Source organism: Lodderomyces beijingensis, assembly GCF_963989305.1.
Source record: "Lodderomyces beijingensis strain CBS 14171 genome assembly, chromosome: 4".
NCBI classification, from domain to species: Eukaryota; Fungi; Ascomycota; class Pichiomycetes; order Serinales; family Debaryomycetaceae; genus Lodderomyces; species Lodderomyces beijingensis.
This window is the reverse complement of record NC_089973.1, coordinates 1-533631: the sequence shown is the minus strand read 5'-3', so window position 1 is coordinate 533631 and position 533631 is coordinate 1. Positions and strand designations below refer to the sequence as shown.

General features: G+C 46.2%; 225 protein-coding genes across 225 annotated transcripts in view; 123 read left to right on the top strand and 102 right to left on the bottom strand. All coding sequences in view use genetic code 12, as the record gives it.

Annotated features, from left to right (window-relative positions):
- LODBEIA_P33020 (uncharacterized protein) overlaps window positions 1-1708 on the bottom strand; it is a gene marked incomplete at both ends in the record, with an annotated part of 2664 nt that extends 956 nt beyond the window's left edge. Inside the window, one exon of the mRNA XM_066973398.1 lies at window positions 1-1708. This exon is cut by the window's left edge and continues 956 nt beyond it. Within this exon, the coding sequence (XP_066830240.1) occupies window positions 1-1708 (1708 nt within the window).
- Window positions 1709-3241: 1533 nt separating this feature from the next.
- LODBEIA_P33010 (uncharacterized protein) lies at window positions 3242-4366 on the bottom strand (the record flags this gene model as incomplete). The annotated part of the gene is made up of 1 exon (XM_066973397.1): window positions 3242-4366. One exon carries the CDS (start codon window positions 4364-4366, stop codon window positions 3242-3244), a length of 1125 nt encoding a protein of 374 aa, XP_066830239.1.
- A 237-nt stretch (window positions 4367-4603) lies between these two features.
- Window positions 4604-6295, bottom strand: LODBEIA_P33000 (uncharacterized protein; the record flags this gene model as incomplete). The annotated part of the gene is made up of 1 exon (XM_066973396.1): window positions 4604-6295. One exon carries the CDS (start codon window positions 6293-6295, stop codon window positions 4604-4606), a length of 1692 nt encoding a protein of 563 aa, XP_066830238.1.
- A 1351-nt stretch (window positions 6296-7646) lies between these two features.
- LODBEIA_P32990 (uncharacterized protein) lies at window positions 7647-10739 on the top strand (the record flags this gene model as incomplete). Its single annotated transcript, XM_066973393.1, has 1 exon — window positions 7647-10739. One exon carries the CDS (start codon window positions 7647-7649, stop codon window positions 10737-10739), a length of 3093 nt encoding a protein of 1030 aa, XP_066830237.1.
- Window positions 10740-15467: 4728 nt separating this feature from the next.
- Window positions 15468-18629, top strand: LODBEIA_P32980 (uncharacterized protein; the record flags this gene model as incomplete). The annotated part of the gene is made up of 1 exon (XM_066973392.1): window positions 15468-18629. The coding sequence occupies one exon, from the start codon at window positions 15468-15470 to the stop codon at window positions 18627-18629; it is 3162 nt and encodes a 1053-aa protein (XP_066830236.1).
- A 200-nt stretch (window positions 18630-18829) lies between these two features.
- On the bottom strand, window positions 18830-19855 carry LODBEIA_P32970 (uncharacterized protein; the record flags this gene model as incomplete). Its single annotated transcript, XM_066973391.1, has 1 exon — window positions 18830-19855. One exon carries the CDS (start codon window positions 19853-19855, stop codon window positions 18830-18832), a length of 1026 nt encoding a protein of 341 aa, XP_066830235.1.
- Window positions 19856-21078: 1223 nt separating this feature from the next.
- Window positions 21079-22257, bottom strand: LODBEIA_P32960 (uncharacterized protein; the record flags this gene model as incomplete). The annotated part of the gene is made up of 1 exon (XM_066973390.1): window positions 21079-22257. The coding sequence occupies one exon, from the start codon at window positions 22255-22257 to the stop codon at window positions 21079-21081; it is 1179 nt and encodes a 392-aa protein (XP_066830234.1).
- A 3885-nt stretch (window positions 22258-26142) lies between these two features.
- Window positions 26143-27354, top strand: LODBEIA_P32950 (uncharacterized protein; the record flags this gene model as incomplete). Its single annotated transcript, XM_066973389.1, has 1 exon — window positions 26143-27354. One exon carries the CDS (start codon window positions 26143-26145, stop codon window positions 27352-27354), a length of 1212 nt encoding a protein of 403 aa, XP_066830233.1.
- A 1455-nt stretch (window positions 27355-28809) lies between these two features.
- On the top strand, window positions 28810-33595 carry LODBEIA_P32940 (uncharacterized protein; the record flags this gene model as incomplete). The annotated part of the gene is made up of 2 exons (XM_066973388.1): window positions 28810-33528; window positions 33578-33595. The coding sequence occupies 2 exons, from the start codon at window positions 28810-28812 to the stop codon at window positions 33593-33595; spliced, it is 4737 nt and encodes a 1578-aa protein (XP_066830232.1).
- A 57-nt stretch (window positions 33596-33652) lies between these two features.
- Window positions 33653-34467, top strand: LODBEIA_P32930 (uncharacterized protein; the record flags this gene model as incomplete). The annotated part of the gene is made up of 2 exons (XM_066973387.1): window positions 33653-33665; window positions 33737-34467. The coding sequence occupies 2 exons, from the start codon at window positions 33653-33655 to the stop codon at window positions 34465-34467; spliced, it is 744 nt and encodes a 247-aa protein (XP_066830231.1).
- Window positions 34468-34819: 352 nt separating this feature from the next.
- On the top strand, window positions 34820-40396 carry LODBEIA_P32920 (uncharacterized protein; the record flags this gene model as incomplete). Its single annotated transcript, XM_066973386.1, has 1 exon — window positions 34820-40396. The coding sequence occupies one exon, from the start codon at window positions 34820-34822 to the stop codon at window positions 40394-40396; it is 5577 nt and encodes a 1858-aa protein (XP_066830230.1).
- An 853-nt stretch (window positions 40397-41249) lies between these two features.
- On the top strand, window positions 41250-42597 carry LODBEIA_P32910 (uncharacterized protein; the record flags this gene model as incomplete). The annotated part of the gene is made up of 2 exons (XM_066973385.1): window positions 41250-41267; window positions 41755-42597. 2 exons carry the CDS (start codon window positions 41250-41252, stop codon window positions 42595-42597), a joined length of 861 nt encoding a protein of 286 aa, XP_066830229.1.
- Window positions 42598-43225: 628 nt separating this feature from the next.
- Window positions 43226-44911, top strand: LODBEIA_P32900 (uncharacterized protein; the record flags this gene model as incomplete). The annotated part of the gene is made up of 1 exon (XM_066973384.1): window positions 43226-44911. One exon carries the CDS (start codon window positions 43226-43228, stop codon window positions 44909-44911), a length of 1686 nt encoding a protein of 561 aa, XP_066830228.1.
- Window positions 44912-45024: 113 nt separating this feature from the next.
- On the bottom strand, window positions 45025-45813 carry LODBEIA_P32890 (uncharacterized protein; the record flags this gene model as incomplete). Its single annotated transcript, XM_066973382.1, has 1 exon — window positions 45025-45813. The coding sequence occupies one exon, from the start codon at window positions 45811-45813 to the stop codon at window positions 45025-45027; it is 789 nt and encodes a 262-aa protein (XP_066830227.1).
- A 485-nt stretch (window positions 45814-46298) lies between these two features.
- Window positions 46299-47537, bottom strand: LODBEIA_P32880 (uncharacterized protein; the record flags this gene model as incomplete). Its single annotated transcript, XM_066973381.1, has 1 exon — window positions 46299-47537. One exon carries the CDS (start codon window positions 47535-47537, stop codon window positions 46299-46301), a length of 1239 nt encoding a protein of 412 aa, XP_066830226.1.
- A 216-nt stretch (window positions 47538-47753) lies between these two features.
- Window positions 47754-49595, bottom strand: LODBEIA_P32870 (uncharacterized protein; the record flags this gene model as incomplete). The annotated part of the gene is made up of 1 exon (XM_066973380.1): window positions 47754-49595. The coding sequence occupies one exon, from the start codon at window positions 49593-49595 to the stop codon at window positions 47754-47756; it is 1842 nt and encodes a 613-aa protein (XP_066830225.1).
- Window positions 49596-50216: 621 nt separating this feature from the next.
- On the top strand, window positions 50217-51974 carry LODBEIA_P32860 (uncharacterized protein; the record flags this gene model as incomplete). The annotated part of the gene is made up of 1 exon (XM_066973379.1): window positions 50217-51974. One exon carries the CDS (start codon window positions 50217-50219, stop codon window positions 51972-51974), a length of 1758 nt encoding a protein of 585 aa, XP_066830224.1.
- Window positions 51975-52090: 116 nt separating this feature from the next.
- Window positions 52091-58312, bottom strand: LODBEIA_P32850 (uncharacterized protein; the record flags this gene model as incomplete). Its single annotated transcript, XM_066973378.1, has 1 exon — window positions 52091-58312. One exon carries the CDS (start codon window positions 58310-58312, stop codon window positions 52091-52093), a length of 6222 nt encoding a protein of 2073 aa, XP_066830223.1.
- A 475-nt stretch (window positions 58313-58787) lies between these two features.
- Window positions 58788-60968, bottom strand: LODBEIA_P32840 (uncharacterized protein; the record flags this gene model as incomplete). Its single annotated transcript, XM_066973377.1, has 1 exon — window positions 58788-60968. The coding sequence occupies one exon, from the start codon at window positions 60966-60968 to the stop codon at window positions 58788-58790; it is 2181 nt and encodes a 726-aa protein (XP_066830222.1).
- Window positions 60969-61420: 452 nt separating this feature from the next.
- LODBEIA_P32830 (uncharacterized protein) lies at window positions 61421-62839 on the bottom strand (the record flags this gene model as incomplete). Its single annotated transcript, XM_066973376.1, has 1 exon — window positions 61421-62839. One exon carries the CDS (start codon window positions 62837-62839, stop codon window positions 61421-61423), a length of 1419 nt encoding a protein of 472 aa, XP_066830221.1.
- A 236-nt stretch (window positions 62840-63075) lies between these two features.
- LODBEIA_P32820 (uncharacterized protein) lies at window positions 63076-64134 on the top strand (the record flags this gene model as incomplete). The annotated part of the gene is made up of 1 exon (XM_066973375.1): window positions 63076-64134. The coding sequence occupies one exon, from the start codon at window positions 63076-63078 to the stop codon at window positions 64132-64134; it is 1059 nt and encodes a 352-aa protein (XP_066830220.1).
- A 344-nt stretch (window positions 64135-64478) lies between these two features.
- LODBEIA_P32810 (uncharacterized protein) lies at window positions 64479-65633 on the bottom strand (the record flags this gene model as incomplete). The annotated part of the gene is made up of 1 exon (XM_066973374.1): window positions 64479-65633. The coding sequence occupies one exon, from the start codon at window positions 65631-65633 to the stop codon at window positions 64479-64481; it is 1155 nt and encodes a 384-aa protein (XP_066830219.1).
- A 2903-nt stretch (window positions 65634-68536) lies between these two features.
- On the bottom strand, window positions 68537-68875 carry LODBEIA_P32800 (ribosomal protein P2; the record flags this gene model as incomplete). Its single annotated transcript, XM_066973373.1, has 1 exon — window positions 68537-68875. One exon carries the CDS (start codon window positions 68873-68875, stop codon window positions 68537-68539), a length of 339 nt encoding a protein of 112 aa, XP_066830218.1.
- A 470-nt stretch (window positions 68876-69345) lies between these two features.
- Window positions 69346-70059, top strand: LODBEIA_P32790 (40S ribosomal protein uS19; the record flags this gene model as incomplete). The annotated part of the gene is made up of 2 exons (XM_066973371.1): window positions 69346-69358; window positions 69644-70059. 2 exons carry the CDS (start codon window positions 69346-69348, stop codon window positions 70057-70059), a joined length of 429 nt encoding a protein of 142 aa, XP_066830217.1.
- A 341-nt stretch (window positions 70060-70400) lies between these two features.
- LODBEIA_P32780 (uncharacterized protein) lies at window positions 70401-71993 on the top strand (the record flags this gene model as incomplete). The annotated part of the gene is made up of 1 exon (XM_066973370.1): window positions 70401-71993. The coding sequence occupies one exon, from the start codon at window positions 70401-70403 to the stop codon at window positions 71991-71993; it is 1593 nt and encodes a 530-aa protein (XP_066830216.1).
- Window positions 71994-72043: 50 nt separating this feature from the next.
- On the bottom strand, window positions 72044-73060 carry LODBEIA_P32770 (mitochondrial 37S ribosomal protein mS43; the record flags this gene model as incomplete). Its single annotated transcript, XM_066973369.1, has 1 exon — window positions 72044-73060. The coding sequence occupies one exon, from the start codon at window positions 73058-73060 to the stop codon at window positions 72044-72046; it is 1017 nt and encodes a 338-aa protein (XP_066830215.1).
- Window positions 73061-73396: 336 nt separating this feature from the next.
- On the bottom strand, window positions 73397-75449 carry LODBEIA_P32760 (uncharacterized protein; the record flags this gene model as incomplete). The annotated part of the gene is made up of 2 exons (XM_066973368.1): window positions 73397-74414; window positions 75043-75449. 2 exons carry the CDS (start codon window positions 75447-75449, stop codon window positions 73397-73399), a joined length of 1425 nt encoding a protein of 474 aa, XP_066830214.1.
- Window positions 75450-76250: 801 nt separating this feature from the next.
- Window positions 76251-77480, bottom strand: LODBEIA_P32750 (uncharacterized protein; the record flags this gene model as incomplete). Its single annotated transcript, XM_066973367.1, has 1 exon — window positions 76251-77480. The coding sequence occupies one exon, from the start codon at window positions 77478-77480 to the stop codon at window positions 76251-76253; it is 1230 nt and encodes a 409-aa protein (XP_066830213.1).
- A 1481-nt stretch (window positions 77481-78961) lies between these two features.
- LODBEIA_P32740 (uncharacterized protein) lies at window positions 78962-79291 on the bottom strand (the record flags this gene model as incomplete). Its single annotated transcript, XM_066973366.1, has 1 exon — window positions 78962-79291. One exon carries the CDS (start codon window positions 79289-79291, stop codon window positions 78962-78964), a length of 330 nt encoding a protein of 109 aa, XP_066830212.1.
- A 4996-nt stretch (window positions 79292-84287) lies between these two features.
- Window positions 84288-86453, top strand: LODBEIA_P32730 (uncharacterized protein; the record flags this gene model as incomplete). Its single annotated transcript, XM_066973365.1, has 1 exon — window positions 84288-86453. The coding sequence occupies one exon, from the start codon at window positions 84288-84290 to the stop codon at window positions 86451-86453; it is 2166 nt and encodes a 721-aa protein (XP_066830211.1).
- A 115-nt stretch (window positions 86454-86568) lies between these two features.
- Window positions 86569-87141, bottom strand: LODBEIA_P32720 (uncharacterized protein; the record flags this gene model as incomplete). The annotated part of the gene is made up of 1 exon (XM_066973364.1): window positions 86569-87141. One exon carries the CDS (start codon window positions 87139-87141, stop codon window positions 86569-86571), a length of 573 nt encoding a protein of 190 aa, XP_066830210.1.
- Window positions 87142-88629: 1488 nt separating this feature from the next.
- LODBEIA_P32710 (uncharacterized protein) lies at window positions 88630-89268 on the top strand (the record flags this gene model as incomplete). Its single annotated transcript, XM_066973363.1, has 1 exon — window positions 88630-89268. One exon carries the CDS (start codon window positions 88630-88632, stop codon window positions 89266-89268), a length of 639 nt encoding a protein of 212 aa, XP_066830209.1.
- A 12-nt stretch (window positions 89269-89280) lies between these two features.
- Window positions 89281-90186, bottom strand: LODBEIA_P32700 (uncharacterized protein; the record flags this gene model as incomplete). The annotated part of the gene is made up of 1 exon (XM_066973362.1): window positions 89281-90186. The coding sequence occupies one exon, from the start codon at window positions 90184-90186 to the stop codon at window positions 89281-89283; it is 906 nt and encodes a 301-aa protein (XP_066830208.1).
- A 171-nt stretch (window positions 90187-90357) lies between these two features.
- On the bottom strand, window positions 90358-92886 carry LODBEIA_P32690 (uncharacterized protein; the record flags this gene model as incomplete). Its single annotated transcript, XM_066973360.1, has 1 exon — window positions 90358-92886. One exon carries the CDS (start codon window positions 92884-92886, stop codon window positions 90358-90360), a length of 2529 nt encoding a protein of 842 aa, XP_066830207.1.
- Window positions 92887-93585: 699 nt separating this feature from the next.
- On the top strand, window positions 93586-94284 carry LODBEIA_P32680 (uncharacterized protein; the record flags this gene model as incomplete). The annotated part of the gene is made up of 1 exon (XM_066973359.1): window positions 93586-94284. The coding sequence occupies one exon, from the start codon at window positions 93586-93588 to the stop codon at window positions 94282-94284; it is 699 nt and encodes a 232-aa protein (XP_066830206.1).
- Window positions 94285-94311: 27 nt separating this feature from the next.
- LODBEIA_P32670 (uncharacterized protein) lies at window positions 94312-98220 on the bottom strand (the record flags this gene model as incomplete). Its single annotated transcript, XM_066973358.1, has 1 exon — window positions 94312-98220. One exon carries the CDS (start codon window positions 98218-98220, stop codon window positions 94312-94314), a length of 3909 nt encoding a protein of 1302 aa, XP_066830205.1.
- A 160-nt stretch (window positions 98221-98380) lies between these two features.
- On the bottom strand, window positions 98381-99607 carry LODBEIA_P32660 (uncharacterized protein; the record flags this gene model as incomplete). Its single annotated transcript, XM_066973357.1, has 1 exon — window positions 98381-99607. The coding sequence occupies one exon, from the start codon at window positions 99605-99607 to the stop codon at window positions 98381-98383; it is 1227 nt and encodes a 408-aa protein (XP_066830204.1).
- Window positions 99608-103158: 3551 nt separating this feature from the next.
- Window positions 103159-105288, top strand: LODBEIA_P32650 (uncharacterized protein; the record flags this gene model as incomplete). Its single annotated transcript, XM_066973356.1, has 1 exon — window positions 103159-105288. The coding sequence occupies one exon, from the start codon at window positions 103159-103161 to the stop codon at window positions 105286-105288; it is 2130 nt and encodes a 709-aa protein (XP_066830203.1).
- Window positions 105289-105651: 363 nt separating this feature from the next.
- Window positions 105652-107265, top strand: LODBEIA_P32640 (uncharacterized protein; the record flags this gene model as incomplete). The annotated part of the gene is made up of 1 exon (XM_066973355.1): window positions 105652-107265. One exon carries the CDS (start codon window positions 105652-105654, stop codon window positions 107263-107265), a length of 1614 nt encoding a protein of 537 aa, XP_066830202.1.
- A 674-nt stretch (window positions 107266-107939) lies between these two features.
- On the top strand, window positions 107940-108947 carry LODBEIA_P32630 (uncharacterized protein; the record flags this gene model as incomplete). Its single annotated transcript, XM_066973354.1, has 1 exon — window positions 107940-108947. One exon carries the CDS (start codon window positions 107940-107942, stop codon window positions 108945-108947), a length of 1008 nt encoding a protein of 335 aa, XP_066830201.1.
- Window positions 108948-109170: 223 nt separating this feature from the next.
- LODBEIA_P32620 (uncharacterized protein) lies at window positions 109171-109825 on the top strand (the record flags this gene model as incomplete). The annotated part of the gene is made up of 2 exons (XM_066973353.1): window positions 109171-109186; window positions 109257-109825. 2 exons carry the CDS (start codon window positions 109171-109173, stop codon window positions 109823-109825), a joined length of 585 nt encoding a protein of 194 aa, XP_066830200.1.
- A 204-nt stretch (window positions 109826-110029) lies between these two features.
- Window positions 110030-110764, bottom strand: LODBEIA_P32610 (mitochondrial 37S ribosomal protein uS10m; the record flags this gene model as incomplete). The annotated part of the gene is made up of 1 exon (XM_066973352.1): window positions 110030-110764. One exon carries the CDS (start codon window positions 110762-110764, stop codon window positions 110030-110032), a length of 735 nt encoding a protein of 244 aa, XP_066830199.1.
- Window positions 110765-110921: 157 nt separating this feature from the next.
- LODBEIA_P32600 (uncharacterized protein) lies at window positions 110922-111824 on the top strand (the record flags this gene model as incomplete). The annotated part of the gene is made up of 1 exon (XM_066973351.1): window positions 110922-111824. One exon carries the CDS (start codon window positions 110922-110924, stop codon window positions 111822-111824), a length of 903 nt encoding a protein of 300 aa, XP_066830198.1.
- Window positions 111825-111998: 174 nt separating this feature from the next.
- Window positions 111999-113783, bottom strand: LODBEIA_P32590 (uncharacterized protein; the record flags this gene model as incomplete). The annotated part of the gene is made up of 1 exon (XM_066973349.1): window positions 111999-113783. One exon carries the CDS (start codon window positions 113781-113783, stop codon window positions 111999-112001), a length of 1785 nt encoding a protein of 594 aa, XP_066830197.1.
- A 237-nt stretch (window positions 113784-114020) lies between these two features.
- On the top strand, window positions 114021-115004 carry LODBEIA_P32580 (uncharacterized protein; the record flags this gene model as incomplete). Its single annotated transcript, XM_066973348.1, has 1 exon — window positions 114021-115004. The coding sequence occupies one exon, from the start codon at window positions 114021-114023 to the stop codon at window positions 115002-115004; it is 984 nt and encodes a 327-aa protein (XP_066830196.1).
- A 681-nt stretch (window positions 115005-115685) lies between these two features.
- LODBEIA_P32570 (uncharacterized protein) lies at window positions 115686-116862 on the top strand (the record flags this gene model as incomplete). The annotated part of the gene is made up of 2 exons (XM_066973347.1): window positions 115686-115700; window positions 115786-116862. 2 exons carry the CDS (start codon window positions 115686-115688, stop codon window positions 116860-116862), a joined length of 1092 nt encoding a protein of 363 aa, XP_066830195.1.
- Window positions 116863-117392: 530 nt separating this feature from the next.
- Window positions 117393-118139, top strand: LODBEIA_P32560 (uncharacterized protein; the record flags this gene model as incomplete). Its single annotated transcript, XM_066973346.1, has 1 exon — window positions 117393-118139. One exon carries the CDS (start codon window positions 117393-117395, stop codon window positions 118137-118139), a length of 747 nt encoding a protein of 248 aa, XP_066830194.1.
- A 34-nt stretch (window positions 118140-118173) lies between these two features.
- Window positions 118174-119010, bottom strand: LODBEIA_P32550 (uncharacterized protein; the record flags this gene model as incomplete). Its single annotated transcript, XM_066973345.1, has 1 exon — window positions 118174-119010. The coding sequence occupies one exon, from the start codon at window positions 119008-119010 to the stop codon at window positions 118174-118176; it is 837 nt and encodes a 278-aa protein (XP_066830193.1).
- A 1326-nt stretch (window positions 119011-120336) lies between these two features.
- On the top strand, window positions 120337-122784 carry LODBEIA_P32540 (uncharacterized protein; the record flags this gene model as incomplete). Its single annotated transcript, XM_066973344.1, has 1 exon — window positions 120337-122784. One exon carries the CDS (start codon window positions 120337-120339, stop codon window positions 122782-122784), a length of 2448 nt encoding a protein of 815 aa, XP_066830192.1.
- Window positions 122785-124094: 1310 nt separating this feature from the next.
- LODBEIA_P32530 (uncharacterized protein) lies at window positions 124095-125360 on the top strand (the record flags this gene model as incomplete). Its single annotated transcript, XM_066973343.1, has 1 exon — window positions 124095-125360. The coding sequence occupies one exon, from the start codon at window positions 124095-124097 to the stop codon at window positions 125358-125360; it is 1266 nt and encodes a 421-aa protein (XP_066830191.1).
- Window positions 125361-125664: 304 nt separating this feature from the next.
- LODBEIA_P32520 (uncharacterized protein) lies at window positions 125665-127143 on the top strand (the record flags this gene model as incomplete). Its single annotated transcript, XM_066973342.1, has 1 exon — window positions 125665-127143. The coding sequence occupies one exon, from the start codon at window positions 125665-125667 to the stop codon at window positions 127141-127143; it is 1479 nt and encodes a 492-aa protein (XP_066830190.1).
- A 290-nt stretch (window positions 127144-127433) lies between these two features.
- On the top strand, window positions 127434-129314 carry LODBEIA_P32510 (uncharacterized protein; the record flags this gene model as incomplete). The annotated part of the gene is made up of 1 exon (XM_066973341.1): window positions 127434-129314. One exon carries the CDS (start codon window positions 127434-127436, stop codon window positions 129312-129314), a length of 1881 nt encoding a protein of 626 aa, XP_066830189.1.
- Window positions 129315-129693: 379 nt separating this feature from the next.
- On the top strand, window positions 129694-131414 carry LODBEIA_P32500 (uncharacterized protein; the record flags this gene model as incomplete). Its single annotated transcript, XM_066973340.1, has 2 exons — window positions 129694-129755; window positions 129914-131414. The coding sequence occupies 2 exons, from the start codon at window positions 129694-129696 to the stop codon at window positions 131412-131414; spliced, it is 1563 nt and encodes a 520-aa protein (XP_066830188.1).
- A 3084-nt stretch (window positions 131415-134498) lies between these two features.
- Window positions 134499-135590, top strand: LODBEIA_P32490 (uncharacterized protein; the record flags this gene model as incomplete). Its single annotated transcript, XM_066973338.1, has 1 exon — window positions 134499-135590. The coding sequence occupies one exon, from the start codon at window positions 134499-134501 to the stop codon at window positions 135588-135590; it is 1092 nt and encodes a 363-aa protein (XP_066830187.1).
- Window positions 135591-136442: 852 nt separating this feature from the next.
- On the bottom strand, window positions 136443-137405 carry LODBEIA_P32480 (uncharacterized protein; the record flags this gene model as incomplete). Its single annotated transcript, XM_066973337.1, has 1 exon — window positions 136443-137405. The coding sequence occupies one exon, from the start codon at window positions 137403-137405 to the stop codon at window positions 136443-136445; it is 963 nt and encodes a 320-aa protein (XP_066830186.1).
- A 250-nt stretch (window positions 137406-137655) lies between these two features.
- On the bottom strand, window positions 137656-140029 carry LODBEIA_P32470 (uncharacterized protein; the record flags this gene model as incomplete). The annotated part of the gene is made up of 2 exons (XM_066973336.1): window positions 137656-138930; window positions 139049-140029. 2 exons carry the CDS (start codon window positions 140027-140029, stop codon window positions 137656-137658), a joined length of 2256 nt encoding a protein of 751 aa, XP_066830185.1.
- A 208-nt stretch (window positions 140030-140237) lies between these two features.
- Window positions 140238-141365, top strand: LODBEIA_P32460 (uncharacterized protein; the record flags this gene model as incomplete). The annotated part of the gene is made up of 1 exon (XM_066973335.1): window positions 140238-141365. One exon carries the CDS (start codon window positions 140238-140240, stop codon window positions 141363-141365), a length of 1128 nt encoding a protein of 375 aa, XP_066830184.1.
- A 60-nt stretch (window positions 141366-141425) lies between these two features.
- LODBEIA_P32450 (uncharacterized protein) lies at window positions 141426-141692 on the bottom strand (the record flags this gene model as incomplete). The annotated part of the gene is made up of 1 exon (XM_066973334.1): window positions 141426-141692. One exon carries the CDS (start codon window positions 141690-141692, stop codon window positions 141426-141428), a length of 267 nt encoding a protein of 88 aa, XP_066830183.1.
- A 130-nt stretch (window positions 141693-141822) lies between these two features.
- On the top strand, window positions 141823-142578 carry LODBEIA_P32440 (uncharacterized protein; the record flags this gene model as incomplete). The annotated part of the gene is made up of 1 exon (XM_066973333.1): window positions 141823-142578. One exon carries the CDS (start codon window positions 141823-141825, stop codon window positions 142576-142578), a length of 756 nt encoding a protein of 251 aa, XP_066830182.1.
- Window positions 142579-143008: 430 nt separating this feature from the next.
- LODBEIA_P32430 (uncharacterized protein) lies at window positions 143009-145606 on the top strand (the record flags this gene model as incomplete). Its single annotated transcript, XM_066973332.1, has 1 exon — window positions 143009-145606. The coding sequence occupies one exon, from the start codon at window positions 143009-143011 to the stop codon at window positions 145604-145606; it is 2598 nt and encodes an 865-aa protein (XP_066830181.1).
- Window positions 145607-145715: 109 nt separating this feature from the next.
- On the bottom strand, window positions 145716-147182 carry LODBEIA_P32420 (uncharacterized protein; the record flags this gene model as incomplete). The annotated part of the gene is made up of 1 exon (XM_066973331.1): window positions 145716-147182. The coding sequence occupies one exon, from the start codon at window positions 147180-147182 to the stop codon at window positions 145716-145718; it is 1467 nt and encodes a 488-aa protein (XP_066830180.1).
- A 567-nt stretch (window positions 147183-147749) lies between these two features.
- Window positions 147750-148754, bottom strand: LODBEIA_P32410 (uncharacterized protein; the record flags this gene model as incomplete). The annotated part of the gene is made up of 1 exon (XM_066973330.1): window positions 147750-148754. The coding sequence occupies one exon, from the start codon at window positions 148752-148754 to the stop codon at window positions 147750-147752; it is 1005 nt and encodes a 334-aa protein (XP_066830179.1).
- Window positions 148755-149738: 984 nt separating this feature from the next.
- On the bottom strand, window positions 149739-150449 carry LODBEIA_P32400 (uncharacterized protein; the record flags this gene model as incomplete). Its single annotated transcript, XM_066973329.1, has 1 exon — window positions 149739-150449. The coding sequence occupies one exon, from the start codon at window positions 150447-150449 to the stop codon at window positions 149739-149741; it is 711 nt and encodes a 236-aa protein (XP_066830178.1).
- Window positions 150450-151140: 691 nt separating this feature from the next.
- LODBEIA_P32390 (uncharacterized protein) lies at window positions 151141-152580 on the top strand (the record flags this gene model as incomplete). The annotated part of the gene is made up of 1 exon (XM_066973327.1): window positions 151141-152580. The coding sequence occupies one exon, from the start codon at window positions 151141-151143 to the stop codon at window positions 152578-152580; it is 1440 nt and encodes a 479-aa protein (XP_066830177.1).
- Window positions 152581-152980: 400 nt separating this feature from the next.
- On the top strand, window positions 152981-153688 carry LODBEIA_P32380 (uncharacterized protein; the record flags this gene model as incomplete). The annotated part of the gene is made up of 1 exon (XM_066973326.1): window positions 152981-153688. One exon carries the CDS (start codon window positions 152981-152983, stop codon window positions 153686-153688), a length of 708 nt encoding a protein of 235 aa, XP_066830176.1.
- Window positions 153689-153876: 188 nt separating this feature from the next.
- On the bottom strand, window positions 153877-155076 carry LODBEIA_P32370 (uncharacterized protein; the record flags this gene model as incomplete). Its single annotated transcript, XM_066973325.1, has 1 exon — window positions 153877-155076. The coding sequence occupies one exon, from the start codon at window positions 155074-155076 to the stop codon at window positions 153877-153879; it is 1200 nt and encodes a 399-aa protein (XP_066830175.1).
- Window positions 155077-157643: 2567 nt separating this feature from the next.
- LODBEIA_P32360 (uncharacterized protein) lies at window positions 157644-161045 on the top strand (the record flags this gene model as incomplete). The annotated part of the gene is made up of 1 exon (XM_066973324.1): window positions 157644-161045. One exon carries the CDS (start codon window positions 157644-157646, stop codon window positions 161043-161045), a length of 3402 nt encoding a protein of 1133 aa, XP_066830174.1.
- Window positions 161046-161296: 251 nt separating this feature from the next.
- LODBEIA_P32350 (uncharacterized protein) lies at window positions 161297-162805 on the top strand (the record flags this gene model as incomplete). The annotated part of the gene is made up of 1 exon (XM_066973323.1): window positions 161297-162805. One exon carries the CDS (start codon window positions 161297-161299, stop codon window positions 162803-162805), a length of 1509 nt encoding a protein of 502 aa, XP_066830173.1.
- A 325-nt stretch (window positions 162806-163130) lies between these two features.
- LODBEIA_P32340 (uncharacterized protein) lies at window positions 163131-164084 on the top strand (the record flags this gene model as incomplete). The annotated part of the gene is made up of 1 exon (XM_066973322.1): window positions 163131-164084. The coding sequence occupies one exon, from the start codon at window positions 163131-163133 to the stop codon at window positions 164082-164084; it is 954 nt and encodes a 317-aa protein (XP_066830172.1).
- Window positions 164085-164176: 92 nt separating this feature from the next.
- On the bottom strand, window positions 164177-165751 carry LODBEIA_P32330 (uncharacterized protein; the record flags this gene model as incomplete). Its single annotated transcript, XM_066973321.1, has 1 exon — window positions 164177-165751. The coding sequence occupies one exon, from the start codon at window positions 165749-165751 to the stop codon at window positions 164177-164179; it is 1575 nt and encodes a 524-aa protein (XP_066830171.1).
- A 546-nt stretch (window positions 165752-166297) lies between these two features.
- LODBEIA_P32320 (uncharacterized protein) lies at window positions 166298-168559 on the bottom strand (the record flags this gene model as incomplete). Its single annotated transcript, XM_066973320.1, has 1 exon — window positions 166298-168559. The coding sequence occupies one exon, from the start codon at window positions 168557-168559 to the stop codon at window positions 166298-166300; it is 2262 nt and encodes a 753-aa protein (XP_066830170.1).
- Window positions 168560-169301: 742 nt separating this feature from the next.
- Window positions 169302-170711, bottom strand: LODBEIA_P32310 (uncharacterized protein; the record flags this gene model as incomplete). The annotated part of the gene is made up of 1 exon (XM_066973319.1): window positions 169302-170711. The coding sequence occupies one exon, from the start codon at window positions 170709-170711 to the stop codon at window positions 169302-169304; it is 1410 nt and encodes a 469-aa protein (XP_066830169.1).
- A 7919-nt stretch (window positions 170712-178630) lies between these two features.
- Window positions 178631-180283, bottom strand: LODBEIA_P32300 (uncharacterized protein; the record flags this gene model as incomplete). Its single annotated transcript, XM_066973318.1, has 1 exon — window positions 178631-180283. One exon carries the CDS (start codon window positions 180281-180283, stop codon window positions 178631-178633), a length of 1653 nt encoding a protein of 550 aa, XP_066830168.1.
- Window positions 180284-180504: 221 nt separating this feature from the next.
- Window positions 180505-181296, bottom strand: LODBEIA_P32290 (uncharacterized protein; the record flags this gene model as incomplete). The annotated part of the gene is made up of 1 exon (XM_066973316.1): window positions 180505-181296. One exon carries the CDS (start codon window positions 181294-181296, stop codon window positions 180505-180507), a length of 792 nt encoding a protein of 263 aa, XP_066830167.1.
- Window positions 181297-181487: 191 nt separating this feature from the next.
- Window positions 181488-182336, top strand: LODBEIA_P32280 (uncharacterized protein; the record flags this gene model as incomplete). The annotated part of the gene is made up of 2 exons (XM_066973315.1): window positions 181488-181540; window positions 181634-182336. The coding sequence occupies 2 exons, from the start codon at window positions 181488-181490 to the stop codon at window positions 182334-182336; spliced, it is 756 nt and encodes a 251-aa protein (XP_066830166.1).
- Window positions 182337-182369: 33 nt separating this feature from the next.
- Window positions 182370-188194, bottom strand: LODBEIA_P32270 (uncharacterized protein; the record flags this gene model as incomplete). The annotated part of the gene is made up of 2 exons (XM_066973314.1): window positions 182370-188099; window positions 188192-188194. The coding sequence occupies 2 exons, from the start codon at window positions 188192-188194 to the stop codon at window positions 182370-182372; spliced, it is 5733 nt and encodes a 1910-aa protein (XP_066830165.1).
- A 272-nt stretch (window positions 188195-188466) lies between these two features.
- Window positions 188467-191073, bottom strand: LODBEIA_P32260 (uncharacterized protein; the record flags this gene model as incomplete). The annotated part of the gene is made up of 1 exon (XM_066973313.1): window positions 188467-191073. One exon carries the CDS (start codon window positions 191071-191073, stop codon window positions 188467-188469), a length of 2607 nt encoding a protein of 868 aa, XP_066830164.1.
- Window positions 191074-191468: 395 nt separating this feature from the next.
- Window positions 191469-193589, top strand: LODBEIA_P32250 (uncharacterized protein; the record flags this gene model as incomplete). Its single annotated transcript, XM_066973312.1, has 1 exon — window positions 191469-193589. One exon carries the CDS (start codon window positions 191469-191471, stop codon window positions 193587-193589), a length of 2121 nt encoding a protein of 706 aa, XP_066830163.1.
- Window positions 193590-193909: 320 nt separating this feature from the next.
- On the top strand, window positions 193910-195388 carry LODBEIA_P32240 (uncharacterized protein; the record flags this gene model as incomplete). Its single annotated transcript, XM_066973311.1, has 1 exon — window positions 193910-195388. The coding sequence occupies one exon, from the start codon at window positions 193910-193912 to the stop codon at window positions 195386-195388; it is 1479 nt and encodes a 492-aa protein (XP_066830162.1).
- A 340-nt stretch (window positions 195389-195728) lies between these two features.
- Window positions 195729-196928, top strand: LODBEIA_P32230 (uncharacterized protein; the record flags this gene model as incomplete). The annotated part of the gene is made up of 1 exon (XM_066973310.1): window positions 195729-196928. The coding sequence occupies one exon, from the start codon at window positions 195729-195731 to the stop codon at window positions 196926-196928; it is 1200 nt and encodes a 399-aa protein (XP_066830161.1).
- Window positions 196929-197143: 215 nt separating this feature from the next.
- LODBEIA_P32220 (uncharacterized protein) lies at window positions 197144-198571 on the top strand (the record flags this gene model as incomplete). The annotated part of the gene is made up of 1 exon (XM_066973309.1): window positions 197144-198571. The coding sequence occupies one exon, from the start codon at window positions 197144-197146 to the stop codon at window positions 198569-198571; it is 1428 nt and encodes a 475-aa protein (XP_066830160.1).
- Window positions 198572-198591: 20 nt separating this feature from the next.
- Window positions 198592-202305, bottom strand: LODBEIA_P32210 (uncharacterized protein; the record flags this gene model as incomplete). Its single annotated transcript, XM_066973308.1, has 1 exon — window positions 198592-202305. One exon carries the CDS (start codon window positions 202303-202305, stop codon window positions 198592-198594), a length of 3714 nt encoding a protein of 1237 aa, XP_066830159.1.
- A 197-nt stretch (window positions 202306-202502) lies between these two features.
- On the bottom strand, window positions 202503-203405 carry LODBEIA_P32200 (uncharacterized protein; the record flags this gene model as incomplete). The annotated part of the gene is made up of 1 exon (XM_066973307.1): window positions 202503-203405. The coding sequence occupies one exon, from the start codon at window positions 203403-203405 to the stop codon at window positions 202503-202505; it is 903 nt and encodes a 300-aa protein (XP_066830158.1).
- Window positions 203406-203896: 491 nt separating this feature from the next.
- On the bottom strand, window positions 203897-204259 carry LODBEIA_P32190 (uncharacterized protein; the record flags this gene model as incomplete). Its single annotated transcript, XM_066973305.1, has 1 exon — window positions 203897-204259. One exon carries the CDS (start codon window positions 204257-204259, stop codon window positions 203897-203899), a length of 363 nt encoding a protein of 120 aa, XP_066830157.1.
- A 356-nt stretch (window positions 204260-204615) lies between these two features.
- On the bottom strand, window positions 204616-205212 carry LODBEIA_P32180 (uncharacterized protein; the record flags this gene model as incomplete). Its single annotated transcript, XM_066973304.1, has 1 exon — window positions 204616-205212. The coding sequence occupies one exon, from the start codon at window positions 205210-205212 to the stop codon at window positions 204616-204618; it is 597 nt and encodes a 198-aa protein (XP_066830156.1).
- A 567-nt stretch (window positions 205213-205779) lies between these two features.
- LODBEIA_P32170 (uncharacterized protein) lies at window positions 205780-206568 on the top strand (the record flags this gene model as incomplete). The annotated part of the gene is made up of 1 exon (XM_066973303.1): window positions 205780-206568. The coding sequence occupies one exon, from the start codon at window positions 205780-205782 to the stop codon at window positions 206566-206568; it is 789 nt and encodes a 262-aa protein (XP_066830155.1).
- A 180-nt stretch (window positions 206569-206748) lies between these two features.
- On the bottom strand, window positions 206749-208989 carry LODBEIA_P32160 (uncharacterized protein; the record flags this gene model as incomplete). Its single annotated transcript, XM_066973302.1, has 1 exon — window positions 206749-208989. One exon carries the CDS (start codon window positions 208987-208989, stop codon window positions 206749-206751), a length of 2241 nt encoding a protein of 746 aa, XP_066830154.1.
- Window positions 208990-215243: 6254 nt separating this feature from the next.
- LODBEIA_P32150 (uncharacterized protein) lies at window positions 215244-217085 on the top strand (the record flags this gene model as incomplete). Its single annotated transcript, XM_066973301.1, has 1 exon — window positions 215244-217085. The coding sequence occupies one exon, from the start codon at window positions 215244-215246 to the stop codon at window positions 217083-217085; it is 1842 nt and encodes a 613-aa protein (XP_066830153.1).
- Window positions 217086-219026: 1941 nt separating this feature from the next.
- On the top strand, window positions 219027-219941 carry LODBEIA_P32140 (uncharacterized protein; the record flags this gene model as incomplete). The annotated part of the gene is made up of 1 exon (XM_066973300.1): window positions 219027-219941. One exon carries the CDS (start codon window positions 219027-219029, stop codon window positions 219939-219941), a length of 915 nt encoding a protein of 304 aa, XP_066830152.1.
- Window positions 219942-221357: 1416 nt separating this feature from the next.
- On the top strand, window positions 221358-222692 carry LODBEIA_P32130 (uncharacterized protein; the record flags this gene model as incomplete). The annotated part of the gene is made up of 1 exon (XM_066973299.1): window positions 221358-222692. The coding sequence occupies one exon, from the start codon at window positions 221358-221360 to the stop codon at window positions 222690-222692; it is 1335 nt and encodes a 444-aa protein (XP_066830151.1).
- Window positions 222693-222753: 61 nt separating this feature from the next.
- On the bottom strand, window positions 222754-224280 carry LODBEIA_P32120 (uncharacterized protein; the record flags this gene model as incomplete). Its single annotated transcript, XM_066973298.1, has 1 exon — window positions 222754-224280. One exon carries the CDS (start codon window positions 224278-224280, stop codon window positions 222754-222756), a length of 1527 nt encoding a protein of 508 aa, XP_066830150.1.
- Window positions 224281-225321: 1041 nt separating this feature from the next.
- On the top strand, window positions 225322-226011 carry LODBEIA_P32110 (uncharacterized protein; the record flags this gene model as incomplete). Its single annotated transcript, XM_066973297.1, has 1 exon — window positions 225322-226011. One exon carries the CDS (start codon window positions 225322-225324, stop codon window positions 226009-226011), a length of 690 nt encoding a protein of 229 aa, XP_066830149.1.
- A 1035-nt stretch (window positions 226012-227046) lies between these two features.
- LODBEIA_P32100 (uncharacterized protein) lies at window positions 227047-230823 on the top strand (the record flags this gene model as incomplete). Its single annotated transcript, XM_066973296.1, has 1 exon — window positions 227047-230823. The coding sequence occupies one exon, from the start codon at window positions 227047-227049 to the stop codon at window positions 230821-230823; it is 3777 nt and encodes a 1258-aa protein (XP_066830148.1).
- A 292-nt stretch (window positions 230824-231115) lies between these two features.
- On the top strand, window positions 231116-233236 carry LODBEIA_P32090 (uncharacterized protein; the record flags this gene model as incomplete). Its single annotated transcript, XM_066973294.1, has 1 exon — window positions 231116-233236. One exon carries the CDS (start codon window positions 231116-231118, stop codon window positions 233234-233236), a length of 2121 nt encoding a protein of 706 aa, XP_066830147.1.
- Window positions 233237-233351: 115 nt separating this feature from the next.
- Window positions 233352-234812, bottom strand: LODBEIA_P32080 (uncharacterized protein; the record flags this gene model as incomplete). The annotated part of the gene is made up of 1 exon (XM_066973293.1): window positions 233352-234812. One exon carries the CDS (start codon window positions 234810-234812, stop codon window positions 233352-233354), a length of 1461 nt encoding a protein of 486 aa, XP_066830146.1.
- A 335-nt stretch (window positions 234813-235147) lies between these two features.
- Window positions 235148-237070, bottom strand: LODBEIA_P32070 (uncharacterized protein; the record flags this gene model as incomplete). Its single annotated transcript, XM_066973292.1, has 1 exon — window positions 235148-237070. The coding sequence occupies one exon, from the start codon at window positions 237068-237070 to the stop codon at window positions 235148-235150; it is 1923 nt and encodes a 640-aa protein (XP_066830145.1).
- Window positions 237071-237843: 773 nt separating this feature from the next.
- Window positions 237844-240582, top strand: LODBEIA_P32060 (uncharacterized protein; the record flags this gene model as incomplete). The annotated part of the gene is made up of 1 exon (XM_066973291.1): window positions 237844-240582. One exon carries the CDS (start codon window positions 237844-237846, stop codon window positions 240580-240582), a length of 2739 nt encoding a protein of 912 aa, XP_066830144.1.
- A 359-nt stretch (window positions 240583-240941) lies between these two features.
- On the top strand, window positions 240942-241745 carry LODBEIA_P32050 (uncharacterized protein; the record flags this gene model as incomplete). The annotated part of the gene is made up of 1 exon (XM_066973290.1): window positions 240942-241745. The coding sequence occupies one exon, from the start codon at window positions 240942-240944 to the stop codon at window positions 241743-241745; it is 804 nt and encodes a 267-aa protein (XP_066830143.1).
- Window positions 241746-242049: 304 nt separating this feature from the next.
- On the top strand, window positions 242050-243957 carry LODBEIA_P32040 (uncharacterized protein; the record flags this gene model as incomplete). The annotated part of the gene is made up of 1 exon (XM_066973289.1): window positions 242050-243957. One exon carries the CDS (start codon window positions 242050-242052, stop codon window positions 243955-243957), a length of 1908 nt encoding a protein of 635 aa, XP_066830142.1.
- Window positions 243958-244940: 983 nt separating this feature from the next.
- Window positions 244941-245813, top strand: LODBEIA_P32030 (uncharacterized protein; the record flags this gene model as incomplete). The annotated part of the gene is made up of 1 exon (XM_066973288.1): window positions 244941-245813. The coding sequence occupies one exon, from the start codon at window positions 244941-244943 to the stop codon at window positions 245811-245813; it is 873 nt and encodes a 290-aa protein (XP_066830141.1).
- Window positions 245814-245976: 163 nt separating this feature from the next.
- Window positions 245977-246825, top strand: LODBEIA_P32020 (uncharacterized protein; the record flags this gene model as incomplete). The annotated part of the gene is made up of 1 exon (XM_066973287.1): window positions 245977-246825. The coding sequence occupies one exon, from the start codon at window positions 245977-245979 to the stop codon at window positions 246823-246825; it is 849 nt and encodes a 282-aa protein (XP_066830140.1).
- A 58-nt stretch (window positions 246826-246883) lies between these two features.
- Window positions 246884-248113, bottom strand: LODBEIA_P32010 (uncharacterized protein; the record flags this gene model as incomplete). Its single annotated transcript, XM_066973286.1, has 1 exon — window positions 246884-248113. The coding sequence occupies one exon, from the start codon at window positions 248111-248113 to the stop codon at window positions 246884-246886; it is 1230 nt and encodes a 409-aa protein (XP_066830139.1).
- Window positions 248114-250131: 2018 nt separating this feature from the next.
- LODBEIA_P32000 (uncharacterized protein) lies at window positions 250132-251703 on the top strand (the record flags this gene model as incomplete). The annotated part of the gene is made up of 1 exon (XM_066973285.1): window positions 250132-251703. One exon carries the CDS (start codon window positions 250132-250134, stop codon window positions 251701-251703), a length of 1572 nt encoding a protein of 523 aa, XP_066830138.1.
- A 99-nt stretch (window positions 251704-251802) lies between these two features.
- On the bottom strand, window positions 251803-252761 carry LODBEIA_P31990 (uncharacterized protein; the record flags this gene model as incomplete). Its single annotated transcript, XM_066973282.1, has 2 exons — window positions 251803-252687; window positions 252759-252761. 2 exons carry the CDS (start codon window positions 252759-252761, stop codon window positions 251803-251805), a joined length of 888 nt encoding a protein of 295 aa, XP_066830137.1.
- A 264-nt stretch (window positions 252762-253025) lies between these two features.
- On the top strand, window positions 253026-255245 carry LODBEIA_P31980 (uncharacterized protein; the record flags this gene model as incomplete). The annotated part of the gene is made up of 1 exon (XM_066973281.1): window positions 253026-255245. One exon carries the CDS (start codon window positions 253026-253028, stop codon window positions 255243-255245), a length of 2220 nt encoding a protein of 739 aa, XP_066830136.1.
- Window positions 255246-255311: 66 nt separating this feature from the next.
- Window positions 255312-257078, bottom strand: LODBEIA_P31970 (uncharacterized protein; the record flags this gene model as incomplete). Its single annotated transcript, XM_066973280.1, has 1 exon — window positions 255312-257078. The coding sequence occupies one exon, from the start codon at window positions 257076-257078 to the stop codon at window positions 255312-255314; it is 1767 nt and encodes a 588-aa protein (XP_066830135.1).
- A 139-nt stretch (window positions 257079-257217) lies between these two features.
- On the bottom strand, window positions 257218-261171 carry LODBEIA_P31960 (uncharacterized protein; the record flags this gene model as incomplete). The annotated part of the gene is made up of 1 exon (XM_066973279.1): window positions 257218-261171. One exon carries the CDS (start codon window positions 261169-261171, stop codon window positions 257218-257220), a length of 3954 nt encoding a protein of 1317 aa, XP_066830134.1.
- Window positions 261172-261690: 519 nt separating this feature from the next.
- Window positions 261691-262800, bottom strand: LODBEIA_P31950 (uncharacterized protein; the record flags this gene model as incomplete). The annotated part of the gene is made up of 1 exon (XM_066973278.1): window positions 261691-262800. The coding sequence occupies one exon, from the start codon at window positions 262798-262800 to the stop codon at window positions 261691-261693; it is 1110 nt and encodes a 369-aa protein (XP_066830133.1).
- Window positions 262801-263326: 526 nt separating this feature from the next.
- Window positions 263327-264796, bottom strand: LODBEIA_P31940 (uncharacterized protein; the record flags this gene model as incomplete). The annotated part of the gene is made up of 1 exon (XM_066973277.1): window positions 263327-264796. The coding sequence occupies one exon, from the start codon at window positions 264794-264796 to the stop codon at window positions 263327-263329; it is 1470 nt and encodes a 489-aa protein (XP_066830132.1).
- Window positions 264797-270111: 5315 nt separating this feature from the next.
- Window positions 270112-271548, top strand: LODBEIA_P31930 (uncharacterized protein; the record flags this gene model as incomplete). Its single annotated transcript, XM_066973276.1, has 1 exon — window positions 270112-271548. The coding sequence occupies one exon, from the start codon at window positions 270112-270114 to the stop codon at window positions 271546-271548; it is 1437 nt and encodes a 478-aa protein (XP_066830131.1).
- Window positions 271549-273492: 1944 nt separating this feature from the next.
- LODBEIA_P31920 (uncharacterized protein) lies at window positions 273493-274344 on the bottom strand (the record flags this gene model as incomplete). Its single annotated transcript, XM_066973275.1, has 1 exon — window positions 273493-274344. The coding sequence occupies one exon, from the start codon at window positions 274342-274344 to the stop codon at window positions 273493-273495; it is 852 nt and encodes a 283-aa protein (XP_066830130.1).
- Window positions 274345-276012: 1668 nt separating this feature from the next.
- On the top strand, window positions 276013-277026 carry LODBEIA_P31910 (uncharacterized protein; the record flags this gene model as incomplete). Its single annotated transcript, XM_066973274.1, has 1 exon — window positions 276013-277026. The coding sequence occupies one exon, from the start codon at window positions 276013-276015 to the stop codon at window positions 277024-277026; it is 1014 nt and encodes a 337-aa protein (XP_066830129.1).
- An 845-nt stretch (window positions 277027-277871) lies between these two features.
- On the top strand, window positions 277872-280217 carry LODBEIA_P31900 (uncharacterized protein; the record flags this gene model as incomplete). The annotated part of the gene is made up of 1 exon (XM_066973273.1): window positions 277872-280217. The coding sequence occupies one exon, from the start codon at window positions 277872-277874 to the stop codon at window positions 280215-280217; it is 2346 nt and encodes a 781-aa protein (XP_066830128.1).
- Window positions 280218-280636: 419 nt separating this feature from the next.
- On the top strand, window positions 280637-281350 carry LODBEIA_P31890 (uncharacterized protein; the record flags this gene model as incomplete). The annotated part of the gene is made up of 1 exon (XM_066973271.1): window positions 280637-281350. The coding sequence occupies one exon, from the start codon at window positions 280637-280639 to the stop codon at window positions 281348-281350; it is 714 nt and encodes a 237-aa protein (XP_066830127.1).
- Window positions 281351-281553: 203 nt separating this feature from the next.
- LODBEIA_P31880 (uncharacterized protein) lies at window positions 281554-283443 on the bottom strand (the record flags this gene model as incomplete). Its single annotated transcript, XM_066973270.1, has 1 exon — window positions 281554-283443. The coding sequence occupies one exon, from the start codon at window positions 283441-283443 to the stop codon at window positions 281554-281556; it is 1890 nt and encodes a 629-aa protein (XP_066830126.1).
- Window positions 283444-284334: 891 nt separating this feature from the next.
- LODBEIA_P31870 (uncharacterized protein) lies at window positions 284335-285297 on the top strand (the record flags this gene model as incomplete). Its single annotated transcript, XM_066973269.1, has 1 exon — window positions 284335-285297. The coding sequence occupies one exon, from the start codon at window positions 284335-284337 to the stop codon at window positions 285295-285297; it is 963 nt and encodes a 320-aa protein (XP_066830125.1).
- A 3995-nt stretch (window positions 285298-289292) lies between these two features.
- LODBEIA_P31860 (uncharacterized protein) lies at window positions 289293-291779 on the top strand (the record flags this gene model as incomplete). Its single annotated transcript, XM_066973268.1, has 1 exon — window positions 289293-291779. The coding sequence occupies one exon, from the start codon at window positions 289293-289295 to the stop codon at window positions 291777-291779; it is 2487 nt and encodes an 828-aa protein (XP_066830124.1).
- A 613-nt stretch (window positions 291780-292392) lies between these two features.
- Window positions 292393-294126, bottom strand: LODBEIA_P31850 (uncharacterized protein; the record flags this gene model as incomplete). Its single annotated transcript, XM_066973267.1, has 1 exon — window positions 292393-294126. One exon carries the CDS (start codon window positions 294124-294126, stop codon window positions 292393-292395), a length of 1734 nt encoding a protein of 577 aa, XP_066830123.1.
- Window positions 294127-295472: 1346 nt separating this feature from the next.
- Window positions 295473-296484, bottom strand: LODBEIA_P31840 (uncharacterized protein; the record flags this gene model as incomplete). The annotated part of the gene is made up of 2 exons (XM_066973266.1): window positions 295473-296201; window positions 296329-296484. 2 exons carry the CDS (start codon window positions 296482-296484, stop codon window positions 295473-295475), a joined length of 885 nt encoding a protein of 294 aa, XP_066830122.1.
- A 770-nt stretch (window positions 296485-297254) lies between these two features.
- Window positions 297255-298910, top strand: LODBEIA_P31830 (uncharacterized protein; the record flags this gene model as incomplete). Its single annotated transcript, XM_066973265.1, has 1 exon — window positions 297255-298910. The coding sequence occupies one exon, from the start codon at window positions 297255-297257 to the stop codon at window positions 298908-298910; it is 1656 nt and encodes a 551-aa protein (XP_066830121.1).
- Window positions 298911-299053: 143 nt separating this feature from the next.
- Window positions 299054-300085, top strand: LODBEIA_P31820 (uncharacterized protein; the record flags this gene model as incomplete). Its single annotated transcript, XM_066973264.1, has 1 exon — window positions 299054-300085. One exon carries the CDS (start codon window positions 299054-299056, stop codon window positions 300083-300085), a length of 1032 nt encoding a protein of 343 aa, XP_066830120.1.
- A 201-nt stretch (window positions 300086-300286) lies between these two features.
- Window positions 300287-301369, top strand: LODBEIA_P31810 (uncharacterized protein; the record flags this gene model as incomplete). The annotated part of the gene is made up of 1 exon (XM_066973263.1): window positions 300287-301369. The coding sequence occupies one exon, from the start codon at window positions 300287-300289 to the stop codon at window positions 301367-301369; it is 1083 nt and encodes a 360-aa protein (XP_066830119.1).
- Window positions 301370-301696: 327 nt separating this feature from the next.
- Window positions 301697-303406, top strand: LODBEIA_P31800 (uncharacterized protein; the record flags this gene model as incomplete). The annotated part of the gene is made up of 1 exon (XM_066973262.1): window positions 301697-303406. The coding sequence occupies one exon, from the start codon at window positions 301697-301699 to the stop codon at window positions 303404-303406; it is 1710 nt and encodes a 569-aa protein (XP_066830118.1).
- A 285-nt stretch (window positions 303407-303691) lies between these two features.
- Window positions 303692-305218, top strand: LODBEIA_P31790 (uncharacterized protein; the record flags this gene model as incomplete). Its single annotated transcript, XM_066973260.1, has 1 exon — window positions 303692-305218. The coding sequence occupies one exon, from the start codon at window positions 303692-303694 to the stop codon at window positions 305216-305218; it is 1527 nt and encodes a 508-aa protein (XP_066830117.1).
- A 1864-nt stretch (window positions 305219-307082) lies between these two features.
- LODBEIA_P31780 (uncharacterized protein) lies at window positions 307083-310622 on the top strand (the record flags this gene model as incomplete). Its single annotated transcript, XM_066973259.1, has 1 exon — window positions 307083-310622. One exon carries the CDS (start codon window positions 307083-307085, stop codon window positions 310620-310622), a length of 3540 nt encoding a protein of 1179 aa, XP_066830116.1.
- A 195-nt stretch (window positions 310623-310817) lies between these two features.
- LODBEIA_P31770 (uncharacterized protein) lies at window positions 310818-312779 on the bottom strand (the record flags this gene model as incomplete). Its single annotated transcript, XM_066973258.1, has 1 exon — window positions 310818-312779. The coding sequence occupies one exon, from the start codon at window positions 312777-312779 to the stop codon at window positions 310818-310820; it is 1962 nt and encodes a 653-aa protein (XP_066830115.1).
- Window positions 312780-313198: 419 nt separating this feature from the next.
- Window positions 313199-313831, bottom strand: LODBEIA_P31760 (uncharacterized protein; the record flags this gene model as incomplete). The annotated part of the gene is made up of 1 exon (XM_066973257.1): window positions 313199-313831. The coding sequence occupies one exon, from the start codon at window positions 313829-313831 to the stop codon at window positions 313199-313201; it is 633 nt and encodes a 210-aa protein (XP_066830114.1).
- A 378-nt stretch (window positions 313832-314209) lies between these two features.
- On the top strand, window positions 314210-314527 carry LODBEIA_P31750 (uncharacterized protein; the record flags this gene model as incomplete). Its single annotated transcript, XM_066973256.1, has 1 exon — window positions 314210-314527. One exon carries the CDS (start codon window positions 314210-314212, stop codon window positions 314525-314527), a length of 318 nt encoding a protein of 105 aa, XP_066830113.1.
- Window positions 314528-315044: 517 nt separating this feature from the next.
- Window positions 315045-315701, top strand: LODBEIA_P31740 (uncharacterized protein; the record flags this gene model as incomplete). Its single annotated transcript, XM_066973255.1, has 1 exon — window positions 315045-315701. One exon carries the CDS (start codon window positions 315045-315047, stop codon window positions 315699-315701), a length of 657 nt encoding a protein of 218 aa, XP_066830112.1.
- Window positions 315702-316288: 587 nt separating this feature from the next.
- LODBEIA_P31730 (uncharacterized protein) lies at window positions 316289-316699 on the top strand (the record flags this gene model as incomplete). Its single annotated transcript, XM_066973254.1, has 1 exon — window positions 316289-316699. The coding sequence occupies one exon, from the start codon at window positions 316289-316291 to the stop codon at window positions 316697-316699; it is 411 nt and encodes a 136-aa protein (XP_066830111.1).
- A 320-nt stretch (window positions 316700-317019) lies between these two features.
- On the bottom strand, window positions 317020-319602 carry LODBEIA_P31720 (uncharacterized protein; the record flags this gene model as incomplete). The annotated part of the gene is made up of 1 exon (XM_066973253.1): window positions 317020-319602. One exon carries the CDS (start codon window positions 319600-319602, stop codon window positions 317020-317022), a length of 2583 nt encoding a protein of 860 aa, XP_066830110.1.
- A 1645-nt stretch (window positions 319603-321247) lies between these two features.
- Window positions 321248-325258, top strand: LODBEIA_P31710 (uncharacterized protein; the record flags this gene model as incomplete). Its single annotated transcript, XM_066973252.1, has 1 exon — window positions 321248-325258. One exon carries the CDS (start codon window positions 321248-321250, stop codon window positions 325256-325258), a length of 4011 nt encoding a protein of 1336 aa, XP_066830109.1.
- Window positions 325259-325741: 483 nt separating this feature from the next.
- On the top strand, window positions 325742-326098 carry LODBEIA_P31700 (uncharacterized protein; the record flags this gene model as incomplete). The annotated part of the gene is made up of 1 exon (XM_066973251.1): window positions 325742-326098. One exon carries the CDS (start codon window positions 325742-325744, stop codon window positions 326096-326098), a length of 357 nt encoding a protein of 118 aa, XP_066830108.1.
- A 330-nt stretch (window positions 326099-326428) lies between these two features.
- Window positions 326429-326982, top strand: LODBEIA_P31690 (uncharacterized protein; the record flags this gene model as incomplete). The annotated part of the gene is made up of 2 exons (XM_066973249.1): window positions 326429-326445; window positions 326586-326982. The coding sequence occupies 2 exons, from the start codon at window positions 326429-326431 to the stop codon at window positions 326980-326982; spliced, it is 414 nt and encodes a 137-aa protein (XP_066830107.1).
- A 768-nt stretch (window positions 326983-327750) lies between these two features.
- On the bottom strand, window positions 327751-328182 carry LODBEIA_P31680 (40S ribosomal protein eS12; the record flags this gene model as incomplete). Its single annotated transcript, XM_066973248.1, has 1 exon — window positions 327751-328182. One exon carries the CDS (start codon window positions 328180-328182, stop codon window positions 327751-327753), a length of 432 nt encoding a protein of 143 aa, XP_066830106.1.
- A 944-nt stretch (window positions 328183-329126) lies between these two features.
- Window positions 329127-331916, top strand: LODBEIA_P31670 (uncharacterized protein; the record flags this gene model as incomplete). Its single annotated transcript, XM_066973247.1, has 1 exon — window positions 329127-331916. One exon carries the CDS (start codon window positions 329127-329129, stop codon window positions 331914-331916), a length of 2790 nt encoding a protein of 929 aa, XP_066830105.1.
- A 232-nt stretch (window positions 331917-332148) lies between these two features.
- On the bottom strand, window positions 332149-334077 carry LODBEIA_P31660 (uncharacterized protein; the record flags this gene model as incomplete). The annotated part of the gene is made up of 1 exon (XM_066973246.1): window positions 332149-334077. One exon carries the CDS (start codon window positions 334075-334077, stop codon window positions 332149-332151), a length of 1929 nt encoding a protein of 642 aa, XP_066830104.1.
- Window positions 334078-335812: 1735 nt separating this feature from the next.
- Window positions 335813-336649, top strand: LODBEIA_P31650 (uncharacterized protein; the record flags this gene model as incomplete). The annotated part of the gene is made up of 1 exon (XM_066973245.1): window positions 335813-336649. The coding sequence occupies one exon, from the start codon at window positions 335813-335815 to the stop codon at window positions 336647-336649; it is 837 nt and encodes a 278-aa protein (XP_066830103.1).
- Window positions 336650-336794: 145 nt separating this feature from the next.
- Window positions 336795-338102, bottom strand: LODBEIA_P31640 (uncharacterized protein; the record flags this gene model as incomplete). The annotated part of the gene is made up of 1 exon (XM_066973244.1): window positions 336795-338102. The coding sequence occupies one exon, from the start codon at window positions 338100-338102 to the stop codon at window positions 336795-336797; it is 1308 nt and encodes a 435-aa protein (XP_066830102.1).
- A 457-nt stretch (window positions 338103-338559) lies between these two features.
- On the top strand, window positions 338560-342483 carry LODBEIA_P31630 (uncharacterized protein; the record flags this gene model as incomplete). Its single annotated transcript, XM_066973243.1, has 1 exon — window positions 338560-342483. The coding sequence occupies one exon, from the start codon at window positions 338560-338562 to the stop codon at window positions 342481-342483; it is 3924 nt and encodes a 1307-aa protein (XP_066830101.1).
- A 347-nt stretch (window positions 342484-342830) lies between these two features.
- On the top strand, window positions 342831-344288 carry LODBEIA_P31620 (uncharacterized protein; the record flags this gene model as incomplete). The annotated part of the gene is made up of 1 exon (XM_066973242.1): window positions 342831-344288. One exon carries the CDS (start codon window positions 342831-342833, stop codon window positions 344286-344288), a length of 1458 nt encoding a protein of 485 aa, XP_066830100.1.
- Window positions 344289-344488: 200 nt separating this feature from the next.
- LODBEIA_P31610 (uncharacterized protein) lies at window positions 344489-349981 on the top strand (the record flags this gene model as incomplete). Its single annotated transcript, XM_066973241.1, has 1 exon — window positions 344489-349981. The coding sequence occupies one exon, from the start codon at window positions 344489-344491 to the stop codon at window positions 349979-349981; it is 5493 nt and encodes a 1830-aa protein (XP_066830099.1).
- Window positions 349982-350158: 177 nt separating this feature from the next.
- Window positions 350159-351076, bottom strand: LODBEIA_P31600 (uncharacterized protein; the record flags this gene model as incomplete). Its single annotated transcript, XM_066973240.1, has 1 exon — window positions 350159-351076. The coding sequence occupies one exon, from the start codon at window positions 351074-351076 to the stop codon at window positions 350159-350161; it is 918 nt and encodes a 305-aa protein (XP_066830098.1).
- A 2232-nt stretch (window positions 351077-353308) lies between these two features.
- LODBEIA_P31590 (uncharacterized protein) lies at window positions 353309-355123 on the top strand (the record flags this gene model as incomplete). Its single annotated transcript, XM_066973238.1, has 1 exon — window positions 353309-355123. One exon carries the CDS (start codon window positions 353309-353311, stop codon window positions 355121-355123), a length of 1815 nt encoding a protein of 604 aa, XP_066830097.1.
- A 175-nt stretch (window positions 355124-355298) lies between these two features.
- On the top strand, window positions 355299-356294 carry LODBEIA_P31580 (uncharacterized protein; the record flags this gene model as incomplete). Its single annotated transcript, XM_066973237.1, has 1 exon — window positions 355299-356294. The coding sequence occupies one exon, from the start codon at window positions 355299-355301 to the stop codon at window positions 356292-356294; it is 996 nt and encodes a 331-aa protein (XP_066830096.1).
- Window positions 356295-356454: 160 nt separating this feature from the next.
- LODBEIA_P31570 (uncharacterized protein) lies at window positions 356455-359745 on the bottom strand (the record flags this gene model as incomplete). The annotated part of the gene is made up of 1 exon (XM_066973236.1): window positions 356455-359745. One exon carries the CDS (start codon window positions 359743-359745, stop codon window positions 356455-356457), a length of 3291 nt encoding a protein of 1096 aa, XP_066830095.1.
- A 2008-nt stretch (window positions 359746-361753) lies between these two features.
- Window positions 361754-362041, bottom strand: LODBEIA_P31560 (uncharacterized protein; the record flags this gene model as incomplete). Its single annotated transcript, XM_066973235.1, has 1 exon — window positions 361754-362041. The coding sequence occupies one exon, from the start codon at window positions 362039-362041 to the stop codon at window positions 361754-361756; it is 288 nt and encodes a 95-aa protein (XP_066830094.1).
- Window positions 362042-363687: 1646 nt separating this feature from the next.
- On the bottom strand, window positions 363688-364680 carry LODBEIA_P31550 (uncharacterized protein; the record flags this gene model as incomplete). The annotated part of the gene is made up of 1 exon (XM_066973234.1): window positions 363688-364680. One exon carries the CDS (start codon window positions 364678-364680, stop codon window positions 363688-363690), a length of 993 nt encoding a protein of 330 aa, XP_066830093.1.
- Window positions 364681-364730: 50 nt separating this feature from the next.
- LODBEIA_P31540 (uncharacterized protein) lies at window positions 364731-365600 on the top strand (the record flags this gene model as incomplete). The annotated part of the gene is made up of 1 exon (XM_066973233.1): window positions 364731-365600. The coding sequence occupies one exon, from the start codon at window positions 364731-364733 to the stop codon at window positions 365598-365600; it is 870 nt and encodes a 289-aa protein (XP_066830092.1).
- Window positions 365601-372648: 7048 nt separating this feature from the next.
- Window positions 372649-374265, top strand: LODBEIA_P31530 (uncharacterized protein; the record flags this gene model as incomplete). The annotated part of the gene is made up of 1 exon (XM_066973232.1): window positions 372649-374265. One exon carries the CDS (start codon window positions 372649-372651, stop codon window positions 374263-374265), a length of 1617 nt encoding a protein of 538 aa, XP_066830091.1.
- Window positions 374266-380845: 6580 nt separating this feature from the next.
- LODBEIA_P31520 (uncharacterized protein) lies at window positions 380846-381439 on the top strand (the record flags this gene model as incomplete). Its single annotated transcript, XM_066973231.1, has 2 exons — window positions 380846-381097; window positions 381146-381439. The coding sequence occupies 2 exons, from the start codon at window positions 380846-380848 to the stop codon at window positions 381437-381439; spliced, it is 546 nt and encodes a 181-aa protein (XP_066830090.1).
- A 38-nt stretch (window positions 381440-381477) lies between these two features.
- On the top strand, window positions 381478-381975 carry LODBEIA_P31510 (uncharacterized protein; the record flags this gene model as incomplete). Its single annotated transcript, XM_066973230.1, has 2 exons — window positions 381478-381888; window positions 381937-381975. 2 exons carry the CDS (start codon window positions 381478-381480, stop codon window positions 381973-381975), a joined length of 450 nt encoding a protein of 149 aa, XP_066830089.1.
- Window positions 381976-383829: 1854 nt separating this feature from the next.
- On the bottom strand, window positions 383830-385848 carry LODBEIA_P31500 (uncharacterized protein; the record flags this gene model as incomplete). Its single annotated transcript, XM_066973229.1, has 1 exon — window positions 383830-385848. The coding sequence occupies one exon, from the start codon at window positions 385846-385848 to the stop codon at window positions 383830-383832; it is 2019 nt and encodes a 672-aa protein (XP_066830088.1).
- Window positions 385849-385940: 92 nt separating this feature from the next.
- Window positions 385941-388016, top strand: LODBEIA_P31490 (uncharacterized protein; the record flags this gene model as incomplete). Its single annotated transcript, XM_066973227.1, has 1 exon — window positions 385941-388016. The coding sequence occupies one exon, from the start codon at window positions 385941-385943 to the stop codon at window positions 388014-388016; it is 2076 nt and encodes a 691-aa protein (XP_066830087.1).
- A 157-nt stretch (window positions 388017-388173) lies between these two features.
- On the top strand, window positions 388174-389442 carry LODBEIA_P31480 (uncharacterized protein; the record flags this gene model as incomplete). Its single annotated transcript, XM_066973226.1, has 1 exon — window positions 388174-389442. One exon carries the CDS (start codon window positions 388174-388176, stop codon window positions 389440-389442), a length of 1269 nt encoding a protein of 422 aa, XP_066830086.1.
- A 5-nt stretch (window positions 389443-389447) lies between these two features.
- On the bottom strand, window positions 389448-389879 carry LODBEIA_P31470 (mitochondrial 54S ribosomal protein bL31m; the record flags this gene model as incomplete). Its single annotated transcript, XM_066973225.1, has 1 exon — window positions 389448-389879. One exon carries the CDS (start codon window positions 389877-389879, stop codon window positions 389448-389450), a length of 432 nt encoding a protein of 143 aa, XP_066830085.1.
- A 79-nt stretch (window positions 389880-389958) lies between these two features.
- Window positions 389959-391557, top strand: LODBEIA_P31460 (uncharacterized protein; the record flags this gene model as incomplete). Its single annotated transcript, XM_066973224.1, has 1 exon — window positions 389959-391557. The coding sequence occupies one exon, from the start codon at window positions 389959-389961 to the stop codon at window positions 391555-391557; it is 1599 nt and encodes a 532-aa protein (XP_066830084.1).
- An 860-nt stretch (window positions 391558-392417) lies between these two features.
- On the top strand, window positions 392418-393752 carry LODBEIA_P31450 (uncharacterized protein; the record flags this gene model as incomplete). The annotated part of the gene is made up of 1 exon (XM_066973223.1): window positions 392418-393752. One exon carries the CDS (start codon window positions 392418-392420, stop codon window positions 393750-393752), a length of 1335 nt encoding a protein of 444 aa, XP_066830083.1.
- A 183-nt stretch (window positions 393753-393935) lies between these two features.
- LODBEIA_P31440 (uncharacterized protein) lies at window positions 393936-398678 on the top strand (the record flags this gene model as incomplete). The annotated part of the gene is made up of 1 exon (XM_066973222.1): window positions 393936-398678. One exon carries the CDS (start codon window positions 393936-393938, stop codon window positions 398676-398678), a length of 4743 nt encoding a protein of 1580 aa, XP_066830082.1.
- Window positions 398679-398787: 109 nt separating this feature from the next.
- LODBEIA_P31430 (uncharacterized protein) lies at window positions 398788-400057 on the bottom strand (the record flags this gene model as incomplete). The annotated part of the gene is made up of 2 exons (XM_066973221.1): window positions 398788-398794; window positions 398859-400057. The coding sequence occupies 2 exons, from the start codon at window positions 400055-400057 to the stop codon at window positions 398788-398790; spliced, it is 1206 nt and encodes a 401-aa protein (XP_066830081.1).
- Window positions 400058-400178: 121 nt separating this feature from the next.
- On the bottom strand, window positions 400179-400583 carry LODBEIA_P31420 (uncharacterized protein; the record flags this gene model as incomplete). Its single annotated transcript, XM_066973220.1, has 1 exon — window positions 400179-400583. The coding sequence occupies one exon, from the start codon at window positions 400581-400583 to the stop codon at window positions 400179-400181; it is 405 nt and encodes a 134-aa protein (XP_066830080.1).
- A 61-nt stretch (window positions 400584-400644) lies between these two features.
- LODBEIA_P31410 (uncharacterized protein) lies at window positions 400645-401175 on the top strand (the record flags this gene model as incomplete). Its single annotated transcript, XM_066973219.1, has 1 exon — window positions 400645-401175. One exon carries the CDS (start codon window positions 400645-400647, stop codon window positions 401173-401175), a length of 531 nt encoding a protein of 176 aa, XP_066830079.1.
- A 59-nt stretch (window positions 401176-401234) lies between these two features.
- LODBEIA_P31400 (uncharacterized protein) lies at window positions 401235-402671 on the bottom strand (the record flags this gene model as incomplete). The annotated part of the gene is made up of 1 exon (XM_066973218.1): window positions 401235-402671. One exon carries the CDS (start codon window positions 402669-402671, stop codon window positions 401235-401237), a length of 1437 nt encoding a protein of 478 aa, XP_066830078.1.
- A 63-nt stretch (window positions 402672-402734) lies between these two features.
- Window positions 402735-404120, bottom strand: LODBEIA_P31390 (uncharacterized protein; the record flags this gene model as incomplete). Its single annotated transcript, XM_066973216.1, has 1 exon — window positions 402735-404120. The coding sequence occupies one exon, from the start codon at window positions 404118-404120 to the stop codon at window positions 402735-402737; it is 1386 nt and encodes a 461-aa protein (XP_066830077.1).
- A 50-nt stretch (window positions 404121-404170) lies between these two features.
- Window positions 404171-405238, bottom strand: LODBEIA_P31380 (uncharacterized protein; the record flags this gene model as incomplete). The annotated part of the gene is made up of 1 exon (XM_066973215.1): window positions 404171-405238. The coding sequence occupies one exon, from the start codon at window positions 405236-405238 to the stop codon at window positions 404171-404173; it is 1068 nt and encodes a 355-aa protein (XP_066830076.1).
- Window positions 405239-405317: 79 nt separating this feature from the next.
- LODBEIA_P31370 (uncharacterized protein) lies at window positions 405318-406883 on the bottom strand (the record flags this gene model as incomplete). The annotated part of the gene is made up of 1 exon (XM_066973214.1): window positions 405318-406883. The coding sequence occupies one exon, from the start codon at window positions 406881-406883 to the stop codon at window positions 405318-405320; it is 1566 nt and encodes a 521-aa protein (XP_066830075.1).
- A 203-nt stretch (window positions 406884-407086) lies between these two features.
- On the bottom strand, window positions 407087-408469 carry LODBEIA_P31360 (uncharacterized protein; the record flags this gene model as incomplete). Its single annotated transcript, XM_066973213.1, has 1 exon — window positions 407087-408469. The coding sequence occupies one exon, from the start codon at window positions 408467-408469 to the stop codon at window positions 407087-407089; it is 1383 nt and encodes a 460-aa protein (XP_066830074.1).
- A 674-nt stretch (window positions 408470-409143) lies between these two features.
- On the top strand, window positions 409144-410301 carry LODBEIA_P31350 (uncharacterized protein; the record flags this gene model as incomplete). Its single annotated transcript, XM_066973212.1, has 1 exon — window positions 409144-410301. One exon carries the CDS (start codon window positions 409144-409146, stop codon window positions 410299-410301), a length of 1158 nt encoding a protein of 385 aa, XP_066830073.1.
- On the bottom strand, window positions 410294-411280 carry LODBEIA_P31340 (uncharacterized protein; the record flags this gene model as incomplete). Its single annotated transcript, XM_066973211.1, has 1 exon — window positions 410294-411280. One exon carries the CDS (start codon window positions 411278-411280, stop codon window positions 410294-410296), a length of 987 nt encoding a protein of 328 aa, XP_066830072.1.
- Window positions 411281-411410: 130 nt separating this feature from the next.
- Window positions 411411-414209, top strand: LODBEIA_P31330 (uncharacterized protein; the record flags this gene model as incomplete). Its single annotated transcript, XM_066973210.1, has 1 exon — window positions 411411-414209. One exon carries the CDS (start codon window positions 411411-411413, stop codon window positions 414207-414209), a length of 2799 nt encoding a protein of 932 aa, XP_066830071.1.
- A 161-nt stretch (window positions 414210-414370) lies between these two features.
- Window positions 414371-415519, top strand: LODBEIA_P31320 (uncharacterized protein; the record flags this gene model as incomplete). The annotated part of the gene is made up of 1 exon (XM_066973209.1): window positions 414371-415519. One exon carries the CDS (start codon window positions 414371-414373, stop codon window positions 415517-415519), a length of 1149 nt encoding a protein of 382 aa, XP_066830070.1.
- A 133-nt stretch (window positions 415520-415652) lies between these two features.
- LODBEIA_P31310 (uncharacterized protein) lies at window positions 415653-417833 on the top strand (the record flags this gene model as incomplete). The annotated part of the gene is made up of 1 exon (XM_066973208.1): window positions 415653-417833. One exon carries the CDS (start codon window positions 415653-415655, stop codon window positions 417831-417833), a length of 2181 nt encoding a protein of 726 aa, XP_066830069.1.
- Window positions 417834-418076: 243 nt separating this feature from the next.
- LODBEIA_P31300 (uncharacterized protein) lies at window positions 418077-419443 on the bottom strand (the record flags this gene model as incomplete). Its single annotated transcript, XM_066973207.1, has 2 exons — window positions 418077-419376; window positions 419430-419443. 2 exons carry the CDS (start codon window positions 419441-419443, stop codon window positions 418077-418079), a joined length of 1314 nt encoding a protein of 437 aa, XP_066830068.1.
- A 4332-nt stretch (window positions 419444-423775) lies between these two features.
- LODBEIA_P31290 (uncharacterized protein) lies at window positions 423776-424690 on the bottom strand (the record flags this gene model as incomplete). Its single annotated transcript, XM_066973205.1, has 1 exon — window positions 423776-424690. One exon carries the CDS (start codon window positions 424688-424690, stop codon window positions 423776-423778), a length of 915 nt encoding a protein of 304 aa, XP_066830067.1.
- A 770-nt stretch (window positions 424691-425460) lies between these two features.
- Window positions 425461-430239, bottom strand: LODBEIA_P31280 (uncharacterized protein; the record flags this gene model as incomplete). Its single annotated transcript, XM_066973204.1, has 1 exon — window positions 425461-430239. One exon carries the CDS (start codon window positions 430237-430239, stop codon window positions 425461-425463), a length of 4779 nt encoding a protein of 1592 aa, XP_066830066.1.
- Window positions 430240-431353: 1114 nt separating this feature from the next.
- Window positions 431354-431812, bottom strand: LODBEIA_P31270 (uncharacterized protein; the record flags this gene model as incomplete). Its single annotated transcript, XM_066973203.1, has 1 exon — window positions 431354-431812. One exon carries the CDS (start codon window positions 431810-431812, stop codon window positions 431354-431356), a length of 459 nt encoding a protein of 152 aa, XP_066830065.1.
- A 185-nt stretch (window positions 431813-431997) lies between these two features.
- On the top strand, window positions 431998-432282 carry LODBEIA_P31260 (uncharacterized protein; the record flags this gene model as incomplete). Its single annotated transcript, XM_066973202.1, has 1 exon — window positions 431998-432282. The coding sequence occupies one exon, from the start codon at window positions 431998-432000 to the stop codon at window positions 432280-432282; it is 285 nt and encodes a 94-aa protein (XP_066830064.1).
- Window positions 432283-432561: 279 nt separating this feature from the next.
- Window positions 432562-433815, bottom strand: LODBEIA_P31250 (uncharacterized protein; the record flags this gene model as incomplete). The annotated part of the gene is made up of 1 exon (XM_066973201.1): window positions 432562-433815. One exon carries the CDS (start codon window positions 433813-433815, stop codon window positions 432562-432564), a length of 1254 nt encoding a protein of 417 aa, XP_066830063.1.
- Window positions 433816-434657: 842 nt separating this feature from the next.
- On the bottom strand, window positions 434658-436751 carry LODBEIA_P31240 (uncharacterized protein; the record flags this gene model as incomplete). Its single annotated transcript, XM_066973200.1, has 1 exon — window positions 434658-436751. The coding sequence occupies one exon, from the start codon at window positions 436749-436751 to the stop codon at window positions 434658-434660; it is 2094 nt and encodes a 697-aa protein (XP_066830062.1).
- A 185-nt stretch (window positions 436752-436936) lies between these two features.
- LODBEIA_P31230 (uncharacterized protein) lies at window positions 436937-437413 on the bottom strand (the record flags this gene model as incomplete). Its single annotated transcript, XM_066973199.1, has 1 exon — window positions 436937-437413. The coding sequence occupies one exon, from the start codon at window positions 437411-437413 to the stop codon at window positions 436937-436939; it is 477 nt and encodes a 158-aa protein (XP_066830061.1).
- A 38-nt stretch (window positions 437414-437451) lies between these two features.
- LODBEIA_P31220 (uncharacterized protein) lies at window positions 437452-438552 on the bottom strand (the record flags this gene model as incomplete). The annotated part of the gene is made up of 1 exon (XM_066973198.1): window positions 437452-438552. One exon carries the CDS (start codon window positions 438550-438552, stop codon window positions 437452-437454), a length of 1101 nt encoding a protein of 366 aa, XP_066830060.1.
- Window positions 438553-438612: 60 nt separating this feature from the next.
- LODBEIA_P31210 (uncharacterized protein) lies at window positions 438613-439815 on the bottom strand (the record flags this gene model as incomplete). Its single annotated transcript, XM_066973197.1, has 1 exon — window positions 438613-439815. The coding sequence occupies one exon, from the start codon at window positions 439813-439815 to the stop codon at window positions 438613-438615; it is 1203 nt and encodes a 400-aa protein (XP_066830059.1).
- An 86-nt stretch (window positions 439816-439901) lies between these two features.
- LODBEIA_P31200 (uncharacterized protein) lies at window positions 439902-440591 on the bottom strand (the record flags this gene model as incomplete). The annotated part of the gene is made up of 1 exon (XM_066973196.1): window positions 439902-440591. The coding sequence occupies one exon, from the start codon at window positions 440589-440591 to the stop codon at window positions 439902-439904; it is 690 nt and encodes a 229-aa protein (XP_066830058.1).
- Window positions 440592-441104: 513 nt separating this feature from the next.
- Window positions 441105-443207, top strand: LODBEIA_P31190 (uncharacterized protein; the record flags this gene model as incomplete). The annotated part of the gene is made up of 1 exon (XM_066973194.1): window positions 441105-443207. The coding sequence occupies one exon, from the start codon at window positions 441105-441107 to the stop codon at window positions 443205-443207; it is 2103 nt and encodes a 700-aa protein (XP_066830057.1).
- Window positions 443208-443225: 18 nt separating this feature from the next.
- Window positions 443226-444032, bottom strand: LODBEIA_P31180 (uncharacterized protein; the record flags this gene model as incomplete). Its single annotated transcript, XM_066973193.1, has 1 exon — window positions 443226-444032. The coding sequence occupies one exon, from the start codon at window positions 444030-444032 to the stop codon at window positions 443226-443228; it is 807 nt and encodes a 268-aa protein (XP_066830056.1).
- A 1766-nt stretch (window positions 444033-445798) lies between these two features.
- On the bottom strand, window positions 445799-446689 carry LODBEIA_P31170 (uncharacterized protein; the record flags this gene model as incomplete). Its single annotated transcript, XM_066973192.1, has 1 exon — window positions 445799-446689. One exon carries the CDS (start codon window positions 446687-446689, stop codon window positions 445799-445801), a length of 891 nt encoding a protein of 296 aa, XP_066830055.1.
- A 5176-nt stretch (window positions 446690-451865) lies between these two features.
- LODBEIA_P31160 (uncharacterized protein) lies at window positions 451866-453026 on the top strand (the record flags this gene model as incomplete). The annotated part of the gene is made up of 1 exon (XM_066973191.1): window positions 451866-453026. The coding sequence occupies one exon, from the start codon at window positions 451866-451868 to the stop codon at window positions 453024-453026; it is 1161 nt and encodes a 386-aa protein (XP_066830054.1).
- Window positions 453027-455599: 2573 nt separating this feature from the next.
- Window positions 455600-457087, top strand: LODBEIA_P31150 (uncharacterized protein; the record flags this gene model as incomplete). The annotated part of the gene is made up of 1 exon (XM_066973190.1): window positions 455600-457087. One exon carries the CDS (start codon window positions 455600-455602, stop codon window positions 457085-457087), a length of 1488 nt encoding a protein of 495 aa, XP_066830053.1.
- A 2033-nt stretch (window positions 457088-459120) lies between these two features.
- On the top strand, window positions 459121-460719 carry LODBEIA_P31140 (uncharacterized protein; the record flags this gene model as incomplete). The annotated part of the gene is made up of 1 exon (XM_066973189.1): window positions 459121-460719. The coding sequence occupies one exon, from the start codon at window positions 459121-459123 to the stop codon at window positions 460717-460719; it is 1599 nt and encodes a 532-aa protein (XP_066830052.1).
- A 114-nt stretch (window positions 460720-460833) lies between these two features.
- On the bottom strand, window positions 460834-462699 carry LODBEIA_P31130 (uncharacterized protein; the record flags this gene model as incomplete). The annotated part of the gene is made up of 1 exon (XM_066973188.1): window positions 460834-462699. One exon carries the CDS (start codon window positions 462697-462699, stop codon window positions 460834-460836), a length of 1866 nt encoding a protein of 621 aa, XP_066830051.1.
- Window positions 462700-462979: 280 nt separating this feature from the next.
- Window positions 462980-465472, bottom strand: LODBEIA_P31120 (uncharacterized protein; the record flags this gene model as incomplete). Its single annotated transcript, XM_066973187.1, has 1 exon — window positions 462980-465472. The coding sequence occupies one exon, from the start codon at window positions 465470-465472 to the stop codon at window positions 462980-462982; it is 2493 nt and encodes an 830-aa protein (XP_066830050.1).
- Window positions 465473-466463: 991 nt separating this feature from the next.
- Window positions 466464-470195, top strand: LODBEIA_P31110 (uncharacterized protein; the record flags this gene model as incomplete). Its single annotated transcript, XM_066973186.1, has 1 exon — window positions 466464-470195. One exon carries the CDS (start codon window positions 466464-466466, stop codon window positions 470193-470195), a length of 3732 nt encoding a protein of 1243 aa, XP_066830049.1.
- Window positions 470196-471414: 1219 nt separating this feature from the next.
- On the top strand, window positions 471415-472326 carry LODBEIA_P31100 (uncharacterized protein; the record flags this gene model as incomplete). Its single annotated transcript, XM_066973185.1, has 1 exon — window positions 471415-472326. The coding sequence occupies one exon, from the start codon at window positions 471415-471417 to the stop codon at window positions 472324-472326; it is 912 nt and encodes a 303-aa protein (XP_066830048.1).
- Window positions 472327-472799: 473 nt separating this feature from the next.
- Window positions 472800-474482, top strand: LODBEIA_P31090 (uncharacterized protein; the record flags this gene model as incomplete). The annotated part of the gene is made up of 1 exon (XM_066973183.1): window positions 472800-474482. The coding sequence occupies one exon, from the start codon at window positions 472800-472802 to the stop codon at window positions 474480-474482; it is 1683 nt and encodes a 560-aa protein (XP_066830047.1).
- Window positions 474483-474701: 219 nt separating this feature from the next.
- Window positions 474702-476543, top strand: LODBEIA_P31080 (uncharacterized protein; the record flags this gene model as incomplete). Its single annotated transcript, XM_066973182.1, has 1 exon — window positions 474702-476543. One exon carries the CDS (start codon window positions 474702-474704, stop codon window positions 476541-476543), a length of 1842 nt encoding a protein of 613 aa, XP_066830046.1.
- A 446-nt stretch (window positions 476544-476989) lies between these two features.
- Window positions 476990-477688, top strand: LODBEIA_P31070 (uncharacterized protein; the record flags this gene model as incomplete). Its single annotated transcript, XM_066973181.1, has 1 exon — window positions 476990-477688. One exon carries the CDS (start codon window positions 476990-476992, stop codon window positions 477686-477688), a length of 699 nt encoding a protein of 232 aa, XP_066830045.1.
- A 32-nt stretch (window positions 477689-477720) lies between these two features.
- Window positions 477721-478323, bottom strand: LODBEIA_P31060 (uncharacterized protein; the record flags this gene model as incomplete). Its single annotated transcript, XM_066973180.1, has 1 exon — window positions 477721-478323. The coding sequence occupies one exon, from the start codon at window positions 478321-478323 to the stop codon at window positions 477721-477723; it is 603 nt and encodes a 200-aa protein (XP_066830044.1).
- Window positions 478324-478787: 464 nt separating this feature from the next.
- On the top strand, window positions 478788-479138 carry LODBEIA_P31050 (mitochondrial 37S ribosomal protein bS6m; the record flags this gene model as incomplete). The annotated part of the gene is made up of 1 exon (XM_066973179.1): window positions 478788-479138. One exon carries the CDS (start codon window positions 478788-478790, stop codon window positions 479136-479138), a length of 351 nt encoding a protein of 116 aa, XP_066830043.1.
- A 745-nt stretch (window positions 479139-479883) lies between these two features.
- LODBEIA_P31040 (uncharacterized protein) lies at window positions 479884-482127 on the top strand (the record flags this gene model as incomplete). Its single annotated transcript, XM_066973178.1, has 1 exon — window positions 479884-482127. The coding sequence occupies one exon, from the start codon at window positions 479884-479886 to the stop codon at window positions 482125-482127; it is 2244 nt and encodes a 747-aa protein (XP_066830042.1).
- A 603-nt stretch (window positions 482128-482730) lies between these two features.
- Window positions 482731-483102, top strand: LODBEIA_P31030 (uncharacterized protein; the record flags this gene model as incomplete). The annotated part of the gene is made up of 1 exon (XM_066973177.1): window positions 482731-483102. One exon carries the CDS (start codon window positions 482731-482733, stop codon window positions 483100-483102), a length of 372 nt encoding a protein of 123 aa, XP_066830041.1.
- A 73-nt stretch (window positions 483103-483175) lies between these two features.
- LODBEIA_P31020 (uncharacterized protein) lies at window positions 483176-484453 on the bottom strand (the record flags this gene model as incomplete). The annotated part of the gene is made up of 1 exon (XM_066973176.1): window positions 483176-484453. One exon carries the CDS (start codon window positions 484451-484453, stop codon window positions 483176-483178), a length of 1278 nt encoding a protein of 425 aa, XP_066830040.1.
- A 274-nt stretch (window positions 484454-484727) lies between these two features.
- LODBEIA_P31010 (uncharacterized protein) lies at window positions 484728-485341 on the bottom strand (the record flags this gene model as incomplete). Its single annotated transcript, XM_066973175.1, has 2 exons — window positions 484728-485137; window positions 485335-485341. The coding sequence occupies 2 exons, from the start codon at window positions 485339-485341 to the stop codon at window positions 484728-484730; spliced, it is 417 nt and encodes a 138-aa protein (XP_066830039.1).
- A 1026-nt stretch (window positions 485342-486367) lies between these two features.
- LODBEIA_P31000 (uncharacterized protein) lies at window positions 486368-487630 on the top strand (the record flags this gene model as incomplete). Its single annotated transcript, XM_066973174.1, has 1 exon — window positions 486368-487630. The coding sequence occupies one exon, from the start codon at window positions 486368-486370 to the stop codon at window positions 487628-487630; it is 1263 nt and encodes a 420-aa protein (XP_066830038.1).
- Window positions 487631-487658: 28 nt separating this feature from the next.
- On the bottom strand, window positions 487659-488444 carry LODBEIA_P30990 (uncharacterized protein; the record flags this gene model as incomplete). Its single annotated transcript, XM_066973171.1, has 1 exon — window positions 487659-488444. One exon carries the CDS (start codon window positions 488442-488444, stop codon window positions 487659-487661), a length of 786 nt encoding a protein of 261 aa, XP_066830037.1.
- Window positions 488445-488980: 536 nt separating this feature from the next.
- Window positions 488981-497752, top strand: LODBEIA_P30980 (uncharacterized protein; the record flags this gene model as incomplete). Its single annotated transcript, XM_066973170.1, has 1 exon — window positions 488981-497752. The coding sequence occupies one exon, from the start codon at window positions 488981-488983 to the stop codon at window positions 497750-497752; it is 8772 nt and encodes a 2923-aa protein (XP_066830036.1).
- Window positions 497753-497813: 61 nt separating this feature from the next.
- On the bottom strand, window positions 497814-498119 carry LODBEIA_P30970 (mitochondrial 54S ribosomal protein bL34m; the record flags this gene model as incomplete). Its single annotated transcript, XM_066973169.1, has 1 exon — window positions 497814-498119. One exon carries the CDS (start codon window positions 498117-498119, stop codon window positions 497814-497816), a length of 306 nt encoding a protein of 101 aa, XP_066830035.1.
- Window positions 498120-498197: 78 nt separating this feature from the next.
- On the top strand, window positions 498198-498629 carry LODBEIA_P30960 (uncharacterized protein; the record flags this gene model as incomplete). Its single annotated transcript, XM_066973168.1, has 1 exon — window positions 498198-498629. One exon carries the CDS (start codon window positions 498198-498200, stop codon window positions 498627-498629), a length of 432 nt encoding a protein of 143 aa, XP_066830034.1.
- Window positions 498630-498928: 299 nt separating this feature from the next.
- Window positions 498929-502906, top strand: LODBEIA_P30950 (uncharacterized protein; the record flags this gene model as incomplete). Its single annotated transcript, XM_066973167.1, has 1 exon — window positions 498929-502906. One exon carries the CDS (start codon window positions 498929-498931, stop codon window positions 502904-502906), a length of 3978 nt encoding a protein of 1325 aa, XP_066830033.1.
- A 1-nt stretch (window position 502907) lies between these two features.
- LODBEIA_P30940 (uncharacterized protein) lies at window positions 502908-503933 on the bottom strand (the record flags this gene model as incomplete). Its single annotated transcript, XM_066973166.1, has 1 exon — window positions 502908-503933. The coding sequence occupies one exon, from the start codon at window positions 503931-503933 to the stop codon at window positions 502908-502910; it is 1026 nt and encodes a 341-aa protein (XP_066830032.1).
- Window positions 503934-504178: 245 nt separating this feature from the next.
- Window positions 504179-505987, bottom strand: LODBEIA_P30930 (uncharacterized protein; the record flags this gene model as incomplete). The annotated part of the gene is made up of 1 exon (XM_066973165.1): window positions 504179-505987. One exon carries the CDS (start codon window positions 505985-505987, stop codon window positions 504179-504181), a length of 1809 nt encoding a protein of 602 aa, XP_066830031.1.
- Window positions 505988-506846: 859 nt separating this feature from the next.
- LODBEIA_P30920 (uncharacterized protein) lies at window positions 506847-508823 on the bottom strand (the record flags this gene model as incomplete). The annotated part of the gene is made up of 1 exon (XM_066973164.1): window positions 506847-508823. One exon carries the CDS (start codon window positions 508821-508823, stop codon window positions 506847-506849), a length of 1977 nt encoding a protein of 658 aa, XP_066830030.1.
- An 842-nt stretch (window positions 508824-509665) lies between these two features.
- On the top strand, window positions 509666-512350 carry LODBEIA_P30910 (uncharacterized protein; the record flags this gene model as incomplete). Its single annotated transcript, XM_066973163.1, has 1 exon — window positions 509666-512350. One exon carries the CDS (start codon window positions 509666-509668, stop codon window positions 512348-512350), a length of 2685 nt encoding a protein of 894 aa, XP_066830029.1.
- Window positions 512351-512893: 543 nt separating this feature from the next.
- LODBEIA_P30900 (uncharacterized protein) lies at window positions 512894-514903 on the top strand (the record flags this gene model as incomplete). Its single annotated transcript, XM_066973162.1, has 1 exon — window positions 512894-514903. The coding sequence occupies one exon, from the start codon at window positions 512894-512896 to the stop codon at window positions 514901-514903; it is 2010 nt and encodes a 669-aa protein (XP_066830028.1).
- Window positions 514904-514907: 4 nt separating this feature from the next.
- LODBEIA_P30890 (uncharacterized protein) lies at window positions 514908-515579 on the bottom strand (the record flags this gene model as incomplete). Its single annotated transcript, XM_066973160.1, has 1 exon — window positions 514908-515579. One exon carries the CDS (start codon window positions 515577-515579, stop codon window positions 514908-514910), a length of 672 nt encoding a protein of 223 aa, XP_066830027.1.
- A 202-nt stretch (window positions 515580-515781) lies between these two features.
- LODBEIA_P30880 (uncharacterized protein) lies at window positions 515782-517062 on the top strand (the record flags this gene model as incomplete). Its single annotated transcript, XM_066973159.1, has 1 exon — window positions 515782-517062. The coding sequence occupies one exon, from the start codon at window positions 515782-515784 to the stop codon at window positions 517060-517062; it is 1281 nt and encodes a 426-aa protein (XP_066830026.1).
- Window positions 517063-517254: 192 nt separating this feature from the next.
- On the top strand, window positions 517255-518844 carry LODBEIA_P30870 (uncharacterized protein; the record flags this gene model as incomplete). The annotated part of the gene is made up of 1 exon (XM_066973158.1): window positions 517255-518844. The coding sequence occupies one exon, from the start codon at window positions 517255-517257 to the stop codon at window positions 518842-518844; it is 1590 nt and encodes a 529-aa protein (XP_066830025.1).
- A 154-nt stretch (window positions 518845-518998) lies between these two features.
- On the top strand, window positions 518999-520498 carry LODBEIA_P30860 (uncharacterized protein; the record flags this gene model as incomplete). The annotated part of the gene is made up of 1 exon (XM_066973157.1): window positions 518999-520498. One exon carries the CDS (start codon window positions 518999-519001, stop codon window positions 520496-520498), a length of 1500 nt encoding a protein of 499 aa, XP_066830024.1.
- A 50-nt stretch (window positions 520499-520548) lies between these two features.
- On the bottom strand, window positions 520549-522066 carry LODBEIA_P30850 (uncharacterized protein; the record flags this gene model as incomplete). The annotated part of the gene is made up of 1 exon (XM_066973156.1): window positions 520549-522066. One exon carries the CDS (start codon window positions 522064-522066, stop codon window positions 520549-520551), a length of 1518 nt encoding a protein of 505 aa, XP_066830023.1.
- An 822-nt stretch (window positions 522067-522888) lies between these two features.
- Window positions 522889-523206, top strand: LODBEIA_P30840 (40S ribosomal protein eS25; the record flags this gene model as incomplete). The annotated part of the gene is made up of 1 exon (XM_066973155.1): window positions 522889-523206. One exon carries the CDS (start codon window positions 522889-522891, stop codon window positions 523204-523206), a length of 318 nt encoding a protein of 105 aa, XP_066830022.1.
- Window positions 523207-523394: 188 nt separating this feature from the next.
- LODBEIA_P30830 (uncharacterized protein) lies at window positions 523395-523904 on the top strand (the record flags this gene model as incomplete). Its single annotated transcript, XM_066973154.1, has 1 exon — window positions 523395-523904. The coding sequence occupies one exon, from the start codon at window positions 523395-523397 to the stop codon at window positions 523902-523904; it is 510 nt and encodes a 169-aa protein (XP_066830021.1).
- A 554-nt stretch (window positions 523905-524458) lies between these two features.
- LODBEIA_P30820 (uncharacterized protein) lies at window positions 524459-526141 on the top strand (the record flags this gene model as incomplete). Its single annotated transcript, XM_066973153.1, has 1 exon — window positions 524459-526141. One exon carries the CDS (start codon window positions 524459-524461, stop codon window positions 526139-526141), a length of 1683 nt encoding a protein of 560 aa, XP_066830020.1.
- A 19-nt stretch (window positions 526142-526160) lies between these two features.
- On the top strand, window positions 526161-527471 carry LODBEIA_P30810 (uncharacterized protein; the record flags this gene model as incomplete). Its single annotated transcript, XM_066973152.1, has 1 exon — window positions 526161-527471. The coding sequence occupies one exon, from the start codon at window positions 526161-526163 to the stop codon at window positions 527469-527471; it is 1311 nt and encodes a 436-aa protein (XP_066830019.1).
- LODBEIA_P30800 (uncharacterized protein) lies at window positions 527468-528976 on the bottom strand (the record flags this gene model as incomplete). The annotated part of the gene is made up of 1 exon (XM_066973151.1): window positions 527468-528976. The coding sequence occupies one exon, from the start codon at window positions 528974-528976 to the stop codon at window positions 527468-527470; it is 1509 nt and encodes a 502-aa protein (XP_066830018.1).
- Window positions 528977-529211: 235 nt separating this feature from the next.
- Window positions 529212-530252, top strand: LODBEIA_P30790 (uncharacterized protein; the record flags this gene model as incomplete). The annotated part of the gene is made up of 1 exon (XM_066973149.1): window positions 529212-530252. One exon carries the CDS (start codon window positions 529212-529214, stop codon window positions 530250-530252), a length of 1041 nt encoding a protein of 346 aa, XP_066830017.1.
- A 1177-nt stretch (window positions 530253-531429) lies between these two features.
- Window positions 531430-531879, top strand: LODBEIA_P30780 (uncharacterized protein; the record flags this gene model as incomplete). The annotated part of the gene is made up of 1 exon (XM_066973148.1): window positions 531430-531879. One exon carries the CDS (start codon window positions 531430-531432, stop codon window positions 531877-531879), a length of 450 nt encoding a protein of 149 aa, XP_066830016.1.
- Between the last annotated feature and the right edge of the window lie 1752 nt (window positions 531880-533631).

Here is a 533631-nt window from a genome sequence, read left to right as displayed (position 1 = left end):
TGGTCTTGCGTTGCTGGTAGGCATCATTCATGCTGTATTGGTACACGAGTTGGTCGATTTCATGCTTGACCAAGGGGATATTCTGCATGTTTTTGCGAGGACACTTGATCAAGACATTGGGCTCTCTCCTTAACGAGTATGCGTTTGTAGATTGGTTGCAAACGGATGAAAACTTGGTAAACACGTTATATCTCTTGGTGATTGCTTGGATGACGGATCCGCCTCCAATCACGGCGCGGTGGAATATTTCCGGGATAAAGTACTTGTACTCCGAGGGTAATTCCAATTCAATGAGCTCAATGGCCTTGACCGCGATGTCTGCACGTGGAGATGCAACTTCAATGTAGAGGTTGTAGTCGTTATTGTTGCTAAAGGTGATGGTGGGGATATTGCTTGTTTGGTTCAAAATCTTGACGAGTTTGCCATTCTTTTTGCCACTAATGAAATCCTTTTGGTCATTGTTGAGTTCAAGACGTACTGTTGTGGGGAAAGATTTCAAGCTCGAGTTGAGCAACGCTTTGATCCGTTGCGATTTGCCGACAATCTCAACTCCAACTTCGGAGGTGCTTTTCAAGATACACTCTGATGTGTAATGGCAAGCTTCCAATACTTGCAGAGCAGCGCCTGAGGAGAACGAGGCCGTATAGTATTGTGCTGTGATCAAGCTAACTTCCTTGATGCATTCATCAATGGTTTCAGGGTTGGTGCCTTGCACGATAACCTCGGTTGAGTCGTTTTCGCCTAGGCTGGGCAATTGGATAAACACGGCGTATTTCAACATCAAGTCGATGATTTCCTTTTGGTTATTCATAATCATCAAATTGAGCTTCCAGTTGTCAATGCTCAAGCTTTTGGTCTTGAGCTGGGGCTCCGACGCAATCAACTTGTCCAAGATGGACTTTGCGAGCAACAACTCAACGGCATTCTTGGCCGTGAGCCACAAGTGCAAGTCGCCGTTGCCGCTGACAATGTTGGAATTGAACAAATTTGGCAACAAGTCCGGCACATAGATGTTTGAGTTTGTTTGCAAGGCAACTTCGCTGAAATTTTTGAGCTCAAAGCCGCCAATTATGGGCACCATGCTGAGTGGGAGTGAATAAGCGTCAACCACGTATTTATTCAAGCACAGATCGATCAAGACCTTGAGTCCGGTTTCACATTGGGTCACGTTTTCAATGTAGCCAACAATGTGTATGCAGTAAACGGGACCAGAAGCTGGAGCAGTTTCCTGTCCACCTTGAGTGAACCGCTTGTTGTTGATAATCACTTCAACTTGAAATCTAGTGCAGAGATTTTTCATCTCGGTGACGAAATTTTCATCAATCATCATAAATTCAGTCTCGGTAATTTCAATAGTTTTCACAGCAAGGCTATTGTATTTGCGGAGAATCAGAGATTTCGCCTCTTTGGCAAACTCTTCACTGCCGCGGATCGTCACCGCAATCTGCTGGTTGTTGAGCAGTGGGTTGGTGTACTCGGCAAAATCCAAATCCGATGCGACGGCCTTGTTGACTTTGTTGATTTCGTCAACCAACTGAGCCAAGTTGTCCATGGTGTAGTAGGATTCTCCATTTTCAGGGTTCTTGTGCTCTCTCCAGAGCCCCGTCGTGGTTTCGTAGTAGGTTTGGAAACCAGCTGTTTTGTTTGTAGCTTTGGGGTCGATCTTGTACAGGTATGGCAAGTTGAATGAAATAACGGTGGAAGACATTGTAGCTGTAAATGTAATTGAAACTGTAGGGTCAATCTAGAATTAAAAGACGAAATGGAAAAGGGAAAAAAGGGGGGGTATCAATAATGCAAAATGCTAGTAAAAATCAAAAAATCAGTTTTATGGGGTATTCGTGGGAAGTAGAAGATAGCAAACTGAATATCCAGCTGATAAACCGGGGATGCCACTTGCTTTATATACCAATTACCTACAAAGATGAACTGGGGTTAACTATATAGAATCAAAAAAAATAAAAAAAAAAAATTAAAAAAAAAAATTAAAAAAACTTTGGCTCAGGAGGTTTCTCTCAAAGATGGGGGTAGTGGTGGTGATGGTTTGCAGACATCTTGATAATTTCCCATCCTAATTAGGAAATTATTTAGTTACACAAAGCTGAGATGTCGACTCTTTGACAACAGTAGAAAGATTCCGAATTATAACAAAAACACTCACTAGAAGAACCACCCCGTCTTTCCCTCCCTTTTTGCCCTATGCATTTGAAGTAGAAGTAGCTTCCTTACAAGCGGTGTTTCTGGAATGATAAAGGGTGGTGGAAAAGAGGACTAGTCATTGGACTGCGGTAAAAGGGCAGATCCCTAGAAACCTACCATTGACCAAGCGTTCAAGGATAGGATCTTGACAACATCTCCCTCTCTTTAATGTCTCAGGTGGTTATTATAATTGCGGCCTTGTTGGCAGAGGGAGAGATCCAGGCCAGATTGTTTATTAAACATCTCAAAAGAGGACTCCATGGTGGGTGGGGTCGCGTGCACGACCAGGTCACGTGAACACACCTCGGAGACTACATGGGGCAACTTTAGCTGCCCAGACACTATCCGCAAAAGTGCTCTGCCCAGGAGGAGGATTCAGGTTGACTACAGTATAATACATGTAGACATGTATACAAGTATGTAATGGTTGTAGTGGCAAAAATCTCCATTTGCAAGCACTTGATATGGTTGTGCTACAGGTTCCAAAGAGCTGGTGGGCAAAATCCAGGTAGATAGTGGGTCTCAATACAAAAGAAAGAAGAAAAAAAAAAAGTTAGCATCCTTTACTGGCTTATTGTTCCTAATATTTGTTCCTACCTAATCGAGTTATCTTTTTTCAAGTTGCTTATTCCTCAACTGGCATATAAACTTGCACATGTTCGACTTCTTATCACATTTATCGCAATGAAAGAAAAAAAAAAAGAATAGGGGATCTTTCCCATCATCATGAGTGCCTTTTTTTTCTGGAAATCTGGATGATCTTTTTTTTGGCTTCGATAATAAACTGGTAGTGGCTCCTCCTCATCTTTATGAAAGCAAAAATACAGGAGAAGGGCCCTTCCTATTGTTTCTGCTGGTGCATTTAGCGTGCATGCCTTGTCCCCTGACTATAACTCAAAGGGGAAACGGTTGTAATCTTCTTTTCTGGAAAACCCCCTTTTTTTTTTTTTTGTTAACTTCTCTTCTGTCTATCTTCATCGTTGGAGAAATCACCCTTCTCTTGTTTGTTGGTCTCCGTCCAAGTCTACCAAACTAGCCCTTCTCATAGCCTCTTGGAATCCCACACATAAACCATTTCGTCCCATCCCGTAGTGGCGCACCACCCGGGTTCTCCCCACAAGCTATAATCGCATCCGATAACAAATTCGCGGTGCTGGCCAAAGACCCCTTTCATGCCCCCGAGTTTAGTATTCAAAAACCTGGCTCTTTCCTCGGATTCATCTCTCCATACTCTGGCAGTCATGTCATACGAAGTCGAGATCAACTCCTTAGCGTCGTGAGGCGACCACTGCACTTTCCGCACGGCAAACTCGTGTCCAATAAACTCATTGAGCGGGGTAGGACCTCGAATATGGGTCAGGGGCATGGGCGAATGTGCCGAAGGTTGATCAATCTTGGAAACCATTCGCAAATCCCATATCCTCACCGACTTGTCAGTACCCGCCGAGGCAATTACCGTCGATTTGTACTTGTTCCAATCAACAGACAACGTCTCCATTCCATGATGCGAGATGAATTGAAGCTGCAACGGATGCGGCGTTCGGATATCCCAGATGTGGACCTCGGATGACCCATTACAGGAAACTAGCATCGAGGGCGAATGCGGCGAAAACTGCGCTGAGTATATGCAATGCTGAGTATTGGATGCCTGTTGATGCTGCTGCTGGTGCAGGAGTGGCGCTTTGGCCGTGGCTGCCACGGGGGCCGCCTGGGTGGTGAAATCGGTAGTGCCCGGGTTCAAAGTCAACATGGACTCCGGGCGCTGGCTCGACCAGATCTTGATCGTGCCGTCCCAGCTGCCAGTGACAAAATTGGTCTTATCGACCAAGTTCCAATTGATGGAGAAGACTTCGCGCCGATGCTCTTTCCATTGCATGATGGGGAATCGCGACACCATCATGTCGAAAAGCTTGATTGATCCATCGCCACTCGCCACCACGCATTGGTTCTCGTGTATTTCACTCCAGGCGAGATCAAATAACCCATCTTGGGTCTCCCATGAAACTTGCTCTCTAATCTGACCCGAGGCTTCAATATCAAGGATGAATAACCGTCCGTTGCCCACTAGTCCATAGTTTGCAGCGGTGGCTACTGCTAACTTGTTGTCAAAGTAGGGTGAATACTGTATTCCATACCCATTATACCCCTTGGTTCGAAAAGATAACATTACTTTTCCGTTTTGTTTCGTGCTGCTCTGTACCTCTTGAATTGAGAGTTGATTCTTTTTTTTTTTTTTGAAGATCTCCAGATCTCGATGTTTGGCGAGGGATGCTTTCTTCGCAACTGGATTGGATTTTTTTTTTTTTCTTCTTTATTAATTTATGTATGCATGTATTTTGGTTCTACTGTGTAGTTGAAGTAAAATTAAAAAAAAAAAGGAGCGAAATCTACTCTAGCTTCAGAATCATAGCTCGAATGTTTCAGTGCTCAAGTACTTGACCGAGTCTTGATATTTCGGCTCGATTGCATCCTTCTTCAACAAGCCAAACTGTATAGCGTCACCGAGAAAGACGGCAAGTTTCTGGCCCGCATACTTGATGTAATCAAAATCGTCATCACTGGAAGAAATGGCCTCCTCCATGACAACTTTTACATCATCCAATGTCAATTTCCCAGCATCCATCGTGATTGTGTATGTACTATCGATACCTTTCTCGTTTGTCTCTTCGAAGTTGAGAGACTTGGGCTGCACGGGCCCATTTTGAATCAATGCCCAGAACCCCCAGAACAACTGCACTGCACCTCTCCAATAAACGCATTCATTGTACATCTTCTCAATCTCGTACTGGACCAAGTCAGCCGTTTGCGTTGCGGGGTCGTTGAGTAAATCCTGAGCTGATTTGGACGTTTTCAAAGTAGACGAAGGAAATTGAAAATCGTACTCAATATAGGATTTGATGAGGTTGAGCTGTTCCAATTTGGAGGGGTACCTTTTTTCATTTATGAAATAGGATTTTAAAGGATCATGGTAATTGGCCATCCATTCACTAAAATGGTTGACAATATCGAAAGCAGGGAAATTCAGTGCCGAGTATTCGAAATCAATAACCACCAAGTTCGAGTCCTTTTTGTTTGAAGTTGACTTGAGTGGTGACTCGCCCGAGGTCGAGTTCAAGTTCAAGCTTGAGTTTGGGTTTGAAGTGGGGCGGCTCGGGTTGGTGACAATGACATCTTCTGGATTGAATGACTCGTGAAGTAGCAAGTTGCCGTATTGGGTGTCGTTATGGCAAAACTTGTAATTCGACGTAAAGTCACTCTTGTCGTACTTCTCAAGCACCCAGTACTTGTAGTCAAACAATAAATCTTTAAACTGCTCCAAATCCATCATGAAAATGTCCTTGGGGTCAATGCCTGCCTCAATGTAGCCAGGTAAGCAGTCCCTTTCGAAAACTCGCAACCACTTGTCTATCATGATCCAACATGTGGGTAGAGGCTTGAGGTCTTCTTCGTCAAGTGTAATCTTGTAGTGCAAATCTTTCATTCTCCGAGCGAAAATCTGGGAAATGATTTGGTTTCTAATCTGGTCTTTGGTAAATGTAACAAACCCATCCAAAAATTGTTCAAATCTGCCATTGGTAAAGATTCCCAAAAGGCGAGGCCCAATTCTTTTCTGGGCTAGCTTGATCAAAGTCTGGAGCTCCAGATCTCTGTCTATCAACTCATCGGCGTTCTTGCCGTATATTCTAAGCAACAAAGTCGGCGGGTTGGGATCTTGCGAGTCATCGCTGTACTCGACTTTGTATATGCAGTTGGTCAATGCACCTGAAATTCGAGTTATCGTCAAATTGTGAGTTACCAAATTGCGTTTATGCCATTTGCTGATTTTCAACGCTTTGGTCAATGCTATGATATCCTGCTTGAAAAATTCCGCGGGAAGGGTGTTGTCTAGTATAGCGTCAACGGAAGGTATGCTTCTCTCGGCATTGATCTTTGTCGAGCCGACTACTAATTTGTCAAGGGAAGACGCGGATAACGTCCTCTTATGTGCCAAGCTTGGTCTTCTCGTTGCTGAAGTGGAACGAGAATTAGCCGTTGAGTTTCTCGTTCTAGAGCGAGATCTTGATCTCGACGGTCTCAGAGCTGGTACGATATCCATATCGATTAACTTGAATTTTTGGTAATGAAAATAGTTCCCCCCAAAAAAGAAAAAAAAAACCAACAAAAGACAAAGATTTGAAGATGGGAATGGAGTCTAATTTAAGTTTTCCAAAGAAGATTGCTTTGGTTGAATCTTTTTTTTTTTTTACCTTCAATTCGCAAGTTGCAACCCGCTTTTTTTTTTTTGAAAGGTAGATGAATTGAGGATGGGGTTGGGGTTGGCAAGAGTTGACTTGATATATAGACACGGTTATATAATACTGTGGTTATATCTCGAGAGGTGGTTGTTTTTTTTGTATTTTTCTTCTTTCTCGAAATCTTCTTATCTGTTGGTTTTTTTTCTGGATAGTTTTTTTTTTTTTTCTTTATTTCGCTTAACCCCAAATTTTTTCGATTTTTGCAGTTTTATTATGGAGAAAAGTTGAAGCCTTGTTTTCTTTTCCTTGCTGTATATGTATATATATAATAGTGCGGCGAGCTGGTGTTCTAGCTGTCAATGGCAAGATCCGAAATGCAATGTTACATGTTACAGATTGAGATGGGTATAACCTCACCATCTCAACTGAGTTAATGGTCGCATGCTTCTTGTGATTTTGAAGTTTTGAATTTTTGGATTTTCAATTTTACTTTGCTATCACCAACATATTCTGCTACTGCTCTCTCATCATTCGAGTCACGTGAGAGGGATTTGAAGCACTCTATGGTGGCGTTGCATTTGGTTCTCAGCCCCTTCTTTCCACCACCTTTTTCAGTTCTAAGTAGGCTCTGAGGACGAAAAGATGACGTTGGGGCTTAATTAGGCTGGGAATAGAGCAGTTCGTTGTGCCTCTAAAAGTGGTGCTCAACTACGCTTTGCAGACAAGAGGGTAACTGTCTTTGCTTTGAGTACAGCATGTATTGAAATATTTACAGCCTCCGAAAAGAAAAAAAAAATCACCGTTTTGCCCTGGGATTATCATCGTATGTTTGAGTTTGCCAACGAGCTCTGTAAGACATTGAATCCAGATTGGGTTCGGAATTCCATTGCGTGGCATGCATGTTCCTCAAATTTAGTCTTCTCGAGTCATTGCAACTGAACATGATCTAGAGTTTTTCACCAGTTGAGATATCCAAAAAGTATATATATAGATATGTATGAGCCTTGATATCACATCACAGCTCTAGGCTCTTTCGCCACGTAAGAAGCGATTCATTGTTTCACCAAGTTGCTACAGCGGAAAACCTTGTGTCCAAAGAGATATTTCTCGCTAGGAACCAAAAGACATAACCAGAAGAAAGCAGCCCTCTTTTGCCCCCCTCCGACTCCTCTCCCCTTACCCTCCAGTTTGATTGAGTCACTTTGAAGAAAAATGTACTACGCGTTTTTCACCACATTGACATGTGTCTTATCAGTAGTGCTTTACAAGTTGTATGAGAGCAAGTCATCAGAACTCAAAACTTTCAGAAAGGAGTTGGATCAAAAATTGGTGTGCGCCAAGAGGACCCTGGATAGCGAATCGTTGCAGTTGAAAAAAGAGCTCGATGAGGCCAAAAGGCAATTAAAAGAGAGCTCCGATAGAAGCGACAAAGAATTGCATGAGCTTCAACACCAATTAGATGAACTCAGGAAACAGAATAGGGTTGTCCAACAAAGGGAAAGTGAGGAGAAGCAACGGTATAGCAAAGTAGTGGCGCAGGGCAAATCCAGTGACCTGGAAGTGTCCAATTTACAAAAGAGCCTAAATGAAGCCAAGCAACAATTGCAAAAGGCTGAGCAGGAGTTCAAATTCAACTTCAACAAGAAAATGGAGTCCGTGATTGTGGAAAAGGACTCCCGCATTGCTGAATTGGAGCAGAAACTTGCGAACCATGAAAGAGCATTGACAAAGGAGCAGCAGCTTGCCTTGAGTGCGCAAGCTGGGAATGACCAGGCTCTACGTGATCTCCAAAAGAAGCATTCCGATGCTCAAGAGCATTGGAACAAGGTGCAATTGGAAATGGACCATCATGTTGCTGAAAACAATCGATACATAAAGTTATCAGACACCCAGAAGAAGGACATTGAGGACTTGGAGGAAAAATACCGCAACATGAACTCGGACTATATCAAAATCACCAGAGACCTCGAGCATTCGGAACAAGTTGTCATTGATGCCGAAAAATTGGCTGAAGATTTGAAACTTGCTCACAAGTTGTTAAACTCTCAACTCGTCAAGGAAAAAGAGTTGAAGGAAGGACTTGTGCTGCGTGTGGAAGCCTTGGAGAGAAAAGTCCAGGAAAAAATCAAGTTTACAGATAGATTGACAGAAGAGTTGGCAACGCAAAAGGAACTTCAGCGCAGATTTGTAGACTATGCTTTGGAACTCAAGAAGGACCCCGGGTTCCCGCAAAGTCCTAACTTTTCGGCTGCTCCAATAGATCTTGAAAATATATCGTCGGATGAAGACGATAGAGAGTTGGACGAGCACTACAACTCAAGCAATCAGCAAAGCAACAGCAACAATAGCAACAATCAAATCGATATTGAGAAATTTGAATTAAAACCATCGGAAGCAAAAGACATTAAAACAAAATTCAACCAAATTTGTGCTTACATAAACCATTTGAAAGTTGAATTGAGCTCATCCCGCGAATCCGATCTTCAGAAAGGATTGGAAGTGGAAAACTTGAAGAAGGAAGTTTCTCAGTTGGTTGCTATCAAGAATCAATACTTGCAGCATATGAGCGAGGAAATCACGAAAAACTGCCATTACGATGCTGCCTTGCGGCAGTTTCAACTGGCTTTGACGTCCGTTACGAGTCTTAGTGAATCCGATGACGTTGTCCAGAGTTTGCAGAACCTTTTGAATCTCAATCAGGGTATATTGGAATACAACAGGGAAGCTGAGGAAAGAGTACAAGCTCAAGAGTCATGTGACGAGGACCGAACGCGTGAAACCACCACTAGTTTGAAACCACAAACTGGCAATATAAACAACAAAGGAAATGAACCAGCTGACGCTAAAGGAGACGTGAAGCCCTCACATTCTACTGGGGAGTCTGTTGAAATGTCAAATAATACCGTGAACGAGGAGGAAAAAAGATCCAAAGATCGACTGGGACGTAGGTTTGAGGCACTTGACGCTTACAGCAAGATCAAGACGGACAGGCTGAGTAAGCCCGCAGTTGGAGGGGCCATTTCGCCCACCAAAGAGGCTGTCAGTGAACATGAGAACGGAGTAGCCAAGGGAACCAAAAAATCTCCCAGAGAGCCTGCTGCCGCTCATGGTGAACATTCCGCAGAAGGTGTTGAATCACAAAATGATGACATTAAGGCTGGCAAGCTGAGCCAACCCAGCGTTGCGGATGCTAATTCAAAGTCCACCGTTGAGAACCAAGAGAAGGAGCACAACGGAGTAATCGGTGATTCTGTGAAGCCTACTTTGGACAAGAACCAAATTCCATCGCGAGAGGATGACGAGGTCGAAACGTCCAAGAACCAAGATGATGATGATGATGATGATGTAACGGGCCAGAAACAACCCCAAGTCCCTGAAACATCTGGTGGATTGATCAGAGAAACACCGGCCAAGAAAGAAGAAGCCGAGGATAATAAATCGTTGTCAGATGAATCCAAGAAGGAACTAGGAGTTGGAGAACTGGCATCTGGAGATACAAAAAAACCGATTACTGCGGAAAATAGACGAAATACTCACGATAACGCCTTGGATGCATATAACCAGATCAGGACTGATAGGTTGAGTAAGCCTGCTTTAGGTGGCGCAATCAGTCTTGCCACGTCAGGCTTAAAGTCGAAAGACAGCGATAACGAAACGCAGTCGACTGGTGAGGATTCTTTAAAATCTGCTGCCGAGAAAAAAGAATCAACTGGGGCAACAGCACTGCCGAGACCTAGCAACGAACTGGATACTTTGAGTTCGATTGATGAAAAATTGAAGCAGTCGCTCGAGAACGAGTCCCAGGAGGATGAAAACCCAAACTCAAAAGAGAATTCAAACTCAAATGCGAATTTAAGTTCGGGCGGTGACTTTTTGGATCCTCAGAAGGAAGAGCAACCTTTGAACGAGAATTACAATCTAGAAGCAGCAAGTTCTCAGAACGTGCCTACACGCACAAGTGAGTCGGTCGATCCCGTGGATCAATCTTCCAAAGTTGACTTGTCTGAAAATGTGCAACGAGAGCATGAGAGAGACGATCATCAAGCGGATTCAAAACAAAAAACCCATGATCAATCTAGCGGCTCTTCTCCCGGAAGGAAAGACAGTTTCTCATCTGCAAAAATTGGTAGTCAAATTGCCGAAAAACGAAGAAAAAACCTGGAGGAGCACGATGTGCACAGTCAATCAAGTAATCCAAAAACGCAACCTATGGGAGAGGCGTTGACAAATGCCATGAGCGATCAAAGCATCAAGGAGAATGCGAAGAAAATCTTTGAGCAGTATCAACTTGGCCTTAAAGACTAGAAAGAAAGAAGCAGTCGACTTGAAGCTGCCGAAGAAAAAAAAAAAAAAAACAAAAAATCATCAAGCACTTTCTGTGATATATCTTTTGTTATATAATTATTATTTTATTGTAGTAAGTTTCAGACAAAATTGATAGTTTGACTAGTGATTGTAGTAAGTTTTTGCGAAAATCATATGTACATACGTTGATCGCACATTGCAGAGATCTGGGGATGTTCTTGAACCAGGGACAAGGAAGAGTTTCACGATGAAATCGTATCAAACTGGCTTGAAATTTTCCACGCCTATAGAATGCGCTTACTCTCATCATCATCGTCATCGTCGTTTCGTATAAAAATACGTCAAATTTCATCTTGGCTTTCAAAAATTATTGATTTTGTTTTTGTTTGTTGCAAGATGGACAGAGAAATCGAGTCGGTGTGGACTATAATTATGTCAGCAGGAACATTATCCTTTGTGCTATTTCACTGATGAGAAAGATAATTTTAATCAAATTTCAGGCACCCCCACCAAGCCAAGGGGGTGGCAGGTGCAATGTTAAGAACAGACATTCCACAACAACAACAACAACAAAAACTAATTTCGCAGCAGTTGGGGGGTTTCTACTTGGCTCAGTTTCAAAAAAGAAAGAGTAGCGTTATTGAATGCATGAGAAGAGTCCATAGTGAAACTGATGACGCAGCCGAGTTGAATTTTCCTGAGCACACGTTATCTCGTCCTGGAACAAGTTTGTTAATGCAGGCAAGCTCCTAAATTTCAACGAAAAGTAGTTTGCGAGCTGTCGGTGCATTGTGGTCACTACACAATTGTCTTCTCTGTGTGCTCCCCCCCCCCTTCCCTCCCGCCGTTTCCAATTTTAGTAAAAAAAATTTAGGAACGGATGATGGTTGTGCATGCTTACCGCCTCGTTGTTTTCTTGAAGTGAAGAGTTGCTGTTCAGATCAATGCAGTCGTCAAGTGCAAATAGAAGGAAATAAAACTGCCAATGTTGCTTGCGTTTTTTTGTTCAACGAGTGGAGATCAGGTGGTGATTGCGAAAAAATACGAAATGATAAATTCTAGGGTATCGTGGGATGGTTCGGGATCGACATGGATCGAGTCAAGAAACAATCTGTTCAGATGAACTCGAGTTTCTTTTACATCTTTTCGCACTACGACTCACTACTACCAACATCTATATATCTACGTATCAAATCGTGCGTGGCCACTTCCCAACGTTTGACTTGGCGACGACATCAACGACGATAGAGTGTGCAAAAGCAAGCAAAGCAGCTTGGCCTAGCTTAATATGCCTTTTTTCTTTTTCGTTGTCTTTGAAGCATGGAGTAGTCGGTTTGTCAACTTGATGGCTTGCTAACCGTTTATTGAATTGGGAAATTCTTTCTTTTTTTTTTCTTTGCTGTCGGTACGTTTCAACGTCCGGTGTTGAAAATCACGGAGATGGTGTTTGCAACTCGATGCTAAAAATCTTTCCTCCATCTCTGTACTTACTAGTTTCATTTGCCCAGCAATCCATATCGACGACGCCGTCCAACGATTGCTGTTCTTCCCGATTGTTTCACCAACGACAACCCCAAAGTAGCTCTGTTTGTCTGTGGGAAATGCAGACACTCCCTTGCACCCTCCTCTCTCTGGCTCTCTGTTTTTCCCCGCCCCGCCTTCCCCCGTTGCGCCTGGGAAAATCGCAAAACGGATGTTTCTGTTCCTAATTTGCCCTGAGTTGGAACCTTCTGCACGACAGCAATCCCAATTTGGTCAACTCCTCATGCCATGTCCGTCTACATATATATATACGGATTAACCACTGTTTGTTGGTGATTTGCTCGAGGTTCTCTCAACTCAGCTCTTATACGCTGCAACGTTGACCAACAAAAAGTAGTTGATCCACACTTGGTTTACTCGCTGTGCCTCCTCTTTTTCTTTTTTTTTTTTTTTTTTGAGAGCTTGATGTCCGGTGTATGCGCTGGCTTCGACAGACTTCTGTATTATTCTCCGTCTCAACCATTGGAGGACTACAAACCTACAAACTAGCTAACCAGTCTAAAATATCTTTGACCCGAGAGAAATAGAAGAAGTGCCTAAATCGCAGCCGATTTAGTCTCGAGGGGAGTAGAGGGGGGCAAGGGCAAGGGCAAGGGAAGAGCTTGGCACAGTGGTTGCTTTCCCAGCCCACCGAGCAATGTAAGCAAATGGGGCAGACAACTGTATCTTTGCAGCATTTGCTTCCGATCACGTGCGTGCCAAGGTAGTAAATAAATAGTGCTCATGGTAGTCTTATCGGCGCAAGCTTATTATCTAATGGATAATGTGTCTCATCTTATCGGCCCAAGTCGGATGGGTCCTTCGGGCGATTTTAGAATGTGTTTTTTTTTTTTTGAAAAAGAACAAGTTTTGCCGGAGTATTAATTAACTGGCGATGTATTTATTGCAAGCAGATGATGAGAATCCTCGAGTCCAAGTCTGTGGGAAACTGGTTGGACCTACCGCTTGAGCAAATAGAAGTAAAACCTCGCGTCTCCTTTGCTGGTGGGCTCGGAGAAACACTCAGACAAACAAACACACACAAGTCGGCATCGAGGAGAAATTTAGAGCTGCTACGCCCGGATAGACTATAATACAAGTTCAGCTGCAAAAATTTGAGCCCTTTAATTTCAGTTTCAAATTTCAATTTTCCACGTTTTCTAGTTTATTTTCCAGCAGTACGTATAGCAATCAACATTTGTCCGAAGAGGGAAGAAGAGAGAGCGGAAAATATACCCCCCAATACATTGACCCTCCAACCGAACCACAAACCAACCCAACCCAGCCTGAAGCCATAACTGCAAAGCTACAACGCTACAAAGCTTTATGCATCAAGTACTACTATATCGTCTACCAACGCCTTTTTATCATTTCTACATTCTGCATTCTACGAGACTATGTACGTTTTCAGAAAAAAAAAAAAAAACATGCAATTCATCTTCATTTTATCCTTATCCCTCTGACTTTTTTTTTTTTTTTTTTTTTCGAAACTTCTAAATTACATCACATTCAAAGTAAGAGCGGTTGTTGGTATTGTCTTCTATCCTCTGCATCTGCTTCTTGTTCTTTTTGTTGTTGTTGTTGTTGTTGTTGTTGCACTCTCTCGACTTCTACATTGGTTCATACTTTGCCTCTTTTCTGATGAGACTGGCTCTTGACAATAAACTCGAGAGCATCAACTCCTCCAACCTAGGGTTTCTTTAAATACCATCAGCTTTGCTTTACCCCTTATTTTCTTTTTCTCTTTCCGCTTGAGGGGGGAAGAAGAAGCCTCCTTATTTTTGCAAGAACTATTTCGTCATCTACACTCGAGCACTAAGCCCAAAATAGCTTCCAGCCGATACAAGAGAAATCTCCTGGCTTCATCCACATTACTCAACGTCCCGATAACAACTGCAACTTCACGGATTCTATAGGCGGGGTTCTTTCATCTCAACTGCAAAAAAAAAAATAAAACAGGAAAAAAAGAAAGAAAGCAATAGACTGGAAAAAAAGGGGACATTTGCAAGCATTTGAAATCAACTTGTATAGAAAGAAGACCCTTCTATATTTGATAGTTTCTCGATCGAGGAAACTTCTAGCCATTTTGTTTGTTGACAGTAGTCCCCATAGTTCAATAGACATTGAGTATACTGTAACGGCGTCTTACACTGGATTGTCGATAATTCTGTCAGAACCCTTTCAGTCGTACTCGTTTGTTCATTCATTCATTCACACTCATTCATTCAATCGTTGATTGACGAGTTTTCTGTATAAAATCTTTCACAGTTTATTAGCTGCACACCCCTAATAATAGAAGCCGGGCTAATACTGCTACTACCACTAAGTATACAGTAACACTAAAATTTATACCCTTTGGAATTTTTTTTACAACCAAGTTTCAAGCAACCCATTTGTCACTGCCACTTTTTCGTTTTACAACTGCTGGTATATATATATACACGTCTCGAGGAAAGGGTCAGTTAGCTTATCAGTCGGTCGCTCAGTCAGTTAGCTTATCAATCGGTCGCTCAGTCAGTCAGCAGACATCAACACACCTCCCTTATCATTTGCTATTAAGCTGAAAAAAACCCCCATATTATTATAGAACCTTGAAATTTGCATCGACTCATGTTCTAGACAGCATTAACCAGTCTCCCACACCGCCACAAGTCAAAGAATAAGAGCTACAGAAACGTCCGCCGTCTCATAAATAATAACCACCAAACGATGTCAAGTGTGCTAGCTAGAGCAGCCGGGCTTCGAAGAAAATCATCCGCTTACATTGCTAGCAATACCAAGGACGATGATAAAGATAGAGACAAAGAAAATGGTCCTCTGCTGCTGTCGAGGCGCACACACTCCAGTTCAGGAAACAAAAGAAAAATTACAACAACAAGCACATGCACAAGCGGTGCTGCTAATACTGCTACTGCTAATAGCACCACGGGTCGCGCCAACAACAATTCAAACTCAAACACTAACAAACCTTTTAAAAGGAACTTTTCTAATAATAAAACATCGACTTTTTCACCTGCTGCTCCTCCACCTATACTGCCTACGCAGCTTTTGCGAGCATCGCCTGGAGCAGTAAATAACCACCACCACCACCACCATCACCACAACCACAGCCACCATAGCCATCATAGTTCGCCTTCGTCGTCCTCGGTGACATCTCGTCGTTCTCGGTCGAGCTCGTCCGCCATTTCGCTCGTTTCTTATTCTTCAATGCGAAGTACTTCGTCAAACACCAATTTGCAAGGAGAGGACAAACTAATCAAAGAGTTGTTGAAAAAATACAAAAAACTAGAGTTGGCTCTCAACAAATTCAATTCCAAGAAATATAACCATGCAGGCAACGCGACGAATGGCGCGGTTTTAAAAGGAAACTTGTTGAGAACTTCGCTAATACCGTTTCTCCGAAGTGCAAACCAACTTGAACAGTATTTTGCCAAGGACTCCAAGATTTATCAAAGCTTGACCAGCGTGGTTTTGGCCATTTTGATCAAGTGGTGGAACTCGCTCATTGGTAACTTGACCTACACGGGCTCTTCTGCCGCTGGATTGAACACCTGCATTTCACACGAACCAGTGCACTACTCTTTGATTCCTGCATCTGACAGAAACGCTTATCTCGAGTGCATCTCGAGAATCATCTCGAGGGATGACTGGAGCCAGTATGACGAGAACGAGGCAAACGATCATCAAACGTTGCTAATTGCCACGTTGGACTTTTGCATCGACCGGCTATCTACTTTGAAAACTTTGTCTGGGTCGATGGCCGCTTTCATTGGAAAAGTGTTTGCATACAGTTTTTACAGAATACCCGAGGTGTCAAACGCGTTGTTGTTTTTGCTCAATGTAAAGCAAATCACACTCGAGTCATTCTACAAGATTGTTCCCGGTGTTACCGATATCGAGAAACTCAGGAGCTTATTTCCCGTACACCTTCACTATCTTCTTGATTTTAAAGGGGTCCAAAATCTCTCCACGAGGGGACAAAGATGTTATATGAACTGTATGCCACCTCCTCAACATCCGGTTGCCGGTATCAAAAACCCCAATGGCGATTGGGTGAGACGGTGGTGCGGATCGGACTCAAACGTATTCAATTCGTTTCTTCGGCATTATGTCGATATCGCTCAAAAATTGGTTGAAGAAGAAGAGGCAGATTTCAATGTGGTGATTGGCTGCCCCGGTTTCAACATCATATTGAGCCATGTTTTCCAAATCTTTCAAGTTGCGGTGTCCAGGATCACCGCCAATATAAGCACCAATATTGGTTCCAAGGTTACCAGTTCTTCCTTGCCGGTCTTGCCAAGAACAACCGAGGAAAGTTTGGTGCCTCCGCTTCCTCCCCCGTCTCCACTCAGCATCAATATCAAGCAGAGTGACATGTATTACAGCTCCATCATCAAAATCTTTAAAACAGTACGGGACGTGACCTATTGCGCCACTGCCAAAGAGAAAACCATCGACTGCATCAGCGCTAGTCTTGTCAAGGTTATCGACTTGTGCTTTATCTCCATTGCAAAAGAAACTTCCGTCTACGACTTTAACAAAAACGGACTCATCCTTGCCGTGATTAATGAGTTTTTGAACCATCTTGAAAATAATTCGTCGGCAGAGGTGAAATATCTCATAAACTGGGAGTTTTGGCTCAGCTGCAACTATATGATGATCCAGCACGCGGACCACACCCAAAGTCTATTGAAAAACTTTGCTTTCCTTTTCAACATTTGGGATATGATCCCCGATGCGTTGTGTTCTTTTGTTAAAGGAGTAGAGGAAAAAACGATTGAGACTGTGAGAATGGATGAAAAATTTAGATGGATTACAAACCTTGAAGATTCATTCAAGCTCAACTTTGTCAATTACCTCATCAAGGATGAGACTTTTGAGACATTTTTCACACACTGGAACCCGTTGGTACGTTCGTATTACATCAAGTTGTTGGTTTGGAGAATCATTGGAATCAACAACTATCAGTCATCGACATCGATCCAGACTACAAGAACACTTCAAATGAAACTTAATCAATCTTTTGAAACTCTTCTGGGCTTTACAATGGTCAACAATGGTAGGATGCAGCTAAACTACAAACCCGATAGTCCCTTGGTGAATCGGAAATTTGGCATCCTTCCCATAAGCAAGGACGATTATTTGATAGACAACCTATCTGACATTTACTTGCCAGCCACGGCTATGAAGACATCCGAGTTGAGGAAAACGCACCCCTATGAGATTTTCGACGAGGCCATATATACCTGTTCAACCGTCCCTTCAACGACACCAAGCGAGACTAATGTCTTGGACACTACTCCATCGGCTACCCCTCCCGCCAAGAACAACTCTCTTGTGAGCTCGATTGGAAAATTGTTGAGGATTCTTAGCGATGGTGATGACGACGACAATGACAAAAACAACAACAGCAACAAGGACAAGGACGATGAAGAGGCTTTTACATTAAAGAGAAATGCTGTGTCCTCGTCATCGTTGTCTGCTTCGTCATTCAAGTCGAGGTCGTCTTCTCCAAGCATCATGTCGTTGAACTCTGCGCCGACATCGAACACGGAATCTTCATCGGCCAAGTCGGATAGCGACTCCATCTTGACCATTGACACATTAAAGTTGCAAAAGGAACCGTTGCAGGATATGGAAGACAATGCCCAATCTTACAACATTCAACCGCCGGAGTTGTCCAAATTGCCCCCAAAGATTATCAGACCGATTTTCAAGTTTGATATTATTGTCTGCCATGAGTCGATGAATGAAAAATACCAAATGATCAACCACAAGAACATGAACAGAATGTATGTTCCGCAAGTACAGATGACGATGCCTCAGACTTTGTTTTTCCCGCATCATCCGCAACTCCCTTACATTTCCCTTTTCCTTAATTCGGACTTGGAAGACCACAAGTTATTCTTGAATGAAGAAGATGACGGCATTTTTCTTGAGAAGATGTATTCAAACAAGACGGCAGGATCCATTCCCTCCGACTTGTCTTCGATGTCTGGGTCTATGTCCATGTCCATGTCTGCGTCGCCATCTCTATCGAGGATGAACTCCATCACCATGTCCAAGTCAACTTCAAGATCAGCAGTTGCGACCCTGACCCTTTCAAGCATCAGAGAGAAGAACAAATCGACCTTATTTGCCCAGCCTACATTGATCAAGATGATCAATTTGGGTAAGTCCATCAACGAATTGAATATCGTTGTTGAAGAGTTTCGGGGGTACCTCAATAGCAGAATTGAGATTGATAGTCTTAACAGAGACGATTCAGATGCGTCGTCACCAACCAATGAGTTTATTTATTTCAAGAAAATCATCCCGTTTTTGAGTGTTGACCCTAGCAACGAGATGAAATTATTGAATGCGAGTTAGCAAAAAGTAAACAAGAAACAAGAAAAGATAAAAAAAGATCCAAACTTAACTTAACCTAACCGCATATTTTTCGGGCTTTGCATAATTAGACATTTAGTATAGAATACGCATTATCGTTTTTTTTTTCAAAAAAAAAAAAAAAAAGAGACCTTTTTCTTTGAATATACTCTTTAACTTTGCAGCTGCTGCTGGTAGTGCTACTAGTAGGTCCGCTCAATCTTGACTCTGGGTTCCGCTTTCATAGGAACCAGCTTGGTTTTCGCAGTGCTGTTCCTATAATTCATCCACAACATGCCGTACCCCGTGAGAACCGAGACAGCAAGCGACACCAAGAAGAACCCCAAGGTGCCCACGACATAGAACAAGTAGTAGTACTTGACCAAGTAAAACCTGAACCCGGTCCACTTAATCTCGAACCAGACTTGCGTCGATCCATCTTCAATGATGTAATTAGCAGCGTGGTTCAACACAAGCACAAAGTCTTGGAAATTCTTGGAGTCTTGCAATTTGTCGCCCATGATTTCAAACGACCCAAACTCGATAATTGTAGATTGCTCCAAATTTGAGAGTTTCGGCGGGGTCCAGAACCGCAAGTTGTATGGCACGATGGAGTTTTTCAGCTGGTATAACGTCATTGGGTCGCAGTTGAGTATGAATGTGCCTTGTTTGAACACCAGGGGATTCTGCAACGTGTATTGGATCTTGGAGAGCAACGGCGGCGTCTCGAGCAGAGACTGATACGATGATGATGGTGATGCTAGTGATTGTGGTGGTTGTGGTGGTGGTAGCGAGGAAAGGGAGGCGTAGAACGTACTGGGGCATTGGATCGAGAGTCTGATTTTGAAGATGTAAGGTGACGACTCGTCAAACTCGTAATTTGGGAACTGCGGCGAGATGAGATTCGATAGGTATAGCGAAGATGAAGTAGATGAGTGGTGTGAAAAGGGATAGGAGGGTACCATGGTGGCATTCTCGTACGATGGGAGTTGGTGTGGCTCAAACTTGAAGTTCAAGGGAATAATGGGGGAGTTGGCCAAGGGGATCAACGTCGTGTAGTATTTGTGATAGGTTATTATCGATAAAGGTAAAAGTACAAAGATCGATGAGGATATCGTTGTCGTTAGATAGAGTCCCGTTCGTGTTATGGCGAGCGGAATCACGAGTCCAAATATTCGAAGAAACGTCAACGCTGTGGCTCGTGCTTCTTTAACTATCGTGGAGTCCATTATCATCTTTTGGGGGGTATAAATTTAATAAAAACTTGTTTTCAGCTCAGCTTGTCTCAGCTTGGCTTAGCCAGGATATGAATATGAGTTTGAACTTGAATTTGAGTACTTGAGGGCGCAATGGCTTCAAGAGCATGTCTCTTGGAGTTATTCGGTGTTGATTTATAACATGTAATAAAATACGAAAACGTACAACAAAAATAAAATCCCCTTAGCACGATATTTAACGATGCGCGTGAAATTTTCTAATCACCAGAGGAGTGTGAAAAGTTGAAATTTCAACTTTTGGCAAAAGCAACTTTCATCCTCCTCCTCCTCCTCCTCCTCCTCCTGCTTTTCTCCTCTTTCTTTCAATACTCAACAAGTCTCTGTCACGGTGTCAACCGAACAGAGTACAAGATTTGCACGTTGTAAAAAGACAAAGTATTAATAAATAATGCAACTACCTAAGAACCAAAAAAAAAAAAAAAAACGAGAACCCGAACTTCAACGGACGTTACCAACAAAAAAGTAACAAGTCAACCTGGTATAAATCGACACCGGCAAAAAAAACAACAACATTTTGGCAACCACATGATTATGTGTATGTATGAAGGATGAATCTCCATGCTTGACGTTGAGAAACAGACTAAATCTTAGTCAGAAAATGCTGTAATAAAACAAAGACTGGTTAAAGTGGTTGTCTGTTGCATGATTGATATTCGACTCCAATCACAAAACATTGACGAAAGGTAAATAAAGCCCCTCGTGAAACAACACTCAAATTGGCTCGAAGAAGAGGAGATGAAATGCAGTTGTCTCTCTTTCTTTGATGATCCCGTCTATTTGACCTGTTTTTTTCTTTTTCTTCTTAGATTTGATTTGATTTGATTTTGACGCCTAGACCATGTCAACTCTCAACCCTTTTGAAGCAAACCCCCACTAATCTTCAAATTTTAATGCCTCTCATGCCTCTGATGCCTCTCATGCCTCTGATGCCTCTCATGCCTCTGATGCCTCTGATTTTCCCTCATTTTGTATCTGTTACCCCAATCTAATACTTAAACAATGATAATTTCCCCCAAAAAAAAGTTTCCGTCACTTGATGGTTGTTTTTTTTTTTTCTTCAAAAAATTCACATTAAATGAACTTCAGAAAGTAAAACAAGTGAAATTTGAAAATTGCAAATTGTAAATTGTAATTGAAAAAATTGAAAAAAAGTTGAAAAATGAAAAATGAAAAAATTAATGAGTGGTGTGACCACGATGATATTTCAAACCGTTCAAATTCTTATACCTCTTACCACATACTTCACATCTATAAGGTTTATCTTTTTCTAATGCAGAATTATCCAAGTACGGTGAATTTGAGTCGGGATCGATGATGGAGATGGTTCCATCTGGATTTTCCCGTAAACTTTGACCTTGGTGACCGTGGGATCTATGATATTTAAGTCCGTTTTGGTTCTTGTAAGTTTTGTCGCAGCCAATAACTGGGCATTTAAAAGGCTTGTTTTCTTCATTTTCCATCACGTAGAGATGGCGAGCAGGATCATCGATGTAGACATCCTCTTCTTCTGTTTGCATGGGCGTATCGTGTGGAGGAGTCAATGGAGGCTGCTGCAGTGTTTGATGATACTGCTGCTGTTGGTTAAAATGGTGATAGTTGTTGTTGTGGCTATTGCTGTGGTTATTGCCGTGGCTGTTGTGGTTATTGTGATCGTATTGCTTGGTGCTGCTATGAGTATTGGTGGTGTGATGGCTGTTACTGTTGCTACTGTTGAGAAAGACGTCAGTAGTTGAGACCGTCTCCATTACGTTATGGACATTATTATAGTTGCGGTTACGGTTACTATTGAGAAGATGTTGAGTGGCATCAAGGGGAGGAGACGCCAGAATGTGGGCTTCTTCATAGTGTCGAAGCAAATCGTGCAATGTAGGTAGTAATTCGCCACAGCAGTTGTAATCTTTGCAATAGTCGGCTTCAAGGTCGGGAAGATACGATGTTTGTTGTTGTGGCGACATACTGGGATGGAGGGTTGTGCGAAAGGAGCCTCTTCTTGGGTTGATTAGATTTTGGTACTGTTGGTGTTGCTGCTGTGGTTGTGGTTGGAGAAACTGTTGCAGCAGCTGCAGCTGTTGAGACTGTTGTTGTTGCTGTTGATTTTGATGTTGCTGCTGGCCTTGTTGGCTTTGTTGATAATGTGGAGCAAAGAAGTTTCCGCCGACATTTGTTGCCATCACCTCGTCTTTCAACCATGAGCCTATAGTAACTGATCCCCATGAAATGCCTCCCATGCCCTGTGAGTGTGCCACCGATTCTCTTCTGAATCTCGAGTTGTTGAAGATGGAAGGTCGATGGTTAAACGTGATGTCTATAGGTTGTGGTTGCTCTTCTTGCACTACCGGCGGCTCCTGGTTCATAGTTGTCAGTGAAGTGTTATTACCATTTTCGAATATCTTTGTATTAAACATGATTGAAGAAGAAAGGCAACAAGTAGGTTGGTTTTGCTATTGAATAAGCGCTAGTAAGTAGTAGTAGTAGTAGTGTAACAGAATGAGTTTTTTCAGGTGGAAAGTAATTTTAAAAAAAAAAAAAAATTAACAAGACAATCTATAGTGAGTTTCCCTCGGCTGCGCAACAGTAGGTGGCGGTGGTAGCAGTTGTTGTGGATAGAAAGGAGGACCTTGTGGGGATCAGCCTGTGGTTGGTATAGGTGGAAGGAGAGCAGTTGGGGACAAGATTGTGTGTGTCAGGGAGTTTTTGGTAAAAAATGGATAGTGGGTGGCCAGAGCCAGTGGTGGTGGTGGTGGTGGTATAATGTAGTGTGACAAATACTCCTGCCTTTAATTAAAAATAAAAATGTCGTGGAGTGAAAAATGTCGGCGCAAAGGGCGGTCGTGCACCGTGTGCAAGAAATAGACGAGATATACCTTTGTATGTGGCACGACACTTGACCGCGCCAACTAGCCTTCTTGTCTACACCTCTGTTGTTTCCTCTACTATATCTCTCGCCGCGAAAGAACCTCCCAAAAGCAAGTAATACAATGAAACAAGATTAGGAGATTTACACTTGGGGGGGCGAGAGTGAGAGGGGGAGTGGCGTGTGTGAGATGCACTTGTCATCTCACTGTCATCCCGTGTCGCGTCGTGTACGTGTGGCTAATATTTTTCCATTTCGATTGTTTATTATAAGTGGGCAAAAAAGAAAATAAAATCAAAATGTCGCACGTATTAATCCACCGGCAGTAATAATACACACTCAGGACACACAGTACACACACAGACAGTGTATAGTATTCCTATAATAACACCACTGGCCCGGATTGATCGATTGATGGGGGTGGATTGGTTGAGATTTAGATATATCCAGAACAACAGAAGTCAACAGAAACCTCACCACTCACCGGCCTCCTCGTTTGTTCTCGCACACCTGCCCCATCTCAGCAGCCAAACAACAACCAAAAAAAAAATGCAACAATATCCCTCGTTTATCTTCAGGAACTTTAAGAACCAAGTTTTCCACTGCTGACGGTGTCCCAGCGCTCAATTGTGGGAGGCAAGTACGGAGAGGTGCGAGGGGGTGCGAAACCAGCTGAAAGGAGGGACAGAGATGACTGAGCCTCTAAACTTGTAGTTCATGCGCAAAGTGCAAATGTCGTCCGTAGCACAGGCCACTGGCGGTGACGGTGGTGAGGAACGGTAGCCCCAGGGTAAGGCTAGAGTAAGCGAAGGCAAGGTGGGCAAAGCAGCAAGTGATGAGCAGAGAGAGCCCTGTCTGGAGAAGAGGGAACATGCACACCCGGCCGAATGGAGAACGAACTTCTATTCTTTTGCCAGCGTCGATCTTTTCTCCGGTCCGAATAAGAGCAGGAGAGTGCTCTGTGTGGGTGTGTTTAGGGGTTCTCTGACTCTGTCTCTCGCGATGCATCGATAACGGTTATTATAAGACAACGGGAGGAGTACAAGTGAACACACACACACACACCTGCCGCTGCAAGTTTATGTCCTGTCGGCAACCAAAACCCTCCATCAGTTTGAGAGTTTCCCACTTCCACATTGTGTTGTGATTCACGCTTTTCTTCTTTTGGTTTCTGTTGCTCAGGGTAAAAGAAAACAATTGAAAAAAAAAAAAAAAGAGCGACATTTTATGCCATGTAGTCCACTTTCCACACAGCTTCCCTGGTTTCCAGATATCTGTATCTACACCTGTATCTACATATGTATATGTATTGGAATAAGCCAGTTTGAACAATTGCAATCGTGTGCTCTTTCCAACTCAAGACTGACAGGCTTTGCAAAGAACATTACATTTATGATGGGTGATGTGGCGCATACCTTAATGCCCGAAAAGAGGGTTTTCGGAGCTATGAGACGAGACGGGACCGGATGGGATAAGACACGATGAGATGAGATGAGATGAAGCTAAATATATCGCGGAAAAAGAGCTTAGGAATTAAACAAAATGCCCAGTTGGCGGCTAGCGAAGGCTAGCGAAGGACGATGGATTTCTTCCCTCCTTCCTTCCTTCCGTTGGTAAAAAAAAAAAAAAAAATGGTTCCGTATCCCATACCCATCGGAACCACCATGCAAAAAGTGTCCTTCCCTATATTATTGTTGTTCCATGCGTTGTTGTCTCTTTTCTTGTTGGTGCGTAGATCCGCCGCTAGCGAAAGAATCGCCGTAAGATGAGAAACAACAACTACAAATATTAGACGCTAACTTTTTTTGTTGTGCCGACACTTTTCTACCTATCGGGTGATGTATAATCCCTCCCTCCCTCACTAGCGAGAGATCGTTTTCTGTCTTTCCATGTGTCCCCCAGGACTCAAACCCAATCTTCTCAAACTATGTGTCCACACATTTTTTTTCTAAATCGGCCAATCTGGCGAGGTAGTAGTAGTGAGCATTTTTGGGTCACCCTAGCAGGTCCAAGTTCCACCGAGCCATTTTTTTGTTCTTTTGACAACAAGAGTCCTCCTTTTTTTCACCTTTTGGTTAGGTGCTATTTCAAGTACACTTCAAAAAGAAAGTAGACACTTTCCATGCTATCCCAAAGGACACCTTCTCGTTAGTTCGTTTCTGCATTCCAGTTTGGGTAACCGGGAAACTCTGCTTCTTTTGTGAATCGAAATCCAACACCGCCGAAAGGTCAGAAAAAAAATTTTGAGAAACTCCTGCAAATTTGGCAATCTGTTTTGCCGAGGGTTCATGAGAGATTCTTGTTTTTTGTGCCGATGCTGTTGTAAGACACCAATACCGCTTTCCAATCTCAGACAAGACGAAAGTTGACGAAAACATGCATTTTTGGGACCTAATTTTTGTAAATTTATTTAGGTAAGGGATAATACTCTGCCGGTATTGAAATGAGAAAATAGTAGTGTTTTCTGGTTCTAGGGAATGGCACCGGCTCTAAGGTGTAAGTAGGAGCTTTGGTGTTGTGAGATGGTTTCTCTTGCACGTGCTACATAATTGTGGCACTATATCTACCATTAGACAATTCTAATCAAAAAGCGGCCCTGCTAGCTCAATCGGCTAGAGCATTCGACTCTTATCGAGTAGTTATCGAAAGGTTGCGGGTTCGAGTCCCGCGTGGGGCTTATGTTTTTTCTTTTGTTTTTGTTCTCCTACTCTGCGAGATTTTGCAGCACCTTTTTTTTTTTTTTTTCTTTTCAAATGGTAACTTGTCACGAGTTCGAGACTAGAAGATGGAATTCATCAAACTAACGACATCGGGCCCAGTTACTGAGTTTTGAATAAATAGTTAGTTTTAAACAGGATGATATTATGTGGAACTTTGAAGGGGTTAGAGATGATGTGTTACTACGTGAGAGAGTGTAAAATGTTTGGAGAGGTTTCCTTTGGTGAACTTTAGCACAAATTTATTGTGAAAAAATCTGGAACGTCAGGTTTTCTTTTCAGAGTATAGAGTCACAAGCAATCAGCATCGAAGTTGTAGAAATCACGATTCATATGTACTCGCATCATAGACTTCACACGATCACGGGCATCTACCTACAAAAGAAAGTGGTTATTCTGTCCCAACTCCACAATTTTTTTTTCTTCTTTTATTGGCACGTTCAGGGACAACATTTGCGTTTGATCCGATCAGATAACGTTATGTTTACTATTTTTGTGTAATTTTTGAACCAGCTGCAAACCCGAGACGGGAATCGCGTAGAGGAGGACGAGGACGTGGACCCCGGTTTAATATATATAAAAACTTGAATGACTTTCCACCATGTCCAAACCTCTTGACTGGAGTAAGTCTTTTTTTTTTTCTTCATTATCATCAAAATAACACAAGGATGTTGGAGTTGCCTGATGAGGTCATTGAACGAATCAGCTACAGCTTACACCAAGATGATATCGTCTCCCTTATGCTCACCAACTCGAGATTCCACCGGATTTTGCAGTCGCGGCTCTATTCCGTGATTGTCGTGGACTCGTTGCCAAAGTTGTTCCAACTCGAAGAGATTAGCTACAACTTCAACACTTTTAAACTCGATTCCCATTTCGTTAAGGGGGTCATCATTAGATCGGTTTATGCGCTCAAGAATTTTTTCAAAAATGCCACATTCCGCCACGTTAAAAAGTTTATCGTCTATAAATTGCCCGATATTCCTCATTTGGAAATGCTCCAGTACATGGAGCTGGTTTCGCGTATGAACCAGTTAGAAGTTTTTGAATGGTGGCATGATTGTGCTGGGTGTGCCTTCCCCGCGAGCCTTTTGAAGTACAACTCGAGACTTTGTGAAATCAACGGCTACATAGATTCCAACGAAGAACTCGATCTTGCCTATTTAAAAAGTGGGGTCTTTACAAAACCGGGCAAATTGGACACCTCGATGACGAAAGTATCACTACGGAACATGGAGTTGAAGAGCTTGGACATTTCTCAAGTTACCGACTTGCTCATTGAGAATTGCACCTACAAAAAGAATTACCTACTTGACCAGAACCTCAACCTCAATCATCTCACGTTGCACGTGGAAGACGACCCTGCATTATTGCCCTTTCTCTCCAAGTTACGACTCAAGTCCTTGAATTTGAAAACCCAGTCAAATGTAGATCGACTACTAGGCAATCTCGACCCCGGGATAACATCACTAGTGTTGCAAGCCAAATTACAAGTGCACAGTCTCAAGCAACTACTGCGGTTCGTCCATTTGACATATTTCAAATTGGAAATCATCGAAAAGGACTTGTTTGAGCTATTACCATTCATCCCCACCGAGGTGCAAGTTGTTTCGTTCCAAGTGGTTGAACCCACAGAGAGGAATAATTGTTTGATTGCCGAGGAGTACTGGCAATGTCCACGTGCGAACAGGGTGGATCAAAATCGACTCAAGTACCAAGATTTCGTCTTGGAGTACCGTCGCAAGCTCAAGAATCTCGCCTGGGTCATGTTCAATGGCAATGATAAAAACTATGTTTTCGAATGCACCGAGGATGAGCCTGTTGTGTACAGGGACGGGTTCGAGTGCTACTTCCCAAAAATTGTAAATACATTTATATAAAATTGTCGGTGTTGAAAACAAAAAAAAAAAAGAAAGAATGTAGATCATTTGTAATAGTCCCGAAACAACATCAAATTAAATTTTACACAAGGTAATCGTTTCAGGGTGGAGATGATCTGAAAATATCAATTTCCCAAATCAAAAGTGTTCTCTTGAACCATTTTAGACTGAAAATAAACGAATATAATCAGGGTAAATGAGAAGGCATTAAGTTTTGGTGATGGCTGTGAGAGTAAAAGGTTAGTTTCGTTGCGATAGATGAAAGGTAAATAGGGGGGGAGCAGTGTTGCCCGTGTGTATTGACTGACTATACTATATGCTGATCTCGTGGGCCCTTGATTGAGAAAGAAAGGGAGGTTCTTTTTTTTTTTTTTTTGGTTTTGAAAATTTTTTGACGGGGTTGAGAATTTGATGGGTGGGCTGAGGTTCGACACATTTGGTAGCGGATGGTGCCTAGGCGCTACCAAATGTGGCTCTAAGGTGAACCAAAGACAAAGAACTTTCCACATAGAAGTGAGATGTACTTTTTTGGTGGTAGCCTATTCGCTTTCTCTAGACAATTACGACAAATACCAAAACGTCTTGGGTAACATACCCTATTGCAAACGGTTACCTCAAGTTCTCAGCCTCATCCCTGGTGCAGAATATGAGACTTCCATTGCGAATTGAAACAACAGGGTCCTAGATCTGTCTGTCTTGCAGTCATTCCATGTCTTAAAATTCACTGTTTGTCAACAACCACCACCGCCACCTCTACAAACACACTAACTAAGCAATATTCAGAACCCTTGGTGGTGGTGGTGGTTGCTGTTTGTTGTTCGATCTTTGAAGTTTCTTGAAATTGTATCAATTGTAAAATTTTTTATTTTTCCTCGATAAAATTTGTTGATCTTGGTTGCAAAAATTAAGATCAAAAAGTGTTGGGAATATGCTACGGGCGATAGATCCCATGTGTGGACCCCTTTTGCGAACATCTATCCACAATCTTAGAGATATGAGACTATAGCTAGAATGGCAGTTGCTTCCTCAATCTGTCTTCAGCTTCGTTCCTGAACCATTCAACTTCAAGGATGTGAAAGCAGCCGTCTCGAATGTTACATTGCCTACGAGTGGACAGGACTAAACTCAGCCTGCTCGCAGTTTTCAATTTTTTTCTCTTTTTTTTTTGGTGGGCTAGATTCTTTTGTTGTGGCGCACACATGTGTGTGGGAAGAAACGGATGCTTCAACTCGGAGGGAACACAACCCACCCAACCCCTAACCAACGGGAGTTTGTTGGTTAAAAATAATTTTGGGCTTTTTTTTTTCTTTATACAAGATGATCGATTTTAAACTAGGCCAGTAAAAGATACCAATTATCCACCTCTCGGTAGTTTTCAAAAACTCTTGAAAATTGATTGTCTTAAACAACTCATCGACCATTGACCGCATCAATACCCAAAAAGCAAAGGAGAACATGAGGGCAGAGATTGAACAAGAGTTGTCTCACACTTTGTTGACGGAGCTTTTAGCTTACCAGTTTGCTTCACCCGTCAAATGGATCGAAACTCAAGATGTGTTTTTAAAGCAGCACAACACCGAAAGAGTCATTGAGATAGGGCCTTCGCCAACATTGGCCGGAATGGCCTCGAGAACAATCAAGGCTAAATATCAGTCCTATGATGCTGCCTTGTCTTTGCAACGTCAGGTTTTGTGCTATTCGAAAGATGCAAAGGAAATTTACTACAAGCCAGACCCAGCTGAACTCGTGGAGACCAAGCAAGAACCAATTGAGGCGAAAGCAGCTCCTGCAACTCCTGCAGCAGCAGCGGCCGCAGCTCCCGTTGCTGCACCAGCTCAAGCTCAGGCTCAGGCTCAGGCTCAGGGTCCAGCTGCAGCAATAGCAGACGAGCCCGTGAAGGCCTCACTTGTGTTGCACGTCTTGGTTGCCCAAAAATTGAAAAAGCCCTTGGATGCCGTGCCAATGTCAAAAGCCGTCAAGGACTTGGTCAACGGTAAATCAACCGTTCAGAATGAAATCTTGGGTGACTTGGGCAAGGAGTTTGGTGCGGTGCCTGAAAAGCCCGAAGAGACCCCATTGCAAGAATTGGCCGAACAGTTCCAGGATAACTTTTCGGGACAGCTCGGTAAAACGTCAACAACGTTGATTGGCAGATTTATGTCGTCGAAAATGCCCGGTGGGTTCTCCATGACTGCTGCGAGAAAGTACTTGGAGACCAGATTTGGCTTGGGCCCGGGCAGACAGGACTCTATCTTGCTTACGGCATTGTGCAATGAGCCAGCCGCTAGATTCGCTTCCGAAGCAGAAGCTAAAGCTTTCTTGGACACTATTGCTCAAAAATACGCTGCGCTGGCTGGCATTTCGTTGGCTTCGGCATCTTCAGGTGGGTCAGGTGCAAACGGAGGCGGCGCCGTCATTGATAGTGCCGCCTTGGACGCCTTAAAGTCCGAGAACCAAAATTTGGCCAGACAGCAGTTGGAAGTTTTGGCAAGGTATCTTCAAGTCGACCTCAAGAGCGGAGCCAAGAGTTTTGTCAAGGAAAAAGAAGCCACTGCCGTGTTACAAAAGGAATTGGACTTGTGGTCGGCTGAACATGGTGAGTTCTACGCTAGCGGCATAAAGCCAGCATTCTCCCATTTGAAATCAAGAACTTATGACTCTTATTGGAATTGGGCAAGACAGGATGTCATTTCCATGTGGTTTGATATCATCTTTGGCAAATTAAACTCCATCGATAGGGAGACAATCAACCAATGTATTCAAATCATGAACAGAGCCAACCCGACTTTGATCAAGTTTATGAAGTATCATATCGACCTCTGCCCGGAATACAGAGGCGAGACGTACCGGTTGGCAAAGAAATTGGGTGAGCAGTTGATGGAAAACTGTAAACAAGTGCTTGGCGAGGATCCAGTTTACAAAGACGTGAGCAGGATCACTGGACCTAAAACCATTGTTGGTGCAAAAGGTGAGATTGTTTATGAAGAGGCCACCCTTGATACTGTGAGGAAATTTGAGCAATACGTTTACGAAATGGCACAAGGAGGAGAAATGACCAAGATTCAACAACCAACAATCCAGGAGGACTTGGCTAGAGTGTACAAGGCCATCTCCAAGCAAGCTTCTAGAGAAAGCAAGTTGGAGATCCAAAAAGTGTACGATCAGTTGTTGAAAGTAGTGGCATCATCAAGCGAGATTGAAACCCGCCAAGCCACCAAGGACGCTTTGGCCTTGGCCACTGGTTCAAACACTCCCACGGAAGAGGATGAATTATCAACTGCTTCAGACGACGATGAGATTGCCTCGCTTCCAGACAGAACCTCGATTATCCAACCGGTGTCGTCCACCATTCCATCGCAAGTCATTCCATTTTTGCACATTCAAAGCAAAAGACAATCGCGCGACTGGGAATACGACCGTAAATTATCTGCGGTTTACCTCGATGGTTTGGAATCGGCAGCAATCAACGGTTTAACATTCAAAAACAAACACGTGTTGGTCACTGGTGCTGGTGCCGGCTCCATCGGGGCCGAGGTTTTGCAAGGCTTGATCAGCGGTGGGGCAAAAGTTGTAGTGACAACTTCGCGATTCTCCAAAAAAGTCACCGAGTTTTACCAAAATATGTATGCGAGATATGGTGCTGCAGGCTCTACCTTGATTGTTGTCCCTTTCAACCAGGGCTCGAAGCAGGATGTCGAAGCTTTAGCTGATTACATCTACAATGACCCCAAAAAGAATGGTCTTGGCTGGGACTTGGACACAATCATTCCATTTGCTGCCATCCCCGAGAATGGAAACGGCATCGACAATATCGATTCGAAATCCGAGTTTGCCCACAGAATGATGATGACTAATCTCATGAGACTTCTTGGAGCTATCAAGGCAAAGAAAAAGACTGATACCAGGCCTGCCCAATGTATCCTTCCATTATCTCCCAATCATGGTACGTTTGGTTTTGATGGGTTGTACTCGGAGTCGAAAATCTCGTTGGAGACGTTGTTCAACAGATGGTACTCGGAAGATTGGGCTACCAAATTGACCATTTGTGGAACCATCATTGGATGGACCAGAGGAACCGGGTTGATGAGCGCCAACAACATCATTGCAGAAGGCATTGAAAAGTTGGGCGTCAGAACTTTTTCGCAAAAGGAAATGGCATTTAACATCTTGGGCTTGATGACTCCAGATATTGTGAAGTTGTGCCAAGAAGAGCCCATAATGGCCGATTTGAACGGTGGTTTGCAATTCATTGAGAACTTAAAGGAGTTTACTTCGAAATTGAGAAAAGACCTCACCGAGAATGCCGATATCAAGAGAGCCGTTTCCATTGAAAATGGAATAGAACAAAAAGTGGTCAATGGGGACAATGTTGATGCAGTTTACAATAAAGTTACTGTGCAGCCAAGAGCCAACATGAAATTCGATTTCCCAACTTTGAAACCATACAATGAAATCAAAACCATTGCACCTGATTTAGAGGGAATGTTGGATTTGGAAAACATTATTGTTGTTACTGGGTTTGCTGAAGTTGGTCCATGGGGTAGTGCCAGAACAAGATGGGAGATGGAGTCAAAGGGTGAGTTTTCACTTGAAGGTGCCATTGAAATGGCCTGGATTATGGGATTGATCAAATACCACAACGGGGCACTCAAGGGCAAGCAATACTCTGGATGGATTGATGCCAAAACGCAAACACCCGTTGATGATAAAGACGTCAAGGCAAAATACGAGGCCCAAATTTTGGACCACTCTGGTATCAGGCTCATTGAACCCGAATTGTTCCATGGCTACGACCCAAACAGAAAGCAAATGATCCAGGAAGTCGTCATTCAGCACGATTTGGAACCATTTGAATGTTCAAAGGAAAATGCAGAGCAATACAAGCATGAGCACGGCGAAAACTGTGAAATCTTTGAAATCGAGGGCGGCGAGTACACCGTTAAGATTTTGAAAGGTGCCAAGTTGTTCATACCAAAAGCCTTGAGATTCGACAGATTGGTTGCTGGTCAGATCCCCACTGGTTGGGATGCAAGAACATATGGTATCCCCGAGGATACCATCAACCAAGTCGATCCAATCACGTTGTATGTCTTGGTTACAACCGCCGAGGCTTTGCTTTCAGCTGGTATAACGGACCCCTATGAGTTCTACAAGTACGTGCATGTCTCCGAAGTTGGTAACTGTTCAGGTTCAGGTATGGGAGGAGTCAGTGCTTTGCGCGGTATGTTCAAAGACAGATACGCCGATAGACCTGTTCAAAATGATATTCTTCAGGAGTCGTTTATCAACACCATGGGTGCCTGGGTCAACATGTTGTTATTGTCCTCGTCGGGTCCTATAAAGACACCCGTTGGTGCATGTGCCACCGCCGTGGAGTCGATCGACATCGGTGTCGAAACCATTCTTTCAGGAAAAGCCAAGGTTGTCTTGGTTGGAGGTTATGACGATTTCCAAGAAGAAGGCTCGTACGAGTTTGCCAATATGAATGCCACATCCAACTCCATCGAAGAGTTTAAGAGAGGCAGAACCCCACAGGAGATGTCGAGACCAACCACCACCACCAGAAACGGGTTTATGGAAGCGCAAGGTTCCGGTATCCAAGTGATTATGACCGCTGACTTGGCTCTTAGAATGGGTGTTCCAATCCACGCCGTGTTGGCCATGACCGCCACTGCAACCGACAAGATTGGCAGATCGGTTCCTGCACCAGGTAAAGGAATTTTGACTACAGCCAGAGAGCATCACGGTGATTTGAAATACCCCAACCCATCTTTGAGCATAAAGTACAGAAAAAGACAATTGAACAAGAGATTGGACCAAATCAAGCTTTGGCAAGAGTCCGAGTTGGCGTTGTTGAGAGACGAAGCAGAGTTGGTCAAGGAAGAATATGGCGACGAGTTTTCCGAGGCTGACTTTTTGAGTGAACGGTACGAGTCGATTCATCGCGAAACCAAGAAGCAAATCTGTGACGCCAAGAAGCAATGGGGTAACGCCTTTTTCAAGTCCGACCCTCGTATCGCACCCTTGAGAGGTTCATTGGCCGTGTTTGGTTTGACCATTGATGATATCGGGGTAGCATCTTTCCACGGTACTTCCACCGTTGCCAATGACAAGAATGAATCTGCCACTATTAATAGCATGATGAAACATTTGGGAAGATCCGAGGGTAACCCCGTGTTTGGTGTTTTCCAAAAGTACTTGACTGGACATCCAAAAGGTGCAGCTGGTGCATGGATGTTGAATGGAGCCATCCAGATTTTGGAATCAGGTATTGTTCCAGGTAACAGAAATGCAGACAATGTCGACAAATTGTTAGAACAGTACGAGTATGTCTTGTATCCATCGAGATCAATCAAAACCGACGGCATCAAGGCCGTTTCAGTCACTTCTTTTGGCTTTGGCCAAAAAGGTGCCCAAGCCGTGGTTATCCATCCCGACTACTTGTACGCCGTTTTGGACAAATCCACTTATGAAGACTACGCATGCAAGGTTAGTGCCAGAAACAAAAAGACCTACCGTTACATGCACAATGCAATCACCAGAAACTCCTTGTTCAGGGCCAAGGATAAGGCGCCATACGCGGACGAGTTGGAACAACCAGTCTATTTGGACCCATTAGCAAGAGTTGAACAGCAGCAGAAAAAGAAAAACACCTTTGAGTTTTCTGCTAAAAACATCCAATCGAAAGCATACGTTGGCGAAGTCGCTCGAAAAACCGCTGAAGCGTTAGCCAGCCTAAACAAGTCATCCAAAGGCGTTGGTGTCGACGTCGAATTGCTCTCTGCCATCAACTTGGACAATGAAACTTTCATTGCAAGAAACTTCACACCAGAGGAGATTGCCTACTGCCGGGGCTCGTCCAACCCACAAGCGTCCTTCACGGGCACATGGTCGGCAAAAGAGGCTACATTCAAAGCCTTGGGTGTACCTTCACAAGGCGGCGGCGCCAGCTTGATCGACATTGTCATCTCAAGAGACGCAAACGGAGCTCCAAAGGTCAGCTTAACGGGCGACGCCAAAGCTGCAGCAAAGAAAGCAGGAGTCAAAAACGTAAATGTTTCCATTTCCCACGACGATTACCAAGCCACTGCTGTTGCCTTGAGTGAATTTTGATCAAACAATTTTTTTCTTTGAAATTTTCGGTATAATATTTCGTATGGTGTCTTTTTGAACACGTAAAGTTGTACCAGAGAGTGCGTATATAAAGTAAATATACATATAGATACTTATCTACAACCTATATGTAAAGTGGACAATGTCGTGTCGTGAATTTTCGGACGTGAATTTCAAGACACAGATCAACAACGTTCTCTTTTACCACCACCTCTCCCCTCTCCCTCACTCTCTCTATGTGTTGATTTTTTTATTGTATTCTATTGACGAAATTGGGACATTGTTGGCAACAAAAAGTTATCCAAACAGTGTTCGGAGAATTAACGAAACAACACACACACACTTGCACTTTATGTCCAGTGAAGTACAACTCGACAAGGAAGCAATGGCAAGTGAATTGCCCTCTGGTTCCGGGGTAGGATTGGGCCTTCAATTAGACGAAGATGCTCCTCGTGGGACAGAGTTGGCGAAAGACGCTCAAGGTATCGATTCCGCCGAAGTGACCAAGGAAGTTAGTGAAAAGAACGATTCCAAGAGTCAATTAGAGGACGAGATGGCTACGAAGGAGACGGAAAATAACGGTAGTGAAGCAGACCCACAGACTACCGCTACCAACGCCGCTGTAGATGAGCAAGACCAATCTTTGCAAGAACAGGAAAACATGGTAACTGGCGCTGAAGAACAGAGTTGCGGACAAGACGATACGCAGTCTCTGGTCGTGGGAACTGAACATGGTTTTGAAAAGTCACCGGGGCTTTTTTCTGAAGAAGCCAGCACGAGCACTCCAAGGGCCGGCACCGGGGCCATGGCCGAGACTGAGACTGAGACTGAGACTGAGCACGAGCATGAGCGTGAGACTCCATCCATCGACATCAAGAACAGCACCGATTCAACCAAGTTGTCGCAGGAGCAGTCGCGCGCTTCGCGGGTCTCGCTCAACTCCACTGCAACCGTTGAAAACATACACATCTTCAAAAAGACTTTTGAGCTGATATTGGCCAGCAAAGAGGCCAAGAAGAACGAAAGACTCAAGGGTCTAGTCGAAAAGGCGCTCAAGTCCCTCAACGCTTCGGACGAGAGGAACCCTCATGTCTTGTTTGATGCGTTGAAAGCATGCTGTGAAACACCATCCGTCGATATCAAATCCAAAGCCGTGGATTTGTTTGCGAAATTGTTTGACTACGGACAATTTGACGAAGATCTGGAAAAAGTAAAGCTCACCAACAATTCGGTAGATGTGATTGCCGCGTGCTTTGAAGGGGAAGGAACAGATCCCGAGTTGGAGCTTCAAGTCGCGAGAGCGTTGATGCATTCGATCTTGTTGATGCCCTGCCACGGCACTCCTTTGCTCCAGGCCATCAGGGTCATCTACAATGTGTTTGTCTTTTCACTCAATCCAAGAAACCAAGCTGTTGCGCAGGGGATTGTGACCCAAGTCATTGGTGCTGTTTTTCAAAGAGTTCTGGACTCGAAAGTCTCGAAAAGTCTCAATTCTAGTTCCCTCAATATTGAATTCACTGAACAACCGGAACCTTTGAGGGAGGGGGAAGAGAAATTGACTTTGAATCAACTCGAAAACATCAACAATTCTGAGATTGAATACGAGCGCGAGGGCGAAGCCGAGGACGAGACCCAGATGGACGTATCCATTAAAGACGTCTTTATTATCGTCCGGGCGATGGTGAAAATATCAACCAAGCCCCTAGATTCGGCGACGATAGATATGAAGTCCCATTCCGTTCGATCGAAACTTTTATCTTTGCATGTACTCCACACAGTTTTGAAACAGCATATCGACATTTTCTTGAGCAAAGAAGCAGTCATAAGAACCGGCAACGAGAAGGTGAGATTGATAGATGCATGCAGGCAGTATATCAGCTTTGCGTTATCCAAAAATGCCGCTTCGCCCTTGGCGCCTGTCTTTGAGCTTTCATTAGAGATATTTTGGGTCATAATATCGAATTTGAGATCTGAGTTCAAGAGGGAGATTCCCGTGTTTTGGGATGAGATCTACTTCCCAGTTGCAGAAATGAAGTCGTCGAGTGCACACCAAAAGAGATACCTCTTGTCCATCATTGAAAGATTGTGCAATGACTCGAGATGCGTCATTGAGTTCTACCTCAATTACGATTGCGATAGCAATATGCCCAATATCTGCGAAAAGATCATAGACTATCTAACAAAACTTTCATTGCAAAGAGTCGACGTGACTCCACAACAAAAGCACGCATTCATCGATAACCGAAGGCAGGGCATCTCTATTTACGACGTGAGCAAGATTTCAAATTTGACAACCAACACCATGTCTTCCAAGCCTCCCGAGCCTGAAATTTACAATTTGTTCCTGATTGAGTACGCTTTGAAAATGACTTCGATCAGTTGTCTAGTTGCCTTTTTGCGCTCAATGTATTCGTGGGCTCAAAAGGGGTTGGTTACGACAAAAACACAGGCCACATCTGATACGCGCAACGGCTCCTTCTTGTCCTTGTCGAGGGACCGCTCGGACTCAAACAGCACGTCGGCTAATCTCACCAGAAACGGATCTTTTCTCAATGGGGAAGATCACGAGACAGAGAAGATTGAGCAGTTTGAAAACCAAAAGCAACGCAAAAAGGCGTTGCTCGAAGGTATCAAACAGTTTAACCAAAAGGCCAAAAAGGGCATATCCTATTTGACTTCAAGCGGATTCATCAAGGATGGCGACTCACCAGTAGATATTGCCAAATTTTTACTTGAAACGGACGGCTTGGATAAGGCCGTGATTGGAGAATATCTCGGTGAAGGCGACGAGAAAAATATTGCCATTATGCATGCCTTTGTGGATCAAATGGAGTTTGAAAACGCCGAGTTTGTGGATGCTATGAGACAATTTTTGCAATCGTTTAGACTTCCAGGTGAAGCGCAGAAAATTGATAGATTTTTGTTGAAGTTTGCCGAACGATACGTGATGGGTAACCCTTCAGTTTTCGCAAACGCCGACACCGCGTACATTTTAGGTTACTCGGTGATTATGTTAAACACCGACTTGCATTCACCTCAAGTCAAGAATAGAATGACATTCGACAGCTTTGTGATGAACAACTCGGGAATTGATGACGGCAACGATATCCCTCGCGAACTCCTCAAGAAAATTTACGACGAGATTCTTCATAACGAAATCAAGCTACAATCGGAGCAGCACGCGGCTCTCTTGGCGGGGGACTTGGCGGTGGTGACTCCAACCACCCCGAGTCTCGGCTTTTTTGGAGGTCGTGATCTTGCTCGCGAAGCCTACCTCTATGCCTCGAATGAGATGTCCACCAAAGCCGAGAGGCTCATGAAAAGTTTGAGAAGCAAAGGCAGGGGAGAGGAACTGGAGACAATGTATTATGCGGCAACCAGTGTTTTGCATGTGAAGTCCATATTTGACACCATGTGGATGTCGATCCTTGCCGGGTTGACTCCTCCTTTCAAAGAATACGACGAGAGTTACGTGACCAAGGCGTGTCTAGAGGGGATAAAGTTGTCCATCCGGATAGCATGTATGTTTGACTTGGAGTACGCTAGGGCCTCGTTTATTGGAGCTTTGGTCCAATTTCAAAACTTGAACCACTACGAAGAAATGAGACCAAAGAATGTTGATGCCATTCAAATCATGTTGGATGTAGCTGTGTCTGATGGCAGCCATCTCGGTGAAGCTTGGATACAAATTTTAACTTCTATTTCGCAGATTGAGCGGTTGCAGTTGATTGCCCAGGGGGTTGATCAAGATTCAATCCCTGATGTCACCGTTGCCAAGGTGATCAACAGAGGTTCTATGGATAGCCTGAGAACCAGTTCCGCCAGTTTCTTTAGTTCATTTTCGTCTCAAACACCGGCGCAGTCGGCTTCTAGCAAATTTCATAATCAGCACTTGTCACCTGTTGTTGCAAGGCTTCTTTTGAAAACCGAATTGGAAGTTGCCATCGATAAAGTATTCACCAATAGTGCAAATCTTTCTGGTCCAAGCATAGTGGAGTTTGTTAAGGCTTTATCTATTGTGACACGAGAAGAGGTTGATTCTTCAGGGCAAAGCAGTAACCCAAGGACGTTTTCTTTGCAAAAATTTGTCGACATTTGTTACTACAATATGGACAGGATTCGGTTGGAGTGGTCTCAGATATGGTCCGTTATGGGCGAGACATTCAACGAATTGGGATGCCACTCCAATGCATCGATTCTGTTTTTCGCATTGGACTCCTTGCGTCAATTGTCGATGAGGTTTTTGGAAATTGAAGAGTTGGCTCATTTCAAGTTCCAAAAAGAGTTTTTGAAGCCGTTTGAGTATGCGATTACCCACAACCAGTCACTAGAAGTCAAGGAAATGGTGTTGGAGTGCATGAACAACATGATATTGGCACGTGCCAGCCAGATCAGATCCGGATGGAAGACCATCTTTAATGTTTGCACTGCCGGCGCCAGAGAGCCGAAGGAGGCCTTGGTGACCAAGTCCTACAAGATGGCCATTTGGATCAACAAGGAGTATGCCGAGGAAGTCCGCCGACAAGACTCCTTTTCGGACCTTGTCGTGTGCTTTACCACGTTGGCAAAGAATGAAAAGTTTCAAAGAATAAGTTTGTTATCGTTGGACGTTCTCTCGAGGTTGATTTATGAGATTGCCCAGCTCAGTTTCCCCAATGGCGAGGATGAAGCTATTGATCCAGCCGAGAAGAATGACCAATTGCAAAAGCTTTGGTTCCCTGTGCTTTTTGGGTTCCATGACATAATCATGACTGGCGAAGAGTTGGAGGTGCGTTCCAAAGCGCTTCACAATCTATTTGCCTTGCTAATGAAGTATGGCAAACATTTCAACCACGACTTTTGGGATCTCATCTATCATGACTTGTTGTTTCCGATTTTCAAGATTTTGAGCAACCACTGGGAGTTGAATTTGGACGATTTGAATGACAAATTGTCGGTGTGGTTGTCGACGACTCTCATCCAAGCCTTAAAGAGCATGATCAATTTGTTCACCTATTACTTTGACGCATTAAACCATTTGTTAGGAGATTACCTCAAGCTCATCACTTCATGTATCTGTCAAGAAAACGACACCATAGCGAGAATTGGGCGTGAATGCTTGACATACTTGTTGGTTGACAATGCGAAAAATTTCCAAAAAGAGCACTGGAGTGAAATCACAGAGGGGCTCGGTAGACTATTTGAGCTCACAAAGGCATCAGAGTTGTTCACGTTGGATCCAGAACGGACCGCCAATTCAAAGCACAATGGCGGCGGCGGCGGCGACCAGTATCTGGATTTGAACCGCGAACTTGCCGAAAACCACCAGCAGCAAATGTTGACGAGAGAAAAATCCTCGATCGTGGTCAAGAGTGTTTTGCAGTTGCTCTTGATCCAAACCGTGTCGGAGTTGCTTGAAAATGAAACTTTTTACGAGATTGTGCCCAATGAGTATTTGATGAAGTGGGCTCAGTTATTGTTGAACTCCTACAATTTTGCCAAAACCTTCAACGATGACTACGATTTAAGAGTGCGTTTATGGAACGCGGGAGTGATTGAAAGACTCCCCAATTTGTTGAAGCAGGAGTCGTCGTCCTCGGCTGTTTTCATCAACATTATGTTTAGAATGTACTGCGACGACGTCAAGACAACTGCACAAGACAAGAAAGCCATCTTGAGCTACCTCGATCCGTTGTGCAGCTCCATTACGGCTCGCTATTGCGAGTTTGATGAAACAAATCAACAAAGAAACATAAGCACATGGAAACCTGTGATTATCGAAATTTACCAAGGCTACGTCGAGTTGGACGATGTCGATTTCCAGCAGTACGGTCCGGTGATGTACGACTTGATTTTGAAAATATTCGACAAGAGCATGTCCAATGACTTGAGGTCGGCTGTGCGTGCGTTTTTGAAAAGGATTGGAGTAGAGTTTGTTTATAAGAAGTAACTCCCTTCATTTGATTTTCTGAAATTTGCATAGAATAATAGATAATATTTTTTTTATTATTCCTCTGTATAGGGATGAGAGGGAGGGGGGGGGGAGAATTCACCATATAATCCTCATCTGATGGGTTCTTGCTTTGGAGCCTTTTGTATCCACAATTGAATTTGACAAACAGATGAAATTCGACAAAGCGGCTTTTCAAAAAAAAAGCCCCCTAAAAAGGTCGTGTGAACTTTGCCAATTTCAGTAGTAGTGTGGCTCGACGCTGGGAACAAAATCTGCGCAATCACCCACACCAGAGAAAAATCGAGATCGTAGACACACCGAAAACAAGCAATCTTGAGTAAGGTTGAACCATGAGGTTGGCCCCCGACCCTTCACCTAGACTCTACGTTAGCTTTTTCACTTCCCCCCTCTATTTCACATCCTTGAGCCCAGCTCATGAGCTTATTTTTTTCATTTTTCTCTTTGCTTGTCAAAATTTTCAGATTTTGTCAGAAACCTTGATTTGCCTAGAGATGCATGTATCCTCTTTATGCTCTTTATACCTGTGTGTAGACTGGACCATACTGCATGTAGTAGGCACTTTTGCTGACAATATCTGTGACTCCGATTCTGACTCTTTACGCCTACCAAAAACAAACACGCATCTGGATTGTCGCAAAAGCAGGACAGGGAACCCGACACGACACACACCACCAACTCTCTCGCAAAGAGAGCGAGCGATTGGAATGAAACTTTTTTTTTTCATTCGAAATTTTTTTTTTTCACCCGTCAACAATTTGCTTTCTACCTAAGGTCTTACAAGTAATTAGATAGAAGATTGGATTATATTTTGAAAAAGGCTCAATCAAAGATGTCTTTCCAGAACAGAGTATGTTTTATTCTTCAAACTAGCGTTGGAGGGGCGGGGGGAAAGGATCTGGGAAAAATGGACTCCTTTTTGACGGGATTTGGAAAAAGGGGAACCCCAACGACCATTTTTCCTTGTGGTATTGAGAAGTCACCAATTTGATCCAAAAAAAAAAAAAAAAAAAACAGATCGGGCCTGGAAAGAGACCTAGAGAGATCTAGAAGAAGCTCTTTTACCTCAACTAGCTTCTTCTGCTCGAATCATGGACTACTTGTGGGATTTTGGGAAAGATCCCTTTTTTTTTTTTGTTTTTTTCGTTCTTCTTTTTGGTTGGCGATCATGCTGGAAAATTTTCAAGGAGCGCAATTTTGGGTTAGAAAAGACGACTTTATATATGGGTCGTGTGAGAATTGACCAGACCTCCCTCCCCAGGCACAGCACATGATACCACATTTTTGTTATTGTAGTTTCGGCCAAGCAAGCGGTACTAACCACGATACGTTTTTAGAACTTGTACGATTTACTCGGCAATGACGTTGAGGACGACTCTGCTCCAGTTGCTCCAGTCAAGGAAGTTGTCAAGAAAAACACTTCTTCCAAAAAGGCCGATGCAGCTCCACCCTCTGCTGACCCAGCCAAGGCCAAGAAGAAGTCGAAGCCAACTGGTAACGAGGGAGCTTTGAAGACCAAGAACACCAACAAGGAAGAGCCAGCTCCTCAATCGACTGCTACCAAGCACCAAAAGAAACCATTTGACCGTCACTCGAGAACCGGCAAGACCGACTCTAAGAAGAAGCTCCAACAAGGATGGGGCGAAAGCGATAACAGAGAGTTGGCTGGCGAAGTTGAAGGTACCGAAGACGCTGTTGCGGACTTGGAAGCCGAAGCCACCGAGGAAACCGACGCTGTCGACAGCACTCCAAAAAAGTCCTTGCAGGAGTTTCTTGCTGAGCAACAGCAGAAACAAAAGGACTTGGACGGGGCCAAGAAGTTGAGACAAGCCAACGAAGGTGCCGAACAAAAATGGACATCTGAACAGAGAATCGAGAGACAAGAGGAAGCGTTCTTTGCTGCCACCCACCAAAAGAAAACAAAGTCCAAAGCACCAAAGGAAAAAGTGCTTTTAGAAATCGAAGCTACCTTCTTTGACGAGCAACCATCATTCAGAAACAACCACAGCAAAAACGACAACAACAACAACAACAGCTCCAGAGGCGGATTCAGAGGAAACAAGAGAGGTGGCCCAAGAGGCGGTGCCAGAGGCGGCGCCAGAGGTGGCCAGGGTGAAGCCAGAGGTGGCCAGGGTGAAGCCAAGGCCGGTTTCAACGAAAAGAACTTCCCATCTTTGTAAGCTCACATCTTTTACTTACACCTCTTTTGGAATTTTGTAAAATGCTAATCATTTTGTATCTACAATTAGTTAATGAAAGTTTTGAATGATGACGTGCAAAGGTTTTTTTTGGTTGAGAATTACAATAATAGTTCAGGATTTGATGAATGTGCTTCGAAGCAACGCCGCAAGCTATTACAAGCGATTTCGATTACCGTTTTTCTTCAATCTTCTCTTGAAGAAAGCAGCCTCCGTAGTGACCGAGCTCTGTTCCAACCAACTGTGAAAAGAAAAGGTGCCTGGATCATATGCAGATGTTCGGTATTGCCTCGTTAATTTTTTTTCCTCTTGGTAGCGATAAAATATTATCCCCACAACTTTGATTCACATGGCCGCCATATGCTATAAAATTGCCCCGTCAACCCCCCCCAGACAAATTGCGTTTAGGTTGGTGAATCGACCCTCGTCTTTAGCAGTTTCAATAAGATTTCCAAGAAGGACACCTGTGAGAAAGACAATTGGCAATTTCAATTCTTTTGAGAGTTACTTGAGTTGTTTTCTTTTTTTTTTTTGGTGTTGCTTCATTTTTGACCCGAAAAACAGATTAATCGTATCACTACACCAGTTTTTTTTTATTTTTTTTTGGAAGATGGGAGCCGAACATGATGATAGCTATGCACGGTCACCGCCTCAGAGCCGAACGGGGTCTATCGAGTTGACGGAGGAACAGATAAGTCAGATTGAATCGGTAGCTGAATCGGCAGAAAAGAGCACCAAGTCAAGATTGGCCACTCATTTCACAGACAGAATAATTGAAAAACTCCTCAAGGCAACTTTACCGCCAGATATCCCGGAGAGGGAGGTTTTCGAGCAAAGATTGAATGACCCCGCGAGAAACATACGGCCCGGGTTGTCTGTGCCCACGTTGGCCTCAAATGTCAAGCAAATCGCAAAGCGAATGACAAAAGTCTTTGCCTTGCAGTATCAGTTGATCCATATCGTCACGTGGAGGCAACCGAACAAGACCTTGAGTGTGTTGGTGCTTTACACAGCTGCTTGCGTATGGCCGCATTTGATCCTCGCTTATCCGTTGATGCTTGTATTGTTTGGCGTCTTGCTCCCAGGTTATGCGTACAGACACCCGCCGCGAAGGCCAGATCTAATCAAGGTGAAAAAACGGGGCCAGTCCTTGTTCAAGTTTTTGAATGCGAGTCTGGAGACTAGTATCGTGGAAGACGCGGTTGACATGGACTATTTGAGGCAGGATGCCGAAGTTGCTTCGACAGCTTCGGTGTCCAATGACTCCGATGTCACCATCTCGTCTACTGTCGCGTTATCCAAGAGCGGCGACTTGGTTTCGAATGAGAAGAAGGAAACTGCACGGCGCAGAAAATCAAACATTGCCTTTTTGATCAATCTTCGAGATTTTCAAAACTTGACGTCGGACTTGTTGACGGGGATTGAAAAGAGCGAGACTTTTTACTACGAGACGGCAGGTTTCAAAGATGAGCGATTATCGACATTTATCTTTTATGGGGTTCTTGTCGCTACATTTGGCATTTTCTTTTTAGGCCCATTCATTCCATGGCGCATGATCTTTATTCAAACCGGCTGGGTTGGGTTGATTTTGTGCCACCCGGAGGTTAAGAAGTTCTTGGTGCAGTTTGGCAACTCGAAAAAGGAAACGGCCAAGTTGCTTAAGGCTAAAGCTGAAATCGAGGCTGAATCTAGAGGCGAGGAAGATAAATTATCTGTGGAAGAAAAGGCAAAGGCCAGAGCAAAGCTTGAGCTGGAGCCCAAGTCTGAGTCCGAGTCCAAGCCCGGGTCCAAGCCCGGGTCCAAGCCCGAGTTCAAAAACGAGATAAACCTCAAAAACATCATAAAGCAATTCGATAGATATGACATCATTGTGGACGACTCACCCGAGGTTAAAATTGTCGAGATTTACGAGTTGCAAATCAAGAGCATTCTCAAGCACAATTGGAGCTTTTACCGCTATTCAAACTCGATTTATTCAAAAACGGACAAGCATAGGATGGCGGGCAAGCGTCCCACAGGTGTCGAAAGCTTGTCTAGAGTTTACCCACCACACGACTGGAAATTCGATGCTGAGTTTGTAAACAAATGGATCTTGGACACTGACCCCAAGGAGTTTCTCAAAGCAAGATCAATGGATCCCACCGATTTATTCGTGATTAAAGAAAATGAAAAAGAGGGATGGATTTACGACAATACCCACGACATTTTGCAGCTGGATATAGTCTATGAATTCAGGAGAAGGCGATTATACAGAGAGTGCTTCAGATACGGAAGACACCACCCAAAGCCCCGCTAAAGGGGGAAAAAAAAACACAAGGGCATACGCTTTTGAATCGATGAAAGAGGAAACGGAGAAGGGAGAGGGGACGGAAGAAAGTGTGTTTTTTGAGAATTTTTTATATGACCACTTTATAGCATGAGCAAATTCACTGCAAACTTATTAAATGAATCTGTTAGTAGCTCTTGTAGAAACAAAGAAGCCAACACTGTAAGAGTTAGTGACAAGTAATTGAAGCTAGTCACTAGATGAAGGGCCTCGATGGTGGTGACCACGCTTATCAACCCAAACACCAACAGCATCGACATCTGGTAGGGCCAAATCAAAGTGAGAATACGAAACAACTTGACCGAGCTAGAAGCCATGATCGTGGTAAGCAACACCGCCGTCGTGAACCCACATCTATATCTCGGCTCAATCTGCTCATTCTGTTCCCTCTTGCCAAACTCCATCCCATATCGCAACACGAGCTGAATCACAACATTGAAGACCACGTGTCGCAACACCGTCTGTGAGATGAAAAACCCATATTGACACGCTAGGCTCAAACTCAACACCGGCTCGATATCGCGCTTCATCGCAGACGGCAGGTTCTCATACGTGGCCCAGATCAAATATACATCAAGCAAGATGATCAAGACGGCACCTTTGATCAAATGGCGATATCGATCATGGAATCTGGCGTCGCTCTTGCTCTTGCTCGCGTGCTTGATCTGTGTTTCGTTGATGTTGTACGCCAAGTGTCGATATGCCCCGCGTTTAAGGAGCAAGATGTCGATGAACAAGATCACGGCGTCGTATTCGATGTACTTGTCGCTTACGCGGTTACATCGCGGACATGTCGTGAGGCGGATGTATTCGCTTTTGTATCGCGAGTATAGGTTTGGTATGTTTTGATGCCCGCATTCTATGCAGAGCATCGTCGTGTGGAGTGGGTGAGGGTGGATTGGGGAGGGAGGATTGGGCTTGAGTTTGAGAAACTGCGCGGTGAAAAGTTGCAAAAAAAAACAACATATAGCGAAGATAGCGGCCGAAGTTGGGGGGGGGGGGGGAGGCTCAAGTTCTGCTTCGTAGCACCAGACGTTTTGCTCACGGAACAGAAGCCCTACTAACGCGTTTGAAAAGGGAAAAACCCATTCCTGATGAAAGTGAAACGGCAAATGCTTCTAAATATATGTACTCGTGGATCATTAATTTGTATTTACTCTATAAATGTATAATTGGCTTAGAGCCTCGAGCCTTAATTACCTGCAATCATCTTGACTCTGGTATTCCAAATAAAAAAACAAAAGCCGTCAGACTTTGAACTAGCCACCAGGAAAGATCAGAAATAAGCGACTCAAGGATTCCACCCCTGTCCCCTGATGTTGCAAAAGCTTTACCACACCCAGGCGGCAGAAAGAATTTAGACACATAAAGCTTTCGGAGGAGGAATATCTGGAACTTTTCCAAGTTGGAAAGAGTCCGCTCGAAATGCCTGTATGAGACTTTGATCAATATTCTGTGTAGCACCACCAGCAATAATTGGAGAGTCTGGAGAGACAGAACTTTCCATCAGATCAATATTCACATCCGTGTCTGTGGGCCCTGTCGCTTGACTCGCTTGTTGTCCTGTGAAAGAAAATGTGGGTTCTCGTCGCGCTGCACTTCCAAAAGGTCGAGATGGCGTTGCTGAAGAAGAAGAAGCAGCAGTAGTGTTACCAAAAGCACCTTGATTTTGGGTTCCAACAATGGTAGATGTCGAAAACGGGTTATTCATTGTCGACTGTTGAGCGCCAAACCCTGTTGGAGCAGTAGTTTTGGGAGGCTGAGCAAAAACGTTTGTTTGCAGTGTGCCGCCCGACAATGAAAACGGCAGATTACCAGTAGCAGTACTACCAAAAGGCGATTTAGCAAAACCAGAGCCGCCAAACGCAGAGTTACCAGAAGAACTCACGTTGTTGGGCCCTGCGTTGTTGTTCGTGTTTGCATTTGCATTGGCAAACGCAGAACCTCCAAAACCGGCATTTCCAAAGCCCGAGCTGCCAAATCCTGAATTTGTCGAGCCCGAACTCGCCACGTTGGGTTTGCCAAAGCTCGAGCTGCCAAACGCGGAGGTGCTCGAGTTTGGGTTGCCAAAGCCCGAATTGCCAAAACCTGAGTTCCCACTACCCAGGCTCCCAAAAGCCAGCTTTGCCGTGCTCGAGTTTCCAAGACCAGAACTACCAAATCCAGAGCTGCCAAAGCCGGAGCTGCCAAACGCTGAGCTGCCAAATGCTGAACTGCCAAACGCCGAGCTGCCAAACGCTGAACCGGACGAGTTGGGGTTGCCGAACCCTGCGTTCCCAAAACTTGAATTTCCAAATCCTGAGCTTCCCGTTGCATTTTTCACGGCAGGATTCGATCCACCAAATCCAGTATTGCCGAATCCAGCACTGCCAAATCCAGCACTACCGAATCCAGCACTGCCAAACCCCCCACCTGACGTTTTATTCGTTGCTAGTGATGACCCTCCGAACCCTGAGCCACCAAAGGCAGAGCCATTATTGTTGATGTTTGTACTGCCTGACCCAAAGCCAGACGAAGATTTGGAAGAAGATGACGTTGCAAATGGATTGGACTGATTGGAGAATGCGGACGAGCCGAATCCCAGCGACCCGAACATTGGTTGTATTAGTTTGTTTGTGTGGAGAGGGCAGGGCAGGTTGGAAAGTCTCTGTGTGTGTGTTTTTTTTTTTTTATAACTCTTTGTTATCGTGTCTTGGGGGGCAGAGAGAATAACATACAAGATTCCGATTTCCACATGAAATCCGTAAAACCATTAGATATGATGTAGTATAATATAGTACAGCGGTCTATTATTCATTTTTTATTTTCAAGCTCATGTTCTACTTGATCTACATTGTTCTGCCAATACGGAAATCTTTTGCCTGCATGTGCGAAAAGCGTTGGAGTAGACTTGTAACATGGAATCTACAACCTCTGTTTTGGTCTTTTCGCCGTTGCAGATTTCTTGCAAGCAGGCCTCGAGTGATTTTCTCAAGATCGGCTTCGATAACGAGATTCCTTCAAACTGCATTCTATCAAAACCTTCAACTAGCCCAATACCAAGTGGCGACGGCACAATGTATTCGCTTTTGTTCTTCTTTTGCTTGGTGGCGTAATTTCGGGAGATGATCTTGTCGATATGCTCAGCGATTGTCGCATCAGTTCCAATTCCATTCACATCCATTAATGCAATTAGCTCGGGTTCCGTCATCAACTGCGGCGGGCTCGTCTTGCCCTCGCCGAGTATGGCGTTGGATATTTTCACCCGTTCTCCTTCTTGGAAAGCGGGCAACTGCTTGGAACTCTCCCATTTCTTGTAGGTGAAAATGTCTAGGTAATTTCTCTCCAACACCATCAATCCTTTGCTTGTGAAAAACTCGTCCCCCCACTGAAGCGTAGCCAGTGTCATGCTCCCTATGGCATCCTTGCTACAACACGCCAAGAAGCGCCGCACAACGTACTCGTAAACTTTCTTCTCGTTGGCACTTTGTAGACTATCGATGGAAACATAGTTGACAGGATGGATTGCCGGGTGCGCGTGGTCGTCGTGGGACCCATTGCGTGGACTCTCGAGCCCTCGCGACAACAAGAGCTCCGTGTACGGGCCCCATCTCGGATCCTGCTTCTGGTTCTCGCAGATCCCCTTAAAGTCCATCGATGAAGGAAACTTGTCCGTTTCTGTTCTTGGGTACGATAGGAAACCCTTGTTGTATAGTTTTTCTGCAGCTTCCAACGTTGCCTTTGCAGACATTTTGAAATACTTGGCGCAGTCCTTTTGTAGCTCCACGGTTGTAAGCGGCAACGGCCTCCAATTGGTGGTTCTCTTGGTCTCGAGCTTAGATATGGTTCCATATTCGTGCTGAAGACACTGTTCATAAATGACCATCACAAAATACCGGTCGAAAATGTGCCCTCGCACCCAGTTGAATGCAGTCTTTTTATTCTCCTTCCGTAGAGACGGCTCAATGTACCAGAACGGCTCTGGTACAAAATTCTGCACCCGGTTATATCTATCCACGACAAACCCAAGTGTCGGGAACTGGCATGTGCCGTACGAGGCCACCTCTTTCTTTTCGATTATCAGGTTCGACCTCAAAGCCTCCGTCAATAGTCGAGTATAGCTAGTGCCCACTCGAAAATCAACCTCTATTCGGCACTCCACCGCCGCAACCAGCCTCAAGTCTAGACTGATGGGCGAGTTTGCCGCACGAACAATGTGACTCCGTTCAAGGTGAGAAAACCGGCTCCTCCAAACATTGCTCATAGTTAAACTCCTGTTGCCCTCCTTGGCCGCGTCAAAGATTTCCTTGCCAATGAACTCGCCTTCGCGATCGCAATCGGTCCAAATCATCAACTTGTCAATGTTTCGTGCCTCTTTGCCAATGTTGTCATACACATCTTTTTTGGTCACTTTGGTTATAATCTTTGCCTTGAAGAGTGCACTCGGGTCGCAGCTGCCCCATTGGTACCCTGGAGCAAACTCGGTTTCGGTGATGTGTCCCACCACAGATGTCATGGTCACATCGCAGCGGCCCGTTTGTGGGAAAGTGAACTGAAAGTCATAGTTTTTGATGAATTTGTTCTTGGAGTTGCGGACGCTGACCCTGCCGCCTCCTAGAATGGTTGCCACCTCTTTTGCAATAGACGGTTTCTCTGCAACGCATAGTATTCTCATAAGCGTCGGGACAAGACAACAACAAAGAAAGCTGGCACTTCTTTCGGCTGGTTTTTAGTTGTTTCTTGTGCCTTTTGTTATTTATTTTTCAAAAAAGAATAAAAGAGAGTGTTTTGGCAGAGACGTTGTTCAATAGTTCAACTTGGACGCGTCTTTGGAGATGGTGCGTACCCGCTTGCTTTCTCTTCTTTCCGTGGCACCACCTTTGGTTCCACATTGACAGAGTTGTTAGACTGGAGAAAAAAGTAACGAGTTAAACCATTGGGTAGTAGAGATGTCTGGACGAACCTACGTTGTTACAATGTATATCAATCGGCTTTCATCACTTGTTTTTTGTTCGCTTTGTAGATACACTGGTGGTGGGTCGGAGTCTCCCGAGGAATAAAAAAGTATGCAGAGTAACTGAATATCCACTTAACAGGTTGGGAACCGTTGACTTTATAGTTGTGGTTGTGATGGTGATGGTGATGCCGCCATTCCCAGGTGTAGACCATTCCATGATGTCTCTTATCGCACACACCATCACGCTTCGTTTATATGTTCTCGCCCCAGGGCATTCTTTTAATAGAAAACGCAATGACAGACAGATCACCATCATCATAGATCAAGTGGAACCAGCAAATGTCACAGCCAAACGTCTATGACTCGATCAGTCTAGCGTCCACCATAAAGCCTGGGAACTCTCCTTTGCACAAGGCAAACGAGCCGGCCAACTTTAAGCACGAAAAGTTGTTTGCAGATGACTTGGATCCGGAAGAATTCATATCAGGCACGAAACTGGACATTGCAACGATAGACCACAAGATTAACGCCACCGCCACCAAGGTCAAAAATGAAGGCTCGTACCCCAATTTGATCAACACGCTGGACGTGAATCTTCTTGGGAAAAGCTATTCTCCGTTTCCGGAGAGTCGTCACTCTTGGGCTTCTGATCTGCGTGATTTGCATCTGGGTGGGGACCAAACGTACAAAGAGCCCATTGCCTACTTGCTAGGGAAAATCGATCTCCTACTGAAACGGTTGACCTCCAAAGCTCTCCTACACAAGGAGATGCTACATTCGGGGCAACCGGGCATTGCCGAGATGAGATTGAGTGTTCAATCGGACTACCAGCAGTTGTCCGAGTGCCATGTGTCCTTGCACGAACTCTACACCAAACAAATGAACTACACAAACGAGACGGAGTTGCTATTTGCCAAATGGGAGCTGAAGAGAGAAAGATTGTTGCAAAACGTGTTTGATATCCTCAGCAAAGACAGTGAACACGGAGGCAAGCTAGCCAGTCTCATCTCAAAGTCACGTGACATCGACGACCAGATGGTGGAGCTCCACGCCAAGTTGGCTGCTTTGAAGCAGAAGAAAGAGGTTATTGCAAGAGAGATTGAGGATACGCAAAGCACGTTGCAAAGTAGAACTGCAATGTTTATTGAGAGGTTCAGAGACCTCGAAGAAAAAGGGAAGCGTATTCTGCACCAGTATTTGGAAGAATGCGGCACTCGCGAAAGGGACGTTCCTGCGTTGTTGAAAGTCGAAATTGTCGATGTATCGTTGCAAAGACTTTCCGGGACAGACTTTTTGCTTAACGACGATGTGGAAAACAATAAACAACAGCAAAAACTTCAACAACAATCACAATCTGGAGTTAGTAACGCACAAGGACAAAATGTTGGAGGTGCTTGGGTTATAGACCACAACAACCAAGACCTCTCAGGGAAATCTCCCCGTGATCTCCCCGTGCCAAAGCAAAACTCCATAGGAATACAACCATATATAGCCCCAGACAAAGTCGACCAGAAAGAAATGAACCATGGCCACGGACCCACGCCATACGATCTAGGATATCTCAAAGGTGCCAAAAACTCGTCGCAATTCAAACATCGCATCCAAAACTTTATCAAGAACATCCAATCTAGAGTTCCCGATCTGCGCAGCAAATTGGGTCCAAACACGCCACGAGATGACGATGGCGATCGATGTTTGGAGAAATTGGACATCAATCTCATCAAGGACCATTTAGAGCGGCAGAAAGCAGCTCTCCACGACCAGATCAGGTTGTCCTCTGCCATGGCTACCGAATACCACCAATGCGCCACACGCTGGGAAAGGATACGTCAAATTGTATCGCAGCATGAAGATCAGTTGGAAGCTGTTTTATCGTCAAGAGGCAAACTGGAGGATACGAAGCCGCTCGTTGGGGTGTTGAGCTCTGCTGTCGACTTGCTTTCGCTGGAGAAAGATATCGTCAGTAGAGCGCACAGGGAGGAGAGCAGTGACATCGCTGGTGTCCACACGAGTGTGATTCTAATGCTCGTCAATAATGAAATTAATGCAATAAAAGCTGGGCTTAAAATCATCGGAGACCTCACTAAACGTAAATAATAATAAGAATAATAAATGTTCAGTGTGATGCTCAAAAGTTACGAAGCTTCGTTTAGCACAGTAGAGCAAGTGTCAATCTTTTCTCTTTGTTTTTGCTCTTTTCCTTTCTACATCATTCATCTCTTTCTTGGTCCTCGAGGAATAAACACGCTTGGCGCCTCGGGTCTCGGTGGTCTCACCACACCCGAGGATGAAGGGCCGAGTGGCTTCTTTGGAATGGTTCCGGACGAGGACGGCTTAAGGTTTTTTACAGAGTTTTCCGGCTTTGATGTAGTTTTGGCTTGCAGGTCGAGATTGGAGCTGGTTTCAGGCCGTGCAATCGAGGGAGTAATAGCTCTTGTAGTAGCTGCGTCGTTTCTAGAGTTTGCATGCCCGACTTTAGCAGGATTGGATGGCAACCCAACTCTGCTTGAAGATACTGGACACCGCGGCATACTCGACGGTAATGCTACTTCTTGAACACTACTACTTCCGCTTCCACTTCCGTTCTCCTTCACTTGTGCATGATTCTTTGGTACATTGTCTCTTGAAAAATCTTGAATTTTGGCCTTCTTTGCCACAAAGCTGTCGGTAGTAGGTCTCTCAACCGATCTCTCCACCGGTCTCTTGATTGAACCTGTCGCCAGCGGGTTTACCGAACGAGACAAGAATCCCGGGTAGGCGCCCGTGATGGAGTTTCTCTGCTCTGCATTCTCCAACAATTTCCTCCACACCTTGTTTCTTGTCAAGGACTGTTTGTTCCCCAAGATCCACAACGTCGTACGCGCACGAGTGAGGGCAACGTTCATACGACGAATGTCACTTAAAAACCCAACATTGCCATCTGGGCTGGCTCGTACACAAGACATGATGATGATTTCCTTTTCTTGCCCCTGGAACCCGTCCACGGTGTTAAAGTCAATCTCGTTAAATATGATCTTCCCATAGCGCTGCTGGAACACGTCTTTGATTGCACGGATTTGCTCTTTGTAAGGCGAAATAATACCAATTCTGCCAGCGAGCTTCTGCTGTGGAATGGTTTCGATGAGCCTCTGCACAAGCTGGAGACAGACGTTTGCCTCCTCGGTGTTGAACAACGACCTTGTCAATTCATTCTTCTCGTGTCTACTAGTAATATCGAAAAAACGATATGGACTCAACGGAGCAATTGAGTGCCATGGCCGGGCATTCTTCACATCCATTCCTGGACCATCCTTCAATTTGGATTGATAAAACTCGGCACTGGGGAACTGGGATATGGCTGGATGCATTCTGTACTGAACATTCAAAAGATACACTGACTCGGGGTGATTTTTCTGCATTCTGACAAACAAACTCTGGTCGTAACCAAAAGTGCAGGCAGCTTGTGACAACACTGTCGGTGGAAGTTGATTTGGATCTCCCACCATTATGCATTTCCGGCAGCCATATCTGAGCGGGATCATCGCCGATAACTCGAGCGACTGGCAAGCCTCATCTATAATCACCTGGTCGAACTTGACGGCCAAGTTGGAAATAAGATCGTGCGCTGACCCTGATAAAGTCGCGCAAAGAACTTGCGCGTTGCCCAATATCCGATTCTGGATATTTCTCCTTCCAATCTCTCTTGTTCTGTACGCAATATCCGATCTCTCTCGTTGCTCATCTAGCCTTTTGGCAAGCTCCCTCCGCTCCTGATTGACTTGGTTCAATCGTTGTTCGAGCTTCTCGATTTCCTTCGAGTTGAGACTTTCCGTGTTGAGCCGGCTTCGAATGTGGTCTCTTTCTTGTACTTTTTTGGTGTGTTCTACTCGAAGGGTAGGGTCAATAACCACATCTTCCTGCTTGGCCTTTAATTCCTTGTCGACTAGTTCTTCCAACGTCAAGTCTTTTACTGAGGCATTGATGGCATCGCTCCTTCCGAGTCTCACCACCCTCAAATCCATGTGGTCTCCCTTGGAGTTTTTCACACCGTCCTTTAACCGCAAAACCAACTCGTCGACGGCAGCATTACTCGGAGCACATATTAATATCTTTGCCGTGTCCGAGGTTTGCTGATCCTGATTGTTGTTGCTGTTTGAAGGAACTTCGATAATTCGCCCGTCATCTTTTCTTCTTTTTTGGGACAAGGAATAGCCCACTATTCCTAAAATTGTTTTGGTTTTCCCCGTACCAGGTGGACCTTGGATCAACGAGAAGCCTTCGTTTTCATAGGAGCCTCTGATGGCCCGTGCTTGCGACTTGTTCACGTCGTAAATCTTGTACATCCCTTCTAGCTCTTCGTCGCTGAAATGGACCGGTTGGTTCGGCGCTGCCGAGACGATTTCCTTTGCCAAGTCGTAATATTCCAAGCCTCTGAGTGAGGAAAACTCTCTTTCGACTGTGATCATCTGCATCACTTTCATTCCCAAAATGGTGGATTGTGGAGTAAGGGAACCAATGACGGGCCCGCTCGGGAAAACTCTGATGGTGACATCGGAAAATTCCAGGTTTGCCGACTTAATCTGCGTGATTTTCCCAAAACACGTTCGAGTTGTTTCAGCTTTCAAATACATTCTTTGGTCATTGGGCAGCAATGCCTCTTGGTTGGGGCACGCTAAAACGATCAAGTCTGTAGCATTCAAACGCCTGTCTTCAATAATTTTCTTGCTCACAGATGTAAAGACGTCAAAAAACCCGTCAATGCTCGTCCTGCTACCCACGATCAATTGGAAAGGGTTCTCTTGAACAGTGTTTTTCGCCGACTGGATAGCCAGCCAGCATTCCAACATCATCAAAGGTTCCATCGTCTTTACGTATTCTTCAACAGTGCTGAATTTATCTCGCACATTTTCATACATCAGGGTATCTTGAGTTGGGTACTGGCTCTTTGAGTTGTAGTTCCATTTCAACACACTCAAATATAAGGGCTTTGTATTCACGTTGAGTCTCTTGTTCATTCTCTCCTTCTCCGACTTTTCGCGTTCAAAGGCACTCTTTTCGTTCATTCTATTGTTACGTTGGATCTTCTTCCCCTTGATGTCAACTTCAATAATCTTGGGTTTCTTTTTCTTTTCAACAAAGAGGTCACTAACGTCGATATCATCATTATCATCATCATCATCGTCGTCGTCGTCGTCATCATTATCATTATCATCATCGTCATCTTCTTCACCTTCAGAATACCCAGCTCTAACCTTTTTGCGTCTCATTGCGTTGAGGGATCTTCCAATCACGGGAGCGGCTTTCCGGTGATTAAAGCCTGCAGGTCTTGCCGGCGCTGGTGCCTTTTCACTTTTTACGGCTCCGGCTCCAGCTCCAGCTCGAGCCAAACTCAAATTCTTGCGCATCATATCCAAGCTATTTGTGCCTTTTACCACGGCAGGTATAGGCGCAATTGGGGGCTCGCTGGATGTGCGGACAAATCTTCCCAAAGTCTGCTGCTTCCCAACACTTGATGATTTCTTCAGCGAGCCAAGAGGGATGGGAGTGAGCTGATCTTGATATAAATCCAACCTTTTTTGCCCTTGCTCCAAAGAGCCACCTCTCATGCCACTCCGGAGACTTACGGGGAAGTTTTCTTCAACAAGTTCAATCTCTTCGCTGTCGGTGGAGTCAATTTCAATCACTTTTCTTTCAAGAGTTGTTCCCGATCTAGTATTCTTGGTCGCTGCATTCTTCAGCGCAAGCTCCAACTTCCTGTTCTCACTCGTTGCATTCACTATAGTCTCGACCAATGTTGGATTAAACTCTTTCGCTTTGGAGATTATTCGAGTCCTTTGTGCCTCCGTCAACTTGTTGTTGAACCTCTTGGCCTTGACGCCAAATTTGGCAAATTTTTCAATCGCCCGGTCATCAATCGAGAAGCACTGTTCTTGGGCAAGATCAAAGACCTTGAACACCAAATCAACGCACGAGTTCAAAAGGGCTATATCGCCCAACTTCAACCAATTCAACATCGAATCAAACGCATCCATGAATTCCTTGAAAAGAAAAAGTGCACAACCTTGGCCCTCGTACGGCGTTAAGCTATCGGCAAACATTCTGATCGACTCAAACAAGAAGTGACTCAAGTCCAACGTGTCCCGTGTAAACTCCACCAATTCCTGCATGTGGTATCTGCCTGCCCAGGTGATTGCCTGGTCGTAGAGCATTTTCAAATACAGAACGCATTCGCTCCAAAATTGAACCACGTCGGTATGAGCATCTGAAACAGATGGTAACAATAACACGGGGTTGACTGGGTCCGACAATGACTGAACAACGTCCATGAGGATCCGTACCGCTCGCGGGCTTGGCTCGAAAGCGGCCATTTTTGTCAAAGTCCTCAAGCTAGAGTTGATTGCCAGGATATTTCCTGCCAAGTTGCGTCTGAGGCCTTTTTGAATCGACTCGAACCTGCCAGCGCCGTCGTACACCTCGGACAACAAATCCATCGCGGGCTGGTACGACTGCGGGAAAAAGATGCATGACCATATAGCATGCAAGCAATCTTTTTCGCTGGCGATATCGTTCAAGTTTTGCGGCGAAGACAAGCTGATATTTCGAAGAATTGGATCAACAAATTTGAGCACTACGTCAACGCATTCGTTATGTTGAGTTTTCGCTCTTGTGATGCTATCCTTGGCATCCGACAGCTTTAATGGATGAAAGCGAACAATCAGCTTCAAATTGTTCAAGCACAGAATCACTTCCTTGGCAAGTGAGACGTTTCCATTCAACTTCAGCCTACTCAACGCTTCCCAAACTGATGGGAAAGTATCAAATAAGAGCGGCTTCTTCCCATCTAGAAGCGCCAACGTGTTTTGAACCAAAATGAGAACATCATATCTCAAGCACTTGAGAAGTAAACTTTTGGCATTGTTGGTGCTGCCCATTGAATTTGGAAAAAATGACAACGACATGGGCACCAACTTGTCGCTTTGAGACTCTATAAAAGCCCTAAAATCTCTAATCTTGAGCAAGTCAAGAGCGTTGTTGTCAACCTCTTCAGATCCTTTACTACTACTACCACTGTAGTTGAATACGACATTTACCAATGAAAAGCCAAAATTATGCACGTAGATTTCACGTTGAGCCTGCAAGTCAGTTAGTGAACTTCCATTTGAACCATTTCCACCACCGCCATTACCTGCGGAAAACATAAATAGAAATGAGCTCAACCTCCTGCACACTTCTTGCTTTCTTGTAGTTTCTACCGATTCTAAAAGTCGAAGCATCCACATGAGCAAATCATCCAAAGTCCAGTCATTGACAGTATTATTGTGTTCTATCGAAGCCCGCTGAAGATGTCGAAGGTAGTTGGTGTTGTGAAGCATCCTTCTAACGAGCCGCGGCATGTCTATTTGCGGATTGAGCGTCCAAAACTGGTGTTGCAAACGACGCAAAAATTTGGCCATTATTTTCAACAATACCGGGAATGGTTCGTTTAAATCGGCCATCAAGCAGTTGCCAAATAACACCATTATCGGAAAAAGCTGTATCCCCTTGAGCGGGGCCATCGCGTCAATGTCTCCTGGGCAATTGAGCCTGTTGACAAAAGCGGCATCGTCCATAAAGTCCAACAAGACGTTCAAGTTGTCCCAGAATTTGATGCACATCCTATCACTAAAGAACGCGGTGTCTTGAATCCGATATAGATGGATGGAGAATTCTAACACCACCGATTCAGGCAAACTAGCCCCGTCATACACTACTTGCTCTCTTCTTTGTCTTAGTTCATTTACCCATTGCCACGCCCACAATTTTTGATCTCCGGTTGATTCAAACAACAAGTAGACCAACCCCGGTAGGAGTCTCTGAGGCATATGTTCCAATCTGGTGGTTCTCGCGAAGCTGATCATGACATTGAATTTCTCCTTTATATCTTCATTGAATCTGAGTATGCCAGGGTTGTTTAAACACCATCCAAAACTAGTTTCAATGGCGCTTGCATCACTGATTTCATTTCTCTCCACTTGCTCATACGCCGATTCAAAAATCGGTCCTAAAACTTCAATCTCCCATGTGTTAATCGCGTTGATGAAATGGTCAATCTTCTCAATCTCCACCATGCGTGTCTTTATAAAATTCAACCTCAACTCTGCCTTTCCCTTGTTGAACTCCCTCAAGCACTTGCCACATCTCGTCAAGCTAGTGGCCATATACGGTCGCAAGCTCGACGTTACACCATCCTTGGGGAACGAGAATAGAATCAACGAGTAAACGGACGCAGGGTAGAGCTTGTCATTACAGAACCAATGCACTTGGTTGGAGTTTTTTAGTAGATACTCGTGGCACTTTCTCAACGCAACCTGATGAACATCGATATCCTTGGATCCTTCCAAAGATCTGTTGATTACGGCCCGTAGTTCATCAAAAGCTTCTTTATCTTCTAGTTCGTGACCGTCATTGCTTTGCATTATTTTTTTTTTTCAAGTGTAGACTTAAAAGCGTGCAGTTTTCTATATATATAGCGTGACTGTGGAAGACGTCGAAGATGAAGTCAAAGTCAAAGTCGAAGATGAAGATGAAACACCAAAAAGAAAGAAAGAAAGAAAGAACCGTTTGAATTAAAGGCAATACTCTTTTTCTCTTTTTTTTTTTTTATGTATTTTATTTAGTTGATTTAATTTGATTTGATTCTTTTTTCCCCATTCCTATTCCAAACTGGGTGTCCAAAAGCTGACAGAGGAAAGGGTGCTCTTTATACATGGTAAAATCGAGAGGAAACTAAAATTAAAACACCCTACAGAGCGTGTTTAGCCCCCCCACGTACGTAGCAGGAAGAGGCAAGACACGTACTGTAGAGATTTTAAAAACAATTAGAGCAAAAAAAGAGGAAAGGAGACGCGATGGTTTGGGGGGGGAAAGGGGGGAATTGTTTCTTGGTTTTTTTCAGAACAAGGCAAAGTCCAAATTCAACTTCTCGGCAGCTTGAAGCCAGTCGTCTCCACTTGACCAGCAGTGTTTCATAATCTGCAAGCTCTTTTTTGCATTGATGTTGCCCATGTCACTCATCTCCTGGAACTTGGTCTTGAAAAACTCTTGAAGCCTCACGTCCAAGGTTTCACAAGCCGCGGTAAAGAAACAGAATATACAACATGTTTCCGTGGGCGACTTTGCCGGGATCATTTTCACGGTCAAGAGGCCAATGTTGCTGGCCAAGTTTTGCACCAAGGGTGATCTTCTTGGAATGTGAAGCGCTCTTCGGTACAAGTGGATGGTGCCCGCATCGCAGAATATCCGGTTGGTGCACTTCAATATTTCAATCTCTTTTGCTCTCGACTCGTCTCCAACTTCAACAATCTTCTTTTGACGCTCTGTCATGGAATCCTCCTCTCTCGAGCATTGGTCCTGCAATGCCTTTTTGATTTCTAAAACCTCGGAGATGAGCTCGAGCGGGATCGAAACGGAGTGTGCGCCTTCTTGCTTTAAATAGTCGCTGATTTTCCTGGTAACGAGCGTGATTTTGGCAAAATACGACAAAAGCTGGAGGTCAAACCCCATCATGCGGTCAACGTCCAACGAGCTCGAGTTTTCGCTCACTTGTTTATCGTAATTCAAGCTCACCACTGAGCTCACCGGCTCATAGCTTCCCAAGTCGTCAGTGATTAAAAGGTATTTATCCGAGTTTTTTGAAGCTGAAAGCGCTCCAATGACATCCATGTAAACAAACCAGCGCAACAAAAAAAACGTCACGTCCTTGTCGCTCCCTGACAAATTGGTTCTTTCCATAGAGACCATTGACCTTGCTTTGATGATTTGGCGTGCCCCAATGGTATGCGCGCGGTGCTTGCTAAAGTCTTTGGAATCGAAAATCTCAAAACAGGACAAGAGCAAAGCAGTCGCCAAGGTCTGGTCGGAGGTGGCTTTCGTATTGTCCTGCAATAGATGGAGTAGCTCGCTACAGGACCTCGACATCAACTTTTCAATAATCTCATCTGGCACGTCATTGGTGCCTATAAGCAGGGCTCTTATCTTGGCGGAAAAGGCAAGCAATATCGTCAACACCGAGGAGTACTCCATCGCCATTTGTGGAAGCAAGATTCTGAATGGATTCTCCTTGTAGATCCCCGAGGGTGCCGGCACCAAGTGCTGGGACGCGACATTCACCCAAAAATGCATCAAGTCTCTGTAAAAGGGCACCTCGAGCAACAACGACGGGAGCGGGGTAAGCTGTCGCGGTATTTGGCTGAAAAAATATTCCGGCCTCTCCTTTTCAGCATCCACGCCTAGTAACGGCGGTTGCACCGGTTCTTGTTCTGCCCTCAAAGGAGCGCGAGGCCGATAAACCAATGGCATCACGTCTGGGACCAAATGCCCAGCTTGCGACGGCATATACTGTTCAATCGCCGATAAATCCTGGGTGTATGACGATAGACTAGACAAAACATCTGCATGGGTCCAGTTGTTTTGGCCATCGAATCTCTCCATAAAGTCCAGCAATATGGCCGAGTTTCTGGGTATGAACTGGAACTCGCCGCCGGTTCTCCTAGTAATTGTCCTTTCAAGCTCGTCTAACCCAGCAGGAACCAAGCCATGTTCCTCCAAGGGTATGCCCGTCTGCGTCAGCAGCATAGGCAAAGGCAAAGGTGGGTTGTCTGAAATGGGCAATACACTACTATCATTGCCCCTGTTGCCGCCCTCAAGCAAGCTCGTCGCCGTGCCAGCGGGGATTAAGAAACTGCTGAGCGGTGTAATGGGAGTATGGATCTCGTGCTCGTGGGGAAGAAGAAGAGGAGGAGGAGGAGGAGCAAACACGCTGGCGAGCAGTTCATTTTCCGGCACAATATGCATCTCCTTGCTCAAAGTGCGGTTGAGATTCTCCTTCAAATACTCCTTGTCCTTGGGTGTCTGAGGTGCTGACGGGTACGAGTTCTTGCTGCTACTCCTTTTGCTGGCGTCCTTGTACGGTCGCCCTCCCCACGTAAGTTTCATTGAATAATCGCAGTCAAAGTTCCTCTTGGTGCAGTAGCTGCACTTGGGCTTTTGCTCATCGCATTTGATCTTTAGCCTCTTGCAAGCATGGCAGCCCTTGCGGCTGCGCTTGATCTTCTTCTTCTTTTCCCCCTCCATAACAAACCTGGTTTTTGGCTACGTCTTGTGGCGTGAGTTTTGAACAATATAGTGAGAGAGTGGGTTTCAGATAAAAATAAGTTGTGTTTCCTTTGTTTTTTTTGTTTTTTTTTGAATTTTATACCCCCCTTGACATTCCCAGAGAAGTTGCAATTTACAATAAAGGGAAAAAAAAAAGAACGGAACCTCATGGATTTATTTGATTTGAAAATGGAGAGAAGACTTAAGGTGAGAAGGCTTAGACATCATGAAAGTGAAAAGAATCAAAAGAAGAATGGGAAACTTGTCTATTCATGTATGAAGGTGGGGAGACCTGTAAGAAAAAAGACTCTGAATGATAGTATGGTCTCAGAGGTTCCAACCGAGAAAAGTTTCTTCAGGAACTTGGACGGGGACAGGACATAAGGGAGGACCTGTCACGTGAAAGAGCCGTAGGCCTGTCAAAAATGTTTCTATTCTTCGACGCCAGGCATGCCAAAGAATAGCAAGCCGTAACAGTTCGACGACTTGTCTGAGAAATGGTCGTACGTCTTGCCGATGCGGTCGCCGCAGTTGAAGCAGAAATGAGTGTCGCACTTGCCGCATTTCATGCGATTACAACCGTCACTTTTCTCAATGACAGCCCCGCAATTGGGGCATTTGTTCAAGTTTGTCCCCTGCTTCATCATCGACTCAAATAGTTGGTCCATTTGGTATTCGTCAACCGCTAGTAGGATCCGTTTCATTCCGTATTTTGCATTGAGGATTTTCCGTTCGTTCGAACCGGGCGCTAGTGAGGGGTAACTCTCCAAGCACTCAACGGGAATCCCGCCGTATGCGCTGTTGTCTTCGGTCACTTTTGCGCATTGTTTGAACCTTGCGTGGTAGGACATGAGGCAGTTGAAGCAAAAGGCATATCGACACACAGGGCAGACCACGAGCCGCTCGTTCAATTCTTCTCGAAATATCATCTCTTCGCAATTAGTGCGTGGGCATCGGACTAGTCGGTTCGGAAGTAGTCTACCAACGAGCTCAAACTGGGTATTTTTGAAAAGCTTGAGATACCGCTCAATGAGCTCTGGCGCGAGAAGTTGTTTCAAAATAGTCATCGGCACGGGAGGGGTCTGCAAATTTTTCACAATGTCTCTCACGTTGGTGTTGCTCATCATCCACGCTTCAAGGTTCAACAACTCGGCTTTGTCTTTTAGATGTTTCTTTGTGCAGGTGAACTCGGGGCAATGGATCTTGTCAATCTCGCCCGAGACGATGTTGGCGGTGAAAAAGCTTGTCAAGCACTCGTTGCAAAAGACATGTTGGCAGTTTTCAAACTGGGTGCAGTTTGTGCCCTTGTAGTCCGATTGACAAATCTCGCACGTGAACGTTTTGCCGTTGAATTCTTCCTGCTTGCAAAACTGGTCGTGCTCGAGGATCCTGACAAACTCGCCGATGCTAAATACCTCCACCTTGCTCGGGGCTATAGTTTCAGTGTTTTGATGGATGTGATCAAGAATGCTAAACACAACTAGATCCCGGTAATCGTCCCAGATTTGTAGTAGATCTCGTTGCAAATTGCCAAGAACATCTTCATCTATAGTTGGACAGCTCAATTTTATTTCTGGAGGTCGGCTCTCGGGGTAGCCTTCAACTAGCCGTATAGCGACATCTATGGGGGTCAAGTGCGTAATGGTGGCTGAAGAAAGGACACTCGTTTCCCCCTCATCGGTCTTATCTATCAAGTTGAGCCTTGTGGGAGCAACTTTTAGGGGGATGGTTATCGACGCCACACACTTGTCTTCTTCGAGCCTCAAGCTCTCGTATATCATTCCACATGACTGTAACTCTTGTAGCCTTGGGTCATCTGAGAACTCTAAATTGTTGTTGTTGTTCGCCATTGGTGATGGTGATGATGATGAGGAGGATGAGCCTGCCTTCGCCACATGATAACCGGGGTGTGAGACCCGGTAGCCTAGCTTTTTTTTGGCACTCCCTCGTAGACATCAACTTGGAAATTTTCAAACCAGAACACATACACGTTACCGAACAAACCAAGTGAAATCCCACATACCCACCCACACTCGCGCAAACGCAAGGACAACCCGAGGAAAAAAAAGAGTAGGAGAAGGAAAAGATGGATTCTTTTTCCAAAAAAGTCAAGACTTTTGACGCTTTCCCCAAAGTTGATCCGCAGCACCAGGTGCGGTCACAGCGAGGAGGGTACTCGACACTTTTAACCTATTTTTTTGGGCTACTCATACTATGGATCGAGGTGGGAGGGTTCATTGGCGGATACGTGGACAGACAATTTCTCGTTGACAATGTCATACGATCAGAGTTGACCATCAATGTCGACATGATCGTGGCCATGCCCTGCGAGTTTATCCATACCAACGTGGAGGACATTACACGCGACCGCTTTTTAGCTGGCGAAACCTTGAATTTCGAAGGGTTGAATTTCTTTATACCGCAAGGGTTCAGGATGAACAACCCCAACGATTTCCACGAGACACCAGAGTTGGACGCGGTGATGCAGGATAGTCTACGCGCTGAGTTTCGGCTGCAAGGACAGCGAGTTAATGAAGATGCTCCCGCGTGCCACATCTTTGGCTCGATCCCCGTGAATCAAGTCAAGGGCGATTTCCGCATCACAGGCAAAGGCTTTGGCTACCGTGACCGGCTGCATGTGCCCATCGAGGCACTCAATTTCACGCATGCGATTCAAGAGTTTTCCTTTGGTGAGTTTTTCCCCTTTTTGAGCAACCCGTTGGATGCCACGGGGAAAATCACACCCGAGAATTTGCAGGCGTACGTTTATCACGCGCAAGTTGTGCCCACGGTTTATGAAAAATTGGGGTTGCAAGTAGACACCAATCAGTACTCGTTGACGGAGAACCATTATGTTATCAAGATTGATGAGGTGTCGAAACGAGCTCAGGGGGTACCGGGTATCTATTTCAGATACGAGTTTGAACCTATCAAATTGACCATTACTGAAAAGAGGATCCCCTTTTTGCAGTTTATCGCAAAGATTGGAACTATCGGCGGCGGTATACTTGTTGCCGCGGGTTATCTTTTCAAACTATATGAGAAGTTGTTGCTACTAGTGTTTGGCAAAAAATATGTCAACCAAGGCCAGGAAAAGAAGGACGGAGGCTTGCTAGATAAAAAAGTGCCAAAGATGTCAGAATAGAAGAGAGAACAGATGGAAACAAAAGCATAAGATGAAGTAGTTAGATTACCTACACTTTATGGTGTGAAAAAGATTTAGATTGATTTCCCCAATAGATGCAACACTTATACACTTTACTCTCAAAGAAGAAAAAAAAAATATAGGCAAAGCAATAATACTATTCCAACCGAACCTATTTGAACTCTATTTCGGACTCAGATTAACCTGTAATTCGAGGTGGCGTGTATATTGAAGAAACTAAAAAAAAACATACTGAACTGAAGTAAACTGAAAACCGTGAAAACCGTGAAAACCTTGTAAAAATAAATAAAAAGCAAAAACAAAAAGTGTTTCTCTATTATACTCTATGCTCTCGACGTAGCTATTGTCTCGAGTAACTGTAAAATCTTATCCATGCGCTGATTAGATTCCCTTTTAAACTGGTCAAGATCCGCACGCACCGCACTAAACTCGGCGCTGAATTGTCTTTCAAGTGCCGCGATCTGTTCTGAAAACACCTCTCGCGTATCTTCTCGTAGATGACGCTTCTTGCTTGTTTTAATGATAGGCTCCAGCTGATGCTGATACTGAGGCAAAGGCTGCGGTTGAGGCGAGATTGTAGATGTGCCGAATACTGGTGCTGAATCCCATCCTTTTGCCCTTGGGACTCTGCTGCCGTCAGAGGCAAATTGCTCGTCTGCGCTGAGCAAGTTGCCAAAGTCGCGAGTCTTGGTGTCGATGTTTCTTGTGTCGAGCTTTGGTGCATCGTGGATTGCGCTCAAGGTGGAGTCGCCAAAGTTGCTTGGGTTGATGGCTGATGCAATCAATTCGTCGTCATATAGGCTGCTCACTGACGACTCTGTCCTCGTGCGCGTATCGTCCACCGACAAGGAACCATTTTGAAACGAGTTGCTGACGCCGGGGACAGTTGGAATCGGGTTGGAAAATACATCACGGCCTGTTTGTGTTTGTGTTCGAGAAGCGGCATATGGGTCGCTAGCAGGCAGAATATTCTGAGACGTTACATTGTCAAGTTTCAAGTCCACCGGTGACAAGTCCACCGGTGACGACGAAGCTACGGTTACAGCCGCTGTTGCCGGGGCTGTTGTTGTCACTTCTTCGTCTTCGCCGCCGCTTGCCCAGCCGCCATATTCTTGAAAAGGGTGCTCTTGAATACAATTAGTTTGGAACATGAAGTCGGTGATCTTCATCAAGCAAGCTTCATTTTCATTAAAATGAGCCGGGTGACCCTCATGCCGCAACCGGTTTTCAAAGTTCTTCCTCAAAGTCTGAAATCTCTGGTTAATGGTTCGACTTTGGACAATGTTCGCATTGAACTTGTTGTTGAAGCATGTCAAGACTTTTTCCCATGTTTTAATCTTGTTTCCTCTGGTGAATATCTCCTGGCAGTTCTGGTATATAAGATGGAGCAAATAATGATCCGAATCGTATGTGAATTGGAAGTTGCTTCTCCTCGGCATGGAGTTGACTGAAGATGCTGGCCAAAGACCTTGATTCATTGATTGTGTTTGCTTGTTTTGTTTGTCACTTTAAGCTTTATCGACTAGTTGCGATGTGATAAACGATATGGAACACAGCGTGATTGGCATACGATGAAAAATGTGCAGCTTGCAGGTATATTTAAATCATTTTGCTGACAAGGTTTTCCAGTTTGATCACCGACATCCTCTCATAGTCCTCTCATCCTTCCACATGGAGATGGTTCCACATTACGCGAAGTAAACAGCTCGGAAAATCAAATGCACAACGGTAAATGGCACTTTTTGGTAGAGGGCGGTGGGTTTGTCTCTGGAAAAAAAAAAAAGCTAAAACAATAAACTATCTCGGCTTTTCGATAATTATCGCAAACTGGAAAAAACTCAATCATCTCTTGTCCAGTTTGCTCACTCTGTGGGCATCAAAGACAGACAAAGCAGATGTAGACAGAGACGTGGACATTCTCGCAAAACTGGATCTTCGAGGGTGGGTCCTTCCCTCATGAACACAGTAACCCCGTACCTTTTTTTGCGTTTTCCTGGTGGCAAAATACATGATTCTTTAATTCCAGAGCCATCATGGTTTTTTTTTTACGCGGAAGAAGAAAGGTTTGCCTCTCGCGGCATATTGCTGGAGTAACCTTAAATGACGATCCAAAACATGAAACCCGCCAAAATTGAAAAAGAAAGAAAAGGAAAGGATTCAACCCACTTGGCATTGATTCCATCTCTCGTGTCTGTCTAATCAAACAAGAGTGGGCCATACGCAACGTTCTAGTCTATTCTCCAGCAAGCGTGAGAACAAAAAAAAAAATAAACCAAACGATAGAGGTTTATACTTGATAAGTAAGGAGTAGGGATATAATTGAGCTGTTGGTCCCCCCATTCGTCACCATCCGCCGCGTATCCAATGATTCAACTGCGCTTCTAGCTTGGAGCACCATTTTCAGTAACAGGCCGTGAAACATGTTCTTTCGCTGCGGGACCCCACTAGTTTCTTTTGCTTGAACTATGGACACATGGTCGGTGCTGTTTCTCTAGCAACACAACACAATCATTGAAAGAACTTTGACTATTCCCGCCTATAACCCTCTTCTCGCAAGCGGGATACTCTTTTGCTCGAAAATGAGCTATTTCGGTAACCCGCGTAGATTTTTCCGGTGGCAAAAAAAGCCCAGGGAACTTGTCGCATTTACCGAGACACACATTTTCCCCTTGTAACAATCAGATTGAAGAGAACAAGAGATCTGCGCCGGGCGTAACACCAGGGACAGAAAACAGTCGCTATCTCCGGCAACACGAACCGCGGTCAAAGAGAAGAGAACGAGAACAGGAAAGAGAATCCTCTCCGTCGGGCCCAGTGGTAACCTGTTTGTTCCCTCGCGGTGTTTTCCTCTCCATCCCCATCCGCGTAGAAAACTGTTCCACTGAAGCGCAAAATAGCTTTAGAATCTCGTGGAATGTTCCACGCTGACGGCTACTCTGACAGTGACAGTGACAGTGACAGTGACATTATTTTCTTTTTGGTGTGTTCTCTTATTATTACCACGTAGTACGTGTATGGTTCATTACAGCGCGGAATTGTTTTGTCGCGGCGCGATTTAGCGACGCTCCCGCGAAAATATGACACCCACACAAAAGTAGTAAATGTCTCGGGATCAAAAAGTCGCAAGTAGTGTGGCAACGCCACACCCTCTGCTGACGTTCTACACGGCTTCCACCTTTCGGATTTTTCTAGAAGAATGATGACTATGGGCTATAGCTTAGCGGATGGAAAGGTGCACTTTCTCTACTGGGTGGATTCACCACCTCTCTACAACTGGGTTACTGTAGTGACAAGCGCATGCCCCTTTTTGTATATTTTGCGCTTCCATCAGGGCCTGAAGCATGAGGCATGGATGGAATCTTTTCATTTTTTTAGGTAAAACCGCTTATGGAGCAGCCTAGCTTCCTCAGTTACTCTTCTTCCCCCCACCGTGCGTATGTCAAATGCCGCCTGGGGAATTAACAATAGAAACCTACCGTCCTTTCCACGGGGATCAAGTCTTGCCACTCATGAGTCTTTAGCTGAAGTGGCGAAAAAAAAAAAAGAAACAAGGGGAAAACATGAACAACAGATGGTGAACATTTAAAAGAAAAAACTATTGCCTGCCTTATTTTCTAGTTAGGGCTCTAGCTTCAATCTAGAACAGTGCTGATTCTAGACTCTTTCTTTTCAAGTTCAATGCAAGAGTAGGACTCTAGAGTTTTATGTCGAGATGAGTCTAGTGATACTCTTTGTTATTTTTTGTTCAAGTGCCAGAGAAGAGTTGGGTACTGACCGCGGGGCATATTTTTTTTGTAAATAACGAGAGCTCCACTTGTGGGCTATTTGTCTAATTTCTGGCTGTTGTGTTCATCGCCGGTGTCTTTGAAAAAGGGTTTACTCGGGATTGAAGAAAAAGAAGAGGTTCGAAATGGAAACGCCGCCGCCGCCTCTGTCTGCACCGGCATTGGCATTGCGCCATGAGCCTCGAGCTCAGGTGTGGAAAGTAGGGTCTGTGTGCGGGTATTGCAAAGAGCACAGATTGGTTGTTTTTTTCCCCTCAAGCACTTCACGATGAAGACGTTACTCCTTCAGTTTCCTACGTCGTGGATAAAAGGAAAAGGGCGTAGCTACAGATTCAAGGTTGATGCTTGTTTTTTGTTGTTTTTTCCCCCATCAACCTCCTCAATCACCTCACGATCAAGACGTTACTCCTTCAGTTTCCTACGTCGTGGATAAAAGGAAAAGGGCGTAGCTACAGATTCAAGGTTGATGCTTGTTTTTTGTTGTTTTTTTTTTTATTTTCATTTCATCCGACTTCATAACGGTGAACTAAATACATAAACGGTTCTCTCGAACTCATTCTCTAGTATAGAATCAGCTCTCTCTCCGAATGTTCCATTTAGTCAAACAAACCGAAACCCATGTCATCGTCAGACTCTTCCTTTTCTTCCTCCTTGGCTTCTTCAGCAGCTTCTTCGGCAGCAGCACCACCGGCAGCGGCACCGGCACCTGCAGAGCTTGAGACAGCAGCACCTCCAGATGGAACCGAAGCCAACTTGGTGTTTCCTTCAGCAATCAACTGACCGATGTCTTTACCTTCCAAGTCTCTCAACAAGAGGGACAATCTGTCGCTTTCAACTTCGACACCAACCGACTCCAACAAGGAGGAGATGTCTTGCGATGATGGGGAGGCGTTTCCACCTTGGACTAACAACAAGTAGGCAGCTAAGTATTTCATTGTGTTTGGACGTGTAGAATAATCACTTTTAAGCAAACAAACGGCAGACTATCCTTTGGTTGGTGAGAAGGGCTCCTCTTGCAAAATTGGCGTTCGCTCTGCAAAGTCAATTTTTCAATTTTCCTGGCCCATAGGTTGGTTGTTGCAAAAGAGAGAGAGAGTGTGTGTGTGTAAGAGACAGGGACCTTCATAAGTTGTATGCAGTTTGAGCACGTGCATATGATTAGGGCTGAAAGGGCATTGAAGTATGCTACCAAATGTTTCCATACCAGTAGTGTCGTTACCAGCGAAAGGCCACTATGTTGTATGCGAGTGCGTGTGTGAGTGTGTATACTGTGTGAGTATACTGTGTGTATCCCGAGCTAGAGAGTACGCTCTCTCACCAATACTAGTTGAAAAAAAAAAGATTTTTGGGACATTGAATTTTCACTGCCAAACGGTAGATATACAACACCACATACACATAGAACATGGTTGACGCTGGTATGTCGACTTTCTGAAACCCAGGATCCAAACCGGAATTGGAATGACGGTAACAGGGGGATATATTGAGAGCACGAAAGAGGGATAGACGAAGGGAGGGACAGTTTGAGCCCATCTTGGAAAGCATTTTAAAGTGATGAATGGGATTACGTTTGGATAGATTCTCCTCTACGTGTTGAGCTATTCGCCGCTGCCTGTTTACCTTGGGGTCTTGGTATCTTCGTCAAACTCGGAAATGATTCTGGAAAGTTACGCGAACTTGGAATACTAACTATTTATCTCTAGCTGACAAAAAGAAGAGAACATTCAAACAATTCTCCTTCAAGGGTGTTGACTTGAAAGACTTGGTTGAAATGCCAACTGAAGAGTTCACCAAGTTGTGTGGTGCCAGAGTCAGAAGAAGATTCTCTAGAGGTTTGGATGCCAAGCCAATGGGTTTGATCAAGAAATTGAGAGCTGCTAGAGCCGCCACCGAGCCAAACGAAAGGCCAGCTATCGTCAAGACCCACTTGAGAAACATGATTGTGGTCCCAGAGATGATTGGTTCAGTTGTTGGTGTTTACAACGGTAAAGTTTTCAACACTGTTGAAATCAAACCAGAAATGGTTGGCCACTACTTGGGAGAATTCTCAATCACATACACCCCAGTTAGACACGGAAGAGCTGGTAACGCTTCATCGAGATTCATGCCATTGAGATAAACTTTTGCCGCATAATGATCAATGCTCACGCAACTCAAGACCGCAATCCCCCTTTCACCTCATCTCACCTCACTTCAACTTTGTAATTTATAGCTATAAGGTTAATTCTACGAAATTAAAAAAGAAAAAGAGAGATTCTTTCGTATCCTTTGTAGACTGAAGATTGTCTGGAGCATTTCCTACTCTTGTTTGCACGGCGAACATTGTTGGTGGCAGTGGGCAGCAGTAATAGAGTGTGAGCACGCGGGATGTCACTGAAAAATCAGATTTGAAATCAACAAAAGGGACGACTATACGCAACAAACACTCACTCACTCACCACTTCCTCCACAACCTACACGATGACCACGGAGAAGAAGATTGACGCAGATGCATCTGAGCTTCTTGCTAGTCTTTCAGTGACGTCGCCGAAAACGAATGACCAAAAAGCCGATCCATCTAATTTACTCTCGGGGCTCTCTTTGAAAGAAGAGGATAAGGCCAAGGCTGGTGGAGGAGACAAGAAGCCCTCGATTGAGCAACCCAAGACTAATGAAACTGGCGATTTGAAGAAGGAGGGAGATAAATTCGAGGCGGACAAAGAATCCGCGTCGAAAGATGGAGATGATGGCGATGATGGGAAAAACAAAGTTGATAAACCAAAAGTGGTGGATCAGGAGGATGAGCCGGAATCAAACCTTATCGACAACAGATACGAAGTCGAGGTCAAATTAGCCGACATCCAGGCCGACCCAAACTCGCCTTTATATTCCGTCAAATCGTTTGAAGAATTGGGCTTGAAGCCCGAGCTATTGAAAGGTCTCTACGCCATGAAATTCAACAAGCCATCCAAGATTCAAGAAAAAGCTTTACCGTTGCTCATCTCGAACCCGGCTCGAAATATGATTGGTCAGTCGCAATCGGGCACCGGTAAGACGGCTGCGTTTTCATTAACGATGCTATCTCGCGTCGATGAAAACATAAAGGCTCCCCAATGTATATGTTTGGCGCCCACGCGGGAATTAGCGAGACAAACGATGGAAGTTGTGGAAACCATGGGCAAGTTTTCCAAGATTACGTTTCAGTCAGTGGTTCCCGACTCAGTAGCGAGACATGCGGCTGTCACGGCGCAGGTTCTCGTTGGTACCCCGGGTAGTGTCATGGATTTGATTAGACGCGGAGCCATCAGCACTGCCAAAGTCAAGGTCTTTGTCTTGGATGAAGCTGATAATATGTTGGAAGCACAGGGGTTGGGTGACACGTGTCTTAGGGTCAAGCAGAAACTACCAAGAGATTGTCAATTGGTGTTGTTTAGTGCCACGTTCCCCGTAGATGTGAGAAAGTACGCCGAGAGATTTGTGCCTAATGCCAATTCGTTGGCTCTTAAACAAGAAGAGTTGAACGTGGCTGGGATTAAACAATTATACATGGACTGCAATTCCCAGCAGCACAAGTTTGAAGTGTTGTGCGAATTGTACGGGCTCTTGACTATTGGCTCATCGATTATCTTTGTTGAGCAGAAACAGACTGCGGATAATTTGTACATTAGAATGAAAGAAGAAGGCCACACCGTCTCGATTCTACATGGTGGATTAGACACTCAGAACAGAGATCGCTTAATCGATGATTTTAGAGAAGGCAGATCAAAAGTGTTGATCACTACCAACGTGTTGGCTCGAGGTATCGATATCGCCTCGGTTTCCATGGTGGTCAATTACGATTTGCCAACTACGAAAGAAGGACGTCCTGACCCGTCGACGTATTTGCATAGAATTGGAAGAACTGGAAGATTCGGCAGAGTTGGAGTCTCGGTGTCGCTAGTTGCTAGCACCAAGGACCTTCAAATCTTAAACTATATCAAGGACTATTTTGGCGGTATCGAGATGACTCGTGTGCCCACGGATGATTGGGATGAAGTTGAAAAAATCGTGAAACTGGTGATTAAAAAGAAATAGTTTTTATATATATATCCTGTGGTTGTGATTATTATCATTATTATTGTTATTTACACGATAAATGCCTGTTTGGTTCTAGGTGGCAATCTTCTAGAAACGACATCCCAATCAATACACTCCCAACAGTTATCCAAATATTGTTGTTTGCCATAAACGCCGTAATCAATGAGGTAGTTTCTTGGCGATGCATCAATCGCCAAAGCCGGGATCAATTTTTTATTTACATAGGCGTGGTCCAATTCGGCTTGTTCAGCAGTGCCCAATTTGAGATCCACTGGTGGCGGTGGTGGTGGTGTCTTTTTTGCACTTTGCTTCCCTTCTTCCTCCCCGTTTCCTTCCCCTTCATCTTTTCCTTCTCCCTCTCTAGTAACATCACCTTCGTCGAACAAATTCTTCATTCTGCTAATTTGTCCCGACCGTTCCGAGTCATCGACAACACCATGGTTATACGTCGCGATAAGCGCCAAATTGTGGTATGTAGGAGACAGACTCACAGCGGAGCTCCTGTTCAAATGGGTCTGGCTCACGGTGCTTTCAGCCACGAGCCAAACGGTACCATCGCCCTTGATAGCGTGCGCGGTATTAATCACCAAATTTCTAAACTCTTGCATCGAGCCAAACGAATGCGAGATCCAATCGACCAAGTTTTCATCAGTGGGGACATTAGTGAACTTGTCGCTTGGCGTCGATAACAACAGCTCCGGGCCCGGTTTAGATATGTCATGCGGACCGGTCAATGGGCGCAAGTTTTCGAAAAATGCAATCAAGTTGTGCAATTTGGCGGCGTTCTTCTGGACGTGCACCAAGTCGGGCTTGTTCAGCGTCGCGTGGATAAGCTCGGCAAGCGTGAGTTCCTTATCTTTGAATTCATGAGCTTGCGTCAAGTGTTGGTTCAAGTTTGAAGTGATGGATGCGCCTTGTTTGAACCACAATTGGTTCAAGGCGTCGTGGGAAAAGAGACCTTCAAAGTTTGCATTTGTTGCTTTTAGAATCTCCAACGTTTTGTTCACGGGTAGCGAATAGGTCCCCAAACTTCGTTTGAACGTGTATGTTGCAGGTCTTAGCATTTAAAGTTGGTGATGGGGTTGTAAGATTTTTCTTTTGGAGGGGGGGGGGATGGAATTTTTGCATTGATGTAAATCGAATTTTCAATTTTCCAGTTTTAATTTTCAAGTTTGCAGTATTTTTTTTTTTCGTTTTTTTGTTCTTTTGTTTGAAAAACCACTCAACCCCAGCTACAATTGACAGAATGGATTAGAAAACAAAACATACAACTACTTATACTTATACTACTACATACTGTGCAATTATAATGATATTGATGATGACGATGACGATGAAGATGACGGTGATGATGATGATGATGAAGATGAAGATGCTTGCGCGTAAGTCTACATGTATAATCACTTTCTAACTTTCAAACTCTTGACTCTTCTTATGAACGAGTTGCCTGGAGGCTTCAAATCGTCATCAAGGCTAGAATTTGTTTCTACCCCATTCAACGAGCCGCGTCTGCTGTTTTCGTTATCCGAAACGGCCGAGTACAAACCATCATTTGAGCTTCTTCTTGAATTCAGATCGGAACCGCTGCTTTTTGTAAGTCTTTGCACCAACGACTTTTTTCTACTCAAACCGCCATTGTTCAAGTTGAGATTGTCATCGGCAGCCTTGGGAGCTGGAGCACCGTCGAGAAACGTGGTGGAGCCCAACCCAGCGGTGGAAAACCCGTGGATAGGCTCAGCTTTAGCGGTCGAGTCAAAGTTGATGACTGACGGATTCTGCTTGGGAGTATATATGCTAGTGGATGTATCATTGGAAACTCTGTTCGTCTTGATCACCGCTGGTGGTTCAACCTCGGGCTCTTCGTAGTTTCCAAACGCAAGTTTCATCTGAGCATCCTTGTCAACGTTACCTGCGCCGGCAATTGAATTGTTGGGGCCATCGACGGGGAACGCCATCACTGGTGCCTTCTTGGCATTCTTGTTTCTATGAGGCGTACAAGCATCAAAAGGCCCATCGTGGTGGAAACCGCCGCCGAAAAAGCCAGTGACGTCCAACTTGTCTATAGTGTCCAAATTCTTTGCTGGCACTGCTTCCTTCTTCTTGCTGGGAGACTTGTTTCTTGACGAGTGTTTGTGGCGTGAAGAAGATGACCGGTGCTTGCTTCCACGCCCAGCTGGGTCTGAATGGGAACGGTGCTCTTTCGACGAAGCGGGCGTCGAAGTCGACGACTGCTTTTCTCTCCTATACTCCTTCTTGGCCGCTTCGGGCCCAGCAGCCTCTTCATACGAAGGGGGAGCAAACTCCTCTGGTTTTGGTGGACGAGCCGGGGGTGTTGCCCGCTCACGTTCACGCACGCGCACGGGTGATCTAGTTTCTTCGTTTAATGCTGAAGCGAATGGATTGTTTGACTTCATTTGTCTACAACGATGACGTTAGTAAAAAGAATCGAAAATCGACAACCAAATCAACTCCATAAAAAAAAAGATCCAAATAAAAAGGGGTCGAGAAAGCTTATCAATTTCGTTTCAAGTTTTATAAAGAAAATTTGGAGATAGCAACGATAAAACAAAAAAAAAAAAAGAACAATCCCCCGGTACTGTGTTTGTTTTGTTCGTCGTGTTGTTCGATATTTGAGGCGGAGGAGCAAGGGAGACTGAGCCCAGGGGGTGGGGAGGATAGGTAGTATTCTAGAACGAGAGAAACAGGGCGCTGCCAGCTGCTCTCGCTGTCTCGCTAATTTTGCTCGCCACACTCCGCTAATTTTCTCAGTCTTCCCTTTCCCCCGCTGCTTGCTTTGTTTTTTCTCTCTCTCTCTCTCTCTCTCGCTATTGTTCTGTTTCTCCTTCTTTGTCTCGAGCCGGGTGGAGTCGAAAGAGAAGGAGAGAAAGAAAGGGAAACAGCAAACACACAGGACGCGTGAGTTTTCATGTTTCATGTGCTAGTGGTTAAAAATGGTTAAATGCTTGAATGATTGAATGGAACATATTGAAGTGTAATGAGGTGAAACGAAACGAAAGCGAGAAAAAAAATGTAAGGAGATACACACCTTTTGTAGTCAACACTGGAGTCGCTGTCTGCTCTAATAGGCACTGGCTTTGCTTTATAATGTGCTGGTGTTGGCAAAAAACGTCTTCTATCGTCTTTTATACTTTCTATCGATGTATTGCTGTGATAATGTGACAAGAATCTATTGGGACTAGTATGGGACTCTGCGTCTGCGTACTCGTCGTCGGAGGTTTCAAGTAGTTGTTTGTTTTTCAACACCCACTTGTCAAATTGGCTGGAAGAAGTGGACAAGTTGGATGGTTTCCGCGGGCTATACGAGTGGGTGTGGCCATTTTGAGCAAGAGGTGGTTGTGGTTGTGGTTGTCTGAACGGATTATTTGATTTTCGTACAGAGTCAGCCGATGCTGACGATTGTTGTTGTTGTTGTTGATGGTGATGATGATACATCTTGTATTGTTCTTCGTATATGAGGAGGGAAAAAAAACACTTGCCTTGAAATTTATTTCGACTTTTTTTTTTTTTTTTGATGGAGCTGTTGAATGTATCTGGTCAAGTGATGGGTTATTGACTAGTCAACGGTTCATTTAGAGACATAGCTAGACGTAGCAGTGGCAATAGTAGAAGTAGTAGTAGTGGAGGTTGTGGAGGTAGTATCGCCAGCAGTATTTAACAGTATCCAAATAATTGGGTGAGAAATCGAGAGAGAGAGAAGGCAGAGTTACGTTGAAAATTTTGCTGGTGGTGGTGAAGGTGGAGGGAGGAAGGAGGGAGGGTTGGTTCGTGCAAGTTTAGTCTGTTTAAGGGCAGCGGTGGACGTGACCAAAATAATAATATTGGAATGCAAAAAGACGCGTGTTCTTAAAAATTGTGCAAGCACCAAACACTTGTGTGGGCTCCACAGTAGCTGGCTTAACTATGTGCTGAGCTTGGTCATCACGTGACCTCTTCGTAGACACTTTTAAGCGTATACTCCTATCATTCAGTGGTAAAAACAAGTGGTGGCAACTAAGCGCCGCTAAAAGGTATAGTCTATGCTCCAGTTGAACAGGCAGGACCTGGCCCGGCGTATGAAACGCCTCTATGCAGTAATCAGCGCAAACCAAACCAAATCGAACCGAAAAAAAAGGTCTAGAACTGCCGGTATCCCCCCCCACTTCCAGTTGGCAGATTCGACAGGAGGCACGAGGTATGTCAGGTAAAAAGAAAAAAAAAAAACATCGTCTATTAGATCTATTACTACAGCTGCCACTAGAACGAACTCCATGTCCAGACATTTGGTGCTTCTCCCGCGACACTAACTCTCCTACGAGAACTATCCTCTACCAAATCACCAGTTTCCGATATCCTGAATTTCTTAAACTTGTTCAAATTATCACAATAGTTTGGGAAATCATGGGTATACGGATTCTCAACAATGACATACGCTTCAGTTATATTTAGCTTGGGATTGTCGCTGTGGTTGATAAGTCGTGTGAGATTCTCGTATTCTAGTGTGCATTTAAGACACGTTTTCGATTTTGTCATGGTGGCAGAACTGTCATCATTGGCATGGTGAAGCTGGATTTTCGCTTTAACGGGAATCACGAAGTTGGCAAATTTATCCACGATAGATTCGCTCAAACAGGAAGCACAGTAGCATAGTCCACAAAATCTACAATGATGGCAGCTGGGCACGTCGTAAATCAAGCACATTAACGAGTTATGAAGCTGGATTTTGCAACCGCTGCAAAAGTTGCTGTTGGGTTTCCAATGATTATGCGATGGCTCAGCCAACAGTAGACAATTTGCAGACACGTTGATCACGGTGTATGTGGCTGTGGTGGGCTTTGCTTGTGGTAAAACCGGTCGCAAGACAGCTGGTGTCATCATGGGTTTTTTCATTTGATAGTAGAGGTTAAAGTTGGATGAGTTGTAGATGCAGTTGTTTTTAGTGTATTCTTGTAATAGTTTGCTATCTTGTTCTTCTTCTTCGGTTTGGACGTCTCGCTTCGATAGCCTTCGCATAGGCTGAGTCAAATCAAAAGCGGCTGGTTTATAATTCGCTTCTTCATCGTCATCATTCTCTGGTTGTTGCTGTTGTTGCTGCGGTGGTGGTGGAAGCTGTTGTTGGTGGTGTTGCTCTGGTAGTTTAAACTCTCGACCTTCCTCAAACGAGCTCATGCGACTCTTGGCACTGACTCTCTCTCCCGAAGAAAAAGAACTTCGCTTAGTGCTATACGTGTAATGGCTATTGACCATTCTCGGAAATCGAATCTGTTCATTATAATCGAAATCTTTAAACTCGGTAGGTTGCGAATGCACACTATCAGCTTTACTACTGCCGCGAGACAATCGAGAAGTGATATTCAGATCCGTCGATATCGACTGAGACTTGTCCACGGGCTTCTTGCTAAATGAAAATGGTGGGAGTGCCACTGGACCATCGCTCGAACCCCCCACATTCAATACCTCCGACGGTGTCACTGCTAGCTTCAGCATTGGTAATCCTTTTTATCTTCTTCAACGACTTGTATATTTTTTATTCCCCTTTATTGATGGCTCACGAAAAAACCTCCCCTTTCCGTCGCTCCCTCTTCTCACTCTCTATCTTTTCTATTCGACATCTCGATTGCTTATATATTTTTGTATATGGGTATCTCAGATTTCGAAAGATAAGAAGTAAATTAGCAGGCAGTTGGTAGCGGCCTCAAAATGCAAAAAGCACAAAATTGCGAAATAAGAGATTTCGTCCATTGCACAGATCTCATCAACAAAGAGCGAGAGAGTGTGTGTGAGAGAGAGAATGGGTCGAGTAATGTAAGATTAGATAAAATACGCTCTTTTCATTGGTTAAAAAAAAACGGGCTTCGAAAATTAAATCGCAGACCATCAAGATATCAAGGCGGCCCTGCTAACCTCGTCGCGAACTCACCTTCTTTTTTTCTTTCTTTTTACTTTTTTTTTTCTTTATCCTAGGGGTCAAGCAAGGGGGAGAAAGGACCCGTAAAATCAGGGGATATCTAATCACAAAATAGGCTTGTGGGACGATGAGGCTGGAGCAAATTGCTCATGTTTATCTCATTTCTTTCTTTTCTTAGTTTTTTTAAGGTTCGATGTTGGATCTTGAAAAAACAAGGGAGATTGCATTCCTCTCTCTCTCTCTTCATCTCGACTACGAAAAAAAAAAAAAAAAAAAAAGAACTTTTCATGTCGTTCATGCGATGTATAATATGCCTCGTGTGCCGATTCTATCCGTAAAATTGGCATATTAAAGTTGCTACTTGGTCAAAGAAGAAGAAGAAAATGAAAAGATTTCGAAAAAGAATATGAAAAAGTTTTCATTTACCATTAACAGACCTCTCTTGGATCTGTCGAGGTTAGTTGGTTGGTACCTGAATCTGAGCTAGTGAGAGTCCAAATAACAGTTTCGCCGGATGTGACTAGATTCGTTTTGTAATGGAAAAACTGCCCGTTTGGTGAAACTTTCTACTAGCAGCTTTCACCGCCTGGATATACAGAGCCAATGGGATCTTGGAATCTCGTAAACCTCGCTCTCTGTGCTGAAAAAAAAAAAATCAGCTTCCAGAACCAGTTAGCCATAGATGCTTCGCTTGCAATTACGTCAATCCTAGAAGAATTGTGGTGAATGAAGATGTCGCGTTAACTGCAATTGCATCGGAACAAATCATTCAACACTCCTCAAATGTCAAAACTTCGCTCTATATAAAAATACCTTGCCTTTTCTGTAATAGTAAATGTGCTCCCCTAGTATCTTTCTCCTGAAATGTTACAAATCCAACCAAGACTATGACCAAAGTTGTATATTCAAATATGAAAACAAAAACCAAAAACTAGACACCTATAATAAGTGAAAACAAAAATCAGATCCAGCTAAACTCAAACTACCCTTTTCTTTCAAAAAAAAAAAAAAAAATTGGCAATTTGCAGTCGGTAGCGCGCTGTGTCAAAATGCACACCACTCATTTAAAGTCATCTTTAAAGACAACAAAGTAAGCATAAAGGACGCCAGGTAACCAGAATAAACAGGACAAAATAAGGGTAATGATAAACTGTTGGTCAATGCCTTTGTGCCAAAGGACAGCTAACCAGGGAATGAAAATGATCAACACTATAGTCAACAACTTTTCGTCTTCTGGCTTGACCCCTAAGTCGATCTTCTTGTCATTGGTGGCTGTGCTGCGTTCTTTCTCGGACGAGCCAAAGCTTTCCTTGGTATCGTAAGCGTTCTGTTGTTTTTCGAGATCGCGAGCGTTGGGGTTAGCAGTTGAGTGTGTTTGTTGTTGAGACATGTTGTTTTTTTCACTTGATTTGATTAATCTTGATGGCTTTTAATGGAGTGAATGAGAAAGATAAAGTTCGGGAGTCATAACTGGCGAATCCGTCTTGCCTTTTATATTCACCTTTTTTCAAAATCTTTTTAAGTTTTTTTTTTCTAATCTCGTAGTTGTCTGTCGAAAATTGCCATTTGGGTGTCGTGATTGACACCAGGCTCAAGTTAGATGTCTATCAACTAATGCAAATACGTGAGCGCGAGCGGCTAGAATCTGATATGGACTGGTTTTGTTGTACAAAATACGCGTTTTACTTGCTCCGATGTTGGTATTATGACATTTGGGGTTGGCTGTCAATTTTTGTCAATTTTTATCAGTTTTTTCAGATTACGAACTTTTTTTTGCAATATGTTATTATTACACAAAATCGTGTGTCGAATGTATGGCAGAGAGGGTAGCGTTCTGACTGGCATTTACGAACACCAATCCAATTTATCACCACAATCTGGCTGTGCAATCCACTCTCTTGTCTGTCAGATGATGTTCTACCTTTTTTGGAGTAAAATCTGTGGAGTTTGTAGAATTGTAGAATTTGCCTGAATTTGTACCTGCAGGCACCCTGAGTTATCGGAGACAGGTCTTTCATTTACCAACAAATTTACGAAAAATTGGTTCTCTACCAACTCTCTCCACCTGGAAGTGTGCAACTCTGGGTAATGTGTTGCCCAAAAGCAGCAACATCAGCAGCAGAAGTACACCTCCCGTCGTGTGGGGATCCAAAAAGCAGGAATGCTAAGCTGCGTTTTCTTTTTTCTATTCGTTTTTGCCTCAATGTGAAAAAGCCGTACACGTCAGCAAGAGGCAACAGGGTTCATCCTCACGGGGCACCTTTTCGACAAAAGAGGAGAAATTAGGGAGTTGCCATCTCAATCCGTGGAATAAATTATGATTGTTGTGATCTCAATTCGCTCTCTCTCTCTTTTTCTTTCTCACCCCCCCCCCCCCCTCCAGCGATGGCGATCCGCTCGCTATCGCTATTGCTATGATAAACATTGATAAGACCAACGCCGCGTTGCAAAAGTTAGTCGGTTTTTCATGTCGAGAACAACCCACGCACATACACATGGGAAAGATACGCCACATGTTATTGCTAATGCATGCCTGTTTCTTTGAAGGGGGCTCCTTCGGTGACGCAAAACCCTTTTGTAGATTGGCAATCGAGTTTGAGGCTAGTTCTAGCAGAATAACTATGAGTTCAGCTTGTGCCATTCATATGAGCCTTCTGAACGCTACAAAACTCTATGAGCCATGTGGGGTCAGTGAACAAAAATAAAAAACAGCCAAAATCTTTGCTCCATGCTCTTTGCTCCATGGTACAATATCTCACAAATCTTCCGCTATTTTGACGGTTTGCTTCACATGTGACCTGCGGCATTATCCTGCAGCTTGAGCTTCTCGTTGAGTTACAATACTTGATTCCCGTTGCTGTTGCAATTTACTGAAATTATCATGGCTTCGAATAAAACGCCGTAAATGTGAAACCAACGTTTGATAGGGATAAAGAATGGCGAGTCCACAGATAGATTTCATGCCACCCCTCTTCTTATCCTAGCATTACCTGAAGGGATCTCAAGGAAAATTCACGTTCTCACCGGGTTTTACCTTTCAACTTGAACGCATGAAAAAAAAAATTGTCTGCCTCCGTCTGTAGTTGACCTCAGTTCACTTTTTGCAATTTGCGAATTCTTCCTAGCAACGGCATCACCTCTTCTTCTTCCCTTATGCGCATGGTGAAAATAGGATTCATCCACGTTGATGATCACGATAACGATGGAAAAAGATTTGAAATCACGTCAGAAATCCGCGCAAAATCTCAGAATATATCTGCAAACAATCGCCAGTTTTGTGAGGCCACGACCGAGCTTCTCCTTGCAAGCGCAAAAACTTAATAGATATAAAAAAAAAAATACAAGAGCAGGAAATGACGAATTGCCCGCCAAATACTAAGCTGGAGTATGTTCAAATAGATGTAATCGACTTACATTAAACATTACAACTAACGACTAGACTGATCGAGCTGAAAATATAACTAGGAAAATAAGCAAAAAAAGAAAAGAAAAAAACACTGAAAAAACTGAAAACGACGGGGCGTAACTTCGTCAATATAACTCCAATCTTGCTTCAACAAAAAATATAAAAAAAGGGGATGACGGATGCTCAATCGAGGGGATTGGCCAATATCATCTTCATCGTGATCATCATTATCGTCCCCCCTTTATTGTAGTTCAAGACCGTTTAGCTTCTAAGACAGATGTACAAACTGTAGATGATGGCAGGAAACCAAATGAAAATACAAAGAATGACTGAAATCCAAAACTCGGACCCTATTCCTCCCGTCTTCAAGAACACAGCTAATGGTGGTAAGAAGAAAGACAAGATGATTGCCACAATAGTTTCGGAGTCCATGACGTATGTGTTGTTTTCTCTTTTTTTGGTTGATTTATTGATGCAATTGGTGGTGTTGGCGGTGTTAGTGGCTGTGTTTATCTTTTTTTGAAGATGAACGTTAGGCTTGATTGGAGATTGGAGGCTCGTTTTTTTCTCTGTGGGCTTTTCTTTTTTGTTTTGTTCATTTAATCTCTCCAACAAAACGAGTGCGTGGTGTGTGTGTCCGTGGGTGAAAATGGAGGGGTTAACTTATGTATGTTTGGATGCACTAGCCGATATCTTAATCTCCCACTTGAGCCGGAGTAAAATGACCCAGTTTCGTTGATTACTTTTCAGCCAGCTCTATCGATAAATGCTACGTGTGTGTGTGTAAAGCAAAGCCATCGAATGTTTTGAGTTTTGTTTAAAAAAAGGTTCTTCGTCCGAGACCAAGGAAGGTATATATAGTCAAGACTACTCTAAATTACTAACCTGACACGAGGCTGTTTGAACCGGGGGGGGAAATGGGGGTAGTAGATGGCATTGGAGGCTTGATTTTTTTTCTCGAGTTGGAGCAATAACCATGTTGTATTCCTGTAGGAGTATATTCGGGCTCTACCCAGACCCTAGTTTTTTACAAAACCTTGTTGCAAAATTACATCCCCACGGCATGAATCAGTACAGAAGAAGAAGAAGAGCCAAAGTCAATATTGAAGCCAAAAAAATAAAAAAACAAGTGAGTCCCCCGGGGGAGAGAGTCCCCCGGGGGAGATTTGAACTCCCGACCCCAAGATTACTTTTGTAACAATCTGTTAGTGCTAAATTACAGTCTCATGCTCTAAACCAACTGAGCTACCAGGGGTGAACTCCGGCCAAATTCTTGCCTGTATTTGTGACTTGCTACAAATAGTCATCAACAGAGTTTTCATTGGTTGCAAAAATTTTCACTACCTTTGGTCTCCTCTCTCTCTGACGTATATGATTTTCCGTTGTGAAAGATACTTACGTAGTTTGCATTGTGACCTAGTGTTACTAATGATGAAAATTCGTTTGCAAAAGACAGAATCTTTGGTGCGGGGATTCGACAAACTTTCCATGTGGACTGCCTATTCTGAACAAACACCAGCCTGTGTCTCCAAAGCTAAAACGAGACGATTTCCCATGATAAGAGTGATTGAATTATTTGTCTTTTATTTGAAGCAGTTTTTAAATCACTTCGGTGAGGCTTGATATGTTTTGCTGAAGAGAAGGTAAAGTCTTGTTGAAATTCAACTTCAAGTGGCATGGGGTCCTTGACTTCGCAGTATAGACAAAAAGGATAAAAAAAAAAGAAATTGCTCTCAGCAGGATTCGAACCTACGATCTCCTCATTACTAGTGAGGTGCCTTACCAACTTGGCCATAAGAGCTTACTAGTATTCGGTTGGCAGTATAGAGTGGGGCCAATCAGTAAAAGCAGTCACATGCTGCACTATTTTGACTGACAATCCTGTATTTCACTCTACTTCCACGATGACGATGTTGCAGACAAATTTAGTATGATAGGTTCAAAAAATTACGCCCCTTAAGTTTCCAACTACGCTTACATTCTCGCCATCATGCGTTTTTTTTTTTTGAGTCGCGGGTAGATTCCATCGTCGTTATTGGGATCGACATGCGACACCAACGACAACGGGGCAATTTTTTTTTTTTTTAAGTGGACTGAGTTCCGATGTCTTTATCAAATTCCGGAAGTGACTTGAGCCTAGAATAAAGACAATAAACAAAAAAGAGAAGCTACTTTGCCACCATGGAGACTATACCCGTGCCCTGAGTCCGTGGATCTTTTTCTCTTTTTTTTTCATTCCCACACAGAATTTGCGCTCCACTGAACAAAGTTTCACCGTTTGCCCTGAGTGTTTTGGTTGCATTACGCGCGAATCATCCCTGGAAGAGAGAACAAACAGAAAAAAAAAAAAGTTTTGCCGAGGCTCTCTCTCTCTCTCTCTTTTTTGTTTGCTCCATGGGGGGAGCTAGCGGCAGCTGAGATCAGGCATATCGGCTGAAATTGTATACCCCTTGAACCCCAAGTCATGGGGTTTTGGTGTGCCTTTCTTCAATCCGTATAAGCGTGGAAGCAAATATTATCGTATGATTTAATCATGCAGAGACAGACTCTTGTTGCCCCTCCTCCCCCTTGTCTGCAATATTCGAAAACCGACAACGTAGACATCGACATAGACAGCATCAACAACGTTTACGGGCTGCTTGTGAATACTTAGTCTTAACCCCGCAAAAGTGAAAAAAAATATGTCAAGATTGCCCACCTATAGTTGAAAAATTTCCATTGTGCGCACGCTACCATGGGGAAAAGTAGTGCACCCGTGTCGCAAAAAAAAAGCCGATAGTTTGTAGTGAGAGCTACACTGGTAGTAGTGGTGGTGGTCGTGGTGGATACAGCGGACAGACAAGGGGGAAGTTCAGATAAATAGTGAGTGGAATTTCGACACCACGCAAAATCTCCCCCCCCCTGTTCGTTGTCTTTTTTTTTTAACAACAGCAACAACCACGACATCCATCTATAAGTGACACACACACATATCTTCAAAATGGCTCCTATGGCAGACCTCATAAAGAGAAACAAGAAACTTGATATAGACCCCAACCCCAAGAAAGTGGAAGGCACCACTTCTTCCACTGAACCGCCTTCTCCTGCAAAGGACATTGCTGCTGAAAGAGCCAACACCAAATGGGGCTTGAAAGAGATGCATGAGTTTTTAGAAGGTGGCGAGGCCAAGTCGACTGAAATCTTGAGACTTTACCAAAGCATTGAAAGAGACCCAACCTTGCAAACCAGACCCGAGCATTTTGACTTGACTCAAAAGGAAGAAAGACAATTGGTAGCCGAGAGAATCAATCAAATGACCAAATACATTGAAATTGAGTCCTATGCTAAGTTCAGAAGAAGGTTGCAGTTGATGACCGTGATTGACCCTTCGATGGGTATTAGGATCTTGGTCAATTTGGGCCTATTTGTCAACTGCATCAAGGGTAACGGTACCCAAAAGCAATATGATTTCTGGGCAAAGAAGAAAGAAGCTGGCCATTTAAAGCAGTTGTATGGTTGTTTTGGGATGACCGAGTTGGGCCACGGCTCAAATGTCGCTGGTTGTGAAACCACTGCCATTTTTGACGAGGCCACCGACGAGTTTATCATTGACACTCCTCATATCGGGGCTACTAAATGGTGGATTGGAGGTGCTGCCCACTCGGCTACCCACACCGTTTGTTACGCAAGATTAATCGTTAAGGATATCGATTATGGTGTCAAGACCTTTGTGGTTCCATTGAGAGACTCTCAGCACAACTTGTTGCCAGGTATCGCCGTTGGTGACATTGGTGCCAAGATGGGAAGACAAGGTGTTGATAACGGCTGGATCCAATTCACCGAAGTGCGTATTCCAAGATTCTTTATGTTGCAGAGATGGTGTAAAGTTAGTCGTCAAGGAAATGTTACTCTCCCACCATTGGAGCAATTGAGCTACATTTCTCTTTTGGAAGGTAGAGTTGGTATGGCTGCTGACTCGTACAGAATTGGTGCTAGATACACCACTATTGCGTTGAGATATGCAGTTGGCAGAAGACAATTCAACAGAGATGGTGGAGAAGAGGAAACTCAATTGGTCAATTACCCATTACATCAAAGAAGATTGTTCCCTTACTTGGCATTGACCTATGCTGCTGCTGTTGGTACAGACAGATTGGAAGTTGAGCACAACCAGTTGTTGGCCAATTTGGACAAGGGCTTGGCAACCAACGATAAATTATTGTTGAAAAACACCATCAACGCCACCAAGTCGATGTTTGTTGACTCTGGCTCACTAAAGTCAACTTTAACTTGGGACGCCTCCGACTTGATTGCCGAGTGTAGACAAGCATGTGGAGGTCACGGTTATTCATCATACAATTCCTTTGGTAAAACCTGGAGTGACTGGTCAGTGCAAACCACTTGGGAAGGTGACAATAACGTTTTGGCCATGTCTGCCGGTAAAACAATCATCAAGACTGTTCAACAAGTTTTGAATGGCAGAAAGTTGAAGGACTCGAGCTTGGAGTTTCTCAACGACGCGCCTACTTTGGCCAAGGCCAAGAAGGCAGTTATCAGGATCAGGGAACACGTTGACGATCCAGACCGTGTTTTGAAGGCCGTTTCTGCCTTGATTGCAAAGTTTGCCGTTGACTTGATTCCAGTCTCACACACCTCGATGGATTCCATTGGTCCTCAAAGAGTCATCTTGTCCAAGTTGAGATGCCACCACTACTTGTTGGAGACGTTTATTCAAAGATTGAATGACCAGGTCAAGGCCAAATCTCCAATCAGAGAACCCTTGGAGAAGTTGCTTAGATTGTACTATGTCTCCAACATCTTGAGTCCATTCATTGGCGAGTTTTTGAGGTTCGGCGTTGTTTCTCCAAAGACTGCCATCTACATCAACGCCACCTACCCACAACAATTGTGCACCGAGGTGAGACCATTTGTTATTGGATTAACCGACTCTTTTGAACAACCAGACAATTTCATCCACTCGTTGATTGGTAAGTACAATGGTGACATCTACAACAACTACTTGTCCGCAGTTAAAACCATCAACAACCCACTCAAGACCAAAGCACCGTACTCTGAAACTTTCGAGGCCATGTTGAACAGGCCTTCATTGGAGGAGAGACAGAGATTTGAGAGATCCAAGGAAGTGGAGGAGATTTTGTCTAAATAAGTAAGTAAATAATTCATAAAAAGAAATTAAAGAAAGAAAATGAAAAACTTGATTCAATAAATAAATATATATAAATAGCTTTAACCTCTTTTCTTTTTTTTTTCTTTTTTTTTCTCTATATATTCTTGATGTACTTTAGCAAAAGGTAATTCAATGTGCCCACCAACCACATCCCAAAGAGCCAGAATGCCCTTGCAGGCAACCCGCCTCTATTCAAGAATGGGTACGCAAACCTCTGCGTTGGGTCCGACCCCACCAACCACTCAATGTACGCCCAGTAGAAAGCAAACACCACTCCTGACCCCAAACTTCCCCACTTGTTCCTCCGTTCTTTGCACACAAGCAAGTACAAATAGGGCCACAAGTGGATCTTGAAATCCAACACAAAATTGCGATCAATCGTCGCAGTGTTGAGCCAATGAGGCAAGATATAGTGTAGGGTCCAGTAGCACGACGTGACTGTAAACTCCAAGTTCATCACTGTATTATAGATCAAGTTGGCTTGGCGCGGGGGCAACATCAAGATGTGCTTTGATATGATGTAGATGCATGTTGAAAGCAACGAGATGTTGGTGAGGAACTGGAAATGGCCGCCACGTTGCAAATAGGGGGGAAGTTCTAGACTGAATGTGTCGTAGACGCCACTTATGCACACTGCTAGTGAGAATAGGTCAAATGCCGAAATCATGTTTGCGTGATGGATTGAGTGGGGATGAGAGTGTCTAGGTGGAGTGGAAGAAAAATTTAGTAGATTTTGGGTCTTCGGAGATAGGGGGTTTCGGAGATTTTCTCGCTAGACCCCTTTGGGCATTCAACTTGTCCGTGAGCTGCCCCCGTTTTCTAACGAGTGCGCTCATGAAAGCTCTTTATTCTCTTTTTTTTTTAGAGAGAGTTGAGGAATAATTCTGAAGGGTCCCGCCAACCTGACATGGGCCTGACCTGGCTTGTGTTGGCTGGGTCGTTGGGTGGCTGAGAAATTTGAAATAACCGTTCAGCTCTAAAGCCTCCGTGATTTCGACAATCGAAAATACCCCTTTTTTTTAATTTTCTTTTTTTGCAACCAAGTGTCTTTTCTCAAATTTTTGGTTGATCTTCTTCGTAAGTGTATGAGTCCGAGATTCAACTGTGAACGTGAAACACACAAATTACGGGCCTGGCTCTAACCTAATAGTCCATGAACACGGAGAACTTCATCTCTTCACACACGCATCACCCAGCCGTGTGACCGTGACCTACTTACATCGTCAAAACAAATTCTGCTCCCACGCTCCAAGTTTGTCCCTGCAACAAATGGCCAAATTCATCCAGATTTAAGGCGTTGGGATTTCGTTTGATCCATAAGTCGCCGCTCCTGCCGTTTTCTTCTCCTCCCTTTCCTTCTTGTCCTCACAGATTATCAATATTGTTACCTCAATCGCATTTCCTCACCTAGCTAATAGTGCCCACTTCTCATTCGAATAGTAGAAGGTGGCTGCGCTTCCTCAGCAAAAACGGGCTCGCGACAGGTTGGGCACGACAATGAATACGTCAACCAAATGTTCAAACACTCGACGCAAAACTCATGTGAACAATGTAAAGTGAATGTGATCGGCAGATTCCCATGCTCTTCGAAACAGATGGCACAAACATCCGACGACATCGTTTTCTCGTTTTTCTTGACAGGAAAGGGAGAGAGAGACGGCAATGGGTAGAGAAGGGGAGAGAAGGAAGGGGGGGTTTGCACCTGGATCACTACCGAGAGGACGAGCTGCTGTTTATATCGAGTGGTGAAGGGAGGGGGGTGGCAGGGGGTTGGAAGAGTTTGATGTAGGAAAAAAGAAGACTCCCAAACTTTCAAGCAGACGCATGTCATTTGGATGTCAACCCATGCAATCAGCAAGCACTGCAGCAACCAGAGCTATAACCAAAAAAAAAACAAAAAAAAAAAGAGGAGTAACGAGTTTCACATTATCGCAGTCGAATGGAGCTCTCTCGAGGCTTTGACGGCCGCAGTTCGATATGTGGTTATGTTGATACGCTGATACGTTGATACGTTGACACGTTGAGTCGTTTTGTTGATATGTTGATATCAACCGAAATACATTCTCCCTCTGGTTGTGTTTTACTTTTTATTTTTTTTTCTCTCCCAGCCTCATCTCTTCTAAACTACCACCACACCACACAGGCATCATCAGCGATGGCCCCAAGACAATCCAAGACCGCAAAGCGGAACAAGACCCAGAACAAGACCAGGGAAAATGAATCGGATGTGGTTTCAGACTCGGCGGCTAGAAACTTGCTCGAAAGCCAGCCAAAGTTGACTCCCAAATCAAAAGTAAAGAAGCCATCGAAGCAACAAGTCAAGAAACAACAGGCAAAGATACGGCTATATGGAGCTAAAAACGGCAAGGAGTATAGAGAAGAGCAGCTAAATATACCGGTGTTGAACAGAGCCATCGTTCCCGGGGTCAAGGCCAAGCGAGGCAAGAAGGGCAAGAAGTTTGTTGCTGACAATGACTCACTCACGTTGAGCAGGCTCGTCAAGAGCATCAATGACAAACACGACCAAGTCAACGAGAGCAAATTGGAAAAATCCAGGAGATTGGAAGAAATACGAGAGCTCAAACGACAGGAAATCGAGCGCAAGGAGCAACAAAAGAGGGACAAGTTGGACGGCAAGAAGGACGAGTTGCGGAATAGGGCCTCTGTTGCTAGAGCTACACGGAGGAAGAATGCCAAAGCGGCGCGCAAAGCTGACGAAGAAAGTAAACATGAACAGTCACTGCAATCAGCACCACCACCACCAAAGAAGAAGAAGAAAGTCTCATTTGCATAGTCTATATAATTTTTAAAAATCTATGAAAAAACGACGTTTCCGAACCTCTTCTTTTCTCTTTCTAGCAAACCACAATCCGTAAGCGATCCCCACAAGACTTCCCCCCAAATGGGCAGCATAGTCAAACGTGCCCCATTTCATCACTGTGCCAGCAGCATTCCAGAGCACAGTCCCCAAGAATAACACCAATGAGCCACCTGGAATCGGCACGAAAAAAATGCCCACGGGAGCAGTGGGGAAAAGCACCGAAAAGGCACCAAACACACCAAATATCGCACCCGAGGCCCCCAACGACGCAACAGATAACGAGCTTCCCAAAATTGTAGGAATGGCAATACAAGCAAAGGAGGAAATGACGGCTGAGTTCAAATAAAGAATGGAGAAATTGGATACCCCCAACACCGCCACGAGCGTCGATGCAAACGACTGGAAACAAAGCATATTGACGAGGAAATGGGCAAAGCTCTGGTGCGAAAACGCCGATCCGAGCAACGTCCAAGGCGACTGCACGTTATCTTTGAACAATATCCCGTACTTCATGGTGAACTTTTGTAGTTGTGGCACCCTCCACAGCAAGAACACGGCGCCGTTGAGACCTATAATGGTCCATATTAGCGCCTGCGGGTTTTTCTTGTATATTGACAAGGGGGTGTAATTGAATAACAAGGGGGTGGCGACCGTGGTTGCGGCGCAGAACCCGAATGTGAAGAGGAATGGTCTCTTGAGTCGATCCCAATTGGATCGGTTGTAGTAGTTGTTATAGTTTCTCCAGGTGGTATTTCTGGCTTGTTGAGCTGATTTGCTTAAGCCTCTCCAGAAGCTGAGTCGTTGTTGACTGAAGCTCAGCTGGTTCAACGCCGCCACATTACTGTTGAAGAAAGGCCGCCTGAACAAAGTTATCTTGGTGTTGTTGAACATTTTTGGAGGCAAGTGTGTGGGTTAGATGGATATTCAAAAAAAAAAAAATTGACTGCGAATCTCAATCCCTCAATTGTTAATTACTTGTTGATCAAGAATGCCAGATTTTCTACGCACTTCTTTTATCTACTTTTCTACTTCGTGTATATCTACATTCTTTCCTTTCTTTCTTCACACATCAAACTCGTCTTCTTTTTCTTCCAATTCAATCTTTGATTTCCCAGTTAATCTGGCTGCCGCCATAGCCTGTGTACCAACTTGTCTCTTGACTTTCTGGGTCATACGCTCAATTTCAGCTTCTGCGTCATCAGCTTCCTTCTCCGCATATTGCATAACGAGCCTACGTCCAAGCAAGTGCACACCTTCCAATTGAGCCATGGCGTTTTCGGCCTCTTTCAACAAGTTAAACTCTACAAAGGCAAAACCACGGGCGCTTTGATCGAATTTCTTGGGCACTCTCACCGACTTTAAATGACCAAAAGCACCAAACAATTCCAAAAGATCCTTCCTCGTAGCTTCGAATGGTAAATTCTTGATGATGATCTTGCTGGATTTGCCACCAGCTTGCAGAGCAGCAGCAGCAGGCTTGCCACTTTGCTTGTGGGAGACTTTCAACTGTAGCTTATGTCCATCAAGCACATGGCCGTCCAAGGCTGAAATGGCCGCATTAGCCTGTTCTAGGCTCTTGAACTCAGCAAAACCAAATCCCATGCTTAAGGTTTTGCCGGGGTTTTTTGGGTCTGCTTTAGTCTTGACGGTCGCCAGAACAAACCCAGATATAGGCTTGAACAAGTCAGACAATTGCTGTACAGTGGTGGCAAAATTGAGGTTCTTGACAAAAATGGAAACAGTAGAGCCTTGCACTTTATTTTGTTCTTGTTGCTCCTCGTCCTCGGCATCACCACCCAAGACATCATTAGCTGTAATTGTTTCAACAACAGCAGCCGCACCCGCTGCTGGAAGTTCGACAACTGTCTCCAGCGATGTGGGTTCTCTGGTGAACAAGTCCTTGGGACCTTTTTCCAAGTACAAGATGCTCGTTTTGAACCTCTTGTAGGCTAATTTCGTGAATGCCGCTCGCGCACTTGGTGCATCTTTGAACTCGACAATCGCAATAGTTCCTGCTGGTGGCATGACCATCCTGCTTATCGGCCCATATTGCGCAAAAAGGTCACCCAATTCCTCAACCGTGGTGCCAAAGGCGAAATTCTTCACCAAGATGATCTTGTCATCTCTTTCCCTTTTTTGGAAACTAGTCAAGTCAACCCCTTTTTCTTCGAAAAACTTGCGCACATCTCCAATGACGTGTGCTTCAGCCAAGGCTTGCTTTACTGCCGAGCTGGAGTTTTCAGGATTAATCAATTGCGACTTGGAGACACCCAATTTAGCAGCCATGGACTCCATAACGGCGTCGGTGTTCATATAAAGCGAGTTCCAACTGAAAGATGACTTTGATGCTTGCTCCTTCTTTTTCAACTCGCGCTGCTTTTTCAAAGGAAGATTTTTGAGGTCAAACTCGTCTAGTCTATGGCTCTTTTTTCCATCGGCCGCGAGAATATGAAGAAGCCGGCCTTGGAAGATTTCCTTGTCGAGGCTTCTGTATGCTTCTGCAGCCATCGCCGTATCAGCAAATTGAATGTAAGCAAAACCCTTGGATTTACCGGTTCTGGTGTCTATGGCCACGTGAACTTCTTCAAGTTGACCATACGGCAGGAACAAACTGCGAAAGTCAGATTCTGTGGCATCGTACAGGATATTTCTTACGAATAACCTTCCTGTATCGCGAATCTTTGCCATAGTTTTCTCCTCCTCGCTCATGAAAGGAGCCGGCAGTTCAACCTCCACTGTTTCACTTTCTTTCTCTTCTTTTTCTTCTTGATCTTTATTATCACGTTCTTCAACTTCGGCAGTGGCTGCCGTTGACTCTGGTTTCTCTCCGTTTTCCCTTATCCTCACGCTTTTAGATCTCAACCAATCCATATCCGACACACTATCATCCTTGGCTAGATTGTCAGGAGCGCCTGTCAAGGGCATCATCTCCTCCTCTTCCTCGTCCTCCTCTTCATCTCCCTCATCTTTTCTCTTTTCGTCTCGCACCTTGTCAAAATCTTCGTACTCCTCATCACTCTCATTCTCTTGCGCAGTCGCGACTTGATATCCTTCAACAGGTTTTTTCACCTCTCCCTGCAACGCGTTTTCAAGATCCTTCGCAGATGGTCCGCCAGTGCCATCTGCTACCGTGTCGTTTGCCCACGACTTGACCTGGTGCGACGGCTTCATAACCTCCATATACTCTCTAAGCTTTGGGTCATTCTCAATCTCCTCATCGATGGTCGATTTTTTCGTTCTCTTGACTTTGGCTCTCTCCTCCTGCTCAAGCAACGCCTCTTCTTGTCTTCTCAACTTGGCATTTTCCAACTTTCTCTTCTCCCTAAACGACAATGGAACATTTGGGTCGGAAAAGGACTTGGCAATCTCCACGTCTATCCTTGCTGTGTCTATAAACGACTTGTTAAAATGCCTGACTGCATTTTTGGCTGACTCTTCTGATTTGTACCCGATAAATGCAAATCTTCTTGATTCTCCGTTCTTGCCTTTGACAAGCTTCACATCGGTGATGTCTCCCTGCTGACTGAAATGCTTTCGCAAGTTATCCTCTGTAAAGTATTTGGGCAAGCCCTTGACTATCACTCTTGACATTTTTGGAAGGGTAGGGTGGTTATAAAGATCATGAGATGAGATTCAATAAAAATTCAGGAGTTGTGAATTTTGCGTGATGATCTACCTCTTTCTCTCTTTCCCTCTGTTTCTCTCTCTCCCTCTCACATACACACATTTTTCGAGGTTTTACCACCGCTTAAGGATCTCTTGAATTCATTTTTTTTTAAGACGGTGTTTCACTATCATCAATCCCAATGGAGTTGTTGGATCATTTTGGCATAAGGTACAACGTCAACGATCAGGATGTTTCATTTAGACGCTGGTTGAAAGGGATCCTTTGCTTGCTTGTTTTATTGGGCTATGTTTTGATCTATCAAGTCATTGCGATTTTTGCAACACTTCTGGCTGCAATTTTTCCAGACACTGCGAGTTTACTTCGAAACCGCTTTGGAACCATGTTTTGGGAGTTGGGATTGTACCTAATGGTGTGTAAGACGCGATAGATGGCAAAATGAAAGAAAGCATAGATGAGGAGGAAGAAAAGGAAAAAGAAAAAAGAGAAAAAGAGGAGGGGAGGGGGGACTGGTTGGTTAGTCGAACAAGTTACTAATACTCTAAAAGCAACTCAATAAGGTGAAATTCAAGATTCTTGGGGATGAAATCAACCCCTTCCCAGCTGTTGTCATTAGCAATCACGCCTCATTGGCCGACTGCTTTGTCATACACCGTCTTTCTAGAATGTCGGTTTCCGCAGATGCAGACTCGATTGTAAACGGTCGCACACTGGTGCTCAACCAACCAATCGTCAACTTCTTTTCGTGGTTCTTGGTCTGGAGAGTCCCCACGTTCAAGATGCTTCTCCATCTCCTCAAAACGGATGAGAACTGGGAGCTAGACGAAAAATCAATCCTATTTGTCTTTGCTCGGCTTTTGAAAAGTAAATTTTCAGAGTGGATTGTGGTTTTTCCCGAAGTCAACATATGGACTCCCGAAAACTTTCAATTGCAAAGACAGATTGGCGAAAAGTATTATCTACCAAAGTTGGACCAATTGCTCTACCCTCGATTCTCAGCTTTTTACAACGTGGTTACTGCGTTGCAGAGATACAAACCGCATCCCTACTCCAACTTGTACGATATTACAATCTTGTACACTCGCGAGACTGCTAACGGGGAGGTGTCCTACACTCCTCCGACATTGCTCGAAGTGTTTTCATCGCCTACTCCCATCAAGATCCTAGTCTATGTCAAGATCAGGTCGATTGCTAGAATCCCACAAAAGAGAAAGAAGTTGGAGCGATACTTGGAGCATCTTTGGAAACACAAGGATAAGATAATCACCCAGATTAGGAGCGAAAACACCCAGTACACCACGGCACGTAACTTGGATGACAGCTTTACCTCTTCGCTCGTGGCAAACACCTCGAGAACTCAATAATGAAAAAAATAAAAAAAAAAACAACAATCAGATTTCCAGTATACGGCTAATAGGTAAGCTATAAATTCTAGATTTGCTTTTTTCGTCCCTTTGAATCCTGTAGAAATGATCCGTGAAACGATCGCCGCGAATGTGGGTTAGAAATTTTTCGTCGTGGGTGATTACAATCAACTGGAAGTTCAGTTGCTGCTTTCTGTGCTCGATGATGTTGTTCAACGCAGACGCTAGCGCTTCGGCATTGTCGCTATCCAAATTAGTCGTGGGCTCATCCAACGCAATCATACCGCAATTGGCCCCAAAACACTCTGCCAACGCGAGCCTAATCAATATACTCGCCAAAACCTTTTGACCCGCCGAGCATCTTCCCCTCATGTCCAACTCGGTGCTCTCTTTAACCATCACTACTCTATAGTTGTAGGACCTGTTTCCCTTGGCTTGCAAATTGACATCGCTCTTGATGGCAATGGTGGTGATGTCTGAGCCTTTATACGTTTGCAACCACAACTCATTCAAGATCCTGTTGATGTCCTCCATCTTAATGCTGTGGTACTTCATGATGGCATTGTCCAATGCTTTCGAGTAGTTCTGGATATCGTTGGAAACGAGCAAATTTGTCTGGAGTTTGATCCATTCTTCGTGGTACAACTTGTCGACGTTCTTGTACTCCGTCTCCAACTCCCTCTTTAGTGCCAGAACTTGATCTTTGATTTGTTTGACTTCGCCGATTTTCCCCGCGTGCTGCGAGGTGAGATGGGATAGTTCCTCTCTCAAGCGCCGCGAGTGTTCTTGGTATTCAGATTTTTTACACTGCGCATTCTCGATATCTATGGAATTGAGCTGGAAGTCTGTTTCGTCTAGTCGGTGCAATTGAGTGCGGTATTCGATGTTGGCAAGGATGTTGTACTCGATTCGAGAAGAGTCCATCACTTCTTTCTCCAACAATTTCACCGCGTTTGAAGTTTCCCCGATCTGAGTCTTGATCGAGTGGCATTCAGCAAGAACCGTCTCCATTTGAACAGAGTTTTCTTTAAATTTTGGCAAAGAGCGCTCCTCAAATTCGGCATTTGCACTGGTTAAGGACAAAAACAAAGAGTGCAAGTCTGATAATTGATCAACCTCCTTTTTCATCCTCTCGTCGTGCTGGGCATTCTCCAGTTGGATTTGTTGCAAGCAATGACGCTCGCTTTGTTCCTGTTCTAGCAGCTTCTCCACCTGCTCCTTCACATTTGCCAATTTTTGCTCGAGCTCACCAATCCGCACCGAGGTTTCCGCTATTAAACGCTTGGTATTTTCCATCTCCGCCAACGATCTCTCAAGATTGCTTATAACCAACTTGGTGTCCTTGACCTTGTTCTCCAATTTCTGGATTTCCTTCTGCACTCGATACTTTTCCTCAGTGAAATTAGTGAGATTCGCTCTAATCTCCCTAATCTTTTTGTTTAAGTTTTGCTGCTGTGTTTGTAACTCAGCTTGCGACAACGAGCCGCTGCCACCACCAAAATCTTGTAGATCATCTTTCAATTCATCAACTTCGAGGTCAAGGTCCTGCACCTCCTGGTTTAACCTCGTGGCATCGGATAATGGCCTTCTAAGCTTGCCTGCGGATTCAAGAGAAGCCTTGTTTGAGTCAAGTTTCCTGGTCTCCTCCTCCAATTTTTCACCAAGGGACTTAATGGCGGTGTTGGCCGACTCGATATCGGAATCAAACGTTGATCGCAGCGCAAGGCACTCTCTGTAAGTAATCACTTTCAAGCCCACTTTTTTCGCATCTTCAAGATCCTTTTCAATCTCACTCGCCCTGGCTTTAACTTCTTGAATTTTTGCTTCATCAAAGCTTCTCTTTACCTCTTCGATGAATCCTTGCAATTCAGGCTTGTCGAATAATCTTTTACAAAGCAAGCAGCAATTGTTCTTTTCGGCAACTTCAAGCGCAAAGTTCCCGTAGCTTTTAGTCACTTCGGAAGTACTTACATCCTCCATCACAGTTCGATAATCATCTTCCAACTCCTGCACAAAGTTTTCATAGTCTTGCATCTCTTCTTCCAGTATCACGGCAGTGATGTCCGATTGGAGCTGTTGCAATTTTTTATTATTGTCATTCTTGGCGTCGGTTGCTGATTGCCGCGAGCGCTTGGCTGAATCGAGTTCACTTTCGAGACTAAACACGTTTCGTTGTTGTTCTTCAAAAGAAGCCATCTTCTTGGAGTATGCTTCGACGAACTTGGACTCGGCAACGTATATATCAATATCACAGCCGACTAGATTCTTGTATTCTTGGCAAACAGATTTCATAATCGTCTTTATCTCTTCGTCCTTCAGCTTGACCGAGCTTTCAAGATAGGTGAGTCGAGACTTTAGTTCTGATTGTTTGCCGCTCGTGACAAGCTTCTTGCTAATCTCATCCATTTCAAACTCCAATCTTGAAATCTCTTCATTTGCATTCACTACTTTTGCGTCAAGCTCCTTCACCTCATTGAGTTTCTTTTTCTCAGCCAACGCATGCAAAGTCTGAGCTAGTTCTTCTCTTTTTAATGTGAGTTCCGCCTCGTTGCCAAAAGTTGATTCCAATTTTTTATTAAATGCCAGCAAATTTTGTTGCTGAGAGCTTAATTCGTCAGTGAGATACCCGCGAGTTTGTTCATTCTTGAGAATCGAGTTTTTCACTTCCTGTAGCTTATTCAGCTGGGCAGTTTCCTTGTCTTTATTTTTCACCTGAAGCGTTTTATGGTCACTTTTGAGCAATGTCAATCTACTCTCGAGCGTCTTTTTGAAGCTGGACACGCTTGCATCCGACAGTAAATTGACCAGTTGAGCGTTGGCGCTGATGATGTTTGCAATTTTGCTGACATTTTCCTCGTACTCCAATTTTTTACCCTTGAATAAGCCATCCAAGCGAAGCAACTCGTTGTATTCGCGCGTCTTTTCCGTCAATTGAGATTCCAAAATTGAGCTTTGCGATTGTAGATCTTCCACTTTTGCATTCTTTTCAGCAGTTATGCTAGCGAAATTTTCCTGCTTGTGATACAATTCTTCATCACTCTCGGGCAACAAGGTGATTGTAGATTTATACTTTTCCACGGCTTCCTCCAAGGCATTCTTTTTCATCAACAAGTTCTCGTAATCGCTCAATGTCTTTTGGAACTCTTGGTTGGTGGCAAACAAGTCCTCCGCCTCCTTTTCCTTTCGCTCTATTCGAATATTGAGGTTGCTAATCTCTTCCGTATAAGCGTCGACCGAGCTTGTCATTTGCGCCAACTTGTCCTTTACCTTGGCAGCTCGCTCCTTGTCAATTTTGAGGTGGCCCACGCTCTGCTCAATCAACTTGATATCGACGCCCATATCCTTTCTTATAGTTTTCAAATGGTCAATCACCTTGGTATATTTGGAAGCTTCGAAAATATCGTCAAATTTTTTCTTCAACACCGAGGCTTCGCTCAAGGGCCACAAGCTCTCGTCCTGGTGGCAAAAGATGACATTGTCCAAGATGGCGGTCGACGCACCGAGGAAGGTGGGGATTTGAGAGTCCAACTCGGCATTTTTCGACGAGATGCTCGTCTTTTGGCCCTGTTCAATATAGGCAAACTGCCCTTCCAACGTCTTGAAAGTGAGCACTCCCGGGTGTCCCTTCTTGACCGTGGCCAGGACTGTCCTGGTGACAATCATGGACTTGCCATTGGCGTTGCGGAACGCCAATTTGACTTGTCCCGCGACCTGTGCGCGAGCATCAAGACCGGGATCATGGACAAACGCGCCTCCCTTGGAGTTAGGCGGTAGGTTGCCCGTGGTGGCGTACTTTAAACACTCAATCACCGTAGTTTTACCACATCCGTTCTGTCCGCATATCAAAGTCAATGGAAACCCGAATTGAATCGTTTCATCGGTTTCCGGCTCAAACGCTCTGATTCCCTTGACGGAGAGCTTGTAGATGCTAGACATCAAGTAGAGGGGAGGGAGAGAGGGAGAGAGGGAGCGTCTGTGTGGTTTAATTAAAAGCGATAATTGAAGAACGAAAAGACAGACAGATTATGCTACCAAATATAAAATTTCATCTCTAGATATAGATATAGATATGTATATGTATATATGGGGTATATGTTTATTCAAGATGTGTCTTTGATAACTCGTCAGCAATGTCATCTACACCTTTATCCTTATCGTCGACTACAAGTCCTGAAAGGTCTTCTTCTAATTGTTCCAAGTCCAAGTCCTCTTCCAACGAGTCTTCCTCTTCTTCTTCTTCTTCCTCGTCCTCGTCTTCTTCACTATCGAGTTCTTCCAACTCGTCCAACTCGTCCAACTCACCGAATCCTCTCTCTTGGAAAACGGAGTTGATCTTGGTGATGTGTTCCGAGTCTTGTTCGAATCTGTTCCCGTTCAACTCCAAAAGCTGCAAGTTTGGTAGCTTCTCAGCGATTGCCTCGGCCAACACCACCAAACTATCGGGCTCCAATTCGTTGTATTGCAACTTTAAAACAGTCAAGCTTTCTCTAGGGTCCTTGGTGAATGCTGTCACGAGCTCCAACGAGCCTTTGTTTTTCAACAAGGAGTCGTTCAAGTTGAGCTCGACCAAACCGGGCCAGTTTGAAACGGATTCTGCCAACTTGATAGCTCCTCTTGTCGTGATGGTGTTATCCTGCAAGTCTAGCACTTTCAACTTTTTATTGTGGGACAATCCCTTCTCGATTAACTTTGCGATGCCCGCAGGCCTTATCCCGTTTTGATATAACCTCACGACTTCCAAATCCTTGTGGTTTCGCAAGCCGACAGCCAAATGGTTCACCGATCCATTTTCCAATCTGTTTCTGCCGCATACAAACGTCTTTAACGATGGTTTGTCACCTTTGGCCCTGGCCAACTTGAACAACGAGCCACCGATTCTAGAGCCTGCAAATGGACCCATTCCGTTATTGGACAAGATCAAATGCTCAAGCGTGACCGCTTTAGCAATATAGTCATCGATGGGATCGATGGTCTGTAAACCAAAGGCATTATCGCTCAAATTGACCAATTTCAAATTTGGCAACTTCAACAATGCAGGCAAAAGGTACTGCAATGACTGCGGGATCTCGGTGTTTAATCTACCAGTGTACAAGTCGGAGAAGTCAACTTCGACGATGCTATCTTTGCCCACGAGGGCCTCGCTCAATGCCTTGGAGGCTTCGATACCAATGGTGTTGCCTGAAAAATCAACTTTTTTGACATCTTTCAACGCGTTCAATTCCCTCAAGTACGGTTCGATGTCCTTGGCGGTGTTGAACTTGATCTGCTTCCCTGCAACGGAATAAGTTGACTCTGGAGCCACGTTCAAGTCGATGCTGGCCATGTTTTTGCAAAAACTTGTGTGCCTTTAAAAAAGTGTGTGCATCAGATTCAAAACGGACTGGAATTTACGATGATTTGGAAAGAGAGGACGAAAAAAAAAAACGAGTTGAGTTTGAGAAGTTTGAATACTGAGGTCGAAGAAACAATCATCATCAGCACAGCAATGAATTTCCAAACCAGAATCCCACCCACTTCAAAAGAAGAATCATACTTTGAGAAAATCAAAAAGACGCCTGCTTTCACCATTGGCACTCAAGTTGCGTTGTTTGGTCTCGGTGTTTTGTTCATTCAATCGCCCTTGATGGAAATGTTGGTACCACAATTATAAGCAATGATGGATATTTCAAGGGAAAAAAAAAAACTTTCAATCAAGGAGCTTGAATCTTGGGAGCTGTAAATAGGAGAGTTGATCTAGTTATACACGATATAAAGGGAAAATTGAAACATGTTTAGGACCTCAGAGGAGATGTATTTGTTGATTGTACCCTTGCCGTTAACGGGCAAGAGTCTCTAGAATCTCTCTAGAATCTTTCTATGCCGAGCGATCTTTTGAATTTTTTTTGGGCTTCCCGATGATGATGGTGGGGGGGGGTGACTCCAAGTGTTGATCTCTGACGCTCGAGTGGTTGCAAAATTTGAAGCCAAAAAGGCCGTTCTGTGTACTTGCAACTACAGCAAGCAGAGTGAAGAGGAAGTCGCATGGCATCGTTTTGAACTTTTCAGCAAGTTGCAAAATTCATCGAGGTTCACCTTTGTCATTGTAAGAGAAAGCTCTGCGGTCTTGAAGAGGTGCAAAATTCCACAGGCGAGGACCCTCTAGACATCTGACAAAATTCCACAGGGGAGGACCCTCTAGACATCTGACAATTCAATCCAAAAAAGAAAAAAAGCATACTCCAAAGTCTGTGCAAACCGACGTCCCTACGTTGAGGAGCCGGCTTTCGAACGGGCTGCATCTTTCCAGTAGCGGTTTTCCTGTGCATTTTCCTTTTCCTTTTTTTTTTTTTCTTCTTCTTTTCTAAGCTATTGCGCAACAACGTATAACAATAGGGACTTGCCTCGGAATGGGCTTTACCTCCGCAAGCACGCTGCGCAGGACGGGGGTAGCTGATGGAAACGTTTTCGGAGCTTCAATTTTCCATTTCTTTTCTTCTTTTCCTCTTTGGCCAGGAGTAGAAGACGAAGCTGGGGGAGCTGACGCCAAAAGTCAACAATACTTTGCTCCGGCTTAGTTCCCGAGCGGGAAAGAAAGCAAAGGGTAGAGTGTGACCTTGCACGAGACTAATCTGGTGATTACTTTCTTGATCACGTCACGTCACATCCGAAAACAAGCCCAGATCAAGCTGAGCACCGCTATCGTTGAACCATGAGCCACGAACCAAAATCCCAACTCTGAGATACGATTAAAAATCGATAAATCATCTGATGAAAACGACAGTACTGAAGAAAGCCGTAACGCCGAAAATAAACCGATGAGAGAGAGGGCTTTTTTCGGTCCCATATTTAACTCCGTAGATGAAAATTCCGTGGTATAATCTCTGGAAAATTGTGGGGAAAATAAAACCAAGGGGGGGGAAAGGAAAAGAAAGGGAAAGGTCAACCCAGTGCAGTGTGCGGTGGAAGCTTACAGGTTAGTTTACACGCGCAATTTTGCCAAAGTTATAATAATGTAGGCTGAAAAAAGGCCGTAGGGGCGGAAAGAAAATAAATAGCATTAATGAGCTGTTTGCGGATTTGATCCCTTTCAGGAGGAACGGTATGTGCGAGTGGAAGAAAAAGACGATGAAGAAGGAGAAGAGGAAGAGAGAGAAGAATCAGGCCACTCCGTGCACTTTTTCAAGTTGGGGTCTTTAATATTGAGAGGGCCATGCCTTTTAACCGAGGGCAGATGCCGAGGTACGCTGGATATGAGTTTGACTAGTAACAAAAAAACACGGGATTTGGAGGGACTCGATGGAGGACTTGATGGCAACGAAACTGGATGTTCTCCTTGTAGATCAAACCTCTACTCTTGCTGTTGATGGCAAAAGTTGCAAAAGTGGTGTTGCTCAGTGGAAATCTAGAACAAGGAGGGGTGGGGTGGTTGTTTCACTCACACTCGGAAGTTTCTACAACCGAGCATGTATGTCAAAAGAAGACGGTTGCGAGTCACGTGCGCAAAAAATAAGACAGACAGCGGCGCCGACAACTGGCCTCGGTTAATTGGCAGCGTCGGCAACAAATCTTGAACTCTACACAATAGCAGCACAATAGCGCCTCTGATCCAGCAAGAGAAGCTTTGCCGTGCTTGCGCCAACTTGATCCATTAAACCCCCCCTCTTGCCGCCTCCAGCTTCCATACCAGCGACACACGCCGTCATCAGCTATTATCTACGTCATTGCATACCCTTCTTGTTCTCTACTTTTTCTTGCAAAAATTGCGCCCTAAAAACTTATACAATCAGTTGAAAAAAGAAAAAATCATCTCCCCTTGTCCTCGTCTTCATCTACCCCCCAGTCTCTCCCCTCCTTTTTTTATACCTCGTCTTGCTCGGATGTTTCAATCGTAAAACGAATCGACTACTCCATATCCAACTTACCCTGCAAAACTTTATGTGCGCATGCAGACAGGGCACTTATGCACTAGTTGCAGCGCTTTTCCCCATGTTTTTTTTTTTTTTCTAATTCTCAGTCCTGATTGGCTGCTCGGTCCGCGTGTGAGACTTGCAAACTAGGGGTATACGTGTGTGTCTCCCCAGACAACTTATACTATACACAACACTCTACCAGAGGCTTCCCTTCATCTTCATTTCTCTCTCACACGCGCTGTCTCTCTTTTGCGCTAGCACTGCCCTCTTTCTTGTCCCATCAAAACAGGTGTTTTTTTTTCTTTCAATAATCGGACGCAAGGCCTGAGCACGGCGAGCTGGTGGCATTCGGCAGCAGCTCTATTCTTTCTTTTTGCGGAGAAGCAGCAGCGAGACTGCGTGGAGTCTCTCCCTTAGGCAATAAGCGGTGGTCGTGTCCGTGTGTGCAGAAAGTGGTAAGAACAGTGTGACATATTACTTCGCGGTGTCGAAAAGTGGCACTCTTTTTTTTTTCTTTTTCGCTCCCCCCCCACCTTTCCACCCACCGCCATCCGCACACACAAATTTCTCCGTCGGTTTTTTTTTTTAATTTTTTTTTTCCTTTGGCCTGTGAATAAATTTCGCTCGTCCATGGCGGAGGAGGGGGGGTAATTAGTAGTGCCAGTGACTGTAGCAGCACCAGTGCTAGCAACAGTAGTGCTGGAGTGTTTGGTTGTAAGAGCATGTAGTGGTATTTCTGTTCGACAATATATAAATCAATTGCCAGTTCCCCAGATTTTGATTTTTTTTCAACCTCGATTCCTCTTCTTTCTTCTTTTTTTTGTTCTGTATTCTGTCAACTATCTTCATCTTTTAGTTGGTTTTTTTTTTGATTTAACCCCCAGTATTTATAACGATTTCCACGTTCAAGAGGGAGTTTTTGACTTAGTTTACACACATACATATACACATATATTTCTTACGTTCGCACATTCATTATTAGAAGATGGTGTCTACAGCAAAGAATGTTAGTTTGAGCCAAGGGCCAGACCCAAGGACTTCGATCCAGAAGGAGAGAGCCGAGCAAAAGTTCAACCCCCAGGAGTTGCAGTATTTCTTGGAGGGCTCTAAAGAGCGAGCAGAGTTGATCAAGGCTTTGACCCAGCAGATGGAAAGAGACCCCGTTCTTTGGACCGACGGCTCCTACTATGACTTGAGCAAGGAGCAGATTAGAGAGTTTACTGCATTAAAGATCAACCGAATCTCGAGATACTTGGAAACAGACTCGATTGATGTCTTCAACAGAAGATTGTCCTTGGTTGGTGTCTTTGACCCTGCAGTTAGTACCAGAATTGGTGTCAATTTGGGTTTGTTTATCTCTTGTGTTCGAGGCAATGGTACTTATGAGCAATTGAAGTACTGGGCCTTGGACAAGGAGACTGCCCAGATTAAAGGCATCTATGGCTGTTTTGGTATGACTGAGTTGGCCCACGGCTCCAATGTTGCCGGCATCGAGACTACTGCTACTTTTGATAGGGAAAATGACGAATTTATCATCAATACTCCCCACATCGGTGCTACCAAGTGGTGGATTGGCGGTGCCGCCCACTCGGCAACACACTGTGCCACTTATGCTAGATTGATTGTTGACGGTGAAGATTATGGTGTCAAGACCTTTGTTGTGCCATTGAGAGACTCGAACCACGACATTATGCCCGGTATCACTGTTGGTGACATTGGGGCCAAGATGGGTAGAGATGGTATCGATAACGGCTGGATCCAATACTCTTCGGTGCGTATTCCACGATTCTTTATGTTGCAAAGATTTTGCAAAGTTGACAGAAATGGTGAAGTCATTTTGCCACCATTGGAGCAATTGTCCTACTCGGCCTTGTTGGGTGGAAGAGTCATGATGGTTTCGGACTCGTATAGAATGTTGGCTAGAGTCTCGACCATTGCCTTGAGATATGCCATTGGCAGAAGACAATTTAGAGGCGACGATGTCGACCCTGACGATGAAGAAGCTTTGGAGACACAATTGTTGAACTATCCATTGCACCAAAAGAGATTATTTCCATACTTGGCTGCTGCATACGTTGTCTCGGCTGGTGCCTTGAAGATTGAAAAGAATATCGAAGAAGTTTTGGCTGAGTTGGACGATGCCGTTGACGACAATGACGATGCCGGAATCATGAAGGCCATTGACGCTATGAAGTCGTTGTTTATCGACTCTGGTTCATTGAAGTCGACTTGTACCTGGTTGGCTGCCGAAGGTATCGACCAGTGCAGACAAGCTTGTGGTGGCCACGGTTACTCTGCCTACAATGGATTTGGTAAAGCCTACAATGACTGGGTTGTCCAATGTACTTGGGAAGGTGACAATAACGTTTTGGGAATAAATATCGGTAAGCCATTGGTTAAACACGTTATCGCTATTGAAGACGATGGTAAAATTGTCAAGGGATCTTCGGATTTCTTGAACCAGTTGAAGGAATACACTGGTAAAGGTGCCGACAAGGTTGTCTTGAATGATGCTTCCGACATTGAAGATGTCAAGAAGGTTATCAAGGCTATTGAAGTTGCCATCATCAGAGCTTGTTACGAATCCGGTAAAGTTGTTAGAGAAAAGGGATTTGACTTTGTTGGTGCCGAATTGGTTATCATTTCAAAACTCAAGGCCCACCACTACTTGTTGTCTGAGTTTGTTAGAAGAGTTGACGAATTTGACCAAGCAGACAAGAAGCCATTTTTGTACACCTTGGCCACCTTGTACGGTGCCACCATTGTGTTGGACAAGTACAATGGTGTCTTTTTGGCCTTTGGCGTTCTTTCGACAAAGGGTGCCTCCGACTTGGCTAGCAAAGTTATTCCAAAAGTGTGCGCTGAAGTGCGTCCAAATGTTGTTGGCTTGACCGATGCATTCCAGCAATCTGATATGATGATTAATGCCCCAATTGGTAGATTTGACGGTGACATTTACGAAAACTACTTTGACTTGGTCAAGATTTTGAACCCACCAGCCAAGACCAAGGCTCCATACTCTGCAGCACTCGAAGCTATGTTGAACAGACCTTCCTTGTCTGAGAGAGAGAGATTTGAAAAGAGTCTTGAGACTGGTGAAATTTTATCTAAGTAGGGTTTTGTTATCGTGTTTAAAGTTTAGTTTAGGTTTAATTCTTATGTTAGATAGTATTCGTGAAGTGCCATCCTCTTGCTTTTTCTCATTTTGACATTGATTTTTGAAGATCTACTTTTCTTTTTGATGTGATGTGAGGTGAGTGGGAATGCGTCCCGTGAGACCGAACAGCACGTGACTCTATGATAATTCTGCCGTCAACCGCGGCTCCACCCCCCGCCCCCAAAAAATAAAAAAAAATGAATTTGTGTGGCTTTTCTCTATTTTCAATGCATGGGAAACCCGCTAAGTAAAACACGGTTGTAAATTTTTCAGTAATGCAAGAGGATTTTCCCAATTAGCTCAATTTGAGGTTATCATACCATGTCCTGGAGGAGGATTTTTACATGGAAAGCAGCTGGGGCAACATTGGCAACCACCACGTTGATTGTCATACCGAGCACGGTGATAGCTTACAAATACGGCCAGCGCACAATCTTGCAAGCGCCGCCCGAGGAGTTGTTCCCACATAGCTCAACCACCAAGCTCTCCGATTTGCAACCACCACGTTATTGTCGGGACTTGTCTCGCGTTATACCGGAATTTACTCAATTGGGATTGGAGGTCGTCAACACCAAGCCTGAAATCGACCATCACACGGGCAATGATTTCACTACCCATAAACCCTTACCTGGCGAAGTGCCGCAGTATATAATCTACCCCAAATCGACTGCTCAAGTGTCGCAGATTTTGCAAATATGCCATCGCGAAAGCATACCGGTGTTGCCATTCAGCGGTGGCTCGAGTCTCGAAGGCCACATCCACTCAACGCGACAAAACTTGGTTATCGACACCAGCAAAATGAGCCTGATCCTCGCTATCAACGACGATGACTTGGATGTCGTCGTGCAGAGCGGGGTCAACTGGATGGACCTCAATCAGGCGTTGCAGCCGAGAGGTTTGATGTTTGGACCAGATTGTGGGCCCCAGGGCTTAATCTCGGGCATGATTGCCACGAATGCCTCGGGCATCAATGCGTCACGATACGGGGCCATGTCGGCGAATGTCATTTCCGTCACTGCGGTATTGGCTGATGGTACCGTCGTGAAAACCAGGCAACGGCCGCGCAAGTCGAGCGCCGGTTACAATTTAACGAATTTATTCGTGGGAAGTGAAGGTACGTTGGGGATTGTGACTGAAGCTGTATGTAAAGTATACCCGATCCCAAAGAGCGAAACCACCGTGGTTGTCCAGTTTCCCCTGATTGCTCACGCGACTAACGCCGTGGCCCAAGTGTTCAAATCAGGAATGCAGCCCAACGCCGTCGAATTGCTCGATGGGGACATGATGCATTGTTTGAACTACAGCGGATACACCACCAATGCCTGGCTAGAAGTGCCCACGATTTTCTTCAAGATTGGCGGCATCAGCGATGTTGTCGTTGAGGAGAACATCAAGGTGTTGAACCAATGTGCTAAGGATAACCAAGGGCAAAGCTTCATCTTTGCCAAGAATAAGCAAGAGCAAGAAGAGTTGTTTTCCGCGAGGAAAAATGCATTTTTCGCCATGATCAACTGGGGCAAGAACGAGATCGACGAAGATGTGCGCATATGGGTGACTGATATCGCCGTGCCGTTGTCTCGTCTCTCATCCGTGTTGGACCAGATCAACGACCGCATCCAAAAGTCACCTTTTGCCTCGATCATCTTGGCCCACGCTGCTGATGGCAACAGCCACGTGGACATTTTTTACAAGCACGAGCAACGAGCGCAGGTGGAGCTCTTGGTCAATGAAATGATTGAGTTGGGGCTCGCAAACGAAGGCACCGCTACGGGCGAGCACGGCGTCGGCAACGCAAAGAGAAGATTCTTGGAGCTGGAACTAGGTGCCGATACCATTGGCATGATGCGAAAGCTTAAAATGAGTCTAGACCCGAAGCGAATCTTGAACCCTGACAAGATATTCAAGATTGATCCCGACGATGACTATGAGTATTGAGGCGGGGGAAAAGACACAGTGTTAATTTTTTACAGCGAAGAATAGAGAAGAGAATAGAATCAGCTAGAACGTACCAAGCACTTATTCCCCACTCGCTGTAAGTGTAGGTACCACCTTGTGTGACTGTAGATCCTTATTATATGGCCACTGGGGGCGTTTGGTGGTGCTCGGGGATTGACAGCGTCAGGTGACAGCTGACAATGCAATGTGGTAGCGCGTGGGGTATCTGTCAGATTACGTTGCTTGATAAGAAACAGAAAAAAATTTTCATTTTTCACCCACACGATAATAGCAGGGAAAAGACGTAGGCAGTGTAGGTGAAATTGTTGCGAAACTGAGCAATACAAGGGATAGGTAGGAGGAGTATCTTGAATGAGGCAAGGAGTAGATCCAGAAATAGCTTTTTTTAAAAAAAATTCCTGCTTGTAGTGCTTGTAGTGCTTGTGGCCCGGGAGGAGGAGAGCGTGTAGTGACCCGCACTATAAGATGGAGATAGAGAGAGAACGAACCACCCCAACCGAAATCTCAAATACCGAAGGGAAAAAGAAATAGATGCAGCAAAAGTGTAGGGACCCCTCCCTTCTTTTCTTGCTTTCATATCTTCAAGCCCTCCCTTAACCAGCACTTGCAACCACTACATATGCTTATAACCGACGCTATATAACCCTTCCGCCATGTCCCTCAAGATAAACACGCCTCCGCCGCCGCCTGAGAAGTTGGATTCTCATCTTGGTTATTTGACGATATCTTCGTCGGAAGATTCGAGTGACGACGACCACCACCACCACACGGAAAACGTATTCACTAGAAGAGAAGATCACCCGGAGCCGGAGTTGTTGGCCAGCTCTGTGGGTAAAAACGATGTAAATGGGAAACTCATACCTTCTTCGTCGACCATATCGTTACTTTCTTTAAACCATCAGGAATTGTCATCACCAAAGCTTATGCATGCTTCACTGCTGCAGCAGCAGCAGCAGCAACCACCACAACCACAGCCGGTAGCACAGCCAATACTACTAAGAAAAAACTCTGAGCTTCTGGGTTTTTCAAACTTGCAGAGACTACTGACGTATAGTAAATTAGCATCACCCTTGTCACATCTACCTCATCCCAATACAACAGCAGCTGTGGAATTTGCTGGTTTTCAGTCTTTACAAGCAGCCTCAGCTGCTGCTGCGGCTGCACCACAATCAGCACTGCAAGTAGCACTGCAAGCACCGCAGGCACCGCCAGGATCCATACCAAATTCCCCTTATTTGAATCCAACTTCACTCGGTGGTTCACCGTCGAGGTTTTGGCTTTCAAATCAAGAAATAACTATAGCTAGTGGCAGGTATCAAGTTAAAGTGACAAAGAGTCGAAATAACCAACAACAACAACCAGTACCAACTCAAACTCGTAATAATAGACCGCCTGTTTCAGGGGGCGACTCATCGCCTATGTTGAATCCAGTGCAAACTCCGCTCGAAGATCCACCCATGACTCCACTTTTCTTGAATAATAAACCGCAGGATTATTTTACTAATCACTACTCACATCGTCATCAGAGAGAGTTACAAGAAGATGAGGGATTTTCACAAGATGAATCGCAATCCGAATACGGCAAAAACAGAGATGATGAAGAGGAAATGGAGAAAAAAGATAAAGATGAAGATGAAGAATTAGATATGGATATACTGTAACAATACCTTTATATAGATTTAGTGCCATGCCCGAAAATATACACCTGATCAACGAGCAAAAGCTTTGAGAAACTCGGTTCTGATCCCAATATCTCTAATATCTCCAAATTTGCCGCCCGGAAAAAAAATAAAATCAAATTGAAGATATTGAAAAGTGAAGTTGAATCAACACACCAAGAGCGGAAACGAATCCTGATCCCTGAACCGACTTCCAACTAAATCCATGTCTACGTACGAAGGTAAAGTTGTCACTTGAAAAACCCATGAAACACACAGAAAAAGGAAAACCAAATTACTAACATGCGGCAGAGGAACACAATATCTCAAGCGAACCACGCCAAACCCAACAGGAAAGAGGACGAAGCCACGAGACACTAAGCGAGATAATCGACTCATTCATCCACAACTCCCACGCCAACAATGCCCCATCTGAACCATCCATAGATACACTCGCAGCGGCACTAAACCAATTGCGCACGCTCGACAACTCGGAATTAGCCACCTCGCTCCTCTCCATCATATCATCTGACCCCACCACGAGGAAGCCAAATGCGGGAGTGCCGCTGGACTTTATCGATACGTTAGAACGCGTCCCCGTGGGCTCATTACCTGAGTCTGAATCCTGCTCAATCTGCACCAACAATTATCATCAGGATAAGTATCCTTTGGTGGTGAAGTTGCCGTGTGGCAACCTGCATATATTCGATTTGGAGTGCATCTCGCCTTGGCTCAGCTTGAATCTGACGTGTCCCTTGTGTCGGGTTGACGTGATGGAAGTGGGCGAGATCAGGAGGAGGAAAGTCGAGGCGGAGGTGAAGCGGGCTAAGGAGGAGGATTCTGAGGAGGAGTTGGAGGAGGGGTGGGATGTTTATGGGTGAAGTTCAGGGGCGAGTCACATGAGATGATTCGTGGATTTTCTTTTTATTATTTAGAAAGGATAGAGGTGTGGTGATGGGTGGTCTTGGTTGATCAATCTAGAGAGAATTGGATCTTCTTTTTTTAATCCAACGATGAAAAGATGAAACGAAAGAAGTACGAATGAATTATTTCCATTCTATTTACAAGACACCCTCTTTTTTGCCTCACAAGTGTTTCCTAAACTCTTCCGAGCCCAACAACTCCTTCACTTTCAACGCTACGGGATCCAGTATCCCGTTATACGCAGCAGGCAACTCCAACTCTTGCAGTTGCAACAGCTGGTTATAATCCAAGCTCTCGTAAACCGACACCGTAGCCTTCATTTCAACATCGTCAAACTTGTACTTGTTCAAGTAACTCAACCACAAATCAACAACTTCCGCAGTTGCATCGTAAGCAATCAACTTTTTATTATATGTAGTGCGATGGAAGTTCTGTTTGGTTTTAGCTTGGGCAAAAGGCGACTTGATCACGGTATATAATCTGTTCTCCGTCTTGACTCTCATCAAATGAGACATGGGTATACCGAGATAATAGCCACATCGCAACGCAAATTCACCCATGCGTTCCAAATCGGGCTCGTTATACCCGCGCAAGGTCAAAGTGCAAACCTCGTCTCCGTGAGTCTTGGCGTGGCGCAAGGGTTTGTATTTCAAAAGCTCAACGTTGAGGGGGACCGGTCTCTTGTTGTTCTCGCTGTATGTCTCATGCGAGCTGAATGTGCGTGGCTCGTATGGTTTGGTGGTTTCGTGAAGAAGTTGATTACGGAACGCTTCATCTTCAACTTGTTGCTGTGCTGTTTTGGCAATTAGCTCATTTGGCGATATGAATTTCTGGAATACGCGGGCCGTTTGGCTTGAGAACGTCCGTCTTGACACCGTTGATACCGTCGAGATCATCTTCTATGATGGACTTTTGGGAAACCGGCAACGTCAACTATGGAGAAAAATTTTGGTTGAACCTTGTTCAATTTTTTTTTTTTTTTTTTTTTGGTTGTTGCAAAATTTCACATCTACCACTAAAGAGTGTGGGTGAGAGAACATCAAGAATATCAAGATGGGGAGGACCAACAAGGACAAACGGGATCTATACTACAGAAAGGCCAAAGAAGACGGATGGCGTGCCCGTTCCGCATACAAACTACTCCAGCTCGACCAACAGTTCCATCTACTTTCCGACATTTCGCGAGTAGTGGACCTTTGCGCAGCACCAGGCTCATGGTCGCAAGTGCTATCTTCGAAACTAGCCTCACGCAACAACTCCAAGATCATCGCGGTTGATCTCCAGCCCATGACCCCCATCGCGGGCGTCACTACGCTTCAAGCAGATATAACCCATCCGCAGACGTTGCAGCAGATCCGCGACCATTTCGAGGGCGAATTGGCGGATTTCGTCTGTAGCGATGGCGCACCAGATGTCACGGGCATGAATGACTTGGACGAATATGTACAGCACCAGTTGGTCTATGCGGCGTTGCAGTTGACGTGCTGTATATTGAAGCCAGGAGGTTCGTTCGTAGCTAAGATTTTCCGAGGGCGCGATATCGACGTTATGTATGCTATGATGTCGCGGTTTTTCGATCGCGTGGTGTGTGCTAAACCGCGAAGCTCGAGGAGCACTAGTTTGGAGGCGTTTATTGTGTGTTTGGGGTATAGGCCCATCGAGGGGTTGACGCCGCGCTTGGATTTGAATTTGTCGACGGATGAGTTCTTTGCTCGTGCTGGGATTCGTGGTGGTGGTGTTTTTGGTGGTGCTGATGAAGTATGGGAAGAGGATGATGGGTGCGAGAGGTGCATGGTTGAGTTTGTCGCGTGCGGCGATCTTGATGATGTCGATTCCGATGCTACGTATCGGCTTGATGATAATGCTGTCAGACTTGAACCTGTCCAGAGACCAACTGCGCCGCCGTACAAATTGGCGCTCGATAAGAAAAGAAAAGGTGAGCTAGCGAAACGCTGAATACTAAGAATACCAAACCCTGTAAATGTATAGTTGTGTATATATGAGAGAGAGGACAGGAAAGAAAAGAAAACAGGGAAAGGAGAGTTGGGTTAAGGGTCAGATCTTTCGATTCAACTTCTATATCCATACATACATTCATTAAGCACGTACGCGGGCTTGTTTCTTCTTCCTCTACTGTTCTGCTTCCTTGACTGCTTCTTCTCCCTTCAACACCAACGCATCTGGTTTCAAAGTTGGGAACAACAACACTTCTCTAATGGTGTTGGAGTTGGTCAAGAACATGGCCAATCTGTCAATACCACAGCCCCAACCTGCAGTAGGAGGCAAACCGTACTCCAAAGCGTTACAGAACGTTTCGTCAACCATTTGAGCTTCATCGTCACCTTGCGCCTTTTGTCTTGCTTGCTCTTCGAATCTTGCCCTTTGGTCAAATGGATCATTCAACTCGGTATAGGCATTGGCGATTTCCTTGGTGGCGACAAACACTTCGAATCTTTCACATAAACCGGGGATTTTTCTATCCTTTTTAGCCAACGGCGACATCATTTGCGGATGGCCAAAGATAAAAGTTGGGTTGATTGAAGCATCCTCCAATTCGCCCACTAATTTGTCCAACATTCTAGCATTGGTCAAAGGTGGCGAGCACTCCAACTTGTTGTCCTTCAACAATTTTTTCAAAAACTCGCCAGTTTCAGCAGTGTGCAATTCTTCTCCAGGAGGGAACTTGACATTGTACACTTTCTCCAACTCTTCAATCATATTGATTCTCTTCCATGGCCTAGAGAAATCCAAAGTCAACTCTTTTCCCTGTGGGCCATCTGGGTGGTATTTCAAAACGTAGCCACCGGTGATTTCCTTGACCATTTCGGAAAACATCATCTCGGTCATATCCATCAAGTCGTAAACGTCAGCGTAGGCTTGATAAAACTCACAAGTGGTGAACTCGGGGTTATGTGTCATATCGATGCCTTCGTTTCTAAATTGTCTACCAATCTCGTAAACTCGGTCCATACCACCAACAACCAACTCTTTCAAAAACAATTCCGGGGCAATTCTCATAAACATTTCCATGTTGAGGTCGTTGTGGTGGGTGGTGAAAGGCTTGGCGGTGGCACCGCCGGCAATAACGTTCAAAATTGGAGTTTCAACCTCGACAAAGTCACGCTCGTCTAAGAATTTTCTAATGTACTGTATAATCTTGGATCTAGTTCTGAAAATGTTCCTGCTTGACTCATTCATGATCAAGTCCAAGTAACGTTTTCTGTATCTCGCTTCTTGGTCCTTGAACCCATAGTGTTCAGTAGGCAACATGTGCAAACATGGCGTCAACAATTGCACTTTGGTTGCGAAAACCGATAATTCACCTTCGCCACCTTTGGCCGGTGCTGTCCTTCCCGGATGGCCAACAACACCAATTATATCACCTCTCTTCAAAATATCGTGTTCCTTCTCGTAAATTTCAGCCGATTCTGCATCTTGACCTTGAGCCATGATCTGCACTTCGATACCATCGCCTTTCAAAACGTAAAATCTTAGTTTGGCACCTGCTTCTCTCTTGGTCATGATTCTACCAGAAACTTGAACAGTCACGTCCCTCAACACTTCGCCTCTTTGCAAATGGCCATATTCCTTGACAAACTCGGGTAATCTCTTGGTGACGTGGAATTTGTGAGGATAAGGGTTGAATGCAGTAGGGTCAACATTGTTTTTTTCTCTCAACTCTTCAATCTGGCGGGATCTAATTTCAAAAAACTGGTTGGGGTTCAAGTCGGCCATGTCATCTTTCTTCTTGGCTACTTTTGGTGCAGCAGCTGGAGGTGCTTTTGACGCCTTTTTGGCTTCAATGGCTCTTTGCTTTTGTCTTCTTTTCAATTCAGTTTTGGAAACTTGCTCTCCCGTGGCATCATCCAAGTAAGTCTTTTGGACTTGGTCAGCAACGTTATCAACTTCAGACATGGTTTCGTTTTGGTTGGTGGTGTTGTTGGTGTTTGAAATATGTGGGTTTTAATCGATGATAAGAGTCTTAAGATTTCACGATTTTTTTTTACTTCTTTCCATTCCCCATTGACTCTCACGCTTGAGTGAAAAATTTTTTTTTTTTTTTTGCTAACAATTTCCAGAGTCAGATACCGAATTTCAACCCAAATAACTTCAATTAATCCTCGAGATATCCCCGACATAAGATCAAGAATTATGCCAAACAAATACGAAGCTTCGTCGATAAAGACGATATCTGTGTCGTCGTCCGTGTTGTTGTCGTTACTTAGACACACCTCGGAGCATTACCCAGCGTTGTTCTCGGGTGCATTGTTGGGATTTGAAGATGAAAAATCCGTCGATATAACGCATGCGTTCCCATATTCATACCCAGATCAGTACGAAGGCGGCTCGTTCAAGTCGAGAAGCGGTGGCCAGTACCAGAAGGACTTGTTGGAAAGCTACAAGAAACTTGGTTACGGTGTTGCATTCCAAGGGTGGTTCCAATCGACGATTTCAGGAAACTTTGTTACAACCCAGCTTGTCGAGGGATTGGCCCAGCAGCAGCTAGCCAACCCCAATGTCTTTATACTCATCCACAACATGTCGAGCATAGGCCAAGAAGTTGCCTTGAGGGCGTTGAGATTGTCCTCTGGATTCATGAGCGCGTACGCCGACGGGAAATGGAAGTCGAGGGATTTGGAAAAGAACAAGGTTTCGTACTTGAACATCTTCGAAGAGTTGAACTTGGACATACAGAACCAGGCCTTGGTCGACTTGTACTTGTCAAACGCGCCAGCTGTCAAGCTTGGAGAATCAGAATTGACCAGTCTCAACCTCTTGTCCAACTCGAGCTCCACCGCGCAATTGGTAGAGTCTTTGTGCAGCCAAGTAGACTCATTCAACTACGATCAAAACAACTTCAACTACTACCAAAGACAGCTCCACAAAGAGCAAAGCAAGATCCAGCAATGGAAACAGCAGAGGAAGTATGATAACTTGGAAAGAGCCAAGAACGGTGAAAAGGAGTTGCCCACCGACGAATGGAAGTCCATCTTTAGATTGCCTGCTGAGCCTTCAAGGTACAACAACATGTTGCTAAGTCATTCCATCAATGACTTGGCTAACGATGCGTTGAGGAAATGCGATGAAGAGTTGCAAAAGAGTTTCGCCATCAACCAAAAATTAGCAGCTGATTAGGTATGAAGACGGAACCACCCAAAGACCAAACCCTCGGACATGATGCAACTATATAAGATAACAGAGGCAGTGTTGAAAGTTGTTTTGCCTTCTTTTTTTGTTTTTTCTTCTTCTCTTTGCTATCTCTATCTCTTTCTGTCTTTCTGTCTATTTTTATTTTTTACTTGATACTCGAAAGGAGTCTCTTCAAACGGCTGTCTGAGAGATGAGAGCAGTTCTTATCGGTCCGATCACCGTTCCATGATAACCGTGTGCCTCCGGTCTTCTCTGCCATTGAGGTTTTCTTTTTATTCTTTTTCTTGTCCTTTTCGGAGACCGACCGCAAGGAGTATAAACGTTTACCCGGCCTGGGGGCGGCGCAAGCACATTATAATTTTTGAGAAGAACCGGCCTGTCCTGGTCTCAATATTATCATCGTCCGACCGTGGTGGTATACATCGATGTACGTGAAACTTGGGAACAGAGGGCGCACTTGGCAGCGCCTCCAATGAGGTCTCGGGTGACGGGAAGCGCGATTCATCTCAAAGAGTTGTACTTAATCGCTCGGCTTCTTCCTACACCTCCAACTCACGCTATATCTGCAAGAAAGAACAACGCACACTCACTCACAACAGTTCATCTGCTTCGTTTTCAAGTTGTTCATTCAACGGGCCTTAGCTCAGCTGATTTTTTATCTTTCAGATGGGGAAACCAACAGTATGTGTCGAGCTGAAGCAGGAAACAATGAAAAAAAAAGCGGGGGAAGCAGAGGAAAGGAGAGGATACTAACGTTATCGCCTAGTACATTTTAATTGTCAGACATGGAGAGTCCGAGGGAAACTGCGACAAGTCAGTCAACTCGCTTGTTCCGAATCATCTCGTGCAACTTACCAAACAGGGCCATTTGCAGTCGATTGAGGCAGGTGAAGTATTGGCAAAGTTTATCGAAAATCCCGAACTCAAGGATTGCAGTGAGGGAAAACGAAATAAAAAATCAATTATGTTTTGCACTTCGCCCTATTTGCGGACAAGACAAACGTGCAACAACATTATAGAATCGATCAAGGACTTGCCAGGGGTAGACTACAGCGTTCGAGAAGAGGTTCGCATGAGGGAACAAGATTTCGGGAATTTCCAGCTGTCAGCTGAGGAGATGGAAAAGATTTGGCAAGAACGAGCTCACTATGGCCATTTCTTTTACCGAATACCGTATGGGGAAAGTGCCGCCGATGTATACGACCGAGTTGCCAGTTTCAACGAGAGTCTCTATAGACAGTTTCGACACGAAGATTTCCCCAATATCCTCGTCTTGGTGACCCACGGGATATGGTCGAGGGTGTTTTTGATGAAGTGGTTCAAGTGGACTTATGAGGAGTTTGAGGAGTTGAAGAATATACCGCATTGTCATTACTTGGTCATGAAGCGGCCACTGAAGGATCTGAGCTTTGAGTTGAAATCGAAATTGCAGACTTGGAATGACAAGACGGAAGAAGAGGAAGTTGCTGACACGGTGGAAGAGTCAGAGGCAGTTGAAAAATCCCATCCGCGTATAGCTGTTTCGGGTACCAGTTTAGGTGCAAAAGATGGCGAAATCAAGGAGTTGCTCGCCAATCAAAAGGCTGCCATCATGTCTACCATGGTGAAGAACCGCAGGATTGCGGAGTTGTACAAGAAGATTGGCCATCAGCCGAGCCCAAAGAGAGGTTCCGGTAATGGCCACAGTGATAGTCACAGTCACAGCTACAGCCAGAGCCCGAGCCGGAGCCACAGCCGGAGCCAGAGCCAGAGCCAGCGCCGAAACCAGAGCCAGACCAAGTTTATAGTGGACCTAAGTTTGAACAACAGCAGCGAGAGTTTTGAGGCAATGAAGCTGAACTAACGAGACCGACAAAACAAATAAAAAACAACCCGAATAAACTAAAAATAACTTACAAAAAGATCGTAGCATCAATAGCATTTCAGGTTATTTTGATCGATGATGATGGTGATCTTCCTGGTACCAGCATATGATTTTTTTCCTTTTGTTCTTCTTCTTTTTTTTTCACGAGCCTTTTGCCATACCTTGATCTGCCCTCCTGTTCTTCCTACCCCCACCGTTACCCCCGAAAGCACCGGTGAAGATGGCTCTGTTCCACACATGAAATGTATTGCTATGTTTGCTGCTCCCTCTGTATTGTTCCCCGGACAAGTTGCAGCCATGTTCTGGTAGCGACACTACTCCACACTCCCACACACTCACCCGTCTGGTGATCCCGAATTTTTCCCACCCCCTTCGTCCCACCTCCAAAACTCTCCAAAAAAATTTCCACTCCGCCAATTGGTTTCTTTTCCTTCCTTCATTCGTTTCATCAATTTGCTCAAGTTTTTTACTTTGAACAGTCTCAACTAACTTCAACTTTTACACACACAATGGCTCGTCAATTCTTTGTTGGAGGTAACTTCAAAGCTAACGGAACCAAGAAACAGGTGACTCAAATCATTGACAATTTAAACTCACAGGAATTGCCCAAGGAAGTCGAAGTTGTCATTGCTCCTCCATCATTGTACATTGACTTGGCAGTCAAGGAAAACAAGCAACCTACAGTTCAAGTTGGTGCTCAAAACGTGTTCAACAAGCCCCCTGGGGCATACACCGGTGAATTGACCGCTGAGCAAATCCTCGATGTCGGTGCTACCTGGACTTTGACCGGTCACTCGGAAAGAAGAACCATCATCAAGGAAAGCGATGAGTTCATCGCTGAAAAGACCAAATACGCTTTGGACAATGGCTTGAAAGTCATCTTGTGTATCGGTGAGACCTTGGACGAGAGAAAATCTGACGTGACTTTACAAGTTTGCGCTAGGCAATTGGATGCTGTTTCCAAGATTGTTTCCGACTGGAAAAACATTGTTGTTGCTTACGAGCCCGTCTGGGCCATTGGCACTGGTTTAGCTGCTACTCCCGATGACGCACAAGAGACCCACAAGGGAATCAGAGAGCACTTGGCCAAGACCATTGGCAAAGAGCAGGCTGAAGCTACTAGAATCTTGTACGGCGGTTCCGTTAACGGCAAGAATGCTCCTGACTTCCGGGACAAGGCTGACATTGACGGATTCTTGGTTGGTGGTGCTTCTTTGAAACCCGAGTTTGTTGACATCATCAAGTCTAGATTGTAAGCCGGGTATGCTTTTTAGACAAAAACAATTTTCTCTAAGACGATGCATTTATCGAAGCTAACATATTTGATTCTATTTGAGACGCATCTAGATCTATGTAGTTGTTTAGTTTTGCGTAGATCCCCACTAAATGGTTAAAATATTCTGCATGCTTGTCGTGGGTGAATAGCCTGTCGATGTAAATGTCGCTCTCGGTCAAGATTTGGCCTCGATCTAGTTCAGTAGCTAGAAGCTCGAGAAGTTGCAATTTCTCGCCATTGATCCAATTGGAGAAGGAGAAAAACAATGCTTGTTGTTTTTTGCTCTTTATCCATCGCCGAGCTTGATCAATGGAGCCAGTGTAAGAATGAAGCAACACCGTCAAGCTGGGGAACTTCATCATTTCATCGTACAATACGCCATGGGCCTTGACGCAGTGCACGGAGACTTGCCTGTTGAGCCTCTCGGCGAGTTTCAACTGATACCGAAACACGTCCATCTGATGTTGAATCGAGACTCTCGACTTTGACAATTTATCAACCTCGTCATTGGCAATATCAGCGGCTTTGCCATACGCGGGATTGCCCAAGAACCCCGCGTTGGGCACTCGAAAGAGCTTATCCAAGCCAATTTCGCCGACTCCAAATCTTGCCAATTTGTACTTTGCGATGATCTCCTCGCTGCGTCGTGAGTGTTGCGACAAGCTCATGGGCTCAGGTAACACCGCGAGCAAATCTTCGCTGGGAGTTGGTTTCAACACGCGGTTGTAATGTGCTCTCTTATCTGGTTTTTCAGCCAGATCCAAGTAGAACAAGTGGCTGAACCATGGGTGCACTCCGAAATACGGCACAATGATGTCGCGGTTTTGCAAATGTGAGAGCAAGACGTCCATGCACTCTAGGTCTATATGCTGGGTAGTCATGAGGTGGAAAGCGTAACTTTTGAAAGATTGGCAGTTGAGCTTGGTTGCGAACGCGCGGGCGTCTTCGAGGGTTGCCTCGGGGTGGAAGTGGCAATGGCTGTCCGATAGCTCTTTCGCTGTGCCATCCATGGGGTCCAGATGATCTTTGGTGGTGTGCTGTTGAAAAGTTGAAAGTCGAAAGCTGAATATGCTAGAGAGCTGGGCTTTTATCGTTTGCTAGCCTCTGTGTGTGTGTGTGTCTGTTTATGTGGGTTTGCAAGTATTCAACTCCGAGCTTTGACTCGAGTTTGGAAAGATTGCCAGACCCTTGAAGATCTTAGAGAGCTACTCATCCTGCAAGAAGCTCCCCCAGGGCCTCGTCAACGAAATTGCTCCTTTCTGGAGCAAACCTGACGGCAAAACAGAGACTGCAACGACCAACAACTACTGAGATCATTGAACGCGACAGCTTCCGAAGCTCCCCACCCATTCCATGTCGTTTGCCTCTACCTCTCCATCTCAATCTTTACGCATCAAAGATCTTGGATGAAAAATGTAGAAATACCCCCCGCGTCCAACCTGAGCGTCAAGTCCTTTTGAGTTTGCTCTCTCTTTGGTTCTCGGAGGAGGATCGAACTGCCGGGAGCGGTCCATCAAGCTGAACTCATGGACATATATACATATATTCCCTTACATAACCGTACCAGATGGACCGACAGATAGATAATAAAGTTGCACGGTTGGTGAATAATATTGATTGCGAAGATACCCGATACCATGAACGAACAACTGAAAGGGAATGTCTGTTGCGGTTAATAATAAACACTCGGTTTAACTCTCTGCTGGACCTCTCTGGTCTGGTGACACACTCTCACACACCCTGATTCCCTCTCTCTCTGGCTGTCTCTGTCTCTTTATCAACATCATCATTGCAGTCAATCTGGAGAAGAAAACAAAAAACAAAAAATTTACAAACAACCAGAAAGCACCAGAACATACAAACAAGACAGTAAAAACTTCAAACCAACAACTTTCTCAACTCATTGACTTTTCTACAAGTTATGAACCATTGGAAGTTCTTGCATCCTATTTTCACCAAGTAACTGCAAAAAGAAGAAAGAAAGAAAACCATTTGAAAAAAAAAAAAAACAAACAAAAAACAAAAACGCCTTTCTGCTCCACACAATCACGAAACTATCAAGCAATCAAAACAACTGGCTAAAATCTACTGAGAGAAGCTCGTTTACAAAAAGAAAAAGTTTACCTGGGAAGTCGAAAACATCAAGATATATAAATTTAAAACTTTTGTGGACGGCGATGTCGGAACTGACTGCAATCAGACTACCTTCATCACTTCCTTATCCCGTGATCATATCGTTGATAAACTGTCGCCGAGGAGAACAGATAACCAAACACAAGGAGATTTTCAGCTACAAATACTGGACCTACCAAGATGACCCCAATTCAAAAGAAGAGCCCCCGAAAAAGGTCCGTGTTGAGTGTATAGGAACATTTGAAAGTCCCATTGAAGGTGAAGTTGAAAGAATCAATGTCAAGCCAAACGAAGAAATCCTCCATAGCAACATCGACATTCTACAAATCAAAGAAGCATGCGCTCACACCGTGCAGTACGGCGGTCTCTGTGCCTTGTGCGGCAAGGCATTGGATGAAGAAAAAGACTACTCTGGCTACGACTACGAGGAGCGAGCCACGATTGCCATGTCGCACGATAGCACGGAGTTGAAGATAAGCTACGATGAAGCAGCCAAGATTGAGTCCAAGACCACCGATCGTTTGATTGAAGAGCAAAAATTGATTCTTGTGGTGGACTTGGACCAAACGGTGATACACGCCACGGTTGATCCAACGGTGGGGGAGTGGCAACTGGACCCCGCCAATCCAAACTACCCTGCGGTTAAAGATGTCAAGACTTTTTGTTTAGAAGAAGACCCCGTTGTGCCACCAGGGTGGACTGGTCCAAGATTGCCTCCTACTAGATGCTGGTACTATGTCAAGTTGCGTCCCGGATTACAGGAGTTTTTGCGCAAGATGGATGAAAAATACGAAATGCACATATATACCATGGCGACTAGAAATTATGCATTGGCGATTGCCAATATCATAGATCCAGATGGGAAATATTTCGGCGATCGGATATTGAGTCGAGATGAGAGTGGATCGTTGACGCATAAGAATTTGAAGAGATTGTTCCCCGTTGACCAGTCGATGGTTGCAATTATTGATGATAGAGGCGATGTGTGGCAGTGGGAAAGAAACTTGATCAAGGTTGTGCCTTATGATTTTTTCGTGGGCATTGGTGATATAAATTCCATGTATTTACCGAAAAAGAAGGGACAATTGACGGGACCCATTAAGAAAAGGAAGGCCATTGCGAAGTTGGAAGCTGCCGCTGAGTCCAAGATCGAAGAAGAAGAAGAAAAAGAAAAAGAAAAGGAAAATGACGCTAAACGAGGGGGAGGAGGGCAAGGTGGTGGTGATAATGATGGTAATGGTGCCAGCAGTGATTCTTCAATTGAGGCAGCATCAACCCCGATTGATGCCAAGCATGACATTTCAGCCAACCCCGTTGAGAGAATTCTTGAACTTGGAGGTGGCGAGGGCAATACCAATCTTCTACTAGAGCAATCACGTTCGCGAAACCAGACGATTGAACAGCAGCAGCACGATCGACCTTTGGCTAAACTACAGCACGACTTGATCCAGATGCATCATATAGAGACCAAATCTGTTGACTCGCAATCTGATGATGGCGATGACAGTGACGACGACGATAATTTATTACTTGATGACGATAATGAGCTTTTGGCGTTGGATAAAATACTACAGGATGTACATCGTGAATACTACCACCGGTATAAGCTGAGCAAAGACAAGCCCAATTTGACCGAAGTGATACCTCAAATGAAAAGCAAATGCTTGACGGGAATCACCATATTATTCTCAGGCATCATACCGCGAGATATAAATATAGAAAATGCTGATATTGTGATATGGTGTAAGCAGTTTGGAGTTCAAGTTGTCAATGAGGTGTTTCCCGAAGTTACCCATGTTGTGTGTCGAGATATCAGTGAAGACTCGGGGCCTACATTTAAAGCAAGGGCTGCCAATAGATTATATGGAGACCGAATTAAAATAGTCAACCCAGACTGGTTATTCTCCTGTCTAAGCTCTTGGAAAAAGCAGGATGAAAAGGATTATTTGGTGAATACAAGCGATGCTAAACTTTGGAATGTTAAAGAGAGCGATGTTAATGTGTATGCAAAGAAGTTGGAAGAGATCAAGGCGGCTAGGGAGGCAATGAGTGAAAATCGCGGAAGGCTGGGGTCGATGGAAACACTTGATGATTACGATTTGGATGAAGCTAATCAAGAAATTGACGAGTTTCTAGCTGGCTTGAGTGATGATGAAGATGAAGAAGACCAGGAGGGAGACCAAGACCAAGACCAAGACCAGGAGGAGGATCAAAATGGACAGAAACGAAGTTTAGAAGATGCTGACGAAGATGAAGATGAAGAACTCCAAGGAAGACAAACTGCAAATGGACACGATTCTTTCATCAAAGAAATGTACAAGAAAAGGAAAAAACTTGCCCTGGATCACAATCATGATATTTATGAAGATGAGGATGAGAAAGAAACCGATGCTCAAGAAACCCCCAAAGCTGTACAAGACGATGATGTTGGTGGAGAGTTGAATGATTTGGAACAAGAACTACTCGACGGTTTCAACGATTTGGAAGACTGACGGTTGAAAGCTGTTTTGTTATAATATTGACACAATTCATTCAAAATTTTTTTTTTCATCAGCAGCACGGACCCTCCCCCCCTGTTGATCAAAGGGGAAAAAACAAGGGAAGGCCCGTCGGTAAATAGCAAAGACAAAAATGTAAGATTATTATCTGTAACCCCAAACAAGCTAAGCTGTAGCCTAAGTGCCCCAGTTCCTGTTTCCGCTTCCTCTGTGAACAGCTGATTAATAACTCCAGGCCAAATGCAACACAACTAACGGGCTGTGGCGGTTGTGACACGCAAAAATTATCAAGAAAAAAAAAAGATGGCTTGCTCGAGTTTCCCCGAGCAAGGACCAAGTCGCGTATCTACCACCTACACACCCACCTGACGCACCAGACGTCATAGTTACTTTACGCTCTCTTTCTCTCTCTGTTTCACTTCTAGGTTAAGATATTTCCATGGCACTGCAACAAGCCAGCCCCCCTCTCTACTTCTTCCCCCCTTTTTTTATACCCGTTCGTACAATCAAGAGACCTGTTTGTGAGTGCATTGTTGAAGCACGGTTGACTACTCCAGCATCCCTTAATCTGGGGCTGTTGATCCAGATCGATATCAGGGGGGTCGTTGAAGCCCATTCTCCGGTTTTTGTTCTTGGCCAATTATGGGTACCTCCGTTTCCCCTTTTTCACCGTATCTTGAATGCGCTTAATGAAGAGAGAAAAAGGGAGACAGAGGAGGCTGTAAGTACCGCCCGTATCGTGATGGATCATGACCGCATCATGACGAGGCTTGGGGCCCGCCCGCCTAAAAATAGCCTCCCCCGTCTTCGCCCTGGGGGGGTTGGGGGTTGGGGGGGGGGCTGCCTGTGCGCCGCGGTGGGTGCCTGCGCGTGGTGCGCTCGTGCCGAAGGGAGAAGAGTTTAGTGGAGGTACAGCCGAGTTGCGGCAGCTTACGGAAACAAGAAACATCTCCATAACCATCACCTCCATCATCATCATCAACATCGTCATTCCCATCTGGGCCAAGATTTTCTCATGTGTATATATATAAGCTATGCAATATTTTCCTGAAACTTTATACTCTGCTTTCTACTCTCCCACATCCACTTCACTCCACTTTACTTTGGAATTTGTTTCGAAGGGGCTTCACAGCCGGGAGAGCTATAGCTGATAATATATAAAACGCGCTTTTTTCCTTCCCATCCTCGTTCCTCGAACAACTACCACACACTGGACACCACACTAGAAGACAAAACTTCAACTTTTCCTAGAGACACCAGCTAGCTATTACCAGTCCAGACACACACAAGCACAGACACACGGGATGCAGTACGCTTGCTTTCGGGTCGTATTGGTCTTCTTCTCCCTTGCCACGCTAATCTTGACCGCGTTTGCAGTGGCGGGCTCCTACAAGAACAAGGGGTACCTCACGGGGACCTATCTCATCAATTTCCACTTGCTGGGTCTAGACTTGAGGCAGATCATCAGCGCTCAGATTGGATCGAGCAAAAGAGACGTTGTCGTTGTTGGTGGTGGCGGCGAACGCCTTTTCAACCGCGATGCGGTTGAACCCCAGGTGGAGGTGGAGATGATGGCGAAAAGAGAAACGACTACTGCCGCGCCCACTCCTTCAAATATCAACGATTGGATCAACCTTGCTACGAGTATCGCCAATCAGCCCGACTTCACTGCCCAGGTGGCTAGCATTGCCTCGAACGCAGGCATCTCGGTCCCCACGAGCTTGCCCACTGATGGCGACGGGGGCTTTTACACCACGGTTCAAGCCGCAATAGCCGACTTGTTGAACAACGTCACCCCGGAGCAATTGGGTATTGCCGACGTCTACTCGGCCAGCTATTGGGGCTACTGTCGAGGCGAGAAAGTCTCCAACGGAACGGCGGCTCCCGATAATTCGTTTGGAAGGTTTCTTGATGAAAATTTCGATAACTCAAACGTCAACTATACTTGGTGCTCGCCTCCTACTGCTGGATTTTTCTTTGATCCAATCACAATTTTCAAACAAGAGATGAATCGCACTATCGATGGTATTTCCGTTGATTCGCAGTCGACTTTGGTCAATGAGTTGAGTACCCAGTACAAGAATGAATTGCGAGTGCTTATAGATAGCATCACGCCTGAGGATTTGAATCTCCCGGGAAGCTTGCAAGATGATTTGCAGTTGTTGAACCGATTGACGGTGGCTAGTTTTGCACTCATGATTTGCGCGGCTGCGCTAGCCTTCATCTCGATTGTGATCCAATTCATGGGATGCTGCTTGTCTCCAGACAACTGTTGCTTGTCATTCTTGAATTTCATGTTTCAATTTTTACTTTTCCTACTTTCAATCCTTGCTGCGGGCTTGGTCACGGGAACATACGTGTTTGTGAGGAGGAAAATCAATGACGAAGTTGGAGAGTGGGGTATCAAATCCTTCTTGTCGATCAATTTTTACGCCTTTGCCTGGAGTGCCGCTGCCTCCGCTTTGCTTTTGGTTCTCTTTAGTCTATTGGGACACTGTTTTGGAATCTGCGGACGCAGAAGCTACCGCAAAGTTCAAACCAACGCTGCCTATGTTCACCATGAGAAATGATGCAGGACGTTAGACACGAGTTAGACTTTTTTATGTAATTCAATTCAATTTCGATTTTAATTTGAATCTTATTCAATGCAGATTAAAACACAATCAAGTAAACACTCAAACCTCTGGTTCTTGTTGTTTTTTGCAGTCTAGGTGTATTGTGTGCTGCAGCCTCGCTGCTCTGGGCTACCAACTTCTTTCGGCAGATGTTGAAAATATCTCGATTCGATGCATGTTCCAAACTATGAGCTCTTCGTGCTTCTCCCCCTCTCCAATATCACCATCATAATCACCAAGAACACCTCCAGCAAGAGCCATGATATGTGCACTTTCAGGCGAGCGAATAAAAGAAGCAGTAGCATCGCCGAAAAGCGGCGCCGTATTCGAGCGCAAATACATTGAAAAATACGTGTCGACAACTTCAAAAGACCCCATCACCAATGACCCACTTTCACTATCGGACCTCATCACTTTGAAACTCACACCGCTAGTGGCGCCCCCCGACCCAGCAACTACAACATCGATTCCGTCGCTACTATCGAATTTGCAAAGCGAATGGGACTCGACGGTATTGGAAGTTTTCACGCTTCGCAAGACGGTGCAGCTGTTGAAACTGGAATTGAGCCAGGCTTTGTATCGACTGGACGCGGCGGTGCGAGTTGCTGCTAGAGCTATCAGGGAGAGGGACGACGCGAAGCAAGCTTTGGAGGAGTTGGTGTTGTCTTTGGAAGTCCGAGATGAGGAAGATGAGGAGGTTGAAGAGGTGGAAAATGGGGAGAAGAATAAGAGCAAGGAGGAGGTGTTAAAGAAGATCGAGGTGGAGGCTGAGGCGTTGTTCAAGTTGCACAAGTCCACAAAGGTCAAATTTCCATATAGCGGCAGCAATAAACCGTTTCATCTTGAGCAAGGGGAGATTTACAAAGATGTGTTTCTAGGAGCGTCTTCCCACGCCACCGACGTTACATTCAATGCAGATCTCAAGCGCTTAGCGGCCGTGGATGGTGATAGCATAAACAGCTTCGACATTGGAAAAAAGAGTACCACGGCTTGGAAAACGGGTTTGGCTTCGATATCGCACTGGTGCGTAAGTAACAATGGTACCGTTGCTGCTGTAGATGGGCAAAAATTGGCTTTTTCCAATACGGACTCGACAATTGAGCTTGAAAGTGAGGTGACGGCTGTCACTAGCCATCCGTCGTTGGACATTTTCTTGGTTTTCACGACGAAATCTTGGCTCGTGTGCGATCCTCACGGCGTCGCGGCAAGGCATGAAACACCGACGCTGTTGCTGGTGCCTGCTGTTCACGTTGACGGTGAGTTGTTTGCCGCTTTCGACGGGTCCGAGATAAAGCTTTCGAGCATGACCACTGGCGATGTTCTAGCTGCGTTTTCGCCGCGGTATGGACAAATTAAACAAGTGCAATTTGCTCCAAACGCATACTGGCTACTTGTGCTATCTCAAGATGACGACAACAATGCGAGCGTAATAGAAGTTTACGACGTGCGAAAGAATACCGTTGCTAACGAATTGGATTTTGCCAGTGTGATTCAGGAGTTTATAATCGATCCAACGTCAAGTCTCATCATAGTGAACCACGGTGGTGACGAATATAGCTCTGCCGTGTATCAGAAGAAGCTGAAAAAGTGGGACGCCCCAGTGAAATTGGACCTGAGCGCAAAGAGTTTAAAACTATTCTCCCATATCGAGGATGTGCAAAAGAAAGGCACGGTTGAATTTATAACCTACGATGAGGTAAAAGATGAGTGCCAGGTCTTGACTCTAGAGAGTCTGTAACTAATTCAATTTTAGCTTCATTTCATTTAATTTCATGCAATGTATTAACGCTGCAAATTGCGATTGCCACGGACTCAACTGGTCCATGAAGAGCAGCTTATCTCCAAATCTCTCTCCCGATCCCCGTACGACCCGCGTGGTTGCGACTCCACATTGCGTTTTCATTTTGCAGCAAGCTTGGTAATTGGGAAAAAAAAAACTAATATAAGAATAGGAAGATTGGCTATAGAGGATTTGACAACCAGGTCAAGTTCACCCACCACCAACTTTTCCACGCTAAATTGCAGCAAATGAGCATCTCTACGGCCCAGATAGACCAGCTTGTACAGGATTGGATCTCAATTGATCCCAACCCCGAAACAAAACAAGAAATCCAGACCCTCCTGCAAAACCGCGAGTATGACAAGTTGCGCCAGAAGTTGTACCCTCGAATCGCATTCGGCACAGCTGGTTTGCGTTCGTCGATGGAGTCAGGGTTTGCCCACATGAACGATGTCACAGTGCTTCAAGCGTCGCAAGGTTTGGTCAACTATCTCGCTTCAAAGTTCGAACACCCGTCAATTGTTGTTGGGTATGACCACCGTTATCACTCGCAACGATTCGCGGAGCTCTTGGCGAGTGTCGCCTTGGTTAAAGGTGGCATCACGGTGTACTACTTGGGCTCAATCGATGATCTCTCTCGGGAGTCGTTGAAGTTATCCGAGGGCCAATTCAAGAATGACGATGAAGCCTCGCGGGAATACGTTCACACGCCCATGGTGCCCTTTGCTATTGACACCTTGGGCGCTTCGGGGGGAGTCATGATTACTGCGTCGCATAACCCGGCAATGGACAATGGATACAAGGTGTATTATCTGAATGGGTGTCAGATTATCCCCCCGGTAGATCATGAAATTGCTGAGCTGATTGAGCACAATTTGCAGCCTTGGAGTGACCAAGTTTGGAACGTGACCGAGAATTTCACTGCTGGTTTCCACAGTGGTGTTTTGAAGCCGGTGAAGGAGGAAATCGTGAAACAATATGTCGAGCAAGTCAAGTTGAAGTTGGTCAAGACGGACGAGTTGGATTTCAACTTTGTTTACACGCCCATGCATGGTGTGGGTTTGGAGACGTTTGCCAAGTGTTTGAGCTTGTTTAAAAAGACGCAGAAATATGAGTTTGTCACTAAGCAAGCTAAGCCTGACCCGGCGTTCCCCACTGTCAGTTTCCCCAACCCGGAGGAGAAAGGTGCGTTGGACTTGGCCATTGAGACCGCGCTGGGCTTGGGTTACAAGTTGGTGTTGGCAAATGACCCCGATGCTGATCGGTTCAGTCTCGCCGTGGCTGACAAAAATGGCAAGTTTAAACAGTTGACGGGCAACGAGATTGGATTCCTCTTTGCTATGCATGTGATTGAAACTTTGAGCAAGGACGAATTGTCGCGCACGTATTTGTTGAACTCCACAGTCTCGAGCCAGATCTTGAAAGCCATGGCTGAAAAGGATGGATTCCAATTTGCAGATACCTTGACTGGGTTCAAATGGATGGGAAACAAGGCCATAGACTTGACTAAAGACGGGTACTTGGTTCCGTTTGCATTCGAGGAGTCGATTGGGTTCATGTTTGATATCGTGCACGATAAGGACGGGGTTTCTGCTGCGATTGTGTTTTTGCAGTTGTACCAACGGTGGACCGCAAGTGGCGACGTTGATGTCTTGGACAAGTTGCAAGCTGGATACAGGAAATACGGCTGGTTCAAGGATTTGAATGGATATTATAGAGTCGGTGATATGGAAGTTACCGGTAAGATATTTGCAAGCATTCGGGATTCATACAAGGGTAGTGACTATACTGAAACGATTGGAGGCTACAAGGTTACATATTGGAGAGACTTGACTGTGGGGTACGACTCGTCAACCGCGGACCACAAACCGCTCTTGCCGGTGGACCCTCACTCTCAGATGATTACCGGTGTGCTTGAACCACTCAAAAGGCCTGCAAACGACCCCAAGCTATCTGTGAGGTTCACTGCTAGAGGCTCAGGCACGGAGCCCAAGTTGAAAGTCTACATTGAAGGAAAATCCACTGTAAGTGAAAGCGATGCTTTGAGTGTTGCTGACGATTGTTGGGAAACACTCAAGAAGCAATGGTTTAAACCCGATGTGTACGGTTTGAAAGAGCTGAAACCTTGAGGAAAAAATGGGGAAACACTGTAGAGGTTACATTATTTATATAGCGTTGGATAGAGCAATAGACGTAGTTTGATTTGGTTTTCTTTTCGTTGGAGTGAAATTGAGGGTATCCTAGTACATGTAGATGGTGGACGCCCATGGTTATAATCTGTCAAAGTAATCAAGAATCAACGAAAAAAAAAAAAAAATTATTTATCAAGAAAGAGAGGAGAGGAGAGAAAAGAGAGCGACTGGTCTACTTACTGTTTATTATTAGCAAGAACATAGAGTCCAAGACACGTTGATCAAAAAGTTACTTCAACCCTGATTGACTCCCCTTCTAGACTCCATAACCCCACTCTTCATCAGCATTGCTGATTTGAAATCACATCAATTCTGAATGTCACTACGGGCCTTCACGCCGGACATGTATGGCTCGAAAAAGAAGTCCGATCTTCCCATGTATGTGTAAACATCCACAGGCTTTTCACAGCCTCGAGACCAACCAAACCCCGTCCCCCTCCATCCATCCAAACCACGTCGTTGGTGTTTTTGTTTGGTTTATTTAGTTTTTTATTTCTTTTCGTTTTCAACAATACTAACGTTCACTGTTTTTATAGATTTAATAAGCTAAAACCGAAGAAGCATTCCAAACGAATATTGCTCAAGAGGATATTTTATGCGATAATTGCCGGTTTGATATGTTATACTATTTATATTAAATTTTTCAGGGATCTCGGTCTCGAGTTTCCTGCAAAGTTGCCGAAACCCGTTGATTTGAAGGAGAGCATAGAGATGGAGCTTGAGAATCAGCGGCATCAAAAAGACGAGGACTTGAAGAACCAGGATCACAAGGTGTATAAAGTCACGAAAGATGGCGTTGAGCAAGAGCAACAACAAGAACAGCAGCAGCAGCAGCAGCAGCAACAAGGTGAGGCAGCTGACGCATTTGAGAAAGAATCTGATGGTGTTTTTTCGCCGGAGGAAATCACCACTCAGGACTTGCGCGAGAGTGGAGTTGAGTATTTCGATTTGAACGACTACCAGGGCTCAGCTAACGGCAAAGGGGAAGGCGATAATGTACTTTTTTTGATGCCATTGAGAAACGCCGAGCACGTGTTGCCGATGGCTTTTTACAACTTGATGAACTTGACGTACGACCATCAGTTGATTGATATTGCATTTTTGGTGTCGGACTGCTCACCGGAGGATACCACGTTGGAGACGGTGTTTAGGTACTCGGTGGCGCTCCAGAATGGCACGTTGGTGGACTTGTTGAAAGCAGAGGAGGATTTGAAACATGGCGCAAAAGTGAAAGGCTCGAACGATTTGTACCAGAGCTATATGGAGCCATCGTATATGGAAACGGTGAAAAAGGCATATAGCAATCCCGAGCACCACAAGGGGTACCGGACTCCGTTTAGATCGGTCACCATCTATGAAAAGAATTTCGGACAGGTGATTGGACAAGGATTCAGTGACCGACACGCGGTTAAAGTGCAAGGCATCAGAAGGAAATTGATGGGCAGGGCGCGAAATTGGCTTACTTCCAGCGCGTTGAGGGCCGATCACTCGTGGGTTTATTGGAGAGATGTCGATATTGAGACTTGTCCGGGTAACGTTATTGAAGAGTTGATGATGCATGACTATGATGTCATGGTGCCAAACGTTTGGCGTCCCTTGCCTACATTCTTGGGCAATGAGCAGCCTTATGATTTAAACTCTTGGATCGAGTCTGATGCCGCGTTGGACTTGGCAAAGACGTTGGATGAAGACGATGTTATCGTTGAAGGTTATGCCGAATACCCCACATGGCGTGCCCATTTGGCGTACATTCGAGACGCCAATGGTGATCCAAGAGAGGTTGTCGACTTGGATGGCGTTGGAGGTGTTTCGATATTGGCGCGAGCCAAGATATTCCGACAAGGAGTGCATTTCCCCGCGTTTACGTTTTTGAACCATGCTGAGACGGAGGCGTTTGGGAAGATGGCCAAGACGATGGGATTTAAAGTTGGTGGGTTGCCGCATTATACCATATGGCATATTTATGAGCCTAGTGAGGAGGATTTGCAAAAGATTTCCAAATTGGAAAGAACCCGAAGAAGAAAGCAAACGAGCTGAGGTCACATGCAGTGGGAGGCCATATAAGGTGAAGACGAGTTAAAACATAGTTAGATAAATAGAACATTTAGTTCGATTGTAATTTACGTATAAAACATATAGAGAGAACGAGAAATATCAACTTTTTTATTGAAACATTGCAAAAGAAAGCAAAAACTCGAAACTGCGCTCTGGTAGGAGAATGACACAGTTGATGGATGCCAGTGGCTTGAAAGGGCGGGTCTTGGACGGGTATTTAAGCGATCGGAAAAAAAAACAGCAGGCAGTTTACATGGCATCGGTTCTTAGTACCTCGCAAACAACAACAAGATTCTTAAGAGACACATTGAAGACATAAATGTTAAAGGTAAAAGAGGAAATCTGTTATCCATATCAGTAGGAAGGCAGGATTTTTTAATCCTCGTTGTTTAAAACAACATTCAGAGATTGTTCACTCATCCATAATTAATCATCATATTAGGAAATGTCACAGATTCCAATGTTTTTTTAAACCCCGTGACCCCATGGCGGATTCGAACTTGAGATCTCGGAGAACTTCTAATTTCTATTTTTCTCCGAGATTGTTCTTGTTCCAGTGCGCCATGGGTGGTAAATTTTTTTTGAGTATGGCTATGTGAGCTAGGCGATGGTGTGGTGCGCTTTGCAAGGCGGTATATGGTGCATGCGTTGATTTGGGATATAGAGGTCTAAGGTGCGTTGATGGGCTTTTCTGTTTCTTGCTCTGTGTACTTGGCAGATCCACTGTATGTTGTTGGCTTTGAGTTTAACCTCGAATTTTACAGCGAGATTGCAGCGAAACTGTAGTGAAAATTAGGCAAGCGGTTACGATGAATAGAGCCAGTTGCCTTGCTGGTTTTGCAGCCACATTTATTCAGGTTTTTCCCCAACGCCGTACCTTGTCTAGTCCTGCCCCTCAGAATAATTTCAACCACGTTCAAAGGCCTTTTCTACACAAACGACGCTATGCTCGCCTTGTTTTTTTTTTTTTTTAGCTCCAACAGGTTTCATCGGAGAGCCACAGCACAAGCAACATAAGAGCTTACATCTTCTCATCTCTAGCACGAGGAAATGCAGCAGAGCGCAAAATTATTGGATCAAAAAAAAAAAAAAAAAGAAAAAAGAAGCTGAACCGGATTAATTATTTCTCTCGTGCATTTTTCGCAGCTGAGAAGGCAGTCGAGAGACATGACAGACCTTATCGAACAAGCAAAGAAACAAGCACGCGGGCATAACCAGTAGGAAGATATATTACTTTACCTGGTCGGTTAATGTTCTCCTTGTCTTGTATCTCTGGCGTATCGAGCTGTTCTTTATGCATGAGATATAGATGGCTTGCAATGAGCGGCCAGTTGGATGATGGCTGAAGGACAGGCTGGCAGAAAAGAACAGAGTGAAGCTCTACTGTTTTCTTTTTTTCTTTCGCTCGTCTTGTTATTCTCGCTTCAAAAGATTTGCGACGCGCGACTGAGCGAGCGCGAACGTGCGGTGGGGACGCGTCTGTTTAGAGATTGATTCGCGTTGATACAGAGAGAGAGAGAGGAAGAGATTGCAACTTAGTCGAAACCATGTTGCAGGGACCAACTAAAACCTACGAGCTCGGATCTCAGGCTATTTCTTCAATTTAGCACGGCGACGCGATCTGGTTCAATTGCAGCAGTGGCAGTCGTGTACTATTGGGCCCGGTTTTTAGAGCTTGCATCAATCGGCACAATCTCAAAAGTGCCCTGGGCGCTGCAAAGACTACAATTATATTGCACTTTGTGCCTGGCTGTGCTCACGGGGGGAGGTATACGTGTCAACTTCTCTCCCCACAGGGAAAATAGCCCCAGCACACCCCCACCGCCCTGTTCTGCTTCCTCTGCCCACCTTTGCCCCAGCTCTTCTTCTTGACCAATCAAACACCGAGCTTGGACTACCGGACGGACCCACCACCAGCAACGTGAGAGAGAGAGTGTGTCTGTGTGTGAGTGTAAGCTGGAATGTGTCTTACTCTTTGGTTCTACGTGTCTTTTTTTTTTTTTTGAAAAGAAACGACAGTAATTAAACTAGCCGGTTCCTGCTTTGCAGTGCTTTTTGGCCTCTCAAAAAAAAGAAAATTGTCTGTCGAAAAGGGAAGGTCGTTGCAACTGCAAGAGGGTGGCAGAACCGTTTCAACAGAATTGGAGAGAGAAGGTGTGGGCCTTTCAGCGAGTAGCCAGAAAAACACGTGGAAAATAGTCCCACAACATGGGAGGAGGATACCTGGGAGAAACAAGAGTTTGTTTAAAGGCTAATCGTATTTCAAAAAGACAACACACAACCCCCATCGTAGCTCATGTAAGCCTCTTGCTGGTGCTGCTGCTGTTTCTCGATCAAATCGGGACAAATCTCTGGCTCAAAAGGTGCTGCTACTGTTACTGCTGCTGCTGCTGCTGTTGTTGTTGAATGCGTTGTTTTAATAATAGCCACGGTGTCTCTGTTATCAACACCTACAACAAACACCTGCATCTGTATCGAGGTCTAATAATGTACAGCACAGCTACCAACTTACCACCCGCTACCAAGTGACGCACTGCAAACACAAACAACTGCAACCAAAAACAAACACAATCCTTCTCTTTTAATTTTTTTTTTTTTGGCGGCGTAAACGGACAGTGCGACTTTTTACTGCAAACAAAATTACACGCTCAACTTTCCAACAAGTGCGCATAAGCTCATACCACACTATTAACCACTGGGCTACAAACACACACTCACGTAGACACACAGACACGGTATCATATAGGGCTCGTTCGAAGACACACGAGGGGGCAGATTTGGGCTAGAATTTCTTTGACAATTTAAATAATAAACGATATTCCCATCAATCTTCCATCTTTCTTCCTGTTGTCTTTTTTTTTTTTTTTCTTTCTTCCTTCTTTGACCTTAACAAGTCGTATTTATCCACAGCTAAAAGGAAAAAAAAAGTTTTCCAGCCAGCAAGTATCCTGCTACATCAAAAGTAGGTTCATACACAGACACTAATCGTTTGCACGTTTTCACGGTTTTCCCCTTTTATCCAACTTTTCCACGTTCGTCTCTCCCCCCCCTCAAATACCCTTAAAAATGAAAGGATTGATCTTAGTTGGAGGTTATGGTACTAGGTTGAGACCATTGACTTTGACTTTACCCAAGCCATTGGTTGAGTTTGGCAACAGACCCATGATTTTGCACCAGATTGAGGCCTTGGCCAATGCCGGTGTCACCGATATCGTGTTGGCCGTCAACTACAGGCCGGAGGTTATGGTGTCGACGTTGCAAAAGTACGAAGAAGAATACGGTGTCTCGATCACGTTTAGTGTTGAAGAAGAGCCATTGGGAACAGCCGGTCCTTTGAAGTTGGCAGAAAAGATTTTGAAGAAAGACGACTCGCCATTTTTCGTTTTGAACAGCGATGTCATTTGCGAATATCCATTCAAGGAGTTGGCCGACTTCCACAAGGCTCACGGGGCTGCCGGTACCATTGTTGCTACAAAAGTCGACGAGCCAAGCAAATACGGTGTCATTGTCCACGACAGAGACACCCCCAACTTGATTGACAGGTTTGTTGAAAAACCAGTTGAGTTTGTTGGCAACAGAATCAATGCCGGTTTATATATCTTGAACCCATCGGTGATTGACTTGATTGAAGCCAAGCCAACTTCGATTGAAAAGGAGACTTTTCCCATTTTGGTTGACCAAAAGCAATTGTACTCGTTTGACTTGGAAGGCTACTGGATGGATGTTGGACAGCCAAAAGACTTCCTTAGTGGAACCGTGCTTTATTTGACTGCCTTGTCCAAGAAGTCGCCCGACAAGTTGAGCAGCGAGAAGTTTGTCCACAAGGAAGGCAATGTCTTGATTGACCCCTCGGCAAAGATCCACCCACTGGCTTTGATTGGCCCAAACGTCACCATTGGTCCAAACGTGGTTGTTGGCGAAGGTGCAAGAATCCAGAGATCGGTGTTGTTGGCCAACAGTAGAGTAAATGACCATGCTTGGGTCAAGTCCACCATTGTGGGTTGGAACTCGAGAATCGGCAAGTGGGCCAGAACCGAGGGGGTCACTGTCTTGGGTGACGATGTTGAAATTAAGAATGAAATCTACGTGAATGGCGCCAAGGTCTTGCCACATAAATCCATCAGTGCCAATGTGGAAACTCCATCTATTATTATGTAAACCAAGAAACCAAGAAACCAACCAACAAATAAACAAACAAACAAAAAAATGAAAATGAGATGAAAGATCTTCAGCCATGATCATTTTTTCGACGACCTCCCACCACACCTTAGCATTTTTTCAAATATCAACAATTACTCAGTCATTTTTTATCTACAGTCACGATCTAAAGTAAAGTAAGAGAGAAAACAAAAAAACAAAACAAAACAATTTGTATTAGTTTGACCTTCTTTTTATTTCATTTTTAATACATATCTATTGAGAAAACACACTTTTGAATGTCATGTAATTGCTCTAGATTGATAACAAACGCACGAGTTCTGACACAGGGGCGGAGGCCGAGGTAGGAGGGCCGAGTAAGATACACCCTGGTGGGGGGAAATTTCATGCTTCAACACGTTTAGATAATTTTGCAGCCAATGTTTCGTTGCGCCACGCCAGCGCATAATTATCTATACATAGCGAATAGAGAATAAAGAGAGAGAGAGAGAGACAGACACTGGCATGGTGAAGGATATGCGTTTGACGGTGGAGGGTGCATGTGGGTGCATGATATAATTAGACGTACCCCGTAATGCCCCCATGTTTGCGGGTATCGTATGTGTCGGCGTGGTGCAATGGAAGTGGGGCCATTAGATGGTCGAGCTTTTAATTTTTATAGTTTGCGCACTCCGTGTTTGTCTTCTACCCCCAAACCCCAATCGCCAGTTGCGTCGTTAATAGTACATGTTGTTATCCATTTTAGAGTATCGTAGCTGCTATTCACAGATTCTGGTTACTAGACCCCCACACACAGAGCCAACCCGGGGTCTCAGAACGCGTCTTGTATATGCTTGCTTTTCTTTTTTTCGTTTATTGGGTCTCTGCAATCTCAGCTAATCCCTCCATGCAGCTTTTTCTCAAGGATTCACTGAGTGGCTTAGATCCACTGAGGTACAGCAACAAGAGCGTCTTGGCCACGACGGGCCCGCTCACAGTACCCATCTCCCTCACTTTTCTAGCCCCTGATACGTTTTCTCCATTTTCCTGGTTCTTTTTCTTTTTCTGCTGCCCGACATATGCAATAGCCAAGCTTCCATCATGAAGCTGCTCCAACACTAACAAATCGTCCTTAGGCACACTGCCTCTGTTCTTGCCAAAGATCTCTCTCAATTGATCCAAACCCTGATTCAACGCCAGCTTCTCGTCACCGCTAGCGTTCTTGCTGCTTGAATGCGCCAAGATGCTCTTGATGAACCCGTCTTTCAAGTGACTGAAGTCGGTGTTGCGTACAGGCGACAACCGAATCAAGAAATGGACGCCACTGTCAAGCAACGATTCCACAATGGCTTCCGATTCCGCGGGGTTCGTTAACGCGTGGACTAAGCTCGATTGCACGGGCGACGAGCTCGTGTGCGGTGTTTGTGGAGCTGGGTTCCACGAGGCAAAGTTGGCGAGGATCCGGTGCGCCTTGGGGATATCTGCTTCTGCTATGTATATCGCGACGCCATAGACTTTGAAGCCGATAAATGTCACTGAACGAACGCCGTGGCCTAGCAAGGTGAAGTTTTGCGTGATTAGTTGCGATTTGGGGATGTGGGTGGGGAAGGCGGAGATTGAGTCGTCGACTTTGACTTCTGTTTGTCTTGGGGGTTGGGGAGTGTCGAGGTGGATCTGGGGCAAGATCGAAGAAAGAATCCATGGTGTAGTCCTAGGGGTCGTGGTTGTGGTGCTGGTGGTACTGGTAAATTTGTACGTTGTGTATGCGAGACCTGATGAAATTGCAACGACGGGGAGAATCGACCTCAACGGTCTTGCTCTGATTGCTCTAAACATTGTCTATCTTGTGAATTATCGAGTAGGTAAAGATCAATCAATTGCACTAGCAAAATTGGAGATTTTTCAAGTTTTCAATGTTTTTTTTGGTAAGTGTCCATGAGCTTCGTTCCGAGTTTGCTCACCATACTCGTAAAATTGCGGCCCACGCGCTTTGCGGGGGGAGGTGGGCGCACTCCTCAATGCGATCTGAGACAGTTGATTCAAGTCTATAGAAAGAATAACATTACAAGAACAGAGTCTAAGTCCTTCAAAGCTTGCCAATTTCAGGGCTGACAGCTTTTGTGCTTTGTAAAGTCAACCCGCTCGCCAGTTGAGCTTTGTGAATGTGTTCCCATCTATTCCAAACTTGCTCACAAGAAAGAATCTCCAGGTTCAACCAATTTTCATTAGGCGAGTGGGCAGCGACTTGAGCCAATTTGCCAGCCAAGAACCCAACGAGTGTATCGCCTGCGCCTGTAACGTTGACAACTTGCAAATTTTCATTCTCCTTGGCTACGGGGTAGTACTCAACAACTACGCCAATTTTGCTGTTTGGATCATTAGTGATGATGGAAGCAGGTAGATATGGAGACGTTGTGGGAATGCTTTTCAAATCGTGAATATTGGCAGCCAAGCCGATTGAGAGCACGCCCTTGGATCCCAACTTGACGATGATGTTCTGGAAATAAGGCAACAAATGGAAACTTTGCTGCAACACACCCGAGCTCACCAAGTTTAGCTTGTATTTGGAGTCTAATCTGGCAAGTTTTTCACGCATCAAACCGTTGATGCTCATCGCGTCCACGACGGGGAACCAGTGGTCCAAACACTCGAATTTGCCCGCTCGGGACATGGAATTAAACATGCCCAGTAGCTCTTGCACGGTGGGCGTGATTAGCTTGACTGCGTTATGGGGAAATACTGCAAGTTGAACTTGACCGAGTCTTTGCGCCTTGACGTATGAAGTCGGCTCAATAATCACCAGTGGTGGTGACTCCCCGCCGTCGAGACGTTGCGCGCGCTGCAGAATGATGCGATTGAGCGACTCGCTAGATAAGTTACAGTCCAAAACGACAATTTTTGGATTAGAGCGGTTGAGTTCGCGAATCACATCGTCAGCGAATGCTGCTTCCTCGATGATCGACATGTCGGCGCATGCAACAATCAATTCGCCCTGTGAGTCGTGTGTGCATACGTATTGGGCACTGCGTCCCTCACCAGTGGTTAAAACGCTCGACATTTGCGATTGCACCTCGCTGGAAATGGTGTCCCCCGACACGTCTTTGCCTATTCGCGACATGAACCTCGTCAGTGGGTAAATGTATTTGCTGGCTAGTGCAATGTTGTAGCCTACACCGCCTATCGAGTTGGTAATCGTGCCTATGTTTGAGTCATGCATCTTGGTATCGGAGCCAAGGGTGGCTGCTGTATCCAACGCCACGGAGCCAACCACCAAAATACTTGAATTGGTGTCAGACGGTGGGCTCGACTTGGAGCCAGAACTAGTCCTAGCGGTATTCTCAATAATTGGTTGATGGCTCACCTACATCAAGAAGGGGTCAGTAATCTTTCACAAAAAAAAAATTGCTTTTTTTTCTAATCTTCTTGATCTTTTGTCCATTTTTTCTTTTTTGTTATTTTTTTGGTTTTCAATCACATACTTCCAGTGGTGAAATGGCATGGTAGGCTTTTGCAATTTCAGCAGCTGCACGAGCGTTATTCTTGACTAGACTGACGTTGCAATCGACCGATTTACCATGCAGTTTTTCAGCTATTCGCGCGAGCAAAAATGGGGTCAAGTGCTTACCGGACACATTCTTGGCTCTAGCTTCTTCATTGGCCAGCTCAATAATCTCTGAGATAAAGGAGCTGTCTAGCGCAGTATCCTTTGGAGGAGGGATGCAAAAGACATTGCCACTTTGCAAGTCAAGCAGATTCTGCGCATAAACCATCTGCGCGGCTTCCTCGAAGCTGTCGAACCCAAATGGCGATGGCACTTGCGACTCGCGGCAGTAGAACCCGGGCAATTTCAAATCCTTTGCATCAAGTTTATCTTCGTTATAAGTCCCGACAAACACACCCTGCGTTTCCAAAAACTCCAATGTTCGCCCAACATCCAAAACCGACTTTGGCCCCGCGCAAATCACACTCACCGGTGTTCTCCCCAACTCCGTCAAATCCGCAGAAACATCCATTGATGTTTCACCAGGGACATCTCGATGCACACCGCCCAATCCGCCAGTAGCAAAGAATTTGATTCCTGCCAAATGCGACAAGATCATCGTCAGTGAGATCGTGGTGCCTCCATACAACTGATTAGCCATGACGTAACCGATATCTCTCCTCGACACTTTGGAGACATTGGAGACCCCCTTGTCGCCCCCGCGTTTTGCTGCCTCCTCGGCAAAGATCAATAAGTCCGATTGAGTTAGACCGACGTGTGGTTGACCTTTGAGGAACGCACATGTTGCTGGAGTGACTCCGGAATCTCGGAGGATCTCCTCGACTTCGAGGGCCATATCGACGTTTCGCGGGTAGGGTAGTCCATGTGAGATTATTGTGGACTCCAAAGATACCACGGGTTTCTTGAGATTGAGCGCATTCTTGACTTCTTGTGATAAGCGTAGGACGTTTTTCTTCATTCTTTTCCTCCTCCCTTCCTTTTGGCGTGGGATTGTTCTTAGAGATGGTGTGTAAATATTCCGTCGGAATTTTAGAATTAAGCGCAATTTTTTTCATTTTCTTTTGCTCGTCGCGTGAACCGTGAACAGGATCGTGACAGGTGGTGATATCAATGGGGGTAATTGAGAAAAAGGAAAAGCGAAAGACAGAAGAGTAGAAAACACAGTCATGTTGATTGAGGAGGTGCCGGAGGTGGATACTTTAAAGGATGTTGCCAAGATTGTCAAGAGTTTATCGGATCTAGGGCAACCGCCTCTGCGATATCATGGAGATCTACTCGCAATAGAGTCGGCGAAAATTATCAACTATGATGTGGTCAAGGCCATCTCATTGCATGCTAACCCCAATCTCAGCTGGTGCTCAGAGGCAAATGCTCAGATCGTGTCTTCAATCATCCAATCAAACAATCTACAGTCCTACCTCACCCAGTTCCTCAATCAAGAGTTTCGATCCAATTTGAAAAAAGTTGAAAAACAAGCAAAGCTGGGCTTGGGCGGGCGGCGACTGGGGTTGCGGCCGAAATTGACGTTCCAGGACCAGACATTCGACCCTGTACCGTTGGCGCAGGCGTGGTTTTTGATTGAAGTGACCAAGAACAAAGACCGTGAGGTGAATATGCTCATTTTGTTGTTGCTCATTGACGATTTTTACTTTGACACATGGGGGAAGATTGAAACTTGTAAAGTATTGCAAAAGTTGAAGCTAGACACCTTGAACTCGTTGGTTCCTCAGTTGAGGGAAAGCTTGTCCAAATGTCTATTGCACATCCCTCCCGTGACCCCCGAGGACGAGTCCTTGTCGCTTTTGCAAGTGGCGTATCCTAGCTTGTACCGCGTTGATGATGAATTCGGCACAAACTTGAACTACATCGAGACCATTGCCACCATCATGTCGTCGATGAGCTACGCTGCAAATTTCGAAAAGACAATGTGTTTTCTATTGGAGCAACTATCAATCTGCATCAAACGCATTGGTGTCGACGTTCTCATCAGCGTTTCCAAAATCTTCTACTTGTTGAACCAACTCATCACCAATATCGCGATGATGGAGAGGTGCAAGGTTATACTAGCTGCTCTTCGAGCGCAGAATGAGATTCTCCAACTCGAATCACCATTGTTATACTCGTTCATTTTCGACCTCGTGGGGGCTTACGCTTTGTTGACGAAAAGGGTGGAAAAGTACAAAGTTGCAGACATTCAGGAGCAAATCCTGGTGAACCGCGGGTCCTTGCGACAGTTGGCTGTAAGTTGTGGCAAATTGTCAGAATTTGACGAATTATGTACATATATACAATGAAGATACGTGGGAAAACCCACTCCACCCATGCAATTCTAGTTCCTTTCCTCTTTTTTTTTTTTATTTCCCCTGCAATGCTTCCACAACTTTGATATTCGTATCCAAGAACCTATTCAAGCAGTTAACCAAACACTGCTCTTCTTTCACGTCTAATTTCGGTGATATTATGGGGGCGTTCTTGTTACATTTCTTGAAACACATGTCGGTGAAGCTGTGCACTGCAGTTTGTATTTTGGATTTCGACTGTTCAGCTTCGACAAAGTTCATGATTTCCTTCCTGGATTTGTCGTCTAGACTTTGCAATGCTGCTGTGGAGAATGATGACATCGTGTGATTGATTATAGTACCTCAGGGTATTTTCTCTTAAGCTGTAAGAGATTCAATTGGGGCTCTTTTTGGTTTTGGTTTTTTTTTTTTTTTCATTTTGCAACAGAGGAAGGTGGAATTTCCTCAGGCGATGAAAGACGAAACTGAAACAACAACAACAACAGCAGCAGCAGCCACAGATGCCACGGATGAAGTCAAGGCAAGAGACCAAGTATATCTTAACCGACTAGAGAACGACATCAAGAGGGTGGAGGAACATCTTAGACAAGCTGACGCGGCAGTAGCTACGTTTGACCAGGATTTGCATGAATCGTCATCAATTGAGAAAAGGATTATCGCGCTATACGAGACTTACAAGACGATTCCCTATAAGCTGGAGAAAAATGACACCATTGCAACCGCGGCGAGTGCGTCGATTCTTGAGGATATGATTGATGCAAAGAGGAAGCAGCTAAGCGAGATTGAAGAGGCAAAAGAATCTTGTTACGATTTTGCAGCCATGGTTCAAGAACTAACAAGGATTCGCGACAGCAAGTTGCGGGAGAAGAAGACGTTGCAAAAATGGGTAGTAGCGGAAGAAGAAGTTTCCTCGACTGGAAAATTGTTTGCCGAATCAAAGGAGATGGCACACCAGCTTCAAATGTACTTGAAAAAAGTCTTGATCCAGTACATGGCCGTGGCCGATTCCGTTTCAGGCACAGTAAGTGACCAGTCAGGGCTTCAGCAGTCTCTTCTGGAGCTCGCCACCATCTTTAACCAATTGGTCAAGACAAACGCAGCCCCAGTCAAAGTTCCGCGCGAGTACGAGTCAATTTTTGAGATTTTGGAAGCTAGCAATCTTGTGATACGCGAGAATGAATACATCAAGCTTGCAGATCTTGATTGAAAGCTTTTGAACAACGCCAACCACCCGTGTGCTTTTTTCTTTTCTCGTCTTTTTTTTTGTAATCAGACCGGTTTTCCTCTGTTGGAATTGCTATTCGAGGTTTCGTTTTTATTGTTTTTTGATGATTCTGTGTTATACCGATAGAGGGGGACATTGGCTTTTGCCTGGCATTCACACGTGGCCGAGTATGGACTTTGAAAATGCGCAATTGATTGTCAATACTACAAGCCCTTCCATCAAGTTTCAACTGGGGTTTGGGGTTTTAGCAAAAGCCGGAAAAAAAAAAAAATTATTCCCAAGTTGAAACTTTTTATTATCAATCTTCAAACCTGATAACCACGCCGCACTAGGAGATCGTCACTGCTAGCAGGCACACACACAGATACACAGAGCTTACAAATATTCGAATAGACACCGTTGCGTCGTAAACATGCGAAAGAGACATAGAACGGTTCTCTCGTGTGATAGGTGCAGAACTAGAAAGATCAAATGTATTTCGTCTGGACAGCAGCAGCCGTGCGAAACATGTGTTCGGTTGAAAAAGGAATGCACGTACACCAAGTCCATGGAGACGATAGAGATTGCCAGATTGAAGAAGCAAAACAAGAAAAAACCACAAAAGAATCAAGATCCGAATGTGCTCCCTCTGCTCATTGATCCGAGTGGAATTAATGTTCAAGCATTGCAGAACGAAGCTTTGCAAAATGAGGCAGTGCCCCGTGAACGTGAACGCAAACGCGAGCGTGAATGCGTGGCTTCGACACAACCTTCTGCTGAATCGCTGCCCAACAGTTTCCAAGAAATCCTACAAATTAAATGCAAAATAGCAGAGCTAGAGAAAATGATTGACCGTAGTGGCTCAGACGGGTTGGAGGCCGAGGCCAAGAGCAATGGGGCTAATGGCGTCAATGGGGCCAATAGGGCCAAAAGTGCACGTGTGCAGATGATTCCAGCAGGAGAAATCAACTTTAGCTACTGCTTTAAAGATTGGAAACCGTTGCCCTTGAGCCATAGACCATTTCCATACATGTTGCTAATGAGACGGGACTCAGGTGCAAAACTCATTTGGCAATATATGGTTACCAAGGCGAACAAAAAGCGCAACATTTTCGATTTTTCGCAACTATTGATAGACTTGCCCGAGGAAAAGATGAACGAGCTACGGACCAAGGCCAGGATAGTTTTTGGAGAGGCGTATGTTCCAGGAACGGACGAACCCACAGTTCCACAGGATTTGCTGAGATTAAAGGCAATCATCGGCATGAATGACAGGGGGTTAACGTTTGTGCCTCCCGGCATCGATTTCAATGATCCCATATCGTCTTACTTTAACTTGATTCCACCTGCATGGGTCAATAAGAAATTACTCAACATCTTCTTCAAGCAGTTGTACCCTTTTGTTCCAATCATTGACGAGTTGGAATTCAGGTCAACATTGAATCGAATCATGGGTCCCGAGCTCAACGATAATTACATGAACACTTTCCCCAATGTAGACTCGTCCAATGATTTGGCCATTTTGGCTATACACTTGATCATGTTGCGACTAGCATACTTGTCCCTCTTGGACATGAAGGGACAAGGATCATCGCCACTAGTGGCACACCCGGTCTCCTTTGATGCATTTAGAGCTGCGGAGACCATCATGAAGGAATTTGATTTTTCTCGGCGACAGAGCTTGCCCATATTACAAGCGGGATTGATGCTTCGTGTTTATTTGATTATGTCTCCGGAGAATATCATTACTGGAGCAGCTACCCAGATCACAATGGGATCTATTATACAGTTGTGCTACTCGATTGGGTTGAACCGAGATCCAGAATGCTACAACCACAAGCTGGCGAAAGATTTGAATCTAAAGAGGAAAATCTGGCACTATATCGTGATGATGGATATCCTCAACTCGTTGGTGTTCAACACCACGTTGTCAACCGACGTGGAGACGTCAGACTGCAGGCTACCGGAGTTTTCCAGCGAAGGCGCTAACTGCTCCGACCTACGATTGGAAAACGATGTCATAACAAGCTTCCACCGATACAGTTATTTGTTCCAGTTGAGTCGCAAATTGGCCAGCTTCCACTTGCAAGTCAACAAGAACATACGAGTAGAGGAAGTGATTCAGCTTTTGTCGGATATTGAGGTAGAGCGGCAACGAACATTGGGCAAAAGCTCCAAATTTATATTCAGCCAAGCCAGCTCGGGTTTTTTGGCGTTGTTGAATTTGAAAATTTTCATTCAGGTGAGTTTCATCCTTGCTTACACTTATTTCACCTTGTACCTGTATTACGAGGCCTTGGATGTGCCTCATTACCAAACTGAGTTTTTCAAGAAGACCATGTACATATTTTTGAAAGATCTTGAAGAACTCAACACGTTTCTTTTCCATTCACAAAACCAAAATGCCGAGATCTTAGTGCTCGCGCCGTTTGCGCAAACGTTTCTTCATTTCAGTGCCGTTGTATTTGGCAGTCTCCGAATGAGGCTCAATTGCAACATCAAATTGCTCGAGCAGAACGGCGACATATCTCAGCTCCACACTGCAAGGAAGTTGGTCTCCCAGTTGCGGATTTTCAATCACTGTCAAACAAAGCTCATTGGAGATATTTCGACAAGGTACAGGTACTCATTGATGTTGAGACGGGTGCACCTCACCGTGTTTAGAATGATGGAGCAAGGCATGTGCGAGATGCTCGACAGCAGGCTCCAGACATTATATGAAACCTCTGCATTGAGACTCCCGCGGGATATTTTGGAGCGGTTTAGCCAGCTTCTCGAGTCGCATATACCCAACTTGGCTCATCGACACGGGGACTTGTTTGAACCAACGGATGAAGAGTTGGTGATGGAGCTACAACGGGAGAATCTATGGAAGCAGTTGAAGAAAATTCAAACTGAAGAGATGCTCACGAGTTCCTGGATCGACAAGACAAAGCGATTCCACAGGCTTACCCTGGACTTTGAGCTCAACTATTTCAATTTCAACCTTGATTTTTTGAATTTAAACGAACCGAATTTCTTCAAGGGGTGAAAGGAAGAAACTTGCCCTTGAAGGTATAACTTTCATGTATATATGTGTGCCAATCTCGACAAAAAAAAAAAAAAAAAAAAAAACAAAACTTTTCTCTTTCTATATAACTTTATGAAAATAATTGACCACGTTTACGCCAGACTCTAAATGCAACCAAGACCAAGATGCAGCTTATCGATAACGAGAACGCAGTGACTTTGAAATACATTGCAATATTGTCCTTGTTCAGGTCAGCAACGAGACCATAGAGTAACGAATACATGATTGAGCCAATCGCAGGCGCAACCATGAACGAACCCCACGTAGACCCTAACAAGTCTATGCCCCATACCGACGCTACAACCGTCGGATACGTAGTGAATAGTCCACCGTAGGCGACGCCGTTGAGCACGATGTTGTTGAACCATTGGCCCACGATGCCGAGGATGATCACGGCTACGAGGAGCCAGAGGATGTCGATTTGCTTTTGTTGGAAGAAATCGCAGAGGACGCCGAGCACGAGACGCGATAAGGTTGATGCGGTCGCGAGGAGGCTCACTTTGTCGGACACGTCTGATCCCGTGCCTATGTTTTTATTGTTGTTGTTGTTGGATACTGGCGATGAGGCGGTGTTGATGAAGGATAAGATGGAGCTCAAGTTGTTCTGATAGCTTTCTAATGGACCAACGTTTAATATGAGCGATACGAGGAGTAACCATGCGGAGACGTCCTTGAGAAAGTTGATGTATCGCTTTTTATGGTTTGGTGGGTCGAGCGATCTCTGGGGTGCCAAGTCTTCGCCGCGCAACAACGGCGCGTTTTCATCCTGTTCTTCAGATGTCCCATTAGCAGCTGAAGAAGGAGGAATGCTATTGTTGCTGCTCATTATATCTTCAATCTCGCCAAATATCGCATCCTGCTCCACGATAGCCACCGAACTCGAAATGAAGCTCAGTATACCCACCACCGAATACAACACGGCAAAGAATTTAAACACGCGCACCAAATTGAGCAAGTCGCTCCTGTCATCGCCGCTCTTGTACGTTTCCCGACTGAGATGGAAATAGTCCATTTTCAAAACCTGCGATCCTAAAAGCGCGCTTAGGCCATAGCATGTCACGGGTAATGATATAGCTAACCCCTTTTGGTGGGGGAAAATCTTGGCGCAAGTCAAGAGACTTGAGAAATAAAGCGACGAGGTGGCTAAGCCAATCATGCCGAACGTCATGCTGAAAAGGGGAACCAGCGAACAGTTCCACGATAGGAGCCAGCTATTCAAGGCGTAGCTAGGCACAAAGAGCCACATCGACAAAAATGATAAGATCAGCGGTCCGTAGCAATCTGACAAATAGCCCAATACCGGCAAGCACAAGTACATTGCCCCTAGTGAGATCGAGGCGATGAAGTTGATTTGGAAATAAGTTAGTCCGATTATGTGGTGGAATGTTGGCGTGTAGAGCGTGAATAGAAGGATGGAGCCCGTGACAATGCATGATAGAAGTGATAGTACAAATGCTGATAATCGGAGATTGGTGAGGGAAATGTGTTTTGATAGGTATGATTTGATCTCCCTAGATGCATGTTGGACATATTTCATAGTTGAAAAAACGGAAAAAACGAAACTGGAGGCTCTGGGAGTCTTGCTAGATGTTGTTTCTTTTTTTTTTATCAACTTGACCAGTTGGGGTGTTGGTGAAAGAAATGGACGGCTCAAGCTTGGGGGATGGCTAAATTTTTTGCGCTTTCTTTTTTCCGAGGTATAGTGTGACTCAGAGTTGTTTTTTGATGCAATAAAGAAATGGTGGTGAAAAAGAAGGAGGAGGTCTTCGCGATGTGAAAAATTGCAAGTGCCCTAGTCTTTCTGAGTTCGTAGGGTGGAGGTGGCTAGTGAGGAGAGTGTGTCTGCCATTTCTGGAAGCTTGAAGTTCTTCTGCAACGTCGACATCGAGACTGCTGCTGGCGATGATGGTGGTGGTAGTAGCGGCATTAGCGCGAAGCCGAGATTTGTGCCGAGCGAGATCCGGTGAGCCGAGGACAGCTAGTTGCATCACGAATAGCTGCAACTACAACAACTACAAGGAAATACCAGACTGTTGTAGTCTTGTGCATTGAGGGAGAAAAACCGTACCTACGGAGAACCTATGCCAAACATCAGATCTTCCCCTTAGTTCTTTGGAACATAAGTCAAGAATCTATCAATTTCACCTTTTGAACCTAACCAAATACCAGATTTGTCATGGATACCCTTTGGCAAAATCTCCAAAATCCTTTCACCCTTGTCATTGACCGCCTTACCACCAGCTTGTTCCAATAACATGGCCATGGGGAAACACTCGTACAAGATTCTCAATTTGCCATTTTTGGACTTGGTGTCGGCAGGATAACTGAAGATTCCACCGTACAACAAGGTTCTGTGGATATCAGCAACCATGGAACCAATGTATCTCGCACTATATGGCTTACCTTTCAAATCGTCTTGAGGTTTTTTCAAGTCTGCAACGTATTGCTTGACGTATTCTGGCCAATAGTAGGAGTTACCTTCGTTGACCGAGTAGATGGCTCTCTTCTCAGGGATTCTCAAGTTTGGCTGCGTCAAGATAAATTCACCCAATTGGGTATCCAAGGTGAAACCATTGACACCAGCACCGGTGGTCAACATCAAGTGGGCCGAGGCACCGTACATGGTATAGCCTGCGCAAACCATTTCGGTACCCCTTCTCAAGACGTCATTTATAGAGCCATCCGAGTCGTCTCTAAGCTTGTACACACCAAAGATGGTACCAACCGAAACACCAGCATCGATATTGGAACTACCATCAATGGGGTCAGTGCAAACAGCATACTTGCCACCGCCTTCAAATATGATCAAGTCTTCCTGTTCCTCTGAAACCAACACTTTGACATTGTTGGAAGACTTCATGGCGTTGATGAAAATCTCGTCCCCGATAACATCCAATTTTTTCTGAACGTCGCCAGTACTGTTTGCCGTTCCCGAAACACCAATCAAATTGACCAACTCGGCTCTTCTGATGTTGTGAGCAATGAATTTGAAAGCAAACTGCAAGGAGTTCAAAAGCAAACTCAACTCACCAGTAGCAGTTGGCGCCAACTTCTGCTGCTCTTGCAAAATGAACCTGGTTAACGTGATGATATCCGTTTCGATATCCATCTGTTTGGAAATAGAATCGTGTGCTTGTTCAACCATTGCCAACGTTTTTTTTGCTGCTCAAGTCGTGGGTTATAGATTAATAGCAGGAAGCAAGGAAGAAAGGAGGCGAAGGAATGGTTTGAGGGAATTGAGGGTTCTTGAAAAGAAAGAAAAGGGTTTCCTGTTTCAACAAATATATTCCGACGTCCTGTGAGTGTTTTTCTATGTGCATATATTAGAGAAATTTTTACCCCATACTATTGACACCCAGGGCAGTATAAACTGCTTACTATGGACAGTGGAAATAGGTTGAAAAAACCGCAACGATAATAAGCCAATCTGCACATGCCACTACACACACTCACACACGCACACGAAGGCGTTGTTTTTCCCGGGGCTGGGGGAGTGCACTTTGTCGGGGAGGCCGCGCCAGCCGCTGGGGCGGAGCCCCGGTCGAGAGTTCTCGCCAGAATCTCCGCTCGCGACATTTGCTTGCTGGGGCCGGCACGACAGGAGTGTGTGTGTGGTGGGGGGGGGGGGGGTGAGGAAGTTTACGGAAAACGAAAAAAGAACAAACAAACAAGCGAGAGAGTGAGACAGAAAGAAACCTCCGGGACGATGATTCAATACCACGTCCAAGTCTACGTTTAGTTATAATTCCAGTTCCAATTGCTTAGTTCCAGTCGCAGTTTCAATCGAGTTGTATATCCTTCCTAGATAAGCTGAAAGCTATATATATATACCACGAAGTAGAGCTCATGATCTGTCGGTAATATACTTCCGTCTCTTGCAAAAGAAAAACAACCTCGAGCAGCCTTTCTTTTCCTTTTTTTTTTTTTTTTTTTTTTCCCCTGATCTCTCCACATGTAACCCCTACAGCAGTGTTGGTAGTGGTTGTGTGAGGGTAGCGGATACATGGTGAAGATTTGGAGTGGACTTTCCAGCTGGGTCACGTGAGGAGCGCTTGCCCGGTAGTCAACAACTTCTGTAGCTAGCTATTGTTTATTAATTATGTGACAGCAGTGGTTGTTGTTGTTGTTGTTGTTGCGTTTGAGCTTGCCTCTGCTGGTAGATTGACCGGTTGATTTCAAACAATATATCAACGGTAGGAGCTCCCGATCCGTTGGAGTCCTTCTTGTCTCCGCCGTGGTAACGGTGGCCGTGACCGTGACCGTGATGTCCGTGATGCCCATGATGGCTGTGGTGGTTGTGGCTATGCTGGTTTCCATTCTTGTGAAGAATCCTTAGCACAACATTTTTCTGGTTCTTGCTTGAGTTCAGCGACGTCTTTGTTGTCCACTGGTTCGAGGACTCCAAAGACTTGTATATTTTGAAGTTCTCTCCGTCCTTGTCTTCTTTCGCTTGGCTGAAATATTTCTTGTATTCGGCATCAAAGTAACTTAGTATTTCGTCCGAGTTGAACTTGTTTGGAACTGGCTGGTTGCACGATGGTGGGGATGTGGCTCTCTTATTGTGCGATGACGCTGGCGCTGGCGATCTCGCTGAAGCTGTGGATGTTGTTGTGGCTGTTGCCGTCGTGGTCGAAGCTGGCGATTGTGATTTTGCAGTTGAGTTTTGCGATGGTGGTGGCGACACGATTTTCTTTCTATTTTGTTGCTTCTTGTCCTGTGACTGTGGATGGGCATAGGCGGGTTTCGAGTTAGATGCTGGCGGAGCTACATTTGCCAATTTGTCTGCCCAAGCCGACGTCATCATGAAACTGGTTTTTTTTTTTTTTTTTTTTTGAAAATGGGGCCAGCTGCTAGAGGATGGGTGTTTTCGTTCTAACAAGTAGATGGGTTTGGTCTGCTCTCTCTCTTTCTATGTAAAAATGAGGTACACATAATTAAAATAATGAGTGAGATGTCAGTGATCTCGAGAGCACCTTTTTTTTTTCACATAGTTTCTAGTATTAACACATGGTAGCGCCATTGAGCAGATCCTTGCTTCGCTTGCAAGTAGCTGCCCAATTAGGAAGTCTAGGCTTTTCCCTTGTTTTGAAGTATTTTCGTGTGTGAGATGTTACTCTTACGTGTCGATTGACGTGTTACCTCTCTCTCACGCACTCACACTCAGTAAGAACACACACGTACAATAACTCATTCACTGGAGAGAGTCTCACAATTTTTCACTCCAAGTTCCACTCACTAGAGATCCTTTTTCAAAATTCATACACGGACACCTCCAAACCCCGGTTTTTTTTGTTTTTTTTTGAAAAGAACAAGGGTCTTTTACTCCTCCATTATAGATAACAAGCTTGTACTAGTAGCAATCAAGCAACCAACCAACCAGCGACACGACTTTCAGTCTTCTGTAGCGTTTCTTAGAATTGACTTTTTCAACAATAAACACATCACTGCGAGATCAAATAAAATCAAGTTACCAAAAAACAAAAAAGGTCGACAATATGAGTGGGTTTCGTGCATTAGACTTGGTTAAGCCGTTTAGTCCCTTCTTGCCAGAAGTTATAGCTCCCGAGCGTAAAGTCCAGTTCCAACAAAGGGTGATGTGGACGATTATAACATTGATGATTTTCCTCGTGATGTCGGAAATCCCCCTTTACGGTATCGCCTCGTCAGACTCGAGCGATCCGTTGTTTTGGTTGAGAATGATGTTGGCCTCGAACAGAGGTACGTTGATGGAGTTGGGTATATCGCCAATTGTCTCCTCCGGTATGTTGTTCCAATTGTTGCAAGGTACCAAGATTATCCACGTCGATATGCAAAACAAGGATGACCGTGAAACTTTCCAAGTTGCCCAGAAATTGTTGGCCATCTTGTTGGCCGTGGGCCAAGCCACCGTTTATGTGTTGACTGGAATGTATGGACCTCCAAAGTCACTTGGCGTGGGCTTGTGTCTTTTGTTGATTTTGCAGTTGGTTTTCGCTAGTATCATTGTGATTTTGTTGGATGAGTTGTTGCAAAAGGGATACGGTTTGGGAAGCGGTGTTTCCTTGTTCACGGCTACAAACACTTGTGAACAGGTTTTTTGGAAGGCGTTTGCTCCTACAACTTCTTCATCTGCAAGAGGCACTGAATTTGATGGTGCGGTTGTTTCCATGTTCCACTTGCTTGGCTCAAGAAAGGATAAAAAGAGAGCCTTGATTGAGTCTTTTTACAGACCAAACTTGCCCAATATGTTCCAATTGATTGCAACCATTGTTGTCTTTTTCGCCGTTGTCTACTTGCAAGGCTTTAGAATCGAGTTGCCCATGAAGTCCACAAGACAAAGAGGACCCTATGGTTTATATCCAATTCGATTGTTTTACACTTCAAACATTCCCATTATGTTGGAGAGTGCCTTGGCTTCAAACATTTTTATCATGTCACAATTGTTGTTCATGAGATGGCCAGACAACTTGTTTGTTAAAGTCTTGGGCACTTGGGACGCTAGGCCCGGCTCAGCTCAATTGTACGCTAATGGTGGATTAGCATACTACATTCAACCACCTTTCAGCTGGGCCGAAGCCTTGTTGGACCCAATCAAGACCACGGCGTATATTATTTTTGTTTTGGGGTCTTGTGCTGTGTTTTCAACTACATGGATCGAGATCAGCGGCACTTCGCCAAGAGACGTGGCCAAACAGTTTAAAGAACAAGGCTTGGTCATTGCTGGCCACAGAGAAACTTCCGCTTACAAGGAGTTGAAGAAGATTATCCCCATTGCTGCTGCTTTTGGCGGTGCCACCATTGGTGCCTTGTCGGTTGTTTGTGATTTGATGGGTACTTTGGGAAGCGGTACTGCCATCTTGTTAGCCGTGACTACAATCTATGGATACTATGAATTGGCCGTCAAGGAAGGTGGTCTTAATAAAGCAATAGTGGGTGGATTTTCCGATGGAATTTAAAAGAAAAAAAATCCACTTTAAATAAGAGAGTGTGGTGAATAGAGAGAGCGTGTGGAAAAATAGAGATGCTTTGCGATGAGGAGCCCTCTTGAGAGGTGAAGTTTTACTTGTGTATTAGAAAGAATTCTTATTGTATTAAAGTTACTTGCAATTAGAAATGGATCAGTAGATATGAGCTTGAGGAGGTTGGGTAATATATCTGGGATGTCCAGTGTAGTGAGGCACGCTACCAAGCGACACTGGGGATATAGGGGATATTGAGAAAGAAAAAAAAAGAAAAAGAAAAAGAGTGGTTGCAATCAATCATATCCCCGATGAGTCCACTTATTTCAACTCATCAAAGACGATAATTTAAGAAGGCAATAAAATGGTGCAACAGAAGCCTCAGGAGACAACAATAATGGAAAGCTCAGAAACAGAGTCGATTGCATCGGATAAACACAACCATCACAACACCACGCAGTCGCCAACGCAAACGCACACGCATCCAAACCCAGACGATGGCATCTCGCTCGATGCGCTCTTTGCGGACTTGCAACGAGAACTAGATACTCAAGCTAGCAGCGCCGACCAAGGGTCGCTTCCTTCTCGTGTTGAAAGCGAAGACTACAAGTCGATCCAGCGATCGCTCAATAACCTCCCGAAGCTCACCTCGCTGCTTGAACCAAACACTAAGAGTGGTAAACCCACCAACAAGCCGATCCGGATCCATGACCCCGTGGCGAGCAACGCCTTGAAAGCCGCGAAATCGAAAGACGCAACGGATGCCCGCTGGTTCCACATGGCGCAACCCGAAATCACCCCGCAGATCAAACGCGACTTGGACGTGATTCGACAGAGGCAAGCGTTGGACCCCAAGAGACACTACAAGCGTGAAAAGTGGAGCGTGCCTAAATTTTTCTCGATGGGGACCATTGTGGAGGGCAACACGGGCTATTATAATCAGTTGAAGCGGAGGGAGCGGGGCACGAGCTTGGTGCTGGAGATTTTGGCTGATGATGGCACGAAGAAGTATTTTAAGCGGAAATATGGCGAGATTCAGGCGAGTCGGACTAGTGGGAAACGGGCACATTATAAAAAGGTGAAGCTGGAGCGAAAGAGGTTTTGATACAGACCTGGCTATGTTGAGGTTTTGCTATTTTTTTAGATTTGGATAGCTTTATTTGCATTGGATTTTGTTTTTAGAGGACTTAATGTATGGAGACAAGTAGAGTGACATTGATTGCGTTGGCTCCTCTCTATTAAAGTTATAAATATAAATACAAATATATATCTAAGCAAGGCACCCTTCCACTGTCACTCCTCTAGTCCCGCTCGTTTGAAAACATTCAGACGCACTTGATCCCAAAGCACCTTCTTGTCATCCTTATTCATCTTCCTCTTGGCAACGGCAGCGCCTGTAGTTGGATCAGCGGCATTTTTCAAACTCTTTTTGATCTCATCGACTCTCAATTTATACTCATGAGCCGTGGTTGCCGCGGCTGCTAAATTGATCAAGTAGTTTCTCACGGCAATTTCCTTATACTTGAATTTAAGAAACTGCTCATGATGTTGATAATTTACGTCTCCCCCATTGCGTTCTTGTCTCATGGAGTTAACTTGGAGTAGTCGGCTTTGCTTTACTGATATCTCGGCAACCAGCTTGCGGAAAGGCAAATCTAAATTGTGTTCTTGGTATATGTTTGATTGGATAAGGGTGAATATCAACTCCTTATCTGTGATATGCGGTGGCACGATTATAAGATGACATAGCTGAGCCAAGTCTCCAATCAAATGGGGCGGGAAATTCTGATTATATGGCTGATTTGTCACTGATGAGATCATAGGTAGGTTAATGAGAATGAGTTTGCATCTGGTCACGTTCAAGTTCCAGTCTATAAGAAACGACTCTTCTTGGTTGTTTTGATAAGTGAGGTTTGAGCCAAGTGAAATCTTGTATAGTTCCTCGGCATCGGAATCCTGGTGTGGTAGTGGTGATGACCACTCTGATGATGCTGATGATCTTGATGACGTTGCTGCCATTGATGTTGCAGACAAAGATGAAGACGAGTTGTTGTACTTGGACCGCTGTTGCAGCTTTGTTTCCTCATATTGATTACGAAAGTGTTCTTCATGCAATGCTATATCGTTAAGTAGTTGATCCACGGTTGCCGTTATAGGCTCCAGATCTTCTGGGATTGTTCCTGTTGAGCTTGAATATATCGAAGGGGCTGATCGTATCGATCGTTTCCCATTTGTAAAGGATGAAAATATGGACGAAGACGAAGACGTTGAACGGCGCAGAAGCAGTTTATACGAACTCTTCAACGGCTGGGTAGGTGCCGATTTGATGGAAAGATTCGATGGTTGTGCGTTATAGTACTGGTGTTTCTGCTGTAGCTGTTGCTCGTTTTGAACATTGGTTGGTATCTGGTTGTAGATGGCATTTCTGGCATTTTCTTTAAATTGGGACGGTGCGTTTTGATGTAGGTTATTGGTAAACGGTGATGAATACATTTCCCTGGATCTAGATGTGTGTTTGAAGAAGAAAAAAAAACCAAGGCAGAAGTAGTAAATGATGTGGAATAAGATACTGGGATAGTATGTTCTTTTGATTTTTCAAAAACTGTGGTTGTTTGATGATATAATGGTTTGTAATTTTGAAAAACGACCAAGATGGTTAGATGATATCTATAGACGAAATTAGAATTTTAGGGTTGAGGTTGGGGTTGTGCTTGATTTTTTTGAAGCTCACCGGAACCGAGGTGGGATGATCGAAGGTGGAAATCAGAGTTTGAAATGACAGTATTATTTCGGAGTAGTACTGGTAGTATTTTTACAAAACCGTTGGGGAAAAGATCAAGATCACGATGTGATTTGCTGTGAAATTTGAGGAATGATGACGATGATGATGACGATAATGTAATATGATATCTGGGTTATAGATTCAAGTGACTCCCCGCAACTACTGCCACTACCACCACCCATGCGACTACGACTACACTATTTATATATCTAACTAAAACTGCCCGCTTTCTCAGTCTATTGTTGTCCTTTCTTTTGACCTCCTAAATGTACGGATAATGTTATATTCCCCCGGAGACGAAGGGGTTAAATTGCTGAGATTTGCACTAAAAATATTTCTCGCTCAGGGCGAGTTGTTCCGCCAGGTTTAAAGTCTCCTACACGGAACGACGACAAGTCTATTTCGTGGGTGAAAGAGCAAGTGTTATCCATGTTGTTGGGTGTTAAGAAGATGACACAGCTCTGCCGTCAACATCAGTTCAAACCATATCAGTTCAGTTCTCTTATTCTACACGGTTCAACCTTGCTTCATCCATCCATGGGGGGGGGGGAGGGTAGATTGGGGATCCAAAATTCTCGCCCTTCTTTGTTCTGCAGGTGTGTCTCTATTGTGTTAGTGTAACGTTACTATTCTATTAATCCGCTGCTGGAAAAACAATACACCCACCATCCACCACCCACAGGTAACCAATGTAACGTGGTTTCACTTCCATTCATTAGCATCTGTCTTTCTTTTTTCATTTTCTGTTTTTCAATCAGCTTACTTGGATTCTGCCTGAGTGGAACTTGGATCTTTGCAAAAGCAAAGGGCAAGAGCAAGGCACAGAGGAAGAAGAATAAGAAGAAGAATCGAGGCTACGCGCAACTTGCGGACGGCATTCGGAATATCACAAGCGGGCCAAGATGTGTAACCAGCAACGCATCAACTGCAACGATTGTTTCTTCGCAAAGCCAAAAAAAGCCTCTACTGGGGCGACTTTCCGCTGCTTGGGAAAAACCCCACGGGACACCCTCCCAGTCCCAGTCACACAAAGCGTCATAACAATAGGCCCGGCTTCCCCCACTCGCCCATCACCCGGTCTCTCTGCATTCTTCATTTTTGCCGTGAAGTTGACTAGCCAAACACGGAATTATACAAGATGTTATCTTTCGCTTCCGGCTTTGTTTGTCTTGGAAGACAGTAACTCACCCTCCTCCGCCAGTTTTATGATAAAGACACCATGGTTGGGAACTTGCCGGAAGAATCAAGGAGCTGTTTAGATGCATTCAAAATATATAAAACAAAAAAACAAGAAGAAACGAAAAAAGAAAAAAAACAAGCTGCTCAACACGCGACACATTCTTGATTCTTCTTCTTCTTCTTCTTCTTCTTCTTCTTCTTCTTCTTCTACTACCACTTCTTCTTCTTCGTCTTCTTTACAATTTTCTCCTACTAGGTGTGGCATTGGACGGCCGGTGTTGTGTGTTTTGTTAATTTTCCGTTGAATGCCCAATTTGTCAAAATTATATTTGCTGTGCGCGAAATACGAAAATTAAGGGGAAAAAAAAGAAAAAAGAAGAGGATGGGGGATGCAAACAAGCGGCACGTCGGTCTACTTTTGCATACTTTTCTGCCTTTTGTAAGGTAAAAATGTGTTGGCGTTGGGGTTGCAAGGCGTGGTGTGTTTGTAGACGCAGGCTGGCGAGCCGATAGTGTTGAATCAGAGACAGGAAAGCGGCTATACCGGGCTCGAGGTGAATTCTATCTTTTCTAATTTTCAACTCACAACTGGAGTCGATCAAATCCAATCCCATTTCCCAGCGGTTACAATAATAAAGGGTTCACTTTCAATCGCATTCAACTAAGTAAATTTGTTGTTCTTGTTGCTGTTGTTGTTGTTGTAGCCAGCACCTGGACAAACATAAGATGTGCAATTCCATTTCAATCGGGAAAACGACTAAATCTTGTCCTTTTTTTTTTTTTTTTTTCATTTGTTCCTTTCCTATGGCAATCAACTTTGAGATGTGTAATCTTCATTCTGCATCCAGAGCAGAGGCGTTTGCACGTTTTCAACACCATCTGTACAACAAGTGAGTTCTTTTTGCAGCCAGAGCTGCAACTACACACACGCTGAGTTGGAGCTACAAAACGCACGTGATCAAGTCGGAAAAAAATCAATCGCTACCATTGCAAAGTTCCAAATGATCAATATGTGTGTAGTCTTCACGTCTACAACTCAAGGTTTGGACTAAATAACCCATCAAACACAGACAACAGAAGGTTGTTTGTTCGGCCAAGTATGTCGTCAATCATCGAGGAGGAAGTCTCTGAAGATATTGGGTTTAAGCTAGATCCAACAGAGCACAAGCTTTATGACCAGCTTGAACTCCTGCTGCCCGAGCTAGAGGGTAAAACTTTGAATCTACTAGCCATCAACAATCAACTTCGAGTTTTGGCCACATCCAACTACAAGACGTTACAATTCACCTCACTAGACAATTTCAGCGACATAAACAGAGTTCCTGCAGATTTCAAAATTACTGAATTGTATTTCATCGACTCTGTATTGTACATCTTGAATGATCAAACCATACAAACTTTGACTATTAGCCAGATTCAGAACAAGGACTATGCATTCAAAAAGATAGAAAGAAAGTTTCAAACCATATTGCCCTTGAACAGGTCCCAGTATCTTGGGTTGACTGAAGATTCTCTGCTTTACCACAATGAGAAGCAGCTTGCCACTGGAGTTACAGCATTTGCCTGGAAGGACCATAAACCTATATATGCCGTGAAAGATGCACCGTTGAAGCTAATGTGCACGGGCAACGGTATCGATAACGGTATCAATGTTGAAATAGAGGAGCCTGAAAGCATCGAAGGCTATGAAATTGTATCCATAATTCCAGAAGGAGACTATATTCTTCTAGCTTACGACCAACTGGATGCAGAGGAATTCCACGACATCAAGACATTTTTGCTCAAGCAAAGCGAGGAGGAAAAGAAAAATGACACATATAAAGCATTCATCATAGATATCGCCCCTGCATTTGGCTCAGCACCGCGCGTGCCTACATTTTACACCAGCGCTATCAAAAACTGGATTCAGTCAAATTATTTTTCAATCGTCACATCATCATTGTCGACAGATATCGGAGTACTTGACCTAAATTCCTCGCTAGAGGAAGCACAGACTATTGCGCCCGCCGAAGATTCCAACAGAGCACAATTTCCCATGAGCGACGAAGGAGAGGATATTTCGCCATTGGGCATGTGCATATCGTTGAACGAGGTGGAGACAAAAGTAGACGAGCCCTGTTTGGGGGTGGAAGAGGCCGTGGGCGTTTTGCCTAAGTTGTATTGTCTATTGGACAATGGAGCGTTGAGGTCGTGGTGGATATTTCACAAGCTGGGCATCCTCGAGAACAAATTGTCCTTAAAGAACGCATTGGAGGCATTTGAAAAAGAGGAGAAAACGTTGCAAGGATACGGGGTGACGAATACGACTGACTCGGTTGAGAAGAAGGAGGAAAAGGAGGAGGAAAAAATAGCGACAAAAGAGGCTCCCACTTTGGAAAAGAACCCATTCCAGACTGCTAGCAATCCATTTGGATCCTCAACGTCCGATGCATTCAAATTTGCGACTAAAAATGATGCACCGGCCAACGCAGCCCCTGATTTTGGCGGGTTTGGCTCCTCGAATATCCAAACGAAACCTGCCGCCGCGTTTGGCTCAACTAGTTTTGGTTCCAATAGCCAGGCAAAGCCAGCTTTTGGCTCTACAGGCTTTGGTAGCAAGACCGCGTCTACCGGCGGCGGTTTTGGCCAAAGTGGATTTGGTGCTGGAGCAACTTCTACAGCAGGTGGGTTTGGCAGTTCGCTGTTTGGCAGTTCTGGATTTGGCAGTTCTGGATTTGGCAGCTCGGGATTCGGTAACACTGGGTTTGGTGGACAACAGCAACAACAAAAGCAAGATCAAGGTGTGTCGGGCAAAGAGCTGAGTTTATCTTCTGGTTTTGCAAAATTTGGAAATGGTAAAAATACTGCATCGTTTGGAAGTGCCCAAGGCCAATCCATCTTTGATGCAAAACCCAACACCACGTCGCCGTCGCCGTCGCTGTCGCCCTTTGCCAATCTTGAATCCAGCAAAAGTGGGAGTTTGTTTGCGACCTCTTCAACAAAGACAAACGAGAACAAGTCATCCTCCCCCTTTGCCAACTTGGGTTCCAGTTCCACCGGAGTCAAAGCTGATCAACCCTCGATTTTTGCAAGTTCCACCAACAAGACTTCCTCCCCATTTGCCAATTTAGACACAACTACGACTAGTACCAAAGCAAAAGCAAAAACAGAGCCACAGTCCACTTTTGGTGGAAATCTCTCACCATTTTCTTTTGAGAAGCCAGCGGATGCACCCAAGCCGAGAACTGAGTCGCCGTTTGATTTTTTGAAAAAGGACAAGGCGAAGGTTTCTGACCAAGCAATGACCAAAGCGACTCCAATTGCAGAATCTGTCGAGTCCTTGAGGGCATCCTCGCCAGCCCCAAAAGCAGTTCCAAAAGCAACAGCTCCGGCAGCTTTTCCTGAAAACCTGCCTTCAGCTAAAAGCCATGACCTCCAGTCGCAATCTTTAGACAAGGCACTTGGCTCAAAGTCGTCACTTGAGCAAGAAGAGAAGAAAAATTTATCGGCCCCGGCAGTTAGCGCACCCGCAATGGACAAAAAATCCAAAGAGAAAGTTGAAAACTCTCAGCAAAAGTCGACGAGTGTGCCACCGCAAAAGGCGATAGAAAAGGAAACAGTTTCAAAGGGAGACGATGCAAAAGCAAATAAGACAAACGGACCAACCCCTACTGAAGAAGAAGAAGAAGAAGATGATGGCAATATCGCTGGTAAAAACAGTAAAGAGGGTAATGATAAAATAGATTCCTCAGTCCAACCACTTGAATTTGCTGTGTACGATGGCATCAACAAAACCAAGGACAAACCATCAAAGTCTATAAGGGACACCATAATTGACATCGTCGAAGATACAGAAGGAAATTTGCAGGTGCTAGACAAAAACATGCAACTGCTCGCAAGGTTTGTAGATGCTCATGGATCACCGGGTCAAAGCTGGCACACAGTATCCGAAGTTGCAAACTTGAAATACAGCCAGTACAACTATGCAGGAAAACTATCACATTTGAAAGAACAGCTTACAAAGCTAGAAGAGTTGAAGGCAGCAGTGCAAGAATCGCAAGCTGGCAGAATCAAGTTGGACCAGATGTTTACGCAGTTAGTTCTTCTTGAAAAGGGAGCGTTGAAAAACTTGTCGGTGCTCAAAAACAGACCGCTTGAAATCAAAGACGAGCTCATGCAGAGAAAGTTACGAGAAAAATTGGCAAAGACGAGAGAATTGGAGGACAAGTTGCTTGCAGTTTTGATGCCCGTTAAAGCTAGAAACTCGTTAAACGCGTCCACCGTTGCAAACATTGGCAAAGTCTTGTACCAATTGAGCGAACAAATTGCGGAAAAGAAGAAATCCGTCGATGAATTGGTTGCAAAATTCGATGCATTGCAAGTTGAAAAAGCTAATAGCGATGACGAGAACCGTGTCATATTGGGGAAAACGACCCCCATCAAGAGTGCAAAGTTGGATTTGAGAAGAAAGTTGAGGCAACTGGGCTTCACCAAGCTGATAACGTTGTCAAAAATTGCATAGCCATCTGATCTGCAAGTTTTGCTACGACCTTGACCCTTCAGAAGGGAGTTTACTCTCTATACACTTTGCCTCCATATATATCTTTTTTGCAGCACTCTTGGTGTCTCTTCGATTTGATCTCGTTCTCATTCTCTAACATTTTTTTTTTTCTGTGTTTTAGGATTGTTTTCTAAACTAAGCACGGGTCTAATCTTTATACACACATACACCATACACCATACACACGTGTTGAAAAGTCACCTTCAGGCCCCATGAATGAGATCATAGGCACGAAAGTCAACGTTCCTGGGGCTGCCGGTCAGGCCACTTTGCGCTACGTCGGAGGAATACAGGGCAAGAACGGGGTTTTCGCGGGATTAGAGCTAGCGGGAACATTGGCAGCAACAAGAGGTAAGAATTCAGGATCGGTTAATAATGTGCAATATTTTCAGGTTGACGTGCCCATGAGTGGATTGTTCTTGCCTTATGACAGGTTGAGGTCGGTTAATGTGAAACTACCTGAGCTGAAGACGTATTTGGCAAGTGCTAATACGGAGGCAGCGTCATCTTCTGCAGCAGATACTGCAGCGGCAGCGGCAGTGGCAGCAGCACCAGCAGGAGCAGCACTAGCAGCGGCTACGTCAGCAGCACTGCCTTCACCATCGGTGTCATTGCCAGTAGTGTCACCAAAATCACCACCTCACACAGACCCTGCTGTGGCATTGGCCTCGTCTGCGTTTTCAAACACCAAATTTGCTTCGACTGCGGCAACAACCAACACCAACTCTCCCTATGGCAGTACACCACACTTGATCGAGGGAAGCACACAAACGTCTTCAACTTTTATTAGATCGCCCTTGAGCCCACTAAACCAAGGAGGGTACCAGAGCGCCAGAATGAACATGATGAATGAGAACTTGTACCGCTCGGAGCCCAAACCAGCTGCAAACGCAATCGCCGAGTATGAAAGCGAGATCAAGGAACTACGCAAAGTTGTCCGAGAAAAAGACCGCAGATTAGAGCATTTCACAAAGCAGAGAGAAGAGTGGCATACTGCAATGGATAACTTGATGGCTGTTCAACAGGATGGAATGCAGGTTTTCGAAGACCGCATCCAGGAGTTGGAGGAGGTGAATGCAAAGCAGGCTGCTGAGATACGGCGATTGAATGAAGAGCTCAATCTGTCCGAGACCCACAACCAGCAGTTGGAAGGAGAGATTGAGGTGTTGAAAGCGGAGAAGGAGAATATTAAAGCTAGCGATGTCGACATGGATGCCGAAGCCGCCGAAGCCGCCGAAGCCGAAGAGAAGTTGGAAAAGTTGCAAGATTTGAACCGTCAACAGCTGAGTGAAATGGAGTCGTTGAGGAAAGAATTGGACCAATCGAAGCAACTAATTGCCGAGTTGGAAAAGTACAAACTGCAACACCCCGGTAGTGTTGATGCTATTGCTCAGGATATCCAAAATTTCGACTTGTTAGGCAGCAGTTTGGGAACCATTAGCCGTGACAATAACTCTCAGCCGGGAGAAGCTCGAGCCAATAATGCTGTTTTTGCCAAGCCCTCTAATACGCCCATCACGATGAATACTGCTGCTTCGATCTTGGCCAATACCGCGTCCGCTACCACCGATTTGTTGGGATTGGACATCCCTACCGATTTGCCTATTTATAAAGCTCCAACTTCACTTGATCCCGCGGCGGGCAAGACCGACTGGTGTGGAATATGCGAAAGAGACGGCCACAGCAGTATCAACTGTCCTTTCGAAACCGATATCTTTTAAGCTCACCCTAGCATCCCTTGCCGCCCCACTTGCTTATGCTTACCCTTACGCTTACGCTTATGTTTATGTTTATGTTGCACGTAATCCCAATACCTAGATTTACTTTCAATTTTTTATTTTTTTTTCAATCTTCCCGAACCTGTATTCGAACGGTGGGGGTTTTCAATTTTTTTTTTATTTGCGCTTTACTTTTTCCCATGTGATAAACTCTCAAAATTTAGCCCCTTAACATTACCCCCCGGTTTTTGTTGAAAAGTGTGAGCTATCCCCACCCCAACTTCCACCTCAAGCTCAACCCTTATTCTTCAACAACCCAATCCAGAAAATGTCGCTTCAGCAGCATGAAATCAAGCTCCACAACGGCGCAAGGGAGTTCACAACCTTGACCAATCTCACGCAGACAGCAATAACCCAACAGAAGTTCGACCGTGTGATTTTCCTCCTCCACGGTTTCCCCGACGTCAACACCACCTTCAACAAAGCATGGCCCTACCTCGTCGCCCACTACCAAACGCGCAACGAGACGGTCTTACTCCTCGCTCCCAAGTTACGCGGCTACGAACCGTCGAGCGTGGGACCCGAACACGAGTACATGTTACCTTGTATCGCTGACGATGTCAAATGCTGGATCCATGAAGTCATTCAGGGGGAGGGGGATAAACCGGTGCATTTATTGGGGCATGATTGGGGCGCGATCGTGGCGTTCAAGGTCGCGAACTTGTACCCTGAGCTCGTTGCGTCCATTGCGTGTTTGGCGATTCCGTATTTGGCGAATTTGCATGTGTGGGAATTGGCGTGGTTTGCGCCGGAGCAGATTTATATGAGCTCGTATTTCTTGACTATGCAGTACGGGTGGCTCTATCGTGGGAAGTTGCTCGGCAATGATGGTGGTGATGATTATTTGCGTCGTTTGTGGAGGTATTGGAGTCCCGGGTACGATGCGAGTCAGGGGGAGATCAAGGAGATTCGAGATGAGTTCAGGAAGGAAGGGGTGGTGGATGCGGTCACGGCGTATTATCGGCACTTGTTCCGGCCCGTGTCGCTTTGGAAGCTGCGTTGGGCCGTGGATTTCGCCAAAGTGCCAGCGTTGATCATGTGCGGCGAAGATGACGGGTGTATGTCGAAGCGGATCTTGCAGTACGAGGAGAAAAAATTGAAGGCGGATTATCCGAGGGCTCAAGTTAAGTTGTTGCCGAAAGCGGGGCATTTCCTCCAGAGGGAACAGCCTAAGGCTGTTGCTGAGTTGGTGACTGATTTCTTTGACTCATTTGCAAAGTAGAGAATATTTACATCCTTTTCTTTGTTTTGTTTTGAAATCGTTTTATTGTATCAATCTCGCTAGGAAAAGTAAGCTTCATGTTAGGTGTTTATTTACTCCGGCGCTGGTGTATCGTCAACTTCGCCGTTTGCGTACATCATACTCTCATCCTCGACCGTAGTGGTGACATCGTTGTTTTCAAGCGGAGCAGACGATTTAAGCTCAGATTGTAATTTCAAAAGTTGCAATTTTCCTTTAATGGCGTATAACCGGGGCAAGACTTTCAAGCCTGCTTCTAGTTGATTTTGTAAGCTCTTGACTGAGACATTGTTGCTGCGGGCGAAGTTCCCCCCGTGGATCAAAAGCAACCATTTGAGCCATACATTGAGTCTAAAGTTCGCGGTGACGTCCTGGGATACTTGCTCGCTTACAACAGTGAATAGTTTCTCACTTTGCTCTCGCGATAATTTCGACACTATTTTCTTGATTTTTTCATCATCATCGTCATCGTCGTCGTACTCGTAGCTCTTAGATTTACAAAGCTTGTGACTCTCGGATTTGTCCAATGTGGAGCTGCTTAAAAGTTCATACAAGTCCCGGCTCACCCCGTCACCATCTTCACCATCAGGGAGACGGATTATGCTGCTGCTATTCACGCCATTGGACTCTGGGGTTGGTGCTCCATTTTGCACATCGACGCGAGTTTGGTCCAACGCAAAAGGCTGGAACTGCATACTGGTGTGGTCATCGTGCCCCAAACGTACCATGGGCTGATTATCCACGCTGATGACGCATTCCACACGCAAACTGGACGGAACCAGAATAGAATTGATGCGCCTGCCATCGCTAGTGAAAATGTCCAATTTAGCACCAACTGTAATTGCAATGATATACTGCTCGTTGTCAGCTCGCACGATGCTGATTTTTTCTATGGTATCTTCAGTTTCGAGTCTTTGCAATGTTGCTGAATCAAGTGGAACCACGTATCCGTGTCCATCGGCAGTGAGAACGACGCAAGTTTGCGCATCGAGTAGCTCAATTTGCACAATCTCGCCCTTCACTGAGGGGAAAATCTGGGTCTTGACGTATTTATCCTTGACGATCTTGCCCGACTCGACACTGTTGCCAGTACCGAGACAGACGCGGTACTCGCCGCTCATGCATATCGTGTTTGACTTCGGTAGTTTTGCAACTTTGCTGAGCTTGGCGCTGGCCATCGGGTTGAACTTGACGAGATCTCGCGATTTTGTAACGCACCACATGGTGTCGCTTGCGTATCTAACTATGGAGCTGAACTCTAAAGATTTGTCCTTGTCCTTGTCCTTGTCATTGCCATTGTGGAACCTTTGCGTGTGCATAATGGAGTTGGAGTCAGCGGAGAGGATCACGACGCTTGCATCTTGCAATACCACACCAAGCAACGTCTCAGCATCTGCCGAGTTGGTCTTGCTGGTGGCGGCGGCGCCCCCGTTCAATACACGTTTCCTTGACGCTGGCTTAGTCTTCGAAACATGCTCATCGTGCTCGCTCGAGTTGAATTTGAAATCTAGCACTGGATGATCAAGGAACACGGAGCCTGTCAACTTGGTCTGCCCCGATGCGTCTATCTTGTAGAATTGTATTTCGTTCTTCCCGCTCCTCAGTACCGCTTTCGCTATTCGGTCTTGATAGATTCTAAAGCTCTTCATCGAGTATATGGGGGATAGTGCCCTTGTGAAACGTTGTTGCCCGGTCGAGTCAACTTCAATATGAATGGTTTTCGGATACCCTCTCTTTTTTTTGGCTGCTTTTTTGATTTTTTTTTCGTTTGTTTCGTGCGGGAAGCAGGAGTGGCTTGAGATGAGGTGGTTGATGGATCTGAATCTTTCCTACTGCAACCTTTTTTTATAAGGAAAAACCCCCAAAAGAACGAAAAAAAATCAAGCTCTTTGGTTTTATACCTGTTGAATATAGAGCTAGCTACTTTTTTTGCTTTGAAGAACTTTATGTAGGCAAGTGCTCGTGCTGATATTCACTCTAGTGTTTTCGATCTCTACAGAACGTGCAAAGAAAATTTTTGGGTGCAAAAAAAAAAAAAAAACATCTGGACAGGGGAGAAAAAAGTCCGTTGAAGCAAAGTAAGAAGCAATAGGGCCTCGTTCGGTTACAGCTTTGAAGTGTCCGTCTACATACGTATATCTATGGGGGAGGGAGGTAGAGGAGGTTGTTTTCTCGTCTTTTACTTCAAGTCCACTCTAAAAACCCTGTAGTTCAACCATTTGCTGCACTTGACTCCGACACAACTCCTTGAGATCAACCACGTCAGCTTTCAACTCTTCCACCTGCTCCGACTTTTCGCCAATGAGTTCCAACATGGTCTGCTCCTTGATTTTGTTCTCCTCAATCGTGTTCTCAAGTTCACCAACTTGGCTTTTCAAAGCAGCAACTTCGTCATTCAACTTGATCGACGCCAACAACTCCTGTTCTCGTTGCTCTTTTTCCTGGATCAATTTGGAGTTTTCATCTTTCAACGTGTGTAGCTCGATTTCCAATCTTCGAATCGTCGAGCTCATCTTGTTGACCAACTGCAAGTTGTTGCTGTTGCCATGAGACGAAGACGGGATACCGAATAGCGCATTGTGGGGTAGCGGTTCGCCTTGGCCGTTTGCACCCAATTGCGAGCCCAATTGGCTCGACACGATGTTCAGGTACTGGTCGCGGTCGTAGATCTCGTCTCCAATCTCCGTAAATGAGCTCAGCGAGAGATTGTGGCTGTTGTTTAAAAAGACGCCGTCCTCTCTGTTGAGCGCGGGAGTCTGCGAAGATTCCCCTAGCCTGATATCGTTCCAGCTGTAGCCGGAAAATGCCGAACTAGATGAGTTTACTCTCATTCTCGAGTCGAACTTCAAAGGCTCCGGCCTCTTTTGTTCCTTTTGCCGCTCCAAGCTATCTGTCAATTGCTGAACTTTGGAATTGAGGTTTGCCCGTTCTTGGTTGTAGACCGACTTGAGCTTTTCCATTTTCTCGTTCAAGTCCTGCAAATCGTTTGATTTGAGGTTAAACGACAATTCCAACTCGTTTATTCGAGACTGGTCCTTGTCGATTTTAGCTTGAAGTTGTTGCATTTCTTGAGCTTGCTTTTGTATTGTAGAGTTGGCCCTTTGGATTTCGTTTGATATTTTGAGTTTTGCCTTTTTGGTTGCTTCCAACGATGTCGTCAAGGTATCCGCCTTGAGCGCCAAGTTGGATTCCATAATCTTCCAGTTTTCCTGCGAGTTCAAATACTGCTTCTGAAGTGTATGATGAGCATCCGAGAGCTTTTTAAAGTCGTCGAAATCGACTTTTTCATCGGCCTTGACGCGACTGCTTGTTTCGCTCTGCACTTCTCGATCCAACCTTAGTTGCTCAATCTTTTCTTCAAGCCGGCTTATCTCGTCGCAGTAGCTTTGTTTAGCGTGACTCAAGTCGTTCTTGAGGGACGTTAGCTGGCCGTCTTTCGATGCGAGGTCAAGCTCGTGCTGTTTCTTCAGCATCTCAAACTCAATCTTGACGCCGTTGAGCTCCTTCAGTATCTCCTGCTTGGCAACGTTGACCTCTTCGTATACTAGTAGGAGATCCTTGTACTTGGATTGAAAGCTTTTCAGCGCTTCATTCTCGGCGCGAGCATGGTGCAAGTTTTCCGAAATCTCGGCGAATTTTGATATTAGTTGGTCAACGTTTTTCAACTTGTGTGTTTTGAGGAAATCCTGCAACTCCTCCAGCTTAACCAACGACTCGTTGTGCTTCTTGGCAAATTCAGCCATGTCTTCTTCCAAGGTTTGGTTTGTCGATTTGAGCTTCTTGATGGTTTCGTTCAACTTCAACTCCTTATGGGACAACGTTTCTCCTTCCTTCATCAACTGCTTGATCGTTTCGTCCTTTTGGGCAATGGTAGCCTGAAGCTCGCTTAATTCCTTGCTCGAGCCTTTGCTCTTTTTCAACAACGACAACTGCTCAGTGAGATTAGCATTCTCCGTTTGTAGTTTCTTCAACTCCAACTCCAACTCGAGCTTGTCCTTGTGCTTGAGATCATTTTGATCATTTTGCGACTCGGCTGGTTCAGCTTGCTCTTGATCACCCGTGGCAGTCACGTCATCGACGCTTGTATTCGCAGACGTAGTGAAATAAGAGGCGTTTGACAGCTCGCCATTTGAAACTTTCGCCGTGGCCGTAGCCGTGGCAGCAGCCCCACCAGCGGCTTTCTTTTTGCCCTTGGCTGCTTGAGCCAACCTCTCCTGCAACGTCAATCTCTTTTTCGAGCGCTTCGGAGGCAAAAACGCAGGTTCTTCTTTCGTGGCGGCGGCGGCGGCAGTGTCGTCGTCGTTGTCGTCATCGTTGTCGTCATCGGGCTGTTTTTCGTTTTCTTGCACTAGCCGTGTTTCAGGGTCGATGTTGTTTCCACATTCTTCCGTCGGCACCTGCAGCAACGTTGCCAGGGTTGTAGTTTCCGACACGGGATCGTCTGACGTGTCTCCCATACCTGCAGTTACAGCTATAGTTCTATTGATGGGGGCCCGAGCTTGGGTAAAGTGTAGCTAAATAGAATAGTCTCAGAGATCTCAGATCCTGCAATGTAGTAAAGATAGGACCATCTAGGCACCGACACTAAAAAATCAAGAAACAAAAAAAAAGTTCAAAATTACTACCAAAGAGTGAGAGCCACGGGAGGCCAAATATCAGTACACTACAGACAACACACACACCATTCACAGCCGGTTCTAGAGGTTAAGTGTAGCAGTGCAGTATTCGACTCGACTCTGCTCTACTCGACTCTCGAGGGGGTTAACATATCAGCTTATGAAAACGACACTATTACTCTCTTTTTTTTAGAGGATTCCGCTTGACAACGAAAAACTGGTCTCATGAATAAAAGGGGGGGCATATATTATTGGGTGTAAATCTATATAATACAAAACAGAACTTTTTGTTTTAAAATGAGCTTGAATAGTTTTGGCTAAAAAAAAAAGGCAGGCCTGGGGCTTTTTTTTTTTTTTGGCAAGAAAGAAAATGTGGGTTTGTTCATCAAAGACAGCGTGGTCGAGTCATCCAACCAAAGCCGTATTGTCACGGGCACCGTGCCAGTTGTGCGTTATTATGGCTGTGTTTGCAAAGGTGGTGAATTTTTGAGTTTTCGTTTTTTTTTTTTGGTTTTTTCGCGGCCACCACAACAACCAAACAAACAAAACAAAAGCAAGGTTCATTTTTTCAACTGGTCAGCTTTTAATTCGGATGGTTATGCTGCTGCGGTGTTTGAGTTACTGACTGGGAGTGCTGCTGAGGCAGATGTTGTTGTCCGTACTGCAGCACTTGGTTCAACGACTGGTAGTAGCCTTGTTGCAAATGAGACTGTGGTGCTGAGGAAGTCTGATAGTATTGTCCTTGGGAAATGCCCGTGTTAGCGGGCGCAGCAGCTCTCTGCTGGGCGCTTCCAGGAGCAGCAGCAGCAGCAGCAACACCACCAGCGGCAGCGTTACTTGGTTGGAGCCCAGGATAGTACAAGTTCCCACTGGTTGACGGCTGCTGAGGCAAATGGTTACCATAGCTATCGGTGTTGATTGCGCCGGGTCGGATATTCGGAGGCGCATAGCCATACCAGTAGTTTCCTGCACTGTAATCTCCGCTTGAAGGGCCAAGATACTGCGATTGTTGTTGCTGTTGCTGTTGCTGTTGTAGCTGTTGTTGCAATTGGCCCGATCCCAGTGTGTAGGCCAGTACATGCGGCTGTGGTTGTTGTTGCTGTAGCTGCGGTTGTTGTTGTTGTTGTTGGTGCTGTTGATGTTGTTGATGTTGTAATTGGTGCTGCTGGTGTTGCTGGTGCTGTTGATAAGTTTGCTGCTGTTGGTGTAGCAGTGGGGATTTGTTTGTATAGGAGATTTCCCCTTTCTCATCTTTGCTCATGCTCGTGTTTGGATTGCCGCCTGCCGCCTGAAAGTCTGCTTTCGATTTGCGGTGGCCATGCTTCTTGGTGACGATATGGGTATTCAAGTGGTTCAAAGACCCGTAGCTCTTCAGGCAACCAGGATACGAGCATGGGTATTTTCTCACAATTTGGTTATACCTCCTTCTAAACCGGCGACCTCTTTTGGCGTCCCCGACACCAACACCGACCCCAACACCGTGGTCCAATTCCGAAGGGGGAACGGTTGAGGTCGAGTTGGTCGAGGTTGTGGCTGCATTCGATGACAGGTACTGATATCGGATCCCCGAGTTTGGTGTTGCTGCTGCTGCTGCTGCCGCTGCCGCGCCCGATTGATACTGCGCGCTATTGTACTGAGACATGGGCGCATAAGCATTGAGCGGTTGCGACAACGTTTGTCGCTGCTGAAAGGCATCGTAGCTTGGCTGCTGGTAAGAAAAATACATGGAATTCTGGCTAGAAGAAGGAAAATCATAAGTTTGTTGTTGTTGTTGTTGAGGCTGCAGCAAGTGCAGTATATTTTGTGCGTGAATGTGCGATTGTTTCTGCGAATCCATTTGGTCTGGTTTCATGGTGGAACCTAAAGGTGGTAATAACGTCTTGTTATCTAAAACAGTTGGCATGCTTCCGATCAGATTATTGGAAATGGGTCTGACTTTGCTATCTCTATAATGATCTTGTTCGTTAGGCAACTTGTCACTCTCTGATGCCATACTCTGTTTTAAATTTTTTTTTAAAAAAAAAATTAAATTCCCCAATAAAGGAGTTGGTGTGTGTGTGTGGAGGGGGGGGGGGGGGGATAAAAATCTATAACTTTGAGATACTCTGGTTCTAGTTGCACAATCCCTAGTTAAAAGCAGTGTCTTTGAATATTTATGAAAGAAAACTTTATCAGCTAAGGTTGTATTTGGTCCTGAAAAATATGACTTGTTGCTGAATATATTGCATTAAATCCAAGGTAAATCCTGATTTTTTTTTCTCGAGGTGATTGTTTTAAAGGATGTGAAAAACGATTGAATAGGAGAATTTCCAGAACAATAGCGGTGCTTTTTAGTTGAGAAGCCGGGATAATGAATAGTGCAAATGAATAGATTAGACTCTAGTAGGATCTGTGAGTAGCTGGAGCACTAGACTTACTCAATAAATGCGTGAATGGATCTGAAAAATGGAGTGAGGATTCAGATCTCCTGTCTATTGTGGAAAAAGGATCTTGATCTTTTTGTTTTAATAATTTTCTATTTTTTCTGTCTCTCGCTTTCTCTCCTGAAAAAATTAATTTTTCAAACGGAGGAGGTGGATTGAGGAGGGACCCGTGCTGCTTGAATCGAGTTTGATCGAGATGGGATGGCCTTATTCTGAGCTCAAGATTCGTGTTTTTTTTGGGTGTTGTTGCAATCGGTTGGCAGTCGGAGTCTCTTTTGTCAACTTTTTTTGCAATCGTCCTTTTGGTTTTGTTCTTGATGCCGTTGATAATATCGATGATGTATTATATATCTGATGATGTTGATTATTATTATTATTAAGATTTCGCTTAAATCGTTTTTCTAGCTTGAAATCCAAAGACTAAGGGGGGGCCCGGTTCAAACTTTGACTGTTGGTGCTTAAATTCTATAGTTTAAAAAAAAAAGCTTAGAAAAGGCACTTTTCCAGGATTTTCACTTTGCAAATGCTATTTTGGATTTGTATTGCTAGTCTTGCTTTCTTTCCTTTTGCAAGTAACGTGATCTGGTGTTTTCAGATTTGTTATCAGATTTTTTTTTTGTATATGAAACCTGCTTGTCAAGATCTTTCTCTCTTATGTAGAGTGACTATTTCTGTTGAGTGGTTTTTTTTTGCTTTGCTCGTCGCTTTTTTCAAAGGCGTGTGCGCTTCGCTTGGAGATCGATATTTGGTTTGGTTTTATATGCGTGTATGTTTGTGGGTATCTCCTGCAAGTGTGAAAGGTGGTGGGTTGACGTAGCTAGATCGTATATGCGGGGCTTCTTGTGTATGTCAAGGAGTCGATATCACCTGCTACTGGACTGGATTTGGATGGGATTGTGGGTGAAGAAGAACAAAGGAAAAAAAGGTTGCGCTGTGCGTTTGGAGTTGACGACAGACGTACGTTTCGCGCAGAGCTGGGGACTAGCAGTATTGGTGGCGGTGGTGGCAGTGGTGATGCTGGTGCTGGTGACGTGCGCGTATCTCTTTCTGGTATCTTTTTCAGAATTCGATTTGATATTTTTGTTTCGCCGTTCGTTTGTTGTGTCAAATGTATAGCGTGATTTGCGAAGAAGATGCAAGCTCGTTCGGGGTTAATTGTAGCTAGCCAATGGTGTTGGATGGCGGGAATCGACAATCTCAGCAGTTGTATCCTTTTGCTTTTGTTTAAAGCATTTGTTGTAAAAATGAAGGTTTGGATAAAACCAATTGCCCAGCGAACCCACACAATCACAATCAAGTTGATTTTTTTTTTTAAAAAAAAAAAAGAACAAAAAAAGTAGCAATCGTCGTCTCTTCCCTTGACTGAAGAAGAAGAAGGAGAAGAAGAAGAAATAGAAGAAGTGGTGGTGCTACAAGCAAATGTGATAAAACTGGAAGAATATATTCAATGGGGATTCCAAATGTGTTTTATAGATGTCTTTTTTTTTTTAGTCTTCCTCGCGGTTTTAGCAGAGGAGGTGAGATGTCCAATATCTAATTTGATGATCAACTAATTGCTAAACCGATTACCATTTAGATTCTCTCTAAACCCATCCATACATGATGCTCTTCAGCTGTTTGGGCTTTTGAATACTATTTTTTTTCTTTTTTAATTTTGCCTTGTCCTCTGCCCGAACTGCTAAACTGCTAGACTGCTAAACTGGCAAGCTGCTTGACGGTTCTCTTTCTTCTTTTTTTGGTTCATCTTTGCTGTAGAAGTTTAACTGCCATACTAAGTAAGTTGCAGTGCGTCCATCTGCAACTCAATGGCCTTTCTTTTTCATTCCTTTCTTGCTAATCCGCTTTTTTCTGGTTTAACTCCAGCTACAGCACTAATGCAGCCGGTGCTGAGTCTCCAGACATAGCTCGCGTTAAACGCTGGGATGTTCAAGTGGTCACTGCCCATACTGCCAAACCAAACCAAACAGCGCCAAATGGAGTCAAACCCACTCAATCAGCACAGCGCATTTCCATCGAGTTGGTCAAGAAAAATCCCACGATGAACAAAAAACCGAAACGCCAAAAAAGAAAAAAAAAAAAAAAAAAGAGAAAGGAAAAAAAAACATACTCCCGGTGCTGATGACGGCACCCTACTCACAAAAGTTTAACTCTCCTCAACCACAACCGCAATATCTTCATCCCAGACCGAGCACGCCCGGAAAAGAGGCAGATGCAACAGAAGAAGGGGAAGAACCCTCTTTTCCTGCTCCGAGGAAGAAAAGAAAAAAAAAAAAAAAGAGGGGCGATTAGTTGAGAAACTGTTTGCTTGAGCAAGGAGATAGGTTAATTTCTTTTCCCTACAGCGTGTGACATTTCTCCTACCATGCCACTAGAGGCAATCAGAGAAAAAAAACTGCCTCGTCTTGCCTGATGTAGCATGTGTTCCGGTATACAGAACCGAAAGCGGATGGCAAAAGAGGAAAAGACTCGAGAAGCGAGGAGGCCAGCGGGGCTGGGTTAGACACGCATGTTGGTGGCGTGGCTCCAGCTAGAGCTGGAAACTGTAGTTCTGGCTGTTGGAGGAACCTCAACCCCTCGAGGTCATTTACCTGCTGCTGGAGAGGGTCGGTTTCAGCTCGCGCAATCTTATTTTGGTTCTTGGTTTAAACGCTGGCGTTAAAGACCAAATAGGATTAGTTCACTTCCGCTGCATGTCGCATTTTGCACCGCAGACACCCGCCGAGGCACACACCGAGACGCCGCGGTGTAGTCCTTTCTCTTCTACCCTCAGCCGATTCCCACCGTTCTTTTTTTTCTATTATTTTCTCTCGCCAAGTGGGGTTCTGTTTTGCTTAAGTGGCTTTCACTTTCAATCCCATTTCCTTCAAATCTACACACACAACCGGCAAAGGTTCCAAGTTGATTCCGGTGGCGACGATTGAGCTTGTTTTCACACTGCGATATATTCCGGATTCGTCTACTACGAGCACTGTGTCCCCCCAATTTTAAACTCCGTTTTTGTTTTTTTTTTTTTGATCTACAATTTAGACTGGCTCGAGCCAAAACCCAAGTTTTCTGGGATCCAGGCATGGTTATTGTTTAGGGATATCCATTTTTTTTTTTACGCGCATCACCTTGCAGGCCATAACCATCGCGCACATGCACAGAAACCGCCGAATCCCCAAACTCCCGAACCTGCAATCTGTTCTTTGAGGATGGAGGTTGCCATGATGTAGCGATATGTCTCAGTTCAGTGCGCTTTGCTTCACTGAACAATGTTTCTAGCAGCAGGAGAAGACCCCAGTCCAAATACTTGCGAAAGACTGTATCCAATAAAGGGGGGTTGACAAGTTTTGCTTCTATTTTTTTTTAATCCCATTATTAATCATCAATTTGAAAATTAGTGAAATGGATCTAAAAAATTTGTAGCTAGAAGACAGCTATTGGCCACTGATCATGAGTTTTAGAGGATGCTGAGCGTAAGCTGAGAATGGAGTGTTTAGTTTGGGCTTCTTTTTTGGTTCATCTTTTTAGTTACATCCCGACTAAAAACATCGCAATCACGAAGAACGGAAAGAATAGCCTGGAATGTGTTTCAACGCTGGAGAGACCCACCTCCTTTCCCCGTGATTCCCTTATCTTCCTTTCCCTCACACTCTCACACTCTCCCATTTTTAGACTAGAGGAAGAGAGAATGACTCCTTGGTGGAGTCGGAGGTGTGTGAATGGTTCAAATGAACCTAGTCTAGATGCGGATCCTCTTGTTTTGTTTTGTCCTGTTCTCAACCTGAGGAACAACCAGGTCGGTCCAATTTTTTTGTCTTCGTTCATTTTGCATCTGACTAAGTGGTGCCAAAAACAATCTAACTGGAATAAACTGGAATAAACTGGACTAGTGTCACGGTGGCCTTGGACCATTCCCCCCCTCTCGCCTCTCACTCACCATTCCCCAGACTCTCACCGCAGCTAGCGCAACGTCTAGTATGAATTAAACCTGTCGTCGTTTGCGAGGCTAGCGAAAAAGGTTTAAGCCAAACCAAATAAAGAGATGATAGGACCTAAACTTGATCTTTTTGGGCACTGCCAGAGTATATTATTATTTTTTTTCACTTTTTGGACACTGTTCGTTTATATCGAACCAATGGTTTGGACTAGGGACCCACCATGTTAAAATATTTATCTATTTTCCTGGTTGAGACAGGAGGATGTGGATTTTTTTTTTTTTAGAACTTGGTCTAGTGGAACTATCAATAGACTGGCTCTTCACTTTTTCTAAAAAATACAACAAGTTCGTTTATCCTGGCCTGGAACAAAGCCCACTTGAGCCCATTTAGTGACGGCAGGAGGAGGGGTCTAAAAAATAGAAAAGATAGAAAAGATTGCAAATGGACGATGTTGATGGTTGTTTGAAGGCATGGGCACGAAGCCCCAGAAATACGAAATGTCTGGTTTTACCGCGTCCTGTTGAATCCACCGTGTTGGCAGAACCAGCAGTAACGGTACTACTAGACATTGCAACGCTTCCACTGTGAGGGCGGGGGGGTTGAAGGTTTAAAGTGTGGGTTCGTGGGGGTGAGTTTGAATCAAGACCAACGGCAGTGAAAACGTGCTGTGCAAAGTGTTCTGCTAGTTTGTTTCCTGTTCGAGCAACACGAGAGGCAGGGATCCAAGTCGAATTCCGAAACAAAGACACACCCACACAATAGCATCGCACGGCACATGAACCCACCCGAAGCCCAGTGGGGAGTAAGCTGGCGGTGGGAAAGGTCCAAAATGACGCCATCTGCTGCTAGGCAAGAATTAACGAAGGGGTGAAATTTGTTTGTTGTTGTTCTCTGGTGCACTTGCGAGGGGAGAAAGAAGCACATGCGATACACACACACACACGCACACCCACGGTTGGTTGACGGGACTCTTGTTTTCTTTCACTTAGTTGGCAGGATGGAATTCCTGGTTTTTTAGAGTTTAGTTGTGTTTTGGGTTTTTGGTTGATGCTGCCGCCGTTTAGGCTTTTTAGGGAGGATTTAGTGCCCACCCCCCAAAAACCAAAAATAAAATTTAATTAAATTAAAAAAGATCAACACGCCAATTCATTTTTCGCAATCGATACAATCGATACAATCGATACAATAGCCCTTGCTCTTATCATATTTTTTTTATTGTTATCTTGCAAGAGTTGCCAATGTATCAGTAGTTATGCAGACGCATTGCGAGGGGGAAGTACGATGAGGGTGAGATGAAATATTTTATCTCTATGCAGTCGAAACCCTTAGATTACAGCTTCCCTTTCGGTTGTGACTTCTCTCTGACTTTCAATCACAAATGTGTCGTGACGGAATCTCATTGGGGATCAGCATCCGTAATCAAACAGGGAGAAATTGTCAACGGGAGAGGGGGCCCCGCTTGGCGCCGCGGCTTTGACTATACCCACTTATATTCCCCCAAGCTTAAGCCGTGGCCATAGCCACCACTAAGTCCCCAAGTTAGTTTACAACATACGAGATCTAATTGCGCTGCTATCTTGAGGTTGCGCTATGTTACGAACATGGTGTTTTTTCCAACAGCTACGGCGCTGTTTTCGCAAGTGGGTGGTTATGCTGGATGAAGCCGTGGTAAACTAATCTAGTCACTTAGCTTGGGATAGACTAGAGCAAATCTAAAAATTTCCAACAAATTTTAAAGTCTCCATAGCACACCGCATTTCCAGAATCTTTTGGCAATGTTTTGGTTCAACTTTGGTCGATTCTAAGCCAGTTCTAAAAAATTAAACCAGGTATTCCTTCTTCATTTGTTACGAGGCTTTAGCAAAGCAAGAAAATGGTTGTTTTTGGAGGTTGAGGGTGTGCTGTTATTGTTTCGCTGATCGCAGTGGAGTGGCAGGAGTGCATGAGTGGAGGAGAAGAAGGAAAGGCCGATAGACACGAAATGCCAAATTGTGAAACCTGACATCTCTTTTTGAACAGGCACTGTGTTTGGTCAACAATAAACTTGTTATTGACCAAACGCAGCGACGCTACTGGGGCTATGATTATCACGGATTCTGCCTTGCTTTCTACAATAACATCCCTTTCTCGCAGGAGTCTTTTTTTTTTTTTTTTGTAAATTTTGCAACCTTTAACTGAAAACTTGATCTAACGAGAGACACACCCACAAGCACGGAGTAAATCAAAACACCTATTTACATTGCCAGACCAGTAGCCTCTCCGACCCGATTTAACCTCGCCGGTTCTAAATCATTCGCATGACACTCGCAACACCATCAATTTTGGCTCTTTTTATTTTCTTCTTTTTTTTTTGCATCTATGGTTATAACAGCTCAAGGTTGCAAAAATCACAAAAATTCATCATTGCCGCCTTAGCCGTTGAACCCTGGGCTGAAACATTTCCACGCAAACCAAAGCTTAACTTTGTTCTTTTCTAAATTCTATTTCTTCTATTCTTTTTTGGTTTTTTCGATACTACCTCGGGGAAGAAAGTGAAGGGTTGAAATTTTAAAGTCTAGCATTGTTAAATTATCGATGATGGGATTAAACTAAAATGGTGGAGTTTATAGCTCTGATAAGGAGACTTCGAAATGGAGGCTTGCGCTATAACACTCCCCCCCCCTTTAAAAAATACTCAACCAAATCAAAAGATTAAAAAGTAATTCGACAGTTCGACAGTCAATTGGATCACTGCATTTGGTACCTCGGTTTCACCATCAATTCCCTTTTCCAGGAACGCGGGGCAATCGAATTCGAAAGTTCATGTTTCACATCTGTCGGAGCAAAAAAAGCAAAAAAACCTTGATTAGACTTATTCGCACATTTCCACAATTCTGCAACGTCAAGAGCTTGCAAAAAAAATCAAAGGGTCCTCTCTTTTGTATTTTGACCCCCCCCCCCCCCTTTACCATCCATTTGCCAACTGTAATTTTTGTTGCGGAAAAGTCGAACAAAAAAAGGAATTGAGAAGTGAGAGGTGAGAGGCAGGGGGGAAGGGAAGGACGTGACGTTTGAAATTAAGCTTTCACACAGGGAATGTAACGGTGCCGAATGTGGTACATGGATGGTATATCATGCATTGCAACATGGATATCCTGGGTTTGGTTATTGGTTGGTTTGGTTGGAGCAAGAGCAATGGCTATGCATTGTAGGAATGGAAATAGAGAACGGATATCTCGATCTGAAGAGAGAATTTGGTAGGGTTCTTTTTTCTTTTCGTTTTAACGGCTTGGGTTACGAGAATAGGAAACACCGGCATGGTCGGGTGCTTGTACGTGCTTAGAATTCGGCATTTTGGAGCATTTCGTCGACTCCCCGGACTCCCCCGAGTCGCAAAATTTCATCCGGGACAAACCCTTTTCTTTCATTTATTGATTGTCAGTGCAATATCGCTTAGTGTTATGAAATACGTCCAGCTAATTCAATGGGACTTTGGTATGTCAAAAGTGGGCTCGCCGTAGCAACGACCACTATGAGCATGATCCATTGAGGAATCAGGAGGTTCCTCAGGTTTGTTAAAAATTGCCTCAGCCCACTTTTTCAAAGACAAAGCCAATGTAGAAACCTACAGCTTCCTTTTCTTCTCCCTCTGCGCCGTACTTTCCGTCGCTCCGCTTCAACCCGTCAATCAAGTTGCGATTGAGTTTGCCAAAATACTTTGGTATTTCCTGGTTGAAAATGTCGATAAAGTTCTTCTTGTACCTTAGGATCAAGTTGTACTCTTCACACAACGACCGTAGCGTTTCAAACGGCACAATGTATTCCGGCACGTTATCAACGGCATCTTTCAACCAGTAGCTGTACTTGTTTCCAAACGGGGGCCGAAACACGCCATCGGGAGACGGCTCCTTGTCAAAGGTGACCGAGTATAGCGAGTTGCCAAATTTGATTTTATTGTTTTGGTCCTTGTGGTATGTCTTGTCCACGATTTTAGACTTGATGAAATCGGAAGAAGGTATAGTACCAATGAATGCGCCGCCAGTTCGCAACGACTTGGCCACGTTTGTCAAGAGCATGCGCACTTTTTCCTCGGTTTCGAACGCGTAATGAAGTGCAAACTGAGTCGAAACTGCATCAACTGGGAATGCCTGCTCGATTATGCCTGGAAAATTCGGCTCCAAGATATCTGGTATCGCCGTGGTGAAGCAGTCCCCCGTGGCAAAGCAGGCCTCGAAATTGTACCGGTCTGCAGTGCGTGAGCGCGAGTTTGATTTGAAGCGCGCTTTCTGCTTGGAATACCGCTCGTATGCTTCTCGAACAGACAAATCGGAAATGTCAATGCCAATGTACTGGTCAATCTCGATATATTCACACTTGTTCAAATCACCACCTTTGCCGCAGCACAAGTCGAGAACGGAAAACATGGGCGGCGACCCTTCCAGACTGTACTTGGCCCAATTACCTAAAAGCATGTATTTGATGGTATTGTTGAAGTTTCGCAACTTGTAAATGGGCGAGTTGGTCCTCTTGCCCTGTCGTTTCGACTGTTGCGTTCTTTGATTGTAATGTTGACGCACAATGCTGTTGATATCTCGGTTCTCTCTATCCGATATTTTGCTTTGGAAAGTATGGTAATGCTCGGTATTTTTTTGAGCGTGGTTAACCGATGGATTCGCCACGTCCAAGTGCAAATACGGACTAACGTTGACCTCCTCGTTCGAGTCCTGCTCTCGCTGCTCTCGCTGCTCTCCTTCTTCTCGTTGTTCCTCTTCTTTTCGTTGACCACGCCTGGGATCATCGCTGGTGCCTGCGACGTTGCTGTTGCCATCACCATCGTTATGGTCTCGCGCCGCCAACAAAGTTTGCTCCGAATGCTCTCGACTTCGTTTGACTCTGTTCATCCGCGCATCGGCCGAGGGCTCGGCGCCTCCATATTTCAGATACGCAGACGAGTTGCTCGCTCTGGCCGCCGGTGGTGGCGGTGCTCTTGCTGCATCTTTTTCCTCGGTCTTGCCCGAGAGCGAGGCGTACTTTTCATACTTGAGCTCCTTATTGTCGCCCTTCTTCATCCAAGCAGGCACGTTTTCCTTGACGTTGCTGTATATCGACGCCGGCCCAGACTCCAGCGAGTTGGCCTTTTTGCCCGAAAAGTCGTAGAGAGACGCCTCTAACCGACGTCTCTTTAGCTCGTTTTCATCTTGACTACCCTTCTTCTGCGGTATATATGTGTCTTCTGACATTTTGCCGCAAATGGAGATGTCCTTGTTATCGAAAAGTGTGTTGACCAAGCTTGATTTTTGCTTCCGTCCATTTTTTTTTTCATGCGGCGCTGGCGGTGCATTTTTGCACCAAGCGGTCGAAGTCGACTCCATATTTTCTGTTTTCACTCATACGAAACATACCTAACATGAACAAGATGTTTATAAGATATAAATAGTATGTAAATGTAGTTTCTAAACGTCTATAACTTGCCCGTAAGCCTTCTGCTAAACAACTCCGCGACTGGCTTGACAAATGCCTTCTGGTTCGGCACGAGATGGGCTCCTTCGTGGGAGAATACATGGACTTTTTCCTCTGGATACAACATCGAGACATGTTTGGACCGGATTGGCGGCACGACGCTGTCATTGTCTCCGTAGACGAGAACGACTTCGGTGTCAAAGTGGTCCCTGTCTGCAACTTCATAGTATTGTTTGGCATTTGGAGCTAGTTCAACCTGGGCCGCATACTCGGCCACATCCGTCAACTCGTGGAGCCGCTCCACATTCTCTCGGGAGAAGTTTCCATCGCGGGGTACCACAAGGCAAAAGCCCGATACAAACATGCTGATCTTAAAGTCCGGGTGCTGGGGCAACAATCGCCTCAACGAGTTTGTAATCATGATCGCCATAGCGGCGCCTTGAGAAAACCCAATGATACCATCGTAGGGCCCATTGTTACGAATGTGGTCAACTACAAACTCGATTGATTCCTCGAGGCCGGTATCCTGGCCAGGGGCGAGATGGTCATACCATCTGCAGTTGTTCCCGCCCGCGACTAGTCTGTCCCATACCTTATCTGCCTCCTCGTCCGTCGGCCCAAGCTGGAACTCAAGCTCGTGTCTCGAGGGTATAGGATGGCAGGGACTCAAAAAATCGAGCTCCATGTTGAGCTGCTTCGTCAAGGTTTTCCTCAACCCCGACGCTTTTCTCGCAAGTGTAGCCCCGCTTTGCAAATACCCCGGGAGGCACAAGATCTTTGAGACGCCTGGCATTAGTTTAAAGGTTATGTATACTGGGGAAACAAGAAGGAAAACTGAAGATCATTTGAATGCCAATTACTTTCTGTCTTTTTCTTTCCGTGGGAAGCTTATCGCATGGAAAAAAAAATGAAAATCGGCATCCCCCCACCGAATACCCGTCGGCTAAGCTTCCATCACCCGCTAAGGTCCCAGTACCCCTGCCTATGATTGAACTTGATCAATTCTTTGCAGACATCAGCGACGAAATTGCCAAGGAGTAAGTGTATCAAAAGAAAGGAATTGTGGACGACGACGATGGAGAAAATTCCATTTTGGATCTGAAACATTTCAACTAACATTTGCCTTCCAGTGTCAGCGATAGGGCGTCATTGCAAGATCTCGAGCATAGATTCGACTTGTCGCTCATCCCGTACCATTCGAAAATCAATTCATGGACGTCTACAATTCCAACCGAGCTCAACGATGTATTCAAAGAGACGTTCAATTTTGAGGAGGAGCTAAAGACGAACCTCGCCAAGTTCAACACGGAGTTGTCCGGGTTGGAATGCAAGTCGAGCCAAAGGGAGAGTTTGTCCAACAAGTTTGTTCAGGATTCGATATTTGTTGTTCTCTCCAACCGCTATTTCTGGGTGCTTGCCATGGCGTACACTACTGCGCCAATCACGATCCATGTGGTGACGAGTGGCGACAATTGCGGCATTGTGGCGACTCCCAAGGAGATATTCTCCGCCTTGGGCGTGAACGACATCAACTATCAGTCGTATTTGCTTGCTCTTTTGAAGTTGACAGATGTACTAGTTGACTACACTACAGCCACCGTGATTAACCAGTCCATTGGCTCGGAAAACTCAGCATCGCCAAATTACACGTTGGGACTCATCAATCTGAACATTGTGTCCAAGTTGCAAAACGGCTTCCTGCTCTTGGACTTGAAAAATGATGCGCTCAGAAAGAGGTACGACGGTTTGAAATACAGCTCGCAAAAACTAAATAAGATTGTTTACGATTTGTCGCTTCGAAATTTGATCACCACCACAGCAGACATTCTATAAAAATAAAAAAAAAACCCCTGATGGTACTAATCATCAGCTACTTTTTTTGCGTTTTTTGATGGTGATAGGGTCCAGGTCCTGCTCTTCGTCGGAATCGCTAATGATGATAGTTATGTGGTCACCGGTCAGATTAAATGCCGAGGTTCGACAAGCAGGTCGTTCAGCAATTGTCTCTGAGCTTCTTTTCCTGCTGTTCTCCTTTGTCGAGTCGGACTCGCGTCCACTTGGTTCGTTGCCTTCCACTTTGTTTAGTGGCAACTCATCACCGTTTAATTGCCCCTCTTTGGCAATGGCTTCCCCTGTATTCTCGTTCTGATTCTCGTTCTGATTCTCTGCGTCGATGAGTTCCGACACCTTCAAGGACTCCAGATCGTTAGATCCCGTGTTCTCGGCCAGCTTGAGCTCATTCGACTTCTTGTCTAGTGTTTGGACTTCCTCTTTGTCTTTGTCTTTGTCTTTGTCTTTGTCTTTGTGATCTTCATCTTTGTCATTTTCATCTTTGTCATCATTGTCCACGATGTTTGTTGGTGGTGTTTGTGCAACAACCTCACGGTCCGCTGCCACAGACTCGTTGGGTGGAGTCAGGGGCAGCTCATGGGCAACACTGGCCAAACATGTTTCATCATTTTCATCTTCCAACAGTTCCGGGAATTTTTCCGAATCTCCCCCGTTTTGCTCCGTAGTAGAGTTTTGTTCCAACAAGAGCTGCTCCAAAATATGATTGTAGATTTCAGGATCGTTTTTAATCATCTCCTCCACATCTCTTCGAGAATGTTTCACTATTTCCGTCGTAAATGGAAATATGTCTTTCCTGGCTATTTTCCGCTTTGGATTTGGCGAAGCGAGCGTCGCCTGGAAATGATTGCCTTTGTTAAAGTGCTCATAAATCTTGAAAAACATGCTTATCACCGTGTCATCGATTAAAGAAGTGGGGCCGTATCCGTTGTTGAGTTTCCTCATATCGTTCAAGGCAAACAAAAGACACAAATGGAACTCCAACTCCTTGGGTACGCCTGATTTTTGAAGTGTTTCCAACATTGATCTCGTATTTGAGGAAAATGTCAGAAAGGGCAAGCCGTTGATGTATCCGTCAGTGAATGCAAAAGAGTCTCCAAGGCCAAATGCACTTCTTATGAGCTTGCTCGTCAACGAGCACAACAATTCCCATGCATTGTATAAATTAACCATTATCGAGCTCGATCTCCTTAGTTTCGGCATCATCATGATCAAGCTGTTGACATCTCTCTTGCGGTCCAACAATTCAATGTAGAACCTGATGTATTGATAAGTGTAGATAAAGTGTTTTCCTGGCCTTTCGAATTCAGGTTTCCAAATCAGCACGAGCTGCTTATTAGTGGACTTTAGGGATATAAAATCGGACATAATCTTCATAGCCCCGTCAATGTCACCTTTCTCTTCAAACAAAACACGCGAAAGTTTAAACTTTGCTTTATGCTGCCAATTCTTTCGATCTGCAGCGTCCACCTGGTGGAGCGCAGTAACAATTATGCCAATAAAATCGTCATGATCAATATCACCATCATCTTTGAAAGATGCGGCAAAGTTATCAAGATGAAGTATGGGATTCTTTCTCAAATACTTGTACGCTGCAGCAGTACTGAGCTGCCTGCTCTTGACATACTTCAAGCACAAAGATATCATGCAGTAGTGGGGCTCGATGATTGTCTCGGGCACCTTGAGCAGCGCGGCAACCTTGCACGATTTGTTCATCGTCTCGAGCACCAACTTTGGCGAGTCGCCCGATTTCCGCTGCACTTTCGAAAGATAGTAGTAGTCGGTCCACAGTTTTTCCCCGGATTTGAGGGCTAGATGGAAGGACTGCTTGGCAATCCTGAGGCAAAACAGTTTTGACGACGCGGGGCTTTCGGCTGCGTTTGAGAATGAGGCCCCCGATGGACCGTTGATGAACCTGGGCTGGCACTGGACTCTAAAGGCAAGCATGTCCATCGGTGGCATGATTGCTCCAAATAGCGCTTTCGCGAATGAGGACATGAGCATGGCAACTATCGGCTTCAATTTCTGTTGATTGGCATCTTCCTGGATGCAGTTGATCGCCATGAGGTAGCATATCAAGGACTTGCGCTGCAAGTTTGCCGTGCCTATTTTCCTGTCAAAAACTGTCAACTTGTCTGACGTCCAAATCAAGTCATCCTCCACCAAATAGCCGTACGCTTGCGCCATAAGAAGCCAGCTCTCCAACCTGTTGCTTCCATAAATCAAGTCATACGTGAACAACGAGATGGCGTTTTCAATTTCAACGGCTCGGCCTTGCATGTTCTTTTTGCGCAATTTGTACGACGAAAAGATCAAAAGTCCCTGCAAGTAATAGAGTCCACTCGCGGCTATTTTGGACTCTGTTTCGTCAAGGTCAATTTGGACTAGACCGTAAAAGGCATTACGTATAAACCTTGGGGTGAGACGAGTAGTGTCCAAAAAATGCTCCATGCACGCCTTGTTTCGATTGAGGATGTGATCTTTCTCAAAATCGGGGTCTCCAATCACTTCGTACATTTCTTCAATGAGAATCTTCATGTCCTGTTTGGGCGCGTTCTTGACGGTGTTGGTGGCAAAGCATAGAGGCAACACAAACCTGGCCAAATCCTCGCAGCCGGCAACCAGCAAAGTTTCCTTCTCTTGCGTATCATGCTCGAATGGAGTAAAGTCGTCCAATGCAATGGTATAGTGGTACCTGCATTTGATCAACTGGCTAATATCTTTTTCCGCATTCTCTATGTTATTGAGATACTCCTGAGATGCCTTGAGAAATATGCCACCGGCTGAGTCGCAGATTCCACTAGCTCCAAGTTGCGCGTGGAACAATTTTACAGCCTCGTGCAAGATTTGAGGCTCTCGGGATTCTCTGATATTTGCGAGAATTAAAACGGTAGCCTTGAGGAACATCTCCTTGAGCAAATCATAAGCTTGCGCTGATGTTTCACGGATTGAAGTATTGAGCGAGGAGATGCTCGAAGCTTCTTCATGGATTTCAAACAACAAGCAAATCTCAAACAAAGGCTCAATTACATCAAAGGGTATTGATTTTTTTTGCAAACGCCAGTCGTTTTGCTCGAGGATCTCGACGACCAATCTCAAGCCGTGGTTATAAAATCCGACAATCCTGCACATCGAGTCTAGCCTATTAGATGTATCTGCAAGTTGGTACTTTTCACTCTTCATGTAGCTGTTGAAAACACGCAAACTCGCTACAAAAGCATCCACGAATTCGTCGTATAGGCCCGCCAGCTTGTAAAACTGCAACAAGATGTTCCATAAGCTCAAGCTGAGGTCCACCGAATTGGACTGCAAAAAGCTTTTAATCGATAAAATTGCCTCGTCTTTTTCTCGATCCAGATCCATGAGGATGTCCTCCAAGAGTTTTATCGCATTCGTGTTGTCATCCGAGGGTGACGCGAATATAATCTGCGAAAAGATTGCAAGAACGGACACAACCATCAATTGGGTTTTGATATTCTCCGTGGACAACACGGGGAAATTGCTATAGTTGGGGTAGCTTATCTCCAATGAATAAGAGTTAGCTTTCACGCGTTGAAGTAGCTCTTGCAAGGACGCCTTGACGATTCGATCCTCGTTCCAGGAAGTGGTTTGAGACTTTAAAAGAACAATCTTGCACCAGCTAAATCTAGTGTAAAGATGGAACCAGGATTCTGAGTCGTCATCTTTTTCTCTTGCTGTTGTTGAAGCAAGGCCTTCTGTGACAAAGTTTAACCACCGTTGAATCTTGTCATTCAATCTTAGCAAATCTTGGCACATTGCATTTACAGCTGCTTTGTTGATTTTTTTCAACGATAAAAGATCCTTGATTTGGGAGCGCATGTTGATGGAGTCGTCTACCAAGACTTCGCAAACGCTCACGGCGAATGCCATGTCGTCGATTGTGCCCTGAAGTGACTGCAATAGAAAGTGATCAATTTGGTGGATCCAGGCAGCGGCCTTGGAGTACATTTCCGTTGTCCATTTGGAACATAAGTGTAACTGGCTCTTTGATCCAAAGAGATGTTTCAATATCCTCGATTTCAACCCCATATAATCATAGTTTCCTGTAATCACAGAAAGTATGAGTTCATTCTCCTCCACATCGTTCAACTGGGGCAACACCGAGGTCTGGGAGTCTGTTTCCATCTTGTTGCTAAACTTGTTCAAGAGCTCTAGCAACTTTACATTGTCGTTTGAAGATTTTGTATTCACACTAGTGAAGCTTTGAAGGGCCGTTGTATACGACTTTTTCCAGCCGCGCGCCATTTGCAAAAAATCGATGGCATAAGAGCTTTTTGAATCTTCAACTTGTTGGAAATACATTGAAGAAATGTCTCCTATTCTGAATTCACCACCAAGAAGCCCGCTGAGTTTTTTTATGAAGTAATCCAAGCCAGCAAAATGGTGTTTCTCTACAACTATTGCTGAACTCACAGACTCAGCCTCAACTCTTGCAAGACGCTTTGATGCCCGGTGCAATTGCTGCTGCTGCTGCTGCCTCTTTTGTTCGTTAATCTCTGTGAATTGCTGGGGTCCACTCTGCTCTACCTCGATATTTTGAAGCTCTCTTAGTTCTTTTGGCTCCTCTGATTCTTTTTGTTCCTCTGGTTTTTTTTGTTCCTCTGATTCTTTCGATTCTTTTGATTTTTTCGGATCCTCTAGTTTTTCTGATTCTTCTTCATTTTTCTTTGCGTTTGGATCTATGTTAGTTTGTTTCTCGAGCAAGTCCAGCTCCTCAGTTGTGTCTACTATCTGTGGTGACTTTGAAAACGAGGCATCGACAAGAGCTTCAACGTCAATCGTGGTTCTATCAACCGGCAGTTCACTTAGTTGGTACGGATCAAAATGTCGAAGCTTGAGCTTCAGCACATCTTCAATTTTCGTTTCATCCTGCAGTTCTTCCACTACTGCATCCAAGGTCTCCAAGACATCCAACCAAACGAGTGATTTCCCGGCGCTGGTGATTTTTATGTTCAAGGTGTTTTTGAATCCGCGTTGAAGGGCTAGAATTTCAAATTCATTCTTGATTCTCTTGAGTGCCGGATATGCTTGCAATGGTTTTATTGCGGCTCCGTTAGTGTTTTCTCTTTTTGTTTTCGAATAACTGAGCGCTGCCCTCAACTTTTTTAGCCTGACCTTGTCCACTGAATCCAATGGTAATAGGCCCGACAAGTCGTCGCTTTCACTCCTACTGCTTGCCGTGTATTCCAACACGCCTCTTGCTAGCTTCAAGCTGCCAACAAAAGTGAAAACTTGATACAAGATGTCCAAAAGCTTTTCGTCGGCCTCTCCATACAAAAGTGCTATGCAAAAGTCATCGACCATGGTGTAGAAAAGGCTCTTGGATTTTTGTTCCCAGGCGATCTCGGCCTCCGCTGGTGCTTTCGGAACGTCCTCACTCTTCAACATTGTCCAGTACAAGACTCCTCTATTTCGAAACACGAGATACCTCAATGTTTTCACGCTTTGGGATAGCAGCGACAATTGGTCTGTGATGGAGTTGGCGGAGCCATTCTGGAGACCTTTGATACAATCAACCTCCTCGAAATAGTGATTGGCTATAATGTCAATGGCAAAGAGCTCCTCGTACGACTTGTACGCCTGCTCATGGTTCTGCTCTTTTTGCAATCTCAATGCTCTATGGAAAATCTCAAACGCTTGTTCCACTTGCAACTCTCGCGTGTGTTCTTCTTCCAAGTCCCGTTTGGTCGACTGGTCTTCGATTACGTTGAGGGGCCTAAAAGCAGACTATAATTTTTCAAATTCACTTCAGTTAGAAACATGTCACATGGGATGAAAGGAGAAAGAAGGATGGATATAGTGCTTTGATAGTGACATACCATTTATCATTAGTATCTTAAAACTGCAGGGGCATAGTCTTTGGGGTTAAAAGAGGGTTGGTCTCAGACGTGGTTTGCGCATAATGTTTGTTTCATCTCCTAGCTTGAAGAGCGCGCATACATCGCACCGCGCAAGTCTCACGACGTGGTGATTTTTTGAAGACGAGATCGTTATACAGACAACCAAATTCGACGAAAACTATCTACTGGGCCTATATTGAGCGACGAGAGTTGGAAGGGGCATATGGCAAAAAAACCCGCTCGTAATAACGTCATCACTCGGTCTCGTATTCAAATTCCAAGTTATCCAGTGAATGGTCATCAGCATCATCTTCAAAATCCGCCTCGGATAATGACGACGATGATGATGATGGTGATGGGACATCAACTGGTGACTCTGGACGTCTCGGGCAAGCTCCATTCTCGCTCTCAGAATCCTCGTCTGATGAATCTTGTGCATAGTGTACCACCTTGGCTCTTGTTTTCCTAGTAGAAGCGGGTAAGCTTTCATCAACCACCTTGCTTGGCTCATGAGTAGTGGCTGGTAAAGGGGATTCGTCGTTATCGGATACAATGAATCCTCCGTCGAAATCCGACTCCTCTTCTTTTTCTTCCTCTTCCTTTTCGTCCCCCAGACTATTGTCATCATTTTTCCGATTGCGAGAGCTAGTATAAATCGCAGCAATGTCACTTCCCTCCAGATGCAGTTCTTGATCTCCCCCTGTCACGAACCCGCCTTCTAGGTCACTCTCTAGATTTTCATCATCCAGTTGGATTGCCTCCTCGTGCACTTTTGTCTCCTCATGCAATCGTCCATGGGACCTATTGAGTCGGTCCTGAACACGGAGCTTTAAAAGGAAAAACTTCCAATTTTGAAGAGCAATCAACTCAACTCGTTTCCGATTCTCCTCCGATTCTTCTTCAATCATATGAGCCAAACTGAGAAGAAAAGCTTGCTCGTGTGCCTTTAATATCACCACTCCTCCTTCTCTCGCTTTTGGGGGCCCCTTCCCCTTTTGCGTGAAATCAAACGATACAATGGCTTTGGCGTAATCAACATCCAACAATCTTGCTACTCTTATGAGCATCGGCATGGGCACGGAATGCGTCAGTTCAACCAAACAGCACGCGTCTGGGATCATTGACTCGGTGTACACGTCAATGTTGCCGTACAGATTCTTTGGTATAACACCGTTTTCGACGGCGGGCGGCGTGTATAGTCGTGTCTGATGCTCTGCATAAAGGTTGATATCTTCTTCATCCTCTGTGCGTGCAGCCTTGGATTTGAGAGGCACAGCACCAACTTTCAAGACTCTGCCTCTCATGTACCAAGCCCGCGCAGATCTTAGTGTCTTTACGCTCGATCTTTTATAGACGTCAAACAAGACGCCTGAACTGCTGTTCTTGGGTCGAAAAGTGCCGCACGTGCTGGACTTGTCTTTCGGGTAAATCACCTCATTTTGCTTCAACTGGGTCTCCAAAGCATACAAGGGGTGATTTTTGAACGCTTGCATATTCTGCGGCATTCCCTCGGCCAAATCACGTTCGTGGAATTCTTTCAACTCGTAAATGTCGGAAATGTGTGCTTTGTTTTTTTTTTCCTTATTATGAGTAGAAGCCGATGCGTGGAGAAGCCTATTGTACCAGTCCTTGTCTTCATCTGACCTAAACTCAATCCTTTTTCTGATCGTTCGTGCGTTGTAGTTGAAACTGTACCGTCGAGTCACATCTCTGAGTTTTCTTCCGTATTTGTCAACTGCAACAACGTATAGTAGCTGGTTCCGTGCATCTGCCATGGGGGGCTCGAATGCTGATTTCCTCCTTTTCGGACAAACGTGCACTATTTTTAGAGCTATAGGGTCGATGCTTATCCAGGTATTTTTGTACTTGTCAAATATCTCTGTCCAAAACACAGGAAACGGAGACTCTTCAATAATCGCGTTGCGTTGTTTATCGACGCCGCCGCCGCTGCCGCCGCCGCTGCCACCGTTGCCTGCATTATTCATGCCTTCGCTGCTGCCCTGTTTTGTTACAATCGTGTAATCGGGTGGCTGCAAGGACATCACTAGCCTCGCGTTAAATCCCAAGGCTCTCAAGAGTGTTACAAACCCCTGGACGGCAACATCCCGACTGCCTCTGGAATGCTCAACCAATGTCCTGAATTTCTTGCGAGTCACCACATCCGAGTCTTGAACTATACCAAGTTCGTGCCAGTTTTTCAAGACAAGTCCTTGCGAGGTGCTCCTATATCTGGCACTGTACGCTAGCATAAGCTTCTTCAACCCGTCCAACAACTGCCGCGAGCCAACAGCTGGCGTCTTTTTTTCATTGTTTGCGTCAATCAATTGAGCAATTTGTGATGTCACAAACTGTCTTTTGAGTTCGTTCCCCAACTTTTTATCATTGCACCAAGTATTTCGAATGAGAAGGTGGGCAACCATCAATACAATGTACATTTTATGAATCAAGACTCGCCTTGACCGTTCCTCTCGACTGATGAAATTGACTCTTGATTTTTTCAGCGGGGCTTCCTCTGCATGTATGCCTATTGTCAAGATGTCATTGCCATCTTTGCGGAGCGCGTCCTGATCAAGGTCCCGGTTGTGGTCCTGGCCCTGGGCCTGGGCCTGACTATCAAGATCGAAATGAAAGGCTTCAAAGTCATCCGAATTTTCCGAGTCTTCCTGATCCACCACATTTAGACTGACATCTTCGAAATCGTCAGAATCACTAGCCTCGTCACTGATGAGGTCAATGACTTCTTCTCGAGTCTCCGCAGAGTTCCCCACAGAATTTTTCACGGGCCCTTCAGAGGTCTGATGCGTCCTCCTTTTCTTTCTGTTTGGAAGGTCTTCTTGCTGGCGCCTCGACTCTTTGAGCATCAGCTTGTGATGGGTGTTGGGAAGGTCAGACATTCTGTATCATTGATTGCGGGGGAAGCTGGTGGGCGGACACTCTTGCTCTCTTTTTTCTTCCTTTTCTTTTCGTTTCTGTCTGCTTTCTTTTAAAATTCACGGGCGGACTAGCTTCATCACACTGGTTGATAAATCAATTGAGTCACGGACGCTCTATGTGTTTGCGTATCTTCAATGCTCTTGCTCTTGTTGCTCTGGTTCTTCTCCAGTCTCCTGGAGCAATCCAGACGCGCCTAAACAGATTTCCACGCATCACGAAAATGAAAAATATAAAGACCCAATTTTTTCATTTCATTTCGAGGATTGAAAAGTTTAGGAGCTGAAGGCTTTGATACAGAACAGAGCTGAAACATGGGAAGGATATGACATTATGCCCACGGACAGGACTAGGCCGAAATCATGAATGGAAATCGATATGTGTCCAGTTTCGCAGCCAGCGGCGCTGGAACTCATTGTTGAGCCATCGAGAAAACGAGAGGGCTGTGAATGTTCTTTATCAGAAATTGACACAGCATGGCCAACACACCGTCCGAATACAGCCCAGGATCGAATATGCTCCTCTCTACTTGAAAGTCTTGAACAGCGGATTGAGTTACCGCATCGATGACTCGGTGCTAGTCAAGCGTTCGAGGGAAAAGCTACTCGTGTTGTTGGAGTCAGTCACATTTCATGTGTTTTGCGTCCTTGAGTGTTTGAAGAATGGCAAAGAGGTTCACCAAATACATGTTGGTTTTTTCGAAAGGGTCATTGAAAGGCTAGGGAGTGACTCCATGGGCGCGGAGACTTCGCCGATATCTGACGCAAAGCTCCTAGCGGAGTCATTCTGCGTTCCCAGCTCTCCAATATTGGTTGAGGCTATACGTTGCTTTCACAAAGTAACAGAGAGTCTACGACAGTTTCAAGGAGTGCAGTGCATCACCAGCTGGATCCAGATTTTGGCTTCGCCGTCCTTGACCGCTGCCTTGGTGCAGGAAGCAGATCAAGAGTTGCCTGCGTTTGTCGTGCACGATATTATGAACAGAACGCCACTTTACAGAGAGGAGTTTATAGCCCAGTTTGACTTGTGGATGGCAAATACTGCGTACATTGCTGCACAAAAATGGGATCAAATATCCGCCGTCAAGGCGAGCATTCGGAGTTTGGTCCGCCACAGTGTCATGTTTGAGCCCTCGTGTCTTTTACCCTTGGTGACAAACATAGACCAGGCTTTCAAGTTCAAATCCCATGGATCGAATCTGAAATTGAGCGCTTTATTTTTGGGTGAATTGATGTGGGACATTGCCAGTTTGTCCTTTAAACACCAGCATGTGAGCTGGTTGGTTCTTGCAGACGCGCAGAAATATCTCATGTCTCTTGTGCCTGTAAAAAAAGATGGACACAAGGACTTGTCTCTTAAAGGGTATCTCGGGATAGCTGTTGTTATGTCCAGAGTCTCCCAGGACAAGGCGAGCCAGATATTCAAAGTGGCTGAGAGGCGATACCCTGGACACGCGAGGTCCAAGAAAGAACAAGTTGCTTTTGATGTTGCGTGCATTTGGTTGGCTCGCGACGCAGAAAGCGCGGTTAATTGCTTCAAAGAGGGCGTGGAAACGAACCAAGAGTCTTGTAAATTGTGGATTGCAATGGTGCAAAAGCTACGAGCCCTAGGCGCCATGAACGAAGAGCGAGCCAGGATCTTGTTTCAGCGGTTCGCAGAGTCCAATGCCAAAGTTGCTGGTGATTTTATAACAGAATTGATCCGTCCTGTGAGGAGCATGGCGCTTTTCGAGGAAATGCAGCAGAGATTGTCCACGCCGTTGGGGCCACCAAAGAAGCATTTGTTTGTTGGGAAATATCTCCAACTCTTGAGTGACCAGTCTGCGTCAGGGAGTCATTGCCATGCACCTTCGAATGGAAACTCCGAGCCGCATGAGCACATGGCTCATTTGTTTGCACAATGTCCCGAGAAATCTATCCACTTGACCAGTGCCTATCTTCGGGCCTTACTCAGCGTGGCCCCGCAGCTGGTGTTTGACGTTTACAGAAAGGAGGTGCTCGAGCCGGGGCATCTACCCAACGCCACCTGTTTGGAGGTGCTACTCGAGCTCGCTATCAAATACGATAGACACACCTTGACCAACCTGCTTGGTCACGTGCCACAATTTGCCATACACGAATTCCAAAAGAACGTGAAAAGCTCACGTGACTCCTGGGGGATCTTTCCAAGCAACAAGATGTGGAGAAGCTACATCACTTTGCTAGCAAACCACGAATACGTCTCAGAACTTTCCAAGGTGATGAAGTGGTGGCTCGACATCAGATTCGAACCCGAGAGGAAAACACTAATGGAGTTGTTGGCCGCGTTGCCGTTTGACTTTGCCGAAAGACATATAACTCACCACGAAAAGGCAAACCTGAGCCAAGACTGGGACTGGCCCTCGATGAGAGAATTTGAAAGATACTTGCTGCTGAAAAACCTGCTAAACCTCTTCAATCTGTCTTGATCTTTTACCCATACTTCATGTTTGAAAAAAGGCCAAAAAAGAGAGCCGAAGCTTGACGTTGTTCTGACTCATTTTGCTCAGCCAATCAGATTCCGTTCCTGAAAGTTCCGGCGCCTCGGAGGAGGGGGGTAAGAAATCGACCCCGCGGTAGTGGTAGCGCAATTTATTTTGTGTAACCTTCGTCTCCGATCTTTTTTTTTTTTCACTCAATTTCCACCACCGGGCAGTTTTTATATGAGCTCGGAAACTGGGCAAATATTTCCATACTCATCTTGCAACCACCACCTTTTCTCTTGTATTCAAAAGACATCATCATAACCATGTTGAGAACAGCCAGCAGCAGCTCGCGCTTAGCCACTTGTACCCAATTGAGGGCTTTTACTTCTAGTTGTGTCGCTTTCAAAGACACCAGAGTTGAAACGGATGCGTTTGGTCCCATTGATGTTCCCAACGACAAGTACTATGGAGCTCAAACCGCGAGATCAAAGATGAACTTCAAGATTGGTGGGGCAGCCGCTAGAATGCCCTCGCCGGTTGTCAGAGCTTTTGGTATCTTGAAGAAATCCGCGGCCAAGGTCAACGAGGAGTTGGGTCAGTTGGATCCAAAATTGTCACAGGCCATTCAGCAAGCAGCCACTGAAGTTTCCGAGGGCAAGTTGGACGAGCATTTCCCCTTGGTTGTCTTCCAAACGGGATCTGGTACTCAGTCCAACATGAATGCCAACGAGGTGATTTCCAACAGGGCAATTGAAATCTTGGGAGGAGAATTGGGATCCAAGAAACCGGTTCACCCCAACGACCACTGTAACATGTCTCAATCGTCCAACGACACTTTCCCCACCGTGATGCACATTGCCGCCGTGTCCGAAATCAAGCAATCGTTGATTCCGCAATTGACCAAATTGCGCGACTCCTTACAAGCCAAGGCCGACGAGTTCCTGGACATTATTAAGATTGGTAGAACCCATTTGCAAGATGCCACGCCCTTGACTTTGGGACAAGAGTTTTCTGGTTACGCTCAACAGTTGACCAACGGTATCGAAAGAGTCGAAAAGACCTTGCCCAACTTGTTGTACTTGGCCCAGGGAGGTACTGCCGTGGGAACTGGACTCAACACTAGAAAAGGCTGGGACGTGAAAATCGCTGACGAAGTGTCCAAAATTACCGGTTTCCCCTTCAAGACTGCTCCCAACAAGTTTGAAGCTTTGGCAGCCCACGATGCTATCGTCGAGGCCTCTGGTGCCCTCAACACCGTTGCTGCTTCTTTGTTCAAGATTGCCAACGACATTAGATACTTGGGATCCGGTCCAAGATGCGGCTACGGAGAATTGTCCTTGCCGGAAAATGAACCGGGCTCTTCCATTATGCCCGGTAAAGTCAACCCTACTCAAAACGAAGCCTTGACCATGGTTGCCTGCCAAGTTTTCGGTAACAATGCTGCAATCACATTTGCCGGCGCCTCGGGCCAATTTGAGTTGAACGTGTTTAAGCCCGTGATGATTGCCAACTTGTTGTCCTCGATCAGGTTGATTGCCGACGGTGCCGCATCATTCAGAGAGCACTGTGTTGACGGAATCGTGGCCAACAAGGACAAGATTGAGAAAACCTTGCACGAGTCCTTGATGTTGGTGACGGCATTGAACCCCAAGATTGGCTACGATGCTGCTTCCAAGACCGCAAAGAATGCCCACAAGAAAGGCTTGACCTTGAAAGAGTCCGCCTTGGAGTTGGGCGTCTTGACCGAAGAAGAGTTTGACGAATGGGTCAGACCCGAGAAGATGATTGGTCCAAAGGACTAAAGTGAAAAATCCACACTAACCAAGTAAATAAGTACAAAAATTTTTCTAACCATTCTTTTGGGCGGGAACAAACGCCGAACTCATGTCTTTTTTCTCCCTCTTTTATTGATACTATTGAATAAACAGCCTCTCATGGGAAGTTTGTTGCTGCGAAAAGGATTTTGCAGCCTTGTTGAGCGCCAGTTGGCGGAAAAGCCCTTTGGGGGCAGGCTTTGTGTCACCCGTCGTTTTTTTTCATTTTTGGGGCTGGCGATAATTCTTTGACTCTCAGCTGAAGGGTATAACACCGCAATCAGTGTAGACAAGGCCATTTCATTAAACGATCAATGTCCGACTATCGATGGGACTTTCATCAATCCTACTGCGCATAGACAAGAAGGGTCAGCCGCTTCCCAAGTCAATTTCGGACCCGGAGCCGCTGAGTCCAAGGCAGAATGCCGCCAGAATCAGTGTAAACGATGACGCCAAAAGGGGCAGTTTCTCAACGACACCAGCTGCGAAACCAGTTCAACCCAAAGCAGGAGACCAGCGACGACAGGAAACGTTAAAGAGTAAGCAGCCAGTGCCGAGGGCGAACGTGCCAGCAAGACCAGCCAGTAACCCGCGAGGAAGTCTTGTCCATGGACCCAATGCAACAATAAGTTCCACTAACGTATCGCACAAACCATCACACAACACAGCAACGTTGCCTCGCAAACAGCCGGCAACTACTAAAACATCGTCATCATTATTGGCAAAAGGCAGCTCTTCTTTTGAGCCAGTTGTTACTCCAGCGAAACCCAAAATGAGCTATTCTGAGCTCATGAAGAAAGCAGCCGGGATAGACCACAGCAAGCTTTCCATCAAGTATCCTCAGAAGGAAAGGACAAGCAAAGGCGAAAAGCCAGCTACGTCTCCAAAGCGGTCATCTCCTAAGCCGGACTTGACTGCTCCTAACCCCGCCAAAAGTGTCTCTTCGCGAACAGCTTCATCTCCAAGAGAACGCGATGGACATGGCAATCGAGCACAGCCCATGGCGCGTACGGGAGAAGCCACGTCTTCCAACAGACCCACCAAGTTTCCCGAGTCAACAAAGAAAATGGCTCTGCCAAACCCAAAAAAGCCCAGTGTTGCAAGAGAATCTGAGCAAGCAAGACCAAAGCAGAAGGTGCCGGAACCAACGAGACAAGCCAGTGCTAAGCTCCAGGCGATGCTCGATAAGAAGAGACAGAGAGACAATAAACAATTGCATTTGAGAGGAAGAGGAGGACGCCACGAGGAAGACTCGGAAGACGATTTGAGCGACTTTGTAGCGAGTGATGAAGAAGAGCTTGATGACGGTGTTGATTACAACAGAGACGAGATTTGGGCAATGTTCAACAAGGGGAAACGGCACCACTATGACTATGACGACGACTCTGACGATATGGAAGCCACTGGTGCCGAGGTGTTCGAGGAAGAGCGCAGGTCCAAAATCAATGCTGACCGTGAAGACCGACTCGAGCAGGAACGGTTGGACAGATTAGCCGAGCAGAAAAGGAAGAGATTGCGGCATTCATAAGCGGTGTAGACTTTATTTACTAGAGAAAATAAAAACTTGACAAACTTGAAGAACTTGAATGGAGTAGAGCCTCATCTTTTGAATGCTTTGAATTTAGCTTGAATCCATCACGAATCCAGTGCAATCCAGTGACGTGCTGATTACTGTATTGCGCGCGCGATGAGAATTCGCATCGCGGCCATCGCGACCATCGCACCAACCCGCCCAACCAAACCATGACGGACCCCGTCTTCAACAAGCAGAACGACATCAACGCCCTCAACAAGGAATTGAAGAAATCGCTGCTTTCACTCCACAACCGCCTTCAATCGATCCTCCACGACGCCAAGTTCGTCACACGAGTGCGCGACAGCTTCCCCCACCCCTACCCCTTGATCGCTAACGAAAGATGCGGTCTCTGGTACGTACCCACCCAGGACCGCTCAGGGACCTGCTACTTCAAATCAACCGATGGGCACACTAACGTGTGGTCCTTTTCCTATCGGAGGTTGAATTTGCATTTGTTGTCGCTTGTGCGAGCACACGGTGCTGTGATAGTCGTTGACTCGACGCGTCGGGGGAAGCGCATGCCGGATGCCATGTTGAAGACCATACCGATATGGTGCGCCGTGCTCACCTCGGTGCTATATCGAGAATCGCCTTCGCTGGATCATTGGTTGCGCACGCCGGAGATGGTGCCGCAAAGTGAACGCCATGCCATACTCCAGTTGATCCCGGGTTTCATCCGCGAGCTCCAAGGTATGAACTTGGTCGATCGCGAAAAGTACAAGTTGGATAAGCCCTTGTGTCCGAGGTGGATCTATCCGGGATGTCCTGCGCAGGAGGTGGGTGATGATGAGTGCTATTATATATATTGCGTTTCGGCGTCGCGGAAGGTGCTGGTGCACAAGTCGATGACGGTTAGAGGCGATGGCGATGACGATGGTGGTGCTCCCAGTGTGCTGTTTGAATACGTGCAGGGTTCAGCCGACGACCATGAGTTGTGGATACCGGAAACCTTGCCCCATTTCGGTGCTGACGAGTTTTGGGATGTGGCCGACGAGATTGTAGATGGGTCCACTGGTTTCTTGCCCGCGTGGTACAATGACGATGAATTGAAGAAGAAGTTGGCGCAGTTATTGCTCCAACCTAGGCCCTCAACGAGCTCATTCGAGCTCCATGACGTTGGCGCTACGAATTTGAAATTCGGCAAAATCATCAACGACGTGAAGTGCCGGGATTTGCCGGCAGACACCACGGTGGTTGTGTTCCATGACCGCTTCAAGATTCTCCGAGACGATGACGACGACGAGGAAACATCTGCGAGAAAAGTGCTCGCGTACGCGGTGCCGAGCAACAAACGAGGCTCAAACATGTTGCGATCTATTATCCCCGAGGTGATGTCGAAAATCGACTTGCTGGCGCCGCTTGTGGTGTTATGCGAAACAGGGCAGGATATATGCATGGGGATTGTCTTGGCGGTGCTATACGTGGCGTTCGATTTGGACTGGAATAGAGTAGATGCGCCGCCTGCTGCTTCGAAAGCCTTGGTCAAGCAGCATCTAAGCAAGCTTTCGGAGCTGCACAAGGTGAACCCGAGTCGCAGTACATTGCAAAGTGTAAACAGTTTTCTATTTAGCTCAAATATGTTTATACATATATAGAAATGGATGCTGTTCTATGCTCATACGGTGGTGCTGCTGTAGTATACGGTAAAGTTTTGCTTGACATCCGCAATGTACTTATTCCAAGTTTCAAAAAGCTTGATGTTTTCATTGTAATCAGATTGCATGCTATCAAAGACAAAATTAATCTTTTTGCTCAACTTGATGATTGATTTGATTCTGTCTTGGTATTTTTCCGTCTCTTGCGACGACGCCTTGGGCGACAATTTCTTGGACAATTGCTTGTTCAAGTTCTCCGTGAGCCCTTCGACAAACGCAACGTTGCCCTTCCTGATCAAGTCGACCGCGTCATGTTCGTGGAGCTCAAAGAAAGTCGACAAGTTGTTGCATGCCAACACCACCACTTCGGGCTCGCTGTCAACTAAGCCCTGGTCAATGACGCTGCGGGTGATGAGCTGAATGTCAACGTCGTGTTTAGCTAGCGTTGTGTTCTCCATCACCAAAACCGAGTAGATGAATTCGTAGCACAACTTCCTGATCTCTGCACCTTCGTCCAAGACGTACTTGTAAGGCCCCATGGCGATGACTTTTTTGAAGGAGTTTTCAGCGGTCAATTGCTGGAGCAACTTGGGTATAATGACCAGGTTCAAAATCGGAGCCACAAGGGACGGCATGGTGTGTATTCCAGTGAGCAAATTGCCAACGGCAATCTGACGAATGTCCTTGTTGACGATATCGAGCGAGTCCACTGAAGCTTGGGTTAAAAACGTCAACAATCTCTCGTTGGAGGTGGAAAACTCAAAATTGGTCAACAAGTATTTCGAAAGAACCAACACCAAGTAGACAGTTCGGTTATTGTCTTTTTGCAGGAGGAGGGCAACGGCTTGCTGCATGATGCTCTCGTCTGTGGGTAATGCAATTTCTCCAAGCACATCTCCCGAGTTTCTCAACTCGGGGATCAAAGCTTGGTCAAAGTCGCTAGACAAGTTGAATATCGCATTCCACACTTTAGCCTTCTGATCGTTATTGAAAGCACTTATGGCAACCTTCAATGCCGAAATCAAGTGGTTTCGTGCCACAGTATTGTTGCTGTTGCTGTTGTTGTTGTTGTTGTTGTCTTTTTCGCTTGAATAAGCGTCCAATATGGGATCAAGTGCGGTGTCTGGATGCTGTTTCGCTTCGTGCCCCAAGGCAGTTACAAGTGCCTTGATATTCGTCTCGTTGGTGAGATTCTCACTTCGCAAAAGATCAACGAGCACGCTTGTCCTGAACACTTGCTCGTCGCCTTGAGCGAAAGCAAGAAAAAGAACCACCACGGCAAAGCGCGGGTTGTTGATGTCTTGATTGACAAACTTTTCAAACTCTTGCATCTGCCTCTTGATCAAGTCCACTTTTTGCTCATCATCTACACAAACAGCTAGCAACTTGGCCGAGGTGGGGAAATCGGGGTTCAATGATTGTTGCAAATGCTTGTGTAGTGAAGAACTCTGGGTGCACATTGCCTTGACCATCTTGAAAAACGTTTCATTGTCAAGCGAAATCTTGTTTTCGTTCACCAACTTGACAATCGTGCTGAGCCACTTTGATGTGAATTCCATGCTATTGGACAAAACATCGGCCCAATGGTGCAAGATTTGGAAAATGTGCTCGTAATTTGACGAGTTGGTGACGGAAAGCAACTGCAACAAGTTTAATCCCGCCGCCTCTTTGTTGCTTGGAGCAATTTGCAAAGCAATGCTATTCAAAAGAACCAACGCAGAAGCGGACAATGCATCATTGTTAGATACAATGTAACGCTGCAACTCCTCCAGGATCCTATCCAAGTAATCCTGAGGTAAACTTTGCGACAGGTGGATGATGCTGGTGAGGACGTCGATTGATGCTCTGCTAGTTTCTTCATAGCTCAATGAAAACTCGAGAACTTGCAAAATCTTGGCATCCGCGGTGATGATCTTGTTAGCAAGGGCTTCGCCAAGAGTAGCTATGGCTAGTCTCACCAACTCGCTAGGGTATCTTTTCCGATTTTCCACTTTGGAAATCAATATCTCCACAAGCTGGTTCAAATTTGACAACTGCGAACTGTTCCTGTGGGAGAATACGAGCTTCAAACACTTTAGCGATTCCGAAATCATGTTGAACGACTTGTCTTCTAAATTCGAGGCGAGGTCATTGGCAATGTGGTTCATAGTGTCGAGGCTGAGGTCGTCGTGGAATTTGAGGACACTGGTGTAAAACTGAAGATACTCTAATGAGCTGGCCGAGTTGATGTGCCTTTTGATTATCGCGGTAAAAGTTGATTCAATCAAAGGTGCGTTGTTGAACCGGTTCAAACTTTCAACCAACTTGAGAAAAACGGGTATTTGCTCCTCCTTGACATCCACGAGACGGCTATCGATTATAGCTGCTAGAGAGCGGAGATTTTGGGCATCCCTTGGCGAAGTAGCCTCGACGATGGCAATACTACTTTTCACTGCTTCAAGCACAACTTGGTCGTTTAAATCTGTGAATGGCAACTCAGGCAAGATTTGACTAGATATCAGCTCGAGCATATCGGGGAAAGCACAAAGTAGCGAGCGAGTGAGTATTGCTGCTTTTGCTCTGATCTTCCACGAGCCGTCGTTATCATAGTCTCCGCCATTTCCTCCACCTCGTGCTCCATCAAACTCATCGTCACTAAAGACAATTTCGTCATCGTCGTCAACTTCGAAATCTTGGTCCTCGTTGGAGTTCAAGGGGTCGTATTTTAAGAAAGTGCTTATAATGTCAAACACTTGGCCTTTGTTTTCCAAAGGTAAGAAATTTTCCTTGACGAGATCAATCAAGGTGTTGAAAGCTTCTTCTTTTAGCGAGTTTTGCAATTCAAGGACGTCAAAGTCGAGTTCTTCTGCATCGCTCTCGGGGTTTGCATTGACGTTTATCTCATCGACTATCGCCGTGTAAATCGTTGCCACCTGCTTGGGCTTGATGCCTCTTCTTATGACCACGCTGTACAGTTGGAACAAGACAAACTTCTTATTCATTAAGCGCGATTCTTGCGCCTGGTTGGAGATGTAGTCGACCACGTTTGAAACGTACTGCTCCTTGGTGATTAAAGCGAGGATTTTCTCAACGCCCACGAGCGCTCTCTTGCCGATTATCCCTTGTTCGCCGAAACTGACCTTGATGAAATATTCGGCCAATCGGAGCATCTCCTTGCCAGTGAGCACGTATCCAATCTCGGAAATCAAGTCGATCAATAGCTCGATGTTATCAAACGTGGTCTCGTTGTCGACTATCAAGGGCAAGATATGATCCAAAATCTGTCTCGCCAACTCTCGATTGAACTTGTAGTTGGATTTCGATAACTTATCCAGGACAAACTCCGACTTGTCTCGCGAGTTGGACTGGGCAAACAAAGACCGCAAGGCCATGTTAGGTATCGAGATTGTGAAGCTTCTGAAATTTTGAGTCGCCGAAGATGAACCCTTTTTGTTGCTAGCTTGGACCAAGGTGAACAATTTGGCCACGAGCTGGTAGATGGAGTTGTTGTTCAAGTACCGCACCATTGGCTCGAACGACTTGATCGCTTGGTTCTGGACATCGGGGTTGGCGTCATCTAGCATCTTGAGAAGCGTGGGGATCAACTGGTCCAAGTTGTAGCTGATTGACGCGCGTGATAACGTAGCTGTGTCGTCGGAGAGGAACTTGCGCAAGTCTTCCAATGCCATGAACCTGATGTCGGGGTCGACATCCTTGGCTCGGTCCTGTAATAAATTGAAGTTTATGTCGGGCATGTTTGGATTGGGGGGCGGGAGTAACAGTGGGACTTGTTCGCTAGTGGTCCTTGAAATAAGTGGCTATGAGAGAAAGCGGGAATCTGCAACGATTGCCAGATGGTGAATAAAATTGCGCGGGAGAGACCAACGCTGCAATGGAATTTTTTTTCATGTTCTTTCAAGTTGCAAAATACAGAGATTGAGATTCTTTATGATTAAGAGACGTCTATTTCGCTAACGATGAGGTTCGAGCAGTAGCCGTCGGCGTCATTTGACTTTTTCTCCTCAGATTTATCTTTCTTCAGCCTCTTTTTTGGTTTTGCTTCCAATTTATCCTTCTTCAGCTTCTCCTTTTTTGGTTTCTTCTCATTTTCGATGCAAATGTCCTCCTCATGTTGTTCTTCTTTGACTTTTTCTATTATCTCCTCTTCTGTCGCTGATGGTTCCTCTTTGCTTAGGCCATCTCCAGCCTCACCGCCTTCATCTTGTCCCTTAATGATGATCTTTTCCTCCACCAACGCACTAAGAATATCTCTAAATCTCAACGCGGTGTCTAGACTCATTGCATCCTTTCCCAAAGCTCCTTTAGCCTCCTCAGTAGTTGTTGCTTGTTCTGCACTGTTTTCACCTGCCGCCAACTTGGCCTCAATCTTCCTCTCCATCTCCTCGTACTGCACATTCCACTTCTCGACCGCCAGCTTCAACTCCTCCACAAGTCGATCCCTCGATCCCCCCTGTAGACTCGCCAAATATAGCTTCAACGCCAGCAGGTAGCTCTCCGGTATATCTCGGATATTCTTGAGGATCCAATTCTGTTTCAGCTTGTTGAACTTCCAATTCGGCTTGTCGTCTTGAAACTGCCGAAGATATACAAGCTGGTCCTTTTCCGGAGGCGGCTTTCTCTCATTTTTGGGCACTTTTATCCGTTTGGGAGCTTTCTTGTCTTTTTTGCCATGGGTGACATCATCTTGCAATTTCCGCTTGTTGCTGGCTTTTTTGATTTGCTTGGTGGTCAAGTCGGCAGTTTCGATTCTTTTGGTTGTGAGCAAGTCATCTTCGTCTGCTTCTTGGGCCTGGACGCTCAAGCCTGCTCTTTTCCATGCTGGAATCGAGCTCATCTTTCCCTGTGTGATGCGAGATCCACGCTAGTGGCGACCAGTGGCATCTCTGCGCGAGTTTTCTCAAAAATTTAAACTGCGTGAAAGAAAAAAAAAAAAAACTTCAACACTTTTACGGGCCCAGGTTCCAATCCTTGATTCTTTTTGGAAAGGAAATAGAGAGAGCTGGCTGATCAAGCCGAGGCATCGAGGGTGTATATATATACCTGAATATACGATAATTATAGATAACTTACTTCTAACGAGAAAAACGGCAATTTGGTTGACCGAGGAGGAGCAGCAATTTACCCATGCGTTTCCCTCCCATGATCACTGGACTCGAAAGAATCCAAAATTGCCAGATTGAATTAAATACATGGTTTGAGTCTGCTATGAGGAATTTGGAAAAAAACAAATAAAAATAACTCGTAATAGATATAAGGATTGTATACATTTTTTTATTGACCCCGAGACAAGTCACTTTTTTTGGATATGTCTATGGGTTTTGCTGTTTATTTCTTCTCTTCGGTGGATTCAGTCTTTGTCTCAGCGCGTTTCTGCTCGGCCTCTTGCTTCTTCTGCGCCGCCCACTGCTCAAACTTCTGCGTCAAGTCGTCGGCAATCTCCTTGGCCGTAGCCTGTTTGTCGTCCGTCTCCTGCATCTTCTTCAACGCGTTGCCAATGTACGAGAAAGTAGATTGGATATAGTCGTTGACCTGCGGGTGTTCGCCATTGGGGTTGAGGATCTTTTGCGTTATATCCTGGATCTTTGCAAGGTCGGCCTGGTTCAATTCTTGTGGCTGTTGCTGTTGCTGGTGCGTGGAATCTGAAGCGGCAGTCACGCTGCTTTCGTTTCCTGTTTTCTCTGAACTCATCGTCGGCTTGATGCTAGATATACGGATCTCTATATAACGATCAGGCAGAGGAGAGGGTGCTACATCAGCTTCTGGTGGATGCTAGTATATATTTATATCCATTGCTGTTGGCACAGAATGACGGGGGCATATAATATACGCCCACCACATTCTGCCCCCCAACGTGTCAAGAGTAAAGCAAGGGAGGAAAAGAGAAAATTAGAGGGAGACAACTCTTTACCAAAGTTGGAAATTTCCCGCCAAATGCAAACCACCACCACTGCTTGGAAGAAAGCACATAGAGATGGTATTGAGAGACCGCGGTCGGTGATAATTGTATTGGTTTGTTTCTTTCAGTTGTCGTTAACGTACTTTACTTACTTCTTAACAGCCTTGTCGAAATCTTCTCCGTATTTTTCATAGACTCCATCCAAGCTGTGAGTGAGCTTCTGGCCAACGCCCTTGAAGTCCTCGCCAATCTTGTTGAGGCCCTGGGAGATCTTGTTGTCCCACTCTTGCTCGTTCTCCTTGGCGCTCTTGTTGAATCTGTCCAATCCCGACTCGCCCTTGGTGTCCTCGTTCTTGAAGTCGCCTTCCACTTTGCCGTAGTCTCCTTTTAATCTGTCTTTGTCTCTAGCGGTGTCCCTAACGGTGTTTTGTTCAAACTTGCCGTAATCGTTTCTCAACTTTGCTTCTTCTGAGCCGGCTCCCTTTTCAAACTTGCCGTAATCTCCTTTTAAGCCTGAGTCAAGTTTGTTTTCCTCACTGAGTGCTCCTTTTTCAAACTTTCCATAGTCGCTTTTCAAGCCTGAGTCAAGTTGATTCTCTTCGTTGTGTGCCCCCTTTTCAAACTTGCCGTAGTCGCCCTTCAATCTTGATTCTTCGTTGCTGGCGCCTTGTCCCAATTTGCCGCGTCCGTCCCTCAAGCCAGACTCAACTTGATCGGCGCCAAATTCGTGTCTTGCTGAGCTCATCTTTATATATATACCAATTTCAAAAGTGAGATAATTAAGTTGCTTGATGTACAATTGCAGAGTTGTAGAGTTGTAGAGATGGCGAAGATCCTGCTTTCTATTTAAACTGCCATATGAGTCTCCCTGGATGAAGGAATAAGCTCAGGCAAGAAAAACCGCTGGTGTAGGTTTAATTTGTTAGGTTTGCTGGAAAATGGCCACCCCTGAATTTTTGTCAATTTGATTTCTTAGTTTGCTTTCGGTGCAGTAATGACATCAACCGCAGGGTCACTTAACTCACTCACCTCACTGGATTCACCACGGATATCCAGCCAGTCTAGAACAAATGGGAAGACTCCAAGACAAACGTTGAACTCTTCTTCTTGAGCCTGAAAAAAAAAAAAATAGGAAACATTTTTTAATCTTACCTCCCGTTTGTTGGTCCGTCATCTCCACCGTTGCTTGCTTTTCCATATTAGCCGACCTCTCCGTGTCCCGCCATCCGCCATCGTCAACAACGCTCTAGTAACCAGCTAAAAGAGATAGAAGAAAACAGCGCAACGGCTTGTAAAACCCACAAGTGTCTGAATGACATCACTCAGGAAGATACGACCAAGGTTAGTAATCAGCGACTGGGACGAAACAATCACGAAAAAAGATACAATCCGCCACGTCGCCTCGATCCCCTACCACTTCAACCCCCATCTCACCCCGCGCTTCAGCCACTACACCGAGATATACACCGACGCATACACCACCTTGAGATCATCATACGGGCCATGCACGACACTAGCGGCACATATCGACTTCCAGTCTCGTATGGATGCGGTTGAAGCTACCTCGATCACGGCAATGGAGAAGGATGGGATATTCCGCGGGCTAACTCGATCCCAGCTTGAGCATGCGCCATCGTTGGATTCGATCGAGGTGCGGACAAACGCCGTCGATCTCATTGCGCGGTGTCAAGGCAGCAACGTGCCGTTTGTCGTCCTAAGTGCCAATTGGAGCAGTTTGGTGATCCAGCTGGTGTTGCGGCGGTGTGGTCTCCTGGGAGTGCGTGTTGTTACTAACGAATTGGAATTCGATGATCTGGGGGAGGAAGCAAGGACGACGGGGCGGTGGAGGCGCGATGTGGTGGTGCGGACTTCGCGGGATAAATTGGCGCAAGTCGAGATTTTGATGCGACGAGCGGGCGTGCTGGATAATGTGGTTTACGTGGGGGACAGCTTGACTGACTTATTGCCGGTGTTGAATGTCAAGTACCCTTTTGTTATCCTGGGGAGTAAATTGGAGAAGGTGCTAAAGGAGTTGAATGTCGAGGGTGTCACGTATGGCACCTGGCTGGACTTCATCCTGTTGATAGACTGGTCTACTTGACCTGTGTATTAGTTACCCTCTTGCTATCATCTGTCCTCTCAAGAAAATGAAAGCTTGTAGGTTGTTTTTTTTTTTTTACAGTCTTTAGGGTTTCTCACGGTATACTTTCTCTCTTGTTTTTTTCATTACGAGTTATAAATATATGCAAAGCTATAAACGAATTACCAAGGGTTGATCTTTCTATTTTCTCCAGTTGGGCGAAGAGTATTGCAGAGGACCGTTATGCACTGCACCGGGCATGGGCAAATACTGGCCGTAAGCGGTGGGTGGGATGTTGTTGACGCCGGCAGCAATGGGGTAGTGGCTAACAACGGGCTGGCCGGGGATGTTGGGAGGCACCATTTGGCTGTGGTGGACATGTTGCGTGTGTTGTTGAGGCGAGTGCTGTTGTGAGAGTGGCGGTGGTGGTTGTGGTGGGGGTGGGCCATTCTGCAGCTGATGCGGGTGGCCGGGGAAATAGTATTGTTGGCCTGGTGCGGGTGGGTAGTAGTACTGGGGTTGAGAAGTTTGTCCAATTCCTCGGTAGTGTTGTTGCGATGGCGTATGCTGTTGTTGTTGTTGTTGTTGTTGTTGTTGTGCTTGTGCTTGTGCTTGTGCCTGAGCCTGTGCCTGAGCCTGAGCCTGTGCTTGTGCTTGTGCCTGAGCCTGAGCCTGAGCTTGTGCTTGTGCTTGAGCATGGGCTTGCGCTTGAGACTGTTGCAATTGAGGTGGTGCTTGCTGTGGGGTGGGTTGTTGTTGTGGAATGGGTGGGTTTTGCTGTGGCGAAGGATGGTAGTGGTTTGGTAGTTGGTGATGGGTTGGTGCTGGCTGTTGGTAATGCTGGTGCTGAGTTGCAGATATCGAATTGCTTTGTGAAGATGCTTGCGAGTGTTGCTGCTGTTGTGATGGTGGTGGTGGTGGTGGTGGTGGGCCTCCTTGGTGAAGACCAGCTGCTTCTAGTTTAACTGGATGTTGTTGTTGTTGTTGTTGTTGTTGCTGTTGTTGTTGTTGTGCCTGGTGGATTTGTCTTGGTGCTTGAGTATATGCAATTCTCTCACTTGGGGCCAATGCTACTAAATCTCTCAATAATATACTGGGCACATCGGGCGGTTGTCTCAACTCGGGAACTGGGCCTGATTTCTCGGCAGCTTTTGCCAACGCTTCGGCTCTCATTTCGAAATAATCGCCGTTTTTCAAATCGCCAATGGATTTGAAGCAGGCGGCAGCTCGGCTACAGGCATCCGACGCGTCCATCAAGTGGCCCTCGCATCTCTCGTAAACACAGCTCAAGCCGTCCCACGCCGTGGCGATGCCCTGCGAGCCATCTTCCAATTGCAACTTGAGTGCTTGCGTATAAGCGGCCAAGGCGTCGGGCAACTGCTTCAATTCAAGGTATAGTTTTCCCACCGCCAACCAGGTGATGGGTGAGTTGGAGGCACACCTCAATGCTACTTGATAAGAGTCATAGGCTAATCTTGGTCTATCCATAAACGAGTGGGCTCTTCCCAACAAGTACCACGGCAAGAAATCGGTTCCCTCGCTAATCATGGCTTCATTGTCCAAGCTGACAATCTTGTTCAAGATGTGGATCGCGTAGTCGGCATTGGCTTTGGGGTTTAATAATAACAATAAATAGGCATTGGTCATGAGGATTCTCGGGGAGTCGCCAACAGCAACGGTGGCGTCTTCGCAGGCCTTGATGGCCCCCACGATATCGTTTGCTCTCTCTTTTGCCGTGGCCAAGGCGCACCACAATGCCGTGTGTTCTTCGATTCTTGCCAAAGGAGGCGGTGGAAGTGACAATGTGGCACAGAGTTCGGCAATCGAAGTTTCAATGTTGCCGTCGGATGCAGCGAGGGCAGCCAACTCGGCGTGAGCAGCTCTCGCCGTCTCTATATCCTGAGCCGAGTATTTCTCACCGTTATTGGGCAACAAGGACAAGCAGTGGGTTAAGGACCCGGTAGCGTGGGCTTTTGCATGGGCCCGGATTAGGGTCTGGGCACTAATCAACCACAAGGAAGCGTCGTTGGGAGACAACAGGATTGCCGATTGGATAGCCTGGTGGGCCTGGTCGGTCAAGTTGATTAGCAAATAGCATTCGCTCAATTCTTTAAAGATGTTGGAGTCTTTCAAGAGTTGAGGAAACGATTCGAGCGAGGCATTTAATCGTTCGATGGCCGACTGAGTGCCAAACGTCTCGTTATTGTGGATATCATTAAGTCGCAAGGACAAGCTGAGCCCGCACAAGGCAGTCAAATTGGAGGGATCTCGATTTATGGCGTTTTCAAAAGATCGAATCGCCGTCTCGTTGATGCCTAGCGCATGGGCGCACTCTCCACACCTGACCCACGTCTCGGTGGCGGCAGCGTCGTAGCTACTTAGTGTGGTTGGTTTCTTCACTATCGGTGACGGCTCGGTGGTATTGGAACTCCTCTTTGGCATGTTGGAAGAAACAGACAAAACAACAAAAAAAAAGGAAAAAAAAAAAAAAAAAAAACGATTATATAAGCTTGAATTGAAGAAACAAACGAATAAACGGGGAAATGAGCAAAATGAATAGGTGATCAAAGAGCTGGCAGTTTTTGATTCCAAAAGGCGGAGCTCTGTGGGGTGGGAGGTGGTGTATTGCTTTACTTTGCTGCACTCGGACAAATTCCTTGATTCCACGTGTGACGTGTAAGAATCGCGTGCTGGTGGTGGTTGAGGTCTAGTGGAGTAAAGCTGATCAAGGGGGGGCAACTGTATCTCTATGTTTTGTTTTGTTGTTCTTCTCAAGGGGGGCTCTTGCTGCTGAATCCTAGTCGAGCTGCTTGCAGTGTTTCAAGTGTGGACACCAGGAGAGTCTGTATCAGCACGGGGAAAGGGGGGGTGAAAACTGAAACGAGTCGAGAGTAGTAGTAGAAGCGTGTTGAAGATCTGGTTGGGAAGGAGAAAAAAAAAAAAAAGATTGATGATGTTGCTGATGGAGATGGATGCTTGTTGCTGGTAAAGATGAAGAAGGTGGATGTTGTTGGAGGAGGAAAATTTAAAAAACAATCTCAACTTTCAACTCGACTTTATTCTCTGCTGCCTTTCTGCCTCTCTACTGCTACTGCTACTGCTACTGCTGCTGTTGTCTCTGCTGTTGTTCAATTTCAATTTCAATTTCAAATTTCATCTTCCTCTTATTTTTTTTTTTTTTTATTTTCTATTCTCACCTCCAGTGTATTATAGTGTGGTTATAATATAGTCTATAGCATATGGTTGTTATAGCATATGGTTATTATAGTTATAGTTATAGTTATAGTTATGGTTATGGTTGTTTTTTTCATTTTAGCAGTGTGTTAACTGTGCTTGTTAGCCATGCAGCGGGCCAAAGCTTAACGAACCACCTGACGCCAACAGCAGCAGCACGTATTAACGGCACAAGGGCTATTGCTTTCCGCTAGAGACACAGTCATGCACTCGGTGCTAGCGTCGCACGTATATGCCCTCCCTCCATTCCCATTACCGTCGCTACAAGCCAGTGTGTGTGTGCGTGTGTGTGCTCCAGCATATGTGCTTTGGCTGTATTGAACAAGACAACTACAGTCGTAGTTGTAATTTTAATGCTTTTATTTGTTTTTTTTTTTCTTGTAGTGCGGTGGGTATTATACACCCGTCATCCCACGCTCTTTTTCCGGACAAGACAAACGAGAGAGAGGAAAGAGAAAAATGTGTGTGTCCTGATGCGGGAGTCGGTGCGGCTTTTGCCACCCGCCCCCCCCTAACTACCCCCTAAAGCCGCCTCCATTTTTTTATTTTTTCTTTCATTGGCTAGCCATGTCATTATCATTACCCTGTTTTGCTGTTGTAGTTGCTGTCGGTGTGTTTTTCGATAACTGTTAGACCCCCCCCCCCGTATGTGTAAGAACTATTTCTGTACAAAGATGGCTTTTAGTTAGGGATGTGGTTGGAAATGGGTGGTGGAAATGTTGCTGTAGAAATTTTCGTTGCCGGATTTTCGTTGCCGGATTTTGGTTGCCGAATTTTGGTTGGCAAATGTGCTGTAAAAAGATCGCCAGCTCGGTTACCGCCTGGCCATGGCTCCCGTGCAAGAAGAGCGCGAGGAGACACTTGCAAGTAGCTGTCTGGTAGGTTTAATTCCCAGGTCACATCGATTCTGAAAAGGGGAGCGCAAACTCTGTTGCATCAAAGTTAACCAACGCGACCAAAAGCTTGTGTTTTAGTAGCAGCTGAGTTGAAAATCAGATGAGCCGTCCCCCCCCCTCCTCCCATTCAGCTTCAAATAGGGGATCCTGACTCAAGATGAGTCAGTTACATCGGGGGGCTGCGATGACGACGACCGACAACCGAACAAAAATAACCATCCCTTGATATTGAAAGTGTGTTTTTAACATGGAGGTCAAGACTTCATTTACAGTTTATTCTCCTTCGTGAAAAAAAAAAAGATAAAGTCAGAGATGTATTACCTCCAATGTCTTCTGTCTTGGCCCCTGGCCCTGTTGTCATTGAACGATGGGGGCACTGGAGTCTCCCGGAAAAGTGCAGAGGAAAGTTGTTAATTGGATCGGGTCGATGAGTAACACTTGCAAGCGTTATCACTTGAAATCCCCAGGTTGGCCTTGCTGGCAAAGTTAAGCTTTCCTGGCAACCCGGGCGACAACAAGTACAATGTGTGACTGAATCGTGGGAACTGGAGATGAAGGGCTAAGCTATACAAGTCTAACCTTGCCTCACCTACACCTCCAATATTATCATCAATATTATCATCAATGGAGGAGCAGAAAAAAAAATTAAACGGTTTGATTTTGTATCCTACAATGTTCCCCCAAAAACCCACCACAAAACCGTGAAGAAGGTTCCACTCCGAAATTATCACCGCAGTCGTTTAAAATCTTTTTTTGGTTTTTTTGATTTTTTTTCCATTTTACTCCGTCTGCCGTGTGACGTAAGATACCAGTCGGGTTGCTTGTGGTAGGAGGGGTGGGTCTCAACACCACAGCTGGTGTTCTTTTTTTTTTAATCTTTGGTTTTCTGGTTCAATTCCAGCACTAACAACCCCTTTCTTGCATCGTCGATCGAAAAAAATAAAATCAGATGCCGGAGGCCCAGAGGCAATTCGCAATAAGCAACTAGACGTGAGCCAGAAATGTCAAAAGCAAGGTTTATGGTGGCTGCTCGGAGATAAAATATGTTTCACGACAAAAAAACAAGTTGCAACAAAACGTTTCGAGGCCACGGCGGCCATCTCCTTTGACGTCCCGCATCTACACCTATTGTGCAGCGGGTATTGTATGGTGTATCGTGTATGCCCGGCACGGCTCCTTTCAAAGACTTTCTCCTCCCGCAAAGTAACTTCCTTCGTTACCTCCACAGCGCGAGTGTGCTTTCGGCGTTCGTGTTGTCAGTTGGGGGCTCTTTTGCACAGCTGCCATAAATGTAGCTTAATCGGCAAATCGATGCAGGAGGTTGCTTCGGATCAACCTGCATCAGACTTTTGTTCCACTAATTTTTTTTTTTTTTTTGTTGTTGGCTATCACGAGAGTCAAATATTTGATGAATAGGCGGTAAAAAAAAAAAAAAAAAAAAAAGGAGAGTTTACTTGTAGATCACGATAATTTGACGGCCCCAGCTACACCGCCATTTTCTTTCTTCCCGCTCTTTTCCACCAGACTCCAGGCTCCTAGCGAGGTGGGGGTGCATGTGTGTTTGTATATAGCGAGCGAGTCGAGTTGTTGTGTTTCAAACATAACATGGCGACGGCGGCCTCTTGCTTTCTCTTCCCCTTATTCTTTACTCAAACGAGTAAGTTTTAGAATCTGCAACTATTCCAGCGTTCTTTTTTCAGCTTCAATGCAGCGGAGACTAAAGTAGCTAAAAAAAAAAAAAAGAGAAAAGAGAAAAGAGAAATAGAAATTTCAGGTGTCTTGATTTTTTTACCGTCTCCTTTTTCGTCCTTTCTGGTCCTGCAATTGGCGGGTTGTCAAAACTAACGACTCTTGGAGCATGACCTCAAGAGGAAAGAGAAAGAAGCTGGCGAATGGGTTTTGTTTTTTTTTTTTTTTTTTTTTTTTTGGGAACTTGTCTGTTTCAATTTTGGATCGCGCGGTCTCTCGTCCTTCTTGTTTCAACAGTTTCTTGCTATCTGTGATATCGTGAAGTGAGACATCAGCGTATAAGCAGAGTAAGAGACGGGGTTGGATGTGCATGGGGCTATGTCAACGATTCTCTACCTGGGATGGAGGAAGGGGGGTGGTGTTCTTGCCAACAATCGAAATGCCATGCTAATCGTCTTTCTTTTTGTCTCTTCTTTTTTTTATTTGATGTGTCTATTTATCCGCGCTTGCTGCTTAGAGCGTACAGTCGGCATTGTCTCCGGAGGTGCGAGGGTTGCTTCGACAGGGCCCAACCGCGTAATTTGTGCTCTTCTCTCACGCAGGAGTCTCATTTCCAACACCAACTTCGGTCCATCAAACATGGAGCCCCGTCCACCTCTTCATCTTCATCTTTACGTTCCTCCCTCATCCCAGCAACTTACACATCATCCATGACCAGCTAGAATTGCCGCCTAAATTTTCTTTTTTTCTCTGTTTTCTTCCTTTTTTTTTCCTAATCGTTCACTTTATGCTTTAGTCCAGGCTTAATCCACACGCAATGTGGCTAATATCCAAAAATAAAAATCTGAGCAGATGCTGCAAAACGCTACTTCATGCGCCGTCGGGGGGGGTGTGATTCACACCAACAACACACTTCTGCAGCTAGACATGTATATAATAGCACGTTTCACGGCTCAAGATTTACGAGACCCATCCCGCTTTATTATAACAGAAGTGATTAAAAAAAAAAAAAAAAAAGAGAAGCATGTTTACATATGCTTAAATGCAGAGGTTACAAACTGCGTGGTGGTCTTTTGTAGCTGTATTCCTGGCTCCGATCCTGTTTGGTCATCACTGAAACATGACCCTAATTATGGCGGATATAGATGTATATATATTTTCGCAAGAAAGAGGTTTCAGATAAGGAGTAGTTGCTGGGTGTGGACGTCTAGACACCTCGCGGATAGATTCTGGAGCGATTCGAGGAATACCTGATATTTTATTTGGCGTATTTTTACTGGAGATAATGAGAGAAGCGGGAACGGGTTTGTCTTGAGCATTTCTGACTTTTTCGACGTAAGGATGCACAAGCATGCGGTGCCGTGTCTCCTCCAGTTTGATAATTTTCTTTTTCCATATCCATTTTATTTTAAATGCCTTTGGCTTGGATATTTTATTTTGTTGATTTTTTAGCGTTGCTGTTCCTTAAAATCGCTTCGTTTTCTCTTGATCTGCCATTCTCCATCACGCTAAATAATACCCATCCCCATTTAACCTAACAAACATAAAAAAAAAAAAGATGAAGAAAAATTATGAAAAATTTAATTTTTTTTTCGGTGTCCGTGAATTGCTGGAGGTTTCAAGATGAAATTATTTTTCTGTTTCGTCTTTTTCTTTGTGTTTTTTCTTCACTTTTATCCCACCCGTGATTGTCAAACACTAATTCGAAAGGAGGAGGGGGAAAGACGGGGAGGTTTGGGATATTACTAGTACGATTTTTCTTTTTCTTTTTTTGTTTTTTTTTTGTTTTTTTTTTGTTTTTGCCGGAACTGGATTTGCCCATTTTTTTCTCGTCAGTCTCTTGTTCCGAAAACGAGGCGACAAAATTATCTAGTATTTCAAGTGTAAGTCCCCAGCTTCTCTTTGATCGGATTTGCCATCTTCCCCTTCTTTCCCTTCTCCGGTTCCCATTACTCCCCGGATGGGTAGTTTTGCTTTGGCCTCAACGAACAGATGTCAACTGCACCAAAGCAAGCTTCAAATTCACCGCAAAAAAATAGAAAAAAAAAAAAAAAAAGCAAAGCCTCGTGATGTTAAAGCAAAAAAAAACAAAGAGAAACATAGAATTGTCCAACTTGCAGATAGCGTTTCTGCAGATTACAGATCTCTATTCTTTACCCAAGTCTTAATATGTATTTAGTAAAAAAAAAAAATTGGATTGTAATTTCTCTGCAGCTGTCTGATTGAACTTTTTTTTTAAAGTGTAAAGTGTTGCGGTTCTCTGATTTTTTTTTTTTTTTTTTTTTTTTTGCAGCTGCATGCACCCCCTTTTTTTTAACTTTTCCAGAGCCGCTTTTGTGCAATGTAACTGAGAACGGGTGAGGATTGGGTGTGTGTCACGTGCGTTGCGAAAAACCGGGGTAGACCCCCCGCCTATCATAGGGAGCAGCAGATCGAGCAAATATCTCTGCATTGAGCGCATAAACAAGTAGTTTGAACTCGTTAACAGAGCGGGAGATCGTCAAACGAACTTGGGATTGGGCGCTGCCCCGTTTGGGGCTCTACTCGAGTTCGTTCTTGTACTCACCAAGTTCCTTCTACCTCGAAAATCTTCTCCGATTTTTTTGGTTTTTGTTTCACCTGGCATGCTCCAACTTTGCTGACGGCAAGAAATCAAAATAGAGCATCAAGTCGTTGGCTGTATCGAAGTTCTAGCAGGCGGCAGTGAAAGTGAGTGAATACCACCAACCTGCTGTTGATATTTGGTAGCGCTGGGGTTTTCTATTTTTTGCTAGACGTTGCCGCGTGATGTGCGGCTCGTGCCATCGCATGCTACAAATAGCGAAACCAACTGTATCAAGAGTTTATAGTTACATATGTTGCCTCAACCACTGTTGAATGATACCACGAATAATTCCAAAAAGAATTCTCCTAGCTCAAGTGAGATGGAGTTCGAGTATAGCGATCCCCTACTTGCATTCTATGGAGGCGAGATGCCGATCTTGTGGCGTCAAACTCCAGAACAAAAACAGAGATGAGCTCGGGTACTACATCGCTAAAAAGGCGGAAACTGACGCCAAAGCCATGAAGCCGGCGGATAAAGTGTACAGCGAGAAATTCAAAGGCTTGTCGAAGGAGGACCATGAGCTACTCTTGAGCAACGACTTTGGCGGCAATAATGAAAGCCGCAGTGCTTCACCATCATCACCACCTGACGATGTCTCCAGCACGAGTCCCCTAGACTCTGTCCGGAAAATGTTCACTTTGAACCTCAACGAAAACGACATTGACTGCTTGCGGTGCCGATCAGCGATATACCAGTCCAAATACACAATGGACAAGACCGAGTTCCCCATCAAGCAATTGCAGCACGTTCTAGCCAAGATCCCCGACGCAGCCCCCATCGTTTACCTCGTGAGCGCTACTGATTTCCCCATGGGGTTAAACCGCGCCATTTTGCAATTCCGCCCCGCATCGCAAGTGCGATTCATCTTGACGAAAGTTGACCGGTTAGTTCAGCGGCGCCATGAGGCATCCTATGATTACATCAGGACCTTTTTCGCTGATTACATGCACGTGCAATATGGCGTGCCCAAGCAAAACACGTTTATTTCATCGAGCCTGAAGCTGTGGAATATGGAGGCGTTGGATCTGTTCATACCGGAGGGCGCTTATATCGTCGGTAGTACCAACTGCGGCAAGTCGACGTTGATCAAGAGCTTGATGCTCAGGATGGATCTTCATGATAAGCGCCAGTTTGCGTACCGATTGCCGTTCAAGATGGCCAAGAATTTAAAGGGACAGTATAGAAGAGAGTTTGAGAAAAAGATTGGGCCTGGCATGTCGCATTTGCCGGGGTTCACGCGTGAGATTATCCCCGTTGCCATTGGATTAAAGACGGTGTACGATGTGCCTGGCTTCAATAACAACGCCCAGATTCATCATTTGTTGAACCGGTTCAAGCTGCCGCTGATGATACCGCGGTTGATGAAAGGTCAAACTACGTACGATAGAGGTTTGTTCAATTCGAAATACGAGTCGTTCAAAGGCCCCAACGTGGTGTCCTTTTCTGGGCTTGCCTATTTGCAATTGGCCCCTGGTTGCCATTATCAAGTGCGCAACGTGACTAATTTCGACACGCATGCATTTTCAAATTTGGACAAAGCTAAAGCTGTCGCGGTGAATGTTCCGCGGGCATTAGAGAACAAATTCGCTATCAAGGACATTGGCGATGGAGATGCACGAGGTTTCGATGGCGAGTTTGACTGTTACATGATTCCGCCGTTTCATGGCGCTATTGATTTGGTGTTTGAGAATTTTGGGTACGTCAACATCAAGCCCACGGGAGCTAGGAGTAGCAATGAGTTGATGAAGCTTTATGTGGTGCCAGGGATGCATGTTGTTATCAGGCAGCCGATTAGTGATTATATTTTAAAGACTTTCAGTGGCGTTGATGGCAATGGCAATGTTTTAAAGAAGGAGCATTGGTTTGACAAGAGTACGTTTAGATTGAAGCGGTTTGATGGGAAAAGTCCGTTATATAGCAGATTGGTTCCTTTTGACAGTAGTGCTGCTGGAGCTGAAGCTCCCAAGGCAAATGGGGAAGAGGTTGACTCGGATAGACGCAGACGAGGCGAAGAATACTCGCAGTTCAACAAACATTTGAATACCAGTGGCAAAGTCTACGGAGACGAATACGTGCTTGACGAGAGCAACAAGTACCATTTCTGGATTGAATAAGTGGTTCATCTTGTAAATATAGAGATATCGTAAAAGATGCAGATGCAGATGCATCGAGCAACAAATAAGACATGTCCACCTCAGTATCCATGATGAGGTTGTCTTTTTTATTTCTTTCGTGGTGTACATGCCATGACGCAAGTGCCGACTTCACGGCAAGCCCACATGGCTGAGCCCCGAACAGGTCTCGAACTACCCTCAGCAGCGGCCTCAGACGTTCGAATCACGCAAGATCCCCACGGCGCCCGCGGTGCTCGATAATAAAGTTATTGTGGTGGAATGTGCACGTTTGCAATGGTGTCAGATGCGAGCTTAAATCCACCAACCGTCGCAACGCGGCTTATTTCCACGCAAACACCAAGAAGCTGAAGAAGAGGTTGACGGAGTGACGAACCAAGTTGCATGTCGTGCTGAAAAGACATCGATGCAATGCACACACTTCCGATCCAGATCGCATGAGTTAGGCACCGCACTATCCCACTGCAACAAACGGCAAAATCACAGACCAGAGAGAGAGAAGAAGACGCGTTTATTTTTCATTTGTGGCTCTATTGTGGTTTGTTATTTGTTGTTTGTTGAACTTTCGGCTCTTTTATTTTATTGCGCCTCTTTCGTCTTTTCAAGCGCGGGGTGGATTTTTTTTTCATGTTAATATCCTGGAGAGACGGGGCACGGGGCATATAGGCTACAGCGGACGATGATGATGATGATGATATCTTGGCTGTTCCGTGCTGGTGAAACTGTCTCATCTCTGCGTGCTATAGATGGAACTCAAAGACCAACCGATGTTGAATGTATCAAACTTGAAACAAGCAGGTGGCAGAAAAAAAAAAAAATTTACGTCGATCTTCGCAAGCGCAATATTGCCATATCTATTGTTCTGTATGGGCACAGAAGTAGCCTTAAAGTTGGTGAATTCGACGTCCTAGTTGGTGCTTGAATCTTAATTCGATTCGCGGTTGATCTTGGTGTCAACGCCATGGAAATGAACTACCTCTCAATCTAAGGTATACATTTTCCCACCCTCCACCCCTCTTCTCCCCACGATTCTAGTGTTGGCTGGAGGACTATCTCAACAGAATCGATAGTACGTTAGGTTTACGCTCCCGTCGTGGAAGTGAAAACAAGCAACAACGACACTCTTCTTTTCTAGTGAAACGTTCCTCTTGGCCAAATTCTCAAAGTAGAGTGTAACAAGAGAATCGCAAGTTTTTTTTTCATTTTTTAGACTTCCCATGCTGTTGACAGAAGTTCTTTAAAACCGTGATTCCAGCACGGACGCCATCTAAAAGCTTCTTAAGAGCAAAGATCGGCTAATTTAGCCCGTCTTGTCCTTTCCAAACCACCCCCAATCCAGATGTTTTAGAATTGGAATGGAGGCATCGATGGCACTATACTATAATTGTATTTAGGGGGGGTTTCAAAGTTTCGCGTTTCATATTTTTCTCTCCAAAGGGGAGGAAGCAGTTTGTTTATTATTATTGTTTGCGGGAGCTGCAAATTGGTCCTTGAATAAGATGAAAGACAAACAGTTTTTTTTTTTCAAAATCTTGAAGCAATTCTATCCATTGCCTCGTTTTCTTTATTCAGTCACTCATAGCGTTGTTTCGTCTATAGCTCAGCTAGGTCTGCTTTTTGCGTCTTTGGGGTTAGGTTTTTTTTTTTTTGTTTGTTTCGAAAGAAGAAGCTCGACATCTAGAAAAGTACTGCAAGATAGAATTGGATATAACCATCCACTTCTTCTTTTTTTGCCATAATCATAGCTATTATTCCACCTCGTTAACATCCTGATACTTTCTTTGTTTAAAAGATAGAGAGAAACTCTTTATTAATAACAGAATCTGCTGTCACTGTGACTACTTTTCCTATCAAAACCCATTTGATTCCAAAAAAAAAAAAAAACACACTCATTTCTGGTTCCTGGTTTCTCTTGCAACAACGATGTTTCGAAGCCAAAGCATATCCAATATTAACGAAAAGAAACCCGCCGCAACCAAGTTCTTCAATGCGTTCCGCAGAAAAGAGTTGAAGAACCGGTTCAGCTTGTCGGACTTGCGAGTATCGCAGGACAATACTCCACAAAAACTAGCACCATCGAGCACCAATAGTCTCAATCACCATTCAGCGGAAACTGACCGGGCCGGTTCCAAATTGTCGAGGTCTTTGAAGAGGCTCTCGCTAATCAACGCCAGTCCACTCACGGATGAGCTTTTCGACAATACCTCGATCGACATCGAGTCGGTCTCCTCGTACGACTCAAACAAGGAGAACTATACATGTGCACCAAGCCATGTACATGCGGAAAGCGCGTCTCATTTGCCTCCACCATCGCTTTCCAAAACTGCGTCTCCGGTAACCACGTCGACAAGTGCATTTGCGTCGCAATCGCCATCGCAAGCAACACCAACATCAACTGCAACCACAACCACAACAATGGCCAATAATAATAACCGGAAAAGAATACACCGAACGACAAACGTCAAGGATCTACACGAATTCATCAGCCAGATCTCATCGGAACATGGAGAAACGAAACCTCCCGTGAGCAGTCAGAAATCCGTCGAGTGGGAATACCAAGAAATGGAAAAACTCAATGACTTGTTGCTGAATCTGGCAACAACGAATCAATTGGAGCCGTTGACTACGGAAATCACCATGATTGAGAGTATGGTGTTTTTGAAAACGCACTGGATGCTGCGTCCCAGGCTGAATGATGATGCTGCTGATGCGAGACTCAAGCTCTTTGTTCCTGAATTGGGCAATATAAATTACTCGCACGCGTTGAAAGTGGAGCAGTACCATTGGGATGAAGAGGAAGACGACGGGGAGGATCATGACTTGCGCTTGGTGTACTAAGTTTTGAGCTGTATATGACAATAATGAACAACACTGTAATGAAAAGAAAAAAAAAGTACAGTAAAACCTTGATAATCTGCTCCCATTTTCACCAAAACCAGTCCAGATTGCCGTAAAATAGAAACATCGACTCGATTTCAAAAACAAGCTCGTTGAGTTTCCAAAAAAAAGAAAAAGAGTGCAACTTCTGTGGCTCGAACACAGTACCTCCAGATCTTCAGTCTGACGCTCTCCCAGGTGAGCTAAAGCTGCAAAAGCGAGAGAGAGAACCCACGCCGGGACTCGAACCCGGAATCCTTTGATTAGAAGTCAAAAGCGATAACCAATTTCGCCACGCAGGCATCTTCTTAAGTGTCGGAGGCACTGGGAAATGCCACGTTTGGTTTTACTGCATACTCTGGTGGAATTTGGAGAGCCAGGGTTGATGGTTGGATGGTATACCCATCCTCTTTCCCTCGGTTTTCGGAGCTTTTTTTTTGCGGCGTAGTTGTCTGTGACTGCTCAACGGCTATGTTAGTTTGGAAAGTGGTCAGATACATGTTTTTGAGTCTTCATCTGATTTGTCAATTTTGATTCTTGTTCTCGAGTTTATGCTCTACTTTTGCGTGGAAATGGCTGCAAAAAAATGTTCACGGGGAGAGAAGTATGACTTGCTTTCTGACCAACCCACGTTTTTGATTGTATCGACTCTCATTTTGCGTAAACCAGATAAATGACCCCCACGAGGAAGTAAAATACCCCAAGATAGTCTGTTTGTTTGTTTTTTCGCCAGTGTCCCATGCCTCATCCCCGTCAAACCGATTGCATCCTCAACAAAAAAAAAAAAAAAAAAAGGAAAAACAGTTGAATTTTGACTGAAACGGGTGAAAGTTTTCTCGATTCGGTTCTCACTGTGTTGGTTTAAGCCCATCGAGTAGAGCAGATTGACTCCAAGGGGCCCACTTTCGTGGCCAAAATTGAATCCAATAAAATACGAAAAAAAAAAGAACCAACGGGTACCCTCTTTACTCAAATTTTTCTGTTTCCCTTGCATATTTTGTCCCCATACGATGGGGTTCTCAGAATTTGTACTACAAAGTTGAGCCGTACCGTTGCGTCACCTTCTTGTTTCAAGGCAATTTCACTCTATAATCCAACAAGAGACACTCGTCGATGCACACGTGACTTTCCTGACTCATAATTGGCATCCCTCTCCCTCTCCCTGAGATAAGAAAATTTTTTGACAATGTGAGTGCAGGGAAATGTTAAGAGAGCGCAAGAGGCAATCGGTTACCGCCGGAATCAAAAAGGGGGCTCTATAAGAAAAAATTGGGTGGGAAAATGGAAAAGTGAAAAATTTCAAATTTCAGATTCCCATTCATAACGCAGATTAGAGTCTTTCTTCAAATCCTTTCAAGACACCACCGCCAGCACACAATGGTTCAAAAAGTATTGTTATTAGGATCGGGCTTCGTCGCTAAACCTACTGTAGACATATTATCTGCGGACGCCAACATCAACGTCACTGTTGCATGCAGAACATTGGCAAAAGCCCAGGAATTAGCCGGCGACAAAGCGCAAGCTATCTCGTTGGACGTGACCAATAGCGAAGCATTGGACAAAGTCTTGGCCGACTTTGACTTGGTCATTTCCTTGATTCCATACACTTACCACGTCAATGTCGTCAAGTCGGCCATCAAGAACAAGAAACACGTTGTGACCACGTCGTACATCAACCCCCAGTTGAAAGCATTGGAGCAGGAGATTGAAAACGCGGGAATCACCGTGATGAATGAGATTGGCTTGGACCCCGGTATCGACCACTTGTACGCCGTCAAGACCATTGAAGAGGTCCACAAGGCGGGCGGCAAGATCAAGTCGTTTTTGTCCTACTGTGGTGGTTTGCCAGCACCTGAAAACTCCGATAACCCCTTGGGCTACAAATTCTCGTGGAGTTCAAGAGGAGTGCTTTTGGCATTGAGAAACTCGGCCAAGTACTGGCAATCGGGCGAAGTTGTCGATGTCAAGTCGGAAGACTTGATGGCTAGCGCCAAGCCTTACTTTATCTACCCTGGCTTTGCCTTGGTTTGCTATCCAAACAGAGACTCAACTACGTATAAGCAGCTTTACAACATCCCCGAGGCCGAGACTGTCATTAGAGGCACGTTGAGATTCCAAGGTTTTCCCGAGTTTGTCAAGGTTCTCGTTGACACTGGGTTCTTGAAAGATGACGAGAGTGAAATTTTCACCAAGGAAGGTCCATGGAACGAGGCTACTGCTAAATTAATTGGCGCCCAATCTTCTTCCCAGGAAGACTTGGTTGCCAGAATCAAGCAATTGACCACTTTTAAATCGCAAGAAGACGAAGAGCGTATCATTGATGGGTTCAAATGGTTGGGCTTGTTATCGGACAAGCCTTTGAAGCCCAAGGGTAACCCCTTGGACACCTTGTGTGCCACTTTGGAAGAATTGATGCAGTACGAAGAAGGCGAGCGCGACTTGGTCATTTTGCAACACAAGTTTGGCATTGAAAACAAGGACGGCACTACCGAGACTAGAACTTCGACTTTGGTTGACTATGGTGTTCCTGGTGGATACTCATCGATGGCCAAGTTGGTTGGTGTTCCTTGTGCCGTTGCCACTAAGCAAATCTTGAATGGCACATTGAGCAAGAGGGGATTGTTGGCGCCCATGAGCTCAGAGATTAACGATTCGCTCATGAAGGAGTTGAAGGATGAGTATGACATTTACTTGGTTGAAAAGACCCTTTAAAAGAAGTAAATAAATAAATAAAAGCGTCTATATTTGTTTGTATATATATGGATGCTGATTGTTAATCGTAAAAATCATCATCATCGGACTCGAATCCGCATGAATAGCTCGTCATCAAGTTGCTTATATCATTAAGCAACTCATCCTTGTCCTCTACAACATTTGTAAGTTGACCTTGTCTAGTGTTTTCTATAATGACGCGATAAGGTTTGAGGTATGTTCTCAAGCCAGCGTGAACATTGAATGTGGTGTAAAAGTTATTGCTCTTTTTCTTGTCGATTATACCGGGAGCGGTATCTCCATTTAGAATATTGTCAATCCAGGGATTGACGAAATTGCTCGAGATGTCCGCATCTTGCTGTGCTTCAAGTGCGAGTTTCGTCATGGATATGTAATTGCGTGAAAAATACCGCTCGTCGGCGCCGCTTATTCCCAAGCTTATATCATTTGGCTGATTACTCAGGCTCAATCTTGTCCAGTCTTTGATCGAATTCAAATCGACATCCATCATCATGCCATTAAAACTGTTATTACCACCGGTGTTTTCACCAACGATTTTGATCTCATTTACAACTTTCCTTGATTCATCGCCTTTCAATATGCAACCTTGAATCAAGGACATGCTAGCGATATTGTCGAGTTGACTGTTGACCCCCCAGATTGCATTGATGAAAATGGCAGGGATAAAAGACGTATGCCAGATTGAACTGGTGTCGAACTTTACATTTAATAGCGATGAGTTGTAATCTGGTTTAATGGGGAAAAGCACCGACAGGTGATTGCATAGTTCAATGAAGGAGTAAATTTCCGAAATCAGTTGCAACAACGTGTTTTTCTTCTTGGGATGTTGTTGCTGTTTTTGATTCATTGTAGCATAGATCCAGATATTTTCCTTATTGTTGTTGTTGAAAAATTCATCTTGTACCGCTTGGATCATCGATGTGGTAAACCCACCCCAGGCGTCATTGGTGGTGGTGCCTATTTGCATACCTTGGAAATAATCGCATTTTTCCAACCAATACCGGCAACTTTCCACCGAATCATTTGCCACGGTTTGAAATTCCAATTGACCCGTTTGGAAAAGTTCGTATTTCTGATTGGTAAAATTGAAATGTGAGCCTGGTTTTTTGTATTCGTGGATGAAATTGGGTGATGTGATGATCGAGTTGGGCTTGTAGATGAGTTTATTGAAATCGGTCCAGTATTTGGTATTGTTTGTGTTTAGTAGTGAGTCAGTGGGCAAGTTTAGGTCTAACCCCCGTTGGTATTCGTTTTTGGCCACGGGATTGGCTGGTTGATTTGTCACTGGTTGGTCAAATTGAGGAGTCTTTTCGGAATATTCGTATTTGTTTAAGGCACCTAGCCCGCCTCGTAACTCAAACACCAACGCACGCGGATAGTAATTGGCATTACCACCGCTACTACCACCACCACTATTCGGCAGGTATGATTTACTCAAAAAGGTGGTCAAGTTGTGGTTCACGGGTGTGTTTCTGGTGTAAGGAATTTGCAGTTCCTGGCAGTTGTACAAGTGCGTTGTGGTGTTATTGGCATACTGGCCAAACGAGAGAGTCAACACTTCTCCCATGATTGCAATGCCAGGGAGTCTTCTTGCGCGATGAGGCGGTGAGAGGATGTGGCAAGATTGGCGAGATCTCGTCTGGTTTCGGAGTTTGATGATTGTTGCCCATAGAGCCGTGTATCACGTGCCGTGTATCACGTGTTGCATGTCACGTGCCTCAAATCACGTGCCGCAAGCATTTTGGCGCTCGCTGCACGTGACCGTCGATTTGAAACATTTCAACTTCTCCGCCAACGGGAAAGTACACTAACGTGAATTAAGACAGCTGACGATTTCATTCAAGGGCTGTGTAGTAGAAGAACATCACCTGTCCTTGCATCTTCTAAACTCAACGAAATGTTTCATCAGCGGCGCAGTGGTTTCACATGAAACATATCACCCACGTTTCACCACGAAGGGGGGGAAAGACTGACTATCTCTCTACCATCACTACCAAATTTGAGCCTGCAACTGCATATGGTAAGTAAAAATAATGTCTTTTCCATTGCTTGCTTGCTTGGTTGGGTGGTTGGTGGGTTGCTCGGTGGCGGTCAAGATGCAATTCATTAACAAGTCATTACGGGAGATCTATCGGGAAAAGGACGCGTTCAATTTTTTTATTTTTTTATTCTTATTTTTTATTCCTCGTTCTTTCCCTTTCTTCAAGCTATTGCTACAAAACCTCCTCCCTCCCGCCTCCCTGGCCATCACTATTACCCAGCATCAACGCCGTCAACGTCAACGTCAACGTCAAATCAAATCGAATGAAATCGAATCAAACCAAATTGACCTCTAGATAAAACTTTTTTTCAGTTGTATCAGTTTTTTTTTTGTTTCAAATCATATAACCTTTTGCACACATTTACTTGAGACAATATTTATACACCGGAGGCACCAGTTCTAATCTTGAGCTTGATCGAAGAAAACAACAACAACACAACTACCCTGCCGTATTCTACACGTGAACCACTTCAAGCCAGCACAAGCCAGTATAACCACCCAAGTAACCACCATTATTCCCTTTCTTTTGAAATCGTGACCCAACTTGACCTGAGCAATCGTAAAAAAATGCACACCAGCCAGGATCACGCTAACCCACCTCATGCCAAATCATCTTCCATATCTTCCATATCTTCGGTATCGTCAATTGAAACAAATAACTCCACAAAGGATCTAATAAAAAACATGTCACCTACAGCCATGAGTAATGCAAATACACCACAACAACAGCCACCACAAACCACCAATAAGCTTCCTCAGTCGGTAGCGTCAAAAACCAACTTTTACAATGACCTTGATGCTAAAAGTAGAGACGCCACCAACGTGAAGAAGAACAAACCAATCAAATTCACCGTTCGAAAAGTGTCGCACGAACCAATCAACAGTGGCAACCCCAACTACTCTTTCAAACCAAGTCAAAATAAAAATTCACCACAAGGCAGCGCCGTGGGCACTTCCGATCATCAGGATCTGCTGAAGTTGAAGTCGAAACTAAAGAGTGCCCAGTCGAAATACTGCGACTACGAAGTAAGAGTCATCAAGATCCAAAAGGAAATTGAATTTCTAACCCAGTTGCTACCCCCATACAACGTTGAAATCGACTATAGCACCAGGGTCAAAATCAACAAGGCCATCGAGAAACTCAAAAATAAGCAAGACGAAGTGGAAAAGAAAAAGTATACTTTGGGTATGACCATAAGCAGACTAACAAGAGGATACGAAGGTGGTGAAATTTGGGTGAGAAAATTTGACAGCTAGCCGCCATTCAAAGCACAGAAAGAGCCAGAAAAATGAAAAAAATCTTTTGGCGAGTCTGTGATTGTCGATGTAGATAAGGACCAACTAGGCTTTAAAGATTGAGAAAAGTCTCCCCCCCCCCCCCTTTTATTTTGGTTCCAGTAACCAAAATCCCGCTTTTTCGTCACTCGTTTCGGTGCCATATGAGTTACAAGTCCAAGTACAGGTAAATGATTTAGATGAAAATATTCAGAGTAACTCTAAGTGAATAACATTGAAATCTATAAAATTCCGTCTCTACTATGAACTTGCAGCTGTCTACAACTTCATACAGAGCTAGACATCACCGTGGGGCGTTGACAAAGAGGTGCACTTGCATACCACGTGACAAACAAGTGAGATGAGATCTTGTGCTAGCTTCATCGACAAACACACACAGACAGAGTAGTAGCCCTACTGTTTGCAGATCGATGAGATCTACATATGCTGTGTAAACATATATTTACACCTGGAGAGTAAAGTCTAGTGGAAGTGAGACCAGGGCACCAATATGAACCGGGTCTGTCCCATTTTCCAGCCCGAGTTCATCTACAACGCATCCCTTTCTTTTACTGCAGCAGATAGGGGGCAGTAGCAGCATAAAGAATAGCGCCTCACACGTCTCTCCCTTCCCTGCAAGAAAGAGAGGGAGAGGGAGAGCGGTAACTGCTGTGAAGTATGTGTGGAGAGCTGAAGCTACGACTTTTTTTTTTTTTTTTTTTGGAGGAGTCCCTCTCTGTCTCTCCCGGTATTTGAGGATCAAGCCACTCGTTATCACGACAACTTGACATTACCTGGACAGACACACATAAGCACTCCACACAGGCACTCCACACACCACGTTAGCAAAGGCTTGATAAAGCTCCTACCATCAGACTGGAAACTGGTCTTTCTGTTTTCTACATTTTTTTTTTTTTTCAAACAAAAAAAAAATCAACAAGAGAAGTGACCCCTCGAAAAGTTCATGGCCATTAATTGAAAAACTAGGCTTACTCGTGTCCTGTCAACGCTATTTGAATGTCTACCACCACATCCGGAAGAAAAAACTCAAGCCACCACCAACTAGACGAGCGGGTGTCTGCATCAAATAGCCAAAATAACATCCACGAGAAGAATGATGGGAAAATTCACACAAAAGCCCGGGAGAAGGAAACGCATGAGCTCGGGGCAGGGCAACAAAACCTGGGTCCACCAACAAGTTCATCTTTGAGCCTGGACAAGGACCAAGACCAAGACCAACTAGATAATTCAGTTGCAGGAGCAAGATTTGACCCAACTCCCAGCAAAGGCAACCGTGGACAAGACCAACACGTCACAGATACACGGCATCAGATGCTGCCTAGACCCGACTACACCCCGTCAAGGAAGCCTTCTTCTGAACAATTTGCCCCAGCCCCTATACCGAGCCTGCCAGGCGACGGTCGACCCATGCAGAATAGCAAACCCACCTCCTACGAAGGAATATTAAAGTTCCCCATCGAGTCATCGCATTCCTACTCATATGCCCATTTATCCCCCAACTCGCTTGCACTAAGACTAAACGTGCTAAAGCGCTGCTTGGAGATCTTGAAAGACCGGCCAGACTTGTTCAAATCCATCACCACTTCAGAGAGCATTGCATACGACGACGACTGCAGCATCATCAGCAGCAGCTCTCAGGATGCAGTAGCAGTCGAGGAACCCTCAAGGCCAACAACTACAGACTTTTACGCTCACCCTAATCACAGTGTAGATCTTATCCACGACGTCTCGTCTCCAGCAACGCTGTTTGACAAGCAAAACAAGAAATATAAACTAGAGTCCAATGCATCGTCTGCAGCATTGGCTGCATTATTCAGACCTCCCTTGCCGAGGTCAGACAGTCTACCTATGGACCAGAACTTGGGGTCAAGAAAAGTCTCTGCTCCCCCGATATTGCAGGAAAGCTCAGTCACAGCAAACCAATCCCTTGCTAAGCACAATTTTAGGGATGTACTCAATCTTCTTGAGACAGACATGGAGTCGGTCATGACCAATTCCGAAATTGCATCGACTTTGCACGATTTGTCGCTTTCCTCGCAAAGCGACGATCATAAAACAAAGCATGACATGTTGAAAAAAAAACTCATTTACGCGTTGGCGATGCCATTCTTAGAAACGACGATACCGACATCATCGCTCTTGCAAATCGAGGACGACGGAGCATCCTTGAAGTCTGCGCAAAGTGCACCGTCTTCCACCGCATTGAACCTTCTCAACACCAAATCTTTAGCTAGCACCACCACAAATAGTAATAATAATGGCAAAAAGAGACCGTTCCAGTCCATGCTTACTACCAAATACTCGGCACCGCAGTCGGTCTTTACCATTGAGTCAGATATCCCCTGGTCGGTTAAAGCAGCAAATGACTTGGCCTGCCTCATGTTTGGCATTTCCAAAACAACCATCAAAGCACTTACACTCATGGACTTGATAGCACCCCAGTTTCGTGATTTTGTTATGTCGAGATTGACTGGCTACAACTTGGATAATGGCCGAGAAGACAACATCTTGTTTGCTGGAGAAATCGTGGCCATTGTGAGACCCGGCGACCGCAACTTCTCTTGGACCTCCATCTGGGCCAAGAAAAAAGGCGAATTGATCATCCTCATGTTTGATCAAGTGCCCTGTGACGCATTCAATATCAATATAACAAAGGGAGCCGACAATAGCAACACTTTTTCCATCGATTTACTCCAAGAAGTCGCAGGCAACATGGTCCAGGAGAACCAGTTGAACAGGCTCACCGAATTGAGCCTGTTGAGCCAGTCCTTGAGCGACGAATTGAGCAGCTTTAGTGAGAAATTGAGCGGACACGAAGACCAAGGTCTCGAAGACAGCGAGTTTATCAACAGAACAAGGTACTTTACCCTCCAGTTGGAGAATGGCGAGGAAAATGTCCCCTGCGCAATCACCTCGAGCTCTTTGCCGCTCGATGAGGATAATAAATTTGGGGGGATAAAGCTCAAAATACACACGATGCCATACATTGCTGGAATCTTTGTTTTGGATGCCAAAAATTTCCACATTCTTTCCTGCAACAATGCCATTGCCCGGAATTTGTTTGGTAGGTCCTCCAGCGAGTTGAAGCATCGGTCGATTACCGAGCTTCTTCCGAAATTCACCGAGATCTTGAATGCTGGACTTGAAAAGAATGCCGATTCTTTCCAACTCAGCGAAGGACTAGTCTTGCCAGAACATTTTTTCCGAAAATACGACGCTGTGTTGAAATACAACGCGCTGCAACTGCATCTGGACAGCTCAGAAGAGGACCTTTTCCTCAAATCGCACGGGATCGAGGGTTTGCACCGCGACGGGAAAACAATATTCGTCGACGTTCAAGCTCGCGCTTCAAGTCAAGATGCATTGATATTGTGGGTGACATACTCGCGAGCCCGCAGAGAGCGCAATCTTTCTAGAGAGTTGGACAAGCTCAGCTCGTCAACCTCGTCCATCTCCTTGGCATCGAGCGACAAGTCACAAATCACCTTAAGTTCGAGAACTAGGTCTTACTCTGGCTACTTGAAAGTATCCGACATCAAGCAACCGCTCACGCCCAAAAGGGCCAACAACACTCACGTTTCGTCGACATACCCGTCGTCGATTGGAGGTGGAGGTGGAGGAGATGGAGGAGCAGCAGCTGGCGGTCTTCCGTCTCAAATGAAGTTGTTTAATGACGAAAAAGAAAACGACTTGTTGGAGTTCTCACCTCGAGAAATAACCAGGTCACTGAGCACTCGCCGAGTGGGCAGCGCGTCTTCTTGGATGCCGAGGGGTAGCTTGGACAGTTTTATGTTTGCCGATTCGATGGAGCCCGAAAAGCACGCGCACAAATCGCAACTGGAGCTAATGAAGTTGAAAACCAATTCGCCTTTTTATTCCGAAGAGGAGATTCTAAAGATTGAAAACTGCTCTCTTGCCGAGATACAGGCCAAGTCCCCCAAATGGCCAACGGAAGTTGGGCTGGCGAGAAGAACCAAAAAATTCTCCGAGTTTACGGTGGTGAAAGAAATGGGCGAAGGCGCCTATGGGAAAGTTGTTCTTGCGCAGCACAAGGAAGATCCGATCTACCGAGTGATTATCAAATGCATCGACAAGGAGAAGATCCTTGTCGACACTTGGGTGCGAGATCGGAGATTGGGGACCATCCCCAGTGAGATTCAAATCATGGCGTTCCTCAACTCTGCCCCTCACCCCAACATCATGAGAATCGTTGACTTTTTTGAAGATCTGAAATACTACTACCTCGAGGCTCCCATATTTGGCGACCCGCCTGCAATCGATTTGTTTGACTACATCGAAGTAAGGAAAGACTTGAGCGAGTTTGACTGCAGATTCATTTTCAAGCAGGCCGTCTCGTCTATCTACCATCTTCACAAGCAAGGCATAGTCCACCGCGACATTAAGGATGAGAATGTCATTGTCGATGAAAACGGCCTCATCAAGTTGATCGACTTTGGATCGGCCGGCTACGTTAAACAGGGCCCATTTGACGTGTTTGTTGGCACTATTGATTACGCGTCCCCCGAGGTTCTCAGGGGGGAGAAATACGAAGGCAAGCCGCAGGATATATGGGCCTTGGGGATCCTCCTCTACACCATGTTGTATAAAGAAAACCCCTTTTACAACGTCGACGAGATTATGGAGGGCGACTTAAGGATCCCCTACGTTGTGAGTGACGCGAGCTTGGCTTTGATTCAAAGGATCTTGGTCCGAGATATCAGCAAGAGACCCACCATTTCGGATATACTAGAATCGGAGTGGTTGCAAATATAAAAAAAAAAGATAAAAGAAGAACAAAAAAAACATGGGACATTGGTATATATATATATATTTATTGATAAAAGCAAGAAGAAAGACGAGAAGATGAATGAAGCATTTTTTGATGATGTGTACTTCTTTGTTGTAACTTGTTTGATGTAACTACTTTGATGTGTACTTCTTTTGAATGAACTAGAGCTACGACGCGTTCTCTTTTTTTTGGGAAATTATCTACAATTTCTTGTAACCAGACCCATGAACCATTGACCATTGGCTCAATTATTTCAGAACTATCTTTCTTTCTTCCATGAGCAACAATGATGAGATCTTGCTTGATATAGTGGATCAAGATGGCACGAGGTTCCACATCACGACACTCTACCCTGTCGCACAAGCGTCTGTCATCCAGTATAAACCTCGCACCAGCACATTCGACCATGATAGCAACTTTTTATCCGACACACCGAAAAGCATACACATTTTCAAATCGAGCGAGACTTTGCGACCGTGTTTGCACTTATGCAAGATTGACGTTGACGGCGATGACACGTTTGAGCAATTTGGTGTGGTTTTCCACTTTCATGGGGAGTATCATGGAATCTTCAAAGTGCCCGGCGTGGTGGAGAGGGCAAACTCTGAGTTTTACCCCATGCGAAGTGAGCTGGACCTAGTCAAGGTTATTGTGAGTGACGGCGCTGGGGTTGAAGTAGGTGGAGACGATCGAGCTTGCGGTTTCTCGATGAAACCGCCCAAGCGGACAGATACAGCTGTGGACCCTGAGCCACTGCCGAACCTGAACTCACAGCTGAACTCGCTGCTCGACCCCGCCAAATTTCTCAAGAGCAGATACTTCAACTCATTATATGCGCTAACCGAGCCACTTGCTTATTTTTCCAAAACTGCCTTGACGAGGTTCCGCAACATGTGCAAAGATCAGATCCACGTGGTTGAAATACTACACAGTTTGGTCATGACCATTGAAGAGTTTGACAAGAGATACGCAGCGGGCCCCGCTGTGCTCTTCCATGATTCTCCGAGGTCTGTGTTTGAAGTTCGAGAACTGGAGAAATTGAAAAAGAAAATCGGAGTAGCCACACAGGAAGACGCAAGTAAACTCGCTGGGCCCATAGCGGAGCAGCTACAGAAGGTAGTTCTCGAGTTGAAAGTCAGAGAGGCGCAATTGCAAGTGTTGATCCTTTTGGAGTATTTAAAAGAAACCGGAGTAGACGAGAATGAGTTCTTAAGGGAAAACTCAAAAAAGGAAGTGAAGCTCATCAAGAAGGCTCAAACGCGACAGAGGACTGCTTTGGTCAGGTCTAAGAAGCAGAGAGGGAAGAGGACAAGCACGAGCACGAGGACGAGGACTGAAAGAGAAGATGACAGCAACGGTGCCAAGGAGTCATCTCTAGATGAAGAATTCAATCGATTCACATATTTAAACAGACTTATTGACCGGTTGAACTTGTGGGAAGTTTTACTTACCAACAAATCGGGTAACAATTCACGCTCCTTTATGGCGTATGTTTTGATCCCGTATTACCACCAGAAATTGCCTGTGCTATTGAAGCACATAATCGACAACATGAAAACGATCAATATGAAACTCGTTTCGAAAAAGAGGAACCCATCTGAATTTGAAGAAAAGAAACTGGATGTTGCACTGAAAAACGTTTCAATCGAAAGACCAGTTTTGAAGAAGAAAAGAGACAAACAAGAGGACGATTCGTCGATTGTAGAAGAGATATCAATCAGATCCATCAAGCGCTCCAAATCCAACCTTGGACAATCCAAGGATTTGAACAAAAGACAAGTCGATTTAAATATCAAGCCGCCACCAAAAGAAAAAAGCAAAATCGAGGACGGGGTCATGCATATATTTGCTCAAGCAAAAAGGAGCAAAAGCATCAATGTTCCACCAGCCAAGGTCATCAGTACACCAGTCAAAAATCGGTTGCAAACTCTATCATTCTCTCAAGTGGAAGCTACTCCCGCGGGACCTCGAATAGAACATGCCGACATTTACACCCCGCGTGATGGTGACAATTCCATTCTATTGAGCTCGCCTGATAAATTCCTAAAGCCCAGAAGTCCCAACCAGAACAGGATATCTGAAAGGTTAAGAGATGCCTCGAATGACGAAGTTCTTGTACATGCGACACCTCAAAAAGCACCACCTCCACCACCACCGTCAAAACTCATATCGACCCCGAGGCTGGCGATCCATTCGTCGTCGCCCGTTAGCAACAGTAACGGCAGGACCGTGCCGAAACCAGGTGATCCCAACCCACTAGCAGAATCGCCCATGTATAAAGCTTGCGAGAATGCCGATTTGTTCGATTTGAACCAGGCAAACGACTCGGGTTACGATTCGGATGAAATTCTCAACCCAAAGAAGAAAATCAAACCTACATATTCCCGCAAAAAGTGAGTGAACGAGGCGCGTTAGAATAAGGGACAATCTTGTCTTTATTGACTCTTAATTTTTAAATTTTTTTTTTTTTCATTTTTTCCGTCTTTGAAACTTGAAAATTCATTCAGATTAGCTATATGGAAACTTCGCCAAAAAAAATTCCCCTAACGACTTCCTTGCCGTCGTCTTGAGCCAATAAAATATCAGTAAGTTGATCACCGATTCGATTCCGCAATTTCTTCTTCACATCCTCCGATACTTCATCGACGTCCATCTCATTAGCTGGAAGATCCACTTTCAATTTGCGAAGAATGTCTATTACCGTCTTTACCAAAATATCGCGCTCCAATTCCGACTGATTTTCTTCCACAATCGACGTATACCAAACTTTTAAATTGCCAATCAAGACTAGTTTCAACACCTCGTTGCCCAAGTTCTTGAGTCCCAAGAGGGCGCCGTAATGCGTTCCAATGGGCTTTGTGGAATCCAACAATGCTCTGAGCAAAGTTCGAGTGACCCTGGGCCGGAGCGTCGAATAGGAAGAGCCGTAAGTTTTGATGATGTGTTCCAACAATATAGCGGCAAACTCGCGGATAGCCAATTGGCTGCGCAAGGCTTCCTCGTAGTCCTCGGCATTTTCCCTTACAACAGCACCGATTCTTTTCGCTAGAAGCAATGTCAAAACGCAGGGCATTAAGGCGTGGACATAGGGGTCCAAAAAGATTGTCTTGTTATCGGCCAAAGCGGAAATCACCTCGAGCATAGTTGACAAGATGTCTATATTGCGTAATTGGTTCGTGACTTGTTCGGCGACGAACTGGATAAAGTAAGGGACAAGTTGGTGCAAACCAGGGTCAGATTTGAGTGAGGTCAACGCGGCGTTTTTCAAGCTTTCCTTCTCTGGATCTGTAGACACCAACACTTCGACAACTTTGTCGAAATATAGTTTCAACTCCTTCGACAACACATGTTTCACCAATGGCTTTGTCTTGAAATCCTTCTCGGTAGTCTTTTTCGACTTGTTCAGCGCGTCTTCATTAGCATTATCCTTGTCGCCCGCACCACCAAGCGAGAGGATATCGTTGCCCAACATCGACGACGTAGCGCCTCTCACTGCCGGTGGGAGACTCTTGATATCGGAAGGAAGTGGGTTCTGCGGCACCATCGGCTGGACCCCCTCAATAGCGAGCCAGTGCGCCGTGAATGTAGTCCGTCTCGGCACTTTCGGGAGCTCCTGGTTGATCAATTTTTCAAACTCGATCTCGTGGTCATCGACATAGTACAACGTCTGCCCACCGGCGCCCACCATGGTTTCCTTGAACGTTAACGCTTGCGAGTTGTCGTAGCCATACAAGGGCTCGACATTCAACACTTTGAGCGCATAGTCGATATCGGACGTCATCAACATTTTCCGCTTCGAGTGGCGCATGAACTTGATGGCTAGTTCGAGGATCTCGTGTATTCGGTACTCGACGTCCATGGCGAGGTTTTTCGCTGCTTCATCGGGCAAGTTGATGGCTAGCGAGTCTGCTGCGTCTCTTATTGTGTCGTAGGGCGACCATAACGAATGGGATAACGGTACTCGAGAATCCATCTGCCTTCAAATGGTTGGATAGCCTAGCGATGTGTATGTAGGTGTGTGTGGTTTGGAATAGGTTGTATGATGTATAGCAGAGTGATTGTTAGTGTTTACTCGTATGTATTTCCTTCATCGGTTGCAATTGTTAGGAACTCCCATCACCAACTCAAACACACACGTCTGCGACACACATTTGCGACACACATTTGCGACACACAAAATGTGGGAACATTCATAACCTAGTCCTAACTTCTACTAACCAGTTGAATATCAGGTGTTTTTTCAAACCATTCTATTAATTCTATATACAAGGCTACTGTAAGAGCATTTTTTTTCGTCAAAGTCATGCATCAGTCGAGTAACCTGGGTTTTGCTTCAGTCACTGTTTTGGTAACTTCTCGATAATCGATATTTGGCCGAAGGTGTTGGAAATCCTCTTGAGGTATTTCCACTTCATGTTCGAAAACCGGGGAATCCTCCGTGGTTATTCTTGAAATCTGTCTATACGCCCAAGCTGTAGGTATCCAGTTTCTCAAAAACCGAAGAGCAGCTTCAGGGTGCTGCATGTAGTTCCCGTACCTTTTCACTATGGAATAGTACAAGCCATGTCTTTCCTTTGTCAGGAACGCGGTTGACAAAATCGTCGAGTTTCGAAGAGCAGACCAATCGGCAGCAGCAATATAGCTATATCTGTGCTCGTCCAATTTTTTCAACAAACTAGTCCATTTCGACAAGATATCCTCGATGGAAAAATCAGCGTTACCCGCCTTTTTCAAAATGATTCTATGCGAGATTAAACTCTTTGCAATGTTGAACTTGTCGAAAAGGCCAATAGCATCTTCAACCAAGCTCTTGTCGGTCCAAGTCATTTGAGAAATCAACGTGTTGAGGAAAAGTTCATCCACGGATTCGGCTTTCGTGAACAACAGCTCGTACAATTTCAAAGCTTCCTCTGTTGGCTCGGGATACTTGGCAAAAAACACTTTAAACATGCCCGTGTGTATTGTGGCTAATCTTGCCGACTGGTCTCTCATGTGGTCAACGAATTGCGAGCTAGCTCTACTCCAAAGATTTATAATTTCTTCCATGGAGTCATCGCAGGCAGCACAATTTTCAAATAGTGACACGATGTATGGAGCTTTCAAGGGCACGTTATACGGTAAACTATTTTGTTCCTCGGTTGCTTTAAAAAAGAATCTTTTGGCAATGGTAACGTCTTTGCAGTTGCCAATGAAGCTCAAGTGCAACTGTGACATTGCCCCCAAGACATTCTTCATTCCAGGGTCTTCTTCTAAAAAGGACATTAAAGTCTCCAAGGAGTCAAGACCTTTACCATGATCACCCTCACTAATGGCAATTTGGCCTATTCTCTCCACCAACAAGGGACTAGTGAGTTTCCCGTCCACGACACTCATGGCACTAATCAGCTTAATCTCTTCGTAGTTAAACCGCTTTGATTGGTATGCAACACCAAGAACAATGGAAAGTACATCTTGGTTTAAGAAAATGTTGGCCACATTTACTCCGTCTTTTTCCTTCATGTTAACTCCAGTTTCCCAAAGGTTTAAAATATCCTCGTCTAGTTGGAACTGCATCATGGTGCCAAATACATGAAACAAAATCTTTTCATTCAAGATTTTTGTAAATTCGCCCGTGGCAACTAACTCTGCAAGCTTCAAAATGGCATTTTGACAAGTCACATCGTACTGAAACAATCTCACGTTATCCTTGTCTCTGTTCCTGGCACTTTCCAATCTGTTTCTTCTCAGAAGAATCGAAGCATTGTACAAATTCGATGCAAATTTCTCAAGTTCCTTTTCCCTCAACTCCTGTCTGAAACTATCTATAGCCATAAGGTCCAGAAACTCTTTTGTCAAGTTGACAAGCTCACCCAAATAAGTGCTCTTCCTTTGGTTGTTTTTGCTAATTTGGAAAAACAAGTAGCCCTGCTTTTTGATGATTCTATCCAGCGCCTGGCGAGCTTCCAGTTTTTGTTTAAGCTGCAAGTCTTGCAAACGAGCTGAAGGAGACGCAGTTGCAGAGGCAAGGGTCGAATTCGATCTTTTGAGTAAATATAGTGGTGAGTCTAGTTTGCCGGAAGGAGCGGAAACCCTGGAAGCGAGACTCGAACCAGCATTTGCATTTCCATTGGAAGTTGACCCTGAAGCTGAACTAGTAGTTGATAACCAAGTTGGAGTATTGGTACCATTGTGCTTCAACTGCAGTAGCAAAGTGGGTCTCACACCTTGGTGGGAGCTGATTAACCTAAACATATTACCACTCCTCTTAATACCCTTGTCTATACCTATCCGCAGCACTAGCAAAGACTGTAAAAGCGAACCTCAACTTTGACCAAGATGAAGATGATACTGATAACCGTATCTGTCAAAACGCCAGTAGCACCAGTCTCGATGTGTTTCTTTTTCCGTTTTTTTTTTTTCCGCCTTCCTCGTTTTGCCTCCGTTCAAGAGGGCCTCTAGGTGGTTTCGGAGTAAGTTGTTGAGGGGGCAAGAGATGGATCTTGGTTTGAGTCTTTCGATGTTGGAGGTAATGGTCAAACCGCTATAAGTTTCGGGAAAGAAATGCAGAGTTGTTGATATGGCTTGTTGTATTTATAGTAGTAGCAGTGGTTGTGTGTAGGGTATATCTGTATGTAGAGAGATGCTGGATCATGCGATGGGACCACGTACTTAAAAGAGCGGAAAAGTAAAGCTATTCCATTCAACCAACTGAACCTATGGCTGTGACCAGCTGATACACATCTCGATTCACCATTCATCTTTACCCGTGATCCACAGGTCCACCATCTATCGATCACCAAGTCACTCTTCCCATGGTCACGTGGATGAGGGTAGAGGATATGGGCACAACACATGGTAGCGCGAAAGCACTTGGATCTGACGGTGGTACAATTTGGCGGTTCACGATTACATGTCCATCTTGGCAGCAAGGGCCCGCTCTAGAAACGGGGCAAGTAGTCCACGTCTGCAAAAGTGAACAAGCGAGTCTCCCTGTGTTGAAAGTGTGTAAATGAAGATCTTGACAGATGTCATCAGGATCACAATTTGGTAGAGTTACTAACAATCCAAGAGACAATGACGAAAAACAACGTCTAAGGAGGGAAAAGTTGGCTGCCTTGAGAGAAAAGAAGCAGCAGCAAGAACAAAAGCAGAAAGAGCAACAGCAACAGCAACCGGAGCAAAAGCAGGAGAACGGTAATCTAGCTGGCAAAAGTAAAACCGCCGAAGAGAGTTTGCGATTGAAGGACTTGGAAGAAAAGCAGAGACAACGCCAGCAAAGACTTGAAGAATGGAAGAAGAGCAGATCAAAGAAGGAGGAAGGTTCCGTTGCTGGTGATGGCAAAAGACAAAAAGCTGGAATAGCTCTTGCTAAGAAGCCGCTCCTGAGTAAACCAAAAGTTGCCTTGAGCAAGAAAAGAGTGTCGGATTTTGATGTTGAAACAGAGGTTGTAAGAAAGAAAGCACCCAAACTTTTGCAGCAGCTGAATCTTGGCGAAGCAGCAAACAATGTCTTGCACAAGGAACCATCAAACCATGACGAGCTTGACGACTACATGAATTCAATATTTAGGGCAAATGATGTAGATGGAACGGATAACAACGACGCTACCGTACAAGTTGCCGACAAAAGACCAGGTGCTGATGGCGATAGCCATCCGGAACCGAACAACGATAACAATGATCCCGATTATAACAACGAGGATAACTACGACGATGATGATGAGGAGGAGGAGGAGGAGGAGGAAGACACAGATCGACTTTTAATGTTGAAATTGACAAAGTTGCAAAATACTGGTAAACAACTACAAGAAGTGGACCATAAACTGATAGACTACCAACCATTTACCAAGAATTTTTATCAAGTTCCGTTTGACATCAAAGATATGAGTCACAGAGAGATTGACATGCTACGAATGGAATTGGACAATGTTCGTGTTAGAGGCAAGGAAACGCCTGCGCCGTTTACTCGTTGGTCCCAGTTACTCTTGCCCAACAACATCATGTCAGTTGTCAATGAGCGACTAGAATTCAAAAAGCCGTCTCCAATTCAGAGTCAAGCCATTCCCGTTATACTCTCTGGACGAGATTTAATCGGTGTTGCCAAGACAGGATCGGGCAAGACATTGGCCTATGTGCTTCCCATGATGCGTCACGTACAAGATCAAACTCTGCCGAACCCTGGAGATGGTCCAATTGCCTTAATATTGGCTCCAACCAGAGAACTAGCGTTGCAAATTGAACAGGAAGTGCTGAAGTTTGCTACGGCAAACCTGGAGTTGAGAGTTTGTTGTTGTTATGGTGGCTCGAGCATAGAAACTCAAATTAGCGAACTTAAGCGAGGAGTCCACGTTGTCGTGGCAACACCGGGCAGGCTAATAGACTTGTTGGCTGCCAATGGAGGACGAGTATTGACATTGCGCCGAACAACTTTTTTGGTGTTGGATGAAGCCGACCGGATGTTTGATATGGGGTTTGAGCCCCAGATTCGCAAGATTTGTTCCCAAATTAGGCCGGACCGGCAAACGGTTTTGATATCGGCTACTTTTCCAAAGAAACTAGAGATGCTTGCGAAAAAAGTACTTGAGAATCCCGTTGAAGTTGTTGTGGGTGGAATTGGCGTCGTTGCCAGTGGAATTACTCAAGAAGTTGTCCTTTGCAATGACAATAGAGATGAAATTAGAGATAAAAATAAAGAGGCAGAGCCAGAATTAGACATTCGGAGTGTCAAATTAAACACGCTCAAACTGATTTTGTCCCGGCATGAACTCAATGGCAACAACAAATTGTTGATCTTTGTAGAAAAACAAATCGATGCTGATACTTTGGTGTTGAATCTTTTAAAGAACAAGATCCCCTGTGTGGCCATACATGGCGGTAAAAATCAAATGGATAGAGCACATGCAATCAAGGAGTTTTCAGATAGAGAAAGCGGTGTCGATATCTTGGTAGCTACTTCGATCGCTGCACGAGGCCTAGATGTCAAGAATTTAAGCTTGGTTATCAATTTCGATCCTCCGGGCCATTTGGAAGATTATGTACATCGAGTCGGTAGGACCGGCAGAGCTGGCGCTATGGGGAGAGCCATTACCTTTGTGACCAAGTCTCAAGAAAAGGAAATCAGCATTTTGGTAAAAGCTCTCAAAATGAGTCTGAATCCAGTTGACCCGTCCTTGCAAGAAATTGCTGATCGTTTTGCTAAAAAAATCGAATCTGGAGAAGAACGCAAAGGTTTTGGATTTGGTGGTAAAGGGTTGGATAAACTACAAAAGGTCCGCGATAATAACATGCAAATGCAACGTAAAATGTTTGGTGGAGCCAAAGAAGAGGTTGAAAATAAAAACTCGCGAGAAGCCACGAATGAACCGGATGAAGCTATTCTGTCAATGGTGTTGCCCACATTTGAGATATTTGAAGGAAACTCGCCCGAGACTTCAGGGCCCGATACTTGTAAGTTTTTCTGCCGAATCACAATCAACGATATGCCTCAGAAAGTCCGATGGAGCATTGTTCAGGGAGAAACATTGGCCTCGATTGTGGACTCAACAAAGACGTCTATAACTACCAGAGGCCAGTTTTACTCGCCCCAATCTGCAGAGCAACCAACAAGCGAAAAGCCCAAGTTGTATTTGTTGGTGGAAGGACTCACTAGAAAGTCGGTTGAAAATGCCATTGCTTTGATTAAGGACAAGATGCTTCAAAGTGTGGAGCTGATGAGTTTAGAAGATTCAAATCGCTCTGCTGCAACCGGTCGCTACAAAGTGTAGCCAACGAATGAATAAATGCAAACACGAATGGTCAATTTCAGTAGTAGTAGTAGTAGTAGCAGTGATGGCGGTAGTCGCAGTTGAAGCTCGGTTAAATTGCAACCTTTTTTCTTCTCCGCAAAATTCACATCTTCAGCCGAAACCACTTTCTTACCCCCCCCACACCCACACCCGACCAACGGCACATCCCCTACATTGTTTTCAACAAAGTCGACACCACACCAGTTTATAATTGACTATTTTCCGCCACTCTTCTTCTACTTCCACTTCTTCTTCCTGTACTACTTCTTACTTTCTTTTTCTGCTACATAACTAGTTACAGAATATAGACACACACACGCCTTGAATTCGACACCAAGATGCCTTTTGATCCAGAACTGTACAAGAAATATGAATTTTATTCAGTCACTCAAATCGAGCCTGGGTTCGTTCATGTGCAATACACCAATCCAAAGACGTTGAACGCATTCACGGACCAAAACTGGCAAGACTACGGTGAGATCTTCACAAGGTTGGACCAGGAAGAAGACGTCACCTTGATTGTTGTGTCATCTGGTGTTCCAAAGTCGTTTTCGTCGGGTTTGAACTTGAAAGCGGCCATGAGCACATTGGGAGGAGACGCCGGGTTGAGTGAAGAGGAAAGAGTTGCTCGTTTGCATAAACACATTGTGGATTTCCAGAACGCAATCAGTGTGCCTGCGCGCATCACCACCCCTACAATTGGAATCTTGAACGGAATCAACTACGGGTTAGCTCTCGACATGTCGAGTGCCTACACCATTCGAATTGCCATTGAAGGTGCCCGTTTCTCCATCGCAGAGGTCAACATTGGTATTGCTGCTGATATTGGATCGTTGCAACGATTACCAGCGCTCATCAACAACAAATCTAGACTCATGCAACATGCGTTGTTGGGAGACGTTTTCGGCGCTCAAGAAGCGTTGGAGTTGGGCTACGTCAGCATCATCCACCCATCGGTTGAACACGGCATTGAACAGGCTAGAGAATGGGGTGAAAAGATTGTCCAGACCCCACAGTGGGCCATCAAGGGTACCAAGAAACATATCCAGGACATTTTGAATGGACAAAGCGTCGAACAAGGCTTAGTCGATATCGCCAAGTACAACTCTGTCCACATTACCGGTTCGAAATTGAAGTTGTAAAAACATAAAAAAAAACAAAAAAAATTGGCGGTTTTCCACCAACAACATTCCAAATTGTTTAGATTATGCTTTTATTTTGGTCTAGTGCTTTAGTTTGTCTTCTTTGATTGATATTTATTGAATTGTTGGTATACTAGTTCTACAACCTTGAGCCTCGAGCTACGTAGTTTCTGTCTTCCTTTCTGGTGCCTTTTATTTTTATTTTTTTTTCATTTCCTCTCTGTTCTGCTTTTTTTCAAAATTTTCAACTTGGAAATTAACCCTTTTCTGTAAAGATCCCACCCACACACAAAGGAACATCCCCATGAGCCAGTTGTCATTTTTGAGATCGGGGTCGAGGCCGCGGAGACTCGTGGATTTGCCACTGGCATGCCGCCGACGATATTCGACGTATACGTTGCCACTCCATGAATACGCATCTCCCGATACCATTACCGAATCTACATCTCATGCACCAGCAGCCAGCTCGGACTCAATAAAGGACAAATTGGCGCATCTACCTTCGCGGAATATCACGGACTCCTATAGATTGAGCTCGATCTTTGCCTCCGCCATTCCTTTGCAAAACGCCGGTGTCGCCGATACCGCGCCGATCAAGAGCAGAATCTCGCGCATGATTGATCAGCGCGATTTCGAACAATTGGGACAATTGCTCGAGATTTGGTCTCGCGAGGATGTCGATGGTATGATTGGGACGTTGGGCCGAGAAGCAATCTCGCATTACATCGGGTTGCTCGTTGAGTCGGCCAGGAAGTCCATGTTTGACCAACTGGCGACTAAACCCTTGGTGGATGAGAATGGTGGTCCAGGCAAGGACGCATTGGGCACCAAGACCTATGTGACTATTCGAGAGGGCATGCCGGGCCGCATTGGCAACATTTACCAGAATATACTTTACAAGGAGAAAATGGACCATTATTATCGACGCGAGAGAAGACACGATGTGTACAATAGCGAGCATGCCACGGGTTATAAATTGACCAAAGGTGATTTTGAAAACTTGATGCAGTTGGAAACCATTTTGAAAAAACAGGATTTGGCCTCGAAATGGTTTCGTGTTTTCAGAACGCAGTATGGTAGTGATTGGAAAGTGCACATGACGCCTAAATTGTGGACCTTGGTTATTCAAACTGAGAAATTCGGCAACAATAGAGTTTGGAATGTTAAGCCGCTGAAATTGTCGGGGTTTTGGCGTGTTAATGCACGGTCGAAATTCAAGCCCAATATGGAAATCTTTTTGCGTGATATTGAAGAGCCGTTGACGGAGTTGAGTTTGGATTTCCACATTGCCGTGCTTGACTCGTTTGCCTATGCGGGCGATTTGAAATCGCTCAGGGCCTATATTCAGGCAATTTGGGGCATCGATGCAACTGGAGCGCTCGTGGGAGAGCCAGGAGTGGCCCGCGATAGCGGCTTATATCCCACGGCTGCCTTTTTAACCAGTGTATTGAATGGATTTGCTTACAATGACGAGTTTTTCACGGGCATCAAGTATATCAACACCATCATGGCCTCATACCAGATCGACCGCAAGGGGATGAAGTCGCTTTGGGAGAAAATCTTTGTGTGGGCGGACATTTCGACCCTCTTTGATGAAAACAAGGCTCTCGTTGCCTTTTTGGAGGAAAGCAAGTTCCCTCAGGGCGCCCATGTCTCGCTCGAGGCCGCGAAGAACGATGCCAATTTTGATTTCGAAGGGTTTCTTCTGTTTTTGACGAAATTGAAAAATGACCGCACCGCCACTTTCAGCCAGATTTGGAGGGCGTTGCAAGAAGATGAAACGGTTCTCTTTTCCAACAAGATTTACAGAGTATACCGCGACTTCTTGCTTCAAGAGCAGGACGCCGGCAAATACTACGACTACTTGAGCTGCTTGCTGAAGCAGTACCACCAATACCAAGTCAATAAACACTCATTCACCCAGCGGTCGAATTTGGGGTTCCACACGGAAATCGATTTCCTGCGAGGGGTGGAAAAGCTTTACTTGATGGCGATGAAAGACCTCATCAACTTGAAAGGCTTTTCGTTAGAGTATGGCCAGATCCCGGCAATCATCAGTAAATGGAGTCTAGACGACAAGATGGAACGATATTTGACGAAATGGGTGCAAGGGAAACAAATGGAAAAGTATAGACATGCGGTTGACGAGATGAGGAAGAAGTTTGAAAACGACCTTGCTCAAGAAGACGACCCGTTATTAGACTTGATGTAGACTACAATCGACTAGCTCCAATGAATCAATCAATCAACCTATAAGTAGATGAACAATATACTGGGTATTGTATTGGGGATCCCATGTCCTTTGTCTATTTTTTTGCGACAAACGCGGACGCGACACTCGCACGTGACCGTAGATAAACCACGTAATCACCATGTAGGAATCAACGCAACATTGGGAGAGAAGAAGTAAAAAAAAAACACAACCAAGAGTGACTTGACCAGGAGCTAGCTCACGTTATTCTCCATACCTAGACCAGCACCCTTATCGACGCTAGTCATCAGCTTGCAACTCATCACTATTACTGTTACTAGTGGCGACAACTACAACAACGACACTGAATAGAGAGATTTAGACGTAAATTTTGAAACGCATTGAGAGAGAGATAAAAAGAAAATGGCTGCTGAAGGTATAGAAAAATTAACCGAAGTTCCAGTTGAGTTCTTCAAAGATGGGTCGGCGTTCGTTAAGAAGTGCCAGAAGCCCGACCAGAAGGAGTATTTCAAAATTATAAAAGCTGTGGGAGTTGGCTTTCTTATGATGGGTGTTGTTGGGTATGCTGTTAAATTGATACATATCCCAATCAGGTACTTGATTGTTTAATGAATTGAATTGAAATTTTGAATTGAACTTTTTTTTTTTGGCTGTGTGTTTTGTTTTCTTTCGCTCCGATGATATATAGCCCTCACTCTCTGTAGCTCTACGTTTCGTTGGAGTAATTGGATGACATGTTTTGGTGGTTTTTGCAATTGGGTTGATGTTGGTGGAATGCCCTGCGGTGGCCATGCCGCGTGTGTGACGTTTTTTTTTTCACCGAAAGTTTGCGACACGACACGGGCTCTTTTCTCCCTCTTCTCTTCTTCTCATCTCTTTCACTCCACTATCACCACTTTTCTTGCAACAAATCCCCAGCTTGGAGTGTGTGTGGGAGGAGGAAAGTCTGAGCGGTCATCGAGAAAAGTTTCACCCAGCAGGACATGTCACTGACTTCCGCATTTGTCAAGAAATTGGCGTCCAACGACAGGAAAACGCGAAATGCCGCCCTTGAAGCGTTGCGCAGATACCTCTCGTCCAAAACGATCAAGCCTGAATCGCTCTCTTTGCTCGAGATGGAGAAACTCTGGCGAGGGTTATACTTTTCAATGTGGTTCTGCGATAAGGCCAAGGCGCAAGAACGATTAGCTGAAAGTTTGGGCCGCATATATCTGGACTGCATAAAGAGCCCCCAGGCCTTTTTGCAGTTTGTGCGGGCTTTCAACTTGATCATGATCAAGGAGTGGAGCAGTATAGACCAGTGGAGAATCGACAAGTACTATCTTCTAATCAGACGGATATTGAGGCACAACTTCAGGTATTTGAAGCTGAGTGGATGGGATCTGGACTTGGTTTCAAAGTGGACTGCGGTGTTGTCCGAGACGATCTTGAGCGGCAGCGATAAAGTGCCCGTGGCGTTGCCGTATCACATGTGTGATATATATTTGGATGAACTTGAATTGGTTTTATTTGAAGCGTTGGAAGAGCAAGATGAGGAAGCCGAGGAAAAAGAAGAAGAGGTGGATCGAGATGATCCAGATTATGGCGAAAAGAAAATCGGGGATCTAGAGGCGGCAAAAATTGCCATTGCAAGTGAAGCAAATGTGCGTGATCTCATACAGCTTTTTGCTGATTTGAGTCAAAGTGCTAAACTCAAGACTTTGAGGGAGAAAATCAAGGAAGAAGTGTTGGACGATTCCAGGTTGACCGAATGGGGTGTCCTTGAACAAGCCGATGGAGAGAAAGACGGCGACGATGAAGATGAAGACGATGATCATGATCATGAAGAGGAAGAAGAAGAATGGAAAGGATTCTAATCTTGTCCTGTCCTCTTTTTTAATAGAAATTTGGTGCATTTTCCCATCGATGTAGAAAAGTAAAAGTTGCAAAATTATTTTTAATTTTTAATTTTTTTTTGTTGTTGTCCCCACAGAGGAACTTGTTTTCTTCAAATGTAGAAAACATCGAAATATACCAGCCATGTCCAAAAAGAAGCAACTGAACCAATACATTCCAAAGTACATTGTCTCGAAACCATGGTATCGAGAAGACCAGAATGGGAATGAAGCAAGCGGGAACGAGGACTATTTGTCCCACCATAGAAACGGCAAGGAAATTGTCGATCATAGTGTAGCGCAAGCAGGACAGGGGATCAGTGATGACTTTGACGAAAGTGTGCGCAAGGAATCCAAATTTGAAAACTACGATAGTAAGCGTGATCGGTGGTACGGCTATTCGACTGAAGAATGGTTGGCCCAGGTCAAGAACTGGAGATCAAAGCATGGTGATGACATCGATGGTGATGGGGGCCGCAATGATGACTCCGATGACACTGATTACGAACTAGAACTACAGGAGTTGGGAATCGATAAAAGCGAAGTGGGGCGGAATATCAAAAAGGATCCCATGGAAAAGATGTTGCGCGATAGACAAGACGTGCCGACGTATATTGAAAACATTAATAGCCTGGCCAATGGAAAGATTAGAATTGAATATGATCCGAAATCACGATTAGCCAAGGATTTAACCAAGGGGTTTCTCAACGACAGGAACATGTTTGTCAAGAAGTTGGATGGTGAAGCGCAAAAATTGGAAAAGTTGCAAACTCTAGCTTGGGAGATGGACAAGAAAGATTTGGAAGCCAGAAAGACTGTACAAATACAAGCAGGCCGTGAACATTTACCAAACGGCTCGGACTTGAACTTGAGCATCGAGGCCAGTCCCACGTTGTTGATGATGAAAGCCAGAAAGGATGAAGAAGCTGCCAAGCAGAGTGCCATTGCAAAACGAAGGAAAATCCACGAAATGTACTCGAGTGATCTGAAATGAAATGAGATTTAAAAAGTGATCCATGGCTAGGGTCCAGCTTTTTTTCTTTTTTTTTCCATCAAATGACCCATAGTTTCCAATCTCTCAAGCGGAGATGACTATTATCATCAAGAACTTCCAATGAAGTCATCTCGTGCGCTGCTTCCACCAACAAGTCCACGTATTTGCCATTTTGAGTCAAAATTTTGAGCCTATTGAAGGCGATTAATTGCTGCACTTGCACTTTACCGTCGGTTTTGTCAAACAAGGATCTTAGATATGTATCCTTGCAAAGATTTTCAGTGGAAAAATAATATTCCAACTGCTTCTTGATGTTGAGCTTTTTAGCCTCGCGTTTTTCATCGATGCTGGAGCGTGGAGTACTCATTAAAGACGATGGCAGCATGGCCGTTGTGGGTGGATTTTGCACTCGGGGAACGCCATAGAGGATCATTGGTGCAGGCAAGGGGAAAATCTGCGGTGGTGGTTGCGGGGAAGATTGGGGATAATAGGGAGCAGTTGCTGAAGGTATGAGCACCGGTGTTGGTAAGCTGCTTGTCATGATACTAGCGGGAGATGGTGGTTCCAATGACAACATTGAGCTAACCAGCTGTGGGCTGCCCATGACATTGGAACTGAGGGACCATATGTGGTGATTATGATTAATATTATGACTAAGATTGTGATTAATACTATGGCTATGACTGAGACTATGGGTAATATTGTGATTGATATTATGGTTATGATTGGGACTATGGTGTTGATGCTGATGCTGATGCTGGTGCTGGTGCTGGTGTTGATGAAGACTAAAGGTTGGAGACCTTATACTATCATCAAAGATTCTGTATTTGGATTGCCCGCTGCCTCCCTTGACCTCTCTAGGTTTGGGGAAGTTTGGCTTTTTGATCTTGAGGTTTTTACCCACTGTGACTAACATATCCTGCTTGTTTGACCGCTTACTTGCCGAAGTTGTCAGTTGCAACAAACTGCTGGTTTCACTGGAAATGTCTGTGATATTGACTGCAGGTATACGAGGAGGTGATTGATGCGACAAAGACGTTGCATCCGGCATGTCGGGCATGTCGGGGATGATGAGACCCTCTTTAGAAAGTTTAGAAACCTGGTTGTTAACGGTGGATCTGTTTCTATCCTCACCATCGCCATAATCAACATCAGCATTAGCATCTTTATAACCATTATCACCATTACCTTCTTCTCCGTCTCCTTCGTCGTTGATCACCAACTTGTTGTCAGTCCAAGCATTGATCTTGGGAGGAGGCGCAGGAGTCAATCGTTTCAACCCGGACATTTTGGAAACGGCTCTTTCAAGACCAGCCGATACGTGTCTGTATGTATATATCTGGTGGAATAGATGTGGAAAAGTCTGGTTGTAAAACTTTCCAAGCCTAACACATATATATATTTGGCTGCCAAAAAATGTTAAAAAAAAAATTTCAAGGCATAAGGTGGCCCGTTGAAACATCTTTCAGCAACGAAGCAACGATTCAGTCCCCTTTGGTCAAGAGCTGTTGAGAAAGATCAAAAGCCAGCTGCATCGACGTTAGAGGTGCTTGTTTGCAGCACTTGCCGTGCAAAACTGGTGTCGAGTTCAAGAAAAAACAGCAGGTTAACTACTTGCGTCAAAATCAACAAGAGAATGGCGACGGTGGGATGGGAGAAGAACTCTCTTCTCTTACTTTTTCAATGAAGACCCACCTTACTGTTCTGAGAGAGTTGGTGTGTTTCTTCTTAGTTGTAGATGGTGAGAAAGTAGAAAAGGTTGGAGGTGGATGTCGTTCCCCCGAGTTGTGGTTTATATCAATGGCACTACCGGGTTTGAGCGCGTCACGTGACTCTCCATTAATCAAGAGAAATATCTGCAAACATCAAGATCACCCACACTGTCACACTAGCAGACTGACATGCTATACCCTTGCCCCCTCCCTCCCCCCCCCCCTACCCCTATTATGCCCAATACCAACCTGTCGGCCTAACCTCGTTCCTTGGCATTTAGACATTGCCACTAAAAATCAAAAAAAAAGGGAGAAATAAGGTTTTAGCAGAGTGTGAGGAATATCTAAGGGTAACTACTGAGAATCGAACTCAGATAATTTGTTCCACATACAAGTATTTTACCATTAAATAGTAGCTTGTGAGTCTGTGGAAACACGCATGAGTTGCAGAGGGAGGTCAGGCGGACGTTGCATACTCAACCAACATCCACATGAAGTTGAAGAAGAAGAGCGGAGAAAGGCGGGTTCAACCGGCTCTCTCTAGTGGTTCTTGACCCTCTCTCCATCTCCTGTGGTTATGAGATATCAGCCACCACGAGGTGACAAGCGCTTATTATGGCGAAATGACGGCGCTACCACGTGCAGCAACGGAAAAAAAGGAGCCGAGCGAAAGAGAGAAAAATGGCGCTACCAAGTGTGCGCACTAAAAATCACACGACAACTAAAAGCTGCCGCCCACGAGCACCACCCATAACAACCACAACCTCCGCCACTCCAACCCTTGTTCTTCTTAGAGACAACCAAGAAGGGTGGGGAAAGGGAGAAAGAGACAAGGTGGGGATCTCTCTTTCTCTCTCTCTCTCTCTCTCCAGCTATAGCAATTCCACACTCTTAGCTCCCCCGAGAAGAGAGACAGTGTGCGCGTGGGGGGCTTTCTTTGACGGAGTGATTGTGTGTGCCTGCATATAAACAGCAATTAGTGCCTGCTCTCCTTGTCTCCCTTTTGTGTAACCAAAGTGGGAAATATCTAGACCTCGTGGGACCTCTAATTTCACACCTTCCAATCTACTCTTCACCCAAGTACGCGGTACCCGTACCTATACCTATATATATATATATGTGCACGGGAGCTGCCTTTCTTATCCCTGCCTCTGCTCCAGACACACTCCAGACCCATTCTCATTCTCATTCCAAGCGGGGTAGCCGTTTTTTACTTTGCAAACAAGCCAGTGCCTAAGCTCCTCTCAGGCCAGAACGAACCAACAGAAGCAAGAAGACTGCGGTGTCACGAGGCTAGACTTTCTCCTTCAGAAGGCTTATACTCCGCCGCTCCACCGCTCCAGACACATTCTCATTCTCATTCCAGACTCATTCTCATTCTCATTCCAAGCGAGGTAGCCGTTTTTTACTCTGCAAACAAGCCAGTGCCTAAGCTCCTCTCAGGCCAGAAAGAACCAAAAGAAAGCAAGAAGACTGCGGTGTCACGAGGCTAGACGTTCCCCTCCATCCCGGCAACAAAAATTCAGAAGGCTTATACTCCACCACTCCACCACTCCACCGCTCCCCAGCTTCAACGAAACAACCAGGACCCAAAATGACTTTGACAGCTCCGCCAGTGCTAAAAACAACAATCATTCAACTCAACAAAGAATTGGACCCTGAAGAAAGTAATGGCGGCTACGAAGTGTTGACAAACGAATACAGCAGCAACAACAGCAACAACAACAACAGCGAGAGCAAAAGCTATTCCGACAACAATGACTCAGAACCAACGTCTCCAAACTTGGAGTCGATGCCGAGCAAAAAGAAGAGAAGAAGGTCAACTGCCAATATCGACTCGGAAGAATTGGCCAAACGCAAGAATGAAACAAAGCAATTGCATTCAATTATCGAAAAGAGACGCAGAATCAAGATTAATCGAGAATTTGAAGCTTTGAAATATTTGATCCCCGCTTGCCGAAACTGCTACAGCACCACTGGTACCACCCCTAGTGCAGCTGGCACCCCAGGTGGTAATAATTCTTCAACTACAACAACAAACAAGAAGGCCCCAGCCAATTCCTCCCTCAACAACGGCAACAAGATTGACGGAATGTACAAATTAACCATCCTCAAAAGCTCAGTTGAGTACATTCTATATCTACACCACATTATAGAAAAACAACACCAACTACTACGCCAGCACGGAATTGAAGGTGAAGATTTTTCTCAACAAACTGTTGACATGATCAAGCATTTTGATATTGATTTTGCCAAGATTCCACTAGATGTCAACCAGTATAGAAACATCGACATTGACTTTAACTTTAAAGATTTGGCTGATTTGCAGCAGTTGCCTCTGAACAATGCTGCGTCTGATGTGAATACCCCTATAAAGTACAAAAAGAGGAAAACTCACAGTATAGTTGAAGAAAACGAAGACGAAGAGGAAGACGAAGGTGAAGGTGAAGCGGATAACGAACGAGAATTGAGTGAAGATGATGACAATAATACTTTTAGCAGTAGATCTTCAAGCATTGCACCATCATCATCATCATTAACAACAACAACAGCAGCAGTAAACTCGACAACCACCATGGCCACCAACACCGCCAACACCACCACTAGTGGTAACAGCCAAAGAGCAAATGCCAAGCCCCTACTACCAACTCCCGATTTCACCCCCGATATGGCGCCAATTCTAACCATGTTGAATAAATACACAGGCACGAATGATGTTTTCAGAAGCGGCAGGAAAATTTCAAATCCAACTTCACCACAAACCATGGTTCTAAAATCAGCAAATCCTTCCCCATTCACAATACCGTTGAAAAGCTCGCTTTCAAATCAGAGTCCAAATTCTTTCACTCCTTCTTCTTCCTCGTCGTCTCTAGTCATGGGATCAAAAGGCTTTATCAACTCAAATTCAAGCTCAAGCTCAAGTTCAAATTCAGGTAAGTTCACTTTACCCGATCCTGCTCTCAACCCATCCCTGAATCTCAATGATGTCCCGAGAAACAAGATCTTCAAATCTAAACTAACGTCGGATCGCAATAGCTTGCCTTCCATGATGGAGGAAGAATTGGAAGTTGGCGGTAGCAGTGGAAGCGATAAAATCTCGGACTCCTATGCTTCTAAAACGTTGCTTGCCTTGAGAAAATCCAGTATTGATAGTCTTCTTAATTAGCTGCCCGCTTGCAGTTGAGTTTCTTTCAGTTTAGTTCTTGCAATTGAGTTATTTCATTTCATTGTCAGTTACTTTGTGATCAAAAATTTTGTTAATGCATTAGTACTCCTTGTTTTGTAGCAAGTCGTTATCGTACAAATGCTCTATATATTCGTCAATCTTACTGGGCCAAGCTGCCATCTCATCATACCCACTGAACTTCCAGGGATCGGACAAGACCACCTCTTGGAAAAATGGCAAAAACATCGACCAGGTGTCAAACGAAATGACTTTTCTCGGTTTCGAATTGAGAAACTCAACCCATTGCATAATCCGTTCGTCAACTTTGGCCCTGATGGACTCTTTTTCTTCGCCCACCTGCTGGTTCTCAAGATGAGCATCAACAACAATGGGGAGAAGCAACTGCCAGTACCCAGTAGCAATCTCCAAATCCAAAACTTTTTGACCTTCAGATTCAACGAGAAAGCCAAAAGTGAAATCATACAACTTTTTAAACCGAAGTGAGTTCCCGGCAAGATCATAGTATTCTCCACGGTTATAGCATATATCGTTATGAAACTTGGTTATAAAACTCGACATTGCTGATAGGGTCTCGATTTTATACTTCAGCCATACTTGCAAAAAGCAATCTCGTTGGAAAACTCCCGTTTTCTTCGAATTCAACAAAAACGCCAACGACAAAGCCCTGGCGTTGTCGGGATCGATTTTCAAGTCCTCAAGATATCTAATCGTGCCTTCTATATCTATAATCTCGTTGTTATCAACATCCTTGTATTTGTCGTAAATGGCAACTAATTTGGCACTGTAAGAATTACTGCTTGGTTTAGCTGAAGCATGGAGTGGCGCATGGCTCGGATGTTTGTTGTAGTATAAGTCGACTGCTTGAGCTATATTGTAGTCTGCCTGGTCCATATACCTCGCTGCTGTCGATAGTGAAGTTCCCGTAAGCTCGCAGAATTGGTTTTTCAATGTACTCTTGTTCACCTGGAGGCTCCTTGTCAGTAAAACTTTCGTTCAAAAACTGTAATTGAGAACTCAAACGGTGCAAAACATACCATTTTCTAATTTCCTCCTCAACTGTTTCTTGATAGCTGCTTTCACCTGAACCTTGAACCTTGCTCGGTGGATGTGGTTAGCGTGCTGACGGTGGTGATGGTTGTTCGTGGCGGTAGTTGGATCAACATGAGGAAAAAAATGATGGATACGCGTGTATCAACATGGAAATCCGAAAGATCAAATCTTCAATTATGCTGGCTAGTTGTTGAAACCACCCACGAACAGGAATAGATATTGGATAATCAAGAGATATTTCTCTGTGTACAATGCTGGCATTGGACTTTGGCAATCAGAAACTATCAGCTGGTCAGATCCAGTCTATTTACCCCTTTCCGTTGCTAGATGATTTATCCGCTGAACAATCTGATATCGATAACGATATCCAGATTCTACTAGATTGGTTGCAACCGGTTATACCACAGTACATGGCAGTGGCACAGGCACAAGATGTTCCCCTTGCAAAGCCCAGACATCTACGCCAGACGCGAAGTAGCACGCAGCAGCCCAAATTTGAAACCATCGACCCCAAGTTTTCCCTTTCAAAGTATAAGGAGCCGTCACATCGAATCAAACTGGCCATCAAAAGCTGCTTAAAGAATGAAGAAGACCACCTCAAGCTCATGAATGTCTACATCAACTCCGTCAACGCTCAACTCCACCAATACCACAAGCCCATGGAGAAGGAGTTTACCTTTATCGATTTCATCAACTTTATCAAACTATTGAACCATCACTACGAAAGTCAAATCGACCACTTAAACTTGCCCTCCACCGTGCGCAGATTGTTCAATAACCGATTCCATATAAGTTTGACCTCCTACTTGTTTGAGAAAACGGACTTTGTCGCTCACCTCACTCAATTTTTCCAAAGTAATCTTTTCTTCAAAAGCACGCTTTCCAAGCCCATCTCGCCCACAATGACCCTCAACATAATCGATATCATCTCCACGTTGGTGACAATTGGCATGTCGGACAAGTTGAATGAGATTGTGGTGGAGCTTTCCATCAGCAGGATCAAGGACTTCACTATCCAGCTAAGCAGTGGTATCTGGAACCGACCGCTATTGGAGGCAATCAACTCCTTTATCCAAAATGAAATTTATCCAAATTTCTCCATCGTTGTTAGCTACACCACGGAGTCAAACTTGACCGATACCATGAACCACATCTACTTGTACGAATTGATGAAACTTGCCCACGGTGAGTTGATTTCACAACGAGTCCAAGAAATCTATTTCTTGGTCCTGGCCTACCCCAATAGTGAAATCGCACTAAAAGAGCTTCACACCTGTTTGCTGAAGTTTAAACTCGACCAAAACAGCCTAAAGTCGAATTCTTCTTCTTCTACCACCACTACTACTGCTTCGTCTTTTCTACCCTTTTACAACTACTATTCTCCAGAGTCGCAAAATGAACAGCGGGGCCAGCTCGTGGACCATTTCATTGACGAGTGCCGCAAGCATTTGCTACATGCTGGGGTCAACACGGTTGATGTCATGATCACTTACACCCGCACCATAAAGTCGTTCCTCTTGATTGATCCCAAAGGCGTGTTGCTCGACAAAGTAGTGAGGCCAATAAGAAACTATTTGAAACTGAGAAGTGACATTTTCACTAAACTAGTCCATGGTTTGCTAGATACTAGCGAGGATAATAAACTACGCGATTTGGCAGAGCAATTGTACAATTCCAAAAAGAAGGACTCCTCCTCCTCCTCCACTCACGCCAAAAAGAAAATGTACGTCAATAAAAACGCCAACGAGGATTGTCATGATTTAAACTGGACCCCCGATCCCATAGACGCGTTACCGGATTTCAAAAAGGAAAAAGTCACCGATATCATCGAATCCTTGATTTCCATTTTCGACTCCAAGGAAATCTTCATTCAAGAGTTTACCAATCTATTTGCAAGTCAAATGATTGACGCTCGCGATTTTGACGTGAGCGATGTTGAAGCCAAATTGAATCTCTTGAAGCTGCGATTTGGCAAGAACAGTTTCACGACTCTCGATGTCATGATTAAAGATTTCAAAGTCAGCAGAGAAATAAATGGAGCTGCCGCTATACAATTTGGCATATTGTCGCATCTATACTGGTCCAGCGTCCTTGATGGCAACACGGAAAACAATAACGACTTTAAATGGCCCAAACTTATGGATGACATATTCAAGCGCTTCCAGGATAAAAACTCTATGGAGAAACCGGGAAGAACATTGAAACTTGTTCCAAGTTTAGGCAGAGTCACTATACGATTAGAGTTGAAGAGCGGAAACAGGGAATTTCAAGTGAGCCCCGAGAAAGCGGCAATCATTTCCATGTTTAATGAGGAAGATAACGAGTTGTCAGTAGAGTACATATCCACGATGCTCAAGATGCCATCGTATATGGTCAACGAAGGTTTGAAATATTGGGTCAAGGAAGGAATATTGTTGGCGTTAACGCCAACGCTATTTATTGTTGACGACGACGATGATGATACATTTTAGTTCGTCCCCAACATTATACCTACCTACCTATTTAGCCACTGTTTTGTCGTAAATCCTTTTTTTTCTTCACTTTTTCTTGGGCCACTTGCGTATAGGTTTAATATCATCATTCATGTACCCGGCCACTTTGATCCCCCAGTTCCTCTCAAGGTGGAGCTGAACGTCCTTGATGTCGACTCGATCCAATTTCCGATGCTTGGCTAAGGTGCAAGAGAAATCCATCACGTTCCGCACAAACTCATCCGCCAAGTCTAAAAAGAGCTCCTCAACGTCATTGTCGACTGAGGTCTTGACGTCGCCTTGGTCTATCGATATACGAGTCATCAACTCGTTCAATTTCCTTTTTGTTAGCACCCGCCCGTCGTTATCAGGAATGGTGAATTGAGGTGGAGGGTTTGGAAGGGCGTTTGTTGATGGATTGGCAAATTGTGTCGATGAACTCGAGGCGAATGAAGTAGGGAATGGACGTTTTGAGTTTGGAGTTTCGCCAGTGGGAGTCGAAGTTTTCCCCGTCGTGTTGCCTGCTGCTGTTGTAGTATTAGTAGTAGTAGTTGGATTTGTGGTATTAGTTCTTGATATTGGATTAGTTTTTGGATTCGATTGCGTTGTTGGCATTCTTGATGGAGTCGGAGATGACGATTTCTTGGTTGCTGGAGTTTTAGCCTCGTTGGGGGTCAGCCTATTCGTTGCTGGTGCTGAGGCAGCTACAGTTTCCGCTGGGGCAGCTTTAGATTTCTGCGAGGAAGTTGGCACAGCGGCAATCGGTGTTGCTGGTACTGCTGCTGCTGTTGCTGCTGCTGCTGTTGCTGCTGTTGCTGCTGTTGCCGCTGCCGGTGTTGTTGTTGCTACTGTTGGCACTGCTGTTGTTGATACTGCCGGTGTTGTTGTGGCCACTGTTGGCACTGTTGGCGCTGCTATTGCTGCTGGCGCTGCTGGTGCCATTGATGCCGCTGGTGCCACTGGTGCTGGCGAAGCAGTTGCGCTGGCAGGATTTGATCCGTTTGAAGTGACAACGGGAGTTGCATTCGCCGAGAGCCGACCAGAGTCAATTAAAACTTTCCGCATGAATAAAGCGCCCTTGTGACACTGTTGAAGCTGAATTCTGGCTCCGCTTATTGATTTTTCAATAGACTCCTTCTTCGTGGGATCAGTTTCTTGATCTCGAGATGTCTCCAAAACTTTAATCTTGTCTAGTAGGTCCTTGAGGAGACCGCGTAGTTGATTATACTTTTCCAACGTGACTTTCAGCGCATCTGCCGAAGCAGTCTTTTGAGGTATGGGTGCCTGAATTTGCGGTTGCACCGGGTATTGCGATGGGACAGGGTGTTGGATTGGGGGCATTGCAGTGACTGGGGTAGCTGGAGCAATTGGGGCAATTGGGGGACTTGAGGACGCGCTTGGTAAAGGTATAGCCGGAGCAGGCAGGTTCGACATTGCATTGGCTACTTCGGTGCTCTCACTCTTGACAATACTGCTACCTCCTGCTTTTGGCCGTGGTTGTGGTAGATTTTGCGGCTGCTGTTGCTGCTGTTCTTGTGGTTGTGGTGGTGATTGCTGCTGCTGCTGCTGCTGCTGCTGCTGTAGGTGTGGTTGATATTGCTGTTGCTGTTGCTGTTGCTGCTGATGCTGTTGATACTTGACCAAGACTCGCTTGATTTTTTCAACCACGGCAATATGTGCTTGTTTTTTAACGGGGTCCAGCTCAGCTTGACTAGCAGCAATTTCGTCCTTGAGTTTTTGCACCAAGACCTTGACTCGCTGCGGGTTGAGTTCGGCCTCCGGAGTAGGCGTTGTGGGCCTTGTGTCGGGTTGGCTGCTGTTATTAGTGTCCATGGTGCATGCCACAAGGAAGAGCTTATGGTGGATTACTTTGAGTCCATGTACTATAGTCTGGATAAATTTGATGATATTTGGGTGTTTACGTTCCATGCCCAAGAGCTGCGCTACCTGCCATGCCTCTACCAACACCATCTCATATATTGATGACTTTCTCTATAACGTTCAAGATCGTCCCATGCGTAGTGCTCTCCACGCTTGAGAGCTTCTCGTCTATATATTTGTCCAACAATTTGCGGACTTGCTTTATCAAGACTCCGTTTTTGCACCATGTTCTGATTGGAATCCACCCGTCTAGAACCACGCCACCGGCATCGTATTCAAAGTTGCCTCCAAATAACAAGGTTGCCACTGAATCGGCAGGTGTCACCCCGCGAATGTAGAGCTTTGACGTCATGTGCGACGACTTGTAGGTCAAAAATGCCGACTTGAATGCAGACTCGGATTTTGGCACATATGGGGTTAGTTCAGTGTACGCCATAGCACTATTACCACCATTAGCTTCTCCTCCATCGTCCTCATAAGCGGTCTTGCTGAGAAACAAGGATGAGGAAGGATGAAGAAACACCCTGGTTGAAGGAAAATTATGCTGCTCTTGGCTCTCATTTTCATTTTTGATCCACAACTTGATTTCTTTGGCATCTGGATCCACGGCAATGGAACCCAGCGCTGATTTGAAATATTTTTGGTTCGGATACTGGACCCTGACGATGTTTGGGTAAAAAGATCCCGTGACAATCGCACGAACCAAAGTTTGGTTAAGTTTCGGTTTCGGTTCCTTGTTCCCGACAAAGCCCATTTCATCGAGTAGTTGATGAAACTGGATAATAGTCGATTGGACATCATTTACAGCCGTGAAGGACAAGCAATGCTCTCTCATAAACAGCTTACTCGGGTTGTTGCGGTAAGCCAAGAAAACATTCGCTTCTCCAACAAGATCGCCACTGGCCTCGGAATATTTGGTCAAGACCAGCTTGATTTGCAGTCTGTTCTCCATCGTGTTGGCAAAGATACTACCCACGGCATTGATTGCTGCCAAAGTGACGCAAAAGTCAAGGCATCCAAATATACAGCCCAAAATTAAAAGCTTCCCCGTATGCGGATCCATGGGCAAAAATGACAAGTACCGACCGAGATTCGTCAACCGGTCCTCACTGAGAGCTCCAACATCTTCTAAAAGCTTCTTCGCAGACACCATTGCCGAAGCGTCTGGAGAATCCAACCCACTTGCCAAAAAATTTTCAACATTTTCCACGCCCATGGATTTGACAATAAGATACAAATTCTCAAGCCTGACCCTCTTGATCTCGGGGATGGGCTGTTTGAGCATACTCTGAGCCGTCTCTTTGGTGTACAAATGGTAGCAGGTTCCGCTAGTTACACGGCCCGAACGCCCGCGACGCTGCTTTATCTCGGCCTGGGAGCACCATTCTTCGACTAGTTTTGTTGTGTTGAGATCCGCATCAAAAAACATGGTTTTCGATCTACCGGTATCAATCACCACGACACAGTCGGAAATCGTAATCGAAGTTTCAGCAATGTTTGTTGCCAAAACAATTTTCCGTTTTTTTCCAGGGTATGATTTAAAGACGCTGTTTTGGTCCCGCGGCGACAATGAAGAATGAAGAGGCAACACTATTGCATTTGGAAGCACTGCGCTGACTTCCCTCATAGCGCGGTTGATTTCACCCACACCTGGCAAAAACACTAGAATCGAGCCATTATTCTCGCTCAATGTTAGATCCCTGTCCGCTTTCGTTACGAGCTTGACAAGCAAGTCGTAATTGATGGTTCCCTTTTTAAAGAAAGCCGAGTCGGAGCGCGGTTTGATGAGCTCTCCTCCAACTTCCATCTTGTAATCCAAGGATTGCAAAATATCATCCAAGTAGAAATCCTCGATGGGGAATGTTCTCCCCTCAATGTGGGCATTGTTGATTGTAGTGCCAAAGAACTTGTCAAATTTTTCTCTTTCAATCGTTGCTGACATCAACACTATTTTCAACTTTTTAAATTTCTTCAACACGTCCCTCAAGATGATAAGGAGGAAATCGCTATCCACCGATCTTTCGTGGACTTCGTCAATAAATATGTAACCAACTTTTGCAAATATCTTGTCCGAGTCGTCTTTGTTCTTAAAAGACTGCTGGAGCATCCGAAGAAGGATCCCCGTGGTCAAAAACGTGATTCTGGTTTGGGAGTTGACTTTGCTCTCTCCTCGAATCATGTATCCTGTTTCTTGTCCGACTTTGTCGCCTCTTGTCTCGGAGATTCTGCTGGCAAGACCCATTGCCGAAATACGACGCGGCTGCGTGCACAATATGGTGGTGGAGAAGTCGCCTTCCTTGTTTAGGTGGTCCAAGATAAACTGAACCACTTGGGTGGACTTACCGGAACCGGTTTCACCGGTGATTAACGTGATTTGACTTGCAGCAATCAAACTCACTATCGACTCCTGCTTTTTCCATGCAGGCAATGCCTCTCTCTGTTTTTGCAACTTCTTCAACGCGTCCGACCGATCCACATACAGTTTTTTAATCAACTCGACATTCTGCTGCCGCTGTTTTCTAGACTGCTCAACTTGCAGAAAATTCCTCGAAATCTGCTCCTCGTTTTGCTCATACATACACAAGGACCCAGGGTCCTCTATCTTGCTCATCATGTGAAGTTCTAGCCACTCGATGATAGAGTAAATCATGCATTCGCTAACAGTCAATTCGGAAATGAGGCTTTTCAAAATCGACAATTTAACATAATTGGCAATCTTGTAATTTTCGCTCACCACCAATTGAATGCCTGGCACTTCGTTTGGATAGTTTTGGGACTTGAATAAACGTACGCTAACTTTGTTCTCGGCTATTCCGTCGACATCCAATCCTATGGTGACAACATTGGTGTCCTCAATCGTGACGTCCGTTTTGGACATGCTTATAGCCTCGAGCTCTTGATCCCATAGTTCCTGGCTATCTTCTACGGGAGATGCTTCGCCCCCAGAGCCCAATAACTTGGTGAGCTCTATGCTGGTTTGAAAGTAATCCTCATCGTTATCCTCGTAGATTTTGAGAATCACGTCGTTTGAAAAACCCGAGTGCCTTAGTCTCTTCATTGCCAATTCCGTTTTCAAAGGCTTTGCAACTCTCAAGCTGACCTCTGACTCCTTTTCGCTTTTGGAAAATGACGAAGGAAGGTCATCTTCCGGCAAGTGGAATATCAACCACTCGAGGGCTCCTGTAAATGTCCACGTGTACTGAAATGCCTCCTGGGCATGGCTTTCCCTAAATCCCAATGCAACTAATTTCTTAATCTCCTCTACATTTGGGGCAACGTCATCAGTTTTTTTATCCCAAGTCAAATATTCTCGCACAGAGAGTTCAATATCTGCTCTTATCTCGGCAGGTATATCCAACAAAGGAGCTGATTCCCACACTTTTTTGGGGATCGAGTGCAAAGAAGAAAGGGTTTTCTTCTCGGCAACAGCGTTTCTTTGTCCCAAACTAACGGCTTTCCTTTGAATTTTCGATTCTTGGTTGATCCTGTCCTCTCGCTCTTTTTCTTGCTTCCTTTTGCTTTCCTGTTGCTCGAGATGGACCAAAAACGGGTTCACATTGTACTTGATATCGTGCAATTTCTTGTTTTCCTTTAGCAGCACAAGCCTTTCGCTTTCCAACTCTGTCCAGTAGTCGCGAAATATCACGGGCAACAACATTTTCATGTTTTTGATAAAGTTGATTCGATGAAGGACAAAAGTAGCAGCCATGTGCCTTGCCTCGTTCGTGGTGGGCCTCGGCTTGTAACTCGGCACAAATTTAACATTTATGACCTCTTTGGTTTTGGGGTTCTCCCAAGACAATGTAATCACACAGAGAAGTCCTCCTGCTCGCTTCATCATGCTGTAATCGCACTTGTTCCATTTCTGCTTTTGGCAGTGCTCATTGAGCAAAGTCACGGGAAGTTTACCAGTCCAGCCAAAGTTTTCCCCAATTGCCAACCCTCGAGTTGGCTTCTTTGGATCTGCCGTTTCACTTGGCTCTACCGTTTTTGTCTTTGACTTGCTATCCTTGACTTCATTCTTTACTTTTTCCTTCTTGGCCATGGGGAGAGGACAGATGTGATTGAATATCTTGTTACCAAAAAAAAAAAATTCACAATAGAAATAAAGGTAAAAACCAGTTGCAAAAGATGCGAGAGATATCAAGCGCTTTCTGGAGACGTTTTGCAGGTTCAAAATAAAAAAAAAACACACAAATGAAGCTGACAGGATTCGAACCTGCGACTCCCAGATTTGGAATCTGGTGCTCTACCACTGAACTACAGCTCCATTTGTTGGCCTTCCCGCGGTGCCCGTTTGGCAGTTGCTATAAGATGATGTCATCTTCCAAAATGTGCTTTATTTATAACAAACAAGAGGCGCTCGCCTCTGCAATTAGGAGAGAAGGAAAGAGAGTGTGCAATGGATTGGGCTATAAAATCTCATCACTCGATCATTGTTTGGCTGAATTTTCTCAGTCAGTCGTGGTATACATTACTTCTACTTTGTTTCAGTTCATCAACAAGTTACAAAAGAAAAAAAAAAAAAGGATCTATTCAATTCAACTCAACTGTTGGTTTTCAGCTACCTTTTGTTCTTCTGTTTAATCTCGGCCTCCTTGGTGGCGTGCAACTTGATAAAGTTGGGGTAATCAGGTCGGTTCCCCATATACCCTAACGACCAATCGTAGCTCACAGCGTATGCAAATATCGTTCCCGTCTTGTTGAAAGCAGTAGCAGAGATAGTGCCTGGCAACTCGGGAAACAGCTTTAGCCTCTGTTTTGCGTCCTTGTCCCAAAAGCAAAATGTACCGTCTGAACCAGCCGTGCTAAAAGTGCCGAAAAGCGGATGGAATGAGATTGCATTGACCGAGAATGCTTGCGACTCGTTGGAGCTGGAGGTTGAGCGGGCGCCAGCGGTTGTAGTCGCGGGCCCGGATTTCCTGTGGCACTTGAACGAAAACCCAAATTTCTTCTGTTCGTTTTCACTAATGTACTGAATGGCGCACCGGCCCTCGATGGAGCCCACTGCAAACCCGTTGGCCTGCGGGTAGCATGCAATCGTTCTTGTCTGCCACTTGAGCGGCGACTGGCTCGTTTTGAATATCTGCTGCGGGTTGTTCAAGTCGATGATGCTAATGTGTCTGTCTGCGCATCCCACCACAAGCAACTTTTGAGACGAGTCCATGCTGTAGCACCTTTCGGGCAAAGTTATCGTCGTCACTGGGTTCGGCGTTCTCATGTCCCAGTACTTTAAAGTCTTGTCCCACGAGCCGCTTGCCACTACCGGTGTATTCGAAGGCCCACACTCGACAAAACGCACTGACCTCACCGAGGCATCGTGCTGGCCAATCTGTTGTTGCTGCTGCGATGCCAAGTCGAATATTTTCACCTGATTATCAGCGCCACCACTGATCACCTGTGTGCCATCCAGCGACCACCTTGACGAAAACACGGGGGCCGCATGCTCGTACATCGCCTTGCCCTGATTGTTCCCCGTGTTTGAGTCTATCTCGTATATTCTCACTTTTTTGTCCCAACTGGCCACGGCCAAGAGATCCTGTTGCGGCGAGAACGAAAGATCCTCTATCGAGTCCTCGGGAGGATTGTTGACGGTTATGTCATTGACCAATTCCTGCCCCGTCACTGCACTAGATGCAGAAGTCGCCGTCGATGCTCCTCCTAGAAATGACATGTGGTTCCTGTCTGTCTCTTTGAATTGCAAGCGCAACAGTGTGTGCTTTTTTATGATTTTTTATGTTTTCTTTTTTTTTCCAGAATCGCGCAAACAAATACGTTAGAACCTGAATTTTGAAGAACTGTTCTGCTTCTGGGAAGGTAGAGAGCAGCTTCTAAAGCAAAGAATCGTACGTAACGAGGAATAGAGTGAGATTAGAGGTAACGAGAAAGAGAGGAAAACAGAGAATCGTACAAGATGGACGTACCAAGAACAGACTGATATTCTAATAATTACAAGAGTCTTTGGATCTAGTTTATAGAACGGAGTAAGATCCAGACTTGAGTTCTTTTTACCAAAAACGATTATTGTATTCTATAGTACTCTGAAAGTAACTATGAACCTACAAGTCCACCAACGACATATGTTTGATCACAGGTGCACAATTGATACCAAAGAAAAGTAACTTGAACCTCCCCCGATTTACTCCATCCATTTCTTCAATATGTATACTTTATCAGCTGTTTCTGTCTCTCTCTCTCTATTAAGCCCCCTGGAAAATAGTTGCTGTTAAGCATGTGACCATGACGACAAACCCCCATATCGCCAACGCCAATCCACCGTATTTGCAAAATCTCTCTAAATTATTAAGCTTTGTGCGCGGTTCAAGAGGTTTCATGAGTAAATACCCAAACAACCCCGGTAAAATGAAAGCGATCGACGTGGATCCCAAGGAACCCACAAACGCCAACACCATTGCCAACGAGGTGACCGATAACGCCACTAGGTAGGCGAGTATGACTATCACCGTGGTGATGATGTAGAAACGACGTGTGCTTAAGGGAACAATGATGGGCGCGTGCCCCAACGTGTCATGGGCACCTTCCATGGGGGTAGTGGAAATGATCGAGGACTCCAAATTATTGGCTCCAGAAAACGAATTCAAGCTTTCGACATCTGAAGCAGCAGCCGATAAGTCTCCACCTTCGATACACCCATAGTGTCTTTGACGCGCGAGCTCTTTTCTCAACTTGGAGTTTTTCACTCCCTTTTTAATAAAGTAGATGACATGGTTAACTGAGCCTCTGCAAGGGTGGCACTGTAATGGGAACGACAAACTCGACATGATCACGATCGACAAGTTTCCAATCAAGGTACTTATGGAATTGGGCGAATACATGGTGATGATATCGGCGCTCACTTGCCTTCCAAATGTCAAGTATCCGAAAACGGCAACGAGGAGGTAACTGGCCAGGGCTGTGAGCAACGCGTTCCAAATAATAAAGTTTGACTGTCTCGTTTGCGAGCCGTCCTTCTCGTCCGGTTGCAATTCGTTAATGATGGCAAACATGTTCTGGTGACAGGTGTAGGAAAAAACAAACATGGGGAAGGAACTCAAAGTCCTCTCCCAGCTTATTGGCCCAATCCAGTCCGTCTGCTTGGCCGGGATTGGAATCACCGTCCCCGAGTGGTTCCCCTCTGCTGCTGCTCTTGCAGCGTAGTTGCCAATCACCAAACAGATCAAGTAGGCAATGGAGAATAGTGACAATATACTGGTGTTGCGCAAACTGCTCAACTTTTTTAAAAACGATAGCGGAGCAACCACCGTGGCCATGATCACCGTGATCCAAAAGTTTCTCCCCATCAAAAACGAATCGGGGCTAACCTCCAAACTCTCCATAATCTTGGGCATTAAATCTCCAATCACCACTAAATACGAGACCCCGACTCCAAAGCACTTGATCAGAATAGCAGTGTCAAACACAATCGACAACTGCGGGTATGTGACCTGTGCCAAACTGAAATACGAAACCGACCCCCGCTGCCCCGTGTACCGGGCGACTTTATTCTGCAAGTAAAGACCAAAGGCCGAAGTGCAGGCCGACCATGCAATCAAGATCGAGCCGAATAGCAACCCGTTTTGGCGGAGCCCATAGGGCATTGCCAATATCCCGGCACCTATAATTGTATTTAGGATATTTGCAGTCCCAGACTTGATGGTGGCTCTAGTCATCAATGAACAACGAAGGAGCGAAGGTTGTCAAAATGTGATCTTGGTGAAAAGGAAAAAAAAATTTCAAATTTGCAAAAGAAGAAAAGAAAAGTCAGCGCAAACAAACATACTAACACCCGCTTAGAATGTTTTTTTGGGGGAGGGGATGCAAGTGGGGGAGGCAAGTGTATATGGGCACGCGCAACCTTTGCTTCGGGGGGGGGGGGGGGGGGGCACCACTGCAGGTGGGACCTATGGTTGCTTGCAGAGAAAGAGGGAATGTCAGGCGTGTTTGAAATTTGGAGTTCACTGCAACACCAAATTTTCTATTTTTTTTTTCTTAATTTTCGGGGGATGCTTCGTTGGGATCGGTAGAGAGACAAGGCGGAGACGCGGCGTGGAAGACGGCGGAGACCTGGGGGGAGACGTGGTGTGGCGGGGGAAAAATAGAAGGGATAAGGAACTTAACCTTCTAATCTTCTGTCGCCTGAGTTATTTTTTCAAATTGGAACCGATCAATGTTGCCAACACCTCCTCTTCGAGTGCACAGGGGAGGGGAGTTGACGGGGAGGTCGATGTTGTTCTTCTGTCATTTCGCTATTTCCTACGATCAAGATAAACTTTTTTGCTAGCGCTATTATAGATTATAGTATCTTTTTTGGTGCCAGTTAGCAACAAGTGGGATCATAGTTTAGTTGGTAGAGCATCAGATTCCAACGAAAGAGGAATCATCTGAAAGTCGGCGGTTCGAATCCGTCTGGTCTCACTTTTTTTTTTTTTTTCCTCTGTCACTGAATATACCTTACCCAAGTTCCTAGCCAGTTCTATACTGTTTTAATTTTTGGTTTGGTTCGATATCAACGGAGGATCAGATTTTTTGTCCATTATGTTAGGGTAGAAAAGCGTTGAAAGTGTTGATGGATTCATTGTTGTAACTTGTCCTGCTTGTATATTTTTTGGACAGAAAACAACACTAAATTTTGGTAGACTCAGCTCACCCACCAAATGCAAAATTTGACTAAGGTTTTGATGGTAGAAGCTTTTTTTTAAGAAATGATGAGTAAGTTGGGCAAAGCTTTCCATCGATTGCAATACACTGAGATTAAGACCAGAGTTGATACATCAAACTAGCTAGTGCTGGCGGGATCCATTCTTGCAGCTCATAGACGCCCAATATAAAAACCAACCCAAATGGTAGCACACTGGACGAATTTGTGAGCATAATTTGCAACCAATATGTCCCCTCGGAAATGGTGCGGTTTGAATGTAACAAGCTGATGAGAAAGGGGTAACATGACTTGTCAGAAATGGATTATGATATGTCGCGACTGGACACTAATAGCTATATCATCAAGGTGAACAACCCCAATCTAATTGACGCAGCTATAAACGCCAAAATACTGTTTTAGTACTTGTTGTTTGAAACTTATCTAAGCTTTGGGGCCCCTTGAACTCCTGTATCTTTCCTTTTCCAAACAGTGGATACTGCTTCTCATTGTATATCCCCAGCTTTGTCTCACCAAAACCAGCTTCATATTCATAGTATCGTAGTTTTTCAATTTATGTAATTTGGACTCTTGGTTGAATGTCGCGATCAGCCCTGGCGTTGCAGATCTCCACTCGTTTTTGACGACATGACTGTTTTACTATACGACAACTCTTTGCGCGCCTCGAAAATAATTGCTTTGGAAATGATCTGACAATACCCCTTTCGAGACAATCACGGTTGAAGTCCTCTTTTTTTTTTCTTTTTCTTTTATTCTCTGTCTCTGCAATACGTTCTTCCCTTGCACTGGGGCACATCTAGGCAAGGTCAGCAACAAACAGCATTGAGTAAGCTTATAAATTGCGGTTTTTTTTTGATTTTTATGTTTCATTTTTTTTTTTTCGTTTGGCGGCTCAAGTTGAGGGCCACCAAAAGATTCCTCAAAAACAATCATCTGTGAAGGGTAATAATCTTTTTTTTTTTCCCCAACATTAGGAACTTACAATGTCTCAAGGTTATTCTTTAACTCCGTCGAGTACAGCAAGAGAGCACAAGAGTTATTGTATTGGCTGGTTGTTCATTTCAGAAGAAGAACATCCAGCAATACAAATGGAAAAAGTGATGCCGCGAGCTAAAGTCTGTCCCCAACCGCGACGCTTATGCAGATGTTCATAACTTTTATTTTTCTTGCATTTACGAAGCTAGAGGCAAAGACAAGTACAAGCGTTGTGGTCAGTATGCTACGTGCTTTCGATGGGTTTCCGATCGGTTGCAAATTTTACAGAAAATTTGACGGAGCCCGATCCGATGATCTGGATCGATGAGATGATCACACAGTGCAGCTTTGCGCTTAAATTTAGCAACAAAGGAAAACGCAATATGCAATGCGCAATGAGCTACTTAACCCTACATTGTTAGACAGCGCATCTTCTGTTGATAATCATTAATCATTAGTCTAAAACTTTACTAGGGAAAAGTTTGACAGGTCTATCAGGTGAGCAACGCAACTACAACAAAAGAAAAAAAAAACAAAGTACACCAGAGAGTGAGAGAGATGTGTAAGTGTGCAGGCGCAGGGCAACGGCGTCGTCCCCACCCACTATTGTTCACGATAACTAGGTGCAGTCGACGAGCCTGTGATGTTACGTATCATAACCTCTAATGACGCAGCTCAGGGTATATATACACATACAAGTGAAAATTTTCTTAGACGCTAACCTCTTTGGCGATCGGTCGTAGCTGAATCTAGCGGAAACGGGATTGTTAAATAGAATGCTTGTCTGAATCTTTTTTGGAACAAGGTGGGGCTTGTTTAAACTCCAATGAAATACAGGGTGCAGAAGGGTACAAATAATTAGACATGAACAAGTTGTAGTTCTTGAATATATCCATCGCTAGAGCTCGAGACTTGAACTTGGTTGATAGTGGAAGGTAATGGTATAACTCGACGAGCTCTAACAAGCATAGAAAACGAGCTCTGACAAGCCACGACAAATATCAGCTAGGACTTAACGGCGAAAACCGGAGAGGAGACAGAAAACCATACCCAAGCTCGAGCAGAGCCGCTGACTAGCTTAAACCCGAAGAAAAGTTGACTTGTATTCTTCTTCGATATTGACTTTGTTGGCAGAAGCTCTAGAACATGCAAACACACCGCACATCAAGGACATTAAGCTCCTCATACAGAAAAAGCCGCCTATATGAACGAAACAAAAAAAAAAAAACGAGAAAGAGAGAATTCCTTTTAGTCAATTCCAATCTGCATAATTCCCATGGATTACATGTAATTCTTGTATATATAAATCTAGGTTCTTCTTGTTATCCCACATCTTTTTCCTAGTTTCTGCGGCTCTTCTCATGCCATCGGCGTAATTAGTGAACCGCATGACGTAGAATGAAAATCCACATGATAGCAACCTTTTTTTTTTTTTTTGGTAGTGGTGGCTGTGACAGAAGATCAAGAGCTAGACAGCGTCTAGCTTAGGGAGGAAAAGAAAAGGTCTCCAGCAAGATATCGCCATACATGGGAGGGCTGGTTACGAGGAGCTTTCAAGACACAACAGCTGGCAAGCCACACACACACACCTCTTTTACTTTCTTCCTCTTACTTTCTTTCTTTCTTTCCTGGGGTGGAAGTGCTCGTGTTTGGAATTGATACTAATCGAGATAGATTTCCGGCTAGACTTGACGGTATCAGGAAAAAAAAAAAAGAAAAAAATAGACCGTCTTGGTTTCTTTCTAACCACATATCGCGTGACTTCGACTTCCCTTCTGATGGATCTGATTAGTTTGAGATCTTAACCTTGCGAGCGTGGTTAAAAAGCTGGTTGTTGAAAAAAATGACTGTAGCCGGAGCTTTTGCACTTTTTTTTGGGAAACCCACCCAAGTCTTTAGAGGATTCCAACGTTTGAGGAGTTTTGCTCATCAACCATACCCAACTGATCTGCCAAATGCCAACGCAAACGTAAATGCAGGCCAATCAACCTCACTTTTTTTTTCTATCAAAGCACGTCTTTTAAGAGATAGACGTGGTCTTTTCTTTTCCCCCAACTTGAGAAACCCCCATCGGCATGGGGCACTCGTTGCTATAACCGAACCGTGTAAACAAACATACTCACTCCCACCACCACTGCAACAAGCGTTAAAAGAAAAACCAAAAAAAAAAAAAAAAAAAAACCACCACTTTTTTTCTTTTTTGGCAAGAGGGTTGGATACCAGAAGAGCTTTACTAATGTCAAAAGTAAGCAAAGCAAGCCTTATGTGGGAAAAGAAAAGTCGGCCGTTTTGCGACTTCGGAGAGACATTTTTTGCACAGAGGGTAAATCCCTCACGGAATTAAAGTCCGAACCCACCTTCTTCTTTTGTCTTTTTGCTTCGGCAATTACGTAAGCGGCCAGCGGAGGAAAGAGATCACTTTCTGTAATCTCCTTCGCGGTTGCTCGTAAAATGTCGCACAAAGAAGGAGTTATTAATAGGCTAGCAGCAGCTCTACTTTGCAGGGCAACCCCGCGTGACGTGATTATACGACATTATTCCATACAATTAAACCAAACAAAAAAAAAGTCGTATTGACATGGCCAGTACATTAGTAGCACCAGCAGTAGTAGTAGTACTACCGCTAACCACTTGATATGTACAGCTGTATGATCTAGACTGCACAAACTGTACAGGCACAAACTGTACAGGCCCTCTTTCTCTAAATCAAAAAAACAAATTAGCCCCGGATGTTTAATGCCATCGAGAAATCGGTGGGCCCTCCAGCATTTACATCACATCACTAACTTCGCAGTTATACAGTTCGAGCGAACCACACAAATCTCGATAGAAGCAAGAAATTCCTCTATATGCACACCACCACCCCCATATTTAACAACCCTTCAAGAACGTGTTAAATATAAATTAAAAAAAAAGAGGTCTTTCAATTTTTTATAATCATATAAAAGAGTACCAGTCCTTTGAGCATTCTCTCTGGTTCCCTCCTCCGGATCAAATGGGAAGAAATTTTGGGGGTGGTGTCAAAAAAATTTTCAACTTTGAAACTGGAATATCGAACCAATTGAGCAGTGGTTGAACACCTCCTCTTTCGTCTGTTTTTTTTTTTTGCATTTATTAGGTTTTATTTTTACTTGGGAGGAAGATTATCCACTTTGTTTAACAATCAGTGCCTGGCCCATTCGAGAGTCCGAATACGAGCCGATCCTCCCTGCATTTGCAACCGACCACTATATCCCAATTGCTGCAGCAGCTACTTCACGTAATCATATTTTTTTTTTCCCTTTCCTTTTCCCCAGTTATAGAACAAAGGTCAGGAACATACCATTTACCAGAGGGCATTTTTTTTGAGGGATAATGCAAGAGAGCCAACAAGCCAACCACTTGAAGAAGAAAAGGGTGGGTCGCGCTTGTGCCAGCTGCCGACTCAAAAAGACCAAGTGTAACGGAGTCAAGCCGTGTAATCGGTGCTTATTGGACAACAAGATCTGCGTCTTCACCGAGAAGAAGCGGGTCAAGGAGAAAAACTACCCTCCCGGGTTTATCGACTTGCTTGAAATGAGACTCGATATCCTTTCCAAGCTGTTTGAAAAGTTGATCCAGCTAGCTCGGCCATACTTGCCCGAGGTTGACCAAGTGATCCAGCAAGGCCAAGGAATGGAGATTGAAGACGACGGCGAGTGCGAGGAAACCGAGACTAGGCCCGACTATGACGTTGTGCCCATCAACCAGGTGATTTCGTATTTGATCCAGGAAAAGGACCTTTTAAACAACTTGCCAGTGGAGTGGGAGCAAGGAGCGAGAATCGCCGCCAATTTCGACACCACCAAAAACATGCACTCGTCTTCAAAGATGTTTGCCGAGCACAACTTTGAGGGATCTAGTGCAAGTGACTTTTCGCCCGTTTTGAGACGCTCGTCTTTAAACTCGAACAGTACTAACAATGCCAACGCCAGTACCAACTCCCACATCAACACCAACATTTCGAGAAGGGGCAAAAAAATGGAACCCCCTTCTCCCGATGGTTCAAGAAAAAACTCGGGCGAGGAGTTTTATCCGCACCAGATCCTCCCACCCCTGCACCATCCGCTGCATCTGGACGGGTTATTATCGGACCTAGACAGCGACACCTCGAATGGCAACCAGGATTCAAGCTCGCCTCCAATCTTGTTTGGACAACAGCCGACAGCATCACTATTTGCTCAACAGAGCTTCATTTCCAGCAAAAACTCATCCATGACCTCACTAAGCAACAAGTACGAAGGCCACTCGCTACAAAACGAGATCAACCCCGCCCCGACATTGAAAAGATCGTCCTCATCTACAACGTCTTCTTTCCAAAAAACAAATAACAGCGGTAGTTATGGACAAACACACGGATACGGACACGGACAGGGAAACGTGCACAAGCCCACGCACCATCGAGCTCCTTCCATCGACTCCAGAAGACTAAGCACTTCGCTATCGTCGCCAACTTTTGCTGTGTCGCAACAACCACAAATGACGGGGCCGGAGGCTGGCGCGGGCACGAGTGTCGTTGTCGTTGCCGGTGCCGATGGTGGAGGCCAAGCTCTACATGACGACTTTGAGGGAAGCTTTGCACATTCTGCCGACTCGTCGATGTTCATCATCAACAATGCCCCGACGCGTGCATCTTCGTTGAACCAACAACTGGAGATGATCCACGGTGGCCATCAACAACACTACTACACTAGCGCTAGCCAGTCGCTATTCGATGGCTCACCTGGTGGCTACGACCAATTCATGAACAATCTGTTCTCTGAAAAGCAATAAAATCCACGGGGTATGTTCTCACGTCTTTTAATGCTGGTCATGAACATAGAACAATTTTCTTCTATTTTGTTTTTTTATTTTTCCAATAGTTAAAATCACTCGTTCATTATAGATGGCTTGAATACAAGTTTGATAGAGATGTAATCGGTTGGGCTGTATCATGTCGGTCGGTTGGTAACTAACTTTGCGAGCTTTTTTTTTTTTTCTTGTCGTTCTGAATGGTATTGGATCTGAGGGTTTTTTCTCTCTATCTCTCTCTGGCTTGTTGTGTGCCACCGGCGTTGAACACTTGAACAAACGCATTTGTGGTAGTAGCAGAACCCCCAAAACCCGTGAAACGCAGCCTCGATTTTTGGTGAAGTTAGCGTGGTTTTTTAATTTTTTTTTATTTTTTTAGTATTTTAATTTGCCAGGAGGTGCGGCTAAAGATGTAGAAAGCTGGGATTTGGAACCGCTTTTGCACTAGCTCTCAACAGGTTATATGCGTTGGAAACTTGTCGCCGATTTTCCCAACATTATTGAAACAAACAAACATTTGCTGTAACAGGGAATTGCCATTAACCGCTGCAAGGCGGTGTTCTTTCTTTTTTGATTTTTTTTGCAATTTGGCAGAAGAGAGCCGGTTACATTGCTCGCCAGGGCATTGCTTCTTGTTTTCAATTACCCCCCCCCCCCCCAAAAAAAAAAAACTTGTTTTGTGTTACGGGCTCTTTTTTTTGCGCATTGGCACATTCGCCGGGGAGCATGAGCTGAACCAGGAGAGCACCAAGGTGAAGGAGAAGCAACTTCGCCAATCTTGCAAAAGGTTATTCAACATGGTGTACGTCAAGTGGCAATTGACATACCAACAGCGAAAAAAACAAACAAAAAGGATATGAGCTTTTGACCGCATCTTTTTCCCTCCCTCTTGAAGGTTGCTGGTTGATTTGGTAAATCGAACAAGTGCAGCGCGGTGATTTTGCTCGAGGATAGTAATTCTCTTTCTGCGTTGCTCACGACTCCCTTTTCTTCCCACCCCTAGGAAACAACAGCCCATTTCCAACTGCATTTGGCTAGTTCATAGTTTATAGCTAAACATGTCGAAACTCTTGGCCACTGATTTCTTACGACGCAAATGCCGGTAGCAAGCAGGATATGCAACCGGCTTCAAACCAACAACAACAACAACAACAACAACAACAGCAGCAGCAGCAAGAAAAACAAGAAGCCCCGAATGAGCATTGTTCGTGCCCATCATGTACACGCTTCAAAATTCCAAATAGAGGACGACAAGAACACCCACTTGGTTCGTAGCTTGACGTTGTTCCAGACTCGCTTTTTGCATGGAAACCATACCGGGCCATTAGCGAAGTACATCTTCTTCCTATTTTATTTACAACCTTTTAAACGGTTCAAGGGTTGCGACATTGTATATCTTGTGCTCAATATAGCAAAATGTAGCAAAATTGCGAAATAGCGGAATAGCCCCCAATCGGGCGTATTATTTTTTAACGTTAAGGGGCTTCAATTACGAGATTCAACAAAGCAAAAAAAAAAAAAAAACAAAAAAAAAAAAATTGCGACTTGGTTATTGTGGAAAGGAACCTGCTAGATTTATGTTAGTTTAAAGTTGGTTAGGGGGTGGGGGGGGGGGGGGGGGCGGTATTCGAGTCGAACCATTGCCAGGAGAAAGTGAGACAGAAACAACACAACATCTTTTTTTTAAGCGTTCTGGGCATTTCGCGACTACCGATTCTTGAATTATCTAGTCATATCAGGATGAAAAAAAAATGTCGGCCTTGTTCCCACACTAAGCAGGATCCCCCAAAATTTTTGCAATTTTTGAAAAAAAGAGGGAGAGAGGGGGGGGAGAAGGGGGCGCAGAAGGAAGTGAGCACTTCAAAGCTCGTCGTCTTTTGAAGTCAACAATATTCATACAGAGCGTCAAAAGGTATGTATAAACATCTACGGGGCATCTGTACACTCCCAGTCAGTCGGCTCGTAAGCACCGGGCTGGTCAATCACCTCCATTTCCTCCGGAGTCAACTCGAAATCATTGACGGAGATGTTCGACTTCAACCTTGACGGCGTCTTTGTCTTTGGCAAGGGGATATAGCCTTTTTCCAAGGACCATTTGATCAAAATCTGGGCAGCGGACTTGTTGTACTTTTGCATGATTTTCTTGAACTCGGGAGTCGAGGATTCCAATTTGTATCCGTGCGTAAGTGGCGCATAGGCTTCGACTTGGATGCCTTTGCTCAAGCACCATTGTGCTAGTTCCTGGCGCATGCACCAGGGACTGATCTCGATTTGGTTCACCGCAGGAGGGTACTTCAACTTGGGCCAGTTGAACAATTCCTCAATGTGGTGCTTGCCGTAGTTTGAAACGCCAATGTTTTTGATTTTGCCCTGCGCTACTGCCTCCTGCATGACTTCGTAACTCTCCAACCGGCGCTCCTTGCCAGGTAAAGGCGAGTGGATCAACAACATGTCGATGTAGCCCAAGTCGCCCACCTGCTCCATCATGGTGTCGATTGCGCGGCGGGTGGCTTCTTTCCCCAATTGGTTGTTCCAGAGCTTGGTGGTGTAGAATATCTCGGATCGTTTCACTTCGGGGTGGTCTTTGAGGTAGGCGCGGATTCCCTCCAACACTTCGACTTCATTGTGGTAGAGCACAGCAGTATCGAGCAAGCGATAGCCCTGAGCGAGAGCTTCGTAGACTATGCTGCTGGTTTGCAACCTTGGAATGTCGTAGCATCCCAATCCGACCGATGGAATCGTGTGTCCTGAGTTTAACTTGATCAACCTGTAGGCCATTGCGTTTGACGTATTTCCGACACCTTTCCCGGTGTCTATTTTTCTTGAGGGAGATGCTGGTGTTGTATTTGTCGAGCTTTTATACCCGCTTGTCGATGTTCGCAGCAATTATAATACGCTGACATAAGCTAGACAGGGATGGAAAAAAAGCAAGATGGTAGTTGATGATTAATGGGGTTGTTTTCTCCTCGATGCTGTTGGCTGTCTCAGACGGAGTTCTACAGGTTAAGTGCAGGACGAGGCTCAAGTTCAGTTGAGTGGCGGACCACTTGATCCTCGTTAAAATTGCTTCTACAAAGCGAGGAAGGAAGAGTTTGGCCCAGGATGTATCGGGCGAGGGCGAGATAAGTTAACAAGCCTCTCTGTTTTCAACAGACCGCACGCACTGGAAGCCAATGCCACTCTCTTTCCTCTCGAGTCTCTTCTGTACGATAAATGCATGCCTCGGACCCTCTGCTTGAGGCTGCTGCTGCTGGAAAGAAAAGACAAATAAAAACAACAACCAAGAAGCACCACCGCTCTAATTTCGATGGAAAAACCCCCGCCGACTTTCTTGTAAGTATTAGTTGGTCCATGGACAATGCATATCAAGGGCAAGACCCTGACTGTCTACAGCTCTCACCCCGGTACAAGGTTGGCTGCGACAAGTGTCTTGTGAATAGAGGCCAGGGGGAACCCGGAAAGAGACAACCTCCATGCCAAAGCACGTGACGTGGACATATTTTTCCCCCCCCACTACACTCCGCTCTCTCTCTCTCTCTGGGGTAAAAACATAGCCCGAGCCGACCAAAGCCGTGGAACCCGCCCCCATCCTTCCCTTCACGGCTAGCCGCTGCAAACTCATAGAGCTGCAAACTCAAGGTCAGAAACAACAAAAATGCACCTCCAATTGGCCGGTCTCGCTCCCGTCGACAGAAAGCTGTGCGAACAAAAATAGATGTACATCCTCAGATCAGCCCGAGTAAGCTAGACGGAAAAAGACAAAGGGGGAGGGGGGGTCTAGAACCGGCCCTGCTGGTCATTGAAAATTAACAACAACCGGATTGGTCCCGAGCGAACGCGAGTGCCAGGAAATAGACATAAACCGAGCTATTTAGCAGAGAGTCAGTCACTCATCGCATATACCAGATATCACCTTACTCTCCACATGTGAGAGCAACGCAAGCTGAGCTCAAACCAACCAACAAACCAAAAAAAAAAAAAGAAATCATTGTTTCGTGCCAGAAAGGCCCGAGTGAAATTTTGGTCGCATGTGGTGCTTCTCTCTCGCCCGAATACTCTCTCCCTCGTTGATATTATTAACGGAGCGGTCTCTGGCACAGTACTGCACAATGGCCTTTTTTTGGTGGGATGGACAGGAATACCCCGGAGGTTAACAAGAAGCAGCCTTTGGACAGAAATAGAAAAAAATGACGTGTACTTCAATACAAAATGGCAAGCCAATCATAGTTGCACTCCATTGACTCCATGCTCCATAGCTCCATACTACCCCCGTTTACTTTTGCAAACATTATAAGAAGCTCCTTGAATGTCCACCAGTTTTTTTTTTTTAACCTCTCGGGAAATTCAATTGACTTTTGGATTTTGATTTTTTGATTTTTTTTGATCTCCATTTTTCAATTGTCTCTTGTTGAAAGAAATATATACTAATAAAAGATTTAACAGAAAATGGCTATTAAGATTGGTATTAACGGTTTCGGAAGAATTGGACGTTTGGTCTTGAGGGTTGCTTTGCAAAGAAAGGACATTGACGTTGTTGCCATCAACGATCCTTTTATTGCACCCGACTATGCTGCTTACATGTTCAAGTACGACTCCACCCACGGTGCCTACCAAGGTGACGTTAAGGCCGAGGGCGACAATTTGATTATTGACGGCCACAGCATCAAGGTTTTCCAATACAAGGACCCAGCCGAGATTCCTTGGGGCAAGTCGGGCGTTGAGTACGTTATCGAGTCTACTGGAGTCTTTACCAAGATTGAAGGTGCCAAGAAGCACATTGAAGCCGGCGCCAAGAAGGTTATCATTACTGCTCCTTCTGCCGATGCTCCAATGTTTGTTGTTGGTGTCAATGAAGACAAGTACACTCCAGACTTGGACATTATCTCCAATGCTTCGTGCACTACCAACTGTTTGGCTCCATTGGCCAAGATTGTCGACGACAATTTCGGCATCGAGGAAGGTTTGATGACCACCGTCCACTCCATGACTGCCACCCAAAAGACTGTGGACGGTCCATCCCACAAGGACTGGAGAGGCGGAAGAACCGCTTCCGGCAACATTATCCCATCCTCCACCGGTGCCGCCAAGGCTGTCGGTAAGGTTATCCCAGACTTGAACGGCAAGTTGACTGGTATGTCCTTGAGAGTCCCCACTGTTGACGTCTCGGTTGTCGACTTGACTGTCAGATTGAAGAAGGCCACCACCTACGAAGAGATTGCCAAGGCCATCAAGAAGGCTTCCGAAACCTCGATGAAGGGAATTATGGGCTACACCGAAGACGCTGTTGTCTCGACCGATTTCTTGGGCTCTTCATACTCGTCCATCTTTGACGAAAAGGCTGGTATCTTGTTGAGCCCAACTTTTGTCAAGTTGGTTTCATGGTACGACAACGAGTTTGGTTACTCCACCCGTGTTGTGGACTTGTTGCAACACGTTGCCAAGGTCTCTGGTAGCAAATAACTAGCTACAAAATTGTGAAGAAAAGCCTCTTGAGAGAGAGTTTTTTTTTTTGCAATTTTAAGGTAGGCTGTTGTTTTTTTTTTGTATGTTTGATACATTGAAAAAGAAAAAGAAAGACACAGTTGAAAAAAAAAAAGATGTTATATGAAAAGAGGTTTGTTCTGACTCCAGAGTCAAGTATCGAGTTAAACGCGTTCTTCTTCTTCTTCTTCTTATTGCCTGTCCCCGTAGCGAGCGCCGAGTGCGGCGTAGTCTCGGAAGAGCTCGGAAGCACGTGCACGGGAAAAGCCCGGATGCACTTGGTAGCGTCGACACTAACATTAGCACCACCACCAGAGTAGGCGTTAACAGTGGGAGATTTATTCAAGGAGGAACTGGGTGGTGATACATCAAAAAATACTCTTCTGATACTGACGTGTCTTGTTTGTTAATGTGGCTCGCCCCCCGCTTGAGTTTCAGTCCCACCGAGGCCGGAGACCCTATTGTCTGTGCTCGCGAATCTCCCGGTGAGTACCAGTAGGCGCGGGAGCTGGCGCAGGCATTGGCGTTGGCGTTTGATCGCTGGGTGCTGGTATATAGCAGTTTTTCAGTTTTCTTTCCGTCTGGTGGTTGATCGATTATTTTTCTGCCACGACTGAAATTTTAAGGACACACCAACGAGTTTTTTTTTTTTCTATTTCAGTAAACAACAAGGCCAAAGGGACTATACACACAGTCAAGAAGCATCTTTTTTGTTTCTTTCTTTCATTCCTTCTTTCGTCGCCTTTCCAGACTTTGGCTGAAGAGGCACTTGTTTTCCCTTTTTTTTTTTTTGAAGAAAGAGGCTTTTGCTCGTTCAATTCATCATGGCGTCGTCTGCAGAAGCACATGAGACCAAAGCCAGGACCACTAAATCCAAAGCAATTCCCTCGATTGGTGAGAAATACTCCGACCGTGGATTAAACAAGAAGAATAAAAACAACAACGATAATGATGACGACGACGATGACGACGATAATGACGAAATAGAGCTTACGAAAAGAACGCAATACGATGAAGCCAGGGAGACCGCCGAGTCGTTGCAGAAATTGGAGTCGATATTGGCACCCCTTTTCTTCACTTTGCTATCATTCTTTGTCAGGTTTTACCGAATCTCGGTCAACTCAAGCGTGGTTTGGGATGAAGCGCATTTTGGCAAGTTTGGCTCCTACTACTTGAGGCACGAGTTTTACCACGATGTCCATCCACCCTTGGGCAAGATGTTGGTGGGTCTCTCTGGTTATATTGCCGGCTACAACGGCTCGTGGGACTTCCCCAGTGGAGAAGCATACCCGGAGTACATTGACTACACCAAGATGAGATTGTTCAATGCCACATTCTCGGCATTGTGTGTGCCTTTTGCATATTTCACCATGAAGGAGATTGGATTCTCGGTTTGGACAACGTGGTTGTTCACCTTGATGGTCACTTTGGAATCCTCCTACGTGACCTTGGGTAAATTCATCTTGTTGGACTCAATGTTGTTGTTTTTCACGGTTTCCACTGTTTTCTGTTTCAGCAGGTACCACAATTTCAACACCAAAGAGCAAGAGTTTGGAAGAAAATGGTGGAAGTGGTTGTTGTTGACTGGTGTTTCCATCGGGTGTGTGTGTTCGGTTAAAATGGTTGGTTTGTTTGTTACAACTTTGGTTGGAATCTATACAGTTGTCGACCTTGTCAACAAGTTGAGAGACAGGTCTATCTCTTGGAGAAAATATGCTGGTCATTGGGCAGCTAGAACAATTGGGTTGATCTTTGTTCCTATTGCAATCTTTTTGCTTTGCTTTAAGATCCATTTCGACTTGTTGTACAAGTCGGGCACGGGGGATGCCAACATGTCGTCTTTGTTCCAAGCCAACTTGCTCAACTCTGACGTTGGCGGTGGCCCTAGAGAAGTTTCGATTGTCCACTCCGTCGTCACTTTGAAAAGTCAAGGGTTATCGGGAGGTCTTCTCCACTCGCACGTGCAAGCTTTCCCCGAAGGCTCGAAACAACAACAGGTCACCACCTATGGCCACAAGGACTCCAACAACAATTGGGTTTTCCAAAGAGCCAGACCACAGCCATACTACGACCCTAGTGGCAACAAGACTGATATTGAGTACATCATCGACGGCATGCACGTTAGATTGATGCACCCTCAAACGGGAAGAAACTTGCACACCCACGAAATCGCTGCTCCCGTTTCGAAAAGCGAATACGAGGTTGCTTGTTACGGTAACTTGACCATTGGCGATGCCAAGGATAACTGGATTGTGGAGATTGTTGACCAGCAAGGTACGGAAGACAAGATGCGCTTGCATCCATTGACCACCTCGTTTAGGTTGAAAAACGAAGTCTTGGGGTGCTATTTGGGAGTTTCCGGAAACACTTTACCGCAATGGGGTTTCAGACAGGGCGAAGTTGTATGCTACAAGAGTCCTTTTAAAAAGGACAAGAGAACTTGGTGGAACCTTGAAAATAACCGAAACGAGATTTTACCTCCCGCTCCCAAGGATTTCAAATTGCCCAAGACTAGATTCATTCGTGATTTCATCCAGCTCAACTTGGCAATGATGGCCACCAATAACGCCTTGTTGCCCGACCCCGATAAGCAGGATGACTTGGCCTCTTCGTTCTGGCAATGGCCAACTTTGAATGTTGGTATCAGGATGTGCGGCTGGGGTCCCGACAAGCCCAAATACTTTATGATTGGCTCTCCAGCTACAACTTGGACGTCGACAATTGGTGTCCTTGCATTTGCCTTTATCACGCTTTACTATATTGTCAGATGGCAAAGACAATTTACCGATTTCCCTGCCAACGAAGGCTCCAAGTTGCAAAAATTCATCATGGGAGGAATCTACCCCATGCTTGGATGGGGATTACATTTCACTCCCTTTGTCATTATGGGCAGAGTCACCTACGTGCATCATTATGTGCCCGCGCTTTACTTTGCCATGATGGTGTTTTGCTACGAAGTCGATGCGTTTGCTTCCATCTTCAACAGACCCAGGGCTTCTGCAACTAGTAAATTGGTCTACGTTGGAATATACTTGGTGTTGTACTTTTTGGTTGCGTTCACTTTCTATTATTTCAGATACTTTTCATGGGGTATGGAGGGTGACAAGAAGGATTGGAAGCATTTGCAGTTGATTGATTCGTGGAGGGTTTCTGACGATAATTACAAGTAAAAAACAAAAAAAAAAAAGGAAAAAAAAAAAAAAAGAGACAGGGGAGATGAAATGATGAGGTCCGGTAGTCCATTCTACATAGTCATAAGAACATTGCAATAGATGCATTCGTTTGATCTATAAGGTCAACTCTCATCTGTCAACTCTAAACTCTTAATTCTCACCTGTCAGCCATCCGCTATCGCCAGGGCCAAAGCTTAAGCAACACACGCAGTGGTTGGTATAGGATACTCGGCGTGACGTCATGGTACATATATGTATGTATGTGTCGCGTCATTACCACTCCTCGTTTTTCCGACACACAGGTCGTGCAATTTGAACTCATTCTGAATATTCTCATACCAGGAAGGAAAAGACAAAGAAAAGAGAGGGAGAGATAACCACTTGAGATCCGGTGCAAACGGTATTGGTAAGCAACCATGACGTTACGGATGATATCCATCAAGATGATAACTCTGTCACTTACAAAGTCAACAATAGCACTAACAACGAGAACAACAAGAGCAGGAGGAACGCTCGTTCCCGCGTTGCTTAGACTGCGCCGGTTCAACGCCACTGCAACACGAGGTCCATCCGAGCCGCGGACTCTCAAGCCTTCAGCATTTGCATTTCCTTCGGAACAGCGCCCCGAGAAGAAGAATGATACCCTGCTGGTGGAGCTGCCGATGAAGACGACGGAAGCGGACGATTTCAACGCCACGAGGCTAACGCACGGCGCAACATCCAAAGCTATCGCGATAACGCCGCGGGCGTTAGCGAAATTGAACGAGATTCACGCTGGCAACGCGCACGATTCAGCATTGCAGATCCAAGTCGAGAGCGGGGGATGTCATGGCTTCCAGTACAATTTGAACTTGATTGACTTGGACGCGTATCTCGCTGAAGTCGACGATCCGCACGAGGTTTACGTGTTTGAGAGATGCGGCAGTGATGGAGCTAAGGCACGCATTGTTTTGGACGAGTCGAGTTTGATGATCTTGCAGGATTCCAAGTTGGACTACACCAAGGAGTTAATTGGGAGCCAGTTCAAGATTGTCGATAGTCCATATACTAGCACTGCGTGTGGTTGTGGCGCGTCGTTTGATTTTGATTTCGACAAGTTGGAAAAGAAGCAACAACAGCTTGAGCAATAGGAGAAGAAGCCCCTTTTGTTTCATTTTGTATAGAGGCTAATTGTTCTTTTGTGGTTTTTTTTTTTTGGTTTTGCAAGTTTGGTTTGTCTTATTATAAAAGCTAAAGTGATTGAAACAAGTGTGGATAATTTATATAAATCTTTTTCGTACCGGCGTTAATTCAACAAAGTTTTTTTCTTGTTTTCTTTTTTAGCTTCTGCTATTCATGCCAAAATCTCATTTATTCCCTGAATACTCTTTGTTGAATAGAATCTCACATCTACGTCTTCATCCGATTCTAATTTTTCTAAATTGGAAAGCACTTGCAAGTTAACAAGCTTCTTCAACTCTTCGGGGTTTGCAATTGCCTGTTCATTTTTAGCCAACGATTCCACCAAAGTGAGATAGGACTTGGCCACGTTGAATCTGATGTTGGGCACCGAGTCTGTGATTAAGCTGTTGATAAAGGGGAGAACTTTCTCAATTAGTATATTGTGGTCAATAACAGGTATCAAACTTGTTATTGCGAAAAGGCACGTGATTCTGATGATAAAGTTGGAGTAATCAATCTTGTCGTCCTCGTCAATCTTGTCATCTTGGTTGAGCAATCTGCTTAGGATTTCCAGCGTTGCCCATTGAGATCCGAAAATGACGGTGAGATTTTTTAAATTATTGACTGCTGCTTCTCTTATCGCGAATACTGGATCCCATAACCATGACATGCATAATGACAAGAGCTCATCATTGAAAAAGGATTCGCCGAGTTGGTCGGCTAATTTGGGGATGTATTCAATGATTGCTAATCTTACTCTCCACTTGTGATCTTGAGCCAACTCGGTGATGGCGGGAAGTAAATTGGTGGATAGTAAATTAATGCCAATGGTTTCATTCACCACTGACAAATTGGATATGATGTTGAGCCTCACTTCCGGCTCATCGTCTTTTAACATGGTGAGGAAAATGGGCAACAATTTTTCAATGGTGTTTTGCCTCTCCAATATGGGTGATAATTCGGTAATGGTTGATGCCAACGATGCTCGAACTCCATGATTTGAGTCTTGACTCAATTCATTCACCACTGGTATGATCTTGTTCAAGATTGTTGCTTTAGTAGGTGGATATTTGGTCAACAATTCACAAAATGAAGGCAACTGCGTCGCGATCGCTTTTCTCACTTCGGCCTCGTGATCCTTCATTAGTGCGATAAAAGGATCAATCAACTGAAACAAATCCTGTTCATTGGGGGCAAAGTTCGTGGCAATCTTGCTAAATCTATCAGCAGCAGTATACCTAACTCTCCAACTTTCGTCCTTGATTAATTTTAATGCGCTGGATAAGAAATCTGAATTGAAGCTATACTCGTGAATCTTTTGGAAAAACTCTAGAATCGAGATTAATACGTCGACACTAAGGAATTTAACTGAATCCTGATCATCATTGATTAAATGCTGAAACATTTTGGAGATGATTTCCCAATCTTCGTTGTTGACTTTGTTGACGTCATTGGGAGAGGTTTCGGTGAATTGCGTCAACAAGTCAATCAAATGCGGTAAATTTGTAGCAGCGCTTCTTCTCACCATGGGGTAGTCGTCAGTGACAAGCTTCAAGTACATTTTCAACAAGTCTTTTCTCGCTTCAGCATTGACTCGAATAATGACTGCTTTATATAGACCGCACGAGGCAATCTTTTTCAGAAACCAGTTGCCCTGGGTCAAGTTCGTGATTAAGCTGAGAAAGATCTTGTTTATTTCTTCCTGAGTCAACTCCAAACTGACCTTGTTCAACGAGTCGATAGCCTTGTCTCTAACCAAAGGCTCTTCCATCGATGCCAAAATTGTCAATATGGAAATCAAGGGCTCGCAATGGTCGTGGCCTCCAATCAAGGGGATAAAGTCGCCCAACTTAGTACCCAACACGGCAAAGACTTCCTCCTCGTCGTCCTGAGCAACGTCATTCAAAAATGGCAACAACTCCTTGCGTGTTCTCTCCGGCCCCAAGGCAATTGCAATTGTATCCAATTTCTGCATTGCTTCGACTCTATTCGACACATCGTCGTGCTTCAACTCATCCATAAGGAGAGCCAAGGGATACAAATCGTCGTTGAAATTGTTCATGTTTCTTTCGACTTTTTCTTCAATTTCTGTGGCAAACGCAAGTAAATGTTGGTCAACTGGTTCCTGGCTACCAAAGAAAGGGTGCTAGTTTGGTAAATGAATCTGGTTAATTTTCAACAAAAAAAAAAAAAAAAAAAGCAGATAACCAACCTATTGCAATTATAGACTTTTGATCACTTGAATAAGTATTTGTGGAGGTTCCCCGTGGTTGTTCTCAATGGTTTGGTTTGTTCTTGTCGACTTTATATCTATCTATTAGTTGTAACTTTTTTTTTCCCCCTACTGTCATGAAAGTCGTTGATTTTGTCGTTGTTGATAATGCGTGTGAACATTGGGCCAAAGTACACACCGCCAGCACCACCACCAATACCGCTACTCAGATAACAGCCATTCATGTGAACAAGAGCAGCAAGATGTATATAGCGAGGGAGCCGTTCATAGGCCAGGACGTAAAGAAACAGATTATGTTAGAAGTGGCCATTTAAGAAACCCGCAATTTGGCTGAAGCCCTCCTGTCCACCACGGGAGCGAAGCATTTCTCTCCCTCCCCCCCTTCTTTCCCCTCGAGGCGACCAGCTCATCGGAGACGTCACTTGACACTGATAACTCCTAGTCCGAGTCACACTGTCTCGATTTGTAACAGTTACAGGTATCGTTGTGCCAACGATACCTGTTTCTTCAGGGCCATTTCAATCAGTTGGCTGCGAAAAAAAAAATCAACAAAAAAGCTGCTCACTTTGCCCCGTGACTGTGAAATTTTTTGAATTAAAGAGATTGTTGTCGTTTCTCCCCGTTTTTTGACCAGGGAAGCAGGTGTGGGTGTTCTGTCTTATGAGAATAGCTCAAGTGTTTTACCAACTCAACCAACTTGTATTCTCCGGGCTAGCAAAAATGTCGCCGTCTCCCAACACGTTGGATATCCTCGATTCGCAGATCAAGAGCCAGTTTCGAGACGCTTACCTGGCAAAACTCGCGCAATATCAACAACAGCAGCCAAGCTATTGGGAGTTTAGCATCGTGCCAGGTGTGTTCAAGCAGTCGGACCCCCAGACAGACGAAACAACATTCAATTATCTCGATGAAAATTTCGGCAAGATTGGCTCGTGGGATGACATCATCGCCAAGTTGAATCGCTTGAACCAGCAATCTTCCTCCGCACCCGATACCAAGTACAAGATCCTTTACTTGTCGCGTCACTACACGGGATACCACAATGTGGCCCATTTGAAATACGGAGATGACGCGTGGAATCAGCATTGGTCGAAATTGAATGGCGATGACGAAATGACATGGGGGCCAGATGCAAACTTGACCGAGGCAAGCGTCGAACTAGCTAAACTGAATAGCAAACTAGTTGCCCGCGAGTTGGCCAACAACGCTCAGCTGGACCCTAGGTTGATTGCTCCAAAGAAATTGTATGTTTCGCCATTGTCGAGGGCAATTGATACCTTATACTATACGTGGAATCCAATCGTGAACTTGACCAAACACCCTGCTATAATTCAAGAAAACTGGAGAGAAACAATGGGGGTTCACACCTGCGACAAGAGATCGACTCGATCGATTATAGAAAAGAGATTTCGCGCGAAAGGCTTTGAAATTGAGAAGGAGTTGGTTGAGGAAGATGAGTTGTATCAAGACGATTATAGAGAAACCGTTGATGAACAAGCCATGAGGATGAATGTTGCACTACAGCAATTGTTCACTCTGGACGATGAAGACATCGTTGGTATTACCAGTCATAGTGGCAGCATAAGAACCCAATTAATGGTGTTGGGCCATCGATCGTTTGCTGTGCAAACTGGGGGCATGATTCCCGTCTTTGTCAAGGCTGTTCGAAAATACAACAAGTGATAGAATTTTGTATAATAAGACCAAAATAAAAAGAAAAACTGAGTATGAAGACGCCTTCAAGGATTGTTCTCATCGAGTCGTCACCATCGAAGTTAAGGGCTAAAATGTTCATGTCATCGTTTTATCAAAACAATCTGTTTAGTATGTCTCCTCTTTTTTTTTTCTTTTATTTTTCAGCCCCTGGTTGAATTCAGAGTTCGATTTTATCAAATAGTAAATGAACAGGGGCATGGAGTCGAATGAATGGGCAATGAGTATCTGTATCATTTGCGTAAATAGTCCATTAGAAGCGCGAAAGGTGAGAAATATAGGTGGGGGATGGGGGATCAAATACAAATCTTTACTTCAAGGGTTTATCGTGCTTGCCAGTTTTGCTCTCTTCTGAGTAAAACCCGCAAAGATTTCAAATTAAATGGGATGACATTAGGGGAAAGCAGTTGTAGTTGGCGCCTGTCATCGATGACTTGAATTCGAGACTCATTGAATCCGACTTTTGAGAAAAAGTGGCTTTGACATTTGGAAGCCCTGGGACTCAGTAACTCAAGTTGAAATTTGTCATGCTTGTTTCATTTCTTCAATTTATTTGAAGAAAGAGTAAAATTCAAGTGCCGTAAAACGTAGGCCCGAGTTCAGCGCCGGAAAAAGATAATAGTAATGCATGGTATAAAGCCCAGCTTCTAGGGACATGAGGGCAGTTGGTCAATATTTCACGGCTTCACGGCATTTTTGTCAGAATCAATTTCATGCCTCGTGAAAGCCCTGCTTGGTCCAAACTTGAAACAAAACAAAAAAGAAATCCACTTCTAACCATGGAGAAAAAATTATTGACTTGAAGTGCCAATCGCAGTCTTCTTGGTCTCCACCCTCGGTAGAACTTGCAAGAAACCCTTGATTTTAGTTTCTTTTGGTTTTATAGATTGGGCGAATCCTTTACTCCCTGATATTTGGTATTTGTACGTTATTAGTTTGAACCATGGTAATTTGTGAGACTTTTGCCAGTGAGGCAGCATGATGGAATCCTCCCTACAGAAAGCGCAATATTGCCGACGATTTTTGAAGCGTGAGTTGGAACTGAGGTTTTTTTGTCGACGTCTTTTGAGAATGTTGAAGATGTCGACTGCAACCGTCTTGGCTCTGTTCTTACTCAGTTTTTTTTTTACACTGGTGCTCAAACAGCAGAGGAAACGCTGGTTTGGTTTAGAATGGGAGAAGATGCCAGGGGGTCAGCGTAAGTTGTTCAGATAAACGAGTCCCCCCTTTTAACCATCTCAGACATATGCAACAGGCAAAAATTGTTCTCGAAAGTAAAACCGTAATTTTCAAGACTCGTGTGAGCTTTAGGAAAATCTTCGGCTTTATCCATTCTCATCAGCTCGAGACGAATTTCACTTTTTTGATTGTATGAACCCACAGATTAAAAACCTGAGGGGTAGTTTGAGCTATAACATAGTTGAGCCATACTTTTTTTTTTTTTTCAAGGCGACGGGGGACAGATGAATTCAACCTATAACGCAGTCACGGTTCTAGAAAGACTACCCACGATATTTAGTTTTTGGCAATTTAGCGTATACATGTTGCTCATAACCCTTATAAAGGTATGCGATTAGAAGTTCCAACACCACCAGACCCAAATACGAGGTTGATGTTGCTGTTATTTGCTCGGGGACCACTACATGAAAAAAAGAAGCAGGAGGAGGACAAGGATGGGGCCCGACGACTCTCCAGTTTTGAGCTCAAAGGTCCTTCTCAAAGCTCTCGAACTGCTCCTACCAAAACAACCACTACGGTTGAGACCAAATCCACACGGACGTCTACAGTTTAAACTTTTGAAAATAGATCGATGTGGTATTGGATGAAGATTGCATCCATTTTGGCTCTTTCAACCAAGAAGACTTTTTCAAAAAAAGAAAACAGAAGTTTGGATTATTGAAGAACAAGCAAATCTAAACAATACGCAGAAATCTTGAATTGGATATTATAACTACACTACTCTGGTATTTATCTATTTATCTATTGCAGCTATGGTTATTGTTTGAATTTGAATCTAGGCTGAGAGGAGAGGACAAGAAGGGGGTGGAGGTTTTCCTGTCATGTGACGATAAGCACTTATAAAAGAAGAAACCTCTCATATTTTCCACCGTAAGTGAACCACGGGAACGGAACGAGCCGAGACGAGCCGAGACGAGACAAGGACATAGACACAAATGTAGATGGCAAAAAGAAAAGAAGGAGCACATGAGAGAGTTAAACTGCCTCGTAAGCGCAAAGCCTAACCAACTTACCGTGAAGTTGATGGTGGTGAACATATACTATTTTCTGGCTTGGGGAGGGGAGCTTTGTTTCTTGTCTCTAAAATTTTTAAACCATGCTAGACAGTAGAACTATACCAAGAAGGGATGGGAATCTCTTGGATTTTGGATTAGTGCACTGGAATAAATAATAATGCAGCTTCCACTGCCTCTCGATTTCCATCGGGGGTTCGGTAGTAATTTCACAGGCAACTCTCTTTCCAATTTATGGCGACTGCAGCCTCTCTTCGTCTCCTCCTCTCGGCTCTTGTTGTTGTTGATGTTGGTCTGAAATTTCAGCCCATCTCGCAGCATTAATTTTAATTTTAATTTTCTTTTTTTTTTTGCAATTTCATTTCCAAGGGGGGGGATGTAGTTGGAGTTAAACGGGATGTTGAAGAACGCAATGTAGTGGAAGTCGGTTACAGTTGAGGTCTCTCCTCAGCCTCGCTTTTTGCAGATCACCGATCGCCCATATAACTGGACAAAACAGGTTGGCGTTGGTGTTGTTCTTGGTGTTGGTCTTGGTAATCGATTGCAAATTTAATAGAAATATTTTTGGTGCTAAGAATTAGTCTATTATGGTTAGGTCCAAGGTGGGCTTTTGGTTTTAAGATAGGACTTGAGGACTAAGGGCTTGGGGCATTTGGTCTTTTGGGGAGTGTAATTTCAGCTGCAAGCTGCTTGGTTTGTTGCTTAGTTGGTTGGGCGGTGTAGCACAATAGATTATAACTGTAGTTAAGGTTAACAGTCTATGGTTATACTGTAACCATATTACACATTCCACTGCCGTCTACTCCTCTGGCTCCATCTCCCCTTGTCTCTTCTCAAAAAAGTAACTTATCAGAAGACCTTTAACAAAGGCACACTGAGAGCAAGGCAAGACAAAGCAGGGTATGCTAGGACAGTACAGGGAAGGGGACAAGGGAAAAGGAAAGGGAAGTGGTCTTTTTTAGCAGCTGTAGCTATAAAAGCATCGCAATTTCCCCCTGCTTTCCACTCGCAGCTAACCTGCCCTCCCCGTGAAGACCTATTTGCCTGTGGTCTTCTTTTCTTTCTTTCTTTACTGTCTCCTTGTCTTTCTACTCGTCGTTGGTGTTCTTATCTTTCATAGTGCCCCATAATACACACACTGTGCAGATTATTGAACTTCATCCTGAACTTCATCTTTTTTGTTTTATCACCACCACTGACACCACCACTCCTTCTACTTCTACATTATTATTTGCTCTGTAAGGGGGAGGAGTCAAAATTATAAAGAAGAAAAATTCAAAGATAGAGAAAGGCGGAGAGCAATCAAAATCAGCAGTTCGGCCCGTTATCATCAGAGACACCAGAACCACCTCCAGAACCACCAGCACCATATAGCCAAGGATTCTGCCGTGTAATACAGTTATCCAATAACAAACCCAACATTTTGCTATACCATTGCTAGAAATATCCAGGCAGGAAGAGCTTCTTTTTTTTTTTTGCAAAAAACCACGGGATACACCATCACTTGATATCCACCATTTCAGCTTGATTTTCATTTGATTCAACTGCTATATTTTCTTCATCAATAATACTTGAATACTTTTCCCTTTGTATGATCTCATTACCATTTATCACACTTTGACACTTTATTGCAGAAATTTCCACATCATTTCAAATCAAGACACAAGACAGCTTTTATCTTTTGTTTTTCCCCACAAAGCACCTTGAAGATAGATGAAGTTTGGCAATAATTTACAACATTTGTCAATACCCGAATGGAAAAGCTACAATATCGACTACAATGACTTGAAATACAGGATTAAGCAAATAACAAAACAGGACTCGCGAGATTTGGATGAACTCCGGCTGGCGTTTATCGAGAATTTCGAATTTATCAATTTGTTTATTGCAACTAAACATGGCGAATTGACACGAAAATTCAAAAACCTTGAATATGTGTTTAATAGACTACGAGACGACGAAGACGAAAATGGAAATGCAAGTGGAAATGATGCTTGTTGCGATGACATGAATTGCTTCCTCATTGAAATTGACGAATTATTCTTTCAAGCAATCGAACTATCCATTGCCCTTAAAGATTTGTCGAAATTCATCTTGATTCAGAAAATCGCCTTGAAAAAAATCTTTAAAAAGTTTCTAAAATACTATAAACACAAGAAGCAAGGCTGCAAATTCGTGTCCGAGCTAAAGAACCTCTTGTTTCAAGATTCAAAAGCATTCATCAATTTCGATTTAACCAAATTAACACTCCAATTGACAAACTTCATCAATTTGGTCAAATACGAGCGAAATATGCTCGAAAGTTTTTACACAAACACTTTACATCGCAAAAACTCGTTATTTAGTATAGCCTCGACGACGAATTCCTCCAATGATTATCAAAATTCCATCTTGCCCAAAAATAACAATGATAGCAGACAATCAACAAATATCCAGCAAGTTCCTTCAACAAGTGAATCGTATTTCGATTTGGTGATCCTACTAAAGAAAAATTTCAAGTGCGACTGCCTCATACCGCTCGACCTAACCAATGATATTCTCCTCAATTTCAATGTCTATCTTGGCTTGAAAAACGTGGGGGACGACTTTATGTCCGCTATCTACCTCAATCAAGATTTGTTAAAAGAACCTGCCATCATCATATCAAGCAATCTAAACGATTTCTCGCTAATCGTGGCTCCAATTGGAGGTTTACGGAAATATTCATATTGCATACTACCGAACCCCATTGTAGAGATTTTTCTCAACCATTTGCAAAAGAGAAACCAAGAAGAGATTAAATTGCAATTGTTTGAATATTTCCAAACAGCAACCGCGTTAACTAAAAAGACCATTAATTTCATCTTGGCAAACGACTATTTACCGAAATCAAAAGTTTTTTTCAAAAGATCAAGGTTCAAGATTGAAGGAAATGGCGACGATGACGGTGATGTTGTTGTTGCCGCCGATCAGGAACTGGGAGGACTCGGAGTGGAAAATCCAACATCAGAGCAGGGCTTTTATCTCAGTTTTGAAAGTGACATATCAACCACTGATAAGCCCCAATATATTAATACAGTTGCATTTCCACAAACCCGTGATCAAATGGACCCGTTCCCTCATAACCACATGGGTGTCTACTCCAACGATTTAAACCTTTCTGAATTTGAAAGCTCTTTGACGACAAAAGTCGATTTGAAAACCGGGGTTGTAGAAAATAAATATTCATCGACTATACTACGACGATTACCCAAAAAGTTACAGACTATCCTCAACCACAACTGTGTCTCGCTTTATAAAGGCTTTGACTTCTACCAGTACCAGATTTCTTGCTACTACAACATTGTCCCCAACGGCGACTTTATCAATAACCATTACACAAACTTGTTAAATTTGAATTTGCTAAAGAAGTTTGAAAATGTTGAATCTTCATGCCAGCAGACCAACGAGGAAGACTCCATTATTAGACAAAAATCAACAGATATCATGAAGCACAAGGTGTCGATCCAGTCGTTGCAACAGGCCCACGCGGAACACGACCAGCACAACTCGCGTGGCTCCAGCATCTTTGAAGAGCCGCATGAGCAGGAAACACTTAGCATCTCGCCCGATCCCCTTGACGATCATCACCATATGAACAAGCTCGTGTCGTCGGTGCTCAATTTCAAAAACAGGCTATTCCGCGGAACAGTGGAGGAAAAAACACCCAAGATTAGTTATGAAAATCCATTTTATCATGAAGAAGATGAGTTGGAGTTGGACCCTTACACCAAGTTGATCTCAGTCTACCAAAATGATAACTACAACACTTCGGGATATGACTCTATCAACGAGGAGCCGATTTCCTATTTGCACAGAAACGACTATCAAATGAAGTACCAGATGGACTATGACTCGACGCTATCCTACATTTACTTTGCCATGACCATCATCTCCTTGTTTCTCTCTGGCATTCAATTGGGCATAATATATTCCATCTTCAACACTTCGTTATCAGGCGGTTCAAACTCGCAGTTTTTGATCAGAGACAATTTGGGAATCTTGATTGTTTTGGTCCTTGCTATGATTGTCAGTTTACTATTTAATCTTATTGCGATTAATTTGTTGTTTCACCGCTTTGATGTGGCACCCAGTTTCCACTGTTCAATCGTGTGGGGAGGATTTTTGTTTACTTGTTTAGGATGCCTCTGGAGCTGTGCTTTGTTAGTTGGCAATTTCTAGCGGGGGAGGGATTTTGATTTTCCACAGCATTTCCCATAGCATGTTTATAGTTGTAAAAAAAAGAAAAGGAAAGAATAGAAAAGAAAAAAGAGATTACATAGAAAATAGGACTTGTTTGGAGAACTTCTCATGACTGTAAGTGGTGGCACCTTTACCTTTTTGAATGCGTCTACGGGGTCTAAGTGTGTCACCTTCATTTATGATTGCAAAAAAGTAGAAGAAAAGAGAAAAAAAAAAAAAAGCAAATGATTCCCCCGGGGGAGATTTGAACTCCCGACCCCAAGATTGCTTATTTTAAGCAGGTGAATTTCAAATTACAGTCTCATGCTCTAAACCAACTGAGCTACCAGGGGTGATTTTCTAGCAAGGACGATGATTTAAAAACTATACGTTTACACTTGTTTTGCTTGATTGTTGAACGATTGGGTTTGACAAAATGGCGTTGTAAGACCCAAACGGCGTCAAAAAACAAGGGTTCTACTTCTCAAATTTATTTCACTATTTACAAATTGCGACCAACACTTGATTACAATGGCTCTTTTTTTCACATCGCTAATTTTACAAAAAGGATACAACGAAAAATACAAAAAAAAAAAATCGAAAAACAACGTATTCAAAGTCTATTTCGCCTCTTACTGATAAACAACAAGCTATTGGCGCCATTCGTCGCCGGGTTGTAGTAGAGCTCATTTTCAATTAGCTTGTTGGTCCCCTGGTAGAAAATCTTCATCGAGTCTCCGAAGTTGATGAGGATGGATTTGAAGCCATACTTCGCCAGCGAGCAGATTGGCAGCTCAATGTTTATGGGGTAGGTTTCCTTTTTACCGTCAACTAGTGAAATGATGAACCCTTCGTACTTGTCCTTTTTCACCGCGGGCAGCTTCTTCTTGCGTTGGCGCAATGAAGTGAGACGGCCGTAGTTATCCAAACAGTCCGTGGTTCTTGTGGTTGTTGTTGTGGTTGTATTCGGCAGTGACATTGGAGGTGGCAATTTTTCAAGCCCAATTATGGTGTTGACGTCGCTTGCCTGCCAGCATTTGATGTTTTCGTACCAGTATTGCGACTCCGAGACGCTATTGAACCCCAAACATCGGATCTCGCGCGGGTCTCTCTCCACACGGAGACATATGCTATTCTTGGATCGCAGATTGTCGATTTTAAAAGTATGCACAATGACCATGTTGGTGTCTTCTTCTTGGTAAATTAGCGAAAACGAATGCACGGAAACACATCCGCAAAATTTGCAATGCGTAGGTTCCAGATGGGCGACTTTGAACGTGCCGGCTTTGAAATGGCCAATGTTGAATGTTCGTAGTAGCACCCCAGTGGAGACGTCGATTAGATGCGCATTCAAGTCCTGCACCAAGACAATCATGCCGATGAAATTAACGGCTACCATAGTGGGTGGATTGAGGTTGCGGTTGCGGTGGGCGGACACGGGAGCAGCAGCAACAGCAGATGCCATGCGGTTGCCAATGTAGACGTCCTTGATGGGAAGGTTGCGGAAGATGAATTTGTTGTTGACGGCAACACCAACGGTAAGCGTGCCCTGCTCGTCGCGAAAGACAATCTTATCGTTGACTCGCGGCGTGGTGATTTTTGCTGCCGCGGTCAATGGTTGCAATGGCTCGCTCTTTACGGCGCCATCGCTGCAGGATATAATGATGAGCTCCGTTTTCAACACCATTACAAAGTCTTCCTTCACTGATGGTTCAACAATCTGCAGTTGTTGCGAGAAAGGGTTGGGTAATGGAGAAGCCGGGTGAGGAGCAGGCTGAGGAGCAGGTGGTGGGAAATTGCCATTGATGTGGGAACTTAGCGATGATAAAGATGACGAGCTGCTGCGCTTCATCATCTTTCTAGTTAAATAACCGGGCACCGTGCGTACTCTGAAAAAGGACTCCAAGATCTTGGTGTCGCGGGTGATTTTCGGAATCGACTCTACCCACTTGAACTTGAAATTTTCAAAACAGTAGACTCTACCTTTGTTGAAGTTGACGAGGATGATGTAGATGCCATCATCGCTGACGGCTATATGCTGGATCGGCCACAGGTCCTTGGACAAGATGTGTTTCCGCTTATCCACGGGCGACCACGCCGTGATGATATGGTTCAACTCAAACGTGACGACGATGGCGCATTTGGAGTTGGTGCAGACCTTGAGTATATCCAGGGGACGATTGTTCTTGAGTTCTATCGAGTTGAACCGCTCGTGTTCGACTAGCTCGTCCAGCTGCGCCCGCTGCCGCGCTTTCAAGGTTATGCCTATGAGTATCACCGACACCACAAACACCAACGAGAGGATGATCTCGACTAAAAATATCTGTTGTTGACCCAATCGTAGCATTGACGGTGCTGAATCCAAACGAGTCTCTAAAGGCAGTTCTTTTTTTTTTTCAAGATATTTTACGTTTAGGCGCGAGCGGTGGTGGATTTAAGTGATCATGGCGAGAGGGACACCGAGAGGGTAAAAGAACAGCCGAGAGAGGCAGAGAGAGACAGATGAGAGAGAAGCAGATAGACAAGAGGGGGGCACGTACAACGGTGGAATCAAGGGTGCAAACCAAAAGGGTTTGTTTAAGGCGGGAGCTATTCAAAAGGGTCTGGTCCGCTTTCTATGCCCAATTCGCGCGTATCTCCATGCTCGTCTGTCATTTGATGATGAAAATGACGATGGTGACGGTTATGAAGTTTGCAAGCCCCTACTCGCTTGTTTTTTCTTTCTTTCTTCATTGCATTGAAAAATCAATCATTCTTTCATCGCGAGCGCTCACGCCATCTTCAGCTGTTTCTTTTTTGGGGGGAGGAGGAGGAGGGAATCTGTTCAACAGAGGCGCTTTCTCTTTTGTTCTCTCATTGGACTCCGGGACCGTTGCTTCTTCCCAGGGTATTGGCAGTAGTGGCCTCTCTTTGCGCCGCTCGTGATGCCGTCACTTGTGTTGCTCCCGTTCCCATTGGCGACTCCGACGGGTAACATGTCTGTTGAATCAACTATGATGAGTAGTTTTCGGAATAGCGCGCTAAATTCATATCCGCAAATCACTTGTCCAAACACATCATCATCTTTGATGACTCAATCAGCCTGAATCAGAGTCAAGAAGAGATAAAAGAAAAGGAGTCACGGTTTGCCAGTGGCAGCTGAGGTGATGTCGAATTTTCTTCTCTTTTCACACCTTTTGCCTCTGCAACTTCCCAAGAAGCAAAAAGGCAGTGGCCGAGAATGCAAATGGATGCTGACATGGACTCACTGCCGTCTAGATATTCCAAATCTAAAGCTCATGAGAGCCGGATTCGTCATTATCCGACGGTCGCGTTGTTACACCAACATCCTTACATTCAAGACGCGTGATTTCAATTGCGTCTCTCTCAGGGAGGGATTACCCGACCCATTATTTTCGGCACGTTATCGGAGTAAACTACTCGCGAGTCCACGAAGAAGGCAAGTCAATTTGCAGCCATTGTGAAAAGAAATAGAAAAATGCCAAACTCCTCCAGCAATCTCGAAAGCTGCAACAAAGGGTTTATTGTCTAACAAGTCAAAGGTCCAAAATAAACGGAAAAAAAATACTAAAATCAGATTCAAACCAGACATTGTGGATCTTACAATATGATTCAAAAAAAGAGGATATGGGGTGGGTCTTCTCTCACTGTCTGCAATTATCTATATATGTATATCTCTATTACTTGCTTCTTTCATGCATTGAAATCAAACCATTCTGGATCGTTTGTTCTCACGGCACCTTGTTCTTTTGCAAGATTGTTTAAAGCGCTGAAATCCTCTTCAGACAAGGTAAACGTCTTGATGTTCAAAATGATTCTCGACTCTGTAACCGACTTGGGAATCACAATGGTGTCTCTTTGAACAGCCCAAGATACCAACACTTGCGCCGGGTCTACCTTGTTCTTCTCGGCAATGTCAACCACCGCCTTGTTCTTGAACAATTGGGTTTCGCCGGATCCGAGTGGCGAGTACGCGGTCAAGTAAATGTTTTTGGACTTCAAGTACTGCACCAACTCTGGCTGCGTCAACAAGGGGTGAGCTTCAACTTGGTTGATGGCAGGAACAACATCAACTCCTTCCGCATTCAACAAAGTTTCCAACTTCTTAACGTTGAAGTTGGACACACCAATAGCTTTAACCTTTTTGCCCTCCTTGTATATTTTTTGCAACTTTTTCCAAGTGTCTACAAAATCGTAGTCTTCGTAAGGTTTCTCCGTCTCGGGATCGATCGACAAGGGCCAGTGAATCAAAAGCAAATCGACGTACTCCAAGCCTAACTTGTCCAAGGACTGATCAAGCGATTCTTCAGGGTTCTTGTGGGCATCGTTCCAGATCTTGGTAGTGACAAACACGTCGTCTCTCTTGACCCCGGATTCTGCGATACCGCGTCCCACATCTTGTTCATTGCCATAAGCCGATGCCTAAATTTTTTAAAAAAGAAGAAATTGTGTCAGTATTTTCATTCAGTTTTCATAATGACGATAATGACAAGGATGCCCCCCCCCCCCCCCCTCGGTTGGCTTGGGGACTTGATACGAAATAACATACTGTGTCAATGTGGTGGTACCCGTTCTTTAATGCCACAAGTGTTGCCTTGTAAGCGTCACCATCCTCAGACTGCCACGTTCCCAAACCGACAGCTGGGATCTTGGTTCCGTTATTCAAGGTGTACTCTTTTGTGTTGACTGATACTTGAGCTGGCATTTTAAACTGCAGAAAATAAATTAGTCGATAGGGGAATGCTTTTAAAATGGATGGCTACTTCAGAAAATCGGGCGTCCTCATGGCTCCTTTATATACGAATATTTTTCGATTTTGCAGCTGTTGTGGATGCGGTGGGTGTGGTGGCTGAAAAAATCATGGCAACTTGCTCTAGCCGCACAAAAAGCCCAACAAGTCATGTCGAAATGGGAGGGGGGGGGGGAGATCTTGACCACTTGCTACGGAATTAGCAAGCGTGGAAATAGGTTGCCGTCAAAGTGATGAAACCAGCAACTTCAAACGAGTCTCGTAGACTTTCAGAACCCTTGGAAGAACCACAACTCAACTTTAAACTTTTCGAATGTCGTCATAGACACTCACTCTTCCGGCTTGAAACACTTGCTCCCGCAATGTTCGTTTTTTTTTTTTTTGCGATTTGATTGCTGTAACTCTCTCACACACACACAGTTTGAGATCTTGAAAATCCAAGAGCTTTTCCTCCACACCTCTGCAATCTTTCCTAAACCAAGGTTCTTTGGCAATGACGATCCTTTCCTTCCCCCTTCTTTCCAATTCCTCCCAAAAGCAACCGTTCTCAAGAGTTCACTCTTGAGCAAAGTGTGTCTCAGAAGATCTCTTCTTTGCTCTGGTGCAATAAAACTCGCGGCAGAACAATGTGTTTTTTTTTTTTTGATTTTTTTCACCCGAAATTAATTCCCCCCCCCACCAGCGAACAGTTGTTTAAACACCTAATCGCCTAATCAAACCTCGCCATGGATAGCCCTTTAAATAGCACGCTTGGTGCCAGGCTCAGTGCCTATTTGGTCAATGCAAAGGACTTCCAAAGACAAAGATACAGAGTCAACAAAAGAATCTTGAAATTGCGCCATGAATTGCACATTGTGACGAAAGATACCAAAAACTACCAGGCGAAAGAGAAGACATCGGGCATCACACAGGAGCAATACAGCGAGGATGACAGGTTTGGATTGTTGGAGTTGCTTCTTGCAGAAAGAGACATGCTTTACGCGTTGGAGATCAAGAGCCTGTTGGAGGTGAAATCGTCGCAAAATGTTACTTTGTTGAAAACTAAAATGAAGCGAGCTTTAACACATGCCAACAAGTTGATCAAATTAACTGAAAAAGATCAAGATGCGAAAAAGAGAGTTGAAGTGTACATATTTGCCGCGTTGATTGCCGGCCAGTTATCCATCATTACGAAGCAGTGGTTGAAAGCACTCAATGCGTTTTCAATTGCCAAATGCTGCTTGGATTATCTCTACTCGGAGAATACCGACAAGGACTCTTACATCAAAACTTTGTGTGCCGAGTTGATTGAGACTTTGGTCGATCCTTCGTTGAACTTGGCAGCTGCGCAATTGAAGAAAGCGGGCGACTTGAAAACTTTATCGAGAAAATACTGCCATGAAGAACTATTCCCCAGTTTGAGCCCCGCCATCAGCTTGATAGACGAAAAGTACACCAAGGACTTGTCGTCGGCACTCCAATTGAAGAAGGAGGTTGAGTGGAGAGGACACACTGCAGAGATATACAATGACGAGATTGCATTCAAGGTCCAAGAGTTGGACCAGGACAAAGAGTGGTTGAAATACAACGATGCCAACCAGTTTGACTCGATAATAGCATCATGGATAGCCATATTGGATATGCACAAGAGAGACAATGAAAAAAACCAAGACGACGACGACTTGGAGCAGAAGCAGAATCGCGCCATCTTGTCGACTTTTTTAAACTACAATCTATTATTCACAAAGTTGAAAAGAGACTTGCTTTTGATTGGATCGTTGGCGGGCAAAATCGACAACAACAAGGACATTATCAGGTTGTATGGCGGAATAATACAAACAGTTAAGGAGCTCGAAGAATTGCCCGGTGTTTACAATGACGACGATTTGTACTTTTCGCTTCAACACTTGGAGCAATACTACGAGTTTAAGAAGGATGTGGTGATTGCAGAATGTTACCAGTTTAACAGTAAATTTGCCGAAAGTTTAAAGATTTACGACCACGTCAACAAAAACTTGCAATTTGCTCCTGGAAAAGAATCTTTTTACAAAGTTGATTTCCCTTTTCAAGTCAGCAACAATGAAGAAGTTGCCTTTTTCAAAGTTGAGTTGAAGAAATTAATATTGCAGAACCAGATAAGCGCCGAGTTTCAACAAACAAAGGAGTTGACTTGTGCCAAGTACACACTTGAAGATCTCAACAAGTACCCTGCTGGCTTGAAAGCATTGAATTTGGAGAAGCTCGAGCCCATCTTGTGCAAACCGGTTTTGTTTGACATTGCTTTTAATTACATCTCATACACGGACAAGGTGAAACCAGTGGAAACAGAACCAGAGACAGTTGCCAGTGATAATGCTACTCAAAAGAAAGGTGGATTTTTCGGAATGTTTCGCAATAAATAGAAATAGTAGTGGTACTGAAATTTTTTCCGGATACGACGAATTGCGCACTCGATCCCACTTTTAATGCATGTTTTGACAGACTGTTATTTTACACATTTATTTTTCATATTTCTTTCTCTTACTGTCTCACCGTCTCACTGTCTATGCATGTGGGATATACCAAGCAAAGCATGCCGAAGGAAACACTGGCGATAACGTTGGCACTATGTGTTTTGGGGCTATATAGCACATTCTTGACGTGGTCAGTGTTGCAGGAAAGGATCAACACCAAACCCTATGGAGCCAACGAGTATTTCAAAGCACCCTTGATTGTCAATATCGTTCAGGCGTTTCTTGCATCCATAGTTGGGTACATCTACGCTAGAGTCTCCACAGGGTCATCTCCGTTTGACGCTTTCACCCAGAACGGCAACAAGGGGCTCCACGTGTTTGGCTCATTGGCACTTGTGTCGCTCTGCTCGAGCGTTTCGTCTCCCATTGGCTATAAATCATTAGCGCATTTGGACTACTTGGCGTTTCTTTTGGCCAAGTCGTGCAAGCTTATCCCCGTCATGTTTGTGCATTTCATGCTTTACAGGACGCGGTTCCCCGTTTACAAATACGTTGTAGCGGCGCTGGTCACGGTGGGGGTCACCATGTTTACGCTTGCGCATACAAAGGAGAAGAAAACGGTCAATGACGGCAACACGGCGTTGGGGCTCGCATATTTGATCGGGAGCATGCTCCTCGATGGACTCACAAACTCAACGCAGGACCAGCTTTTCAAGCTTCCGCTAGCAAAGAAACTCACGGGGGCAAGTCTCATGTGCACGTTGAATTTGTTCGTGTTTTTAATGACGACGACGTATACGTTGGTGTTCCAGTGCGGCGAGTTCAACGACACGCTTGCGTTTGCAAAGAAATACCCCGAGCTAGTTTACGATATTACGGTATTTGCAGGATGCGGCGCCATTGGCCAGGTTTTCATCTTTATCATTTTGGAAAAGTTCAATTCCATAATTTTGATCACGGCTACGGTCACGAGAAAGATGCTCAGTATGATTTTGAGTGTTGTTTTGTTTGGCCATCACCTTAACGTGAGGCAATGGGCAGGCGTCGGTTTAGTGTTTGGCGGAATTGGGTTTGAAGCTTTTGTCAAGTTTCAACAGAAGAAGCAGAAAGTAAAGGCGGAGTGAAGAGGAATCACCCTGGGGGGAGGTGAATATCTTTAGTTTGGTGGGTGCTGGTGAATGTAGATTTTATAGAGCTCTTAATGGATAGAAGAACCAAAAAAAAAAAACCTACAGTCACCAAATTGGGGAGGAAGTTGAAACTATTTCTCACCGCCCGCCATACAGGCAGTTAGTACCCTATTGACAACTTTCCTAGTCCACACCATGTGGAAATTGGGGCTTGTTAGCAGTGAAAAATGGTGCTGTTTCCTAGCTTCGTTATTTCCCAAAGTCTTTTGCTCCTTGACACTAACGTGGTCGCAATTAGTGATGCTCTTTATCGTGCCCAAATATGTTGACTCCAAATTTCAAATTTACACCCAGTTCATAGCCACCAATCTGTTGTATCTTTTATGCATATACACATACTTCAAAATCATCTATGTTGGACCGGGCTCGCCCTTGGACTATCCGCAGTTGAAAATACGCAATTTAAACGCCGAGAACCCTTACAACAAGCATCTACCTTTGAGTGAAGCGCCGCCGGAGTTCATGACAATACACACACGGAAATTTGGAGGCAACCAGGGGTTCAGATTCTGCACCAAGTGCGACTGCTGGAAACCGGATAGGACACACCACTGCTCGAGCTCGGGGAAATGCATCTTGAAAATGGACCATTACTGCCCCTGGTTTGCCATTTGCATTGGCTTCTTCAACTACAAGTTTTTCGTCCAGTTTCTTTGCTATATAGCCACTTACTGCTGGATTGTGTTTGCGATCACAGTAGCCGTGTTGTACAATTTCTTGTTCTCGGATAAGTACCTGGACCAGTACTTGTCGATCAATTTGGTGGTCCAGTGCGTGTTGGCGCTGACGTTTGCATTTACAGTGACGATATTTGCGTCGTTTTCCGTCTATTTGATGTCGCGCAACTTGTCGACGATTGAGTTCCAGGAGCAAAGGTGGAATTATAGAGGCGCCAACAATTACAACTACGAGTTTGACGGCAATGGCAAGAGGAAGCAGTTGGCCAATATCTTTGACCTTGGATTCAAGGAGAATTTGAAGCAGGTCTTGGGCACGAGCTGGACGAGCTGGTTGCTTCCTGTCGACGTCAATGTGAGAATAGCCGACCTGGGCTTCCGCAACGGGATCAATTTCAAAGTCAATGAAGAGGTGTATAGAAAATGGTGCAGCAATGCCGAGTTGAACGAGCAGTTGAACCAACAGTTACGGGAATATTCAGCCAGATCGAGGAGAGAGCGCGAGTCTCTGCGGGAGCAGACTCAAATTGAAGATGTCTAGAATTGAATCTACTCGGGGATGTAAATATCTATATATATATACATGTGCAGTTTGTAAGATCTCAGCTTCATGTTTGGTGTTTTGATGTACATGAGAATGGAATACATAATCCACACATACTCTCTTTCTCTCCACACCGCCTGAAGGTTTCAGTGCTCGCATCTTGCAAGTAAATTCAGCGGTGCATCCAATGTTTTGCGCGTCGTCGTCGCTGTGAAATTTATACCGAGTCAATCATCTTTCAATCAACCACACAGACATACAGGAAAAAACAGCTAACCACGAGTCTTTAAAGAGCAGCAACTACTTACACACACAACGGAAGACATGTACGTGCAGCTCCCGTTTGACGAGCTCAAGGTCGACCCCAACCAGAAAAAAAGAATAGCGTATTTTTACGATGCCGATATTGGCAATTACGCCTACGGGGCAGGGCATCCCATGAAGCCGCATCGTATAAGAATGGCCCACTCGTTGATCATGAACTACGGCCTATACAAGAAGATGGAGATATATCGGGCCAAGCCTGCGACAAAGCAGGAAATGTGCCAGTTCCACACTGATGAATACATTGATTTCATAAGTCGAGTCTCACCGGATAACTTGGACTTGTTCAGTAAAGAGAGCGTCAAGTTCAACGTTGGTGATGATTGTCCCGTGTTTGATGGGTTGTTCGAGTACTGTGGCATTAGCGGAGGCGGATCGATGGAGGGCGCTGCGCGGTTGAACCGCGGCAAGTGTGACATTGCCATAAATTACGCCGGTGGGTTGCACCACGCTAAGAAGTCGGAGGCCTCGGGGTTCTGCTACTTGAATGATATCGTGTTGGGCATCATTGAGTTGTTGCGGTACCACCCGCGCGTGTTGTACATTGACATTGACGTGCACCATGGAGATGGCGTCGAGGAGGCGTTTTACACCACCGACAGAGTGATGACTTGCTCGTTTCACAAGTATGGAGAGTTTTTCCCCGGCACGGGCGAGTTGAGGGATATTGGCGTGGGCAAGGGGAAGTACCATAGTGTCAATGTTCCTTTGAGAGATGGGATTGATGACGCGACGTACAAGTCGGTGTTTGAGCCGTTGATCAGCAAAATCGTTGAGTGGTATCAGCCATCTGCTATTGTGTTGCAGTGCGGGGGCGATTCGCTTAGTGGAGACAGATTAGGTTGTTTTAATTTGTCGATGGAAGGCCATGCAAATTGTATTAATTTTGTTAAGCTGCTTAATATCCCCTTGATGGTCTTGGGAGGCGGTGGGTACACGATGAGAAACGTTGCTAGAACGTGGGCGTTTGAGTCTGGCTTGTTGAATAATGTCAAGTTGCCCGCGGAATTGCCGTATAACGAGTACTACGAGTACTATGCTCCCAACTACACGTTGGATGTTAGGCCTTCCAATATGTACAATCAGAACTCACCCGAGTTTTTGGATAAGGTCTTGACCAACATATTGACGAATCTAGAAAACACGAAACACGCGCCGTCTGTGCAGATGAACAACGTGCCTAATGACCCTGAGGATTTGGGGGACGTTGAAGAAGACACTGCCATGGCGATTGATACTAAAGGGGGGTCCGAGATGAGTCGGGATGCGCAGATCCAGCCCGACAATGAGTTTTATGACGAGGATAGTAAGGACAAGGGCGAGAAGAATATAGATGATGCAGCACAGCTGCAAGATGGCAATGACACGATAGAAGCGAAAGAGGAAGAAGAGGAAGAAAACAAGAAGGAGGAAGAAGTGAAGATGGATGAAGAGAAGAAGGAGGAAGAGAAGAAAGAGGAGGAAAACGAGGAGGAGGAAGAGAAGAAGGATGAAGAGAAGAAGGATGAAGAAAGGGAGAAAGAAAAAGAGAAGGTGGTGGCGGTGGTGAAGGATGCTGGTAATGTGAATGCTGCAGAAGAAGGAGATGTCCAGATGGAAGATGCCACGGAGGTGGCCAAAGCTGAAGCTGCTGAGACTGCAAACGGAGCTGGGGAATTGACCCAAGAGGAAATAAAAGAGATTAACGAGCTCAACGAGAGCATGCAGTAGGGGAAAACGGAAAAAAAGACGTATAAAGTACCGTTAATTGAATGTAGAATTATGAGATTTTTTTTTCTAAAAACGAAGAAAGAAAATAGAAAATTGCCATGTTGTTTTTTGAATAGTTCCGGTTGTATTGATATATTGCTTCTTTTCTGTTGAAGTGAGTTGTATGGTGTGTAGTGGATGGTGGATAGTGTATGGTGTGTGGTGCGGGTTGAAGTGGGTGACCTCCCTCAGAGAAACTGCGCACCAACGCACAAACAAAATAAATGCTTGATACTATCTCCACACATGTTAACCAGGGAGGTTTCCAAACTCAAGAGATATATGTTCAAGTTTCTTAGAGAAAAAGTTGCAGTTAATAAGTTTGGCAACCGACCGAAGCAGACGAGGCATAGCGCACATACCAGAGATACCACGCACACTCAATCACAATCTCAAACTCGGTCGATGTCCTCGAAAGCGGCCATGGGGTCACGAGAGCCACGCAAGTCGATGTTGACTGTGGAGTCATGTCAAGGTCTTCCGCGTGCTAGGCTTCCCGAATACGTCAAGTCGCAGCATAACAGGCTCTACAACATCATTTGGAGAAACTATCCGCCCAAGAATGTCTTGATGATTAAAAAACCGTGGGACTTGACCGTTCGCGAAGCCATGATCCAGTTGATCAACCACTTACATGTGCAGTATCCCCTGGTCAACATTGTCGTTAATGAAGATGTTGCTGACGAGCTTGTTAACGAAGTCACCACTGTCAATAAGCTATTAGATGAGTCAGTCCTGCATGTGATTTACACGGGCAAGAACAAGGATATCATTGACAAGATTGATTTGATGATCACCTTAGGAGGCGATGGTACTATCTTGAAGGGGGTATCCTTGTTTTCAAATGTTAAGGTGCCCCCGGTGTTGTCGTTTGCCATGGGCACGCTTGGGTTTTTGCTTCCGTTTGACTATTCCAACAGCATGGAGTGTTTTCGAAGCGTGTATGAAGGGCGGGCCAAGGCGTTGCATAGAAATCGCTTGGAGTGTCACGTGTTGCGGACTGATGACGTTGAGAAGGAGGAAGAACTGGCGCTGGCGGTGGTTGACGGTGCCCACCGAGGCGACGTTTCTCAATTGAAGATTGAACGAGAACAGTTTAGCGACAAGAGAGAAATGATCCATGCCATGAACGATATAACGATACATCGAGGCAGTTTGCCGAATCTTACCTCGTTGGACATTTACATTGACGGCGAGTTTTTCACAACGACGTATGCCGATGGCTTGATTTTTTCAACGCCAACTGGATCTACGGCGTACTCGCTATCTGCAGGCGGATCGATAACGCACCCCGTGGTGCCCTGTATATTGTTGACGCCAATCTGTCCTCGCTCGTTATCGTTTCGTCCGTTGATTTTGCCGAGCACTTCGGATATCATGATTAAGTTGTCGGAAAACAACCGCAACAACTTTATCGAGTTGACCATTGACGGGATAAGCCAAGCCGATTTGCATCCTGGAGACGAGTTGCACATCACCTCGGAAACGGTTGTTGCCAACACTTTGATTCGGCAACAGAGTTTATTAAAGCAGCAGTCTCAGAGCAGTCAAGCACAGTCACAACAACAACAACAACAGCAGCAGCAGCAGCAGAGTATTCGGTCGATGCAAGAGGAAGAAGAAATGCTAAATGGGGACAATATCGTTTACAACGATAAGAACGGCATATGGTGTGTTGCCACTAACCCCAATCAATGGTCAAAGGACTTGAATAGTTTACTAGGCTTCAACAGTTCATTTAGAGACCAAAAGGGCAAGAAATTGCATTTATAGAGGGTTAAAAAAAAAGGCAACCAAATTTTTTTTTTTCTCCAGTTTTGGGTGTAGATGAGTCGATCTCACTTGTTTTCCTACTTGCAATAAGCGTCATGCCAAAGTTGCTTTTCAGCAAGGGGCCGCTAGTGAATACACACACACATACATATATATAAGTGTGTGTATACTTGGAGAGATGTGGTTATATCCGATAGGAGCACACGTGACCCGTGTGTCTCATAAATATTTTTCTACACCCCCTGGCTCGCCCGCGTCAGAGCAAAAGACAGGGGGGGTGCAGTGGGATATATCATATTATATTGTATTGTATTGTATTGCACACACATGTTAATATCTCGTGTCGTGTCATCAAATTATATCCTCTCTCTCTCTCTCCGCCGCAACAGGCGGGAAAACACAGCTCAACGTAATTTTTCTATTTCTATTGTTCCGGTGGGGACCGATGGAACGAGAGAAAGCGAGCGAGAGACGCCATTTGCCAGTTGCCGCGGCACACACTCGCGGGCCTGAATAGCGGGAAGAAGAGGGGTGAGTAATTGTACCGGGTAGCTCGAACTGGTTCATATACATACACACACACGGATGATTGTCTGGAAAAAGCAGTTGTCAATCAAACAAATCCACTCACGCACACACTCTCTATATTTTAATTACCCATCAACCAAAAGAAAAAAGAAAAGCGCTGGGGGATACCTGGGCCTCTTTGTCTCTTTGTCGTTTGTTGAAGATGGCGAGAGAAACATACAGAGAGAGGCACGCTTAAAATTAACCACGGCGCACTGGTCCTTTTTTTTTTTTTTAATTTAATATTAATTCTTTGTTCTTTATTCTCGCTTCTACCACTGAACTCTCCGGCCCCCCCCCCCCCCTCTTTCTTCCCCATGCTCGCCCGGATACAACAACGAGGCTCGCACTAACACACTGGCACCAACAGAAAAACTAGCACCATATTCCCGCTGCCCACTACCACCACCACCACGAGGAACAGAGAACAGAACAGAAGAGGAAAAAAAAAGGGAAAAAATTAAAACAACAACAGCGCCAAATAACACCAAATAACAACTTGGCTCTATAGAGAGAGAGAGAGTTAAGAGAGAGTCGCCTGGAGGGAGAAGTAGAAACCAACAACGACGTCAAATTTTATTTTCGTAATTTTCTCTCCTTCACAGCTCACTTTTCAACACAAGACAACACAAGACACCCTTGCACTTGTACGTCTACTTCTGCTTCTAACAACCCTTGCACGGAGACTATAGTCGGCTCGTCAACGCTCACCTTTAGTCAATCATCATATCGCCTCTCCGGGCAGAGAAAACAACCGCTAGTCCATTCCGGGAGAGACTACCCTACACAGAAGAAGCGAGAGAGAGAGAAAGAGAGAGCGTGCGTGCGAGTCAACAAACGAACGAAGGAAAACGAAAGAAACAAACAAACAAGTGGCCAGCGATAACTTGATTGAGTGTTTTGGATACGTATTTGCCTTTGGTTTTTTGACGGTTGCCCATCGTCATATTTTGCAAAGTTGTCACCAGTTTCCAACCACGAAGTTTTGTTTTTTTTTTTTTTTTTTTTTTCTTGTTAAATTAAATTAAATTAAATTAAATTTTTTTACAACCAAAATCTATCCGTCCAGGACAAACACCAGATCTATAACCAAAGAATCCATTTCATCCTTCCGGGTCTGAGCAGAATGTACAATACATCACACCCGCTAGTTGTTGGGAACAAACAACCCGCCCAGTCGAGTTTGAACGGGGGTTTACATGCAACCAACCCTGCGGTCTCGGCGCCAGGCTCGGCGGCGGCAGCTGCACAATTGGTGGGTCAAGCCCCTCCCCCTCCTCCTCCTCCTCCTAGTGGAATGCTATTAGCCAATCCAGGCCAATCGCAGCAGCAGCAGCAGCAACAGCCGCCGCCGCCGCCACAGCAACAGCAACAGCATCCTTCGGGTCCAGGAATAATAGTCGCTGCAGCTCAAGCAGCAGCCGCTGCCGCGGCTGCTAACCAACAGAATCAACAGAATCAACAAAATCAACAAAATCAACAAAATCAATCTCAACCTCAGAATCCGTCACTGGCTCTGGCTCTGGCTCAACAGCAGCAACAGCAAACACGAAATACTCTTGGCAATACCTTGAATGATACTACCGCTTCAACTTGGTTGTGCGTCGGTTCATTGGCTGAAGCAATGGGCGACTTGGAACGTGCCTTGTCCTCGTACGACTCTGCATTGAGACACTCGCCTAGCAACCCCGAGATTTTAACAAAATTGGCCAATGTCTACCGCTCAAAAGATGTCTTTTACAAAGCAGCAGAATTGTACGAACAAGCCTTGAATTGCAGTCCCGAAAATGGCGAAACCTGGGGCTTATTGGGACATTGCTATTTGATGTTGGACGATTTGCAAAGAGCCTATGCCGCGTATCAGCGTGCTCTCTACTACTTGGAAAACCCAAATGTACCCAAATTGTGGCATGGCATTGGGATATTGTACGATAGATATGGCTCGTTGGAATACGCCGAAGAGGCGTTTGTAAGAGTGTTGGAATTGGAACCAAACTTTGACAAGGCAAACGAAATTTACTTTCGATTGGGGATCATATATAAACACCAGGGTAAATTGCAGCCAGCTTTGGAATGTTTCCAATACATTTTGAATAACCCGCCACAGCCTTTGACCCAGCCTGATGTCTGGTTCCAAATTGGCTCTGTGTTGGAACAACAAAAGGACTGGAACGGTGCCAAAGATGCCTATGAAAAAGTGCTTCAAGTCAATCCTCAACATGCAAAAGTCTTGCAGCAATTGGGTTGCCTTTATTCGCAAGCCGAGTCTAATCCTCCAACGCCTAGCCAGAGCAATGGTAATAACCATCAGCAGCAACATAGCCAACCTTTCCAGCAAGATTTAAACATTGCTTTGAAATACTTGACGCAATCGATTGAAATTGATCAAAGCGATGCTCATTCTTGGTATTACTTGGGTAGAGTTCACATGATTAGAGGCGATTTCAATGCCGCCTATGAAGCATTCCAACAAGCTGTCAATAGAGACTCGAGGAACCCAACTTTTTGGTGCTCGATTGGTGTCTTGTACTACCAGATTAGTCAATACCGTGACGCTTTAGATGCTTATACGAGAGCAATAAGGTTGAATCCCTATATTAGTGAGGTTTGGTACGATTTGGGAACCTTGTATGAAACTTGCAACAATCAAATCAGTGATGCCTTGGACGCCTACAGACAAGCTGAAAGATTAGATCCCGGCAATCCTCACATCAAGGCTAGATTGGACCAATTGATTGAGTATCAGAATGAAGGCAATACTCATGCACCACAGCCTCCGCCAAGTATTCAACAGCCTAGATTGCCACAAGGGATGGTTTTGGAAAGTAATCAACAACCTGGTCTGCAAGGTCTACCTGGGCAACCTGGACACCCGGGACATCCAGGTCAACAGCAAGCACCACCACCACCGGGTGCTCCTCAGTCAGAATTACAACATTCCCAGCAACAACTCCCGCAAGCAATCGGCGGGCTTCCTCAACATCAACATCAACAACATATCCAAGCCCCCGGGCACTTGGGTAGCTCTGCGGCCCAACAACAACAACAACAAGCACCACCACCACCGCCACCTCAACAAATGATGGGGCACCAGCCTTCTCATTTACCAGCACCTCCGCAAGCTCATCAACAACAGCCGTCGATTCCAAACCAACAGCAGCAACAACAGCTTCATCAACCACCTCCACACCACCAACAACAACATCATCAACAACATCAGCAACATCAACAACATCAGCAACACCAACATCGACAACCACCACAACCACCACAACCACCACAACCACCACAACAGCAACAGCAACAACAACATCCACCGCCTAGGCCGCAACACCAGCAGCCGCATCCGGTGCAACAACCTACTCAGCTTCACCAGCAACAACCGCAGGAGCAGCAGCGTGCTCAGCCCCATCAGGTGCAACAAGAGCAACCACGAGCTCACCCTCAATTGCAGCAGCCCCAGGGCCCACAGACTCAGCCTCAGCCTCAGTTTGCAGCGGGATTAGGGCATTACCAAAGCTTTCCAACCAATGCACAGAGCCAGCCGCAATTGCCCCAACAGCCGCTGACTGCACAATTCTCGGCACCGCACGCGTCTCCACCACCATTGGCGAACCATGCTCCGGGGGCTTTACAAAGCCAGGGTTCTGCTTTGCCGCCTCTCGGCCAACCAAGTCAGACGCAAGCTAGCGCGACACTGGGACCCACATATCCTGTAAAGAGTGAGAATAACGACACCAAGCCTCAATCAAATGAAGCAAATGCTGGGCCACTTCAAGCTCAAAAAGAAAGCGAGTCCAAGCTCCCACCGAGAAAGGAGGAGTTGTCCCAGGGCGAACCTACTTTGAACCAATCGGCAGCTCCTTCCCATGTGGCTTCGGTGCATCACGATGCTACTACTCCTGCTACCACTGCCACCAATACTACGAATACTATTACTACTACCACCCTTGTGCCACCCAAGTCGGAGGAAGTGGCGGTGGCTCCTCGATTATCGCTGGAGACATACGATAGCTGGGGATCGGCTACGCAGAAGACCAATGGTAAACACGATTTGGAGGATAAAGGTGACGAAGAAAAGATTTTGAAGAAACGAAGCGAGGCATCGACGCCCTTGACATCAACAAACGCGGAGAGGGAATCGCAGAAGGGAGACTCGTCACCAAAGCCCTTGCAACTGGAGATCAAGGTCTCTTCAAAACCACCGGCCGTTGACTTGAGCGATAAAAAAGTTGAGCAACCGCGAGCAGGAACCCCATCGTCTGCTGAAGCCCCGCCTATGACTCATCACACGCCTAGCGAAACCGAAAAGGCCGAGAGTAGCTCTAGCGAACCAGACGACGTGGAATCTGGAGCCATTCCAAAGACTAAAGAAGGGTCAACGGCAGAGGAGCAAAAACCTCACGACGTTAAAGAAGAACAAAAGGAGCAACACGAAGCTAAAGAAGCTAAAGAAGAGCAGCAAGAGCAACAACAACAACTGCAAGAGCAAGAAAAGCAGCAAGAGCAGCAAGAGCAAGTGGAGCAAAAAGAGCAAAAAGAGCAGCACGAGCCAAAAGAACAAAAAGAGCAAGACGACAAGACTGAAAAAGAAGCTCAAGACGAGAAACCAACAGTGGCACTTGGAAGCAACGGCTCGAAAGAGGCCGAAAAGGCGGAAACCGCCGAAGTCAAGAAAGATGAACCAGAGGCTGATGCAAAAACTCAAGAACCCATTGTTGCAAAGAACGTTAATGGAGAAGATGACGACGAAGAGGAGGAAGAGGCTCCTAAAAACGAAAACCTCGAGCCTCCAATGAGACAAGTAGAAGAAGATGAAAATTATGACGAGGACTAAACAAGACTTACTATATTTCCCATCCTCACCCCCACACTATCTATCCTTTTTACAAGCTATGTTTTTGAAGATGTTTTGAAGATGTTTTGAAGACGTTTTTTATGTGTTTTATTTAATTTGTACAAATACTATGTCATTATAGAATCAGCAGATTGCGTCTTTTTCTTTTTTTCTTTTTTCTTTCTTAATTGCACATCAAGCTGGATAGTTTCCTGGGAAATCACGGGATTGCGTGTCAATCATTGGATCCAGGTTCAGTCTCAAATGGGCCATGTGTTCAATTTCCGTAGAGCTAGACATTTCATCCTCACTTAAATAGTTGAAGATCTCATCACTTGCATTCGCGTTGGATGTGAAACTCCGCGCAGCATCAAGCAAAGTCTTGGTGATCTGGGTGTCGTCTTTGCTCAAGTGCAAAGGCTTTATATGTCTCATTTGACCAACTTTTTTTCTGGTCATGTACAAATTCAAAGCTTCCTTTGCAAGCGCCACCACGACCAAGCTTAGAATGTTTGAGATCAATACCTTCGTGTCTGTTGGTAACCCATTAAAATCGCTTGATCTCTTTGATAACATTGGAAGTACCCAGAAGCCAATCTTTGAGGCAGCCACGGGCCACGCGATTGTAGTCAACCCTCTGATTATTGCACTTGGATGTGATAGTGTTGCAGAATAGTCGAATTTCAAGCAGGCCAAAGTGAATTTAAGTTGAGATTTCACCACGAGCGCCAAATAGGGCCACCAGTGCCTGCTTAGAGCTTTATAGTATAGCACTCGCTTCAAGATAAGCTTGTAAAAGGATGATACAACAGGGATATTGACCGATGGTTTAGCGTCAACTTTCTTGCAGATTTTTTGAAACTTAATCGCGTGTCTCTGTTGAATCTCATTGAGCTGGGCATTGAGATGTTCCAAATGGTCAATTTCGCTCACAGATAAGCTATTTGCAATGGCACGCGGTCTCGACTTCATGGTAAGATTGAAATATGCCCGATTGAAAGTCAACCTGTAGAGCAAGTCATACCCCCATCTCAAGGGCACAATCAAGGAGATTATGCTATTTGCTGTGAGGAGGTTAATCTTTCTCAAGGGGTTCAAAAGGGACCACTTGAATGAACCTTTCAACATTTCGGCCATGCTGGTTCTGATGTTGCGGGAGATGGCTCGGATCAACGAATGGTCAGCTAAGGAAGATATGTATCCCGTAATCATAAATTCAGTCACCACGGCGTTGATTATATCGTCGGCTTTGGTTCCTATGAATAGTCCAAAAATGGAAGATGTTCTCATTCTGTACATGACAATTGGCAACATGGGTATGCGAGAAAACTTTAACGGGTCAATTAGTCCTTGAACCAATGCCGTTTCCAAGTTGTCAACTGCATAGCTTGCCGATTTGCCAAAAAGTATTCTCGATAGTGAAGTATATGAGTTTTGAGAACCCAACAACGCCTTTTTTGTCAACATGCGCACTAGCATAGGGCCAGGGACAATATTATCCATCATTTTCAAACCAGCCGTGGTGAGACCGATGTAGCCCATGGAAACCACACCCGTGACTGCCGACGTTATTCCTAGAAAGATTCCGCCATATTTCACCATGTTGGTGATGCATCCCTTGATTGACGACTGGAGGGTTAGGAGTTGTGAGCGTCTCATTATAAATATGATGTCTTTCTTGCACTGAGGACACAGCACAAGGATGTATACTGAGTTGTCGTCGAAATTCAAAGGAGATTGATGACTGGTGTTTGTATCGTCTCCTGTTTGCACCGACTCGACGTTGTTTCCCTCGCCCTCGCCCTCGCCATCGCCATTGCCGTCGTTATTCGGGACCGGTTGTTGTTGCTGTTGTTGTTGTTCTTGTTCAACTGCTGGAGAGTCGGCACTAGCTCTACCTCCGGTAAAGCTTGAAATCCAATTTTCTAAGCCTTGAGCCGATATATCTATTCGAATATTTGTAGTTTGATTATTCAAGGGAGGTGAGCCGATGCCTATATCGCCCAAGTGATCTCGAGTGAGACTTCTCATTTGAGCTATCGTTGCCACTTTCCTAGCATGGATAAGATGCAACTTATCCGAAGGTATAGTGTTGAACCAATCGAGTAGGCATTTGCGGTGGCATGTTAACGAACATGTTGTACATGGATTCAACATATCTTGAGCGTCGTGAGTGGAACCGAATGATGGCACTTCTGTATTATCACCTAAACAGAAACAACAAAGTTCTGAAGACATGGCCCTTTCTTGTATTTACTTTTGGAGTGACAACTTGAGGTTCAGCTTGACAAATGGAGGTGTATCTGAAATGGTGAAATGAGAGGGTAATTGGGGTAAAAAAAAATTGCAAGGGATCCTGTGATCAAGATACATCACGGGAATTTAAATTGCACCAGAAAACACTAAATTAATGACTACCCCGACTACTACGTACATAGGCAACGGGCAACCGGCCAAGCTTGACAAATGCGGGACCACACCATTGGCCATGTCAGCTTTGAACCAGAGAGATAACTGCGTATTGCAAAAGCAAAAAGCTCTATGAAACTCTATGAAAAAAAAAACCAAAACTAAACTTACAATTGAGTTTTAGCTAATTCTAGCCCCATGGCAAAGTGGTATAATCTCGCATCAACAGTGCAACCTTCCTTTTCGCACAATTGCTCCAATTCATTGAGCAAATTGTCCAAGGGTAAGGTAAATGTGATTATGAACTCGCTGTCTTCAAGATGAGGCTTTGGGTTTTCATTGCGTTGGTCGTGGAGATCGATATCGACATAGGCTAAAACCATGTTGGCGTTTGTCAATCCCGGATCGCTAAACACCACGGGCGACTGTTTGCGAAACTGGCCCTGGTAGCCAGTCTCTTCGGCCAATTCTCTCACGGCTGTAGTTTCAACGGTTTCATTGGGGTCGATTAAACCAGCAGGCAACTCGATAACGACTTTTTCCGTCGGAGGGCGGAATTGCTTAACTAGCACCAACTCTTTTGGTTTCTGGTGGTGGTGTAGTATCGACACTATGGAGACTGCGTCGACATTGGTGGCTTCCGACCGTGAGGTTCTAACCGCCATTTCCCATACTCTTTTGGAACCCGCGGGGTCCGTGTAGTCGATTTTCCTCGTTTGAATCCATTTCCCCTGCGTTAGTGGCTCGATTGACACTACTCTGGATTTGAACGGTGATCCTTTTATCGGTGTTGTTGACATTGCCCTTTTTCTTATCAACCCTCTTAGCATGTAACGTGATGGATGGATTGCTGTTGTTGAAGAAGAAGAAGAAGTGAGAGAAGAGGTGGAGAAAATGTGTTGAAAGCGCAAATCAGAAATATTGCTACGGGATGATATCCACACAAGGATAGCTATCACCGAGAGTGTTTGAACTACTTGCATTACAACAACAACCGCCACAGCATACCACCCGCAACGTAGGTCAGTATACGCATTTTACAACGTGGCATCAAGTGACCAATCAGTGCTGGGTTCATTCAGTTGACATTTTGATTCTGCAGGGTTCATTTTTTTTTTTCAATCATCTTCAGCCGTTGTCAACACTATCAAGCATTTCACTGCTGAATCCATAAAACAATGACAAGACAAGAGGAAGATGAAATAAACCAAATCAAATTCAAGATCCAAGATCATTTGATATCGTCTGGCAACTACGAACTAATCAATAAACAGCTAAAATTGCAGCTCTACGAGAGTGGCTGGTACGATAAAGTGGCACAGATAACAAACAAAGAACTATCAAACGGGAACGACACCAGCTCGAAAAGGCCAAAAAGCTTGAACGAGCTATATACTCTGATCAAGCCAAAGGCCGAGGAATTAGTACCCGATGAAGTCAAGGAGAACATCATACGAAAGATTGAGCAATATCTTGATGGAATTTTGGAAACATAAAGAGGCTACAAGGTCGCCTTTTTAGGACTGCCACCATATGTGTCAGGTGATAAGAGGGCTAACAGCCACTTCCCCTGCTTGACATCTACCTTAGTTTATTGATTAGCTGGTTGGTTGGCTGGTGGGCGTTCCATTATATGTAAAACCAGAGTGTCGCGAATCAGACGATCCACGACACTCGGACAAAAGCGACACTACAAGTGATCTAATTAACCGACTAACCAATCAATCAGTATTTTTTGTTGATTATTTACAGCAACCACCCACAGTCTCTTTTTCTTTCTCAAGGAGAAGCCAACTGAATAGACATCATCATCTTGACATTCAAGCCAGTTTAAAGGAGCTAGCGGGATAACGGTGTATATATAAAAACAACTACGTATATATACATATATATAGACTGGTTTGCTTACTATACAGAGCCATAACAGAAGTCATCAACTTTTTTTTTTTTTTTTCAAAACACCATAGTCAGAAATACCCACCACCTCCTTCCATACATAACAGATCAGATCAGATGCATTCATTGACGAAAAGAGCAGCCTTGCCTCATATAAAGCAGCAAACGAGGTTGCTTGCTCCCGCCACAAGCCAGCTCAATCCGTTGCCTTCGTATACATTTAAACGCAATGTTTCATCGAAGGAATTAACACCACAGCAATTGCCAACAGACTTTCCCTTGATGTCTCAGAAAACCGCAACAAGCCCCATAGATTACGCATTGACGTCGTTGGACTCGATTGCCAACTGGGCAAGGAAATCTTCGTTTTGGCCCGTGACGTTTGGGTTGGCTTGCTGTGCGGTGGAGATGATGCACGTTTCAGCCCCAAGGTACGATCAGGATAGATTGGGGATTATCTTTAGAGCCTCGCCACGTCAGAGTGATATCATGATTGTTGCTGGAACCTTGACCAACAAGATGGCGCCTGCCTTGAGACAAGTCTACGACCAAATGCCCGACCCCAAGTGGGTCATATCTATGGGCTCGTGTGCCAACGGAGGAGGCTACTACCACTATTCATACGCGGTAGTCCGGGGCTGCGATAGAGTTGTGCCTGTTGACATCTATGTGCCTGGATGTCCACCCACTGCCGAAGCTTTGATGTATGGTGTTTTCCAGTTACAAAAGAAAATGATGAAAACAAGAATAACTAGGTTATGGTATAGAAGTTAGGCTAAACTCAATCGACACTAGTATATATATATATGTATTTTTGACACCACATTTCTGTTCGGACTCACTCGAAGTATTACTGTGTTTGACAAATTACGATAGGCCTGCCGAATATATATATATATCGCCGCATGTTAAAGTCCGGCGCACGTGACCGCGCAATCTGGGCAGAAGAAAAAATAACGCATGGGGAGCGCGAGTTGCGGGCGGGCCCACTCTCGCGCACTCTCGCCCAAAGTCTCGCCCAAAGTCTCCCTATTCGGGTCCCATGTGTTCCACTCTCGCATTCCGTGTGAGGAGAAGAAGAACAAGAAAGGGGGGCCCCAAATCTCTCCCTCTCTTTCTCGCTCTTTCTCTCTTGCCCAATTTTTCGGCATCGTTTATGAGCAGCTGTCTTAAACCTGAAACTGCCCAAATAGATAGGGCATTTGGCGATTCCGCCTCTTTCGAGCTTGCTCTTAAATTGCCTCAAATTTTTTTTTTTTTTTTGCCCTCGTTCCTTCCCACTTCTCTTTCTTTTCCTTCTTTTCCTTCTTCTTCTTCTTCTTCTTCTGGATACACGCTATCAATCAATCAGATAAACAGTCATGGCTAGAACCAAACAAACAGCAAGAAAGTCTACGGGTGGTAAAGCCCCAAGAAAACAGTTGGCTTCCAAAGCAGCAAGAAAGTCGGCACCAGTTTCAGGTGGTGTCAAGAAGCCACACAGATATAAGCCAGGTACCGTGGCCTTGAGAGAAATCAGACGTTTCCAAAAATCCACCGAGTTGTTGATTAGAAAGTTGCCCTTCCAAAGATTGGTTCGTGAAATTGCCCAAGATTTCAAATCGGACTTGAGATTCCAGAGTTCTGCTATCGGCGCATTGCAAGAAGCCGTTGAGGCCTACTTGGTGGGCTTATTCGAAGACACCAACTTGTGTGCTATCCACGCCAAGAGAGTCACTATCCAAAAGAAGGACATCCAATTGGCTAGAAGATTGAGAGGTGAAAGAACTTAGGCTTTTTGGTTAATTTTTTTTTTTTTTGGTAAGTGGATGATTTTGTATTCAGTTCTGTTTCTTCAGTATGTTGGTGGTGTTGTTGATGCTGCTGCTATTCGAGTCTCTTTTATTTTCTATATATGTTTCAAAACAGTTTGATTTTTGATTTTTCTTTTTTTAACTTTGTATTGCTTGAATCGGTCCCTCTTTGAACGGTGGAATCGACTTTGTCCGGTCATCAAAGCGTTGCAAGTGGCGTGTTATCTTGATATCTTGGTATCTTGTTATGTTGATGGTTTTCTGTTATACCTACTTACAGACCAATCTTCTAAATCTATTTATTCAAGCTCATTAGCGCCAGCGCCATTATTCTCATCATCTTTCAAGTTCATCTGGCCCAAGGAATTAATCAAATTCTCTTGAAGCTGACTACTAGCAGTGTCATTACCGTATCCTAAAGAGTCACCATTGGAATTAGTAAATCGGTTGGATGAGTTGCCATAATTGTTTGGTTTAATCGGCGTAGTATCATATGAACCTTCATTTTCAATCGACGTTCTAATTGGATCTGTAGTTGTAGTTGTATCTGGCGACTCGATTTCATCCGATGATTGCGGTGGAGGCAACAGATGTAAATAGTCCTGATACTGAGGGTATTGCTGTCCATGTAATGGAATTCCTAGTGAAGGATGATGATGAGGATGGTGGGGAGGATGAGGATGAGGATGAGGATGCATTTGTGGACCTGGACCACCTGCAACTGTCATTGTGGGAGGAAGTGGCCCTCCTCCGGTACTATGTAGCAGCAGTTGAGAGGGAAGTCTATGGCGCGGGTGATGTAAATGTTCTTGACTCGGAATGCCAGGATATCCACCTGCAGCAGCAGCGGCAGCGGCAGCTATGGCGCTTGATGGATCCATCCCCATGGACAATGCAGCTGCCACTTGCAACTGCGCTGCTTGAGCTACTTGATGCTGCTGCTGATGGAATTTTTTGTTATTTGCTGAAACTCTTCCCCAGCTTAGTCTCACCCTGTTGCCACCAATTATGAAACCTTGCATTGCGGCAATTGTCTCTTCGGCTTCTTCTCTAGTCGAATACTTGATGAATCCACAGTTTTTACCGGGCGGGATTTTAATTTGCTGGATATTACCAAACAGTTTAAACAATGTAAATAACGTAGCCTCGGTGACTTCAGAAGAAAGTCCTCCAACAAATACTGTGGTGTTGTTCGGGTCCGAATACTGCGGCAGTTGTTGAATTTGTTGAGGCTGGTGAGATCGAAGATGGAGTGGGAATACAGTTTGGGGTGGTGGTCCTCCTGGTGGTCCTCCTGGTGGTCCTCCCGGCGGTCCTCCCGGCGGTCCCCCTGGCGGTCCCCCTGGCGCCCCTGGTGGTGGTGGTCCTCCTGGCACTTGCAGAAGAGGTAGCGAAGGGGTTTGAAATGACGATTGCAGGTTAAACTCCGGCGACTCCAATCCCAAATAACTAGATTTTGTATCTGGCTGTTGATATACAAAACTTGGTGATCGTCCCAAACTAGGTTGATGGTGGAAGTAGCCAAATAGAGGGCTTCCTCCAATGGCATTGGGAGGTGGTCCGACAGGTGGAATGAACATCATATCGGGACCTAGATGGCTACCCAGATCTCTTCTGTAAAGGTCTGTTGCCGAAGGTCGTTGGTTGTAAATATGTGGTGGTAATGGTGGTTGCGGTGGCTGTGATGATTGTGGTGGTTGTGGTCCTCCGACTCCTCCCGCTGCTGCTGCTGCTGCTGCTGTAAATGGCCCTCCTACCCCTATAACTTGATTGTTGTTGGCATTTGGATTGCTGAATCTTCTATTGAAACTATTGGTGTTTCTTGGAGTTGCTAATGCAACTCTCAACGGTCTTCCTGCGAACCAGACCCCATTCATTTCATCCAATGCTCTTTGTCTTTCTTGTTCATTTGTAAAACGAACAAAGCCAAAGCATCTCGATTTACCTGATATCGGATCAGTCATAACTCGCACCGTCTTTATCGAGTCGGGGAATCTCTTTTGGAAAAACGCCAATAAATGGGCTTCTGTTGTTGAGGCCGATAAATCACCAACAAATAATGAAAATTCGGGCATTTGGATAATGGGAGCACTCAATGTGGCGCCCGATGCCCAATTCAATCTGAAATATTTCTTTTGATTGTTGGGGTTATCTGGTAAATGCTGTTGCAGCGGCATAGCAATATCCGGCAACAACTGGCCATTCAAACTCAAGGCATGCTGGGCATCTTCAAAAGTCTCAAACTCAACAAAGCAGTAACCGGAATTCGTCATCCCTTGGTTGTGATAGTCATGAATTAAATCCAACTTGATCGTCTTTGGTTTGATGATTTTAACGGATACTTTTTTCTGTAATATGCTCCACCAGAGCTGAGTGATTTGGTCTTCATCCAACCATGCATCCAAATCACCCATCCATAACGTACGTGGTTGATCCGAACCTGACCCAAACTCTTCTTCTTGCTGCTGCTGCTGCTGCTGCTGCTGTTGTTGTTGTTGCTGTTGCAGTGAGGGATCAGATGAGGAGGAAGGAGAAGTCGTTGTATTTGTTGTGGTGGCAGTAGTAGTAGAGCTGGTATTTGTATTTGTATTCGATGACGTTCGCAAATGAGCATTTGACTGTTGAGTTGAAACAGGTGGATTTGGTACAGTATAATCCGATAACAATTCTTGTTCTTGTTGATGTTGGTGGCTTGCGGTACTGGAAATAGTATGTGGGTGCATTATTGCTTTAAAAGTCGAAGTGTTTCGCGCTATATTGCCGGGATTAGTTGGTGGCGTCTTGTTGTTACTGTTGATGGTGCTCTTATCAGTTGTTGAACTACCATCAATTGGCTGTGACGATTGATGATAATCATTGGATTCAGTAGGCGGATAATCCATCTTTTTTTAATGTTGAACAGTATTTATATATATATATAACAGGCAATGGCTCTGACTATAGCTCTGCTTAAATTGGTATTCAAATGTGGAGATATATATATCTATCTATTCAGCAGTATATTTTAGAACGTGGTGGACCTGACCAATTGATGAAATGTCGAAATTGTGGGTTTTCTGCAAGATAACTCCAAAAGAAAAGGGCCAAAAGGGGAGAAGAATGTGACGACAAGCTTTTGCTGAATGCCGTCGTTTACAAGCCTTATTTTCAGAAACGGTAGGTTTCACTCCGTGGTTTAAGTTGTGGTTGGAAGTAAAAGTCTGTTCAGCAATCACTAGAGCGGTTCCACCAGAAAAGTGCTATGTAATTTAAATATCCTCAATTTATCCTCAATCTCAGTCTCAATCGCACCTACAATGTACCCTTAGGGGCCTCTCTAACTATACATGCCACAACCAACAGGACTTCTCTTTCTCTTTGTTTCTCTCTCTCTCTCTACCGGCTCTGTCTCACTTTCTCTCTCATGCACACACTCTCTACTTCTACTGCTCCTCTCTTTCTTCCTGTTGTCCAAGTAGTAGAGTAGTTTGTATAAAGTTGAGTAGTAGAGGTTAGCTGGGGGATTGTCGTAGTATGGTTGCGTCTATTTGCTACCAGGTGATCACCTCCACCAACCCTCCACGGTCAATAAACCCCCGCCAGATTCCCAGATTCCCATACTCCCGTTTTCTTTTTTTTTTTATTTTTAAAAGAAGTTTAATCAGAACTGGCATCTTTGTTGCAAGGAATGGTAAATTGACATGTAGACAGAGCTTAGCCAGATGCTTATCCTGTGCTGATCATCATCTTGTGGAGGCTCTAAGGTTTCCTCTACTATTTGATCAATTTGCTATCGGCAGAAAAAAAAAAAAAGGGGGTGCCAGTTAAATTGCCCCTAATTGTAACCCCCCCCCCCCCCCCCCCCCCCCCAGTTGTTTCCGCCAGAAGCAACTCCCCTTTATTCCGCCGGGGGGGGGGGGGGGGAGGAAACTTGTTCCACACTGTTCTTCCACACTATTCTTGCGGCACCTTCCACAGTAGCTCTTATTGCTTGGTCCAGGTGGTCATGGACTACAAATCGCCATTGAATAGAGAACAGGAAAACAAAAAATTACGGCCTAGGCTCGTACTTTGATTCGTTTTATCGGAAATCAGGTTATCGGTTGAATTTACTGCGAAATTTTCTTTTTACTTCCACTTGGGTATAATAGAAAAAAGAAGTTTTCTCATTAACAATGTCAAGGACTCTTGCTAAGACCGGAAGATTTGGTCTTGGATGCACTCAATGGTATATAGCATTTCGAGAATGCCGAACCGCGCCATTGGACCCAGTCTAGGTTAACAGATCGAGATTGTTATACGCGGACTGGTAGATAATCTTTTGCAATGGTGTCACGTGCCCCGCTGGGCGACAAAGAACGCGCAAGCAAATGTCGTGGATTTTACGACACGACACACACAGAGACACACGTCAAAACACCAAATAAACAAACACAAACAAACACAGACTATATCTGAGCACCACCAACCATAGGAAAAGATACTCCAAATTGCACCTCTTCTTCTAGTTCTTACACACATTTGCAAAAACCTTCTAGCCAATGTCAAATGGAAAATCCAATTAACTCATTTCAAAGCCTAGCAGCTGTTCAACTGCAACAGCAACAAGGACCACAAGAAAAACAATTTCAACCGTACAGACACATCCAGCAACGAGCTGTTATGGATGGGGAAATAAACGACGCGGATTCTCCTTCTCAACAGTCCGATAACTTCAAGGAAAATGACATTTCACTAATGGGCGGCAATTCAACTTCAAAGACAGAAAGTTTGAGCTCTAGCGCTCCCAAACACTGCCAAGACGAACAACATCTCTGCCGGATAACGGCAGAGATGTCCATCGACGCTGTCTCTGCGAGTCAGTTGGAAACTCGAGCCCCAGTGGAGCCTAAACCTGGGTCTAAAGTGAACAACAAGGGCAAGAAATTCTCGCATGTGGTCAAGCCGGTTTCATTCAGGGCCCCACGACAGCAGTCTGTTTACCAAAAAAGGGTAACATACAAGCCCAATAAAAGCTTCATTTCAAACAAAAGCACAAACTCCGTTGATGAACCTCTTCCCGTTGCCAATAAAAACCCACAGCCGCAAGTGTCGGTGCCCAATACTTTTAAATACAAGTCCCACCCTAATGCCAAGTCCAAGGAATTGGGAAGCACTGCTCTTCATAGCAGTGCCAGTGCCGATATCAAGGTCCCGAACCGCAACAACGGCCACTATTCGCCAGATCTGTTGCAATCAGTTGCTGATCATCATCATCCAGTAAACGAAGATGACCAGGGCCAAAAGACATCTGGCTTGGACCGCTCCCTCAATTTTTCCAATTCCCAAACGAACAATAATACTCCCGACTGGATGCCCGAAGAGTTGGAGGAGAAATGGCCCACAACAAACATTCTAGAAGAAGGAGACTTGTCAAACTTGGTTAAAAGCCACCAAAATTCACAACGTGCCAGCATGCAGCAGGATATGCAACAACAAAGAAGGATCTCGCTTGGGAAAAGAAGCTTGCAGTTGATGGAAATGAATCCGTTCAACCACTCCAACAACACCATGATTCACAATTCAGATATTGTCTTGAACGACAATTTCCCCTGGAAATCCCAACATGAAAGTCCCGCTTCCAAGAATTTACGCCAGATTTTCCAAGATTCATCACTAAAGGAAGTATCGGCATCTTCAATCATTTCGACACCGATGGGAACGTTTAGAAGCCGAAACAAATCGGAGAACAATCACAACACCACCACCAACAACAACAACAACCACCACCACAACCATAATAAAGAACACGACTCCACAGCATCTCCACTCGCGAAATCCCCATTGAAACTATTTGGCGATAACTATGACACCTTCACCAAGCAAAAGCTCAACTGCCTACTTCAAAATGTAAATTCCAAATCTAATAAGAATACACCTGCTCAACATGCAGACGGTGACAAGAGCAATAAGGAGCCGACTGCCTCGCACTTTTTGAACGAGCTCACCAAGCCTCCCTTGGGACCTAATTTCCAAATACTCAATGAACCAAAAACCAAAAACATAAAGGACTTTACAAGGACAAAATCATACACAAACAAGTCGTACATTGAGAATGCCAACAATGTGTTTTACAATTTGAAAAAGAGAGGCTTTCGTAATGGAGACACCAACAGTAGAATCCCTTCGCAAAGCACAGCTACTTCGACTCCCAAAAAGATACTAGAGACTCAAGATGTTCCCGAGAATGATTTTGCATCGTTCACGACTGGGTACAGCTCCGACGATCAAAGCGAGCCGGGCAAGTTGGTGGTGCCCGAGGAGGGCAACTCTTCCAAGGACTATACTGCAATGACGAGGGAAAGCTTTGAGTCGACGTCCAACCCCAACTACCCTGGCGACGCGAGAAGCTCTCAGTTCGGTCCCGGGCAGATGCACAAGGTTCCACCTGAACAAGAACATTTGCAAGAACAAAAGGAAACTTTCACCGAGGACAGTTTTACCGATTCCGAAGGCGAAACTGTGCAAGAGCAATTCCCACCGCAAGCTTCAGTGCCGTTATCATCACCACCATTGCAACCACCAACACGACCATCACCACCACTACCATCACCACCACTACCATCACCACCACCACCACCACAGCCTATGCAAAGTCAGTCGCCGATAGGAGCCAAAAGTTTCTTGGAAAAGGTCGAGTCGGACTCTGCGGAGAACCTGCTTCTTGACGAAAGTCGTGCTTCGCCACCACCTCCCTTGAGATGGAAAACAAGGTCGCAGCTCAAGCTCTACACGACGTCTCCCGTTCGTTTAGGGAGAGTATTGCCTGGAGCAGATTTACCACTCGAGTGTGGAAACATGGTTTTCAATGAGAGTACTGGCAAATGGAGCAGCAAAGAAGCAAAAGACCAAAACGAAACTTTAAACAATATTGAAGACTTGGTGGAAACCACTCACGTTGTTGAGTCAGCAGGCATCTTACGCAAAGATCATGGACCTAAACGCAATGCCAATGCCAATTTGGAAGTGTCATTCTACGAACCAACGCCATCCTCGTTGTCGAACGCGAGCCGGGAAGGTTCGTTTAGCGAAATCACTAGATTGTCGCAGATGGTGGACGTGTCTTTTTCCGAGTCTAAGAAGCATTTGATATCTGTGATTACAGATATTCTCGACGTGGGGTCCGACCAAGACTGGAGAAAAACTAAAACAATTGACTTGTCATCGTCCAATCTCAAAAACGTCAAAGGTCTTGACTCTATTTTAACTTCGCTTACAAAGGTAAACTTGTCAAACAATGAACTAAGGTACTTGGCAGGACTCTCGTCGGGACGCCTCTTTGAGTTGAATTTGGCTGCGAACGCGATTGAAGATAAAACGGCATTTACACAGCTTTCAAACTTGCATGTACTTAACTTGGACAGCAATAGGCTCACTTCCACGGCAAACATATCGCACTGCTTGCACCTTTCAACGCTCACGTTAACTCGCAACGCCATCAGGGACATTTCCGGTTTATCTGGCTTGCCGAATTTGACCACGCTAGACATTTCCAATAACCAACTCCACGGCAAAGTCGATTTTTCTACCTTCGAGTGCGAGAGGCTAGAGCTGTTGAACTTATCAAGCAACGAAATAACACTGGTGACTGGAATCGGCAGGTTCCCCAATTTGAAAATGCTCGATTTGTCAGAAAACTTTTTGCAGCTGTTTGAATGTTTAAATACCGCGATCCGCAGATTGGAAGTCAACTGCAACAAGTTGACCGCGTTGGATCTTTCACAGATCAAACAGTTGCGGTGCGTCAAGTTTGATGGAAACGACATTGCGTCGTTTCGCATTTCCAGTCGCAACTTTCTTGAAAAAGTGTCGATGAAATCTCAACCTCACATGGCGTCACTCAGTGGTCAAATGTTTCGGCATCTCGGTGACGTCCGAAAGCTCGACATTTCTGGTAATCTGTACCCTTTATTTTGCCAGCTGTTTCAATTCGTGAGCGAGCTTTCAATGACTGCAATGAATCTCGCCACGTTGCCTTTAAATTTTTGCTCAACTTTCCCTAATGTGCAAGACTTGGTGCTCAATTTCAATCTGTTGGAATCGTTGGCACCATTGTCAGAGGCCAAGCATTTGCGGCTGCTATCGCTTGTCAATAACAGAATTGCCGACTTTAAAAAGTTGGCTGCTTCTCTCAAGAACTCGAGACATTCCATAACCAAACTAGATTTGAGACTTAACCCAGTCACTGCAGGCATGTACCCTTATTTGTTTGTTGCTGATAGCATGGAAGATATGATTATAAATCTAGAAGCCGTGGAGGACATTGTTACGTTCAACAACCGGTTGGACGAGTTGGACCAAACTGGGGAGTGGCAGGAGAGAAATGACTTGCACGAACTTCCAGAGTCAGAAATTGCCCCTAGAAGACGGTATGCTTGCGTCTCGCAGTTGTATTTCAATAATTTGCGATACTTGGATGGTATTGTTGTGAACAACAACACGCGGAACGCTGCATATCAAGAGTTTGAGTCGTTATTTTCCTCCCCACAGTACAGCAAAGCTCGACCCGACCGTGATTAGTTGAATTTATCGTCTATTCTGACTTGTCTATAGACCAAATTGGAACAATCTTTACACTGTTCATCAGTGCTCTATATATATATATTATTGAAAGTTGATCAATCATTTTCTCATTTTCTCAGTTTTTCAAGTTTTCTGCAACTATCTTCCATGCGCACGCTTTCTAGGCATCCGCGGTAGGTATTTTTTGCTGTTATCAATAATCCATGGTCATTTCCACTAGAATGTAATGGCCTACTACCCCTGTCAAGGTTTGGGTGAGGGTCCGGGTTCGGAAGTTTCGTTTTCTGAAGTTTTCGAATTATGCCTCGCAGGGAAAGAGATTCAGCTCAGTGACTCCAAAGTCAAATTTGAAAATTGGATCAACTCGAGATCTCATCAGGAGGCAATTGACACGGGCGGAAAAGAAAGCGTCGGTGAGGACATCGAAGAATTTTCAGATTACGGGTTAGATGAACGATCCTGCGGGAGAAGTGCGGCCATATGTTGAAATTTGGGCGATCCCTGAACCCTTTGAAGCATACGCCAACAAACAAAGTACGCGAGAGTACTACCACCGCTGCTGGTGCATCTCCTGGTGCTTCCGCTGGTGCTTCTGCTTTTGCTTTTGAACTGACCGGTAAACAGAAAGGTAAACTTGTCAAAATTGGCCATTGGGCTCAAGACAAGACCATTGTCGTCGTACGAAGCTGGTTCAGAGGACAACAGTGGCAAAATGTGCTTGAGTACGAGGACGTTTCGATTTTCCCTCTTGAATGTGATGAAGAGATTGGACTGGAGGTCTGCATCGGTGATTATCTTTGTCATGCGTTGAGAGAAGTGGCCAACTGTAGACATTAGCCTTTTTTTTTTAAAAAAAAAGCAGATAATACTCTAGTTCCATCAATATTGACCTTCTATCTCTTTCCATCATCATCATCATCAACATCTTTGATCTGTTTGACAATCGCTGTGTAAAAGCGCAATCTCAATGAATCAAAAATTTCATATCAAGAGCAAAGTAAAAATGGTGAAGAAAAAACAAAACGAAAAACAACAAAAAAAATCAAGGTCGAAATTGGATTTGGATGTCCGTTTTTTCCTTATCTGATAATTCCAATATCTTATCATCCAAACACCACCACAACAATTCCTCATCTATCCCCTTCCACTTGATAGACATCTTGTAAAATGAACGGTGAAGGATGGTATGTACCAGGAAAATCTCCAAGCTCACAAGTATTTTTGTTTTTTGCTTTTTTGATTCCACAGTTTGGAAGGAGTTGATAGATGTTGCAGCACTACAAAAAGACACATGATATACTAACAACAAACGACCATGATGTAGGTTATTTATACTTGCAGTCATTGTGAATGCTGTCAACTTGTTCTCGCAAGTGTTTTTCACAATCATGTATTCCGATTTGGAATGCGACTACATCAATCCCATTGAGTTGTGTAATAAATTGAACCCCTGGTTCATTCCGGAAGCTGGATTGCATGCATTCATCACATTGTTGTTTTTGCTCAATGGATACTGGTTCTGTTTCTTGCTCAACTTGCCATTGCTTGCTTACAACGCCAACAAGTTCTACACAAAGAACCACTTGTTGGACGCCACTGAGATCTTCAGGACTTTATCCAAACACAAGAAGGAAAGTTTCCTCAAGTTGGGTTTCCATTTGTTGATGTTTTTCTTTTACTTGTACAGAATGATCATGGCCTTGGTTAATGACGAGCACTAAGAGCCAGCCACAAGCACCAGGAGAGAGAGAGGGGGGGGGGGGGGGGTAGTTGCTTGCACCGAGGGAAGGGGTGGGTGCATTGCGAGCGGAGCGGAGCGGTTGCATTTGAGTTTACCTACGAGAAATCTATCACCACTTGGGTAATATATGTATTAGTACAGATACTGGTCACTATTCAGATTCAATGATTTTTCTTTTTTTTTTTTCTAGCTTCTTTTCAGCTGTTCCCCCAAATGTCAAGACGTTGCCGACTTTGGGAGTGTCGTTGCTACAGACGCTTACAACCTTTAATTTAAAAGATTTAGGTGGGAAAGGACGGCGGTGGTACCAACGACGACGACGACGGGAGGCCTCCTTGTTTTTTAAGAATTTTTCAAATGATACTTACTCTACAGGCCCTTGTCTTTGGTTAGGGCATAGCGAAGCGACCCTCACTGTGATTTTTGACTATTGGCAAAAACATGAACCTGATTATACTTAAGGTGCATGCCACATTCACGCGGTCTTCCAAAATTTCCCAACAGAGCCCGAGGCCAATGATAATCGGCTTCTCGGGCAGTTAGTTGAGACCATTTCATCCCCCCTCTGTACCTCCAACTTTCTCCTACTCTTCTCTTTACGATTTAAGACATTGATGCAAAAGGTCGCGTATTTGCATTCGCGATCTCTCAACAGAGATGTAATGCGTTCCTACTTTTGCTTTTTTAAATATCGAGTTCAGGATTAAAATGATCGTTATATTACAAGCATACAAAAGGTCATCTAAATTTACTGTTGGGAAAAGTGCTCTAACAAGATGTTTCTTTCGTCAGAGTCGGCACCCCAGTTCTTGACGACAACACATGAAGCACCAACAACTTTTCTGGCGTTACCTTCTCTGTCCAATTGGCACAAACCAGCCCATTCACCCAACAACTTGGCGTCAGAGACCTTGATCAATGGAATCTTTTCTTCTGGCTCGTTACATAAGGCTTCAACCAATTTAATGATTGATTCTTCAGTAACGGAGTCACACAAGACACACAATTGAGCCTCTCTCTTGGACAAAGCCTTTGAGGCTTCTCTCAAACCTCTAGCTAAACCATCGTGAACCAATGAAGTTCTCAAGACAACTTTCAAAGCATCTTCGATGGAAACGGCGGTGGTTTCTTGCTCAACGGCAACTTCTTCAACGATTTGATCTTGTTCAACGTCTGACATAATGATACGATATTAGGTCTAATGTATGGACTTCTTCGTCAAGTAAATTGGTTTACTGCTCAGTGCTCTCCAAAAGTATACAACTGGCCCGTGTAAGCAGATGGGAAGGTGGGTCTTGTAATTTTTCATGGTACTGGTGCTCTCGCAACAAAACCAAGACCAAGTACACGACCAGTGCAGTCACATCTATTGATACCCTAAAAAAGTGTACATGCACGTGACTTGCACGTGCGCTAATCTTTTTGATCTTTCACATAAATGACGTGACCAGATTCTTATTGATACTGGTTGAACGCTAACGACTATGATGGTCGGCATTCCAGTGCATCTTGTTCCGAGCGGGAAGCTGAATAAGAGAAAATGTCCATATACGCAGTGGCTTATATAGTTTGCTACCTGCCTTAGTCCCTAGAAGGAGTACAAACGTACCACTTTCTAACATCCTGTTCTGAACCGAAGCCAAGTGGGAGAGGGGAGGAAGGAGGCATCCATCATATTGCAATTTATAGCTAACCAACCAGTGCTACTTGCCCTAGGTTCGAATTCCAAGCATTTTCTCATCGAAGGTCGTATCAATAAGAAGGCCAAATCCAACTGATAGTAATCAGAATGAAAACGTGGATTGGAGGAGCAAGATGTAGTTTTCTCCCTCTCTCGATTGAAGTTCGCAGGAACCCAGTCTAATCTCCTGCAGCAATGGCAGCAAGAGATGGCTGCAAAATGGACTAATCCGCGCAGAGCAACTGCCAAAAAATCTCCAAAATAGGCAGGCGCATTGCAACTTAAATCTACCATCGTTCTCGCCATTTGATGACCTGGGGAAGGTATCTTGAAGTGAAGAAAATGACCACAACCAATGTATATATATAGATATAGAGGGTCCTATCGTCTAGAAATGAGAGTTCATTCTCATATTTGATGGTGCGGGTCCAGGGAAAGACGCCATGAAATCGCCACACTTGTTGCAGTTGATCTTGCTAGCCTCGACATTAACCATCGTTAATGCCGAAGAGACGCAGAATACAGTAGGAGCCACGCCTACGCAAACTCCCTGGTGGTTGCAAATACTCCAAGCAGCGACATCGACTTTATCATCGTCATCATCGTCATCATCATCGCCGTCACCGACGCCAAGCCAGAAAACTAGCTTGTCGCTGAATACAGCTCTGTCTACAAGCGAACCATGGTATCAGAATTTATTTGGGACTGCAGCATCGACTCTTTCCATGCCACAAACGACCGCTACAAGTAGCAGAGCTCCAGCACCGGTCTCGACTCAAACCTCGACAGCCACCTCGCAAGCAGCAAGTGCTGCTTCTGCTGTGTCTACTCAGTTATCTACAGACATCCTCAGTTTTGCCTCGGCTGTGTCTCTGCGAGCTCTGAGTGCTGCATCCCTGGGATCAACACATATCGCAAGTGCCGCTGCCGTGGGTTCTTCAAGAATTCTGAGCGCCGTGTCCGCCGTGTCTTCAGATCTTCAGCATTTGAATGCCACGTTGTCGCTGGTTCCACATTCCACTACAACGCAACAGAACTCGTCTTCTGCAACCACAGTAGACTTTTTACTGAGCCTATTGAGCGATCTCGGTATTAGTGGCGGCGGCGGCAGCGGCGGCGGTGGCGGCTTAAACACTGCCAAGAGCCCGCTGTCTTTGAATTCAACGGGAGCATCGACCATGGGGTCAGGGTCATCTTCATCTGCTGCGTCAACTGCTCAAACCACCGACGAGACCGAGAGTAATAACGACGGCGATGGAGTTTCTAACCCTTATAGTCCCGTGAATGTTACATGCCCCAACCACTCGATTGTTCGAGAAGCGGATGGATTGTCTGAATTGGAGGAGGATTACGTGTGGTCGAAGCAGGTATTGACAAACAAACACCTCGTTGACTTTTTGGCGAACCGGGTCAATATGAGCGATTTTGATGCCGATTCGTTCATCAACGATAATGCACACGAGCATAATATCACGATTGGATTGGCATTCTCCGGTGGTGGGTACCGGGCCATGCTAGCTGGTGCTGGGTCAATCTTGGCTTTAGATGACAGACTTGCCGATTCAAACACTAATGGACTAGGGGGACTTTTGCAATCTACAACGTACATATCTGGGCTCTCTGGAGGCTCATGGCTCGTTGGAAGCTTGGTTTTGAACAACTGGATATCGGTTCAAGACGTGCTCAATGGCTCGGCCAAGATCTGGCAACTTGAGGATTCGCTTTTGAATCCATCGAGTATGAATCTTGCCTCGTTGGCGAAATATTACACCGGTATCGGTACTTCGATCGTAGCAAAGAATGAGGCCGGGTTTGAGACTTCCGTTACTGATTTGTGGGGCCGAGCTTTAAGCCACCAATTCTTTGATGACGAAAGCGGCGGGTCCAATGTCACGTGGTCAAGTGTTCGCAATTTCACGTCGTTCAAAGATCATAGTATGCCTTACTTCTTTGCCGTGGCAAACGGCCAAGTTTACGACGACAGTGCCGTCGATCTGAATCTGACTTTTATTGTTGAGATTTCAGCTTATGAGTTTGGCAATTTTGACAACTCGTTGCGGTCGTTTGTGGATACCGAGTATCTTGGATCGAGCATTGAAGACGGCAATGCAGATCAGTGCGTGAGGAACTTTGATAATGGGGGGTTTATCATGGGCACCTCGTCGTCGCTTTTCAACCAGGTGTTTCTACACTTGAGTGATTATGACGCTGGGGTACTTTTAGAACCAGTCTTGGAACTGGTTCTCCAGGATTTGAGCGATGACAACGACGATGTTGCCATATATGAACCGAACCCCTTTTACCAGTCGACATATGGAAGCATCAAAAGCGTGGGGAATAATCACACGCTCAGTTTAATTGATGGTGGCGAGGATGCGCAAAATGTCCCCTTTTACCCGTTAATACGCAAGGAAAGAGGCGTGGATGTTGTGTTTGCATTTGACAATAGTGCTGACACTGGAGAGAATTGGCCAAACGGCACTTGTGCTGAAGCCACTTATAAGTGGCAATTTACTGATCAAGGCAAAGGAACACCTTTCCCATTTGTGCCCAATGTCTCGACGTTTTTGGACCAAAGTCTTGGAGATAAACCCATTTTTTTTGGCTGCAATGCCTCCTCGTTGACGGACTTGGTCAAGTGGCACGATGATGATAAACTTAATGAGACCGATGTTCCTCTTGTAGTGTACATCTCCAACAACCACCAGTCATATTTATCAAATTTTTCAACTTTCAAGTTAGCTTATGATAATGCCGAAAAAGCAGGGACAATCAAGAACGGGTACGAGGTTATGACCAGTAAAAACTTTACAGAAGACTCCGAGTGGGGGGTTTGTGTTGGGTGTGCCATCATTAGAAGACAGCAGGAGCGATTGGGCCAGGAACAAAGTCAAGAGTGTCAGAAGTGCTTTAGGGAGTACTGCTGGATGGGCGGGCTAGAAGATGGACCGCAGATTGATGCTGCGGGTCTCGGACTAACCGACAGCCATAGAAACTCAACAAACTCAAGCTCAAACTCAACGTCTTCAGGTGGACAGAACTCGACAACGAGTGGACAGGGCAATAGTTCACACTCGGGCAGCTCGTCAACTACGTCGTCAACATCATCATCATCATCATCATCCTCATCATCAAGCCGCACGTCAACCAAAAATACGGCATATTTTACAAGGCCGTCAGTCTTGATGGCTTTGCTCAATTCGCTCATGACTTTGGTGTTTGCATACTTGTAATGAGAGAGAGCGGGAGCGAGAAAAAGAACGCAGGTTTTGGAACGGAATTAAAACACGGAATTAAAACACGGAATTAAAATGCTCTAATCTGTTTTTTATTCTTTTTCTTCTTTCCTTTTTACGTGAAGTTTACACATGAAACGAAACGAAATGAAATGAAAAGTAAAAAATCAAACCGCATTTCAGAACAAGGTCCATTGCGAGTTAAATTTTCTGTCGTATATAATACAATCTACAATTCCATACCCTCAGCACCAAAAGGTTCGTGTGAGTCGTCTATATCCTCATCGCTTGCGATGGCGTTGTCACTCATATTCTCATTATGTTGTTCTCTCAAAGCAGCCAAGCTGGTTCCTGAACCGCCGCCCACTATGCCTCCAATGACGGAGGATCTTTTTGGTGGGATGATTGGCTGGTTTGCTTTGTCATATTCATCTTCTTCATCTTCGAAATCGACATCGAAAAAGTCATCGGTTGTGCCCGTGATTCTTTGGTATATTGATTTAACGTCTGTTATAACACCATCGTAAGATAACTCTGCACTGGGTGTGTTTGTGAATATGATCTCATTCTGGGCGTCTGGTATATCCTTGTAGACTATATTGTTTTTGCTCGATGGCTTGAAGATGTTGGACAAGTCATTGGCAACGTATGTCTTTTCCACATATCCCAATTTGCAAACAACTTCCAAGGTTTCCTTGGGCACAAAGCTCTGGAAATGCGAGCCCAACTTGAACGAGTTTGTCAAAATGGGAGTTCCTTGTGCGTTCAAGGCAAAGTCCGTCTCATCGAGTAGCTCGTCAATATTGTTTGATGATTCCCTTAAAAGTGACGATTCCATCTTGATGTAAGCTGACTCAAGATCGTTCTTGGCTCGGCCCAAGTCTTGCTCTACCGTTTGACTAAACCATATGGATTGGCCCTCTGGACATAAACCCGTGCCGCCATTTTGAATTATAACTTGAACAGAAAATTCGTTATCAGTTGGTAAAGAATGAGGTGGGAAAACAACAATTGCCAGTGACTCCTTAAGAGACATCCATTCTTTACAGTCTCTTCTCACTATAGTTATCAACCTTGTCACAAAATGAGGCTGCAAATTTTCTACTGCTTGGTTATAGCTCGATTGCAAAAACTTTGGCAACTGAGTTGGCGAAACAACAATTTTTTCATTAATTTTGATATTGGAACCATCGTCGAAATGGGCAATTTTAGTTTCAGGGTCAAAATCAATTAGATTCGTGCTTAATTTATAAGTTGTACCAGCAACTGCAGCACTTCGACAAAAACCCTGAGCCAATTCGCCGGGCCCTCCAAATTTCGAAATCATGCATGGGAACTTGCCATATACATCAAACGACGAAAGAAATCTTTTGATTTTGATCAAGGACTCCTTTGTGTTGATTTGATCTTTATAACTTAATCCAATCGAATAAACCAATTCGTTGATTTGAGCCTCTTCCAATTTAAACTGCTGGTTAAGGAAATGTTGGATTGGCTGATTTGCAAATGGTTTAATCTTTTCCTTGTAATCTGGGTCCATCAAGATAAATTTTAGAAACTTCATCAAGTGTCTCTTGGTCAATAACGAAAGTGACTTGTCAATAAATATATCCTCCTTGGTTGTTGCATTGATCTTTTGCTGAAAGTCGTCATTTTCAAAGACATGGAAATTCGATAACGATTGAAACTCCAAGTAGCGATAAACGCGTGATTTCACAAGTAGAGTCAACAAGTCAGATTGACAAAACATAATCTTGGGGGTCAAGTCAATGCCATAGTCCCTGGAGTTGAACTGGTTGTTCAACTTTCCACCGGGTATATAGATTTGAGCATCTTGGAAATGAGGGATTTTGCCCTGGTTAACTTCCAATACCCATTTTTTCAATTGTTCAATAGTTAAAGTGGAAGTCGAGTCGCCATAATATGGTTTGTTATCAATGTGCAAAATCGAGGACCCTTGCCATGACAAAGCAGAAGCTAATATACTCTCCTGTAAACCGGTACCTAATATCAACACATCGCAATTGTCGATCTTCAAATACGAATCTTGTGGCTTTTCCAAGCCGGCCAAGTGAGGAATAACAGGCGGGGTATATGAAGTGCTCGGTCTGCGTTCAGCCATGGATTTCCTTCTTTCAGCTCTTGCAAAATTGTTCATATCTTTCTCTTTCTTCGTGGGATGGGAGGTTATTAGAACAGTGTGGATATAATGGAGAATACAAGGTCAAGAACGGAAAAAAAAAAAAAAAAAAAACCAAAAAACAAAAAACAAGATTTGGTTTGGCTTGATGACGAAAAAGTCCCTTTAGTTGAAAATCTGTTTTTTCTTCTGGATCACGATGCTGCTGCTGCTGCTACTGCTGCTTATTCTTGTTCTTTGAGGAGTATCTAGTAGTTCATGTAATTTTTTTGCTGCCTTTTTTTTTTTTTGCTTTTTTTTTTTGCGTATATGAATGAATGATAATCTGTTTTTGCTTGCTGTTGATGCTCTTTTTCGGTTTATAGTATAGTAGTGCTGATCTATGGAGTAAAGGGCATCCAATGTATGAGTTGGAAGACTGGCGATGGCAAGTCAAGTCGGCGTGATGTTAGTTGTTTAAGTTGTGTTGGTTGATGGTTGGTTACGGTTGTTAAATCTTTTTTGGTGTATTAAAAATTTTTATTTCTACCGAAAGTTTGGCGCTGATAGCAGTCATAGACACTTGGTAGTTGCACCCGTTACCGCCAATACAGTGTCACCTACTATTCCCTCATGTACTCAGAACTACTACTATTACTATTACTACTAGTAGCATTGGTAGTAGTAACAGTTGTAACAGTAGCAGCATCTGTGATACAAGCACCCTAGCTGTGACCCTTTTACCCTTTTACACTTTTGGCTTGGAACAGGGCACTTACCGTAGTAGGTGGTGAGTACCGAGCTCGATGTAGCAGTGTCCCAATATTATTTTAAGGTCATGTCGCGGAAATATAATAAACGACATAACCTACACACGCGATCACGTGATATAGTCTCATCATAGAGGTCCCCAACCAAGCAAGTTTATGGCTAGTTCGGTGTGTTGGCGGAGATGTTGAGAAAAGTAGATCTTACTGGATACTGCAAGTCTTTGGGTGGGGCCAGAAGAGTACTGCTGGTCAAGTACAGTGTAGCATGAGCGCCAACGAACACGGGAACGTTTCCAGAGTCAGTGGAATTGATCAATCTACAATGTTCACCGCGTACCAGACATCCCCGACGCCCAGATCCGGGGAAAGCCAAGTCAAGCCGTGTTTAACGAGTTACCATATAGACCGGCGGCAGGCTTGCAGAGCTGCCCTTAGAGTTACTATGAAGTTCCATTCTCTTTTCCCTCCTTCCACCCTCATATGCCTAGAAAAGGCAGCGGTTATGACGATGATGCTGGTGCATGTGATTCTATTCTTCAGCCTCGTACTACTACGACTCCTACCACGACCCCCGCCACGAGTCAAACAACAACAGTTGGTGGTCTATCCAGCAAGTTGCCGGCCCGTTCGTGGTACCCCGTTAGTAGTAGCGGTCTCTCGAGAAACAAAAGAGACGGGAAAAATAAAACACGTCTTGCAATTAACAACCACGTACTAGAAATTACCCCAAGTTGGGATATGGATATAGACAGATACGTGCTGATCCCTTGCTATCAGTAGTAAGCGATACAGGCTCAGGATCACATTCATATTTCCCAATAGTGAAGTTCATCACCATTCAAGTTGGTGGTGGGAGCTGTTGTGTATGTTTTTTTTTTTTGCTTATATTTCCTCCCGGTTTTCTCTCACATTTTGCAACCTCTATAGCTGTAGCTACAACTACAATTGTTGCTACTTCACTCGAGGCAGCACTTTCAACCGCCCAATACCAGACACATGTAAAGATGAGCAAACAGGCTAGTGGATCTTTGTTATTGGCGTGGCAGGTTAAGGATAAACACTGTCTTGTTATTGGATCAGGGGAGGTGGCATTATCCAGAATCAACCATTTGATCGTTGCTCAAGCAAAGATAACAGTTATAACAGGCTTGACAAAAGGCGTGCATCCTTCAATACTCGACTTGAACAAGCAAGGCAAGCTATATCGCTTGATCCAGCGTAACTACGATCCCGCGGGCAACGATTTAACCATGTATGAGCAAACCACAAGTGGCAATGGCAATGGCAACAACAAGCTAAACTACAAACACGTAACTCCAGAAGACTATTCCCACATTTCGAGATTGGTCAACGACACATTTGCTTGTGTTTGCTGCTGCATTGATGATTACGAATTGAGCACCAAAATCTACTACCAATGTAAACTATTGAGATTAGCGGTGAATATAGCTGATAAACCACCATTGTGTGATTTCTATTTTGGCAGCATGATTAACCAAGACAATCTACAAATCATGATAAGCACCAATGGCAAATCACCAAGATTATCCAAAATGATCAAGGATAACATTGCAAATGAAATTGTCAACATTGACTTAAACAGGGCAATTGAAAACTTGGCATTGATTCGATCAAGATTGAGGAAACAGAAACTTGTTGACGATGATTTAGTTACCATTGAAACCAGAATGAATTGGATCAAAACACTTACTGACTTCTTTACTTTGAAGCAATGGTCGGTTCTAACTTTCAAGGACTCAGATGCTGACAAGATCATTGGGTACTTCCCCGAGTTCCCTCCAAGAGATTACCAACAGTTTAAGGAAGCCATCTTTGAATGAGTGAATGAGTGAATGAGTAACATATTCTTTCTTTATTTCGTTTTTTTTTTCGCTTTTTTTTTGCTTGTCGGCTACTCCCCCTTTCTATAGATTTACCAACTAGATATGCGCCCATCTCATGTTTCAAGCTTCATTGTATTTGTCGCTATATATCTTCATGTAAAAACTTTTTATTTCCGCCTCCACCAATATAGTCGCCAACAACATGCCCATCACCTCTCAAATGGTATTGATAACTAGTCAACCCTTCCAAGCCAACGGGGCCTCTTGCGTGGATTTTGTTTGTGCTGATACCTACTTCAGTGCCAAACCCGTACCTGAAACCATCGGCAAATCTAGTCGAAGCATTCCAGTAGATTCCTGCAGAATCAATACTTTTTAAAAATTTGTTTGCAACGGCTTCATCTTCAGTGACTATGGACTCGGTATGTTTGGATGAATGTTGGTTTATGTGGTTTATGGCATCGTCAACATCTGCAACAAATTTGACCGATATGTCAAACGACAAGTACTCTTTATCAAATGAATCGTCTACAGCATCCTTGACAAAAGTCTGATCCAAATCCTGGGTCAATTCTCGTACATCTGGAGTCACATGAAGCGTCACTTTGTTTTCCACTAGTGAGCCGAGAATCTCCTTGACCTTGTCACCTTGGATGTGCTTATCGAGTAGTAATTGTTCCACTGCATTGCATCCTGCCGGGTAGTTTGTCTTTGAGTCCACTATTATCTTTTTGGCCTTGTCCATGTCAAAATCCGAGTTGACATAAATAGAACAAATACCGTCTGCGTGTCCTAGAACTGGTATTTTTGTATTGGCCTTGATGTTCCTCACCAACTCGTTTGACCCTCTTGGAATCACCAAGTCTATATACTTGTCCTGGTTCAACAAGTCAGCAACATCCTCGCGACTTTGTATAAGCTGAATTGCTCGAGCTGGAACATCCGTCTTGTTTGCCAATGTCGCATTAACAATATCACTCATGATTTTGAAAGTTTGGTACGATTCTCGGCCACCTTTTAAGATGGCAGCATTTCCCGACTTTACCGCCAAGGCGGTTATGTTGGCAATGACTTCTGGTCGGCTCTCGAATATGATCAATAGCACACCAATCGGAGACGTGACACGGTACAAAGTCAACCCATCATCCAATTTTTTGGCAAGGGTGACCTTCCCAAGTGGATCTGGCAAACTGGCAACATCCAAAATCCCTTGCAACATCGCGTCATATTTTCCGGGAGACGATAAATCCAATCTCTTGATCAACGAAGAAGAAAGCTGGTCCTTCTTGGCCTTGTCTAGATCTCTCCTATTGGCTTCAAGCACATCTTCTTTCTGCTGCTGAAGCGAGTCATGGATCTCTTGCAACGCATTTGACCTTTGTTCGTCGGTCAACAATTTCAACGATGCAATGGCATTACTTGCGTCTTTTGCTATAGCTTCTCCCGCCATCTTTTCTTTGTTCTCTCAGGTCTCACTTTCTCTTTTTCTGCTTTCTAAGCTCTTCCTATGAGGAACTTCAAACGGGCCCTGTCTTGAAAAATGAGCTGAGTCAATCTTGTTTCCTGGTTTGGAGCCAATTTTTTTTTTTATTTTATTTTTTGATTTTTCAAGAATCAATGGACAGACGATAAAACACACGAAAACAGAGGACTTTGGAGAACAGCGAGAGGCTTTAACTTTGACTTTGACTTTGACTTTCCTCTTTACCACCCACCCAACCCCTGGTTCATTCACTTGCAATTTTCACATTCACCGCAAGATACTCTTACTACTACTACTGCTTAATACTATTTTTCCTACAGCTATTTAGAATTGCACAGAATACGTATTTGAGAATCAGTTTTCATTTGAAGAAACGAGAGCTTAACCATAGACAGCTTGTCATTACCAGAATTCTCGACAGCCAATGTCAAAATTCAATCAAACAATCTATGACCGTGACCGTGACCATAGCAGTGATCCGTTTAACGATGATGAAAACGACTTGATCGATATGGATACAGTTTCCAATCCCTATGCGACTTTTGATCCACGACGCCAGTATCCGCAGATCAACTCATCTCACGTGCACAGCATAGGCAACCCGTTCAACGATCAGTTTATCATATCAGACGATGAAGAGGACGATGAGTTCGACGAAAGAGAAAGAGAAAGAGGAGAACATGAGGCAAGGAGAGGGAAAGGCGGAGATGGAGACGGAGATGATGATGATGCACTGCCATTTGCACATCAAAATCATCGCACCAGGCCCCCGTTGAATGGAACTCAACATTCAGAATTGAGCCTGGACAACGATTTGAGAGCGAATAAACGATTGTTTCGGAATGAGGGCGAGTACATGAATATAAACGAGGACAAGCCACGAGATTTCGATATAACTCATATGTTTAGGCGAATAAAAAACACGCTAACGGGCAAAAAGCAGACCCACGATGAGAGGCTGACGATCCCGCGGCAAATCTTCATCATGGACCATGCCGCGAATCAGGGATCGAAATTTTACGGTAACCACATCTCAACCACCAAGTACAACTTTGCCACTTTCTTACCAAAGTTCTTGTTTGAGCAATTTAGCAAATACGCCAACTTGTTCTTTTTGTTCACGTCAATCATACAACAAGTGCCGCACGTTTCGCCAACTAACCGTTACACCACCATTGGAACATTGATTGTTGTGCTCTTGGTATCGGCCATCAAGGAGATTTCAGAAGACATCAAGCGTGCAAATGCCGACAAGGAGTTGAATAATACAAAGGTGCTAGTGTTGGACCCAAACACAAACGACTATGTCTTGAAAAAATGGGTGAAGGTGCAAGTTGGAGACGTAGTCAAGGTCAATAACGAAGAGCCCTTCCCGGCAGACTTGGTACTAATTAGCTCTTCTGAACCAGAAGGGTTGTGCTATGTGGAAACTGCCAACTTGGATGGCGAAACCAATTTGAAAATCAAACAAGCAAGGTCCGAAACATCACATTTGAAGAACCCGGGCGATCTAGTCCAAGGGTTGTCTCATGCTGAAATTGTTTCTGAACAGCCGAATTCTTCCCTTTACACTTATGAGGGCAATTTGAAAAACTTTGAAAGAGGAGCAGATATCCCTTTATCTCCAGAGCAGTTGTTGTTGAGAGGTGCAACTTTGCGAAACACCCAATGGATCATCGGTATTGTTATATTCACCGGGCACGAAACCAAACTAATGAGAAATGCCACCGCTACGCCAATCAAGCGAACGGACGTGGAGAGAATCATTAATCTCCAAATAATCGCGCTTTTTTGCGTCTTGATAGTGTTGGCATTGATTTCCTCCATTGGTAACGTCATCAAGACCACCGCTGACAAGAGCGAGTTGGGCTATTTACACTTGGAAGGAACGTCCATGGCCAAGTTGTTTTTCCAGGACTTGTTGACTTTTTGGATTTTGTTTTCCAACTTGGTGCCGATTTCGTTGTTTGTCACCGTCGAGTTGATCAAGTACTACCAGGCATTCATGATTGGCAGTGACTTGGATATGTACTACGAGGAGACCGATACCCCGACAGGTGTACGAACTTCGTCCCTTGTTGAAGAGTTGGGACAGATTGACTACATTTTCAGTGACAAAACGGGGACTTTGACGCGGAATGTTATGGAGTTCAAAGCATGCTCCATAGGTGGCCACTGTTACACCGAGGAAATCCCAGAGGACGGACAAGCGCAATTTGTGGAAGGGGTAGAGATTGGCTACCACACGATTGAAGAGCTCCATTCGATCTTGTCCGACACTAATTCACAGCAATCGGCGATAATCAACGAGTTCTTGACGCTTCTCAGTACTTGCCACACGGTGATACCGGAGGTGAATGGGTCCAACGTCAAGTACCAAGCCGCGTCTCCCGATGAAGGAGCACTAGTGCAAGGAGCCGCCGATTTGGGCTACAAATTCATAATCAGAAGACCCAAAACTGTCACCATTGAAAACACTCTTACCAAAACACAATCCGAATTTGAGTTGCTCAACATATGCGAGTTCAACTCCACTAGAAAGAGAATGTCGGCCATTTTCCGCTGCCCCGATGGAGAGATACGGTTATTCTGTAAAGGTGCAGACACGGTCATTTTGGAGCGTCTTTCTCAAAGCGAGCCGCAGCCCTTTGTCGACGCCACCTTGCGACACTTGGAGGACTTTGCTGGCGAAGGGTTGAGAACTTTGTGTATCGCATCACGGATCATATCGCAGCAGGAGTACCAGGAGTGGTCTGACAAGTATTATCAAGCCTCAACGTCGTTGCAGGACCGAGGCGATAAGATGGACGCGGTGGCGGAGTTGATTGAGACTGACTTGTTCTTGTTGGGGGCCACAGCAATCGAGGATAAATTGCAGGATGGCGTTCCTGAAACCATCCATACCCTTCAGAGCGCGGGTATCAAGGTGTGGGTATTAACTGGGGACCGACAGGAGACGGCTATCAACATTGGAATGTCGTGCAAGCTCTTGAGCGAAGATATGAATCTTTTAATCATTAATGAAGAGACCAAAAACGACACAAAGATAAATCTCCAGGAAAAATTGACCGCGATACAAGAGCACCAGTTTGACGTGGACGACGGCTCCCTCGAGTCATCGCTTGCGTTGATAATCGACGGCCACTCCTTGGGATTTGCCCTCGAACCTGACTTGGAGGATCTATTTATCGAGTTGGGAAGCAGATGCAAGGCCGTGATCTGCTGCAGAGTCTCCCCCTTGCAAAAGGCATTAGTTGTTAAAATGGTCAAGCGAAAGAAGAAGAAGTCTTTGCTTTTAGCTATTGGAGACGGGGCCAATGACGTTTCAATGATACAAGCCGCCCATGTAGGTGTCGGTATCAGTGGTATGGAAGGAATGCAAGCTGCGCGAAGCGCAGACATTTCCATCGGGCAGTTCAAGTACTTGAAAAAATTGCTTCTTGTCCATGGGTCTTGGTCCTACCAGCGGATCTCCACCGCCATTTTGTACTCGTTCTACAAAAACATCACTTTGTACATGACCCAGTTTTGGTTTGTTTTTGCAAACGGATTTTCCGGCCAGTCGATTGCCGAGTCATGGACGTTGACATTCTACAATGTGCTATTCACGGTTTTGCCCCCCTTAGTTTTGGGGATATTTGACCAGTTTGTAAGTGCGAGATTGCTCGACCGCTATCCACAATTGTACCAACTCGGACAGCAAAGAAAGTTCTTTAATGTGGCGATATTCTGGGGCTGGATCATTAACGGCTTTTATCACTCGGCCGTTATTTTCTTGACCTCGTTCTTCATCTACAGATACGGAAACGTCTTGTCTAGCGGCAGGACCACTGATAATTGGGCGTGGGGTGTTGCAGTGTACACCACATGTACATTAACAGCCTTGGGGAAAGCAGCCTTGGTTGTTACCATGTGGACCAAGTTCACGTTGATTGCAATCCCGGGCTCGTTCATCTTTTGGCTTTGCTGGTACCCGGCATACGCCACTATAGCCCCGCTTATCAACGTGTCAGACGAGTACAGAGGCGTATTGGCCGTCACCTACCCTTCACTCACCTTCTGGGCCATGGTCTTTGGTATTCCCGTGTTGTGCTTGCTCAGAGACTTTACCTGGAAGTACTACAAGAGAAGCTACATTCCTGAAAGCTATCACTATGTTCAAGAAATTCAAAAGTACAACATACAAGACCATAGACCCAGAATGGAGCAGTTTCAAAAGGCAATTCGAAAAGTGAGGCAAGTGCAAAGAATCAAGAAACAAAGAGGTTTTGCTTTCTCGCAGGTCGAAGGTCAAGACCAAGACAAGATTGTTAGATTATACGATACTACAAAACGGCTGCAATTGTAAGGAGTCGGCAAAAGAATATTCAATTGACCCAAGTAATTTATAGATTGTAATTAATGAAAAGGAGTTTTTTTTACAGGTATTTGTCGTCCTCCCTGGGTACGCTTCTAGAATACACTTTTTTTTTCTAACATGGCCTCCTTGATCGGCGTCAGGAAATGACTATTCAATTGAAACTATCCTCCTTGATGAAGAAAAGCGAAATCTATGATAGGGTGGATCAATGTTTGGCAGCGCAATCTAGAAATGAAAAAAAAAAAAAAAACGGAACCAAAAGTAACCCAGTCACAACTGCTTCACTTTCTATCCCCTCCATCATCATCGGATAGTGGCTCAAAAAAAAAAACAATATGACAAGCACAGCCACAGCCACGCCCAGCGTGCCCGAGGCCAAGGAAGCGTTGTCGAATAAGAAGTTGAAGGAGTTGAAGAAGAGGGAAAAGGCCGCCAAGAGAGCAGCTCAAAAAGAAGCGAGCGGAATCACAGCTGAGCAGCAACAACGTCTGGCGGAATTGAAGATGGAAAAGAAGAAGCAGAAACCAAACTCTGCAGCAACGGCGTCAAACCTAAAGAAGCAATTGAACCAGACGTTGATCAAAGATGACCGGAAAGTCCCTCATTTGTTTGGTCACTTGGAGACTCGCGAGCAAAGAAACGCATCCTCGTCAACCATCCCCCACATTGTTCATCCTGCCATTCTCTCGCTCACTTTGAAATACTCCAGCTTTGTAATTGTTGGCTCGGCGGCGAGATTGCGTATGATGTTGGAGGCGTTTAAAGAGGTGATTCAGGACTACAAAACGCCAGAAAATACGACTTTGGCACGTCATTTAACAGGGCATTTGTCTCACCAGATTGAATACCTCAAGTCTGGTCGTCCGTTGTCGGTGTCCATGGGGAACGCAATCAGATGGCTCAAGCAGGAAATATCGCACATTTCGATCGACGTAAATGACAAAATGGCAAAGGAAATCTTGCGTGAGAGCATCGACAATTTCATCCAGGAAAAGATAACCCTCTCCGACCAGTTAATCGTTGAGAATGCTTCAAAGCACATTGTTTCGGGCTCCACCGTGCTCACGTATGGACACTCGCACGTCTTGGAGGAACTATTTGAATACTGTGTACTTGAGCAAGGGAAAAAGTTTAACCTAATCATCGTTGATAGCCGACCGCTCTTTGAAGGTAAAAAGTTGTTCAAAAACTTGACCAGCAAAGTCGGCCGCCGCAAAGTCGGTGGAAGTGATGTGCAGATCTCCATAACGCAAAGCCATATCAGTGTCCACTATGCGCTCTTGAACTCGTTGTCGTCGACGTTGTTGCAAGATGTCGACTGCGTGTTTTTGGGAGCCCACGCCATGCTTTCCAACGGGCGGCTTTTTGCTCGCGTGGGCACGGCCTTGATTGCGATGATGTGCCATACCAGAAATATCCCAGTTTTGACGTGTTGCGAGTCCATTAAATTCTCAGATAAAGTGCAATTGGACTCGGTGACCACGAATGAGCTAGCAGACCCAGAGGACTTGATCAAAAACACAAACATCATGCAAGCCCCAAGCAAAAAGTTTTCCGCGCTAGAACAGTTTCTTAGCCAAACTGTGGACACCCAGAAAGACAAGAAAGGTAAGGAAGTGCCCGGTGACAACGAGGAGCCCTTAAGTGATTGGAAAACTGCGCCCGCTTTGAATATCTTGAACATCATGTACGACTTGACTCCTCCGGAATATATCAATAAAGTCGTTACGGAGGTTGGGTCATTGCCACCTTCCTCGGTACCGGTAATCTTGAGAGAGTATAAAAATACATAGTAAAATAGTCCTTTCTTTTCCTACTTTTCTTGAAACAATAAATGGACCTTTGGCGGTGGTTTTTTTGCATTTTGTTTTCTCTTTTCTTTACTTTTGAGAGCGCAAAATCTCCTCCTCGCGAATATTTCACTAATATTTCGCCGCCGCCACCGTTACCACCACTGAAAAGAAAAGAACGGGTTATATTGTTTCCCTTCAACATGGCCGAACAGGAATTGACTCTATTGAATAGAGTGGAGCTTAAATTTGCATTGGCCGAAGATGATAGACAATTGGAAAGTACGCTAGGCTTGTACTTGGCCCCTGTGCTTTTAAAGTTGGCCAGCCCCCACCCAGAGGCACGGAAACTAGTCTTGAAAATGATACAGCACATTATTCCAAGAATCTCCTCGGCTCGAACTATACGGCTACCAGTCAAGGCCCTCATCAATCAAATCAATGAATCCTCCTCGGCGGCGCCAGGCAATGACACAGTATCTGTCAAACTATATTCAGCGTTGTTTTTGTCGAGGGGCGTCGAGAGGCTCAGTCAAGAGGAAAAATGGGAGCTCGTGCCGTCAATTGCTGCATGCATCTCGACTCTTCCGTCGACTATTGCTGCAAGAATGTTTAGCATCCTTTGTAAGCTGTTGAGAGGGTGGAAAGCTCCCGAACTGGATCCTCACGGCCGCACCCAGCACCAGCTGGAACAGGATCGCTTTTTGAGCAGCTCAAATGAACAGTTTTTGGCTTTCAAAATCAGCCAGTTTTTGATTCTCTCGCCAGACCGGGGCAAGAGCTTGCAGGCTGGATTAAGCGAAAACGACATTAATTTCTTCACGACCGAGGCCGGTGTCACTTTCGGCGACGGTGCCGCGCTAGCTGTTGCGAAACTCGACTTGCTCCAGTTTTTGAAATCATCTTTTACGCTGGAACAGTGTGTTTTGCCTTTCCTTGTGGCCGCGTCAGTCCCGTCACTTGACTCTCATGATGAGTACTCGAAAGCGTTGAAACTGAACGCCAAACCCGCACGAGAACTCGGCCAAGTGGTAATATGGGGCGGCGTTCTCTTGCACGAGTTTTTGATTGACATGTTTTTCAAGTTGGACGAGCAACTCCCGCTATCGGCCAATTTGAGGCTAAACATTTTGCGGGAGCTTATTCGATCCGACTCCTTTTTTCAAAACTCTTCGGTAACAAGATTGACGCTTGACGCGTTGAAATCAGCACAACGGAAAATGCGGCGTCTAGTTTATGAACTCATTCCGAAAGTTACCCAGGCCCAAAGAGGAGACAATGCCAAGCTCAACAGCTTTGCGAATGAGATTGCCAACACTTTGATGCTGCAGCTTGCGCAGTCAAAGACCCACAACCTTCTGAGCTCTGACATGGCCGACAGAAAATCGAAATATGAGCTCTTGGGCTACATCCTTAAAGTGTCACCGCAGATCATGGCTTCGGAGTGGTTATATATTCCGTTTTTGTTGAAATCCCTCAACGAGGAGGATGCAGACATCCGTATTAGTGTCCAAAACGCTCTTACAGGTTTGACCACGGGCATCGCTGGGATTAGCACGGAAAACAAGACGAATTTGAAGATGTGGGCATGGAAAGAGCTAGCTGAGTTGAATTCGGGCGACAACACTACCTCCTCCTCGTCCTCCTTTTCTAAATCCATCCTAGTCAAACTCGTCAATTCTGCTTTCCCTTTTAGCGATTCATCTGCAAGAATGATATCAGTGCTCGCTTCCTCGCCTGAATTTGGTCCAGAGGTGAATGAAGAGTCGAGAAATGGGTTGGATTCTCATCTATTTCGACTCTACAACTTTGAAACGCAAGCTCTGTCCAAGCAGATTGAGTTTCCATCCTTTAATAGCTTTGCCCGGGCTCTCGCTGATGAAGTTGGAAAAGCGAAACTGCTTTCGCACCCATCTATATACTCTGCACTTCCCACTGCAATCGAATTTGCCGAGCGGCTCTTAGTTCTGGAGGCAGTGAAAAATGCTGAAACGGTGGTCACTATGGACCAGGATTGGGCATTGAGAGTCGAAAAGGCTTTGGAAACGAACCTCAAGGTGAGGAGGTTGCTTGTTGAGAAGCTTGACCAGGTAGACGTGAGTGAAGGGGTGTCCACTGTGTTGAATATTAGCATCCGCTTTTTGATTGAGCAGTTCCATTCGGTTGGGGCTGGGGCTGGCGGTGGAAAGTCTTCAGGATATGCAAAGGCTGCAATGACTACTGCTCGTCTACTAAGCTTTGCTTCTGCGCAATCGGTTGCTCACTGTATACCAGCAGCAGCAAGCGGTCTTGTCAGCATCTTGGTCGAAAACGCAATTGACGAAAAATGCATCGTGAATTTGTGCAAGATTTTCGGAATTGTCTTTAGTCAACCTTCATTCGACCAAGGTGAGGTATTGAACGCAATCAGATCCTTGGAGAACAGTAGATATAAGGATGTGTCGGCGCTTTCACGATGCTATCTCATCTCCAGACTCGTGGGGCGTGAAGCTTTTAGTCTAAGCACCGGCAACTCCATGGATCAGTTGCTTCAAGATCTCCTCGTGTTGTTGGACGGGCCGCGATCTTTTGGTTTTGCAGTGACGGGAATTATCCAGTTGACGATTTACGGCGCTTTGGGACCACAGACTAACGGACATGGCTTTGTGTCTGAGGTGAGATCAAAAATCCAGCCCAAGCTTAAGCGATTTGACGAGAAATCAGTCTTGTTGTTGGGGCATTTTAGTTTGACAAAGAAGCAGCCACGGGCAGATGTTTTGATAACGGACGCGGAAGAGAAAGAGGAGGAAGAGGATGAGAAAGAAATTTTCAACTATCACAACTCAAAAGACGTAGAGACCATCTTTGCAGCAGGGGAGGCCTTGGCTTTAGTGGGAGGAGGGTGGAACTCAAAACTTGTAATACTAGAACAAGATGCAAGGTTTGTTGAGACGCGAGCTACGAGTGGCAATCTGGAGGGAAGATTGCAGAGCATATTGGATGCGGTGTTGACTGCATGTAAAAACACAAAGCCTTCACTTCGCAGAGCTGGCTGCATATGGCTCCTTCAACTCGTTCAAAACTGTGGGCACTTGTTTCCTGTAAACGACGAGATGGCTTTTGAGATTCAACAGCGCTTCATGAGCTTTCTTGCTGACAAAGACGATCTAGTTCAAGATGCAGCATCGAGAGGGTTGGGTTTGCTTTATGAGCAAGGTGGAGCAGAGCTAAAGGAGGGGCTAGTCAAGTCGTTGTTGAAATCCTTTACGCAATCGGATACAAGCGCGTATACTGCTGGCAGTGTTCAAAACGACACCCAACTTTTTGAGGCAGACGTGATGCGAACAAACGACGGATCCATCTCAACCTACAAAGATGTGCTCAACTTGGCTCAAGAAGCGGGTGACCCGAGCCTTGTCTACAAATTTATGTCCGTGGCAAAGTCCTCCGCCCTTTGGTCCTCGAGGAGAGGCATTGCTTATGGGCTCGAGTCAATACTCGCGCAATCTTCGTTGGACCAGTTGTTATCCCAGAATGAGAATTTTTCAAAAAGGCTTCTTCCTAAACTATACAGGTACAGATTCGACCCATACACAAGCGTTTCGCAATCCATGGAGATGCTTTGGAAATCGTTGGTGAAGGACTCCAGCAAAGTTATTGATAATAATTTCAAAGAGTTTCTAAGTGAGTTGCTCAAGGGGATGGAGAACAAGGAGTGGAGAACACGGCAGGCCAGCACAACGGCAATGAATGACCTTTTGCAAGTAGTGGACTTTCAAAAATACGAAGACGATTTGAATGAGATCTGGGGCTCGAGTTTCAGAGTCATGGACGATATCAAAGGAAGCGTTCGCAATGAAGGCTCAAAGTTGACAAAGTCGCTTGCATCGTCTTTGATCAAACGCGTTGAGAAGCTGAAACAAATTGACGAGAAAGCCACAAACTTGCTCGGTGGGTTGATTGAGTTCTTGCTCGGACGGAAAGGACTTGGGTCCGATTCCAATGACGTCAAGGAGTTTTCAATCACCACTATTCTAAAGCTCTGCAAAACCAAAAGCAAGGTGCTCAAGCCGTATATCCCCGTCTTGGTTGAGAATTTCATACTTCAATTTTCAAGCATGGAGCCTGAGATTGTCAATTACTTGGCATTGAATGCTTCCAAATACAACATCGATAACAACGAGTTAGATGCCAACAGACTCAAACAAGTGGGCCACTCGCTGCTAATGGATGCAATCGATTACTTGCTTTCGCAATTGGACTCCAGTTTAATGCCCAAGTTTCTATCCCGGCTACACTACGCTATCAAATATAGCGTGGGTTTGCCGTCAAAAGTCAGTGGATCAAAAGTCCTTATTTCGTTGGTGGTGAACCACAAAGAGATTGTTGAAGTCCACGCTGACGCATTATTGGATATGGCTTCCAACCAACTCAAAGATCGCAATGAGACTGTCGTTGTTTGCTACGCGGCAGCTGCCGGGTACATTTGTCGTCTTGCGCTGTTTGGGTCTGTGGAAAGATACTCCCACAAGATTTCAAAGCTTTATTTCGAGCCAAAGGAAGTAGGAGACGAAAGGTCGAGGTTCGTTGCGTCGGTTGCAAGCGAGAGCGTCTCCAAGTATGCGGGGGAAAGATTCAGCACATTTGCGTCTGCCTTTTTGCCGTTGGCGTTCATTGGCAAGTTTGATGGTTCTGAAAGGGTTGGACGGAATTTCGAGAGGGAATGGACCGAGCACGCCACCGGCCAGTCCTCGGTCAAGTTGTATGTGACTGAAATTTTAAACTATACTAAGGATCACATCAAGACAAATGAGTTTGCAATCAGGGTGACTTTGGCCAAGTCCTTGACAAGCGTGTGCACGGCTTTGCTGAGCATGAACCCGTTGTCTAAATCTGCCACCGAGAGTCTCCTCGACCTCTTGCTTGAATCGAACAAGGGGAAATCCTGGGATGGAAAAGAGTTTCTTTTGCAAGCTTTGGTTGACTTTGCCATTGCATCGAAAGCATTTTTAGACACCGAGGGTGGTAAATTGGAGCAAGTTGAGAGCTCGTTGATAACAGAGATTAAGCGCAGAAACCCTCGCTATCAAAGACTTGCTGTCGTTAGCTGTGGTAAATTTATTCATAACATATCAAGCGTGAAGGTAACAGAAGTTTACCTAGAAGTTGTCAAGGGACTCGTTGCAAAAGAGTTGATGAAAGGGAGCAACAATGGCAACAGCAACAACGACGACGACGACATGGAAGATGTTGAAATGGAATTGGAACAGGGGTTGTCAGTCTCTGTAGAGGAGAGACGGTTACAGCTCATGGAGGATTTTGCAAGGGTTGTTCCCCTGGCTGTGACAATGCGTGAGCAATTCCTAGCGTTTGCATGCGAAACCATCAAGCAGTACTTTAATCCCGATTTACATGGAACTTGGAGAACCAAAGTCAAGGCGTCCAAAGTGGCGCAAGGGTTGTTGAGCGAACTTTATGATGGTTCACCACGCGCTGAAGATGACTTTGTCGACTTGTGGAGGTTTCTTGCCCAAGCACTGTTGTCTTTGCAAGAACTAGATAGTGTCAAAATCGAGCTTATCAGGTTTTCAAAGGAATTGCAAAAAGTTGCCAAGTCTACTGGTTCAAAGACTTTGATCAGTGACAGCCTAGCCCAATTTAAGGCTCTGGAAAGATCTAGTGTTGTAAGGGCTGAAATCGATAGACAAAACGGATGAGAGACTTTAGAGGTGCTTTATTGGAATATAGGACATGTATATATTTAGAGAGCGAGTGAGAAAACTTTGATGTATCTACAAGTCCATTTTCGAAGTGGTGTATCTTTAACAAGTTATAAGAAGTAATCGCATATTCCTCATCTTGCATTATTCGTATAAACTACATTCTTTTATAATCTATAAACCACCTCTCAATCTCAACACCAAGTGCAAGGTGGACTCTTTCTGAATGTTGTAGTCTGACAAGGTTCTGCCGTCTTCCAACTGCTTACCGGCGAAAATCAACCTCTGCTGGTCTGGTGGGATGCCTTCTTTGTCCTGGATCTTGGACTTGACGTTGTCAATGGTGTCGGAAGACTCCACTTCCAAGGTGATGGTCTTACCGGTCAATGTCTTGACAAAAATTTGCATACCACCTCTCAATCTCAACACCAAGTGCAAGGTGGATTCTTTCTGAATGTTGTAGTCTGACAAGGTTCTTCCGTCTTCCAACTGCTTACCGGCGAAAATCAACCTCTGCTGGTCTGGTGGGATGCCTTCTTTGTCCTGGATTTTGGACTTGACGTTGTCAATGGTGTCGGAAGATTCCACCTCCAAGGTGATGGTCTTACCGGTCAATGTCTTGACAAAGATTTGCATACCACCTCTCAATCTCAACACCAAGTGCAAGGTGGACTCTTTCTGAATGTTGTAGTCTGACAAGGTTCTGCCGTCTTCCAACTGCTTACCGGCGAAAATCAACCTCTGCTGGTCTGGTGGGATGCCTTCTTTGTCCTGGATCTTGGACTTGACGTTGTCAATGGTGTCGGAAGATTCCACCTCCAAGGTGATGGTCTTACCGGTCAATGTCTTGACAAAGATTTGCATACCACCTCTCAATCTCAACACCAAGTGCAAGGTGGACTCTTTCTGAATGTTGTAGTCTGACAAGGTTCTGCCGTCTTCCAACTGCTTACCGGCGAAAATCAACCTCTGCTGGTCTGGTGGGATGCCTTCTTTGTCCTGGATCTTGGACTTGACGTTGTCAATGGTGTCGGAAGACTCCACTTCCAAGGTGATGGTCTTACCGGTCAATGTCTTGACAAAAATTTGCATTGTTGATTTGTGTGTATTGTTGTTTGAAGTTGTGATATAGTTGTTGTGGTGGAACAGGTATTGGTAAAAGAGGGTGGCGAAAATCGAGTGGGTATTTATACTGATTGCTGGTTGAATTATTGGCGCTAAGAATCGTTGCTGCCAAAGTACACTACCACTATCATCTACCCACAACCACCCCTATCTTGAAACCAGCTCCCACCACTACCACTGCTACTACTACAGTGGTGTCAGTAATGACGCCATGGCTCTTGAAATCTAAATGTACAGCGTATTAACTCTACAAAGGTCGCAAGTCACGAGGCTGAATGTTGTTGTTCTAGCTGTCCACAATCGTAACTCCCCTTTTAACAGCCGATGCAAATTTATCATCAGCATCGCTCGATTGACTTTTGGCATTCTCGTACAACTTCATAATCAGCTCTTTAGCGCATATGGTTGCTCCAGATATGACACCAGTTCTCGAGGGAGAAGACCTATGCTGACTAAGTACAGTTGTTTCTCTTCCTTTATCCCCCTTTCCCTTCTTTCCTCAACAGTCCCGCTCAGCACCCCGGTTCAACTGTGAAAACGGAAACAAAAATCCACTCAAAAAAGAAAAAAAAGAAAAAGAAAAAGAAATTCAACAACTTTGACGATCTTCATTTGCGACTATCTCGAGTCTCAACTTCTGTTGGAAAAATTAGGGGTAGCAGGTTAGGTAGATGTAGCAGTGTCAGCAGCGGTGTAAAAGTCTTGAGCTTCTCTTTTGACATGTCGTTGGGTCATCTATTGAAATGCTCTCTGGATTCGGTCCGTGGTTATCTTCTTCACTCCGCCAGGCGGATGTTACCTGTACCGCATAGAAAGGCATCACGAAATAGCCTCTACTTCTGGGAGGCGGTGGCTAGACTCATTTCAATCTTGGCAAACCGAGACAAGTCGAAATCACTACTGACCACTCGCTTCTCATACCATAGTCTCTATGGGCGAGGGTTTCAAATTGAAAGAGCATTCCATTCCCCTGATTTGCAGCTTCTTTTTTCCAGCTACGACTTTTTTTGTAGATTAACATGGACCGTGTCTCTAGAACAGAGGCGAATCGTAAGGAATCTAGGTGTTTCAGCTCTCACAGGAAATCAAGTACATACATCTTGTCTTTTTGAAAGTGTTGCCACTTTTTCTCGTGGCTGGTGGGAAAAGGGTTTTGTTGCAGAAAATGACCTCTTTCTTTTTCTTTCTCTTTTTGTTGCAAAACAGAACCAACAGACACCTGAGATAGCAATGTCCAGCCCTATCGGCGAAAACTCATCGGTTTATTCCAAGAACCAACCCTATAAAAGATAAGTATCATACAAGACGCATTATTTAGGGGTTTCAAGTTTTTTTTTTTTGGTGTCTACTTGAAGAGTGTTTAGAGTGGTTTTTCCTCAAACCACTGCTCAAAAACCACTAGCGATTAGAGTCCCTCTCATTGTCTCACGCTGTTTCACACTTCCGAACAGCAAAGATCCTAGATAGGTTGCAGTAGGAAGCCAAAACACAATGCATGGGGGTTGACTCTGAAGTTTTAGCCCTGAACTCGTTGTGGCTGAAGCGAGTGTGACGTGAGGTGTGGGTGGTGTGGAGTAGCCCGAAGCAAATATAGAAATTTCTGTTTCTGCGTTTGCCTCTTCTCGTGATCTGCACTGACACCCACAACAGAAGGAAAAAAAACTTCCGATGATTCTTTTTTTTGGTCAGACGACAACTACGACTACTACTACAACAGCAACAACCGGATATTTATCTGATCCATCAGCTGCTTCAACAAAGCTTTACTTCCCATTAACACCAGATAGACGACTGGGTCAGATATTGGCCTTTTTTTTTTCCATTTTTTCACTTCACAAGGCAAGTTGAATTTGGCCACTTGCCACAGCTTGGACCAGGACCTACATTATACTCCATTACCTTTTTTTCTTTTTTTTTTTTTTTTTTTTTGTTTGCAAAGTATCTCCTATCCCTAGATTGCCAAACCGTCCATTCAATCATGTTTTAGGATTCAATTGTACCGCTTCGATTCGAGTTCTTGAAGTCTTAACCGGGTTTCAAAATTTCGATTCATTTGGATAAAAAAAAAAAAACCAAAATAACAAATCAATTGCCCTGAATTCTATACCACATAGAATAAGAATTTGAGACAAAAGTTTTATCCACTTTATTTTTGTATTGCTAGCACTTGAGTTACTTGGTCTAAAAGAAGTTTCCCAAATGAGTTCAGCTGCGGCCCTTTCGCCTGGCAAGATTCAAAGCAGTATGGCTGCTACAAACACGGTCACACGCGACGATGTTGCACATGAACTGCCCATCGAAACCGCAACAAGTCAAGACTTGAAACCGTCGTTCAACTACGATTTGGAAGTCTTTAATCTCTGCAAAGAGTATTTGAATCTGAAAAACCACCATGGGTTGGCACTAGTCGCAAGACAAAAGGGAATTCCTCCCTTTCTCAGGTTCAAAGTCTGGCCAATTCTTTTAAAATTCCACCCGTTTGTGCTAGACCCTTTTATCCAACCAGACAGCGATATCATCAACGAAGCCAATGACCTGGACACTTCTTTGTCTTTGTCTTTCAAGAATGCAACAAATGAAACACCTGCCGCCAATCAGAGCCGCTCAGTAGCCGGCGATGACCGTGCCGCCGACCCTGAAAGCAAAGTCAAACGCGACATTGCCAGATATATTCAGCGCACCTACGGGTCACTGGCGATAGAAATGACTAGTATGGAAAAAGAAATCATCAAGACGATTGAAAATGCAGTTTTGAAATTCACCATGAAATGGAGCAAAATTATCAAATACGACACGTCGTTATCGTGGATGGCTTTGAATTTAGCAGAATGGTTCCCTCCTGTGCCCAATACCCCATGGGTGTTGGTAGGAAGAGAGCAAAAGTCCTCGCACAACGCTTTGACATGCAGCGTATTGGATGACTACTCACACTATATAGACCACGTCCCGGGTCTTGGCGAATATTTAAACACTTTGATCAACAAGACTGAAAATTCTTCGTCAATGTCTTTTCATGAAATTTACGAGAGGCTAGTCTTGGTCTTGTTGCACTGCCCCGAGCCCACAGATCGAAAGAAAAAGGATGCCAAGACATGTGATTCAGCCGACAAGAATGGATCTAAAAAGAGCCTCCAGTTGAACAAAACGACATTACCGGTGACTGGAGGAACGATTGAAGAAAGGGTGTCGTTTTTCATCTTTTGTCTTCGCAAGTTGCTTCCTGAATTGGCACAATACTTTCACGAAGAGCAAATTTTAACAAAATTTGGGTCTCTGGACGACGAATGGTTGATTTGGTGGCTCAAGTTCTGCGGCACCAAAGTATGGTCGAAGCACGATCGCGGCCGAATATGGGACTTTATGTTGGGGTGGAGGCTCAAGAACCCAAAACGCAACTTTAGCTACTATTACGAGAAGCTAAACTACGTGAACCGGAGCACGTTGGAAAAACTAGGTCCCGACATCTTTTGGACGGTGAGCGCCGAGCAAGCCGAGGAACAGTATTTGGATCCTAGAAGAAACTCATTCAAGGACCTCGTGAAGGAGCTCGACGATAACTTGCATGTTTCAAAGACGGAATTTCGACAAGCAGCTTCAACTTCGCCGTCAGGATTGCCCGCTTCGGACACGGAGGAACCAACGTTGTCGATCCCTTTTTCGCGCATCGACCCGCACGTGGCGCTTATATTCATATCGATATCTTTGTTGAAATCGAAGGAGAATACATTGGTTGAATTGGACCTGCACGAGATCAGACAGTTTCTTTCGAGGCTTCCTTCAAAGTCCTACGAGTTTAGCAACAAGCAGAGAAGATTGACACCGAATTCCGCTTCCACATCGACATTTACGTCACCGTTGCCGCTGCCGACGGAGGAGCACCCCATCAATAGCATCATCATTTCAAATGACTCCCACAATAACAAGCACAAGATCAATTTCATAGACAGTATAATAACAGAGGCAGGAGAACAGTGGCGAAAGTGGTTGTGGACCGAGTTTGTAGACGATAGTTGAGAGAGTTTATATAGAGCGAGGGAGTGAAGAGACAGTCTACCAAACGAAAAAAAAAAAAAAAAATGTATTGCGTGCGCACCAGATGGAGTCTAAAAAAGGTTGAAACGAGATGAGCTGGGTATGATAATCTATACATCTCCAAACTACCTCTTAATCTGTTGATTCAAACAAAAATATGAGCGCAACGACAGATACACCTAATGCCACTCGCAAGAGAAAAGCCGACGACTCTGCAGAAGAGTTGGAGATTGACTTGAACGCCTCCGTTCCTCTTTCCAAAAAGCAGCAACGGCTTGCCAAGAAAGGAAAACTTGAGATTAAAGAGCCGATAGAACAGAAACCGGTAGAGTCGGAGGGGTCTTCGAAATCAAAATTTGCAGTTTGGATAGGCAATCTTTCTTTTGACACTACGAAAGAGGATTTGATCAGGTTCTTGACTGCTAAATCCCCCGTCAAGGAGGAAAACATTACCCGGGTCAACATTCCGCTGAAGGGAAACAACCAAATCAAAGGATTTGCCTACGTCGATGTCCAGAATGAAGAGCAGATGCTGCAGTTGATCGAGCTCAGCGAGTCGAATTTGAACGGCCGGAACCTTTTGATAAAAAATGCAACTTCATTCGAAGGAAGACCCGAAAAGGACAGCACCACCACCCAGAGCAGCAAGCTCCCACCGAGCCGAATACTTTTCGTGGGTAATTTGAGCTTTGACACTACTCAGGATAATTTGGAGGAACACTTTAGACATTGTGGAGAAATAGCCAAAATACGAATGGCAACGTTCCAGGACACCGGCAAGTGCAAGGGCTTTGCGTTTGTTGATTTCAAGAACGAAGCAGGCGCAGTTGCAGCTATGGAATCAAAGTTGACGAAAATGATGCTCAATCGAAAATTGAGGTTAGAGTTTGGTGAAGACCGCTCAAAGCGAAGACCAAAGAGCCACTCTAACGGAGAGGAAACGCGAACCGCATCGCGTGCTGTTTCGCGAGCTGAACCTGAGGATCAACCGCGAGATTACTCGGAACCTCCGAGAAAAGTGCAAAAAGTGCAACACCGTGAGCGTGTGCAGCACAAGCCAACGAGGCAGAAATCCTCTGTGGCTTTGGCTTCTGCTCAGAGAGCGAGTGCTGCAATAGTAAAGTCCTCTGGTAAAAAGATTACTTTTGATTAGAGCACTCTACATTTTATTGCATTTTGACAACAGTATTAAAATCTTATAGAACTAAATAAATAAAAAAAAAGAGAGAAAAAGGGAGAACAAGAAATTAAACAAAGCAAGACAAAAGGTTATAAAATTTGGGGGAGGGGGAAGGGGGGGGAAGCGCTTGTCATTACAATTTCTCGAAAAGTGTGACTTTCTGCTCCAACTTTTTATGCTTGTCGTAATCCTCTTCGCTGATTTCAAAATAGTCTGGATCAGCCTTGTGTGATTCAAATTCAGACTCCGGAATAATCTCGTAAACGGATTGTATTTCCCAAGAAGCGTCGTCAGCACGCGATTTCGTTGGGTTTATTTCCGAGGCGGATTGTTGCTGCTGAGATCCAGTGTCCTTGGCATTCACACCACGAACTGTGGTGTCACCTAATGGTGCAGCTGTAGCTGTGGAAGTGGAAGTGGAAGGATTTGATGCCAAGTATTTAGATCCGGCGACGTTCTGATCTGGCTCTTTTTTGCTTGTCGACCCAAAAGCAGCGCCAGTTGCAGCACCAGCGGCAGCGCCAATAGGAACCAGTGATGCACCACCACCACCACCAACGTGTTTAGACTTTGGCTCCTCTTCTTGCTTGTAGTCGCCGAAAGAAGCGTTTGGATCAGAATAGTCCTTGTCAATCTTTTTCTTGTCGTAGCTATCGGTAGTGTCACCAGCAATGACAGAGTTGACAGGTTTAGTTTCCTTCTTTGGTTCCTCGACTTTTGGAATGGATGCCTCAGGGCTCACGTAGTTGGAAGCAATCTTCTTCTCATCATAGTCCTTGGCAGTGTCCTTGTGCACTGTTGGAATCTCTGGAACAGCAGATTTTGAAGTTTCTTTTCCTGTTGTTGTATCAGCAGGTTTTGCACTTGACTTTGGGGTCTCAGTGTAAGCAGGTGCTTCTGCCGACTTTTTATTGGCAAAATCTGCACCGGTGATTCCCGCAGCACCTCCAGCAGCTGCTCCACCTGCAGTTTTAGCCACACTGGGAGATGCCTTTGTCTCGGCCTTCTTTGCCTCGGCTTTCTTTGCCTCTGCCTGCTTTCTATTCAACTTTTCGATTGCTTTTTCCCTCTCCAGAATCAAGGTATCGATTTCAGCGGATTTGGGATCCTCGCCAGTATAGGTTGCCCTCTCCTCTCTCAAGTCTTTAATCTTTTGCAAGTTGGTAATCTCTTCCCTCAACCTATTCTTTTGTGCCGCTTGATAGCCAGCCTCGTCGCCTTTGTAGGAGCCTTTTTGGTAAAGCAAATCTTGCTTGCTTCTTTCATCTTCCAAGTTCTTCTGGGTAGCCTCCTTGTCTTTGATAGCAACAGCTACAGATGCTTCTTTCTTTTTGTTCTCTTCAAGCTGCTTTGCTTTTGCCTCTTCTTGCTTCTTCTTTTCCTCCTCCTCTGCCTTCAACTGAGCCTGGCGTTTCTCTTCTTCCTTTTGTTTCTTTGCTTCTTCCGCTTTCAATTTGGCTTGCTTTTGTTCTTCTTCCTTAGCTAGTCTTTCCTCTTCTTCCTGTTGCCTTTTTCTTTCCAACTGCTCCTGATGCTTTCTGGTTTCGTACTCTTGAGTAGCCTGTGCTCTCTGGCGCTCGTGTTCTCTAGCGGCTTCGTCGGCCAAAGCATCCTTATGGCTCTGCCAATCGGACTTCTTTTGCTTGGCATCAGTCAATCTTTGGCTCCGTTCCTTCTTTTCCGAGTCCAAGTCACCCAATTTGGTCGCGTACGCACCAATGGCAGCGCCCAATGTTGCAACCTCAGCGGTCAACCTTTTGTGTTTCGACTTCTTTTCATCAAGGTCTCCATTTAACTTGTCAATCTTGGTGTTTAATTCTTTTGAGCTGGCCAAATTCGAGTCAACGGCTTTCTTGTGGGTTTCATACTGGGATCTGAGCTCATCCAACTTGACGTTCTTTTCACTCAAGGCGGTGGACGTTTTTTCAATCTTGTCAGCCAATTCAGTGTTTTTATTGTCCAAGTCGGCCTTCTTCTCTTGAAGCTCTTCTATCTCCTGAGTTGTCTTTTCTTGCGATGTCTTGGAGTCTTCCAATTCTTGCTTTTTTGTGGCAAGCAACTCTTCGTGGTTCTTTTCGAGTGTAGACTTGTTCGTCTCGTGCTGAGCCGCGGCCTTCTCCTCGCGGTCTGCAAACTCCTTTCTGGCATTTTCAATCTCCTTTTTGGTCTGTTTGTCAAAGTCCTCGGCAGTCTTGTTTGAAGTATTGGTCAAGTTTTTGATATTGGTCAACTTCCTTTCGATTTCTTGATTAAAAGCTTCCTTCTTTTTGACCACTTTGGCCAGGTACTTGTCAAAATCTTCTTTCAATTTCCCCTCGTGTTTCTTGACTTTGAGTTCAAGATTTTGCTGTCTCTTGATTTCGTCCTCTTGTCTCGTTTTGGAGACTTCCTGGTTGATGGAAGTAATCACTGGGGCAACTCTCTTGGCGGCGAGATCCAACAATTGTTCTTGCGTCATTCTCAAGCCGGAACCCAACTCAATCACCTTCTTTGGATCATCAACGTCATTTGCAATTGCACCGATAGCGGTGGCATTGAGCTCTCTGTAGCGCTTCAACAAGACAGGCTTGTCTTTTAACTTTTCCAAGATCTCCTTGTTGGGCAGTTCAACGGGTTGGTATTTAGTCTCAGCCGCAGCAGGAATCTCGATACGACTTTCCTTGACTTGCTTTTCGATGTTGTCATCACCTTGCAAAAACTTTTCGTTTTCATCTTGCACCCCCGTGATCTCTTCCTTTGCCTCAGCAGCATCTTCCTTGGTTTCTTGTTTTGCTTTTGCAATGGCTTTTTCCGCCTCCTTTTCCCCCGTTGAAGTAACTTTCTTGTCCTTCAATTCACCGGCCTCTGTCTCGGGCCCTTTGGAGTCCTTTGATTTATCTTTCCCATCCAAAAGATCTTTCTTTTGTTCTTTTTCTTTTTCAACGGGCTTTTCCTCTCCAACTTCCCCTCTATCGGTGATTTTCTTTTCCTTTGCTTCATTTTCGAGCTTCTGTTCAACTTCTTTGGCTTTTTCTTCTCCACTCGTTTCCTCCTTCGAGGCTGCTGGCACTTCAGCTGGCACTTCCGCGGGCTTCACCAATTTCTCAGTGCTCTTGGCTGCTGCCGCCGCCTCTTCCTTTTTCGCAGCAGGGGCTGCTGTCTTGGCCTTGGCATTGGAGTTTGCTGCTGCTGCTGCTTGTTTGCTCTTTTTCGCCTCAGCTTCCAAGGTTGGGTGGTGAGCAAACTTTGCGGGCACTTTTATATGTTCCATCTTGTTCTCATGTCTAAACTGTTCATGCAAATTGGGTTTCTTTTTGGCAATGGCAGCTTCATCTTCTGCCTGGCTTCTAAATGGCGAAACCCAGCTTGAACTAGAGGCCAATTCCTTCAATTTGCTTTGAGGAGTTGGTTTCGGAGGCGATTTTATCCAAATTGATTCCGACATTTGAATATGAGTTGGAAATGGATAGAAGGATAGATGAAGAGGAAGATGAAAGTGATAACCTGGACTGTCGAAATAAAGGAAAAAACTTCAATCGTTCAAAGTGGTCACCCAAGTTGTGGAATTTTAAACTTGAATTCAAAAAAAGTGTAAATTGCGATTAAGAATAAAGCCAAAGAACAGTCAGTCAGTTATTCAATCAGTCGGTCATTTAACCAGTCCAGCCAGCCAGTCAATAAGAATTGTTTAGAATTTAGCTTCCTATTTTAGATAGGAATAACCCCCATTGAATGAAAACCATCCAATTTCAAACTGTGTGGACAGGGCCGCCTTTTTCTTTTTTTGCTGCACTTCGTTTGTTGCAGTTGATAAGTTGACTGTATATTTCTAGGGTTAAGATTGCTCTCTCTCTAACTTCCAACTTCTATACCCCCCTACTGACGAGCTTTGTGCTGTGCTACCATATGGACAGCTAATTGCTCTTCTTTTCTTTCTTTTTAACTGCTGTGCGTCGAAGTGAATAAAATGCCACTTGCCTGTTTGGACCATAAACTAAACTAAAGCAGAAGAACCTCGACATTTGCAACTAGACCCATCTTTGTATTCGTATAGCCAATGAAATAATACGTTAACCGTAGAATTATATATATGAAAGAAAAAGAAGAACAGCGGAAAAAAGCTTCTCCACCACCACAGTTGCGGCTCCAACCAACTGGAGTCTAGGTGTAAGAAAAGTGTCAAAAGCTCTTTTTGAAGATTTAGAGAGATTTGCAAATCTCTCTTGAGCTGTTTCGATGGAATCTTGAGAAAAAAAAAACCCCCCTGTCGGGTTGGCAAATCTCCGATGTTAGTAGGAAGGATATGTCAATATCTTGAAAAGCCAAAGGCTTCACCCCCCCAAACATATGTAGAGTCTTGGTAATCGTGGAGCCATCCATGGTGACCACTGGTTTCGCTTTAATAGATGGCACTCTTTTACTCAAACAAAAGTAACTCATTTTGCACGCATTTCTTGGTGAAGGTCACTAAATCTGGTGTATCTTGTCGTCGACGTTCTTCAAAGAGAGTCTGTGTATGTATGTGATGAAATCATCCCAGAGATCTCAGCAGGCACTCTCAGATTCTCACTAAAAGATGTATCATCAGCAGGTGTAGCAGAGACCCGACCGGTCCATCTTGAAGGTGCTGGCTGTGAAAATTATAAACCAGAAAATCTAAGATTTCTCGTGCCAAAAAAATGGTTACTGCTGGTCTTCAACCGCGACGAAAATGGCGCTTGGACCTATTGTTGAAGACTACCTTAGTGCCAGCTACATAACAAGAGGGGCTAGACCGAATCCAACTCTTTCTTCATTATTATTTCAGAGAGGCGGGGTCTGGGAGATGTTTTCGAGTTTTGGATTATAGGGCCTCACTCATGACATAAAACAAGTATATATATCCTGGCAAAATTTGTAGATGATAAAGAGGAACCAACGTGAACGTGCAAAGTGCTCATCAATAGTACTGATTCAAGCCATGAGTTGAAGTGTTGCAACGGTTGAACTCTCGACAAGTGATGAAACAAAAAAAAAAATAGAAACTGGTGTAGAATTTCATCATTCATCTATCAAGTTGAACTATTTGCGCCGTGTCAATGTCTTGTTACAAGGTAGTTGCTAATTACATATCGAAAAGATATTACACAGAGGCGAAGGATTCGCCAGCATGAGACACTGCTATTGTCATCTACCATGTCTCGAAAGTAAAACATCAAGATGGTCACCTGTCGGATGAGGACGATTTGCATAGAAAGGCGGATGCTTTGAGCATACACAATGAACTAGGAACACAATTACTTCCTTGACAGTTTGAAATTCCTGCGGCATACTCACTTTTAAAAGTAAGGGCCCAGGTTGACCTGATGGTTGCAAAAAAAAAGTAGAGAGATGATACTACGAGGTACTGAATAACCAATGCATCGTCGTTTTAGAACTAAAGAAAAAATAAAAAATCTAAACGGGAACTAGAATTACATCAACGAAAGAAGGACCAAGGAAAGCAACGAGCCCGAGCCTATTAAAGCGGCTCCATTTTGGTAATCCACTGTATAATGGTTGGTGGTGGAGGAGTTGAATGGAATCGAGCTAGATGTGCTCAATGAAGTGCCATTGGTGTAGGTGTATGGAATTTCTGGGACAATTGTTGTGCCCGAGGTGTTGAACGAAGCATCAATGTGGTAGTAATCCCGTTTATTGATCTCATGTTCACGGACGGCTAAAGCGGCAGATGCTAAGATGGCAAGCAAGATGAATTTCATGGCTGAGAATAGTGCTGTTGTTGTTTTTTGTTCTTTTAAAGATGATGTTTCTGATCTTTAACAGAAGCCACAAGCCATGGGACAAGTGGGTACCTTTATATATAGCTCCATGGGACAAGCGATAAGCTCGTCAAGAGTCTAGGAAACATCATAAACGCGTCTGAATAAACCCCTAAGTGATTAACTGGCTTTATTCTTCGAGGAGATATTTCTCTTTTTTTTTTCTGATTACGAACTTGATTGTTCCTTGATGTATTCCCGCTAAACTCGTATGAGGATAACATTGTTCTGGTGCAAGCAATTTGTCTATTTCTAGAAGCTCATGCATCTCCGGCTACTACGATACCCAGGGGTCTCTGCGTTTCCAAAGGGGGTGGTGGGGGGCACACAACGCAGCCACGCATGTAGATCCCACTTTGAACAATCGATTTAGCCCTACAAACACACTTTACAGAAAATGTATTACAAGGGTGTGATTGAGGTGTTCCTCTATCGCCGTCGTTCGGCCTCTCCCCCAAATTCAAACACTGAACTAATAGCGGCTGCATGCAATTTTAACTATTTCCAGAAGCCCCATTTCGCCCCTGCAGACTGATTTTGCCTAAAGGGTCCTCCAGGTACACGAGAACCAGCAGAGCCACGCTCCTACAAATGGCAAATCATTTAAATTGCACCAGACCTGACTACAATTGATGTTCAAGGAGTAGACGATTTCAGTAATGAATCGCATGTGATACGAGCAGATAGGGGGAAGGAAGGGAGCGTGTTCCTTAACCTCACCAGCCCATTCCACGTACAAGTTACCGCGTAGTTGAATGTGGGTTCATTCCACTCATCTAGTGTTTTGGTAACAATAGTGAGCAAGAGGTGAGTAAGTTCTGGTCGTGCATGCGTGGGTATCATTTTGAGAAGCGCTCACTGGTACCTTTGGTTGAGTTTTCTACGAGGTAGAAATAGTTGAGGTAGAGCCTGCTGAGTTTGTGGCGTTGGCAGTGAAAGGCCCTTGATTACATTTCTGTCCTGCAGCAAAAGGTGTAGATGGATCCATGGCTAGATATACTTTCTCTACCTGTTGAATTCAGGGGCGCGCCAAACAAAAAACTATGTTGCTCTCCTCAGAAGAAACAATGCGTACAGAGGGTTCAAATCATTCATAGACGTGTAGTTGGAAAAAATGCATCTGGGAAGCCACCTACCTCGAGATTAGCAATTGTTGGCAAAACGTGAAATCTCTAGCTAGCGACACCTTCTGCATGGTTTGGACCTGAGCAAACCAGGCGCTAGAGACGTAGAACTGATTGAGGGATAGGCAGTGAGATGGTCACGTGGTGGGGGAAATTGTTGAGCCGCGTGTAAAGGGAAGTGCGCCCGAAAAAGTGATGAAGCGAGAGTTGACAGAAAAATTACAGTCGCCCGACGGTTGCGCGTGCAAGGTCTCATTGGATTACACCGAACAAGCCAAACTTTGAGGAGCTATGGGACAACACCAACACAGGGTGTGGATTTTTGAGTAGATGGGTTTTGCTTGGAATCTAGCCATAGAGGGAATTCTGAAGACTCGGCAGAATTGGGGCTACTTCGAGGTTCAGCCAATTCCTGATTTTCACGGTGAAACCCCACTGTGAAACAGTCATAAACTCTGCCTTTTATTGCTCCTCTATACCCTCCAAAGTGTTATACTCCAACGATGCATACGACCACCTGTTTCTGCCCGTCACCTTGGGCAAGTACTTGTACTTGACAAAGACAAACACGAGCAACGACAACACGGCGCCGCCGACCAAGTCGACAAAGTAGTGGTGCGTGAGGTACATCGTGCTCCACCACAACCACGCGGCGTAGCCGAACCATACGTACTTGCCGCGCGGGAACACATACGTTAGAAATAGCACCTCCATGATGCAGCAGCCGGAGTGCAACGAGGGAAACGCGCCGAAGATGACGGGCGAGGTGCTGAACCCGGTGGTGTAGAGGTCCACCCCGAGCATGGCGTCGATCCTGCCGAGCCCGCCTGGGGACCCGCGCATGGAGTAGCGCGCCGGCTGGAGCCCGTATAGGTTCTTGTACCATGGCGGCGCCGCGGGGAACAACATCTGGAGGATGACACCCGCGAGGTTCATGTAGCCAAAGGCAAAGCCGTATGCCTGGAGGGACGTCGGCGGCGCCCACACAAACACCGCGGCGGCAACGACAAACGGCGCGCCAAAGTGGAAGAGCCCGTACGGCCCCCACGCGAGGATGTCCAAGGCGGTGGTGGTGGCCGCGGCCAAGACGTTGGACAAGTCGTCGCCGTAGAGCACCGTTTCCATCGCGGGGAGCACCTTGACGGTGATGGGCAACTTCCACAGCGGGGGGACCTTGGCACAGGCAAAGTAGAGTGCCAACCAGGCGAACACAGGGAGCGCCGGGAGGAAGAACTGGCTAGTGAGGGGGACAAGCAATAGCAAGGTGAAAACGGCGAGCACGAGGAGCTTCCAGGGGGTCGGCGCGGGGTACATCGTCCACACCAGGAGCAACACAGAAGCTAGCACGGAGTAGTGGATGGCCTCCCCCGGGGACCACTTGTGATGACGTAGCCTGTGGAGGCTGGTGCGCACATTGGTGTTGGACTCAAGGGTGCCCCTTTGGGTATAAAGCATGTTGATAACTTTGTTTTTTTTTTTTACTTTTTTTCTCCACTCCCTCTTTAATGCCGGTGGACGATCTCAACGACAGGGTGGTGATCACCCACGGCAACAACACCGCCACCATTCTCAAGCACGGCGCCACGGTCATCTCCTGGGTCAACAACGGGGAGGAGCAGTTGTGGCTCTCACAGGGGGCCCGCTTGGACGGCTCCCGGCCCGTGCGTGGCGGCATCCCGCTTGTGTTTCCGGTCTTTGGCAAGCAGAAGGACGAGCACCACCCCACGGCCAAGCTTCCGCAGCACGGGTTTGCCAGGGATGCCGAGTGGGAGCTCCTAGGGCAAACCACGGAGGACCCGGTTGGTGCTGAGTTTGGCCTCGCCGGGGGGAGGAGCGACTGGCCATACAAGTTCAGCCTTATCTTGAGCGTGACCCTCGCCAACGACAAGCTAGCCATGGCCATTGATGTCAAGAATGAAGACGAGCAAGAGTTTGACTTCCAGTGGTTGTTCCACACCTACTTGCGGGTCCCTGATATCACCGACGTGTTGGTGACCAACCTCGCCGGGCAGCACTGCGACGACCGTGTGGTGAACGCAGGGTACACCGAGAAGGCCCCCGCCGTGGCCATCACTGGAGAGTGCGATAGGATGTACGTGGGAGTTGAAGACCGCACCGTCCAGGTCCTCGACAAGGGCCGGGTGTTGTTCTCCCTTGCACGGAAGAACTTGCCCGATGTTGTGGTGTGGAACCCGTGGGACAAAAAGGCCGAGGCGATGGCCGACTTTGCGCCGAAGCAGGGGTTTCATGAGATGATATGTGTCGAGCCGGGCCACGCCGCGACGATGGTGGTGTTGCCGCCGGGGGGGACCTGGAGCGCCGCACAGGAAATCGCCGTTGGGGGGGAGATCAGCCTCCAGGGGGGGATCTTCTAAAGTTAGGAAGTAGCTCTAGAATATATAAGCGTTGTACTCTCCCGGCTTTTCTCTTTCATGCAGTAGCTTGATCTTGGAAAAAGGTTGAAAATTGAGGGAGCTAGGGGGGGTCAAAAAATACACTAAGAAAGACAATTTTTTAATGTAGCCCCCACTTGTAGCCTCGATAACTCCACCAATACGCACCCTTTTTCCAAGCCGCTGGTACCAGAATAAAGGTCAGAAGCAGGGCTTTCCAACTATATCTTGATCTCACGCGTTGAGGCTGGAATTAACTTAGCTAGAAAATTGAAGAAGTTAGGGTGGTCATAGTTAAGAGTTTCATAGTTAAGTTAAGAGTAGTTTTCACCCAATTTCTGTGCCAATTTTTGAAAATTTGAAACTTTCCCAAAACGGTTCAAATACATTTCTAGTGTTTAGTTTGAGGTTCCACGAGTCTAACCATGGTCTCAACATTAGAAAAGGATGAGATTTGAAGGTGTTAGGGTGGTGTTGAGTTGCCCCCACTTGGTAGCGCTGACACTAGCAGTGTCACGAAAAAACATGACATTAAACGCGACACAACACTAAGACAATGTGTCACAAAAAACATGACATTAAACGCGACACTAACACAAGACTTGGACACAACAGGTAAGTGTCGCAGAAAATGGGACATGAAAATGAGACACTAACACACCATACTAAGATTAGAGTGGCCCACACACTAGCAGTGTCACAAAACATGCGACACTGAAACGAGACACTCACACAAGACCAAGACACTAACACTGTGATAGTATTGGTGTCACAAACAGAAATGACACCAAACGAGACACTAACATTAGTAGTTTTGTCATGAGAAAACATGACATTAAACCGCGGCACTAACTAAACACTAAGACACTAAGAGTTAAGTGTCGTGAAAGTTTGCGACAGAAAACGAGACACAACACAGTGTTAGCAGTGTCACAAAAAATACGACACTAAACGCGACACAAGACACAACACTAAGACACCAGTGTCACCAAAAACATGACATTAAAACGAGACATATAACAAGACACTAGGACGAGAGTAAGACACCAGTGTCATAAAAAACATGACACTAAATACGACACTAACACAACACTAAGACACTAACACTAAGAAACTAGGACAAGAGTAAGACACTAACACAAGACTAAGACTACATCAAGACACCAGTGTCGCAAAAACTGCGACACTAAAACGAGACACTGACACACAAGCCTAACACACTAGCAGTGTCGCAAAATAGAATTGACATTGAAGTGCGACACGAAGACAGTGTTAGTAGTGTCACCAAAAATGGGACATTAAAAATAGACACTAACACACCATACCAACACACCATTGTCGCGAAAAATGGGACATTAAACGCGACACTAAGACATTGTATAAGTATCAGTGTCACATAAAATGCGACATTGAAACGCGACACTAACACAAGACTAAGACACTAGAAAGAGTAAGACACGAACACTGTGTCAATATTGGTGTCAAAAAAAATGAGACACTCAGACGCGACACTAACATGCCATACTAAGACAAGAGTAAGACACTAACACAAGACTTAGACATAGTGTCACAAAAAACGCGACACTGAAACTCGACACCAATACTAGTATAGTGTCACATAAAACGAGACATTAAAAAAAGACACTAACACACAACACTAAGACAAGAGTATGACCAGACTAAGACACCAGTGTCACAGAGAACGCGACATTAAAATGCGACACTCATACAACACCAAGACACCAAGACAAGGCACTAACACACAACACTAGCAGTGTCGCAAAAGATGAGACACTAAAGCAAGACACTAACACCTAACTAGGACACTAGGACACCAATGTCACATAAAACGAGACACTAAACAAGACACTAATAGAGTACTAGCAGCAGTGTCACAGAAAACGAGACATAAAATGCGACACTAACAGTCTGTCAGCAGTGTCATAGAAACCGCGACACTAAGATGCGACACTGTGACTTAACAGTTTGACACTAAGAGACGAGTGTCGCAAAAAAGAAATGACACTAACACGCGACACTGACACTAAGACACCAGTGTCACAAACAAAAATGACATTAAAATGCGACACTAACACACTAAGGCACTAACACTAATAGTGTCACAAAAAACATGACACTGAGATGCGACACTAACACCATACTAAGACACTAACACCATACTAACACTAGTATAGTGTCACAAAAAAACATGACACTGAGATGCGACACTAACACACTAAGACAAGAGTTGGTCCAGGTAAGTGTCGCGTGACATTAAGACACAAGAGTAAGACACTAAGATATAACAGTCAAGTGTCGTGTGACACTAACACACTTAGGTAAGTGTCGTGTGACACCGATCCTAAAACAGTTAAGTGTCGTGTGACATTAAGGTCAAAACTACGACAACACTAAGTCCAGTTAAGTATCGTGTGACTGTTTCACGGGGGGATTTATTTACAAAATCCCAACCTTGACAGACACTGAAAAGTGCTCCATTTCAGCTCCCGCCTATACCAATCTGCGCAGAATCACCGCGCGAGAAACATTAGTAAGAAAGGTAACTCGTCAAGTTGAGCCACTCGAAAAATAATAGCTAGTCCAAGTTAGTGGCCATAGTTAGTGTGACTGAACTCGCCCAAAACACTTCAACTACATTACTAATGTATAGAGGAGACTTCCACGAGTAACCCTGTGGTCTTAGAATTAAAAAAGAGTGAAAATTGAGCGAGTTACAGAAGCTCAAAAAAACACTAAAAAAAGACTTAACAAATTTTTTCAAAGTAGGTATAAGTCCCCACCCCACTTGGAACCTCGATAACTTCACCAATACGAGACCTTAGTAAGAGCCGCTGGTGCCAAGATAAAGCTCAAAAGCAGGGCTTTCGAACAATATATTGATCGTAAAGAGAGGCTAAGAATTGAGAGAGCTGCATTGAGACAAAACTTGGGACTGGGCTAGCACAGTCATTATCGCTCCTCACCACCTACTGGCATTACCATCATTCTATTCAGCTTTCTAGCTGTCGATTGGTACCGAGAACGTAAACAGAGCTTAAATATTGACAGAGTTAGAGAAGCTCGAAGTTGGGCACAAAGAATATCACTCCCCTCGGCTTGACAAAAATATTTTTAAGTAGCACCCACTTGCAGCTTCGATAACTCCACCAATACTCCTCCCCCTGACAATCGGCTTATACCAAAATAAAGAGCAAAACGAGGGCTTTCTAACAATATTTGGATCATGTAGAGAGGTTGAGAACTGAGGGAGTTACTCCGGCATAAAAGTTGAAGTCGGGCTAACAGAGTCAATATCGCTCTTCACCTTCCCCCGTCATTACTATCTTCTTGTTCAGGTTTGTAGCTGTCGATTGATATAAAGAACGTAAGCAGAGCTTGAATATTGAGTGAGCTAGAGAAGCTCAAAGTTGGACTAGTTGGAAAGCACCCCCCTCGGCTTAACAAAAAATTTTTTAATGTAGCAGCCACTTGCAACCTCAAAAACTCCGCCAATACGTAGTCTTTGTCAACGCTGCTGGTATCAAAATAAAGCTCAGAAGCAGGGCTTTTCAACAATATTTTGATCTTGTAAAGAGCTTGAAAACTGAAAAAGTTACATTGAGATCAATTTTGCACCTTCGGCAACAGAGTCAATATCGCTTCTCACCACCAACCGGCATTACCATCCTCTTATTCAGCTCTCTAGCTATTGATTGGTACCGAGAACGTAAAAACAGGTTAAAAACTGAGCGAGGTAGGGAAGCTCAAAAAACTACTAAGAAAAAAGACAGTAGAAAGACTTAATAAAATTTTTTTAAAGTAGTTCCACTTGGAGCTTCAATAACTCCACCAATACTAAACCTCTTCAAAAGCTGCTTATACGAAATTAAAGAGCAAACCAAGGGCTGTTCAACGGTATTTTGATCGTAGAAAGAGCGTAAAAACTGAGGGAGTGAACCCACGTTAACAGTTTGCACACGCAGTAACAGAGTCAATATTGCTCTTCATCTCTTTTGGCTATTACCATCTTCTTATTCAGCTCCCTAGCTGTCGATTGGTATAGAGATCGTAAAAATAGGTTGAAAACTGAGCGAGTTAGGGAACCTCAAAGTTGGGCACTAAGAAAAGACTTAACAAATTTTCTTCAAGTAGGTAAAGGCACCCCCACTTGCAACTTCAATAACTCAACCAATACTGAACGTTTTTAAAAGCTGTTTATACCGTTTTACAGAGCAAACAAAGGGCTTTCAAAAAATATATTGATCGTACAGAGAGGTTGAGAATTGGGAGAGCTGTATTGACATAAAGTTTGCATCCGCCGTGAAACGGTCAATATTGGTTTTCATCACTTTTAGTTATTACCATCATCTTATTCAGCTCTTCAGCTGTCGATTGGTACCGAGACCTTGAGGAGAGCGTGAAAACTGAGCGAGTTAGAGAAGCTCAAAGTTGGACTCGAGACAACAACTCTCAAAGTAGGTAAAGAGCGCACACTTTAGACCTCAATAACTCCGCCAATACTTAACCTTTTCCAAAGCTGCTTATATCAAAATACTGCTCAAATGAAGGGCTATCACCTCCAACTTACAACAATTAAAAAGGTTGAGATCTGAGAGAGTTACATACTAGCACCGCAATAACACAGAGAACCCCTCTCACAACAACTGTCATCACTGTCAGATTATTCAGCGTCTTAGCTTTAGATTGGTACAGAAACTCTTAGAATCCGTCAAAATTGGCATAGAAACTTGGCAAAATTTTCAAAGTCAGTAGAAATAACTCTAATACGAGACATTTTCAAAAGCCGGTGGTGTCAAAATAAAGACCAAACAAGGGGCTATCCAGCAGTATTTAGATCGTGTAAAGAGCTTGAGAATTGGGAAAGTTACATCGACATAAACAGTTGAGCCGAAATAACATCGCGCACCGAGCTGATTTCTAAAAGCCGCTATCACTATCCTTTTCTCCAGCGTTTGAGCTGTCGACTGGTACCGAGAGCTTGAAAAACGGTTGAATATTGAGAGAGTTAGGGAAGCTCAAAAAAACACTAAGAAAAGACTTAGCAAATTTTTTTCAAGTAGGTAAAGAGCCCCCACTTTAAGCTTCAATAGCTCCACCAATACTCAACCTCAAGGAGGTCTGCTTATACCAGCATAAAGAGCAAACAAAGGGCTGTCATTCTCAAGTTGCAGCATTTGAAAAGGTTTGAAACTGCGAAAGTTACATCGGCATAAAGACTTGGGATTGGGATAACATAGTCAATATTGCTGCTCTTCAACCGCCGCTATTCGCAGCTGCTTCCCCACTATTTTAGCTATCGATTGGTATTGAGATCTTGAACAGAGCTTGAATATTGAGAGAGTTAGGTGAGGTCAAAAAATACTAAGAAAAAAGACACTAGTGACTTGAAAAAAGTTTTTATAGTAGCACCCACTTGAAACCTCGATAACTCATCCAATAAGAGACCTTTCGCAAAGCCGCTGGTATCAAAATATAGCTCCGAAGCAGGGCTTTCAAACAATCTCTTCATCGTAAGAAGACGTTAAAATCTGAAAAAGTTGCATTGACGTAAACACTTGCTCTTGCAGTAACATTGCGACCATCGCCGGTCTCAAGCAGACGCCATCTCTATCAAAGTTCTCACTATTTCAGCTCCCGATTGGTAGCGAGAACTTGGAAAACTGTTGAAAACTGAGCGAGTTAGAGAAGGCCAAAAAAACACTTAAAAAAGACAACAAATTTTCAAAGAAGTAGGTAAAGAGCCCACTTGGAACCTCGATAACTCCACCGGTACTTTACCCACCGGTAATCTGCTTATACCATTCTACAGCGCAAATAAAGGGCTTTCCAACCATATCTTGATCATATAAAGAGCTTCAAAACTGGGAGACTTACGCTGACATAAAGACTAGCACCGGCACTAAATTAGCACACATCGCTCTTCACCACGGACCGTTATTCTTACGATCTTACTCAGCTGCTCGGCTTTCGATTAATACCAAGAACTTGAAAAACGGTTGAATATTGAGCGAGTTACAGGAGGTCAAAAAATACTAAGAAAGACTTTACAAATTTTCAAGGTAAGCAGCCCCCACTTGGAACCTCCATAACTCACCCATTAAGAGACCGTTGTAAACGCCGCTGGTGCCAAAATAAAGGTCAAACGCAGGGCTATCACCTTCAATTTACACCATCTAGAAAGCGTAAACACTGAGCGAGTTAGGCTACGCGAAAGATTTAGACTCGCCAGGACATCGCGAGCATCGCCGTTCACCACTAACGGTTATCACAATCATCTTATTCAGCGTACTAGCTCCAGATTGGTACCCAGACCTTAAAAAAAGGCTAAAAACTGAGCGAGTTAGAGAAGCTCTAATTGGACACTAAAAAGACTTAATTTCATAAGGCAGTGACAAAAGAGCCCCCACTTGAGACTTCAATATCTCACCCAATACGAGACCTTTCGAACAGCCGCTGGTATCAAAATAAAGAGCAAGAGCTGGGCTTTCGAATAGTACCTTGATCGTTTAAAGAGCTTGAGAATTGAGGGAGCTGCATTGTCATAAAAACTTGCACACGCAATAACACAGTCAATATCGCTGATCACTAGCAACAGCTATCACTATCATTTTATTCAGCTGTTCGGCTGTCGATTAAAACCAAGAACTTGAGCAGAGCTTGAATATTGAGTGAGTTAGGGAAACTCAAAGTTGGACACTAAAAAAGACAACAATTTCATAAGGCAGTGGCAAAAGTACCCCCGACTTGAAACTTCAATAGCTCCGCCAATACGAGACCTTAGTAGCAGCTGCTGGTGTCATAACAAAGCTCAGAAGCAGGGCTTTTCGATAGTAGCTCGCACTTTTTCAGAACTTGAGAACTGGAAGAGCTGCATTGACATAAAGATTTTGGATTGAGCTCACACAGTCGATATCGCTGCTCACCCCACGCCAAGCCACAGTCATACTCTCCAACTTTTCCGCTATCGACTGACACCCAGACCTTTGCAAAAGGAAGAATATTAACAGAGATGTCGCTCGAGGAGATCACCCAGCCCGGGCTCCCCATCCACCGCTGCCTCCAGCTCCTCGGCGAGCACGACAACATCGCCGTGCAGCACCGCCTCGTGCAGCGCCTCCAGGAGTACCCCGCCGCGGAGCTCGAGTTCTACATCCCGCAGCTCGTCGACCTCGTCACGCGCGGCTCGCGCGCGCTCGAGACGTTCCTCCTCGCGCACGCCGTGGCGCACCCGCACTTCAGCGTGGTCACCTTCTGGCGGTGCCAGGCGATCCTCCCCAACATCGCGCCCGCGCTCCTCCCCGCGCTCCGCGCGTTCCTCACGCGCCTCCAGCACGTCCTCTTCACCGACAACGAGGCGAAGGAGACGCGGTACACGCTCCTGGCGGTGGCGGTGGCCGCGTACACCACTTGCGTCGCCCTACCAGGGGCCACCATAGCGCCCATCCTCGCGCAGGAGTTGGGCTCGACCCTCGCCGGCGCCGACACCGGCTACACGCGGCGCGAGACCACGTTCATCATGCAGCTCCAGAACATCTCCCACCGGCTCGTGCAGTTGCCGAAGGAGGCGCGGCTGGCGGCGCTCCAGGCCGAGCTCGCGCTCCTCAACCAGCAGCTCCCCGGCGCGGGCGTGGACATCCCGCAGCTCGTCGACCACAAGATCGTGCGCCTTCCCGAGGCGGTGGTGTTGAGCCTGGCCGAGCGCGCGCCGTTTCTCTTGTTCCTCGAGTACCTCCGCGGCGACCCCGAGCTCGCGGACGAGGCCGACTTGGGCGAGCCCTTCCGCGCGCCGCCGCGCCCCGAGAGCACCGCGCAGGCCGCGCAGACGGTGGTGGCCGCGGCCATGATCGGGCAGCTCACGGACCCCGCGATCCGGGAGCGGCTCGTGGCGTCGCTCCGGGCGGAGGCCGCGGAGGAGACGTACGCGGAGCGGCGCGCGCGCATCCGCGCGCAGAGCCCGTGGGGGCGGTACCCCGGGTGGAGCTTGGCGTGCGTGATCGTCAAGACCGCGGCGGAGATAGTGGAGGAGGCGCGCGCGGCGCAGCTTGTGAGCATGATTGCGAGGGTGTACACGCGCGGGTGGGTGAAGGAGATGCGGGTGGTGCCGATCAGCGCGACGACGGCGCTCGTGGAGGTGATTGCCGCGCTGAGCATCCACGCGGTGAAGCGCGCGACGAGCCTCAAGGCGTACGTGCGCAACGTGGAGAACTTTGCGGTGTCGTTGGCGAGCTACTCGATCTTGTGCTACGTGATGCAGGTGAAGGACCGGCACAATGGGAATATTATGGTGGACGGGGAGGGGCATGTGGTGCATATTGATTTTGGGTTTGTGCTCGGGCGCGCGCCGGGGCCGTTCGAGGCGGCGCCGTTTAAGTTGACGGGGGAGTACGTGGAGATTTTGGGGGAGAAGTACGGGTTGTTTGTGGAGACGTGTAAGGTTTGTTTTAGGGATTTGCGGAGGGGGTGGGAAAGGTTGGCGCCGTTTATGGATGTGCGGAGGTTGCACTTGGAGTTGGATGAGGGGGAGGCGGAGGTGTTTGTGGAGCGGTTGATTGCGCAGAGCCGGGAGAGCTTGTCGACGAGGATATATGATAGGTATCAGTTGGTGACGCAGGGGATACTCCCGTAACCGACCCCGACTCCGATCCCGACCGGAGGGAGGGATTGGAGGAGGGAGCTCTAGTATAGCCCAATTCCGACCGGAGGGAGGGATTGGAAGTCAGTGACCAAACTCTGTCAAAACGGTCTGAATACATCACTACTGTATAGAGGGGACCTCCACGAGTCTTCCCATAGTCTCAGAATTTACTGAGCTTGAAAATTGAGGGAGTTAGTGAGGTGCGAAGTTGGCCATAGTTAAGTCACCATAGTTAGTGAAGTTTTCAAACTCGCTCAAAACGGCTCAAATAACTTCCTAGTGTATAGTCCAGACTTCCACGAGTCCAACCATAGTCTCAAAAGTAGCTCAAGTGAAGTACTGAAGAAGTTAGAGAGGGTTGAAGTTGCCCATAGTTAACACTAGTTAGTGGCCATAGTTAGTACATAGTTAACTGTGGCTCTATGATATTTTTGAAACTCGCCCAAAATGGTTCAAATAACTTCCTAAGGGGTAGTTCCAACTCCCACGAGTCTTCCCGTAGTCTTAGAATTGAGTCAAGTTGAGAACTGAAGAAGCTAGAGAGGTGTCAAGTTGCCATAGTTAAGTCACCATAGTTAGTGCCATAGTTAGTGAACTTTTCAAACTCGCTCAAAACGGCCCAGTTACATCTCTAGTGTATAGAGGGGACTCTCAGTAGTCGCCCCATAGTCTCAGAATTAACAGAGGTTGAAAATTGACGAAGTTAGAGAGGTGCCAAGTCACCATAGTTAAGTCACCATAGTTAACAGTAGTTAAGAGTCCATAGTTAGTGAACTTTTGAATATCGCTCAAAACGGTTCAAATAACTTCCTGAGGGGTAGTAGGGACTCCCACGAGTCTTCCCGTAGTCTCAGAATTAGATAAGGGTGAAAATTGAAGGAGTTAGAGAGGGTTGAAATTTCCCCATAGTTAACACCGGGGCTCTATTGAATTTTTGAAACTCGCTGAAAACACTTCAAATACACTTCTAGTGTTTAGTTTGAGGCTCTACGAGTCACCCTGTATTCTCAAAATTAGATACGCTTGAAAATTGAAGAAGTTATAGAGGTCCCAAGTAGGCCATAGTTAAGAGTCCATAGTTAGTGGCCATAGTTAGTGACTTCAAACTCGCTCAAAACACTTCAACCACCACTCTAATGTGTTGCCTGGGCTCCCACGAGTCTTCCTGTATTCTCAAAAGTTAGTGGGGGTGAGAATTGAGGAAGTTATAGAGGTTCAAAGTTGCCCCATAGTTAACACTGCGGCTCTCTTGAACTTTTCAAACTCGCTGAAAATCATTCAAACAACTTCCTGAGTGGTAGAGTGGACTCTCGTGAGTAACCCTATATTCTCAAAATTAAGTGGGGGTGAAAATTGAGTGAGTTGGAGAAGGGTGAAGTTCCCATAGTTAAGAGTCCATAGTTAGGAGTAGTTAGTGAGCTTTTGAAACTTGCCCAAAACGGTTCAAATACATTTCTAATGTATAGAGGAGGCCCCCGCGAGTCGAACCATAGTCTCAGAATTGACTCAAGTGAAGTACTGAATGAGTTCGTGCAGTTTCGACGTTGAGGGTTCAATTACCTTACTAGTGTATAGTTGAGACTCTCAGGAGTAACCCTGTGGTCTCAGAATTAGATGAACTTGAGAACTGAATGAGTTCGCGCAGTTTCGACGTTGAGCGTTCAAACACATTCCTAGTGTATAGAGCAGGCCTCCACCAGTAACCCCATAGTCTCAAAAGTAGGTCAAGTTCGAAATTGAAGAAGTTAGGGTGGGTCCAAGTTGGACCATAGTTAAGACTTCACATAGTTAACATAGTGAAGTTGGGGGTCATGACCCGACCGGAGGGAGGGTCGATAGTAGGTGAAAAATTGAAGTTGAGGGTTCAACCACATTCCTAGTGTATAGAGCAGGCCTCCACGAGTCACCCTGTAGCCTCAAAAGTGGGTCCAGGTGGATACTGGTGGAGTTAGGAAGAGGTGAAGTTGGCCATAGTTAACATAGTGAAGTTGGGGTCAACTTCGACTCTGAAAACTACTCTACCAACCTCAACTTGGACCCTGACCTCAACCTCAACTTCGACTTTGAAAACTACTTCACTGTCTCCAACTTGGACTCTGGTAACCACTTCAAGCTTCGACCTTGGACCCTGGTAACCACTTCAAGCTTCGACCTTGGACTCCAGCTTGGCCTCCAGCTTGGACTCTAACCACTGCTCCAGGCTTGGGCTCGACACTGTACTTCACTACTCCAGACTCTCCCTTGGCTCAACTTGGAGTCAGCTCACTGCTCACCACTCCACTTCAAGTTGGGCTCCACCTTGGACTCCACCTTGGACACAAGCTCCAGCTTGGACCTTAGCTTCGACTCTAACCACCACTCCACTGCCTCAGCTTGGACTCTAACCACTGCTCCAGCTTCGGCCTTGGTCTACCTTGGTTCAACTTGGACCTTAGGTTCCTGCTTCGACTCTGGGCATTGCTCCAGCTTGGACTCTGGAGACTCTACTATAAGCTCAAGCTTGGACTCCAGACACTGCTTCACTGCTCCAGTCTCTAGCTTGGACTCCAGCTTGGACTTGGACACCACTCCACTGGTTTCAGCTTCGACCTAGGTGCTAGCTTGGACTTCGACTCTCACCTCCAGCTTGGACTTCGACTCTCACCTCCAGCTTGGACTTCGACTCTCACCACCAGCTTGGACTCTCTACCTAGCTTCAGCTTGGTGACCTCACCCTCCCTTACCTTGTGCTGTAGACTTGGGCTCGGCTTGGTCCTTAGCCCTTAGCTCCAGCTTGGACTTGGGCTCTAAGAATCTTGGTTCCACCCTTGACTACCACTCCACTGCTCCAGCTTGGACTTGGACACCACTCCACTGCTCCAGCTTGGACTTGGACACCACTCCACTGGTTTCGGCTTCGACCTTGGAATTAGCTTGGACTCTGGCTACAAGCTCCAGCTTGGTCTCTAACCACTACTACTACAGGCTCTCGGTTCTCACTTTAAACTTCTCCACTGCTCCAGCTTGGGCTCTTGGCACCACCTCCAGCTTCGACCTTGGCCTCAGCGTAGACCTTGGAACTAGCTTGACTCTGCCCACTAGCTTGGACCCGGGCTCCAGCTTGGACTCTGGGAACTACTTGACTGCTCCAGCTTGGACCCGGGCTCCAGCTCCAGCCTCAGCTTGGAGTTGACTCTTGACTACTCCACTACCTCCAGCTTCACACTCTTGACACAGTCCTACTTTCTCTACTATCTTCCTTGATCCCATGACCCCTCCCTGCGGTTGGGGTTGGACTCTTGGACCCACCTCCAGTCTCTTGGTTTCAGCTTGGTCTGTTCACTGAAACTACTCCGCTCCAGCTTGGGCTCTGGACTTCTCCTCCAGCTTGACCTCTGTCCTCTACCTTGGCTCAACTTGGAGTCTAGCCACCACTCAAGCTTGGACTCTGCCCACTGCTCACTGCTCACCACTCCACTGCCTAGGCTTGTGCTCTGGACTCTGCCACAAGCTCACTTCCTCACTGCTCCAGGTTGGACCATAACCACTTCAGTATCTTGGCTTCAGCTTGGTGAACTCACCTTACCTTGACCTCTGTCCACTCCTACTAGCTCACTGGAACTGCTTTACCTGAAGCTTGGACTTGGCTCAAGCTTGGACCCTAGGCTACAGCTTGGACTCGGACCCTAGGCCACAGCTTGGACCTGGACCCTAGGCTTCAGCTTGGACTCCACTTCCAGCTTGGACTCCACCTCCAGCTTGGACTCCAACTTCAAGCTCCACCTTGGTCACTCTCCTAGAAGCTCTGTCTTCGCTACAGCTTGGACTTGGACTCTAACCACTACTTCACTGCTCCCCGCTCACTGCTGCAGCTTGGACTTGCCCACTCTACTACTGTCTCCGGTTTGAACTCTGCTCACTCTCCTCCAGGCTCACTGCTTCTCCCTTGGTTCAGCTTGGACCCTTGGCACCAGCTTCAGTTTAGACTCAGGTCACCACTCCACTGTCTCCAGCTTTGACTCTGGGCACTAGCTTGAACTCTGGCTGCAAGCTCCAACTTGACTCCCCAACACTCCACTAGAAGCTCCAGGATTTACCTTGGACTCAGCTTGGACTCTCCAGCTTCAACTCTGGACACAGGCTTTAGCTTGGACTCTACCCTGAGACTCCAGCTCTGACTCCTAGACTCTTGACTTCAGGTTGGACTCTCAGCTACAGCTTGGACTTCGGCTCTTAGACTTGGGCTCTTAGCTACAGTTTGGACCCTAAACTCCTGTCTCCAGCTTGGTTCAACTTGGACTTGGACTCTTGGTTCCAGCTTGGACTCTTGGCTCCACCACTCTTGACTGCAGCTTGACTTCAGGTTGGGCTCTTGGCTACAGCTTGGGCTTCGACTCTTAGACTTGGGCTCTTGGCTACAGCTTGGACTCTGGGCTCTTGGTTCAACTTGGACTCTGGACACGAGCTTGGACTCTTGGTTTGAGCTTGGACTCAGCGCCAGGTTGGACTCTTCCACTAGCTTGGACTCTAGCTTGGACTCTGACTCTTGGTAAGGTTGGACTCTGGGCACCACTCCAGATTGGACCTTGGTCACCACCTCCACCTTGGTTCAGCTTGGATTCTGAACTCTGAACTCTAACCACCACTTCAAGGTTGGACCCTGTCCTCTACCTTAGGCTCCAGCTTGGACCCTGGCCACAAGCTTGGACTCCTGCCACCACCTCCAGGTTGGACTCCACTCTTGACTACACGCTCTCGGTTCAGCTTGGACTCTTGGCTTTGGCTTGGAGCTGACTCTTGACTACTACCTCCAGCTTCACTCTTGGAACTGCCCCCCCAGCTTCCCTCTTGACACTACCTCCCGCTTCACTCTTGACACTGCCCCCCAGCTCCAGCCTTAGTTTGGAGTTGACTCTTGACACTGCTCCACCAGCCTTAGTTTGAGTGGTTGACTCTTGACTACTACCTCCCCCTTCACACTCTTGACCACTCTACCACCTCCACCTACACTCTTGACACAGCTCCCCAGCTACTGCTCTAACCTCAGTTTGGAGTTGACACTGCTCTCCAGCTACTGCCTTGGTTTGGAGTTGACACTTGACTGCTCCACTAACCTTGGTTTGGAGTTGACACTCTTGACACTACTCTCCAGCTCCAGCTCTAACCTTGGTTTGGAATCATGACTCTTGACTGTTCTACAAGCTCCATCTACTGCCTTGACACTGTTCCACTCCCTCGAGCATCTTCCTTGACACAGTCCTACCACCTTCAGCATCTTCCTTGGACCCTGGGTTCAGCTTGGACTGGCCACTCTCCTACTAGCTCTCAGACACCGGCTCCAGCTTCTTGGTTCAGCGTGGACGGGCCACTCTCCTACTAGCTCTCAGACACTGGCTCCAGCTTCTTGGTTCAGCGTGGACGGGCCACTCTCCTACTAGCTCTCAGACACTGGCTCCAGCTTCTTGGTTCAGCGTGGGGGAGGTGAGGGTGTTGACATCGAAGACACAACACTTGGTAACCAAGCCACCAGGCTGGAGCTGAGGGTTAAGTCTTACACTGCTCAAATTGGGGGAGACTTGACCTCGAGTAGTCTCAGTCTTGTTGAGAGCTTAGTCTTCTTACTGGCTGGACTTGCTCAAACTGGGCTAGTCGGTCAATCTGGAACTGAGAGTCAACTCTTCTTACTGGCTGAGCTTGCTCAAACTGGGGCTACTCGGCTCAATCTGGAACTGAGAGTTAAGTCTTCTTACTGGTTGGACTTGCTCAAACTGGGGCTACTCGGCTCTAGTTGGAACTGAGAGCTAAGTCTGTACTTACATTGGTCAATCTTGGCTACTCGGCTCAGTTTGGTTGAGAGTCAACTCTTCTTACACTGGTTGAACTTGCTCAACCTTGGGTGGGCTTGACCAGAGAAGTCTCAGACTGTAAACTGAGAGCTAAGTCTTCTTACTGGTTGAACTTGCTCAAGCTTGGGTGGTCTGGTCACCAAGTCACCAGTTCGGAACTGAGAGCTAAGTCTCTCTGAACTTGCTCAACCTGGAACTACAGTAGTCGGCTCAGTCTGGAACTGAGAGCTCAGTCTTCTCACTGGTTGAACTTGGCTACACTGTCCAACCTGGAACTACAGTAGTCGGCTCAGTCTGGAACTGAGAGCTCAGTCTTCTCACTGGTTGAACTTGGCTACACTGTCCAACCTGGAACTACAGTAGTCGGCTCAGTGAGATTGAGAGCTAGTCTTCTCACCGGTTGAACTTGGACTAGACTGGGTGGTCTGTCAACGAAGCCACCAGCTTAAGCTAGTTGAGAGTTAAGCCTGTCTTACTGGTTGAACTTGCCCAAACTGAGGTAGACTGTTTCAGCCTGCTAGAGTCTCACTCTGTAAACCAGCGTTTGCCACGGCTCCAGACTACTAGTGCTCCCTGTTGTCGTTGTGAGCTCTGCCCGTTTCAATTAACCTAAAGCAGCTTTCTCGGCTGGCTGGGGCTCAGCTACCACGTTTGAAACTAGAGTTAATAACAAGGGTAGCGCGCCCCCCTTTATAACCCCAGAAAATATCTCAGAAATTATTTTTTCTCCCCCCCCTCGCTTCACCATGTACTCCTTCAGCTTCCCCAAGACCAGCCCCAGGCAGCCCCGCGGCGTCAAGAGCCTCACCACCGCCGAGTCCTTCCCTGCCAGCTCCACCAATGTGAGGTCCACCGGGTTCACCACCTTTGTTGACGGCGCCCCACCCAAGAACACCTTCCGCTCGCGCAACAGCTTTGTCATTGCCAGGGGCGCCCTCTCGTGCATGATGCGGGAGAAGAAGTCCAACTTCACGCTGGTTTCCAAAAGCGCAGCAAGTGTATGTACCGAGGCCATGTCTAGTTGTTCCGCTACTAACCTCCTCTAGCTCTGGGCTGCGGCCGGCCGCCCGTTCAAGCTGTACTTTGAGTATCTCTCCCTCCTCGAGTCGATCTGGCACGACCGCAAGCAGTCGATGTTCGCCCCTGCTCCTACAGCAAACTTGAGCTACACTGAGTTGTTCCAGCCGAGTAAGCGCGCGGCCACAGGGGGAGGCACCAGGCTCAAGTTCAGACTCAACCCTGCTAAAAAGGTGCAAAAGAAACGTGCAGCGCCACTGTTTCAGGTTAAGGGTGCGCTTAATTGCCGCTGGGGGATCGTGACTGAGGATATATTTAGATAGCGCGCCGGAATAAACAGTTTTCTTTTTCTTTTCTCACCATGAACCTGGAATTGGACAGCGGATTGGCATTGCTACGGAGCCTCGGGGAGCTCGACAAGGCCCTTGGGGTCGGCGACTCTGGCGACGACACCGCGTTGAACATGATCAACCCGTGTGTCTCCTGGAGCGTGGGCAAGCTCCCGGCGACTTTGGAGAAACTCAAGGGGTACAGCTGTGAGGAGGCGGCGGTGGTAAGCGCCGCAAGACCTCACTTTGCGATGAGAAAAGTGTCCATTGCGGTGACCAATGCGGACTCCCAGGGCAAACCGAGGCAAACGAGACAACGGTTGAGTGACAGAGCAAAGTACTTGCTCGAGCTGGCGTTTGACAGAAAGTCGGCTCCAAACAAGAAGGAGAGGGAGCTCCTCGCGGAGAAGTGCGGCATCACTCCTTTGCAGGTGAGAGTCTGGGTATGTAAAGATCGAGACACGGTGGAGAGCTGATACTAACTGCGGCAGTTTACGAACCAGCGGATGCGCAAGAAGAAGAATTGGTGACAGGGTGGAGCGCATCGGCTACATAGGAAGATACTCTGAGGCGCTGGATAGACTACATAGGCCCCGTCTTGAAATACGATGTCTGAGGTATAGTAGCACCTATGTTACAAGCGCGTTTCAGCTCTGAAACTTACCAGTAGAAGCCAGTGCCTCTTACAGTGGACTCAGCTGAGAGAGCCCCTCCTCCAATTGAAGGGGTAAACCGCGAGGAAGCAGCCAGCTGCACCAAGCTCGGCAGCTAGACAAGCCACGCTGGAGGTGCTAGTGTTTGTAAGTCTGGCTTAACCGTGATGAGGTTCACTACTAAGTCAATGATCACCTCATGCTCTCAGTTGTAAGTTGGAAGGAGAATGTGTGTGCTAACATTGAGAATAGCAGGTTGCCCAATCTCCTGAGTTGGACAAAGCTAGAGGTCGGTCCAAGAGTCGGCGATGAATCAATCGACCAATTTTGAAGAGGACGCTGAGTGAACAATGACCGCTCCACTGAGATTGAATATACACCATGTAATAGTGTAGACCTGCCAACCGTTGTAACTGCCAAGGTTGAAGCTCTGAGCCAGAACTGGCCACGCTGGGGCCAGGCTTGTCAACTCTCAGCCGGCCTTGGTCATTGCTGAAGTCGGTCTAAGTTTGAGTCAGCTCTGAGACTCACACACTGGTTGAAAGCCGCCCTCTACACACTTTCGCAAAGTTCAACTGAGCAGCAAGGTGACCCAATGTTGGCCCAGCACTCTAGTCTCCGCAACAGGGCGAAGCTAAGCAGTCCTCCAGAGTCCACCACACTCAGTTTCTGAACTGGCGCCCCCTATAGCAACTCTCTAGTTTCCGCGACCTTTGAAACCGGGCGAAGTGGCAACTTTACATACCTCCAGAGTCCACCAAGCTCCGTTTCTAAACTCCCCCCCCTCTAGCAACTCTCTAGTTCCACAACCTTTGAAACCGGGCAAAGTAGCAAAGCTGAGCGGACTTCCAGGGTCCTCCAAACTCAGTTTCTAAACTGGCGCCCCCTTCTAGCAACTCTCACGTTCGGCAACCTTTGAAAGTAGCAAAGCTAAGCAGTCCGCCAGAGTCCACCAACCTCCGTTTCTAAACTGAGCGACCCTCTAGCACCTCTCTAGTTTCGGCAACCTTTGAAACCGGGCTAAGCTGGAACTTTACATTCCACCAGAGTCCACCAACCTCAGTTGCTTAACTGGGCGACCCTCCAGCAACTCTCTCGTTTCGGCAACCTTTGAAACCGGACTAAGCAGTAACCTTACCAAGCTCAGTTTCTAAACTGGGCCCCCCTGGCATTGAGAAGAAGCTATGGTACACATGGTCAGTCGTAAAGACAAGTTCAGTGTTCATGTGCACCCTACACAATGGCGATGTCAGAACAAAGTGGTACGAGCTCTAGAGGTTAAGTACGTTTGTATCATTTTGGGGAGCAGTCAAGTCACTACTCGCTCCAGACTTAGATACCTCTACACGCTACAGTTTTGAAAGTAAAGACTTAATGTGAGCTTGGCCAAGATTAGCTACAGCCAGCCCCGTTGAAACCGGGCAAGTTTAAGCTACTAGTGTGGTAACAAGTATCAGGATTCAAAACCAACCCTCTATTCAAGTCTCCAAGTCTTGGAGGCTAGAGACCTCAACCAACGCAGTGTCGATGGTGAGCTCCCGGACTCCCTCTATTCACTGCTCAAAGTTTGAAGCGACAACTGCAGGAGTGCAATGAGGTAACTTCAGCTTGCGGAGCCAGCCAAAGTTAGCGGCCCCTTAGGGGGAGCGCTCAGCCCACTCTCCCGGACTTTGCAGCCCCCTCTATTCACGAAAACAAGTAGAGCCTGTGGGCCGCGCTTTTGCGCTTCGCTTATAGCAGCCTCTGGGTTCTTTCCCTCACCTGCTGCAACGCCCGCCGCATGTGGCGGTTCCGCTTGGCGAGGCGCGCCACCCACTGCACCAGGGTATGGCCGCCCCCCCGCTGCAACTCGGCGAGAATCTCGTGGCACGACTTGGCCTTGAGCGTGAACGGGTAGTCGAGGTGCTCCGCCGTTGCTAGGAAGGCGTCCAAGTGTGCGATTCGCTTGTCGATGGGCAACTCGCGGTGGTGCAATATCGCCCGCACGATGGCGGGGAACTGGCCACGGAGCTCCATTTTGCGGCCGCAGTGCTGCTGCAAGAGCATCCCCGCGGCGGCCACGTCGCTGGCGACGACGCTGTAGAGGTGCCAGTGCCGCGCCCAGTAGGCAGGCTCAACGTGGGGGAGGATCTCGGCAAACACCGCCAACCTGTTCTCTTTCCTCGCCACGAACCGAAACACATCATAGGCAATGGCCTTGTATAAATATGCGGCGGCCTGCGGGTCGGCGGCAAGAAAAAACTGAGGCGAGTGGAGGACTTGGAAGATGAGGTTGTGCGCGCGCGCTAGGCTTCTGGGTTCTAGCACCGACACCGCCTGGGCAAACGAGCGAAAGGAGTTGTGCAAGAGGGACCTCTGGGTGGTGGCCATTGCGCGGAGCGACTGCTTTAGTGATACTCCCGGTGATAGCAGCTGTAGGAGCGCGTTCACGATGTTGAGGAGGAGCGTGGGGGATAGTAGGTGCGCCCGGCACAACGCCGACCGGTGGAGCTCGAGGAGAAACCCTCGGGCGGCATTGGGGGTGGAGGCGAGGGATACTAGGTGGCGCTCCTCCACCCGCCCCAGCTTGCAGAAGTTGGTAATCAAGAACCGGGAGACCCGCGGGTGGCGGTGGTAATGCCTAATAAGCTCCATGTACTGTTTGGAGTCTAGCTCCAACGCCTCCAACACCTCAACGACATTAATATCTGGGACTGCCCTGAGCAACGGGACAATCGAGGAGCCTGGGGCCACCCTGGAAAGGCACTTGGAGGCTACCCCAGGGGTTAGCCTAGGTGCGGCCAAGATGTACGCCTCCCGCACGTCCTCGTCGCTTCCCTCTAGCACCCTCTCCACGAGCTTGTTCACCAACGCGGGGGACTTTTGGTACACGCGTAGCACCGCCAAGGGGTCCACCCCGACGTTCATCAAGTAGACCACATCGACGTCGGCGAGGGCAACCGGGGGGCGAAGCACGGAGGCGAGGGCGCCTCGCAACAGCTCGGGGGCCGGGGACTCCCGCAAGGTGGTGCTGTGGTCAAAGCTGGGACAAACCGAGGTGACCCAGCCGGGCGCCCTCAAGACATCCTCAAAGTGGGCCAACACGGCGGCAGTCTCATCGTCCCTGGCCACCTGCATGGCTCGTTTAAGACCGAGCAACGGAGGGTCTTGTGGCGCTCTCGCCAACACCTCCTCCGCCGTGGCCACACGCTGCAACTCCCGCCACGCCAGTTTGAGCCTCCCCGGGTCCACCCCGAGCGTATACCCCACCGCCTTTGACACCTGCACGCCGAACGAGCGGTTTTCATAACCGTCGGGCATCGCCAAGGCAAAGTCCACCGCCGCGCAGCGGTTGGACATCCGTGCCACCGCCGATAGAAGCTCATCCACGTCGCTCAAGCTCCCGCGCACGAACAAGTCCCAGCACTGGGGGTAGCACCTGTGGAAAAGCAACCGCTGGAGGAGCACGCCTCGTGAGTGGGCGTCAGTGCATAGCGGCTCGGTGTAGAGGTACACCTGCGGGTGGAGGAGGTGCACGGGGGAGGCCAAAATGGCGGCGGCCTTGTTCTGCGGGTCGAGACATAGTTGTAGTTGCTTGGTGAGGCCCGGGAGGTGCCTGATGTATGGCTGTATGGGCGAGATCACGTCCTGCGCCGAGACAGTGGCGGCGATGTAGGAGGCGATGGCATCGGAAAGGGACGCCTGGCGCAGCCTCGCCAGACTCAAGCATCGAGAACAAACAAACCAGACACTGGGGTGCAACCATCGCATCGGTGATGGGACCAGGGGCTGGGACCAGGGGCCTGGGTTTATGATGATGGACGGTGGAAAAATTTGTATACGCGCACCTCACCTCCTCCACCATGCCTCGAACCACCCCCGCTGTCATCCCCTCTGCCATCGCCCGCCGGATCGCCAGCTTCCTCCCCGTGCGGGACCTCCTCGTGTTCGGATTAGTTTCAAGATCCGCGTATGAGGCCACCCTCGAGCCCCGGCTATGGGTCTCCCTTCTCCAAAAGATGGGCGTCTGGGACAACGCCGTGGCGCTCAGCAAGGAGACAATACGAGGGGGCCACTTGGACTACCTCGGGGACCCCCTCACCTGCCTCGACTACGTCTACCGGCTGGCCAAGAACGCCCGGTACCAAGTGCTCAAGATCCACCGGGCGTTGGGCGTGTACTACTACGACTTGGTGGGCTGCAACAGCTACGACCGGTTGCGGATTTTCCAGGACTTTCACACACCCGAGGAGCAGATGCGGATGTTGAAGAACTTGCAGGCTTACAACAGGGCCGACTTGCTGCCCGAGTCCCGACGCAATGCCCACGGGAAGCTCTGCGAGTTGCTCGAGATCTTTGAAAACGCCGTCTTGCGCGAGATCGAGATCCATTTTGACCTCGAGGAGTACCCTACAACTAAACGGTTTGCCGAGATCCTCGTCGCGTTGGATAACCAGCTGGTGTTGGTGGACTTTTTCCTCCAGAAGATGGCCCAGGGAAACATAGAGGCGCAGGACGTGGACACGCTAGTTGCTGCGCTCACGCTGGAGTTTCGGAGGCACTCGCATATTGTCCACGCAGCGTTCCCCGCTGACCTCTCCATGATGTACAAGGTCTGCGAGGAGCTCATGTCGACGCTAGTGGCCACGGCGGTACAGTTGGCGATCGTGGAGGCCAAGGAACACGGCACCTACCTCTCTGTGGTGCCCCAGTTGTACCACCGGCTCGCCACCACCATGATTCCGCAGTTGGCACAGCCGCACGAGTCCTACCAGCGCGAGCTCTTGGACATGGTGTTTGCTCCGTTTGCCGCAGAGTACATCCGCGAGCAAGTCTCCAGCGTGAAGGAAAAGGTAAAGAAACCGCCGGTGGTGAGTGTAACCCCAGAGTCTACCATCCTTTCCAGCCTCAAGAGTGTTTTCCTGGCGCCGGAGGAGACCCCAACACCGCCCGTGGCTCCCGTGGAGCCGTTCACTCCGGAGGCCATAATGGGGCTCCTCGACGACGCCAAAACGGCATTGTCCCGGTTGTCCAACTTCCAGGACTACTCCATCCACACCCTCCGCAGCGACGCCGCCCAGTCCCAGCAGGAGATAATCACCTTTGTCATGGACACCGTCGGCAGCGACCACTTGCGGCCCGGGTTTGACCGTGCGCTCGCGTTTCTACAATCGTGCAACCCAAAGTCGCCCACATACTCCTCGGTGGAGCCCCCGGGACAGCCGTTGGTGTTGTTCTTTGACTTGATAAACACAGCCGACACCATCATCCAAATGGTGGACCGGTTCTGCAAAGAGGTGTCCCTGACACACAGCGTGCGCAAGTTGGAAGTCCTAGTGGACACAAACGTTGCCGAGGGGCTAAACATAGGGATCGAGGTGTTGGTGCATCAAATCGAGACCATCTACACAAAGCGGCTCCACGATAGCGAATACGATCCCGCACTGGGCTCCCCCAGTGTGGGCCCTACCGAGGCAGCGCAAAGGGCAACCGAGGTGCTCTCGCAAAACATGAACCTCCTCGTGGACAGCGCGGAGGGCTCGGTGGTGGACGTCTTTCAGCAGGAACTAGCCGAGCGGTTCTTCCAAACCGTGGTTAAGGTGTTGAAGGGCCGCACGGTGTCGATGATAGGCGCACCAACGTTGATAGCCGACTTGAACCTCTACTTCGAGGTCGTCATGGGGAGCATCCGCAGCAACAAGCGCGTGGTGGCGCCGCTCTTCCTGGCACTAAAACAAATCGGCAACGTGTACTTGATCAGCGGCAACGACTCCAAGGCGATCGGCCGGTTGGTCAGCGACTTGTCCAAGTTCAACGGGATCTTCAATCAGGAGGAGATCTACGAGTTTGTCCAGCGGCGCAAGGACTGGGCGGATATACGAAAAGACGTGGAAAAGGTGATGTACGGGTTTGGCTTGGGCGATTGTAAGTTTATGTAATGGCGTTGAACAAAAAAGGGGAGGTAAAAAGCTCACTATAAAGCAGTGGCATGGACATTTGCTCAAGACTTGTAGAAACCATTTAGTGCATAGAGTAGTGCGACTATATCGATCCTGTTAATTTCCAAAACTGAAAACCTCTCCAGCATCACCCACGATGAGGTCAGTAACACGCACTATCAAAAGGACGCTCAGTGTGGGAGTGGAGCCACGGTTGCAACTGCTAATCGACAGAAACCAGATCCCCCGGGCCTCAGCACTCCTTCTCCAAAGCAAACGCAGCGGGTACAGCCCGCTGCCGGCCCACGCGTTGCGGCTCATCCAAGTCGCATGCGCCTCGAGCCCCCGGTACTTTGCCAAGAACGCCTACTGCGTGTTGCAAGTGTTGCAGCAGTACCCGGAGGTGAAACCAGCGGTGGCGGTGCAGTGCTTGGAGTACTTTGCCTCGCACAGTGTGGGCAACACCTACGCCAACCACTTGTTTTTCCACCTGTGGGGGGAGATCAAGCTGCTCGGGCCCGAGAAAGTGACCCTCGCTGTTGCCTCAGTGCTCAAGGTCAACGCCGACAATGGCAACAGCATTGCCGCGATCAAGGCGTGGAGGTTGGCGAAGCACCTCGTGGACTCAACAAAGGTTGCCGCCTTGTTGGTGCGGGTGTTCCGGTGCCACCACAATGATGAGGAAGTCCACCACGAACTCCCGCAGCTTGGAAACTCCCCCGAGTTGACTTCCTACATGCTCTCGTTCTATGCCAGGCGCGACCCAGCAAGGTTTGAGCTGTTGGTGAGCGCCCTCGAGACGCCCTTGTCAAGGTCAGCTCGCTGCGACTTGCTACAGGCGTTTATCGACGGGGGCGACAGAGCACGAGCGCGGGCAATCATCGGGAGCATTGGGCAGACGACGCCACGAGAGTTGGACTTGACTGTGAAGTGGTTGATCTGGGATGGCAAGACCCACCAAGCACGGCAGCTAGTGCAGAGGACCCCCATTGAGGTTTCGAAATGGGGGTGCCTCACTTTATTCAAACATACAGGGAACAAAGACCTCCTCAGCCAGCTCCACCGCCTTGCGGGCGACCCCGTGTTGGAGCAGTTTGCCATTGAGATGGTCCGCTCGGAGACCAACCTCAAAGAGTCCATCCGGTGCCTCATCGGCATCCTCAGGGACTCGTCGTGGCACCTCCACCAATCAAACAGACTTTACCAGAAACCGCCCCGCGTGGGGCTCCGCGTGAGGCTCGCGCCTGCAAGTCTAGTCCACTGTATAAAGACCATCGCCATCAAGGCTGTACAGAGACGCGACAGAGAGTCGCTACGGTGGGCAATCGAGGAGCTCCGCCGCTCCGGGTGGTGCCTCGCGTCCACCCTAGAGTTCTTACACTTCCACGACCATGAGGGGTACCTCAAAACCACATTAAAACACTAAACGCCCTATTTCAACCGCTTGTAGTCTGCTCTCTTATCATACAACTTCCCAGTGGTGATCTCCTCGGCATTCTCCGCCATCAAGCTGAACAATTTCTCGTCTCCCTCGTGTTGCTCCCCACCAAACTGGCCAAACCGGGCTTTGAACTTGCCAATCTTGCCCGTGGCAGTCAAGTCCAACGTGTCCAAGTCGGCCCTGTGCGGGTTCCAAAGCACGCTGTTTCTTTGATCGTTGATCATCCGGATTTCATCCTTGGGTGCGGGCGACCTCCTCGAAATGACCGAGCCATCGCTGAGCTCTACTAGGGAGTCGAACTGGTAGAATATAGCGGGCCTGGCCCGGCCTTGCTGGATCTTGCGCATCACTCTGCGGGAGGACAAGTGGACCTCTCCGGCCATTGACACCGACCTGTACCTGACCTGTATGAACTGTTTCATTGCTGAAGTGGTGAAGATTTTCATATTTCTCGCGCCCTCAAAATTTTCTTTTTTTCTTCCATCATCTTCTTCCACCACCATGGCTTTCAACCAGACACCCACGATTGTCGTGTTGAAAGAGGGGACCGACTCGTCCCAGGGCAAGGGCCAGATCATCGCCAACATCAATGCCTGCTTGGCGATTCAAGACACATTGAAGCCCACGCTTGGGCCGTACGGTTCCGACATTTTGCTCGTCGCGTCCAACGGCAAAACCACTGTTTCCAATGACGGCGCCACGATCTTGAAGCTTTTGGATATTGTCCACCCTGCGGCGCAGATGCTCGTGGATATCTCGCGGTCGCAGGATGCCGAGGTGGGCGACGGCACCACCTCCGTGGCGATCCTCGCGGGGGAGCTCCTCAAGGAAGCCAAGAGCTTTATCGAGGACGGAGTTAGCCCCCACTTGATTGCCAAGGGCTACCGTCTCGCGAGCGAGTTGTGCATTGAAAAGATTGAGGAGTTGGCGGTGGACACCAACAAGGGGGACCAAGAGATGTTGGAGAAATGCGCCACCACTGCCATGTCGTCGAAACTAATCAGCCAGAACTCGGCCTTTTTCACAAAGATGGCCGTCGATGCAGTAAGGAGTCTCGACCCGGACGACTTGGACGAGAGCCGCATCGGGATCAAGAAGGTGCCCGGGGGCGCCCTTGAAGAGTCGATGTTTGTCAACGGCGTTGCCTTTAAAAAGACGTTTTCGTATGCCGGGTTTGAGCAGCAGCCAAAGCAGATCAAGGACCCAAAGATACTTGCGTTGAACGTGGAGTTGGAGTTGAAGGCTGAAAGAGACAACGCCGAGGTCAGGGTGCACCGCGTTGGCGACTACCAGGCCATAGTCGACGCCGAGTGGGAGATCATCTTGCGCAAGCTCGACTCTATTGCCGCCTCGGGCGCCAACATCGTCTTGTCGAAGCTCCCTATTGGGGACTTGGCCACGCAATACTTTGCCGACCGGAACATTTTCTGCGCCGGTAGGGTCAGCGCCGCGGACATGGACCGTGTGTTGCAGGCCGTGGGCGGCCAGTTGCAAAGCACGTGCTCGGACATCCGCCCGCTGGAGCTCGGCACCTGCGCCCTTTTCGAAGAGGTCCAGATCGGCAGCGAGCGGTACAATTTGTTCACGGACTGCCCCCGGGCCCGGACGTGCACTTTGATCTTGCGTGGCGGCGCCGAGCAGGTGATTGCCGAGGTGGAGCGCTCGCTCCACGACGCGATCATGATTGTCAAGCGCGCGGTGGCGCACCACGAGGTTGTCGCCGGCGGGGGCGCGATCGAGATGGAGCTCTCAAAGTATCTCAGAGAGTATGCAAAGACCATCGCCGGGAAGCAGCAGTTGATCATCGCCGCGTTTGCCAAGGCACTCGAGGTGATCCCCAGACAGCTCTGCGAAAACGCCGGGTTGGACGCGATCGAGTTGTTGAACAAGTTGCGCAGCGCCCACGCCAAGGGCGAGACCTGGTACGGGGTGGACTTCCAGCTGGAGAATGTGGGCGACAACATGAAGAGCTTTGTCTGGGAGCCGGCACTAGTCAAGATCAACGCCATTGCCTCTGCCACCGAGGCCGCCACGTTGTTGCTATCGGTGGATGAAACTATCAAGAGTGAGAGCCAGGGTAGAGGCCAGGGCGCAAACTAGTGAATGAGATCGTTGATAGTGTAGTGTTATCTATAGCTGACCACCTCGAAAGCAATTCCATATCTCTGCTCTTTGGTTAGATGGTGTACCTCTTTACAGAGATTACTGAAGCCTCCCTCTTCAAGCTTTAGACGTGGAACCTTGTTTCTACCGGAAAGCCAGGGACTCTCGAAAGGGGTTCCTTTATAAAGAGCTCGCTGGACCTATATCTTGCCTCTATAAGCGTCCTTTGGAGCACGCTAATGGGCAGGGCTTCTAAGAGTTGACCTAACACCGCTCACTGTGTTTTCTGGACCTTGAATTTACCTCTAAAAGTACCTTGCCGTTCCCTTTCAACACGAGCAGAAAAATCAAAGGGGTATATACATTTTAGTGCGCAAACGCGTATCTCAAACCAGCCAAAATTCTCCCCTACGAGTGCAATATTATCACGGAACCAACAACCAACTGGTTTCGCTAGTCAGAGCTGTGAGTGAACGCAGCCCATCGGGTCTGGCTCATACCCCCAACTAAGCGCCTCGCAGTGGGCACCATTGCTCAATTCCCCATTGAAACCATCTGCACATTGCTCGTGGAGACTGTTTGCTTAGCGACGCGTCGAACAAAAAATAACAGCTTTACGTATTTTCTCTGTTTACTATTTTTTACTCCTTTGACACCACTCTTTCTCGCGAAGTTGAAAACAAGAGCTGCTTCAGGCAGGGGGGACGATTTTCTTTGCGCGGGAAGCACCACCTTTGGTTCTTTGTGACATTCTCCGAATTCCCTGGTGAAGCCAGGGAAACCCAGGCTGGAGTTATTTAACTTGCTGAGCTCGCTGGTGCCCGAAGCCACTGTTGATTGCTCGCCAGCCATCCGCCATGTCGCAAGTTTGCAAGTATGGGCCGCCGCTGCACCCCAGGCCTAGAGTCTACCACCGGATCCACGAGTTGATTGAGACCCACGCCAACGCGAAGCTTACCGGGGAGTACCACGAGGAGTATGTTCAGACCTTGGCCACGCTCGAGGGTGTCTCCTCTGCCAACCCCGAGATGATTGACTTGCAGCCCGAGATCCAATGGTACATGCGCCCGTTTCTAATAGACTTTCTCATTGAGCTCCACTCGAGCTTCAAGTTGCAGCCGCAAACGCTCTTCCTATGCTTGAACATCATCGACCGGTACTGCGCCAAAAGGATCGTTTTCAAACGGCATTACCAGTTGGTCGGCTGCACGGCGTTGTGGATCGCGGGGAAGTATGAGGATAAGAAGTCGCGAGTGCCCACGTTGAAAGAGTTGACCATCATGTGCCGCCACGCTTACGACGAGGAGATGTTTGTGCAGATGGAAATGCACATCCTTGGTACATTGGAGTGGTCGATTGGTCACCCGACGTTGGAGGACTGCTTGCAGTTGAGCATCGCGGGGAGCCACCTTTCCGGGCCCCTCGACGACACCACTGCGAGTGCTGTTGGTGCCGTGGCGCGGTTTCTCTGCGAGTTGTCGCTATACGATAAGTTTTATTTGGCTGTGCCGACCAGCATAGTTGCCATCACTGCCCATTTGCTTGCGTGTTCAATGTTGCAACTTCCGACAGCTGCCGCTGCGTTGAAACAGTTGCTAGAGAAAACAGAAACCACCGTGGCCCCTTTTGACGACGACGTGGAAAACAAGCAGCCGCCAGTCCACGGCGCGTTCCTTAGCGGCCTCGACGACACCAGCTTGCTCATGATAAAGAAGACCGCGCTAATGTTGATGCTCCACTTGAACAAAACAACAGAGGTGCTTTCCAAAAAATACCAGGCCTCGGGAGTGATCCAGGTTGTGCGAAACTACCACTCCAGCCACCTGCTGGTAATGCAGGAGCTCAGCGAGAGCAAAGACAATGTCCAGCTAGATGCCAGGCTCATACGTCTCGCCGACATCTTGCTACAGCTCCACGACGAGTACTACTACAAACCCAGATCGCCGTCGTTCTCGTCCTCCACGCTGAGCTTCGAGTCGGGACCGCCGGTAACCCCGCCGCTGGCCACCTCGCAGTGCTCTGTCTTTTCCAACAAACGGTCCATCGACAGCGGGGGGTTTGTCTCCTCCTGCAACACGCCGACACACGCCAGTTTCCACCCGTTAGTGCCGCCGCGGTCCGCCACCAAGATCAGAAAGAAGCGGTACGGAAGTAGTTGTGTAGCTGGGTATTCGCCTGTTGCTATAAACTAAATACAGATAACACTAGCCTCCACGCTGTAGCCCACGCTGTAGCCCACGCTGTAGCCCACGCTGTAGTCCACGCTATCCTCACGCGTTTGGTTTGTTTTTGTTCTCGCCCGAGACGGCAACGACAGAGGAAAAAACGAGATCGAGGCAAGAACAACCTCTAGGCACCACTCTCCTTCTCCAGCAATGAGTGCCAGAGCCTGGGTGTGGCTCAACAACGACCAGTCGCAGTTCCTACGAGGCTATGTTGCAGAGCATTTAGAGAATGGCCGGTGCAAAGTGGCCATTGTGGGGAAAGACGGAGCAGTGGAGTCCACGGTCGAGGTCGACCAGGGCCTGATGGAAAGCTGCAACCCGCCGCGGTTCGACATGTGCAATGACATGGCCGAGTTGACCCACTTGAACGAGCCCTCGGTGGTGTACAATTTGTACCTTCGGTATACGAAGGACTCGATTTACACATACTCGGGGTTGTTCTTGGTCGCGGTGAACCCGTACAAGCCGTTGCCTATTTATGATGCCCGTGGCTACCGCGACAATGCTCCCCACATATTTGCCACTGCTGAAAAAGCCTACACCGAGCTCACGCGAGGGAACCAAAACCAAAGCATCCTAATCACGGGGGAGTCCGGCGCCGGCAAGACCGAAAACACCAAACGAGTGATCCACTACTTGTCCGCAAAGGGAGCCACCACCGGTATCGACAGCAAAATCCTACAAGCGAACCCCATCTTGGAGAGCTTTGGCAATGCCAAGACCATCAAAAACAACAACTCGTCCCGGTTTGGCAAGTTTATCAAGATCTACTTTGACGACCAGGGCGGGATCTCGGGAGCGCACATCGACTACTACCTTTTGGAAAAATCGCGGGTGGTGAGCCAGGGTTTGAAGGAGAGGAACTACCACGTGTTTTATCAGTTTCTTAGTGGATACGACAAGTTGGACAAGCTCGGGTTGAGCAAGGACGGGGAGTACCTGTACTTGGCACAGACAACCCATGATGGTGGCTTCAGCCTGCTTATGTCCGCGTTTGACGTTGTTGGGTTCACCAGTGAAGAGCAGGAGTTGATATTCTCGTGTTTGGCCGTGGTGTTGCACTTGGGCAACTTGCAGTTTACTTCCAAAACCTCCGAGCAGGCCAGTTTTACCAAAGACTCACCCGTGGGAACAATAGCAGCGCTCTTGGGGGTATCCCCGGCCTCCCTCTCCGATGCATTCCTCCGGCCAAAAGTTAGGGCCGGGAGGGAACTAGTCGTGAAATCGCAGCGCGCCGACGACGTCAAGTTCGCAATCGACGCCTTTGCCCGGTGGGTGTATGAAAAGCTCTTCCAGTTTATCGTGGGGAAGATCAACGACAGTTTGAATGGGTCCACGGGGAACTTCATAGGAGTGTTGGACATTGCCGGGTTTGAAATCTTCGAGTCCAACTCGTTCGAGCAGTTGTGTATTAACTACACTAACGAAAAGTTGCAGCAGTTTTTCAACCACCACTCGTTTATCTTGGAGCAGAAGGAGTACATGCGGGAGCAAATACAGTGGGATTATGTCGACTTTGGTAGGGACTTGCAACCTACCATAGACATGATCGAGTCTCGCTCGCCCATGGGGATTCTCAAGCTCCTCGACGAAGAGTGCATGATGCCCAAGTCATCGGATGCAATGTTTATGGGGAAATTGAGCCACCACTTTAACAAAAAACACCCCAAGTTTGCGGAAAACAAGTACAAGAGCGGGTTCATTGTCAAGCACTACGCGGGGGATGTCGAGTACAATGTCGACGGCTGGTTGCAGAAAAACACCGACCCGCTTAGTGAAAGCATACTCCAGTTGATGGGGGAGTCGAGCAACGAGTACATCCGGGGGATGTTCCATGACGAGAACCCCTTGAAAACCAGAAACAAGCTCATGAAGACAGCTTCGCTGAAGCATAGGGACCAGTTGGGGGAGCTAATGCGGCAGCTCGACTCTACCAAGCCGCACTTTGTCCGGTGCATACTCCCGAACTTGGACAAGATCCCTGGCAAGTTTGACCGGGGACTCGTGGTGGACCAGTTGAGGTGCAACGGGGTGCTCGAGGGGATCAGGATCACAAGGGCGGGGTACCCAAACAAACTCCCCTTTGCGGAGTTTGTCAGCAGGTATGCCATTCTCGGGGACGCCTCGGGGCAACCGGAACGGCGCCAATGTGAGTCCATACTAAAGTGTTTGGAGCCAGACTTGTACAAGATTGGACAGACCAGAATATTTTTCAAAAGCGCAGTCTTGGGCCGGTTGGAGGCGATGAGGGACGCTCGGCTAGGTCAGATTTTCACCCAATTGCAGCGGGTGATCCGTGGGAATGCCACAAGAAAGGTAGTTGCCAGGGAGAGCAAACAGTTCCACGCTGCTAGGGTCGTCTCCAAAACAATGCTACGGTTGGAGGGACTCCAGGGGAATCCATGGATGGCACTCTTTTTCCACGTCAAGCCATACTTGGCAGAGTCTGTGGAGAAGATGGAAACCAGTAGGCTTGACGCAGTGGTGGCCGACTTGCAACAGAGTCAAAGTGTGGTGAAAGAGCAGGAGCTGGCATTGGCGGTGCTACGGGCGGAGAACAAGCGCCATGTAAGTATAATTAGCAGATTGGAGAGTGAGATGCAGGAAAAGACCGGTTATGAAACTGCAGTGGAGAAGTTGACTGTGGAGTTGAAGGGGGCTACACAAGCGTTGGACAGGGTGAAGAAGGAGCATGAAGCAGCCACCGGCAGTCTCAAGCGTTTGGCGGAAACAGAGAAACAACAGAAGCAGAAGCTAGCAGAGGCGAGGGAAAAACTCACCTTGTCAAAATCCAAGCTAGAGAAAAAGTCGATGGAGAATGAGAGACTTCACTCTGCTTTGGGGGAAATGGAGGCACAACTAGCGAGATTGAAGCTGGACTATGCCAACCTCCAGGAGAAACATGTCACCACCAATGCATCACTAGCCTCCAAGATCTCCCAACTTGAAACCGAGCGCAGCACTGAGAAAGAAAATCAACCGCCGGACCCGCAGCTCATGCAAGAGTATGCCCATATTAAACTCAAAATGAACGAACAAAGCGCAAGCTTGCGGAAGGAAAAGTTTGAAAACTCGAAATTGAGAGAGGAGTTGCTCGCGGTCAAGCAGAGAGCTTTGCGCAGCTCCGAGTTGACGCCAAAACGGCGGCTGCTTGCACTTGGACAACCCCGAGGAGGCAACGTTGAGGCGCTACGTGAGGAGATTAGTAACCTCCAGATGAGGCTAGAGCAAGAGCAGAGCAATGCGCAAAGAGCGGAGAGCTATGCTATAGACTTGCAGAAGCAGTTGAACAAAACACAGACAGCCCCGATAGTGGTAGAGCCTCCACGGGAGACACCCACCGCGTTCCACGGGATCAGTCCCGACTTTATCCAGATCTACCACGACATCAACAAGTCGTTGAAAGCGCTGCGGGAGGAGTTGCACACCGCCAAGGCCGAGGTGTTGCGGTTGAAATCGCTCTTGCGGGAGTCCGAGGAGGAGCTCTACCGGGTGAAACAGGTGGGCTTTCAAGCGGCAATGGATAAGCATGAGGAGGAGCTAGCTAGAGTTAGAGAGAACAACGCTGTGTTGGAGTCACGGAATAAAGAGTTGACGCTGGAGCTCTCCGTTTATAAAACCAGGAGCGGGGAGTACTTCAGCAAGCTAGAGTTGGCCGAGTCGGCAGTGACATTGTCAAAGAGACATGAAACCGCGGCAAAGCGGGACTTGGATGAGGCCAAGAGCCAGCTCCGACTCGCGCGGGACGAAGCAAGGACGCTGCAGAGTATGTTGAGGGAGGCCAGGGGGGAAGCGGAGAAATTGGAAAAGGTGCAGTTGGAGTTGACCAGGAAGGTGAGTGCGGGAGAGAAGGTTATTGCTGACTTGCGCGGTCAGTTGGAATATCACATTGGCAACTACGAGAACCGAGCAGCGACGGAAAAGTTGAAAGACGAGATCCAGACACTTTGTCAGGAGTTGCACTATAAGGCGGAAACGGAGGCAACACTAAAAAAGGAGAACAAAAAGTTGCAGCTTGATCTAGACGAGGTGAGAGGCAGCAGAGACGAGCTACAGAACCAGCTAGAGGAGATGAGTCTTAAGGAGGAACAACTAGAACAAAGACTTGAGGAACAGACTGACACCATCAGGCTGCTTGAGAGTGCGAAGATCATGAATGAGAGGAGAATCGGCTCCCTCATGAAACAACTCGCGGGAATGAAAGAGATACTAGAGGAAAACGCACGGGAAAAGTCAAGATTAACTGAACAAAAACAAACACTAGAAAAAGAGTTGGCCAAAGTGTCTCACGAGTTGGAGCTCCTGCACACCGCGCTTGCCCAGTCCAAAACAGAGGCTGCCTTTTTGAAAACACACTTGGAAAACCAACGCAAAGAGGCGCAGCTGATGCAATCCGAGTTGGCACTCTCGAAACTATCCACCAGTTCTGATTACAAGGACCAGCAGAGGCTCAGGAATGATTTATTAGTGGCGGAGGGGGAGAACTACTCCTTAAAGAAAACAAACCAGGAGCTCAGTGTGCAAGTGCAGGATCTACAAGAGAAGCTTTTCAGCAACGAGCAGATCAAGTACCTAGAGTCACGGTCGAACGAGTTGTCCAGTGCACTAGATCTGGCACTACAGGAGAAACACGACGCGGAAACTACGGTCAAGTCACTAACCCGCCAAGTGGCTGCGTTGCAAGTGCGCATCGACAATGAGTCGCAATTGAGCAAGCGGTATAACGATGAAAACTTTGATTACCAAAACAAGATCAACCGCTACAAGAGCAGCATCGAGGTGCTACACAGTGAAAACACAGAAAAAGAGCTACAGTTGAGGTTGTTGCAAGAGAAACACAATCAATTGCAGGAGACACTATTGGTAATGGAAAAGGAGAAGCTCTCAAACTAGTTCCCCAACCCTTGCGTTTTCAAAGCCTCCAGAACATCACCAAACGACTCCCTTTCGCCCTGCATCACAACCGACGGCTTACCTACCAACACTCTCTCCGCAACTCTACTTAGATCCTTAACCGTTACATTTTGAATCCGGTCAACCATTTCCTCGATTGTAGTGATTTTCCCCTGGCACTGCACCTGTCTTCCCAAGTCCTCTAGTCTTGCCAATTTGCTCTCCACATTCATGAGCACCGCGCTGGCCAACTGGTTTTTAGCCCGCTGGACTTCCTTTTCGGTCAACCCGTTCTTTTCAGCAACCAACTCGGCCAACTCGTGGGATATAATCTGCGGCGCCAAGTGCCCGGCCTCTGGCACCAAGCTCACGGTGATTCCAAACAATCCCGAGTCAATATGCGAGTGGTTGAAACACATGCAGTTTTCAACAAAGGGGTACTTGTTGAGGACCCGAGTGTAGAGCCGGGAGAACATTCCCTTGCCCGGGCCACCCGCGGAGAAAGACGAGCCGCCACCGAGAAGTTTCTGGAGAGTGGCCAACGAGTACAAGTCGTCGCTGAGCAAGCCCGTAGTTTCAAACCCAATCTGCATGTGGTACAACTCAGGCTGGTTGGTGTACAACGGCTTGACGTGGGGTAAGCACAACTCGCCGCCGGTGTAAGTGACGGCCCCCTTGTCCATATTGTGGCCAGCTGAGTTCCAGTCGCCGAAATTGTCCTCCACCATTTTCAACGCTTGCTCGTGTGGCACTCCCACCATTGCAATGACTATGTGGCCGGGCTGGAAGAAGCGTAGGTGGTACTGCTGCACCTCCTTCTTTTGGATCAACGGCACCCTCTCCCGCGGGGCAAACAATGGGATCCCCAAGGTATTGTTCTTGTACGCTACAGCGTGGAGCTGCTCCGCTAAATTCAATTCTGGTTTGTATGGTAGTTCTTGGACTTCATAGTCCACAGCCTGGAGGGCCTCGGCAAACTCTTGGTCGGTGAACTGCGGGTACCGTACCGTCTGCGCGATGGTTTCCAACATCTTCCCCACGTCGTTGTTGAAGACACTCGCTTGCAAGATCATCGACTCTCTCTGCGCCGAGCTCATGTAGTTTCCCCCTAGCTGCATCAACGTGTTTGTCATTTCCGTGCCAGTGTACTTTTCAGTGCTCCTCCAGCAAAGTCTGTCGTGGACTTGTGAGAGTCCCGGTCTCAAAGGGTCCTCGTATCTTGATCCTGCATCGACGTACGCTCCCAAGGCGCTGAAATGGCCCGGGGTGGAGTCTGTCACTAGCCTCAATCCGTTGGCAAGAGTGGTGCTTTGAATCGGAGGTGCTGTAGAGTAGCACCGGGGGTGGACTCGTAACAGGTGGCGTACCTTGAACATCATCTGGTGTAAGAGGTAGATGAGATTTTTTTCAACACTGCGCGTTAAAACTATATACTACAGGCTACTGGCACTTTCCATCAACTTTACCGGGCCGTCACGCATACCGGGCGGTGACTCTAAGTTACAGATCCTCCAGCTCCAGCTCTTTGCGCTTCCCCCGCTGTAGCCTTAGCTGTAGTCGCTTTGACTCGACGTAGGCGTCACTCGATGCCCATGCAAAGAGCCGGTTCGCCCGTCCAATGGGAGCAGCGTAAACACTCAGCTGTGCCTGTTTCAACCCTGCAGTTTGACCTAGCCATTTCTCTAGAATCCGTCGCTGTGCTGCTTCCAAGTGGGAGCCGTGCCATCGTGTCGTTGGAATGGTGGGTGCTGCGGTGATAAATTGCGGGGTGGTGCCCTGTAGCGAAGAATAGAGCTTGTTCGACTTGCCTGACTGTTGTAGAATAGCCTCCGGGTATGGATTGGTCGTTCCATTGGAGTCAAATGTGACCCCCATCAGCTGGCTAGCGTCTTCCGTGGCTGCCATTGATAAAGGTAACGGTTTCTGGCGTTGGAAAAAAAAAAATATGCACTGTTGAGACCACACTATGGCGATGTTCCCACAGTTTCCCCAGTTCAAGGTGCTCGTCTTCTTGGTGGATGGGTTGACCAAGGACGCGATTGCCAATATACAGAAGCAGCTCGCTGATGCTAACCCCGAGTACGACTATTGCTTTTGCAGCACCACGTACATCGTCTCATTGGAGCAGCTCCACCACAGCATCCACAATAGCTTGCAAAGTTACACGCTGGACCAGATGCAAACGCGGACCTTAAATGCGGAGATTTTGCTCAACTTGTGCCCTGTTAATGTGATCTCAGAAGCACTAAAGCGGTTTGGAATACTGGAGGCGTGTTCCAGTGCGGTGATCATTAAAATACTAGGCAGGGAGGAGAACACCATCGAAGTTGAGCGGTTCACCCAGTCTTTGGGCACAGTGGTGCCCATAACAGACGACGCACTTTACCAAAGAGCGGACATTGCAAAGTTTAAGAAAGTCTACAAATTGAATGACGCTGAAGACCCCCTGGACCTCACACGATTGGCTATAGGAGCAAGTATTTTACGCGGGTGCTAGCCCCCCTGGACCTCACACGATTGGCTATAGGAGCAAGTATTTTACGCGGGTGCTAGGCTCTACTTGAATGCAAATCTATTCAAATCTACACGGCGGGGCTTGGGTTCCTGCCGTTTTTCAACAACATTGACTGATTTTGTCACCAAGACTGGTCTCGGGCCTCCTTTGATGGAAGGCTTCATTTTTTTTCTCACTGGTGACCCCGCAGTGTCTTCGGACTCCTCTACTTCACCAACCTCAACCTTTACTATCTCTTTTGACTCCGCGGGCAAACTTGAGATCCAAATTGGTCTCCCATCGGTGGTCTCTGGTTCCTGCGGGCGGAAGAACTTACTAATTCCCAGTGTCTTTACCTCAGTGGAGGCCAACTTGCGCAACTTCTTTGACGTCGGTGACACTTTCGTCGCACACTTTACTGACGCGGTTCCCACTCTCTTAAGCTTGACCATGCCAAGTACAGACCCGGGGTGCTCTCTAGAAAGCAACACCTCGTGGGTGTTTGGATCAACCAATCCATTGCAGACCTTTACCGCCAACTCTGAATCCCAAGTTTGCCCACAAACCAGCTCTAGAGTCGCTGCGTCTACATCCAAACTCAGCGGCACCTCATTCAATGCCACCACTTGCTGCGTCCTCGGGTCAAACACTTTTTGAAACTGGAACGCAAGGGTCGCCCTAGCAAACTCCCCCTCGATGTCCTCGGGAAGTGGCTTCCCCGCGGCAGGCAAGGCCACTACAACTTTTTGTAAGTCCCGGTACCGATGCACTAGCTGGACCGAGGACTTGATGCCGACGCCGGGGACGCCCCTGGTGTAATCACAGCCCGAGAGCATCGCCGCAAGTCGCACCTGGTCGCTACTGAGACTGCCAAGGAAAGGAACCGCCTTGACCTTGTTGAAGTTTGCCCTGTCAATCTCCACACAACTAGCATCATCTCGCAACTTTGTGATCAACTTGCGGCACCCAAACACAAGCAAGTCTGAGTCCTCGCTCAAGATCCCATCAACAATGCCGGTTTTCTCTAGGTACACCATCTGCGGGTCCGCCTCGTACGGCGCCACCACGTAGGAAATGTTCATCTTGTCTAGCTCCACCATGATCAGTTTCGCCATCTGGTGGCTCACGCAAGCGGCTTTCATGTACGCCTTTGCCGCGAGGGTGGCTTTTCCCGCCCTTGTATACTTCTCTGCAAGCCTGCGTGCCTCCTCGCGCTCCAGCTTTCTCTTTGCGTTGGTCTCTGCTTTCGCCGTCAACAGCGCGCCGTCAAAGACAAAGTACGGGTTGATCCCAAAGTGCCGGAGCATGGCAATCTTGTTCAAGATGCTGGTGATGTACCTCCTAGTCGGTTTCCCAAGGCAGAGCTCCTCGGCACAGGAGACTATCGCGCGGTGCAACCACCCATACGTGTCAATAGCTAGCGTCTTGCCACGGTACCGCTCAAGCGAGCACGGGTCCTGGATGCATTTGAGAAGCGGGAGTAGCCCTGAGACTCCCATCGTTGGTGGAAGAAGAGGTTGTCAACACGTCTTGTTTTACACCGAAGTGGTAGCACGTCTATTCTATCTATGATTGCAGGCGCCAATAGAGATTGAAAACTGCACGCCTGCACTCTCGTCTCCTCCCAGACGCTTGCTGAAATAATACCCCAAGTCAAAGTTGGCCCACTGGTTGAAATACTTTAACCCGGCACCGTACGAGAGCGCGGCGGTGCTGTCAGTAAGGGAAAACTTGGAATCCACATTGCCTAGTAATGCTGTACAGTATAGTCTCAATGGGGAAGTAGGTTCCACGTTATGTGGCGGAGCGTAGAAGAGCCGGGGCACTTTTGTAAGCATAGTGGCCTGCAATTTGTAAAACAGTAACCCTCCACTAGGCTCCACGCTGTTTTGCTTGAACCCGACAAACGAGCTGTGTCCGCCGAGATAAAACTTGTCCAAGGTGTGGACGGGGAACTTGCTGTTGAAGTTGTAAATGCCTCCAACCTCCCCTGTGAAACTAGTGGTGATGTTAAGGAACGACTTGTAGAGGCCTAGTCTAACCTTCAGTTTGGCAAACTCGCCGCTGTTACTGGGGTTTGCTTGCTCTTGTACGGAGCTCAACTCGGCATCGGCCTCCACCTCGATTCCATCAGTAGGGAACACTTTGCCCAAACATGAAACATTCTTGTAGCAGACTCTACCAGCAACGCTGGACTTCAAAAACTGCCCACCAAAGAACTTGAGATTGTCCAGCGCGCTGTCGTCTATATCATAAAGGTTCCTCTTGAACAACGACAACCCAGCAAAAACACTCCATGGCCCCGGGGCCTTATACTGGATCCCTATTTTACCACCCAATTCATTCTCTTGAAAGTCCAGCCACGCGTGGTTGTCCTTGGTGTTGTACCCACCGTCCAAAACAACCTTGAACCGCGGGTCTTTCAAACTGGAAGCAAACTTAAACTGGCTCAATAAATGGTCATGAGGCTTGTACGGGTTGTAGTCGACCCCCACGGAGACAACCTCGCCGTTGCCGTTGAAGTTGCTATCTACATGGTTCAATTGGAGGTTTAGAAAGTCCTCAGCGTCAAACTTGAGAAACCCCTGGCTGGTGTTGAGCGGAGTAGGGGAAACGTCAAAGGTGACTTTTGCCGGGATCGATTTCTCATGGTTGTACGACTTTACCGATGGAGCTGTCGAGTAGTAGTCTGGCTGGACCCGGACCTTCACCTCGTCAAACACTCCCGTGTCGAGCAAGTGGTGGTAGGAAGTGGTTGTCTCCGCGGTCAACCTGGCCAAAGTGTAGTCGCTTCCAGCCAATAGCGGGGTCAACAATTTCTTGTAAAACTCGTCGCTAAACGCTTGTCCTCCTTCGACTTGCACCGCTATCAAGTACACGGGCTGCGTAGAGGAAGCCAGTAACAACGACTGGATGCCGCCTGTTTCAACTTGACCCATTGAATGCATGTATTATGGTGTCCAGGGTTTTTACTTTTTTCCCCGTGGAAAATTTCATTCTAAGTCTCTCTATTTACATCTACAGTGGCCCCGTCGTAGGCCAAGTCCAACACTTTCCAGTCACACTTGATCCCCTCGCTTTGGAAGATACCCGTGACGTCACGTGCAATACTTTCAAACCCGTCAGTAGCGAGGCATAAAATGGTTGGACCAGCACCGCTGAGGCAGATGCCGCAGAGTCCCGGGTGTTTCGCGGGGACCACGTCTTTCAACACCGTGTCCAAGCCGGGGATCAACACCGTCCTGTACGGCTGGTGGATCTTATCCTTCATTGCCTCGTAGATCACCTTGTGGTTTGGCGGGTTCTGGGTCAACGCGGTGGTGAGTATGGCTATTCTTTGCAAGTTGTAGATAATGTCCTTGCGGGAGTAGGTCTGCGGCAACACTGCTCTGGACTTGTCTGTGCTGACCTCAAAGTTGGGCACAATGGCGACGCATTTGATTTTCGGATTCCACTTGTACTGCACGTACTCGCCGATGTCCCGTGGCGGCGGTGACAGCACTATGGAGGACCGGGGGGTGTCCTCTTTAGGCAAGACCCATTCCAATGGCACCTGCGTGGCCTCTGCGTCCCCCTCGTCGAGCTCATTCAAGTACGACCCAATAAACCCGCCGAGCATGGCGGCGGCAATGTTATCCGGGTGCCTCTCAATCATCAAACAGTAATCGAGCATCCTCCTTTTGTCCAAGTGCAAGTCCCCAATGACGTTCCCTAGGCAGGCTCCGCCGACAATGGCGCTAGCGCTCGAGCCCAAACCGCGCCCAAGGGGGATGGGGTTGTTCACGTGGATCTTGGTTCCGTGGGGGAACTGGCTGATCCCGTTGCATCTGAGCACATACAATGCAGTTTGTGTGATCAAGTTCTTGTCTGAACTCAACGGGACCTTCTCGGCGAGATCACCCTCATAGGAAAGAAGCGCGTTGTGGGGGTCCGCCGTGGTATCAACACTGGGATCAATCTCCACGCTAATACTCAAGTAGAGCTGCAACCCTACCCCCAACACGTCGAACCCGGGACCTATATTCGCCGACGACGCGGGCACTTTGATCTGAAACGAACGTGGCATAGCTCTTTGGTGGATGGTGTGGGTCTATTACAGATTTGAAATTTTTTCTTCAAGAGCGAGAGAAATACAAATCGATAAATCATATACAGGTGGGTCTCTTTCTCCAAACAATCTCCGCAGGCTCTTGAGGCAAGGTGACCATCGAGGTGTAGTCCACTTCAGGCACAGTTTTGCCCTTTAGTTCCCACTGCAAGTTGTACACAAACGTGGTCAAGAGAGTGCCTAGTTGCACATAGGCAAACTGCTCGCCAATGCACCTGTGTCTTCCTCCACCAAATGGCAAATACGACGAGCCCACGCCTTTGGAGACCTTGCCAAACCCGTAGTCAACCTCGTCTGAGTCCTTGCTGGCCAAGTTGGAGTCGTCCCAGCGATGCGGGTCAAACACTGCCGCGTTGTGGTAGTACTTTTCGTTGGTATGCGCGTACCCTGGCGAGACCAACACGTGGTGTCCCCTGGGAACTACAAAGGTGGTCCCTGGAACCACAAGCGGCGACATGACTTTGCGAAAGATGGAGTGTAGAGGCATGTGCATCCTCAACGTTTCCTTGATGGTGTTGTTGACCAAGGACATCCCTTGCAAGTCCTCGTAAGTCAAGTCGTCGAGGCGGCCGCCTTTTGGCTTCAACACGGACTGAATCTCGTCGTATAGTTGCTCCTGCAACTCCGGCTTCTCTCCCAAGTGCAACAAGAACCAGGCCGACGTGGAGGAGCTCGTGTGCTGGCCGCCCATGAGCACCCCAATCAACAAGTTGGCAATCTCCTGGTCGCTCATCTTGACGCCGTCCTTGTACGTGGAGTTGACCATCAACGAGCTGATCAAGTCGTCGTTGGCGTCGACTCCAGCTTCACGTCTCTTGGTGATCTCCTTCATGTACGTTTGGGATATTTTCTGCTGCGCCGCGTCTCGCTTCCAATAATGCGGCAATGGCAAGTTGGGAAAGACAAAGTTCACCGGGGTAAAGCCCTTGTCCAAGTCCGAATAAAGCTGAGCAAAGGACTCGTCGAAGCGGTTGCGCATCGCTGCGCCCATGAGCGATCTCGACGCAGTGAATATGGTAATCTCCGGCTGTGTCTGCATGACATTGGCCACGCCTGAACTCTGCTTTGACAAATTAAACATTGGCGACTTGACAAAGTAGCTCAACACCTCCTCCCTGATGAGCGGGACATACCTCCTAAACGAGTCCGTGGTTAAGGCAAACTTTGCAAACTTTTTCTGCTCCATCAACCGTGCGTTAGGGCAGTCGTATATGACGCCCTTGCCAAACACGGGGGTCGTCAAATGCTGGTACGCTTCCTCCGCGGAAACATCAGACAACTTGGCATTGAGGATAAACTCGTGGCCCTTGGGGCCTAAATAGACGGTCATGACCCGCCCCAACAACATAAAAGCAAACACATCGCCATGTTTCTTGCGGCAGTTTTCAAAAAACTCATACGGCTGTTGTCCATACCCGACCGCCAGGCCAAACCAGGGGATCCAGTAAAACACAAGCGGCACACGGTCTTTCCTCAACGAGTAGAGCAACTGCCATACGATATTGTACACAAACGGAGCAGCAATGAGGATGGAAAGCTGCTGGAAAGTGGACAAGGTGAGGAAGAAATTGTACCCTTGGAGTAGTCCGTCAACGATAGCCATTGCTGATGATAGAGCGATGGAGGGAACCAACTCTCAGGAACTTGTCCAATTATAAGTACTGCAATGTCTCACCCTCCAAAATGGTGTGTTTTTGCATCTCGTCGTTTACGAAAAACTTTTGGCATACGACGGGGAAAAATAAAACTGCAGCGCGCGTGCAATTATCCTAGAGCTCGTACACCCTAATATCTATATAAATATCCTCACTGCATCTCAAACCCCATCTCCTTGGCCCTGACCACCAACTCGTCGTGGTCCTGCTGCATTCTGCTGTTCTTCTCTTCCAAGAACTTGATATACTCTATAGACTTGGCCAAGATTGTGCCCTTGTTCAACTTTCGTGCGGGCTCCAACCCTTCCAAGTCAATGTCTTCAAAAGACATGTTGTTGTACTGGTCGCCAAAGGGGACCATCTCGTCCCCCTCGGAGCTGTCGTACTCGTCCACGTCGTCGCCGATCAACTGCATCCGCTGCTGCTTCAACCGCATTTTCTCCTGGTGCTTCCGGAGCACCAAGATTTTCAACGTGGGCACCGACTCCTGCAACGCGTTGAACTTGTCGTTGATCTTGTTTCTGTACCTTTGTTCAATCACGTTGTGCGCGGATTTAACCCGCGGTCTGCCCGAATGGGGCTGCAGTAATGGGGTCGACACGGACGACTCGGTCACCACTGCGGGTCTCTGCTTTGTTGGTTCCTTTTTGCTAGGCTTGAAGGGGCTGCCGGTTTCCTGTTTTATATTGGGCGTCTGCAGTCTATTTGGTGTAGCCGGCGAGGAGAAGCCGTTCTTTATAGAGTCCAGGCCTTTGCCTCCGATGACCGGGTAGATGCTTTGAAACAGCGACGCGGTGAATGAGCTGAGTGAGGAGGAAGTGGACGACTGCTGCAACTGGTTGCCCTGCTGGTCCACCGCCCCGTCCTCCGTTTTCAGCGGGCACGTCTCAACATTGGCCTCGACAGATAACGGAGACCTCACTGTGGCTGCCGCGGCGGAGTACGACAAGTGCGACGCAATCTCTTCATTGCCGAGCTGGGGAAACTCAAACCCGGGTGGCTTATTCGCGTCATCGTGGTCATGAGACTGACCTCTAGCATCGTCCGCTGCCGACTCCAGCAACCCTAGCTCTGGCGGATTATACCCCAAGTCCATTCCCGTGTCGTTGCAAATCTCGTCTGTCCCGGCAATATACCCGGTGTTGCTCGGCAAGTTGCGGTCGATGTAGGAGGACTCCCCGCTGCACATTGGCAGCGGCATATTCATCAGCTTTGCTCTATTGGTGACACACTGCTGAAACGAGGGAGCGAGGGAAAAGTCCAAATCAACAGGGAACCCGGGTGTTTCACTAGTTTGGTTTCTCATACCTCCACTGCCGACCTCAAGCACCGGCTGCCCTAGCAAGCAGAGACTAGTCGGGTCCATTCTCATGTGATACGGAGCATCCTTTGCTTCATAGGTGACATCCTGCTGCTGCACCTGCTCCTTAACCGGCACATGTCCAGCCTCCTCCTCCGCAAACAGTTTCTGCATCTCGTTGGCGTTCCCCATGGGCGAAAAGAACGAACTGTAGTCATTAAGCTTGTAAGACATTGGGCGGAAAGCAATGTCGTTAGCTCCTCCCGATGGCAGCTCCAGTCAGTGGAAGTGCTTGCGATATATAAAAAAAAATCCTCAACCAGTGTATTTGTTTCTTTTAATGGATCTAACCTGTAGTTGGCTCTGTGGAATCCTGCGTGGAACACTCTCAACAAGAAAAGCACCCTACCGACTGGATTTCCTTTTTATCCACCAACGACGGAACCTAGATGCTTGATTTTGCATTCATCAAGACAGCTCTTGCACTTGGCCTGTAAAATATATCTAAATGCAATCCAATGTACGATCCAAACCACCTCTGGCGCAGTCACCCCACGCCACGCCGTTGCTCTTCCACCTGAACCAAACTCTGGTGTATCTCTTCTTCAGCTATGACCACCATGGCTTCTGCACGGACCAATCCAGCGATAAGAAGTCGCGATTGTTTTTAGACCAACAACAGCCATTATCCGCATCTTTCGTAGATTTCCATGTTGCGGTTTTGGACCGTGAGATATAATACTGGACTATTTTTGCAGCACTTGCTAATCATACGACTTTAAAGACAGGTTTTGGAAAAATAAACTCCTCTGGGCGTGGTCTAGACTGTTAGCAGTCCACCATTGATTTTCCTCCTTTCTGTTATTTTTTTTTCTCTCACATCATCGCTAAGGTTTGTTCCTCAAGACATGTCCCAGCTCCATGATCTATGCAAGTTTCCCACACGCCCCATAACTGTGGAGTATGTCTCCCAGTTGAGGTCGTACTTGAGCAGCGGGGTCCCCGCTACTTATACAGTGGAGGAGGCGTACAACTATGAGAATCGGGTGGAGACTGAACCAGCAACCGCCACGACTCCGTTGCATTTGATCTGCACTCATGTGCCAACAGACTTGGACGAGGGTGAAACCGCGGTAGTTGATGAAATGTGTGATGTCTTGTTTGAGTACGGCGCCGGCTGGAGCTTCACCGATGTCAATAATGAGACCCCGGGGTGCGTGTTGATCCGGCGCGGGCTTAAAGACTGGGCGTTGTATGAGAAGCTTGTGGACGCTGGCGTGAGGGCAGAGTTGTTGTTGAGAAAAGTGAGCGAGTATGACGTGGAGTTTGTTGAAGAAGGGGAAGTGGTTGCCTCTGAAGAGGCTGCTGCTCCCTCCCACAACCAGCAAGCATTTCTCGAGTCGAAACTTGAGTATGTGGACGATGCGCTAGTCACGAAAGAGAGAAAAGACGGCGTCATGATGAGCTGGGAGTCGGATATCATGCAACTAGCCGCAGACTCAATCACCGTTAATGGTAGTGACGACTTGTGTATTCTCAACATTGGCTTTGGAATGGGGATCATAGACACGATGCTTCAGCAGAAGAACCCCCGCAAGCACTACATTTGTGAAGCCCACCCAGATGTGCTAGCCAAGATGAAACAAGATGGCTGGTTTGAGAAAGCAAATGTGGTGGTCTTGAGTGGCCGCTGGCAGGATGAACTCGACAAGTTGCTTTCTCAGGGCACTGTTTTCTTCGATGGCATCTACTACGACACTTTTTCCGAGCACTACCTGGACATGCTCGAGTTGTTTGACTATGTTGTTGGTTTGTTGAAACCAGACGGTGTTTTCTCCTTCTTCAACGGGCTTGGTGCTGACAGACAGGTCATTTACGAAGTCTACAAAAAGTTGGTTCAAATAGACCTCGAAAATTACGGCTTGAGGTGCCGATTCAAGGAAATGCGCGTGCCACCAGAATTGTTCAAAAAAGGAGGCGAAAGTATCTGGGATGACATAAAGAGAAGCTACTGGTCTTGCCCTATTTACTACCACCCAGAAGCCACATTCATGGACTTTAGCTAATGCTTAGTTTCTCCCCTTCCACAAAACACCCTAGCCCGCAGAATGCCTCGTCTAGTGCTCTCTCAAAAACATTAGCCAACCTCCAGCCGCCCCCTAGATACTCCTTTTTCTTTGCCAACTCGAATAGATACGGGTCGTGGTAGCTATCCTTGGGGTCAACAGTTTGGCTCAATAGACGATACCTCAAAGTCAAATCTCTGTCTCCGTCGAACGGCGTAAACGGTGCAACTGCCACCGCCAGGCGGCTCTCGGGTACACTACTGCTAAACTGCTGGTCCAACTGGCTGTTTATCTGCTGCAACTGTTTCTTCCTCTGCAGCGTGCGCTTGTTCAACTGCCGCTGCTGCTGCTGAAGCAACTCTTCGCTGCTCATTGAGCTGTTGGTCATCTTCTCCAAAAGCTCCTGCTGCTGGAGGATCTTAAACTCCACATCCTCCTGCTCCATCCGTTTCTGAATCTTGAGCTTCTCCTGCTTCAACCGTTCCATGGCATCCTGGTACTTGGCCAAGTCGGCTGTCTTTTGCGACTCGCGCATGTTCTTTTCGAGAATCTCTAGCTTGTGCTCGCTCTCGTACTCTCTGACCTCCTGCTCCGTCGCCTCAAGGTCAACCCCGTTGCTCAATTTGAACACTATTTCCTCCACCTGTTCCAAGTACTGATTGTACTCTTTCAAGCTGGCAAAGTCCTCCTCGGTTTTGTTGTAGATGGCACCGACTCTTCGCCGCACGTCGATCTCCTTTTCAATAACCAAGTCCTCAAAGATCTGCTGCTTGAATCTGTTCTTTCGCAAGATTTTTCCGCATTTCGGATACGGGCATGGGGCCGGGCCTAGTGAAAAGATCCTATCGACGCATGACTCGCAGATCTTGTGATAGCACTCGGGGTTGACAAGAAACCTCATACTGGGGGAGAGGTACTTGTCTGTTTTGCAGATCGGACACATGTCCCGCAACTGGTCGGGATGGGGCACGATGTTCATGGTGTAGTTACTCTAGTTTATTCAGTCTACTGTGGATTGGTAATCCGATGATAAAGTAGTAGTCTATTTTTCCAAACCGAGATGAAAAAAAAAATTGACCTTTCTCCTCACCACAGTACTAAACCAAGCAATGAGTACAGTGTTTGGGGAAGACCGTGAGCACGACTTTGATGAGGCGGCAGAGGCACCCGGGTTTGAGTTGAGCCAAAACCCACATGCCTGTGCCTACTGTGGAGTCAACACCCCCAACTCGGTGATCAAGTGCAACACGTGCAACAAGTGGTTCTGCAACGACAAGACCAACTCTTCTAGTTCCCACATTGTCACCCACTTGGTAATGTCCCGCCACAACCAAGTCAGCTTGCACGAAGAGTCGGATCTAGGCGACACCACGTTGGAGTGCTACAACTGCGGCAACAAGAACGTGTTTATGTTGGGGTTTGTCTCTGCCAAACAGGAGTCTGTCGTGGTGATCCTCTGCCGTTTGCCCTGCGCACGGTCAAAGGACATCAACTGGGACACGAGCCACTGGCAGTCGCTCATTGAAGACCGGCAGTTTTTGTCGTGGTTGGCGCCGCCCCCGAGCGAGGAGGCGTTGATTGATTCCAGGCAGGTGACCCCGCAGCAGATTTCCAAGTTGGAGGCCCAGTGGCGGTTGAACCGGGATGCGACTATTAACGACGTTGAGAATAACGACGTTGCCGAAGAGCTGGTGTTGCCGATATTGATGCGGTACAACGACGGGTTCCAGTACCAGAGATCGTTTGGCCCGTTGGTGAAATTGGAAGCCGACTACGATAAAAACTTGAAGGAGTCGCAAGCGCTAGAGCATATTCAGGTCAAGTGGGCCTTGGGGTTGAACAACAGACACTTGGCCTCGTTCACGTTGATGACGTTTGAGACCTCCAATTTGAAAGTGGCTGTGGGAGATGAGATTATATTGCGTTATAACGGCAGCCAGAGGGAGCCCTGGGAAGGGCATGGCTTTATCTTGAGGTTGCCCAATTCTTACCAGGAGGAGTTCACATTGGAGTTGAACGCGTCCAAAGTGGCGCCACCAACAAACTTGACCAACGACTTTACTGCCGAGTTTGTGTGGAAAGGCACCTCGTACGACCGGATGCAGCAAGCAATGAAGGACTTTGCCACAGACGAAGAGTCTGTTTCGTCGTACCTCTACCACAAGTTGTTGGGCCACGATGTGGCTCCCGTGGAGTTTGACATTGAGGCCCCGGAGAAATTCTCGCACCCAAAGTTGACCGAGTTGAACATCTCCCAGACCAACGCTGTGAGGTCTGTGTTGCAAAGACCGCTCTCCTTGATACAAGGACCACCGGGGACAGGCAAAACTGTCACCTCCGCCACGATAGTCTACCATTTGTCCCGCTTGAACAAGGAGAAGATCTTGGTTTGCGCGCCTTCAAACGTAGCCGTTGACCACTTGGCCGAGAAGTTGGACTCGTTGGGGTTGCGGGTGGTGCGGTTGACGGCCAAGTCACGCGAGGACGTCGAGAGCTCCGTGAGCCACTTGGCGTTGCACCACATTGTCAACAAATCGGCAAAGGGAGAGTTGAAGAAGTTGATCAAATTGAAAAACGAGGTTGGCGAGTTGTCGGTGGAGGATGCCAAAAACTTTATCAAAAATTTGCGTGCGTCCGAGTTGAAGATATTGAGCAAGGCCGAGGTTGTGTGTTGTACGTGTGTGGGTGCCGCCGACAAGAGACTAGCCCAGTTCAAGTTCAGAACAGTGTTGATAGATGAGAGCACGCAGGCTTCCGAGCCGGAGGTGTTGATCCCCATAGTCAAAGGAGCCAAGCAGGTGATTCTCGTTGGCGACCACCAGCAGTTGGGGCCTGTTATCTTGGACCGAAAAGCCGCCGATGCCGGGCTAAAGCAGTCCCTATTTGAGCGATTGGTCTTTCTCGGACACGTTCCGATTCGGTTGGAAGTGCAGTACAGAATGCACCCGTGCTTGTCCGAGTTCCCCAGCAACATGTTTTACGAAGGCTCACTCCAAAACGGAGTCACTAGCCAGGACCGGTTGGTGGAGGAGGCGATGTTCCCCTGGCCCGTGTTGGACACCCCGATGATGTTCTGGGCCAATTACGGCCGTGAGGAGTTGAGCGGCAGCGGCAACTCGTACTTGAACCGAGTCGAGGCGATGAACGTGGAGCGGATCATCACGCGGTTGTTCAAGGACGGGATCAGGCCGGAGCAGATCGGGGTGATCACTCCCTACGAGGGCCAAAGGGCGTACTTGGTGCAGTTCATGTCCATCAACTCGACAATCTTGGACAAGCGGCATGAGTATCTTGAAGTGGAGATTACTAGTGTCGACGCGTTCCAAGGGCGGGAGAAGGACTTTATCATCTTGAGCTGTGTTCGCGCCAACGACTCGCAAAGCATTGGGTTCTTGAGCGATCCGCGGAGGTTGAACGTGGCGCTCACCAGGGCCAAGTACGGGTTGTTGGTGTTGGGGAACCCACGCGCATTGTCGCGCAACAAGCTATGGAACCACTTGTTGATCCATTTCCGCGAAAAGGGGTGCTTGGTCGATGGACCGTTGGACAACTTGCAGCTTTCCATGGTGCAGCTAAACAATTACGCTGCGCGAGGCACCACCAAAGGGCCAAAGAGGAACCCGCTTGGCGCTCCATCGACGGCATTCTCGACCGCCACTTTTGACGGCGGCAGCATGGCCAATGAAGGGTCTGACGTGCAACGCCAGCAGAAGGTTAGGGACGAGTTGTGGCCCGCGTTGGCCAACCAGTCAAACTACTACAACGGCGACAACTCCATCAGCGCCAATTTCTACAGCAAGTTGCACAAGATTGATAAAAAGTACGAAGGTGCGAGATACAGCGGGGAGAATATCGAGGACGACATCCGGAGCATCACCAGCTCGTTTGCCGCGGGATTGAACTTTTAAATGACCCATGTAGGTGTATAAACTCTGGTGTCACATGGTAGCACACAAAGTCAAAACAAAGCAAACGAGTGACGACAAAAATCAAGACACATCCTGAACCAACGACTCTACACCTCTTTTTCACGACACTAGGATTGACAAGTTTTTCCCACGTTAAAGACATGTCTCCATCAGGTCATAAAAAATACGACTCGCAGCACCGCGGTGGCAAAGTTGACTCGAGCGAGTCCAGCAACCATGAGCACTCTTCCATCGACTACCAGGGTTTAGCCGCAGAGTCCGCTGCGGCCACAGCCTCCGCCGCGGTTGCAGCCGCCGGCAAGAGACAGCACCTGATGGGCTCGGAGGTTGACCCCGTGACCATGTCGCAGGCCCTTGCCCATATCAACAACATGAAGAACCCGCACCGGATGAAATTGTCTGGCGAAGACGTCAAGTTGATTCTCTATCTCATAGTTGAGACCAAGCCGTTCAAGTACGTTGGCAACAGGTCGCTCAGCCAGACCAAAAAGTGGGAGATTATCCAGAACAAGTACTACGACATCAAGTTCAGAGAGCAGAACAACACCAACTTCATTGTCCCCACCGTGCGCACGTTGCAGCGCCAGTTGGTGGCCGCGATCAGGAAGGCCGAGGCGCTTCGAAGCAAAGAGGCTGCCAATGGCATCGACTTGCTGCCCCACGTGATCCCCGAGACCTTGTCCGAGATCGACAGCGACGAGTACTACAACTTCCACCATGTCACGCCAGAGAGCCCCCAAGAGGCGATGGAGCGCGCGTTGCTCGACCTTCACGAGTTGAGCGACAAGATCAAGCAGTTGAAGCTAGAGAGCAGTAACATTGTCAGGAGCAGCTTCCAACCGAGGGGTAAGTCCTCCCCCGCGGCGACGAGGCTCCTTGAGGACAGCGGCAGCGTTTCGGAGCTAGTGGAAACATACAGTACTTCAGCCGCGTCGCATTTGGAAGAGATACTGTCGCTAGTCTTGGACCAAGTTGACAGCTTAAAGAGCGACGTTGCGGCCGGAGGCGATGCCGCTCTCGGCAAAGCCATTGGCTTATTGGAGTCCGTATTCTCCCACGCCAACGACGTTCGACTGGCCATGAGAAAGGACAACGAGCTGGTGAAAAAACAAATCACGAGGATCCTCAATGACCATGCCGAGGCCATTGAACGAATGAAGGAGGAGTTTTCCATAAAACAGCTTGCCTTGACAAAGGAGCTAGTCTCTGTTTTAAAACGGGACTTGGAATCCATGGGGAACGCCCAACTGAGTCTTGAAAAGCTCAATGCTATCAGCGAGATGCTCTGATGGTGTAAGTATTGTTATTTAGTGCAATTGATATTGTAACCGCACACACCATAGAAAAAAATACCCCCCTACCCCCCTAGAATAAATCTGTTGCAAAACTTACAACACTTACAACCACAATCTCCCAAGGGCAATGTTGTTGGTTTTGTTGGCACTATTCATTGTGTATGCCACCGGCTACGAGGCGCAGCCTTTTCATTACAAACCCCCCGTGGAGGCTGCTCTTACCGACGAGGAAATCTGCAAAAGGGCGGTTGCCGAGTTGCACAACGTCGAGGCTGCCACTGATTTAGACGAATGCACCACCTGCAAGACCCGGTTGCAAATAGCCAAGTTCATTGGCTTGACGAGACCGGATTTGGTGCCGCAGATATTCCTCACATGGTGCGTTGAGGCCGGGTATGATGAAGTGCAGTGCCACATGAACTACGGCTACTCGGGCGAGGACTACTCCAGCACCGGGAACGACTTTGCCAAAGTTGCCAGTTTGATGAACCCGTCAGGGTTGGATGGCGACTACTTCTGCTACTACCATGACAAAAAGTGCCACGTCTTGCCCGAGACCCCCAACATCGACATGTCCAACATGTGGCCGCTGAAGCCTAAAAACTATCAGCCACCAGACGGGTGCGGCGAGGTATTCCATGTTTTGCACATCAGCGATGTCAACTTGCAGCTCGACTATACTGTCTTTGCCGAAGCCAACTGCAGCCAAAGCTTGTGCTGCTCGAGCCACTGCAGAAACACCAAAGCCGCCGCGCCGCACGTGAATGAAAACTTGGACACCGGCTATTACGACAGCACCTACCGCAAGAACCATTTCGAAAAGGGCAAGTATTTGGACATCACCAAGGTGAAGAAGCGGACGTGGACTCCAGCGCGGCAGTTTGGCGAGTACACATGCGACACCCCGGCGTTGCTCCTCAACAACACCATGCTGTGCATAAGAGACTTGCACCAAAACCACCTCTCCTTTGAGTTTGCGCTATTCACCGGCGGCACGGTGGACCACTCGGACCGCTGCTACATGAGCAAGGACAAGAACATCAAGTCGCAGGAGACTAGCTACCGGATCATCAAAAAGTACCTCGACAAGATCGATGTCATCCCCACGTTTGGCACGCGGGACATTTTCCCCATGAACCAGCTTCCGCAAAAGCACCTCAGCGAAAACTCCAACTCGTACCAGTGGCAGTTTGACTTTCTCGCGGACTTGTGGCTGGAGTTGGACTGGGTCGACCACGACACCGCGAAGCAGATCCGGTACTCGCAAACGGGGTTCTCGCTCATCACCCTCAAGGGACTCAAGGTTATATCTTTAAACTCAAACGTGTGGAACACAAAGAACTTGTACTGTTTTTGGAACATGTTGGACGTGGACTCCCACGGCATGTGGAAGTTTCTCATTGAGGAGTTGATTGACTCGGAGAGAAACCACCAGCGGGTGTGGATAATCGCGCATCTACCACCGAGTCAGCAAGCGCTTCCCATTTCCACCAAGATCTTCACCTCCATCATTGAGCGGTTCTCGCCAAAAGTCATAGCGGCGATCTTCTTTGGCCACGTTCAAGCAGACACGTTTATGGTCCAGTACGGGTGCGACGGAAGCGACGCCAAGGAGTTGAAAAACGCGGTGAACCACGCCTTGGTGGGACCGCTGGTGAGCCCATACTCTGGCTATAACCCCGCGTGGAAGTACTATGCAGTGGACGAAAAGAGCTTTAGCATTGTCAACTCATTCACCTACTACACGCCCTTGGACAAGTCGTTCTACAATGACGGCGCCGAGCCCAACTGGGAGTTTGCCTACTCCGCCAGGGACTTGTACGACCCCGAGTTGAAGTGGCCGCTGGACTGGACCCTCAACACCGAGTGGTGGCACCACGTGGCGGAGGATATTGGTAACTCTCCCGAGACCGAGTTGTTGTACCAACGGTTGGAGACGCGGTGGTTTTCAGAGGCGGTGTTGGACAACACCAGTTATTGCAAAGTGACCAGTTTCTCCGTCGAGGCAAGGAAGCAGTGCATGGTTACCGATGATCAGGATGATTACATCAAACCCACGTGTCAAACCGACTATGTTCCGTTGATCCATGTCAAGAACCAAGAGGTGGAGTATGTGGAGGCCGACATGGAGGAAGACTTTGAAGCGCAAAAGCAGGCTGTAGGATATGCTCGGAACTGGGAGGAGAAAAATAACAACACAGAGAGTACAACCCCGCAGCCCCAGCGCAAGAAACAGCAAGGAAAGTCGATCCATCTTGCACACAACTGGAACCACGTCAACTATGTAGGAGATATTCCGCCATTATAGGCGGAGAGCGAAATCTTTATTAGCTAGTATAACTTTGTTTAGTATCTGCATTATGTTATAAATAAAAGCAAGCATGGTGCTAAAAAGTGACCGAAAAGCAAGTGAGTCCATTCATAGCCAGATGAGTGGAACCAAGAATACCGAAATAAGATTGCGAAACCGAATGAGTCAATGGGAAAAAAAAACAAGTGGATATATCAGGAACTGAAACTAGGGGTAAATGCAGGAGAGCAAAGGCCAGCTTCACTCTATAATCGGACAGAATGCGCCCATTTCAAACTCATTAAATGCGGTGGAAGCAGCAATCGAGACGGGGTACGACTGGTACTGCAGTGGCTGCTCAGTGGTGGCGGAGCCAGTGAGGAACTCTTCGAAGCCGCATGATAACTCTACGCATGGTGGTTGGAAGCTAAACTGGTTAAACACCGGTTTGGCGAGTTCATCTTCGGAGTAGGTTGTAGCTGGGGTGTATGATTCGGGGTTTTGGGCGATGCCGGGGGCAAAGCTCATCGAGAGCTGGTCGTTGAGCATCATAAAGTCGTCCAAGCTCACGTTTGAGTCGACGTTTTGCATCGTTGTTGACGTGTACAGTGGCGCTTCGGGAAGCTGTTGTTGTTGGATGTTGGTTGTGGATGGGATGTATGGCAAACTCATACACCTGTGCGCTTGCACTTGTTTCTTATGCTGTGGCTTCCTTACAGATGCCTCGGAGGATGACCTGCTGTGCTTTGGTTTTGGCTGGTACGATTTGAATTGCAACTGGCCTGCAGTTGGAGAAGATGCGCATTGTCGAGGTCTTTTCTGGTTAAAGTCTGGCTCCTGTATTGGCGAGTGTAGTTGCTGCTGCTGCTGCTGCTGCGGGAATTGAGGTTGTGATTGCAATGCTGGCGTCGAGTGGAACAACACCGGCTGAGCTTGTCTTTGCTGCTGTTCAAGCAACTGGCGTTGCAACTGCTGGATTTGTTGTTGTTGCTGCATCATGGTTTGCTGGTATCCGTATAAAAGGTCGTTGTTGTTTTGGTGGGCAAATGGTTGTGGTGCAGGCTGGTCCCAGTCGATTCCCAAGTTCATAATCCCCAACCCCAAGTCGGGGCTGGTGGAAGCAGAAGCAGTAGGAGGTGCATCGAAATTGGGCAATGTGGACAAGTCAAAGAGCGAGTCTTCCAAGGATAAAGTAGGCGAAGGCAACTGCAAGTTGGCAGCCGGGGACGGGTTTGCTTCCGGTTGCGCCTTGCTCTTGACAGGGACGGCCTTGTCGGCTTCTTGCTGCTCCACGTCGTCTGACTTGATAGGGGAGAGATCAACAAAGACAAAGTCCTTGGGCTTACCCGGTTTGTTCTTCGGCCTCCTCAATGGCGGTCTTCTCAAGGTAAACTTTGCAGCAGCAGCAGCTATTTTCAACGAGTTGTTGAGACACTCGATCGACGTCTGCAGCAGGTGCCTCGACGAGTGTGAGTCTGTGGATGAGGACTTTGAGTGAGACGCTGAGGGAGTTCTCTTGACTCTCCAGAGCTTCTTACCGTTAGCTGGAGGTAATACGTTGCTATAGCGGGTTAGTAAGAGTTGATGATGTCTGAGTAGCAGTTTCAAACATACGCGTTAATGTTCATATCGGTGTAGGGGTATCGGTTGATGGAGGTGTTGCTGAACCAACGAGAGAGGTAAGAAAGAGCAGGATATGTTTTCCAATATATACTCAACTCCAGGGACTCCCGAATAGTACTATTCGCGGACCGCCCACTAGGCAAGTCAATTGAGGATGGTTCTTGTGGTGAAGATTTCGAGCGTATCTCGACACTTGCGATATTGTGTCACCATGCACCCAGGGCAAGAAAATAGCCAAACTAAAAATAAAAATAGAAAAAAAAAAAAAGAATTTAATTTTCGTGGGCCCTTTTTTCAACACCCACAAGAGGGTCAAATTAACCCAATCGACCTTAAAAATTTTCTGCGCACCATTTGCTGTAATGGCACACTGGGGTTTGACTAAATAGGCAAAAGGCATGTGGAATGGGCTGAAAATATAACTCGCTTTACTTGATTATAGCCTGTTTGGGTAATTGCTTTCTGTGTATATGGCGTACATGACCCCCCGGCCCCAATCAAGCAGGAAAATCAATAAACGAAAGAGGGCTCCCCCTTGCTAATGACGGAGGAGCAACCCTGGTGTTAATTAGACGCATCGGGCGAGGGGTAGTGGAAATAACATCGCGAATTTGCTTGCCTAGTTAGTCGAGCTTTTGACAATAGCGTGTGTTAATGAGGTGATCTATGGGGGGGGTTGTCGGTCATTGATGTTCACCCGAGGCGCCGGCCAGTTGACTCAGTGGAGCTGCCTCTTGAAACTCACCTGTCTTTACGAGCCGGGGTGGTTGATGGCGCGGAAAATAATTTACGAAAATAATACACCGTCCCTTGCCCGTTGCTTGAGGTTCCCCGACAAACTTTTTTGCAACCATTGCGTCACTTTATTTTTTCCCTTTCCATTTTGAAGTTAAACCGTTTGCCAGTTGGCATTTTGCGGCATGTGGTAGCTCCCGAGTATAGTGGATATTAAGCTTTTAAGGCGGTTGCTGCCGAGTTGTGGGGGTGGATGAGGGGGCCCTAATTTAAGCAGCGGATCAAGGCGGAAGGGGACGCGGAAGTATGAACCCTGAGATCAAGGGGATGACTTGGGGAGACTGTGTGATCACGAGAGTGCAATGAGGAGGGGCATTGGCGCGGGACAAGTTGTTCTTGGAAGGACTCTGGTGGTGGTGGGCATTCCGCAAGTGATACTAAATGGGACGGTGGTGCGGCATGCTTCTACAGAACAAGGGAATGTCAAATAATATTATTTTGAAAAAAAGCTGTCACTTATTGATGAGGGGGAGAGCCCTCACATTATGTCTGCCTGCGGACCGAGCCCGTATTTCTTTACAAACAAGAATTCCAGAGTGTTCCTTGGACGGAGACTTGACTTCACGGGTTTACCCTCTGGTAGACTTTCGCGCACATACCAAGCTGGATCCCATATTATTTACCTCTAGCACGGACTAAGCAATGTTAATTGGACTTCCTGAAAAGGAAACTTTCGCTCATCCATGCTGTGCGTATTAAAAAATTAGAAAAGGAAGCATCCAAGGCCTTCGACAATAAGAGGGAGGGGGAAGAGTGTAAGCCACACGTTTTCTCCAGCAATTCAAGTTGCAGATCCTCGATTTTGTATGTCCGCGGTTCGACCCCACTTGATTTAGTGCCAATACTACTTGGAAGCTAGGCTCGCCAATTTAAGCTTTCACTGTCGTTTTCCCTCCTAATAGATCGCCCCGCCACCACAAGAGGCCTCAATCCAGAATCCTTGAGGGTTTAAAGTTCACCTTGGGGTTCAAGTGTGGAATTGTGTACAACGCTGGTGGCACCCTCGTTTCTAATAGCAAATCTCTGGTGTCTCCTCACTGTTTACAAATGGTGAAGTAAAATAAGCACTAACCGTGGGGAGGTTTGAAATCGAGAAACCCGCTTTTTAATCATTTGCGGCCTATTGTTCTGGATATGAAGTGCAGCAATATAAAGTACAAGTGGGTGATTTTCAACAATCGGACGTAGGCATCTGGTAGCTGGCGAGGAGCAGTCGCAGTATTTACATTTCCTATCTAGTCACTCTCGGCCTAATTAGGCCGTTTTATTTACTGCAGACAACATTGGCCGTTTTGCAGCAATTGCAGCTAAAACCACTTGCTACGTGAATTTACAAAATTTTACTTTTCCATGGGATGGGATGAGTCTCGGGTCGACTGCTTCAAGTGGTTGGAACAACGATATTTACAGTGGAGGTGCTTAAGCAGCACATTAGGATGTGCCCAGCAGAGCTCACGAATGGAACCAATCAGATCTCCCTAGTTTTACCTCCCTAGAGCTCTAGCGCGTGGAGACTATTTCAGAAGGACTGAAACGTTTGCTCTAAAACGTTGTGGGGCCAGGGATAAGAAACAGTGCAGGAGCCTATCTAGTCAAGATCTAAGTAGGCTCAGCGACGCAAATTTCCGGCAATCTTAGCAATTCCAGGAATGCTCTTGACTAGTTAGGCACAGGCTTTAATTGCTTTGGGGAAGGAGATAAAACCTTTGCAAACCTACCCTGTTGCTAGCGGGGCAAGCCAGAGTCTGAGCGAGGGGTAACGGGTTCAGCGGATTCAAGAAAATAGACCTCGTGGAAGGTCTCTAGCGATTGTTTGCGCCCCACTTTGAAAGGAGAAGCACAAACTGAGGAATTGCTTTGACGCAAGCGCTCTTCCTTGAACAAAAGGTGAACCAATTGCGGAAAGTGTCTTCTCGCCATCGTGGTCGTCTCTCTCTCCAGTCCTGTGTTCTCTAGAAAGCATCCCTAGTGAAACAAGAGTTGAGATTTTGATGGCATTTGTAAATATCTCGTCATGCACATCATTAGCTGTGCCCTTCTTTTTTCATTGACTAAACAGTTTTAGCATGCCGTCACGATACATGACGGTTATGAACCATTAGCGATTGGCAAGAGAGAATGTTTTACTCCACTTTCCTATTCAGTCATCTATTCACTTGCTCAGTTTTTGACGATGGTACATGATAGTACGCGTCTCAGAGCAATAGTGGTTGTGGAAGGTCAACCAAATTGCTACTTTGCACTCGTCGCTTAGGAGATAACCTTGGAAACGATTGTGTCGGAGTTTCGAGAGAGTTCGAAACCATCGTACTGCTTTGAACAAGGGATGGTTGGTTCTGGACAACTCCAACGGTGCTTTGTGCTGTGTGCCGATCGATCCACAATCCTCTTGACCGATCAGCAGAGGCTTATTGGTGAGGGTCAGACATAAGTCTTGGTGCGTACCACCATGTTTGCAAGTGCTCGGCAGTGGTTTCAAAAATTTGTTGGGATTGTAAAGTGCGGAACTGTTTGAGATTGAGATGAGCAAAGGCAACATCACTTGCGGAACCTCCTTGCTCGTGGTGACACCAAAGTCCGGGTCAAACTCTTTCAAAATCCAGTAAAGGTGCGCAAGCACTGAATCAGGGAACATATGTTTCAAAGCTCAGGCATTATCACCAACAGTCGTCGGTGTTGCGTTCACGAGGGGTAAGTTTTAGACTCGGAGATACGTCCTTCTCGAAGAGAGAGCGGGGCGGATGGGGGAGTTGTAAAAAGAGCACACTCAAGAGATGAGGGGAGCCGCTCATGATCTGCGGTGGGGCATGCTACGACAAGCGCATTCTGCAAAGGCCATCTTGAAAAGCTCCCCGACAATTACAAAAGTGAGGGTTACCCCACACACGGTTGTTGGAAAAGACAATCAATAACTGCCCCTATTTCTTGTTATTCAAACGTTTAAACAACGTGAAACAGAGTCGACACTACCCCCGTTTGACGCGTTAATGGACAAGTGGAACAAAATAACCTCACACTGGGAAAAAGATGTTTCCTGAAGAGTTTTAACAACGCCCAGAGTTGAGTGTGCGCGCACGTGACTTCACAGTAAACCAGTGGTAGCCATGAAAACGAAACTGGAACATTTCATAGTGACGAAAACATGGCTTTTCTCTCCTCTATTGACACTATATAATTGAGCTTCATCTGCTCACTCAGTTGTCTGCTCAGCATCAAGGCCCAATTTCACAACCAATTCTACCTGACAACTTACATCACCAGAGGAAGTCATGCTTTATGAAATTTCTTCCGGTACAGGCCCTATCTTTGAAAATTTACGGAGCAAGAGCAGCCACCATCAATGAGAGTCTACTAACTCACGTGACAACCTTATTGTTTGGCTACGTGACACCTTCATTGACTCGGGAATAGAGGTTATTTGCCATGACTTTGTGTCCATCGGCATTAACGTTTCGCTTGACACCTCTCGCGTGAACCATCCAAGGCTTTTCAGAGTTTCCACTGGCTTATAGAAATCAGTATTCTATCTAACTATATAAAATTTACTTGAACTTCTTTCCAAACATGATAACTTGCAATTGATCGTACAAGGAAATGACACCGGCACCGGCAACACCTCTCAAGATGTTAGCACCGCAGCCCTTGAAAAGAGACTTGACACCTTCAGCGGCAATAACCTTTCTAGCACAGTCGAGAGCACCGTTGTACTTGACGGCTTGACCTGAGGTCATCATCATACGTCTTCTAACGGTATCCAATGGGTACGAAGCAGTAGAGGCACCGGTGGTGACGGCCCAACCCAAGAGGAACGAGGCCAAGAACGAGCCTTGCAATGGACCAACCAAGACAACTGGTTTCAACGAATCGTAGAGACCAAAGTAGAGACCTCTGTAGACAATGATACCAACAACGGAAGGACCGAAACCTCTGTAAAGACCGGCAATACCGTCGGAAGCCAAGGTCTTCTTGTAAACATCAATCAAACCGTTAAACTCTCTACCTTTACCGTCGCCTTTAGCAGACTTGGCGTCGTTGGCCAACCTGGTTCTGGCATAGTCCAAGGAGTAGACAAAGGCCAACGAAGTGGCACCGGCCAAACCACCAGAGGCCAAGTTACCTGCAAACCAGGTCCAGTAACCCTCATCTTTCTTGAAACCAAACATGGCCTTGAACTTGTCCTTGAAAGCAAAGTTCAAAGCTTGTGTTGGGAAGTATCTGATAACATTGGCGGTGTTACCTCTCCAAAAGGCAATGAGACCTTCATCTGCGGCCGTTCTTCTGAAACAGTCCCCGATACCAGTGTATGGGTGGGACAATCTACCTTGCTTCAACATCTCATCTTGATTCTGAATCAACAACTTGACTCTCTCAATTGGTGCTGCGGCAGTCTTGGAGATTGCGGCGGAGACACCTCCCATAAGGAAATCGACTAAGAAGTTACTCTTTTCAGCTGCCATTGTAGTATTGAATATGTAAACGGGGTTGCTTGGGTGAAATAAAAGGGGAGAAAAAAAAGAAGAGTGTGTAAAAAAGAGGAACAGGAATCAGGAAAAGTTTTCGACATTTTATAAGGAAAAACTTTTTCTCTTTCAGAAACTGCAATAGAGTTGAGCGAATAATTTTCTGATAAAAAGTTTTTTATTTTTGTATATTTCTGTTTTTTTTTATGCAACAACGGTGTTATTGGTGTCGTTTGAGTCGGGAGGTCATGCTGGATAATGTGAATACTATGCCAATGATGATGGATCAACCACCAACGGCTTAACGAGGAGGACTCCCGACTCAAAGACCCGTGTTGTTGGCACTTTTGTAGCTAGAGCTGGCGCCGTGACACACGACTTTCTGGTTATCGCGGTGATTTACGGAATAAAAAAAAATTCATGTAGGAACTGACAATGCACGGTTTTTATTGGCCAATTAGTGCCACCTATATAGAGGGAGAGAAAATTGTTAGACCTGGGCCAACGCAACGGCTCGGTACTGGTGACTCCCTCCCCATCCTATGTGTCCCTGCTGACCCCTCCAAGCAGCGCACATCCCAATGCCAATGCCAGTGCCCAATTGAACCTCACTTCATTCGCTCACTTTCTCCCCATTCCCATCGCTCGATTTTGTGGTATTTTCCACCTGAAAAATTTGAGCCAAAGAGCCAGTGCGCCTCGACACGCGCCATTAATCTTTTCTCGCTCCATCTCATCAACTGTTAGTTTTCTATAATCTACACTGTCTATCTATTTCTCTCGCTAATCATTGAAATGCGTCTCTGGTTTTCATCAAATACCTCCATTTGGATGGTTTCCGTCAGCAAGTCGGAGTGGTGGCGGAAGCTCTTGCTTTTCCTTCGCATTTGAGCGAGGAACCCCGGTGGTGGCGTGTGCGGCGTCGTGGCCTGGTTGCTCATGTCGACCCTATCGTCGGAGACGCGATGGTCCATGCTCATCCGGTTGACCACTGCGCTTGAGTAGGCGCTGATCTTTGGCCTATCGGGGTCTGTTGGGTCATAGTTGGCAGGGTACGGGTCGAAATCGCCTCTTTGCACGCACTCCCTGATGATGTCTTCGTCCTTGGGAAAGTACAATTTCTGTAAAATGTCATAGAAGAACCTTGGAAGTAGGCACACCAAGATTCCAATGAAGATGACCGCCCAGAACGCGGTCATGCCAAACACTTGCGCCGCCGCCTTGTAGAACTCCTGCGACGAGTACTCCGACGACGACCAGAGCCCCGTCCAGATAAACACAATGAGGATCGAGATGCCAATGATTAGCGAGCTGAGCCAGTCCCACCGACGTTGGTGGAAAAGCAAGTACAAGTTGCAACTTGTGCATGCAATGACTGTAACAGGCACCCCGACCCAGAACCTATGGTCGACCGGTTTCCCGTTCTCCCCAGGAAACAGCGTCTTGTACATCAAGTAAGGGAAAAAGAAGGAAATGGCACTCTGGTATATTCCGTCAAGACAGTAAATGTAAAACTTTAAATCGCTCATTTCGTTTCTCAAAATACCCGAGCGGTATAGTTGCGGCACAAGGAGACTCACTTTTGCGCTCACGTCTTGGTCAAAGATGCCCATGAAGATGACGGGAAGCGACGTGAATGCCAAGTTGTAGAACATGAGATAGGTAAACTCAAACAAGTACGTCCCGTCAAAGTCGCAGTAGATCCCGTACCAGAACAAGGCTATGTTGAAGATGATGTTTTTGTAGAAGAACGACGGGATCATTTCGCTGAAGCGTTTGTAGGACCACCGGCCGTGGGTGAGCAACAACCGCGCGAGGAACCGAAACTGGCCAAACGCATAATCAGAGGACATCACCGCTTGCCGGCCTTCTTCTCCCGCGATCCCCACACCGACATCCGCGGCTTGAATCATGGCCACGTCGTTGGACCCGTCTCCAATCGCCAAGGTCATGACATCCAACGTGTCCTTGACTAGCTTGACCACTGCGGCTTTCTGTGCGGGCGACACCCGGCAGCACAACACGGCTCTGCATTTTTTGCAGAGCAAGAGGAATTTCCGTTTGGTGTCGCGGTTCATCAAGGCAAGCTTTAATGCGTCCCCGTCAATAACCACGCCAAACCGGGCATCTGGAGCAGTGTGATCACCAATGGCAGCCTCTTGCTCGTCGATGGTGCCTTCCATGTTGAAGTGGCGGTTCAAGTAAAAGCTGATAACATTGTCGATGATTTGCGCCTCGGCGTTGCCAAAGCCTAGCTCGAGGCCCATCTTTTCTGTTTCCTCGCTAGAATAAGCAGTTTTGATCACGAGCAAGTCCATCTCGTTGCCCAATAAATTACACGAAAAGCCAATGTTGATCGCAGTCTCGACCTTGTCGCCAGTCAAGACCCACAACTTGATCCCGGCCTCGGCCAATAACGAGATGGCATCGGGGACCCCATCTTGTAACCGGTCTTCAATCGCGGTACCCCCAAGCAACACCAACTCCTGCTCGATAGCGTCCGCCACTTGTTCCATCTTGCCCTCTCTATCCTCCAACGAGGACGCCGCCACCTGGTGCCGTTTGTTCCACTCGGTGTACTGCTCCCACGTCAACTCTCGCTCGGCAATGCACAATGTCCGCAACCCCTCCGTGGCGTACTCCTCAAGGTCCCTAGCAGTGGCCTCGAGCATCTCCGGGTCGTTCTCGGTCTTGGACAACCGCTCATAAATAATGCTATCTGCACCTTTGCAGAGCAACAACGCCCTGGGCGGGTCACTCGGTATCTTGATAATAGTGCTCATTCTCTTTCTTGTGGAGTTAAACTCCAACGTGTTCAACACCTGGTACTCCTTGCACGTGCCAAACTCGTCCACCAAAAAGCCCTTTTTCGTGGTGCCTTTGAAATTGAACCCCAAGGAGCGGGCAGTGCCCACTAGCGCGGCCTCATCGGGGGATTGCGCTTTCAACACCAACTTGTGCGGGTTCTTTTCGCTCTGCTCGGCCAAGACCGAGTGGCACAATGCCAACGCCAACATGAAATGGTAGCCAGCCTCCTGTTGGTCTTCACCCGCAGCACCCAAGAGATCGTCAACAAACTTCAGCGAAACAAACGTGATTTCGTCATCGTAGGTGGTGCTTTTGAGCAACCCGCGCAACTTGTCAACCATCTCCACTTTATCCTCTGCAATCATCGCACGTTCATGCGCTGCCTCGGCTTCAACATCCACACCTTGACGTTTTCTCAACCCTGCCAACGCCTCTGTATACGCACGGCCATACGAGACACCGTTTATCGTACACTTTTTAAACTCCATCACGTTTTGCGTCAATGTCCCCGTCTTGTCACTAAATATATACTCAATCTGGCCCAAGTCGTCACTAATGGACCACGATTTCGGGGTGCACGGGAAATCCAACTTTGGATAGTACATCCCCACGTCGGAGTATATGAAAAACGCCTGCGCCGTTTTAATAATTTCAATGGTGATGTACAACGAGATGGGAACCAATGACTGGTACAATATCACCGCGACAAAGAACCCCACGAGCCCGTTGAGCGCGGGGGTGCCCGCAATGGTGCCAAACTCAAAGTAGTCCCGCGACGTCCCTGTTTTCCTATAATACAACCCATTGACTAAGCCCGAGACGAAACAAATGATAAACAACAAGAGAAAGTTCAACAAGACATAGTAGTTCAACTCCTTGGACATGCGCGATTGCTTTGTTGGCGTGACCCCGGCGTTGAGCATGATCTTGGTGTCGTCTCCGGTAAACACCACTATCCCAATAACCCATTTGGTGTTTCTCAAAGAGCATCCACGTAGAAGCAAGTTGTTGATAGTGACGGGCTCCTCTAGTGGGTGCCCGTTGCGAGCAGTGTATTTCAAGTTGCCCTCGTATGAGTAGAGGTTTGCATGCGGGCCCTCTGAGTCAATTTGGAACGACTTGTCGATCAAGTCGTCGGCTTTGGTGATTTTGTCATCGACTGAAGAGTACTTTAATGCTTGTTTGACCTTGAGGTTTGTCTCCCCATCGAGGTTCTTTGTCTCGACAAAGCAACAGTTGTCGTCGTCACTCGTGGATAGAATCACCACATCGGCGGGGACCTCGTCGTTGTTGTAGATACGCAAGAGGTCCCCCACTCTGACATCTTTCCAGCACTTGCGAACAAATTTTAGAGTCTTTGGTTGTGCCTGTCCCGAGGACCGTGGTTTGTGAAACGATTGTCGAATGGTTTCGCCAAACGGATCAATCGAGTTTCGCGGAGTGACAACATCACTTTCAAACGACTTTCGTGCTTCTCCCTCCTGGATGTTGTTTTCACGGTTGTGCTTTTCCCTCGCTCTATTCGCCCTTCCTTCCTTTGTGAGGCTGCTCTTCAGTGCTCCCCAGAACTTGACCAACAACTTTGTGTTCCACTTTTTGAACCTCCTCCAGAGAGACACTTTTTCATCATTCACGTTTCGGTTTTCATAGTGGTAGTCCGAGTCATGCACTTGTTCCAAAATATGCGTATGCTGGTTGTTCACTTCCAAGTCCGTGATTGTCCTCCTGGAGTCCTCTACGGCGTCCTTTATCGCGGTGATAATGACAATGACAATCAACGGCACCGCCGCCATTGACGGTGAGGGGACACCAAAGATCTGGAACGCACCCAAGATAATCAACGCAAGGAAATAAATATTGGCAATGTTGTGGAAAAACTGGTTGAATATGTTTTTCGGTAAGAACGTGAGTGGGGTGTACTTTGTCGTTCTGATCTTGTTCCTGGGGTAGTTGGTGTTTGGCTTGCCCGTCTCCATGTCTGTAAACTGTTCAGGGAGCTCTCTGTTGAACACCACTGTGCGCTTCTCCAGCTTTCTGTTTTTAGAATCCCCTTCCGGCGCGTCTTTGTTGCTGTCAGAGTCCGAGTCACGGTGGTGGAGCTCGGGGAAGTCAATCGAGTGAGTGTTTGGTTTCCTGATGGACTTGATCCTCCCTTTCAACAGTCGGTGGTGGTGCCCCTTGTCGTTGCGGTGTGGATGTAGTATCTTGTTCAAGGTCCTGGACCGGCCCACGCCTGTTTTGGCCAGATCGGGTCTCCCGTTTTTGTCTCTGAACGTGCCCCACCGGTGTCTTCTGGTGGCCAAGTCTTCATGCAGTCCCGACACCTCTGCTGTGTTTTCAGCTTCCTCCGCCTTGGGTTTCTGGTACACTTCATCCTCCAATATCACGTCGTCCAAAAAGGGAGACTTTGGCGATTTGGAAAACCGGTGCTTTGACGGGGAAACCGACGACGAAGACGACGACGAGGGGGGTGTTTGGTTGGACCCCAATTGAAACTTCAAACGAGAGCTTTTCCCGTTGTCGAATGAGTCTGCGGCAAGCTTTGGCGTGGGTGGCATGGAATCATCAGAGTATGAGTCGTGGTTGGCCAGGCTGGCCGAGCCGTGGTACGACAAACGGCCCTTGTCAAAGTGCGCTTCCAACGGTGATTTCAAGATTGAGCCATCATCGTCTTCCAACTCGGCGCTGTGATCACTAAAGGGACTCGTCTGTGCCCTGCTTTTATCACGACTCACCATGGTGCTGTAATTCTACTCAATGGGTCTGCGGTATTTTCGCAATCTTTCCATCCGATCCGGATCTTAGGTGAGATCTGGCAGTGAAAAGATACCAGTAGGTGAATGTGAAGCAGCGCGTTTGACTTTCGAAAGTCAACCTCAGCAATACAAACAACAGATCTTGGATTCACCGGTTTGGTTGTAAAAAAAAAAGCCAGGCCCTTGACCTTTTTCAGAGAAACACGATTCTTTTAATAAAGCCCGAAATATAAAATATTAAAAGAAAAAAAAAAAAAGATTAAAATTTCATTACGGGTTGACATGATTACGGGGTTTGACTGAGAGACCCCCTTCCTCTTGTCAGCCATCTTACTACCTGGCCTTCAGGCGCTTTTCAGTCTACCAGAGCAGTTGCTTTTGCTTAGTGGATGGTCCTTGACTGCACATCGCCTGCCCGTGAAGTAGCAAGGGGGCTGCGTGGTGTGGGCATCTGACCAACGTCATTTCTAACCGGGAACCTGCGGCACGAAGAGTTCGCTTTTCCTTTTCTTTTTTTTTTTTTTTTATTGCCGCTTTCTCTTTCGGTCAATATCAAAACTGCATTCGTGGAAATTCCGTTTTCACCAGGATATGCGGTGTTTATACTGAGACCATAGCATCGGGACAATAGCTAGGTTATGGGATCTGTATGTGATCACGACCATAAGTGGACTGTCTTGTTCTCATTGGTGGAGTTAACCACCACAAAAGAGTCCGAGATTCTCTATTTTCTTTTTGTTTTTTTTTTTCAAGAATGTTCGGGATCGGTTAGTTCAGATTCGGGGCTGGGAGCAACGGCCGTGTTTGGTTAACAAACGACGCGTTGGGTTGAGTTTGTTCTCCATCACCTGGATACATTTACCCTCGACAGGCCTGTGGTGGCCACCCGAATATGAGGTTGTAAACAAGCCCTGCGAAGCAGACCCGCCAGATCTCAAAATCTTATTGTTGAGACTACTATTAATAGGTGAACTTACTCGTAGCAGTATACGGTACAACGACTAGTTCTGTCCACACACATATGATAAAAGATCATCATTCATTATCTAAAAAAAAAAAAAACCCTCTGGTGTAGTTCCCATGCCTTGTAAACAGCTCATTCCTTTCTCGTCGCGTATTTGGCAGTCCATTCCTTTGCCACTTCGACGGCCTTCTTTTCGTCCCGCTTCCAGTCTTCGGCAACATCATTCGCCAAAGGGTCGTCCGGGTTTGGTGCGCCCAACAAGGCCTGTATGCTCAACAAGATGGTTCTGATCTGCAATGCCGGCGACCAGTTGTCCTTGAGCACGTCTAAACATATTCTCCCCAACTTGTCGATATTGGGATGGTAGATCTTGGTCAAAAAGCGCACTTTTGGGGCACACATGGGGTAGTCGTCAGGTAAATAGAGCTCGAGGTGGAACACTCCTTCAGCGTAGGGGGACTGGCTCGGCCCGTCGATTGTCACTTCAAAGTATCGAAGGTTGTCTTCGCTTGGCGTCGCGGTGATCCCCGGGACTGGGTCACTTACTAACCGCTCGGTCTCCTTGAGGATTCGTTTGGGAAGTGCAGCCATTAATTAGTGTGGAGGCTGTAAAATTGGGTGTCAAAAAAGACACCAGTGGTTGGTGATTTTCCCTCTCTGTTATCACCTTGCTCGCCCTCGTTTGTACAAAGTCGTGCAAGCGCTGTCAAAATCGGCCAATAGGTCAAGAGTGAAGATTTCCCTCGAAGCTGTTGCTAGCCCCACTCACGTCACTAATGAGGCAAAGCATGGGTCAGGGGTCGCCAATGTCCCACAAGTTTATCGTGGGCACCATCGCAGTACTTGTTGGAGTCTATGCCGCGCACAAAGTTGGCTCTGATTTCCAGTTTGTCAAATACGAACCACACTCTCCCGAGGAAGTCGAGCGCAGGCAAAGGGAGAAAGTCCCAGTCAAGATGACTGTTCTGGACTCTGCAACTTTAGAGCTAACTCCGGAGGCAAAGTCGAGGATACAAAAGAAGATGCAACAGGAGCAGCGAGGCCAGAATGAGCGAGATTGAGTCAACTGGGTATGGTTTACTTGGCACTGGCAATGCGTGAGCTGACACTGTAGCACCAGAATGAGACTGAAGGGAAAAGAGAGAACAATTGCAATGGTCTGTCCCCATTAAACCAGCGGTAGCTGTGTAAAAGTCTTTATTCTCACGCATCCTTCTCCTAAGGGGCGCGATATCATGGTGCTGAGTCAGAATGGGATAGTGATACTTTTTATAGCATTTTCGCAACAAAATTTGCCAAAATACTTTCACATGTAAATGACATCTCCTCTATACACTAACCTATCCACTTCGAAAATTCATGTACAACAAGTTGTACTCATTTTTCAAATCGTACACCGCCTTTTCATTCCTTTTGTAGCCCAATTCCTTCAAGATCAAGTCGCACCCAACCAACTGCTTTCCAGTCAAGTGCTGCTCATCCGAAATCTCCTCAATCAAGGTCAAGGAAAACTTCTTTGGCTTGAAAATCTTCAACACTTTGGTCAAGACTGTGATCACGTCCACTGTTTCGTTAAAGGGGTAGTTGGTTTCAAACGACGCGTAGCTCCAGCCCGACTCGGGAGTTATGTGGAGCGTGTAGTAGTACCCACCGGCAACGTTGGAACAGATGGAGTTGGAAGAGTAGCCACAGGGAGTAAATGCAAAGGCATCGTTGATGAACTCAAAATTGGCGCTAGCCTGGAGGCAGTTGTCGTCAGTCTTGCAATCCATGCAGTCCTCGTCTTCGGAAACGTCCGACAACGAAGGCGAAGGCAAATGAGTATTGACCCTTGGCGATTGGAAAACCGTGTCCAACTCTGTCTCCATCATGGTTTCCCAGCCTAGCTCGTGTCCCAAATCATCCTGCTCGCCAATATCGTCACCTGGTTTTCTCGAGTAGATAAACTTGGACGCACACTCCGGGTCCAACTCAGTCATCAATATTTCAAAAGTCTGGTCTGCGCTGCTGCCAGCCAGAGGGTGGTCTTGCTCTTCTCCTCCTACATAAAGATACCAATGGTCGTCGCTGTCAAAGTTGCCCACGACGTAGGACTTGCCCAAGCTAAAGTGCTGGTTCAACAACGACACCTCGTGTTTCCAGTCCTTGTGCACGTGGATCTGTTTCTCGGGGAACATGAAAGATCTTCTTGAGTAGAAGACTCGGTAGATTTCCTTGCTGCCCATTGCGCAGATGGACTGCGCCATTGTGAACAACTCCTCCAAGCATGCTAGCGTAGTGGTGGTACCGCACGTTTTCAAGATCAACTTGTGTGGGAACACAAACAACGACGATTCACTCAACAAGTACGCGTCCATGTACCTGGACGATTTCATGGACAAGATCTTGCAGCTGACCAAGTCCAACATCTTGGCCCAAGACTCTCTCGCGATAGAGCGCAAACCTCCCACTGGTGCGCTCTCGGGCAAGACACTCTCCGACTTCCAAAACCAAATCTCCAACAACTTTTCTGGACCTTCAAAGGCAAACGTGGAGTCTAAGTTGATCGATAGTTCATGGTCGACAAACGGTTCGGGGCAAGCAGGAGTGGCCATAGCGAAACTTACTCTTGTGGGGTTCGCTTATTGAAACGGAGAAGTAGCAAGAAACGTTCCAATTGGTAAACTGTGGAGGTGGGTTGCTTTTTTGATGTCAGCGGTGTTTCTCAGGTAAGAATTTGAACGACACGATCGGCGTAGGTGTGATTGTAAGAGTTGCACTTGCTCTGGTAGTACTTTATATTTTCGGCGTTACCCGGGCTCGATCAATCTATTGATAAAAAATAGGCTTTTTCGTAGTGGTTTCTTTGGCATATAAGCACTTTTCACGGAGACTTCAACAAGGACTCAAAAAGACTTTGTTTTTGAAATCGACTTGAAGTAACAGCTCCTGTTTTGTTTGACACGAGACGACGATGGCTTGAAAAGTCTTTTTCGCTGCAAAATTTATGAAAGGGACGATGCGGCCTGTGCTGAGTTCTAACCAGGAGCTCTCTATTATTCAATACTAAAACTCGGACGAAAAGATAAACGGGGGGAGTTTTGGTGATTGCTTTGGGGATGAATGGGTGAATTGGTTGTAAAAAAAAAAAGAAGAAAAATCTCAGCTCTATTATTGCGCAACGTTACTGCAGGCGTGGTGAAAAAAAAAAAAAAAAAAAAAAACAGAGAAAAAGTGACTCTATTCTGCGCAGTGGTGGTAACAGCAAAGCTGCGTACAACGTGAACGGGACAAGGGCAAACACACTGCACAGGGTGATCTTAAGAAATTGCTCTGTTGCACAATGGACGAGTTTGCAAACGCCACCAGCCTCAATGGTCGCACGACCGTTATCTCCATTGGCCTCAAAAGGAAACAAGAATACTCTATTTCATTGGTTACACTGCATCTGTTTAATCTAAACACTTGCCACGATTTCGCTTGCATTTCGCAACACCTCAACCATTCTAATACACTCTTTTCTCTTCTGCACAGTGAGTTCATTCTCCTTGACCAAGTCGGGCAACTCAGGGTTGCTGTACATTTTCTCCAACAACTCCTTCTGGATCTCGTCCTTGGACTTGTTGATCAATTTCAACATGATCGCCTTGGGGACGATGTCAGCGACTGTTCTCTTGACAATATTATAGTACGATGAGATCAACAATTTGATCACTTCTGTCTCCATGGTTTCTCTCTCGGTCATTGTACCCGTTGCTCTCAACACCGGTGGCGGGGCCTCCATCTGCTGCAATCTCTTTTTGTTCTTGGAAGAGAAAAAGCCACCAAAGAATCCATTTGATGACTCCTCCGGCCTGGCAGAGTTTGCTGGGTGTTGTGGGTGTTGTGGTTGTTGTTGTTGTTGTTGCTGCTGTGGCACCGGTTTCCCAGTCTTTGGATCAACTTGCACTTGAGGCTTTGGGTGGAACTTCTCCTCTACAAACGCCATAGCTTGGGTTCCGGTCAACAAGTCAGGGTGTGCTGTGTTGACATACGTTTCCTCGGACTTGATCAAGTCAGTGACAAACTCATTTGTTGGCACCAACGCTTCTCTTAGGTACTGGATGAAATGGTTGGACAACTGTTCCTTCAACGCAGGGTATCTAGTGTATTGCGGTTGGTTAATGATTTGCGACAAGATGCGAACCAACTCGTCAAAGATCAAATTGATGCATCGAATCGATGGCTCCTCCATTCTCTTGATTTGCTGCTTAACCAAAACTGTAAACGCAGCAGTGCCCACAAACAACGACGGAGCCGAACCCGAGGTGTTGTGCAAGATTGTTCTGATATCGGCGTCTCTGATCTGGTCAAACGGGTCCAACGCATTGATCCCGTTTTTGTAGATTTCATGAAACACAAACGAGATCCGCGCGCCGCCGCTCAACTCTTGCGAGCTCAACTCCTTCGACTCACCATCCAAGATCCCCGTGTAGTCCTTGGTAAAGTTTGTAATCATGCTCAACGCAATGGACGCGGGCGACTCTGCCATCTCGGGTCCCAACAAACTCAACTCGTTCAGGTACTTTTTCAACGAGTGCTCAATCTTCATTTTGATATCCGGCAACGTGCTCTTGATGTGGTGGAGCAAGATGCCGTTCAATTTCTTGGCAAGATAGGGCGTGCCGCAGAACTGGGCCTTGGCTCTGTAGGAAGGGTGGTTTTCAAAGAAATTGGCCTCATTAGCCAACGCTTGTCGAATGGTCTTTTTCGTTTCAATGTCCTTTTGCCCTCTGTTGATGACTGGCACATAGCCAAATCTCAACGGAATCACCCTTCCAGCCAAGATATCAATAACGTCGGTGCCTTGGTCCATCAAGTCGACTTTGGTCAAGACACCAATAGTACGCGAGCCCTCAGGGTCAACCTCCCTGGCCAACTTCAACCCGTCCGAGTTGGCCAAATCCGTGTTTGCCGCGTTTACCGACAAGATGATGGCGTTGGGCTTGGAAATAAACTTCATAATCATGTCTCTGATTTGCTTCTCAATATCCTTTGGCTGGTCTCCAACGGGCACTTTTGTCAAACCGGGCAAGTCCACCAACGTCAATGTCAACACGTGGGGCGAGTAGATTCTCAAATTGATGGGCACGGGCGAGATACCCAAGTTCTTACCGGTCTTGGCGTCCGTTTCACGCACAATTTCAGTCCTGATGTCTTCAAAGTTGTAAAACTTTTTACCTGGGAGATGCAAAAACTCCCCCCACTCGTCAGGGTTGTCTTCCTTCTGCCCGCCGCCTTCATTCGCTTCGATATCGAGTAGCTCTTGTTTGTTTTTAGGGGTGGCTCTTCTATTGGTCAACTGCAAAACCAACGGTCTTCTAGTGACAATACCCGTGCCTCGTGGAAGAAAGTCTCTCCCTACAATGTTCTCCAACACTGAAGATTTGCCCGAGGATTGCGATCCCACAACGGTGATCTGAGGCAAGTCGACTGGTGACTGCGAGCCGCCGCCCAATGGAGCCAAAGCATCCTGCAACTTGTTGATTGTAGCAATCAAGCCCTCATCCATGATTGATAATGGCGGAGTGAGGTTGGACAGTTTTGGAGTAGGGCGATAACAATCTGTATATTAAATATTTACAAGTTGTAGTTTTCATCTTGGTGGCACCGGCAACAAGTTTTTCACCGGTACACACGACCTACAGCTAACGAACACCGTTGACCGATGTGATCTCACGCCGGAAACAACTGGTGTTAGTCCATGACGTATACATTGATCTGCAAGTCTGTATACTTTGCAAGAACTGCTTCGGTGTCTTGCCATGGCACTCCGAATATCCCCGCGTTGATCTTTGGCATGTTGATGACAGCTTTGCCGTTGTCTGTTTCAACGTCGATTGCCTTTAATTGACCAACGAGATCATGCACTGCCTCATCCGTGAGCGCCACAATCTCCTCTGGTGTCTGCTGAAAGTCACTGGTGAACAAACAGGCAATGTAGATCCTATTCTTGTCAAAATCATCACCTTTCAACAACAACGAGGTTCCGAGCAAGTTTCGATTCCCGTGGCAGTATTCGCTGTACTGTTGATTAGCGTGAGGAAACTTGCGTCTAAACACAGCTGCGATCCCGCCGCCCCAGCTTCCGCCAGTGTTGCAAGCGTGTGCTAGTATACACGGTTTACGGGCTGTATGGCTAAACAAGTCGCCCTTGATGTATTTGATTGGCATTCGGAAAATTGAGAGAGAAGAAAAGCAACTGTGGGTTGTTACATTTTTACAAACACTGTTTCTCCGGGGGACACATGCCCCACCCCGTTCCAAAAGAACCCCTTTTCACTGCCGCACCCAAACGCATTTTCAAACACCTGCTCTTGTGCGAGACGTGACCCATACGACGTCTCCTCGTAGCTGCTCTGGAGTGCGAAACAGTCGTGGTATTTCGAAACATCGTGTTGCGGCTGGAACCGGTGCTGGGGAGTCACCATGTAGAACTCTATCAAGTCACCTACACTGGGTTGTGCCTCCGCTGATAGCGCGATTATGTCAGCTTTAGCTCCCCATCCCCCGCCACCTGCAACCACTTTGAATCTATCAACGTGGGTGGTGCCCTGTTTCCTCACCTTGACATACACTTCTGTATCTTTCGACTTGAGGCTCATCAACAGATTGTTCTCTTCTAAAAACTTGGCAGCTGGCTTGTTCTCAACCTGTTTTAGTAAATTACCCACGCATTTTGTAATTTTGAACGACTCGTTCGGGTATAGTGGAGTCCAATGGTCTTCGACAATAGCTCTTGAGTGTCGTGGTATCACGCCATGCGGTAACTCCAAGCTCAACTCACACAAGTGCTGTCCCGAGAGGCCCATTTTCGAGTCAAAGTAAAACAAGGTGATGATTGAACCCGAGGAGAAAACGGTGTTTGCAAGAGTAACCCGTGCCTCCATTTCATTCTTCAACTTGAAACTAACGCTCCCGGTGATGTCCTTCCAGTTTTTTCTCGCAGAGACAGGGTTGATCCCGTCGCTTTCGCGTGGCGGTTTGTTGATGTCGTCTTTTTCCTCAAGTAGCACCGACGTGCCGATTTTCATTTCCTGCTCAAGCCACAACTCACTCACACCGTTCCTACTTGAAAACGGAACCATTGTGTCGATGCCCGCTACAACAACCTGTAGTCTGTTTGTCTGGTGTAGATCGATGGCATCTTGAATGATGTTGGGTAGGCACGTCGGTGTCGAGAAAACTAGCACCGACTTGGGGGTAACGTTGCTTGGAGGAGTTAGTCTAAAGTCAACGGGGTTTACTGTTGTTCGTGCATGGTGCTTGAATGCTGGAGAATGAACGAATCGTGCTAGTTGCTTACGGATCATCTTGTTGGTGTCTATAGAGTGGTTCTATATATTTCGCAGCACCATTTTTTTTTTTCCGCCCTAGGTCAATTTTCGCTTCTTGAATCCCTCGGCACCCTCGTCATTATCCCGATGCAGAGCTTGCTTAGCTTTGGCGAATTCCGATTCCAAGTCAAAGTCCTCATCGCCCTTGTTTTCAACCCCCCTTTGAGTCTCCTTTTCAGCCTCGGCTAGTTCCTTTGCCAAGTCGACCCCTTCACCACCATGAGCCAAGACCTTTTTCAACACTGGGCCCCACACTCTATCACCCCTTTGGAAGTTCTCCAACTCAAACACATTGCGACCCAAAACCCATTCCGACTGCTTCGTTCTAACAAGATCCACCATATACGCAGAGGAGTCCATTGCACGGCCAATGTCACTGATTAAACTCCGGATATAGGTCCCTGACGATACATCGGCGGTGAAATGGAACATGGGCAATTTGTCCGGATGGCTCTCGTCCTCTGACAACAACCGTGGCTTGCACTCTTGAGGCACTCCCCCAGTTTGCTCAAGGTACTGTTTGGAAAAATACAATGGCGAGTCGTTTAACGTGGGGTTGTTCATCAACGCATGTTCTTTTGCGACGCCGTTTTCATCCAACTCGCTTTCCAATCTTTTAAAGTCATGTTCAGTGGTGAGGAGGTCCTCCTCACACACTTTGATACGCCCCACGTTAACCTCTCGCACTTTGATATCCCTCGGTATGGGTTTCCCCTCTCTCGCGTATTCATACAAGGGCTTGCCGTCCACTTTCAACGCGGAGAAAATCGGTGGAGTTTGTTTAATGTCGCCAACAAATTTCTCCGCCGCGTGTAAAACCGAGTCTGGTGTTATATGTGCTATTTCATTCTGAGACACAATCTGTCCCTCTGAATCACCCGTTGTCGTGGCAATACCAAGCAATGCCTTGGCTTCGTAGGTCTTTTGGCACTCGGTGAGGTAGTACTGTAGCTTCTTTGTACCTAGCCCAACGCCAACAACCAACACCCCTCTCGCTAAAGGGTCCAACGCGCCCCCGTGCCCGATTTTCACCTTGGCGTTGGCTATTTTCTTTTTGGCCTTGTTTTTCCACTTCTTGTCCTGGCCCAAGTCGTAGGACATCTTGTCTCGTATCGCTTGCATATCCAGGGCAAACACTTGCGACTTGGTGAAGATTTCTTGTAACTCTGCAATTATGTTGGCTGAGGTTCTCCCACTGGGTTTGTTTATGGCAAACACACCGTTCATGACTTGCTTCATCGTGGTGGTGGTTGAAGTATCTACAGGTTACGAGGGGATGAGGTTGGAAACTTGTATATCCAACTGCGAAAAATATTCATTTTTGGTTAGTATTTAGCGCGCCGCCATAGACTTTGAAGGATTACACGTACTGACAAATATGCTGTTTTCCTTGGTGAAGTGATTACCAAGTCGACTCCGTCTTTTTGAAACTGTTCATTCTGATGTCTGATAAACGCTTCCAATTTGGTAACTTGTCTCCTGGAGTAAGTGTACAAATGACAAAAGTTCATCAACAGGAGGAATAACCCGCCAGTCAAGACGTTGCAAATGTTTTCACAAAGAGTCCATACTGAGAACGGGTTGAAGGCTAGTTGCAACTTGAAGTTGATGGTGGTGACAAGTTTGAGCAAGTCTTGTTCCGATATGCGTTGCCGGAGCTGCAAGATTTCAGATGTAACTCCAAACTCATGCTGATCAAACGTGGCCATGACCGAGTTACTTTCCTCTGATTTGATTGCCCCTGGCTCTTGCCCTGGGTAGAATATAGAGAACTGCGGTATCAAGTCCGAGCACTGGATATCATAACAACGTGGTATTCTTACAACCCTCGTGTGCTTGAACGACACGGATGACTGGTCTTTGTAATGGTTGGGAAAGTGGTTTACGACTACCACGGGCAGTTCAGAACCACCCAGCTGCGACACTAAATACTCATGGTAGTTAAAGAACACTAGATCTGGCGGTGTCTCTTGAGCATTGCCAATGTTGTACTTGTCATTGACATGGTTTGTCATTTGGTAGTTGTGGTGGGTGGCACCTAGCAGGTGTTGATAAACTGCGCAACAAAAGTGAAGAGGTACTAGCAAAGAAAAAAAAAAATCAAGCCTTCTTCACCGACTCTTTTCTTTCTTTCCACCATGTTTTAATCAGCTACTATCCCTGGTATGTTACAAATCTCTATCAACCTTGTTCATGATGATACTGAGTCGTTAGGACTCCATAGCATAAACCCAGCTCAATTGATATTTTGTTTATGATAAAAACCGTTTATTCAAATCTATCTGATATGTACAAGTAGTGCTCTAATGTCTTTGACAGACTTGCTAACATTTGCCCAGGCTCAACCATCGAGGGGTTTTATACAGTTTTTTAAAATACATTCACTTCCAGCAACTGAAACCATTTGTAGTGCTCTCAAAAAAACACCCACAGTGTGTTCACGAACCCACCCTGGTGTCGAATCGCGACTCGTGAAAATTGCAAAATTTTCTCCAGAGAGTGCACGTTTTCTCTTCCCATCAACGTAAATGATCCCCAGACGAATAGCAAGACCGTTGTTGCGCGGGCATGTGTTGCTGAGTGTAGGGGTAAGAGCCTTGCCTCCGAGACTAATCCGGAGTCAAACAACCACTCTGTCGGAATCAGTTGAGCCGTCAAACACGCCCATTCATCCGTCGAAAACAGCTGCCAAAAGAGTGGAGAACCACAAGTTGAGAGACATTACCAAGCAAATCCAGGAGACAATCAGCTCGGGAACTGGTTACCACGAAATAAAAGACATTCTCGAGGAAGGAATCACTTTTCTACGTGAGATACGCAAACAGGAAAACATCCCGGAAATCGCCTTATACAATGCTTTCCTTCCCTTGAGCATTGAGTTGTTCCAACTAGCAAAGCAGAATGGACAAGATCTCAACGAGGTGTTGCAGTTTCTCACCCTGCACCAGATTGCACACCAGTACCATTTTACCGAAGTTGCCATATCGCTCTTGCAGAATAAGCCAGACCCCGCTCAGTACCACAGGGTGATGCAACTATGGGCCAGGTACTTGGAGTACAAAAACTCTTCACCTGTGTTTGTAGGGATGAGCCTTAAAGACGGGGAAGCCAAGTACACTGGGTACCATCTTCCCAACTTGAGCTACTACGCATATGTCATGGCCTGCGAGGGCGAAGGACTCACCTATTCAGAAGAGAACGCCAAAAAATTTTCCAACAACGACACTGTGCCAGCTGTGTATATGTTAAAGCGGACCCTTGAAGAGGTCAAGGTGTTTTCCAAACCAGAGTTTGCGAAATTGAAACGCGTGTTGGATGAGTTTCGATTAGGGCAGGTGAATCCCAACAGTGCCAAAATGCTTCAGAAAATATATTCATTGCGTGACAGAAGGGAGCTCGACAGTATATACGCCGAGATTGTGCAAGTCTCATCCAAGCAAGGGATCAAGATCGATGAACGGGTCTTGGTTGCCATGATGGACCGATACTTTTACATTGACGAGTACGACGACGTGTTTAACATGTTCCAAAACATCCTCAAGTCCGGAATCAAGCCATCGATTGGCGCTTGGAATGTGGTGTTGCGCGCCACAATCAACCCCAACAGATTCGCGAAAGCGTCAGCAAAGCAAAAGCGTGAGTTTATGAGTAACTTTAAAAAGATGTTGGCCACTATAGAAGCAAGCAAAGTGGCTTTTGACGAGGAGACTTTGGGCAGCATTGTTAGCGCTTTTGCGATTGCCAATGACTTTGACTCTGCTGAACAGCATATTAAACAGCACCCACAACTCAACGGCAACGCGGCAAAGGATGGTGTCTTGTGCGGCCTCGTTTTCAACCACCGGATTGACGATGCCGAGCACCGGATGCGCGAGTACATGAAAGAAGGCAACTACAAACCTAGCGCCACTGTATTGAACATGTTCATGTCCCACTATGCGCAAAAGAAAAACTACAAAGCCGTGCGTGGCATCAACGAGTTTATGCAAGAGCACGGCATTCCCGAGACGGTGCATTCGTTGACCACCTTGGTAGGCGCGTATGTCAATGCGCTCATTGACAAGGGGAAAACACCGAGCTTTGAAGGGATCTTGCACACTTTGAAAGGCGCCACCAAAAACGAGCACACTCTTTCAGCGGTGCTCAACGGGTTGGTTGACTCTGGGAACATGGTTGCTGCTAGAGTGCTCTACAAGCACATGATGGAAACAAAACCCAGGTCCAGTGCCATTCAAAGTAAGATGTTGCAAGGGGAGTTGTCCCATGGGGATATCCCGATTGCAGTGCAAATTTTCGATTACTACATCTCCAATATCAACAACGATGCGCGGATCTGGAACATCATGATCAAAAATCTTCTCACCAGAGACACGCCGCTCGCATTAGAGTACTACAGGAGGATGAAGAACGATCCTGGAGTGAGACCAAACAGGTTCACCTACTACTTCATCCTCAACTACTTACTAAGCAAACGCAACCACAAGTTGATCTCGCTCGTTCTCGCTGACATGGCCGAGTTGCCCGATGCAGACTACGTGCCGGAAATGGTCAAGATGCTCTCCAGAGTCAGCAAGTTTGTTGAGCTCCCGCCAGCTATAGCACAAAAATTGCTGAAACATGTAAATAATTAATCCTGCTATATATAAAGACTAAAACTGATCTGCATCTCCCATGGCTTTTCTCCACACTGGCCCTGCAAACGAGACAATTCTATCACGTATACTAGCCACATCGTCCAACGCGGGACGGGTGTCCAACATAAACGCCGGCATGCCCGTTTCTTCATCATCGGGAGCGCCATAGTAGTCAATGACATACCTCACTTTTTTCCAGCCCTGGTTTCTCCCCTTGCTTCGCAACACGTACCAATCGTGTCTATCAAACGGTGGCACCGTGTTGAACGTGTCGGGGAACAACCCACCTAACCACAAGTACACTCTTGCCTTTGGCGAGAGATCGTGCGGTCTACCTGTAAACTGTTGCAACCTCGGCTCGACCTTTGTTTCGTTAGTGTACTTGTTTTCCCACTCCAAGATCTGCTGCCAGGCGCCTTCGTTGAGGAAGTTGTGGACCTCCACCATCGACGTCACCGCATCCTCGGGTATTCCCTCGCCTTTGCCCTTGGCGAGCATGGCGTTGAGCATTTGCTGTGGAGATGGATACTCCCAGAGCCCTTGGTCCAGCGACTCGCCTCGTGGGATCGTGGAGATGGTTCGCTCGGTTGACAACTTGATCTTTTGGCCCGGTGCTCGCTCGCTTGATATAGCCATGGGCATGTTGTTCAAGGGATTCAACACTTGATCGTTGCTGTTGCTTGGTTGGACGGGGCAAACAGATGGCCTGGATGAACTCAGAGATTTCAACGATGTGTAATCGACCGGGCATCCCAGTGACTTTGCAGCGGAAGGTGTCAGAGCGGACTTGGTTTCCGTCTTGTCTGCCCAGAGCCAACCCATGATGAATGCTTATCTTTGCAGTTGAGAGAGTGATGCGATGCGAAATGGAGAAAGAGGAAAAAAAAAATGGAAATAAGCGTGATGACCGAGATTGAGCAAAGGCAGGTGGGGGGGGGCACACCTTGGATGCAAGTGACACACCAACGTTGAGTGGTTGGTGATGTGAGTTCGGACGATGTCTATCCTGGCTTTTTCCATCATTGGTGAATGCAAGATGGCCTTCAAGTGACACAGGCCTGGAGTATGCCCATGTCACGTGACCATAGGTGTTGATGTTCAAACACCATGCAAATTAAGCAAACCAGTAGCTTCCACCGAGGCTTCCACGCAGCTGTTTTACAGTACAAGTCCGCCTTATGTCCAGGATAAACGTATCCCTTGGTGTCGAGCTGACACTTTTTTTTCCTCCATCCCTTGCCTATCCTCAAAACCATTTGACAGTGTGAGACACAGGGTTCACATGGATGGGGTGTAACATGCAAGTGGCGCTACAATGTGGTAAAGTGGGAAAAGAACGTCACTTTATAACTTAAGCACAAGGGTAGTGGGTAGTGCCAGTGATACTGCATTCTTTGCATTTGCTTTCTTCTACATGTGCAATTCGGAGAGGTGGAGAAAGGGAGGATGCCCTGACGTTGTCGGCTAGAACTCATCCAGGGTCTTTTCCGTACACTCTTACCGCATTGAAGTTGGAAGAAGTGTGAGATTGCCCCCGAATTTGACCTTCAGAGCTTTACGCTATTCCTTTAACTCAGCTACAGTTTAGTTGGCTCCCTCTCTTATCAAACTGAGGCGTATCACGTTGGTTTATCAAAACGATTTACGATACAAAGCCCCCCTGGAGTGTTTGATCACTCCCAGTTGCTGCAGACAACGCTGTCGTGAGGGAAGGACTCATAGGCGTTGCGGCAGAGCCTGTGAGACTGCACCCATTCTTCGTCACGGGCATGGAGTCCATTGTTAGCTCAGCTCGGGTTAAATCAAGCAAAAGAGGAGAGACGAAAATGTGGGCCAGGATCGCGCGTCACGTGGGTGTCACGCTCACAACATTTTTTTTTTTTATGTCTGCGACTTTTTGCTTTTTCGTTTCTCGCTGCCACACGACAGACTCCGAAGCAGCCAGCGCCAGACAATTTGAAAAATATACATCTGCACGTATCTGGAACTTTGCAAAAGCCAGTTTAATAATGCTCTTCCCAATTCGGTGAAATTGTCCTTGGATACTTTGATTATCACCAAGAAAAGAAAAGGGGGGGGAGGACACCTATCCCTAGTGAACCCAGTGCAACAGCCCCTATTCGAAAACGTGCTAGCAAAGAGGAAGCCACAACCGGGAATGAGAGTATCTAGAGTACATCCCTCACTTCTAGACTCAGCGGTTTGCGTCTTGCATCCCTGATCGATGCAGGGATGTTTGATCCTCCCTTCTTTTTCAAACTGCCCATTATCTAGACTCGAGTTGGGCTTGCCCCAGCTGAATCCAGCTTGTGGCCCAGACAGTAACATCCCGTTGGTGCTATTCCGATAAAGATCTCGGGGCATATTCTCCTCAACCGAGTTGTAGCGGAATCTGAAGCCGAGTCGTTTTGTGTGTGAATACGGACGTATAAAAGCACGGCGTACATTTACGAGATCTAAACTCTATGCAGCACAGCTTAAATATAATATGATATTATGTTTCTTCTAGCAGTGTCGCGACACTAAGCACGACACTATTATCGACAGGCCAAGGGTGGAGGGTTAGTACAAAATTATATATATAAAGATCACTCCTTTGGCTCAACTATTTTCTTCTTATCCCTTAGCGAGTTGTAATGTTCACCTAGTCCATACGAGTGCTTATAATACCCCAACTGCAACTCGGGCTCCTGCTCCTCTTCACTTTCGTTGATCTTGAGAGACGGGGCCCCCGCCATGTGGATGGTGACGCAGCAATGGAATATCCTCGCCAACGCCAACACTTCCATATCGGACCCCCACATTGCCGTTGTTCTTAGTTCCAGGCAGTAGTTATCGACGTCCCGCACTTTGCATGTGGTTTCGTCAAACAAAAACGGGACAAAGTCGTCCTGGTTCGCCAAGATGTGGTCGCTGGCCAAGTCGCGCAACTCTTGGATCGATCGTTGGATGTGGTGTCGTTCCCGGAGCTGGTCTTCAATCGCGGCGAATAAACAGTGTCCATCGGGTTTGATCTCGTGTAGTTCCAAGTTGTGTAGCAGGAGGAGCTGGTTCATCGAGTCGATTTCGATTTGTCGATAGTCGGTTGTGTTTAGTGCTTCCTCGCGGGCCTCCCGCTGCATCTTTTCAATCTCGGCCTTGCGCTTGTCTAGTCTTTCCTTCTGTCGGTTTCGCCTCTTGCAGGGAGCAGCATGTGATGCCTCGTTCGATGTGTCCAGTGGTGTCTCCGGTGCTAGGGACATTTCTGCTAGTAGCTGCTCGGGAGAGACACCATCGTCGTTTTCTTCGCCACCAACGTCGTCGCTTTCATTCAACATTGCTAGCTCTGCAGCATGCCGTTTCTTTAGACTAGCATCCAACTCCTGGCATTTCTCAAGCACGCTCTTTCTGTTCTTCTTTGTCGCTTGTTTCTTCAACCCTGTGATTGTCGCGATCAAGTCCTTGTTCTCCTTCTTGTGACGTTGGATCAACTCCTCCATGGTTGTGTTCCTTGAGCTGAGTCTGATGAGAAGGCACCTTTTGTGTTGTGAATAGAGAAAATTTTTCACCTTGGATTGTAACACTTGATGGTGGATGGCTCTGGAATTTTTCTTTTTTCTTTTTTTTTTTTTTTGCGTCAACATGGTGAGAAAAAAAATGTCAGCGTTGATGAAATGGCGCACTAAGACGCAATTTTTGAGTTGCACTTGAAAGGGGTCAACCAATTGATCCAGTTTACGTAAATTTGGTTGCGGAACGGTTGTATCACTTAGAGGCTTGGTGACTTTAGTGTTTAGAGACCTTTAGATCACTCCACTCCAGTTGATAACAACGTTTGGCTCTACGCGCGGACACCAACGTGGTCTGTTCAAAGCCTCGGCATATTCACAACCACGGCACGCTTTGTTGTGCGCAAAGGATGTTTCGAATGGCTTATTGTGTGTGGGCTCCTTCGAGGTAAACACCGCAGCCGAGAATGTTGCATTATTTTGTGGGATCTGGTTGCGGGAGCTTCGCAACCAACGGCAAAGTTTCTGCGAAAGAGCAATCCCGGTGATGTGGTGGCATATTCCTTGGAAGCCGTGCTTGAGCTGCCAGTGGAAAAACCAAGTGTCAAACTTCCGTGCTAGCAAACGTACATCTTGATAAAAAAGGGGGCGATAGCTCAACTCAGGTGTTTCAATTTTCACTTCTTTGTTTCGTTGTGCCTCCACAATATATCAGTTTCTGTCTGCTGTTCTTGTTCTCTGCGGTTAGTTCTCTCTGGTGCCAACTAAAATCAGAACTTTTCTCACATCTTGAACTTATGAGCTTTTGCTGTATTGCGCGGCACAAAAAGGACTCCGAGCTGGCTTCTGTTTTCTACGCAATACAGCAAAGCGTCTTTTCAACTCCTCTAGGAAGCAAGACGGAGTGGTTAAGAGAGAAAGCAGTGGACTGTTAAAGGCCCCTGCGTTGTGCTCTAGAGGCAGTCGACTTTGGAAAGTTTACACTGGCTCTATACCTGCAATAACTGTCAGTTCTGCTCTCCTTTCCTTTGGTGGACACGGACATGGCGTTGGAAGGTTAGTAGTTTCCACGTGATGCACGCTAGGTTATCTATAAATGTTTTAGCGTGTAGCAGCTCCACTATTGGTTGATTGTTCCCGGGAGGGCGCGATCTGCACTTGTTCAAACCAGACAGCAATCATTCCGTCTGGCTAGACTCGAGGGGGGAGGGAGAACGGGAGCTACTGCTTCAGGATAAACTTTTACCAGGGGGGCAGTAAAGCCTTGCTTGTGTTCTTTTTTTCAGTTCAGCTCCAGCCAGGGATAAGGAGGTCAAGATGACCACGTTTTATATGACAGAGTCCACGCTAGATGGTGCTCTCCGGCGTGTGTGAGAGGGAGGTAAGCGGGATTTACCCCTCGAGACACATCCGTAAACAGACCACCTTATCGGTTTTTCGGGTTCGTCTTTGAGATTGTTTCTGATGCAGTCAATGAAGCAGCGTTTTAGCTTTCCTCTAAAGAGAACACCAGGTTCCAGAAAAAAATAGAGTCAAACGTTGTTGTTTTGGTGATTGAAGGATAAGGATCACTAAAATTGCAAGATCAGGCGATGAAAAATACACCAGTTCGGTAGCTCTTGTACTTGTAGAGATTTGCCTTAGCTGGGCGCAATTTGTGGTTGCACACAATGCAAATCCATGTCTTTATCACAAAAGCACCTCCTCGAAAGGAGAGCATGGAACACTGTGATACAGTAATGAAGCTCAACCAAGCTCATCTCATCGACCCCATGAGAATTTTTTTTTGCAGCACACAAATGCGTGAAAAAACCGGTGGGTGGAAAGGGACACAGAGAGCATCAGTTCAGCCGGATGCATGTGGTCTGCACTGACAACTACCGAGCTTTGTCAGTTCGACCGTGCGAACAATTGACCGAATTGAAGACACCAAAGTCTAATAAAGTTTACATGTCTGGCCATTGTAGATCTTTGGCTTTTTGCAAAACCCCAAACCTTGCGGATCTCACCTTTATGGGTGTTCCAACTATCCTATCCAAAATTAAAACTCTATAATCGGCAAAGGCAGAGAGTAAGTTAAACTTTACCCGATTCTGCTGATTGGTTGACCGATTGGTTGACTGAGTGCAACTCTAGCAGCAGCAGCAGGCGTTGCGCAATTGGGCTCAAAGATCGTCACCGCGATGCCATCAGGCGGAGTGAGACGCTTCTCCTCCCCCCTTGAACGTACCTAGCCGCTTGTCAAGCCTCCCGGTGCGAGATTAGGCAGAAGAGTCGCCCGCGGGAGATCGTCACCAGTTTTTTTTTTTTCTTTTTTTTTTTTTCTTACCTTTTAGCTCTTCGTGCCCACCACGAGATACGCGCGGCCCTAAATCTCTTCGTTATTAATAGTAGCTGCTTTGAGGTTGGACATTAGGGTTCGAGACTTGGGTTTTTATACTGTCGGGACTGGTTGAGACAGAGGCAGCTGGCTTGGTGCCTGGAATACAGGCTGCACCGGTACAGTAGACTACAACGAAAGCACCAATGAACCACCACCGCTACTCGATAGCCGAGAGAAAATAAATGCAACAAGATTCTTTTTTCAACAGCTCATTTGCACACTCCAGCGGTTGTAATACAAAGGAGATTGCAAAAAAAAATCTTGGACAAAAAAAGAAGAAGCGAGGAGAAGAGCGAGCAGGAGTGGGGGAGGGAGGAAATAGGGGCAACGACACTGAAACCAAGAGCCCGCACAGTTAGCGTCACAATCACTGCGTTTCAGACTATACACAGACAGTGAGATCGATGGAGACTAAAATATGTTGACAGAGTGCCACTTGGGCCCATGTGGTGTGCCGTTTTCTAGAAGCAAAGATGGTCTTTAGTGCTTAAACCATTGGGAGGAGTTCTGGTGATGGTTGTGGTGTTGGCGGATCAACACTTGGTTTCCAAATGTGGGGTCTTTATTTTGTAAGTATAGTCGGTGCGGTTTCATTGACTGAGACAGAAGATCACTATTGTCGAGAATGAAAAAAAAAATAGTGTCTATTTCCGCCACCAGCATTGCGTGGGCTTTATATTTCTTGCTCTCACACGAACCCAGCTCAGGCAGCGGTTGTCTCTCCTGCGGTTTCATAATTTGCAGAACCGTTTGGCAAAAATTATGTCTCGATTGGGAGAGCCAGAAGTGGGTGCATTGTGGTACGAAGTATTTCAATGCCAGGAGATACGCTGGAAAATCTCACTGGCAACACCCGGTGAGTCTGAGCTCCCAATTTAACATTCCCGCATTTTTCCCTCTTCCCCCCCTGGAGTTTCAGCATGGAAGTGTCAGTGTTCCTCCGCTCCCCCTTCTGCCTTGTCCCGCTGAACAATGTAGAGAAAATAGCCCAAAGCTATAACGCACCCACTCTGTGACTTTAATTGGTTCGAAAGCAGACTCGGAACCACAAAGGAGATCGTTAGAGCTACCAACCACCAGACACAACGGGGGAGATTATAACAAGACACTAAGCTTTTCTTTTAGGGCTTTGACAGAGCAGATTTTCTATTTTCGGTTTTCGTTTTTTGATTTTCGATGTGTGGTTTTTGATTGAAGCTTTCCACTGTTGCTGGTTTCAAACAAGAACAATCTCGTTTCTTTGGGAGGCCTTTGTCCAGGTACGTTTAAACGCTCCTTTTTTGCTAAATTGCATTTTTGCAATTGTAGTGGTGGTAAAGGCACGTATGCCCAAAGTAGCTAAAATGTGAAAATGGACAACCCACTCCTTTGAGCAGCACGACACGTGCGAGGACTCTTTACACTAGAACAAGAGGATTTGGTGTAGAATTCAAGCTCGTGATGGGGCTCTTCACCTTGAGCTTGCTCACGGTGATGCCAAGGGTGATAGCGCTGGTGCTTATACTCGACAGACTTACGAGACTGTCGGCGCCTTCTTTGGTGGTTGATGGCATTGTAGTGTGGTTGTGTCGTGTTGTGTCGTGTGGTGTCGTGTCGTGTCCCCCCACGGTTTTGTAACTAATGTCGTCGGTGTCTTTGTGACTTGTGTCATGTTTAATTGTATGTGGTTATCTCTCTGTGTCTATCTGGTAGTCAAGTAGTAATATCTGGTGGATGCACTGTCGCTTAATTGGACTCTCTGGCATTATGCAGTAGCAGCTAATAATATTATTAGTAACGAACTGTTAACAAGAACAGATCTTTTTTTTTATTCTTAATTTTTAATTAATGCTAAATTTTTCAAGGAGGGTGAGCTTCATACAAGAGAACATAATGGCAGTAGGCAGAGTACATATTCAACATCTAGCATATATATTTCCACCACTTTTTCCCAACTTTTGCAACTTCTCCAACCCTTTTTCTTCACTTTCTACACTTCAAACCTCAACACACACCCCCGCTCTTGTCTTGCTGATAGACTGTGTGACACTTGACGCTAAGTTGCCATCCTCATAGAGAATCACTTTCATCGCTATCGGACGCTTCATTCTTCTACGGGCCTGGTCTATTTAGTTCCACTTGCTATAACATTCCCATCCCCCCCCTGCTATTCCTTGCTTGAGGTCAGATTCAGTTGTCAAACAGTTTGGTTCTTCAAAGTAGCTTTAACTAGTTCTCCACCAAGAAGAATATTCAATCTCGCTCGCTCACCGCTGCTGGAAAGAGATTTGCTTTGACATCTGACTCTCATCCGTTGAAGTTTCATTGTCAACTACAAAAACAACTATTCCATCACTAGGGTTTCTATTTTCGATCGCTAGGCTTGTACAGTGTTGGACTCACGGAACGCTATTCCCACACTACTGCTGCCTCACATTTCCAGGTCTTTCTTCAACACCGTTTCAACTTTTTTTCTTTGTAGCGTCACGGATTCACGACGCAACACCTTTACATTTGCATACCATTTGTACGTCTCCCTTTGCTAGTAACTGGTTACTACTGGAGATCCGTTGAACTTGAACTTTGATAGTCTTGGTTAAAGTCGCAAAAAAAAAAGAAAATACCAGTGTCGCATTTTCTTTCCAGACACTGTCCCTTTTTTTTTTTTTTTACAACCAAGTCAAGTTCCCCACAATTTTTCTTTTTTGACAACCACATTTTTTACATCAAAAAAGTGGTTTTTCCCACCGTGTGTGTTTTATTCGCCTTTGCTTTGTATTTGTCGAGATAGAATAAGGTCCCACCATGGCTACTAACAACTCCCCGGACGCTTTCCACCAGCAGAGGTTGGTGCAAGCACAAAATAAAGCTAATAACCCGTTTTTGCAGCAGTTGGAGCAAAAATGCCACAATGACAGTGTTGCTGAATACCACATTGACGTCTTGGAGCACTTGTTCACCGCAGAGATCCAGACGTTGCCTACGTTGGGGTTGATTGAGCAGCAGCCAGAGATCAAGTTGAGCATGAGACCGTTGTTGCTTGATTTTTTGTTCGAAGTTGGCAACATTCTCAACTTGTCGAGATCCACGTTCCCACTTGCAGTTAGCTTGATTGACCGTTACTGCTCAACACGAATCGTCAAGAAGCAACACTACCAGTTGTTGGGGTTGACGTCGTTGTGGATCAGCTGCAAGAACTTGGACTCCAAGTTTAAAATACCCACCTTGAGCGACTTGAGAAAGATCTGTGTTGATAGCTACACCAAGGAGTTGTTTATTGAGATGGAGAAGCACATCTTGAAGTCGTTGGAGTGGGTGGTCAATGCGCCCACCTACGACGCGTTTGTCGATAGCTTTCTCAGCCTCTTGACGTCCGGTAGTGACTCCCAGGCCATGATTATCAAGCACAACATCCAAAAGATCAAGGTGACTGCGTATTACCTTGGCGAGTTGTTCCAGTTTTACCCCAACATTTACTTTGACTACTCGTCGTCGAGAATCGCCATTTTGGCCATCATGTCGGCCATCTCGTTGCTGAAGCTCCCCATCAACTTGATGACGATTTTACATTTCTACAACAATGTGCTAGCAGTGTCAACCTCCCCACAGCACTTTCCACGCTTGGTGCTAGTGATTGAGGATTTCCAAACAGTGTTTCAGAATATCAAGTTCCTCGCTATCCCCAACAGCTTGCAACAGAAATATTTAATGAACTGCCGCCGCACCAACCCCAACGGCACCAGTGATGGCAACCGCAACGGCGCACTTGCTGCCAACAGAGCCGTTCCACCAAAGACGCCAAAAGTTTCCATGCCTTTGACCCCGGGGCCAAGTCCCGAAGAGCGAATTGATAGAAAAAGACGGGAAACTTTGGACCAGCCTCTGCTTGGGGGGAACAACGCGCCCGGTCCGAAAAGAATGAAGAGTAATGATACCACCACCTCAGGAGCCCCTCATAGAATATAGCACGAATATATGACTTCTAATGAAAAAAGAGAAAAAAAAAAGTGAATAAATAAATACAGCGTGATAAAAAAAAAAAAGAAACAGAGGTGAACTCCAGGCTTTCTCTTGCGTTTCCCCTATATTGTGATTGTTCCGAGAGAAAACCGTTTTTGTGTATCTTGTCATAATCCGTGCAGCGTAGAGATCTACGGTTGAGGGTGGAAGGAATTCCTGTGCCCCTATCTCGTTGAGGAAGGGGAAGAAACTAACAAACTTGGTGCCGCATCCTTGACGTGACACTTGAACTCTCTCAACTACACGTGCGACTACGCTGGTGGTGCTGGCCGTGGTAATAGTGGTCCAAATTGAAGTGGATCGATAACCCACCACGGGCGCAATCTTTTGCAATCATTTGACAGCACATGGTAGCGCAGGCTCCGCGCTATTGTGCACTGTTGCAACGCGATCTAAAAGCAAAGAGTGGAATTGGTGAGATCACTTTTTCTTTTATTGTCACTTTATCGCTGAGGGAGTACATTGAAAGACGAGCGTAAAATGTTTGAAGCCAAGTTAAACATCGCCTTCCGGTGACGGCAGTGCTTCACGACGCCCGTTCACCCTGTGCTCTAACAACCCTCCAAACTGTAAAACAAAACGGGTGAAACATTTCATCCAGCGGAGCCAAAAGGAAACAAGAAAATTACTACCCGGGTTTGTTGTTTGGCACTTTATCTTGAAACGGAGTAGCAAATGTACAACCCTAGGGGAAGCCACATTTGGCTAATTGTGAAACTTGTCTGGCTTTAGTCTCTGACCATTAGGGAGACTAGCGCTTAGTTGAGCTGACTAAACTCAAAATCCAACAAAGACAGTCCAGGTTAGGCGCATCTGACTGAAAAAGAAGGACAACTTGTCCTTTGTTACAGGGTGGAACGCGGGAAGGGGGGAAGGAGTCTGCAGTATATTGGTCGAGAAGGGCGTGCCGACCGCGGTAGACGCGACGCGTGAGAAAGGAGGTCCATCGGGTTTGGATGTGTCCCACTCTAGCAACGGAGATTAGGTTAGACACAAGGTGTAACGTGTAAGGTATCCCGGTTGCCTCCATGTGGTTTCAACTCGCTTGCTCAGCCTTGGAGATGTCAACTCCGATGATGACTCTTACTCTCCCTTGTTGACCGTCTGGGCTTAACATCGTCTACTGTTCACCCTAGACTTTTCCAACATTTCTCCCTTTTTATTTTCCGCACTAATGGCTGCAATTGTCAAATGGACATTGTTCTGCGAGACAATAGTAAGGTTAGATATAACCTCGTTTATCTTCACTTTAAAATTAGCTTCCTCTTGGAACGGACACTTGCTGTGCAAGGGGGGAGGGTTGAAGCACAGGAGCCCACCTGCAAAGAGCTGCCCTTGAAAAAAAAAAAAAACGTTTGTCTTGTTCATTGGGGACCCAGGTGGACTGATTCTTATGCTGGTTAGTAGCGCCTGGATCGAAAACGTTTACTTCACATGAGGGACAAGTTACACGGCCCCCTCCCCCATTTCCGGCCCGTGTAGGAGAAGGAGACGGTGTATCTTTGGGCAAGTTGAAGAGAGTTTTTTGTCCAGCTCCTCAACTCCGGCCACCTTTATTATCCCCTCTGTGGTGACGTTAAGGCTGACATGAGCGTCTTTGTTTCCCTTGCATTGCGTTTTTTCGCAAATCGTGGAATGTTCAGCATCCCACGGTGTGAGTCTCGAAACAAATTCTGCTTACACAAAGGCTGGACGTCCAAGCGCAAGCCGAGGAGACGAGGGACTAATCACCCAATTGGGTATAGTGGGCAAACCTGTTCTGTTTTGTTCTTCGCAGGGATATTTCTGGAGGTTTTTGTGGTTTCGCCATGGCTTGGTGAGTCTGGCTCGCCAGATGGAGTCCGAGCGGAAAGAAAAAAAGGTTAACCTATTAACCGGCCCGGCCATTGATAAAAAAATAGAACCAATTCTTTTTTTGTAAGTTGGTCAAATCTGAATCCGATTCAATGTTTCATATACTTCGTTCGACGAGCATTGCGTTGTCTCAGATTCGCGACAGTCCTCAACATACGCTGGCAAGAACGGTAGATATTGATTCCCCTACGCTGCAGCAACTTGATTGCTATCTCAGCCGTTGAGCAAGGCTGCAGAATTGAACAGTCTCCTCGGGACAGGGGGCGGCCGAGGGAGCATTACGCAAAGCTGACGAGGCCTTTCGCCTTCATCTTTGCCTTTTCTTGGCCTACATTGTTTGAAAGCACTCGCTGCTATAACCTTTCATTAACACCTGCCTCGTCTGTTCTGGAAGGTGGAAAAAAAAAACTAGTGTGGAGCTCTGTTTGATACGAACAAAGAAAAAACTTTAGCTTTTCTATCGCAGACAAAAAAAACCACACGCCTGTTTTCTGTCTTGAATATCTTCAGACACTAAACACTCGGGTTGCGACATTGGAGACAATAAATAAATCAAACGATGATAACCAGACGCGGGGATGCCACAGCGATAGTGAACTAAGGGATAACTAAGCTTTTGCTGATCCACTGCAGCTGGTAAAAAAAAAAACAAGCTGAAACAGGTTATGTCCCCGGCTCCGCGAAAGAAGCAAAAGACGGGGGTGAACGACTACAATGGATGGGCTGTTCCCGCTGGCGATGTGCAAGTTCCCACGCTCGATGCAGATGATACTACCCCCAAACAGTTTTTCGACCTATACATCAGCTCGAGAAAGCCGGTGAAACTCACGAGTCGAGAAGGGTTGGTCCCGCTAACAAAGTTCAAACTTGACCGTCTCTATGAGACTTTACAGTATGGAGACGAGGAAGATGAGTTGCAAGTCGAGCGATTGCACAGTGGTGGGTTCGGCTCGGGACAGAAGCGGGTCAAGATGAAGTTGAGCGAGTTGATGGACAAGTTGAAACTGGGCGATGGCGATTACTATTTGACAACGCAGTATAAAGAGAGTGGTGACCTCGAGGTGGATCCCGTGGAGCAACCAGACGAGGAAGACGAAGAAGACGAGGAAGAGGAAGAAGAACAAGAGGTGGACCATTTTGCGGAGACTTTATCATTCGATATCAACAATCTTCGGGATGACTTTGATGAGGGGGAAGATGAAGAAGGGGGTGACACGATTGCGATGGACCAGGACGAGGCGGTTGAACGAGTATCGGAACTCTACCAACGACCCTTGTCTAATCTTGCCCAGTCTGACATACTACCGCTTCACCCAAAGATAGTTCCAACATTGATCCCACAGCAGATCAATCTATGGATGGGCAAGACTCAAAAGTCAGGCAACTACAAAGTAGATTTGACAACCCCATTGACTGACCTAGACAAACAGATACCGTCAAATGGCTCTAGTTCAGGTCTACACCACGACCATGCCGATAACTTGTACATATTGGTGCAAGGACGGAAACGATTTACAATCTTTAGTCCCGCGGATGCAAAGAAATTGTACACTTGGGGCAACATTGCGAGAGTCTATGGCAACGGCGTCATTGACTACAAGAGAGATGCAAATGCACCGGAGTGGATGAGTATTAGAGACGACGGCGCAATTGAAGAAGACGTCTTGCGCTGGCAACAGGGACACAATGGTGATGGACAAGACGAGTTGCTGGTGGAGAACACCAGAGTGGATCTGACACACCTGCTCGATGGAGAATCGCTCGATCCGCCTAGTTTTTCCAAAATCCCGCCCGCGCTACTCCATCTTGACGAAATGGATGAAGCCACCAGACAACACGTGGAGGCATTTGCCCTGGAGCACTTTCCTGGTGTACTACAGTTGAACAAGATGACCGTTTGGCTAGAACAAGGCGAGATGCTATACCTACCTGCCGGCTGGTTCCACGAGGTTTCGAGCTTTGGCGTGGAGGATAACCACGCTGCCGGGGCAGATGTACATATTGCGCTAAACTATTGGTTTATTCCTCCAAACAAAAACGAGTTTGAGGATCCGTATAGAGACGACTATTGGCGAGAAGATTGGCAAGTCACCCTACAAGCGCTCGGGTTATTGAAAAGTGGCGGCGACGAGCACGAAGATGCCAAGGATTGAGTACTGTAAATAGGCCCAGAGGTAAGAGACTCTAACGGAGCCACCTGCCGTTGGTTGCAAAAGTATGTAAACGCGCAACATCTGATTGCTGCGAAAAATAAGAAAATGATACCCTCGCATTTCATATAAGAGGGCTATAGCCCGGTTCCCGGGCCACTCCACGGGAATAGGGGCCGCTGGAGTTCTACCTAGATTAGCACCGAGGAGGAAAGAGCCATACATGCAGATAGAATTGATTGGAGATACTGACGTGCTTTGTCTACTTTAACCACGCGCCAGTAGCAGTTATGACACTACACCAGAGTTTAGATTGCGCCATTGGCTTAGGGGTTCATCGCCCTGGGTTTTGGCTCTACACCTCTATGTCAAGACGGCGCGGTAGTTAGAAGTAAAAGAGGGGGTGACATTTACGAGTTAATTACGTGTTGGTTTCTGAACTATTGCTTAAGATGCGCTATTTGTTGTTGAGACGGCGGTGTGGAAGCGTTTCACCAACCAAACTCATTTCTCCCGGTTATTGATTATCCGCAGTCGAACCGCTTCTCGTTGAATAAGACAGCAAGCAACGTCTAGAAAGATTGCCTTTGCGAGCGATAAGCGAGATGTCGCCGTTGGTGGTGGTGGGGGTGTAAGGCCAGAGAGAGATGGATTATTATTACGCGCAAGGCAGTGGCGGGAACACTTTCTGTGTATAGGGAATAATAGAACAGAGAAGGTAGTGGTTAAACCCGTGCCAGAGCGACTTCTGATTGGATCGATAGATGGAAACAACACCCACTGCACGCTGTATAGGGGAAAGGCAACAAGTGTTGATGCGAGATTGCTCCCTGTTTTCCCAATTAGGCACTCGAGGGTTTCACACAAGTCTCTCAAGTTTCTGAGACCCGAGACCGGATCAATCGATGGAGGACCTGGATCTATTTGTTCAATAGGACTTGCTGAAAGGACTTGTCTTACATTCGTGAAGGACTTTCGATTGCGTTTCACTGGCGCCTATGAGTTTCTCCTTTCACATACTAAAGTGCGCCATTTCTACTTCCCCTGCAGCACGTTGTAAATGGAAGAAAAAAAAAACACTTGTGTAGCATCAACAGGTTCTGATTGGTACCGAGGTAGCATGTGCTCCGGCCACCTCCGCCCTTAGATCCTACCCCTGTCTCTTACCTATAGACTGCAAAGGCTATGAGGAAGGGCGGGAAAGCACCACCTGGGGGGACCCAGCTACAGGGAAGTGGAAACAGCCCATGCTAACAGACTCGGTAGGCCTCGCACTGGTATAATGTGGCATCTGATTGAGAAAATAGGAGTCGCTCTTGGAAGCTGAATTTGACCCCCGGACACGACCTTCTCTTCCCCCCCCCCCCCAATCTCAGTTTTGAAAATTTCGTAGTAATTTATTTCACACAATCAATCGATACGATCCTCCTGATGCAACAGGAATATTGGATATTTTAATATAATCCAAGCACCATCCCCTGCATCTTCCCTCCCACCCTTTAGTTTTTCAGTTTATCCTCTTTATATACACCCAGTGCTGCCACGACCAACACTTTTTTCAACCTAGGGCTATCGCGTCACGTTTGTAACACCCTGGAACCCACAAACACTCCATAGTCCAGAACACATATTCATATCCACACGCTCACTAGAAACAAGTATTTCACTATCACTTGTTCCCTACTCCCACAGATTACTTTTGATTATCAACTTTTGTTCCATACACCCACAGAAAAAAGAATCGCTATTGATATGAACTGCTAAATCAGGTCTTGCAAAGTTACACTGTTTACACCGTCCGTATCATTTGATGACATTTTACTCCTATACGACTTTTTATATCTAGAACTTGTCTTTATCTACTTTCATATACTCAGCAGGGAGAAACTGTACATTATCAGGTTCAATTTTTATTTTATTTTTTGTTTTTTTTTTTTTTCATATATCAAATCATAGATCCATTTCAATTTTGTTTCAGATACTATTGGTTACAGTTTTGCAATCTACCAGACAAGTTATAGCAAGAGTGGTCAAATATGGCATTAACTGAAAGACGTCCGTTGGAGTTACACGGGATGGCCAGTGCTGCCTCGCCCACGTTCAACCCAAACACTTTGGGTGTCGCTAAAAAGAACAGAACCAAGAGCTTGCCCTTGCATCCGACGGAAAAAGTTGCATTAGAGAGGGCAAAGAACCAAGACAACGGTGACGACGATGCCATCGGTGCGAGCTCGGAGGAAGAGAGCCAGGACTCGGATGAGGAGGAAGAGGAAGACGAACACGAGGCAGAGAGTGAGCCCGGTCGAAATTACTCGATTAGCGGGGACTTGGCCAAGATGGATATCGGCAAGGAACAGCAATCTTCTAGAAGCACTAGCCCCGAGTCCGTTTTGGAAACGCAACCAGACTCGACTAGAGAGTCGACTCCGCCTACTTCAACATCGAGTCCTCCCTCATCCAACGACTCGTCAGTTGCAACCGCAGCTGCAAAGAAGATCAAAAAGCCAAAGCCAATTTCTAGAGCACCCATTGCCACTGGCATCTCAACGGCTATCCCCGTTACCGGTGAAAAGCCAGAGCCTATACAAGAAGGCGACGCTTCCTTGGAAGACGATGTCCTCTTTAACATCTTTCTCATTCTTTTCAAAGAGGATCCAGAAGGGCAAGGTTTAACCGTGAAACAGGTCTGCGACATCTTGCGCGAAAAGAAACCCGAAATGGCTAGTCTTTCAACAAAGACCTCCAATTTGGTCAGCGCCAAGCTCAACGCGTACATCAAGAGAATCGAAAAGGGCGACACTAGTTTAAAGTATGCCATTTCCAGAGACTGGGCCGACGCGTCGCCAAAGAGAATGGTTTATGTCTACCGTGGGATCCTTGCGTCCGGGTTCGAACACGTTGCCAAGACCCTATTAGCGGAGGTTAAAAAGGGGGAGCAGCACAGTCAAGAGTACAAAGATGAAGACGTGTCGGAGGAAACAGCAACACCCACAACCACAACCACGGCCTCCACTCCCAACAGGCAACCTCAAGATCCCGCAGCTGAAGACGAGTCGCTACTTACCGCCAAACAGGCCAGCTTGGCTAAACCAAGAAGACAAACAATGTTTGACTTGGGCATCACCAGACACTCCTTTTTCGAGTCCAGTTCCTCTGCGTTTGAAAAGCACCACTTGAATGTGCCCTACTCGTCAGCACCAGTCACTGCCGCCTTGAATCGCACTGCCACCACCACTACAACCACAGGGGAAGACGACTTCACCGGCTCGGACCATGAAATGGACGAGTTTGACCTTGTCTTTGATGACGAATCAGACAGGGATGACGATGACGACGAGACCATCGAAACTGTGCGCAAAAACGGGAAGCGGTCCAAGTCAATGTCCTACTTGTTGGTTAAAAAGCCCAAGTTTGTCACTGCTGCTGCTGCTGCTCCGCGCGCATCTCGTGCTCCAAGCATGCACAGTGCCAACGCCGCGGCTGCTGCGGCTGAGTTGCATGCCGCGGCATTGCGTGCCGGTAACCACGGCCACGAGGCAAACAACCACAAATGGTTAAACGTCATCCGTTCCGGGTTTTTATCTCTCGACATTGGTGCTCCTGAAGATACCGACATTGACTCATTCTTTGCTTAAACATTTCAGTTTTCAAGTTTTTTTGCGCAAAATTGTTAGAAAAGAAGAAAAAAATATATTGTATAGTTATAACGTATAATGACTTTTTATTGTTTGTACTGGAAAGGGCAGAAGTTATGTCATGTAGTACTTTGGGCCGTCGCCGCCTTCAGGCACGGTCCAGTTGATATCCTGAGAGGGGACCTTGATGTCGCAAGTTTTGCAGTGGATGCAGTTTTGCGAGTTGATTTTGAACTCGACTCCCAAGCGGTTGGAGTCGCTTTCCACATACTCGTAGACTCCAGCTGGGCAGAACCGTTGCTCCACACCTTGGTAACGGGGCCAGCTGAGCTCGGCGTGTTTGTGCAAGTCCTGGTCTGGAACGCGAAGATGGCAGGGCTCGTCCTCGCCGTGATAGGTGCCTGTGCGGTCCACCGAGGTCAAGATATCGAAAGTTAGCTCATTGTCTGGTTTCGGATAGTCGATGGGCTTGAAGTTTTGTGCGGGCTGGGTTGCCTCGGCGTCGGTGTGGGTATACTGGAGCGTCCAAGGTTCGTGTCCCTGTGTTAGCATTGTCGACAACCCGGAATGGGCCAATCCGCCTAATGTGCCCAAGGGCGAGTTGAAGCTGGGGCGGACGTTGCGGACGGCGTGCAACTCTTTATAGGCCCACGACTCCTTGAATGCGGTTTCGTATTCCTTGAGAGTGACAGGGCGCTGGCTTATGTCCAACTCGAATTGCTCCTCGTCGCCATCATGTGGCACGTCCCTGAGTTTGTGGTAGATAGACTCAGCAGCAACTATTCCCGATTTGATCGCGGTGTGGGTGCCCTTTATCTTTGGCACATTGAGGAACCCCGCTGAACACCCGACGAGGATGCCGCCGGGGAAGTACAACTGCGGGATGCTTTGGTACCCGCCTTCGTTTAGTGCCCTCGCCGCGTAGGAAATGCACTTGCCTCCGCGCAAAGTGTCTGCATAAAACGGGTGGGTTTTCATTTTTTGAAATTCTTGGTAGGGGGAGATGTACGGGTTTGCGTAGTCGAGGCCAATGACGAGCCCCACAGCTACAAGACCGTCGCCAAAGTGGTAGATGAATCCACCCCCATACGCGGCCGAGTCGCGAGTCAACGGATACCCCAACGAGTGCCCCACGTAGCCCAGCTGGAATTTGGACGCGTCAACTTCCCAAACCTCCTTGAGCCCTAAACCGTATGTTTGTGGGGCTGAATCGTGACGAAGTTGGAAGTTGTTGATTATTTGTTTTGACAATGACCCGTGGCACCCTTCCGCAAACACGGTGACTCGTGCGTTGAACTCCATTCCCTTTTCAAAAGTCTCCCTTGGCGCGCCGTTCTTGTCCAACCCCATGTCCTGCGTCGCTACACCCAACACCACATCCTTTGCTTCGTTGTATATGACGTCGCTCACACTGATGCCCGGGTATAGCTCCACGCCCAACTCTTCAGCTTGCTCGCTGAGATACTTCACCACCGTGTTGAGACTAACAATAAAGTTTTTGTCCTTGTTTGCCAACTGCGGAGGTTCAGGCAAGGGCCACGCCGAGTTGCGCGTCAAGTACATCATGTGGTCCGACGTGACTTTGGTCACCATATCCGCCGGCAATGGAACATCGTCACCACCGTCGTCTTTGGTTGGAAATAGTTCGCGGAGCGCTTGCGGCTCAATCACGGCTCCACTCACAATGTGGCTTCCGAAATCAGCCGCTTTCTCCAAGACGATGACTCGCATTTCGCCAGCGCCATGTTCATGGTCTAGCTGCTTTAGCTTTATTGCTGTGGCTAGCCCCGAGGGACCGCCACCGACTATGCACACTTCTACTTGATCCTTGGCTCGTGGCTGATTTAGAATTGCCTGCTGTTCAGTTGTTAGATTCCGAGTGAATGCCCTGGGGAGGGACCTGACCGCCGGTGAGTACGGTCTTCTCGTTGAAGTTGCTCTTAGACGTTTGCATGTCTGGCGTATTAGACTGGGTATCATTGCGTGTGGGGTGTATGCTTGGGGTTTTGGTTCAGCCTTGTACTGGCATATCTGGTGGCTCAATATAGAACTCGAGTTTTTCCAGACTGGTAGCCGTTTTTTTGATCTCATCTCCTGAAGCACTGCATGCAGCGCTGGTCAAATCAAATGAGTCAAATTACTCATAGCCAAAATGGGGTCAGAACTTGTAGAGGATTTGCTTATCATCATGACATTATTAGCCGCGGCTAGCCGCGGGTCGCGGGAGACGTCTGTTCTACTTACTACCACCATATACACTCTAGGACACCCAAATGGTTAGTGCACGAGAAGCGTCCAACTCGTCCATAGCAAGGTTCCAGTCATCGTTTGAGTCCATCACCACGAAATCACCATCTTCGTCTTTATACCGTAGCTTGTTGATCACAAGATGGTCTCTCACGAGCCCACTCGCCGATATCCTCAGGGCTATCTTCAGGTGCAAATCGGCAAATTGGATCTGCGAGCTCACCATTAAACAATCTGCAAGCTCGGCGTTGTTAAAGATTAAGCGTATGCTGACATCCGGCGACGGCAACGTTGGCGCCAATGACACGGGTGTAGTGCTGGAGCTGTTGTTGTAGGATGTTGAGGACGATGTAGATAGACGGGAAAACTCGCCTGATTTTGATCTGTTGCCGTTGCGCATCATCATCATCATCGATTGCGTTGAAGACGAAGAGTGGTGTCGAGTTTCGTTGAACGAGTTGCGCTGCTGGTCACCGGTCAAGGCCTTTGGCGACTCGCCGCCCATGTACTCATAGATGGATGAGTCGTTGGTGTTTGCAGACAGCTGCGAGTCACGTAGTTTACGTGAAATGTGGTTGTTCATCTCACTTGTTTTCAACGATCGTAGGCATTGTTCCCATTGCGCGCGTGCCTCTTCTGACCGGTACTTTAGTGTAAACGAACCGCTTTCCTTCTTGCCAGACCATGCAATCACCAATGTGTACCCATTACTGGAGTGCGGGCTGATGTTGTATATCTCCGAAATGTAGACCCTACCCCGGAGTTCCAACGGTGTGCGATCGTTTTTCCCGTTCAACGATTCAAGCAAGTTTGCCGTTGATTGTGACACTGTCGAGCTCGATTTCTTTCTGCTTCCAAACTTGTTCTTTTTGTCTGGTTTCTCCTTCTCCGTGCCCACTTCCTTGAAAAAGAAGATGATTTTTTCAAAGAGGTAGGCCACGTACTCCTTTTCATTTTCTGCGTCTTTGACTCTGACTATCCCATGATGGAGGAGCTCGCCTTGGTCGCGTAGATTGAATCCTTTCCAGTTATTGACTCTTTCCATCAACTTGCGGAGCACTTCCACATTTTCTGCTCTTCGCTGTGCTTCGTTGACTTGGTTGGCCACCTCCTTCATTGCCGATCTTGCCACGTGCAATTCAGAAGCCTGGGAGTCTGCCGGCTCTCCATTGGACAGTTCGGGTGTGGTTGTTTTGATCAACTCTTTTAAAAGCAATGGATACTTGCACAATCTCTGTATCGGTTTCAAGATGTACGATTGAAGTTCAAACCCAGGGTCAATCAAGCTTGAGGATCTCTTTAAATTTGCATTTTCCTTGTTGATCAAGTCAATTGCCGTAAGCTGTCCAATTGTCCACGGCACGTAGGCTCTGAATGGACCAAGACTTGCGTGGATAAAGACCGAGCCGATTCTTTGGTACTTGACCGGTACATTTATATTGCATTCGAGTCCATTGAGAAATCTTCTTTGGAAGTCGATTATATCGTTCAAGTTGGGGAACAATGTGTGAATTTGCTCCAGCGAGAGCAAGTCCGCTTCGGACAACTGGTTTCTGTAGCTCAACAACAACTCCAAATCTTGCACGTATTTCCTTTCGGTTTCAATGATTTCTCGAAACACTTTGGACCGCTCGTCGGCAATCTGCACATCCAACTTGATGTCGTCTTGCTCCTTTTGTCCGAGTGTTGTTGGCTGCAGGCCGCTATCCAATAGTTTATTGACAAACGAAATGATCTTGAGCAAGTCCTGGGTGCTATCGGAAAACACATTTGATATGGTGAACAACTCGTCTTCTTCAAAAGCAAAGAGCGTTTTCACCGCAACAATGAAATCGTAAACCGACTTTTTGCAAATTCGTAAGTCGTCCGAGCTAACGACAACCAACTGGTTGTCTGTGGAACCCGAGACATGGTTATATATAAGGCACAAGGGAGCACCTTGTTGGAACAACTTCCACAATTGCGTTGCCGGGTCAACACTGATATTCGCGGGTAGCACACCCGCGGTGAATGTTAGCAAGCTTTCATGGATATTTGCAACACCATAGCTATGGCTCGAGCTGCGAGTATTACCGGTGCCGTTACTAGCAGACCTGCTCTGTTGTTGAAGCAAATTGCCACTGCCCATGGAATTCGATGACTGCATGGAAAACCGGTCCAAGCTGGCCACGTTGCCTTCCTGGGCCAAGCTTAGCGACTGCTGATCACACAACTTTTCCGCATTGTTGAATGCGAGGTTCATAAACGGCGTTATTCCCTTGATTGCCAGTAATCTCCGCTTCAAGGCCTCGCATTTGTAGTACAAGTGGTCCTTATAATTGCTAGGTTTGTTGAAATTGTTGATGTTTAACGGACCCGACAGGTTGGTTCTCATGGCCGTGGACTGCAACAAGGGTCCGTTTGTATTAGCCGTGGTGCTTGTGGACGAGGTGGACGAGCTAACCACTGATAAGTTTGAGTTTGTTGAAAATGACCGAAATGGCTGAGGAGGCGTGCGCGAGTCCATTATAGTCGGCAAATAAACTGTGGTTGAACAAGCTAAAGGGGAGACAGAACGAATGAAGAATGTTTGAAGGAATGAATGCTGTGTCAGCCTTGTACTGCCAAATGGATTGAGTGGTTGGTTGTTGATGGAATGTCGTGAAATCTTTTTGGTTGTGGTTTTCTCACTCTCGCCTTTACCTTGGAGTACTCAAAAAACCAATCAAGTATATTAACAGTTGCAACACTAGAGGTGATGAAATGTGAAATGGATGATGATCGGTGAACTCTCGAAGGTGATAGGTGTGTCTGCTACAGCTGGTATGAAAACGAAACAAAATCATCAGCTTGAAGAGACAGCCGCCAAACTCAAATCGTAAAAAGAGTAGAATTTCACCCACCTGGGAGTCTAGTCCGCATGTAGCTTTGCAAGATGCTACACCAACACTTATTCACAAGCGTGGGGAAGCGGAAGGGTAAGAGCAGTACTTATTGCTACTAGGAAACTTGTTCGCATGGAGTAGACCCAGTTGTTTGGCTCTTGCAGTTGATTGTCAAACGCAAGAATTGGTGTAAACCGCGACTTCTACTTACGCTGGCTTCATAAAAAATGTTTACAGCTACTACCCACACCTAGGTAGAATTTCCCCCGGGTCAACATCTGTAAACACGTCTTCGCGTCCTCTCCTTCCTGGTAACCCCGACCTGCTAAAGGGGTGGTCTCTAAGCTATGTCCTGCTAACACGGTTTCAAGTGCCAGTTTCGTCTACAACTTAATTCTGACGTGGCACGCGTCGCGTGGGTGTATCTGGAGGACCTTTGGCGAGCGAAAAAGAGAGTCTGCTGTGGTAACATTTTGAGAACCAAACAGGTTGGTTATTTCCACACCAAAAGAACCAACGTCTATTCGCTCTTTTCTTCATCTCCACAGATTACCCTCGTTATAGTAACCGCCGGTGCTGGGTTTATGACGCTGTAGCTGAACCACGCTTGTTAGACCTTCCAAACCCGTCGAGATGACACATCAGACTGCTTTCCATAGGATCCTATCACGTTCAAAAGGCACTTTCCACGGCTCAAGCTTTTTGGTTTCAACAGACTCCATCAGCTGGATCCACGTTGAGTCCATCTTTATCACCGCGATTGGACAATTGTACTCCACTGACCAGCACGGCAACGATTACTTGCTCCTCCGCGCGCTCCAGTCCTGCTCCATACAAATTATACCGAATGTGCAAAGCTTGCAGTTGCAGCAACTGCAGCAGACCCAGCCACAGCTGCTACACCAACTACACACATCGTCAACTTCCACCTCGTCCGTTTCCACTGCGTCGTCAATCCTACCGACTCGAAAGAACAAAAACAAAAAGAATGGCGGCGACACCAGCACGCCCGAGGAAGACCCGCCCACGGTATTCATCAAAACATTTGCCAACGACAAGTTGTACGTCAAAATCGCGTCAAAGACAAACTTTGGCAACTTGATAGGCACCTTGATTGCCTGGCAGAACTTGAAGCCGGAGGGCTTGGCCAAGAAATGGTATAGCGAAAACAAGCAGGTTGTTCCACCGTCCAAATCTAGTGCCACTCCTTATGAATTGCTAGTATGCCGGTTCAAATTATACGGTCCGTTGCCATACAAGTCAAAGAACTTGAACATCATCCTGGGGCCGAGAGGGCCAATCTACCAACCCAAGATTGACTCAAACTTCAATAGCAGTTTTGATGACTCCGTACTGAACCACGCAAGTGAAAACAACTACTACATCAACGAAGGATGGTTTTACACAATGGGCGCATTGAACTCAAATGGGATATTGAACTTTATAAGCGAGCTAGACGGCACTTTGCTATACTCAATCGATGTAAAGTCGTTATACTCAACTGAGATCCGCGAGATCCACAACTCCATCTTCAACAGCTCCAACGTGTTGTTCTTGGGCCAGTTGAAAGAACTCCGGCTAAATAATACTATCCGTACCACTAGCACTCTAACAGCGGACCAGTTGTTGTTGACCCCGTTTTTATCGCGCGATGGCAAGTGCATTGCCAGTAACCAAAGAGTGTACATTGAGTTTCCCTTGCATATAGATCTCGAAGATTGGTTTGTGGGGCTTAACTATTTTGCCAAGAGAGAGTACATTGGATCATTCAACAGCGAGTCCAAACCGGTCACCACCGCAAATTTGCACCGCACACCAACGGTTTCAGACTTTTCACGCGATCACTTTCGAGTGTCGAAAAACATTTCCGTTGACATCATTGAAGCCAAGTTTGAAACAAGCAGCGTCGATGCGGCAAAGGGGGGCAAGATCTACGCGGAAATCAGAATGTGGGGCTACCCTTGGTCACGGACGGCAATTGTGAATCACACAGTCAACCCGTTCTGGAAAGAGGAGTTTCTGACAAACTTGCCGATATCCACGCAAATGATCCACATTTTGATCAAAACATGCAGCAACCCAAACAATGGACATTCTCCGTCGGATAAGATCATTGGCACTATTTACGTGACGCCCGATATCTTGACAAAGCAAATCAGCACTAGCTCCACCATCATGACCAGCACCAATTCGCCCTCCACCGGAATCAAAGTCAAGTCCATTCCAATCTCGACAAGCTTTAATAGCAACCGCAGTCTCGATATCGTCAGATTGACGATATACGACCCATGCAACATCCCCATTGGCAAACTCTTGCTCCAAGTCCACCTCAAGGAGTTCCACATCCCAAGCAGTCTCCATTTCAAAAGCTTGGAGTTTTTGCTCAAGAACGGACCAATCGATGAACTCGTTCATTTTTTTAATGAAAACGTTGCCGCATCTGAATTTGAGCGCGTCAGTGTCATTTTGCTCGACATTTTCCAGTGCTTGAACCAAGAGGAAAAGTTTTTTAAGGTGTTGATGGAGATATCACTTGCAACACTTGGGGATAAACTCACCAATGGTTCCAAGAACACGTCCCAGAGCAATGTGTTCAACACGCTTTTCCGAGGGTCGTCCATTTTCTCCAAGGCGTTGGAGAGGTACAACATCAGAATCGGACAGGAGTATTTGGAAAAAGTGTTTGGGGACTTCTTTGCAAAGATCAATCGCGAGAAAAAGAATTGTGAAGTGGATCCGCGGTATGTAAGGTTGCAAGAGAAAGCGGCGCGACATGGTTACCCGGAAGGAGACGTGCCTGATCTGCTTGGTGGTAGCAGTGATGAGGAAGACGATTCGGAGGAAGAAGATAGCAATGAGAGGGACGAAAGGGTCAAGCAGATGGTGGAGAATAACTTCCAAAACTTGTACGCCTATGCCGAAGAGCTCTGGCACAAGATCTACATCACATCCAACGACATCCCCCAGCAGATCAAGACGCAATTGAAAAACTTTCGAACCAAGGTGGAGTTGTTTTGCGCGGCAGACGACAATGTCACCAGCTTAAACTGTGTTAGCGCGTTTATTTTCCTCCGTTTCTTCTGCCCGGCAATACTCAACCCGAAACTATTCTATTTAACCAAGAACCACCAGACGGGGGTCACCCAACGCACCTTGACATTGATTGCTAAAGTGTTGTTGAACTTGGCCAACAGACAGGAGTTTAGTCCGCATAAGGAACCGCATCTCGTCAAGATGAATGCATTTTTAAGAGAGCACCAGTCTGAAGTCTACGAGTACTTTGATAGGATAACGGGACGCAAAAACGATTTCAATGAAAAGATTCTTGATCTCAGTCATGAGGTCAAGAGGTTCGACTTGGGGTTGGATGAGACATCGCACGAGTTGCCCACGACGCCGTACCTCATTGACAAGTATTTGCGAATGACAGAGTTGGTGCACATGTTGGACTTCAACACCATTGCAGCGCACAAGATGAATAGTCAACCGAGCTCGCCAATGGCAAGTCCACAACGAAACGTGGGTGCAGCCTCTAAGCCCGGCTCGGCGCAGCCGCTGCCCTTGATTCGCGATAACGCTAGCGACAGTGACCACTCGATAAACCTTGAAGGGATAAACATGGATGGAGATCTCAGCGATGACGCCGTGCAGGAGAAGCTTTACCAAATCGGCTCGCTCGAGTTTGAAAAGCTGGAGTTTTTGAATCTACATGGTGGGAACGAGACTGAAGGGTTTAGCAAATCGCTATACAACGGCAACGAGGAGATTTTTTCGTTTATCAACTCAAAGGTTTCGCTAAAGGATATCCAGATCCAAAGCACAAGGATTATGAACAAGATCCATAAGTTGGAGAGTTACCTCGAGGGGTGTGAGTACCCATCAAACTATCTATCTGTGAAGGAAAACGACTATGTATTGTGGCGTGGGTTCACTAACGACGTATTGAGCAGGGCCTGGTTGGACGTGTCACGAAACATGATCATCTCCTCGGATCTAAACTTACATTGTGCTAGTGGGGGGATCGTCGGGGTTAGCAATGGTGGTGGAAGTGGAGGAGGTGTTGGCGGTGGCAGCAGCATTGGCGCTGGTGTTGGTAATCTTGGCTCCAGTTACAAATCTATAGTCGACGACAACGCGTTGGCGTCGTTGAAGTTGAAGTTTTACGGCGATGTCCATCCTCAGCATAGATCAACATCGTCGATATCTACATTAACAATAGACCGAAATGGGGCTGCACTGCAAAGCGACGATATGGGAAGCGTAAGAGGAGGGAGCAGCGGCAGTATCATGAGTGGACAAAACGGAGGCAGAGTCAAGAGTTCACTTCGCAAATGGCTTTCACGCAAATCAAGCAGCGCAAGTTGACTGATAACGAGGGGCTGTTAGAGTTGTAGTGTTATTTTGTAATAATATGTTTTATGATCACGGGACTGATGAACCGAAGCAGTTGGTAGCGGAGTAGTAACTGCTCAGCTCAGTAGTGTACTTTTCGCACCGTTTTGCAGAAACTAACCACGTTGTCGTCTTTTGTCGCTTTTGGCTGCGGCTAATTAACCGACAAAGGAAGTTTCGACAAGTGGTTAAAGCCGATGGGAGGTGTTTGACGTAACCGGGTTGCACTAAATACATGCTACTGACAGATTGTCAAAGAGCAGGAACAATAGAGCAGCACAGCAATACAGATATCTTCAGGATCACTCGGGGACCACGCTACCTTGCTTAGCCAAATAGGGGCCGGAGATGTTGTTTGGAAGAAACCCTATCCTCAGACCAAGCGAGCGGAACCATGGACCGTGTAGAGATCATGGCAATGTAGTCCAGCCCCAACCCACGCTTTTCCAAACGCTCTTATCACCCAGTTTCAAGCACGAGATGGCGTGGGTGGCGGTGCAAGCAGCTTTTGCAAGAGACACGTGTGTGTTTGATAATGCATCCGAAGCCTCCATACGATTGCTACCCACGTCAGCAATGCGAAACAACGACCATCACGTGACCTACAGAAAAATCTATTTTTGTTGAGTTTCGCTTGGTGTGTGGGCGGGCTGGGCGCGTAGTGGCGGTCTATAACAACATGGTTGCCAACGATGAGAGACCCAAGGCATCAAGTCTGGCCAGGGTGTAGCATTTGGATTCGAGTGACTCCCTATGTGGTGTTTCGTTTTTACGAGATGGACGCTCGGTTTGCCTCTTCTAGGCTGGGCTCCCCCATCGGCTCCAACTCGCTGGTGTTTTCAACAATCCGCTGGCGCAGGGAAAAAAAAAAATGTTTCTTTCTTTTTTGTTGTTGTTGTAGTTTTCATATAAAACATCTCTGTATTCTCAACACTCTCTTTTATTCCCACCACTGCTATAGATAGAGACACACATCCCACGGCACCACCGCATTCTTTGCATCTCATCTGTGTTCAAGATCTCCAGAGCCACACGGGAGAGATCTTCATCGGACATACAGTCACGGGATACCCTACCATTTTAGGCACTTTGGTCTACTTTTTTTTTTTTTCTTTGTTACTGATTTGTTTTCAAATTTCAAACCCCACCATCAACAGCAACCCACTTTGAGTCACACTAGCTTGTTTTAAAGATGACAGCGGATAACATGAGCCAGGTTTCAGAAGATGTCTTGTTGGAGTCGTACCCGCAAATCACCGCACCTAGTGAGTTGACCGGCTTCACTTCCAACTTAACAGAGGAGCAAGTCGAGGCGGTGATTCAAATGCGCAAGGACTTGGTCGAGTTGGGGTACGCGCAGAGATTAGACGACGCCAGTTTATTGCGCTTTCTCAGAGCTAGGAAGTTCGACTTGGCCTTGGCGAAGGAGATGTTTATCGAGTGTGAAAAGTGGAGAGACGAGTTTGGCACCAACACCATCATGAAGGACTTCAAGTACGAAGAGAAACCCATTGTTGCCAAGATGTACCCCACTTACTACCACAAGACAGACAAGGACGGCCGCCCTGTTTACTATGAAGAGTTGGGCAAAGTCGACTTGAACAAGATGCTCAAGATCACCACCCAGGAAAGAATGCTCAAGAACTTGGTTTGGGAGTACGAGGCCATGGTCAAGTACCGTTTGCCCGCGTGTTCCAGAGAAGCCGGACACTTGGTGGAGACCTCGTGCACGATATTGGACTTGAAAGGGATATCGATATCCACCGCATACAACGTCATTGGCTACGTAAGGGAGGCCTCGAAAATCGGCCAGGACTACTACCCGGAGAGGATGGGTAAGTTTTATTTAATCAATGCCCCCTTTGGCTTTTCCACTGCATTCAAACTATTCAAGCCGTTCTTGGACCCAGTCACCGTGTCAAAGATCCACATTTACGGCTACTCCTATACCAAGCAGTTGTTGAGACAGATTCCTCCGCAGAACTTGCCCCAAAAGTACGGCGGCATGGATCCTGCCACCGACGATGAGTTGTTGTTGGGCGATGTGGGTCCATGGAGAGATCCCAAATACATTGGACCTGAAGGCGAGGCACCAATGGCATAAAAAAGAGAAAAGAAAAAAAACATACGTCGAGAGACAAATCACTCACGACCTCTGCAACGAGGTCTTGTCGGTTGAGTCGATCATGAAACAGGGATACCAGATTATATACATACAGTTTTGTACTTTACTTCAGGGCTTTTTCAATTGATAGGCAAAGTTATCTTATAGAGAGATGATTCGTAGTGTACTCTCGTGTCTTGCTTACAGTTGCTTTCATTCGGATTTGTATACGAGTTTCCACTTTTGGATCTTTTCCGTGTTGAGAGCGCGCCGCGCACACTTCCGAAATGGGGCCCCTGGCTGCAAAATATGGATTCCAGGTTCAATCCTAAACTCTTGGATAAACACACCAGGCAATAATAACTACAAATACTCTACTCAAGAACGAACCGAAAGGCAAAGCAAAAGCACAGATCTTGCATTGCCTTTTTTTTTTTTTTCTTCATTCGTGAAACAAGTCAGTGGGTTCTTCAATGGTCAACCGGGATTCGCCAAAACAGCTCCGCGAGAGCCCCGATAGCACATCCACTTCGCTTGTGTCTACGGCTCAGACTGCCACCGAGCAGACGTATACCCCGCCAACGACGTTGGATCCGCGCTTTTTCCAGCCGTTTGGTAACGGCAAGTTTGATTACCTTGAAGAGCCAGGCTACTACCTCGATGAAGCCTTGTTGCAGACGAAGTCTGAAGACGTGCAAGTGGTTCGAGAAGTGGTGGCTCATGCGTCACTGGCACCGCCAATGCGTTCCCGCTACTGGAGATTGCCATTTTGCAAACTGAACTGGCGGTTTCTTGTGGCCGTGTTGGTGGTGACTACGGTTTTCGCTGCCGCGTGCGCGTATGCTATAACGGCAAGCATCATGCTCAACAACCCCATGCGCAACGGACACCGGTTGGAAAAATTGACCAACAGAACATATACTCAGCTCAAGGCCATTCGTACCAATCTAGTCGATCCCGATAGCCCTGTGCTGCCTGCAAAATCAAGCTGGACGTTGGTGTTTTCCGACGAATTCAACGTCGAGAACCGCACTTTTGCCGAGTACGAAGACCAATTCTTCACGGCGGTGGACTTGTACTACCAAGCCACGCAGGACTTGGAGTATTACCTGCCGCTGATGGTCACCACCAGAGACGGCTGTTTGGAAATCACGTTTGACAAACACAAGGTGGGGCAGCAGCTGTACGTTTCCGGTATGGTTCAGTCGTGGAACAAGTTGTGTTTCAACAAGCAGGCGCGGGTGGAGATCCTGGTGCAGATGCCGCGCCTGGTGGAGAACGGGCTATGGCCCGCGGTGTGGTCGTTGGGCAACTTGGCGCGGCCAGGCTACCTCGCGTCATCCGACGGCGTGTGGCCCTATACGTATGACGAGTGCGACGTGGGGATCTTGCCGAACCAAAGCACCGCCAATCTGGGGATGTCCTATTTGCCGGGACAAAGGTTGAGTTCATGCACGTGTTTCGGAGAAGACCACCCTAGCTTGGGTGTGGGTCGCGGTGCGCCCGAGATTGACATTGTGGAGGGGTTGTACCATGGCAACAAGTACTGGGGGGTCCAGACTGTGCAAGTTGCGCCCTTTGACGAGTGGTGGAGACCGGATTACCGGTTCGTGGACATTGCCAATGTCAACAACACAATGGTTAGACAAGACGTTGGCACGGTGTACCAGGAGTCGATCTCGCTCGAGACCCCGGTTGAGATTGACGGGTTTATCCGGTTCGCCATGGAGTACGACACCAAAGGCGGAGGGTATGTGCGGTTCGCTATCAACGACGTGGAGACGTTTACATTAAAGGGCGAAGCGTTACATGGAAACCAGTGGATTGGCCACAGGCAAATCTCGCGCGAGCCCATGTCGCTTATCTTCAACATGGGCTTGTCGAGGGTGTGGAACCCCGCGTTGAGTCTCCGCAGGTTGGACTTGCCGGCAAAGTTCTTGGTGGATTATGTGCGAGTGTACCAGCCGCGAGACCAGGTGAGCTTGACTTGTGATCCGGAGGACTATCCTACGCTGCAGTATATCAGGGACCACATGCGCGCGTATGTGGATCTGAGTCTACACGATTGGAAAGGGGCCGGGTTTGCGTTTCCCAGAAACTCTATTGCTGATAGTTGCCCGTGTCCTGGTAGGGTGTTTTCCAGAAACTGGGAGTAAACCGGGGGGTGGGGGGGGGGACCCCTTTTGGAAAAGTGGCTGCTTGGGTGTGGTGATTGCAAAATTTGACAAGTGACACAAAATCAACTTGTTAGGTGATTCCTTTTTTTTTGCTCTGGTGGAGCCGATGTCAGGAAAAGGGTTCCGGTTTGGACATACTACTCGCAACAGATTCATTCTAACCATTTGCAAAGACAGCCACCACGCTAGGTTTCAAGAATGTACTGTCCCACGCTGGTGCTATTGGTCCTCTTGTCCGCCTGTCTCACGCCGTTATTAGCAAAGACTCACCGTTTCAACTGGAATATAGGCTATGTCGACGCTAACCCCGATGGGGTCTTTCCAAGACGAATGATTGGAATCAACGGCGAGTGGCCTAATCCGATAGTCAGAGTCAAGAGGAATGACCGGGTGGTTATAAACTTTCACAATGGACTACCTGACCGCAATTCGTCCTTGCATTTCCACGGACTTTTCATGAAAGGTCAGAATGGGCAGGATGGACCTGAAATGGTGACGCAGTGTCCCATTGGGCCTCTGGTTAACTTTACATATGACTTCACAATTGGCAACCAAACCGGCACATACTGGTACCATTCCCATAGCGGCAGCCAGTACGGCGACGGCTTGAGAGGGATGTTTGTCATCGAAAAAGACGATGAGGAGAGTGTGCCGTATGTCTATGACGAGGAAGTGGCGTTATCCGTGTCGGAGCATTACCATTTGGAGACACCCGTGATAATGAAGCTGTTCATGTCGCGGTTCAACCCCACGGGTGCCGAGCCCATTCCGCAGAATAGCTTGTTCAATGAGACAAAGAATGCCACTTGGAACGTGGTTCCGGACAGGACGTACTTGCTTCGTGTGGTCAACATGGGCTTGTTTGTGTCGCAGTATTTGTTCATTGAAGACCACGATTTGGTCATTGTGGAGGTTGATGGGGTGCCCGTGCAACCATACACGGTGGACTCGCTATACATCACTGTTGGCCAACGGTATGCTGTTCTTGTAAAGACCAAGCCGGGTGCAAACAGGAACTACCGGTTTGCCAACGTGTTGGATATGACCATGTTGGATGAGGTGCCCGAGGACTTGCAGTTGGTGTCGACAAACTATGTTGTGTACAATGACAAAGTCGACAACCCGGGACACTATCCGTACCACGATTTCGAGGAGACTGTTGGCCAACTAAAAGGGTTTAATGATTTCGAACTTGTGCCTCTCAGTGGCGAGAGGCTCTTGCCCGAGCCGGACATGACCATCCAGGTCAACTTTTCAATGGAGGTCTTGGGCGACGGTGTCACTTATGCCTTGTTCAACGGCAAGTCGTATACTCCACCAAAGGTGCCCACTTTGTACACCGTCTTGTCAAGTGGCGAGCTAGCTGCAAACCAAGAAATATACGGGACAAACACCAACGCGTATGTCTTGCACGGAGGCGAGGTGATTGAACTAGTGTTGAACAACCAGGACGACGGCAAGCACCCGTTTCACTTGCACGGACACAACTTTCAGGTTATTGCGCGTAGTGAAAATGACCCTGAAGAACCAGTGGTTTACGTTCCAGACCATAGGGGCCTGTTGCAGTTTCCCAAAGTTCCAGTCATTAGGGATACAATTGAAGTGCGTCCCAATGGATACTTCGTGCTTCGATTTGTGGCGGAGAACCCTGGGGTGTGGTTCTTCCACTGTCACGTGGACTGGCATTTGGAGCAAGGCTTGGCTTTGGTCTTGGTTGAGGATCCGCATGAGATACAGAAACTTCAGGGAAACATAAGCGATAACCACGCAAAGGCGTGCAAGGAAGTTCAGGTACCGACACAGGGTAACGCTGCCGGACACATGAGCTTCCTTGATTTAAGAGGTCAGAACTTGCAACAACCACCGTTACCAAACGGGTTCACCGGGAAGGGATATCTCGCCATGGCGGTGTGCACATCGATTGCATTGTACGGGCTAGGGTCGATTTACAATTACGGAATAGAAGACGTTTCGCAAGATAATTCTGCTGCTGTGTTTGAGACGTTGCGTGCGATACTTAATGAGCATGACGGTGAATAAACAAAGCATAGGAAGCCATGCTGGGTTAGTACATGTATGGTGCTCGCTAATGTCTTCTCTGACTCGGAATAATGAAAATTGCGCGCGCCTATCACGATGATACTTTTTGCAGTCGACAAGATTGTAAAAGACTGAAAAGTAGACCTTATCCTCTCCTTTTTTTTTTTCAAGGTGAGGGTACGTATGCGTTCAGTAAGAGCTAGGGTTTGCAAGGAGAAATGCGACGACGGCAAGATTATTGTGCACAACTATGGTGCTGGTGGGAATGGATACCAGGCCGGCTATGGCATGGCCCACCGTGCTGTGCTGCTGGCTCTTGGTGGGTATAAAGTATAGGTCTTTTTTTTTTTGAAATTTCGCAGAAAAAATGTAGCAGTTTGCCGAGATAAGGCGTAAACCCACACATCCAACACCACACCCCAGGAACAAGTTACTTCTAATACATCATGTCGCAGATCTTTGAATGGGCCTTCGGGAAGAAGCTCACTCCGCAGGAACGGCTTCGAAAGAATCAAAGAGCATTGGAAAAGACGCAGAGGGAACTCAGTCGGGAAGTGACCAAGTTGCAGCAGCAAGAAAAGAAGCTCATCAGTGAGATTAAAAAGTCGGCGAAACAGGGGCAGATTTCCAGTGCCAAGATCCAAGCAAAGGATTTGATTAGAACCAAGTCGTACATTCAAAAGTTCAACTCCATGAAGGCGCAACTACAGGCGATATCGTTGCGTGTGCAAAGTGTACGGTCCAACCAGCAGATGGCCATGTCAATGAGGGACGCTACACGCGTGTTGAGTGGTATGAACAGGTCAATGAACTTGCCTCAGCTATCGAGAATCGCGCAGGAGTTTGCCAAGGAGAACGACATGATGGACCAGAAACAGGAGTTTATGGATGACGCCATTGACGACGCCATGGCGATGGACGAGGACGAGTTGGGCGAGGAAGAGCAGATTGACGAGATCTTGGGCAAGGTGCTTGACGAGATTGGGGTTGACTTGAACCTGAACTTGAATCTAAAGGACACGCCCACGGGTGCGCCCTCACATGGAGAAGCTGTGGGTAAAGTAGCTGAGAGCGTGGGTGCCCACGGCGGTGCCGAGACCGTGGAGGACGACTTGCAAGCTAGATTGGACAGTTTAAAGAAGTAAAGTGACTACATAATGCCAACCCTTTTAAATATCTACTCAATGTATTTCTTGTTTATGAGGTACTCTATTATCTGCTCGGCAGCTTGCTCCACGGTCAAACCTGAGTGGTTTTCCACATGAATCTCTGCGTGCTCTGGCGCTTCATAAGGCGCACTTATACCAGTGAACTCCTTAATGATCCCCTCCCTGGCCTTTTTGTACAACCCCTTGGGGTCTCTTTGCTCAGCAACTTCAATTGGCACATCGACATACACCTCAACAAAGGGCAAGTTGTCCTTTTCGTGCAACTGCCTAGCTAACCGTCTATCTGCTCTGTAGGGGCTAATGAATGACGTCACGGTAACGCAGCACGAGTCGTTGAATAATTTCGCAACTTCGCTTATTCTTCTGATGTTTTCATTCCTATCGGCCTCGCTGAACCCCAAATCCTTGTTCAATCCGAATCGAACATTGTCACCGTCGAGCCTGTACGCGTTCAACCCTCTTGCTAAAATCGACTGTTCCAAAGCGCATGCTATGGTGGATTTACCACTCGCTGACAAACCAGTCAACCATACGGTTACACCTTGCTGTTTCCTCAACGCACTTCTCTCACTGTGCGTCAAGTTAGGATGCCATGTTATGTTGGAAGCCATGATAGCGATGCTGGAGTAAAAGTATACGTTGCTGGTGGAAAAATTTTGAGCTCAGTCGTTGCTAGATTTTGAAGTGCTAAGAGTGCCGAGATACCTTGTCAAGCTGGCTGCAATTTATCATTGCACGTGACTTCGACTTTGTCACTGATAATATTTTGCAGCAATCGGGTGTGAACGCGGCGGGACAGTGCGGTCTCCACATAGATGAGTTTGGGCTTGCTGATGCTGGGGAGTTCTAGATGCATGTGGACATTCACTTCATTGTTTTGCCCCCAGACCAGCACTATTAGGAGTGTATGGGATTGAGGATTGTATGGGATTGAGGAACTGTAAAGTCAAGAGTCCGTATATCTGGATGGTGTTTCATTTGGTAGCGCCATCGCAGTTGTAAATGGTGAAGGGAAAATTTTCAAACCTCGCCGATAGTCAACCAGGCTAGAACCCAGCTGACAGCGCCAAAGACAATGTACTACGAACTATTTGCTATAGCCCGTATCACGGATCCGTTGCATGTTACAAAGGAAGCCACCAAGATTGCCTCGACAGTTGGTAAGTTGATCTTGAACAACAGAGGCGTCATCAGGGACATAACGAGCTTAGGCGCAAGACCACTACCCAAGATAGTCTCCAGAGAACAAGAACGGCACTTTCAAGGATACAACTTCATCATCGGGTTTGATTCCTCGAGTAATGTGCAAGCGCAATTGTTGAGAACATTGCGAAAAGACCCGAGAATCCTAAGGGCCAGTATGAAGAAACACGACTTGACCAAGAGTTTGAATCCGGGGACATCTTTGGAACAGGCCCTTAGGTGAGGGAGCGAGTTTTGTACAGAGTGGGTGACGGTTGGCTTGAATATGGAAAAATGATGACAGTTCCATGACTTGCGTTTGTATAGCTACTCCTTACAATAGAAGCATTGAGTTGTCTAGGCAATCGACATTTTGCTTGTCGTGAAATTACCAAACGCGACACTTACTTCCTCCTTTGCTTGCCATCTCCACACTAGCATACGTTACACGGGTGACTTCAGTGCAGTTGTAAAAACAAACAAAGCAAGGGTGTGCCTTACTAGGCATAGCAGGTGCCTGTTTTCGAGGCATGCTGGTAGATGTAAGGTTTATTGTTCTTTGCTTGTGTATAATTCCAGTGTCCCGAGTTGTATGTGGATAAAACCAAAACAGATGAACTGTACACATTCTCACAGAAAAACCCTCTACAACAACCACCGTTAAAAAACCAAAAAAGAAAAAAATTCCTGGCCAAAGGTGGAACAGCGTTTATTTAGAAGAGGGAGAGGTTATCCACGATCTTGGGTCTATACTTTCTCTTTCAGAGCCAACTTGGTTTATTCAAGGGGGTAGAAATTTATTTTCACTGGCTGTTTGTTTTCAAATACCCTTGGCGGCACTACAACTGACAGTAGAACCTGAAGATATTGCCACGGCGTGCATGGTCTAAGAGGCAGTAGCGAGAGAACCAGACCAAATCAAAATCAAGCCTTTGTCTGTGCGTTGCATCGAAATCAAGAACTGCGTATTTTCTCCTGGTTTCAGTAGCATGGGACAGTCTGCAAACCATCGAGATAGTGATGAGATTACAGTAATCACTCAAACAGAACATCTACTAAGGAAACCAGTAACGACAGCATTGCCGTTGGCATTTAACAAGTCAAAGGCAAACACGAGTGTTGTTCCGGATAAACCGGCTAAACTGCAGACACCAACAACCAAAGTGATGCCAAGTGACAACTTTCATTTAGACACCCGTAAACAAGAATATGACGCATTGGAGCGACGATATGCAGACATGTTGTTGAAAGTGGAGGGAATTGGAGCAGAGAACCAGCTACTTGTTCACGAGCTCGAGCACAGGAAAGCTGACTTGGAAGCAGCTCAAAGGGAGATCCAAACCGTTGCAAGGGCCATGGGGGAGATGGAAGTGGAAAAAGAGTGTCTCAAAGATCTCATTAACCAGCAAGAAGAGTTTTACCAGAAAACTGTTGATTGTTTGCAAAAGAAAATCAACCAACTACAACATCAAAGTGAAGCAGTTGGCAACACACTACCACAGGTCAACACTGGTGACCACAGTAGGGACCTTTTGGAGGAGAAATACGACAAGCTTGTGCGAGACTACAAGGTGTTGCAAAACCAGTTTGAAGTGGAGAAAAACTCAAAGCTTGCTCTAATGGACCAAATTGAGTTTTTAAACCGCCAGTGTGAACGCTTGGCTAGCCAAGTGAGACCAAGTAGTGAAAAAACAGTTGCAGCATTGGACAGAGATATTGACGCTCTCAGTCATCACTCCAATTACTCATTGCTCAATTTTTCAGAAAAACACATTGACAGCAGCGAGGGCGAGTTGGATCTTCTTAATCATAGCATGCAGGAGGATCCCCACCACGACTCTTCCTGTCTCAAGGACACCTCCACGGGCTCAATCAAGGTGGCTCATGGCTTTCAGTTCCCGCCCGCGGAAACCGCCATTCTTCCTCCATCTCCAGACCCAGAGTCGAAAAACCGCAAACGCAGGTCCTTGCCCACGTGTTTGAAATCAAAACCAAAAGTGCCCGAGCCGACGGATTTTGTGCTATCTCCGTTCAAACTAGCACCAAGCAACTCGATTGAAGATGCCGGTGTGTTTGAGCAAATGGCCGATGCAACTGTCAAACGGTACTCATCAACAAAGCCAAACCACGTGCGATATAACAGTCACGATATAATACCCGTCAAAGTCGAGTTTGAAGAGCAAAATGGAACGAGGGTATCATCCATGCCTCAGGGCCAAAGCTCGAAACGGCACCTGCTGATATTCGATGTGATTGAGGAGTCTGTTGACGTTGACTCCAGCAAGTCGCGCCACCGAGAGGGGACCTTGTTTGCATTGAATGGATACATGAGACCCGAAACTGACACCGAGGGCAACAACCGCTTTTCATTCGACGACTCTGAACTGTCTTCCAAGAGATCCAGCTGTTTAAACTCGGACAGCCGCACAAGACAGGAGATTACAAAACTCAAATTCGAACTACAATCACTCAAGCTACATAATGAAAAGTTGCTCTCCTACATTGGCTTTGAGCTACAAAAGCAAAAAAAGAACATCAAGCGGTTGGCCAAGAAACAGTCGTTGACCTCATTACGGCAGAATGGCTACGAATACTCCGATGCCAAGTTGATCAAAGACTCGCGCGACTTGTTGATCAACAAGAAACGCGTGCTAAGGTCCGTTTCCATCAACACTGTCTTGCACAATGCCAGAGACGCAAATACGCCATTTTCGATGAGTCCCGTGGGGTTGATTTGCGATGCCAGTCACGTGCCCAACCCAGACGAGCAATACATTGGCAACTTTGACATATTCGAACTAGATGAAGACCAAGACAGCCCGCGTCAGCACGCGCAAAGTAATTTTGTCAACGACCGGATCGTCAAGAAATTTGCCTCTGAAGTGTTTGAGCGGTCCGAGTTGTATCCGCTAAGTGAGAACGAGAGCGACGCAGCAGAGTATGAGAACATGACCTGGCAGTTGAACGCGGCGGACGACGAAGCTGAAGAGCAGCAGCTGAGCGAATATGCATCGTCTTCTTCTGCGTCTTCCGAAGGGGAAGTTGGGATGTTGAACCAGATCAAGCATCTAGTGATGGGGGGAGCCAAGGAAGCGAAATCCAAGAGGAAATCAAAGAACAGGGACGCGCTCGTGGATGACAATTTAAAGTTCAAGTTTCTCACCATTGCGCTTGGGATTGTCATCATTGGGCTCAAGTTAACGCCTCAATCGCACAACCCAGCGGCAAAATAGGTGGGGGGTGAAGTTAAGGGTGGGTGGCCGTTGTTTTGGTAGTTTCGTCTTTTGTATTATGTAATGCGTTTAACTAAAGTGGTGGGAAATGATATCAGACGGGTCAGTGTTTTCAAACCTGCTGTAAAATATCTCGTTAAAGACGAAATGCCTATCCAGGAAACGGCTTTTGTCAGATGGAGCAAATGCAGAAACCTCCTTTCGATGCAATCGGTAAGGGGCATGGTGGTATGATGAAAGGTGCAGAAATCAGGCCACTCTTGTTTTGCGTGTATGCAGCACAGGAAAAACCAAGAGGAAAACGGACAGTATGCTGCAAAATTATAAAACAGCCACCAAGAGGTGGAGTAAAAGACGATAGCAATGCACTTCTCAGCGATGATAGCTGATGGGGACATATATACCATAAAGAAGAACATCAGAAGTATTGTATATTTCGAATTGTGGTGTGCTGGAATAGAAAAGTAGAACGCACTGGATATACTGGTCTTTACTGATAGGCCAATCTGCCCAACTCCATACATCGGAGTTATGCGCTTGCCAATTGTTGCAGCACCTCAAGGCCAATCACAGTATCGTCAAAAATTATATAACTACAGCAAGATGGCACTTCGGAACTATTTATATGCCAAACACGACGAAGCTAATGCTGCTATAAACACCAAGATCAACAAATCCACCCTGCTTAACCTGCAAGCTGCTGGCACAAGCGCACAAGTGGAGTCAAACGCAACTCCAGAGAAACCTATCCTTCCACCGACAAGACTCGTGTCCGAGATGAACACCGCCACGCAAAAGCTGCAAGAGATTGATCTTGTTGATTTTAAAATATCAAAATGCACCAGGCTGTGCAGCACCTGCAAATGCAAATTGGATCCCGTCAAGGGGCTGGAAAGCCAGCAGCCGATTAACGTTAAGCCTGGATTGAATGTCGAGCTTGCTCATGATGAGATTGATTTCACCAATTCGATATAATGCATGTCACTTTTTCAAATCACACATGTAGACGAAACCACTAGCAGTTGTTGACCTCTTAGATGATAACTTCCTACTCAGATAAAGTTGGATCGCTGTGGCTGCTCTGAATTTGGTCCACACTTGCACTTTCAGCAAGGTACTTTTCATCAAAGTACGACTCCTTGAATTTTTGAAACAATTTAAACGTGTTGGGATAGCTTTGCTGATGGTTGTGGAAGAACTTGTCGCCCGTAACAAATATGAACCTTTCGACATCTACGATTGTTGGCGGGCCGTTGCTTCTCGGCACGCGGTTGCTCACGTTTGCTGATTTAGGTGTCAACTGATTCATCTGGTGAGAGGAAACGCGTTGCGGTACTGAGACATTGTTATGTGCCATGGCCTGCGAGGAGCGGAGAGTTGACGTGTGGAGATCTTGTCCCTGCTGATGGCCCCTCCCTGACCTCTCAGTCTTTTCGAATTGGAGCTCCACACCGAACCCGTTTCTAGATAGATCAAGTTGAGCAGGATGTGCTGGGTGAGATGCGTTTGCAAGTTGCGAGTGGGCTCCCGACCCGTGCAAGTTTGACTTGTGATTTGATCTCTGATGATGGTGCGTTTCCTCATGATTGCACATGAAATCTGCATCCATATCCTGATCTGCATCCACACTGGGCGGTCTTGCCTGTCGAGTTTCTGCAGTCTCAGTAGTTTCAGTTTCGACTCGAAACATTGCCGCATGGTTGAACTCACTGGGAGTCATAGACTGGGTACTCGTATAAGAAACATCAATCGGACAGTCGGCCCCCTGATGTATCGATATTGAAGCGGGGGGTGATAATCCGTCGTGGCCGGATCCCGGCTCTTGTGACTTTTGGCTTACGCTAGTTCCTTGCCCCTGTGTATACTTGGAGACCCTCCCCCTTTCCTTGTTGACTTTGTTTGTCTTTATCCCGTGTCTCTTTCGAAACTGACTTAACCAGCCGTGACTAAAGCTGTGCAACCGCTTGGGGTCGTCTACTCCGTACTGTTGCGCATACCGCGCCCATTGTTCGCGAAGCACGGGCTCACTAATTGGACCGTTCCTTGCTAGTCGTTCCTGGACAAACTTGTCCATGGCCTTGTTGATGTCCTCGTATTTGAACGTTGCATTGCGCTTGGCGTTCTTGGACGATTTGAACTTGGCTTCGCTGTACCGCCTACGCAACTCTGGCTCGTTTTTCAACCATTCACTTAACGACGACGTTGAAATTGAGAGTTGCTCTTTAAACTTGTCGACGGTTTTCAACTGGGGACTATCGGATTGATGAAAGTAGTCGAGCACGTGTAATTTCTGCGCCAACGTCGCCCGCGGTAGTTTGGTCGACATTCTAATTTGTTTATTCCCTCGGCGTGGAGGAGGTAGACTAGAGATATTAACCTGGGAAAGCTGTGACCCAGACTTTTCTGCTTGACCCGCAACTGATATTATTTCAGGAGTGCGTGGCCGCCAGAGGTTAACGGAATTTTCCCGCAAAGACAGGGCTTTTGGCAGGTTTGGCGACTTTAGGTACACTTGAAATCAATTCCAACCAAGAAGAGCTGTTTCGTAACAAAAGAAAAAGAATATCAAATCCTGTAATAATACCTTTAAATATCTCCATTTAATGGGACCCAGCACCTCTACTGACTCTTTCCAAGACCGATTCGTATGCAACTTCTGAGAAATCAGTACCCTGGACATCGGCAGCAACACCGTTCAAGGCTCTTCTCAAGGAGTCCTTTGACGATGCGTAAACCATCTTGGCTCTCACTGGTGCGGTATCTGGCGACCAAGTGAAAAACACAATCTTGGATCTCTTTCCTTCGCCGCCGCCAATCTCGTACTCAAAATCGTAAACAGCGTATTTGCATTCGTTTTCAGGCAACTTTTCCAAGAACGAGTCGTACTCTGGATCTGTGGACGTCTCGTCAACCACAATCTCGGTTTTGGCGTCGTTTAAAGTGTAGATGATGAACTTGTACTTTTTGCCCAACTTCAATTCATTGAATGCTTTTAACGATTCATCTGCAACTTGGACACTGGATGGGACATGTTAGTATGCTTGTGGCATTTTTTTTTTTTGAAGCGAGTGGAGTCATTGGACATACCCTGATCTTGACTAGATAATGAAGGTTAGTATCCTATGCTAGCATGTGAATTTTAGAAATGACGTTGTAAGGGAGATGGTGGCAGTTGTAGTAGAGGGTTCACCAATTCGACTACAAGACATACCATGATTGATTCGGCTCTATGTAAATAAGTGTTTTGGAAGTGGTGGTTGTGCTAGTAAGAACTAGATTGTATATCCTGTGTTTAAACTTGCTGGTTTGGCTGAGTTTAGTTTTTTTTTTTTTTCTGTCGACGCAAGTGGATCCAATTTTGCATTTTCCTCAAGTATACCAGCACTGTTTGCCTGCTGGGCTACAACAGTGAATACAAGAAGGCAAAAAAAGATCTTTGTTGAACCGCCGATTCTTGTGTTACCTCAGTAGCGCTTTAGAGAAGTTGGTTTTCTCCATCTCGGGAAACGCTGGCAAAATAAAGTCAGAATCGCTCCTTTTTCATTGTAAGGTAACTGGGTGCAAAAAACTGAGGCAACCCTAAAAATAGAGAGTACATAGGACCCCAGGATTGATACTATCATGAGTCCATCGCTTGAGATTGATAGAAAGAAGCCAAAGTCCTGTACTTGTTGAGTTTATACCAAATCTTGTACGAATTTGCCTAAAAATTTGGACGAAAATAAAACAAAATCCCAAGATTGTAGAAATGATGTATCCCATTGAAATCAAGTCTCGAGGACCCACCAAAGGGCCAGAAAGTTGTATTATTGCAGAATCTGGTTGCAAGCAGCTGTGAACCTTCCGGATTGGTACATTCGGCAATTTGTCCGAGTGGTTTTAAGGAGTCGGGTGCAGGTTTCTACTCAGGTGGTAAGCTATTCCCGATGGGCTCTGCCCGCGTAGGTTCGAATCCTGCAATTGTCGCTTTTCCATTTTTTTTTTTGGCTGCTTTTTATCCCACTTGAGGCTGATATCTAGGTGTTTTTCTATAGTTGAACTTGAAGGTCAAAACAGTTGACATCATCTGCTCTGTATTGCACTTGGCCTCTGTTTTCCAGTTGCCCCTTGTCTCATTCTCAGTCATATCTCGAGGGTTTTTGCAAGGTTCCAGAGGGTGGATAATCACATCGCAGCGAGCGAGATTCTGCAATATATTTTCCACCACTGCTAATTGTTGATCCTTTCCACCCATGCAACTATGGAGGAAGAAGACCTATATGAGATACTAGAAATTGAATCAAATGCCACCGCCGTCGAGATCAAAAAGGCGTACCGAAAGCTTGCTTTGAAGTACCATCCGGATAAAGCGTCGGGGACGGAACGCGAGGAGGCGGAAGTTCAGTTTAAGAAGATCTCGTATGCGTATGAAATACTCATCGATGAAGAGAAACGATATCGGTACGACCAGTTTGGTAGTACAGATGCCAGCCAAACTTACGCTTCAAACCCCTTTGAGCAGTTTTACGGAGCGAGCTTCAACGAGTACAACGGCAACGATTTTCACGATTTTTTCAGCAACGGCCAAGCTCGACACAACGAGGCCAAAACGGAAGATGCAAAAATCAAGGTGGAGGTCACCCTCGAAGAGTTGTACATGGGAAAGACCGTGCGGACCACGTCAACCAGAAACGTCATCTGCACCAGCTGCAAAGGCAGTGGAGTCAGGTCGTCAAACGTGGTGAGCAAGACGTGTGGCATATGCAATGGCGAGGGCCACATTCGCAAAATCAAACGAGTGGCACCTGGTCTTGTCTCGCAACACTATGTTGACTGTGTCAAGTGTAGTGGGACAGGGAAAATACACAGAACCAAAGACAAATGCAAGCAGTGCGGCGGAGCCAGAGTCACTGAGGAGACTAAAATACTCGAGTTTGAAATACCAAAAGGGTCTCCCAATAACGGCGTGATTCGGAAAAAGGGCGAGAGCGACCAGTGCCCGGGAAAGATTGCCGGAGATGTGATACTAGAGTACGCTTGTAAGCAACATCAAACGTTTGAGCGCAAGGGGAATGACTTGTACGCCAGTTTCACATTGCCCCTCGCAGACGCGTTGACAGGATTCTCCAAGCAGGTGGTTATTCATTTGGATGGGAGAAGCATCAAGCTTTGCACGCCAGCGGGGAAAGTCATTAGACCTCATGACTTCATCAAGATTGCAGGAGAAGGAATGCCTCTTAGAGGAGGAGCGTCCTCGTGGCTTTCGGCCAAGTCCAATGGCGATTTATATCTCAAACCGGAAATTGAGTTCCCCAGGGATAATTGGTGCTTGGAGAGAGACGACATGATAAAAATCAGAAACGTCCTTCCAGTGTCAGCTGAAGCACAAATAGCTCCCGAAGCAAACGTCAATCTAATCACTGATTTTACAATTCTCCAACCTGCTGATTTACCATCATACGAAACGAGGCAAGAACACGAAGAGGGCTATAGAGAATACTCACCACAGTGTAGTCAACAATAATAGCATTGTAGATAGGATACCGCATTATTTAATCTAACAAGTTTTGCAAATCGGTATCGTTCAACCCGAGTTCCCCTTCTTCTTGCTGGTTTTCTTCTATATCCACCTCGATGGTCATCTCTCCTACATCTACCGCATCGCTATCAGTGTTGTTAGGAGTTGAGAAGCATTGCAACTCTGCTTCGTCAAATAGTCTGGGAACTGCACTAGGTGCTCTCTCTGGGACGGATTCGATCTCGTCGTTCCAATGTAGTTCAACCAATCTGTCGATGTCATTAACGCGCTGGCACTGTTTCACCGGGTCCATGTTGTTGGCAGCGGGACGGGCAAGATTTCGCGCATGAAGCGCGTCTGTCCTCAAAGTCGACCCGATTCTGCCGGCAGGACCCTTCTGTGGCAACTGAGGTTTAATCAAAGAGTCTGTCCATGGCTCATCGTCCAACCTCGACCGCTTGACAAGAGCTGTATTGTCTGATACTGGCTCTAGGTTTACTCTTTTGGAAACTCGATTGGGCAGTAGCAGCGATTGCTTCGCTTGCGAATCATCTTGATGGACCAACACCGACGAGGAAGATGAAGCAGCAGATGGTATTCCCAACGTTGAGTTTGATTTACTCAACTGGGGCGGATTGAATATGTTTGATCCAAGTGTTGATTTCGAGCGGTTGAATGCGACATTGGTGATGTTTTGGTTCTTACCACCCAACGGCACTCGTTTGTAGACTTGGGTGTTTGCGGTGTTGTTGTTTTCCTGCTTATTTCGTGACCTAATCACATTCCGGTTCTCGGAGTTGTCAAAGACTCTGTGAGACATGATGGTGGCTGAATGAAGGAGTAAGTGGTGAAAGAAACGCAGGTTGTAATCAAAGCTGTGACATTTGTTTTGATATTTCGTGCTGTAAACGCGCACCACCAAAACACACTACTACAACTGATATAGCATAGACAACACTATCTATCTTTCAGACTACACAACAAGCAAGTCATTGACTACTATCATATACAGCACCATTATGGTGAGGACACGTTCTAAACTGGTACACATATCGTCTTCTTCTGCAACAGTAGTGGTGGAAACCAACCATTGCACACACCACGGCCAAATGCTGCTCCCTGTTCTTCCCTTTCTCCCAAAGTTTACCGCGGAATTCAGCGGAAAAAAAGTGTCGTATGGCGATAGATACACTCATCACAAGCTAATTGGTGCCCTCCAAATAAGACTTTTACATTACAAACACCAGGGTAAAGAAAACCCGTCTTCCAATCTATCCTTTTTCCACGGCATACAACACCAGGGATTCGGGCGATTCAAGGCTATGCGACAGCATTCCTCTTCCAACCTCACCGATAATGGCATTTGAATCACAGTTTATAGCAGTCACTTCCACGTCCACCATTAAGGTGTCCTTTTGGATCTACTTGGTAGACTGGGTGCTAGCGTTGATCTTGGGTCTCGGGTTCATCTTCTACTTCCACAAGCTATTGGGTTTCCTATTTTCCCTACTATTCAAGTTGATACTCTGGACGGCGTATAAAACCAGGATCCGCGTGGACGCAATGAAAATCTCGCCGCTAGCCGGCAGGATATTCATCAAAAACCTCACCATCACAACTAGCGATGCAACTATTTCCATTTTGAACGTAACCTTGACCTGGAGGTACTGGCTCTTTAGGTTGACCAAGCTCTCGAACTACTACTGGGACACCGACTACGAAGTTGGCGGAGTCACGCAAAAGCAAAACGACGAGCTGCCGTCTCGGTTTGTTATGGTTGTGGATGGGTTGGAGATTTTCATCTACAACCGCACGGAGGCATTTGACAACATTGTTGAGATTTTGAAAACGGGTGACAACTCAGCAACAAAGGAGACGGAAAAATCGTTTGCATCGTCAACATCAACGTCTTCGGGTGAGAGCTCGGCTTCGCACCGGAACGACAAGGAAGGAGAGTCGATTGAGTTTGTCAGAAAGTCCAAAAGCAGGTCCTTGATGTTGTTTCTCTGGGTATTGCCCTTGGAGATTAGAGTCAAAAAGGGAGCCATTGTGTTGGGGAATGTCGTGACACCTTCTATTCTAGTGGCCTCGTTCAAATCTGCAAGGGGATCAATAGACGTGTCAAAAGCACCAAACTCACTAGACCCCTACAGACTACTCCACGATCTTCAGTTTTTGCAATTCCAGATCGCAATGAAGACAAATCTCGGATACGACAAGCATAGATACGACACTCACCCCAAAGACAAGTCCCAAAGGAGTCACGCAGACATGAAGAGGTATAAAGTATGGCGCAGATTCACTCGTGCCATGCAATGGGTGCGCAAGAGACTCGATCAGGGCCGCGAGGCTTCACGAGTCGACCTACCGCACAACCAATGGAGAGGCTTGAAACGGTACGTAGGCGAGTTTCAAGAACCAGAGGTGTTGTCGCCAATGAGCACAAACCAGGAACAGTATGCCAAGTACAGTTTGATCTTAGACTCCACCATGACACGATTCATCTACTATTATGACTCCCCCGGTGTGCAAACTGGTATTGACTCGGGGGAGGCGCCTGAATCAGGTCTCGAGATTGAGATCTCCCATGGGACTATACATTATGGACCATGGGCCGACCAACAGCGGGCACCCCTACAAGACATGTTGTTTCCTCCGCTAGCCAAAGATTCAACACCAAACTATGCAGGCGTGGCCTCAGAAGGGAGCAAGAAAAGAGAATACCAGGGTTTCAAGATTGCCGTTATTGTGCGGGACGACTTGGTCGTGCGGGTGCCCACTCGCGAACCGAGCAAAGACAATGACTACATCAGCCTGGGAGTGCCCAAGACCGGCCGGCCGTTTGGGTGGATCGAGTTGAAGCTCGGCGAAGGGTCCAACGTGGGTGTTTTCACTTCGTACGTCACCGACAAGGAGGACAAGTGGCCGAACCGGCTAAAGATGGTTTTCAACATGCCCGAAATGCGGACATCGGTGAATCACGATGTGTTGTTCTTGGCCGACTCCCACGAGATTAGCGCCGACATTGGCCTCCCGTTGCTGTGGAACGGGAAATGCACCTGGACATTTGACCAGGTCAGTTTGAATGCGAGGATGTTTTTGTTGCGAGAGCACCTTTTGCTATTTTCCGACCTATTCGCTGACTTTGCATCAGGCGAGCCGCTCCCGTACGAATACTTTAGACCATTTGTCTACAACATCCAGTGGAAGCTAATCAACTACGAGCTATATTTGAATGTCAACGACAACAACATCATAAACCACCCTTTGGACTTTAGCAACAACAAGTACCTCTCCTTTGAAGGCAAACAGATGGACTGTACTGTGGGAATCCCCATGTATGGCTCACTCACCAAAAAATCTACAGTTTCTTACCACGTCTCAACGCCAAAGTTCAACTTGAATTTGCATATACCGCCCTGGCACACAGTGAACGCATTCATGGCGAAAACGATTCTCGTTGGCAGCAGCGGTCATTTCGAGGTCTCGGGGGCCTACACGTTCTACAGCGGCGTCGAGATCAACACGTCCAACTGCGTGGAGATGAACTGCATTGGTGATGAAGTGTGCTTGATATTCTATGGGTTTGCCATCAGGTACTTGTTTACGATGCGAGAAAACTATTTCGGAGACCACATTCATTTCAAGACGTTTGAGGAGTTCAACAACCGAGGTGGAAGCACAGCCACAGAGGAGGACAAGGCACCGGCCAAGGACGAGAGTTACTGGGGGATGCTCAAAGTAGAAAACGATGTTGATGTGTTGTTTACTTTCCAGGTGAGAAACGGGTTGATCATCTTGCCTGAGCATTTGTACAGTTGCCGGTCCCATGTGGGATTGTATTTTGACATGTTGGACGTTGACCTTCGATTCACAAACTACTACATGGACATGCAAGCAGACTTTAGCCCGGTTTCAGGCACCGTGGTCCACGACTTTGATGAAAAAATGCCATTTGTAGATGTAGGAGAATACGCACAGAGCCATTTCGCGACTCGTGCCGACATGCACGTCGACGGATTCAGCGTCCACTCGCACAGAATGTTTGGCATACCTCCCACCGAGTTGACCTTTTGGTGTAAATGGGATTTTGCCAGCGGCGAGTGGGTGATTGATGGCGACCCCGGTATCATCAGGGCACTAAAAGCGGGGATTTCAAACTTCGGATCGGGGTTGCTGGACCATGAAAACGCGTTGGGTGAGTTGTTCCCACCTGCGTTTGATGCAGCCAACTTTTCATTTCGCTGCCCGAGATTTTTATTCAAGTTGAGACCCGACGTGCTGAGCCTATTGGAGTTCCAGATGGACGATTTATTGTTGTCGTACAATGACATGAGCAACAACCGGTACTCAAACAGACTATCGGTGTCGATCCCGGGCATCACAGCCAAGGCACTGACAACATGCCGCCACGGCGATATGAAGCTAGTGTTTTACCTTCAAACGTCGTTGACCTTGGTGAACATCTGTCAGAAAAAGGACATGATGGGCCGTCGAGCGATACAACAGCTTCACATGCGCAATAGCGATGCTCCTTTCCACCGCGCCCCCTTTTTGCTTTCCGAGGAGTACAGGGATAGGTTTTACGACGCAAACAAGGGGAGCTTCATGACCTCGTTGTCACTCCCACAAGTGGCCATCCCTTTGACGGAGTTTACTGCTGATGTGGTTCTTGAAAGCGGCAGTAGTAGTGTTTTGCACAGCAGTGTTGATGATGTCTGCCCGATTGGTGAGCAGACGTATCCCACAGTCGTTTATGACAGCGAGGACTTTACTCCTTCTTATGTGGTGGAACCAGACACTGAGTATGACAATATCATTGTGGAGCTTGGCGCACTCAAAGCCTACATTTGTCCCGAGGTTTTTTCGCTAGTGTTTGCCTTGATGACGAAGGTCATGGCGGATGTCAGCATGGAGTCGCTCATGGACCAGATCGAAGTCTCCACTATTGAGTCATTGAACGCAATGCAGAAGTTGTCCCAGTCGGTCAAGAACTTTCGCGTGGTGAACCACGAGTGTGTAGTGCACTTGTCGATGGATGTGGGTAGTGATGTTGCTAGTATGCAAAGAGGAGGCGCAGCAAAAAGGCTAGAATTGGTGTTGTCCAATTTCTCCGCCGCAGTCTCCCAAAAGGCCTTCTTGGCGGGAGAGGATGTGGATGATGCACAGTCTGAGGAGTTGTCGCTTGCAGTCCACGTTGAGTGTGTTTCTGTGACATCTCTCGGGGAAGAGGGTAAGAACCTGGCAATAGTGGCGGAAGCTAGGGACCTAGAGTTGTGGGCTGACGTGAGAGACGGCAGTATCGTGGGCTCCGCTGATGTCAACTATTTGAGTTTCGAAGTTGACATGGCTGAAATCAGCAATCAAATTCAGTCTTGTCAGGCTGTACTTCAATCCATCAACCCTGCTTTGACGATTCTCGACACTATCGAAAAGAACAGCTTCTTGCAGGCAAAGCTTATCCACGAGTTGACGTTGGCCTCTGTTGAACATGCAATCGATCACGACCCCGATGTCCTCACGCGACCGGCGTACATATTGCGATCCAAGAAGGACCACATGCGGAACTCCGACGGCTGGAAGATCGTGGCAAAGTTGCGACACACCCTTCGGAGCTTGCCGAGTAGTTGGTTGCACAACGCGATGGAGAACTTGCGCGACAAGGGCCTCTCGCTAAACGCGCTTGAAGAGGTGTGGGTGTATTTTTCCAACTGGAGAGCGTGGGAGTCGAACCCGCAGCAGCGGCGGCAGATGTTGGAAGGAATATTCAAGGGAGCCGGGAAAAGCACGCCTTTGCAGGTTGACTTTGTCACATCCATACACAGAGTCTCGGTCCATTGCGCAAGCCTTGAGGAGCCAGCATACTTTCGGTTGCGCGACATCTACTGCACGGGGACTCTGCTGCCACCTCAGGGTGATGTAAAGAAAGGTATCAACGCAGCGTTGAGCGTGGGTTCTTATGAGGGGAAAATCACAAACACGTTTCTCCAGTCATTGTCGAGACTCAACCTTGGTGATCTCGCCACAAAATCACATCATTCGAATCAGGGAGCCAAGGAGCAAAGTCATATACAAGTCACGGTAAAAGTTGATCATTTCGACCAATCAGTTGAGCTTTTAAACGCTGCAGGTACTTTCAGCGTGAGGAACTGCTTGACAATGTTCCACAAGGATGACTCGGAATCACGGTTGCAAGTTGTGTCGAATATTGAAATGCTAGAGGTGGCACTACATGCCATGAAAGAGCAAATGCTTACGCAAAGCTGTTACAAGTCAAACGTGGTGTTTGTGAAACTAGGGTCGCTGATGCAGGTGAACGTGGAGACAGAGGGAACAAGAACCAGCTTGGTCAGTCGCCGTGATCGAATTATGCAAGTGTTGCAAGTACTCATGGCGGAAGACGTCCCGTTTGTAAAAGGGTTGGCATCAAAGGACTCAGGATCTCCAAAGTCGTCGCCGCCTGCAAAGCCTTTATTTTTGAGCTGCACTGCCAAGGCCAAGGAAATCGTCTGGAAGATAGACTTGCTTGACCCGCTCCACTTTGCAGGTGCCCTCACGGGATTTGCGATTAGCACCACTATGAAAGATGGCCGTGTCTCTACTCGAGTTGAGTTCCAGCGACTCAAGAGCAACTTCTGCATCGACCGCCACAGTGTACTCGAACTCCATTCCACCGAGCTTGTAAGCTTGTGCGGTGTTGAAAGTGCTGAAGATTTGATGTTGCTCTCGTCGGAACTCTCCATCGGATACTTGAAGCTCCGATTTGCAGATGTCACTCGGATAATGAGATTTGTGTCATTTCAGATGCCCAAATTGCAAGAAAAGCTTGCCAAATTACACTCCTTGCTTTCCGATGGCAAGGGAGCCCGCCATGAAAACAAGACAAACCATCTATTCAGGCTCAAGTTCAAGGGAGAGTACTTGGAGTTGGCAGCTGTTTTCAACAAGGCAAGCTTGGGGTTCAGCGTCGAGGGCACCAGCTTCAACGTTTGCAACATTTCCGTAGTCCAGGAGTTGGAAAACTTGCCCATCGCCAAGGAAGTGCCTGCTTACGGGGACGTTGTGATACCAGCGTCCCGAGTGAGCTTGGTGGGAAAGAATATCCCGTTGGCATTGTCAAACATCATTGCTCTAAACTTGGCTGTGCGGTTGTTCAATGACACGGACTCCAGAAACACACGCCAGAGCTTGCAGATTGAGTCGGAGTTTTGCCGTGTTGCCTTGTCTGAATCTATTGTGATTGCGTCCATCAAGATACTAGACGATATATTGCCAATGCTTCCAAAACAAGCAAAAACTTCACCAAAGCCCAGACAGGATCAAGTTCGCAACAGCGTCGAGATGGCCATCTACTCCCGATTTTCCGCTTTTCAATTCCTTTCCTACAACTTTTGCATGGGCTGGCTTTTCAACGACCGGTCAAAGGACTGCCCCGGGGTCATTATCGGCGCAGAAAAGTTTTTTGCAGCCACCGAGGAAAGCTTGGGCAAGTTCACCTTGATGGGGGCGTACATCTCCTTAGCACATGGAGGCACGGCCAATGACTTCTACAGCACACGGTCTGAAAGAACCAGTTTGAATAGAGCCTTTTTGCCCAACTTGCAGATGATCTACATGATAGAGAAGCAGGATAAAAAGTCCAAGCATTTGCGGTTGTCGCTCAATGGAGACGAGATAGATGTGCAGTTTGTGTCGACATCGATTGGCACCTTTGTTGAGAAATCTGCGAGCTCCGCATCGCGAATCCAGAAGTATATGGAGAGAAAGTCGTGGTTATTCGACGACAAGGCGTCCGAGCCCAAGCCGGCGCGACCGTCATCAGACTTCAAAATCCCATTCCAATCGGTCGAGTTTGTCTCGACATTTGCAGGCTCCAATGTGTTGATATCAAGAATGGAGGACGAGGATCTTGGGGAGAAAAAGTCGTTGTTTTTGCATGCTCCTGCCATCAAGACCATCTTCAAGTTTTCTGAATGTTTAAACGGCAAGAAAAAGCTTAGTGGGGAGTTGGTGACCTCTTCTTCCGAAAACACATTATTTCCACAGTGTGTGCCGGTGCTCGTGGACATCATCTCCAGCATCAAGGAGTCGATGCACAAACCTGAATCTGGCAAGGACAAGGAGCTGACTAGCAAGGCTTCGAACGAGGTGAGCCGCAGCGATGGCTTTGTTTTGGACGACTTTGCGTTTGACATAGCGATAAGGATCGAGAGGCAGCAGCTTACACTCAGCTGTGAGCCCACCGCGAAGGTTGCGGCAGTTGTTGGACTTGAAGGGATCCTAGTGCAGATTGGCTCCAACGACCTGAAGGGGAAATCGCTCCACTTTTCAGTGCTCATGGACGGTGTTGCCGCATCGCTTCAGCACGTCTACTCGAGAGACATCAGCGCGTCGTTGAAAATGGAGAGAATCTTGCTCCTGAGTGTGCTCGAGTTTGGTCGAGCTGGGGGGATGTTCTCCACCGGTTGCGTGACCAACGCAGATGCGTACGTCAACGTGAAGCAGTACCAAGATGTGGACTTGTTCAAAGACATCTGGTTTCCAAAGCACTTATACGACCATCACCACGACGATGAGAGTCACCACCCGGGAGGCCATGCTGCAACAGCTTCGACTTCCTCGGAGTTGGCGCAGAACAAAAACATTGCTATGAAGTTTCGAGAGGTGTCGACAACTTATGCATTTCCCTGGGTCGTGGTCTTTGTAACAAACAAGGTCAACGTTGAAGTCGACTTTGGCCAAGCGTTGGGCATCTTCAGACTCGTCATCGGCAACTTCTGGGCCGTTTCCAAGAAATCCCAGGACTGGTCGCAGGACTTGAAGACGGGCATCAACGAGATCGATCTCTCCGCTGAGGGCAGGTTGGGCGGGTCCTTGCTTGTGCGCAACGTGAATTTGCACACCGCTATCAAATGGAACATTGGCGGAGCAGAGACCTTGGACGTTCCCTTGGTGTTGATCTCGGCGGGTATTGCCGAGTTGCTGCTCAAGATGTCCTTTGACTACCATGTGATTGCCATTGCCTACCTCGACGGCTTTTCAATGGACATCTACAATAAAAAGAATGAAATCGCCCTCACCAAGGACCACTTGATATTTGTCAGCAAGTTCAAAGCGCTCGAGATATACTTGACCTCGTTGACGGCGTCGAACTTTATGGACATTGGCAATACCATTTCACGCATGAACCAGGACAACAAAAGTTCCTACAAGGAGATCCTCAGAGACTCCTCGCGAGGCAAGTCGATAAGCCAAAGGATGCCGTCGAGGTCGTTTCTGAAGCACTCCCTCTTGAAAACGGTAAAGAAGCTAGACACGCAGATATTGGTGTCCATCGGTCATTTGCTTGTGCACGTGTACCCATCGTCCATGGACAACACCAAGGTTCTCGTTCTCAAGTTGGACGAATCGCGGGCAAAGTTCCAACAAAATGAGTACGGCTACGGAATCTCAAATGACTTGGACTTGAAGTTTAACGATCTAACAGTTTCGCTCTCGAGTATGCCTCCGCCACCAGAGACGTTTATCGAAACGTGCACTGTTGCTGAGTTTGTTTCTTTTGCCAAGCAGGCAAAGGGCGGCACGATATTTGTGTTTCCCTCGTTTAAGATCTCCATGCGGACATTTGAAAAGGGCCAAAGCAACGTTATCGAGTACTTGTTCCAGTCTTCCTTTGGAGGCACAGTTGCAGTGCGGTGGAACTTGGGTTCAGTCAACTTTATCCGCGAAATGTACAACATTCATTCGAGTGCACTTTCCACCAGGATTGAGTACAAGCAGAATATACAGAAAAAGTTTGACTCGCCAGTCAAAGAGGAACCGCCGGCGTTGTCAACGCTTAAACAGCAATTGGGCGAGGGGGACTCAACAAAGGAAATAGACAATGCCATCAAGGAGACGATGGAAAAGGTTGAGATCCAGTCTAAATACAGATACTCGCCTCTTGCGCCGCCAATAATAGAAGCACCCCAGCTCAAAGAGTTGGGCAATGCCACACCGCCGTTGGAGTGGTTTGGACTAAACAGAGACAAGTTCCCCAACTTTACCCATGAGTTGGTTATTGTCAACCTCCAGAGATTGGTCCATGAGGTGGAAACGCAGTACTCGAAAATGTTGGGCAAAATGTAAAAAAAAAAATGAGGTCTTTTTATTCCATCTATTTCGTATTTACATGGTAAGCTTTTTTTATCTAGTGAGTCAAAAACCATCTTCCTTTTGCTCTTCTTCTGGCAAGCACCTTTTGACCGCCTTTTGTTCTGAGTCTGGCCAAAAAGCCAAATGTTCTTTTCCGCTTCAACGTATTTGGCTGGTACGTGTTTCCTCTGGATTTGTATCTCCTTTGCACAAGGCCGAGCAACGACTGTAACGGTGAAATAGTTGGTGTTGCAGGCTGGGTGAGTGAGAGCTGCCGAGGGAGCGCTTGTGTAAGCCGCGGAATATGACCGGGCTGTCTAAACACGTTGCTGAGCTGTGCTTTGAGGATATGTTGCAACATGACGCTTGGGGGTTGAATTGAACCTTGATATGGTGCGGAGCTGATCTGGATGGTGATTTTTTTTCCACTCTCTCTGCAATGTACGGTAAGGAGTTTTTTAGCGTATTTATCATCACCAACCCGCACGTTACTCATTTGCTCCAACATCAAGAGACAATGCCAGGGCTCCACGGCGACAGCAGAAGAGCTGTCCCTTCGACTTTAAACTCACCAACAACTGTTCACATAGACGCCACTGTGCTGCTCCTGGATAGCAAAGCAGAGGCACTCGTGTCCCAGTTTATTACCGTTAGCGAGCACAACAACAACCCTATAACGCAGCAGGAGCAGAACCAGAGCACCGGGTTTGCTGCTGACAAGGAAAGCCTGGCTAAGTTATCGCAGTTGAAGCGAATACAGAGAAGTTTACGAGGCTTGCCACCGCTCTTGTCGGATAAAATGGCGACATCTTCTAGTGCCGCTGAAATCGAGGATGGCGCTAAAAAAAAAAAGATTGTGTTTGATGAATAGAAATTCTGCTGTCATGGCGTGGGATACGGAAGCGGTCGCTCGCAGCTCAGTTTCAAAGACTATATAGGCTTCAAGTTACAAGCTAGATCAGCAATAGCTTTGGCATTGGGTGGCTGGCACACACTCTGGTGGTGCACCGATGAGCAGTTCCTTGAAAAAAGTCGTGTAATTTGCCGCAAAATCTCTGTCTCTTGTTTACCTCTGCCTGACGCGTAGGGATCAGTTTTTGCAACAAAATCAACCTGAACCAGGCTTACATCCAAACTGCTGCTCTATGTTTACAACCTCACTCCTCCCGGATGAAAAGGAAACTCGACGCCAGCGACAACTCGTTTATCAACAACAGCGATTATGAGTCGGATAAAGCCGCAAGCGAGCATGAAGACGAGGCTCCTTCGAAAAGTGAGGACGCGGAAGGAGAGGAACATGAAGGCAATGAAGGACCAACAAATATGCTAGACCCCGGTAAAGTGGAAATTGATGCGCCACTCGCAGAACATGTTGAGGGTGCAGAAACTGCTGAAGCTAGCCACGGAACGCCAATGCCAGAGCCACTGCCGTCGGTGGTCAACCACCCGCTGCAAACCACGTGCGCCACTCCCACAAAGCCTCGACTAGTCATTGATCGGTTGGCCTTGACCAACTTCAAGTCGTACGCCGGTCGACAGCTCATCGGGCCCTTCCACTCCTCATTCTCGTCAGTGGTTGGCCCCAACGGCAGTGGCAAGTCCAACGTCATTGACGCGATGCTATTTGTGTTTGGATTCAAAGCCAGCAAAATGAGACAGGGAAAAATATCCGAGTTGATACACAACTCGGGCACCAGTCGGCCGGAGTATTGCCAGGTCGATATACACTTTAAGATGGTCTATGGCGACCCCATCCTTCAAGGAGCTGGTAATGTACCAGACTCAAGCTTGGTCGTCTCCAGAAAAGCGTTCCAGAACAACCAGTCGGCGTACTATATCAACGACAAGAAGAGCACATACACCGAGGTGACCTCATTGTTGAAAAAACAAGGCATTGACTTGGAGCACAAGCGGTTTTTGATTCTTCAAGGCGAGGTCGAGTCCATAGCGCAAATGAAGGCAAAGGCCGAGAAGGAGGGCGAAGACGGCCTACTTGAGTATTTGGAAGACATTATTGGAACGACCAAGTACAAGCAGTTGATTGAAGATACAACCACTGAGATTGAAGAGCTCAACACTATATGCCAGGAAAAGTCAGATCGGTTGGAGTTTGTGGAAAAGGACAAAAGTTTGTTGGAGGAGAAAAAGGCTGAAGCTTTAAAGTTTTTGGACCTCGAGCGGAAATTGAACCACTTGATGGGGCTCCAGTTCCGTTGCAACGCACAGCGGTACAGACTGCAGATGCAAGAGGAGGAGCAAGAAGCAAGCGAGTTGAGGGGAAAGTTGCAGGAGAGAACAGAAGCAGTCGCGGAGGTCACTAAACAGATCACCACCGAGAAGGAAAAGCAGCTGCAAACCACCAAGGAGCTAAAGCGATTGACCACTGAGATGGATCGTTTGAGCAAACAACGCAAGGACTTGAACAAGCAAAACGTTGCTTTTGAAGAAAAGTCAAAAAACATGGACGCCAAGATCAGGAAAGCAAACAAATCCGTGGCGTCGCTGACTGCATCTTTAAACAAGGCAAAGCAGAGCTTATCCACTTATGCCAACTCCTCTGCACAGTACAAAACCGAGATTGAGACGCTAACTTTGAAATTACTGGCACAGGAGGACAAGATGGCCGAGATGAGGGCAAAGCTAACAGCGAGGACCTCCGTGTTTACGCAGGAGATTGAAACCTTGCAGACACGGTTGGAGCCGTGGACGTCCAAAATCAAGGAGAATGAAAGCAAAGCCCAGTTGGTTGCAACAGAGATCAACATGCTCGAGAGCCAAATGAATAGTAAACGGACCCAGCTAGAGCAAAGCAAGCGACGGCTCAGAGATATCAAAGCAGAGGGTAAATCCAAGGAAGCAGAGTATCAACAGAAGGAGCGAGACTTGGAAAAGATTACCGAGCAGTGGGCTCTCGGCGAGGAGCAGACCAGTTTGTTAAAAGCCGGGTTGGACAAGTTGAAGCTGCAAATCTCCAAGAACAAAAACAAGCTCCATGACTCGCTTGCTATTTTGCAATCCAAGGAAAACAAAAACAGCGTGCTAGCATCTCTAAGCAAATTGGCAAAGTCCGGCAGGGTTGAAGGTTTCCACGGACGACTAGGCGACCTTGGCCGCATTGACGCAAAATATGATGTCGCAATCTCAACAGCGGTCCCAGGTTTGGACAGCATGGTTGTCGATTCCGTTGAAACCGCCCAGGCCTGCATCGAGTACTTGCGAAAAAACCGACTTGGATATGCTAGCTTTATATGTCTCTCCAAGTTGAGCAAGTTTGACTTGTCCCCGATAAACACGCCTGGCGACCCATCCAAGGTCAAGCGGCTCTTTGACCTCGTTGACCCACTTGATTCGAAATTTGCACCGGCATTCTTTAGCAAGATGTTCCACACGTTGGTCGCGCCCGACTTGAAAGAGGCCAAGGCCGTCGCCTACGGTGCTAAACGGTGGAAGGTGGCCACCTTGGATGGGCAAGTGATTGACACTTTTGGCACAATGTCAGGCGGTGGCAACTATATTCAAAAGGGGGCCATGAAGTTGACGTCCTCGCGCAGTGAGGATACCAACGAGGTTGAGGAACTGGACTTGGAGCTGTTGCGGGGGCGGATATCGGAGTTGGAGAGCAAGTACGATGACACGAGCAAGCAGTATAACGAGAGCGTGGCCGCGCTAAAGCAGGTGAAAAAGCTCGAGCCGGAAACACGGCGGGCGCTTGAAAAGTTAAAGTTGGACATTGCCGGGCTTGCATCAGAGATGAAAGAGATTGCTCAGTTGAGGAGAACCTTGTCCATAGAGCAAGAGGAGATGGACGCCACGAACCCCTTTGAAGCGCAGATTACGGACAAGCGCGAGCAGCTAGCCGTGTTGCACCGGGAGAAATCCATATTGCAATCTGAAATGGCCGAGTCGGAAACGCGCATTTCGGAGCTAGAGCGGAAGATCATGGAGGCGGGAGGTGTCGATTTAAAAGTGCAAAGCTCCACGGTTGATAGTATAAAGAAGCAGATTTCTATAACCAACGACAAGACCAGTGGGGACAGAATTGCGGTGAAGAAGTTGGAAAGCGATATTGAACGGCACACGCGAAACATTGACGAAGAAACGCGGGTCTTGGCAGAGTTGGAAGCGGCGGTCAAGGAGTTGAAAGAGTCACAAGCCGTGGTGGTGGAACAGATGCAGTCTTTGGAAGTGCAAATGGAGGTGTTGAATCAGCAAAAGCAAGAAAAGGATGAGCAGCTTGAAGTAGCGCGTTTGGAGATTGAGGAGAAACAGGCCGAGATTGCTGACTTTGAACAGTTTAAGGTTGAGATAAAGAACCAATTGGAGAAAGTAGAGGGACATTTGGAAAAGATGCGGCGTTTGGTCGCCCAGAACGAGCAAGCTCTAGACTCGATACCGGTGCGGGACCTCACTCCCTATATTTACTGGCTTCCGGACCACGAGCAGTCCACATATACCACGCCACTATTAGATAACGAGTCTGACGACGACATCGACATTGACGCTGTCAACTCCGAAGTGGAAGAGATTGAAAAGTACATGTCGACTGTGCGTGTGGATGTCGAGATCTTGAGGGAGTACGGGACCAAACTCGCAGAGTGCAAGGAGAGAAAAGACGATTTAAACAAAGCCATTGGCGATCGAGACGAGAAGCGCGACTACTGCGAGGATATGAAGAGAAAGAGACTCGACGAGTTCATGCAAGGATTCAGCGACATCTCCTCGACACTAAAGGACATGTACCGGATGATCACCATGGGAGGCAACGCCGAGTTGGAGTTGGTGGACAGCTTGGACCCCTTTTCCGAGGGCATCTTGTTCAGCGTGATGCCGCCGAAAAAGTCGTGGAAAAACATTTCCAACTTGTCTGGCGGCGAAAAGACGTTGAGCCTGTTGGCATTGGTGTTTGCTTTGCACAAATACAAACCCACGCCGCTTTATGTGATGGATGAGATCGACGCCGCATTGGACTTTCGCAACGTGTCTATTGTGGCAAACTATATAAAGGAGAGGACCAAAAACGCCCAGTTTATCGTCATTTCCTTACGGAACAATATGTTTGAGTTGGCGCAAAAGTTGGTGGGGATCTACAAAATCGACAACAAGACCAAAAGTGTGCCAATCATGAACATCGAACTAGCCGAAATGTAACTTATGTAATATTCAAGCTTTCTTTCTTCCAACTAGGTTCCACAGCACATGCATATCCCTTCTCATGCTTTCTCTTTAGCACAAAGTATGTGTCCAACACATCAATCATCTCCACCATCGATTTCGCAGCATTCACTCTCTTGACCACTTTTTTCGACACTGGCATATTTTCCAACAACTGCAGTACGTGGTGTTGCGATAACTTGAATGGCAAGCCGTAGCTCGTGGTCAACGCCATAAACACCTCGACTGCACTCCAGGGTGTTTGGTCCTGACCCGTGAAAAGTGCCGGGTTTGCTAGTATCCCTCGTGCCGACATGACACCGTCGGCACCGGTATAAGCTGCGATTCTCCGACAATCGTCCAATGTGAAGCAGTCGCCGTTGGCGATCACAGGAACCGTTTTAATGTGCAGCCTCACCATCTTGATTGCGTCCAAGTCAACAGGGGTGGACGACCGGGTGGTCTTTGTGCGGCCGTGGATGGTGATGATGTCGGTGCCCGCAGCCTCCACAATCTTGACAAACTCGATGGTTTCATTCACGTCGCTGTGTATTCGGATTTTTGTGTCAATGCAAACAGAACCCCCGTACTTGGCCTTGGCCGCTGAGATCATCGCTGCCACGAGATGCGGCTCGCTCATCAACGCAGCCCCGATCCCTTCCCGGATCTGGTCCTTTATGGGGCATCCGCAGTTGATCCCAACCCCGTCCACATGCGGCAAGATCATATCGATGAATTTCATGAAGTCCTCCACGTTGTTGACGCCCACTTGCACTATGACGCAGTGGTCCCGGGCGTTTGTAGTAAAGTCCGAATACCGAGCCATATCGTTGCGGACAAACTCACGAGCTAGTATCATTGGCGTGTAGACTATATCCACATTGTAGAACCGGCATAGCTCACGGAATGGGAGTTTGGAGTACCTGACCATGGGGCCTGCGACGCACACTGGCCGGTTCTCTAGTTTGCATCTTTGTATAATCGCCGTGGGCCTGTTCTCTGCCGGTCTCGAGGGAACTGTCATTGAGGGAATTGCACAGTTGCAGCTGAGATGAGATGAAATCTGTGCAAATACACAAGTGATGATCTGCTACACCAGCTTTAGGTACAGTCACGTGAGTAGAGTCCCACTCTAGAATATTTTCAATTTGCAAGTTACAGATAAGCAGTTGATGGAAATTTCTTTAAATAATACAAGTATATAGAAGCCAAAAAAAAAAAAAAAAAAAAAGAAAAACAAGAGAAGAAAGATCCCGCATCCTGGCCTCACTACTCCTCCTCCGAGCTTTCAGACGACACGGCATCGTCGTCGGAGCTTTCTTCATGCTTGATACCCATAAGACCGTTACTTTCTGTCTGCGCATGCCCGTTGCCCTCGTCAAACAATGCCAACTGCGACCTCAAATGCGCCAACTCGTCTAGATTGGTTCCCGACTTGTTGCCCTTCTTTTTGATCTTGACTGCCGCCTTTTCGCCGAATAAAAAGTCGTACAACTTCAACACCGTGGAGTCACCCAATTGGTCCATATCCAACTCCACTTCGTCCTCGTTGCTGATTTGCACGTCGTCCTGGATGATTTTGATCAACGCATTGAGCTTTTTGTCGGACAACGTAGGCACAACCTCGGAAACCTGTTTTTTCATTTCGTATGTGACAACCGGTTGCGGCGGCGTGAGTTTCACCTGGCTAACGGGCGGCACCGACGACTCCTTTCGCTTCGCCTTTGAGCCGCGCTTGGCAGTCGACAGTGCTGCTTTCTTCTTTTTCTTTTTAGCCGCTTGCTGCTCGCGCAATTTTTTCAAGTGGTCTTTCTTCATCTCGTCCAACTCCTTCTTCATTCTCGTCAACTGGTTCTCGAGAAACTGGATCGCGGGCACGTCGGCAATCATGGCCTCGGTTATCTCTTCCTCTTCCTCGCTCGACACCTCCTCTTCCTCCACTTCTGAAGCGGGGGGTGTTGGCTCGGGCACCGGTTTGTTGACCCATTTTTTATCAAACACGGCCTCAAGGCGGTGGCCCATCATGTTGACCTCGGTTCCCTCGGGGTTGAACGCATAGCAGTTTTTAAACACCAACCGCACGTCTCTTTCAAAATCATCTGCGCTGTCGTACTGGTTGTTTGTCAACTTGGACTGAATGGTACCGAGGTCCATGGGCTCCTTGACAACTTGGTGGTAGTTGGGGATGTTCAAGCTTACGGCATCCACGGGCGCCAAGAAGGGAAAGTTGTAGTTGTAGTGCTTTTTCGACGTCAACTCCTTGATGGTTTGCGCGCAGAATCTTAGTTCCGCTGCAAATTTTTTCTTGCGAGGCCTCACGTCGTAAGGTAGTTCTTTTGATTTCGGTGGGTGCACCGCTCTTCTTGGCCGTGCGGCGGCAACAGAGTCCGCCCTTCGTTTGTTGATGTCGGGAGACACTGCCTTTGTTTCTGTGACTCCCTGTGGTAATTCCCTCGGGGGCATGTTGAGCATGAGCTTTTCAAACTGGGCCTGGATGTTCAACGCCATTTTGGAGATGGACGCAGCCTCACCGTTGAACTTTTGGCAGTTTTCAATGATGAGATTGAAATCGCTGGTGAACTGCTCCGCACTCTCGTAGGCCTTCACGTGCAACTTCCGTTCTATAGTGGACAAGTCCATGGGGCGTTTTATGAAGTTGTAGTATAATGGGATGTTTAGTTTGACAGTGTCGACTGGGAGATGGAAAGGGGTGGAGTCTTTTAATCTCTTGATGCCCTTGATTGTAGTTAGGGCGTACTTGTATTGGTGGGCAGGCATGGGATCCGCGGGCAAGTTGTCCATATCTGGTTCCGCTGGTGGTTTGGCTGCGGGTGTGGGAGCAGAAGCCGTAGGAGGTGAGGTGGTTGCAGTAGGCTGCGTGGTTGCTGCAGCCTCCTCCTGCTGATCAGGAACCTGACTTGAGTCTCCATTCCCGTTTGTCTCCTCCGTCTCCACAGTCTCCTCAACTTGTCCATTTTCAGTCCTTTGCTTCTTCGAGCCCTCCTCGGCAGCAGAATCTTCCTCTCGCTCATCTAGTTTCCGTTTCTCCGGCGACTGAAACTCGTGATCGGTGGACATGATGGACTCTATTGTAGAAATCTTGCCATGTGCAGAAGTCCCTATTTTTTTGTTTTCTTTTTTTTTTTTCAAATGGTGGTGAAAATCTATCTCTCTCCTTTGTACCTGTGTTGTGAAAAATCGATGGAAAAATTGAATTGTATTTATACTGCTGGCTCAATGTTGTTTGTTTTTTTAATTTTTTTTTTTCCAGTCGCAATTCTCGCTCTTGAGTCGTTTACTTGTAAAGTTCCAACGCCACCTTCTCCAACGTATAGACTTTACCGTGGAAGAAGACAAAAATTATATCCCCTGGTGTCTCTTTTTTTTTTTTGCCACCTTGCCCTGTACTTGTTTAAAGTAGTTCTCATGGCGGTGTCATTCTCTCGGGGCTGGTGGATTAGCCAATAGTAAAACCAAGCTTGAAATTCAGCTGAGGGGGGGTATTTCGTGGTAGACTCCCTGTTGACTATTACTTTTTTTTTCTCACCGATGGGTCACATGATTAAAAGATTCATCGTGTGCGCTGTACCGTTGGTGCCAGTACTAAACCTTTTCCGACCAAAACTCAAGCCTAGTAACATCTGTCGGAGTACCTCACCACTGTTGACTATGTAATTGCATTTATTAGGTTATCTAGGTAGGGGCTGGGCGATACATGTTGGAGGCAACAAACTTATGGGTGACGATTCAGTGGGGGAAAAAAAAAAGGAGCCAGCAAGATTATTTTTTTATTTTGTTTTTCTGTCGACACCAGATGCATACGCGTGTTGGCTTGGTAAGGTAGAGAGTTTGAACTATTTTCAGTACTGATACAACGTTGCTCGTTACTCTTCACATTTACTATTACATGTTGATACAAAACGCATTCCGTCAATTGTTATAAATGAACAGTTAAAAGATCATTGATGGAAAAGCCTTTGTTGCAAGTGGGACACCTCCTCAACCGCGCAGCTAGCCGTTCTTGCGTGCATTTGGAGCAAAACACATGCCCACACACGGTTATCGCCGTGTCTTTCCAGTTCTTTGTGCACACCGAACACTTTGCAATCGACCGCAACGCCTCCAACTGTTGCTCGTCTTCTTGGATGATTGAGTCGGTGTTGTTGGTTCGGTACTTGTTGATTAAGCTCTCTGCGTTTGCAAACTCTTTTCTTAGTGAGTCCAACTGTAAGCTTTGTTTGTTCAATTGGTCTTTCAATTCCACCACCTCCGTGGTCATGGAAACGATCTTGGCCTCTTTTCGTTCCACATCTTTCTCTAGGGAGTCCTTGATGACGTTTAAGTTTTTGATACTATCTTGCAAGTTATAGTTATCCTGCAACGAGTTTTCCTTGATGATCTTGTAGTCGACAATTGACTTTGTCAAGACCTCGATTTTGTTGAGATAGTTCAGCTCAAGCTCGGTGAAACTCTTTACCAAATCCTGCGACTTGGCAACTTGCTGCTTCAATACCTTATTTTCACTGCTGAGCGAGTCCTTGAGTCTCATCGATGCAAAGTATTTCTGGTCCGCCTTGTTTTTTTCAATTGTTAGCTTCTTCACTTGGTTTTCGTGGTCTATTGCTGTGGACATTTTCTTCATAGCAAACTCTCTGGTTTGCTTAAATGCACTTTCGATTTCCTTAATTTCGTTATTTAGGAGTTCGATTTTAGCATCTCCGCTAACTTCAACTCGACTCTGGATGAGCTCATCGATCCTCTTTGAGTACACCGCATTCAACTCGAGAAGTGCCGCGGCAGTCTTTTGGTCTTCAATTTGCTTGGATAGCAACGTATTTTTGCCCAAAAGCTCGTCGCGTGTTGTTCTCACGCGGACCAAGTCCTGCTCTACTTTGGCCAAGGTCTGCTTCAAGCTCTCATTCTCCTTGACAATATCAGCCTCTATCAAGCTTTTGAGCTCGTTGTGTTTTTCTTCAAACTCGGTCAACTTTGCGACATTCACCGTGTTTAGTTTGCTGACTTTGCTAATCTGCTCCTGCAAGGACTGGTTGTTTTTAACAATCTTTTTGTAAATCACATTCTCCTGCAAGTCGGACTCGTCCAAGTTGTGTATCTTGCTCTCCAACGCGGTGGTTTTCAACAAAAGGGCCTTATTCGAGCCTGTCATTTCCTCGAGCTGACTGTTTAGCACCTGGTTGCACGACTTTAGCTGCTCAAGCTCCAAGTTTAATTTCTCCCATTGCTCGTCGCCTACATCGCGAGAGTTTCCGTTTTGGTCACCACTCGGCACAGGCTGCGGTGTTTCCTCTTTGACTTTTACATCTTCACTAACTTCCTTCCGACTGTCGTCGACTCTCTTTAGCGTCTTTGACGCGTTGCGTTCTCGCAGGTTGATCAAACCAAGGATTTCCTTTTGCAACTGGTCAACTTGCACCAAGAGCGACTCATTCTCCCTCGCTAGTATCTGGTTCTGGCTTTTGATGGAACTCAACTGTTGGAGCTTTGTTGCGTCAAAGTTTAGAGGCAACGTTGACGACAATGCTCTTGACACTGCTCGTCTTAGCTGTTCTAGCTTTTCGTCATCCGTTGATTCTGGAAACGGCACCAACACATCTTCATTGGTCCCTTCGTTATTGTCAAACAACGCCAATATCTGGTTGTACCATGCCGTCAACACGGTAATGACATGTTTGACTCCCTCGGACTCCATCGAGAGCCGTTTCGCCTTGCCTTGCAATTTGAGTACTTGCTCTTTATAGTTGAGCATCTGTCTGTAGATGGCCTCCTTTTTGAAATAGACAACGTCGGCCTGGCTGAGCGGGCCCTCGGTGCTGAGCTCATCTAGCACCTTGGCTTTCTTTGACGGTAGATGGTCTGTCTCAGGTGACCTCTTTCTATCATTGTCCAGGCTCATTGAAATCGCGGCGGTTTCTTAACTTGTATTTGGATATAATATGTGTTTGCAACAGATTGTTCTGTTCTAGATGAATATTCTGGTGCTGTTTAAAGAGACTGAATTTTTCTTTTCCATTTTCTTGATACTACCACTTGGGATCTTTTTTATGGCAAGTCACACGACCGTACGCTTTTAAACCTTCATGGCCGGGAATCGAAGCGGATGTTGAGATACGATTGTTGAACGTGCCATCGGTTCCGTCGACTCGTTGTGGGCAGGAGGCAAGACATGCACTGCGTTGATATGGCCTCACTTGTATCATAAAGCTCTAGCTCTCTATGGCCATAAGGGGAACTGCAGAGCTGTGTCAATAGCAACAATCTGCATGCCAGACTCTCCTTTTTCCCAATCACAGTAGTTGCACTTGCTCATTCACAATCATTTCCTGTGTTTGAGAAAGTGAAAAACATGAGCACCACGGGGGTTTACATTTGTTGAAACCACCATGTAGATGAGGTGTCAGAAGATTACCACGCATAAAAATATATGATGAAATTTGCACCAAAATTTTGGGAAAACTTTACCAGTTGCAGCAAAACTCGAGAAAACAGAATAAAGTCATCTTCCGTCTAATACAGTCAGAGCGAGTAGCTCATGGACCTGTTTTACAGGATAGGGTATGACTTTGCAAAGCTCATTGGGAAGTCACGTGATGGCTGCAAATCGGTACTGACACCCATTTCGAATCCCGCAAAGCGCAAATCAAAAAAAAAGCAAAAGATTAACAGCATAAAATGCGTCTTGAAAATTAAATACAGGTACAAACTCACCCTACTTCATTCTCCTCATATCCCTTCTCCATGCACCTGCTATCGCGGATTCTTATTCTTCTCACAGCATTGTTGAGCTGCTGCTTGGGTGTCAAGGACCATCTCTTCAAAAGCTGTCACCAGGCAGGGTTTTGCCACCGCAATCGACACTATGCCAAGCAAGTACTGCTTGATCCCGCTTTTCAGAGCCCTTACCAAGTTTTGAAAGACTCGATTAAGGTTGAGGATGGGGTTTTGAGTGGAGAGATTGAAAAGACCCTTGCGAGTGCTGCACCAGCTGTGTTTCCCTTTGAAATCAGCATCGTTGAAAACAGCTTCAGATTCAAAATGGACGAAAGGAGACCCATGAGTGAGGGCTTGGTGAATCCTAATAGATACAACGAGGCCTCTAACTGGGCGTTCAAGGATAGCCCCAGTCCACAGCAGTTTCGGCTAAAGAGACTGGATAACGAGATCACCGTCATATACCCCAGACACGAGGTTGCCATTCAGCTCAACCCGGTCACGTTTACATTTTTTTACGACGGAAAGGAGCAGATTGTCGTCAACGGAAAGCAGTTGCTCAACATTGAGCATTCCAGATCAAAAGAGAACAACCAGGAAAATCTTTTTCCTCAAGAGTCCGACTTTGATATGTTTTCCGATAGCTTTGCCGACTCAAAAGGTGATAGGTTGCCCCTTGGACCTGAGGCGGTGGCACTCGACTTTACCTTGGTTGGGTTCGAAAGCCTCTACGGCATCCCCGAGCATGCAGACTCCATGCTTTTGAAGGATACCAAAATGCATGAGCCATACAGGCTCTACAACGTGGACATTTTTGAATACGAGGTCGACTCGCGGTTGCCAATGTACGGGTCGATCCCATTGGTCATGGCAGTAAACGGCAACGTGGCAGCGGGGATCTTTTGGATCAACAGCGCCGACACCTACATCGATATCGAAGAAGACACCCGCGCGTCATCAGTGCATTGGATGTCGGAAAACGGCATTTTGGACTTTGTGGTGATTATTGAGGATAGTCCGCGGGATGTTAACCAAGTCTACGGCAAGCTTACCGGAAACACGCAGTTGCCCCTATTGTCAAGTCTCGGCTACCACCAGTGCCGGTGGAACTACAACGACATCAAGGATGTGTTGGAGGTCAACTCTAAATTCGACGAGTACGAGATACCCTATGACACCATCTGGCTTGACATTGAATACGCCGACAATAAAAAGTATTTTACATGGCACCCGGAGAACTTTGCTGAACCGGGAGAGATGTTGCAGGAGTTGAACCGGAGCAGCCGGAACTTGGTGGTGATTATTGACCCTCACATTAAAACCGGCTACGAGGTGAGCAATGAGTTGGTCACGAGAGGTATAGCAATGAAAAACGCCGACAACCAAGTGTATTATGGACACTGCTGGCCCGGTGAGTCTGTTTGGGTGGACACCATGCACCCGGAGAGCCGAAGTTTCTGGGACGAAAGCCATCGAAAATTCATGATTTCTGACAGGTACAAAAACTTGCACCTCTGGAATGACATGAACGAGCCATCGGTGTTCAGTGGACCGGAAACAAGTGCCCCCAAGGACAACATCCATTATGGCCAGTGGGAGCACCGGTCTATCCACAACGTGTTTGGGTTGACCTACCACGAGGCGACATTTCAGTCCTTGCTTGCACGATTGCCCACTCAGCGACCGTTTATATTGACTAGGTCGTATTTTGCCGGCAGTCAGAGGACAGCTGCCATGTGGACCGGCGATAATATGTCGAAATGGGAGTATTTGAAAATATCCATCCCCATGGTGTTGACCTCCAACATAATGGGGATGCCATTCGCCGGGGCAGATGTTGGTGGGTTCTTTGGCAATCCCTCGCCAGAGTTGCTCACCAGATGGTACCAAGCTGGTATTTGGTATCCATTCTTCAGAGCGCACGCTCACATTGACTCACGAAGAAGGGAGCCGTGGATGGTAGAGGAGCCATACTTGTCGAGTATCAGAAATGCCATCAGATTGAGGTACGCGTTGCTTCCTGCTTTTTACACGAGCTTTTACCACGCTTCCAGAAACGGGTCCCCCGTGATTAAACCGTTGTTTTACGACTACCAAGGCCTGAAGGACAAGGTGACGTTTGAGGTTGACGACGAATTTTTCCTTGGCGATACTGGGATATTGGTAAAGCCTGTTACGGATGCAGGTGCCAAAGAAGTGGAGTTTTTCCTTCCTCGAGATCACGAGGACATCTACTACCACTTTGCAAACGGGGTGATTGGAGAGAGACTAAACTCCCATCGGTTCAGTGTCGAGCTCAACGATGTTCCCATGTTGCTCAAAGGCGGGTCAGTGGTGCCAATGAAGCTGAGGTATAGGAGATCCACCAAGTTGATGAAGCACGACCCCTACACTTTGGTGGTGGCGTTGGACAAACAGGGAAAGGCGCAAGGGTCGTTATATGTCGACGACGGCGAAACCATTGGTGGCGAGTTTACATACATTAGGTACAAAGTTGACGAAAGGAAAGGCATTCTGGTGGAAAAGGAGGGAAATTACACACTTGCAGTCAACGTTGAAAGAATTGTCATTGTGGGAATCAAGAACAAAGTGGGTTCGGTGAGTACAGGCAAGCTTGTCGACGAGGGCAGGGGCAGAATCACAATAGTCAAACCTCATGAGTTTCCAATTGTGTTCAACAACAATGCCCGAGCCGGACACGACGAATTGTGATTATGTGTGGTATGTAGTGAACACGTTTGTGGCTGCAAAGAGACTAACTTCTTTCTTCAACTCTACTTAACGGCGGTGCCATGTCTTCACATGTAGCCCCAACCCCTATATCTGACATGCCTTGTTTTTGGCATCCAATCCCTCCTACGTTTTGTTTAGAGTAATTAGTCCATGCTATACAGTGCGGAAGTATATGTATCGTGTATTAAAGGAGACTACTATTATTAGTAAAAGGGAGACAGTGACTGAGGGAGAGCGAAAAAAGATCAACACTTTTTGGAACTTACCACCAGAGCACAAGTATAGGGAACTGCCACTACTAGACTCTATAAGGTGATTTGTAGCTGCAGAACTCTCAAACTACACTGGTAGCTCACACATTATACATTCTGGTCCCAAGTTATTTATCAACCTCCTTCCACCCGTTTACCCCGATTCAGAGGCCTGCTTTTTGCTCCTTCCGCCGACTCATGATTACATCCACAACATCACCTAGCCAGCGAAGCCAATAATTTTAGAATACAAGCCCGTCCCATTTCTATCATGTCGGTTCCTCCTTCTACAACCACATCGTTGAAGCACACCATTGCTCCCAACTCCACGCTTGCTACAACGTCAAGCTCCAACCAGAGCGGGTCCAACGACTTTGTCAAAAAGCTATTTCTCATGCTTCAAGAAGATAGTTATAAGAACATTGTCAAATGGACCCAAAACGGGGACAGCTTTGTGGTGATCAACACAAACAACTTTACAAAGGACATTTTGCCACGCCACTTCAAACATTCCAATTTTGCAAGTTTTGTTAGACAATTGAACAAGTACGACTTTCATAAAGTCAAGATTCCAAACGAGGCCAAACTGAGCTACCCTTATGGCGAAGACGCTTGGGAGTTTAAACATCCCGACTTTAGAATCAACGACCGAGAATCGTTGGACAATATCAAGAGGAAAGGCCCCACTACAAAGAAAACCGGCGGAGCGTCTCCATCGTCTTCCAACAACGGATCAAAGCCTACAAGTGCAGCTATCAAGAAGAACCCCAGCCTATCAGAAGTGAATGTGGAGACAGCAGCAAACGATTCCACCAGGGTCCCCCTTCCACAGAGCTCACACCCAGCTAGCAATCACAACTACATCCAGCTAAGTCAGTCGCAGAACCATTTGAGAGAGCAAGTTGACGCTCTCAAAGAGAGCAACCAGGTGCTAAGCCAGGAAAATGCAGTGCTACAAAAGAAATACAAGACGTTGGTGGACCACATTGTCTCCATAAATTCCTTCAACGAGCGGTACTACCGCTCCATGAGCCTCTTGATCAATGTCTTGTTGCAGTCTGGGATCAAAATTCCGCCGTTGGACTTTCCACCACCAAATGCCCTTGGCCCCGGCCCTTTTACTCACCCGGACCCAAACGCCAGCATGTCCACGGCCAACCACTTGGGCTCGCTCTCGGCAACGTCGCTTCCCAGTATATCGCAGCATTTGCAGCTGCAGTCGCCGCGAATCCCACCGCACCTCCAATCGCCCGTGGTTTCAACGCAATCGATGCAGCCGTCTGGCGGCGCCTCCACAATGGGAATGACTCAGCCAATACCTTCCCACCTAGTTGGAGCCCTGCAACAGCCACTGCAACCAGCGGTTCTCAACAACAACCGCTCCCTTTCCATCCCGAGTGGCCGTCCGCCGCAAACAGCATACTCCGCCACCAGTCCCATTAGCGGTCTTGCCACGCTCTCGCGCCTGCTGTCGGTGACACAAGCGAACCAAGCATTTCTTCCAACCAAGTCTGCCAACCAGACACTAGACCGAACTCAGTCCATGGATGATGTCCACCAGGGGCCACCACCACGAGGTTCAAACAGCGGCCAAACGCTTGACCAGCAGCCGCCTCACTTACACCGGCACCAGCAGCACCAGCACCAGCACCAACACCAGCAGCACCAGCACCAGCACCAACACCAGCAGCACCATGAGAACCACCAGCAAAGCTTGTCCTCCTCATCGCAGACCAACCCCGGAACTGCTCCTGAAGACTATGTGCATGCGTCGCCAGCGAACAACAAACCCCTCTCTCCCTTGACCAGTTCATCGGCGTCACCAAAAACCAATGTGCTACCACAGACCAGCACCACTTCCATTGCCAACCCAAAGTTCCATGTTCTCTTGGTTGAGGACGACAATGTGTGCATTCAGTTGTGTCGCAAGTTTTTGGTAAAGTACGGGTGTCAAGTCACCGTTGTCACCGACGGCCTCAATGCCATCTCCACGGTGGAAAACACCAAGTACGATCTCGTGTTGATGGACATAGTCATGCCCAATTTGGACGGAGCCACAGCGACGAGCGTGATTCGCTCGTTTGATACCAAGACGCCGATTATTGCCATGACGGGCAACATCGAGGATAACGACCTTGTGACGTATTTGCAAAACGGGATGAGCGATATCTTGGCCAAGCCGTTTACAAAGGACGACTTGTACTCGATTTTGGCTAAACATTTGTTGAAAGATGGAGATGAGAGTGAAGAGCCAATGAACAAGAAACTGAGATTAGAATAGTTTTTTAGTCTATTAGTCTATGGAATGCAATGTCAGAAAACGCGTTGCCCCAGGGTGTTTTCTTGTTGAAGCTGTTTTTGTATCGTGTGATCTCTACTCCGTGGAAGTGCACAGCATTGAAATTGTAAACTATTTCTGGCTCTTTGAATTTGCGGCTATTTCTCTTTTTGTTTGTGACAGGGGTAAACCCGTCGTTACAGGAGCCGTCATCTGAGTAATGCACAAGAACAGCCATGGTCGGATAGAGGGAAGCTAGCTTGCGCTTTGTTAGTCGGTCCGTGTGAGCAATGATGTCGTTGCCTAGAAACACCATTGGCTTGTCGGTGACTAGTATTTGCTCCATCACCTCGAGTGGAGCATGGGGGATATAGTATAGGGTTTCAGGGCCCGCCCCACCGCGATAGTGCTCCTCCACTGTGAACGGCTTGAACAACTCCATATCCAAATCGGTAAACACAGGGTCATAAAGAGACACCTCAGCGATGTTCTTGGTCTCCACCAACTCCAAAAGCAAAGCGTACTGGTACCGAGCATTTGAGCTCTCGCTGGGTGAACCTAAGGCCAAGCACCGGATGTTGGTAAAGTCCCCGCTCAATGACTCTTGAATTTCATGGAAAAAGCTCGAGTTTCGAATTGTCTCCCTGTGTGAAGCTATGCTCAACTGTAGCTGCTCCATTATGCTCTAGTCTGGATGCATTGCCATCTCCTGACTCCGCGGGAACAGAGAAACCAAAGAAAAAAAAAAAAAAGGCGAGAATCCAGTTGCCTTACACGATTGTCACTCTCACTTTTCATCCCTTGAGAAGAGTTCATCCTTGAACCAACTTCACTCAACGCAAGCACCCCCGGCTTTTTCCACATTGTCACCGTCGTTGGATATGCGCAAGTGCAAAATCTTTGTAGGATCGTCGCATCCTGAGTTGGGCCAGTTGGTTTGCGACCGGTTGGGCGTCGAGCCGGCCCCGTGCACCTTGAAAAAGTTTAGCAACGGCGAGACATCGGTCCAGATTGGCGTGAGTGTAAGAGACGAGGACGTTTACGTCATTCAAAGCGGCTCGCCGCACATCAACGACCACATCATGGAGTTGTTGATATTGATCAGCGCATGCCGCGGCGGAAGTGCAAACAAGATTACCGCGGTCATCCCGCAGTTTCCCTACAGCAAGCAGAGCAAGATGAAGAAGCACCGTGGTGCCATTACTGCCAGGATGTTGGCCAACTTGTTGGTGATGGCTGGCGCAGACCATGTTGTCAGCATGGACTTGCATGCAAGCCAGATGCAGGGGTTTTTCACCAAACCGGTGGACAATTTGTTGGGGGCGCCCACGTTGGCCAGGTGGATCCGCCACAACATCCCCGACTGGGAAAACTCGGTTGTTGTTTCCAAGAACCCCGGTGGCACCAAAAGAGTCACGGCGTTGGCCGACTCGTTGAAGATCAACTTTGCCATGATCCACACCGACAGAAGGAGAACCCAGGACGAGTACGCACGCAAGAAGGCGTTGAAGAAGGCCAAGATTATTGCTGAAGACGGTGGGGACGCTACGGAGCAGGACAACATTGTCAACGAGCTTCAGACGGCTCGGATTGTCCAGGGCCACGTGGTGGATGATGACTACCAATTCAAGAGCGAGCGTGCTCATCGGGAGGGTGTTTTGGAAAACAGTGTTCTCTGCGACTCCAACGGCTCGCACTTGACCAAGCCCAATATGTTGGACAGCGATGTGCTTGGTGGGTCGTATAACGCCGCGCAGAACTCGGACGACGAAGATGGGCCCTTGGTTGAGGAAAAGTTGATTACTCTCGTTGGCGACGTCAAGGGCAAAGTCGCCATTATCTTGGACGACATGATTGACAAGCCCAACTCGTTCATTGCCGCGGCGGAGCACTTGAGATTGAACTGTGGCGCCAAAGCCGTTTACGTGGTTGGCACCCACGGGGTGTTTAACGACAGCTGCTTGAGCGCTTTGACCGACTCCAAATGCATCGACAAGATTGTAGTTACCAATACGTATCCGATCCCGAAAGAGGAAATCGAGGCGCACAAGGACAAGCTAGTGGTGATTGACGTTTCGCCAATCTTTGCCGAATGTATCAGAAGAGACCATTTCGGGGAGTCCATATCGGTTTTGTTTGACTCGCTTACAGCCGTGGGGTAGGCTTTGTATGAGTGTGTAGCGGTGAATTTGTTAATGTAAGGATCAAAGTGTAGGTATTATCATGAACCGCGCTTGCGAGGGGGGGGGGGGTTTTTTTTTCGCGGGGGACGGTGGGAGACGGAGTGCCAGCATAAACACATCTGGATGCTAAAACCGACCCTGGTTTAGGACACAAGAGCAATAGATAGCGCAATGGAGCGGTCGATAGTGGCCACTGAGTGGTCCATCGTGGCAGACGATAGTGACTCGTCAGTGGAAGACAGTGGAGTGTCAACTGCAGACTCAATTGAAGCGGAAGAGGAGAACGGGGATAATGACACCACGGCAGCACCAGCACCTGATGACCCACTTGCCAGTTACTACGAGGCCTATGCTGATCAGTTTCTTGATTTCATAAACACAAACCCCACCACCTACCACGTTGTTTCGCACTTTAAATCCCTCTTGGAGAATAACGGGTTCAAGTCCATCAGCCAGAACAAGGCCATTGCAGAGCTCGATGCTGGGTTCTACTACACTTGCAACGGTGACCAGTCGTTGGTTGCATTTGTCATTGGCGGGAAATGGTCACCTGGCAAGGGATCTTGCTTTGTTGCAAGCCATTGCGACGCATTGAGTGTCAAGGTCAATCCCCGTGGTCTGTTGAAGCTGCGGGTGGACGGGTACGATCTTATAGGAGTGGCACCTTACTCTGGCAGCTTGAACAGCAACTGGCTCAACCGGGACCTTGGGCTTGCAGGGAGTGTGCTCGTGCAGACACCGCAAGGTGTGCAGCGCACGTTGATAAACTCGGCACCGCTCCCAATCGCGGTGATTCCGTCGCTAGCACCGCATTTTGGCGTGGATACGGCTGTTTACAACAAGCAAACCCAAGCCGTTCCAGTTTTTGCTCATCGTTCGGACGACGAGCTAGTACCTACGGAGGAAGAGCTAGGTAGCAAGTTTTTTGCAAGACATTCATTGCGATTGCTAAGGTACATTTGCGCCCTAGCTGGGGTTTCTTTGAGCTCGATAGTTGACTTTGACTTGGATCTAGTCGATGTGCAGCCCAGCTGTCGCGGAGGAGTAAATCGCGAGTTTATATTTCTGGGCTGTTTGGACGACAGGCTCTGTGCTTTCGATTCCATCTACGGTCTCATTGAATATAGTCAGCAATTTCTCCTAGACAAGGACATCTCCACCTCGGAAGCACTCAACGGGGTATACTTGGCAAACAACGAGGAGGTTGGCAGTTTGACCTCGACTGGGGCTTGTGGAGGATTCTTGATTGACACTTTAAGATCAGTAGTGGCTGCCAGGTGCAGAGAGCTCCCCGTATCGGAGGCCGTTGCGCAGTTGACTACAAACACCGTCTTGTTATCAAGCGATGTCACGCATGCATTAAATCCAAACTTCAAGGAGGCCTACTTGGAGAACAACTTCCCGCTACCAAACACGGGGCCGTCGATCAAGTTTGACTCGAATGCACACGTATTGAGCGACTCTTTGGGCAAAGAGTTTCTCACCAGAATAGTGGCTGACTTGGACGGAGTAAAGTTGCAGCAGTTTCACATACGAAACGACTCGCGGTCCGGAGGCACCATCGGGCCGATCATGTCGAGCAGCCAGAGAGGTGTCAACGGGGCACGAATGATCATCGACGTGGGTCTCCCCATTCTCAGCATGCATTCCATACGGAGCATCGCCGGGTACAAAGACGTCGGTATGGGAGTGCGCTTCTTTAAACAGGTGTTTTGTAAGTGGCGTACCGTAGCTCGAGAAATGGATGGCAAGCGGGTGTAAAATACAGAAGCGCGTCACGTGACCTCTCTTCCATGGAATTTTGTGGAAAATTCCCATCTTCTCTCTACGATACTGTCTAACCTAGATTTAATACCTTCGCATCGGCCAGTTTTAAACGCGGTCTACTTTGACAGGGCAAAAAGCCAAGTCGACCATGAGAATACCAAAGACTGTCTTGAACCTTCATCCCCCATGCTCTAGACCGCGGTTGTTAAAGGCACGCCCTGTGTCGTGCTCGTTTCGAAGGGCGTTCCATGCATCGACAGGCAGACTATTGATTGATTACGACCCCTACCTGACTCTAGGCGTGGACAAGTCGGCCGATCCCAAGCAGATCAAAAAGGCCTATTACGACCTCGTCAAGAAGTACCACCCGGATGTCAACAAGGAGAAGGACGCGGAAAGGAGATTCCACAAGATTCAGCAGAGTTACGAGATCTTGCGAGATAAGGAAAAGAAAGCGCAGTATGACCAGTTTGGGAAAAGTGCATTTGATGAGAATGGCAATCCAAGTCCCTTTGGTGCTGGTGGTGGTGCACAGGGACAGAATCCGTTCGCAGGAGGAGGCAATCCGTTTGCAGGGTTTGGCGGTGCAAGCTCAGGGGGAAGACCCTTTGGCAATATGGGGTTTGATTTTGAAGACTTGTTTCGGGAAGCATTTGCTGGTGGGAGGGGGGCTTCGGGGAGAGGCGGAGGCCAAGGAGGTGCGCGCTTTGTTACGGAGCATGTTGGGGACAATGTCGAGGTTATGAAGTCTATACCGTTCAAGGAGAGTATATTTGGCGGATCGGTGACTATCAACTACAAGGTTCTCGACTCGTGCACCACCTGCCACGGAAGCGGCTTGAAAGAAGGAGCCAAGAAGCAAACTTGTCCCACCTGCCACGGAACCGGACAGACGGCACACGTCATGGGTGGGTTCCACATGGCGTCCACTTGCCCCACGTGTCACGGCTCTGGCGTGACTATACCCAGATCCGACGAGTGCGGTACCTGTCATGGCAATGGCGTGCAGGAGATCCCCAAGTCAACGACTGTCAAGATACCTCCAGGGATCAGCAACGGCGCCCGGATTCGGATCCCCGGTGGCGGCGATGCGCCATACGTGACCAAAGACGAGTACAACCAAACGCGCAATGGAGACTTGATAGTGAGGGTCAATGTGGAGAAGGACGCCATATTCACCCGTGATAAGAACAACTTGGTCATGGACAAGGAGATTTTGATGACCACGGCTTCCTTAGGGGGCGAGATCATTGTTCCTACCTTGGACGGGCAAAAGATCAAGCTCAAGATCAGACCCGGGGTGCAAAACGGCCGCAAGCTCGTGATACCGGAAAGGGGTGTCCCCGTGAATGGCAACTTGAACAACAGAGGCGATCTCGATGTCGTGTTGCATGTCAAGACCCTCGTTCCGGAAACGCCGACCCAGACCGCGCTACTTGAAGCCTTGGCGGATGCATTTGACGACAAGAACGCCAAGCGAACCGATGCCGACTGGCAGTTGGAGCTTGAGAACGACCTGGGCAAGGAGAAAGTGCTCGATATGGATGAAAAGGATCTTCACCCTTCCAAGTTGGCGAGAATAAGCAAAGTCTTGGGCAAGTTCTTGAACTTTGACAATGGAAAGAAAGATGGTGAGTCTAAACAATAACCTGTATATATCTTATTACTATTATTATTACACGATGCATTACTTTTTCATCAACACTTTGCGTCGTTGATTTGCTTTAGCAACTCTTGGCCGCCGGTGGCATCCTTGACACGGATACAGTAGGTGGTGATTTTGCCCTCGGGACTAAACACTGGCAATCGTATTAGCGACCCATGGCCGTACCGGGTGTACTCAATGTCCTTGGAGATGGTCGTGTTGAGCAAGACACGGAAATTGCCCTCGGCTCGGATCAAGATCCGCGACTTGCCAGTGTCTTTATTGCGCAAGACTTTTAAAAGTCCCACACCTTTGGGGGTGTACGGCTCGTTTTTGTTTGACTGGTCAAACTCCATCAACTTTGCCTTTATGGTGTACTTTGTCTCCTCGTTCTCCTCTCCCGTCTCGACCTGCTTCATTTCGCCCATTTCAGCCACGGGGGTGAAGTTTCCTTCCACTTCGGGTTCGTCTTCGCCGGCTTTGTTATCCTCTGGTTCCGCAACAGTGGACGTGCTCTTGGTGGGTGCTGAGAACGGGTTTGCATCCGCTTGGTTTGTAGACCCGAAAGATGCTGGTTTCTGCAGGGTGCCAAACAGGAAGGGCGATGCCGTGGTGTTTTCACCTGCTGGTTTACCAAACAGGAAAGGAGAGGATGTGGGCTGTGCTGTAGCTTTGGTAAATGCAGTTGGCTTTGCGCTTCCGAATTGAAAGGTGTTGGCCGTATTGAAAGCGGAAGAACTGGGTGGATTTGCACTGAAATTGAATTTTGGAGGTGCATTACTTTCTGGCTGCTGCGGCAACCCGCCGAAGGTGTTGGCTACCAGCGGCTTTGACAACGCGGGAAACTGAAAAGGCGATGACTTTTCAGTACCGCCCTTGGCTGTATCGTTGTTTGTGTCTGCACCATTCGGTTTGAACTTGAAAACACTATCCACGATGGGCTTGCTGAAATTGAAAGTAGGCCCCTTTAGCTCGTCATCGGAGTCATCCGGATCTCGTTCGTTTAGTTTGGCGATTTTCTTTGGGTCAAATGTGAACGCGGGTTTGCTGGTTGTAGAGGACGTGTTGCTAAAAGAAAACAGCGGTCCCTGAATCTTGACCTCGGGCTTGCGCGGCTCCTCCTCCGATTCTTCCTCCGATTCTGCATCGTCGTGCCCGTCTTTAGTCTGCTCTATCTTTTCTGCCGGTATCTCTTTGGTATCGCTCTCGATGCTTTTGTAATATCTCACATAGGCTTCGGCTATGCTGGTAAAGTCCACAATCGAATTGGCAATGTGAGACTCGTTGACTTTCTTGACAAAGTTTTCATTCAAGGCACGGATTTTGTTAGTCTTTTGGGAAGTTGTTGTAGTTGGCGAGTTTGGTAACGTTGTGTGTGGCTTTGGAAACTGCAGTGCAGTTGAGAAAGGTGATTCTCCTTTCGGTTCATTCAACTTCCCCCTGGGCTTTAGGATCTTTCTCTTGGACAAAGTTTCCGAGGTGGCACGGGCGGGTGCGTCGGCCTCGTTTGTTTCGTAGTCGTCATCAAAAGCATCCTTAGTGATCTGCTCCGCGGCCTGCCTCTTGGTCATGGTGCTGCTGCTGCTTGAATCTATAATCCTGCTCCAATTGCCCGTCTCTGGCGCAATCTATGTTGGTGATGCCCACCACAAAATCAGGAGCTACCAACTGTGCAATAGCGTTCTCGAAGGTGGCCCAGAGAATGTAAAGGCAGCTCCAAGGTCAAAGAGGTGGGCATGGAGAGGTGGAGGTGAGGTGTTTACCACAGCCTAGGAGATTCAAGAACAGGTGCTGGGAAGAGTTGGAAGCGACGCTACGTGAAGCACGAGGTGTGATACAACACAACGGGAAATGTAGACCCGTGCTGCAAAATAGGCAACAGAGATGGTTTGAAAAGTGGCTGTCCTATCCATTGCAAAAGTCCCCTTCTGAATCTTAGCAGTAGTAGCAACAGGTTGCGTTGTTTTCAAAATAGGTCTTTGACCTGGATTCACGTGCCATTTGTGGGACGCACACACCACCCCCGTTTCCTCCTAGTTGCAGAGAAAAAAAAGCCAGAGAGAGACCTCACCATTTTACGCCTTACAGATTGGAAAAATACGTCCTACCAGCTCATCTTTATAGTACACAAGCAACTATAGAAGTATGTTACGACCAATGCCACAGCGGTGTATCAACTTGGGAGCCAAGATGAGGCCATATTGACAGTTACATTGGAGATGCCTGGGGGCCATTTATTTGCAAATGAAACTACAAAACCTTTGACAGTGCACTGAACAACCAGCGGCGACAATGCTTGTCGAAAAAAAAGGTCTTTATAGAGCGCCTGGCTCCCAATATCGCAGCTAATTCCCGGGTCCCACAGTTTTCAGATTACTAACAACCACACTAGAATGGCGCCAAAGATCCAACAAACTAAGGCCGCTAAAGCTGCTGCTGCCTTGGCCGGTGGTAAGAAAGGTAAAAAGAAGTGGAACAAGGGTAAGGTCAAGGACAAGGCTCAGCACATTGTCATCTTGGACCAAGAGAAATACGACAGAATCTTGAAGGATGTCCCAACCTACAAGTACGTTTCCGTTTCCGTTTTGGTTGACAGATTGAAGATTGGAGGTTCGCTTGCCCGTGTTGCTTTGAGACAGTTGGAGGACGACGGAATCATTACCCCGGTCTTGAAGCACTCCAAACAAGCCATCTACACTCGTGCTCAGTAATTGATAGTGTAGTGGGCTCTTGCTAGCATTTGTATATTACGACCAAAAAATTTTGAAAACCATAATGTGTTAGCTTCAGTGTAGCTTTAGTACTCTTCAACCCACCGAGATGGCCTCTTTCGGTGCCTCGACGTGAAATTAAAAGAGAAAAAAAAACGAGAGCTCCAAACACTCCTTCTTGTTTCTACATGATGATACGAACGAGTCGCCCGTTGGTGTTGAAGAGGGCATTTTTTGGCTCTTCGAAGCCCCAGTCATATAGCATTTCACGGGTCCTCAATGGCTCACCGGAGCAGGTTTTCGACATCGTAAGCAGGGTGGACAACTACAAGAACTTTGTGCCGTTTGTTGAGGACTCGTTCATTACAAGCAGGGATGGTGGCAATCTCCCCTCGGGAGCTGGTTTGAAAATCGGGTGGAACGACATTACCGAGCGGTTTGTATGCAAACTCCACTGCGAGGAGAACAGAAACGTGTACGCCAAAAGTGTTGAGCTAGAGTTGTTTGAGACCCTTGAAACGCAGTGGGTGTTCAGCCACGTTTCGACGAGCAAGTTCCCAAAGTGTCGAGTCGATTTCAAACTCACGTACAAGTTTCGAAACCCATTGTACAACCATCTCAGTTCCATGTTTGCTCCGCAGGTTAGCAACATCATGATTGGTGCGTTTGAAAAACAGTTGAAACAACAACAACGATGAGGCCAGAATCGAACCTGTCATCAAAAGTGGTTGCCATTAGGGGAGGAAGACGCATCATATTGTGGGATAAATCGAGATATAGATCTTAATAGACACAACCTGGAACTTTAGAATTTCGTGGGTGCCGGGGAAGCCGACATTGTGTTGGTAAAAGCAAAAGATTAGACAGACCCGGGCTCAAGGATACTTCAAGCACCTCTTCTACGGAAAGTGATGCGCGACGCCGGTGACGCGTTCAGCATGGCGGCGGTAAACTACAACACGGATAGACCGCACAAGAAAACAAACAATCAACCCATAACATTGGTTTGGTGAAAGTGGTTTTGACAGAGTTTAGCGGTTAGGAAATGAAAACGTGGGTGCAACGGTTCAGCTTTTGAACCGTGACCAATCGGTGGAAACAATAGCGAGTCGCGGATAAACAGCATCCACTCGCAAATGGATGTCCTGGAGGAGATCACAACGGTGCCAGAGTGGAATATAAAAAACGAGCAAAATCCTTACAAGGATAAGCATTTACTACAACTGTTATCAGTAAGCTTACGGTATTGTCAATGCTCGGTCTCGTTTGGTACATTTTATTATGCAGCAGGGTGCTTGCAGTCTCGGTTGATCCGTTACCACGCCCGCAGAACGTGACATGGTTCGGCCAAAACGCAATCGTTATCGACTTGGAGAACATTGAGTTGGAAGAGGAAGCAGGGGACAACAGCTTGGTCCAGGAGGCGTTTGAGAGAGCTGTTGATGACATTAAAACCGTCAAATGGTCACCATACTTGTACCAGAACGTCACAGCACATTGTCCCGAGTCAAAAGCCCTGGCTCCAAACGTCGTCACCGTGAACATCACAGATTACGATGCTGATTTGCAATTTGGGGTAGACGAATCCTACCAGCTCAACGTTGACGAGGACGGGATCAGCATCTCCAGTGAAACCATTTGGGGCACGTTGCATGCGCTAACTACACTACAACAAATGGTGGTTTACCAGTGTGGCCAGTACTTGGTTGAGCAGTCTGTGCATGTCCACGACTACCCGCTCTTCAAACACCGCGGGCTCATGGTCGATTCAGCTCGGAACTTTTTGCCTGTGGACAAAATCACCGAGCAGATAGAAGTCATGGCCCTTGCCAAAATGAACACCTTGCATTGGCATTTGGTGGATTCGCAGAGCTGGCCGGTGGAGATTGATAGCTACCCGGAGATGACCGAAGACGCTTACTCTGCGAGCGAAGTATACACGAAAAAGGACTTGGTTTCGGTATTGGACTTTGCCAGGGCGCGCGGAGTGCGATTGGTTCCCGAGATTGACATGCCCGGACACGCTCGAGCCGGGTGGAGAAAAGTGGACCCAAACATCGTGGAATGTGCCGACCAGTTTTGGAACTATGCCGGCGTGGAGCCTCCCTCGGGGCAATTGAATATCATGAACGACGAGACTTACACCGTCATTGGCGATGTTTACCACGAGTTGAGCAATGTCTTCCGCGACCACTACTTCCACGTGGGTAACGACGAGCTTCAGAAGAACTGCTATCCCGACTCATGGTACGACAATGCCACCTTGAGTGATATCACCCAGCACTACCTTGACCGCGCCTTGCCGATGTACAACTCGGTCCCCGAGAGACAATTGATCATGTGGGACGACGTGTTGTTGGCAGACGGGGCTGTCGAGTCACTACCGGGCAACATCACATTACAGATCTGGCACACTGGCTCCGGAATCAAAAACTTGACTCTGCGCGGTTACAAAGTGGTTGTGTCCCTGTACGACCACCTCTACCTCGACTGCGGCTACGGCGGATTCTTGACCAACGACTGGAAGTATGTCGACGCTCCGCAAAACACTCAGTTTAATACCTGTAAGGGAGGCAGTTGGTGCGGTCCGTATAAAACCTGGCAGAGGATCTACACGTTTGACTTTTTGAGCAACTTGACCCAGAGCGAGCAGGAGCTAGTTGTTGGCGCAGAAGCGGTGTTATGGTCGGAGCAAGTGGACTTTGCTGTGTTGACAGGCAAGATCTGGCCACGGGCCTCGGCGTTGGGAGAGTCGCTCTGGAGTGGCAACAAGAACGCAAGCGGCGAGTTTCGGTTGTACGAGATGTCGACGCGTATTGTAAAGTTTCGCGAGTATTTGGTCTCCTTGGGTTTTGCTGTGTCTCCGTTGGTGCCGAAGTTTTGTTTGTTCAATCCGCACGGGTGCGACGCAGAAAGGCCGCCTGTACATTTTTAGACGTGTAGTGTTTAATCAGATGAGTTCCCTTGATCAGCTTACTGAGCAGGTGTTACAAGAGCTTAGAGACTCGGACGACTCTCATTTCAACGAGCGCTTGGCGGAGTTGGCGCAGGTGGTGAAGCTAACCTCGGAGAGCGAAACAAAAGAGTTGTTACACCCCAGCTCGGTCACAACAGTTTTGGAGTATACACCTCAGAATGAGACATACCAGTTGCGATTATACCGTGGGTTGCTATTGGTGGTGAGGAACCTCTCTCGAGTATTGGACCACCAGTTCTACCCCCGGGTCATCACAAGCTTGGAAAAGTTTTCCTTACCAGTGAGTGAGTGGACGGAGAAGATCCGGCTTGTTTACTGGGAGGCACTTGCCAATTTTCCCCGCAACGAATACGTCAACGAAACCAATAAGTTGTTTGGGTCAGCTAGGAGCCTGTTTGAGCGTCCCGTGATCCATCTACTATTCCGGCAGTTTTACACTGAAGATCCAGATGTTACCAATCAAACCTTACTTACATTGCTTCACATCAAGGACAACCATGTGATGAAAAACGTGTACCGCTTGTACCAGGGTATTGACTTTAACAAAGTCGACCACGATTCCAAGATGCTCGTCCACTTGATATACGACATTGTCACGCACGAGAGTTTTGGCCAGTGGATCAAAACACAAGACGATGCAGGTGTTATGGATTGGCTTGGTGCCACCTCCGACATTGTTCAGACCAAAGACGACTGGAGTGGCTACCAGCTAGTTGCATTGTTGGACTGGACCGTGACCACGTTCCAGAGTTTCAGCCAGCGGTTGAACAGTGACACCATTCAGGACGACGCATTGGAGTCGGGGGTTTTAAACACACTACACATTATATCAGATCTTGCACAATACCACCACTCAATTAAATTCCTCCGCAGTGACTCCAATTTCCTACCGCTGCTCATCCACGTGCTCAAAACAATACATGAAAACGTGCAACGAGTGACCATGACCTCCAAGATTGAACAAGCGGTTGGCTATTCCAACGCCAAGGGGATGATCATCACCATCCTTTCGTACCTTTCCTACCAGTCATTTACAACCCAAGAACGAGTGCGAGAGTTGGCGGGGTTGGGCTTGGTCCTTTCCAACTGCCAGATCGACAACAACAACCCGTTCATCAAAGAGCAAGCGATTCTCTGCGTCAAGTATCTTTTGGAAAAAAACGAGCAGAACCAAAAGTTTGTAGCAGAGTTGGAAGCGACAAAGGCAGTCGATGATGAGGTATTGCAACAAGTGGGCTACAAAGTCGACATTGTCGACGGACAAGTCACTATAAACAAAAAGGTCTAAAACTTCAACTCATCTCTAATAGCCTGCTTCACTTTCTCCACACTAGGCTCGTCAATCAATTTCAACCTCTTTTCCTTGCTGCTCAACGCCTTCAACTCTGCGGGCAACACGTCTTTTTCAAACGAGTAGCCCTCAAACGACTCCAACGCTTTGTTCACCACCTCCGAGAACTTGGCAGGGTGGGCTGTGGAAAGCGAAATGTACTGCGCCGGCTCTTTTGCAAGGAACCGGTACGCCGTTTCCACTCCGATGGCCGTGTGTGGGTCAATCACGTACTTTTCAGGGCTTTCGGAGTACACCCTTTTGATGGCTGCGATGGTGTCATTGTTGGAGACCCTGTCCGAGTCGAAAATCAGCCTGGCACGGTCAACCACCGCACTTGGCGCGGTGAAGCTACCCTTTGTTTTTAGCTCTGTCATCCACTGGTTCAACACGGTGCCGGCTTTTGCGTCGTCTCCACCAGTCAAGTTGTCCCTGATCAAGTACCACAACAACCTTTCAAAATTGGAGGAGATCAAAATGTCCATTGCTGGGGAGTAGGTGGCCTTGACCCCGACACCCTGCTGCTTGGCATACTCCCCCGACTTCATGAACCTGTCCAAGATGTCATTCTCGTTGGTGGCAATGACCAATTTGTCCACGGGCAAGCCCATCCTATAGGCATAGTACCCTGCCAAGATGTCTCCAAAGTTACCAGAGGGAACCACAAATCTCACCTTGCTGCTTGGTGCTAGCTTCTGCAACTGAAAGTACGCATAAAAGTAGTACGTCTGCTGAGCCAAGATTCTCGCCCAGTTGATGGAGTTGACCGCACCCACGTGGTACTTGTCGTTGAACTCCCTATCGCCAAAGATCAGCTTGACAATGTCTTGACAATCGTCAAATGTGCCGTTGACTGAAAGAGTGTGCACGTTGGAGTCCTCCACAGTGGTCATTTGTTCTTCCTGGATGGGACTGATTCTGCCCGTGGGGTACAAAATGAACACCGAAACGTCCTTTTTGCCTCTCAATCCGTAGATGGCTGCCGAGCCAGTGTCTCCTGATGTTGCGCCAACCACAGTGACAATGTCTCTTGGTTCCCCTTTGGCTTTAGCACTGTTGCGTCTCACTAAAAAATATTCAAACAAGTTGCCGACAAACTGAAGCGCCACGTCTTTGAAGGCGTACGTTGGGCCGTGAAACAACTCCAAAAGGTAGAGGTTTTCGTCCAACTGCCTCAAGGGGGTGACTTCTTTTGCCCTGAATGTGGAGTACGACCTAGCAACCAAATCCTTTAGGTCTGAGTCATTGATTTCCGCTTCGTTTATGTACAACCTCATGATTTGAAAAGCCAACTCGTTGAACGACAAGTCCTTCCATTTGGTGATGAAGCTGGGGGGCAACTTGGGTATCGCCGACGGCAAGTAGAGACCTCCATCGGGCGCCAACCCGGTCATGACAACATCCTCAAACGAGAGGTCCTCGTGGGTGGTGGATCTAGTGGACCTGTATGCTTGTGCCGACATGAATGGTGATGCTTATTAGTCACTCGCGTGGGGACCTGTAAATTTTTCAAAATTTTTTATATTTTTCTTGAACCTTTTTTCACTCACTACCAGGCGTCTAGTTGACTCAACAATGATACGAACGTGTCCACGACGCATTGGCCACCACTTTAGCATCTATTCCAGGCGGCTCGCCCGCCGGCATGCTTATACCCGGACGACTCCGTACTCCGACCAATACTACCGCCCTATAATCATGGAGGGGGCTGCCGGGTTTGAAAAACTCATCATACCGTTGGACTTTTGTGCCGAGAATCAGACGCTAGAGACGCAAGCACAGAGCGAGCTCAGAAACATTGTTGACTCTTTCCAGCCTGCAATTGAGGCGGCCATTGGTTACGGCTCGGGGATTCTTCCGCAAGACGGGTACGGCAGTGACACGGGAGACAGATCCGACACCAAGCAGTTGGACTTTATCTTTTTGGTCAAGGACTCGGCCCAGTTCCACAGGGAAAACTTACAGCAGAACCCGGGACACTACTCGGCCAAATCGCTCATGTGGATCAACTTGATCCAGGGCAAGGGCATCTTCTTCAACCCCTATGTTTCCATCCAGAACCACGTGACAAAGTACGGCGTGGTGGACGAGCGGAGCGCACTCATGGACTTGAGCGAGTGGTCGTCGCTCTACTTTGCAGGGCGGATGCAGAAACCGGTCAACTACATCAAAGAACACGACGTCATGGTCAAGTTTTTGAACCAGTACAACCTCAAGAACGCCATGACCATAGCGATTTTTTTGATCCAGTCCAACCAGTTTTCCGAAAGGGAACTCTACGAGCAGATCACCAGTTTGTCGTACTTGGGCGATTTCCGCATGTACGTGGGAGGCGAGAACCCGAACAAGGTGCGCAACATTGTCTCCAAGCAGTTCCACCACTTTCGCAAACTCTACCAGCCGATACTCGACTACTTTATCCACCGCAACTACCTCATACTCACGAACAACGATGACAAAGACAGAACTTTCAAGACCAATTTGAACGCCAGTGCCAAGATCAAACTCATCTCGTGCCTACCGTTGAAGTTCCGCACGCAGCTATACAGCCGGTACCCGGAGTCGTCCATCAAGGAGATTGCCACCGACCGCAACCTCGCCTACAATATCAAGCAGTTGATCACGAGGACGATTATTTATAGTTCGGTTGTGCAAGCGATCAAGGGTGTGTTTGCATCGGGGATGTTAAAGTCGATGCGGTACGCCTTGGCAAAGCGCAGGAAAAACGGTTTGGGATGAGCCACCTTTAGACTATAGCCAGTGGAAGATCAAAATGCAGGTGTGCTAAGATGTTGTGATGTCCGTTGGGTTGCAATGCACGTGATATGCACGTGCCGGCAGTAGCGTAGACAGGGGCCCCGAGGCCACAATATACACGCAGTAGCACCACAATTGACAGCTCTTGGTATGTACATACTAGGTAGGCGATACCAGTGACATTGCAAGGGAATGCCGTGACTCTCGGATTCCCTAGACACATTGCGGATGTCGTCACTGCATAAGACCAAAGCATGTTTTAAAACTCTGGTGTATTTGAAAGCTTTGTTATGTACTGCATAGTCGATACTACTGTAATTCGCCCTCAAGGTGACAATTTTGCCAGATTATGCGGCAAAAACTTGTAGACTCGGTGAAGTGACTACGTTTTTGACTACAAAGCTCTAGCTGTTGATACGAGACAGTGCCTTAGAAGCAAGTGGACTTTGAAGTGAACTTGCCCAAAACAGACACAGGTGCAGACAGTGGGGAGCGGGAAGCATACGTGAAGCAGTTGGTAGCGCTGAAAACGAACAGAAGACATGACATGTACTCATGTAGGAGAGTAAAGCAGCAATCTAGATGAGGCGTGAGCCAGGATCTTTGACCGTAAAGGGAGCCAATAGAGTGGAGGAAGGACGATGGTGACGTCTGTGGGTGCTTCTAGTGTGGTGGTTGGATCACGTGACACGGAGATTGAAGTGCGGAGAAGTGTAGAGAGTAGGTGCACAGGAACCACAGTGAAATGTTGCGTAAAATTGGAGGGAAATTCAACAACGAAATAATTAATAGAGAGCAAAAGACTAGGTGGTTCTATTGGACTTCCATCTGGACTGCAAAGTGTCCTCTCAGTGCGGGTATGGAGTCCACAGTAGCATCACTGTTGGGTGTATTGGTGTGGCTGCAAAATGGCCATTTGGCTCCGTAAGAGACTCAACTATGTAGACACTGAGAGAAAGAGAGACAGAGAACAAAAAGAAAGTCCCTCTAAGACCAGTAGCAGCAACTGGAGTGATTGGGTGGAGAGTCGAAGAGTAGAGAGGAAATTAACGTCAAGGGCTGGTCGCCTTTTGCAGAGCTCTTTACCAATGAGGAGTATATCAAGAGCGGGTACAGGACGGATTTCGGAAACTACTACCAGATCGGCCCGGGCAACAACATGAGCACCACCGTGGGCTCGGCGATGGTAGCCGCGTCCTTGAAACTACTACAGGGCAGCTCTGAGCACAAGACATGGTTGATGTTCACCCACGACACCGATATGGAGATCTACTTTTCGTCTATGGGGTTGGTCGAGCTTGAAACTGCGTTACCGGCGCATGTTGTTTTGCCCAATCCCTACAACGCGGCCGAGATGTTCCCCCAGGGAGGCCGAACTTACATGGAAAAGTTGCAGTGCGGAGGCCAACTGTATGTGCGGTTTGTTATGAATGATGCAGTGGTTCCGTACCCAAAGTGCACCAGCGGGGTTGGATTCAGCTGTCCATTGGAGGAGTTTGTGGAGATTGTTTCGAGGCGAGACCAATGCAACTCGAGTGTTCCCACAGAGTTGAGTTTCTTTTGGGACTACCACGAGGTGAGATATGACGCGCCGTTGATTGATCAATAGACACAGTGAACTCTGAGTCTTTGTAGGCATATCATTAATACATCAGTTGAAATGAGTTTGCCATTAACAAACTATCGTAATTAATAAATCTTTATAAACGTATAAGTTGTTTAGTTTGAGTTTTCTCACAGGTTTATTTTTGAGACATTTTGCTGCAAAAAACAACGAAATTAGATGACTCAGATTGCTTCACGCAGAACGAAATTACAAGTACAGTCTGTTGCGTAGATCCAGGGGGAATCCCAGTGTAAATCACAGCCCCTCAGCAATGGAGAGTAATGGTGAAGGGCAAAAGAGCGGGTGGTTAGTCGAGTGCATGTTGATTTCCTGAGCTCTTGAAGTCGAGGTCCACCTTTCTTAATCACGCCGCGCGTGCCAAGTAGCACTTAATACGTAGTACTGATCTGGGGTATTAATGACAAGCAAGAGCTGGGTAAGTTTTGTCATTTCGAGGTACTCACACTGGGAAGCTTTCTCTTTGAAGCAAAAACGAATGAAGTGCTCTTGTTTGTGCTCGCTTGAGCCCCTACTTTTGCAAGTTGACCGTAGCTAGAAGTTCAGGTGTATGGGGTTCAAATTGGTACGCGAAGGTCACGACTGGAGTCCACAAAAAAAAAAGTAACCATATGAGTGAGATAGGTGCCGTGACGAGCAGAGACCTATGACGTAGAGGACATAAACTTCACATAGGATTACAGGTAGTTGTTTAGCTATCAGCTCAAAGCAGGTACTACCATTGGTTAAGTCATATGTAGGTGGTGTTTCATTTCGAGGTACCCATACGGGGAACTTTGGATGAAATAGATGCAAAAATGTTGAATTTGCCTTATCAGCTAACTGGGTGAGATGGTCTATAGAGGGTTCAGCCAGTACAGTGATACCATTATGGGATCAACAGCAGCATCACGGTTGGGTGTATTGGTGTGGGTGCAAAATGGCCCCCAGGATGCACATAAACTCTGGTGTAAGGATGCACATAAACTCTGGTGTAAGGATGCACATAAACTCTGGTGTAAGGATGCACATAAACTCTGGTGTAAGGATGCACATAAACTCTGGTGTAAGGATGCACATAAACTCTGGTGTAAGGATGCACATAAACTCTGGTGTAAGGATGCACATAAACTCTGGTGTAAGGATGCACATAAACTCTGGTGTAAGGATGCACATAAACTCTGGTGTAAGGATGCACATAAACTCTGGTGTAAGGATGCACATAAACTCTGGTGTAAGGATGCACATAAACTCTGGTGTAAGGATGCACATAAACTCTGGTGTAAGGATGCACATAAACTCTGGTGTAAGGATGCACATAAACTCTGGTGTAAGGATGCACATAAACTCTGGTGTAAGGATGCACATAAACTCTGGTGTAAGGATGCACATAAAATCTGGTGTAAGGATGCACATAAACTCTGGTGTAAGGATGCACATAAACTCTGGTGTAAGGATGCACATAAACTCTGGTGTAAGGATGCACATAAACTCTGGTGTAAGGATGCACATAAACTCTGGTGTAAGGATGCACATAAACTCTGGTGTAAGGATGCACATAAACTCTGGTGTAAGGATGCACATAAACTCTGGTGTAAGGATGCACATAAACTCTGGTGTAAGGATGCACATAAACTCTGGTGTAAGGATGCACATAAACTCTGGTGTAAGGATGCACATAAACTCTGGTGTAAGGATGCACATAAACTCTGGTGTAAGGATGCACATAAACTCTGGTGTAAGGATGCACATAAACTC